The 576,716-nt window shown below is 46.1% G+C and overlaps 1 protein-coding gene across 2 annotated transcripts; it reads right to left on the bottom strand.

Annotated features, from left to right (window-relative positions):
- Positions 1-159,995: 159,995 nt before the first annotated feature.
- On the bottom strand, positions 159,996-453,516 carry CRLS1 (cardiolipin synthase 1). Of its 2 annotated transcripts, XM_069608273.1 has the most exons (7): positions 453,044-453,516; positions 393,505-393,642; positions 331,038-331,167; positions 246,106-246,191; positions 180,347-180,415; positions 173,508-173,599; positions 159,996-160,303 (listed from the first exon to the last, which is right to left on the bottom strand). In XM_069608273.1, the coding sequence occupies exons 1-7, from the start codon at positions 453,395-453,397 to the stop codon at positions 160,219-160,221; spliced, it is 954 nt and encodes a 317-aa protein (XP_069464374.1). In that variant the 5' UTR covers positions 453,398-453,516; the 3' UTR covers positions 159,996-160,218. The 2 variants fall into 2 exon arrangements, with proteins under 2 accessions (XP_069464374.1, XP_069464375.1); XM_069608274.1 differs by lacking the exon at positions 180,347-180,415 and having other exon boundaries at positions 453,044-453,510.
- Positions 453,517-576,716: the final 123,200 nt, after the last annotated feature.

Below are 576,716 nucleotides of genomic sequence, written 5' to 3'. Positions count from 1 at the left end.
GAACAGGCATTGTTGGCCTGCAACAGTACTCCCTCAACACAGCAGAGTCTTAGAACTGTGATTCGGGAGTGCCGCGACACGAGACAAAAAACCAAAACTTGTTGACGGGATCTCCAGCCGGGTGTTTGTAGAAGTAAGGAATCATACTTCGAACAGTCCCCACTGCGCTCACTATGACTAAATAAGTTTCCCACTAAGTTTCCCACTATCGGTCTGCACAGAGCCATTTTATGGTGTTTATTTACACAAGGTTTTCCCTTGTTTAGATCCCACGAAGGGCTCTAGAACAAACATAAGAGGTGCCTAAGGAGACTGATAATAAAGGAGAGATTTCACCTTGAATAGAGGCACCGTCAGACAGGTAGGCAACCTGAGGTTTGATAGCCTGCACTGCCAAGAATGCTCCGCTGCAGGAGAAAAAGAGCATAACAGACTGACTACCCCTCTCTCTAAGGTCTATCGACGACACAGATCGAGGTGCTTAGAAACTATTGCATGAATTTGCAATAAGTACTTATTGAAGACGCTGATTATTAGACTCAGACCGTGAAATTACAAAAGTATAAATCATTTTAATAATTTGGTAAAAAACCACATTTTTATAAAAAACTGTGCATTTATTGGCTTTTTCATACACCATTCATACCTTTCATACTAATTCATTCGTACTGTAACATAAGGGTTCGGCAATTTACATTTTCTTTGTGCATATTAGTTGTTAATAGTATGCATGACATCAGAAAAAACAGTTGGTTTTTCTAAAAAGTCGACATATGTTTCGGCCCCTTATAATAGCACCATCGTTGTCTACGGTGGTCTACAGAATTGTTATTGGGCCATCTTCAGGACACTGATGATTTTTTTGGAAGCATAAAGTCTTCATCCTTTTCTTATACGAAAAGCCATCTGTGGTCGAAATGTATTATTTGGGACCACGGAGTTGAAGTTGAAGGGAATCTTCTATATTACCCTTCATCAGGAATCAATAAACTCCTCGGTGTAGGTTGATCTTCAGAATTCTGTGCTTCAGAGCCGCATAAATTACTGTCACCTAGAGGGAGCTGTTTATGTCGGCAGCATCAAGAATAATGGCTCGTATGTTTATTTAGGAGGAAACAAGCGTATCGATGCTTGTGGCGTCCTCTTGCCTGTAGCTGAATATCTCTCACTGCAGGAGAGACATCCACTTATTGGTTGAATCCATTGTGTCTTGTAGGTGGTGAAATTATGAGAGCTAATAGCTGTTGAAGTCTGTGTCAACAGTGATTGCCAGAGTTTGCCCTACAGGTATTTACACAGAGTAAGGGCTGTGAGATGGGTGGAAAGACAATTCTCAACCACCCCCCATTATACAAAGTAGCATCTAAAGTTAACAGTATCCCTTTGTTTCTTGTCCTATAGGGCGAGAGGAAAAGCTCTGAATGGTATCAAGTAATGTATTAACTTGGTTTAAAGTGACGTTAAGTAAAAGCTCTTGACGAAAGTTTGCCACTACTGGGCTGAAAAACTGAAACATGTCGAGCAAGAGAAAGGGGAGGACAATGTATTCATTTAAAGTTCCCCCCTATCACCTTTGGAAAAGTGTCTCTTTTTAAAAAGTCTATTCAATAGCCATGTTTGTATGAGTAACCTGATTTGAATTGTGTTCATTGATTTTGAATGGAATTGTGTATTTTTATTATTTTTTATGTGGAATTGGTCTTTTACCCAAGTAACCTATGATATAATAGTATTGTAAATTGTGTATGGCACCAAAGACTTGAAAAAAGGGGTTTGAGTCCCACCTGAGAATTTTGATGTATTTAACCCATCCGGGTATGGGTAGGACGCTGCACACCTCCAATTTTGGAGGAGTGACCCGGAGTCTCTTGGTTGTTTAAACTACAAACCAAGCCCAAGAAACCCTGAATCAGATGACTAATAGAGTAGAGATTTGGACATGTGTCATAAAAGTTATAAGATCAGAATAAATGAATTATTTGCTACAGAGGACAGTCAATTCTTGAATCGTCAACGAACATTAGATATTATGCATTGTTTACCCCAATTGCACCTCATTTCTACAAAGGACTTTGTATTAGTTGAAATTCCAATGACGCCACAAGATGCAAACTGGGTGATAGTACAGTTTACTTCTCCTTTTACCTCAGAGTTGGTTATGGCCAATTGGGAAGCCTTTTTAAGACTGGGCTTGAATTTAACTGAGCACCTGATAAGCAAACTTATGATACTACAATAAAGAATAATGGACCAAAAACAGCACAAGATAGCCACGCAGTGAAAGAACTAGAAACCATTACTGGCAGGTTAGCAATAGGGTGGGAGATTTCTTTGTTCCCCCTCAGAATGCTGTACATACTCATGATAAATAACAGAGTCAGGCAGTCTGACCAAGAACAGGCAATTTAGGACATCTATCGATTATTATGTGGAACACCAGGGATTTCAGCTCATTTACCAAAAATCCTCATGGTCAGACCCTGCTGTCAGATTCAGATATTTCTATTGCACAAGAATCCTGCTTACTTATGATTCTAGCCTAGAAGGCTACCACATGATCCAGAGAATTGCAGGTAATAATTTGGTTGTTAGACCCTCGGATGGCTTACCTATAGGTGCCAGATTCTTTTTTTATCTCTGATGGAACAGGCTGGATATCATAAGTCAACATGCTGTGGCCAGGATTCTAACAGTAGAGTCAGGGCACCAAATATTCATAATTAATGTGTATGATCCCCCGGCAGACTCTGAAACCACTAATATCATAGCCTATGCTGAATTGATGATTAATGAATGGCTTTTCTTTGGACCACAGGGTGCATATATTGTCAGGGGTGACTTTAATTTCCAGAGAGATCCATCTAGACCTGCAAATAAGGAAAGGGACAATTTTTTTAATATTAGTATAAAATGCCATAAAGTTGTTTTAATATTAGTATAAAATGCCATAAAGTAGTTGCCTTAGATTTTGAATCTGATTAGGGAAGAGGATCTATCACGCAGAATCTATGGGAGGGTTTCATCTCTAGCTTTGAGCTTAGACAATTATACTAAGAAGTGAAACCTGGTGACCCATGTCCGTTCACCCGGTCTAATGGCTCACATAATTCTTGGATTGACTATATGTATACACGTCCAGAATAACCTGTTTAAAAGCATTGACAAACTAGTCATTAACGCTCCTACCGATCATGCTGCTATTAAAATACGCATACATTCCTCTATAAATAGGTCTGAATAAATAATCGTAGGCGCTTGTACTGTTAATATTGCTGCTAAAAGGTTAGTCTGGATGAAAAGAAATATAGTGAAAAATCAACAAGAAGGCTATGATGCTATTTGTCGACATGGAAAATGCGAATGACTTTGATTTCAGAATGTATTTTGCAAAAATGGAAACCATTCTGGAAATGTTGGTTAAGAATGATACCAGAAATTCTTATACTGCTAAGATATTTGATGTAGCTATTGCCCATAAGAAAAAACAGTTGAGAACTGACATTCGAATAACAAAAAGATCAGGTCTCACAAATACTGTAAAACATGAAGAAGTGTTTCAGCTTCAAACTGGTTGCAGAAAATGGACCAGTCCGCACAAAGACTCGATAGCTAGTGTACAATGGCAAATCATGGATAACGTTATGCGAAACTCCGACTCCTGAAAATGTTGGGATATATACAAGCGCCATACATCTAATGTAAATGTTGAATGTAAAACATGAAATGAATCTTATTTCTGCAAAATGTTGGAAAATATATGTACATGATTTGTATGTCCAAAAACTGCCTAACAGATGAAATTATGTTAAATGTTGTGTGCCATTTGCCAAGGTATAATGGAGAGGGTTTTATCATAAGTATTGATGATCTAGAGGAAGTAATTAACAAGCTAAGAGCATTCAGATAACCTGGACCGGAACAATATTGTGTATAAATGTAATCCCCATGCCTGGGCTATTATAATTGCAGAAAAATTCAATTCAAACAGGTAACTTAATCAGGTATAGTCCCCGGTAGTTGGAAGAGGTCTATATTGGATCCTATTCATAAGAACGGGACGGGGTAATCAAGAAAACGATCACTTGTTGGCTATGGTTGACTCCTTGGCCAAGATATGTCATTTTGTACTGAAGGAAATAAATAAGTGGATTCAATATGCAAAATATTAAAAAAGCAACAAACTGACTTTAAAAAAGATACCAACACATTGGCCAATCTGTGGAGCCTGACCTACCTAATCCGCTTGGCTTACTGCCTTAAAAAAGAACCACTTTATATATGCTTTGTGGACTACACTAAAGCTTTCGATACAGTCAATAGTCAAAGGCCCTCATTACAAGTCAGGCGGTGGACCATGGTGCTATTAGCACCATGGTCAATGCCGGATTCCGCCATGGTGGATGGCGGAATTACCGCCCCATTCCAAGGTGAGTGGGGCGGTAATTCCCCATTCACCATTTGCCCTTCCCCATTCCCATTTTTGCCCCATAGGGCATAATGGGGAGGGGGAAGGCGCTAATTACGGCAACGTAAATTACGGTGCCGTAATTAGCACCAAGGTCACTTAGCGCCTTGTACTTTAACGCCTGCAAAAAGCAGGTGTTAAAGTGTGAATCAGGCGTTAAGGGTTAACGGCGCCGTCCCTTAACGCCTGACTTGTAATGAGGGCCAAAGACTGCTGTGAAAGATTTACATTTGGGGACTGGAACCAACCATTTTGCACTTCATAATAGCCCTTTAGTCACATACCTCATCTCAAGTGAGAAAAAATGTGGATGGCCAACTAGGTGAATCTATTAACACAAATGATTGTCTGGAACAGGTGTGCACTTTGTTCCCGGTACCTTTTAATATATATATAGCAGATCTAAATGACGCCCTTAGTAAGACTAAGAATTACCCTCCTAAGATTGTCCGACAACCGATAGGGTGGTTATCTTACGCCGATGATGCAGTCGTCTTTGATGATACTCCCATCAGGCTGCAACATAGCCTAACCACACTTTATGAGTTCTCTAAAGTTAATGATGTATTGCTTAACCTGAAAAACTAAAATGGTAATAAATGGGAGGAAGAATAAATATAAGGACTTTGCATGGAAACTAGAGGGAACTACTATCGATACAGTAATGAACTGTATGTATCTAGGGATTCCAATTTACAATCCTTTTGACCACAGATTGTTCACTTTGTACAAAGGTAATTAAGAAATAAATGATCTAAAGTTGTTAAATATCTCTTAGCGGAGGATATTCAATTGAGGGTCTACTCAAAATATTTAATGCCAGCATTAATCCAAGTGCCGTATACAGCCTTGAGATATTGCTTGATAAGGAAACATGCTGAATAAAGACATTGGAGGGCAAGATATGGCGTAGTAAATTGGGGCTTTCCCCGACAATGCCTATAGAGGCCATATGTAATGAGGTGGGCATCATCATCATGCAGACCCGACTTAAAACACGTCGTAATCTATATTACCTTCAGATGCTCGAGTAGAGTATGAATGGAGAGTATTTATATTTTGAGTATGAATGTTGAGCCTCGATGAGCCTATAGAAGTGATAGGAGGATGGCTACAATATACTATATAATTCCACCGGGAAATTGTGTTTGTTGCTTATGATCCTGTTAATTCTGAGCTGGATGCCAAAGAAATTGAACACAACGCTGAAGAATGGGACTGCATAAAGAAAATCTTGAATATCTATCCAATAAGTCTTCTTTTGTCAAATATGTTACTCAAGGATTCACTTTTACTGTTAGAGTGGCTTTTAAATATATTTTTAAAATTTCGAACTCAAAGGTGTGACGGTTTATAATGAGATTACGTTTTGAACAGTTGCCTACATTTGAACGTAGAGGAGCATGGATTAGGGTTCTGTATGAGGAAAGGCTTTGCCAAATTTGTAATGAAGTGAGTCAACCCAACATCTTCTCACATCATGTCCAAAATTAGAGAATATCTATGCTAAAGGCTATTATGATATTTGTGTCTGATTCCAGAAATATTCGGAGCGACCAATTTTGGTGACAAATATTTTCAGGAGAAAACTTGAAATTGAACTTTGCTATGTTTTATATTTGGCAGTTTAAAACAACACCTGAAAATTACAGAGTAATAGTAAGAACCACTAGCACTTTTTGATAATACATTTAATATGTTTTAGTGTATTGTGGAAAATAATGTATATGAAAGGATGGTTTTAAACTTTGTGATAATGTTTTGTTTTTAGATGATGAATTGAATATGTGTTTTCAAAGTTAAACTAATCCTATTGTACTGGCCTAAATTATGTATTTTATAGATTTTGTGTCTTGGTGCTATTAGTGATTTAAAGAATGCCGTTTTATTAATTTTATTAAATATGTTATGTGTCACTATGTAAATTGATTTATGGTATGTTTACTAGTAAGCCTAAATAAAAATGTAAAAATGCCCTAGCAGGAGAGTCTACCAGGCAATGTGATTGCGAGGCAGGAGACCCGCACCAAAGAGAAAGAGCACATTAAGAAAGCCGTAGAAGTAGAGAATACCATGCAGTGTGGTTGCAAGTCTAAGACCTGCACCCAATTACAAAAGAAAGTATACAAGTAAGAGGTACCAGAAGAGGAAAGACAGCCTCTTGAAAGTGTATGAAACCCAAGGGAAGGAACCATACCACCGTAGGCTGAAGAGGTGAATGAACTGTAAAAAAAGCTAAGCGAGTCAAGGGGAGGAAAAGAACCCTTGAGTGTGTGAAGTCTAGAAGAAGGAAGCCATACCGCCCTGGATTGAGTAATTGCATATTATTAGGAAAGAGAGTTGTGGCTGAGAGGTGTGAAACCCAGGAGAAGGGAATCATACCCCTGGGATGGAAAAGTGACAAAACTGTAGAGATCCAAGGGAGGAGAAGAAGAAATGTTGAGCATGTGTAATCCAGGAAGTCATAACCCCTGGAGCCAATACATGTGTATGGTTCTGAAGTTGAAGAAAAGTAAGAAAAGGAAAGGCTCTTGACTCTGTGGAATCCAGAAGAAGGAAATCATAGCCCTGGATTGGAAATGTAAGGTGAATGGTGACATTGAGAAGAAGGCCTGGCAAGAGATTACTCCAGGTGAATTAATTGATCCCAAGTCTGAAACCTGTAGTCCAACAATTAACAGAGTGAGAAAGTCAAATTCATGCATATGTAAAATTCAAGGGGAAAGGAAAGCCCACCTGCTGGATGAGCAGATAGAATATTGTGGAACAAAGGGAAGAACCCTACCCCTTTAACTGTAGTGTTTATAAATCGATCACTGAAGATCCCAGTACAGGAGGAGATGCTCTTCCCAACAAATGTATGGTCCTGAACTGAGAGGAAACAGAGACTCTGGGGAAGGGAACCCCCTGTCCCTCAGGGTTGTGAAACCTTGATTATTAATTTATTTGCACACCTTTTGAACTTTGTGGTGGAATATTGGAAAGCCGACAGATGGCCAAGTGAAAGACTTTGCCCCTTTGCACATTTCCCTTAAGTTTAGCTTGTAAGGGTCAGGATAGGACTTTTTGACACAGGACAGAGAACTCTTTATTTTTGGACATTCTGACACTGACATACTTTAGTTTCATTGAGGCAGGGAAACCCCTTATAGTGATAGGCAAGATATGTCTTTCTCAAACCCTTCTTTTACATTAATAAACGTATATAACAACCACCTAAATAACCACTTTGTCCAGTTCGTACTTCGGGTTCATCATAATGTACAATCAGCTGTAGCAGTGGAGAGACAAAATGAGATGCTGCAAAAATACAATTTCAAAAATAAGTAAAGAAACTGATTTCAAGTGGCCAAATGCATTGCTGTTAACTCAGATGAGTGTGTGAGGTGCTGCTAACCAAGTTATAGGATTGAGCCCACATGAGATTCTCACTGGCAGACTGTTGCATTTACTAGAGGCTGCACCATTGCCTTTGAGCCAAGGCAACATCCAGCTAATGAATGATGCTATACTGCAGTACTGTCAAGAGCTAGTCAATGTTATGAAATGCATTAACTGACAGGTGCAGAAGGCACTCCCAAAAGAACTAGCAGCACCATGTCAGCTTTTCCATCCTGTCAATTGGGTCTTTATGAAGGCCCAACGCTGAAAAGACTGCTAGTAAGCAAGATGGGCCTGGCCTTTCTGCCTGGCCTATCTGGCTGGTAATGGATACAGCAGTGTGGTGCAAAGATGTCCCTGCCTGGACGCATGCCAATGTTTGTCGGCAAGCAATGGCACCAGTTAATGGGCTAACTGCAGATCAGGATGTGCACAATCCTGCCTAATGGGTAGTTTCTGTTACCATAGAACTCAGGTGAGAGAAACTCTGTTAGGAGTTTTTATTTTTTAAAGATTGGCATTTTAGCAACGGAACGCGGGTACACAGGAAGTAACTACTACAGAAGCTAGCCATGGTGGGAGTTCAGAAGTACAGTGGTGTGGCAGGAGGAAATTGTGGAAGTGCTTCATGGGAGTTACATACTGCATGGCTTTTTTTCTTAGTTCAAGTGACTGAACATTTGGGCAAGTGGCATCTGTTTGGAATTACCACAAAAATCAGAGTGGGCAAAGCCAACGCAAAAAACTAATTTAACATCTAAGTTTTAAACTAATCTGCATTTCCTAGAATGTGGCAAACAGCGTCTGCGAGTGATACAGTGGATAACAGACAGCAGCATGAGAAATGTATACAACATGGTGGTGATGCGCAATACATGAAAGGTTACCTTTATTGCTATATTACATATCCAAAAAAGCTTCAGATAATGATCCCTCCAGCCCTCTGTATACTAACTGCTGAGAGATATTATGCAGAGGGCAGATGTTATGCTTAAACATTTGAGGAGCATACTGACCTGTTATCACATCGCTGTAGCATAAGGGATGAGGAAGTACATTGTTTAGGCAATAAGACTATACGAAAGACTTTGTGAATGCTCATTCAGAGAGTAAGGAAACCATTAACATTAAGCCCCCAATGCTGTGGTATTGAACTGTCGATAACGGAACTAGTCCCACGAAATGGCCATCCGGGGTTAGAAAAAAAGTTGCTGGGTTAATAACAGATTTACAATTGACTGAAATAGATGTGAGCCTAGGAGTAGTACATGCTTTTGTGATAGGGATTTATAACGCGCCGCAGCAAGGAGAGAACAAAATGCACTACACAACCATTGCAAACTTCATGGAGACATTATGCACCAATGTATTGTATTGTACAGCATCCCATGCACCAGCACCTACCTACCCTCTGTCTTGTTCTTGCGTTAACAGCTGGAAAGGGACCCCCGGAGCTATCCACGTTAACAGCCCTCTGGCATAGGTGGAATAGGTCAAGCTGAATGTTTGTTCACCCCACTTGGCCGCTATCTTGGTACTGTGTGTCTCGTCACGTGGGTTTCCTGCAGCATTGCTATTTTAACTCTTGATTTGTTGAGCCAGGTGTGCACCCTCAACCTTTTTAACATGGGCATTCAGTCCCCGGACATTCCAGGTTGCTATTGTAAATTCTTCAGAGTTCATTTCATTGTGACTCATCTGGGCCCTTCCATTCCCATGGCTCTATTCTGGCTTTCCTGTCCATGTCCTGGTCACTTGTATTTGTATTGAGCGTCGCTCTTGCTGCTGTGGTCGACCCCCAGGTGTCTACACCCTTCTCATGCCATGCAGCTCCTGTAGAGTCCCAACCACTGGGTGGCGTAATGTGCGGCCTTCGTCTTATTACCCTCGTACACCATTTGTTTCTTGTGCCGCCGTAATGTCTTATCCATAGAAAGTGCTCTCCCCTTCTTGTGCCTTGTTCTGAACACAAAACATGCTGCTCGGGCTCCGCTGCTTCTCTTGCACTGCCCCCCAGGTGGGGCAGGCCCGCCACAGCGTGATGCCTCAAAACAGGCATCTGAACTTGCAAAACTCTTTGGGGTATCATTTCCTGTTGCTGCGGCAGAACCAAATCTCAACGCTCGTTTGGTTATATTGCATCTGCCTTGCGCCATATCATTGGTGTCTTGAAGTTCCTTTCCGGTATTATGTACGCACGTGTTGTCACTGGGGGAGGTTCTCATTATTGTTACCATTTCTGGCTCTCTGTTGAGGGATGCCCAGTTGGTCCATCCATGCATGAGCCTCCTCTGTCGTTTCTAAGAAGTATGATCTGCTTTCTCGTATCACCTTCAGTTTGGCGGGGTACAGTAGCATGTAACATATGTTAGTTCCTTAGTTGGGCCAAAGCGTGCCCGTTGTCTCTGTTCCAGAGCCGTTTACTCCGGGTAAATTGTTATTCTGGCGGAGTTCCTGGTCATCACCCCCCCTTCCTATGAGAATGTCAGCATTTACTTCCGGTCTTTAAAGTTCATGATCTTGACCATCATTGGTCTTGGGGGGGCTCCTGGTTGAGGTTTACTAGTCAGGGCCCTGTGGGCTCTCTTCACCGCAAAGCCTTGGGACAGCACCCCTGCCCCGACTTCCTGCAGCAACAGGTTTTCGACATAGTTCGTCGGGTCTCTGCCTTCCTCCCCCTCCGGCAATCCCACAATACGGACATTATTTCTTCGAGCCCTCCCTTCTGCATCTTCCTCTCTGTGCTCGAGGATCTTTACCCGTTGTAATACATCTGACATTAGGGACTGGGTGGTGACAATATCAGTGGTATTGTTCCGCCGTACCCACTCGGTCCGCCAGGGTCCTTACGTCCTGCCAAAGGAGGCTCATGTCCACCATAACCACATCCAGTTTGTTTTCCATGGACACCTTCAGGACCGATATAGCATTCAGTATAGGCCTGTCACTTCGGCCTCCTTCCTGCTGTTCGGAGCTAGTCACACCCATGTTTGTGTCTGACGAGGTGGCTGACGAGATGGGTTTGGCTTCTGTCATGATTCTTGGCAAAGGTTCCATGCTGGTCTGTTTGCTGCTTCCACCCTTCGATCCTTTGATTTGTCTGCCATTCTTCTTCCTTTGGTGTTGTGCAAGGCTCTGTCTCCTCCTCAACGCCTGGAGCGCTGCCCCCTATCACAGGTGGCATTATTGCGTGGGTGTCTGAAGGCGTCCCCCCAGTGCTATTTGGTCTACTGCGAAAGTTTGTGGCGTGAGTTTAGTGCTGTCGGCTCAGACTGGTGTCTCTTTGCCCCCTATATGTCTTCATGGGTCCAGTTCTTGTGCCCTTGTACAGTGTCCCTTCCCTTCTGTGAGGGCTCCTGGGGCCTCGCTTTGGGTCTTGTTTGCTATGCATGACTGGATGTCCCTCATCGCTGATGCGCTTCACCGGACAGGGCATTCCCCCCGCTCATGTATGTTGTGGCCGGTTACTGCCACCTCACAAGGGGTGCACTTGTCCGATATCTGCTAGGTCTAGCCGTGCGGATATAGGTTGGTTGGCTCGAGGAAACGCTGTGGCTTGTGTTCTCCCACGTATCGACTCAGTATGTGCACTTGTTTCTGTTGCGCACATTGAATAATGTCCGGTGGCAATTAACTTCCCTTTGTATTTGGCTAGGTCTTTCAGTAGCAATGTGTCATACACCTCAGCCGTTCTATGAGCCGTGTTCTTGGGGATGTATGCACAAGGGATACCCTTGAGCTTTATCTGCTGTGCCAGGTGGTGCAGATGTAATTCAGTTGGCCTCTGGGGGGCAATAGATTGCGCCCTCCCTCGTATGAAGTTTTCAGTTTTATTGCTTGTTGCAGGTGCTTATTCCGACTTTTATTCGGAGGTGAGCTTCCCCCTTGTCCTCAGCCAGCTTCCCCTCCGGTCCAGGTAGCGTGCGCCTCACTTGTGTAATAGACTGTCGTTGTGCGTCCCCCACTGAAGGGAATTATCTTCTCAGTCTCCGCTATCCTGACGCGAGGGGGGGCCCGCTCCATGTCTGGCATGCCTACACGCACTTCAAGGTGCTCCGTACTGTGGTTATGCCTTCTGGCCGGTGGACTTATCAGATGCCCTCGTGTTGTATCTTCAATCCCTTTCAAACGGGTTGGAGAGCTTGGTGCTGTTCCAGCAGGCCATTCTTGACCCATCCCGGTGGATCTAGATCAGTATCTGGTCAGGGTCTGTGCCTGCACGATGATGCAGCACATTATGACCCCCCCGGTGCCGGGTGTACCTAAGATTTTCATGGTCTCCCATCTAGAGAGGCCATGGACTGTGCTGTTCTGGGTGACTTGAAGGGATAGAATGTTGGCTTGTGATGTGCCAGCCAACAGACTATTGCAGTAATCCAGCCTGATGTTCACTAGGGGAGAGGTCAGTAAGGAGCTACTGCGAGTTGAGATGTAGGGAAATGTGTGGTTGAGAAGCTTGGCCACATCAACACAGGAAGATGGAATGTGCGAGACATGAGGTCTCATTGTGTGTTCAGCATCTAAATACACTCTGAGTATCTTCATGCTTCTGGCTACGGTGATTCTACTGCCTGCGATGTCAAAGCTACCGTAGGCTGGTTTGAGTTTCTTCACAATCGGCAGCTCAGTTTTGTCCCTTTTAAGAGCTGGGGAATTAGAGGCCATCCAGGTCTGAATTGCACCATAGACTGTGTTGATGGCACGGGAGCAAGGCAAAGCACACGAGGAAGCAGCAGTGCCAAGATGGCAATTTAATACAAGGCAAAAGATGGGAAGACCGAAGAGGATTACAAGGAGGGAAGTACACTTGACCTTTTCACCGAAAGACTAACTTTCATCAACCTTCGAGAATAGGAAACGTAAGACCCGGAATTAAAGCTGAAGAATGCTGCATTGTATGTCAGGGAACATACAAACCCTCACATAGGGGAATTGACAAGAAAGAAATGTATGCCTTGAAAACGACCAGATGACGAAACACGTGTCAGCAGCAAACAGTCAAGAATACAATAAATAACTCTTTGTTATAAACTATGATATTTATGTTTAAGGTTAATTCAAAGAGAAGCGCATAGCCCAGAAAGTGCATTCATTACGCTTTAACTTGGAGAGATTTAGGGTAAAATCTCTACTTTCAAAGGTGTGCAGCTATCCAACCTTTTGAGACTATATAGCTCAAATATACCAACCCCAAAGCACCTCTACTATCCAGCTTTCCGCAGCTGATGTAAGCCTGGGAACAGGCAGAGCCATAGTGGGACGCAGCTTCCGCAAAATCCAAGCTTGCTATCGGGCAAGTTAGCAAACGCTGAACTGTCAGCAAACTGAAAAGCTAAAGAGAAAAGGGATCGGTAGTTGCGTGACCCTGGTGGAGCCAGGGTGGGCAGCGGACCAGTGCAACAACACCAAGACCATTGGAGGGATGCCACTGCAGATGACACAGCTCCCCGATGAGATACTGAAGAGAATAGAAGAAATGCGAGGAATGCAGGCAGGGACGCCGCGAACACTGGCTCGCAAGTCCCACAAAGAACAGGAAATGCTGCCAGACCCGTAAGAGTCCCAGGGTTATTTCCAAAGAAGAGAGAAGTTAACAGGGGACCGGGGAGGCACGAGAAGAATAATGAGGAAAGTAACACGGAACAAATTACTCATCCCAGTACAAAGGTAGAGTTTCTATATGTGAACTGTGATGAAATAAGTGTGATATCCATACCACTCAGTGAAGGAGAACTGGATGTAAAGGAAGTACCACTGTCAAAGGTGAAGAGTGATAATTTATGTAAAGGAACAGGTGTATTCCCTGGAGGGGAGCAAAGTAGAAATACAGTACGTTTACCAAAAGGGAACTTTGATAAAATGCAGAAAGAAAGGATAAGGTTCCCAGGGAAGGACCAGAATGAAAGTGAGAAACCTTGCAAATGTGAAGACAAAAGAGAGAGAGAGACAGAGAGAGAAAAGAGAGAGAGAGAGAGAGAGAGAGAGGGAGAGAGAGAGAGAGAGAACAAGATCCTCAAAGAGGTGAATAGCTCATGGAATGTATTCCTATCTAAGGAAAAAAGGAAAGCCTATGAGCTACCCAAAGCAAAAGGGTGTGAAATAAAATAAACAGAATATCAGAAGTTAAAGGAAGGGCAGCGGAAGCACGGTGGACGGAAGTAAGGCAAGGCATGGAAGGGGGCATGGTTCTGGACTCTCTCTATGACTTATCAGAGTGTGGTCTTGTGATCTCTAGGCTCTACGAAATGTTACTGGACAAGCTTTCAACGCCAAAGCTCAGGGTACAGTCCCAGTGGGAATGTAGGCCGAGGGAGAGTGAGCTAGAATGCTGCTATATGCACTGAGGGTGTCTAGAAACACTAGGATGGAAATTATGCAATTGTATGTCACACAGAGGGCATATCGGACCCCACATGCAATCTCATGATTTCCAGGTGCAGCAGAGTAAGTGAACAGGTGGGTATGCTGCATATGTTTTGGTCATGCACAGTGATCAGTACATTTTGGCAAGACGTCGAGGACAAGGTGTTGTCAGGGAATCAACATACATCACTGGACACCTTAGGCATGCATATTGGGCATGGAGGAGGCTTACCTTACCAGGATGAAAGATCTTATATGTGTTTTGGAAAAGCATACGATAGCGATTAGATGTAAGACAGCTGGAGGACCCAGAATTGATGCGTGGTTGGGCATCAGGAAGGGGGTCAGGGGATTTAGGGGAAACTTGGGCTAAACATGAAAGGGGTTTGGTTAATTGGTTATTTGGTATGGTCCTTGGACCGGGTTCGATTAGGGGCAGGTAGCATACTCGGACTGGAATGGACTCAGTCACCAACTCTGAAGCACTGAGCTGATCGGAATATTACAAGAGTGAACATTTTTCAGAAAGTAGGTATGGGACATGGGTGGGAAATTATGTAATATTCAGAATGAATGCCCTGCTCCTAGGTATGCCACTAAACAGCCTTTCTTTGTGTTTTTTTTGTTTGGTTCTTTTTGCTGGAAAATAATAAAGAGAAGTTAAAAAAAAGAATGCATAAGATCACAAGAGAGGTGAATAGAAACCAGTGTGCAAAAGACACCGCTAAGAATTTGAAGAATCCAATAACTGAAAAACATGACTTTATAAGAATTGTCACGAGGAACTACCTATGAATACTTTACTGAAATTGAACTTGCTGAGAAAGCAGCCCACAAGGAAAGGGAGTCATTCTCCTGTGCCATCGTTGTTTTTGTAGTGGTAGGGTCAGGTTGGATTGGTTTGGACAGTGGTCTGATCTTCCTTTTGGACACACTGACAATTGACGAGCACCCTAGTTAGCTGTGTTCGGTAGGGAAAACCCTTAGTTATGGGAAAGTCAGGTGTTTTTTGCATTTTTTTTAATGAAGAATCACAAACAAATGGAGAAATATATCCAGAGACCCAGTGCTGGAGCATGAAGCAGGAGAAGGAAGTCCTTCTCCTGCCTTTATTTTATTAGGATAAGTGATAGGGTCAGTTAGTATTAGTTTGGGGACTGATCGATTCTTTTTTTGGACATTAAGAAACAGATGACTGACAAGCACCTTAGTTATTCTTCCGCCATAGGGGAATCTAGGCCTTTTGGACTATTTAACAAAACGTACCTAAAATGTCCTTAAAGAGTCTGCGTCCTTCTGACCCGTCACAATACACATTAGCCTTTATTAGGTGTGTCTGCTGCACACCTGAACACAAAATGCACATATAATTACAAATAGTAATGCCTAATGTTCAAAACAACATTCTCCCCTTTATGAGGAAAGCTATCTATGCTTCATGACGAGAAAATAATCTATGCTCACCTACTGTGTGTTCAGCGGTTTCATCTAAACATGGCCGCCAGTTGTTGCCCCAGAATTTTCCTCCTCTACCACATTTAAAAAGCATTACGAGTGGTTGATAAATATACATAAATTATACTCTACATATATTGATCAACTCAGGCTGTTAATTCACACATCATAATCTTTATAGGTCATACAGAAATGATTAAATGATGCAGGTTGCTAATCATTTCTGTCTCAGTATCCCAAATGTGTTAAGAACAACACTTTTCTGACTTTCCATTACCAGTGAATGGTCACTTGTATCTTTCAAAAATACCACTGTTCGATATTACAAGACAGAGGCAGCAATAAGCAGAAATATTTATAACAGAAGTACACTGTAAAGTATCGCTAAAGTGGAATATACAACCATATACCAAGCAGCAGGGAAGCTAAACATGCGTTTAAAGGCATGATTCATAAAGATCTCCCTTATTTCAATAGTTCCACTCATTTCATATAAAATGGCTACTGCTTAAATTGAACGTTCAGCAGGATGCTTTTGCCCTGCTTGACGGAGCACCAGGTGGCCCCTATAAATGTGCACCTGTGAAAATACTGGTAGAGAGCAAGTTGCCCTTAGCCAGACCCAGCAGAAACGAGGCCTGTTAACTAATCTGGCATCAATATTATCTGTAAATGCAGCAATATATAGAATTGTTACACCTGTACTGTGTGTATCCTTCATAAACAATGAGGCATGTTTGAAAAGAGATGTACTCAAAGTTATTGTTTGTATTTGGAACGCATATTCATTTTAAGGATGACATACAAATGTAGTTATTATGATACAAGAAAAGTAGTGAGGCATAAACCACCAGTTTAGATTTCAACGAAAGTTTCTACAGGATTGTGAATATTACGGTGCACTTAAAATTACACGAAGGGGGGGGCCATTAGGGGGCGCGGATGGTAAACTGCCTAAAGCTCGGTTCCTCATAACATGGGGGAAAAAGAGATAAAAAGAGATTGTTTCCCGAAAGTAAAAAAACGTAGAAAGTGAAGGCACCGAGTCATGAGTATGTGGGGAGCGCAGCGGTCAAGAAAACCGGAGTGGGGGAAATTTACTACCCTGCTAAAAAAGTGCGAGCTGGCAACCTGCCTTGAGGCCTGTGCGGAGACAGTGGGCCGCGGCGGTCGCAGAGTGAAAGGAGAGTGGGGGAGGTGCATATCCTCAGCCCACGAGGCAGTGGACGCTGCCAAAGAGAAAGGGATCCCCAAAGAGCGTGGTGCAAAATAGGTCCCTCTGACTTGGAGCAGGACCGGGAATCGGTATTGCGAAGTTAGGAGGAGCAGCTGTGTCAACGTAAGGGGGCCACCGGAGACCCGGGTCGGATCGAGCTGGTAGCGTTTAAGGCTCTCCGACGCAGGGGAAGCACCAGCAGAGACGCCGCAGAAGAAGAGGAGGAGGGACCCCGGAGCTACGGCCCGCGCATCTCCACACTCAATCAGGGAGAAGAGGAAAGCGGCGACGATGGTATGGAGCGTGTACTAGTGTACCCAGGCGGAAACTGACCTAAAGGTGAGAGAAGCTCCAGAGCACCGACCCGTGCTCACGGCAGCAGGAGAGGAGGGGGGAACACGTTTGCTCCAGTGCCCCCACGGAGTGCTAGAAATGGGGGCACCTGCAACAAGAGAAGGCACAGAGCATAGAGGGGGGATCAAGTCTGCTCATCAAATTTGCTGCATACCCGGCTTGAGTAGCGGTGGCACCACAAAGAAAACGCTATAAACTGCAGGCAGGCCGCAGCTGACTCCAGGGAGGTCGGAACACCCAGCCTTTAGGGCCCCGAGAAACCAATATTCAGGAGATTTGGCAGAGAGCAGAACAAAAAGGACCTGGTGCAAGAGGTGGGGGGAAACAGAGCTCTCCAAAAAGCGCTCTGGGAGTACCCAGAGCTGGACACAACAAATAAGGGCTGCATGGGGGAGAGGAGTTGAGGATTGCCAGAGAAGGGGGCTGTCCCCCAGGTCTGCAAGCCTCCTGCACAGCAGCGAGGGGTTAAGGAAGAGAGGGTGCAAAATCACCAGCAAGACTCACCACAGATAAGGCCATAAGGGGAAGTGAAGCAACATGCACGCCCACGGGTCGCGCTATACAGAAAACGAGACCCCAGAGGGTCTCACCACTAGAAGATCCCCACAGAAGTGCTGTGGACCCCCACCAATCCAGAGAGTAGAATTGACACTGGGGGACTCAGTGCCCCAGAGCACTGATCTGGCCAAGAAACGAGAGATCCAAAGGACACTCCCCCAGATAACACAATATGAGTCGCAAGAAGGAGAGAAGGGGCCAATACCCCCCCCCCACCCCGCCAAGAGGTCTGGAAGCAATACAACAATTCAGAAGAACAGAATTCACCAAGCCAGGAGCTCCCCCACCTCAGGCCCCCTCACCATGACGCTTCCATCAAAGAAGATATAGCAGGGGTAATGGCAGAGATAAGAGCCCTGCGCACTGATATCTAAACATCCATTTTGACATGTTCCGTTGAAAAGTAGAAAAAAAATAGAAGGAAAAGTGGGGAACCTAGAGCATAACCAGGTCAATGTGGATTTAATGGAAATGAAACTAAATGCTCGAATGACGGACATTGAGCTAAGAGAAGAAGAACTCTCCTTGAAAATGGAGGACCCGGAGAACAGAGAAAGGAGATTGAACATAAGGATAGTTGGCCTGGAAGAGATGGACGGTGAGACCCTGGCCCAGGTCAGGAAGAAATTGTAGGACATTGTGTACCTTCTCTTTCAAGCAGAGGGAGGTAAGAAAGTGCAGATCATAAGAGCCCACAGAGGAGGGAGAGCGTTCAGCGGCGGGCCACGCTCCGTAGTGGTGAAATTTCTGCAATACAAAGAGAAAACAGAAATCCTCCTCAGGGCCAAGCAGGTTCAAGTGATTGAATATCAAGGCTTGAAGGTTAAGATGTTCCCGGATTTGTCAGGCTTTACCCTGGGGCACAGGAGAGAATGCAGACCACTCTCCACATGGCTTACAGAGCAAGGCAAAAGATACAGGTGGGGATATCCTTTTGCATTAACCTTTGAGGTCAAGGTGCAAGACTACCGAGTGACCACACCGGAAGAGGCAAAACAAGTGCTGCAGCATCTAACAGAGAATGGAGAGACAAGGGGTCCAGCGGGCCCTCTGGAGGCTGCTCTCCGAGGGCATCGCAAACTGAAGTGCTGCCACAAAGGCATAAAAGGAGCAAAGCAGGAAGGAAATATGTGAAACTGAGCTCCCATCACTGTCCAAACCGCCCTGACCCAGAAGGAGACACCAAGTCAGTCCCAAAAAGACCCAAAAGGTAAAGAAGAAAACTTAAAGGGAAGCATTTGAAAGATCCCTTGGTTGGGAAAAGCCTAAAACCTAGTGGCCCTCAGTTTAAGGAGGGTATCTCACCATAAGGTTCCACGGGTTGGGTTCACAACCGTGGGTATGTTCCGTTATCAATGTTTGCAGTTAATAAGGGAGGGGGCAGAGGGGGAAACAGATGGGATCACGATCTAAAAATAGAGAGAACATGCCGACAGATGGAAGGGGACTGGGAGTGCGAGTAGAGGGGGAAATAATAACCTAACCCAGAAATGGGAGAGCTAGAAAGCCGGGTGGCAGGAAAGAGCTCCGTAAGGTTAGGATCATTAAATGTCAAAGGTCTGAACTCCCCAACTAAAAGGTTGCTGGTGACGCACGAATTCGAGAGGGCAGCCCTTGACATGCTCTTCATTCAGGAGACCAGAGTGAAACCAGGGGAAAAGAGAGATCATTGAGGGGAAGGAGAGGGGGCCAAACGTTCTAGGCCTCTTCCGCTCAGAAATAAGGAGGGGTTGGGTTAATACTAAGCAAACAAATCTGATTGTCGAACCTCGAGGTCCAGCCGCTGATGGAAGGCAGGCTCCTAGTGGTGTAGGGAACATGGGAAGGTATGTGGGTCACCTTAACAGGAGTGTACTCTCCAAACCAGGGGCAAAGTGCTTTTAATGAGGAGGCCCTCGCTGCCATTATGGCAAGCAATAGAGGGCTAACTATAATAGGAGAAGATTTTAATACATGGGCGGACTCCGAACTCAATAGACAGGCAATGACTGGGGCTTGCTAGACGTCTGGAGGATGCAGAACCCTGGCAGGAGGGGGAATACTTTCGTGCCTGGTGGGCATGCAACCTTCACTAGAATGGACTACGTACTAATCACTAGGGAGCATTGCACGCGAATAAGGGAAAGTGCAATTCGCACAGTGGGATGGTCAGACCATGATATGGTGACCATGACCATGGAAACAGGGAGTGTAAGGGGATGCAAATCCAGATGGCACTGCAGTGAACACCCCTGGCGAGATAAGCTCTTCGCGGGGGAACTCAAGGCAGCCACTGAAGAGTATTTTCTAATCAACGATAACGGGAAGGTAGAGGCACACCACTATGGGAAGCAGGAAAAGCCACATGGAGGGGTATCATGATGCGAGAGGGAGCTAGGAAGAAACGGGAAAGGAGACTACAGGAGGAGAAACTAAAAAATAAATTAAGAACCTACAAGAAGCCCTACATTCTGGGGGGGATTTACCGGGAGGAGCACCTGTTAACCCTTAAGCAGAAACGAGCGGACTTAAAGGCACTAGGGGTAGGGGACACAATACGCAAGATGACATTTTTAAAGCAAACGTTTTATGAAAAAGTAGATAAAGCAGATAAAATTCTAGCCGCCAGATTGAAAGCCCAGAGGGCCGAGCAATGGGTCGAGCGAATCAGGAAGCACGAGGGAGGCTGTGTGACATCCCCGGACGATGCAGCCGACCTCTTCGCAGAATATTATGAAGACCTTTACAAAACTGAAGACTCTGGGGATACGATAGGGATGCAAGAATTTATAGCCGGGACAAGGATGACACAACTAACCCAAGCAGAGTGGGCTGCTCTTGAGTCCCCCTTCACCCCGGAAGAAGTAAAGGCAGAAATAAACAGACTTCCCCCGGGAGGGGGTCCAGGGGAGGACGGCTACACAATGGGCTTCTATAAGCAATTTGCAGACTCCCTGCTGCCCCAGATGGCAAAGTTATTCAACCATATACAGGACACCGGTGTAGTCCCACCCTCCTTCACAAAGGACCATATAGTAGTTATCCCTAAAGCAGGAAAAGATCCTGCCAGCTGTAAATCATACCGCCCAATATCGCTACTAAATACTGATGCATAAAATGTACACCAGAACAGTGGCGACACGCATGGAAGGTATCATGCCTCCACTGATACACCCGGATCAGGTGGGTTTCATAAAAGGGAGGCATGGCGCAGATGCCATGCGCAAAACTCTAGATATTATGGATCACTTGAGGGCGGAAGGGGAGGGACAAGCTCTGCTCAGTCTTGACTCAGAAAAGGCGTTTGATTGGGTGGAGTGGGAATACCTCTGGGCCACACTGAACAGAATGGGATTTGGGGAAAGGCGCATGAAAGTGGTTGAAGCGCTATACAAGACCCCACGGGTAGCGTTGTAGTCAATGGCAAATTATCACGGGAATTCACCCCCCAGTAGGGGTCAAGGCACGGATGTCCACTCGCCCCCTCTTGTATGCCTTTTCCACTGAACCCTTGGGGAACATGATCAGAAGGGACCCAAACATTGAAGGGATTAAGGTTGGGGACACTGAATATGAGTTGCCAATGTTCGCTGATGACTTGCTCCTCGTCTTGGCTAATCCCTCAGCCTCCATGCCGAGAATCCTCCAAACTATAAAAAAATATGGGAAATGGGTGGGTTTGAAGGTTAACACTGACAAATCAATACTTTTCCCTGATAACAACCCAACAGATGCTACTGAGGAGAGCCTGATTATTCAGGGAATCCCGGTTGCTCTTCAAATGCTAAGATATCTGGATATTAACATTACAAGAGAAGCAAGGGACCTCTACGAAGCCATCCTCCCTCCCCTCATAACGGAGCTAAAAGTGGACCTAGATAGGTGGGCGAAGCTGAAAATCTCCTGGTTAGGACGCCTTAACGCAATTAAGATGGCAATCCTCCCCAAGCTCCTCTACCAATACCAAATGCTTCCAACAGAAATCCCGGGCAATCGCTTCTCCAATCTCAAGGCCGAAATCACAAAACTTCTCTGGCAAGGGAAGAAGCAATGGACCGCCTACAACACCCTTATACAAGTCTAAGTAGAGGTGGGAGTGCCTTTCCGGACTGCTATACCTATTACCGAGCAGCCCAATTTAGGGCCCTGGTACCGCACCTGAGAGGAGACAAAAACAAACAATGGGACGAAATAGAAAATCACACATTACGATCAGTAACATTGGGGGAATGGCTCAGGGACGCAAAGTCGACATTTCCAAGCAAAGTCATCAATCACAAAATGATGGGTCCACTCCTGAAACTATGGTGGAGTAAAAGTGAAATGAAGGGGCAGACAACCTGGCCCTCTCACATGAGCCATATCTGGGCCCCCCTATCAGAAATGAGATCCAAGAACCATTGCACTTCTAGAAATGGTACGAAGCTGGCCTGGAAAGAGTAGGTCAGTTGGTAAGGAAAGACTCATACATCTCGCTCCAGGACCTAGAAGATGGCCTACAAATCAAACCCATAGGAGTGTTCCGGTTCCTCCAGCTGCAGCGAGTCTTGACAGCCCCAAAATGGAAAGACAAACTACAGAGGGACTTAACACCACTAGAAAAGAAGTGAGGCCACATCATCGAGAGGCCTCATCTCCAGAATATAAAAGAGACTCTTGAGCAACCAAGCTAGCATGAACAAAGGCCTCAGGAAAAGGTGGGAGAGAGACCTGGACCAGCCATTGAGTAAAGACCAATGGAAATGCCTGTGCACTTACGCTCCCAAAACCTCCACATTGGCCCAATATAAGCTCCATGGCCTGAAACTCTTACACAGGTGGCAATATGATCCCAAGCGCTTGTCCAAGATGTTCAGGCAATCCAGCCCAATATGTTGGAGAGGATGCGGCGAACAAGCGGATTATTGGCACATGTGGTGGGCCTGCCCGAAGGCACAGGAATACCGGAAGGAGGTGCTGGCATGGATTAAGCAGCTGGACAGCAACCCCAGACTGCAACCCCAGACTAGTCCTATTTGGCCTTGAAGAACAGGAGGGCCGCTGGACAAAGCTTCAGCACATGCCGCACTTCCTCCTACTGGCAGCCAGGGTTTGCATCACGATAAAATGGAAGTCGCAGGCCCTTCCCTCACAAACCTATTGGGCCCAGAAGGCCAAAGAAATATATGAGATGGAAAACATCACCGGAGCCCTCCATGATCTCACCCCAAGCAGAGAAATGGAATGGTCACCCTTCCTCAACATGTATAAGTAGCCCCATACTAGATTGCCTACAAACTCCCTTGAAACCCATAAATGACGAACAACATGTCGTAACCCATCCAGTCTCTGTAGCCAGTTATGTAACACTGCCTCTTGTTACATGCCCTCTTTATACGCAAAATACTCAATAAAGTAAGTTTTAAAAAAAATGGCACAAAGGAATTTGGAAACAAAAACATATGTTATGTGAATCACCATTGCCATATAAAGAAATATAAACATTTAAAACATGAGAAGTTAAACATGACTAGTAAGTTTTAATGCCAAAAGGGCCATTTTCATTGAGAAGGAAAACGGGGCAGAGAGTAGTATTTTTTAAAGTAACTGTGTTGTAAGTTCTATGAATGTGTGTGACACGTGATAGTCAAGGTAGTTAATGCTCCTTTCAGCTTCACAGGACCATGAACAACCAGCCACCCGCAGTGTGACTTGAAGACTGGAGGTGGTACTTTCCACAGAGTTCATGTATGTTGGGAAGTGTGGGGCGATCGTCCCAGGCTCCAAAGAGGTTTAGGGTCAGGCAGAGGCCCCAGAATAGGCTGTAGATGTTTGGGCAGGCCATAAGGGGGAGAGGGGTAGTTCTAAGAGCAGTAACAAGGGTGAGTTGGTGCATGTAGGGGTATGGGGTCTATTTGGAGCTTAACGCGATGTTAGAAATAGCAGCCATATTGAAATTGAGGCCTAACGCTGCGCTGCAGCTAAGACGGTAGGCCCAGGCCACGAACATAGAATTATGTGTGTGCATGCAGGGATAGTTTGGAACATTGACAGCGGTGAGAAAGACCAGAGCCACAGAGATTCATAAACCTTATATTATCTCTTACTGCCAGCATTCGTATCCCAGGAGGAATGTGCCCTGCAAGGTCATGAGGGGGCTGAGAGCTCTCTGCAAAACGTTATCCCAGGAAAAGGCGGGCACAAGCCTCCGACCTTCCCCAATCCCAGCTTTAGGATATAGTACCCAGATGCCCCAGTCCCAAGACCCCTGCATTCCAAGGTATTAGACAGTCCCAGACCACCGGCCATAAAGTTCACCAATCAATCAGAAAAGATCAGAAAGCAGGAATGGCTGCCCCCACCAGTAGGTCATGTGATGTGTGCTGCGAGGGGCAAAACAACAAACCTAAAACCCTGGATGTGGTTGGGCACCGACAATTCTGGGATCGAGCTGGGGTTGCAAATCATAGTGACCTCGAAAGTATCCTCCCAGCCCATGTCTGCAGTACCAGGTGCTCGTTATAGTAGAAATAGAGAATGCATTGTTTTTTGTTTATAATTGCTAAATAACTACAGCTTCGCGCCCAATGACATAACAGGAGGAGCCCACGTGGAAGGAGACGGACAGAAGGGCCTGGGACCAATGGCCTGGCATCCCTTATGGAGCAGGTAGCCTATGTATAGGGTCGCACCAACCAGCCATTTAGAGTTATGACCTATGTAACTTGCGTCACTGATGACGCAGCATGACTTTTTAACATGTGGTTTGCCCTGATATGGGCAGAGCACTCGTGGCTGCAGAGTCCTTTGCTGGCGCGTCTACATTTTTGTGGAAATAAAACGTGTTCTCCTTGCAAGTGTGCTGGGCATTTTTCCCTAGTGGGTTATATTTATTCTGGTGTGAGCGTTGAGGAGTCTCTCTACATTTACCACAGCAGTGGTCGCTGTACCTCAGCAATAGTCACTGTATTCTATCAGAATTAGACTCTAAGCAGATACTCCAAACTGAACATCAGTTGGGAGGGGAACAAGTGACAATTCCCTTTGCCCATGCATCCAACATGCACACTGCCTAAATCATTATGCACACTGCCAGTATAGGAATAAACTTGCATGCCATGCTTCTAAACCACCACGGTCCTCACCGGAACCAGCAAAGAGACAGGGTGCCTTGGTGACGAGCCATACCCACACTCCCACCTGCAATGTCGTGAGCGAAGTTATTGTGGGGAAACACGTGATCAGGGAGGGAGAGCCTGTGGGCACAGGGTGTGGGGCGGGCAGAAAGGGAGGAGAAAGGGATGTGACGTGTTAGTTACAGGATGTGTGTAGTGGAATAAAGACATGCACTGCTGATTCGCCATCTCTGCACCTAATTGATGTTAAATTGGGTTGCCGTGAGGGAAGACACCAAATTGGCAACGAGGGCGGTCAGCCCACTCATGACATACTGCACTGCGTGGTGAGGTCCATCACGTGACAAGCATCAGCAGGTGCTGCCGGCATGGAGAACTAACCATCGATGGCCTGTGCAGTAAGCATCAGCCTAGAGAATTCACTGTCGGCAGACCGTGAAGCATGGTCTGTGGCTTCCACAAGGGGCGTTGCCGGTAGCGCAACATTACCTGGCAAGGAACGGAATAGAAGGTGAGCAAACGTCCCTCCATCAAGAAATGGAATAGAAGGTGAGCGAGCAGCAAAGGGATAGCGGGGCACAAGCCTCGCCCAGCGCAGACAATGTTGTGTAGCGGCCCCTGCGACCATGTGATGACTGGAATGCAATTGTAACAGTGCAGGAGCCACAAGCCATACTTAAAGGGAGAAACATGACCAAAGTATGATATGATATGGCATTTCATAATGCGTCTATGCACAAGTGTTCTGAGGCGCGAAAGCAAACCTAAAGAATAAAAGGTGCCCCAAAAAATACATCTCACAGTAGAGGTGGTTATTAATGGTACATGTGCTGGAAGGACACGTGTTGATTCAAAGTCATGTCACACCACTGCCTATTCTGGCGAATTACAAATTACCACAGCCACTAATGAGCCATTAAGAACTCCACCAGGATATTAAAAGCATTTGTGCAGGAAAGGCACATGAACAACCACAGTCACCCATTTCTAGCGGTATCAGGTAATATTATCCCCATATATATGGTGGCCGTAAATAATATCGCCGGGAAAAGGTCATGGCGATATTATTTGGGTGACCATATATATGGGGACAGGGGCAAAAAAAAAATGCAATAATGTCACCACCAAAACGGCAATTTTTCGGCGATATTTTTGCATGTCGAGATTTTTGTGGCTACATTATTACATGGAACCTTTCTAGCAACTGCCATTAAGCCATACAAGCCACCTAAGCCACAAAACAGCTGGAGAGAGCTTTTCTGAAGAAGAAAATCTGATGGTACCGGTCACGCCACCAGTGCCTCTGACCTTGAGACTGCAATACAATCTTGCCATGCAATTACCCACTCACTTTGGTCTCTCTAAGACTTGCACCCTGAGGCCAGGTGAACACAGCCTACTGACACTGGCCATAGGTCTGAATGTGCATGACATAGTGGACGAGTTCCCTGCAGGATCAACTGACTCATATGGGGGCTTAAGAGCTGCCTTTACAGAGTATTTCATGCCCACACCAATGTGGACTATGAACGACATGTTTTCCACACGACGAAGCAATTCCAAGGTGAATCGATGGACGCTTTTGTAATGCGCCTCCGCATCCGCCTCAAAAATTGCAATTTCAACAACTACTCCAAAGAGGAGGCCCTGCGGTCCCAGATCATTGCAGGATGCGAATATGCCGACTACAGGAAAAGATTGCTCCAAAAGCCTCAATCACTGTAGGAAATACTGTGCCTGGCAAGTTCGGATGTGGTGTTAGCATTGCAAGTGGAGGCCATGAGCAACATCAAAGTATCCAATGCTCAGTCGGAGGGGGATCAACAAAATGGAGGACACACCATCGCACAAAGGCAACAGGGAACCTTTCTGCTACTGATGCAGATACAATTTTCCCCATGAATGTGTGTGCCCTGCGCTTGGACAACAGTACTCAGCGTGTGGGGGTGACAACTACTTCAAAGTGGTCTGTCACATGTCCCGCAGTCAAGCACGAGGGGATGGTAGCAGCATTAAGATGGCACACATGAGAGAGGAACCCAAAGGACCCCCAATGGGGAATAATCCATTCTATGAAACCCCTCCCCGGAAACACTGGGAAAGGAGTGAAGAAGTGAGGACATATAAGATAACCCCACCAGATTGGCTATCAAGCTGCTCATCTACAACACTGTCATGACCACAGGCTAGAGTCTAACTGCACCTTCCCAAAAGAACTCCTTAAGGGGCTGGTCCTTGGCATGGCATGATTGGATGACTGCACTAGATAGACTCTGATCATGTTTTCCCATTCACAGAGTATGGTTTCTGGGTTCCCTTCCATGGCCGTCATTTAATGCTGAAAAAAGAAACTAACTTCACAGCTCTATGCTTCCTGCTTTGTTTTGCTTATAAGCCCCACCCCCCGGGAGGTCCGCGCTTCGCGTTCACAACTGCTGCTGCAGTGTGACGTTACCGCAGTTCTTCGTTCCACAGAATTCTTCTGTCACAGTAGCAGTTTATTTTCCTTAACTTCCCAGCTCCTATTTCCTTCTTTTTATGTAGTTGCCCCAACCGCAGTATTTCCGAACCTTTCACCTTAGTTTTTACATTCAGTCACGGAGACGGTTTTTCTCCTCAGAGGTCTCCTAGCACTGTGACAGAATACAAGGAACTCCAGAACTCACGCAAGTACCGTTGTTCCTTCAGTCATTCAATTACTAACCTTTTGCGAACTTGTACCTCGTTGACTTGACTTGAGTTTAATTACTGAGTCAGCTAGAGTGTGTTTAATGGCAGTTATTCACGTTGTTTAGGATTTGGATATTGCACTTTCCTAGTTTAATTCCTTGTTCCTAGGTTGTCATATTGGGGAATTATTCAGAGTTTATCTCCACTGTTTACTCTATTCCCTCATTTTCCTGTGAAGTGTGGCTCAGTATTTTCTCATTATTTATCTACGGTGTAGTGGTATTTGCGTACCTTTAGCTTTATTCACCTAACTATACATACAGGGGTAGTTAGAATTCTGACAGTACATTTCCCTCAGCTTCCATTTCGACTGCCACTATTTTTTCCCTTTTAGGGTCGCAGTTTTTGTTCCGTCCCGTATTTAATTATCTTCTAGGCAACCACCTTATCTAAATTACAGAACTGCATTTTTCTGAGTCAGCGCCTTAGTGAACTTGCCAAATTCAATTTGCTTCAGAGTTCGCCTTTTCATCTAAATTGCACTTATAAGGTCCTATTACCACTTAAGAAAAGGCGCCCCTGCACCAACTCATCACTATCTTCAGAACTAGCGCCCCTGCACCAAAGCAGGATGGATAGCTCCCTAACATAAAAGCCCAGGTGAGATTTACATTTAACATTTGTGAATAAGAAAAGTAATTTCAGATTAAATGTGAGTGCAAGGTGGAAGATTAGATATTGCAGTCATCGTCATCGTCCTATTCTTTACAGATACAGAAGCTATTGGACTATATCGAGTTGAGAACCTGTGAACACCTAAACCAGTCCAAGGCGCTCCTGCGGAGTCCATGTAAGTGTTGCAAACACAACCTAAGAGAAGGCCAAAGAGATATGTCTGCTACCTGATAGAGCAGTCTCAATCCAACAGTGGGTCCAGCCCATCGTCAGTGGAAGACCCAAGAAAGAAGGGACATAGCCATGAAGAGCCAAGAAAGAAAGGATATCTGTATGCCCTAGGGAATTCTACAGCAAAGGAACAGAGCCCCATACCTCTACTCCAGGTGAACAACATGCTCGCCGAGTTCCTGCTAGACACAGGGGCCACCATAAATGTCTTCAGAGAGGAAGATTATCGCAACATTCTTCAGGCCCCGAAACTGCGACCTGCGGAGTTGAACATCTACCCCCATGGGTCAAAGGTGGTCCAACTGGTGGTAGCCCTTGTTTAAATCCAGCCAGGTCATTCTCCATCTCTTGTACGATGTGTGATAGATAGTTCAATGCCCTTTGGGGCCGCTGCCTGGACGATGTATTGTATGTATTGATCAGCAATTGATGGGCTTGATGCAGCTGAGGCGATGGGATGGCGGGATAGAAAGTCTGCTGGGTTTTCCTCCTTGCCAAGTCGATGGATGATCCTGAAACTGTAATCTTGAAGTTTCAGAACCCATTGTGTGATCCTTGAGGGCATCTTGGCCTGCAGGTTTCCATACATGAATATCAGTGCCTGATGGTCTGTGACCCCAGTGAACAGCTTTCCATAGAGGAACAAGTGAAAGTGTTCACAGGCCCATATTACAGCAAGTCCTTCTTTTTCGGCCTGTGAATAAGCTTGCTCACTATTTCAAAGGCTCTGGCTGGCATATGAGATGATGTGTCGTTTTCCTTCAACAGCTGGGTCAATTTGGGTTAAACTTGCGCCCAACCTCACGGGGCTGGCTTCAACAATGAGCTCCTTCCCCCTTGCAGTGTTAAAATATGCCATGTTCTCTGCAGATGAGATGCGCTGGCGAATTTCCTCAAATGCTTGTTGGCAGGGCTTGGACCACACAAACAGCACTCACTTTTCTTTGTGAGGTCTCTCAGTGGTTTGCTCACCAATGCAAAGTCCTGGATGTAACGGGTGCAGTAGCTGGCGAGCCCCAGGAATGACCGCAGGTCCGATATGTTATATGGGGGCTTTGCTCAGGGTCCGGGGCATGCCCTGAGCTGAGAACATGTGTCCAAAGAAACAAAGGGTCTTTTTACGGAACTCGCACTTCTCCCAGATGAGCATGATATGGGCTGCTTCCAGTGCCAGGAACACCCTTACCAGCGTGTTGTTGTGTTGTTCCTAGTTTTTCCTCAAACACCAGCATATCGTCGCTGTAGTTGAGGCAATTAGGAATATGCTTCATTACATCGTTTATCTTGGCTTGGAACATTTCTGCTGCTGACAACACCCCGAAGCTGAAGTGCTTATCTGTATAAAGGTGTATAATACAATAAAGAGTAAGATAACACGTCTTGTTTTACTTACATCCAACCCCCTTTACACAGGAACTCTATAAGGTTTTCCGGCATCACTAGTCCTGAAAAAATGGACCGTCTGCTATGATTGATTAAAAAATGTGTATAACAAATTTTTATTCAAATAATTCGAACTGAATTTAAACATAAAACACTACCCTCACCTAACACAGTGTACTAAACACTAAAAAACAGTTACTAAACCATGAAATACAAAGTTCACTTATTTGCATGACACAAAAGATATCACATAACATAACACAAAAAAATCTCAATGTGTCTCTAAAACAACAACCATCCCAACATGTTTCTGTTCTTCACTGCCCAGTTCGGGCGAACATTCTTCAGGGGAAATTTTTTTAAAAAAAGCATCCACTAATCTCTTCAACACCGTGCTGAAAGGGTAGATTCAAACTTCTATACAGGCAAAGGAAGGAAAGAACCTCCGAGCCTGTAAGAGTAAAAGGAAAAACTAATTAGTTCCAAAAAGAGGGAAAGGAAGTACTACAAAATGTAGAAAAAGAACATGGCATAGAGGTTATGCCACACTCACACGGGTCCCAACAGGGCACCCACAAATTTACCTTTAAATGGTGAAACTTCAAAGCCCGTCACAGGATGACAAATTCGCTGGTTTCTCGCCAAATGAGAGACCACTACTTCACAAAAGCGTCATAGTCCGCTAAAGTATCGCCACACCTAAATGAGACAGAACCAATACACAGAGACCACATGCTCTGTTATATCCAGAAAGGGGCTTTAAAATGCAATTACACATGAAAACAGGGCTCCAAATATCATAAAATAAATTACCTTCACAGATGTAGGGATCAAGACTGTAACAAGCAAAGCAGCAATCAACGTGTTTGCAAAGGAGAAATCCACACAGTCAAGCCGTAAAGTATCAATCTGGAAAACAATGGATGCATGGCAATGAACACCATATGTCTGGCATCACCCTTCAACATGTACCGATGGGAGTGCTTTTATTTCACCCTCGTGATTAAGACTAAGTGCCCGTACAATATATAGAATGCAGAAAAAACTTCCATGCTGTCCATCCTACACAACGTGGGAAACCCATGGCAAAAGATAACCAAACTACCCCACGCGTACAGGAAGGGAATGTACCGGCAGTGGGAAAATTATCACACACAGAACCACAATGCTAATGACTCACCTGTACACTCAGAGGGATTAAATCACTCTAATGGCAGCTTCCAAACGCACACAGCCAACACTGAATTCAGTGAAACCAAAAACTGCTGCACACTAACAGTATGTCTATGGTCGTGCGGCAACACAAAGAAAGGACTACACTACTCAGTGTAGGAAGGAAAGTCCATCAAAAGGAAGGGCCATGTTGGAACGGACCCGGCAACATAGAAAAAGGACTACACTACTCAGTGTTGGAAAAAAAGTCCATCAAAGGGAAGGGCCATATTGGAACGGACCTGAAGCCTACTGGTGTAGAACAGATTAGTAGACACCACGAGCACTAAACAGGTGTTTTTTAAAACAATGATATGCTGGCACCAACACAATATGGTATATGCATCTCACACTGTCAAAAATCATACTTGGCTGAGCAAATGCCAATCAATGCTTTCGTTGAGACCTAGCACATTACTCTGTAATTTAAAAATAATTTTTTGCTCTACATTCAATAATTTTCGATCCGTTTCAATTTTGGTATGTCCATGCACCTTTTTCAAAATCAGCCATGTGAAATCATTAAAACCATGTTTCTTTTCAATAAAGTGTTTGACAAGGGGAGCAGTAATCACCTGGTTTTTGAGACAGCTGCGATGTTCCACCATTCGAACTTTACATTGCCTATTCGTTTTTCCCACATAATGTAGGCCACACGGGCAAGTGATTAAATATACAACATTGGCTGTGTTACAATTTGTCATTTCACTGAAGACCCACTTTACATCAGGTAGAATTTGCAATACTCTAGTTTCTTTTGTTTGTCCACACATGCTGCAATTCCCACATGGAAAATGTCCTTTCACTTCAGGCATACCCCACAGTCTAGTTTGTCTAACCTGTGGAGTTCGCATTTCTGTCACATCATTTCTGATTAGAATATTCCGTAGATTCTGACTTTTTCTAAACGCCACTAAAGGAGGCAACACTTCTTTACCACAATAGACTTTCTTCCAAGTTTTCATCACAATGGTTTTGATTTTATAGGACAAATTCGAAAAAGTGTTAACAAAAACAGTGCCAATCTTTTTAGTAGTCTTGTTACTTTTCTCCAGCAATGCCTCGCGATTGTTATTGTAGGCTCTTTTTGAAGCATTTCTTATTACTCTAGACGGATAACCCTTGGCCAACAGTTTGTTGGTCAATACATCCGCACTTTGAGCAAAATCATCTTTTAGACTACTGTTACGCTTCAGCCTCAAAAAATGTCCGAATGGCAAATTATTCTTTAAATGTTTGGCATGATGGCTGTTGAAGTGTAATAAAGAGTTCTTATCAGTGGTCTTATTGTAAGGCTTCACTTTCAAAAAACCATTGTGATGAAAAATGGTAATGTCTAAAAAATGGGTCTCCAAATCACATATAGACCCAGTAAATTTCAAAAACCGGTTTTGTTGGTTGAGCCATGTCACAAAACTAGCAGCCTCTTCTCTTGAGCCATCCCATACAATCAGTATATCATCTATATACCTCAGCCACTTCCTCAAATGATGGATAAAGGGGTTGGTGGCTGGGTATATCACTGCTTTTTCAAAATACTCGACCTAGAGATTAGCTAAATTGGGAGCCATGGCAGCACCCATAGCAGTACCCTCAATCTGTTGAAAAAAAGTACCTTGAAATTGAAAAAAGTTTTGGGTCAAGGCAAACTCCGTACACTACAAAATAAATGCATTGCTCACAGGATGACCATCCTCTCTATTCATCAACACTTCTTCAACCACCTCTAGTGTGGCTCTTTGGGGTATCACAGTGTACAAAGATTGAATATCCAAGCCTATCAGTAGAGAATGGCCCGGAATAAACTCTATGCTTTCTATTTTGTTAATAGCATCAGTGGTGTCTCTCAAATAACTTTTCATTTTCAAAACAGATGGTCTTAGATAAAAGTCTGCAAATTTGGACAAGGGTTCCAAAATTGAATTAACACCAGATACTATGGGTCTGCCAGGGGGATCAACAAGTCTCTTATGTACTTTGGGCAAGATGTAAAAAACAGGTACCCTTCCGTGATCCCTAATTAGAAATTCACATTCCTGCTTACTGATCATTTCAGCGTCAAACGCTGAAGTCACCTTTTCTTTGATAATATTCATAAGTTTAGCAGAGGGGTCATTAGCAAGTCTCAAATAGCTCACATTATCTGATAGTAGTCTTTCACATTCTCTTACATAATCACTACGATTCATCAACACAATTGCTCCTCCCTTCTCCGCTTGTCTGATAATCAAGTTATTATCTTTTGCTAACTTTAGTGCCGATGCTTTTTGTAGCCTACTAAAGTTAGAGTTGCGAGACTTTTCACTGGATTCTAACTTGAGAACCTCTGTTAAAACCTGTCTTTCAAAGACAATGGATTCGGCGGTATGGGAATGACTAGGAGCACAGAACGTAGATGCATTACGCAACCCACTGAAATTGTTGCTGACATATCCTTCATGTTCACTGAAGTATTCGTTCAGACGTACTTTGCGCATAAACGCAAAAAACTCCGTTCTAAATTCAAAAGGATCATGTGTGGAGCACAGGCCAGTGTGAGTAGAGGAAGAGGAAAGGGTCCCAGAGGGGGCAATAGACAAAGACAAAGGATGCCTTTTTTAGGACAAGGCCCGAATCGGGGAGACTGGGACAACCAGGTCAGGACAAGGAGTCGTACAAGGAATCAATGGTGATAAATTTGTCTTCTCATGTCCTCTCCTCGGAAGAGGAAAGTACCCTTAATAAGGGTCTGAGCTTTGTCATTACTAAATCACATGATCCTTTTGAATTTAGAACGGAGTTTTTTGCGTTTATGCGCAAAGTACGTCTGAACGAATACTTCAGTGAACATGAAGGATATGTCAGCAACAATTTCAGTGGGTTGCGTAATGCATCTACGTTCTGTGCTCCTAGTCATTCCCATACCGCCGAATCCATTGTCTTTGAAAGACAGGTTTTGGCAGAGGTTCTCAAGTTAGAATCCAGTGAAAAGTCTCGCAACTATAACTTTAGTAGGCTACAAAAAGCATCGGCACTAAAGTTAGCAAAAGATAATAACTTGATTATCAGACAAGCGGATAAGGGAGGAGCAATTGTGTTGATGAATCGTAGTGATTATGTAAGAGAATGTGAAAGACTACTATCAGATAATGTGAGCTATTTGAGACTTGCTAATGACCCCTCTGCTAAACTTATGAATATTATCAAAGAAAAGGTGACTTCAGCGTTTGACGCTGAAATGATCAGTAAGCAGGAATGTGAATTTCTAATTAGGGATCACGGAAGGGTACCTGTTTTTTACATCTTGCCCAAAGTACATAAGAGACTTGTTGATCCCCCTGGCAGACCCATAGTATCTGGTGTTAATTCACTTTTGGAACCCTTGTCCAAATTTGCAGACTTTTATCTAAGACCATCTGTTTTGAAAATGAAAAGTTATTTGAGAGACACCACTGATGCTATTAACAAAATAGAAAGCATAGAGTTTATTCCGGGCCATTCTCTACTGATAGGCTTGGATATTCAATCTTTGTACACTGTGATACCCCAAAGAGCCACACTAGAGGTGGTTGAAGAAGTGTTGATGAATAGAGAGGATGGTCATCCTGTGAGCAATGCATTTATTTTGTGGTGTACGGAGTTTGCCTTGACCCAAAACTTTTTTCAATTTCAAGGTACTTTTTTTCAACAGATTGAGGGTACTGCTATGGGTGCTGCCATGGCTCCCAATTTAGCTAATCTCTACGTCGAGTATTTTGAAAAAGCAGTGATATACCCAGCCACCAACCCCTTTATCCATCATTTGAGGAAGTGGCTGAGGTATATAGATGATATACTGATTGTATGGGATGGCTCAAGAGAAGAGGCTGATAGTTTTGTGACATGGCTCAACCAACAAAACCGGTTTTTGAAATTTACTGGGTCTATATGTGATTTGGAGACCCATTTTTTAGACATTACCATTTTTCATCACAATGGTTTTTTGAAAGTGAAGCCCTACAATAAGACCACTGATAAGAACTCTTTATTACACTTCAACAGCCATCATGCCAAACATTTAAAGAATAATTTGCCATTCGGACAATTTTTGAGGCTGAAGCGTAACAGTAGTCTAAAAGATGATTTTGCTCAAAGTGCGGATGTATTGACCAACAAACTGTTGGCCAAGGGTTATCCGTCTAGAGTAATATGAAATGCTTCAAAAAGAGCCTACAATAACAATCGCGAGGCATTGCTGGAGAAAAGTAACAAGACTACTAAAAAGATTGGCACTGTTTTTGTTAACACTTTTTCAAATTTGTCCTATAAAATCAAAACCATTGTGATGAAAACTTGGAAGAAAGTCTATTGTGGTAAAGAAGTGTTGCCTCCTTTAGTGGCGTTTAGAAAAAGTCAGAATCTACGGAATATTCTAATCAGAAATGATGTGACAGAAATGCGAACTCCACAGGTTAGACAAACTAGACTGTGGGGTATGCCTGAAGTGAAAGGACATTTTCCATGTGGGAATTGCAGCATGTGTGGACAAACAAAAGAAACTAGAGTATTGCAAATTCTACCTGATGTAAAGTGGGTCTTCAGTGAAATGACAAATTGTAACACAGCCAATGTTGTATATTTAATCACTTGCCCGTGTGGCCTACATTATGTGGGAAAAACGAATAGGCAATGTAAAGTTCGAATGGTGGAACATCGCAGCTGTCTCAAAAACCAGGTGATTACTGCTCCCCTTGTCAAACACTTTATTGAAAAGAAACATGGTTTTAATGATTTCACATGGCTGATTTTGAAAAAGGTGCATGGACATACCAAAATTGAAACGGATCGAAAATTATTGAATGTAGAGCAAAAAATTATTTTTAAATTACAGAGTAATGTGCTAGGTCTCAACGAAAGCATTGATTGGCATTTGGTCAGCCAAGTATGATTTTTGACAGTGTGAGATGCATATACCATATTGTGTTGGTGCCAGCATATCATTGTTTTAAAAAACACCTGTTTAGTGCTCGTGGTGTCTACTAATCTGTTCTACACCAGTAGGCTTCAGGTCCGTTCCAATATGGCCCTTCCCTTTGATGGACTTTTTTTCCAACACTGAGTAGTGTAGTCCTTTTTCTATGTTGCCGGGTCCGTTCCAACATGGCCCTTCCTTTTGATGGACTTTCCTTCCTACACTGAGTAGTGTAGTCCTTTCTTTGTGTTGCCGCACGACCATAGACATACTGTTAGTGTGCAGCAGTTTTTGGTTTCACTGAATTCAGTGTTGGCTGTGTGCGTTTGGAAGCTGCCATTAGAGTGATTTAATCCCTCTGAGTGTACAGGTGAGTCATTAGCATTGTGGTTCTGTGTGTGATAATTTTCCCACTGCCGGTACATTCCCTTCCTGTACGCGTGGGGTAGTTTGGTTATCTTTTGCCATGGGTTTCCCACGTTGTGTAGGATGGACAGCATGGAAGTTTTTTCTGCATTCTATATATTGTACGGGCACTTAGTCTTAATCACGAGGGTGAAATAAAAGCACTCCCATCGGTACATGTTGAAGGGTGATGCCAGACATATGGTGTTCATTGCCATGCATCCATTGTTTTCCAGATTGATACTTTACGGCTTGACTGTGTGGATTTCTCCTTTGCAAACACGTTGATTGCTGCTTTGCTTGTTACAGTCTTGATCCCTACATCTGTGAAGGTAATTTATTTTATGATATTTGGAGCCCTGTTTTCATGTCTAATTGCATTTTGAAGCCCCTTTCTGGATATAACAGAGCATGTGGTCTCTGTGTATTGGTTCTGTCTCATTTATGTGTGGCGATACTTTAGCGGACTATGACGCTTTTGTGAAGTAGTGGTCTCTCATTTGGCGAGAAACCAGCGAATTTGTCATCCTGTGACGCGCTTTGAAGTTTCACCATTTAAAGGTAAATTTGTGGGTGCCCTGTTGGGACCCGTGTGAGTGTGGCATAACCTCTATGCCATGTTCTTTTTCTACATTTTGTAGTACTTCCTTTCCCTCTTTTTGGAACTCATTAGTTTTTCCTTTTACTCTTACAGGCTCGGAGGTTCTTTCCTTCCTTTGCCTGTATAGAAGTTTGAATCTACCCTTTCAGCACGGTGTTGAAGAGATTAGTGGATGCTTTTTTTTAAAAAATTTCCCCTGAAGAATGTTCGCCCGAACTGGGCAGTGAAGAACAGAAACATGTTGGGATGGTTGTTGTTTTAGAGACACATTGAGATTTTTTTGTGTTATGTTATGTGATATCTTTTGTGTCATGCAAATAAGTGAACTTTGTATTTCATGGTTTAGTAACTGTTTTTTAGTGTTTAGTACACTGTGTTAGGTGAGGGTAGTGTTTTATGTTTAAATTCAGTTCGAATTATTTGAATAAAAATTTGTTATACACATTTTTTAATCAATCATAGCAGACGGTCCATTTTTTCAGGACTAGTGATGCCGGAAAACCTTATAGAGTTCCTGTGTAAAGGGGGTTGGATGTAAGTAAAACAAGACTTGTTATCTTACTCTTTATTGTATTCTACATATTGATATCCCTGTCAGTAGAGTAGGATGTTATTATAGGGACTGTTTATACCTATTTGAACATACTATCTGTATAAAGGCCCAGGTGCGTGAAGAAAGTTTTGCTGTACTTGCACTCTTCACTAAGTTCCAACTGGAGGTAGCCCTTGTTTAAATCCAGCTTGGTCATTCTCCGTCTCTTGTACGATGTGTGATAGATAGTTCAATGCCCCTTGGGGCCGATGCCTGGACGATGTATTGTATGTATTGATCAGCAATTGATGGGCTTGATGCAACTGAGGCGATGGGATGGCGGGACAGAAAGTCTGCTGATCAATACATAAAATACATCATCCAGGCAGCGTCCCCAAAGGGCATTGAACTATCTATCACACATCGTACAAAAGACAGAGAATGACCAGGCAATTAAAATCATCTTCTGGTGCATTGAATCAGGAAGCTGGAAACAGTTCAAATTAGCGGGAGAGGGAACCAGGCCTGAAGTCCAGCAAGACATTGGAGGTCTGAGTTTGGTCAAGGAGGAATCAGACCAGTCAGAGGACGGCCTATTACTAAAAGGCACCAAAATTGTAATTCCCTGAACTCTACAAAGGAGAGTAATAGAGGTGGCTCACCAAGGTCACCAAGGAATAGTGTCCACAAAGAGAATGCTAAGACAAAAGGTGTGGTTTCCTCAACTAAACCTTAAGAACTGCCCTACTTGTGCTGCCATCAACCCTCACACAAGACCTGAACCACTGTGCATGACAGACATATCAGAGAACGCGTGGGACGAGATAGCCATTGTCTTCTTTGGTCACATCAAAGAAAGGGGAATACATATTGGTAGCAATGGACGAGTACTCCCGTTACCCCGACATCCAAATGATGAGTTCGACTGCTGTGTATCGAACAATCCCGACGTGGGACAGGATGTTAACTGCCTATGAGGCGCCGAGTATCATCAAATCAGATAATGGACCCCGTTTCACGGGGCAGGACTTCAAAACGTTTGCTGAATACATGGGGTCTAATACATGGGGTTTAAGCACTGGCTGGTCACACCATTGTGGCTACAGGCAAATGGGACGGTAAAATGTTATATGAGCAACATCAAGCGAAACGTTCAGATTGTCATCTAACAGGGTAGCCAGTTAATAAAATGCTGCATCAACTACTTCGAGATTACCGGAACACCCCACACACACTACAGGGAAGCAACATATGCAGTCTTGTTTGGCCGCAACATTCGGAAACAGCTACCTTACTTCACAGTCCCTGAAGAAGCGTACATGGGCGATCGGGACACCCATGAACAGGACACTCGGACCAAGGAGGCAATGAAGCAGAGAGCAGATGCAACCGGGAGGGCCCACAAAAGCAACCTACAGACAGGGGACGATGTGGTAGTACGGCAACCTGAGACTCGCAAGCACACGTCAGTGTTTGGCAGTGCCTGCTGACCGTCCCCAAAGTCAAAAGGTCCCTCATCAGAGTAGAGGGTGAAAGGAGAAATATGACTCAAAATTACATCTGGCACACCCCAGGCCTGATGCATGAGGACAACACTAAGCTGGCGTTGAAGGGGCTCAGAAAATCTATGGGGTTCTGGTCTAGGCTCCCATTATCGGTAATGGGTAGGGTTGCAATAACTAAAATGATTGTCTTGCCAAGGTTTTTGTACTTCTTCCACAATGTGCACCACTACATCCCAGCCTCATTTTTCTGCACGATTGCGAAACTGTTGAGGGAACTGTTGTGGGGCACTGCCAGGCACAGATGTCTTTATCCACTTTGTCGCTACCATTCAAGGAAGGTGGGGTCCAACTACCGGATCTAGAGAGGTATTACCTAGCGGCGCAACTCAGTCACGTGGCCAAATGGCTTGCGGATGAGGCTACTGTAAAGACTGGTAGGGGGTGTCTGTACTTCTGCTCTCGTATGGTAGAGGAGAGGCACAGAGGACCCCAGCCAAGATTCTCTATTTGGTAGCAATGGACGAGCAATCAAGGCCTAGCTTCTCAGGAGGTGATGCAGGCTGGTTCTTAAGTACAGTGTAGTCCCCGAACCCCCACAAAGGAATGTCCACACACTGTATTACTGAAAACACAGTCTTTATATAATTAATATTCAAAGGTATGTACACAATCACAATAACGCACTTTGTACTCGGAAGTCAATAATGATAAATATATACAATTCTAAAGTGGTACCACCAATGTTATCTGCATCAACTGTACGGTTAAAATGTCACACAGATCAATAATGAGGAAACCAGCAATAGAGATAGGAAGGAACGCAAGATGGTTGAAACAATAGGCAGAATGCTGACCCCTACCGCTAGGCACAGTTCTGTGAGGAGATCCCCCCACCTGGGCAACCTGTAAAATAAAGATATATAACACAAGCCCAGTCCATATAATGTTCAATAGTCTTATTTCCTCCTATTAAGGTTTTACCCCCCCAATGTACCTGATGGAGTAGAGTGCTCCGAAGATGCTTCGACCGATCCTTCTTGAGTGCCTCCCTTTAAAGCAGGAGCCACGGATCGTCGAGAGGCGTCAGAGGAACTTGGCGTTCGGTGTCGGGGAATCGACGTCCCTTCTTGAGTGCCCTCCCTTTAAGGCAGGAGTCACGGGTCGTCGAACATCTGACGGCGAACAGGTTGAACTACGGCAGTGAAGTGGCCGCTTCGTTCCTAGCGGTGCTCGTCGACGACAGAGCGTTGGTGTCCTGCAAGGAAGAGGCGTGCGGGGCACCTCGGTGACGATAGTTCTGGACCGCAAAGAGATGATGAAGGACTGTGGCCCAGCAAGGGCGTTGAGTCGTCGGCATCTCTGTGGTCTTCAGGTGGCGGGAAACCCACCGGCGGATGCTCCTCGGCACGTCGACGGTCGGGCCTTCTCCAGCAGGATAAAGCGGGCGACGATGCAGACAAGAGCGTCCGATGATCAAATGAATTTCTTAGGCAAACGGGAGCACAGCGGCTCCGGTCGGCGACGGCGGTCGTCGACAGTGGCGGACAAAAGTCCGAGTGCTTCTGCTTGAGATTCCGCAGCAGTCCCCGTCTCGGGTCGGCAGCCTGTCGTAGGTCTGTCTACCAGGGAGCTTTGGCAAAGATCAGCTGTGCACGATGGTCCCTCGTAGCTCGGGAAGAGGGCGCTTTACCAGGTCCTCTCTGGGTCAGTCCTTGGAGGCACAGCAGCTTTCGGATTGTGAAGGAGAGCAACAGCAATTCTTCTCGTCCACAGGGCTTCAAGGTCAAGCTTCAGTTACTCCAGTAGTGGACTTCAGCTTCTGAACACAATTCCTAGCAGTGAGAGGTCCCCAGATATACTGTTGATCTCCCATTCATTCCGCTGGGTCACACTCAAGCATCCAATCACGACTAAGGGCATTCAGGCAGTCAGGCAGCCAATAAGGCACACCAGGTATTCAGGTCATTCACTTCTCTCCAGACACTCAAAACAAGTTATGTGCATTGGGACAAGTACCGAACCATTCAACACTCCAAGCTGCATTCATACCGATTTCGGGCAGGGCTGTCTCAGTCATTGTGTCAACCACCAGATACTAGACATCCACAACACAGAATGCATATTCGTCACACACTCTATTCACCCAAGTCCCACCACAGGAGGTACCCACAACATACATCACCGGGAAGGCTCCAGCTAGTCTGGCCGGGCCTTCACAACAACACCATATATGGCACTTCCACCCATCAGCCAGTCAGGGGGAAGGAACAGAGTCAGGGCTTCCCAGGACTTTGGGAAAACAAGGTAATGGGTAATAGAAAGCAAGAGGCCACCGGGGCCATCTTGTTTTCCATCAGGAATCAACTGATCCCAATGGCAGGGCCGGGGTATCCCAAAATGGAGGATACTCCGCGCACCTGTCAAATTCAGCATGGAGCTGCCACCAGCTCATACCCTGCTCTGCGGGCCACCCACAGGTGCCCAAAAACATACACTAGGGGCACAGGGTTGTACCCCCACCCTTGGGTGCCATAAGGGTATCTCACGGGTCCATTCACCAAACCAAAAGAGAGAGAGCTGCACTGCCAGGATTCTCACATAAACTCCTGCGTGGAAAACACGACAGAACACACGATAGAAATCAGTAAAGGACAAGGATACGGAGGCCCTGTCCCTGCGATGCATTTCCAGCATCACAGTCGCCCCCCCCCCAGACTGAGGTGGAGGGTGCCTAATCTCCCACGGGATAGACACCCTCATCCAGACGGTCAACATACCTTCTGGAAAGGCCATCTGCATTATCGTGACTCTTCCCTGGTCTGTGCTCTATGGTGAAGTCTAGCCCTTGCAAGCTAATGGACCACCTGAGCAGTTTCAGGTTCTCACCCTTCATCTGCATAAGCTACTTCAGGGGCTTATGATCTGTTTGGACCTTGAAGGTAGACCCCGTAAGGTAGGGCCTAAAACGCCTAAGGCTCCAAACTATACTAAAACATTCCTTTTCAACAGTAGCCCACCTAAGTTCTCTACCCTTGAGTTGTCTACTGATGAATATGATAGGATGTTCTCTCCCTTTGTCATCTAACTGGGACAAGACAGCTCCAATTCCGGTGTCGCAGGCATCCGTCTGGACGATAAAGGGTCGGCTGTAGTCAGGCGCACACCACACGGGTGCCCTACACAGACTTTCTTTCAAGCCATCAAAGGCCCTCTGACAGTCTTCAGTCCAATTAACCTTCCTAGGCTGTTTGGGTGAAGTCAGAGCTGTCAGGGGTGCAGCTATGGTTCCATAGTCCGCCATGAAATTGCGATAATACCCAGTGAGGCCCAAAAAGGCTCTCACCTGGGTTTGAGTAGTGGGGGTCTCCCAGTCCTGTACATCCTGTACCTTACTGGAGAGAGGTTGGATTTGACCCCCTCCTACCTCATGACCAAGATACGTAACTTTCCCCTGAGCTATCTGGCACTTGGTGGCCTTGATAGTGAGGTTAGCCCTTTTTAAGGCCTGCAACACTCTACCCAGATGTGTCAACTGCTCTTCTCAAGTGGAACTGTAGAAGGCAATGTCGTCTAAATAAGCCACACAAAAGGCTTCCAGCCCACTGACAGCATGATTGACCAATCTCTGGAAGGTGGCAGGGGCATTCTTTAACCCAAAAGGCATGACCCTAAACTGGTAGAGTCCCTCTGGTGTTGAGAACGCTGTCTTTTCCTTGGCATGGTCCGTCAGAGCTATTTGCCAATAGCCTGAGGTGAGGTCAAAGGTGGTCACAAATTTCGCAGCACCTATGGTGTCCACGAGCTCATCAGCCCTGGGTAATGGGTACGTGTCAGTTTTGGTGACGGCATTGACTCCTCGGTAGTCCACACAGAACCTCCAATCTTTGGTACCTGCCTGGGAACTTGCCTTGGGGACAAGGACCACGGGACTGGACCAGGGACTGGTTGAGGGTTCAATAACACCCAGATCCAACATCTTGGCGACCTCAGCCTCGATGTGGTTCTTAACCGTATCTGACATTCGGTAGCTCATGCTCTTGACAGGCACGCTGTCACCATTGTCAATTGTGTGCGTACACCACGGTGTAAGGCCTGGCGTCAGCGAAAACAGAGAGGCATACTGCCGGAGCAAAGTCCTGCAGGCCCTCCGCTGCTCGGTTGTCAAATCTGGAGAGAGATGCACTCCCTCCACTGAGCCATCCTGAGGGTTGCTATGCAGCACATAAGGAAGGGGCTCACTCTAATCCTCTTTTTGCTCGGAAGCCAGCAAGAGACATGAGACTTCGGCTTGCCTGTGGAAAGGCTTGAGCCTATTAACATGGAATACCTGAGGGGCAACCCCTGGGATTCCCATGTCAACCAGATAATTGACCTCGCCCATCTTGGAGATTATCCTGAAGGGTCCAGTCCACTTATCTGCCAATGCCTGAGGCTTGGTAGGCTCCATCACGAGGACCTCCTGTCCCGGAGTCCAATCCACTTGCGAGGCTTTAAGGTCATGCCAGTATTTGTTCAATTCATGGCTGGCCTTGAGATTCGCTGTTGCTTGTTCCATCATCTGTGTCATCCTCTGCCTGAGGCCTAACACATAGTCCCCCACTTGCTTGGCGGGACCTGGAGGGGTGGCTTCCAAACCTTCTCTGATCAAGGCAAGGGGCCCACTCACGGGATGTCCAAAGAGTAACTCAAAGGGGCTGAAACCAACACCCTCTTGAGGTACCTCTCTGTAAGCAAACAGCAGGCATGGCAGGAGGAGATCCAATTTCCTCCTTAGGGGCTCTTCCAAAGCACCTATCATGCCCTTGAGAGTTTTATTAAATCTCTCAACCAGACCATTGGTCTGAGGGTGGTAAGAGGTGGAGAACTTATAGGTTACTCCGCACTCTTTTCACATGGTTTTCATGTAACTAGACATGAAGTTGGATCCTCTGTCAGAGACAACCTCTTTGGGGAAAACAACATGGGTGAAAATGCCCAGGAGAGCCCTGGCAACCACCTTGGCAGTTACAGTCGGAAGGGGTATAGCCTCAGGGTACCTGGTGGCATGATCTACCAAAACCAGGATGAACCGATGTCCACCTGATGTGGGAGGGTCAAGGGGACCGACAATGTCGATGCCCACCCTCTCAAATGGTGTGCCAACCACTGGCAATGCCTGCAGTGGGGCAATGACAATGCCTCCAGTCTTGCCAGGCAACTGACAGGTTGGGCAGGTCCTGCAGTGGGACTCCACTTCTACTCCCATCCGAGGCCAGTAGAAATGGGCAGAGAGCCTCTGCTTAGTCTTCTTGGTACCAAGATGACCAGCCAAGGGCACCTCATGCGCCAACTGCAGTAGGAAGGGCCTGTAAACCTGCGGTACCACCAACCTCTTGAGGGCACCAGGTTCAGGCTTAGTGGGCTCACTAACAAGGAGCTCACCCTCCCAATAAATACGGAAGGGCCTAGGCACTTCTCCTTGTGCCTGGGACAGGGCCTGTTTCCTCAGACCCTCGAGAGAGGGACACTCTCTCTGTCCTTTACAGAAGTCTGCCCGGGAGGGTCCCCCTTCAGCTAACAAGCATTGAGGATCGGTATGATCCTCTGGGTTGAGAACCTCTCCCACAGGAGAGTCTTCTGGCTCTTCTCCCACAGGAGTCGAGACGGGATTTACCACTGGACCCAGCCCGTCCAGAGCATGGATCCCAATGGGTGCTGTAGGAACAGCAGGAAAAGAAGGAGCTCCCTCCACAGAGGTGGCCTTCTTGCTCTTCCTTCGTCTTGCCTTAGGCCGTGCCTTCGGCTCGGGTACCTGACTCACAGCCAGACTCAGTGTCACCTGTGACCTAGTGACCGCAGCAGCAATCATGGGAAGACCATCCAAGATCAATCCCAACTCGACTAGATGATTACCTAACAGAATGTTAGCAGGGACATTGTCCTGAACCAGGACAGGAAGCTTTGCTGTCTTGTCTCCAATTACGAGTGTGACTAAGGCTACAGGCGATAATTTGGGAGGCCCACCAGCTAACCTGGTGGTTCTCAGAGGAGCACCTACATAGTCCTCTGGCTTAAGCAGGGTCCTGTCCACCACTGTCATGCTTGCCTCAGTGTCTCTCAAACCAGTAGAAGGCTGGTCATTCAGGAGGACACTTCTCAAAAATCTATGGGTGTTCTGTAGGATAGTCGCCAGTACTTCCGCGTACTGGTCCCAGGCCCCAAGGGACACTAAGGAAATCTCTACGGGAGCACCAAAGGTGATTCCGGTAGAGGAGGGGAGGACAGTGGCCTCCACCTCAGACATGGGGTAAGGGTAGGTCAGGCTGACAGCCTGTACTCCAAGTGCCTTACCTTTACACTTGGAGTCACCCCTTTTGTGATCCAGAGCCCCACAGTCCCAACAAGTGCCGGGAGTGCGGGGTATGGTACTGGAACCACCGGGAGCCTGCTTTGCAGCAGGTGGACCACTACTCTTATTCCCACCCACAGATGACTTATCCCCACTAGATTTTTGGGTCTTCGGAGAGGATGGTTTAGGTTTATTCGACTGTGACTGCTTTTGGGACTCCTCAGCTTTCTGAGAGGCCCCCTTTTCTTTTTCCTTGTCCTTCCCACTGGAGTCCTTAGGGGACACCCGGTGGGAGACCCACTTGTCAGCCAGCCTAGCCAGCTTAAAGGGATCCAAAATGTTCTGGTCAGCAACATACTGACGCAGCTCCGGTGAACAGGCGTCAGAAAAATGCTCAAAAAACAATAGGTGGGACAATTCAACAAAGGTTTTCACCTTGTAACCATCAATCCACCCCATCATATTCATGTGCGCAGCACTCACCGAGTCAACCCAAGACACATTCTCTCTTTTCTTAAAATCCCTGAACCTTTTAAGGTATTGGGTAGGTGTCTAGCCAAACTTGGCAATCAAAGCAGATTTCATACACTCATTCGACCCCTTTCTTCCACACTCAGCTTCAGAATACAGTCATATCCAGTTTGAGGCACTCTGCTTAGCAAACACTTAGCCCAATCTCTTTTGTCAACATCATGAATTGCACAAGCCATTTCAAACGCTTCAATTCATTGGAGGATATCAGAACCCTCCACAAACACACCGACCAAATCCTTCATAAATTTAGCTGCTGGGGACCTGACACTCTCACTGGGTCTCCACTCGAGCTTTCTCTAGCTGGATTCTCTGACATTCAGTGTCCTTGTCTTTGAGTTCAAGATCCCTATTCTTGAGTTCAACTTGTTGAGCCAACTCCTCCTTCTTAAGCTCAGCATCTATTTCCAACTTGCAATATTCAAAGGCCAATTTCATCCTTAATAACTCAAGCTCCAAGGAATTGCTGGGGTTCGGAACAGAGGCAGCAGGAATGGCAGCATTCCCAGAAACAGATTCAGTAGAAACCCCAGGGGCAGAGTCCTCATTGGTTGCATTCCCCCCCTCATCAAGAGTTTCACCATCGGTCTGGTAGTCCACCAGGGCAGCTATCAGCTCAGCCCTATACTTATCCACAAAGTCTAACTCCCTGGCTTCACAAGCACTCTGGAGAGCCTCTAAGCTCATCCGAGTCAATTTACCATTCGCAATAGGCTCCATTGCTTGTAATGCAGTTATTTTGTACACACCCAAACCTTAATCTAATAAAGTGCAGATATTTTGTAAGTGGCACGGTTATACACTGATTCTTAAAACCATAAGCATCCCACCGCTGCTACCAGTGTAAAGACTGGTAGGGGGTGTCTGTACTTCTGCTCTCTATATGGTAGAGGAGAGGCACAGAGGACCCCAGCCAAGATTCTCTATTTGGTAGCAATGGACAAGCAATCAAGGTCTAGCTTCTCAGGAGGTGATGCAGGCTGGTTCTCAAGTACAGTGTAGTCCTCGAACCCCCACAAAGGAATGTCCACACACTGTATTACTGAAAACACAGTCTTTATATAATTAATATTCAAAGGTATGTACACGATCACAATAACGCACTTTGTACTCGGAAGTCAATAATGATAAATGTATACAATTCTAAAGTGGTACCACCAATGTTATCAAATCTCATTAAAGTGCATCAACTGTACGGTTAACATGTCACACAGATCAATAACGAGGAAACCAGCAATAGAGATAGGAAGGAACGCAAGATGGTTGAAACAATAGGCAGAATGCTGACCCCTTCCGCTAGGCACAGTTCTGTGTGGAGATCCCCCCACCTGGGCAACCTGTAAAATAAAGATATATAACACAAGCCCAGTCGATACAATGTTCAATAGTCTTATTTCCTCCTAGTAAGGTTTTACCCCCCCAATGTACCTGGTGGAATAGAGTTCTCCGAAGATGCGTCGACAGATCCTTCTTGAGTGGCTCCCTTTAAAGCAGGAGCCACGGATCGTCGAGAGGCGTCGGGGAACTTGGCGTACAGTGTCGGGGAATCGACGGCCCTTCTTGAGTGCCCTCCGTTTAAGGCAGGAGTCACGGGTCATCGAACGTCCGACGGCGAACAGGTTGAACTACGGCAGTGAAGTGGCAGCTTCGTTCCTTGCGGTGCTCGTCGACGAAAGAGCATTGGCATCCTGCAAGGAAGAGGCGTGCGGGGCCCCTCGGTGACGATAGTTCTGGACCACAAAGAGATGATGAAGAACTGTGGCCCAGCAAGGGCATCAAGTCGTCGGCGTCTCTGTGGTCCTCAGGTGGCGCGTAGACGGCCGGGCCTTCTCCAGCGGGATAAAGCGGGAGACGATGCAGACGAGAGCGTCCGATGATCAAATGAATTTCTTAGGCAAACGGGAGCACGGCGGCTCCGGTCGGCGACGGCGGTCGTCGACAGTGGCAGACAACAGTCCGAGTGCTTCTCCTTGAGATTCCGCAGCAGTCCCTGTCTCGGGTCGGCAGCCTGTTGTAGTTCTGTCTACCAGGGAGCTTTGGCAAAGATCAGCTGTGCACGATGGTCCCTCGTAGCTCGGGAAGAGGGCGCCTTACCAGGTCCTCTCTGGGTCAGTCCCTGGAGGCACAGCAGCTTTCGGATTGTGAAGGAGAGCAACAGCAATTCTTCTCGTCCAGCAGGGCTTCAAGGTCAAGCTTCAGTTACTCCAGTTACTCGTCGTAGTGGACTTCAGCTTCTGAACACGATTCCTAGCAGTGAGAGGTCCCCAGATAAACTGTTGATCCCCCATTCATTCCGCTGGGTCACACTCAAGCATCCAATCACGACTAAGGGCATTCAGGCAGTCAGGCAGCCAATCAGGCACATAAGGTATTCCGGTCATTCACTTCTCTCCAGACACTCACAGCAAGTTATGTGTATTGGGACAAGTACCGAACCATTCAACACTCCAAGCTGCATTCATACCGGTTTCGGGCAGGGCTGTCTCAGTCATTGTGTCAACCACCAGATACTAGACATCCACAACACAGAATGCATATTCGTCACACACTCTATTCACCCAGGTCCAACCCACAGGAGGTACCCACAACATACATCACCGGGAAGGCTCCAGCTAGTCTGGCCGGGCCTTCACAACAACAGCATATATGGCACTTCCACTCAGCCAGTCAGGGGGAAGGGACAGAGTCAGGGCTTCCCAGGACTTTGGGAAAACAAGGTAATGGGTAATAGAAAGCAAGAGGCCACCGGGGCCATCTTGTTTTCCCCAGGAATCAACTGATCCCAATGGCAGGGCCGGGGTATCCCAAAATGGAGGATACTCCGTGCACCTGTCAAATTCAGCATGGAGCTGCCACCAGCCCATACCCTGCTCTGCGGGCCACCCACAGGTGCCCAAAAATATACACTAGGGGCACAGGGTTGTACCCCCACCCATGGGTGCCATAAGGGCATCCCACGGGTCCATTCACCAAACCAAAAGAGAGAGAGCTGCACCACCAGGAGTCTCACATAAACTCCTGCGTGGAAAACACAACAGAACACACGATAGAAAGCAGTAAAGGACAAGGATACGGAGGCCCTATCCCTCCGATGCATGTCCAGCATCACAGCTATCTCGGAAACTGCTAAAATGACTTGTGGCACCTGCGCATCTGAAAGAAATACTCTGGATCTCGCTAAAGTGTTTGAAAACAACTCCAATAATTGTAACGCTGGGTAGAAAAATTTGGAACAGGGCCCTAAAACTGTCAAAAGGCGACCGCCGATATTCCCCTGAAACCTCAATGGCAGCCGAGGTCTGTGTGGTCAAAGAAGACCGAATAAACATGAGACTATGGGAGGGGTTTGGTGTCTATACATGGAGGGATGTCTATGAAGAAGGGGTTTTCAGGGAGTTTGAATCCATGATAGAGAAAGAAGGGCTGCCCAGAGGCCAATTTCTGTGATACCACAAGATTAAGAAAGTTGCGAAGGAAGTTTGGAAGGAATGGCCAGTAGAACCACAAATACACCCGATACTGGCAGTGTTACACAACCTTGGGGATGGGTGGAAACCGGTGTCCAGGATTATTTATAATCAACTGATGAATAGACCTAACCCCAAGAGCATGGTACTAAAACAAAAATGGGAGACTGATACCGGCACAGATATAACGGATAGGGAATGGGCTAGGGCCCTGGCATACCCCCGGGAAGTTTTCGGAAACACCAGATTCAGGTTGATTCAACTAAATGTCCTTTACAGGACGTATATGACCCTGGGCAGAATTGCAAGGTTTAATGATAAGGTTACCTTACAGTGCCCTTGGTGCAGTCCCGAGGGAGCAGAGCTGATTCACATGTTTTGGGAATGCACAAAGTCACAATGCTTTTGGGGTAAGATTGAATTGGCCTGCAGGAAAGCCAGTGTGGTGACATATGAGTGGACAGCGAAGGAATGCCTCATGGGGTCCTACCCAAGGATTGGTAAACATAGACACATAATTAAGCTCATGGACATGGCATGTATATTGGCAAAGAGGTCCATCGCAATGGCATGGAAATCGCCGGGAGGGCCTCGGTATGAGAAGTGGTACAGGGAGTTGGAGCACTGGACTAGTGCTGAGACCAGAGTGTGGGGCGAAGGGGTCTCCAAAGCGGTGGGTGAAGCAGTCCCAGCATATGAAGACTGGAAAACACTAATTTGGGACATGTTCCACTCACCTGATGACAAACCCCCATGAAAACGAAAAACCATGATTCAAGACCTGAGTGGCCCACTGAACAGACGCTGCCACTCGGCTGCTGATCAGGTAACCCAATCTGCCCCCAGTAAAGAAAGCGCTGACGAGCTGGTGCCACCCTACTAATGCACCCACAGAAAATATTGATTAACAGAATTATGTATGAAGACTTGTTGGTTAAATGTTGTTTGTTTATGTTCATAAATTACACTTTATACACAGAATGCTATTGGTGAATCCTGCCATTTGCTGTAATGTTTAAGACAAATGCCAATAAAAACATTTAAAAACAAAATAAATAAATGACTCAGAATTTGTAGCACTTCAAGAAGATGCCTGTGATTGTCTTGATAAGATCTACAGGAGAGGAGTCGGATCATGAATATGAGGATTTCTTGTACGAATGTGATGGGGAAGCCTCGAGTGATGAGCTGGCTGTATCCCCGGGTGGACTCGGTCCCGAGCAAGGCCAGGTGCGTGGCAATGGCAGGCCGCATAGGGCGAGAAATAGACCCCATACACTAATTGAGGAAATGGACTGAGAATGAACATTATGTTTAAAAAAGGGGAGGTTGTCTTAAGTTACTGTGGGGAAACAAGTGATCAGGGAGGGAGCCTGCGGGCACAGGGTGTGGGGTGGTCTGACAGGCAGGAGAAAGGGATGTGACGAGTTAGTTACAGGATGTGTGTAGTGGAATAAAGACATGCACTCCTGATTCTCTGTTTCCGCTCCTAATTGATGTTAAATTGGGTTACCATGAGGGAAGACACCAAACCGCTTGATCTCAAATTGGCAGGTAGCATCTGTATGCCCTTGTCTGACATGGAACCAAACACATAATTGATGCAACTCCCTTACGGAGAAACAATGTGTGACCACAGGTAATAACCACCAGGAAAAGGGGGAGCACCACCTGTCAAGGACTGACAGGAAAAGTCAAATAACCAGTCCAGTACTGGGAGTTTATAAAACCAGGAAATAACTTATTATGAAAGTTAAAGGACATGGCTCTGAAGTGAAGGACACCAATCATATTGGAGACTGGGGCGAGCAGGGAATCGGGAGCATTAAGGAGGGTATGCCGGTGAAGAGTTGTTCAGACCATGCCGTTTTATCATGTATGAATACAGGCCTATCTAAGACCTTAAAAGCCCTAAGCAGATTTATTGGCAAACTTACAGAAGGCTATACATCCAACACAGAGAGACCAGATGAGAGAAAGATTGAAGGATGTTGCTAATTGCAATAACTCAGACACTGGGGAAGACCGGAGGAAGGAGCTGGCTCATTAGGGCGAATAGTAGCTCTAGTGTAAGCATATCTGCTCCTGGGAGTTACCGTAAGCAGGGGAAAAGAAATGTTTGTTGGTAGGCATATGTTGACAGTATCATGACCCAGGAGGGTGAACCAAGACTGGATGGTGATAATATCTACCCTTAACAGGGACCCTAGGCTCAGGGGGGATGATTTGGGGGGAAAATGTGCAGGTATGAGAATTACCAAGAAGCAGGGCAGGCACTTTACCCTGGACGTATAACTATAACATTTCTCTGCCAAAGCCACCACAGGGATACAATCCTTCCTGGACAACAGAACTATGAGGGTAGTTGTCATGCCTGCACTGGTCACCTGCAGAGTACCACAGGGCTCTTGCATCTCTCTGACACTTTACAACATCTTTACTAGGACAACCCTGACACATTTGGGTGTCACCTATACCAACCATGCAGAGGACACCCAAATCCTCATCCCCATTACAGGTGACTAGGACACTGACATGAAACCGCGCAACAAAATCTTCCCAACTATTCAAGCATGGATGGCTATACACGGCCTCTATCTTAATGACGATAAGAGTTACACCTTATCGGTTCCCAGACTAGACTGAACAAACTAGACAGCCATTTCAAATCCTTCAACATAGCTGGCAACAACATAAAAGTTTCCAAGGAAGTGAAAACACTTGGAATCTATCTCGACTCCTCTCTTACGCTGACTAGACAAGTCAATGCTACAGAGTCTGATACGGCCTATACATGCAAATTGATTAATGCTTGTAAACTGTTCATATCTACAGAAAGCTGCACTTCCCTAGCAAGAGCACTCATACTATCGAAACTAGATTATTGTAATGCCCTGTGTAACTAGGTATTAACAAACACAATGTAAAAGAAAAAGGAAAATACTACAAAACAATGCGCTAAGAACTGCTCTTAATGTCCCGAGAAGCCACCATATCTCGGCAGCAAGACGCAATGCCCATTGGCTGCCAGTCAAAGGCAGAATTGCATTCAAAATCTTAGCACTTACTCATAAATGTCTCTCTAATTCAGCTCCCAAATACCTTGCATGCAAATGCACAAGACACCAATCTGACCAACTCACAATGCCCTCACACACACATTGCTTCAAGGTTCCTAGATTCAAGATACAAAAAGCAGGGGGCAACAGCTTTCCCGTACCAGCTGCTAAATTATGGAATTCCCTGCCTGTAGCCCTAAGAGCAGAACCTTCATTCTGGTGCTTCAGGAAAAATGTGAAAACCTGGCTCTTCACAAAGTCTTACTCACCTTGTTAACCCTGTACATGTCTCTGATGCGCAATGCCTTTCCACTTGTAACACCTAGCATTGTTCTGTACCTGTCTTTCATGTCATTTCAATGTGAAACCTCACGTAATGCGCCCAGATACTCCACGGTTAGGTGCACTTTATAAATGAACAAATAAATAAATAAATAAATATTGAGTATATTTTGTCTAGCTTGATCAGGTTTAAAACCAAACTGAGTAGTCAGAGAAGGAATACATATGGCAAAATCCAGAAGGGAACTGGAGCAAGATGCAGGCAATTCTAGTCTTATTGCACTTCCCCCTTTGGCCTGGTTCCCTGCACCATTCACTACGTGGCGATATTGTCGCATGCTCAATAAAAGAAATTTGAAGCAAGGTTACAAAACAAACAGTACAAAACTAAGTAACTAAAGTCTGGCCAGGGTAGCGTTGTTGACTCTACAAATGAAATATCAACACGAGCATTAAAAAAAAAGTTAGTTCACAGAATATATATATTCTTTTCAGTGAAAAAACCTGGATTAAAGGGATACTATAATGTAGTTTACTTTAAAGAAATGCATTGAAACTAAAAGAAAAAAATGAGCATTATAGTTTCTAATGTTCGTGCCTATTCAACTGTTTTTCTGTACCGTTTTATTTTGTATTGGGCATCAATTAACAGTAACCATAACGGTTTGGGATAATAAGGTTTAATTATGTACACTATCATACTAACAATGTCCACTGGACATGGCTTAGGAACCTACAAGCCACCCACAGTGGAAACTGGCCATGGCCAGGGGCCACTGTCTCAGGCATTGCCAAGAAACCCGCAGTGGGAATTGGGCATGGCTTCAGGCCATGGGCAATGTTTGCTTCAGCCAAGCCTCGGGTTCTCCCCTGCCCCAATGGTGCGCCCACCGGAATGCTTTCGGAATGCCCTAACGCCGTCTGAAGCATCCCATAAGGGCAATGGTCACTTTACCCAGGGCGTGTCCAATCTGACACATAGTGGTCATTGGCTAGGGCCGGTGTCCTCTGTGATGCCTGAAGTGGCCAGGGTCTGCAGCCATTGACGTTGCCTCCCAACCTATTTTTCAACTAACCAATCTTGTTGCCCCCTACTACCTTTTGTAGAGTTTTAGTGGGCCCGCAAATACCAGTTGGTCCAGGAGGCTAGTGGTATCTTGTGGACCCACCCTGGCTGATGAGGATGCCAAAGTAGCCACCCACCGTGTCTACTGGGGTTGCTAAGAGCACGACCATGGGTCACCCCAGTGGTCAGTTTGGGAGAGGGACCAGGGTCTGCAGCCCTAGTGGCAGCCAGCATGGACACCCTGCTACTGGCAGCCGGTATGCCCAGCTTGCCTACTAATTGTACATATTTGTATGAATGAAAAAGAAAACATGTTTGACAAAAATGTTTGTGATTAAAATAAACTGAACACAAACTCAATTAAAACTTTCTTTGGTTAGTTTAAGTACATTCTTTTTCTTTAAAAGAATATTTCACAAACAAGTTAGGAATTTATTTCCACACATTATAGACTGTCTATTCAATTGTCATAGATTGATGATGGCTTCCATTTGAAAATAAAGACCCCGCCCCGCCTTTGTCCATATGTTATTACTGGTGTTCATGGTTGTTGTACAGGTTTTCCTTATGATATACTTCAAAGGCAAGGCCCTGGCAAAATACCCTCAACACACTAGGCAAAATGTCCTGCCTCAACATTACCCACTGGGCATGGCGAGAGGTAAGCAAAGGGGCACACTGGATCTCTAGAAGGTGCCTGGGGCTGGCCTGAAGGAGTTGCCAAAGGAAAATCGACCCATTGTCCACAATTGTTGTTTGGAAGGAGACTGCTATGCCCTGGGAAAAGTGGCTACTGGGCATGACTGCAGGCCATAATCAGTGGGCACATTGGGGCTATTGGTAGAGCTCGGGACGTGGTCAAAGGCTGTGCCTTAGCCGAAGTGTCTATTGGGCATGGCCTCTGGCCATGCTCTGTAGAAAAAATAAGTGCATTATGGTATAGAAAGAAACCATAAACTGGCTGCTGCAATGCACTGCTGAGGAAACCACCCACAATCAGAATGGATAGGCTCATAACCAAACTGCCTAAAGGGCATGAGGAACAGAAAGCGCTAAGGAAAAACAGAAGTGACCCATGAGACTTATTCCACTTTGAATTCATATGAGAATGTAATGCCAGACTGTGTTGCCTTGGAATAAATCATGCAGCTCATAATAAAGGGCATCCCACGGGTCCGTTCACCAAACCAAAAGAGGGAGAGCTGCACCACCAGGAGTCTCACAAAAACTCCTGCGTGGAAAACACAACAGAACACACGATAGAAAGCAGTAAAGGACAAGGATACGGAGGCCCTATCCCTCCGATGCATGTCCAGCATCACAGCTACCTCGGAAACGAGACTGCTAAAACGACTTGTGGCACCTGCGCATCTGAAAAAAAAATACTCTCGATCTCGCTAAAGTGTTTGAAAACAACTCCAATGATTGTAACGCTGGGTAGAAAAATTTGGAACAGGGCCCTAAAACTGTCAAAAGGCGACCGCCGATATTCCCCTGAAACCTCAATGGCAGCCGAGGTCTGTGTGGTCAAAGAAGACCTAATAAACATGAGACTATGGGAGGGGTTTGGTGTCTATACATGGAGGGATGTCTATGAAGAAGGGGTTTTCAGGGAGTTTGAATCCATGATAGAGAAAGAAGGGCTGCCCAGAGGCCAATTTCTGTGATACCACAAGATTAAGAAAGTTGCGAAGGAAGTTTGGAAGGAATGGCCAGTAGAACCGCAAATACACCCGATACTGGCAGTGTTACACAACCTTGGGGATGGGTGGAAACCGGTGTCCAGGACTATTTATAATCAACTGATGAATAGACCTAACCCCAAGAGCATGGTACTAAAACAAAAATGGGAGACTGATACCGGCACCGATATAACGGATAGGGAATGGGCTAGGGCCCTGGCATACCCCCGAATGTTTTCGGAAACACCAGATTCAGGTTGATTCAACTAAATGTCCTTTACAGGACGTATATGACCCTTGGCAGAATTGCAAGGTTTAATGATAAGGTTACCTTACAGTGCCCTTGGTGCAGTCCCGAGGGAGCAGAGCTGATTCACATGTTTTGGGAATGCACAAAGTCACAATGCTTTTGGGGTAAGATTGAATTGGCCTGCAGGAAAGCCAGCGTGGTGAGATATGAGTGGACAGCGAAGGAATGCCTCATGGGGTCCTACCCAAGGATTGGTAAACATAGACACATAATTAAGCTCATGGACATGGCATGTATATTGGCAAAGAGGTCCATCGCAATGGCATGGAAATCGCTGGGAGGGCCTCGGTATGAGAAGTGGTACAGGGAGTTGGAGCACTGGACTAGTGCTGAGACCAGAGTGTGGGGCGAAGGGGTCTCCAAAGCGGTGGGTGAAGCAGTCTCAGCATATGAAGACTGGAAAACACTAATTTGGGACATGTTCCACTCACCTGATGACAAACCCCCATGAAAACGAAAAACCATGATTCAAGACCTGAGTGGCCCACTGAACAGACGCTGCCACTCGGCTGCTGATCAGGTAACCCAATCTGCCCCCAGTACAGAAAGCGCTGACGAGCTGGTGCCACCCTACTAATGCACTCACAGAAAATATTGATTAACAGAATAATGTATGAAGACTTGTTGGTTAAATGTTGTTTGTTTATGTTCATAAATTACACTTTATACACAGAATGCTATTGGTGAATCCTGCCATTTGCTGTAATGTTTAAGACAAATGCCAATAAAAACATTTAAAAACAAAATAAATAAATGACTCAGAATTTGTAGCACTTCAAGAAGATGCCTGTGATTGTCTTGATAAGATCTACAGGAGAGGAGTCGGATCATGAATATGAGGATTTCTTGTACGAATGTGATGGGGAAGCCTCGAGTGATGAGCTGGCTGTATCCCCGGGTGGACTCGGTCCCGAGCAAGGCCAGGTGCGTGGCACTGGCAGGCCGCATAGGGCGAGAAATAGACCCCATAGACTAATTGAGGAAATGGACTGAGAATGAACATTATGTTTAAAAAAGGGGAGGTTGTCTTAAGTTACTGTGGGGAAACAAGTGATCAGGGAGGGAGCCTGCGGGCACAGGGTGTGGGGTGGTCTGACAGGCAGGAGAAAGGGATGTGACGAGTTAGTTACAGGATGTGTGTAGTGGAATAAAGACATGCACTCCTGATTCTCTGTTTCCGCTCCTAATTGATGTTAAATTGGGTTACCATGAGGGAAGACACCAAACCTCTTGATCTCAAATTGGCAGCTAGCATCTGTATGCCCTTGTCTGACATGGAACCAAACACATAATTGATGCAACTCCCTTACGGAGAAACAATGTGTGACCACAGGTAATAACCACCAGGAAAAGGGGGAGCACCACCTGTCAAGGACTGACAGGAAAAGTCAAATAACCAGTCCAGTACTGGGAGCTTATAAAACTAGGAAATAACTTATTATGAAAGTTAAAGGACATGGCTCTGAAGTGAAGGACGCCAATCATATTGGAGACTGGGGCGAGCGGGGAATCGGGAGCATTAAGGAGGGTATGCCGGTGAAGAGTTGTTCAGACCATGCCCTTTTATCATGTATGAATACAGGCCTATCTAAGACCTTAAAAGCCCTAAGCAGATTTATTGGCAAACTTACAGAAGGCTATACATCCAACACAGAGAGAACAGATGAGAGAAAGATTGAAGGATGTTGCTAATTGCAATAACTCAGACACTGGGGAAGACCGGAGGAAGGAGCTGGCTCATTAGGGCGAATAGTAGCTCTAGTGTAAGCATATCTGCTCCTGGGAGTTACCGTAAGCAGGGGAAAAGAAATGTTTGTTGGTAGGCATATGTTGACAGTATCATGACCCAGGAGGCTGAACCAAGACTGGACGGTGATAATATCTACCCTTAACAGGGACCCTAGGCTCAGGGGGGATGATTTGGGGGGAAAATGTGCAGGTTTGAGAATTACCAAGAAGCAGGGCAGGCACTTTACCCTGGACGTATAACTATAACATTTCTCTGCCAAAGCCACCACAGGGATACAATCCTTCCTGGACAACAGAACTATGAGGGTAGTTGTCATGCCTGCACTGGTCACCTGCAGAGTACCACAGGGCTCTTGCATCTCTCTGACACTTTACAACATCTTTACTAGGACAACCCTGACACATTTGGGTGTCACCTATACCAACCATGCAGAGGACACCCAAATCCTCATCCCCATTACAGGTGACTAGGACACTGACATGAAACCGCGCAACAAAATCTTCCCAACTATTCAAGCGTGGATGGCTATACACGGCCTCTATCTTAATGACGATAAGAGTTACTCCTTATCGGTTCCCAGACTAGACTGAACAAACTAGACAGCCAGTTCAAATCCTTCAACATAGCTGGCATCAACATAAAAATTTCCAAGGAAGTGAAAACACTTGGGATCTATCTCGACTCCTCTGTTACGCTGACTAGACAAGTCAATGCTACAGAGTCTGATACGGCCTATACATGCAAACTGATTAATGCTTGTAAACTATTCATATCTACAGAAAGCTGCACTTCCCTAACAAGAGAACTCATACTATCGAAACTAGATTATTGTAATGCCGTGTGTAACTAGGTACTAACAAACACAATGTAAAAGAAAAAGGAAAATACTACAAAACAATGCGCTAAGAACTGCTCTTAATGTCCCGAGAAGCCACCATATCTCGGCAGCAAGACGCAATGCCCATTGGCTGCCAGTCAAAGACAGAATTGCATTCAAAATCTTAGCACTAACTCATAAATGTCTCTCTAATTCAGCTCCCAAATACCTTGCATGCAAATTCACAAGACACCAATCTGACCAACTCACAATGCCCTCACACACACATTGCTTCAAGGTTCCTAGATTCAAGATACAAAAAGCAGGGGGCAACAGCTTTCCCGTACCAGCTGCTAAATTATGGAATTCCCTGCCTGTAGCCTTAAGAGCAGAACCTTCATTCTGGTGCTTCAGGAAAAATGTGAAAACCTGGCTCTTCACAGAGTCTTACTCACCTTGTTAACCCTGTACATGTCTCTGATGCGCAATGCCTTTCCACTTGTAACACCTAGCATTGTTCTGTACCTGTCTTTCATGTCATTTCAATGTGAAACCTCACGTAATGCGCCCAGATACTCCACGGTTAGGTGCACTTTATAAATGAACAAATAAATAAATAAATATTGAGTATATTTTGTCTAGCTTGATCAGGTTTAAAACCAAACTGAGTAGTCAGAGAAGGAATACATATGGCAAAATCCAGAAGGGAACTGGAGCAAGATGCAGGCAATTCTAGTCTTATTGCACTTCCCCCTTTGGCCTGGTTCCCTGCACGATTCACTAGGTGGCGATATTGTCGCATGCTCAATAAAAGAAATTTGAAGCAAGGTTACAAAACAAACAGTACAAAACTAAGTAACTAAAGTCTGGCCAGGGTAGCGTTGTTGACTCTACAAATGAAATATCAACACGAGCATTAAAAAAAAAGTTAGTTCACAGAATATATATATTCTTTTCAGTGAAAAAACCTGGATTAAAGGGATACTATAATGTAGTTTACTTTAAAGAAATGCATTGAAACTAAAAGAAAAAAATGAGCATTATAGTTTCTAATGTTCGTGCCTATTCAACTGTTTTTCTGTACCGTTTTATTTTGTATTGGGCATCAATTAACAGTAACCATAACGGTTTGGGATAATAAGGTTTAATTATGTACACTATCATACTAACAATGTCCACTGGACATGGCTTAGGAACCTACAAGCCACCCACAGTGGAAACTGGCCATGGCCAGGGGCCACTGTCTCAGGCATTGCCAAGAAACCCGCAGTGGGAATTGGGCATGGCTTCAGGCCATGGGCAATGTTTGCTTCAGCCAAGCCTCGGGTTCTCCCCTGCCCCAATGGTGCGCCCACCGGAATGGCTTTCGGAATGCCCTAATGCCGTCTGAAGCATCCCATAAGGGCAATGGTCACTTTACCCAGGGCGTGTCCAATCTGACACATAGTGGCCATTGGCTAGGGCCGGTGTCCTCTGTGATGCCTGAAGTGGCCAGGGTCTGCAGCCATTGACGTTGCCTCCCAACCTATTTTTCAACTAACCAATCTTGTTGCCCCCTACTACCTTTTGTAGAGTTTTAGTGGGCCCGCAAATACCAGTTGGTCCAGGAGGCTAGTGGTATCTTGTGGACCCACCCTGGCTGATGAGGATGCCAAAGTAGCCACCCATCGTGTCTACTGGGGTTGCTAAGAGCACGACCATGGGTCACCCCAGTGGTCACTTTGGGAGAGTGACCAGGGTCTGCAGCCCTAGTGGCAGCCAGCATGGACACCCTGCTACTGGCAGCCGGTATGCCCAGCTTGGCTACTAATTGTACATATTTGTATGAATGAAAAAGAAAACATGTTTGACAAAAATGTTTGTGATTAAGATAAACTGAACACAAACTCAATTAAAACTTTCTTTGGTTAGTTTAAGTACATTCTTTTTCTTTAAAAGAATATTTCACAAACAAGTTAGGAATTTATTTCCACACATTATAGACTGTCTATTCAATTGTCATAGATTGATGATGGCTTCCATTTGAAAATAAAGACCCCGCCCCGCCTTTGTGCATATGTTATTACTGGTGTTCATGGTTGTTGTACAGGTTTTCCTTATGATATACTTCAAAGGCAAGGCCCTGGCAAAATACCCTCAACACACTAGGCAAAATGTCCTGCCTCAACATTACCCACTGGGCATGGCGAGAGGTAAGCAAAGGGGCACACTGGATCTCTAGAAGGTGCCTGGGGCTGGCCTGAAGGAGTTGCCAAAGGAAAATCGACCCATTGTCCACAATTGTTGTTTGCAAGGAGACTGCTATGCCCTGGGAAAAGTGGCTACTGGGCATGACTGCAGGCCATAATCAGTGGGCACATTGGGGCTATTGGTAGAGCTCGGTACTTGGTCAAAGGCTGTGCCTTAGCCGAAGTGTCTATTGGGCATGGCCTCTGGTCATGCTCTGTAGAAAAAATAAGTGCATTATGGTATAGAAAGAAACCATAAGCTGACTGCTGCAATGCACTGCTGAGGAAACCACCCACAATCAGAATGGATAGGCTCATAACCAAACTGCCTACAGGGCATGAGGAACAGAAAGCGCTAAGGAAAAACAGAAGTGACCCATGAGACTTATTCCACTTTGAATTCATATGAGAATGTAATGCCAGACTGTGTTGCCTTGGAATAAATCATCATCCTGACAAGAGAGGGGATGAGCCACAAGGGACTGGGTTTCTACTGGGGAGTGTGGCGGGGATCGGGGGTGAGGGGGAGTGGGGGAGGGGTCAATGGAGTAGGATCCAACAGGCTTGCAGTCTCCTCTTAGACATGTTATGGACCACACCTGCAGCATCTATAATTCCAACCTGTATCAGGGGATATACCTATATACTTCATACTCTCTCAGGCCAACAGACTTTCATTCCAGACCTCAAGGAGATCTCCAGTGGCATTCATCCAATTCAAATCCCCCAGGGGCGTGAACTGAATCCCAGACAGCAAGCAGGAAAAAGCAAAGCAACATTTTGCCTCCTCTCACTGACTCACAAGGACAAACTACTAAAAGACTTATCTGCAAGGGAAAAAAAGGGTTCGACTAATTATGAGCTGCATGTTTCAGCAAGGGCTTGCCAACTGCTTCCCCTCAAGCCAGGAACGATAGCGAGAACCGCAGAACAAGATACAGCAGTGGAGGAGGATCTAAGATGGTGATGACGCAAAGCATTTATAGTTGCAGAACCGGTAGCTAAACACAATAGTTTGATTAACCAAAGAGGAGCGTGTCAGTCAATCAATCAATCCAAAACCCGAGGACAACATTTTAGCAGGCCAGTTAATCACAAGGAGCAAGGAGCTGGCCCTTTAAAGAGGGAGACTGATGCAGGAGTGTACCCGGGTGTGTTGCTGGTCTCTTTTGAGACCAGGAAACAGCCTTTTTGTGCAAGGTGGCTACTTTGCTGGAGAAGTTGATTACTACCCGAGCCTTGAGAAAAGTGCACAGAGCATGCCAAAGGTCTTTGGAAGTCCTACCGGGTTGATTGCTGACCTGAGATTTGAGAGGCTTTCACAGGGGTATACTGAGAGAGCAAAACTCTATGAGAGACCTGCAGGATGGAGTAACATGACTTCTGTGAAGTTAAGTGTTGAGAAAACATAGGCCTAATTTGAGACCAATACAGTGAATATGTAGACATGAGAAGTCTAGGAGAGGCTTGAATATGATGCATACAGTGAATGCTAAGGAACCTGAAATCTACAAGAGACCAGAGATGTGAATGCCTGAAACCAGACATGCCTGAGAGGCCTGCTCAGGTGAATGCTGAATGCCGAAATCCAAGGTCATCAGACTTGAGTATCCCAAGTTCCAGAATAAATGCATCATGAAAACACACAAAAGCTAAATTAGCGCCCAAGAGGAGTCGGGGAAGCAGAGACCTGGGAGAGGTCGATAGAGACATTATGACAGGAGAAAGGCTGACGGAGGGTTGAGACACAGTATCCCTAGAAGGAGCCTACCCAGGAATCACTCCTTTCCTGTTGTGTTGTACGTTTGGATTGTGGTCAAAGAATAAAGGGTTGACCATTCAACATCAGTTCCAGTACTTCGTTTTATCACCAAAAATAAAATCACTTTTCTCAAATCAAGGACAGAAAGGGATACAAGCACTAAGCTATCCCTGAGAGAGAGAGAGAGAGAGAGAGAGAGAAATCTCCCTAGAAGGTGGTGAGGTTCTGCTCATCCTTAGAGTTAATCCAGATGTTCATTTCCCAGAGTGTGAAACTCTTAAGTGCTAATATCTGCCCCCTTAAATCATTGAAAGTCCAGGACTTAGTTCTCCAACAGTCTCCTCACACTAATATTAACTCCACAGGTTATTACTGGAAATGATCTTGCCAGGATAGGAAGATTACAACGTAGGAGATTTCATTGAATTTGTCGCATTATTTTAATCGAATTTGGCAAAAAATATATGTGGTGTGTGTTAATCGTGATGATTAAGATAGGAGCAAGACAGGGGTGTGCGGGGGAGGTCTCCCTCCCTTATATATTTGTGTTCAAAAGTAAAATATTAGAAAAATAAATAGACAAAATAATCTTGAACCAATATTGCCTCCTATGAAAATGAGGACACCCCTCATGTTGCTAGGAGACTTCCACCTTGATTTTAGTGTTCACATTGTATGTGACAGCCACTTTCTTTGGTTCATATCTTAAAGAGTTAGACCTTGTTTTGACATCCTCACAGCCTCCACATATCAAAGTTTGCACTTTAGTTTGGGTAATGACCTACATGCTTGAATGCAAGAACCATCATACTCAGCTAGTTGACTGGACAGATCACCCCCTGGTAATCTTTCAACTGATTTTGCCTTCCTTAACCTCATCCCCCCACCCCTTTCGTAGCAACACTGTTTCTATTTCCTACAGAAAGACCAAGAACCTAGGCAACCTTAGCACCAGGCAATATACAAAGAAGATGCAACCCCAGGAGAAAAAGACAACATATATTAGGGCAATCTTTCTCAGATCACGTACAAACTGACCCCAATTTTAACAAGAACAGTTAAACTTAAAACAATGAAAAATAAGTGGCATAATGCCAATCTTAAAGCACATAAAATAAAGTATGCAGATCACAACGTCAATGGAGAAGAAACCCAAATACATCGAATAATTTAATCCTTAGGCCAGAGACAAAAATACAAATCATCTATCACGAGGATTCCAGAATGCAGGCAGCAGGAGCAGCAGCATGATCCTGTAGCTCCTGGCCCTCCTCCCTTATGAATATTGGTGATTATGAACTCTAAAAAGAAAATTGAAACTGCAGAAAACCCAATCCCCAAAAAACCAAAACCTGCCTTGGGGATGGAGGAGACACCGAGCACACAAGATATATACTCTCTGCTGTTGAAGATGGCCCAGTATCTTGGGAAGGTCGTGCAAGATGTGGGAGATGTCAAGTCTACTATGGAGGACATTTCTTTGAAGGTTTCACAACTGGACTGTCGAGTTTCAGCCTTAGAAAGTGGGTCGGCTTCCATCGCCACTGAAATGGCTGGTAGCTTCAGAGCCTATAACAGCTTGAGGAGGAAGTTCAGAAAGGGAAAGATAAACATCTGGAGCTTTATTTGAACATTAGAGCCAGGAACCTGAGGCTGGTTGGTGTTGAGAAGGATGTTTCAGAGGATTTGATGAAACTTGTGATGGACATTCTTACAACCTCCTTTCATTATGATCAGATTGCTCTAGGTGACCTGGATAATGCTTATAGAGTTGGCAGGAAGAATGGCCTCAAAGCAAGACAAATCCTCATCTCCTTCACTTGCACGAGGATTAAAGAGGAGGTGCTCAGGTTGGCAAGGATGAAAGGAAAAGCCTACTATAAAGGGAAACAGATTTTCCTTTATCCTGATTTCTCAAAGGAATCTCTGGCCATAAGGAAATCTTTTAAGGAGGCTAAAGATATGGCTAAACTGGCTGGGGTGAAAGCTTTTCTGAATAGGAATAATGTGCTGACTCTTGTCCTTCCTGGTGGGGATAAATCCACTTCCGACTGTAATGAAGCAGTAAGCTGGCTGGAGCCATTGCTCAACAAAACAATTTAAAGGTACTTTTATTGATTTATTTTTGGTATTTTTTTTTTTATTTGGTATTGTTAAGACAAAATGGCACCTCAAGATTGCCACAGTTGAACGTTTTTTTGTTGTTGAAAAAAAAGCACTCACTCTGCTCGTGCATCAGCTCACTCACAGATATTGCTGGAGGATATTTGAGGAAGGGACCTTGCTTGATGGCGGAATCACGTGACACGACGCGGCGTGTCCTCGTATACTTCGTTGTACGGCCCTGTTCGTAATATGATGGCGGATGGACTTGCTACGTATGGACTTGCTGAAGGTCTGTGGTCTCCTGCACCGATCGTGCTCTGGACTTCACTGGCTATTTGATTTGCGGAGGGAGGAGCGGGTATGCAAGGAAAGTCAGTTTGTATTTGGGAATTGTTTTTCAGGGAAATGCATTTGTATATGGTTCTGGGCCGCGGCGGCCGTCGGTCCCGGGAGGTTTATTGCTCCGCTGATGTTCTGTCCTTGATCACGTGACCACAACCGCTGATGACTTATAGACTTATAAAGTTATGAGTTACACCGCTTAAGGGGTTCTGAAGCGGATCGAGTGCACACTGTCGGCTCACCAGGAGAAGGCATCATGAGTGCTGAGAATCTGCAGGTCAATTGTTCTTCCCTCCCTGAACATTGACAATTGCTTTGATGGGCATGCCCGGGAGCTGTGGCCCTACTTCTTGCCCTGTAAAATGAATCACTGGGTATACAGTTCGGAGGGAGACTTACACGGTACACAATCCCACTGACAGATGCACTCTCATGCTCACTGGCTCTGTGTGTTCCATCTCAATTTTGGGCGTGAAAGTTCTGTCCCTGATTGCATTGTCACAGTGAAGGCGAACTATAGGAATTTTAAAATGTTTCTGATTGCTTGTAATGTGGTTTCACTATATGTGATGAATTCCCCACATCCCTGCTCAAGCAAACTCTGTCACTGAGTGCAGAGTAAGAACTGGCCTTAATTCTAATTAGGGATTGAACAATGTGCCCATGATTGCATGTCCTTGATTACAGTGCATTGGGTAAGGGTGTTTCATTCTTGATAATTTGAGGGGATGTGAGATCTGTACTTGGTTACTTCACGGGGATCGGTGGATCTCCCTGTTTACTGTGTGGAAGCTGGGGGCTGATACGTTTTTATCGAGGGTTGTCTCTGGTGGGCGGGTGAGGGATGTATGTATACTGGATTGCATATATGTGTTGTCTTGTGGGTTACAGCTCTAGTGCCTTCAGGTCATTATGACCGTCAGTTCAGCTGTGCTATGTCAATTGCTAATATGTTGTTTGACTCCGGATGTGGTGGATTCGGGATTGTTGTTACTGTATTTTATAGGCAAGGTATATTTTGTGTAGATAGCTGTGGGTCATCATCAATGTTTGCTGTGTGTTGGTCATAAGATGTTATGATGTTATTATAGAACCGTTGGATGATTATGGGTGTTGAGGGAGAGCTGATACGGGTTGGAGTTGTGTATTGGGTGGTTTGAGATTACATCTTGCTGTTTTGTGGTGGGGTGTGGACTGATATTAGATGGTCTCATACCTTTTGTGCTGGGGCAAGGGGTCTTGGATGTAGAGCCCGTTGTGTCAAGATGTGTGGGCGGAGTGAGGTGGGTTTGATGTTGTGTGCTTAGTTAAATTAGGGGTGGGAATGAGTGGAGTATGATATAGAAGTTGGGGTTTTTGGATATTTCGGTTTGTGCCATGGAATAACAGATTGGGTTCATGTTGTATGGGAGGGGGGTTGGGGCATTGGGACTTAAAATGTATTTTTTGCATTGCTACTTGGGTTTGTGGTTGGCGAACTGCATCTGTTTCAGTGGGGGTGGGTTGGGTGTTCGGGGTGTGTACATATTTTGCAGAGTTCTTTTCAATTGTTTCAGGAGACTTTGGATGTTAGGTGGGTAAGTTCTACAATGAACGTGACTGGTGAAGAATTGAAGTTTGTGGGCCTCATTACACGGTAGGCGGAGGACCAAGGTGCTATTAGCACCTTGGTCCATGACGGTAAAAAACCGGCACCGCCTTGGTGGAAAGGGGAATTACCGCCCTATTCCAAGGTTGGCGGGGCGGTAATTCCCCTTTCCCCCATTGCCCTTCCCCATTCCCATTTTTGCCCTATAGGGCTCTATGGGAATGGGGAAGGTGCTAATTATGGTGCCGCAAATTGCGGTACCGTAATTAGCACCCTGGTCCCTTTGCGGGTTGGTATTTAACGCCTGCAAAAAGCAGGCGTTAAAGTCTCCAACCCGCAAAGGGACCCCGTAGTAAGGCGGTAAGGGTTAACGGTCACCGGTACCATTAACAGTGACCGTTAACCCTTACCACCGTCCGTGTAATGAGGCACTGTGACTTGGAATGTGAATGGATTGAATAATGTTAAAAAGGGTATTACCCAAATTGTTCGAACACAATTGTTCGAATGACCTAATTGACCGAAAGTCAAGGGTCTGAATTGACCTTTGCACAACTGACAGCATATATATATATATATATATATATATATATATAATTACACAGCGACGGTAGTGGCTGTGTAGGTATGGTTAAGTTGCTGTTTCCATATGAAGAGCCCTTTTTGGGTGGCTTATAACTCCGCTCCTGTCATGATGCCTACCCCCGGGGACCCAGACCAAGTCCAGCAACCCGGAAGCAGGCGTCAAGTTATTCCAAGCAAGCCCAACAACCCCTGCTAGGGGCTATTTGGGTGCAGTCCTGGCGTCTATGGCGCCAGGCTCATAGATTAAAACTTACCTGATGCAGACCATACTGCAAACTTACCTGATGCAGACCATGCTGCAAGAGCTAAAAGAGGCTTGGAAGGGACTACTTTACCTAGGGACTATTTTTTTTACTCGGGTGGGGCTGGGGAGGAACACTTACCTGGGACTACATCGGAGGCTATTTGAACCACGCCCGAAGAGCAGCACACGCTTTGCGTTATTCTGCATCCAGCAGCGTAACGCTCACCGTGCCTGCAAGTCTGCATCCAGTCTTCTGCTACGCCCGCCTCGAGTATGGAGCTCCTAGAAAAAGGGAGAAAGAAGGAGAAAAGGTTAGAACAAGAGCAATACCTTTGATCCTTACCTGAATTCCCGATCCATCGCGCCTTCGAGCTGGAAGAAAGAAGTTATTTAATGCGCGTCGCCTCGCCTGCTGCAGCGCTGTGCTGAACTCACCGGCCTTCGCAGCATCTTCACATTCCACCGCATCCTTCTGCATGTTCCCGCCGCACTCCACCTAAGGGGAAGACAAGAACAGCAAGGTGAGCCAAGGGAATACGCAGAGGCAATAATAGTTACCCCCCATAGGCTTACCTGATTTTACCACCAGGGCTACTATTCCTCTTCACGGGTCGGTGCACCTTCCACTGCATCCTCGCCGAACCCCGGCACCTAAGGGGAAACAAAAGGACAGCAAGGTGAAACAAAGGGACAAACAAGGGGAAACCCCCTCACCACAATAGACGTACCTGATTTTACCGCCGGAGGTATTATTGCCCGAGACTTCATACTTTCTCTCAGCGCCTGAATAAGGGAGAAAGCAACAGGTTACATATTGACATTATTTTATCGAACTGTGTTGGATAATACAAATCCTTACCTGAATATTACCGGTTGCCACGAGGAACTCTTCGCTAGGGTCAAGCTGCAACCTGCAAGGAATCGGACAGAGTGAAGGTCAGACATTTGAACTCTTACGACCTACATACTTACGGCGTCTTGCCGGGAATCTCAGAGTCAATATTGTTCTGGAACTCACCAATTCCTTCGAGCCAGTGAAGCAACTGGTTATCTACGCGCCCCTGCGCTCAATGCAGGATGGAGAGCTCATCTTTCCAAACCATCAGGTGAGACTATAAGAGGGGACATAAAGTATATGGGTCACTCTGAATTTTGTTGCAAAGTTTGGTGATGTTTGTCCAGTGGGGGCAAAGTTATAGGGGGGGTCCCAAAACTTCTTTTTTTCCCATAGACTGAATGGGGAAAAAACTTTGCTCACCCCTCCAGGCCAAACCGGTGGATGGATTTTCACCAAATTTGGATCGGGAGCAGCGGCTTGGTCCCGAAAGCGTGCTCTTGCAAATTTGGCATCCAGTAGTTTTTAAAAAAAATGACCAAAAAGTAGGTCACAAAAAATGTGTGATATCTATGTTCGGCCCACGGACACAATTCCCTGTTCGCTCCACGGGCAGTGTCCTGATTGGCCAATCGGCTTGCGACATGTCCGCGGACATGCAACGTGTTCGCTGATTGGACGGTGAAGAGCGTGAAGTGCGTCAGATTTTTGGAAACGCCCGCCATCTTGGATTCACGGACCTCCGCGGACAGCACGGTGAAACATGGTGGAAAAATACTATTTAGTAAAGTGTTTTGGTGTGTAAGACTGTTTAGGGAGGGTGGGGAAGTAAGAGATGGGTTAAATGTTGTATTTATTTAGGTGGCAGGCACCCCTGTTGTGTTTGTTCTGACCGCGGACAATACGGGTGTCCTGAAATGTTCAGAAATAAAGCAAATGGGGTGTTCTGAGGACACTAATGCTGTCCGTATGGTTCGTAGGGAAGTTGAAACTGTTCTAAGAATATAAACAATGTCCTAAAATGTTCATAAATAAACGAAATGGGGGTGTCCTGAGGACGCTGTCCATATTGTTCATAGGCGAGTTGAAATTGTTCTAAAAACACATCAAGTGTAGTGGGATGTTCGTAAATAAACAAAATGGGGGTGTTCTGAGGAGGCTAGAACTGTCCGAATTGTTCGCAAGCAAACTGAAACTGTTCTAAGAACGCACGCGGTGTCCTGAAATGTTTGTAAATAAAGGAAATGGGTGGGTCCTGAGGATGCTATGACTGTCCGTATTGTTCGCAGGCAAGTTGAAACTGTTCTAAGAATATAAACAATGTCCTGAAATGTTCGTAAATAAATGAAATGGGGGTGTCCTGAGGACGCTGTCCGTATTGTTCGTAGGCAAGTTGAAATTGTTCTAAGAATATGTGTCCTGGTATGTTCGTAAATAAACAAAATGGGGGTGTCCTGAGTACGCTATACCTGTCCGTACTGTTCGTAGGCAAGTTGGAACTGTTCTAAGAACACATCAAGTGTCCTGGGATGTTCATAAATAAACGAAATAGGTGTGTCCTGAGGACGCTATGCCTGTCCGTACTGTTCGCAGGCAAGCTGAAACTGTTCTAAGAACACTTGTCATGTTTGCGGACATTAAAAGTGCCCATATGGCATAGTTAAAATGTTTGACTCTATGGGTGTGATATGCTGTGGTAGTTGTGGCCAGGGCATAGAGTCTTTGAAGCATGGCCGTATGGCCATGCACCCAAGACTTTATGCCCTGGCCAAAAACAAAGCAGCATAGCACACCTATAGTGGCTTATCCAGTCTTGGTTGCATGGGCGAGATCAAATTTGTAAGCAGCGAAGTTATAAGCTATAATGGGTGTGGTATGCTGCGGTGGTTGTGGCCATGGCCTAGAGTCTTGGGTGCATGGTCAAGACCAAATTTATAAATAGTGAAGTTATAAGTCACTATGGGTGTGGTTTGCTGCGATGGTTATACATATTATAATATACTTACTGTTTGGTTTAGTAACTGGAGTACATGTATTCCTTGTTAATTTCTGTGATAATACAAAAGATCATGTTAGTATTGATATTTTGTAGCAACTTATAACATGGAATTAACATGTTTTTTTAACCCTCATATTTAGTAGATTACAAACCAGTGTACTGTGCAATTTGCTCAGTTTCTGTGTTTGTTGCTAAAATCATTGGGTCTGTGGAAAAAAAATCCATGTTGGATTAAAAAAAAAACTTTTTTTGTTATGCTACAGTCTGTTTGTTTTCAGTGTTCACTTGTTGTTTCTAGCTATTGTTGTATATGTTGTCTTGTTGCAGATTCTTGGAGCAGTTAGATATCTGTTGACATATTGTAACTGTCTATTTTTTGTTATAATGAAGTGGTATTGATTTATCTGTTTGGATATTGTAAAATCTTGGTGTAGTTAGATACCAGTTGGCATATTCTAACTGTCTATTTTTTGTTATAATGTAGTGGTATTGATTTATCCGTTTGGTTATTGAAAATCTTGGGGTAGTTAGATACCAGTTAGCGTATTCTAACTGTTTATTTTTTTAATATAATTTAGTGGTATTCATTTATCTGTTTAGTTGTTGTAGAATCTTTGGCCAGTTAGATACCTGTTGGCATATTCTAACTGTCTATTTTTTTATAATGAAGTGGTATTGATTTATCTGTTTGGTTATTTTAAAATCTTGGGGCAGTTAGATACCAGTTGGCGTGTTCTGTCTATTTTATGATATAATTTAGTGGTATTCATTTATCTTTTTATTTGTTGTAGAATCTTGGGGCCGTTAGATACCTGTTGGCATATTCTAACTGTCTATTTTTTTTATAATGAAGTGGTATTGATTTATCTGTTCGGTTATTTTAAAATCTTGGGGCAGTTAGATACCAGTTGGCGTGTTCTAACTGTCTATTTTATGATATAATTTAGTGGTATTCATTTATCTGTTTATTTGTTGTAGAATCTTGGGGCCGTTAGATAGCTGTTAGCATATTTTAACAGTTTATAGTTTTATAATAGAGGTTTTGTTACTGTTTAAGTACAGTTTAGTTAATACATTTTGGTTTTAAGAAGATTAAGTAAGCGTTTGTAAGATTTGCAGGTAATCTCTGCATTAGAGTAATGATACTATCATAACATTCGAACCATCCACATTTTTTTTATATATGCAGTATAGTGACCTGCATTGGTTGTGTCTCCTGTGTGGTAGATTATACCTATTGTTGTGAAGGTTTTCTTACCAAGTGGTACTTGACCATATGTGAATCCAGTCAGCTTGCAGTTGTTTTTGATACCATCTGCATTGTAACGTAGAAGCATTAGTATTACGTATTTACTGTGTGTTTGTATTAGTAAGGTGGAGCGATCATCCGACTTGCAGGCGTACATTTTGTACAAGTTGCTGAAATGGAACGGATTCACAATTAGGTATTTATACATGCACGAAGCGCTCATTGGGGATTTGTTCTTGTGTCACATTGTTGCAGAGAGTGCATGTATGTTTCCACATGTATGAAATCTGGAGGATTTCATTTATAGGTATGTTTTTGTTTTCCAATACTTGTAGAAAGTACATTAGAAATTTGTGTGGATCTTCCTGTGAGTTTATGGTGAATTTCACCATTCCAGCACAGTAGTCCAATTGTTGTCTTATTCCATAAACACTATACGTGTTGTCAGGATTGTTTGTTGCGTTTCTATGAAGTACTAACATTTGCAAACACAATTGGTCTGTACTGTGTAAGTAAATGTTGTCAACAATTGGTGGTAATTCAAATAGAATATTCATTCCTACATTTGCGTAGCAACTTACACCAATTACATTTGAAAGTTTAAATGGACCACGTAGTTCTGTATCTGAGTGTTTTTTTTTTTTAGTTTGTCTTCCTTTTTTGAAGAAGTACCTGGTTTACTTTCCCTAATAGTTTCTTTTTTGTTTGTGATACTTGATGAAGTATTAGTTTTTTTCTATTCTCTTTGGAGGATTTGCAGGTACATCCTGTTGCATTTCTGTTTGATTTAGTTTTCTTTTAGAACATTTTACTTTTTGTGGAACAGGATATGTTTTTAGATGGGGGGTGTATAGTGAACGAAGTCTATTGTATTCTAAAATGCAAGGAATATCAGCGTTTACTTTACTTGCATCAAAGTTGATTAAAAATAGACTGTCAAGTGTACGTAACCGTGATAGTGCTACATAGCTCATGCCTTCTTTAAAGACTGTGTTAGCAATGTCTATTAATGGTTTGCCTAGGGTAAAACCTTGTGATTTATGAATAGTGACTGCGTATACAAGAGTTAGAGAAAATTGTTCTCTGCGTACATACATGTCTTTGAAGAGAAGGAATCGAGCTGTTGAGCGTCCTCTCCTTTTCACTTCTGTAAGTTTGTCAAAGAGAATATTGACAAACTGAATGTTGTTGTCACGTGGGTATGTTTGAAAGCCAACAACTGTACCCAGTGCTCCATTAACTAGTCCTTGAGCCACGTCAAGGTTACGTTTAAGCATTACTCTGCAATTTAAGGATCATTTTAATATTTTTTCCAATCCAGCTGTGTTGGAGATTGAATTTTCTAAACTATTTAGTCTTGTTCACACATGGGTAGTGTCATACCATGTATGTCTAGTTTGTCTGTGGTGCTAATTTCAATTATTGGTTGCATTTCTTTTTTAACATTGTTTCATTGAATTTGAAACAGCTTGCAAGAGTTGGCATTAAGGCCATACAATTGACATTTGTGTGAGCTAATTTTTCTATAACATCCGTAGCACATGCATTATCGCCATAAAGTGCATGAATGTGCCGGGTTTCAAATACCAACTCTAATACTTTTTAAGATGTTGGCATAAGTGAGATCTGCAGATTGCTGCATGTTTGCTGTGAATTCTCTGTATTGGAAATGTTGCCAAAGGTTGACATTTCCTATGCTGCCAACAGTTTTACGGCAGTTTGTTTCCTAAGGTTTTAAAAATAGGCCCACCTTTCACTGGTGTCAATTGAAGAAGATCTCCGAAAACAATAATGTGTTTTCCTCCAAAGAGCTCTTCGTAGTTTGTTTTAAGTACTTTTTGTAATCTGAGGTGAATCAAAGCCAACATTAGGTTGGAGACCATGCTCACTTCATATATTAGTAGCATTTTCATTTGTTTTAATACTCTGCGTAGTTCCATTGCAGCTTCTGTAGAAAGTTTGTAATAGTCTAATTTGTTTTGGTGTTCTACTGCCAGCAGTAGTAATCAGTGTAAAGTGACACCGCCTATGTTGTAGGCAGCTAAACCTGTGGGGGCAGTGACAACAGTTGACAGTTTGTTGTTTGCCAATTGTTGAAGGAATTTACTGATGATTTTGATTAAGAATGTTTTGCCAGAACCAGCTTCACCACTGACATACAGTAGTATAGGTTTGTAATTTTGGCAGGTGCATTCTTTGTTTTCATGTTGTACAGCATGTGTAATTACTTTTGTTACTTCTTGAAAAATGCTATGTTGTTCATTGTTTAGTTTTGATTGTAGTATATGTAAGTCTTCTTTATCTTCATACTGACACATGGTGTTTTCTACTTCCGTCATAGCTAATTCTGCCTCATTTGTTATTAGTGGCTCTCCCAGTGGTTCTTGGCTTGCTGTTACAGAAGGTTGACTACTGTCAGGAGTGTCCTTATATAGTTGGGCCTGGAGTTCTTCTTCGTGTTGCTGTTCATTGTGCAACATTGTTTTGTACTGTGTAAAGTTTACATCGGTTATAGTGCTTTCATTTGCTTTGAAAGCGTCTTCATAGGAGTCATAGTTATCTATTATTTCTTCTTCTTTTTTCCATGGTTTAAAGAGTTGTTGCAGGGACATGTAATATAGTTCTTTATGTTGAGGAGTCTTTAATGACAATTTGATATGATTAATTAAATTTGGTTTGGTGAGTTTTACTAAGCTGCCTTCACAATTTGACACTCTGTATCTACCTTTTTTTTCATCAGGTGTAATATTATTTTTGTATGTGAAGTTTTGAGCTATGTGGTATAGACACATGGTTTCCAAAGTGGTACTTCTGTTTGGGTAGTATGTGTCCAGCAAATTGTTTTTTTAAAATGTCTTGGCTGTTGGGATCATGTTTGGCTATTGTTTCTATATCGTCGTATGATTTCAGAACTCTTTTTCTAGATTTAGCAGGACCAAGACTTAGCGATACTATATTTTCAGGTTTCCCATATAAAGCAGTTCCGGTTAAACAATCTGCTGCTTCATAGGAGCCACATTCTCTGTGGGAGAGCATTTTTATGCCCAAACTGTATAATTTCTGAGACAGTGTTTTGCCTGATGACAGGTCATTCCAGAGGTCTTGGAGCTCTGTTTTTTCTGCTTTGGTTAAGTATGCTGTAACATATCATGCAACTGCAGTGGAATTGTCTGCAATGTACTGCAAATCTATGTTTGCATTCCATAAGTGGGCAATGATTGCATTGTAATCATTGATATATTTTTCTTCTTCTGCTCTTTGTATGTAATATGTATTTTTAGGTGATTTACCTTTAACACTATATCTAACTGAAGACATGAAGTTGTTTACTTGGCCTGTTTTGTAACTGGTCTAGGGAAACCAAAGCAGCATTTGGTGTAGTATTTCCCTTTATTTTTGTTTTTGTATTTGCGACAACAATATTTGCCACATTTGTGTCTTTGAAATTGTAAAATTTGTGCATGAAGATCACTATTTGTTGCTTCCGATGGAATTTCACAAGTGACATATTTTTCGATAAACTGTAACACAGTGGTATCATTGTCTTGACCAAATTTAGGAGCATCATTAATCCATAAAAGCATGTGGATATGTGGTGCTCATCTGGCTTGGTATTCTTTTCTCCAAAAGAAGTGTTGCACTTCTCCGAGGGGAGGAACAGTTTTATTACAAATGAAGTGTAGCATAGCAATGAAGCGATGGTGAAAATATCTTGAAACATTAACAGGATCTAGAGAACAAAGTTCTCCAGGTGTTAGTATATCGATGTTTGTTTTGTTTTTGTTTGATATGCGTAGGAAATCATGTAAATCTTCCCATGCATATTCTGCCCAACTTAATGTAACAAACCAAGTGGGTGGGCCAAGGTTTCTTATCATACAACGTACATCTCCATGACGTCGGAACCAGTACTCTTTAGTACCACGCATGTTTGCTAATAGATTTGTAATACTTGATTGTAAAACCTCATCTTTTTGCTGCAATTTTTGTAATAATTGTGTAGCTGACATATTTTGAAAGTGGGCTCCTGATTTTAATGTGTGTGCAACTCCATAACAGAGTTGCTAGTTCACTTTCAAAGAGTAGGTGGAATATGTATTCCACATTTTGTCTAAATCTGGGATATTCAGAATACATCCGTAACGAGCGGTATTCTGATGCTGTTATTTGAATAGGTCTATCATTGTACCTTCCTCCTTTGCCAGTAGGAAAGAGTAGAGGAAAAGGACATGCTTCTATACTTTTTTCCCATATGCTGATTGGTGATCCTTTTGTTTGTCGCATTTGGTACGTTTCTAGTGCATCTTCTATGGTGTCATTAGAGTGCAATGGATGAACTGTACAATGGTCTAAAGTATTCGATACTGTAGCAGGATCTAGAAGCTCAAATTGACCAGCTTCTGGTGACTCTTGAATTATTTCAGTGGTTTCTTTCAAGTTTTCTTCAATATTAATTTCTTTGTAGTATTCATTATTGTCTTTTAGATATTGCAAGGCTTGTCTAACTTTATGTAAATCTACCAGTTGTTGCCAATTTTTTTTGTCTTTTGTAGGTACACCATTTACTAAGATAATTAAAGATTGCTCCATTGGACGTTGCACTCCCAGAGTGTGCACATTTTGTTTTAGATCTAATGGTAAATACACTACTTTTCCACGAATACCTTTCACTAATTCAGAGGGAGGTAATTTTGCTGTTTTTGGTTGAAGGCCTATTATTGCTTGAAAGGGGTGCACTGTTTGAATTATGATGCTCTCATATAAATTGAGTTGTTGTAGGGGTTTTGGTAGTGGAAATAATTCCAAATTATTTGTGATAGCACATGAAGGAGTTTGGTTGCCGTCAAGTTTTGTAGTGCAGTAACTGCAAAGTATTAAGGGGTCAGTTATTTCATATTTGTTTTCTGCTATAAGGTAGAGAGCTAATTCAAACCATTTAGAATCTTCATGTCTTCTATTTTGTATGTTAGGTCTACAGTTTTTGTGTTACTTTTATAAAAGGTTCTGCGGCTACATACACACACATGGTTTGGTACTTCAGCAGATGTACTTTTAAATTTCAGTATTTCTTTTTTGTATGTGTGTAGTAGAAGGTTGCCATGCATAGAATTGTTGCTAATTTGTTTTAAAGCTATTTCATTCTGTAAGTGGCTTTCACTTCCAAAATATTTTTTCTGGATATAGTCGATTCCTTCAAGTAGGTCTTTTGCTGTACCATGTAGAAATGGCTAGTGCTAAAGCAGGGCTTTTAGCATAGTACAGTTTATAGACTAGATTTCTTATAGTTGAATGATGTGTTGATATCATTTTGATATGATGGAAGGTGGTTTTGCAAGTAGGTCCTGAAATTCAGGCCAATGAATGTCCTTGTAGTCCTGTGTACTTGCGCACTAGGGATGTAACGGTATAACGGTATACCGTTAAAGATACCGTGAACCACTTAATTGAACAATAATAACCGTCACTTTGTTTATACCGTTATACCGTTCATACCGTTAAGTGTGCTTTTCAATCTGATTTGGAAAGGCTGCAGTAAGCAATTGCTGTGCAGTCTTGGTTTTGCACTGTTGGATGTGCCGTCTACCAAGTAGTTTCAGTTGGAGCAGTTTTTAATGCCATTCCATAAACCACGCGTGCCTTACACAAAATCAATATGTTAGCAATAGGAAGAATAGATACAGTGCCAAGAAGGAATAGGGTTTACTTTGGGGTGGCGGCTTTGGGGTTTATATATTTATAATGGATAATATTCTCTAAACATATGGCAATGGGGGATTTCACTGGTTCTATCATTGAATTTACATATAATAAGTCACACTGCGAAATTCACTCATCTCTGTGGGTATTCCCTGCTGCCATACCAAAGGGTAACATGTCAGTGATTACTGAACACCTTTTGGCCCGCAAGTAAACTAAAGGCTGTAACGTAAAGAGAAAGTGTGTGTGTGTTTGTGTATGTGCACAAGCGTATACTACATCAGCCTCCATTGATCTGTGGCATGCAGGTTATCAAGATGGTAACATGTTCATCTTCACCAGTAGCCAGTGGGGAAGCAAAAAGCCTAAATGACCACTTAAGAAAAGCTATTCAGTTTGCTTTGCCAGTTGCAGCAGGCCTCCACCCCACCCCCTCCTCTCCACACGTGTGTTTGTGTTTGGTGGAAGCAAGGCATTTCAGTGGAAAGTATGTTGAAAAGCCCAATTCTGGCCCTGGGTGCCTGGTTTTGTTTGTGATGATACATCTGTCAATTTATGACCTTTTAGAAAATATTTGTTAAGATCAGTTAACTCCACCTGCTATACTGTGATAACCATGATATACCGTCATTTGGCAAGAAGGTTATTGTACCGTCATAAAACGAATACCGTGACACCCCTATTGCGCACTGGACAGGTATCGATATTTTGCAGTAGTTTAATTTTGATTTTGTCTTTGCCTTTCACATACTGATTGAGGAATTGGCATAAAGACTTGAAAGATTTTTTGGGAATGTTGCACATTGACGTGCATGGCCATTTGTATACTAGACGTTCTGATTCAGTTGAATGTAGAGGTAATTCTAGGTTTTCTGGGGATATTTTTGTAAGCAGTATTTCTTGTTCCATTATGGTATTATTAACTTTTTCATAACCTCGTCCACTGCTATGTATGGCAATTGTATTTGTTTGCTTTTGTTTGTATGCTTCTTCATTAAAATATGGTTCTGTGCTTGTAGTGTGACTCCACTCACCTCCACAGATATTTAAGAAGTTATTTCTGTTGACATTTCGTTTATTGAGAAGTCTTTTTTGTAATTTAGTCATTAGTTTTGTTAGGGTTTCATTTTGTTTAACACTAAAATAAATAACTTTCTTTTGAGAAGGATTGCACTGTCTATCAAAGCTTCAATGATTAATTTCCTACGATAGGTTTTAAGGGTTGTGCCTGATTTCTCTCCTGTTTTTATAAGATTTTGAAGGACTCTGTGACGGAACATTTTTGCTAAAATACTTTTTTTGGTATGCTTACTTGGCACTATATCACGATTTATAGGAGCAGTTTTATCAGTAGTGGTAGCTGAATTCTTGTTAATTGTTTTCTGTTTCATCTTACATTTTGATAGAGGAGGCAAGGTTTCTGTACTTGAAGCGTGTTTTGTTTCGCTAAATGACTGTATTAGCTGTTTTGTTTGAACTTTTTTTTTACAAATTCTGTTAGAGATGGATGCTTATTTTGGACACTTGTATTTTCATTTGCTCTACTTCTGTGTTGCTTTTTATGGACTTGATTTTTGGTAGGCATTCTTTAGGGTCTGTTGAAAAAAATAAAGAAGGTATGGGTTGGGGTATTCTGCAATGTATGCGTGCTGTGTGCATGAGTGTCTGAGCACGATGATAAAGATGTATGTGATGGTGTGTGATTGTGCATTGGGCAACTACAACTAGTTGGGATGGGTATTCTTGAATTTATGTGCTACTAAACTGGGGTTCAGATGACAGTAGAAAGTAAGCTAGTGGTGTGGGGAAGTACAAATAGTAAATCTAATGGTATACAATTAAAACAGTTGTTTGTTCTATAATATGAAAATTCTAGGGGCTGAGTTGGGTCATTTGTGCGCCGAAAATTTGGAATTTGTGCGCCATTCGGCCTGTAAATCTCTGTTTAACAAATGGGGATTTGTGGACGGAATGGTGCACAATCTCTATTTTTAGGTGCAGAAATAGCATGAATTAACCTTACAGTGTGTTTTTATGGAATGAGCAGCTTTCTTCTTAGTTGTTGTTTGTACTTCAAATTCTGCTGCTTTATTTCAGGAGAGTGGTGTTCAAAGCAATTGTAAAGGAAACAAATTAGTCATTTTGTTTGTATATAGCACTGATTTTAATTTAGACATTGACCTTTATGTTTTTGTACAAGTATTGTTGTTTGATTTTTGAACATAGTGTGTGCATTTTATTTTGTTTGAGTATGTTAACTCTTTATATTGCACTTTAAATATGTTAGTTCAACATGCTTTGCAAATGTGTGTGTAAAAAGAAATTAAATAGCAGATAGGTTTGGAAGTGACAGTTAATTATAGGAGATGGGAAAAATGACAGTAAGTTTATTTTATAGGTTATACAAGCTAAAAGTCAGTTAATTTGTTTATATGAATCTATAAGAATTGTACATGTGCTATACAGAACATATGCATACCTGTAGTTTGTGTTCATGCATATGGATATGCATGCAGCTGCAAGTAGAAATCTTGGAGACTTGTACAGTATTTCTTGTAGAAGGTGCTTTCCAATGATATGACACTTGTACTCAGAGAGATTAACAGTACATTTCAAGTGCTGATCTATGATGATGCAGTTAGATGTAGAGGTCTTGGATTTGATTGGTGGAAGGTCGTGTGACTGCTAAGCTACATCCAATGAGGGACTGGCACAGAAAGTGAAATGGAAATGGTAGAAGGACTGTCCATGTTACGATATGTCAGTGGACATGGCGGTAGTCCGCGAACATTGCGTGTTAAATCCGGGGATTTTGGGTTGGGGAGGCATGCAAATGAGAATGAGCAGAGCAAGGGATTGGTCAGTAAAGTTTAGTGGGTGTGTTCTGCCAGGAGAGAGTTTCTCAGATACTCTTTTTGCTGAGAGAAGAACAGATAGCTATGGCTGTGTGTTTCAGAAAACAGATTGTTTGGATTTTGGGAGACTCGTGGATACATTGGTTGAAGGTGCATGCAGAAAGCTGTGGAGTAGCTGTAGATCTTGGATTCCCACATATGGAAGTGCACTGGCATGGAGTACGTGGAATGAAGTGGTTGGGCTTGCTACCTCTCTGTGCTACTTTGGAGACAGAGCAACACCGAGACATAATTGTAATTCATTGTGGAGGGAACAGTTAAGGAGATGTGTCTGGAATTTCTTTGCAATTTGCAATGAAAGAAGGACTTGGGAAGGTCATGGACATGTTTCCAAGTAATTTTTTCACAGATTGCACAAGACAAATGTGGCTTCGTTCTTCTTCATTTGGTCCACAAATGGAGAAAGCAAGGTGCAATGTCAATAAGGCTGTTTGTGGTTTTCTAAGAGATGTTGGCATGTCCTCTTTTCACAATGAAAATATTATGTTTCGTAGCACATACATTTTTCGCAGAGATGGAGTCCATCTTACTTATGCTGGCAATCAGATTTTTCTGAGAAATGTACAAAATGCATTGCAACCTTTTTTGGAATTACAGCATCCATTTTGTAGTAGGTGTTGAACATTTCAAATTTTCAGAGCCACTACTTCCTCCCAGACAATACTGCAATGGTTATAATAGGGCAGCACCCCAAAATTTTAGATGTTCGCGGACTGTCCGCAGACTTCTAAAAAATACAGAAGGCCCTGCTTCATTTATTTTCACTTCTATATTTAAACTGTGAAAGGCGGCTCTGAAAAGAGCCTTTTTCTATTTTTGTTGTTTTATATTTTTTGGTTTTTTTTATGCACGGCACACTAGGAGAGGAGGGAAAAGGAGGGTAAGGGGGGACACCAACCACGGGGATAAGAAAGGGCGGGTGGAGAGGGGAAGATGTAGAGTGGGCCTTACTTAGGTAGTGAGCAGGTCTTCTCGTGCTCTGAGACCAGAGTGTCAAAAGCACTTCTAAGTCTTTCCCCCCTGCAGAGTACTGCGTCACAGTACATACACACAACTGTGATCCTCAAAAGGTAAGGGTCATCAGCATTGTGAATGGCCTGTGAGGCAGCTGGAGGAATACGCTGTCCCACAGGAGTGTTCCTTGTGGTGACAGAATCAGAAACAGGAAGTCTAGAAATATATGAGTAAAATGCAGTACACTTACTAGCTTCTGGTAAGGTGTGTTCGTACTGGTCTGTAGATCTGCTGTTGCTCTTAGTTGTGGAGTTTTGTAAGGTAATCATGCTGGAAGCCTATCTTTCTTTTCTTGGTATATTCCATTTTAGAACATATTGTATTTAAATGAATGGTTAATGTGTTATATATATGGGTTACACTTCTTATTTATTACTACATATAATGTGTATGTGTGCTGGTTTGTGAATTTGTACAATGTTCATATGTTATGATATAACAATTAAACATACCCCCCAGACTTTTTGGGTAGTGTTGCTGTTGTCCGCAGACATTAGAAGAGTTTGCGGACATCAAATTCAGTAGAGGGGGTTCAGTATGTTCCATGTTACAAGTACAAAAAGTCAGAGGTATTATTGTTAAGTTGCGCTACTAAAAACCTATGAAATTCAGCGGAAAAAACTTTGTTAAAGGGACGTTATGATTAAGCTGCGCTACTAAAAACCTATGAAATTCAGCGAAAAAATCTTTGTTAAAGGGATCTTATGGTTCCAAGTAAAACCGAAAAAACCCCTGAAATTCACCAGTTATGCTAAGCTAAGCAACCATAACTCACGCCACCACGGTGCACTGCTAAGAATAACACCCAGGACATCAAAGATGACATCACAAATGTTATTGATGACATCACTGATGACATCAAATGTGCATTTACATTTCATGAAAAGTCTATACATGGGATTCTTATTGCAATCTTAAAAGTAGTGTCAAGGATCATTGGAATAAATGTTATGAGGTACGTAGTGCATTAAGCAATGAATTAATCCAAATAGCATAGTATTATGATTTGGTTTACAATATACTAAGGTACACATGTCGTAACATAGGCATAGTTTGCAGGAGACATGATGGAGATGCAATATTAATAATCTTGCGATATTAAATACTAACATTATAAATGCCTTCTTATTAGAGTTTTGCATACTGTGAAATATAAAATAAGTACCTAATAAAAATCACTAACTACATTATTGCATTACTGCAAACAAAACACAGACAGCTACACATACAAATATGAGCATATACAGGTAAAGTGAAGTAACTTAACTGATTATCTTCATGTACAGAAATGATTGCTCTGCTTCAAACTTACTATTTCCCTATGTATAACTATGATACATTGTGACTAGGCCCTAAGGAAAGTAGTGTACGTGCAATGTGTACAAATATAACCATATCCAGGGAAAATACAATAATAAAAAAATAAAAAAAACTATAAGACACTGTTGATAACCTTACTAATCATCTTCATACATAGAAAGTATTGCTTTCTTCCAAGTCTGTGTTTTCCCCTTTGTATATGTTTCATATGCTTTGAGTGGACCCTAAGTGAATTACTGTAAGAACATATTTGAAGTATAAGTGTACAAATATAGGACTTTTTGAATTTTTGGTTCCTAAGTGTTACTGGACTAGATATATCAGTAAAGGAAAAAAGAGTGAGCCAGACATGTGATGTCATCAATAACATTTGTGAGGTCATCTTTGATGTCCATATTGTTCAGAAAGAATATTTCGGTCAAGGTTTTGAAAGAGGTATCGGACAAGGAAGGTGGGATAGTTGCACTGCTGCTAGATCTACAGGGCCTTGTGGTGTCTTTATGTAATATTTATGCGCCCTCAGTGGATGATAGGTCTTTCTTTAGAAAAGTGGCTCAATTGTTGCAGGATTTGGGGTCCAGGAATATTGTGTTGCGTGGAGATTTTAATATTGTACTGTACGTGAAGTTGGATAGAAGTAGGATTGCTCCTAAGGGAGGTGCAGACAGGCAACATTTAGCTCTAGCGGACCCACTTTTGGAGCATGATTTGGTGGATTGTTGGAGGTTGGAGCATCCTTCCAAAAGGGAGTACTGTTTTTTCTCAGGAGCACATCAGTTTATTCCAGGATAGATATGTTTCTGACGGATGCTAGGATGACAGAATGTTGTAAAACGTGTCAGATCGGTAGCATACATTTACACATGCCATGATGCACACACATACCCATGTGTTCTTGCATCTGCGGTTGAGGTATGCCTTAAGTGTACATGCATTTTGGAGGATGAATATTTCACTATTGCAGAAGGATGAAGTGGTGGAGGCATTGAGGAAGGAAGTGTATTGTTTTGTGGAGTGTAATCATAATGGGGAGGTGCGTCCTAGTATAGTCTGGGAGGCTTTGAAATGTACGATACGAGGCCATCTGATTGGAGTGTCATGTGGACTGAGGAAAAAAAGTGTTGAACGGGAAACATTGCTAGGGAACAGGCTTACTGAATTATCAAGGAGAAATATGGCCGATCCAGTTTGTATGGAGACGGCGTGCAATCTTAAAAGGTTGAGGAGGGAGTTGAAAACGTTAGTTGATGAACGTGCTGATCGAAATAACTTTTATCTTCGGTGTGCCTATTATGAGAAGGGTGAAAAATGTGACAGGTGGTTGGCTTACAGATTGAGGAAGCGGGGAGCTGAGCGTTCTATACCTTCAATTAGGAGACAGGATGGCAGTATTAGTTATCATCCAGGTGAGATAAACAAGACTTTCCAGGATTTTTATGCAGATCTATACAAAAATGAACCGGAGGTGTCGGGCGAGGGTCCGGAATTTCTGGAAAAAGTAGCCTGTCTAGGATTACTGATGATTATTCGAAATTACTGGAGGAGGATTTTTCGCTAGAAGAAGTAAAGAAGGCTGTTGGTAAATTGAATGTAGGGAAAGCCCCGGGGCCTGATGGGTTCACCGCGGAGCTCTCCAAGTTGCTGCCGGATTCGGCATTCCAACTTTTATGGGATATGTATGCCGATTGATTAGAATGCTGCCGGAAACTACTAGGCATGCCATGAATTTGGTCTTCCTGAAAAAAGGGAAAGATGATACTCTTCCTTCGAGTTATAGACCCATAAGTCTTATCAATGTTGATTAAAAGATTCTGGCGAAAATGTTGGCGAGCAGATTGGAGAGTCTGCTTCTTTCTTTAATCCATGTGGATCAATCCGGTTTTGTGAAGGGTAGGAAGACCTCCAGCATTAGGAAAATCTTGAATATTATTTCTGAGGTGAAAGATCAGGAAGGGGATAGTGTTGTTTCGTCCTTAGATGCGGAGAAAGCGGTTGATAGAGTAAATTGGAGTTTTCTATTTTCAGTGCTGGCCAAGATGGGTTTTGGTGAGAAGTTTGTTTCTTGGGTCAGGCTGCTGTATAGTGATCTGACGGCAGAGGTTGTCACCAAGGGTGTGAGGTCTGGAAAGTTTGTGTTGGAGAGAGGAACGAGGCAAGGGTGCCCTTTATCACCTCTATTATTTGTCATAGCTTTGGAACCGGTAGCTGAGTTTATCAGGAGGGCTGATGATGTGGTGGGCCATTCGTGTTGGGGAATCGAACAAAAGATTTGGCTGTTTGCGGATGACGTGCTGTTAATCCTTGGTGAATTTAGGAAATCTATAACGGCACTGATGGATGTTATGGCCGAGTTCCATTTGTGCTCTGGGTACAGGATTAATTGGCCAAAATCGGAGATTATGCCCCTGACCCATTCTGTTCATAGGAAATTTGTGATGGGATTCGGCTTCAGATGGTGTCCAGATAAATTTTTATATTTGGGAGTTTGGTTGACTCCGGAGTTTGGAGACATGGTTAAAGAAAACGTGCGGGTCATGTGTAATGGACTGCGGACTGATCTGGGGAGATGGAGTCTTTTGAATCTCTCTCTGTGGGGCAAGGTAAACACCTTGAAAATGGTATCTGCTCCGAGGATTAATTATGTGCCGAGTATGGTCCCTTTGATGTTGCCAATGACATTTTGGAATGACATAGACAGGATGATACTGGAGTTCTTGCGGGATAGGAAGCCCCCAAAGCTGAAATTGTGGAAGCTGCAGTTACTGTTACATTAGGATAGTCTTGGAGTGCCAAATTTCAGGGTGTATCACCTGGCTTTCCTCTCGGATTTCTTGGTTCCTTTTGTGGAAGAATTGCATGATGTTTGGGTGGATGCTGAGACTAGTTTTCATGGGCCTCTAACTCCGCGAGCGTTATTGACCTCGGTATTGAAGCGGAGTTGTGGGAAAGATCTATTGATTGAGAGCTTGAGGGGTGCGTGGAAGAGTGTATGTAGATACTTGGGTGTGGATGCTTTAAGAGGGCCTGGTGCTTCGGTGTGGCTGAATCCTGCTATTAAAATGGATGGCAAAGCGATCTTTTGGGCAGATTGGTTTCTGGGTGGGGTGCAGTGGGTGACGGATCTGTTTCGGAATGATCATTGGATGACTGCGAGGGAATTGCAGCAACAATACGACATCGAAAATTTCAGAGCATCTGATTTTGTGAAACTTAAATGCGCGATAGGGTGTGTGAATTTGGAACGGATAGTTGCTTTAACTCTGTTTTCAAGAAGCACAGTTGGGATGGAAGGAGGGCGGGCCAGTCGCCTGTATAAGGTGATTGTATCACATTATCAAGGCAATGATTCACTACGGGAGGAATGGGGCAGAAGGATTGGATTGAACATCACAGAGGATCTATGCCAGCAAATGTGTGTGAATGTGAAATTGTGTTTGTTGGGTCTCACAGTGAGGTCGAGACAGATAAAAATTCTAAATCAGATTTTTTGGACGCCAGAGAAAATATGTTAAAGAGGGATGTTGGAGAGTGTTGAATGTTGGAGATGTAGGTGTGAGATTGGTACGCTGGAGCATCTACTATGGGATTGTAGATTGGTGAGACTGTTTTGGGGTGAGATTGGACGGGTGTGTGGTGAGGTGATTGATGGGCTGCCTGCCTTGGATTTTAGTGTGGTGGTATTGGGGAGTGATGAGCCTTTGGATGGTCTTAGTCAGAATGAGAAGACGTGGTTATTCAGAGAGGCAATGACTGGTAAGAATATTATCTTGCGGAATTGGAAGACTGCTTTCACATTGAATATTGCGACATGGGTATCTGAAATACATGATTTGGCAAGTGTGGAGAGGGTGCTTTGTAGGAGAAAATTGGGTTTGTTTGAGAAAATCTGGGTTAGATTTCTTCAGTTATATAAACTTGGCGTTGTACATTGGTTGGGGGATGGGTAATTAAGAGGAGTAACTGATTTGGTGGGGGGCTGGTTGAAATTTGTATCTCATTTTGTACATAGTTCTGTGAAAAATGCAGTAATTTTCAGAATTTTTAACTGTTTTATGGAGATTGTCTAGTGATTTGTAACATGATGTTTTGTAAATAAACTTTTAAAAAAAAATCATCTATCACAGAAACAAACAAATACTTTTTCGTGCATCAAATTGAATTTACATCTAATTCAGCTAGAGCTCTAGTCACATTTATAGTCAGCCCCAAATCATGCACATACCACTCATTGCGCTTCAGCTCTTGGCTCTATCTTTAAATGTAGCCAGTCAGCCAGAGAATATTAAAACCATCAGCCTCAGTCTTAGCCCTGCTACCTGTGCAGGGGACCTCTGTCCGACTGTCACTATCAAATACTGTGTAGACTTAATTTATCCTATAATTTCCAAATTTGTTAATGGCACAGTGCAAAATAACCTAAAGAATATATGGGTCAACCCATTTTTGAAGAAAGCCTGTCTAAATCCAGAGGATAGCACCAACTATCGCTCTATTTCCAACAGACCCTTCCTACTAAAAATGATTGATTAGGTTGCCACCATTCAGCTTCAGACCTATTTAGAATTCAATCATTTGCTGGGGGAACATCAATCCGGATGCTGCCCACAAAGAGTCATAGCAAAAGCATTATTCGATGTGAAGGACACCTTACTCCACATCCTGGATCAAGACTCTCTAGGTCTTCTGATGCTCCTTGATCTATCAGCCACTTTTGAGAATGTGGATCCCTCTACTCCATTCTCCTCCAGTTATTCTGCAATGTATCTGGTGTTTCTGACAAGGCCGCATCCAGGATTGCATCCTTTCTTATGAACAGAACACCACGGGTGAAATTGGGTACTTCGGTATCAGGCCCAGCTAATGTACGTCAGAGAGCCTGCATTTCCCTGGTTTCATTCAATCTCCATCTCAAACCACTCAACGATATATTGTTAAATCTTGGTGTGGCATCTCAAAAGTATACAGACAACACATAGATCATCTTTAACTTAGGTGACCCTCAGCTTAATCATAGTAAGATTCAGTATGTATTCCAATGCATTGAATCCTGGATGTTAAAAATATTGGCTGCGATTAAACAAAGAAAAGACAGAATTAGCTCATATTTCCCAGCACCTTCTATGCCAAAGTACAGGAACTCTACCCAGAATTCACTTCAGCAGGCCACATAATTAAACCTTCTATAGCCGTCAAGACCATTGGGGTCTTTTTTGACTCAGACCGCACTGTATGACCTACCTGCAAGGACATAGAAAAGGCTATCCATTTCCAACTGATGCTTTTCAGACAGGTTAGACCATTACTGACAGAAGCCCACTGCGCCACAGTATCCAGAGAGATTGTGGGGTCCAGGCTGGACTACTGCAGTGCCCTTTGTGCAGTAGTGAATCTACCATTTACTCTCTTCAGTTGTTACAAAACATTTCGGCGCATATCAACTTGAATTTGCCAAGACATGTGCATATAGCCTTTGCCCTTAAGGCGCTTCATTGGCTTCCAATCATCGGTAGGTTATCTGTCAAACCAGTTAAATATAGCGCACAAAGCTCTATGTGGCAAAGCTCCACTCTATCTAAAGACATTTCTAAAATGGCACCTTTCTTTCCGTCCACTGAGTGCATCATACAAGCACACAAAGTTAGTCTCACATTTCCAAAAATCTAGTGCTTATGAGAGGTCAGGTACAGTCCGAAATGATCAAACGATGAAACAATCTCCCACCAGCTCTATGTAGCATAGAAGACCACTTCCTCTTCCACAAACACATTAAAACTAATTTGTTCAGATTTCATCTTATTGCAGCCTCTTCCAAATGCTGTCTAAATGCTTTAGCACCCAATTTACCATGATTGGTGAGCATGCTGAGATACTCCCCCCTCAGATCTATCCCTCTTCTGTAGGGACGTGTTCAATATGATACTATGGGGTTAAGACTTATCGGGCCCGAGCGAAGTGAGGGCTTTTAACAAAGGTCCCCAGGCTGATAAGACACGGTCTGGTGGGCCGGTTCGGGTCTTAAGGCTATTAGCACCCCGGGTTACCGAAACAGTAACCCGGGGGGGGCAAAAACAAAATATTTTCATTAATTGAACGGGAGGTAGCACGTGTCCCATTCAATGAATGAAAATACTGTCTAAAGATAGCCACCATGGCGGCCACGGAGCATCAGCAGAAGGGCAGCAGTAGATGGGCTGCTGCTGCCATTGAAATCAGGTAAGTAGGGTGGGGGTTGGAGGGAAACATAAAAAAGGGAGGGTAGGAGTAAGATGGTGCTGCGGGCAGGGGAAGCAGCCAGTAGGCTGCTCGGAACGCGGGCTGAGAGCGGTTTGAGCCCGCATTTTGAGCAACCTGATTGGTTGGCTCCCCTGCCCCGGGTGCTAATATGTTAAAGACACTGTTGGTGGCATTTTGCTAGGAATCGAGATATTTTGGAGTGGTTTCCCATGATATTGCAATTTAATTTAATTAGATTTTACTTTAAAAAACATTGACAAAGTGCAAAACCCAAATGTGAAAACAATATTATGTGACTTAAAAAGGTAACCTAATATGGTACTGGACAGAGGATTCCTTTTTTATAATCGATAGGCCACATGTCAATTAGACTACTTGTTAGTAACAATCACAAAAGTAATAAAAAACAAATCTATTTGGATAGAAAATACTTTACACAGTTATACAAAAAGACAACTTTTCAACACAACACAAACCAAGAGAAAAAAGAAAAGCAACAGCCTCCCATAAATCCCTCAATTTCCCACCCTTCAACCACCACCCTCAATACACATTGAGATCCTTAAGAATCAGTGCCATCTTTCCCCCACATAATCGTGAAAGAAATACTACAAGGTTCATTATTGCCATTCACAAACAGGGACCACATCACCTCATCCCGAATAGCAATTTCAATTCCAGCGGCCTTGAAGGCAATCAACCTCAGTGCCACTACTGGTTCGCAGATTATTAATATCCGTTTAACAGATTCAAGTTGGACATCTCCAAACAAACAGCAAAAGCAAAAAGTCTGTGGCGTTTTAGTCTAGGCTTCAGTGATTTCAAGCGTCTTACAACACATTCACTTTTAGCTTCAGATAATCCCAGACCATTGATTTATCCACAAACTGTTAAATGTAGTTCGGGGCCTGCGAGACACGATATAATCAAAGAATGAGGCGCTATTGCTCTTAGTAGTGAGTTTCGTAATTTGCAGATCATGGTAGAATGCAAAAACAATGGTTCTCAAAATAGCTTTAGGACGCTGAAATTGAAAACTGAAAAGGACTACCCTGAGCCTCATCATGTAGAAATTATATTGGCCAAGGTACTGTGTGGCATAAAACGGGTCTTAATCCGAGCATCTTCAAAATTACGCTGATTTAAGCTGCCACTGCAAGCATTGGCCAGTTTCCAATGGGTATTGAGGCAAGCTAATTGAAGTCTCGCCTCACAAGGGACCATACCAAATTCGAGGTAGATAGTTTCTGCTGGAGTGCAGGCCGGAAGGCGAAAAAGACTTTTCACCAGTAACTGATTCTCTCCTCTATTCAGTGTCTACCTGTGTTAGATGTGTATCATTAGTTTAAACATATTTCTTTAAGGCTCAAACACTTTGTGTGCCTGTAGTGTAGCTTCCTGTTGTATCCCCATAATGCCAACAATTACAGGTATCTGCCCGCCATCTGTTAAGGAGTTCAAAAGAGAGAAACTTGTTTTTAAGACACTCCTTCAGTATCAATACTTGTTATGTGTATATAATTAAGATACTCATTTCAAGATCAGGGACATCATTACTCACAATTTGTTGAAAGACCAGTGACCTTTACTTGACAGACCAACTTGTCAGAAAACAGATTAGATCAATGCTTTACTCAAAGTTACTAATTTCCTCTTATTAGAGCGTGAAGGGCAGTACTCTGCTCACTTATTTCTAAACCAAAGAATTGAATGGTTACCTTATAGTAAAAAAGGCAGCCATATTTAACATCTCACACAATTTGTCAGCATAGTGCCCGGTTGAATCTATTACTTCAAGTCACACCAACCTGCCCGATAGTACAAAGTTAAGGTACTATTTAATATCCCTTGAATTACAACTATCGAGTTGATTCACCCTGAGAATTTCTTGCACAGAAACCTGACCGCTATAGTTGCTTCTTATTTATACATGTGTCCTTGCTATTACAAACTGCTCAATATGCTAGTGCCTTCATGCCTTTCTGCTTATGTTGGCACCAAAGTGGGCACCATCCGGGAATTCAAACTATGGACCACGGACTGCTCCCACAGTGAAGGCTGCACTATAGAAGGTACAACTTTCCAAGTATATGATAAAGTGATGTGACAATAATAATGGTAGAAAAACTTTTTTTCTATTAACAAATCAGGCAGACATAATTGGAGCCATAATTTCAGACCTCGCAGGGTCCTTCATTAGGGCAATTTCTGTGGGGATAAGAAAAAGGTGATCCTTAGAATGGAGGATTTATAAAGTAAGGCAGAAAATGAAAGAGGAGCCAAGGAAAAAGCCATACCTGGCCTTTGATGATAAAAACCATGAGGAAACTAACAACAATATAAAACTTCAAAATAGTAGACCTAAAAAAAACACCAAGAAAAATCAAAAGTTGTAAAAAGCAACCTGTGCCCATAATATATAATTACAAAAAAAATGCAGAATTTAGCATACCTTTTGCTGAAAGAAATTATTCCCAGCACAAGGTATGCTAAATCCTGCAATTTTTTATTTTTATTATTATATCATATTATAGGAGTGCCCACTCCTTTTGAATTTCTTATTTTTTCGCCATCTTGGAATTCATCTCATTCGCATACATACTTATCCAGCTTTTAAAAAATATTTATGACATCTTTCTGTACAGAAACACATGTATATCACTACATAACAGGGTTTCATTTTGTCAAAATGAAACCCCTCTTATTTTTCAATCAAAAATCAATTCTATGAAAATGATGGCAAAAGCCTCCCTGGATCTCAATTTACTAGTTCATTGCCATTGTGCACAGATGTCTCACAATTGGCACGTTGGTAAGAAGTACAACACATTAACGAGCTGCCATTTAAATACCGGTATTCTCAACCAAGAATTGCACTTTTCTAAGGGACGGTACACAGAGCTCTACTCTTCTGATAATCTGAGTACCAGCATCTAAATTGCAACCAAAGAATATGGGCTCTGCTTTCATTTACTACCCTTACCTCATACTTCAGCCCACATCCCTCTCATGTTAACTGGTTGGCGTTGCCAATTGATCACTTTGTTCAATCAAACAACATGATATCGAAGGCAGACTATCCAATGCAGTTCATTTTTTAGAAGCACCCCGGATTAGCGTTTTAACTTGTTCAATCAACGTCAAAAGACATCGTCCTACATATGAGCTGGATAAAAACAAAATGGTCTACTAGCATGGCATTAAGTCATTTATTACTTATGAAAGACAGATGTTCAATAATCAATTTTTGATCCAGACATTGTGCCATGCCAGCACATTTCTTACTGTACAGGGGCATAATCATATTACTACTTTGGTAGGAATAAACAAGGTTTTCTGTATCCATTTTGTTCTCAATCCCAGGTCTAAATCTTCAGATGATTTTGTGTACACTCAGACTGTACAGATAGTACAAGGGGTGTGAACTATTGGATCTCCTATTTGTCATAGTCTCCTGTGTGCATCCATTGAGTCGTGACAAGGTATAGTATGGACAAATGTGTCTTGGGTGTTACATGCGCTCTCAAAAGCAAATCTCGATCTAGGGAAATTCTTATTCCCCACATTCAGTACATGCCAGTGTTTAAGATTAGATCTCAATCTTGCAGGTCAGTGGAAAGTAAGTCAAAGCCACAGTGTGTTCTTTTTAGGAGATGTCATCATCTTCTATAAAGTGCTCTCATGAGTGCCATTACCAGCCCTTTATATATGCTTCTCACGGAAGACCATGCATTATCCTGGTCTACAAACCATTCTGCACTGTAGATTTGCATTGGACATTATAGAACAGCTTGTGAGCTTTTTATTTGCCCAGGAATTGGTAACATTTGTGTTGTCATTTTGTAGGGGCTAAGGACTAGATACGATTAGGATGTGTAACTTTCTGTTGGCCACATCTTTGGACATTATTTTGTAGACTAAGTTGTCCCCGCAGGAGAAAGGAAAGGACTGTTACATTAGGTTTACAACTTTATTATTTGGGCTGGGCAATTGTCGTCGGAGGCATTGGACAACTTGAGAAACCCCACTTTGAGTTGTCCCGAACCGGACACGGTTTGCTTAGGAACATCCTTCTTATTTGTAGTGGTTTCCCTAGCGCCCATAGGCGTTTGGTCCAATCCCTTACCTGGCCGAAAAAAACGAAATAAAGCAACCTTTGAAGCACAATCAGCTGGTGTCACCTGTGTCAATGCACTTTCTTCTCAGAGCAGACCATACAACGTTATTTTCAAGAGTTGATTGTTCATATCAACGAGAGCAATGTGGTACACTGTGATGGTGGTGGCAGAGCTATGGTTCATGTAGCAATCATAACGATTGCATTTTTGGTGTTTTGCCCTGCAACCATAACTCACAGATTATATTTTCTTTAAAGGGAAATTTAACCAGGATGTCTTACTACCGGAGGTATTTTCACTAAGACAAATTATTCTGGAGCAAACATTTATAGGCGGTGTACATATATGAGTATTTATATACACATTTATGTACACACCCTATGAATATTTGCTCCAGAATATTGTCTCAGAGTGGACCTATTTTTTATTTCGGTAGATCACCTGATGTTCGGCAGCTCTCAGGGAGGCAGACAACCACACAGGGGTTTCACACTCACCAGGTATGATCAACTTGGTACAGTCTGTTACCCATGAGACAAGAGTACAAATGCATGCTTTTCAGCTACTTTGCATACGCACAATACATCGCTCACTGCATGAATTGAGGCACATTTCTAAGAAGGGCTACTGGGTGATACTTTGACATCTGTCGCTTGTTAGCTTAAATGTTCCATTTTAATTTCAGATAGAAGGGGCGGGGGTCATGCATTTTTGGAAAACCTGCCATAACATTAATGTTGTTTTGTCGTTTGCTAAACATACCCCAAATGCTTCAGATGTTTTTTTAAAAAAAAGGATAGGGGGTATGGGGGAAAAAAATGGGGGGGGGGTTACAAGTGGTTTGCCCCAGATTTTTCGAAAAACCCAAAAGACTACAAATGCATAAAGATGTGCATGTAGAGACAAAGACACAGAATTGTGAAGCAATGTGGACTGATAGCAGAACAGGATTTAAAAAAAAGAAAAATCAACATTTCAGCCTCTTCTGGGTAATCACATTGATGCACCCCCTGCCCCCCCCCCACCAGTCCCCCCGGCCACCAAGTCTGTAGAAACTGAACTTAAATAATTTGAACCCAAAAACAGAGAAAATGCACAAACTCTCTATTCAATGGTCAGCGTCCATAACAGCATTACACCAAGACGCCAGTACAAACCTCAAAAAAGCATAGCAAGCTGGGTATGCCGAATACACAGGAGAAAGAACATGATGATAAAGGTTAATTAAAGGACAGGGAGTGTTATATAAATTGTGACTATAACCCTATGGAAACCTATTGCAGGCCTTTGAGCAATTGTCATGGCAGAGTTCAGCAATAAGTGGATTACACAGATGCAGTATGGTTTTCTATGGAAACAAAGCCCTTACATAACCCTCATTAAGGAAGACTAATAATTTCCTCTACCAGGTGTTCGTTTAAGTTTGATTGCATGAGTCCCAGCAGCAGGCCTGGGTGGGGGCTACCATGGCAGGGTCCGCTGGATTTAGAGGAGCGAGCTGGACAGCACAGAGCCTGGAAAGGATGATCATTTCCAGTGACTCCTCACACCGCCTAGGGACAGCACTAACAGACTTGCATCAAGGATCCTGAGGGGGTGATTCTCGGACCACCATACCATTGAGGTATGCAGACGGACCCTGACATTACAAGGAGCATGTGAGAATGTATCTCCATTTGAAGAACCACCTAGTAACTAAAGCATACAGGATCAGATGAAGCCTGGGCCGGTTGTACTTACCAGATGGTACTGCTGAAGCAGGCAGACTGCAAAGAATCACTCCAGCTTTAGTTCTCCGCCAAGGCAGAAGTAAATAGAGGCAGCTTTAAGGGGACACTTCCTACTTCCCATCCAGTCACTGGATGAGTTTATGCTACAGTGGTCCAAATGAGGTGCCAATGCACGGTTGAAAAAAGTGGAGTGGAGGCCTCCACATTTGCCTTCTGGCCATCATCAGGCATCCATGTGTAGCTGGTCAACGGATGAAAACTTTAGACTTCAGCGCAAGTTTATTTTCTTGAACCATAGGACAAAAGGACATATGGCGAGATGGACAAATTGGGCGGAATTTCCAAACGCTGTGTCGCCTGTGCTAGGATTTCTGTGTAAGATAAAAGTCAGAATCGAGAGATCTGCCACACCAGTTACATCACATGATCCAACAAGACCTTACTGTGCCAGCAACCGCAGCTGACCTGCACCAACGGTTTATAGACATTGAGAAAGAGATGTATACCAGCATGGCCGTACTGGCACAGAAAGTCTCATCACTGCATGCATAGATCTATCAGTTGCAGAGAGGCACATTGATGTTGGGGAAACTACGGCCTGTGAGTAGAATTGTGAGGTTAATGAGCTGACAGAGTGAACTGTTGTCTGGAAAGGATGTGCGAAGCCCTGCAAACGAGACTGGAAGATTTAGAAAACCGCTCAAGGCAAAATAATATCTGGGTGAGAGGTATTCTGACACAGGTGCCAGGTGCAGATTTGAAAGGGCTTCTTCCAGGACCTATTTCAGAGCATTCTATTTCTCCCACAGATGCACAAAAGGAATTCGACACAACACATCAAGTATTTGACTTTTCAAAAGGTGAAGAACCTCCTCCCGACGACCTCACATAGGTGCACTTCTATCAGGTTAAAGAACGCATCTTGAATGCTGCCAGAAACTTTGCCGATTTCCAATTCCGGGATGCCTCAATTGTGCTCTTCTTGCCCTATTCGCACTTTAAGTGCAGATCCCTGCAGGAGGTAGCTTCTTGGCTGCTCACTCACACTATCAAGTATTGCAGGGGTTTTCAATATTGCTTACTGTTCATTGATGTTGCATCGCCAGGACCATCATAGCCCAACATCTCGTCTAGGCTGTTCTCAGGGCTGGACTGGGAACTAAAGGAGGCCCTGGAAATAATTACTGGGGACCAAAAGAGGCCCTGGAAATAAAGTTCTAAGTGGCCCCATATGACACATTTTCAGCAAGCCCAATGCTTTTCTTATGAGAAAAATTGGAAATACCACAGAAAAGAGGCCCAGGGTGCAGAGGCCCATCGGGAAATCTCCAGAGTTCCGTATAGGCCAGTCCACCCCTGGCTGTTCTAGAGATGGGAAAATGCACAGAGCAAAAGGACCATACAAGAAGGACCCAATACCAGGATGCCATGCAGGGAAAGTCATCCCCTTCGAAAAGACCTACATGTCTTAAATATATGTCAATGGCCTGCCTTATGGCCTGAATCCTCAAACTCAGATTGTTTTTTGTTTTTTCTAATATCTTTTCTCTCCCCATAGCTTCTAATGGATGGCCTGGGCAATGAACGCTCAATTTAGGCAGGATTAGATTAGATAAAGGGTTGAGGAAAATCCTGGGTGTATGAACCTAATGCATTCCCGATAGCCAGTTTGTAGGCCCCGATTCCCCTACTAGAATGAATGGGGTGGTTGTTCAGGGAGGGGCAGGGTGCAGGGCTTGGCAGAAAAGCCCCTATGAATATCAGGTAGGGTTTGGTGAAAATGGGAAATGTTCAATTCGTTTTACTTTTGGAGGGTGGGCAGGGTTAGATGGGAAGATTTTTTGACGATTTCCTTTTTGTGTTCATTTGATGTGACAGTTTCATTATTCATGTTGGATGTTACTTTATCATTCTCATTTCATTCGCAAAAGCTTGCTTCCTGATCTTGAAAAGTCATGCCAAAGCAGGTTTAATAAACGGCTGACATATCACTGCTTACCCTAAATGTCCAGGTGTTGAACGCACCTATGACGCATATAGGGATCTTGTGCCGATTACAAAATATGGGCGTTGTGATAGCCTCCCTCTGGAATTACCTCCCTGCCCCCCTCAGGCTTGCACCGGATCACCTTAAGTTCCAGAAGCTCCTCGAGTCCTTACTTTTCTCTTCTTCCTTCCCTCCTCCCCTCCCCTGCTAATAACCCCCTCTGCCTCAGTTGACTTTCCTTCGAGTCCTGCAGAGCACCAGGCCCACCATGCCCAGTCCACCCCATCCTCACCCTTAGCATGTAGACCTCACTCTCTGATCTCCCTGCTTTCCTTATCCCTTGGCCACCTGGCCTCCCCTTAGTACTTGCCTAGTCCCAGAGGCCCTCTTTCCCCCTTCCCCATTCCCCTCACCCTTGCGCTTCTTGTTACTGCACTTGTATGACCCCAATGTCACAAGGCCTAGTAGGACCGTTATTGTTATCTTCATCCCTGTTCCCCCCTTTTTTGTCTTGTAGCGCCTTGAAACACCATGTGCTGTATTGTGCGCTTTATAAATAACCAATAAATAATAAAATAAAATCCAACTGAGCTACAGAGAAGCATCACTTCCAAAGTAAATATTTCCCATTGCCATCGTTTGCCTCAAGCAGATGCAAGCAAGTTAGAGAAACTGGAACAATGCTGGGTCTATATAACTCAAAGGCATATCAGAATGGTGGATTCTGATATAGCCAAATGACAACCTATTTTGAACAAGCACCTTTTACTTTAACATCAGAAATTGCAGTTAAATAGTGCGCACATTTATAATCATTTGTCACATGAAATTAAGGCAACACCACTGTGTTCTGTATTAACTTGTTTATCATCAGCCTTATTTAGTATTTACTCCAACAACAAAAAAAGGATACTCTAAGGTACATATAGAGAGAGCAATGACAGTATAGTTTTATTGCAATACATCACAATATAATTATGTATCTAAAGGGGACAGGGGTCTATACTCAGTGGTGCGTGAAACATCAATATTTATGCAAAATACAACATATCAAAACAATGTAATGGAGATTCACATAATCCATCCAGTCTTGGAGTCATGTTCTAGCACAAGGAGGTTAAAGACATAGATTTAATTTACAGATCATATACCATTGTGTGATCCAAAAAAGACCCAGCACCATATGATAACTAAATATAAGTTACATCATCAGGTTCTGCCCATAAAGCTCAAAAGGGCTAGAGAAGTTAAAGGAGAACAGCAGGACCAAATGATTACCACTTTCGGCTTTCAACTTCAAATATGGCCGCCTTCATCAGGGTCATCAAAATGTATCCACTGTAAGGTATTGATTGGTTCAGCTGCTGATTGGTCGGAATCAGCAAGCCGGCTGTTTTTACTCCTCAAGTTCAATTTCCTGGACATTTAAATCATTATCGATTACGATGAATGTTGAACAAGGTTTTGAAATAGTCCTGCAGGGGCCAAGATCTGCTCAGTGGCTTCACTTCCGAAGTAAATATTTCCCATTGCAACTGTTCGCCTCAAGAAGATGAAATAAAGGCGGAGAAACTGGAATAACACTGGATCCATATAACTCAAAGGCATGTCATTTTTTTAAATGACAGGATAGAATGGTTGATTCTGATATAGCCAAAAGGCAACCTATTTTGAACAGGCACCATTTACTAAAGCATCATAAATGGCAGTTCAGTAGTGTACACATTTATAATAATTTGACACATGGAATTCAGGCAACACAACTGTGTTATTAATTTGTTTATCAGGAGTCCTATTCGTTATCTACACCATTAAAGAGTATGAATTATCGAACTCAGATACAGAACTTTCGAGGTTTTTAAATTGTTTGGAGTTTTCTATTCATCGTTGACACTACATTACCCAGATGGATGGTCAGTCTAAAAAGAGTTCAGCTTTGTTCCTACTTTTAGCACTACCCTCTTTGCTACTAAAATTGATCTATTTAAATCTATACAGACAGTGAAACAAAATATGTTTTGCCAAGAACATGACTGATCAGGAAGATCCTGTTCCTCATACAGAACACAGGTATACCAAATGTTAACCAAAACGTAAGTTTATGCAAACCAGCAATGTTCTTTCCGTAGATTCTTGAAAATTTCATTCAGACAACCGAGGTTCTGTCATCTTAAAAGGAATGAATTAAGAGTAAGTCTGTATTTACAGACTATTCTACCAGCAGACAAAGGTGGAGCTCTGGACTTCTTAGGCAAACAGGATAAAATTGCAGAGTGTCCTAGGCAACCAGCGAACCAAGATACATAACATTGGATAGAGTTACCATGAACATTTAAGAACACAAGAAAATTCATTCTTACCACGCACCCAAGAGTCCCTAACCTTCTATCTTCTTCCAACAGTACATACACATCCCACTCATCCACCAGACAGAAACAGTGTATTACAACCTTTGGTTATGTACATTCATCATTTCTTCCAACATTTGATACAGTGGTCCAGTACTTATATTAAAGACACTTCACACTTTTTACAGATTCTTAGTAGAGTGACATTTGACACAAGCAACATTTGGCTTACGGCAAGTGTGAAATGTCTGTACACCACTACACTCAACAATCTTGGTTTGGAAGTGGTTGAATGGGTGCTCCCACAAAATGATAATGTTGATGCATCAAAGGAATTTCTCATGATACTCTTAGTCTTTATTTCACATCATCTGTTGCAAAGAACATGGTAGATAACTTGACACATGATTTTGTTTTGAACACCCCAAAAGGAACTAGAAAACCATCTCTTGTATATGTATCAAAATCAGATAGCTTATGCAAAAACATTGTACATTTCGACCAGTGATTCTAGAAATGAGGGTTTATTTCATGACTTGCCTGTATTTTCTTACCCTTGTAGCTCTAACGTAAAAGGCAGTGTGGTGAAACGGATGTAACCAAGATTCCTAAAACCATCAACAAACGAGCAGGCACTTTTCTATGCCTGCACTGCACTAACTGTAATCATGTTATTAAACACAACACTGTATTTCCCCAAGGTCAGAACAAAAACTATTATTGAGAGATTTTGCCACTTTTATACCATTCATTGTCATTCTGGTATTTACTACATAGGACAATCCACCAGACTATGCAGACTTGGATGGAATGAACACAGATCGAACATCCTAAGAAATAATCTGAATTCACCAGTTACCAGTTGTTTCATTGAGCATCGATAACTAATCTCACAGACTCCATTTCAGATGTTGTAAATTGTATTTGCAAGTGGACACCTTAATAATCTACAGAATAGATTAGACCATCGAGAAACTTTTTGGATCCACAGAATGTACCTGGTCACACCTAGCGGAATAAATGAGAATTGCAACTACATGCATTATTTATCCAGACATTGTGTTAAAGCTTATTTATGGACTGTTTTTGGGTTGTCCACACTATTTATGTTGTTTTGTACTGGCCAATGTGCAATTTTTGTACACAGGTCTTCATCTAAATGGCTGTTATTAGCTTCTAGACGATTTTCTGTTGTCCCTGTTTTTTTGTACATTTCAAATGATTACTCATTTGATACAGTTAAACATTGTTGATCACATTCCTTTGATATTTTCCTTGGGTACATTTTCAGATTCCTTTTTTCGCTCGCCCCTCCCTCTATTATAGATAGATGATTTTGCATCATCTTTAATATTCTATTTACCTTTTTCTACCACCTCCCTGTCTCCTTCATGTCTTTCCTTCACCTTACTGCTGAAAGGACATTCCGTGCTTCCCAACCAGCATTGTCTGTGTACATTTATGGCACAGTGACATCACCACATATATAAGTGCACCGTGATCCATTTTATACATTATTTTTGAATGGCAGCTTTTTCGGCATTCCTGCCGCATTGGGACATTGCTGTTCCCCACACACTTTATCCTGGTGGGGTAATTCAGTTATCCTTTGCTATATTGATCTAGTATGTTATTGTAGCCTTTGTGCTAGTTCAGAAACCTACTCCTTCCTCCAAAGCTTACATTTTTCACAGCTTCTTTTGCGTATTACGTGGACCAGGTACCTTACTTTTGTTACTTCAATGCTAGCGAATGCTTAGTTTCATGATGTATGTGAAAATGTTTGTATTGCGTTTTTATATTGATTCTTACTGCTATTGCTGTTCTAGATTTTACATGTGACATACTCAAGAAACTGCCACTTTGTATTCTGGAGAACATGTATGTAACATTGTGTGCACATGTAAATACATATGTATGCATTTCAGGAAGGATCTTTTCTTTTGATTTTCATACATTTTACTTTGTTTTCAATAACTCTGCCCCAACAATTGTCATCCGTCCAAAAAGCATTGGCCATTGTCAGTCTGTTTTCATCAGTCTGAAGTGAAGTTTATGCACATTAAAAAAAAATCTCTTCACAAGTTCTTGTCTACATGATGAATTTATCTTTTAAAATGTACTATATTGCACTGGTCCTTGAACCATTTTTGTGAGCATGCAGAACCTAGGAATTGATTCTTGGTCCTTCTTCCATGGTAAGAAAATGGCATCACGTCATGTGTGTTTCTGCCCCATCATTGAAGCACCTGAGTGCAGGACCAAGATGTTTTAAATCATCCCAGTTTTCACTTACTCTGCAGGTTCCACCAGGGAGGCAAGGCGAGTTTGCAGGTATGGCTTTCCCACAAAATTCAACGTAAGAAGACCAACATGGATGGTTCGTGGTTATACTTTAATTATAACTCTTGGGCCTTAACGTAACAGCCAATGGACTAGTTTTGCAGTCATTTTCATTGTTACCTTAGCACGAAAAAGATGGAATTATTGCCACGTTCAACACTGAACTTGAAACAAATAATTTTGAAACATCAAGGTTTTTAGTGAATTTCAGAATTGTTTCAGCTTGATTCTCTTTTTCTAGGGTCTATGCATTTTGGAGTTACCATAGAAAATATACCTAATAAAGAGGTTACTTAATGTTTTTTCTTCAGTGGCTAGTAAAATTATGCTTTAAGATTTATTTACATTCAAGATATGAGAGTAGGAGCTAGGTTATCCTGAAGGAGGCTAGAGGCTATAGAGCAAGACCCCAAGGAGCCAAAATTCGAGTTGATTCTGTGAAGCCCCCATTCACAAATTAGTCTTGCCCAAAGAGAGGACTGCTGACAAAAAGAATATTGTTGTTCAAGACAATTATTTTATTTATGTATGTATTTCTAACATTCCGAAAGCCTGCCAGCATCAGGTCACACAAAAACAAGAGCGAAAGAACATCAAGAACATGATAGAGGAGAGAACGAAGCCTATTCGGTCAGGGACCAGAAGCAAGAATTAGTTGAGCAGTGCAGTTTTCAGTAATCTATGCAAGGAGGAGAAATTCTCCTCCTGCGTTAAGTTCAGGGGTAGCTTTGATGTTCATGCTGTTGCACATTTAGTTTTTCTAAGTGACATTAATTCACAGGAAACTAGTAATTTAAGAGCAAACGCACATGACTAGTCATTGTTTACATGATCTGTTTTACTATCATATTTATTCATTTTTTTTGAATATTTTCACCTGATTGTTCGTTTGTTTATGTATATTCACATATATACAAGTGGATGCAGTCAGCAGTCCACCATTCACTTACTCGTTTGCTGGAGGATCTTTGTGAGAGGTAAGACTGAGAAAACGTATGTGGAAAGCATCTTTTCATTGCAGCAAGGCTCTGTGCCTATAATCTCAGAGGGGATGCTGTGTTGAATGACGTGTGCTCCACCCCCCACTTCAACTACAAAATTTTGCGGGACCGCGAAGCGACCGCAAAAAGGTCCGGCAAGTGGATGCAGGTGAGCACAGTGAGATCAGCTTGAATAAACGAAAATTGAATTTTGATTGTTGCCGTGTACCGGCATTTACTAGCGTGTATGGGATTAGATTCTCTGATGGTTGTGACTCTCCTGCGTACACACGCTACAGTGGGTCCTTTAATCCACCATGTTAGGGAGATTTCTCACACAAGTGCTTAATTCCCCCTTACCTTCGAGCCCTCCAGCTCTTTTGCTATATTTTTGGGCTTTGAACTTTTCATTTTCAATGTGTTTTACTTTTGTGTTCTTGGATATGGAGTCTCACCAACTCCATAGGCATCATCATTTTACTGTGCGTCACACAGCACCTTTAGAGCAGTGACACAGGGTTGTCTTTTTTCAGACATCCCACTTTAAACTTAATTTTCTGGGACTGACTACTGTCTCCCAGAACATGTAAAGTTGCCATTGACTTTATTAGTCTTTTTAAATTCACAGACCCAGCACACACTATCTTACAATAGAGTGCTTGAGGGGTTAATACGTATCCCCTTTTGTCTGATTCTCATGTAACATTTGTATGTTACCCTTTCTCTAAGATTTGGCTGGTGGCAGTGGTATGTTACATTTTTATTTTACCACAGACTATGAAAATAGCCTTTGGTACCATTGAGGCTATGGTAGTAGCCTCGAACTAAAACCCGGTAATCCACTTTTATTTTTACCTGGTTCCGTTTGGGTTTTTTCGCCATTTATTTTTGTAAAGGTCCTTCTCGTGTTTTTCTCTGCACGCCAAACCAGGTTTGGTTCCTTTGTTCGCCGTCCTTCTGCGGGCTTCTGCCCAGAAGCCCTCCTTAAGCATCTGGGTGTCTAGAGTGGGCAGGATGTAAGGGAGGAGTTTGAGACTCCCTGCACAGGGTCTCCTTGGAGACCCATGTCGCACTCTGTGTGATTGGCTGTGGTGACGGTCCCACCAGGACAGCCACCCTACTGAGTGATTGACAGCTAGGCTGGTGTGAATGGGGGAAAACTCCTTAAAAGGCAGGCCTCTGGGACTGGAAGGCAGGACTGGAAGGCAGAGTCGCCACTGGAACGAGAGAACCGAAGGAAGCTGAAGGAAGGAGACTGTTGCAACAACTGGAAACCCCGGTGAATCCCTGCTGCAAGTCCGAATTGCCTGAAACTTCGAACGACAGAGAAGACCTTTCCGGAGACTTCTTCCCTTGAGCCTGGTGGGAACAACCAGCTCACAAAGCCCCTGGAACCTCCTCTCCAGACTGGTCGAATGTGCTGTGCCGTGCTGCAGGAAACTGGATAGCCAGTGGGAGAGAGTCCATTTGTGCTTTTAAGGCGCGCACCTTTTATTCGTCGCTTTGCTCTGCTGTTGGCCTCTTCCCTGGGCAGTGCAGGAACCTCCAGATGTTCTCCTTCTTGTCACCTCGACTGAAGCTCCTGGAACAGCCAGACTGCAGGAACTGCCAGGAACAACTGCCTCAGCTAGAGCCTTCTTCATCTGTAAGGTACTGTGCAAAATTCAGCTGTTCGCTCCGTCCGGCCGCGGTGAAAGTGTTTGAAATCTTTCGCCTCTGCAAAGGCTTGTCCTTCCCTTCCTTTTCGTATAACTTTTCTTCTGACCAACTTCGTTTTGAACTCTTGGCAATGACTTTACCGCAAACTACTTTGAACTGTGTGATCCTCTGCAAAGACTCTGAACCATTGACGTTGGCCCAGGCCTATTGACTTGAATCCTAGTTGTAGTAGCCTTTTCTAGATTGCCCTGCCTATAACTTGTTGGTGCTATTGATTTCTGATAACCTTGTCTTTCCTCCCTTTTAAATTTCTGGAGTGCCATTATGCTCACACTTCATTTTGAGCTTAACTTGTCCAGAAATACATTGGGTGTTGTAGTATATTAAGACTGTGATTTTCTGCTGCTTTATGAGAGTGAACTGTTTTCTAACTGACTGAGTTATTAAATGTATATTCTTTTACCAAGAAACCTTGAGTTAGTGTTTGTTTGAATCACTGTAATTGTTGTCCCTGGTGTAACCATAGATACTGCACACTTTACTCTTGAGATAAGTCTGGCTGCTCAGCCATCGCTACCACTTTACTGTGTAGTACAGGCTTGTACCAAGGGGAAATTTTGCTCACACTTGTAGTCTTAATTGTGTGTAGTGGTCCCAAAACGTACTGCACAGGATTCTGCCTAAAACACTGTTAAACTGTTTCACAGCACTCTGCTGCAACTCAGCAAGGATGTGTGAATGAACTGAAGCGGAAAACTGTCTCTGCTTGCTTGCTGCTCCGTATTGGCATTTATCAGGGTGCGTGGGAGTAGACTTTTGTTGTTCTGACTCTTCAACGCTCATACTCTATGGCGGGTTATTAGTAATCTGCTGTCAAATCGTAACACAGCTTCCATGGGCAATTTATCAGGCTGAGTGTGACAGATTCCAATTCTTTCATTATTACTCTCCCCCCCACGTTTGGCACACACGTGTGGAGACTGTGGGACTTGAGCCCTTTGATCTGTACGGATTGAGTGACCAAAGGATTTTAAGGTGAGGTGGTGGATATTCCTTGGATCTGCCGGCTGGATAATTCTGACTCACACCTACTCAGTACAGAGTACCTTACAAAATGGAGCAGCCAACTGTTTCGAGTTCTGATATTTTCACATTTCGGCCGAGTTGTCCATTAAATGTGGAAGTGCAAATTGGAGCAAAAACTACTTCGTGTAACATCTTGGGAGTCCTCAGGAGAAAAATCTACTGAAAATGATCCTCACAGCATTCCAGAGGCTTCCAATGAATTCCAGGTAACAGCACATAAAACCCCGAGAGAGGATCAAGACTCAATTGAGTCAAATACCTTGGAGACAGTATGTACTGAGGAAGATTAGGAACCACGTGCCTCAAGGGAATCGCTGAGGGTGGATGATGGTTTTCCTGATCGAATGGGCGGGTCGGGCCAGGTAGCCGAGTCAGTATTTACATGTGGTGAGGCTCTGAAAGATAATTCTATCAAAAAACTGATAGGCTGCATGGAAACCTAGGGGCCCGACACCAGTAGTATTGCAATCGAAACAGCATTTTTTCTACTCACACAAATTAGATCCGGCAACTGATGAGAAAGGAAACACTGCTAAAGACAATGTGCCCCTTCCTGCCTAGGTGGCTTCTATCCATTTGGGAAAAGGGTCAGAGAGTACCTTTTCACAAGAAGGAGTAGAGGGTCACACCTCTTTAGGGTCGTGTTGTAAAACTACTAGCCCTAGAAGTACAAATCTTCCACAATCTTGATATGAATCAAGAAAAGATTGCTTGACAACATCATGGACAAAAGGGAAACAGAGCTTCTATGGCAGTTCCTGAAGCCCTGAAGTGCGGGCCAAGGACATAAAAGCCTCCTGCAAACAACATGCCTGTGAGAATGTGTCTTTGGGCAGAGTTCCAGCTTTGACTGAAAACAAAACACCTAATCCAAAAGCCCTTAGTGGTCAGGAAATATTGCATACATGCCCTAGACTCTCCTCCAACAAGGACACATCCACATTACATGTGGAGTCAGCAGTGTTGGATGAAGAATTGCTATTAGACCTTGTAGCTTCAAAAGTTGAAGATCAGTCAGTGCCTAAACCAACATTAGATGCAGGGATGATCGCAGCACTCTCTGTAACAATGGCACCGTTCATGGAGCTACATGGGAACCTGTCAGATAATCTGGAAGATCAAACAACAGTCATAGCTTTGCTCCATTCAAAGATGCCCTTTGTTGAAGGCTTCATCACAGCCTTGCAGGGAAACCTGTAAATAAACGTGGAACACATTACTAACATTCTACGGAGTATACTTGACCCTATCATATTGGAGAAAGAAAACAAAAGGAGGTCAGTTTATCAAAGCACACATACACCAATTACGAAGGATGGGACCATCAAAAACACCAACCCTTTACCAAGTTATTGATCTCTCAGAGACACAAATTGGTGTAGCCATTCCAAACACCACTATAGGGGAAATCTGTGAGAATATTGGTGTGAGGCAAGACGACCAAGGATCTGCTCTATCGAGAAACGTCAACATAATTGACGGAACCTGCCATCTAGGCCTGAGAGAAGAATGAGTACCACACCGAGAGCTGAGTGATGAGTTGAGTGAACATCCGTCTATACCAAAAGCAGCCCCACGGCAAACAAAAGTGGAAAATACTTTTGAGATCTTTTAAAAAATCCCTGAAGGTCTCAATCACTGCAGGAATCTGCCACGTTCTCCTCAAAGCAAAAGAGATGCTTTCAAATCAGTCATCATGAACAAAGTCCAAGAAATAAACTCCAATGCCTAAAGAAGGTCATGGCTCAACCGTATTGGTCGGGAATTTATAGACAAACAGACCTAAACGAGGGGACCTCAATTAATTTACCAGCTCAAAGGATAATACTGCGGGTTCCAAAAAAGTAATCAAGCATCTCAACAGAGATTGATAAAACCACAAGCGTAGACGCTCCATCGACACGGGCCCAGATTTGGGGTCCGGGAGGGACCCGATAGTTCTAAACTGAAGGAAACTGTGGCAGAAGACATCAACGATCTAATTAACCTTTACACTTATTCACTTGAAGAAGATGATGATCCTTCAGACCTTTACAGGACACAATGAAGTTAAGCAATGCAGGGACAGACGACCCAGGAGGAACGGTCTATGGATAACTCGCAGTGTGAAGGAGGATCTGAAATTGGGACCGAACAGGTGGGATCGGAGAACAGTTCCAAACCGGGAGATTCGCCCAAATTATCAGTTGACAGTGACCATAGATGCGGAGTAGGAGCTAGAGGTTCTCTAGGGCTCTGACAGAGAAGTCCAGCCAGGAGGCAACAAACAGCGCTTATTCACAGAACCCGAGGGCTGTGTTCAGAACATTGGACCAAAAACAAAAAGATTTATTGAGACTGGATCCCACTTAGAAGAAAGTACATGTGTCAGAGGTCCCCAAGGGGGTCACCTGGAGTGAATCACTAAATAGTCATACTACTCACAAAGGTGAGGAGGTAACGAAAATGGGACTTGAGAGAATATTACATATTAAAAACGACTTTATTCTCAACTATGCTAATGTCTTACGACTCCTCCATAGCCTTCCAACTTTGAGGAGTATTTGATGAATGACCTGCATCTCATAGAATTTCCGAATGATCTAAGACAAGACCAACTGGTGATTTACTTCTCGTCTGCAGAGTTTAAACACCTTATGTCGAGGGGTGCCCCCAAACTCTCCACTATGGGCTTCCGATTAAAGAAATTAGACCCACATGAGGAGTCACCAAATGCTAATATGAAAAAGACGGAAAATCAAAGGATTCCAGTGACTCAACCTCTGGAGACTCAGAGATCCTACTCTCACCAGGAGAAAGGGGGGGATCCAGAAGGTTTGGGTGAGAAAACCAACCCAAAACTCATGGGCTGACAGGACAGCAAACCTATGTGTTGTGGTCAAAAACACAGGTTCACTATGGTACATGAAGGACAGGACAGCAAAAAGATTCAATGAACAAGATGAAGAAAGATGGGGCTAGTTGGCAAGCACACTGGTGTCTAGCTCATAATGCCTAAAGTCTTTGAATATAGAGGAGCCCAGGGAGTCGGTGTTTGGCAGTTGGAACACCAGAGGCTTTCTGCATCTTTTTGGAAAGGGTGACCTCAAGTTTGACCAATTTGACATGAGATGTCTCCGGGAGACCTGGTTACGGGAAGTTCCATTGCTTGAAGGATTCAGCATACATTTAAAATCTGCAGCTAAATGCAAATTTGATGACCCGATGGCAGGGCTTCTCCTAGCTATTAAAACATGAGTGGCTTCGAGTAGCGTCACTGATACAGATTGCCTTACTTAAAAAAACGGATAAACAGGACGGTGAGGATGGGTACCTATTCTTATGCAATCTGTATTGGAACAACAACTCAGTGATGGCGAAGAATTTTGTCAAGACGGTCATGGATGAAATAGACAACGCTATGCGTTTATGGCCTGGCCTGAACATCATTATCTGCGGGGATCTCAACATTCATTGTTTTGACAACAATCTGGAACTGATCAATAATTCGGCTCCTAGTTCAACAAAAACAGCAGTGAGAGGCATATTATGCAGAAGAGAACTCGATCTGAGAAACATCAAAATGATCAATGTGTCCATAAAAGGGGACACCCCACCGAACCCCACTTGGCAACGGGGCAAAGACAAGCAAATTCTGGACTATATCTTTGCTTCTGAGAATGTTCAAGACGACTTGAGGTCCCTTGAGATAATTCCAACCAGCCCCAGCGACCACAATATTCTGAAGTTATCCATTGTGGGACGGACCCATACATTCTCAAGTTGCCAAAATAAATCTTGGGTATTATTCCTGGAAGGACTACATTAAGAATGACCTCCGACACCATCTCAGCTTTAACTGCATCATTAGCAGCCTTTTCAGGGCAAGTCTTTTTGGATTATCCGCAGTACTTTATCAAATACACAGAAAAAGTCAGCTATGGTACAAAGAATTCCTTTTCAAATCGCCATAAATTTGATGTAGAGGTTTCCAACAGGAAAAAATGGTAAACCATTTAAAAAGACAGCACAGGAAATTAGCTACATCAGCTACTTTAGATGCCCTTAAAATTGGGAACCAGCATTATAAAAATTGGCGAAACAACGTAATTTCAACTTACACCAGAAGGATGCTGAACCTATGTTAAAAGATAACGGCATCTAAAAATACAGCTAAAATGTGTAGAATCTTTAATTCTAGGGAAGCTCCAAAACAGTCTATGCTGTCTAATTCTGTACCGGAAAAGGATTGGATTATGTATTACAGTTCTCTATAAGCAACTAAACATCAGGATGAAGTTGGGAAGGAGACAGAGGAACCCTGCGTTTGGTCCTTTTATATGGACATTCTTGAACTGATAAAGTCATCAAATAGCTCAAGAGCAGCGGGCTGGATGGCCTCACTAATGTAATCCTAAAAAGTAACCCGGACCAGTGGGCACTACTAAAGAAGGTCATGTTCAACGCCATAAAAGCATCCAAAAAGATTCCTGGCTCATGGACAAAATCGATTGTGGTGCCCATCTTCAAGAAGGGGTATAGATCTGCACCAGTCAACTACAGGCCTATCACCCTTCTTGATGTTATTGTAAAGTTGTTTTCAGCACTTCTACATAAGCATCAAGAACAGAGTAAAGTCAAAAAGCAATACCAACATCTATTTAGCTATGATCGACCTGTCACAGGCCTTCGATACTGTAGATCGACTTACATTATGGGCAAAACTAAAGGCATGGAGTTGTCCTCGGGACGTAAGGGAAGCTATTGATGCCTTGCATGTCAATACCAGCTTCAGGATAAGACTGGATCATTCTGGCAATCTGACTGCAGCAACTGATATGGCCAAAGGTTTGAAGTAGGGCTGCCACCTAGCTCCAGCAACATTCAATTTGTACATTTTGGACATTGAATCTGCATTCAAAAACACTAGATGCTTTCCGCCAAGTCTTGCAGGGATACAGGTCCAGAGGATATTGTATGCAGACAATCTGGTGCTCATGGACCACACCCAGATCGGTCTGCAGCACCAGCACGATGCCCTGGTCATCTATGTTTCTGCAAATGGCCTGCGGATAAATGCAGCAAAATCCAGAATCTTAGTGTTTGGCCGCAAGATGGGCAGAAGATCAAAATCCAGGGGTTGGTTCATGGAAGGAGTGAAGACTCCGGAGGTCTCTGAAATTACTTATTTGGGAATCTCCATAAATTTGAGCAGCAACAATTCACACACAGAACAACATTTAAAGAGCAAAACTAAAAATCTCACAAGACACGCAAGATGGATTAGATTTCACCATTGTAAATTCTCATTTGTTCCATTGCTCGACTTCTATAGGATGAAGGTGCTGCCTGTCCTGTCATATGGTGCAGAAGCTTCTTTTTCAATCTCTTGGTCCGTATGACCTAGATCAGAGGGTACTTTCTGAAGGTATGTACTCTCCTTGCCGAAACCAACTCCAATGGCGACAATCAGGAAAGAGCTTGGCCTGACTTCCATTTATGCAGAATCCAGAATCTTTGGAAAACGTTGGCATTTTATAGCAAGTGCCTTCATCCACCGTCAGAAGGAGGGTTCATGGCTTTAAAATAAGCTTCATTGCTAGAAAAGGAAGACACCCTCGAGGAGTGGAGGTCTATGTGTAAGGGAATTTTGGAGTCCATATTGTCACACCACTTACCCGGGTTTTGTGGCGCGCCGGCCGATTCCAGTGCAGACGTGGGCTTGTTGCCTAAGCCTTGATCTGGGGAAGCCAGCACCCGGGAACAGCACGGCTTGCGTTCCAAGCCTCCCGGGTGCTGGCTGCCCTTTATTAAGGGCTGGTCCACATGAACAAACCGCATCTCAAACCGAGTTACTTCCGGATCGTGTCTTCGCCTCAGCCTTCCCTTGATTCAGACTACTTTCTGATTTCTTCCTTCCTGCCTCCTGCATTCTTCCTCTTCATTGTTCCCTAGCCTTAGCTGTCCTTTCTCCCTGGCTCTCCTGTTCCTTGGGCAGGTTCCCCTTCTTGGTTTTCCTCTGGGTCTCCTGCTCCCTGATTCTTCCCCTGGCCACCTTGGGCTCTTTTGCCTGGGCACAACTCCTGTCTTGGGGTCCTGACTTGGACTTACCTGTCATTCTGTTTACCCTCAAGTCCATTGGGTCCTGGTTCTTGGTTTGTCTTCAACCTCCTTGGTTCTGTGCCTGGTCGCCTGCCTCTGCCTGGATACTCTGCCTTGCGGACTTGCCAACATCTCACATCTGCTTCCTGCCTGAAGATCCTACTGTCGCTGGGTTCACCGGATTCCATAATCGGATCATCGCTTCAGTCAAGTTTCGCCTTCCCTGTCAGTGCTTGCACTGTCCTGATGCCACGTAAATCAGGGAAGTTGGGCCGGTTCCTCGTGTTACACAATCATCATCAGGTCCTCTGACAGCCTGGCTACCTCACCACAACCATCGACGTGAAGTTCAGGTACTCTGCGCCCTCAAGACGCTTTTCTTAACACATATACGTGACAGAAGAATTGTTTTTGGAGATTCCGGATCACGTTAAAAGGAAGCTTTACGATCAGGATAGGAGCAAGCCGTTGGAGGCGGTGAACAGATACAAGATCTACGGCAAGAGTTTTATTGACCTCTGAAGGCATGGCACAATGACGGGTTACCTGAAAAGGTTTCCCTCAGATTCTCTGCATGACCAGTTTTTGAGACTACAACTGAACCTATTACCTACCAAAGAGATTCTGGAAAGATCCAACATTTCGAAACCTTTGCTGCAGACTATGTAAGGGCACACCTGAGACGTTGTTCCACATAATTGTGCAATGCCCACATCTAAGGGACACTAGATCTAATCTGCTGGGGAAATGATTTTGTGAATACCAGACCTTGGCCCTCATTCCGAGTTAGGACTACACCATGGAGTAAATAGCTCCATGGTTGGCAACCATGGAGCTATTTACTCCATGGAATACCGGCATGGTGAATGGAGTAATTTCCGGTCCATTCCAAGGTTGGATGGACCGGTAATCACCCATTCACCATAGCCCTTCCCCATCCCCATTTCTGCCCCCATAGGGCTCAATGGGAATGGGGAAGGAGGTAATTACGGCACCGTAAATTACGGTGCCGTAATTTACTCCAAGGTCACATTGCGGGTCCCGTAATTTACTCCTGCTAAAAGCAGGAGGTAAAGAGGGACCAGCAAAGGGAACTCGGAATACGGAGGTAAGGGATTACCGCCATCGGTGCCCTTACAGGCGCCGGTAATCCCTTACCTCCAACCTCGGAATGACCCCCCTTATCTTTAAGGAAGATGTGGAACATATTTATGCAGGGCCAAAGGATTGCTTTATCTTTGCCCACATTGGAGTTTGTGAGGGTGTTTCAGAAATTGATAGAGGGAATGTACAGGAGGACTGAGTTATGTAAATTTTCCTTCTGTAGTCTCAATTCTCCTCTTAGGAGCTACTTGTGTTTCTAAATGCTGCATTTTATTGTAAACTGTTGATTATATGATTGCTATTTTTCTTCCTTTTATATTCATTTGGTTTAGCGGAAAGGTTTCATTTGTAAACCGTTTGCTAATAAAAAAAATAATACAAAAATTAACTTTTTTGCTTTACTAAAAATGTGCTGAAAAGATACATTTTTAATGTACAGTTATGTGCTCCAGACGATGACAAATTTTGTTTATGGTTTAGAAAGGCACTGTCTGTTTTATTTGCTGAAGCTGTTCTTTTTTGGTCCTATATCAGCACCTTATTACCTTGATTTCCCTATAGGTCCCTAGCAAGAAACATGATTTTTTAAAATAACCTTTGCAAACCTGATCAGCTTTTGCAGAGGGTTATATTATGGTCGGAGATGATTCCACACTGCATTAGGCCCTTTTCTTTTCTCCATCTCACTCTCTACCTGTGGCGTCCCTCAGGGATCTATCCTATCGCCGTGGCTGTTCAACATCTACCTTGCCACACTGGCCCACTTGATCTCCACCTTCTCTCCTCACTTCGGGTGTTATGCTGCTGACACTCGGCTTTCCTTTAAGCTTCCATCCTCTACCTTCTCCCCTTCCTCTTTCATACCCGACTGCCTAACTGCTATTAAGGCGTGGTGCTCTGCGGACGATCTCTGCCTTCCCATTGGAACACCTGCTCGATGTCCCGCCGTCCCCCCACTCTCTGGCTACCCTCGTTGGGTCCCCTCCCCTCATCCTCTTTGTGTGGCGAAAAATCTCTGGTCATATTTCACCCCTCCCTCTCCATCTCTCCGCACATCACAGACCTTGCCAAGACGTCCAACTTCCAGCTCCGCCTCAGACTACAGGTGGGAAAGAGGACCCCATGTAGTGAGGGAGTTTGGGATTATTTGGTGAGCCCGTTTGGGGCAGAAACTATTGAGCTTTTCTGGGGAATCCTGCAGGAATCTCACAGAAAGGAACATGCCTCACACAATTCAAAAGGGGGTGATAGCAAATGGGTCAGGTAGGTAAAACAGAATGGAGGAGAATGAGAGTTCCAAGGAAAGGGGAAGGGTAGAAACACACACACAGTGGGTACCATTGAGGGTGGGGAAGATTTTCAAATGTTCAAGCATTTTCCCATTACCATGGGATTCAGCAAATTTTACGTTTTCACAGGAACCAGCATACAACATACTGCAGCAGGAATGATTATCAGGATTGACGTCCAAGGGAAGAGAGGATGGCAGCAACAGTTGTTAGTGCAAGAAATTGTCGGAACAAGAGGGGGGAAAGGTGTATAAATCAATAGCCATGGACCACTGGGACTTGGCAATAGGCTTAAGCCTCCACAGAGGTGGGTTCACAACTCCTAGACAGGGGAATAAGGATATTTAAAAAAAATTTAAGAAATTGGTGCAATAAGTATAGTGGACACGCTCAAAGGCTGGGGCAACTGGCCATGGCTAGTGAACCCACAGGGCGCCAGGTACGCCCCTCTGTGTTTGAAAATATTTGGGGCAACAAAGACAGAGGGAACAGCTGAAGGCCATGGCTAGTGGGCTGCTGGCAGGGGCAGTAGACCAGGACACCACTGGCCATGGACTTCAGCTAAGGCTAGTGGGATCTGGTTAGGTACTAGGGTGGGGGTATATGGGCCTCGGCCGATAGTGGCCATGGCCAATGGACTCCGGAGAAATGTTATAACAAAACCCTTGAAATTCAGTTAAAAGAGAATTAAGGTGATCTGGATAAACCGCAATAAAATCCTTGAAATTTAGAGGATGTTGTAAGTGATGAGCATCTTAACTCACCATCCTCCTGTTGCAAAGACCATAAGCACGTACATCAGATCACAGAATGGATTCAAAATTAGGTACACAATGGGGGACATCAATGGGGTGGGTGGGGCGCAGAGTTAAAAGGCTCACCACTTCTCACACACGCTAAATTTCAAGGGTTTTATAGCAATAAATCAGACCACCATAACTGTGTCTTAAATTAAGTTATTCCACTCTCTACATAGATATATATCTGTCGGGGCAGCAACAGCAGCTCTGTAGCTATGGTTACGTTGGTCACAACACAGGAAGAACACTTTTCGGATGCCTTATAACTTTTGTGCAGTTCGATGAATATGCACAAAAAACATTCCAAAACAAATAGAGCCCAGCTCAGAATTGTTTGAGTACGCTGTATGTGGTTACATTAAGAGGAGGCAAAGCTACCTGGGGCCCAAACGTTTTGAAATAGCGAATGACTTGCATCAAAAATAAATTGTGTTTTGCCTACAGCCTGAACTGTTTGATGGAGTTTCAAAATAATGTGAGCAAGCAGCAGTCGCCTAGTCCTGATCGCATGCTTTTGTAAATGTGTTGTTAACCCATCAAGTTTTTTTTTTCTCAAAAATGTAGGCGCAAACATATTGTGATAGAACTTTGGTGCTTGAGGCGTTTGGCTGTTTCCCAGGCAATCATGCTACTGGTCATGGCAGTCAGGGACCGGCTATAAGGTAAAAGTGTCCACTGGCAGGACCATCGGTCAGGCCCAATGTCTACTCCGAGATGCTTGGTGGGGCCAGCAACATTGCTGAAGTGCAGGTGGCAGGGATTGTGGCCACCTGCCCATGGTCCCATTATGTGGTGAAACTGGCCACAGGCCAGGCCCAAGGTCTGAGATTTGACTTGCAGGCTGGCAACATGGCTGAATGCCATGGATTTGGTCACTGGCCATAGCCACAAGCCGACAGTGGTCCACAAAGGGGGATAAAGTGGCAACTGGTCCAGGCCGTAGGCCAGGTCTAAGGTCTTCTGTGGGTTGCTTCACAGAGCCAGCAATATGGTGGAAGCCCATGCCCGAGGGTTTGTGGCCACTGGCTATTTCCAGAAGCTGTGGCCATTGGCCCACAGTCCCATCATCGTATAGTGGGAACTGCAGCTAGCTGTAGACCGGGTCCAGTGGCTATTGTGGGTGGCTTGGTGCCTGGGGTATGGCCAAATCTCATTGCCTGGCATATTCAACTGCAACATTCGCGCTGCTCAAAGTAAAGAAACATACTTATTATTTGTTAAAATACATTTTTTACAACAGAGCCTTGGAACATCATGAAATATTCAGCTTTGAAGGGTTGAAAGTCACTGAAACAATGTTGTTAAAGGGTAGTTCTGGTTAAGTTAGCCTGCCCTATTTCTACTGTAGATTGCTTGGCGAGGCCTTCAACAAGGCTGAAAAGCATGCCCCGGGGATTGCAGCCACCGGCCGTGGCTACAAATCATGGACAGTGGCCCACAGTCACATTAAGTTGGTATAGAAGGCACTGGGCTAGGCCGCATTGTAGGCCCAGTAGATACTTAAGTTGTTTGGTGGGGCCGGGAGCATCACCAAGCCTCATCCCCTAGGCAATTCAGCCATAAGTTGCATGCTCACCATGCATTGCTCGAAGTGGTATGAATATACACTTCAAAAGTGTTTAAGTAGTGTTGTAGCTCTTTCGCATATGTTAAAAGAGGAATTATTAGTAGCTTACATACAGTGCTGTAACATCATGAAATATCTTCAATCATAAAAAGTTGAAATTCTGTGCAAAACAAATGTTGCTTAAGGGGCGTAATGGCTAAGCTGATGCAATTAAGTCAAAACATTTTGTTACACGGACATGATTGCAGCATGAAATCTAAAAACCAATAAAATTAGCCAGGTATAGTAAGCTATGCAACCATAACTCTTGCTATGCACTACTCAGAGCAACACGGATGACATCACCAATAAAGTACTGTGAAAAAGCTCTGTACCCCCAGGTCCACTTTTGGAGCCATGATGACGTCACTATTTTTTCCTACAAGACACATTCTTGATCATTGACAAATTTAGTGCCTGAACACCCCCTGCTCATCTACCCAGAGAGCTAATATGCACCTTGCATTTGCTTTGCTTTACAGTGTGGGGTTTGCCTTGAGTTGTTAATTTAGTTATTTGCATTTTTATTGATCAACTAGAAGTATATTTTTTTATAGAACCTTGAGGCATTCTTTTATTTGGGAGTCTTTGTACAAGTGTGGTTTGGGTTGCTACGCTCATCAGTTCACACTCCTCCTCAAGAAATAGTCTGCCCTGAACCTGTACTACCACACACAGCAAGGGAGGTATACTTTTCGGGCTGTGCCCATTTCACCTTTACGATTAATATCACTGCTGGTTTACTTGTAGTGTGGGGCCGATTAGACTGTTTAGGAGTTTTGCATTACTGCCCTAGTGAAGAGCATTAGTCATTTTGTCACACTGGTGGACAGCGGTTGGATTAGATACAGAATGTGCCTAAAGCATAGACTGTGTAGTTAACGTTAGACACACGGACAGGGATTTATTTTTAATTGCCATACAATGACCATCTTGTTTACCGAGAGAGGAGTGGTGTGTTCCACCCCAGGAATGTGCCACATAAGGGTCAATGGCTGGCATTCACACCTTGGGGAGTCAGGCGGCAGCTAGAGAGATACGGATACACCCGGATCTGTTCATCTACAGGGTCGCAGTGTTGTTGAGTGCAATCCCCCAAGTGGTAAATGGGTGCTGGCGAATACCATCCAACTTCTTATTCAGGACTGCTCAGCCAAAAGAGCATGTTGCAGGGACAATCCTTGCGTTAGATCTGAAGGGGTGGTTGGTGGCAAAGGAGAGGGTTGTTTTGATTGGGACAAATATAGATGAAGGAGAGTGGTGCACGGTATTGTGCATAGACCCGACCCAACCGTTGAAAGAAGTGACAGACAGTGATTTGTTTTAGGATAAGGACGATTGGGGTGTGGGGGATCATGTTAGCAGTGTGTGTTCCATGCAAGATAATGATACACTATCACCAGGTTCCTTGTCAAATGTTTGTGGCAGATAGTGTCCCATCCTTCACCAAAGATGAGTTACCACAAGTACCTGACAATTTGTGGACAACAAATCCTCATGACATAGGGCTCCTGCAGAGCGTTGCGCCAGTACAGATTACCCTTTAACAAGGAGCAAGGTTGCCCCGAGTGAAGCAGTACCCCTCTAACTCTCTCTGCATGTGGCCATATACCCTATAAAAAAAGGGATCTAGTTGGAGGATGATTCTGGATTTGCACCCTTTGGACGATATAACACAAATAGAGTTTCCAGTTGTACCCAGCCCAGTGACAATACTATGCAACATACCCACCACAGCGACCCACTTTACTGTTGCAGATTTGAAAAATTCTTTCTTCTCAGTTCCGTTGCATCCGAACTCCCAATCTCTCAATGCGCTTACACATGGCAGGAGGCGATTCAACACACAAGGCTGCCCCAAGGATATTTTGAGTCCCCTAGTATCTTTAATAGAGTCTTACATGCAGACCTGGGGAGTGTGGGGTATTTCAACCCATGCCATTGCACCCTACTACACCCCTTTGCCAATGGGGAAAGAAAACTGCTATAAATGGAGGCAATAACCCCGAGCGCGCCAAATCTGCAAGACTGCGCATGGTTCATAAACCACCAAAGAGCTGCACACCCTGCCACACAGGCAAAGATGGTGTAAAAACAGGAGTCACCTGTCACAAGGTCACTGAAGGGATACAAATCAGAAAATGCCCTTAAATACAGCTCTCTAATCAATGGCAACCTTCAAAGTGCTGTTTTGGTGCTAAATTGTCATCTTTCCAGTGAATTATTGGAAGGAAAGGTGTGCTGAAATCAAAGATTCTCCAGGCAGTCAGAGGAATTCAGGCATCAATGCCCGACAGCTGCTTAAGGAAATTAGCTGTCAAATTCAGTTGAAATGTGTTTTCTTTTTCCTGAAGAAGTGAGAAATCTGCCTGTTTAAAGCATTTTTCTGTGAAAGACTCAATTCCTTTGAAATGTCAAAATTCATTATAAACTCGGTTCATTTTATATCTTTAAATAAAAGATTGTAGGTGAATTTTACAGTAACCCCGTGGAAGTAACTGCTAAATTCTGATTTGGCAGTGCATGGCCTGGGAAAGTTGACATCTCAGCTTGACACTCCCTTGAAAACAGGAAGCCTACTGGTTCCCGCATAATGACAACAAGCAGCACAATGGGAACTCAGTAGACTTTCGTCTAGGGCTGAGCCAAGGACAATGACAAGCTGCCCAACTGATCTCTACAGGGGAGCTTCCTTCCAGGAAGGGGACATACCTCCCTGATCAAAGTACTAGACAGCTGCTGCCTGGGAAGGGGAGGTTACAAAGGAGAACTTTGATGTTGAATACTTATTTTTGATTAAAGTTTAAAACTCTTTAACTGAGCAACCTAAAGAGGCATACATCTGAGAATTGGTAGACATTAACCTAATTTCAGGCTCTTGATTTAAAGACATTGATGAAACTTGTACCATTTAAGGACCCAAAGTTATGAAAAAGTCTTATTATAGCAGAACGATTAATGTTGCAAACCCAAGATTGTATGTACATGGTCCACTGATAAGCGCACAGAGATGTACCGAGTTAGAAATGATTAATCCAAACTGTGATCTTTAAAATTGGTAAAATTCTATAGAATGAGAAAGACAGCTCGCACAAAGCCGGGGATTGAATGTGAATATAGACAATCAAATATGAAATGTGGGTGTCCAATTTTATTAGGGTACATAATGTTAGAAATGTACATTTGTGCAAAAGTTATGTTTTGGTAAAAATCAATGTGGGAGTTCCTAAATCGCATCATAAAGATAACAGCTCTGTTCAGACCACCACCCAGGACAAAGCATGTGCCTGCAGCCCCTCACAGCGTGGAGGTGTGTTTTTGAAATTCTGCCCACATCATAAACTGGGGAATGGCATTTGACAGTATATATATATATATATATATATATATATATATATATATATATATATATATATATATATATATATATATATATATATCTTCACTACACATAGGACACACTGCTTCCAGAACCCATCCAGATTTCAGCACAGCACTTGGTTCCAGAACTTTTCATCTTGTAGCTGACTCCAGAATTCTTTGAAGATCCCGATTTCTTTGCGGAATCCAGATTTAGCATTGCAGAACTCTTGCTAGCTAGACCCAATTTCAAAACATTCAAAACTTAAAAGAATAATTCTGATTCAGCTTGGCTTGCTACCATTAAGGCTCACCCGCTGAAACGTGCATCCTGTAATCTGCCGTGTCCAGTGACCAGAGGGGCCCTCCAAATCCAGTCTGAGGCACAGTCCAAAATTGACCAGAACCGCGCTGCGCATCCAATCCCTCCAAAGGTGCCCTGCTGCCGGTAGACCTGCCCGATCCAATGACTAGAGCTGATGGTCCAATTTAATTACAAAGGACTGTAAGTATTAACAGGAAGAACCGTGACCCATAGTATATCTGCATTGTATTATCCCAATCTCAACCCATCCCATCTTTAAATTCAGAACCATAGTATTGTTAGACTTCTCTTGTGCTGATTTTTTTTCTCATCTGTGTTACAAAAACATAACTCCTTAGTGATTTTGAATATCTAAAGTAAATCCCAGAAATCGAGTATGCACCACGGACTGGTTGCGCTGGCCATGTAGCTGTGAAGTTTCATGTGTGGCTTCTTCTTTTTCATAGTCATTAATATAGTGGAATGAAACCCATCTGTCATTTTTAAAATCGAATTCCTGTTTTCATTTTCACGCCTATTTTGCAAAAACGCCTCTCACTAAAACCCCTATAACGTCTTCAATTTTAAAGATGGAAACTCTCACTGATACCTAAGACCTTTAGCTACATCCACAACTAAAAACCGCTTGGCGGAACAGTGTATTTGACCCGTTTTCTCCAATATCGCATAGTAAAAGTTTGGAGCGAATTTGCAAAGTTCAAAAGTTTACACATGTCTCTTTCCCATTTCAAAGTGCTTCTACCAGCCCATTCTGATGCATAGTGTGTACTGTTGTTTATATTATAACTCGTGTGTGTTAGGACTTGTTTAGTGTTGCTTTCCTCAGAAATTCTATCAATTTAAGCATTTTTGCACCCTTTTGCATTATTTTACAAAGCAATTTTACCTGTCAGTTTAAAAGTGTCATTTGCCCAAAACTGTTTTTTCTCTTGTTGGGGAGGGAAGATTGCCTATAAACTCTAGACCTTGTCTTTCATTCCTGAATAGCTGCTGGTTACTCACATTTGTGTAGGTTTGCTCATTTGTACTTCAGTACTTTGCATGGGGAACTATCAACCTAAACGCTATCTGTGCACAAAACAAAACTTTTCTTTTTCCTGTGCTTTCTATGCTGCATCATTATAAGTTAATTCAATTGCTTTGCTTATTTCCTGAATTGTATTGTCACCGGTAGGTGATTGCTGCCCTATATATATATATATATATATATATATATATATATATATACACAGCCACGGTAGTGGTTGTGTAGTTATCGTTAAGTTGCTGTTTCCATAGGAAGAGCACTTTTTGGGTGGCTTATAACTCCGCTCTCCCTGGACGAATCCTCACCAAACTTTGCAACAAAAAAAAGTATATAGCCCACTCTGAATTTTTTTGCAAAGTTTGGTGAGGTTTGGTCCAGGGGGGGCAAAGTTATAGGGGGGTCCCAAAAAGTATTTTTTTCCCATAGACCGAATGTGGGGGAAAAAAACTTTGCTCATGCCTACAGCCCAAACCGCTGGACGGAATTTGGACCAGGAGCAGCGGCTTGGTCCCGAAAGCGTACTTTTGCAAATTTGGTGAAAATCCACCCAGTAGTTTTTTTTAAAATGACCAAAAAGTACGTCACAAAAAATTAGTGATATCTATGTTCGGTCCGCGGACACACTTCCCTGTTCGGTCCACGGACAATGTCCTGATTGGCTAATCGTCTTACGTCATGTCCGCGGACATGCAACATGTTCGCTGATTGGATGGTGAAGAGCGTGAAGGGCGTCAGATTTTTGGAAACGCCCGCCATCTTGGATTTGCGGACTTCGCCGCAGTCCGCGGACATCGCGGTAAAAACATGTTAAAAAAACACAACATTGCAGTTGTCAAACTTATGAAATAATCTCTGGGGAGGTGAGGGGTGATGAGGATGGGATGGGATATGGTTGCAAGAAGAAAAAAGACAGGTGTTTTTTTGTCGCGAAAGTCCGCAAACAGTTCAGATGTTCGCAAACAGTCCTGTGAAAGTTCGCGGACACCTCAGTATTACACGTTTGGTGAAATGCAGTTCTCGGATGGCTTATAACTTTGGCACCACTTAATGGAACTGCATGATTTTGCATGTATATTCCTGACCTGAATCTGAGTGAGTATGCAAAGATTGGTGGGATTCTGTCATGAGGGGGCAAAATTAGAGGGGGGTCCCAAAATAATGTAAAGACTTATAAATGAGGTGCCATTTGACAAATCTAGACTACATTTGGCAAACTGATAATAGATCTAAATATACATGTTTTTGCGAAGTTTGGTGGGATTCTGTCAAGAGGGAGTTAAATTAGAGGGGGGTCCCAAAATATTGTAAAGGCTTATAAATGTGGATTCATTTGACAAATCTACACAAAGGTTTGCAAAACGATTATAGATCTAGATATAGATTTTTTCATAAAGCCTGAATGGATTTTGTCAAGTGGGGGCTAGGTTATATGACGATTGTATGTGCATACATTTGACACTTTTGAAAAAATAAAACATGGGTGGATTTCCAGCGAACTTGCATAATGAGCATTAACAAGGACCTACAAGCATGGTTTTGCAAATATGCCAGTGTTTTATTATTTGCCAAGTGTCATAATGTAGCTACAAAAAAATAGCTGTATACCTTTAGTGACTGAGGGGTAGCCTGTGGCCGTGGGCAGTGGCCAGATTGTCCGGGTCATGGAATAAGGTAATGATCCAGACAATCTGGCTACTGGCCACGACCACAAGGGACAGAACATAGGATTCAAGTGGCCATGTCCACCTGGGACTGGCTTTGTGGTAAAGTTATTCAAAATTAGGATAGATCTGAAAGGGAAGAAAAATGTGCTTGTGGTAATATGGTTCTCTTTTTGCTTTCTGCAGGCTGCAATGGAAAGCGAAGAGGGGCCTGTATGGAACCCTTGCCTTCCCTGTCTATGGTGGACATCTTGGAAAAGGATTTTCCTTCCTACACCGGGACGCCGCAGGCGTCCCGGTGTAGGAAGAAAAATCCTCTTTTTAGCACCCCGGGTTCCTGCTTTGGGAACCTGGGGTGCTAATGGCCTTCATCCCCCATTTCAGGGGCTGGAATGGGGGGATAATGGTCCAGAGACTTTGTTATCCACCCTCGCTTTGCTTGGGCTGATAGCTTGGGCTGCTGGGCTGGTATCCACCAATCCAGTCCCTGGGGAATGGACAATGAACGCCACAATATTCCCATTAGCATTACACAAAATGTAAATGGAAATGTTGGAAAATCTTAGGTACTTTACTGAGAAATATAAAGTAGATGGAGTCTATACATTTATTTTTTTGAAAGGTGGTTCCCAAAGGAATATGTCGTTTGTTGTTTATGGATGTATTTTTTTGGCTAGGAGAGCTGAGACGAAAGGTGGGGAGGGAAATGAGGGAAGAGCAACCAAACACTAATATGGAGGGGTAGGTGGACAAGGGAAAATGTTGTGTGTGTGTCATTTCTAAGTTAGGGGGCACTGTTTCTCATGCTCCTTGATTACAGCAGTGGTGGTGGCTCTTGGGGAGGAGGTATGGCATTAGCTGATGCCATTTTAAGATAAATAGCAGTTTTGCTAAAAGTGTGTACTAGATTGTTAATGGATAATGAGTAGGAATAGGAGTTGGAGCTGTGCAAGGGAAATTCTGAAGTTGAAAGTTCCTAGATCAGTAGAAAATGTAGTTGCGAACTGCCCAACAAGCAGACATCTTATCGTGAAGTGCGGACGGGTTCTCAGACACGTCGTCATGCGGCACTGTCTGGAAGGTCTACTATGAAGTCAGATCTTCGTAGATGTTTACGGATGCAAAATTTGTTGAATTAGTTGCAAAAAGTGTATAGAAGTGTTAAAAATGTTTCCGGAAGGTGGGAAATTACTGTTTTAAGGTGACACTTTGTAAATGGGACACAAATATTGCTATATTGGGAAAGTATGATTTTACTAAGTTGTAGGGAAATAGCATGCACTGGTAAAAACCCATGAAATTCACTGAAAAAAACCTTTGTTAAAAGGACGTTATGGTTAAGTTGCACTAATAAAACCCTATGAAATTCAATTAAAGAACTTTGGTCAGGGGACGTTATGGTTAAGTTGCACTAATAAAAACCTATGAAATTCAATGAAAAAACTTTAAGGGTACGCTATGGCTAAGTTGCACTAATAAAAACCTATGAAATTCAATGAAAAAACTTTGTTAAAAGGGACGACATGGTTAAGTTACGCTACTAAAAACCTATGAAATTCAGTGAAAAAACTTTGTTAAAGGGAAGTTATGGTTCCAAGTAAAACCCGAAAAACCCCTGAAATTCGCCAGTTATGGTAAGCTAAGCAACCATAACTCGCGCTACCACGGTACACTGCTAAAACTAACACCCAGGACATCAAAGATGACATCATAAATGTCATTGATGACATCACATGTCTGGCTCACTCTTTTTTCTTTTACTGATATATCTAGGCCAGTAACAGTCAGGAACTAAACATTCAAAAAGTACTATATTTGTAGACTTATACTTCAAATATGTTCTTACAGTAATTCACTTAGGGTCCACTCACAGCATATGAAACATATACAAAGGGGAAAACATAGACTTGGAAGAAAGCAATGCTTTCTGTGTATGAAGATGATTAGTAAGGTTATCAACACTGTCTTATAGTTCTGTTTTTTTAGTTTCCCTGGATATGCTCATATTTGTACACATTGCACGTACACTACTTTCCTTAGGGCCTAGTCACAATATGTGATAGTTATACATAGGGAAGTAGTAGCTTTGAAGCAGAGCAATCATTTCTGTGCATGAAGATAATCAGTTAGGTTACTTCACTTTCCCTGTATATGCTCATATTTGTATGTGTAGTTGTCTGTTTGTGTAATACTGTAGTAAGAAGGTTTTATTAGGTACTTATTAAATGTTTCACAGTATGTAACACTCTAATAAGAAAGCATTTATAATTTTAGTATTTAACATGGCAAGATTAATATTGCATCTCCATCATGTCTCCTGCAAACTATGCCTATGTTACTCCATGTGTACCTTAGTATATTGGAAAAAAAATTCATAATACAGTGCTATTTGGATTAATTCATTGCTTAATGCACTACGTACCTCATGATATTTATTCCAAATGATCCTTGACACTACTTTTAACATTACAATAAGAATCCCATGTACAGACTTTTCATGAAAGGTAAATGCACATGTGATGTCATCAATGACATTTGTGATGTCATCTTTGATGTCCTGGGTGTTAGTTTTAGCAGTGCACCGTGGTGGCGCGAGTTATGGATGCTTAGCTTACCATAACTGACGAATTCAAGGGGTTTTCCGGTTTTACTTGGAACCATAACGTCCCTTTAACAAAGTTTTTTCATTGAATATATACATATATATTAAACTTATGTGTGATTTGAATATTAAATAAATAAATGTTTACCCGTACAAACTAGCCTGATTCCTGGTTCAGTGGGACCTGGGGGGTATTTTACAACGGGTGTGATATGAGAGGTATATCATTCAGAATATTGAACTTATAGACAAAAATAAATAAGGATTTCATTGTGCGATACATGCTAGGCGAGACCTGGGTGTTGTACCTGATTGAAATCCGTTACAGCTTGGGGGCTCATGCCGCGATTCTGAATTTGAGATACCACCTGTGACAGTCTAACACAGCATACTAGCCTGCAAGGTACAGACACCTTGCTGGGTTGGCGTACTGTGCTACACTGTACAAGAACCCCTCAAAAGAAATACTCCAATAATTGTGCCCGTTTGCAAAAGTAAATTAACCCTGAAATAAGTCAGAAGGAAATTGATATTTCTGAAATGGTGACCCCAGTAGAAATTAACATTGCTAGGGAACACTTCCTGCACAAACTGTTTGTCAGGGGTGAGTGGCCCGAACAGGATGAACAGGTATGGCTACAGGAAATAAAACAAGTCACTGCAATAGACCTAGATACATGGTAGGACAAGGGTCCATTACACCAAGCACTTAGCGAACTGTACATGGCCCCAAAAATAAAAGAGGAGCAGTGTAAAATTGCCAAAATAGCAGCCTACCTATACCTCCACATAGGAATAATACAGGAAAAGCATGCAGACAACATAGATCTGGCAAAGAAGCAAGGGGAAACACTGCAGAAAATCCAAGCTAATCTGGACTCTGCAGAGCAAAGGCTCCAGAAGAGCCAAGAATCAGAAACGGAGGCTAGGCAGTATATTACCAAATTAAAGGAAGATTTGGCTCCCTTACAGCAAAAGAATGCAGAACAATGTACCAAATTACAGACATCACAAGATGAGTATCAGGAAAGAGTTGACTCTTTACAACAAAGTCAACAGAAATTGGCAGAACAGGTGGTCATCATACAGGACCAGATAGACAAATTAAAAGAGGAAAACAATAAATTAATTATTAAAGACATCCACTCTCAAGAGGAATTTGATGAGGAGCACCAAAAATCTAGTGCATTTAAAAAACAGAGGGACGACCTGGCTGAACAGAGGGGCACTCTCAGTCAGGAGAGGGACGCCTTAGGCCAGGAAGTCAGCCAATTAAAAACTAAGTTAGAGGAAAGAAAGCTGGCCCTTCAAGAGTTTAGCGAAGTTAAAACTGAATATGAGAAGCTACTAGAGCACACCAGGAGGGTGGAGGATTCTCTGGAAAAGAACACTCAGACCAATAATGACAAAACTCAGGAGGTGAGTCTCCAGCAGCAAAAATTGGCCCAGTATTTCCAATCCAAGCAGGAAGCGCAGAGAGACAATGAGGCTCTCTGTGAAAAGAATGATAGGCTCCACAAACAGATAGCCATGCAAGAGCAAATCATTGAGACCAGTAAGGCCTTAATAGAGGAGCAAAAAGAGTCAGATTTTGGCATGTCACCAAGGAATAGGGGCTGAAAGAGATGAAGCAGGAAGGGACAGAGAAAACCCTGAGCATAACAACAGGACCCCTGTCATCAGGGACTTAACCACTTCAGTACCATGGACCACGGGGATGGTAGATTTCAGTAGAATTAGCAAAATGGGACTGACAGATCAGCGCCTCTCAGAAATGGATGGGGGGGCATCTCTGTACAGATTCCCAAATGTTAGGGTTAGCCTCTCTGATCAGGAAGACTCCAGTGAGGGGAGAATCAGTGAACTGGATCCTCAAAAATACCGCTTACCAAATGATCAGTCTGTAAAATTTGGTGGGGAACTCCATGAAACTAGGCCCACAAAGAGTATCTTAAAGACCTCTTCCCAGCTAGGGCAGTGGGGGTTGAGGGGGTACTCTGCCAATCCTGGGAACAAGGGAGAGTCAGAAGAGACTTCCGAGTGCCACAGGTCTCAAGAAACAACTAGGCCCCCACATTCTGCAAGCCATTCCCAAGCTCGCAGAATCAGGGAGAGCCTAGAGGATCAGATGGCCACCTCCTGTAGCAGTGCCTCAGAGTCAGAGGATGAGTGGACACGGGTGACCAAGACTAAAAAGGCCAACAAAATTAAGAGGGCCCTACTGAAAGATCCCCTGAAACAGATCAAGGCCATTAGGAGCGTCATAACTCCCCATCATAAAAATGCCAAGTATTCAGTTTGGGAGCACCTCGAGTTATATGAGAAAATGATGGATACTTTGTTTGAAAGATAGCCAGAGTTGCATTCAATATGTAATTTTCCCCTGAATACTCCAGCTTCTTTGCGGGGCTGGAGGATCAGAACCACTCAAGATGGTCCACCTATAGGGCGGCCATCTTAAAGCATTTTTCTGTACATAGGAACCCTCAAGAGGCCCGCAAGGCGGCCTACAACCTGCAATGTGGGGAAGACCAGGCCCCACAAGAAATTGTGCAAGAATTAAAACGTGCCTTTGCGCAAACCACCAGGAGGGTGCGCACAGACAGTAGGGAGTTCATTAATACCTTCTTTCATGCACTCCCTAAATACATCATGACCTAGCTGGTGAGGGACTTTCACTAGAAGAGATCACTAGACTGGGTCATTGAACAGGTGATTCGCATTTATGAAGTGCAGAAACCAGTAGAGAATAAAAATCCAAATAAAAACCCCAAACCAGCCAATGCCCCTGCTGCTGCTAAGGTGGCGGAGGTGAAGGTTGCCCCCATTTTAGATCTGGAGATGGAGAGGGCCTAAAAATATTCCTGTGCAAAATCCTCCTAATCAAAGACCCAGAAGGCCCTCGGGCCAATCCCAAACAGGTAGCAATGGAGGTAATCCCACTAATGGGACCCCTAACTCCCCTGATTATATCAGCCCCCGTTACAAGGGCAACAGACCCATCCTGGGCTATGTGTGTACTCCCCCCAGCCCAAGATATGGGGGGGGGGGGTGCAACCCGGTAGCTGCCAACTCAGGAAACTTCCCTCCTAACTTTCCTCAGGAGGGCAGTAATCCCCCAAATGCCAGGTTGAGCTTCTTTCCCCAGTACCCACCAAACTTCAACCCCCAAAACAACCCTTCTTTCTTTCCCCACTTTCCCAAGCCCTGACAGCCCAATCCGGGAGAGGGGAGGCCAAAGGTGGAGGGCTACCAGAACTATCCCAACCAAGGGTATTATGGGAGAAGGGACAGTTACCCTTCCCGTGATCCACATAGGATGGACCAGAGACCCCCGTACCAGCCAGAGCGGGTGTCCCAACTGGAGCGCCAGGTCCAGAACTTATCACAGGATCTGGGTCGCATGTTGAGGGTTCAGCAAAACCCTCAGGTGAGCATGCCGGCTCAGAACCCCTCAAATCAAGGATCTGGTACTCCAGAGTAATGACGGGGAGAGCACCCTGACAATCCACCGGTTCCAAGGGAGGAGGCACAGGGAGAAAGGGGGTGTAAAGCCTTAGAGGAAGCTTCCTTCCCAACTTGTGAAAAGCTCCTGGAAACCCAGGGAACGGAACCAGAATCTCCTGCCCCTGAAAGTCTGCAACCTAAGGAACAGAAGGCGGATAGGAGAAATAAAGGGCCTAAAAAGACCCATTTTGTGGAGGTTAGAGTCTTCCAATTTGAAGGAGAGGGATCCTCAGAGGATTCTGGGAAAAGGATCTTCTCCTTCAGGGATGGGGGAACTCCTCCCAAAGAAAAATGGGTCCCGAGAGAGCCTAATCTTGACTGGGTAAATGTGGGGACTGAGTTAAAACCGCCCATCATTGAACCCCAGCATGACAAGCCAGAAAATCACCTTGCCCAAACTAATTCTGGTGCCTGCCTCCAGAAATGGGGGGGGGGGCAGAATTAGAACCAGGGGAGCCCAAAACGTCACCAATATCCAACTGTCTCCTTTTTCTTACAGATTCCCAAGCTCCCAAACAGAATCCGGCCCAAACTACCCCTCTGTCAGAATCAAGAGTAAAGAAATTAACCCACCAATTGGCTAAAAATGCACCTTATCTTTGCCCCCTTGAGGAGAAGGAGGGAAGATTGTATGCTCCGGTCCAAATACAAGGGAAATGTACGTTTTTGGCACTGGTGGACACTGGATCCCAAGCCACCCTTCTGTCAAAAGGGCCTATGATCAGCTGAATTCAGGAAGGGTGGGGGAGAGATACCAGATCTCTCTCACCCCTCTTCCTGGACAACTTCAGAACTTCGATTGGAATGAAATTCCTGTCGAGGGGACTGCGGATTAAGACATTAAAATTGGGCGACACAAGGTGAAACACCTGGTCATAGTTGTGACTCGAGGGCACACCATGTTTACTGGGGAATGACATCCTGTGTAGATTGTCTCCCCTGATAGATTGTGTAAACAAGGTCCTCTGGACCCAGACTAATCGACCAATAAAATAAAAACATAGCATCAACCATGTTAGTCTAAATGGCACATGCCACATGGTTGAACAAAAACTTGACCAAACTGAATTCCACTTTCAAAAACAACCAAATCCCTGACGCGACGGTGATTGCAGTAGGACAACAAAACTGGTGATGGGAAGTCCTCTCTATTTCTGAAAATCAACCTTCCTTCCAGTCGCAAGTGGCATTCCACACTGGAAGGAAATACTCTGAAATTCTATACCAATTCACAATCAGAAAATCCCACTTCCATAGTCCAAAACGATGAGAAACCAGCTCAAAACTTGGCTGACATTCAGAAGATTGGAGAACAGTTCATCCCTATTTAGTTAAATGGGAGGGGGGGGGGTTGGGGGGGACTCTGTTCTCGCCCAAGTGTGTGTGAACAACAGTAAGAGCTTCATCAGCGAAGCCATGTTCCGAAAACTCCCAAAAGATCCAACCATTCCCACCTTTAAATTAATAAACAAATGGGAAATGGACCTGGAAACTCCACATTCCAAACATCTACTGCCTAACAGGTGCATGCTCAAAATGTCCATAGGCAACAAGAGCATAGTCCATAATTGTTGGGTCATGCGAGATGGCCCTGCTGCATTTTATTTAGGCAGCGACATTCTCAATCGCTTTGCCATTGGTTTGGACCTAATACATTTCAAAGCCTCGTCACGATTAGTGGGTAATCCCATGGACTTTGATGACCCAGAGAACCCATTTTGGTCAGCTCAATTGCTGCCATATGCAGTTGAAGTCCAGATTGGAGAGGAAGTCACCATCCCAGAATGGACCCGACAATTCCCACTTGAAGGAGAAATTAAAGGAGGACAGTGACTGCAAAATCCTGACGCATATGTTCACGTCAAAGCCCATTTCCAACAGCAAGGGTTGGGGTTAAAACCAACACCACTAGTCAATACAGAACACGACACCATTCCAATAGTGGTGGATAACAGAGACCTTAGGAGTATCACTCTGGGCGCAGGCACCATTATTGGAATGGCGGTTGATGACCGACATTTTTCCATATATTTAGGTAACGAACGGATAGGACTAATCCCCCATGACTGTTGTGACAATGATAGCGACAATGAAACAACACCAGACAGGATCTTCACCCGGCATGGGGGAATTTCCTGGTGTACTCTTCCTGCCCTTATGGTAAGGAAGAGGTGAACTGCGACTTCAGGAGGGATGAGGTAATCTTTCAAGTCCACCAGGACTGCCTTCCCCACCTGAAGCCATCAGTCCAAGTCCGTACCAGGGACTTCTCCACCCAGCTGGAGGAGGCCGCTGAGATATCCAAACCAGAAGTCTTTCCGGGCTTCAGGCAAATGGTTGAAGAGAGAGTCAACCTAGCTGATGCTGAGAGACTCTGGAGCAAAAGCAAAAATTGAAACAAGTTTTCTTAGATTTTCAAGATCTCTTTGCGGTGGACTCATATGACTGTGGTCGCACCGAAAGCCATACAACGATTCCCACGGACCCTGGCATGACTCCAGTGTTTGTGAAGCAATATCGCTTGCCTCTCGCATATATGGAGTCCCTCACAGAAATAATTAAAAACCTCGAGTCCCGTGGGATAATTCATCCAGTCCACAGCACCTTCAATAATCCGGTGCTGGGGATTTTGAAACCAAACGGCCAGTGGAGACTCTGTGCTGACCTAAGGGAGTTGAGCAAACGGGTCCACACTTCCCGATGGCCTCTTCCCTACATTGACCAAGGGCTGGCCCAGATCCAGGGGTCAAAAGTATACAATGCCATTGACCTGACAAATGGGTACTGGACTGTACCTGTCAGTAGGGAGGACCAATACAAGCTGGCCTTTACCTTCGGGGGGCAGCAGTACACTTGGACCCGGACTCCCTTCGGATACATCGACTCCGGCAATGAATTGAATATCTTCTTGCATAAGGCCATGCCTGTCTTGGGTGAAAGGGGTAAGCTGGCCAATGTAGATGATGTTCTAACCAAAAGCTCAACTGTGGAGTAACACATAGCGGAGATCCGTTATGTTCTGACACAGTTGAGGGCTGCCGGAGCAAAACTATCTTTCCAAAAGGCACAGTGGTGCAGGACCCGTGTCAACTTCTTGGGGCATCAGATAACTCCTGAGGGTCTCTGTCCCCAGGAAAAGAAAGTAGAAGCACTCCAGAAACTAAAAGACCCCACAACTCTGCGGGAGCTATTAAGCCTCCTTGCACTGACTAATTACAGCAGAAAGTTCATTAAGGATTACGCAGAGATCACAAGACCCCTGATCCATCTGTTTGAAGGGGGGGGGTCAAGGGAGAGTGGGGTCCAGAACAAGCCGAGGCGGTAAGACAACTCAAAAGAAGCCTCTCAAAAGCGCCTTGCCTAGCTTACCCTGTCAAAAACAAGGAGTTCTTCTTGGAGACAGGGTTCTCAAATACATGCTTGACTGCTGTATTATACCAAAAGCATGACAAGGTCAATAAAGTCATCTCCTATGCGAGTAAGACTTTATCCTCTGTGGAGGAAAAATTCAACGATTGTGAGAAGGCACTCCTGGCAACGGTGTGGGCATTGAAGAATTACCGCTCGTTTATCCAGGGGGAACACATCATAGTGGACACTCCACACCAGCCTCTGCAATATCTTCAAAGTGACAGAATTTGGGCCGGAAATTTGAGTAATTCCTGAATTACTTCCTGGATTCTGTCAATGCAAGGCTTTCCTGTAGAGGTCAGATATGGCCAAAACAAGAAGAGTTCCCTCGCGCAAGGTCTGGCTGACTTGCATGATTGTGCCAGAGAAAACTGTCTTGAGGACGAAAGTCTTAAAATCAAGGACCACATGGAGGCGTACCTTAATTCCCCACACAAAGTCTATGAAGAAGACAAGTATGAGGGAATGGCCACCGTCTATGTGGATGGGTGCTCCTACCATGTTGACAACGGGGAAAAGGAACTTGTGGCCGGCGTGGGGAATGCATGGGTGAATGATGCCCCAGAACCCTCCGCTTGGTACAAAATCGGTCCCCATAGTAATCAAGTGCTGTGCATCAAGCCATCCTCACTGCTGTCCAACACCAACTCCACAATCTGGTCATAATCACCGATTCAGATTATGTACGGAACGGGTTTGTAGAGCACCTGGTTAATTGGAAAACCAGAGGCATGCTATGTGCTAACAATAAACCACTAAAACATGGACAAATAATACAGAATATTGATGATCTGGTCACCTCTAGTGGGATGACCATCTACTGTAAAAAGATCAAGGGTCATTCTAAAGTAGAGGGACCAGACAAAACTGGAAATGACTTAGCTGATCAGCTGGCCAAAACCAGAGCTATCCAAGGGCATCTACTTGAGATCGAGTCCCTATTGGGGGAAATCCAGGTCACTGCTATCACTAGGTCCTAGACAAATGCTCACAATGAATTCTCAACTGCCCAGTGGAGTAAGGAGACCCCAGATGCTGATTTGGTTACGGCTCAAAAAGGGATCCAATAATTATTAAGTTTTATCAACACGTTGAGGACCCTGAGAACTTTCCCCTGATGGATACCGATTGCATTGGGAAAGAGGACCTCAGAGCGTTGATGAAATGTCCAAAAATGTTCCGAATCCAAGACGGTTTGTTGGTGAGGAGATCTATATCTGGCCACGACCAGTGGGTGGTCCCTACCTCATTCCGAAGCCTGATGTTAAGTCTCACCCATGATGCGTCCACAGCTGGTCATCAGGGGTTTCATACGACATTAGGAATCTTACGAGAGATTGCATACTGGCCACACATGGGGCAGGACCTTGACCAATACTTGAAGGGGTGTCTTGTGTGTGCACAATTTCAGCCAACATCACTCACACACCGTGCTCCACTCCAAAAGAGGGAGATGACACTGCCTTGATCAGATTTGCAAGTCGATCATCGGGCCCGTGATTCGCTCCTCTAAGGGGAACAAGTACATGTTAACCGTAACATGCTTGTTTACTAAATGGGCGCAATGTCTCCTGGCCCCTTATTGCAAGGCAGAAACAGCAGCTGCCCTGAAGATCAATCACATCTCGTGTTTTGGACTACCCCAAAGGATTGAGTCAGACCAAGGTAGTCACTTCACTAGAGAATTGATGACAAAGATGTGGGAGATACTTGGGGTAAAAAGGAAACTACATATTGCATACCACCAGTCCTCTAGTGGTGGAGTTGAGAGGTACAATAAAACTATTGTGAGCATATTAAAAAAAGTTTGTGGCAGATTCTAGGCCAAGTTGGGATATTTGATTACCCCTTGTCCTGATGGCCATCAGCTCTACCTCTTGTTCTGCAACAAAAATGTCTCCATTTGAGCGGATGACTGGACGAAGGATGGTGCTACCCCAGCATGTGCACTACAGAACCCAAGAGCAGACCTTGATAAATGCCTCCACAACTCATGAGTATGTTGAGAATCAGAGAAAACACCTTTAACATGCTTTTGCGCATGCTCAGCAGAATCTAGAGAGATCTGCAGACAGTATGAATACCCACTATGGCCTTAAGACAACTAAAAAGGAATATCAAGTAGGAGACAGGGTCTTCTTGTACAATTCTCAAAGGAACCAAGCCAAGGGGCGCAAATTCGTCCCAGGTTGGCGATGTCCTTAAGAAATTGTGGACAGAATCTCACTAGTCGCCTACAGAATCCGCATCCCCAAGGGAGATTTGACAGAAGGGGAAGACAAGTGGGCCCACATAAACCAGCTAAAAAATTGCCCTCCCAGGCATAATTTGCGGCAAATAGAAGAGCCTACTGGAAACCCAGAGGGGGAAAATCCGGAGATCTAAAAAGAATTATTAAATGTTTATTGTGTATGTCCAAGGAGAATGTTAAGACCATTATTAAATATAGGCGGGGAATAGTGTAAATTGTATTCGATACATGCATCTGCCCCACTACACCCCTCGGGGGACAGTAGTGGGGACATTTCCATAACCGCGCTATGTTCTGTTTTCCAGTACTGGAACTAAATCCACCAAGGAGGACATCCTCGGGGACAAGGAGGAAAAAACCCAAGAACCCAGAGTGTTGCTCCACACTTCCAACCAGAACCAGCAAGGAGAGCGTGTTGCATCCATCACTGATGGGAGAAGCAACCAGATTTCTTCACATGGACCGAAGGAAAAATAATCCCACGTGCCCGACTCCACCACGACTGGATGTCATGCCAGAGTCAGGGGGGGGGGTAGTGGGATATTTCAACCCATGCCAAAGCACCCTACTACACCCCTTTGCCAATGGGGAAAGAAAACTGCTATAAATGGAGGCAATAACCCTGTGCGTGCCAAATCTGCAAGACTGCACATGGTTCATAAACCACCAAAGAGTTGCACACCCTGCCACACAGGCAAAGATGGTGTAAAAACAGGAGTCACCTGTCACATGGCCACAGAAGGGCTAAAATTCCGAAAATGCCCTTAAATACAGCTCTCTAATCAATGGCAATCTTCAAAGTGCTGTTTTGGCGCTAAATTCTGTCATCTTTCCAGTGAATTATTGGAAGGAAAAGTGTGCTGAAATCAAAGATGCTCCAGGCAGTCAGAGGAATCCAGGCAACTAGCTGTCAAATTCAGTTTAAAAGTGTTTTCTTTTTCCTGAAGAAGTGAAAAATCTGCCTTTTTAAAGCATTTTTCTGTGAAAGGCTTAATTCCTTTAAAATGTCAAAATCCATTATAAACTCTGTTCATTTTATATCTTTTAAATAAAAGATTGTAGGTGAATCTTACAGTAACCCAGTGGAAGTAACTGCAAAATTCTGATTGGGCAGTGCATGGCCTAGGAAAGTTGACATCTCAGCTTGGCACTCCCTTGAAAACAGGAAGCCTAATGGCTCCCGCATAAGGACAACAAGCAGCACAATGGGACCTCAGTAGACTTTCATCTGGGGCTGATCCAAGGACAACGACAAGCTTCCCAACTGATCTCTACAGGGGAGCTTCCCTCCAGGAAGTGGACATACCTCCCTGATCAAAGGACTGGACAGCTGCTGCTTGGGAAGGGGAGGTTACAAAGGAGAACTTTGATGTTGAATCCTTATTTTTGATTAAAGTTTAATACTCTTTAACTGAGCAACCTAAAGAGGCATAAACCTGAACATTGGTATACATTAACCTAATTTCAGGCTCTTGATTTGAAGACATTGATGAAACTTGTACCATTTAAGGACCCAAAGTTATGAAAAAGTGTTATTATAGCAGAACGATTAATGTTGCAAACCCAAGATTGTATGTACATGGTCCATTGATAAGTGCACAGAGATGTTAGAAATGATTAATCCAAACTGTGATGTTTAAAATTGGTAAAATTCTATAGAATGAGAAAGACAGCTCGCACAAAGACGGCGATTGAATGTGAATATAGACAATCAAATATGAAATGTGGGTGTCCAATTTTATTAGAGTACAAAATGTTAGAAATGTACATTTGTGCAAAAGTTATGTTTTGGTAATAATCAATGTGGGAGTTCCTAAATCCAAGGACAAAGCATGTGCCTGCAGCCACTCACAGCCGTGGTGGTGTGTTTTTGAAATTCTGCCCACACCATAAACTGGAGGATGGCATTTGACAGTATAAATATAGGAACTTCATTACACATAGGGCACTCTGCTTCCAGAACCCATCCAAATTTCAGCACAGCACTTGGTTACAGAACTTTTCATCTTGTAGCTGACTCCAGAATTCTTTGCAGAATCCAGATTTAGCATTGCAGAACTCTTGCTAGCTAGACCCAATTTCAAAACATCCAAAACTTAAAAGAATAATTCTGATTCAGCTTGGCTTGCTATCATTAAGGCTTGCTGTAATCTGCCGTGTCCAGTGACCAGAAGGGCCCTCCAAATCCAGTCTGAGGCGCAGTCCAAAATTGACCAGAACTGCGCTGCGGATCCAATCCCTCCAGAGGTGCCCTGCTGCTGGTAGACCTGCCCGATCCGCTGACCAGAGCTGACGGTCCAATTTAATTACAAAGGACTAAGTATTAACAGGACGAACCGTGACCCATAGTATATCTGCATTGGATTATCCCAATCTCAACCTATCCCATCTTTAAATATAGAACCATAGCATTGTTAGACTTCTCTTGTGCTGATTTTTTTTTCTGATCTGTGTTACAAAACCATAACTCCTTAGTGATTTTGAATAACTAAAGTAAATCCCAGAAATCGAGTATCCACCACAGACTGGTTGCGCTGGCCATGTAGCTGTGAAGTTTCATGTGTGGCATCCTCTTTTTCATAGTCATTAATATAGTGGAATGAAACCCATCTGTCATTTTTAAAATCAAATTTCTGTTTTCATTTTCGTGCCTATTTTGCAAAAACGCCTCTCACTAAAACCCCTATAACTTCTTCAATTTTAAAAAAAGAAACGAAATTTCAGAAGTGTATTTGACCCTTTTTTCTCCAATATCGCATAGTAAAAGTTTGCCACGAATTTGCATTGCAAAGTTCAAAGGTTTACACGTGTCTCTTTCCCATTTCAAAGTGCTTCCTCCAGCCCATTCTGATCTACAGTGTGTACTGTTATTTATATTATAGCTCATGTGTGTTAGGACTTGTTTAGTGTTGCTTTCCGCACTTTCCTCAGAAATTCTATCCATTTAAGCATTTTTGCACCCTTTTGCATTATTTTACAAAGCAATTTTACCTGTCAGTTTAAAAGTGTCGTTTGCCCAAAACAGTTTTCTCTCTTGTTGGGGAGGGAAGATTGCCTATAAACTCTAGACCTTGTCTTTCATTCCTGAATACTGCTGGTTACTCTCATTTGTGTAGGTTTACTCATTTGTACTTCAGTACTTTGCAGGGGGAACTATTAGCTTAAACACTATCTGTGCACAAAACAAAACTGTTCTATGCTGCATCATTATAAGTGAATTCAATTGCTTTGCTTATTTTCTGAATTGTATTGTCAGGTGATTATATGTAATAAACTTGTTTGATTTGAATATTAAATAAATCAATCTTTACCCTTACAAACTAGCCTGATTCCTGGTTAAGTGGGACCTGGGGGGTATTTTGAGAAGCGTGTGATATGAGTGGTATATCATTCAAAATATTGAACTTATAAACAGAAATAAATAAGGGTTTCATCGCGTGCTACATGCTAGGCGAGACCTGGGTGTGTGCCTTATTGAAATCCCTTTACAGGAGAAAATACACATGCCAAGCACCATCATTAAATATGTCGATGATTTGTTAGTGTCTAATGTGAGAAACCTGAAGGTGTCTCACCCGCTGGTCACTGGGGATCTGTCATCCAGGTGGCCAGGACACAGCCATTGCTTTTGGATCCAGTTCCAGGGGGTGGACCAGTGTGGGAGGATCACCTGGATTGGGGGTCCTTGGGGAGTTGAAGAGGGGACACCGGAGGGTGAGACACAGTATCCACTTCCCAATAACATCTTTCCCCCATCCTACTAGGTAGGATACCTAGGAAGTCAGATTGCCCCCACCTCCCTTCCCAAAATGAACACTTTTTCACAGACCGCTCAATGTGAGAGAAAACAGACTAACACCCTAGCCGTATACCTGACATGTCCCAACACAAGGGTCAGACAGAGGCATGCAATTACTGATAATTACAGACACCTGACTTCCATCACACTTCCCCACACAGATAAAAGGTGGAGCACGAAAGCACACTCTGAGCAAGCAGCAGTTCCGAGATGGCAGTTCAATACGAGGAGAAAGACGGGAAGACCAGAAAGGGGGGCAAGGAGGGAATTGCCCCAGGCCTTTTCAGAGGAAGAAACACACTACTTTCACGAGCCCTCGAGAATAAGAAACGCAAGACCCCAAGAATTAAAGCTGAAGAAAGAGACATTGTGTGTCGAAGGTACCCAGGGCTCTCCCGCATTGATAGCCGAGGCGGGGAGGATCGATTGCCACCATGGTACTGTCCTTGGCTCCTCTAACAAAGCTGCTCCAGTAAAGTCAGCACAGCCAGTGAGTCGGGGAGACTGATAGCAGACCGGTCTGTGTTAGAACCAAGGTTGCAAGCGGCAACATTGTATGAATAAATCTGCAAAGAACAGAGTGAGAGGCATAGGTGTTGACCGACACAAATATAATTGTATATCCAAGGAGTGACTGAACTTTTGAAACAAAGGCATATGCCATATACAGAGTGATCTGGCGCCACGTGGGTGCTCATTCGTAGGTCTCCTTTAGGTATCCAACTGAGAGTGTAAAATTGTGAACTGTGAAATCAAAGTGGTCCTGCAACGGGTCAAGCCAGACCCTGTGCACATTTGAAAGTCTTCGATAGCCAATAAGAACTGTAATTGGTCTGAGCCCGGCCGAGGGAGACCAATCGTGAGAAAGGGTTCCGAGCCCGGCTGAGGGGGATCCAGAATGAACCGTGAGTCACCCGAGAAAAGATTTTCTATAAGCATTGGAGAAGAGGATCTGAGCCCGGCTGAGGGGGTCCAGGGTGAAGAGTGAATCACCCGACTTGAAGACTAGTAAAGAACTATTTTGTTTGTTTGATGCATCAGGCCCTCTGAATCAAAAGACTTTTGATAACTTAAGAGACTTGGGCATAGAAGGCCCTGATGTTTGTAATTGAACTGTGGCCTTGTGCTGAAGAAGCCCTAAAGTGTGCTATACTCGAGTGAACCGCCTTGCCACATGCTGAAAACGTGGGGAAGGAAGGCCAACGGCCTGAACATCCTGACTTATTTTGTGAACACTTCCTTCTTTTTCATAATCATTTCCCCACACTATTCGTAAATTAGCGGTAAGGATTGGCAATATTTTTCCTTAGTATAGGCTCTTTTTTTGACGAGACTCCACTAGGACTGCGTTATTATTTGACAGGTCGTAGCTGCCTCCCATCTTTAGATTTAGGTTTAAATAGGCATTTATCAGATCCTTGATAAAGTCCAATAAACACCTTTGAACTGTCGTCACTTGTGTGTCTTAATTTGATACCATGCTTTCCTTACACTAGTGCCAATGAACAACAGTGCAGGGACGATTTCATCACCCTATTACAATAACTAGCTGACAAGGGACACAAGATGGACAGGGCAAAATTGCAATACTGCCAACAGGAGGTATTATATATTGGCCAACTCATTTCTGTCAATGGCAGGACAATGTTATTATTATTATTAATAATAATAGTAACACCAGAGCACTCAGCTGCAGTACGTAACACACCTCAACAGTTAAGGACATGCAGAAGTTACTGGGTTTGTGCAATTATTGCAGGGCGTGGATTTATGACTACACAACATACACACGGCCATTACTGCAGGCACTCAAGGATGCCCAAAAGATAAAAAGCACAATCACATGGATGGAAGAAATGCTTACTAGCTTTCAAGAACTGAAGGATGTCATTGCCACAGCCCCTGTCATAGCAACACCTGACAACAAACAAGACTCCTTGTTTCCCATTCTGATGGTCAGATGATGACGGCAGTCCCAACACAAAATAGCAGCTTATCTGCCAGTACCAGACATCACAGAATACCCCAAGATAGCGATTTGCAAGTTTTACAATTTGTTTACAAAAACTTCTATGGCAGAAGAGAGGGTGTGCACGGTCTACAACAGATCTTATATGGAGCCAGGGCACCACAGGCAAGGTGGTAATGCCCCAGAAATCAGTGATGGTAGTGTTCGAGCAGTTGCACCAGCCCTCTTATATTTGAAACAGCACATTGCTGTGGACATACAGGAGGATTGGTACATGCACAACCTGCAGGAGTTCCTAAATGTTTTTATTTCTAATTGTGTGATATGCCATACATACAATATAGCATTTTGTTTTTCTCCGGCTCTGCCAAAAATGTCGTCATGCCTAGTACAGTAGTTGCAGGTCTGTTTCCATTTCCTTCCTACTCTCCCCCTGCACTATCTGAAGTGTCGTCAGGCCGAGTACGATAGTTAATTTCACATCCTTACTGTTCATGGCCTGTAAGAATGTAATTGTATTTTCCCTTGTTCCCTCCCTTGCCTTAAGCGCTTTGAAACACATTGTGTATAGGCGCTATATAAATAAACAATCATATCATATCAAGCATTGCAGACGCTGTGAGGCACATTGCCCAGTCCCAGCGGGCCATTCAGTGAGCTCCACATTGATTTTGCTGACATCTATTTATTTATAATAAGAACGGTGGGAGAACAGTGCAACACCTTTCGTTATCTCGTTGTGGTGGTGTGCCCCTTCTCCAGTTGGGTTGAGGTTGGTCCATGTGCACATCCAGACACCAAGTCTGCAGACACATTTCTAGTGAGAGAAGTGTTTCCCCGCTGGGGACTGTGCAAAGTACTCAAGTCTGACAAAGGCACCAACTTCTTCAATGAGCTTTACAAAGAAATTACAGCTCTGATAGGCATTAAGTATCGATTGTGCTCTATTTATCACCCTCAAGCCAACTGCTTTGTCGAGCGAATCACTGGCCTCCTAAAGGCAAAACTTTTCAAGTTGTGCATCACCCTCATGAAGAATTGGGTCCACGGTTTGCCTCTGGCCCTTTTGAGTAAGTGGACACAGCCCTGCAAGGACCATCATCTCTCCCCTAACAAAAAAAGTGATGGGGCGGCTCATACAAACACCACTTTCGCCTGTGTGAAGCGCCTATGATGTTGACAGGGCTGAGTAAATATTTAGGGATGAATTTAAAATGTATCCGACAGACCTCATGAAATCAACAAAGTTTATTTGTCAACAAATAGCATCACGGTGATCTGGAGAAGAAAACAGCGCTGCACCGGAATATGAAAGCTCACCGCCCATTCAGCTGTTCATGTGACCAGATATATGTGAGAAATTTTGTCCGCAGGTGGAGCGAACCAAGGTAAAACGGCCCTTTTACTTTTGTCTATGCCACTCCAGTTGCGGTCAAACTTAAGGAGCTGCGGTAATGGTTACACCTCTCGGATGCCCGACAGTCCCCCCCATACAACACCCCGTGCACCAGAAACTGCAGTACAGGATTAATTGATGTTTTGAGTGCCTCTATTTGCATGTGTCTGTAACAACGTAGCACATTTCATAAATGTTACAAATGATTCTTCTTTCTCCTTCATTATCTCTCTACAATACTGGTTCACCTTTTCTACTTACATATTATTCTATACCACTGTATTTCTGCAATCTTACTACCTCAACACAACACAGCTACCTCATCTCACTCAGCAGTACCGACGCTATCGCTGGCATCTGCTACAATGTTCACTGAATGTTAGCATAATATAATTGCTGCACTTGTAAAAATAATGAGCACTTTACGAAATGGAAGGTTAACTAATGCTTCTTACAGTTTACAAGCCTCACAGTAATCAATATGTCGGTTGATATATATATATGTATATATATGTTTTGGTTTCATTTGAGGTTTTAGCATTTACAAACTCACCCAGGTTATATGGTTGAGGCATATAAATGGAGGGTGTAATAGAAGGGGGTGTATACAAATTGGAGAGATGATTTTTGTGGGATGGTACAGGTCAAACTGATGTTCCTTTTGATAACCTCAAATGTACCACGAACACGGGTAATTGACACAGATATGTGGCAATGGCCACATAGAAGGAAAAGGGGGGTGGATAAGGAAAGAATATGACCAATACACAGGGGTTGCATTTGATACAATGTTGGATGTGCACCATCCAGAATTTACTAACGTGTGGTACAGCCACATGCGCTCAGCGGGGAAGCAGAGGGCAAATGGGAGCTATGTCTGCTCGTTGATTCCCCACGCTTCGGGAGCACCCAAAATATTACCCCAAGAGATGCCATCTCTAGATACCCAGTGTTTAGTTCATCTAGCACCGTTTCAGGTTTGCAGCTTGTTCCAGGGGCACGAAGTGCGAGGTGCGATGATGGACCGAGACAAGGAAAAGGGTGCGACGAACGGACAAAGACACGCAATGTCAACCGCAATCACTGTTAAAAAATGGATGGATGGTGTTCGTATTGGGCAGGTGCCAAGAAGTGGTAGTGAGATGCACAGCAGGGGGGTTGACTGGGTTCGACATACAATATGGAACGTCAACAAGAACTGTCTCACTATATGGGCCATGTATGTTTGAAAATGTACATGGATTGAAACCAAAGAAATACCAGTGAAAGTACTCGCAGCAGAAGAGTATAAGCTTTGTTTTCAATGTCTCAGAACTGTACCAGTGGGTATGAACAGTAAATGCAACAAGACACTGTATATTCCTGGTTGCAACAAAGGCACAGCAGCACTTATGGATATTTACTGGATTTGTGGCCAGCAGACGCTCGTGCATCTCCCACCATCATGGAGAGGTACATGGTCATTGGCAACATTACATTCAGCTATCCTGTGGGCCCTGAAGAACATTTAACGATAACCTCAAAATCTGCTGCAACCCAGTCGAAGCAACCTCCATCCCAGCACCCACAAGGAAGAATAAAGAAGCGCTCACTAAGAAGACAAAAGAGGCAATCGAAATTTCTATCTGAAGACTCCTCCAAACTGCTGACATTCCAGACAAATATCACCTGTATACTAAGACAGAGGTTTTCGTTATGTCCCTCGTGTTACCAGGGGTCCAGGCCGCAGCCAACGCAAAATAGTCGCAGTTCATCAGGTGGGAAATTATCCAGTTGGCAAACACAGAGCTAGGATTGAACGCAATTAAGATCGAAATGCATGCAATCCGGTTGATGACCCTTCAGAATCGATACACGTTGCACATGCCGATGGCGACGGCCATGAAAGGGGGTTTGTGCAAGAAGAAAGGATTGTCCTGTTGCGCCTACACCCCCCCCCCTTGTCAAACAATGCAGAAAACTGGTCCCTGACACATCATAGGGGCTCTGCATAAACTAAAGACAGGCATGGAAAATGAAGCAGGAGTTGAAGCAGACGATTGGCTCGATACAATGCTCTTGTGGGCACCTAGATGGCTCGGAGCAGTGAAGATATTGGTCCTCATCGTGGTGTTCCTGCTGGTGATGTTCTGTCCGTGCCAGATGATAATCCGGTGCTGCGTAAAGACACTCCCTAACAGTGCAATGATATTGGTCTCGATAGGGGCAAGTATAGCAACTCCTAGTACGAACGATGGGCCTGCTCAGACAGACGACCCAAAGAAACCCTGCATGGTAAGGGACACCCACCGACACAGAAAAGTACACAAAGCACTGGGTCGACTTAGCAGGTGAGAGGGGTGTATTGTCTCACATATACCCCAGAAGAATATGCCTGAGCAGGAGAAGGTTTGCGCATTGTGTGAAAGGTATGGGTGCGCAAAAGGAAGGCACCTGTAGTGCCCGAGAGGCAACCAAATTTGTTAATGTAGGATTAACTAAAAGGGGGGAATGTTGGAATGCATGTCCAGCTTCCATGTTCCCCCAAGCGCTTCAGGATGAGAAACTTATTAAATGCATGTGGAAATGGATGTGCACAGCTGTAGGAGGAAGAGGGTGTGAAATATGTGGAGAAGGGGAAAGGTGTGGCACCAAGGCACAGGGGGGTTATGAACTTTGATTAAAACTAGACGTAGGGGATGCATATGTTCATTAATAGAATATAGTTATGTAGCAATAAGAATGACCCATGTAGCAGCCAGCCCCAGTCCCGCTGCAAGTAATACTGAAGCGTTGCCATATTAAGAGTGAGGCCTAGTCTGCCACAGGCCACGGCGAAAGCCCAGCACATCATAGCAACGAGTCCCGAGAAATCCCCTCTTTCCCAGCAAGAGAATTTGATGAGAAGGCCTTCAGGCCTGATCGATAATCTCTAATTATATCATCTTGCAGGCCCAGGGAACTAGAAAGGAATGCAAATTGCTGAGCACTGGCAGGGCTGCGCCCATCCCGAAGGCCATACCCATGGTAGTCAGAGCAGAGGTCCTGAGCTGCCAAAACAACCAATCCCAGATTTAGGGCCCTAGTGCCCCCCCAGTAAAGTAGTCATCCTATTTTAACTGCCAGAGGCCCACAAACAGAACTCCTAAATTCCTCACAAGTTGGCCAATTAGTGTGGCCCTGCAGAGGCCCAGGTGAAGTCCTGGGAAGGGGAAGCCGGCAAGGGGGTCAGCAAAGAGCACAATGTCCTGTGATTTGTACTACAAATCCAGTTCTGCACCAGGGAGGCAGGCAAGGGCGCCTGCATGTCGGGATTACAAGAAACGCTTCTTCATTTCAGAAGGCAAATCTGACCTCAAAAGTATTCACTCAACTCATGTTGACGACCAGGTGCACATCACGTGATTTAACCCATGGGGAGGGCTACATTCCCAAATGCCCGCCTATCATGCAATCGGGACTTAGGGTGGTGGGGCGGAAGACCACATGCTGGGGGGTTTGGAGGAGACCAGCTGCAGTCAATCAGTTGAGTTACTATAGAGGGTGGGTCAGATGTATATAGGGGATAGCCAATGAAGATGGGGAATGAACACGGTGCATTTCTTGCATCAGAAGTGACGACATGGCCTCTTAAAATGCTGTTTGCTTTGAACTGTCAGACATCTTCGTGACAGTTGGGTTCATAACACCCTCTGGCACCTTTTTGAATACAAGAATAAAGCTGGTTATCCTTGCAAGAGGTACACCAAGCTTTTTTCCTCAGGCTTGTTTATTGTCTGGTGTTTGCCCTACAAGGTGTGTTAAGTTATACTAATGTCTGCTGTTCTTAACAAGTGTAAACACCTACAGAGCTCTAACTCAGAGACAGAAAAGGAACAGTCAAATAACTTGCATGGCCCACTGTAACATTTCTAATCACTGCTTCACGTGTGTTAAAAAAGCCTGACTTTATATAAACCGATCCAAACAGAATTCCCCGGTCATGCCCAACAGGGGAATGGCATCTAGGTGATAGATCCAATACAATTCACATTGGGATAACTTCTTGTTCTCCTCTTCTAGGAAGGGCTTGCACTACCTCAAGTATTACATCTCATCTGCGCGACTGAGTGGCATTGTTCTTTAAAGTGCCTGTAGAGCGGAGATTTGTCATTAGCTGTTCTGTTCGACTTATGCGCCGCCCACCTCTTTTGCCTTGAGGTTGGTCTGGCCTACGTAGTATTGGCCACATGGGCATCTTGGAGCATATATTATGTTGAGACTGGCGCGGTAGCAAAATGATGCAGCTTAATTTTCATGCCTGTTGCGATTCCCTTTGATGATAATTTAGGCATGCAAAGGTGCAAACTTTGGATTTTTGTAATAGTCTGTGTAGGTTTCTTAGGTCTCGCCGCTCTTACCAAGGTGTCCCTGAAATGTCTACCCCACTTAAAGGCCATCACTGGAGGTTCTAGGAATAGCCTATTAAATAAGGGGTCAAGTTTGAAGAAGTTCTAACTCTTCTAAATGACTTTGGCCACTTGATGGCTCTGTGCTGAGTAAAATAAGTGTGTGTGTAATGTGTGTGTGTTATCCTCTTTACGGCTAGGTTTAAGAAGGTCATGTCTTCTGTGCGTTTCCGCCCTGAAATGGACCCCTCCAAGATCTCAGAAAGATATCCACGAGTCTGAAACCTTTCAAACATATTGTCGGATTCCTTTTGTAGTGCTTCTGTATTAAAGACTATTCTTTTAAGCCTCAAAAATGGACTATATGGTAGAGCCGCCTTAAGATTGGGGTGGGTGAAAACTACCAAAGTGCTTAGTCGAGTATCATTAACATCATTGGGCTTTCTGTATATATTAGTGGACAAAATCTTGTCGGAGTAAGTGATCAAAACTATTGCTAGAGTGAATTTAATAGGATCATAGCTTTGATTCAAATATTCATACAATCAAGTCAACTCAATTTCTGTCCCTTTCCAGATCGTAAAGTCTATGTACCTATTCCAAAAGATGATTTTAGAGGACCATGGATCTGTATTGAGAATGTAACTTGTTTCAAAATGGAACATAAATATGTTGGCATAGGTGGATGCAACGGCTGAGTCCATGGATGTTCCCAATATCTGTAGAAAGAATTTTCCATCAGATCTCCTCAGATGTGACCAAACAGCAATTGCGAAAAAGCCAGTAAGTGCTGGGCCAATTCGTGGGTCTGTCCTCACAAACTTCAAATAAAAGAGATTGGTGCAAATATGCTTTTGATACTGGGGACTGTAAGCCAGTGAAGAGTACGATTCACCAGATGCCTGCCAAGGTAACAGACAACATCAAGAAGGAAGTCTCCAAGGTGTTGAACCTAGGGGTTATTGAGCCATCCCACAGCCCATGGGCTAGCCCTGTGATACAGTACCTAAAATTTCCAGCAATGGGAAGACTAAAAATTGTTTTTGTGTGGGCTACAGAGGACTAATTTCTGTCATCAAAACAGATGTTTTTCCCTGAACCACATGCAGATGAGCCGATTGATAGGTTAGGCATTGCTAACCACATCAGTGTCCTTGACCTCACAGCCGGGTACTGACAGGTCACAATGACAGAGCGGTATAGGACGAAACAATTATTTTTCAAATTAACTTTTACTGCGAACTGTGCACATAAAAAATCATTGTTTTGCCGTAAAGAAAGAAATAATAAATCAGTCCTTTTTTAACTTATTAAATGCCTACCAGGACTTGCTGCACCTCTCCTAACCTGAATGTGTTGATTCTCCAGATGTTCCAGTAGTCTGCTACTTTTTAAAAATCTTTGTTGCAGCTGTGTCTCATGATATGATAGGTTATTTATAACGCGCTCAATACCCAGAGGATTCCAAGCGCGGTCCCCGCGGGGATCGAACCTGTGTTGATCCGTGTCACCTGTGTTGCTCCGTGTCGTCTTTCTTCAAAGGCAAGCATGTTGCCCCTGAGCTATCTTCCCGAGACAATTAGCTAAGGGCAACTAATAGTAAACCCTGTATACAAAAGCGGATGGACCATTTTTTAAAAAAAACACGAAGTTCAATACAAATTTAAAGCATAAAAGACAAAATTCTTTTTTTAAATGATGTTTTAACTTTATACTCATTCAGACAAAAAAAGAAAAAATATTATCGATAACAGGAAGAAAGTGGAAATTGTTTACAAAGGCATGTAAATGATCTACCATTCGATGTGGTTGGGAGACGGATGGGCTGTTTCAGGGGTCTAATAGGTAAGTGTTGTGGAGATTGTGGGGGTGTCCCACGTTTTATTTAAAGAAAATATGAAAACTAGTCACCATGAGAATTTTACAATAAAATCATTAACAAGTTTATGTAGTAAAAAATAGATACTTTCACATGTAATGTATATTTCTTGGGTCTGTGTTCTTGATGCATCTACTCAACTATGAAGGTTACATTTAATGCAATACTTGCAATGTAATCAGATAAATCCAAAGATGTGAATGTTTTGGCAATTTCTTTTCATTTCTGATTTTTTTTTTTGTGGCCGATTGAATGGATTTATTTTGTACGTCTGTTCCACTTAGTTTTTGTAAAATTATGGTTTCTTGCATTCTATGTTTCATTTATACAACATGGAAGCATTTCGATATAGATTGTTTTGTTCCTTCCATAGATATATTTAGATGCCCCCCTCTAGTTTGTTTGTTTGTTTTTGGGGACCCTTGTATTAGTGCATCCTAACAATTCCAGAAATGTATTTCAATTTTGGGTTGCCTCCTTCCGAATCGTGTTTGACATCCAATCCAAGTGTCTTCAAAATAGTCCACAAAAAATGGCCTAATTCTTTCTTTCTTTGTTTGGAAATGTGCCCAAAATCTTTGCAATGCAACTGATCACAATCTCATTTTTTGTGACGTATGCAAGAGCACATACTTTCCAAATGTTCAACTGAAATTCGCTGTCTGTGGAATATTTCATTTGCAGGCCAAATTTGTGTATGTTCCTCCATAGCCACTGGCTAAAATGAAGAAGGAAAAAAAAACGATTCTCAGTGTCTCGGAACGTACGTGTTATTGCTTTAATTGCAGCCATTTCAAAATCCATTCTGCAGGAGGCGGGATGAGTGTGTTGGGCAGACGCTTATTTTTTTAAAAACCTCTCTGTATGTTTTATCCTATATATATTAGTATATATACCAATGGAAATAACACCCAGTCAACCATTCCATGGACGCTATACAGGTTTGGGGCAACTTTTAAACATACCGTCCATCATCCAGTGTGAATTTTTTCCCAACCATGGCAAGTTTTTCAGCGTGGCATCAATCAGGAAAGGATTGTCATTTTCACCATTCTCATAGAGCAAAGAATCTTCACCTCACAGTGTTACTTTCACATTTTCTGGTATAATGAATTCTTCAGTTTTTATGGATTTTGGGCTGTACTTCTTTTTATAAATAAGTTCTCTTTTTAATGATTTAGCACTGGGCATCTCTCCAGCCAGATGAGGTGGCAGTTTGCCTAGTACATCTTTCACCAATTGGCCAATGGAACATTGTTCATTTGTTGCTCTTATTTTCATTTAATTTATTCTTTCTCACTTCCATGTTACTTATTTTAGGGCTCATGATTGTGTTTTTTCACAAACTTAATACATCCATCCTCAGTACATTTCGTTTCTCTGCAATTAGAAAAATAAAGTGCACATTTCCACCAGCTTTTTTTAACCTTTCGTGAGTTTGTGTAAATAGATATATCCTTCACAGCTTAGTTGCTTTTTCCCTTTATTAGACATTACATATCTTGCCTTTTCCATTTCTTTCACTTATTGTATTATAATAAAATATATCATATTTTTCAATTTTGATTCCATTTTTCATAGTGATTTTTACAGGCATTAATTTTTTTAATAACGTTACCTTTTTTCATTGACAATATTTCGATCTCACGTATTACAATCGTTTGTTTCCTCAGTGAGTGAGAATGTCCTATACTGCTCCTGAGGCAATCTGTCACAACGCTCATTTCCGGATTTCGCTTTCTCGTGAGAGTTCCGATGCGATTTCTGGGTAAGGAAATCAGGTTCTATTCAGCTGTGAACATCGAGGTAAATAATGCACAGAAAAATGTATTTTTCAGTTTTATTTAGTCACAGAAATAGTATGTTCATTCACCATGAGTTTATTGTTGTTGTGTACTATCCGAATTTCGAGGTTTTTTTTCCTTTCTGTTTTCAGTTCCTCAATGTTATCGGACATGTTTTCGGTCGCTCAGTAGTCACACAGATCCGACAGAGCAAAGGGAATGTCACAATTTTTATCAGAGAGGCACTACCAGTTTACTGTTATTCACTTTGGCTTAAAGTCCCCTGCCACCTTTTAGAGGATGGTGAATCAGGCCCCATCTGGATTAGAAGAATTCAGAATTGATGACAATTTCGATGACTGCTGTCTTCAAGCACAACTGGGACGATCATCTATACCACATGAAACTGGTGGTTCAAGCCATGTAGAAAATTGGCATGACAATTAAGGCATTGGCGTACCAGACAGCACATAGCACTGTAACCTACCTACGACACAGTGTAGGCAGCGGTAAGAAACAGCCTCTCCAGGACAAAGGTGGTGATGGTTTGGAACATCCTTACCACCCAGGCACAGGTGAGAGCCTTCTTGGGTATCACTAGATACTATAGGCCTTTCCTTAAGGGGTATTGTACCATTGCCCTTTCCTTGATTAACTGAATATCTAAGAGGGAGAAAAAGACACCTTCCTGCCAAACAACTTTTCAGGACTTAAAAGATGGTTTGTGCAGGGCCTAGTTCTCGAGATCCCATTTTATAGGCAGGAATTCATTATACAGAGTCTTGTGAATTTTGAATTGGCGCATTGTTAGCACAGCTACACTCTGGGGGTGGCGGGTAGGGGGAGGTCGAACAACCATATGCCTACCTAAGCATGCATTTGGCAAAATAACAGCACAAGTGGGCCACACTTGAGGAGGCGTTTGTTATGGTTTGGGTGGCACACCAGTTCAGATCCAACATTTTTGGTTCCCACTTTACCATCCAAACTACCATGGGCCTAGAAACTCCCCCAGAAATTCTGCTGAGAATGGTGCTTCAGAGACAGCACTGACAGAGCCAGACTCACACCAGGGTGCGGATTACTGGAGAACATTTGAAGCTAGCAGGCATGGGTAGGAGGCAGGGTTAGAGTAGCCAGAGAGGGATGGTAAGCCTGGCGATGGACCCCACCATCTTGCTGTCTGTTAGGGTTATCTTCCTTTTTCTATCCCTGCCATTTCCTTTAAGTAGGGTAATCTGGATGTGATGTCATAAGGCTAATGGCACTTGGTACAACTGTGGGAACTGACCCCCTTCCAGCAGGCTTGCTTTGGACCAATAGCCTGTGGCAGTTTACCTTCTACCCCTTCGATTGCTCTCTGGACTTGCACAAGAACAGTTAATCAGGACCACTTTTGGGGACACAGTCTATCCCAAAGACCTCTACCATGAAGTGAAGACGGAAAGCATCAAAAGCAGAGGAGAGCCCCGTCTCATAACCATACCCAGAGAACAGTGGAGGTGACTGGTGTTAAACCAAGGCTTCACAGTGGCTGTCCTCAAACCAGGACCCTGCCACTGGAGGGGAGGGAACCTTCAAGCAGACAGGACTAGAATGCCACTTTTGGCGCTCCACAACTTCAAGCGGTCTCAATGCAGTCATACACAAGGGAAGACTACAGCCCCCTCAACTTGAGCGCCAGCTATGGAAGCATCTGACCCACTGCATTCCAAGCAGTGCATTCACCTTGTTTCAACCAACTTGACAGCCAACTCAAACTTGGAGGGACACATCGACTCACAGTCTCAAGTGCTGACTCGATCCATGCAGAGCCCCAACTCCCCGCTGGATCAACACAAATTGCGCAGTCTCGACCACAAGAAAGCACATAGAAGCCCGACTCGGCATAGTTGAGCATCAATGACAAAGAATAACGGTACTGTGAAAAGGCCCAGACCCCTCGGTCCACTTCTGGGACCAGAATGACCTTTAAATCCCCCTTCTTTGCCTTTTTCTTACCAACGCCTTCTTGAACATTGACTTTGTGCCAACTGAGTGCCAGAACACCCCAGCTCATCTCCCCAAAGTGCTATTCTACAACAACTCGCTTCTTCTGCATTGCTTTACAGGGGTGGGTTTTTGCCTCTGTTGTTCGTTTAGTTATTTGCAGGAATATTGTTAGAGCCTGTATTTTCATAGAACCCAGATTGGACATGCTTTTATTTTTGAGTCTTTGAACTTTTGCTGTTTGACCACAGCGGTCATCAGCTCACGCGTCTCCTGAATATATAGCCTTCCCTCAGCCTGCACAATCACACAAGGCGAGAGAGATGAACCTTTCACGCTGAGCCCATTTCACCTTTATGATTAGGATCACTGCTGGTTTAGCAGTAGTGTGGTGCGGGGCTTAGTAGGTGGTTTAGCCACTACTCATCCCTGTCCTCTTGCAGACTAGTAATAATTTTGTGTCACATACGCAGCACCTTGCACAGATACAGCTAGGGTTTGGTGCTAATATAGGTAGTTGTTGAAATGCCAGAGGCCAGCCAAATTGAGTTACTCAAATAATAACGAAATCTGCTGTGCAAAAGGAACAACGTTGTAATGCATTTTAGTCAAAAGTACTCTGAAGTTTCGCCATCAGAGACTAAAAAAAAGACCTCGAGTGTGATATCACCATCAGGTAAGCAGTGGAACGGAAGACTGAATGAACACCAGAAAAGCAGAAAAGGCGATCCTGCCAATATGAGAGGACGATGCTGACAATATGATCTGCTAAATAGCAGCAGGAGAACCTGAGCGCTGCAAGAAGGAGCGTTAGAACAGAGAGACATCAGTGGTGTATCCCTCCCAGCTGTTTTGTCAGTTACTGAAGCTTTCAGAAGTAGTAGCAAGAAACATGTAAAAAGGAAAGGCGGGGGCGTGGCTTGGAGCGCGGTCAACGACGCTCCTCTAATGGCCTCCGTGGGACGCCCGCTGCACCCAACTTGAAATGCGGCGATACCGCTTAGCCGCGCTGCATAAACTCCTGAGGTGATTCATGAAAGCTTGGAGCACCTGTGGCCCGCTTCCTATTCTTCTCCGGGGCAGCGGACGGGTGTTGGAGGAGAGTTCTCCCCCGTGGCTCGGGGGACCCAAGATGGCTAACAGGACCGCTTTGCCTCGGGGCGGCTGGAGGAGGAGTGGAGAGGGGAGCAGTGCCCGTCTGCCCTGAAATCTTCGGCGGCACTTAGTGCCCACCTACCCACGACACCCGGCACCTCCTCGGGTCTGCTCTCCAGGTCCCTCCCTTCCCTGCCTGACAGCAGCGAAGCCTCAGAGCCCCTGCGCCGCCCAGCCAGCCTCAACTCCCCTTATAATCATCCTTCTCCGGACTGCTGCTGCGCCTGCCTGAAGACGTGGAGCATGACGCAGAGCAGGCGCTCTCCCTCCGCCGCCTATTTCCCAATCGGGGACACCCTTGTGGGCTCCACCTGGCCCCCGCTCTGTCCCCCCCCGCAGACGCTGAAGCAGCCAGCAACAGCAGGCCGTCCTAATCCAGGCCATTCGGCCCGTGCCCCCGCTCTGCCGGCTGAGGTGCTCCTCGCTCCTGCAGGCAGAGCGCACTGAAGTAGGGGCCTACCAGGCGAACCTGGGAGGCGCGGGAGCTGTTCCTCACACACATCGGACCACACAGCCGCTCTTTCTTCCCTTCTTCATCATACCACAGCTGCACACCTCCTGAATGAAAGGCAACCCCCCCCAGCATATAAAGACCCTCGCCGGCCACGTTGGCAGCTCTCCTTTGGCCTCCTGGAGTGCCCAATTCAGCAGTCTGGAGACATACACAGGCAGTCCTCTGAGGTGGCACGACCCCCGACAACGCAGGAACCCCTATCCCGGCGAAGGGTGCCAAGGATAGGCTTGAAGGCCTAGGGGCAGGAGACTCACCCTTGTGCAATAGTTGGCAGCAGGAACTTCCTTCACGGAGTCCCTAATGAACACCACGCTTCGCCATTTCATTGGTGGCACAATCAGCGCCTAGCCTGGAGACTGTACCTTCCCAGAGGGACCATAAATTGAGCCAGAGGTAAGCCCCGGCCTGCATGTGCGACTCTTGACCCCTTTTCCCCCTCCCCGGACTCTTCCTGGCGGTGCCTCAGCCCACAGCCCTGCGCTTCGTAGACAAGCTTACCACCCGTACTCTCTTGAAAGGCCCTGAAAGGCCCTGGGCGGCCTCCAAAGCAACCTGCCATTAAAGATACAAAGTGCCCTGTGACCTCCAATCCACCGACTACAAACGACGCAATGACCAAGCAACCGAAATCCACCAAGACCTCGGACATAGCGACAATATTAATGTCATCAGACAAATCGAAGAAACGCGACCCCCACCCCTCCTCCTCACGGGAATCCCTGGACAACAGGGGTCCTCTGGCGACCAAAGAGGATATCCGTGAATTTATGGCCGACATTAAATCAGAATTCCGGTCCTCTGTGGTAGAACTTACCACAAAGCTAGAAAACACTGACAAAAGGGTCTCAGAGGTGGAGCAGAGACTGGGAGAAGTTGAGGATCGCACCCAAGACCATAATTCTGCACTAATGGAGGTCCAACGCTCAATTAGACTCCTTCAGGACAAGTGCGAAATCCTAGAATACAAGCAGGAGGTCTTGGAAAATAGGGCCCGGCGCAATAACCTCCGGATTCAGGGAATCCCAGCCTCAGTCCCAGACAAAAATTTGGCAGAATATGTGGGCGACTTTTTTCAGTCTCTCCTCCCACAACTGGAGAAGTCACAACTTCTTCTAGACCGCACTCACAGGCTGCTTCCCTGCCGCGGAGTGGAGCCAGATACCCCACCAGACGTTATCACCAGGGTACATTTCTTTACCACGAAGGAAGCCATCTCAGCAATTGGCCGCTCCAAGGACGAAATCACCTTCCAAGGCGCCCCCCTCAAAATTTATCAACACTTATCTCTTCTTACCCTCCAGAAGAGACGAGCCCTCCGTCCGCTAACCATTTCTCTTCAGGACCAACAAATCCGCTACAGGTGGCTTTTTCCCATGGCCTTACAATTCTCCCACAAGGGCACATTGAGAAGAATTAGCCACTTAGAAGACGCTGAAAAGATTATGCACCCAGACTCTCCTGGACCCTCGCTCCCACCAATCACTGCAGCGGCAGCAGACTGGGACCCTACGGCCTCCCCCTCAATCTAAACAAAGCTCATGGTCAAAGGTCCCGAGATTCAGAGCAAGGAAATAGTTACGTACAGTTCCGCGATGGAGCCATCGGCACACCGAGACCCCACGCCTTAAGTCCGGCTCCCCAGAGACATCCATCACCTACATGAGCACAGATGATCCCTAATCACCGGAGCGGCGTGCCTTACCCCACGGCCCATGGCCAGTCCCAAGGCACAATCCACCTATGAGGCCTTGGAACAACCCACTAAGACTACTTATGGTTTTATCCATGTTGGCTACACACTGTTCCGTGGCCCTGTTAGCCATGGGGGCAGGGGGTCCTGGGCCCATAAAAGGTCCACCCCCCAGTAAAATCTTGGTCCTCCCGTTGGAGGTCTGAGCAAAAATCTCAAAGGCAGGTTAATGAATGGCCACACACCTTACGACATGCTGACTGATCCCCCTACATCTCCCACCCCCCTCAGAGCCCACCAGCGATGTCAGATCCTGTCCCGGAACATCAGGCCCTGAGGTTTCTTTCCCTGAATGTTAAAGGGCTGAACTCACCAGCCAAACGCAAGTCAATCCTGCAAAAACTTCAAGATGACAACGCTGCAGTAGTTATGTTACTGGAAACGCACCTTCTACCGGCAGACTTTGGATGCCTACGCTCCCAACACTTCCCAAAACAACTCCTCGCATCAGGGAACTCTAAGAGAGGTGGCACGGCAATCCTCTTCATGAAAGAGCTAAACCCTCAAATATGTCTTCCTACACTGCCAGGAAGGGTGCTTCACAGCCGTGAAGTGCTTACTGTTGGGACAATTGTACTCCATAGCTTCAGTATATGCGTCAAACACAGGTCAGGCACCCTTCTATGAGTCGTTGAGTGCAACTCTCTCCCCTTTCCTAGAGGGCCAGACAGTAATCGGTGGCGACTTTAATGGGGTCCCAGACCCTGCGAAAGACAAATCGCATCCACCCTCCGCTGGCGATCTCGCCATAGCACTGGCTCTCCTGCAATTATTCAGGACTCTAGAAGTGGTAGACACATGGAGGGTACTCCACCCCTCCGAAAAGGACTTCTCCTTTTATTCCTATGTTCACAGAACATTTTCCAGAATAGACCTTCTCCTAATATCCACGCACATTTTTACATTCACCAACGATGTTACTATAGGCTCGGGAATCGTGTCCGAGCACGCCCCGGTGACCCTAGAAATCCGAGCACATGAGCCATTTGATCCCCAACAACGCAGGTGGACATTATATGACCCAATACTCAACGAGATGCCCCTTAGAGATGCTATCGCAACTACAATCAACAACTTCTTTAAGGAAAACCCCAGTGAAGACACCTCTTCCGCCAACAACTGGGACGCAATGAAGGCAGTGGTACGTGGGGAACAGATTGCCCAAGGGATGGCCTTCCATAGGAACAGACGACAAACCCGCCTGAGCCTTGAAGAGGAACTCGAAAGGGCAGAGAAGATCCACAAGGAGAAAGGTTGGACCCCAAAAACTCAACGAGCTATCCGTGTAGCACAAAAGAAGATTGAGGCCCATTACGCCGAACACACTGCTCATCAAATGGCAAAGGCTAAACAGTTTTATTACGCTAAGAATAACAAGTCGAACAAATTGCTGGTGGCCAAACTTGCCAAGGCCAAAAGGAACAACACGATCGTTGGTTTGCGGGACCAACATGGTAAAATCCAATACACTAACCAAGAGAAACAATGTCTTGCAATAGCCCACCTGACCCAGGTGATGACCGCCCCAGCACGGGACATAGAGGAACAGAAAAAATACCTGCGGAAGGCAGTGCTCCCCCAACTAAAAAATGCAGCCCGTGACTCTTTGGAAGCACCAATCACCAGGGAGGAAGTGGATGTGGCAATAAAAGCTCTTAAATCCTGGGCCCCTGGCCCGGACGGCTACTCGACTAGGTTCTAAAAGATTTTTAAGCCTCAACTATTAGCACCCCTAATACAGTTGTTCAATTCATTTAGAACCCCAGGCGCCATAACCCCTTACATGCAAGAGTCAATTACGGTCTTGCTGCCTAAACCCGGAGGCGATCCGAGAAACCCAGCATCATATAGACCGATAGCCCTACTTAATATAGATGCCAACATCTACTCTAAAATTCTAGCAACACGCCTATCCCAGATCCTGCAGGAAATAATCCACGCAGACCAGAGTGGTTTTCTCAAACACTGGTCCACAGCTGATAACATTCGTAGAGCCCTAGACCTGGTAGAGCTTGCCTCCCGAAACACCCAAGAATTAGTGCTCTTGGCACTGGATGCAATCAAAGCATTTGACAAAGTAGACTGGGCCTTTATGAGGCTCACCCTCTAAGCCTTTGGGTTTGGCCCGGAATTTTGCACTATGACTCTAGCTAATTACAAGGCGCCTAAAACCCTTCTCAGAATGAACGGCACCCTCTCCACCCCCATCATCTTGACCTGTGAAACCAGGCAAGGGTGCCCACTGTCACCGCTCCTCTTCGCGCTGTTTATGGAACCATTCGCCCAACGGATCAGACTGAACTCCGCGATCAGGGGCCTTCAGACGGGCACCTCGCACCACAAACTAGCCCTCTATGCGGACGATGTTCTACTGACCATCACGGAGCCTCGCTCCTCTCTCCCTCAGGCCTTGGCTGAGATAGAGAACTATGGAAAGGTCACGGGATTTGCCATTAACTCCCAGAAATCAGCAGCAATGGGAGTGGGATTGACCCTGGAGGAGCGGGAAGCCCTAACCCCACTATGTCCAATCCAATGGAAGACTAAAAGAATTATCTACCTATTCACAGAACTGGAAGCCGACTTAAAACGCTGGGCGACACAAGAAATCTCATTAATGGGCCGAATCATGGCTTGTAAAATGAACCTGCTACCGAGATTACTGTACGCTTGCTCATCACTCCCAGTACCAATTCCAGCACCGGCCCTTCGAAACATACAGAGGAAAATACTCCAGTTCATTTGGAGGGGGGAAAAAAGCTAGAGTCCCTAAAACCACGATGCTAGGTAATGCAAAGCTCAGCGGCCTCGGGGTCCCGGACCTACAGAAATACCAGATGGCGGCTCAACTGGCTTGCATCCAGTCATGGCAAACGCTTACTAATCACCCCAGGTGGGTAGACCTCAAACAGGCACAACTACCTCTTCTGTTGCGCTTCCTGCCACACGTGCGACCACCAGAGCGGCGGCGGTGGCGGGAGGTACTGGCGACCACCAAATACACCATCTCTGTCTGGGATAAAGCGCTAAAGCAAAAGGGGATCCCGGTGGGACTCGGCCCCTCCTCCCCGGTGTTTTTGAACCCAACCTTCTCGCCCGGGTTGTCCACCTGGAACTTCAAAGCCTGGATTGCGGGAGGTCTGCAGACCCTAGGACAACTCTTTGAAGGAGGACATCCCTACACCTTTGAACGATGTAAAGAAATCTTCCAGCTTCAGGAAAAGGACAGATTTACATACATCCAGCTGCGTCACTGGTGCTCCCACCCACAGACTCGCCAAGCAGCCACCCGCCCCCCCACAGCTATTTAATTAACTCTAAAGAGCTCCCGGCCCGAGGGAACATTTCTACTCCATATAAACGTCTCTAAAAGGACTTCCTAACCTCCAAGACCCGGTACATGGCCCAATGGGAAGCAGACCTGGCCCACCCCATAGAGGACCAATTATGGGTAGACATCTGGTCCCGGGCCCACTCTTCCTCAGCATGCATCACAAATAGAGAATGTGCATATAAGATCCTCCTGCGTTGGTACTACCCTCCCCTAAGACTCCACCACATGAATCCCACGCTCAACCCGAAATGCTGGAGACAATGTGGCCAAATAGGGTCCTTCTTTCATATGTGGTGGTCCTGCCCTAAAGCCCAAACCTTCTGGAAACAGTGCCTGGTGACTATTGCACACATTACTCAGACAAGTCTGCCCCTAGACCCCGAAGCCATTCTGAGTTCCAATTCCCGGAATCTACCCAAGATCTGGACCCAAAGCCAAACTGCTATCTCAATGGCTACTGGCGGGCAGAATCATGGTAGCCTGCACATGGAAAAATGTCGAGGGCCCTCTTATGCCCTTCTGGTGGGTGAAAGTCTGGGATGTGCTAATCGCAGAAAAAGGTGATGGCAGCTAGGGCTCTCCTTCACCGCTTTCAAAACATTTGGGGCCCGGTCTTGGACTTTGACCGTGACTTTCCAGCACTGACATACAAGCCCCAATTGGCTCGGAGAACCTTGAACGATGGGGACCTCCCGTAGGGGCAGAAAGAGAGAACTTAACAACCAGAGGGAGGGTGGAGAGGGCAACAATCCGTACAGCTCCCATGATGCATGTCATGTATGATTGAACTGTGTATTGTTATAAACCTGCCTGTTTAAAATAAACATTTTTTTTTTAAAAAAAAGGGAAGGCAGAGTTGGGAAATTAAAGCAGAGGGAAAGGAGATCAGGAGGTGACTCGTGCAGCAAGGGCGACTGAATTTGTAAGAGGGTCACAGAACCAGAGTACAAACCGATGCAAATTAACACTAGGGGAGAGAGGCAAAGAAACCCTGCAATGGAGCCAGTAACTTGGGTTAACCATTCAAGAGGGCTAAAGTGGACATTTTGAGAGAAACAACATGTCCTGATCCCATGAGCCCGGGAGGGAAAAAGAGAGAGAGAGAAAGAGAGAGAGAGAGAAAGAGAGAGAGAAAGAGAGAGAGAAAGAGAGAGAGAAAGAGAGAGAGAAAGAGAAAGAGAGAGAGAAAGAGAGAGAACAGAAATTATTGCAGTGGATCCCAGAACTTGTGGCAATCGTTCCCAAGCAGACAACAGTATCAGTCAACATTGCAAGGCAAAAAAAAACAATCTCAAACCTGGATGGAAGGCTTGCAAAAAGGCCACATCAAACATGAAGAGAGCAAACCCTTGCACTGCATCCTGGAACTTGTGGTGGTAGTTGCCAAACATAGAACCTGTAGAACTAGTGAACAATGTGAAAGACGTGCCTTGAGCTGCATCAACAATGGCAACAGTGAGCTTTGTCAGAAAGAGGGCAACATTCACTAAATCCTGTAACCTGGACAGAAGGTTCCCCAAGTAGGCCAGAGCAAACCGAACACTTCAGGCAGAACAAGAAGCAGAAAGCAACCCACTTGTCGGTCCGATAGCACAGCGAGTAGAGCGCTTGCTTTAACATCTGTGCAGAGCCTGCCGACGCAGGTTCGAATCCCGGCAGGGCCAAACTCAGCCTTTAATCCTTCCGAGGTCGATAAATGAGCGCCACACACTGTGGGTAATAAGCAGCGCTCAGATACCTGAGGGTTCGTAGCGCTATATAAATGCTAAATTATTATAATTTAGCAAATTATAATTACTTGCTTGAGCGTAGAACACCAGAAATCCAGATCACACTTGTGACAAATAAAATCTGTCCAACTTAAGCAGATATTTGAATGTATACGTCACATTACAGTATGCAAACAATCTTAAAAGTTTGATGTTCAACAATCAATACCTATAAATATAACTACAATCATTAAAGTACATGCTTAAATCTTTGAAAACACAAATCTAGTCCAGAATATCTGCAGATACTGTGTTCACATAGATTTATGTAGCTTCACAACTACAAACCTATATCATAATTCTTAGAAAATGGTCTCCCCCACCCAAAGCATCCCCTTGACTGATTTTATATAGCCCAGAGAAAAGGACCCGTACTGATGAATGCTTCAGACTGGCATGGTTTATGGTCCATTACTTAATCAATAGAAGCCGGGGATGATAAAATGCTCTATTTGGTAATATTTGACTAATTCAAAGTAGCAGAATTTTATGAAAGTCTTAGCATTAAGTGCATCATGTTGCCACTACCTTATTTGAAGAGCTCATGATTTATAATATGGCAAATGTCAAATGCATTATAAAAATACCAATCATCTTTATTGAAATGTTCCAAAAAACATTGAAAAATCATTTTATCTACAGAGCATGATCAAATTGATTAATGCCAATATTGTTTAGCATCCATAGTTCCAAAAGGATTGAACGCCTTCCACCATTGGTTTATTTTAATTGTGAGCGTAGGCAATCTTTTTCCGATACTACCACCACTGATGGGACACAATAGTCTGCACCAAATGTTCACTTATTTAAAATGTTCACAGTTTCTCGCCCATAGTGGTAATAACTGTACGCAGATGCAGCTGTGGTGAAAGCCGTGATGCACCTGTGAAAAAAAATCAAAGTGTAGAAAAATTAACATGCACACATCATGCAGCTATTTTGATGAGCAATAACAAAACAGGGTAAAAACATTTTTTGAGATAGCAATAGCTACTGAACAAATCGATTTCTGTTTTTCATTGGTGCCTGCAATCAGAGCATAAGTAAAAATAAGATTAGGTGATTTTAATACCTAATGAAGGAAACTGGCACCCTAAAAGTGACAGACCACCATTGTTCTGCAAGATCACCCTCCTGGTGTGCTTTTGTGGGCAGATATGTCCATCAAGTGAGCCACACTTTTGCAAACCAGGCTGATGGAATAGTGGGGACAAAACGTTGTACAAGAAGGGTCGAAAAGGAAAAAAGGAATCCTTTTTCAAGGAGCCACTGACAAAATCTAAGCCACTTGCTCTTACACTACTTCCTTGAATAGAGCATCATTTGGTCAGTTGAATGATCACATCTATGTGTGACAGCAGAACAACGTAGCTATCATTTCACTTTGGCGTGATTACAGCATTCATGACACTGGCTTCCCTTCACCCACATTGTGTGTACCAACACTGGTGAATCTGTTTGCTGCCAGTAGATTTCTGTGTTTTTGCTATGTCACATAGTGACAGGAACAAAAGAAGTCTTGAAACACAGAAAGCCAGGGTTCAGTCTTGTTTTATTTGCAACAAACAGAAGGGTTGGCAAAATTCCTACGGGACTACCAGGATAAAACTAGAATACAAGAGGAATGTAGCTAAGCACAGGTTTGACAATGCTAATATTATCTGGACCCTTAGGGGGCCCTTTAAATCAGTAACACACAATACTCAGGATGGGATGCAGAATCACTCAGGAAGTTGGCAAAAAGTCTCCCCCGACTTTTATTTAAATCGTCTAAAACAAGGAGTTACAACGGACATCAACAGACGTCGCACAGCATTATCGCAACACATTTCATAAAAAGTCTTTTATAGCAAAAACCTGTCATCCGTGACGTCATACTATGTGGCAAACTAAGAAAACCTACAGGGTTTGTAATTGGCTTAAGGTGAACCTCTAAGTATACTTTCTTTAAGGGATCGGGTTGTAATTGGGTCTCTTCAGTCAGGTGGACAACTTATGCCCACCCCTATTGCAAGTCAACTTCATCAGTTACTAGATACACGGTACACCATTGGCTATCAAACTAGAAGGCCCTTTGCTATATGGCCCTCTATTATTGGTTGGCATGCTTGTACCCTTTTCGAACATTCGGCTCACTAGCAGCACGTAAACTAGTACCCCAGGTGGCAATGGGTGGACTTGACCGTGCCTCCCCACCCAATTAGCCCAACATCTCTCATCGTTCATGCCAGCCATCTGCCATTCAGATTGCCTTTGAACTTGTCCTTGCAAAGTATCACTGCTCCTGAGATTAAAAGGGAGTATAGGCACACTTATCGCAGTTCAGGTCTGCACACCAAACTCCTATTTCCATCCTTGACTCATGTGACAGGAGACAGTATGGCGGACCGTTTCGCAGAATTTAATTGTCTTGAATTAATAAACTTGGGACTAATCGTGTTCTTTCTTGCACCTTAACAAGGGCTGGTTCAGCTTCTCACATTCACTGTTCTTCAAGGATAGATAACTGGTTCTTGGCTGCTCCATCCTTTGACACCAGGCCAGACAGCTATTTCAGTCCTTTCCTCGATCTTCAGCTGCTTTCTTACTGCGACACAGCTTTCCTCACAGGTCTGAGTTTACTAAATGTGTAACACTGATGTCCACATTCTATATAATGGCGGCACTGCCTGCAGTCTAATCACTACATATAGCCAGCCTTTAAGATTAGTCAAGTGTCCCGGGAAGGAAAATAGGTGAGAGGGGGGAGCGGACTATACCCCCGAGTCCTGGGACCAGCTAACAGATCACACCCTGTCCCCCCCTGGTATTGGGCAGAGCAAAGAGGGGTGGGGGAGGGGTAAGGAGTGCAGGACCAAACACTGAAGCCCAGACAAGGAATGGAAGATGGGACCAACAGCTCACTGCTGTTACAGGAGGGGCAGCGCCGGTTGGACTGATCAGGTGGTCTGGAGTAATCCATGTGGCAAGAAGGAGTGACATACCACAATAACCCTCGGGACACCAAATAAAATAATTGGGAGCCACATCTAAGTGGAGGTATCATGTCGAATATAGGGGGAGCAGAGATACACAGCTGAGGAAGGACCCCTGCACCTATGAGGGGGCCGGAAGCATAATTTCAAGAGCAGAACTGAAGGGGAACGTGGCCAGTATGGTTAAAGGACAACAGAGGATGGAGAAATACACAGAGGCAAAGGGCAAGATGCAATAACAGGAGGGACCGAACCGGCCCACGGAGTAAGGAGCGACACAAGGTGGAGGAGGTGGGGTGAACCTGGAGACGATCCAGGGTACCAGGGCCTCTCTTGAAGGAAGCATTAAGGAGGTAGGCGTGGATGTATCTTTAGTAAGAGCTGACCTCTGCAACATGTGTGAACGGGTCACAGAAGTGGAACAAAGGGTTAGCACTGTGGAGGATGATATCCAACACCTCAAAAACCAGGTGGCAGGCCTGGTGGGGGTGACCAGGACCTTGGGGGCTAGAGCAGAGGACACAGAGGGCCGCTCTAGATGCTGCAACAATCGGCTGGTCGGGAAGGGAAGAAGGACCCAGTGCAGAGCAGTTTGTGGAAAACCTGGTCTTGAAGGTGCTAGGGATAAAAGTACGGTCTGCATTTTTCACAGTTGAGAGAGCTCACAGGGTGCCGGGTAGTGCTCCGCCGCCGAGTGGCCCGCCAAGAGTAATAGTGGCAAAGATCAGGAGCTTTCGGGACTGGGACGCTATACTACAGGAGGCCCGCAAGGTGCAATTCTACGAAATTGGGAACTCGAAACTGCACATCTTTCCGGATTGCACTCTGGAAGTGAAACGGCAGAGAAGAACTATGATGCAGTGGGACGTCAACTCCGAGAACTGAATTTAAAGTATATGATGTTTTTCCAAGCCAAAATGAAAGTCATATCGGGGGGCGGGAGACTTTGCGTGAAGTCATGGCAGTTTATATCCCCAAAAAAGGTGTGGGACTGGCTAGATGCCTCACCACATGGAGGGGAGTCACAAAATGAAAAAGGGTTGAGGGGGTGGGGGGGCACACACTTGAGCAGGGGATTGGCGATAGCCCAGTGGTGGCCATGATTGCAAGCCAGGGATTTAATACAGATGTGAAAATATCAGGGTAAGGAGGAGGGGGAGATTTGGAACAGGCAGGTGGGAGCAGGGGCAACGTGGAATCCCCCTCCCTCCATAGATGATGCCACTGGCTGCTAACGCACAAGGAGAGGGGAAGAGGTGGGGTATGCCAGTCAAGGGGTCCAGTTTGCTGCGGGGGCCCTACCCAGGTAGGGGACAGCCAAGAGACCAGTTTAGGGATTGGCGGGGGGGGGAATATGGCAAGCTGGAGGAGGATAGAGGGAGGGGGATGGGGTGGTGGGTGCTTGGGGGGATCTGGGCGGGGGGAACCAAGTTGGGGATGGTTAATATCTGGGGTACAGTTAAGGGGCAGGAAGGAAGAAGAGGAATATCGGCATGAAAAGGGATGGTGGAATTGTCAGAGGGAGTATGGGCAGGGATAGAAAGAGGACACTGTGGGTAGGGGACGCTGGAGGGCCGGGGCAAGATATAAAACTTAACCAGTAGCAATGGTGGAGGCCAGAGGTTAGAAAATCGGGACATAGAATGTTTGGGGGCTGAGGACGAGAAAAGAAACAAAGAGTGGGAGAGTGTCTAAAAAGACAGGGGATACAGGTGGCCCTGATACAGGAGACGCACCTGGGTAAGGCGGACCTAGTGGCATTGGTGAGACAATGGGGTGGACAGGCGGTGGGCACGTCTTACTATCACAGGCAAGGGGAGTACTGATCTAGGTGGCGACAGGGGTGCCACTGGAGGTGGAAAGGGTGCTGAAAGACGAGGTGGGGGGGACGTGGTCATGTTGGCGAAGTGGGAGGAGCGCTCAATATGTCTAGTGAACTCATACGCACAAGATATTGATAAGGAATACTTCCCCTCAGTGTTACATATGATACGAGCATTCAGAGATGAAATGATCATATTGGGGTGGGGGGGATTTTAATTGTCATCTGGATACACACCTGGATCAGACAGGGGTAGCAGGGCCTGGCAAAAAACAAATGACAGCGTCACTTCACAGGGGTAATGGAGGAGTTAGACCTGGTGAAAATATGGAGAGAAAGGCATGGGGAAGAGAGCGGGTTCTCGTACTACTCGGAAGCACATGGGTCGTTCTCGTGCTTGGATTATCCATCGACAGGGAGGGAATATAGTCAGCAATTTGAAGAAACAGAATATTTGGGGCGGACTCTGTCGGATCAATCCCCCCTGGTGGTTAATCTAATGGGAAGGGGTAGGGAACCCCCCCACGACGTGTATGGCGTATGCAGAGAGAGGCGTTGGAAGATGGAGCCTTTAAGAACGAGATACGGAAGGGAATTGAAAGCTACTCGATTTAAATGTGAGGTCAGTGACATCAGTAGGGGTGCTCTGGGATGCCTTCAAGGCAAACATAACAGAGGTCTGCCTTTCAATGACGGTGGGAATGAGGAAGAGATTGCAGGAAACGCTACGGCAGACAGAGGAACAGGTGGCGGAATTGGACAGGGAGGCCACAAGGGGAAATCTGGCGGGTGACAGATTGGCTCAAGACCCTAGCAGATCTGGCACACTTTGACAACAGTAGATGGGACGTTCGGTTACGCAGAGAGGGGGATAAGGCGGGGAACCTTCTGGCCTGGCTGATAAATAGGGAAAACTCAAGGCGTGTTATAACTCAAATTAGGACCAAATCGGGGGAAGCAGTGGGTATCCAGGACCGGATTAACAGGGCGTTCACGGAATTCTATAGGTAATTGTACATAAGCAAAGGGAGATATGTGGAAGAGGACGTGGATGAGTTGTTGGACATGATTTGGCTACCAAAACTAGGGGCGGATATGAGGGAAGAACTGGAGGCTCCTATAGAGGAGGGGGATATCCAGTGGGCGGTACGATCCATTAGGAAAGGGACGGCACCCGGTAGTGATGGGTTTCCTATAGAATTCTATTCTGAATATATAGATCTTCTAGACCATGGCTCAAGGTGGTGTATGACGAGGCTTTTGAGAAGGAGGACCTCCCAGAGTCCATAAGGGAAGCCATCATAACAATGAAGAAAGGGAAAGATCCACTGGATTGCATGTCGTATAGTTCCATTGCCTTATTGAATATTGATGAGAAGATCCTGGGGAAAATCATGGAAAACATGATGGCGAGAGTAGTTCCGAACTGGTACACCCCGACTAATGTGGGTTTATTGGAGGGAGGAATATGACAGGCAATATCAGTTGCCTCCATCACGTGATGGATCATATCAAATCCCAGAAGGAGGACATAGTGATTGCCTCCTTTGATGCCATGAAGGCATTTGAGTCGCTGGAGTGGAGGTGGCTATTCCGAGAGTTCGGGTTTGGGGAAAATATTTGTAAATGGCTGGGTCTGCTTTATAACAAACCGGTAGCGATGGTAAGGACCAATAACTGGGTCATGGGGAGATGGTAACTAAGTAGAGAGACAAGGCAGGGGGTGGTCCCCAATACTATTCGCTTTAGCCCTGGAGCCGTTGGCAGGGTTTTTACGACAGGAGATGATAGAAGCGGGGAATCGAAGCGGGAGGGGTGAGGCATATAGTATCACTATATGCTGATTATTTACTGCTGTATGTGAATAACCCACAGGAGAATCTCCCGATGCTGCTGGAGGGGTTAAATCATTTTCAGCAAATGTCAGGCTTTCGAATCAATAAGGCTAAGCCATTATTATTCCCCTTGGGAGGGTTACGTGTCAGGCATGGGATCTACCAGCCGTGGGGATAAAATGGGAGACTGAGTCATTCAAATATTTGGGCATACGGATATTCCATGAGATGGAAGAAACTTTCGTACACAATCCAGGGAGGCAGCTATCGAGCATAAGAGAATCGGTGCAGTTTTGGAAGGACTTCCCTCTCTCCCTAATGGGAAGAGTGGCAATATGCAAAATGGTGATCCTCCCAAGATTGATATATTTCTTTACCAATATACTGTATGTAGCTAAAACTTTTTTTTTTAAATGACGGATAGTAGGGTGGGGGAGCTATTGTGGAACACAGGGAGGAGAAGGGTTCCTTAGCGATATTGCTGAGACCGAGGGCAGAAGGCGGACTTGGCCTGCCAGACTGAGAAATATTTCGTAGCAGCTCAGTTGCAAATGGTCTCGGAATGTGGATAGCCAGGGTGGGGGGGAGGGGGGGGCCTGGAGGGGCTGGTGTGGCATATCGAAAAGTGGTTGAACCGTTATGGAACGCGATCGGGAATAAGGGGACTACAATCATGTTTGAGGCAGTCAGAGAGACATGGAGAAAATATGTTCGGAAGATGGTACCTGGGGGGGGGCCTTATGGGGGAACCTACCATGGGGGGGTAGACCGGAAGCCGAGGGAAGCGATAGGGAGGGCAGGGATACAGAGGCGCCAGGAGAAGGTATGTGGGGTGGTGGGAGACCTGTTTGAGGGAGGGAAGCTGCTGACGTTCTCAGAATGGTGCGTGAAGTTTGAATTACCAAAAGGGACTATTCCTGGCATATGGAGCAGTAGTTAGGAGAGTAGCGGAAATATGGGATGGAATCCCGGAGGAGCCAGAAACAAGTCCACTACTGCGGATACTGATGGAGCAACCAGGGGTGAGGGGGTTGATGGGGGACACGAGGGATCCATGCTTCTACAACGCCCTACAGGAGGAGGAACCTGGGGGGGGGGAATTGAAGGTAAAGGGGAAGTGGGAGGCGAATGTGGGATACCAGATACTGAAGAAGGAATGGATAAAAATATGGGAACAAGTCCAGAAGGTGTCACGGAATGCCAGATCTCAAATGGTCCTATTTAGCATCCTGTATAGGAGATTCAAATTGCGGGCAATAAAAAGGACCCTAACTGATGAATCGCCAAGGTGCGGTAGAGGTCCAGCGGTATTCTGGCATATGATATGGGATTGTCGAATCAATGTGAACTATTGGGTCAAGGTGATTAAAGGGGTGAATGGGTTGTTGGGGACAAAACTGGAATGAAACCCGAGAATATGCATTTGGGGGATCCTTTCAGGGGGAAGGAGGCATAAATCACGAAACAAGAGGGTGAGATTCTTACTAATATTACCTAAAAGCTGCATGGCCATTACGTGGAAACATCCACAGGGACGATCAATAACGCTGTGGCAAGCAGATGCCCGTAGATGGGGAGTAGCCGAACTGGGGACATTGCAAGGGGCAAGGGCTGACAGAGGGGGACTGGGTAACGGCAGACTGGGGCCAGTTGCTGAATGATCTAGCTATAGCCAATGATCAGAAACCACCATGAGATGTGGGGGAAGGGGGAGGTGAGAAAGGAAAAGGGAAGGAAGATCAAGGGTTTGGGGGCGATCCTTCGGGGGATATTGATACACGATGCTAGCTAATCACATGCATTGGGGGAGGCTGATGGGTGAAAAAGGGATTTGTGGAAGTGTCCTCCTGAACTTGATGTGTGGCAAGCTCCTGCTGCAACACAGCCCTCCCATGGACTAGACATTGGCAGAATTGTTCATGTCTCATCCCTTAACACGTACACCCCTGCACTCTGAAGGTTTTCATGTAGCACTCATTCTGATACAAGTTTCACCCATTTAAGCAAAGAAATCAATGACAGACCAGTAGATCTGTCTGGTCAATGGGTCCTTTGAGACACATGGATTATGTGGCATTGTGTACATGTTTGGAATTTGACCACCAACTTGAGAAGAAACTATGGGGAAAAAAAAAATAAATCACAGGAATTGCCTAGTGCACAGAGGGAGGACCGTGGCTCACTTGCATACACTGCACCCGGGACCCGATGATTGAAAATCAAGGTTTCGATAAATACTTAACAGTCCTGAATTGAAGAGGCAGCAATGCCCCAAGGGAATTGAGGCGAGGTGCATTACTGTGCATTTGGGGTGCAGGTGCCAGCACCTCCTCAAACTTTACACGGTTCCCAGAAGGGGACCATGGCCCTGAAGAAAGTGGTCATGTTGATATACACCACTAAAACCAGTCAGCCATATTTCGGGGGTTCCCAGGCCTCCACAATACCCAAGAGGCCTTGTGACAGGAACCTTACTGTATTGCACATGGTGTACACAGCTCCCAAACTATGGAGACTTGTTGTTTTTGAGCTTTATTTTTTTTTACATGTTTGTCCTTAAGTCATAAAACAGGGTAAATAAAAGTAATAATTGAATATCCTGTATGATTCTTAATACCATCTAGGAGAATGGTGCATAACGCCTTCCAGGTGTTTTTTTTAATACTGCTATTCAGCAGTCTCTTTCAATGCTCCAAATAGGTAGGGTAAGCCTCTTCCTCTGTCCCCTAACACTAGATAAGCGGCACACCATCGCACTCTAGGGTTTAGCAACCACAGGAGTGATTAGTGAGAATGGTTGGAGGACACCATAGTTTGTACCCACTGACACGATTGTAAAAGAAATATCAAGAATCGAGACCTGTTTCTGTATTGTGTGAACATATTGGGGTATAGTTACAGGCTAGTTACCCACCCCCAGTCCCCCAGTGTATTTTTTGTCACTTGCTTCTCTGCCATTTCATACACAGAGCAATCACTATGACCTAAAGATGTGTACCAATTTTGCACTGTTTTCCCATTCATGGGTGAAACAGATCGGCCCGTTCAAATAATCTGCTAAGTGTTTGAGATCCCTTCCAAGTAGATAGCAGCGCAAGACATCTTAAGCTGGAGTCCCCAAATCCACATTTCTATTTCAATAAGGCAGTGTTGATTCAAGTATGTGCCACCCGATTGTTCCATATAATATCTCAGTGGTGTCTGTCGGAACAAGAATCATACTTCCCCATGGAAGAGGTAGAAAATGTAAGACATGGGCTTCAGCTAGAGTACATTTATGTACAAGTGCATGACTATTAGGGACCACAAGTCATGAGAGCTCTGTAAACCGCACATGGCTCCCTAGCAAGACGCAGAGAAGTCTGTGGCAACAGTGGTTAAAAGATGCAAATAGAATCCGTAAATGAAGAATAGAAAACCTCGCATTGACCATATAATTATCAAACAAATTCCAGAACTGGCATCGGATTTAACTTCTGATCTTTTTTTTTTTACTCGGAGAAGCCAGATGCAAAGTGTTACACTTCGTTAGGCAGCATGAGGTGCAGAGCTCTCTGAAACCACACAGAAAAGACAGATGGCAACGATTAAAGTATGAAGCTTTGTTAATAAGCCATAATAAGAACTCTGTAGATGAAGGGCACAACCAACCTTTGAGCCCAGAAGAGCACCTAAGATGATCTGCTTTATGAAATGATTGAGACAAGTTGACTAACAAAGATAAAAAGTGAGGACTAGCTCAGAATCCCCGATAAGCAATTCAAAGTAATTTTTTGACTTATTTAGATAAGAAGCTACTGTCCTCACAACTTTAACAAGAACCGGGCACAGGGCTTACACATAAGGGGGACAGTTCAGACCGGAGGTGCACTCTCACTGCTACACAGCACATGAATACCCTATGAAGCTACCCTTCAGAAATAAGCAAGTATATGCCTTTGAAGTTGATGGCATGCCAAACCTCTTGCAAAGTCGTAAGACAAAAAAGCTCAGTCAGGTTACGTCCTCTCATTCATTGCAAAAAGCAGGAATGAAAACTCTTTTGTGGGGATCACCAATATAGCCCCCAAATCAGCAATTGGTCACTCTGCAAAGGAAGGTCCAGAGACGAGTCCGAAGGGAGCTGGGCAGAATGTGGGTTGCGGTATTTTCAAATATGTAGAAAACCACCAAGAAGATCCTAATGAATTTAAAACCTGCTGTCTGTCAGTGGCAGATGCTGGAGGTGGCCACACTTCTTTCCTTTGTTCTGAAATGAAGTCAAAGGAAAAAAAGTTGCTCAATCCATATTCTGGTCTATAGTTGTCCAGAGTTTGAAATGCCATGTACACACCATCTATTTCAGAAGCCTTCGAATCCTTGAAACACTCTTGATCATTCCTTAAAACAAGAGATATTAGGCATGACATGGCTATAGTAATGGGATTTTGCTCCCAATATATGCATGGTTGACTACGAGGGGTCTGCAATGTTTGCTTGCAAGAGGTTTTGCATATAACTCCCACTAGACCTAGCCAGCAGAGTCAATGGTGAAGGCTCATAGGAGTTATAGTCCAAAACATCTGGAGAGCCTCATGTTACAGGCCCTTGCTCTAGACTTCTGAAAACTCCCAGTTCTCAGATTTTACCATGTTAAAAGAGCCCAGAGCGGCACTTTCTACTCGTCTCAACAGTCAGGTTCGTAATACTGAAGATAGTATCCGCATTACTATAAGCAAGGCCAGAGCTCTGGGAAGAGGTGGATGCTTGGGTGCTGGCAGGCCTTCAACTAGCAGGGAGAAACACTGGGCGCAGAGCATTATCTGGATCTACTGTTAGGACTGATTTTGTATACTCTGGTCTGGTGGACAGATGTATAGAAGGGCAACCTATATTGTGACACAAACAACTCTGGGAAGGTGTAGCCAAACCGATTTAGGTAGCAGTGAGAGGCTGTCAAGGCCAAGTTCTTCAGAGGGGGCGAGCTTGTAAAGGGTTCACAATGAGGTCACACAACGGGCATCACAAATTACACTTAGACATGATGTATAAAAGTACAGTTATTTATTTATGGCCAGAACAAATGCATAATACAAATCAGATACTCCTGCAAAGGAAAGGTTAGACAATTATTATGCACAAAAAGGTCCACTGAGATAATCCAGCCCTAAGTTGCCTGGGGCCTTGTGCCCTATTGTTCAGGATACAGTTCCACAGAACTTAGGCTGCAGGAACAAACGCAGGTAGGGTCTCTGGGGTCCAGTGAAGGGTTCAAGATAGACTAGTGCCCAAAATTAGCCCCAACAGTCAGAAGTCTTGCATAGGCAAGCAATGTCATATCCAAAGAAATAGGTTTATCATAAGCCCAGTGACTTATAACGGGAGTATAGGGGTAGGTTAAAAGCTGTGTAACTTAACCCCTTACTCCGAATCTTCCCCAGACTTGGTAGAACAAAGGAAGGGTGTCCTATGTTGCTTTTCCCACCGAAATCTGCAGTCCTCGATTTCCAGGGGTTGCAGTTTTGAGCTCCACTCCGGTTGGTGTCTTTTGCTGGTGCAAGCACTCTCGGTCGAAGAATGGAAAAACACTATGCAGCACCCCTCTCAAGACTGGACTCTGGTCAGTAAGCAGTTGTCGGACGGTGCATGCCATGCACAATGATGCAAACTGATTCAGCAGCCGCGGTCAGACTTTCCCTTCTATCTCGGGTCCCCTTTGTGCTAGGACGCCGACATTTCGCAGGAGGCAGTCTTGCAGTGGCAGCTGTGGGTCGGTGACGTCGCTAGCACATTAGCCCACGTTAGCCCACAAATGAAGCTGGGCACTTCCGAAGGCTGTCTTTGGCAGGGCACAGAGCAGACATCGGGAATGGATGGTTCCTCCACTCAAAGGGTCGAAGCACCTTTGCAGGACTAAAGAACACTAGCAAGACAGGGCTCGTCCAGGACATCAGCAGAAGTTGGTTGCCAGGCCTCCTTCAGTCGGGTCCCAGGTCTCTTTGCAGGTCTCACAGCTGGACAGGATACTTGGCTCCTTTCTCCAGGATCTCTGAAGAACGGGTGGAGGGGTCCTCTTATCCTAAAGCCAGGTAAGAGCTGAAACTCCCACTAGCCAATAGCAGGCCTAGTCCCCAAACACACCCCAGCAGTGGTCCAATCAGGACCACTGACAGGAACTTTCATGCATATCACTGAGGCACACTGAAACCAGTATGTGGATTGGAGTCGGACTGACCCAGCACGCATCCTGCCAGAAAACACACAGCCCTCCAGTAGCCCGCCAAAAGCTTCTGCTTTCCCGGGCATTGGATGTCCTTATAAGGATTTTCGTGGCCTCCGAGACCAGGAACAAAGCTAAAGAACAAGATGGCAAAAGAACATGCGAAATATCTTGTGGCACGGCCATGTTTGGCCAGTAGCCACAGTTAGTAGCCAAATGCGGTAAACACAGTAAAGCTAAAACGAAATTCCCCAAAAAGTATTAGTCTAGGGCAAATCAAAAATGCACCCCATTGCACTGCAGTGTAAGCTACAATGATAAAAAGTTACTACAAGTGATACAAAAGTAACCAAAAGTAGTAACAGGACTAAGGAAAACACTGTTTCCCAGTACCAATAGCCTGAAGGACATATCAGTTTCCCCATAACATATGAGCAAAGGCCAGTGCTTAAGGCTTCACTGTACTGCAAAAAGTGCAGGTCAGATTCAAAAGTAAAAGCAAAATGTTTAGGGGTTCCATAAACATGGAAGGAAACGTGCAGTAAAGAGAAATCTTTCCTAACATCTACCAGACCCAAAAAGGAAAAAAAGGGGTCAGCAAGGGCACCAGGATCAGATTGACTTCCTTGATCAGGTTAGCAAATATTTACAGGGATTCAGTTTCATGAATTTAATAAAGGTACCCACAAACTGATCCTCAGAGAGAATGGTTGGTTGGGGGACATGCGACGAGGGTTCGAGAGGGGTTGGAAGGAAAGCACAAAGTGTCTAACTGGGTCTGTAAACACAATGAAAACTGAAAAGCAGATTAAATGAAATATAAGAATTCTAATGGCCAATATATAGCATATACTCGTAGGGCACAATATTTTGCGATGTACCCTGGTTTTTGGTATCCATACTTATGTGAACAAACAAAAGGAAATGAATAGCACAAACAAGAGAAAAAGTAGGTATTAAGGGACACACAATCATTTCCATGCATAATGGGAAGGCAACAAGCTAGACACAAATGAGCATGACAGTGATTATTGATCTATGAATGTCATTGCCATAAACCTACTATCTTTGAAAAGGGTTGGCTTAAATGATAATTTTAATTCACCAGGCTGGGTATATGTACAAGCTGTAAATATGTGTAGACCTTTCAGGCAAGGAGCACACCATTTTGTGCAAAGTAGTTATCCAGGGAAAAACTTGACATTACTAAATGTTGTAACATATTAGGGACCATTTATTAAAAAGGTACTACTCACCATAATGCCTGGAGGTATACACTGTCCACATAATTGAAAACTGGAGCTGCCAAGGACGCTGCTACCAAGATTAACTGAACCCCTGTATTCATCTAAACAGAAAACACAACCACAATGCTATGAAAGCAGAAGTAACTTTTCATCGTCATCTGGTTCCAATGTATTTAAAAAGCATTCTCAGCAGATGTGATTGTTAAACAAAGAAAATCCAAATAATACATCATTCACAGGTAAGCATCGTTTCATGTAAATCCGTAAATAGCAAATGTATTTATTTTAATTTTCTTCTTAAGTGCCGAAAGCCCACAGGGAGGTACACATACACAAAGACCAAGAAAGAGAAAATACGGGACAAACAGGGCAAAATGATTCAGTACAGGTCTGGCACACATTTGGCACAAGTCAGGGGAGGCTAATCAAATAGAAATGTTTTTCGTTGTATCCTAAACGTTGCAAGGCGTAGTTCTAATTGTAGTGAGTTCCTGTGTAAAGTAGTTAGAACAATAAAAGAACAGCCCAAACCTCTGGGAACGGGCAGTAAACCGCCTGAAACGGAACAAAGATGGCGCTGAGGAATGTAGAGTTTTATTTTGTCTTTGGGAAAAACACAGGCGTTGCCAAAAATACACCTGTGGGCCACAGAGTGCCGTGAAATGTACTCTTGCTACCACACTCATCCAGTGAAGTCCCTTTCTAGCCTGCGTAATATGTACTCTCCCTGAGACATCAACAACACAAATTGCGTCATTTTGTAGTGTTTGAAGGCTCTGTAAGCTATTGTTACTTGCTCCAATCAGGTGAACAGTACAATGATCAATATGTGGCATAATTGCCCTAACCAAGGAGGCACGATTTTTCTGAGAGAAATGGTTCGACATGCCTTTGCACGTTCAAGTGGTACTGAGCGTTCTCTACGATGCAGTCTACCTGGGCATCAGAGTTTAGCGAGGCATCAATATGCACTTAGCTTTGGTCAAGATTTTAATCTGGTTCTTTTCAATAGACAGATGAGAGTTCTCAGGATGTAGCTTCGATCTTGCTTGCGTCGACCCAAAGATCATCAGCTCGGTCTTGGCTGGATTTAAACACAGCCAATGTCGGGCCATCCATCTTTTAACAAGATCATAGATGTTCGTAAAACAGATTGAATCAGAGGCGTAATCACCACTCTGCTCCATAATGAGCCGGGTGTCGTAAGCATAGCTGGAAAAATGAGCATCAGAGATGGTAAGGAGGTGACACAGAGGCCTGAGATATAAATTAAACAAGGTGGGAGACATGAGCTTTGTGAACCCCCAAAGAGAATTTGCTTTGGGCTTGAAGAGACCTCTCACCAGCATACACGTGAGCTTCTATTGCTCAGAAACGAATGATTCCAATCCATTACCTCACTAGAGCACCCCCCATAGGCTGTTCGGCAAGCCAGCAAACGGCCGTGTTCAACCAAATCAAACGCGGCTGATAACTAACAAAATGAGCAGACCAGGTTTTCTCTGTTCCATGAGGTTCAGCATATGTGTTTGGAGCTCGAGTAGGGCACTTTCAGTTCTGTGGTGGGCACGGAAGCCGTATTGTTTGGGATGGAAGATATTAGCATTTTCCAAATGTTGCACCTGAGATGTGGCTAATTTGTCAATAACCTTCAGCAAGAAGAGCAAGTTCGTAATAAGGCGCAGATTAATCCGATCTTTTAGGCAGTAACCAGGATTTTTTGGGCAGTGGTGTCACAGCTACATATTTAATGATGTCTGGTACATTGCCATGATCGAAGGATGAGTTAACAAATCAAGTCAGAAAAGCGGCAAAGATATTGGGGTTTTGCAATATAGGTTTAGGGGAGAGGATCTTGCCTGTCCAGTGCACGGGCGCATAGATTTAAGCACCACAAGCATTTCATCCTTCGATATATGACTGAAGGAGAAAGAGGAACCTGTTCTTTTCTTTAGGGTAGGCTAGGATTGGAGTATGGCTAGTACCCTTCATGAGATCGAACATTTGTGTGCGGGCAGTTCTGATTTTTTTTGCCAAAGGCCTGCTGGACCATCTTACAGTCCTCAACGGTAGGTGGTGTGGATAAGGGCTGCAGTTTGGGTTTTTCAAGTTTTCTATAAAAACTTTAAATAATTGTTTGGAATTATTCTTGGCAGCCTTTATTTCTTGATTGAAAAAAATTAGTTTTGCCTCGAACGAGATAGTTATATGTCTTTTGTAAAGTTTTCAATTTTTCCTCGTTTTTCCTTAGATCGAGATGTTCTCGATCTACGTTCAGCCTATCTTTTTTCCCTTTTTTTACAAGCCAAAGTGGAACTGTACCATAGTTGTTTACACACCCCATCTCTGATCATCTTGGATTTGAGAAGAGCCACTCTATACAAGAGATGGTTTAATGCGTTATTGTTCACCTCTACCAAGATTTTAGGGAGATCCGTGTCTGACGTGAGAGCCATCATATGATTGAGACACGTTTCCAAATCAACTGGAGTTATCCTTTTCAGGTTTCTACGAACAATCCTTTTTGGCTGATTATGCACCTTAAAAGTCTTGTTGGGGAGACCTGTATCACACTCTACAAAGTAGTGATCAGTGCAGAGGCACGGTCTGGTGTTTGTAATTGCCATTATAATGTTTCTGGTGGCAACCCAATCCAAGATGTTGCCACCAGACTGTTGACTGTGTTAAGGACTACACAATCTAAATGTTTAAGATAGCTTTTAACTCGTAGGCGTCCTTGTCCTCAGAGTTACCCAACCAGTGATGTATGTCTCCAAGTAGAATTGCAATGCAGTTAGGTTTGTTTAGGGGGCTAAGTAGATGTGTAAGTTCTTGTGTAAAGGTTGGCATAGCTCTGGGGGACGGAAAATTAATATGAGATAAAACAGTAATTCTCATTAGGAAGGATTTTTAGACGAATAATTTCGCAATTCCCACATTCAATGGGACATTCAAAAACATGTAGGCCAGATATGATCAGAAAAGCCACACCTCCACCGATACCATGGGCACGGTTTTTCCCATAGAAATTATAACCTGGGGGAGTGGCCAGGTATTTCTTGGGACAACAGGAGTCATTGAGCCAAGACTCTGTTACATTATATCCACATTCTCTTCCTGCATATGTTCACGTATATCCATGGCATGTTTGCTAAGCAATCTAGTATTTAGTAAAGACATTTTAATCACAGCAGAGTTAATCGGTTCTACCTTGTGTGGGGCAGGTTTTTGGTCATTTAGTTCTACACTACTGGTGTCTCTAATGTTAGCTTCTGTGAAGTTTACTCTATCCGTGGGAGGGCAGACTGTCGTCATATATTTGATGGGTCATCCCTATAAGGCATTCAGCTATACATGTGTTGATTAAACGGCCTAGGCCGGTAGCCGGATCGCTAGTGATTGGGCTGGACACCATGGGCAGGTGGTCTTAGTTTATGGCATCTGTTCCCTGCGGGCTAGATTCTGCTTGTGGGCGCACAGAGGTTTCATAGAACCTCTTGGTAAGGTACTTTTGTACTATTTTGTCGCGTTTTAATTTCTGAGCCGCGAGAAAAAAGTCAAGGTGGGTCCCATATTAAAAACGCGGTACAGCAGAGTCAGTGAGTAGTTATGAACGTTTCTGGGTCTTAACGGCGTCACACATCTGGCGCGGACAAGCTTGCTGGTCACGTGCCGGGGCTCACGCGCCCGATTAGCACACAAATAGTCCCTAGAACTAGAAGACCGTTTTTTCTTTTACCGAGAAGTACCAGCCTGACGACTGGGAATGTTCATGAGCATGTGAATCCATGCCAGACCCAATGATGGAGAAACAAGAATTATAACTAAGTTACTCACCATAGTGAATACTGTACTACTAGCTCCTTTCCAACCACAACCATGGGATGACAGTCCAACAGAGGGGACCAGAGCAGCTGTGCGCAGCAAATCATTTGAAAACGTAAAGGTTGGCATGCATGCACAGGGGCATTCTTAGCCAAACCCGTCCACCTGACATTTTCATAACTGAGAGTTAAGTTTAGCAGGGAATGTTGGGAGTATGATAGAAAGGACTCTACGAGTACAAGAGTTAGTATGAAGAGCAATTTGGTAACGCTCTTATGTACCTTCCCCTTTCCTCGATCCTCATGGGAGATTGTAGAGGAACCAGAAAAAAAAAATAATGGGAAAATTGACCTACATTTACTGTATTAAAAATGACGCTTGAGAACTGCTTGACCGAACTGGGTATATGCTCGTGCACAGTGTTCGATTAACAGAGCCTGCTGAATGCCAATAGGATAACCTACGTATCTCTTTTGCACACCAAGTTCAGTTCAACAGATCTCTGGAAAGCCACAGCAGAAATTTAAGCCCAGACCACATGTGCATGGGTGTCCTTCGGAACTGCCAAATTCTGAAGCATGTAGCACTTCTGCATGGCACTATAGATCACTTACCCTAGCAGCCTTTGCTGATTGACTTTCCAGTGAACTTCACCAGAGGTACCAAAAGCAAATTCAAAGGACAAATGTCTTCAATTCGTTCCGAGTAGAATTCAAGGGCTCTACAACACGTAGATTAGGCAAAGCCTTCACTGCCTAAGACACCGGGTTCAGAAAAAAAGCAATCAGGCAAACCTCTTGATTCATGTGAAAATCAGCCAGAACTTAAGGAATGCAGGGTTCACCATTATCACCATCTTGTATTTATTAAACACAGTAAATCGGTTCAGCTTCCATAAATGGATTTTGCCAATTCCCAAAGAAACCATCACCAAAACGCTGCCTTCCATGAAACTAATTTAAAAATCGACCAAAACCTCCAGTTTGAAAGGCTGATGAGCAAAAACGAATAGGACAACATTGAAATCAAAAGAGGAATGAGGATTCCTACATGGCGTACAGAGGTGCAAAAAATGTTAAAGGGCCTTATCACAAATGGGCTTGACAATTAGAAAAATAGCCCTCTTTGTTCCTATAAGAAAAAATGGCTGCTGAAAGACTTGTAGGAATCCACCATAACCCAGTCCTCACCAGGCTGGAGATAAAACTAATTAATTGAATAAAATATCGATCCTGTGGAACCCCACAGCTCATCACCTAATAACTCAAAAGGAAACCAGGTAGCAAAGGTAGAGACAAGTTTTTTTTGTTCTTTTCCATACAGCTATGCAGAATTGAATAACCAATTGGCAGTCTTAATAGTGTAGCCCTAGTGCACAGACAACTCGAGAATATTTTATAGTGTTTTACACAATAAGCCTTATACAGAAAAGTCAATAGGATACATTTAGTCGGTTACATGAACACTGCATTCAAACTTCTTCCACTAGATGGCAATGCTGGGCCATTTTTGATGCGCCTAAACGTAAAGGTGACTATAGGTCCCTGCTGGGCGAGCTCACCCGAGTCCAATTTTCACTCACATTTGCAAGTGGAAATTTTGCGCCCTGCAGTAGGTAACGGGGTTGGTTTGGTGAGGCTGCGGTAATGGTCGAGCCTCATGCCCTAGTCAAACATGACTGTCATGCGCTGCTGATAACGACACACATCAATATGCACTGCAAAAAATATGTTTATTAAAGGTTTATAGTTCTTTCATATATGTTAAGAGTGATTATTAATCACTTGTATGCTGTGATGTAAGATCATGAATCATTTTCACTAAAAAAACTATGAAATTCACTGAAGAAAACATTGTTAAAGGGCTGTTATGGTTACAAGTAAAATCGAAAAACAAAAACAATTTGCCAGTTATGGTAAGCTAAGCAACCATAACTCACGTCAGCAGCATGCCCTGCTAAGACTAACAGCCAGGACATCAACTCTATGCCACAGTATGCTGGGTCAAGAACAGGATTTTGACCCACGTGTACAAGTACAATCAGCAAGATCGTACCAGGATGGAAACGGATGGCATTGGAACAATGACTGTCTTAGATCCGTCTGTGGGGTCTCCACACTGTTGGACACTTCATCCTCTCAATTGCCATTTGCATCACAGATCTATCCCTGAATGTGTGGCCTTGATTCCAGAGCATGATAGGTGAAAGCATCGCCCCCCCTCCTTTAAGGCTCCTTCTCTTAAGTGCTCACTCGTGGTAACCCGCAGATGTCGCTGCCGCACCTTTCTTTTTCGACCTGCATATTCCAACTACGGCTGCGTTAAAAAACGTGGTTATGTTCACGTTGTGTAACTAAACCATTCCAAGGTTTGCAGGCAGGAGTGGCACTTAGCCCGCGTGTTTACTGTTGCACGTGTCCGTATTTTCATGAGTAGAATGGCACACATAATGAAAACGAATGCATTGGGACATGGACTCATCAATGAAAAGGTTACCTCTGTGCCGGATCTGTGGAAAGAGGTACTTTTCCCAGTCACCATGGTATGAAAACGTAGGCATCATTTTCACACAATTCAATGTTGTTCCAACACCGAGTTTCTGTTACAACAACTGCACTGTACCATAAATACCTTACGATGAATATGGTCTAAACAAAGTTCCCTCAATGCGTCATTAAGCGACATCAATGCCTACAAAACAGCACGTTTTACCGCTGCACTTGGTTCACTCAAGAGATGGAATCACTGTCTACAGCCAACTAGATTGTCAATGGGCTAGGACGACCAATTAAAAAAAAGGAATTCCAAACATTTTCACTAGCAATACTGACAATGTGGCAGAGTAAATAAAATAACAGACATCAGCTGCCATTGATTACAGTATTTGAACATTTCTCTACTAGGTGCATCGCTGTTCTTGCTCTACAAACGTGTCATGTGTGGAGAACATGCTTTATGATAACTGCTCTGGACATTTCATTTAGCAAACTAGTGTGGCTACCAAACAAAAAGCAATGTCTTACCTTGCTGATGAAAGTTGGTTTCAACTGGGCAGTTGCATAGCAGGGATTGAAATATCGACTAACGGTTTTCTGTGTAAGAAAAAAACATCCTGGTGGGTATAGCTCAATTGGTTTATTTACTAAAAACGAATCTTCACAAACAGTAAATCCCATACGTCCACGTGCCATTTGGTAATGGCCTCCTCTATTAAGACAAAGTGTCCAGAGACTGTGGAACACTCGTGTCCCCTGCACACCCATTCTGCTGCAGAACCGTCAAATAGAGTTGTCAGCAGAATGCGAGTATAGCCTCCTGCCTGAAAGTCTACAAGTCGACTACATTTTCCTTCTTCACGTGTTTAACTCTCGTGTATACTTCGCAATCTATCCCATCAGGTATTTAACCACTATTGAAACATGTACACCTATCCATCATGGGCCTCTCTGGCGGGAGATGATTCCATCGTTAGATCTACTAAGGAGACAGATTTGGGGTCACTCTCTGGATGAGTCAGGATGGCACTTGCTTTTGTGGCTCCCCAATATTGACCCGGAGTGCATATGTTCTAACGCATATCAGGTGATTAAATCAGTGCCATTTGACTCAATATCACCGTGATCCGAAGCATTCCTAGCTTTTCAATAATGTTGCAGACACGTACTCTCCAATGATAGTGCTGCATACCAAATACATTAAGCGAGATTATTATTGGCACTCGCATTACAGTCAATGTGATCAATGCAACTCCTGCATTTGGATACACTTTGCTTCGGATCACCGCGGTTCGATGCCTCACAAGCAAACTAGAATGCAATATGTGCCAACACGTGCTCTCTAATAACTATGTATCATTTTAAATATAAGAGGCGAGAGGAGATGAGTATTGCCACTCACATTATTGTTAATACAATCTTTGCAGTGCTCGCATCTTTCTGCATATAACATGCCAATCCTTTTGACAGTAAATGCATGACAGCGTAACATTTTAACAGGGTAGAGGACTACTGCCACTCACATCACCTTTTACAGCCCTGGCATTGTTACACATGATATGATAGTTTATTTGTATAGCGCTCATACACATGAGGGAGCAAGGGAAAATACAATAACATTCTTATAAGGCCTTGAGACATTTAAGAATGGGCAACAAACTATGGTACTAGGCCTGATAACATTTCTGAAAAGGGGGGTGAGGAGGGGAGGAACAAACAGTGAATACCAAACTAAGCCTGATGACATTTCTGATAGTGCAAGGGCATTGACAATAAGCGAGGGAAAGGAGGGGTGGGGGAGAGGAACAAACAAGGACTGCCGTACTAGGCCTAAGGACATTTCTGATAGTGCAAGGGCAAAGCCAATAAGGGTGGGAGAGGTGGGGGACAACATTTCATTTTTCTCTCCAGGACTGAAATCTCTGCACTGGCTCCCAGTGGCTGCGAGGGTTACGTTCAAAACCCTCTGCATTGTCCACAAGGCCTTCTGGGGCCTGGGGCCTCAATACCTTAAACTCCCTCTTCCTAAATATCTTCCTACTCAAGCTCTTCGCTCATGCGCCTCCAACTCCCTCAGGGTCGGTCGCTTCTCCAAGCAACGAGTTGGTGGTAGATCTCTTTCTTCGGCTAGGGCCTCCCTCTCGAACAGCCTCCCTGCAACTTGAGGAGAACCATCTTCGGTTCCGGAAGCACCTCAAAACCTTCCTCTTTGCTTATGCTTTCCCTCCTCCTCCCCTGCTGAATTCCTGGCTGAAACTGTACTGGTTACCTGGCCACCCTCTCATCTCGGGTCCAGGTCCCTTCCCCCACCAGTTACACAGCTGCACTGCCTCCCTGGCAACCCCTGCACTTGGGGACTGTTTTTCTGTACCCCTACAGTCCCCCACCAGCTCTTGACACCTGATGTCTGCACTTACCCTTGCACTTGCCACCAGCTGGCCCTACTTCTCTTATTGTTTTATTTATTCTATTACCCCATGTTCTGCACTGTCCCCACCCCCCCCCCCACTCTGCACTTTTCCTCTTCCCCTGCAATTTCACGATCTGAATGACAATTGGCCTAGTAGGATTGCTGTCGGTCTTCCCTCTGTTCCCCCGCCCTTGCCGCGTCACGCCTTTAAACACTTGTGTATAGGCATGTTGTAAATGCCATATGATATCATTTTTTAAGTAAGTAAATTATGCCATCATGTTGCGCCACCTAATGGACGATATATATATATATATATATATATACGATTTTGGATTTGCCTCCGCGATTCCGACATGGCAAGAATGGGGACAGCTTACTAGGTGAGTCAGTACTACATCACTCCTTCAGCACCTAGAAGCTTGGTACCTTTTTGAAACACTATACAATTACGACTTTTACAACAGTTGCCATTTGAATTCCCGCAGGTTCCAGTGGCCCATTTCCTCACTAATCAAGTAGGGGCCATTCTCCACTGAACAGAGACTCATAGGCTTTTGAAGAACACCACACCCTTGGTTTTAAAAGAAGGCGGAAAACCAGGTATGCTCTGGGGCTCTTGTATCCCAATACCTTCTTATATACCTCCTTGAAAACCGTGTTTTAGCAACTTTTTCAATAGTGGCCTCCCTAATCCATACAGGTTCCTGTAATCTATTTTCTCACCGCACTTCATCGGGCAGGGATCATTTCTAACAAAATAAACTAGAGGTTGTCAACTACATAACAGAGATTATTCTCTACACCTCTCTGTGGAGGTAAGATTATTCTGACGTTCTCTCTTTTAATCTAGTCTGCAGTATACTCACAAGGGACTTGGCTCATTTGAACCATGCTTTGACTTTATAGACTGAATACTGCCTCTCAGGATTTTGCCATCTATTCTGAAAAACAGGTGAACAGGCTGGACTGTCATACCTTGACACACACCAGTGAATGATAATGAGATACACCATGACAGAATGATTGCACTTGACTTATTTTCATCTTTTGTAATTATGTGAATATACCCCACTAAAGTAGATCTTGCTCTTTTAAAGTTCTGTAGATTTATGTAAGGATATGCACACAAGAACAAAAGCTCGACTAATTACTCCTGAGGGAGGGATTTTTTTCCTGACACGAGCAGAGCTGATGATTTCACCTTGCTGATACTATATCACTATGAAAATCTTGCTTATGAAACAAATTTCCTTTGACAACTATAAATAACGGATTCTGGAGAATATTGTTTCTTGAAGATTTCTAGCTATAATCTATTATACTTTTTCTTAATATTTGACTGTTCTACAGCATAACAGGTGTGCAGGGGACGCGAGTGCTCCACAATCTGTGAACACTGTATTGCTGTCTTGATTGTTTGCAACCTAGTGTCATGGTTGAGTTTCTCCCTTGAACCCTTTAGTTCCTTAAGCCTGTACAGATCATTACAGAATAACTGTGTGCTCCTTGTCATTTGGATGTTGTCTCCAAAAATATATGTGCAGGATATTACATTCTTAAAGCTGCACTCCACGTCAATAAGTGACATCACAGACAAAAGCAATAAAATGACTGTCAATGAGAGGAGAACATCAAGATACGTTAAAATACTCAAAATTAAAACAAGTTCAGTTGACATGGTTGCAGAATAGACACCTTGGAAAATTGTGCAAACAGAGTAAAACCTGGTGGAATGGTAAGATTCAGAGAATTGGAATTGATTGTACACAAATGGGGAAGGCTCAATTTAGTATTTGACGCTTTGTTTTTTAACTTAATTATTTCATTGATACAAGAGCAATGGTTTAATCTGTGTAAGTGCTGTAAACCTACAAGGAATATTATCTACAAAACAGTGTAAACTATTATTTGATTGAATGTAATGCTTTCTAGTATTACATTCACACCGAATTATCAAGTAATGAATGCTAAACAAAGTAAAAACAAAATTCACCAGTAATTCTTCTCCGAAAAATCGGCTATTTTGTAGGCTTTACTGAAATGAAAAAGGACTTCATTGTACCCCTGAATGTTTGCTGACGTGTGAAAAGGAAACTACAACTTGCATTTTAGTGTTACAGAAGGAAACGAATGGAACAAAGTTAGAATGTGTTTTATGGATTGCAACACTTCTGTTGGTATTACAAGTAAAAACAGTGTACATCTCAAATGTTAAGTTACATTGAACAGAAACTAGCGCTCCTGCTATATTTTTTAGCTGTAAACGTAAAATGACCCAAATTGTACATTTCATGCAGAAACAACCATTGAGCCAAGCCCTTTGTGTAAAGTCAGAATGTCCAGGCACCATTAGCATACCACTCAAATCAATAGAATCATATTTACAGAGCAGCTGTGCATACTCAAGACAAAATCCTCGTTTCTAAACTGCAAATACACCATAATGCGAGTAGATTGCTTCCAAAATACTAAAAGCATTGTCTTCCATTTTTAAATTAATCTGAAAATCAACAGTTTGTGTCCCAAGGATCCATAGGTGCATTCCCAAATAGAATAACCCTGCATGGGCACCTAACCCCCGACCTTGGAATACATTGAGGCTGGGCTAATGGAAAATAGGCCATTAAAATGTTTTTTTGTTCAAGACAGCATATGGTCTATTGATATTGCAAGTGGGCGACTAAATCAATTCAAACTAAAATTGTACAGTACGGCATTCAGCACAAAAGATGCGTTTGAGCGCATCAGTTATAACTTCTGAAACTTTTGTCCAATTAGGACACTAGATATAGATCAGAATTCAGCAGAAAACAGATCATATGCATATAAAATGTAATAAGTTGTATATTTTAATAACTCCATTATGTATGAAGGGACATAAACGTAATTTATATATCTGGATTCATAATATTCTTACAATTCTGAATCTAGAATTCTCAATCAAGGCACATGCCCATGGTAGTGAATCATTCGAAAAAAGAATATTCCAGATGAATAGTCAATTCGCTCAGAAAGCAAACGGGGAAGGGCTAGTGTCAGTGAGAAAGTGAAGGGAACCCATCACAGGTTCTGCCCAATCCAAAATATTGCATTAAAAAGGATGCTACATGGGTGGGGTTTGCTGGGTATTTACAGTCAAATGAAAGAAAAAAAAGAGACCGGGTTGGGAAAAGAGGAGCAAGATGATCTCTCTGAAGCCTGCGGGTTAAGGATGTGGGGGTGGTTATGGTCCCGCAGGGAGACTATCGGCTGCGTCCAATCTCTGGTTGGCTCAGTGCGCCTGGCGGCCATGCCCTCCCCACACCTCCACCCCCCCCCTCAAGTGGATCTGCAACACCCCGCAGGTTAAGGGCACAGAACTGTTAAGCTACCACAGGGGTGTTTGGCAGCCGCAGGGGGGTTCCTGCTACCAGTTACATCATGTTTTGCCCAAATTGAGGAAAAGGACTTCTGTTTTTGATACGGTGAGGAGCTCAATATGGGCAAGACTGGGAGAGGGTCATAATGAATGACAACGGACTGCCAAACTATTTATTGCTACTCCTTCTCATCTCATTCCCATTTAACCCATCTTGGCCTGCGTATAGTGTGAACAATGGCCTTCTTGGTGGTGACTGACTCCCCCCCACCCACACACCACTATTACGAAGTCCTTTGATGCCTGGCCAGGGAAAGGGAGTGTAGAGGATATTAACTGACCCCCTCAAAAGAACCATCAAGGTGACCCCTAAAGATTCTACCCCTAAAAATGCAAAAAGATGAAAACCAACCCTCCACTTCTCTTGACAAGATCGATAGAAATCGTGATGGAAACAGTCAGGTGGCGTGTAGGCTGGGTACAGGATGCTGCCACACTCAATAGCAACAAGAATGTCCACCAAAAAGGAAGGAAGGACCACGAAACTACGTGTCAAACAAAGGAGGCGGGAGGAGAGAGAACACCAGACAGGCTTAACAAGGCGGTAGGAGACAGAAATTCTTTCCAGGAACAAGGAAGTTGGACAGAAAAAGGGAAGAGCCAGGAAAAAGGCACCAAATAGAATTGGAAATTAAGGTGCAAGGAGCTAACTCAGGTCCTTTTATACAGAGCCGCCACTTCAATACCAAACATGACCTGGAAACGGACATCAGCTATCTTTTGAAGGGCAGAAAGCAACGTGGCGGCTACCATCTTGGGATTGGATGTTATGCTGCGCAATGCCAATACTGAAGCAGAGGGAGCAGGAAGCCAGTGCGTCCTGGTAAACGACCGCAGAGCCTCCATCGTGGACAGAACAAGAAGTAAGGCATAACGGACACCTCGAGATGAGTTGCATCATCTTGGCATACCAGCTTGTGGGGTAACTACCGAACAGCAGGTCTTCCCTAGAGGAGCCTACCAGAAGCCATAACCACTGCAGATCGCCCAGCCTAAAATCTTTCCTTATGCATAGCACTCACAGCTGATGATAACGAGGCTGGCAAATACCTTGAGGCAGTCGAGGAAGATCCGCATGAATAATGTCCTATTGTGTGGAGTGATTCACAGGCGCAAATGCGCTTGTGAACGCTTTGTCACAAAACTGCACAATAGGATTTCTCTATAGTCAGATTTGCATGCAATGTTTTCCTGTCCTTTTAACACTGCATGTTGCAGCTCCAAATGTGAAAGTTTACTTTTTCCGACGCATTTGTTACTACAGACTTTCAAGTGTTCCTGCACTGCCCAGATTATCACAGTTTCCTAAGTCCCTTGGGATTCTGTAGTCAGTCATAAATTTGAGAGCACCGGGCATTGTATGGATTTGTGATATTCAATGAGGTCTTAGGGGCAGAGAGATGTGAAATTTCGGCCATTGAGACGTGTTTGCATATAGATTGGCTTGTGATTTCAACACTCTCTTGCAGTGCTGGAAAATAAAGGATAGTCTTACGGTGTTTGTGGCATTCAAATTAATCTTCAATTTAGGACAGCTGAAATGAATTCCTCTTATGAATGGAATTACATAATTCTTTAACCTAATGAAATTCCCAGCTTTAAATTAAGGTGGCCAAACGCACCAAAGTACATTTTTTCAGATGTCCAGTTTCGGGGCTTCATGTGGTATACCCACCATAGATACTACAAGCTTTCTCCTGTTACATATTCAGGTACAGCGCACAAACATGCTCCTGAATCATATCTCGGCAGGAAATGAAGGGGCTCTTCATACTGGGGAGACTGCAGGGGTTGAGATTGTGATTGCTGCACCGGTTTACCACAATATATAAATACTAAACGTAATCGTCCTAGAAATTGAGCAAAGGATTAGGGCCATTCAGATATTATACTTGACACAATTTGTTTTGAAAAAGATTAGGTGTAATTTTGTGGCAGCGGATCTTCAATGGATTGAGCAATGAAGGTTTCAAGTCTCATGGCACACGCCCATCTATATATGGGCACGTACCCATATTTGTGCTTCTTGCAGTGCTTTTTCTTGCACACAATTGTTAATAGGGGGTGTCACAGTGCCCTACATCGAGCTAGATAGAATGCATGATGAGCCTTTTTTCACTTTCCACCATTACGTGAAGAGGACTGAGGCACTAATACTGAAGGAGTTAGTTTGAGGGCCACGAACAGGAAGGCTATCAATGACCAAAGGTGGAGACCTGAGGAAGTCTATGTCTGCAATACAGTTGGTTAAAGCAGCTAGCTGAACAACTTCAGATCTGCTGTCCAAGCTTTGGTCCTCTCCTACCTGAACGTGGCAGTGCCCTTTTGGAAGGCCATCCAGCAACTACCTGGTTCCCCTGAGATGTGTCCTGCATGCTGCAGCATGACTCAAAGAACTCCGCAAATAAAGAAGAAAGGAGCCATGACGGGTGGGGCTTAGGTCATACACCAATGAGGTAGAGAAACAGTCACCAAGGTACTGCACAAAGGGAATGCGAGAAAAGGAGAACAATTTGCTGTGAACCAGAGAGGCGACTCCAGACCTGCTCATTCATTGAGAAGCAAAGTTGGAGAAAAAGGTCTTAAAACATTAAAAAAAGCATTTGTAAAGATAGGTTTATAGACTAGGTCATGAGAAAAACGGTGCAGCAATGTCGAGAAATGGTATAAACTGAAAAGGAATGAGAAAGCTCCTAAAGCGCATGAGTCTACATACATAGAGTCAAAGCTAAGAAACAATCTATTGGGAGTGAAACGTCCAATTATCAAATGGAGAAAAAAGGAGTAATATATGTGGGAAGATGAAGACAAAGTTCCTACTTATCAAATGGTGATAAAGGAAAGTGAAGCATTTTGGAGGAACGCTTTTGAATGGTCTGCGATAAACCCATTACACAATGGAATTTTGAAAAGCCCGAAACGTTCAAGTCGTGTTAGTGACTTAAATGTATGTGGGAATTTGGAATTGCCTCGTGGTGATAAGAGGTTTAATTGGCGAATCAATACATCCTCACACCCTACTTAATACAAATATTAAAGTGTTTGGTTTAAAATAATACACCTTCTGTGGCCACCGTCCTTGTGACTATACTATAATGGATTTGTGAATACACTTGCTGCGTCAAACTAGAAGGGATACAACCTGTCAAATGTTTTAGGAGGGAAAGGTATTTCTGTAGAAATGGACCTCAGAATTGCTAGACATCCTTGAACCTATTGCAGAAATAACCAGTGCTTCTATGGTTGTCTGGATTTAGGACATTTCCACTGGAACATAGCAAATTATGACTAACAGGGTTAATGACTTTGCTAACGCCTAACCTGCCAAAGAAACAAAGGGGGCTAGCCAGAAAATAATGTCCACCTCCAATCTGCAAATTTGTTGGCAGAAACAGGAACCCTGATATTTGCATATAAGGGCCTTGCAGTAACCACTGTAGCAGATGCCTTCAAATTGGCAATGAAGAAAAGTTATCAACCACTGTGAGGAATTGCCATCTGGCAAGGGTGAAGAAGCCCTGGCTTTTTTGATTTGTATTCAATTAATAAAGCGATGCCAGCAATTCCATCTCAGAAAGGGTAACCTGCTCAACATGTACTCCTTTACCAAAGCTGCATGCCAAAAGCATAGTGTACACTAGAACATTGCTGGATCAGTATTCCAATCTGCAGCGCCTGCTCTCTAATGGCACAGAGCAGGTTCAGCGATCAAAGGTGCCCTGTTGACAGTTGCAGTGACATCCAAGTCTCTGCAGCACAGGGGCTGCATTTAAGATATGCACCCATGTTCCAAAAACTATGAGAATAATGTCCTTGTGGCACACTAAAATGTAAATATAAACCATACCTGAATTTAAGGATGGTGGCTCGCATCCCTCATAGTTATCCAAGCCGCACCAATCTGATATCACACGTTGGCCCTGCAAGCCCAGTTCAGCTGTGGACAGTTTATGTGTATTCTCCCAGACAGACTGTACTTGCTGCTGATAGCAAGGCTTTAGTCTTGGGGGTTGCCTCTCTGTACTTTTATGAGGGCAAATAACACCCTCCCCAGAGCGACAGACTCTTGTGAGAACCCTGAGGATGTTGTCCCAAGTAGACCTCAGGATACCCTTATTAAGGTGGCCAGAGGAGGGCTGGTGTTCTCAGATCCCAACCCTGGGGGCGGACGAGCGAGGGAGGATCACCGGGATAGGGGTACCCAGGGTTATGCTCAGAGAATGCCCCAGGTGAGACACTTTATGTTACCAGGGGAGAAGATGAGAGTGAGATCCCAGAGACCTTTATGGGCTGTGCCACATATGCCCCCCTTCTTCCCATTGAATCTCTCTTACCCAAATCCACCGACCCCTCTGTATTTAACCTGTTCCCTGGGATATCAAACCCTGTCCCATTCAGACACCGTCTCTTCCAAAACCCTTGAAGTCCCGTGCCGTACCGCATACACCCAGTCATTCTTTTCCACGCCCCTCTGGTCACTATTTCCCACACTCCCCTTTTGTTCAGACAAAACACTACCATTCCCACAATGCCCCCTGTTCACTCATACTAATAATCCCGGTCATTCCCGTTGCCCCACAAACCCTACCAATCCTGTCCCCCTGATTGTCATCTTCCGAACACCTAATCTACCACGATTCCACGATCCCCTATGTTCTGTTCTTCATCCCGGTCATGCTCATCCATTTCACAAACCTTCCCCATCATATCCGGTAAGATATTCTAATTCATTAACTTTCCTTCTTTCCGACACAAAACCTTTGCACGAGGGACTTGTAATGTTAAACCGATGTACCCGGCATGTCCCAACCCTGGCATCAGGCAGTCAGGCAATTGATCAGACTCACGCACACCCGACGGCCCTTCCTTTTTCCCACAGGGATAAAAGGTGGAGCCAGAGAGCACAGCAAGAGCAATGCGAGTACAGCAGACAGCACGACGAGACGGCTACCACGTGGCAGTTCACAAGAAGGAGAAAGGTGGCAGGAATCGAGAGGATGGCGAGGAGAGTAGTGACCTTGCCCTTTTCGTGCCAGGCCTGTGGACCCTTCATGGGAGCAGAGCCCAAGACTGTACAATAGCACAAGTGTCCTACAGCAGTTGTCAACAGTACACAGGGCAAGCCTATGCCGAAAAGCAGGAGCAAGGGAAGCTCCTGCACCCATGGTACCGGCCTTTACTCCAGAGAAGCCAAAAACCAAACGGTTCGATGCGGCCGATGAGTCGAGGGGAGAATCAATAAGAAACGTGCTATGAGGAGTAAGAATCGCAAGTCTTGGAACCAAAGCTGATGCACCTTGAATGAACTGTTAAAAGTGTGAAGGGGAGACCAGCTGCATAGGGAAAGTGGCACCACGTGGGTGCCAACTCGAGATACTCTGGTCGAGCCCCATATGAGAGAAACTACAAGTACCAGAAGGCAAGCGAAATAGGTGAAAGTGGTCACACAGAGGGTCAAGCAAAATCCTGATACAATCGAAAAACTGATCTACAAGCGCTGTGAAAGAAAGGGAAGTGAATCCCACATTGAGAGTAATGAGAAACCCACGGAATTCAATCCTGCTAAAAGTCAAGAGGGGTCCGAGCACGACCAAGGGAGATCCAGGGGTGAAGCCACCACCCAAGAATATAAAAAGGCAAGAGGGGTCCGAGCCCGACCGAGTGAGATCTAGGGGTGAAGCTGTCACCCAAATTTGTTTGATAAAGGAACTGTGGTATATTTTGGACTACAATACAAGAAGGGTCTGCGGCCAGAAGAGGGGGACCCAGGGGTGAAACCACCACCCTATGCAAAACTGTGATAATTGAGTAGGGCCAATGCCCAGAAGAGGGGGACCCAGGGAGACCACGTCACCCAGTGAACTTTGGAAACAAACTCTTGTTTTTGTTATTTGAACGCATCAGGCCCCAAAGGCAAGAGACTATCACAGGAAACAAGACTTGGCCATCGACTGTCCCAAGAACTGCCATTGGAACTGTCGTCTCGTGCTGGAAAAACTTGAGACTGTACTGTGCTGTGCTCGAAGCTCCCATCTTGCCCAGTGTCCAAAACGTGGGGAAGGGAGACCCAGGCTACCGCATCCGGACATATTATCTAAGAACACTTCTTCTTTTATTGAGAACTATCCCACCCCTTTTTGTATTAAATGTGATATTTTGGCAATAGTTTTCTTAGTATAGGCCTTTTTAAATGTTGACACAACGCCACTAGGACTGCCTTATTTTTCATTGGGTGGTCAGCGTTTGCTCCCATCTTAGATTTAGGTTTAGATTAGGCATTTGTCCAACCTGCACACAGTATTCATTGCTCAATAAACACCCTTCAACTGTGATCAATTGTGTGTCAGTCGTACTTGTCGTCACCATGAGTTCCTCACACTCCACAGGAAGCTGTCCTGTGAAGAGGAATCAAAGGGCACACCCATTCATAAATGAAGCTGCACACTAGGGTGCTACATACCAAAAGGCCTTTCCTTCTATTGAGAACAAAAGGGGGCAGAGTTAGTGTAGACAGAGGGAGCTCTTTACAGCTGGAGGAAGGTTTGGACATCTGGGTTCTCTCTCTGCCTCCATTTTTCCTTGCTGTCCCCTTCACCTCCTCTAGCACAAAGCACCGTGGGCGTGATGTCACCTGGCAAAGCCCACTTGTCCCAAGGGCAGGGACTGGACCCTTAAAACAGGCTTGCTTTTGTCCAATCACGTATAGAGGTTTGCCTTTAAAAGAAAGGGAATTTCACCACTTCTTTGAATCATCTCTGGACTTCAAACCTTCAAGACGATTTAATTGCACCCTGTTGGGGGAGCAGTCCTTCCCAAAGTCCTCCAGTTGTCAGTTGAAGGCGGGCGTACCAAGGCAGAAGCAAGCTCTGTCCCCAAAACCATCCACAGGGACATTTGGTGGTGGACTGCTACTGGAACAAGACCTGCAACTCTGCCAGCCACACTGCTGTCCAGGACCTCACCATCCTGAAGGACCGCTGAGGGTGTGTGCCAACCTCTCCAGTGTTTGAGAGCCAGAGAAAAGGACTCCTCTTATCCCCAACACCCTGGAGTGGGTCTTACAGCTCACGAGAGTCAGGACAGGCAGGATTCAAACTACTTCGCTGTTGAACCGCTGTAAGCCATGATTCAATCACGTTCGCCACAGCTTGAACCACCAGCACCCTCCAGAGCTGCCTTTCGCACTCACTGATCTTTGAACTGCTGTGCCACATGTTCACACCCGTTCGCTGCAGCACCACGCCATCTAAACGCAAGTTTTTGCCTCAGCTCGAACAAATAAGTACTGCTGCATCTGTGCTGCTCAAACCTCTAGTTTCATCACTGCACAAATCTTCAATCAAACAGACCCTGGTGTTCCTGGCCAACTGCATCCTTCGAGCTACCACATCAAACTGACTTGCCTGCACATCCAATCATCAGCACGTCCACCATCAAACCTCGATCGCCGAACCCAAACGGATGACCTCCATGATCCGCATTGCTTGAGTAATGTTTCAAACCTCAACTTTCTTCAGTTTGACCCCACTTTGGCATCCGCTTACGCAAGATTACAGCGACCGCCAGATTTCAAACTGTCGGACAGCACCAAGATGTCCGGTTCGCCTTTGTTGAACCGACAAGACACTGCAAAGGTATTATTGACCGATAACTGCCCTACTGGTCCCTTCTGGGTCCCAGAGACTTGCTAGGTCAAGTGAATACCCTTTTGCAACTCCAGAACATATTCTTTTGAAAATGGTGGTTTTTAGTGCCTTTCTTCCCCCACAGTCTCATTACACAGAGTGCTGCATCTTGATATCTTGTATATTCAGTGTTCTTTTTAAAGGGGTGGATTTTTGTAGTGTTTTCTATTTAGTTATTATTGCATATGGTGTTAATTAAAGTATATATATTTTTACAGACCTTGATTGGACATTTCTTTATGGGAGCAGAGTCTTCCCTCAACCCGCGTCACCACAAAAGGAGAAGGGGGCATCTCTCTTAACTGTGTCTGTTTTACATTTAGGATTTTGTTGGCTCTTGGTTTGTAGAACCGTGAGGGCTGAGTAGGTGTTTTAGCCTCTACTCATCATTTCACTCCTGCAGGGCCTATGTCAATTTGCCACAAGTAAGCATGGCGGAAAAGTCAGGTTGAGGGCCTTTTCACTTGATTTGCCTGTAACGAAAGGAAACTATGAATTCCATTGGCTGACAAAGTTTTAAAAATGTTTAGAGTGCAAAGTAAGAGATACTAAGAAACAGTAGCTTTGCTCAACACAGCCCAATCTCAATGCCGAAGATTCTGTGGGCATGCAAGAAGGTTAGCAGCATTTAGTAAGGTGATGAGGTTATACATTTTGTGATACTCCACTAGCATGAAAGCTAAAGCACGAAGCTGTCCAATGTTTGTAGACTGTGATGAAGTCCCATCTCTCAGGCTAGTGGATGGAACTGGGGAGATCAAAGAGACCGGGATCAACTCCTGCTCCATGAACTAGGCCCAGAGGTAGGAATAAGATGGAGACCTCAGGATCCATCCATCCATCCCTAGCTCACTTTGCTTACATATTTGTACACCCCATGGGAGTCACTGGTCAAGGAAGTAGGGAAGATCAATGCTTCATTCAGGAAAGAATCATTACACATTCTGAGGGGTGAGCTCCTTATAGTGAGCAGAAAGATATTGCTGCTGTTCCTGCAGAAATGGTTGCATGAACCAAACAGACTGCATGGAAAGAAGACAGACTTATTTGAAAGTCAGTGTAAATCCATGGTCTCTCCTGCCTGGGGGACTGCTAGTGTGCATCCCCTAGAGCCAGCGAAAATGAAACTGACAAAGTGGTCTGAACAAAGGAAACATAGTGGCAGCTCGCCCACTGACGTTTCAACAAATCCGGACCACTGGGCATCATGGGGCCAGCGTGGCACAAAGAAACGTAGTCCCCACAATATAACAGGAAGAGCGAGACCCTCTGCGACCTGTTTCACTAAAGGCTCGAGTCACAGAGTCGCACAGACACGCACAGCAACAATGAACATCTAGGGAGTTTGTAGTTCCCCAACAAATGCTCTAATCCCAGTGCTTGCTTGCAGCTAACCACCAGCTTAGGTTAATTACAGAATTTAAAAGGTCATCAGCAGAACCCGCTGGAATATAAAATGTGTCCGATCAGGGTGAAAATGTTGCACTCACCACTAGCCATTGGCTAGTAATAATTGACTCTTTGTGAGGAAGAAATGATGTGCTTTCTGTATGTACAGAAGTGAGGTGGTGAATGACTTTATGGCTGGTTATTAGTTTGCAACTTGAAATATTGCACCATGGGTCAAATGATAAGGTGTGGAGAATCAATATTTGAAGGTCCGAGGAGCAAGATAGTACCTGGCAGACGAGAAGAGCAGTGAGAAGGCAGTGGCGATAGAGGAGCAGTAAAAGCTTGTGAAGACAGAGGGATCGGGGAGGAAGCAGGAAGGCAGAGGCAGAGAACATTTGGGAAAGGTGGATCGAAAGGAGTATCAGACAGTAGGAAGGGTGGTACAGATGCACAAGGTGCCCAATAGAAGGAATGGGCAACAGATAAAGAAGGGGAACAGATCAAGGAGGTGCCCAAGATAAAAGAAAGCATTATAATGGAAGGGTGGTTGAAACCCAATGGCCTGGAAGAACTGTGTTAAAGTCTGCGACCACCACAAAGGGGGTTAGGTCTGACAACCCCAGGCCCCAAGCTATATTTTCTAAGTTCCAAAAGAGTCTGATGCCTGGCCCACATTTAGACGACTCAGAGCACCAGAGGTGGTGGTTTTGTAACAAATGCAACATTCTGACACTTCTACAAAAGTCAAGAAGGAAGTGCTGGAGCACTTGCATTCCAAAAGATTGATTTTTTAACCAGCAAGCTAGCAGAGTAAAGGAGAGAAAAAAGGGCAGAAGACTACTATCCTATACAGAATGTTTGACTTGTTCAGGTCTATTGAATTCCAACTAAGGGATCTCAATTTAACCTAATCCAGGACTTGTAAATTCTTAAAAATCCCACTAGCCCTGCAGGTCGAGTTACTTAATTTACATTCTTGACTTAAGCGAAATGCACTTGCCCCATGGGAGGCGTGATAAAAACAAGTACATGTGCTTCCTGTTAAATGATGAATGTCACCATAAATCCATTTCATATTTGGCAAAATGCTGCCACGCAGAGGCCAGTCACGCACAGTGAATCCTATTTGCCATTTAATGCAAACAAAGGTTGTTTGCAATAAATGTCAAATAAAAGTTTCAAATATCTGCGTACTTGCCAGCAACGTGAACTACCATTTGCATGGTACTCGACCTTCACAATATCTCCTTGACTATGAGTGGGCAAGTAGATTTTGCAAGCCATGCTAATCTTTCCTGTTTGTTTAATATTGTGACTTAAGCCTCAAGCTTTGTTGTCAGTTGAACCCTTGACCTTTGCAGAATAAAAGTGAAATATTGCTACAGATGGCCCAACAGAACAAGAAAAGGGAGTTGCTGTGAGAGACATAAAGGCAAAGAGACTGCAACAGAATTGGCAAGGTGCCAAATATGCTCAAATGATTTTATAGCAATTAAAATTTCAAGAACCAAGGACCTACAGTCATTTTAAGAACTGGTAACTGAAATAAGGACCTTGCAAGGAGGGATGGTTGAGAACCGGATCGCCACGACCTTGGTCCACCTAAAGCACCCAAAGAACCAAACTATGCACTAGGGGAAGGTGCACGAGAAGGATTGTGCATTACAGCATCAACTGGGCAAGCTACACCTACAAATTAACACCAAAGTATGTGGCCAAATCGGTATGTTATTTTGATTTATACCATGCACTGCTGCAATTTGCTAGGGACCAACGTGGCTCTGTAAGAAAAGTGGGTAAGGTTGGTTGGTTAGTGAGTGAGGGAGGGATACAATAGAGGTTGTGCTCATCTGTTGATGCGTCTAGAACCAGGAGAAACTGGTTTCTGTGCATGCAAGATTTGTAGTTGGGCTTTTTTATGTGCACTGGGCTTGTTGTGTCCAGAAGGGTGACTTCTAGTGTCCGAGTTGCTTGTTGCCTGCAGGTATTGTGTTTGTAGCATGGTTAGAGAAGGGTCTGTGGTGTGTGTGTGTTTTTAGTAAGTTGTTTCACTAGCCCTCTTGGTGTGTGTGTAGTATGTGAGAGGTGTGAGTGTGCAAAAGAGAAGGGGAGTGGTTAGTTAGTTTCTTGTGATCTCACAGGCGCACAATTCAGATGTGGCGAAGCCCCCCAGTAACACATTTCAGATGTGGTGAAAACCTCTTCAGCAGCAAAATTGAAATATTGTGAAACCTCACAGTAACAAAATTCCAAAGTGGTGAAACTCTGCAGTAGCAATAACCAATTGACACAAAAACCCCAGAGTAGTAAAATTCAGGTGTGGTGAAAACCCAACATATCAATAATCCTGTGGACTTGCGCTTAAATATTTAAAACTTCAATCAAATCAGAATGACTTTTCTTAAATTTTAATTCAGAACAAAATCATCTCATACAGTATAACCAAATATATATTCTCCAAAGTACTTCTCATACATTCAATGCCAAGGACCATGTTGGAAAATCACATTCATGCTGAAATTATATTTAATGGTAATCCTGAAATTAACATCCAAATGGGTAAAATATGATTCTCACTAATACTTCACTAACAAATCTGGTTTATCCATCACACCAACACGTGTTTAACACTTTTTTTTCGCACAGTGGAGCCTCTTTTCAAGGCTACCAAATTACAGATTTTAAGAAAAATAGGTAACCAAAAAGAAATGCCAACATTAGTTGGCTTCAATAAGTTAATTATAAAAGCACTAATTAACAATTGACAGTTATAAGAAATATTAATTTAAATGGTAAAGTTAGCCAATTATCAATTGCCACAATTTTCTTTTCTTCTTAAGTGTTGTTTTAATATGTTGTTTTAATATGGGTAATTTACGATACATACTATGCATAAAAGGTTTAAATCAGTAAACAACTTGTGTATTTTCAATAATTTAGCCTTACTCGGGGCTTGAATCAGATGTCAAAATGAACACAAATTTAAAGGCAAACACTCTCCAAAGAACCAGACAACCTATATTAGTCACCCAGCATAATAACATTTCAGGAAAATAAGAAAACATAAAATGGTCACCAAATTAATAAATAAGAACAATTGTTTTAAAGAACGACTGAGTTTGAGTAAAAAATCACACAAGTACCCACTGTGTCAATGTTCATTAAAGTCCAGCCCTTTCTTTAACTGTGCAATGAAAACATAAAAATATAGATCTCACAGAGATATCTTGTAACTTCTATGTCACAAATAAGGCTTCACTCAATAATGAAAATCCATACCATTAATCCTGACGATTAACATCTCTTTAAACTCACTTTATTTCACATTCAGAGAAGCTTTTTAGCTTTGACTTGACCTACTGCCAACGCGAAGATACTGACATTTTCTCCAAGTGATATCTTGCAGATTTGTATACTATTGATGAAAGGAAAAGCAAAAATAAAGGACTGACACGAAATACAAAACGGACAGCCATCTTAGTGGAATTACTACCTGGTCTTTTGACTTAAAAATGTCTATGCAGGTTTCAATATACGATGAATTCATCATTTTAAGACAATAGCTTGTAGTGAAGAGAAAAACTGTCTCTCAAAGAATGGTTATATTAATTCTCGCAATCATCTGGGTGATTTATATAGACTGTTTCAATCTCATTCTGATATAAAGGATACGAATGACAATTCCCTGGCGATAAGCACTAGATATACTGTTGTTGATCTATTCCATTGAAACATGTTTATCAGTTCAATTATTGACACCTATTTAAAAAGCTAAACACATTTGTGGGCACAGTACTCTATAAACTGAACAAAGCAGGAGTATGCTTAATCCTTATTTAAAACAAAACAGTAAATAGTTCCTCCTCAGTATATTTTAATTAACTTCTCTGTGTCACAGACATTTCTCACAATCTCCTTAAACGCATCACTAAGTGTGTTCTATTCCACAAAACTGCAGGCTTTCAGTTCTCTTCTTCGTGGTATTCATACCAATAAAATGCAATAGGTTGCTGTGAATCAAGACTGTTCCTGGATGTCGAAGACTTTCTAATGTGCAAGGCTTGCTCTGCAGACCTCCGCAGGACCACTTCGACTCAAAGTTCAACATTCAGCTCTTTACTCTCCCCTTCTATCAGGGTTAATTTTCATCACTTAGCTTTTACTGTCCATTCACTCGCTACAAACAATTCACATTTCACTGAGACTTGCAAGTGGGCTACTTCGTTTCGCCGGACCGCTCCACTACTCAGTATCACAGGTTTCACAGCTGTCCTTACTTCAAAGTTCATTCACAGGTCTGCCTTTCTTCGTGTTTCATCCAAACGCGTGCAGCCTTCACATGCTATATAATGTTGTAACTTCAATCTTTACTTAACACACAGTGGTCTCAGGTCTTTTGCCAACTCACCGGCTCTGTGTGTTCTTTTCTTGTCTTTACAGTTTATCAATTTACAAGTCCAGGTTAGTACCAAAGGCTTTGCCATGCCTCCCCAACTCTGCCGTTCACCTGGGAGGGTCATTGGCGTCCTTGAAACACAATGCAGCCTTCTGCTTTGGGATTTGGCCTTGTCTACATGTCTTTTGCAGCCTTTTGGAGTCAACAACCTCCTGTATGGAACTCCTGGGGTTCTCGACCCGCTGCTCTCGTCCCTTGGTCCGTCGCTATGTTCCAGTAGGTGCGCCTTCGCCCCTGCTCTTATTAATGTTCCACCTTGCTCAGAATGTGTCTCTATGTTCCGCCTTTAAACCAGTGTGAGGAGGGCTAATTGGCATAAGCTGTATGCACTTAATGTCAAGTGCCTGACTTTGCCTGACCCGATTAACAGGGCATGTCTAGTGCAATGTATAATCTTGTTACTCTCAGTAGCCCTCTTCCTCGGCCCAGTGTTTGTGTAGAAGTTGGTGGGCGGCGGGGGGTTGGGACATCAGAGAATCCTAAAAAATGGGATGGGTTAGGTGTACAAAAAAGGGGGTGGGAATACTGCATCTCACCATCAGCTGCCTCACCCCCACTCCCCGAAGACCCCCAACACAGGTTATCCTCCCGCACTGGTCCACCCCCAGGGTCTGGATCCAAAGGCGAAGACCGTGCCCTGGCCACCTGAGAGAAAGATCACCGGGGACTAGTTGGCGAGGCACCCTCTGGTTTCTCACAGTAGCTTTCTTATCAGACTTCCTACTTCTTATTACAAATAATAAAGAGGAATGTTCTCTCGGGGAATGTTATTGGCCTAATGGATCGTGCATGTATTTTTGAGCATTTATCGATCCGATCTGAAAAAAAAATCCAATGCCTCTTACTGTCGTTTTTCTCACATTTACACATGCGAAACTCACAGGTCAGAAACCGCCATCTTGTGCTAATCTTAACCGTTGATCTAACGCTCTAAGTTCAAGTGCCCTCGTGGCAGTAAATTGGATCACCTGCCCCTCAAGCTGACATCATTAGACACCTATGCCCTCTGAGGGGTCAGTAAGGTGATTTATCGACATATGCCATTTTATTCTTCAAATAAATATGATCAAAATGCCTCACTATCCCTGAGGATTTCCCTGACTAGCCAAGGGGAAACAAAGATAACTGGCCCTCACACTAAGCAACAAATACACAAACAAAATATATGGCAATTCATCATTAAATGAACAGCATTCACCGTCTCTCAATAACCTTCTAATGTCTTGGTGAATTCCCTTCCTCTGGATTCAAGGTCAATTCTGTTAGTGTTCAACCAAAGAAAGACATGTCTCAAATCAGTTCTTGATGTTTCAAAGTCACAGTAAAAGTTTGTTAACCAACGTTCCAATGATTGCAAATCTCTTCTCTTTAGTGAAATATCCACTTTCCATTTCCAGCAAATACCACTAATGGCAATCCCTGCTATAATGCTTTGTCACTTCAAGAGGACTTGCCACCGTTCAAAAGAAATGCAATATCCACAACTATCAGTGATACACAGTTCTTGGTTAACAGTTAGTAGTTGCTTAGCTAGTTTTAAAATTCACAAAGGTGTATTTGTCAGGATGACTTCTCAGTGCTGCTGCTTCCACTTCAACACCTTCACTTCTACTTGATTCACTATGAGAACAGTCACATTTGTCTCACAGTACTCCACTTTGTTTAGACTACTACAATATTGCATCCATTGACAACCCGATAAACCACCACAGCTTCAGTACTTTGGACTACTACCAAAACGTCAGTGATTTGTATTTCTAGACAGGCTTCGACAAGGTACGTGAAAGTACTTCAACAACTTCAAGTACGCAAGGCACCCTTGCTCTGAATAGCTCTCTTCAAAAGGGGCAGCCTCTTTGCCTCTCTTGTCTGTCTGCCATAACAACAACCTGGGTTGGTCTTTAAGACTCACTTCTCTCTGTATTTCACAGTCTCTGGCACTACAGGTTGTGTCAGCTTCAAAATAGTCTTTACAAGCAGCGTGTTTCCCTTACCCAACTTTAACTGCAGCTTTCTGGCAGTTTTCAGCCTCTTTGCTTCAAGTAAAACTTGTTCTCTTCAATAGTGTATACACCTTAACTTCTTATAAATTAAAGATATGATGTGTTAAGATAAAGAATAGAGTTCAATCATTCTTTAGAAATCACAATTAGGCACATGTGACCACTTCTTAATGTACTTTTCAAGGTTTAAAGAGGTTATTAAATTGTATTCCTGTGCAAAAGTGAAGGATAGAGTTCAGTCCTCCTTTGGGAATCATAATTAGGTACATGCGACCACTCCTTAATGTAGTTTTCACAATTTACACTTGTTAAAACTTGTATATCAAGGTTAGGTATTCAGTAATGGCCTTCACAGCATTCACTCTCCTTAATTAGTGGCACGCGACCACTCCTTCAGGCAGTAATTGTCTTTTAAAGATTGAACTATGGGTTTAAGCAGGGCTAGCTTCTCATGTGAGTAAAAAGACTTTCACGTTCTACGCAAGTGCTACATTTCCATTGTTCAGGAATTTCAGCTTCAATGAACAATTTCTACTCGCTTTAAAGATTACACAAGTTAACAGGGAACTGGATATTGTTGCTGGCAATGCTCATGCAAGGTGTTAGAACACTGCTTCCCTCAGAGGCTTCTTTGACACTTGCTCTGCGGGTCGCACTGCTTCCACAGCCCCTTTAGCTTTCTAGCTCGATCCTCGACAAATACTTATCCTGTGCCTCTTGGGCAGCTCTGCCTTCTCCTCGACCCTTGGCTTCTCAGGCTTGTCCCGCAGCTTAGCTGGTTTGGACGACTTTCTCTTTGAGGAGGAGCTCGATTGACAAGGCAATGAAAGCGGAAGATGATGTCGATCGAGCCCAGTCTGCCGTGGGACCCGCTTTCCTTTGCAGCGTTTGGCCTTACCTTGGCCCCATGGATTAGGCGCCCTCACAGGACTTGGAAGACCGCTCCTCGGATCGACCGGCCATGGGTGAGGCATGCCTCTGCTCGGAGCACAGGGCAGAGGCCTTTGCATTCAGCCATGCCGCCAGTCCACTGTGACTGTCCTTTGTCGTCTTCTTGGAGAATCCACGGCATTTCCTTCCTTGTGGTCTGGATGCAGGCAGTAGAGGCATTGCAGGTGGTTGTCCTCCACAAACACATTTCGAAGCCCGCGCTTGGTGCAGGACTTAAAGGGACCTTCCTCCTTTCTTCTCCTCGGTCATGGTCTGAGGGTGCAAAGTAGGCCTGACGGCCCTCTTGAAACTTCACCGATCTTCGCCATTGAGGCGCGCTGACTTCACCAAAAACAGATCCCTGCTGTTGGCAGATGGAGAGAAGAGCACACAGGCTCTTTTGGAACAAAAATAGAACCGTTTTCCACGAAATAACTTAGAAGTAGCTCGCAGAGCAAACTCGAGGACTCCCAACACTGAAGTGGCAGTAAAAATCTGAAGATGGCTGCCAGAGGAGGGGCTTAGAGAGACGGATGTCATTGGATGGGAGCAGTATGACCCAGAGGAAAGAGATTGGTTTAGAAGAGCAATAAAGTTTGTAAGTGAAACAGTTTTTCTTTTTACTGAGGATTCCCAGCCTGACGATGGGGAATATTCAAGAGCATGTGAATCCATGACAGACCCCATGCTGGAGAAAACACATTTACCTATCTTCCTATCTTTTCTCGTTCAAAAGGGCATACACATTTCTAGGTCATGCTTACTTGAAAATAATAGTACTGTCAGTACTTCACTCACAAAGGTGCCTTTTTCAAACATAGCAACCCCTTGCATTTTAGATTATAGCTCGATTATAATAAAAGTAAATATGGAATTCATTCAACAACACCTTTTCTATATTTGTTACAGAGATGGTAAGGGCTTGTGGCCTATCAGGCGTTCACATGGTGGATTTATGGAAGACTGATTCTGCGCTCGAGGAATAACAACTGCCTGTGTGGTTTGAGCCATTTGTGAGCAATTCCCTAGTGACTCCGGACACTACACAGGATTTATACAGACCTTAACGCAACCACAGCAGTATAATTTGTAGTTGGTATATTCCATCAACCTTTCCTTTTAAAAAGTAGCAGGTGTGGTAAATTGAGCGGACCGGAATGGCAGAGCAGAATACGATCGACTGGACAAACACTAGGAGACCTTGGTAAAGAGATTCTATCTATTGGGCAGGCTGAGGGAAATTATCCTGTAGTAGAGGTAACAGAGGTATCGAGTAAGATTATCCTTGCCTTGATTGGGATCCAAGAACCAGTGGACCTCACTCACTCAAGAGAGGGGGTTCAGAAATGTACCCGTAATATGGAAGTGGCAGAGCCAGGTAAAGGCTTGGTGGCGATGGACTTTCACCCTAGCGCCGTTCTTAAAGATGTATGAATCAATAAATGACAGCGTTCGAGACCAGGCAACCGTGCTTGCAATGATGCATAATAAGAGCCTCTTTATTGAGGGATACATTGCAGCCTCCAGGACTCAAGGAAATCAGGCCAAAACATATTTTAGAGGACCAAATAATGCACCAAACTCCATCAACAACAGTCGAAGGTGGGACAAGCTGCCAACTCTGCGCCAGTGTGTCAGCAACTTAATAAGACAGCCACAACCTGTGAAAACTTTGATCAAGAATTGGTGGAAGATGTCCGTGAACAAATGCTGAAAGGAGCCCAGCAGACAACTGAAAAGAACCTTCTATTGGCTTGCAATAAAATCTTCAAATGTTGCTGCAAACATTTCTGTTCCTGAGATTGTAACAGATGAGGAGAACTTGTTAGAAGTGCCAGCTGTAACCTTTTTTGATACTCGCCAGGAGGGGGAGAAAGAAGATGAGCAAAGATAAACACCCTCAGAAGTCAAAGGACCAACAAACTAGTGCACCATGAAGAACAAACACCTCTAGGTGCTTTTTTCATAACATCACTACCGCTCCTGCCGAAGTTACTAGGGTTAGGAAAGGAAAGATGCAAATGAAGTTAAAGACATAGGCGTACCGGTTACTACAAATGGAAACCAAACCGAAGAAAGGAAGGAGGAAGAACCCATTGAGAATAGTGAGGATTTAGACATGACCCAAAATAACCAGGTTATTCACCGTAGTGACCACCTTACTCCTAGTCCATAGTCCCCTTTCCTCCATACTTATGGGACATCTCTCTGTCCTGTGGGACGGGACCGGAGCCCTTTGTAAAAAGCATCCAAAAATGTTTCCAAAAATGTGTCCTTCCTCTCTTTCTTGCGTGGGGCCCAGCACGCGGCGTAACCCTGCCCACCTTGGCTCCGCCCCGCGCATCACCCATCAGTCCTTTTCTATCGCCAGGTCAGAGACCGATTAGCAATAACAGAGGAACCTTATTAGAGGGGACGGCGGGCGGGCATATGGAGGAAAGGGGACTATGGATTAGGAGTAAGGTGGTCACTACGGTGAGTAACCTGGTTATACTCCTACATCCCGTCCCCTTTGCTCCATACTTATGGGAGATTCCCAAGCACTCCTAACAGGAACTACGGGTGGATGGAAATACCCCTTACTGAAAAACGTTCTTCAGTGCAGCCTGACCAAACTGACCATCAGCTCTTGAGCTCATGTCAAGACAATAATGCTTACAAAAAGCAGATGGGGAGGCCCAAGTAGCTGCCCTAGCGATGGACTCCCAGGGGACATATTTCTGAAAAGCAACCGCGGCTGCCTTGCCCCGCACCCCACACACCCTTAGGAGGTTTCAGCCCTTGGACAGTGAAAGACTCCGTGATGCAGGCGGCGATCCACCGAGAAATAGTCGCCTTAGACGCCTGCTTACCCTGAGGGTTACCGAAGGTCCCAAAAAGTTGAGAAGAACTCCTAAGCTCGGAAGTCCTGTCAAGCTAGAACTTAAGAGCCCTTCTGAGATCAAGACAGTGCAGAACCCTTTCAGCCTCTGAGGCAGGGTTCGGAAAAAAGACCGGTAAGGAGATCGACTGATTCAGATGGAATTCAGTTACCACCTTCGGTAGAAAGGCCGGGTTTGTACATAGGACTACCTTGTCCTTGTGAAAGACCAAGAATGGATGCTCCGCTGACAAGGCCTGGAGCTCACTCACTCTCCTCGCTGACGTAACGGCGACCAGAAAGGACACTTTCCATGATAGGTACTTGAGGGCCACCGTGGCCATTGGTTCAAAAGGTTTATGGCACAGCGCCGTCAGGACTACATTTAGGTCCCACGGCGGGTGCGGACTACGAACCGGAGGGTAGAGGCGTGTCAAGCCTGCAAAATGCCTCTTAAACACTGGGTTACTCAGAGAATAAGAGCATTGTTCCGTAGAAAGATAAGTGGAAACCGCTGAAAGGTAAGTTCTGCATGACAGAACGTGAACACCCGACTCTGCTAGGGAGGACACAAAGGACAGCACTGTGTCAATCGTAGCCACCCTTGGATCCAACTGCTTTTCTAAACACCAATGACAGAACCTGAGCCATTTACTCCTGTATTGGGATCTGGTTGAGGGTTTCCTGGCTGCCTGGATAATACACACGTTATCCAAAGACAAGTTAAGATGCACGAAAGACTTGAACTCCGGCACCATGCCGCCAAGCTGAGCGATTGTGGGTAACGGTGCCACATCTGCTGTTCCCCTTGGTGGAGAAGACCAGGGGGTCACTGGTAACCTGATCGGCAGATACATCGACAGGTGTTGAAGTTCTGAGAACCAAAACCTGGCTGGCCACCACGGGGCTATGAGTAGAAGGGAACAGTTTACCAAGTTCTTCAGCTTCCAAATTGCTCAATGAACAAGCAGAGGTGGGAAGGCATAAGCTCTCATGTTGTGCCATGGAATCTCGAGAGCATCCCCCAGAGAGGAGGCTCCGAGCCCCCCTCTGGAGGCATACTGAGGAAGCTTCTTGTTTACCGCCGTAGCAAAGAGGTCCACCTCCGGTGTGCCCCAATGCAGGAAAATCCATGAGAGGACCCCGGCCTTCAACTCCCCCTCATAGCTGACCACTGTCCGCCGGCTGAGGGTATCCGCTGTGACATTCAGCTGGCCCGGGATGTGTACTGCAAGCAGTCAGACACCATGAAGCACGGCCCACTCCCATATCTGGATGGACAGGTCCACGAGGGGGGGGGGGAGACTTTGTTCCCCCTTGCTTGTTGATGTAATACATTGACACCACATTGTCTGTGCGTATGCGGACCACCTTGTTGGCAATGAGCGGTCTGAATGCCCTGAGCGCTAGGAAGATCGCCAGAAGCTCCAAATGATTTATGTGCAGGAGCTTGTCCTGAGGCGACCAGAGGTCCGAGAGCTGAAGAAGATCTAACGTCGCACCCCACCCCTTAAGGGAGGAGTCCGTTGTGATCGTCACCGTGGGGGCTGGGTCCTGAAACCCCACACCCACCGACAGGTTGCTGAGAGATGACACGAATCCAAGTCCACTCTCATGGAATCCGGAATCATCAGCTTAGAATGTCACAGCCTGACGCCAGGAACTCCGAATAGCCATCTGGGTCCGTCTCATCTTGAGACGAGCAAGAGGAAGAGCCAGCACGCACGAGGCCATGAGGCCCAGAAGCCTCTGGAACCACCAGGCCGACATGCTCTCCGACTGTGCAAACATCTGACACGTGGCTAACAGATCCACCATTCTGTCCCCGGTCAGGTACACTCTACAGTTGATCGTGTTCCAGCGAAAACCCAGGAAAATCAGGTCCTGCAAGACCGTCATGGAAGGTTTCCGCCAGTTCACCGACAGCCCAAGATGGAACAGGAGCTAAAGGAGAGACTGGAGATTGCCTGCTGCTGTCAGCGGACAAGGGCTGCGTGTTAGGATATCAATGTTACAGGTAACCAACCAATGAGTCATCAGGGTTTTGAATACAGTACATAGTTCATCAGTGTTTTGGTTTGTATGGAGTTTGGAATGTGGATGTGGAAACGAGAGGTTCCACGTTCCAATCTGGAGAGTGGAGAGAAGGCAAAACTGTGGACGGTGGTTGACTGCCTCTCGGGGGTCGTTGTTTCTTAGACTTAATAAATAAAGAGTCTATGCCTGTACAAGTTGGTGTCCCTGGTGTATATGGAACATAACAGTTGGCGACGAGGATAAAGGATTTTCTAGAGACGACCCCCGGCACAATATCGTACGAGCACGGTTCAGAAAAAGAAAAGAAAAGAAGAAAAAGGAAAGAAGTGGCCACGCATTGATGTTCCAGGATACTGATGCTCTGGAGTCATGGGACAAGAATCGTGTAAACAAGGGTAACGACAATATTTACGTTGATCACACGAAGTGATCCGGAGCAAGTGCTTCCATTTAAAAATAAATACCTGCAAGCGCGTTCCAACAGAACTCCGCCACACGCATCGACGGAGTTCGGAAACAAGAGCAGGTGACGCATCCAAGGAGTCTGAGGAAAGGACCCTACGGCGTAGCGGACGCCGCGATCGACGTAATCACGCAAACAAAGGAAGCGGATCATGTAACCATTGCAAGTAAACGAACGGAGAACGGTGAGACTCAGTAGAAGCTTATCGATAGGGTGAGAGGAACCCAGCATCCAGTACGACGCAGGACGAGCGAGCGATTCGACGGAGAGTACAAAATCTGCCTGAATAAAAGAACAGCACCAAATTCTACGATCTAGTGGGTGAGTGATTAATAAATCAAGTGTTTATAAAATCATAGCGAGGGAAGGTTGACATACACCAACCGAGCCACAGTGTAGCACCCACAGGCACCGACACCACAGTATAGAATGGCAAATGTTCCAGCCCCACTATTTTTCTTAGCCTCTCCTGGAGAACCCAGAGTACGATGGTTAGATTGGAAGGAAGGCTTCCACAAATATGCATTAGCTGTGTTTGGTCCCAATTATTCCAATGAAAGGAAAGAAGCCTTATTATTTCATTGCCTGGGGACAGCAGGCCAGGAAGTCCTAAGAAAGTTACCAGAACCTGCAGACATACCAGACACAGGCCCATATGAAAAGGCATTAGCTAAATTGGACAAACATTACAAAGTAGAGGAGAACATCATTCTAGAGAGATACAAGTTTGCCACCAGGGAACAAAAGAGTGGAGAGAGCATAGAAGACTTTATCACAGCTTTGAGAGGATTAGCAGTGAAATGTAGATTTACCCACTGTCAAGAAGAACACATACGAGATCAATTAATGATCAAATGTAACAATGACAATATAAGGAAAGAACTTTGGAAGGAGAAAGATCCCACATTGGATAGAGCAATAGAGATTGCTAAGATGGTGGAACACACTGATAAATGTATAAAATTACTTCAAGCAGACAATCATTTGAACAGTGAGAAACCCAAGTTGGAAGAAACAGAGGGTGCAGTACAGAAAGTATCAAAAGTTATTCCGAGGACAGGCTCAAGTTTTTCGAAGAGACAATTGCAATATGGGAAAAAAGGTGATGATAGACAGGAGATTAGACCTCCAGTGGGGAAAAGTTGGAATCGCCAAGGGCCAGTCAAAGACAATAGGAATTTCTTCAGAGAGGGATCTAACTTTTCCAGAGGTTTTAAAGAGGCAGTGACAAACAGAGATGCCACTACAAGAAAATGTTTCCGGTGTGGGAGCTATTCACATCTTGCATCGGACAAGGAATGTTTTGCAGTGCATGTCATATGCAACAATTGTGGCATACGTGGACATATTGCTAGATGTTGTAGAAATGTTAATGCCAATTCAGGTCAAGTATTTGATGTTAGTGTAAATAATGAGGAGGATGAGTATGTAGAGACTGGTAGAGAAGTGGTATTTATGGTGAATGCCATTGATGGTCAAGTGAAAAAAAGGAAACCATATGCTATGGTGTTGATTAATGGGATACAAATATTGATGCTTATGGATAGTGGGGCGGACTATACATTAATAGGAGTGCAAGTATGGAAAGAGAGGTTTAATTGTTGTACATTACGAGAAAACAAGGTCAAAGTGAATGCATATGGTGACAAACCAATAGAGATAATAGGATATTTTGAAGCCAAACTGCAGTTTAAAGAGAGGGAAGCCACCACCACTATTTATGTTGCCAACAAAGGGGGAGAGTTATTATCGTGGAGTGATCAAGCTGAATTAAAAATCAGACTTGAAGCAGGTCATCCTGAACAGGTTTTAACAGTAAGTGGAGAGAGTGTGATCGTAAAGGAACATAAGCTTGGTTGCATGAAAGGGTTTGTTCTCAAAATACGGTTAAAAAAAGGGGCAGTTCCCAAGATCGCGAAATTGCGCACCATTCCACTAGCACTAAAGGAGGGTGTAGAGAATGAATTGAAAAGAATGGAGAATGAAGGGGTTATTGAAAGAATTGACTCTTCAGAATGGGTGAGCCCCATAGTAGTAGTTCGGAAAGCCTCTGGGTCCTTGAGGATATGCATTGACTTAAGACACCTTAACAGTATGGTGGTAGCAGATAGGTTTCCACTACCTAGGATAGACGACCTACTTCTGGGTGTCTCTGGTTCAAGAATATTTTCGATTTTAGATCTCAAATCTGCTTATCACCAGATTGAGTTGCATCCGGATTCCAGAGACTTAACAGCATTCATTACTCCTAATGGTTTATTTAGATGTGTACGTATGCCGTTTGGCTTAGTGTCGGCGGCGAGTGTATTTCAGAGTATTATGTACAAACTACTAGGCGGAGAGAAAGGAGTAATGTATTATCAAGACGATGTTCTAATTTGTGGTAGTAATGATGCAGAACATGACAAAAGGTTAAAAAGGGTATTAGACATATTAGGAGAAGCTGGGTTAACAATAGCATCAGAGAAGTGTACCTTCAAAGCAAGTAAAGTGGTTTATTTAGGTCACGAAATCACTGCTGAGGGAATCAAACCTAAAGAGGAGGCTATTGAAGCAATAAGGAAAATGGAAGAACCCAACTCAAAAGCAGAAGTGTTATCGTTTTTGGGGTTAGTTGAATTCTATGGCAAATTTATCAAAAATTTGTCAGACATGTCAAGACACATGAGAAGACTTACTCGTAAAGGTGTGATGTTTAAATGGAGTGAAGACTGTAAGCGTGAGGTTGAGATGATAAAAGAGGCCATAATCAATGCACCCATTCTGAAGACATTTGAAGAAGGGAAACGCACGCTACTTTTTGTAGATGCCAGTGACTATGGCATAGGTGCAGTTCTGATGCAAGAAGATTCTGAGGGACTGCAAACTATAGCATTTGCTTCAAGGTCCCTTAAAGACTCTGAAGTCAGATACTCAGTGGTTGAGAAAGAAGCTCTTGCTTGTATTTGGGGTGTTGAGAAGTTCAAGAGGTTTCTTTGGGGGAGGAATTTTGAGATTTGTACTGATCATAAACCACTGGTCAGTATCTTTACCAAGGGTGGCCTAGAAGGTGTATCAAGACGAATAATGAAGTGGGTTACAGCTCTTCAAGGGCTACAATTCACCATGATTCACATTAGCGGTGAGGTTAATGTAGTGGCAGATGCGTTGTCAAGATCGGTTCATAGAGATCTCCACACCAAGTTAGAGCAATCAGATCGGGAGGAAACATTTGAGATTTTTCAAGTACATGAGTCATTGAAAAAGGATGAGTGGGACAAAGAATGCAGTGAAGATTTAAGTTACCAGAAAGTACTAACATTAGTGAAAGAAAATGGAGTAATGAATTACAGAGGTGACATGGGAGGATTTGCCAAAGTTAAAGGAGACTTATGGATCAATGACAAGTATCTATATAGAGGGCATCAGATGATAGTTCCTCGGGGCATGAGGAGACAAATAATGGATCTAGCCCATGAAGGACATTTAGGCATAGCTAGGACCAAGGGTGCAATAAGATCTGAGTTCTGGTGGCCTGGAATGGATAAAGAGATTGAAGAGCAAGTTAAAGAGTGTACAGAGTGTCTGGAGGGTAACAAAGGTTTAAGCGTGCGAAAAGTACCCATGGTTATTAGGGAAACACCGAGGGTACCGTGGGATGAGATTGCAATAGACCTATTAGGTCCATTTAATATAGGAGGGACCCGAGATAGCTATTTGCTAGTAGTCATAGACTTACTGTCCAAATGGCCTGAAATTTGTTTACTCAGAGACATTTCTAGTAGCAGTATTACGAAATTTCTAGAACAATTATTCTGGAGAGAGGGCTTTCCCAGGAGATGTTTGTCGGATAATGGATCCCAATTAATATCCAAAGAATTTAGAGAATTCTTGGATAAAAATGGTATTGAACAGGCAAACACTTCCTTTTATCATCCCCAAAGTAACGGATGTGTTGAGCGCTTCAATAGGACGCTTATGGAAGCCATAAGAATTGCAGTAGCAACTGGTGGGGATTGGTTCAGGACAGCAATGGAAAGGACATTTCAGTATAGAATCACACCTCATAGTGTTACAGGATTAACACCATTTGAGATGTTGAGAGGTAGAAAACCCAATTCTCATCTATGTCCAGGATGGATGGGGAAATCCAGGATGGTTGATGTAGATTTGGAAAAAGTGAAGAGTAGAATGGTTGAAGCAGGAGTTAAATCTAAAGCAAGATATGATCAAAGAAACTGTTGTAGGGAAGTTGAAATCAATGAAGGTGAGTGGATCAAAGTTAAGTTGCCCACCAAAGTACGCAAGGGAGCGTCTTTGTATTCTGAGCCCAAACAAGTAGTAAAAGATCTAGGCTCATCAGTATTAGTCAGAGGTGGAGGTGTTTGGAACAAGGAGAGGGTAGCCATTGTCAAACATGTCAGAGGAAGAGAGTGACAATCTTCATATAGGTTCAATGGCATTAACAGCAATTTCGATGTATACTAATAGCATAGTTATATATAGGACTGGTTATTGTCAATTCACTTTAGTTTAAGCATGGGTTTTTTGTGTCAATTCACTTTAGTTTAAGCATGGGTCTGTGTTCAACATAATTTTGGGTCTCCAGAACCTGTGGCACTTTAAATTAAGGACATCAGTTCAGACATTAGAGATATAGACATTTTTAAGCGTTAGAAAGGAGGGAGGTGTTAGGATATCAATGTTACAGGTAACCAACCAATGAGTCATCAGGGTTTTGAATACAGTACATAGTTCATCAGTGTTTTGGTTTGTATGGAGTTTGGAATGTGGATCTGGAAACGAGAGGTTCCACGTTCCAATCTGGAGAGTGGAGAGAAGGCAAAACTGTGGACGGTGGTTGACTGCCTCTCGGGGGTCGTTGTTTCTTAGACTTAATAAATAAAGAGTCTATGCCTGTACAAGTTGGTGTCCCTGGTGTATATGGAACATAACACTGCGTAAGAGCCAGTCGTCCAAATATGGATACACATGGATACCCTGGAGACGAAGATAGGCCGCAATCACCGACATCATCTTCGTGAAGACACGCGGTGCCGAGCTGAGGCCAAAAGGAAGCACTCGAAACTGGAAGTGCTCCTCTCCCAAAGAGAAGCGGAGATATCTCCTGTGTGGGTTCCAAATCAGGATATGCATGTTCGCAACCTGAAGATCCACGACGCTGAGCCAATCGCCCATCTGCAAGGAGGACCGTAGCTGGCCGGGCGTGATCATCGTGAATTTCTCTTGGGGTAGGAAATGATTGAAATGGGAAAGGTCTAGGATGGTGCGCAGGCCAGCCTGGTTGGGTTTGGGCACCGTACACAGCCGGGAGTAAAAGCCCTCCCCTCGCTCCCCAAGGGGAACGGGTTCCACAGCTGTGAGGTCCAGAAGTTTCTGAACCTCGGCTTTGAGGGAGGGCGACCCCAACAGCTGAAAAGGAGGGTTGAGGGGTGGGGTAGGGAGTAGAGGTAAGCGGAAGCCCGCTCGATCGACTGACAAGACCCATCTGTCTTCTGTGATGGCCTGCCACGCCTCCCAATGAGACGCAATGCGTCCTCCCACCGGGGTCTCGTGCGAGCACGGAAAACCCTCATTTAGTAGGTTTATCGGTGGCGGTGCCACATGAACCTGAGGAGGAGGCTGAGGAACGGGAGAAAAACCGCGTCCGTTGTTGCCTACAGCGATTATTCCACACAGGGGTATCCACTCTGCGAGACTTGCGGTCGATGAAGCCCCTAAAGCCAGAGGAAGGTCGACTTTGCGACAACGGTCTCTGGGTTTTGAAACGAGCCTTAACCAGGACAGACAAGGACTTAGCTGTCTGAGCGCTATCCTTCGCCGTGGTGAGCTCTATATCTGTTGTAGCATGAAAGAGCTCCTTCCCATCGAAGGGAAGGTCCAGCACCTTGTCCTGCACTTCTTTCGAAAATTTAGTTGCATGCAGCCACGCCTGCCGTGAGTTATCAACCCCCAGCATAAGGCCCCGAGCCGAGGTGTCTACATGATGAGCCACAGCCTCCAGGAGATCCTGGGCCAAGACCCTGGCGTCGGAAAGGCCTCCTCTAAAGTCTTCCAGCTTTTCAACTGGGATAAACTCCTCAAACTCTGACAGACCTTTCCACATCTGCATGTTAGCTCCCGCTAATATCAATTCAGCGTTGGCCTGCCTCAGCTGCAAGGCCGAGTTGGCGAAGATTTTCCTCCAGAGGGAGTCGAGGAGTTTGTCCTCCTTTCCCAGAACCTGAGTAGCCGTCGTGGAAGAGGATTCTGCAGGCCTGGACTGCAAAGTGGCCGCAGCCACCACTGTGGAGGAGGGGGGCGGACAAGATGACCGGGCCACCTCTTCCGAAGAATGCAGCCTGTATCTAGCGTCAATTTTCTTATTGACAAAAAGTCCAGAGTGTGCCTTTTCCCAGACTCGGTGGACCTCGGCCAGAACGTCCTTCTGCAAGAACAGGCCGGTACGCTCCAAGGGAGGCAGGGTGAACGCCCCAGAAAGCACGCCCTCCTGCGGAGTGGGTGCCTCGGGCACTGGAACATCTAAGAAGTTCATCATGTCCAGTACCCGGTCATGAAAAGCTCTGATAGAGCGGGGGAGGTCCTTGCTGTCCTGATCGCCTTGTGCGTCATCCAACAGATCAGGGTCCTGCTGAACCATGTCGGGCGCTGCCTTTTCCAAAAGGGACAATGGGGGCAAAGGCAGAAGAGTCGGGGGAGGCACCATAGGCAAGGGAGACGCTGGCGGAACCACCGGAGGAACAAGTGGAGATGGAGGCGCGGGAGGGCATATCTCCCTAAATAGCCCTTTGAAAATACTCCCTCATGGGGTCGGTACGCATACGCGTTTGAAATTTACCGAAAAAGGCTTCCTCCGGGGACTGCTTCGGAACCTGAGGAGGCCTCTCATGAGGTGGACAAATCCAGGGACGTAACGGGGATGGATGCCACACAGGCCCCTCCACCAATGTATCCACATAAATCAACGGTGCTGATCCTGCAGGCAGCGAAACATTGTGCGGAAGAGGCATCAGAGCGTTCTAGTCATAAACTGGCCGATAAGGATGTGCACAAGGGACTATGTTCACCCAAGCGGCCAAGGCCTACACCTGAGGCCGATGGCGTAGTTGTAGGGGTAGCACCCAAAATGCCGCCGGTCGTGGCAGGAACAGGCGCCATTTTGTCATCATCTGAGGGGAACTGCGGCACGTGAGGAAGTGAGGCAAGGGTCCCCGTCGATGGATCAGGGGTCTTAACTTTAGCCTTAACATAAGGGACCTCAGCAGAGCCAGTACTGTGAGTCCTGGAATGTTTTTGTGACATACCAACCACAGAATTAGCCTTCGAAGGAAGCACCTCGGCACTGCCGGTAAAAGAGGAACTTTGCTTCTTTGCCCCCTCAACAGGTCTGGTGTCGCCGCAAGAGCGGGAACGGTGAGAAACAGCTTTCACCGACAAGGCCTTGTCAGGCCTCTCAGAACTGCTGGTAGCTTTAGCCTCTGAACGAGGGACCTCAGACCCAGGACCGGTAACAGCCTTATCTGCACGGGCCTCGAACATCCGTTCGTTAACAACAAGCCCACCCAAGGCCTTGGGGCACACCCCGGTCTTATTTTTGCGGGAAGCCAACAGAACGGCCTCAGAGTGAGCTCTGGTAGCCCACGACTCAGTAGAACTGGGTCTACAAACAGCCCCCACAGGAGGGGCCTCTGAGCGCACTCTGGTATCTACAGGCCCCTTATGGAGACCCTCAGTGAAAACTCTAGTACAATTATTAGGCCCAACGGGCACCGCAGGGCGAACCCCGGTGGCAGAGCGATCAACGCTGCTCCCGGCCCGAGAGGAACCCAGAAAGGTATCCCCCGGCTGGGGTGCTCTGAAAAATAAAGAACTTACCAGGCGTTTCTTCTTCTCGTCGATGAACGCCTGAAAATGCAAAGGAGCAGTTCGTCGGAACACCTCCTCCCACCGCTCCAACCGACGTTGAAGTGCCCGGACGGAAAGGGAGTCGCAGTAAAAACAGGAGTCCCAACAGTGATCTGGACCCATGCACTCTAAACAAAGAGGAGGGGGATCCGCCCTCGCGAAACGACAGTGACACGATGAACAATCTGTAAAATCTAGTTTGAACGACATAGAAAGACCAGCACACGATCGCTAGCGAGAGCCAAAGAGGAAAAAAGGGAAGAAACTCTTCAGAGGATGCAAGTGCGTCCAGTCCCGAACGAGCGGAGAAAAGGACTGATGAGCGATGGACGGGGTTACGGCCGCATGCCGGGCCCCGCGCAAGAAAGAGGAAGGACACATTTTTGGAAAAATGTTTGGATTCTTTTTACAAAGTGCTCCGGTCCCGTCCCACAGGACGGAGAGATGTCCCATAAGTATGGAGGAAAGCGGACGGGACGTAGGAGTATTGGTCAGTCTATTCCATGAACTCCGAGATCATCGATGAATGTCCACTTCCCCAAACAAATGAAGTCGCTACTGAAACACCGGACTCGCCCCTGGTTCTCGATTCCCCTGACCCTGTAAATACTGAACTAAGATATCAATTTTGCAATGGAAAACACAACAGTAAATAAGGTATATTTTGTAGCTCTGAATTCAGAGGGAGTAGGACCGCTAAGACAGATAGTAGCCGGGACAGACAGTGTGTTTGATCCTTTGGCGATTTATGTTGACCGTCTATTACAACCACTGATACAGGAATTCCTGACATATCTCAAGGACACTACAGATTTTTTGAACTGCTTAGGTGAGATATCAGCCTTGAGCTCTGAGTGCATCCTATTCAGTATCGGCGTGTGCAGTTTGTACACGTCGATTCCCCACAATGAGTGGATACAGGCAGTACTATGGCTGCTTTCCAACTCAGCTGACATCAGGGGCAACCAAGAGTTTGTTGCGGAATTACTAGAGATTTTACTGCACAATAGTTACTTTAGGTTTCAAGGAAAATATTATGCCCAGTCCTCAGGGATATCGATGGGGTCAGCAATGGCCCCAGTATATACTAACACTTATATATGTACATGTTCGAACAGGACTATGTACTGGATCATCCTTCCTGGTAATCAAAAATCATCATAGGGAAACGGTTCATTGATTATATTTTTGGAATATGGTGTGGGTCAAAAGAAGAACTTTATCTTTCCCTCCCAACCCCCATTTACCTCAACTCGGTACACAAACAAATTAAATTTACCATGGAAATGGGAACCCTCTCCTGCACTTCCTGGATGTGAACTTGGAGTGATTTTAACCACCATCTACAATAAACCTACGGACTCCAACAATCTCCTACACTATTCCAGCTTTCACCCAAAACCAATGCAGAATAGCCTACCCTACAGTCAGATGCTGAAGCTAAAGATAATTCGGATCCGGCAGGTATGAAGCAAGAGGATATCCAGAGAGTACATTGGAAACAGCAAGAGAGAGATCTACCAATATCAGCAGGGAACAACTCCTGACACCAAAGGAGCAGAACGTGGAAACACCTCTATTGTACATCTCAAAATATTCTCGCCAAAGTTTTCAAATCAGTAAGGTGATAAGAAAACATTGGGGCATTCGTCATAATGACTCCAACTTGTTAACTATTCCCCAAAGCCCCAATGATGGCTTTTAAAAGAGGACAGAATCTGAAAGACAGACTGGTGAGAGCGGGAAGACCATTAAAAGAAACAATTGTTGCTGAAGACTAAGAAAAAGGGCACCGTTCCCTGTTTAACCTGTACGCACTGCAACAATGTGATCAAGGGCAATACGATCTCATCCCCAAACGGGTAAAAAAAAAAATCAAGATAAAAGACTTTGCTACTTGCCTCTCCTCTGGTGGTATTTACACAATCAAAGGCCCATGTGGCATGCTCTACATAAGGCAAACAACAAGACCAGTTAAAGACTGTTGGTCCGAACACAAATCCACGATCAGATGTAAACATTCTAAATCACTGGTAGCAAGACATTTTCTGGAATATCACCCTACTATCGCTCAAATTAAATTCCAAGTGATAGAGGTGGATAAGAGACCCCAGAGAGGTGGGAACTACCCCTTGCTTCTGTCCCGTAGAGAAAAATACTGTATTGACCTTTTGGAGACCTTACATCCGAAAGGTCTTGATGAGGAATTCTCTCTGAATTGTTTCGTATAAAAAGAAAACATTGTGTCTGGTCATTGTCCAACTATTGTTTGATACATGTTTCACAACATTAATTTTCTCGTTATGTACACAAAAGAGCATATGGACCTGATGTCCACAAGTTTGCCAATGTATATCTAATGTACAACCATTGCAAATTGTGATTGTCACCGGTCTCAACCAACCATTGCAAATTGAGATTGTTTGTCGCAGGTTTTCCAGCAGTATGTGTCCAAGAATTCTTAGAATTTAATGCACTCAATGGTAAGACGTGCTCAAAAGGGTCGGTAATGTATCTGTTGTATCCAGTTAAATGTGGAAGATACACATCTAGGGACTCTCGTCTGTATATTAAATGTATAGCCATTGTTTATGCAGACTGTACAGCACATAAATGTATAGGCGTTGTTCCTGCAGATTGTCGAGCATAGGACCTTTTACATTTTACCTGTATGTAATGGGGAACTTTTAGAGCAAATCATGCCAATGAACAATACCAGCAGGTGGTCAAGAATTGAATTGTTGAACACATCGGAAATGTGTAAAAGACACATACCTACATGACATTACACATTTTCAAATACTGTATAAGGTATGAGCTTAAATGTAACTGAATATGTAAAACACATTAACCTATATATTTTTTTAATATGTACGGGTTTGGAATCAGAAGAGCGAGCAACTCACAATAGTATCTTTCACAAGATGGCTATATGAGGTGCACGTTATGTGTATTGACTTATGTATGTAATTTTAACAATAGGCCACACGATATATAGTCGGTTCTGGGGCTTTATGAGTGGGTTTACAATGTTGTGCAACGCATATACTGCAATATCAGCATGATTTAAATTTTCTGTACCCCTCTCTGAGAGATCTTCCTCTATGGGCTTAGCTACTCCAAGATGGATGCCTTGCATGATTCCCTTTAGGAACCTGGACCTGCTTCCCTTACAGTCAGGCTCACATTGTTTCCAACTTACATAAAATGGTGTTACCGCCACTCATCGCCGTTGGTTCCTTAGTTACGGACGCCGCGCAGAATGGACGCTTGCTTCACCTCTCGGGTACAGATCCATTTTAGTGATTCCGTCACCACGCACGAAATGGAATGTTGGATGCATTGAGCAGGTTTTCTAAGTAGACACGTAGGTTTAATACGTAGCTTTATTTTCATTCATGTTTTGGTAGTGGAGATAGAGTGCGCTGTCCAGCGCACATTGAGTTGCTTGAGACCGCCGTTGCCTTGGAGACCTAGATGGCGTCCTCCCACGATCGCTTGATTACTGCATGACTCAAAGTCCTATAAGGTAATCCTTCCTCTCCAGATACTGTACCTCTTCTCTTTATAGACACCCCAATGAGCGCTAGTTTCTATATTGACGCTATTGTGCCGCCCCCACTTTCTTTTTACACCATAGGAACCCTCGCTCTGTATGCTCGCTCCACTTCTCACAGATGGTCCCGGCTACCCCTTGGGAGTCGAGCAAACGCGGGTGAGTCTATACTTGTTCTTTACTACTTGCATTTTTTCACCAGGATTACTGTAGATATTATGGGCGAGCGGCTCATGATTCTGACACAAAGATATTTCCATTATATATTCTTTTAGAATACACACCTGACTGAAATTAGGTGTCAGAATATCTGGAACACCTACAATCTCATCTTTTGAATTCTGTAGAACACAAATTAACAGCATCACATGTTCGGATGAGGACATTCATCCATTTGGTGAGTGTTTTCACTACTTTTTAATATATTGTGCCGCCACTTTGTGCCCATATTAGCATACAGTCCGAGCCTCTAAATGCTCACTCACTCTTATTTTAACCCCTCCAATCCTTGATCAAGCCTATAACCGGGCACTAGCCTTTTGTTTTGTTTTTTTATAAGTATTTGCAATTGCGATTCAAACCATGTCCTTGGAACTTTATTCAATACACTCTACTTGTTCCGTTTATTAGAGTACAACGGGGGTGGATCAACGCGATGCACGTTTTATTTTGAGTTAGTGATACGCTGTACATGATTCCTTCATTCAACCATGAGCCTAATCATAGGTAGATATCAGGGAGTGTGGACACATATGACCTCAAACGTGATATATTGTTTTTTGTTAAAAGTGATCCGCGAAAGGTGAGTCCACATGGATATTGTCTTGGTAACACACACATTATTTCTGATGTACTGTCTTGAATTGATTTTGAACCTTTTTGTACCGAACATATTGGTTGGATTCTAACAGGCTATCTTATATTTTCCTTCTCCGTGTATGACAACAACTCTAATAGGCCTGTGAAGAAGAGGATTGACCTCGAAACGCGTCGGCCATAGACTTAACACTTGGATGCGTTTTCACTTGTATATGTCTTCTTGATTAAATGCTGTTATTTTATAAATACGGCTTGTAATGTTATTTTGTGATTCAGGTATAGCACTGTAACTCAAAAAGAAAACTTGAACTCAACATTCGTAAAACGAATTATTAAACCGCCATAATGGTGGATTTTGATAGTGTGCAGAGGACAGGAGGGTTGCAATCTTGAATCCTCTTTGGTTCTTCTTGTATGTAGTAAGGTCTTGTGCCAAGGCCTTTTTTCCTCCTCTGCACCTCTAAATTCTAGAACGGAGCATTAATACTTGTATATTTCAAAGCTACTTTCATTCGAACTATTGGTGTGCACCCAAGACCCCAATTTTTGTACATTCAGAGAGTAGGCCCCACCACTGAGCAGCAAGGTGGGCTGCCTAAAGTACTGAGCCTGAGGAGACCAGAAGTGGGACAGAAATGTATGGAAATACAATCATGGGGTATGACAGAGCCTTGGGGTGGGGGTGAGGGGGCAAATCCACCACAGAGTTTACACCTACCTCAGGGAGCCTGGCCGACCCAAAAATCATAAGAAAAACATGCTGACATGGAGTGAGAACTTGAGACGCATATCTCAAACTGAAGAGAGTCCCACAAAGGAAAATACAAGGCCCACTGAAAGAAGTGCAGCAGTGTATGCACCTGGAAAGGCAGATAGATTGAGAAGAGTGCCTAATGTTGAAAAGAAGAAACGCTTTGGCCTTATTTAACTGCATACCAAGCCTGCGCCAAATACATTCAGAAGACATGCAGGTGATTGAATTTGTGGACGAGGTTCGCACGGATGCTGTTTTCCTCCACATCTCATCAGCGGCGGTAAAACACCCTTTGCTGGTGGCAAGCTGGAGCTTCCGTATGTTGGGTTTTGACTTAACCACTCTGGTAGAAACCGGATTGGTAAATCAAGTATGTCTAAACAATGCCCCTTTTCTGCCCCCAGAAATGCCTGATTATTACGAAATGGGCAAGGTAACGAGGCTAAATGTCAAAAATAACAGGGAGAGCATGAGGACCAGGCGGCTTAACCATTTACAGCCACCTACATTGCAAAACGCTCTCTCACCCACTTGAATCAAGAGCCAAAAATTTCAATCTGGCCAAACGTGGGTTTCTTGAGTGCTAGCGCCTTGGACTATGCAAAGGGGGCCTAGGTGCGCTCTCTTTGTAAAGAACAGGTCCCTATCTTTCCAGTGGGAGGACACCAACCAGAAGCATGATAGCAGGGTGTGAAGGAGCGTCCCAGTCCGTGGGCCCTGGTGTCATGGAACACTAGGGGCTTCTCCCACCTATTTAAAGAGGGTGAGATTAATTTGGGCTGTTTCGATTTAATTTGCCTCCAAGAGACCTGCCTTCGTAGTAAGCCTATCTTAGATGGCTTTACTGTGGTACTGATTCCGGCGAGTGGAGGTTTAAAAGGAAGGCCAACATCAGGTTTATTGGTGGCAGTAAGAAACGGTAGGAGGCTGGAAGTAATAGGGACAGTAAAGCCAGTAAAGCCAAATGTCCTAATGCAGAGGATATCCATGCAATGGAAAACCCCCAAAATCAGGACCTGTGTGGATGGGTGCCGGTTGCTGCCTGTAATAAACCTTTACTGGAACCCCAATGCTATGACAACTGAGGATTATACCGCCAATACCTAGAAGCGACAAATCAACCAAAAGGGAATATGTCACGTCCTTTGTTGGACTACTTGCCGATCCTGCAGTCTTTTGTGGTGAGGAAGTGCGGTTGCATAACAACTCAGGTAAAAACATCTCCATGTATACGAGAAAACAGTGGTAGTGAAAAGAATAATAATCATATTAGGAAAGTTGAGCGTTCAGACTCGGACACATTAGCCATAGAAGCACGCCGGTTGAAAAACGCTTATAAAAACTGGCTGTGGGAATATAAATCAATGATGCTGCAGCGAAATGCAGAAGAGATGCTGAGGATTACAAGCAAAAAGCACACAGGTGAAACCAGGAGGATAATTAAATCTTGTTACGAGACCCAACATGCTTTACAGACAAATGGAGTCTCGGAATCCTCCTGTGTGCGACACTTTGAAAATCTCTATTCGTCCACAAATATTTCTACATAGGAGAATTCCACCATCCAGTGATGACATAGTGAAGCTAATTAAAAAGGGCAAGCTGCTCCGGTGCCCCAGGCCCGGATGGGCTCTCGAATGTAATTCTTAAGCAGGAACCTGAGCTTTGGGCTCATTTCCCGCGAATAGTATTCGAGAGGTTTGAGCGAGACCGGGCAGTTCCCCCATCATGGACGGGAGCAATTATTGTCCCAATATTCAAGAGAGGCAGTAGGGACGATCCTGGTAATTACCACCCTATTGCTCTCTTGGATGAATTGGACAAAATATATGGAAGCCGCCTACTAAAAAGGCTGAATGAGCAGATAGACGGGCAGGTCATCGGGATCCTTCACAGAGAGGTTTCGTGAAGGGCTTAGGTACTGGCCCTAATATAGCCCTGTTCTCTATTCTCAAAAGGTGGGTGCTAGAGGGAAGACATTTGTGGCTTTCATGGATTTGACCAAGGCCTTTGATATTATAAGTAGGACTGGGCTGTGAGGTAAATTGAAGAAATGGGGATGCCCCGAGGATTTATTGAATAACTGCAAGCACTCCAGACTGGAACCACTTTAAGCGTGAGACTGAACCAGGCAGGTTAGCCAACTTGGGAGATTTCCAGAGGCTGTCCCTTGGCACCTGCCTTGTTCAATCTTTACATCACTGATCTGGGGGAGACTCTGGATCAAGCAATCGCGTTTCAAACAAAATTAAATGGGATTACTTGGTACTTATGGACCAGACAGCCATCGTCCTTCAGCACAAGATGGCTAAATTGAAGGAGTATGATGGAAAAATGAACTGGTCATTAATGCCAACAAGACAGATTCTGGTCCTAGACAAGCAAAGAACTAGAGCGGGAGCACAGTTTTGATGGTACCTTGCTGCATTAAGAGTCGAACAACTGCAGTTATTTAAATATCTGTGTGTTGGGATTCCAAGATGGCCGCTGGCATCGACTAGATGTGCCGACGGCTGCTCCCTGACCCTGAGGCCTCACACTCAGAAAACCCACCACCCCCGGGTGTAGTAGGCTGCAGCGGACGTAGGGGGCTGTGCTGGGGGCCCCCAGCTGAGGTTAGGGGAATCGGAGTCGCGGCAGCATAGCTCACGACCAGAGGCGGGCGTCCTTCCATCTGGCGGAAGCGTGCGCAATCGGCCCCAGCAACAGGCTCCCGGTGTGCGGATAACGAGGACTGGGAAGGTACCCGGCGCGGGGAGGACCACAGCCTAATCAGAGGCAGTGACAAGCCCTGGACCCACAGGCGCGGTGGGGCTGAGGAGGCGGCCGTCACAGATTGTGGAGAGGGGGGAGCCCCGGCGGGCAGCAGCCACCCGCGGAGGGGTGCCCCGGGCATCACTACGCCTCTGGGGCCCAGAGCGGCATGGCCAGGGTCACAGTGTGGGACTCCCAGTGGCGGCGGAGCTCGGCGGCTCCGAAGCGGGGCTGCAGAGGAGGGGCGCCGAAGCTGCCGGCCCCAGAGAGTGGAGGACGTCTGAGGGACGAGAAGCGGGTGGGCTGCAGAGAGTGTGGTGGAAAGGAGGCACTCCCCCCTCCAAGTTTGCAGCAGGCCCCCGGCACCTGGGACTGGCGGGCCCAGACGGTGGTGTGGCTATAAGTGAAGGATTCCCCCATGGCTGAGGCTTGAATAACAGTCAGCATCGCCCGGCCGAGGAAGGTGAGAGACGGGGCTGCAGCGTATAGAAGGCCCGGCCCTGTAACAGGAGAAGGGCGGCAGGGCCAGAAGATCCGGGGCTGAAGTTTACTGGGGCCCCGGATCCATCTGGAGTCAGCGGGGCCCTGAGGGGGGCAGGAGAGCCCACAGCAGAGAGGATTGGAGTAGCAGTCTCCAGGAGGCTGGGTGGTGAAAGAAGACTGAGGAGGGGGAGCCAAGGGGTGCTTTGCTTTCGGGGGTCCCCCGCTGGATAAGAGGAGGAAGCCCATCCCCCACCGGTAGTGGGAGTGCTTGGAGGGTGCGGAGAGGCCGCTTGGAGAGGCCAAGGTATACCCCCGGACGAGGGGAGGGGGGGCGAACATCTAAGCACTGACTTATCGGTGCTCTCAGCATAACACAAAGGAATAGGCACGCTCCCCGGGGATCCCACGGCGGGCCCTGATGTCGTCCAGGGCTAAGGGGAAAGCGACAAAGTCTGGCCAGCGTGCGGGGGACTCCCTGGGTACCCTCCCCTCCATGTGGACTGCAATGGAAGCCAGGGAAAACAACAGAGAGGACAACGGGCAGCTGAAGGAGCGGATGGCATGGTACAGAGCCGCGGATCCGGCGCATTTGACAAGACAGGACCTCAGAGGTGAGATGCAGGTCCTGAGAGAGACTCTAGCTAGAACATTCCAGGACCAATTTCAGTTAATGAGAACTGACCTAAATGCTGCGTTGGGAGAGCTGAAACAAGAAATGGCCCAGCTGGGGGGAAGAACGGATCTACTGGAAAGAGGACTGCAGGAGACAGAAAAGGACAATACGGCCAACGGGGAAGCAATCGACCGCTTGGATTTAGCGACGCGAAATTTGGAAGCTCAAATGGAGGACCTTGAAAATAGATCTAGAAGGGTCAACATTAGGGTGAAACTCCTTCCGGAATCGGTGGCAGACCGTGACCTGAAGGGGGAAGTCCAGAGGATCTTCACTGGACTTCTGGGCGAAGGGGACCCCGAAGCGACTGAGTTGGACAGAGTGCAAAGAGTTGGTCGTCCCCCCCGAGGCCCTAACACCAGGCCACAGGACGTCCTAGCCTCGTTTGAGAGAAATGCCCAAAAGGAAGCAGTGCTGCGCACGGCGAGGCTTCACGAACCAGTGCACTACAAAGGCCAGGAGATCGCCCTGTTTCAGGACCTGATTAACAGCACCCTAGTGAAAAGAAGGAAAATGAGCCCTGTCCTGAGAGAACTCACTAGAAAAGGTATCAAGTGCAAGTGGACTTTCCCATTTGGGCTTCTGTTTGAATGGGAGGGTGCTCAAAGGCGGGCTACCACATTGCAGGAAGCAGCAAATATTATACATCTGGACCTCGATGGTGAGGGGGAGGTCACCGGGGGGACCCTCCGGTTGCCTTGGGGCAAAGGGACAGAGCCAAACCATGGGCTTGGTCGACGGTAGGGGAAAGAAGTAGGAAGAGAGCCACCCGGAGGAGCCCCCAGGGAAGGAGGAGGGAGAATGTTCGAGATGGGGAGGGGGTGATGGAGAATGGCCCGGGGTAACATCTGGGGCTCGAGCCGTGGTGGATCCTTGGATGGGGGTGGTAGGAAATAGGCTTTATGCAGAGCCATGGTGGGGGGGCAGTACACATCTTGGAACACGCAAGGACAAAAGAGTCTGGGGGGTGGGGGGTGTCGGTCTGCCCTCCAAATTGGGATCTGGAGGGCGGGAGGAGGGGTGGGGAGAAGAGGGGGGTCCACAGAGGAGCTGAGAGGGCAAAGCAACCGATGGGGGTTGGACCTCCACAGTGGGGGCAGGGAGGACAAGGGAGAGGACAAGTGCCGGGAAGGGCAGGAGCTGGCTCACGGGAATGGAGCAGGGGAGCAGAAGCACAGCAGTGCTTATAGTTGTTCAATGGGTTTAGATGGATGGGACCGTCACCCTAAATTGTGGTTTCAGGGTGGGGAAAGAGGGGTGGGAAGGGAGGGGGGATTCGGGGGAGCCACAGTTGTCAATGGAGAAGGATGGTCTCGGGGGGGATGGCAGGATGGAGCCGAGAGGGGTAGAAGGAGGGGGAGGAAATCTGAGCCCCCCCCAGGAAGGGAGGGGGGTATGTAGAGGGCACACCCGGGGGAGGGTTGGCGAGTTGGCTAGAGGAGGCACACCGTGCCCTAACGCAGCCTTTAGGTGGTTAGGTGGTTAACACAATGTGAGGCAGCTCAACTCCCCCCTCAAACGAACAAAACTGGAGCAATTTACCAGGTTTCATAAGCCGGATGTGCTGGCGTTTCAAGAGACTCATTTACTATGGCAGGATCAGGGCTGTTTGCGCCTGAAGGCCTTCCCACAGATATTGTTTGCATCTGGCCCTACGAAGAAAGGGGGGTAGCCCTGGCCTTCGGGAGGGTGATTGACTTCAGACTCCAAGATATCCTTAGAGACAGGAATGGGAGATACATTATGGTGAGGGGGGAGATAATGGGTTTGTGCTATACCATCTCATCTGTGTATGGTCCTAATGTGGGCCAAGACCAGTTCTTGCACAATACACTGGACATCTTAGAGAACTTTGCGAGGGGACAAGTGATATTGATGGGAGATTTTAATCTGGCCGGGGTTAGGAGGCAAGACCGGTCCCGGAATGGAAGTGAAGGGGGCGGGATGGTGGCTTCTCCCCAGTTGAGGGAGAGATGGGAGGAGGCCGGGTTATGAGATACATGGCGCGCACTACGGGAAGAAGAGGAGGGCTTCACCTTCCTCTCTAATGTCCACAGAACCCAATCCCAAATTGACTACATCTGGGTATCCGCCAGTCTGATGGTGGAGGCTGTTGAGGTCGGTCCTCTGGGAATAGCCGACCACAAGGTAGTGCAAATAAAAATGCGTCTTGGGAGGCGAAGGCCGGGGGTGTGGAGCTGGAAATTCCCGGGGGAACTCCTGAGGGATCATGTGATACGAGAGGAGATAGGAGGCAAGATCTGGCACTTCTTTGAGAGGAGGAACAATAGCTGGGACACAAGTCAGAGTATAAGGTGGGATGCCTTCAAGGCGACTGAGGGGGGGAACTCATCGCTATGAAGGCGGAGAGAAATAGGCTACTGAGAGGTCTAGAATCTCAGCTGGAAAAGCCGGTCGAGGTCGCCAGGGTGCGGTTACGGGAGACCCCTACAAGGAAGGCATACAGGGAGTATAGGTTGGCAGAAGGCCAGCTGGGGATCCTGAGGACCAAATAAGCGGAAGAAGCTATGCTCAGGGTGAGGCAAAAATTCTATGCAAAGGCCAATATTCACTCCTAGCTCGCCTCCTGAGGGGACAAAGGGAGCAGAAAGTGATAACGGCTATCAAGGATGAGGAGGGTAAGAGACTCACCCGGGCCGAAGAGTTAAAGGGAAGAATAGTAGAATTCTATGAAGCCTGTACTCTTCTCAGTGCCCACACCCGCAACCGCAGAAAGAGTTCTTGGGGAACTTACCTCTTCCGCAACTATCCAGGGAGGAAGGTGAAGATCTGGGCCGACCTATCATGGAGGATGAGTTGAGGGCCACCATAGTCTCACTCCCCCATAACAAAGCTCCTGGACCCGACGGCTACCCGGCCTCCTTCTATAAAACCTATTCACACCCTTTGGTCCCGCATCTAACACAACTATTTAACACGTTCGGCGCTGGGGGCGGAATCACCCCTACGATGGAGGAGGCCAAAATTACCCTTATACATAAAGCGGGGAAAGATCCGGAAGAATGTACTTCCTACCACCCTATTGCCCTTATAAACACAGAGGCAACATTTTTTACCAAAATATTGGCGAAGCGCCTGGAAAAGTACCTACCCTCGCTGATCCACTAAGACCAGGCGGATTTTGTGCTGGGAAGGCAAACCGCCGATAATATCAGGAGGGTGGCTCATTTGGTGGAGGAATCCCGTAAGACGACCACTTCAGCGATCCTCTTGGCGCTTGACGCTGAAAAGGCGTTTGATCGGGTGTAGTGGTTGTTTTTATTTCAGGTGATGGAAAGAATGGGCTTGGGGATGAGGTTTATAAATTTGGTCACCGCTAACTATAAAAATCCCACGTCGCATATCTTGGTGAATGGAGAAATGTCTCAGCCATTCAGACTCCAGCGGGGGACGAAGCAGGGGGGCCCGCTCTCCCCATTGCTCTATGCAATATACTTGGAGCCACTTCTCCTGGCAATACGAGAGGCGGAAGATATTCAGGGTATACCATTTGGGGGGGGCAGCATAGGGTAGCGGCTTTTGCCGATGACATGTTGCTCACGCTAACAAATCCAAAGGAGTCCATCAAAGCAAGCCTAGAACTACTAACCAAATTTGGGGAGCTCTCAGGTTTGCGGGTCAACTTACAGAAGTCAGAGTTAATAAACCTGTCCCTAGGGGAGCATGAAGCGAGGGAGACGAGGGCAATATCCCTGTTCAAATAGAGCCCGACTGGGTTGCGCTATTTGGGGGCAAGGATAACCCCCTCGCTGGCAGGCTGGTATGGAGCAAATTACGAGCCCATGCTACTGGCAATTAAAAAAGATCTAAGGAAATGGGGCGCCCCAAGGATATCCTGGTTGGGAAGAGGGGCAGTTCTTAAAATGGTGATTCTCCCCCGGGGACTTATCTTTTTCAGGCTATTCCCCTGCTGGTCCCGGAAATTTTTTTCAAGAAATTGGATCGGACGGTCAAGGAATTTGTCTGGGAGAGTAAGAGGCCGCGTTTATCCAGGCGACTACTAACGGCTTCCAGGGGGGAGGGGGGCTTGGCCTGCCCAGATTTTCACCGCTACCATGAAGCAGCACAATTTAGGGTAATCAGGGAATGGTTTTCGGAGGATTATCTTAAGCATTGGGTGAAAATGGATAGAGCTGTAGCTCAGCACCATCTGGGGGAAGTACTGTGGCTCCCACGAAGGCTGAGACCTCCCCACCTTTACCTAAGTGCCATTACGAAGGGAGTGGTGGACAGTTGGGATAGGGCGGTGAAGAAGCGGGGGATCACGACCTCCCCATCACCATTCACTCCAATTTTCTATAATGGGGACTTCACACCGGGGCTGGAGAGGGGAGCGTTCCTGAAGTGGGGGAGTGGGGGTTGCAGATCTCTGAGGGACATGTTCAGTGGTGAAAGGGTGAAAACATTTGAGGAATGTAAACAGGAGTTCGGGCTGGGAGAACGGGAGAGGCATCGATACTTCCAGATTAGGCACTGGGTAATGTCTGTGGAGGTAACAAAGGCTGCGACTAGAGACCCAACGCAATTTGAATGTTTTTTACTAACCCACGAGGGGTCCAGAGGGTTAATCTCGGACCTGTATAAGCAACTAGAGAACACCGGCCCGAGAATCACCTGGCCGTACACGAGGGATTGGGGAAAGCAACCGGGGGCCAGGAAGAGCCCTACGATTCCAACAGAGCAAGATTGGTTAAGGAAAATGTGGGATATAGTTTCGATGGAATGGGCAACATATGCAGCCAACAATAAGTTGGAGACCTTCTCTGCGAACTGGGGAGAGACACTGATCTATCTGAAAGGGGAATTCAGGGAGCAATGGTGCCCTCAAAGACTCAAGTTGTTGGATATCTACAGTTGAAAGGTTGGATGGGAAACGGCTGGCGGGGGTGGGGGGGAAAGGACCATTGTTGCTGTGGCAGTGGTTGGGGAGGGGTGGGTTCAGTTTGATGCTGTTTTTGACTTTGTTTTTCCTCTTTGTTTATGAAAATAATAAAAAGAAGTTTTAAAAAATATATCTGTGTGTTTGTATTAATACAAGTAAGATCGAGGCTGGGTCAGTGGACCAATCGAGGAACAAGGCTCTAATGTTGGCAGCCGAAGCTGGAGGTCTCAGTAGACTGTTTGCCGTTTAATACATTAACAGGCTACAGCAGTCCTATCCTATGGCTCAGAGTCCTTGTTTTTCATTCCCAAAACCATCTGGCCATTGATGGAGGGCCTGTTTTGGAAAAGGAGTCTTGGGTCTTTCAAAATCAACACCAATACAAGTGATTAGAAGAGAACTGGCCCCAATTTCAATAAAGGGTATTGTGGAGTGGAAGACCTTGCCATTATGTAGGAAGTGTGCTTTGGAAAATTCTCCTTTAGTGCTCAAACTAAAGATGAAATGACAATGGCGAGGTCGAATGCTCTTCAGAGAAGGGAACTCCACTGTGTGGGGCTGCTGGGAAAAGCCTCTTCCAGCATAGAAGATTGAGAGTGAATCTAACAGAAATCAAGGAAAAACTGGAGAGCAGATTGGATTGAGACGTTGGAGGAGACCAGCGGTTTGAAGTTAATGTATAACTTAAAACACGAGCGGAGAGCCACTGACTCTCTCCCCAGATACCTCAAATACCCAAATAGTACATCTAGAGCTCAACTGATGAGATTAAGATTTAATCTTTATCCGTCTGGCGAAGTCCTAGCAATAAGGGCCGGCAAAGGACTTCAAACATCAACATGTAGGTTCTGCAGACAGGAGGGATAAATCGAATCAATTGGTCACTTACTCCTGTTTTGCAGGTACTTTAAGGATTTAAGAACTGGACTGTTTGCGGGCTACTAAATAGGACAAATAGCCTCATGCCTGAAGAAAGGTGGAAGCACCTGTTAAGTAGGGAATGTTTTTCATTGATGTTTGCAACGACTCAATTCTTAAAGAAAATCTTTGAGAAACCTTGAGGATTTTGATTGTCCTCAAGCAGCTGCGCCCACCATGACAATGACCACAAGATGACACACTGATCGGGCTACACATTCCCCAGCATCCCGTTGTCATGCCGATGACACATACATTACATATTACGTCAGGATGTACCACCAATAACCTGGTAGCAGCGCACCATAGCTCTAGTTACCTAGATAATGGCCAAAGCTATTTAGGCCTCTCAGGCAGGAACGAGCATTAAAAAAGCTTGAGTTCACAATGCAGGATCAGCCATTCTGCACTTCTAGAAGTGCAGACATTCCTGGGTACTAACCCCTGCTTCCTTACCTCCTGACCCAACCTGCTTTGGTCGTTGGAAATACCTGGGCTTTTCTTGGGCTCATGCCACCAAGCCAGCACGGTCCCACTCGCATCACACCCCTGCACGAGTTGCACTCTTAAGCCTTACCTTGCGGTTCTCTGAACACCTGGCACTGACACAGCATTGCTCTGTCTTTTACAGATTGGAGTCTTTTTGAGGGAGCCAAAGCCAACCTGCCAGCAGGTCCCCAGTATGGCACCCCACCAGTGGTTGGACTCCATTGACTGTACGGGAGCAGATCACCATTCCAAAACTTGAAGCTGACCCTGATGTAACGGAGCCCCCCTCCTATATCCGGATTGAGCTACGGAATTTTTACCTGCAGGTAAGCTAACCCACAGGCGTCAGAGGCACCTTCTATAATAATGATGTTGGTACCGCTCCTACGCTTGCACTCCCAACAACCAACCAATTTATATATATGTCCCCCACAGGGTCCTCAGAATTGAGCCCATATGATGCCGGTTCATATCACAACCTGCTGCCGAAATGTGCTGCCAACTGGAATACCCACTTCAGGAACCATCAGCGTTTGCCCTTTTATGAAAATAGGTTCCGGATGCCACGTCGGCAGACAACAGACCCCATGAACTAATATTTCTAGCTAAAATAATACGCTAGAATTGAAACTTACATTGACTTTCATGCTTTGTGTTTTCAACTACTGACTATTTTTCTAATTGTATTACTTTCCTCCCTTCCTCAGCCCTATCTTTACCTCAAGTTTTTCAAATCACTGTCTAGAATTCCTATATTTTTTACTAGAGTCATTTTAATACCCACTCTCTGTAATTCCTCGCGAGAGAATTTTGTGTTTTCACTTTTATTGTTTTTGCCCTCTTCAAAGACTTAATCAATTTGGGCTATATGTACCATGCACTGTTTGCTAATTTGTCCTTATTCAAGTGTATATGTATTCATCTACTTTCTTTTGGATTTGACTCCAGTTATAATTTGAACACATCATCCTTTTAATCCCATGTACAAGTGTATACTGTTCATTTCATGTTTGTTTGTCCTCCAATAAAAACAATCTTACCCACTTGTCTTCTAGACGTAGTGGTCCAAACAAGAGCCAATGCCTATAATTCACGGAACAGCAATGGGCCAAGAGAAGTATCCCAATACTCATCACCAATTGCCAACATTTGAGTATTTTTCATAAACTATATTGTATCTGCACATGGTTGCTGCGAGTGCGGCTAAAGCGGACCAACAATGATGGGATTACTAAATCAAGCAACCCATCTTTTGTTGACCACAGATTAGACTGAGAATCTGTCTTGAGTTTCTATATTCCAGTGGTAGACCCCTTTTTATTGATGATCCATTGGGCCAATACAATTCCTGAGAGAACTTCCCCTCTAAGGCTCCCAGTTTTCTGTTCTTACTGATTTGTACAGATAAATCCAGCCAGAAATCACTTTTTTCCTTTCAGTATTTATTTGCAAAGAAATTGATAAAAACAGAAATACATGTCTCTTAGCTAGGTTGTGAAACATGCATAGCAGGTCAGCGGCTAGGCAAAGTGATAATGTTAAGAGAATTTAATTTAATTTTGAAGTTTAAATCGCAGCTTCTATTACAGGCATCCAAGTGCCAATGTTTTTTTCATGTAAATAAATGTGGAAAAATACAAGTTACAACTTTTTTTTTAACATAGCAAAAAATAAGAGGATAAATACAGATTTAAACGGAGCAAAAATATGATAAAACCTGGAGCCTTCAAAATAATATAGATCAGCAAAGTTGTATGAAAATTGCTAATACTTCTCATCGAGTTCTTATACAAGACACATTCGTTGATTTACTGCAAATACTAAATTTATAGAAAACAACTGCTTTTGTAGGTAACCATTGTTCTTTTTACATTTTCTGTGGTTCTAATTAATTAGGACTGAGCATTGACAATTGTGTTCCAGCACCGAGAGGAGGATGCATTGGTTGGAACTGTGAAGTTGGTTACAGAGGTATGGTGTTCTAACATTCGTGGTCAGTTATTTGGATGTATGTTAGCAAGTATGTACTTACAATTTATAAAGCACAAAACTAGTTGGGAAGCAATAGTGTGCTTTACATTCGGCCAATACCTAGATGTTACAGGTACAGTGTGACGGTACCAGAGGTAGGGATAGTAGTATTGTTGAGTGGATGGATCCACTATTGTGAGTGGCATAGTTAGTATGTGCATTCTGTTTTGGAATCTAAAACTTAAGCATGTTAGTGGAGATCGCAGTGTGCCTTTAGCGTATCCAACTAGCATGGCTGTGGTATGCTAGACTGGCACCTCCGGTAAGGCAATTATGAAGAGAAGTCCTACAATGGGCTGGTGTTCCTACCAGTGGATAGCGTGCAGCACTAGGTTCTAAATAACAGTGAAGGAAGACATTCAGGAGAAGAAATAAGTGGTTACCAGTCCAACAGTGGAGTGAAATTGCTACATGGGGACCCCCTTAGAAATCCAGGAGCATACATGCATGGGGCATTTAGGAGCAAAATCACATTGGGGCAAAGTTTAAATTAATGGATCCATTGCACACTTCTCAATGACATACCCTGCAAGTGAGTGGAGTGCATGCTTCAAACAGGCGACACATCTGGCGTATTTGCAAGTTACATGTGCCCAGAGAAGTATACGTTAATTTGTATAGGCAACAGTGCAAATCTATAAAAAGCTTTCTTTGCTACTGTTTTTTGTGGGTCTGCAAACACTCCTATTCAAAAGGGTTCAGTATTTTCTTGTCACAGACCCTAGCCCCCACCAAAGAAAAGCAATACATCCTCAAAATGGCTCCACCATTCAGAATACCTAGGCTTTCTGGTTTTTGATTGAATACGATAAACCCTGAAAAAACACCACCAGGAGAACAAGTGCCTCCTTGGTTTAAACTGAAAAACAGTGTTTTCCCCCTCCCAGTGGTGCCTTGGTATAAACACCCACAGTATTCTTTACCCCATTGCTTCCTGTGAGAAACCAGAAGGTGTCTCACCCACTAGTCCCTGGGGATCTGTCATCCAGGAGACCAGGACACGGCCATCGCTTTTGGATCCAGTTCCTGGGGGTGGACAAATGCGGGCGGATCACCTGGGTGAACAGTCTTCGGGGAGTGGGAGACCGGATGGTGAGACGCGGTATCCCTTCCTTATACCACCTTTACCCCATACTACCAAGTACGATATTTTAGGAACTCTACCCCACTCCCCCTTGCAACACAAACACTTTCTCACGGACAGCCTGCTATAAGAGAAAACAGGCTAAAACCTGAGCCATATACCGGGCGTGTACCGATACAATGATCAGGCAAGGTCAGGCAATTACTGACCATCACACACACCTGACTTCCATTAACCTTCCCCACGCGGATAAAAGGCGGAGCACCAGAGCACATTCTGAGCGAGGCAAAGCACACGAGGAAACAGCAGTTCCAAGATGGCCGTTTAACAAGAGGAGAAAGATGGAAAACAGAAGGGGATTTCAAGGAGGGAAAGCAGGGCCCTCCCATATCAAGAATCAAGACGGGGAGAATTACCCACCGTGGTACTGTCCTTGGCTCCAAGAACAAAACAGCTTCAGTGAAATCAACACAGCCGGTGATTTGGGGAGACCAATGCAAGACCAGTCTGTGTTGATGCCAAGGTTGCAAGCGGCAACATTGTATGGCGAGCGCTGGAACGAACATTGTTTGAAATACGTGCGATAAAAAGACGCAAGTAAAGTTGAACTGCTGATGTGATAAGAAGATACAATACCTTTGACAGAGTGGTCCGGCACCACATGGGTGCTCAATCGAAGGTCTCTGTAAGGTATCCAGATAAAAAGTGAATGTTGTAGAGAATTGTGAATCGAAGTGGTCTTGCGACGGGTCAAGCAAGACCCTGCGCACAATGTTGATATAGCAAAGAACATTTGTGGCAAAGTTGATAAAGTTGGTCAGAGCCCGACAAAGAGAGATCAATTGAAAGCTTTGTGTTAAAGTGGGTCTGAGTTTGATGGAGGGGTGGGGGGAAAGGTGGGGGGAATCAGGGGTGAAGCGAAAATCACCGGAGAAGGTTTTGTGTTAAAATAGGTCTGAGCCCGACGGAGGGGGAATCCGGGGTGAACAGAAAATCACCTGAGAATTAATACACGTGAAACCCTAAGGAGAAAGCAACTTGGTCGTTTGTCGTATTGCATCAGGCCCTTTTTTAAAGAGACTTTGAATTGCAAAGAGACTTTGGCACAGGGCCATGATGTTGGAAGTTTTGAACTGCACCCTCGCGCTAGAGAAGCCAGACACTGTGCCAAGTTTGAGTGTGCGGCCTGCGAAGCGAAGCCAACGGCTTGAATATCCTGACATATGATTTCTTGAACACTTTTCCTTTGCATAACATTGTTTCCCACACTATTTGTATTTAGAAGGATTGGCAATAGGTTTATTAGTATAGCCCCTTTTATTTTCATAAAACACCACTAGGACTGCATTTTTTATTTGAAAGCTTGCTCCCATTTTTAGATAGGTGTTTTTCAAAGCCAATTGAAGTTAAATAAACACCTTTGAACTGTGTCCGTCTTACTGTTTGATACCATGCCTTCCTTACATTCCTCTCCCATTGCTTCCTCTCCTGTCCCCGGACCTTATTCAAAAACACTGTACATTATGTGTTACATTGTTTTCCTTGTTTAAAATATATATTTTAGGGGCGCTGTTGAGAAGCCTAAAGATGGCTGCCTAGATCATAAGCTCTGTGTTACGCTGACAAAAATATCCTTCGAACTGCGGTTTTCCTGTTTTGCCAGTGGGTGATGTCCTCGGGCACCTGTATGCCTGCACCATATTACGGAGCTATTGCCTGCCTCCTGCCCACGCGGTCCCAGTGGATGGGCGCTGTGTGGGGCCTTAGCCTGACAATTTATGCCGCTGTTGCGGATAAGAATGGTAAAGCTGGGGGAGGGGGGCCCAGGGGTGACGGAGAACCTGCATTGCCGCCTGAGTGGGGTTGCGGATTGCACCATGCTGGGAGCTCTACATGCTCTCTAGGACACAGAAAGTAAGTGCATCAACTGGGGGCGCCCCGAGTGGCCCCCCTCCTGGTCGCTGAGGAGGGGTAGTGCCATGTAACCCACTTCTGGGCACCTAGGAACTCTTGCCATAAGCACTGCTGGGCCCTGCTCCTCCGTGGCACTGCTAGCCCGGCGCACGCCACACCTCTTCTGGCCCACCTCTAATGCTTAAACTGAGACTCTGGTCCGAAGGTGTTGGGCACCTCCCAGGTCACCCTAGCCACTGCTTGCCCTGACCCGAAAAAATGTTTTCTTCCTCTTGAATACAGCACCATATTTTAATATTCCAGCTTGCTGCACTGGCCGGGTGCTGCAGGGCTGGTCATATATCAAATGCTAGGGGGTGACCGCCCTGGAGTCCATCATCACCTCTGCCAGGATCCCGCCGCTGGTCGACGCCCACCGGGTGCCGCCTCTGCTGTCTACTTTCCTACAGCCTTAGTCCCTGGGTTATCTGCGGCCTGATTGGGCCCGTTGGATCTGGGCCCTGCTCATTCACCTGCTGTCATATATAGTATATACTGAACCCGCTTGCACTGCCATGCAGATACCGGTGGGACGTCCCACTATCTAGAGATCTGCTTACACCAGTCCTGAGGGATCCGGCTCTTGATCTCTCGCCCAGTGAACCTCGGTCCAGCGTGTAGACGCCCTTGGGTCCCTCGGGGCGAGCATGTGACCCTGCACTGCGCGGTGTCCCCCACAACTACTGCAACACCAGCTGTCATTTTTGGGCTTGGGAGAACACGCAATCATCACGCCCGTGTTGATCGGCTGTGGCTAGATACTACAGCTACTTTGCAGGAAACACCAGTCTACCTGTACAATGTCTAATAGATCCCAAGGTGCAAACAAGGTCGCAGCCATGGACAAATTCGCCAAGGCAGCGCCTCAGCCTGGACATGGACAGGCAGCAGCTGACCAGAAAGAAGTGGACATGTTAGTTGATGTCCTGGCTCCTGACCTTACCAGCATGATGGAATCCAGGGCTAATAACTTTGCATCCTTTCATGAAAAGCTGGATGAACTAAACGCAAACGTGGCGTCACTCAAGACCAAACTAGATCAGCAGGGCACTAGGATCACAGAGGCTGAAACCAGGATCATCGCCAACGAGGACAGAATCTATGTGTTGCAGGACACAGTGGCTACCCGCACCCGGGATATGAAGTTTGTCAAAGCTAAATGTGACGATTTGGAGTCTAGATCGCGCAGGAATAACATTCGTATTATTGGGATCCCGGAGAATGCACTTAAGGGACGATTGTAATTGGCAGTTGAAAATCTCCTTATAGACCTGCTGGACTGCACAGAGTTGGCTCCCTTCTTTGCCGTTGAGCGGGCCCACCGCATGTATGCTCCACGTCCTAAACCTGGAGAATTCCCTAGGCCTATCATTGCAATAATTCTAAGCTACAGAGACAGGGACCATATACTCCGTCTGGTGCGAGAGAAGGGGGAGCTCAGGCTGGATTCGCAAGTCATCAGGATCTTCCCAGATTTCTCCATGGCGATGCAGCAGGAGCGACGCCAGTTCACTGGAAATAAATTGTTTAGAGAGAGAAACATTGCTTAATCAATATTATTCCCAGCACGCCTCAAGTTCACCTTCAAGAATCAACTTAAGTTTTTCACAGTACCAGACGAAGCAGTGAAATTCATAGAAGCGCACATCCCCTTGCATGACCCAGTCGACGAACTGATGGAGAATGACTAAAGGTGGAGGCTGTCCTCTCCTTACTGATGGCCGCTAAACTGAGCTCAGTGATCCTCTGCCTCGCGAGTGGCTGGCATCTTAAGTAACTGCGCCCCAACTGGTACTGGAACATCACACATTTAACTGGCTCCACTGCCCGCGCTGTAGCGTCTCAGGGCGGATTTTTGTAATCCCGTGTTTGCCTGGTTATATCAAACGAGTGCCCATGTCCTTCATCCGCTGTATTGTGAGTCATCTGAAATGTGCTCTGGGTGGGGGAGCTCCATCTGATGTTTGTATCTTTGAGGTTTGTTATTCTGCTTTGTCGGTTTCTCTGGGCGGCGTGGGATGGAGAAATTGCCTTAACACAAAGTAAATAATGGTTCTTACCATATCTCCTTAGAAGTTGGTAACACGGCAGCGGCGTACCCCACTGCGGCTGCAATGGTTGTACTTCCTGTTCTGTTGTACACGAGCCTCCGTTGGGCCTGTGACACTTGTGGGCCAAGTTGGGGGTGGCTCACCAGAACAAAGTTTTTGGGGGGAGATAGACACACTGCTGGTTGGGAATGGGCAGTGAGGGTGGGGGGTGGGTATGTTGGGGTAGGTTACATGGAAAATGGCAGAGGTGACATGGCGGTGTACATTATAAGCGAGCGACAGTGTGTCAATGTCAATGCAATTCTGTGTGCGCGCAGGAGCGACAATTGGGATGTTCCATGAAGTGACAACATGGCACTCGGATAATGACAAGGAATGTCCGAGGGATAGGTAACTTTACTAAGGCCCACAGAATCACAATTTACGCACAGAGGCACGGGGTGAAGATACTCCTGCAGGAGACCCACGCTCTGGGTCGCCTCGCATCATGCCTGGCACTATCCTGGGGACCAAATAGGTTTTTCATGACATAGTCCACACAGTCCAGGGGAGTGATGATGCAGATTCACAAATCTATTAAATTTGTGTTGAAGAAAAGCCACATAGATGCAAAGGGCAGGTATGTCATCCTACACTGTATAATAGTGAACGAGGAGTACCTGTTGGTGAACACATTCGGCCCAAATGTTGATACTCCCGAATTTTTTCAATACTGTGGTCTCCCTACTAATGGGATTTACCGGGGTTCCAATAATATGGGGAGGGGACATGAATCTGATACTAGACAACAATCTAGATGGAACGGGAGTGGCTCCGAGAGTCCTGTCCCGAACAGCGATGAGACTACACACGCATATCTCGTTGCTCGCCATGCGCGAGCCCTGGAGGACCTTCCACCCCCAAGTGCGAGAATATACCTTTTACTACTCTGTGCACGATCGCTCATCCAGGATCGAATTGCTTCTGGTAACGAGCAGACTAATGGGGAGGGTTAGGGACGCCCAGATACTCGCACACACTTTATCAAACTATGCCCCGGTTGTGATGCTTGTGGAGCTAGGTACTGCCCCATCTCCCAGTGCTGCTTGGCGCTTCAAGTCTGAACACTATATCCAGCAGTGCTTCAAATCAGAGATCCTTTCAGATATAAAAACCTTCTTTGAATGTAATGCACAACAAGACACGACCATTGGGATCCGGTGGGAGCCCTTAAAGGTGTACATAAGGGGCATGTCTATTTCACGGGAAGCAGGAATATTAAAAACCATTATGAATGATCTAGTCCGCTCTGAGGCTAAACTCAAGGACCTGGAACGCGAGTGTGCAACAGCGGCTGCTCCCTCTAAATTGGCACAGGTCATGGAGGAACTGGAAGCGTTTGAATCCCACGCCCTGCGGGAAATAAAATACCTTGCTCGCCCATGTGCAACGAGGAAATATGGGGAGGATGACAGACCGGGGAGGAGACTCGCAAGATTGGTTCGAACAGAGGGAGGTAGAACCCAGATTGAATGCATGAAAGATGCACAAGGCATCCAACAGTGGTCAGATCACCAAATACTTGAAATCTTCTCACAATTTTATATCGACCTGTACACGCCACATCATGAACACAATTTACAAGACTTTCACAAACTACTTGACCAAATTCCCATGACATTTATCTCAATCCACCAGGGAACAGCTTGATAACCCAATAACACTAGACGAAATAGTAAAAGCCATTACTGATCTCCCGTGAGGGATAGCCCCGGGGCCTGACGGACTCACACCAGAATTCTATCAGGAGCATGAGGCACTACTTGCGCTGAGATTGCTGGAGGTGTGGTCCGAATCATTATGCGTATCAACTCTCCCTCCCTCACTTTGGGAAGCAATTATAACAGTCCTCCTTAATCCCGGCAAGCCTAGTGACGTGTGTGGGTCTTAAAGACCTCTGTCGCTTATGAACATTGACACCAAGATAGGTTTTCCCAATCATGTTGCATCTTGTCCATGAAGACCAGAGCAGCATTGTGCTGGGGCGGTCGACATCCGTTGACATCAGAAAGCTCTTCAATGTCCTATCTAGGATAGTTCAGGGGGCTGAGGCTGTAGCAGTCACATTAGACGCCCAAAAGGCCTTTGATATGTTCCCATGGCAATACATGTGGGTAGTCCTGGAGAAAAGGGGGATTGGCCCGTGCAGGATCCAATACAACAAACTATTATACACGTGTTCCACTGCAAGAGTCCTTGTCAACTCCCAGACACTGCGCAGGGGCACGCGACAAGGCTGCCCGTTTTCCCCCATCCTCTATGGATTGGTTATTGAGCCGATGGCAGATTATGTCAAGGCACGGCACTCCCATAAGGGCATACGTCTGAAAGATGCCCCTGAGATGATAATATTGTATGCAGACGATGTGCTGCTATGTGTCGGGAACCCATCCACTAATTTAGACCCCATCATAAGGGACATAACTAAAATAGGTACCTTCTCTGGCTTCACCATTAACTATTCGAAATCCGTGATATTCCCCCTTACCAGCACGACTCAGCAGCCATCATGTGAATACCCTCTCTGTTCGTCCCCGGGTGGCATTAGATATCTGGGTGTCCAAATATCACTGTCTAAAACGACCCTGATAACCGACAACTATACCGCAGCAACGCAGTACTTTGAATCTAGAGTAACAAGGTGGCGATTTCTCCGATTATCGTTAGCCGGGAAGCTATCATTGATCAAGATGATCTTAGTCCCTAAACTTCTTTATACCTTTGTAAATGTGCCGATCTGGCCCGGGAAACAATACTTTGACAATCTGCACAAAATGGGTGCCCAATTTCTATAGCATACTGGCACGGTCCAGAATAAATGGGAACATATGGCTCTACCGAATGAGGGGGGGCTTTATTGCTCCAGATCTGTCCTTATATTGGGCTGCAGCACAGGCCCAATTTGCCACGTACTGGTACAAGAAGCCTACCGCCTCTCCCCTCAGCCCCCAAGTCCAATTAGAAAAATGTGCAACAGCTGTGGTCAACACTATGTCCTCCTGCACAAGTATGAAACCGACGCTTCATCTGACACCATCGCTTCCACTTTGATGGCATGGCAACATCTCCTTGAGCTGTCATCCGACCCGCACCCCTATTACAAATGGCTCCCTATCTGGTAGCTCCCCGTGCTTGAACCTACACATGACAAACTCCTCGCCCGGCACTGACTAGAACTGGGGTATCAAGCTCTGACTGATCTATTTCCTGAAGGGAAGTTCATCACCCCGCAGACATGGTGTCCTGGTCACTCTGGCTCGGCACTGGAGATGCTACAATACTAGACTCCATCCTGCAGTCCGAGCTAGTTGGTCATCTTTCCCGAACGAACGCCCGGACACACCCACACTACAATACATAGCCAACTCTAGCAATAGCCGGGGTGTAGTTTCCGTGCTCTATAAAATACTACTGGCAAAGTCTCAGGACCAACCCTCCAAAGCACGCAACACATGGGCTGATGAGCTTGGTCTCGAGATTTCGGATGGCTTGTGGAGGAAGATGTGCCTACACACACGCAAGGTTTCACTTAATTTCAGATTTCGCTGTATGCAATATAAGCTATTGAACAGAGTATACTACACCCCACAATAATTGACTAGGCTCATTCAGGATCGGGTACATACCTGCTCCAGGTGTCGCCTTGCAAATGCAGACCACATGCACATGTTCTGGTCGTGTACCGCACTCACCAAATTCTGGGGGGATATCCTTGCTGCTATGTCCGAAATTGTGGGGACTGCAATTGATCCTGACCCGATAGGGGTGCTGTTTGGGTTGTGGAGTGAGATGAGGCCAAGAGAATGGCAACATTTTTTAATATAAGTAGCATGGTAGCCAAGAAGTGTGTTCTGCATTGCTGGAAACGGCCCTCTCCCCCACCTTTAAAATGTGGCTGAAGGAACTTACTTGGACTCAAACCTGTGAAGAGGAATATGTTACCTCCCCTCCCTCGCAATCCCGGCCCAGGAACATATGGTCTGCTTTTAGCAGCTATCTCAACCAACAGGCCGAAGAAGACCCTGACCCATCAACAACACCGGACCTACATGACTAATTTGAAATGCTATGCCACATGACTGGCCTGTAGTCGGCAAACATTTCTGTATGTGCTGTCTGCTAATGTGCAATAGAATGTATCTGTGTAATTGTTTAAACTATGGTTGTTGTGTGTATCTGCCACTTAACTCTTGCCAATAAAAATAAAATAAAAAATATATATACATTCTAGTCATATTTGAGCCATATTTGTTTGTGTCGATTGAAGTCTCAAAATTGGCCAAAATAGCCCTGGACCACTGACAAATATTTGTATTTATAAAGAACGGTTTAACATGAGTTTTTCAGTGTCTCCATTTGTACCACCAGGCCCTCTTTTTCCACTCCCTCGAATGGAGGGTCTGACTCCAAAAAATGTATGTTGCATCGTTATTTTGTAAAAGAATACATGTCAGTCAGCAGGTGCCACTTTGAGCAATGGTAGTTAATTTGGAGGCCCATTAATTTTACCGTTTAGTCACGCAAACCCACCCCCACCCAACCTATCTGAAAATGTGACATAATTCCTCAAAATAGCCCCTCCAACCCCACCCCCTACAGACAGGCTCTCGCACAAAATAGAACCTGCCGTGGATATTGATAAAGGGCATTATTCTGTACACAAAATTGCCTACATCCTTTCCAGGGGCAGCGTTGCACTGACCTATGTTGCTGGCTTTCGCAGCAGAAACGACCTGGCTACCCCTTTTGAGAGACTGTTCCCTCAATAAACGGTCCATTGAAAACATAACTCCCAAGATATTTCTACTCCAAAAAGTATTTATGTTAACAAACGCATGTTTTTGATATACACCGGAAAAACACTGCTGCGTTTCAATATTCCCTGAAAAAATGTATAAACACTGATATACACACATTTTTAATTTTGTGAGGAAAACCGCCACTGAAATAGACAAAGACTCTGAAAACCAGAAACCCGAAGAAAATCTTGCATAGGGTTAGAGAAACTTTGAGGCTTCCTACCGCAGAATGATGCGTGAATATACGACTTTTTTTCGAGGTGGTGGCTGAGGCTTTAGCAGAGTCGCGCTGATCATTATGCCTTTAAGAAAGGAGCTAAATAACTATGTGATTATGGACAGCTTCTTTCTCATTTGAGCAACTATCAGGAAAGTAAAGAAGCTTCTTTACTAATTTCTGGAGTAATGGGTTCACTCCAGAGACACCTCACATGCGACAGAGCTTATATATATGACCAAGATCACAATCAGGCCAACTAAACCAATCTAAAGAACTCATCCGGGTCGCAGAGAGAATCTCCCTAAACACCCAAAGCCTAGTTCCACAACACTTGGGCAAGTAGTTCAAGAGGGATGGACATCACCAAGAGGTATGAATGAAATGTAGGGGTTGGATTTCTGGTACTCCCCGCACCACATCAAACAGCACAAAAGGTCGGTAATATGAGCCATAGGTTACACATGCAGGATCTTTAGCAATACCGCATGAGGCTTAAATGATGCCAGACTACTCTGCCTCAGAAAGACCTCCCCAAATAACTTGTTAATTATTGGGAATTTCATGTATGGCATGAATAAACTCTTTAGAGACTATGCAGGAAGTTGCGGGTCCAGAGATTTCAGGCAGAGAAATGTCCATGCACGGGAAGAATCCTAACAGTCTGTGGCACCGCCCAAGACTTGGAGAGGTAGTGCAAGGAGATTGTGAAGAAATCGCCAACGGATCCTGTGGTTTACTTTCTTGGAAAGGCACTGTGGACTTCATAATATGGGGCTCAATCACTCACAAAGCAGCCACAGGGAGACCCTCGAGTTAAAATGCCTCAAATAGTGTCACTGAACAATAGTGCTGAAGGGGGGAATAACACGATTCTAGTAACGTCCAGCCATCCGCAAATACAAGGAATCAGAAGGGGACAGAGGTTGGGAGATATATACATGCCTTCACCTCACTTTCGAACAAAATGGACCATACTGAAGGCAAAGTGATGGGAAACTAGATCTTGGCTTTGAATTGTGGTCATGAAAGCTCTTTCAACAGTTCATGCCTCTGGTTTGCAACTTAATGGTGAATTCAGGCCATGGATGCATATGTTCTGGACACAAACAGGTGGTATTTCAGTGAGCCCTGATTCCCTTGTGAAGAGACGATCAGATGCACTCCTCAAGAGCGCATCAATACCATGTCTATGCCAGTGCAGCGACCGTATCCAGGTCTGCTAACTTTGCAGTACTTATGGGATCTGTGGTTTGCAGAGAGATACCTGGATATCAGCTGGATATCAGCTGTCTGGGTATGCAGTGAAAGTAAATCAGGCGTTGGGCAGGCCCATTAGGTGGGCAACTATTATGGCACGGTAACAAAGATCTGCTTTGGCATCACCAAAAGGTTCTTGGTGAAAGTAGAGGTCACATACCTTCTTGAAAACAAATCAGACCTTTAGGACACAGAAGTAACATACCGGACATGGGCTAACAATTGTTAAGGCTCGGTGTTCTCATCAGGACATGCAGCGTGGCCCCACTGGATTCTCAATGATTTGTCTTATGAATAACTCTGCAGCAACAGAAGCTATTGGATCGCCCTGGTCGAGTGACTGTCAGAATGACTAGCCATTTAACAGCTTTTTGCTTACCAGTGACTCGTTTCTCTGAGAAAAACTAAACCATTGGAAATATAGTATGTGAAAGTGTATTTTTACTTACATCTGTTACCTTGCAACAAAAAAAACTTGCTGGCAGCACAAATCTCAAAGATACCGTTCCAACCATGAAAATATTTTTTGCATGTCCTGCCGCAAAGTAAGGCGCAGATGATGGGTGGCTAATTTCCAAACACTGAAAACCATACATTTGAGCATTAGTAGAATTTCTCCGGAAACACGAGGTCTGGCAACATTTCTCAAATCACCAAGCAAGACTATATAGCAATCGAAGATCTCCACTAAGATTGTGATTCCCCTTCCACCAGTTTCACCACATAATCTTTTGAAACAGGTGAGTTTATATATTAATATTGATTTTAGAATCTGTGCTAGAAAAGAAGAGGAGGTATGCCACATTATCCAGGGGACGTCTCTGCAGCAGTACATTTGTATATCACAATAGTCTCTCCTATGGTAAAACATCTGTCCTTGTGAGCAGAGTGTTGGTATGTTACTTACCAACGTACACCCATCAAACACTATACCAGGATTATACTGGCAGCTAATGAATATCTCATGAATATCTCAGTACACACCGTGCAGCGGCCTATTGTAATCATCAAACTGATCAAAATGTAACTGCTTGGTAAATAAAATGTCCCACCTTACTACGATTGCCACCTTGCAATGCACCCCAACAGAAGCTGTGCGACATCCACAGCTTCTAAGGCAAGACCAGCCTGTAAAAGGGTGTTTGTTGGGGGTTTGGGATGGTGGCAGTGTTTGTGAAGGATGGAAAACAAGATGCTACAGTGAAATCAATTGAGCCAGAGTGCTGCACAAAGCATGGGCCGAGCATCAGTTCACGGGCCTGTGACAGAGCACCCGCATTTGAAAAACATAAGCAGGCAAGGCGCCAGAAGGGAAATGGTCAGTGTGAAGGGTTGCTTGCATGATGAGCAATCAGCGGGGAACCAACCCGACGACAATCCAAGACTGAAGGGAAGGTATATGGAAACGAGAAGCAGGTGTATGGAGGTTTGGGGTGGGTGCCCCCTATTAATATCATATGGGACATTGCTAATGCCCTTCTGTAGTATGAGGACAATTCCTGGGGTCGACCAGTAGGCGACAGGCAGAAGGAAATTTCACATATAAAACGATAATGCCGACCAGTCTCTTGTGGGGATACATTTTTGATGACCAGTCTACCTAATGTTCAAAAAAGGTTAATAAATAGATTTACAGCCATAAAATCAAGTGCAAGAATGTTATTACCTCATGAGAACTGCTGCCATCCTATGCCCCAGTCTCTCTCTATGAAGAGTTTAAATGAGCTAGCCTGCTAAATGCAGCTCAAAATAAGTTCTGTTCTTCCATTATATATTTTAGTGTTATGTCACAAATCCATGTGTTGTCGCTCTGCCAGGGAAAAGCGATCATACGAGTCCAACATTTTGAATAATGTTACTGATATACTTAAGTCTGATGTAATATCACTTACAAATACCAGTTTCACAACATGAATCGATAAAATCATTGTGTTTTACTTACTGGCGGTGGAAGAGTTTTGTACCGGACATAAAAAACAGCAGCAATTAGAACCACGTCCCTTAAAACAATCATTGCCGTCAAAGGAACTGTGGGTAAAAAAAGAGCAACAAAAAGTGTATGGTGAGAGGTCTGCATGACAATTGCATGTTTTTCATAGCTACACCTAAATGAACGGTCGATATGTCCAGAATTACGCACAGGACACTTCTTTGTACTTTATATTCCCCACAATTACGATTCTTTATTTGTTTTCCATTACAATAGGACATAAGAAGCAGGCGGGTTCGTACAAGCAGATTCCAAATTATTGTACAAAAGGTAGCAGGATTTCAAGAGACACCGAAATAATCCTAGTTCGCATCAACATTCTTTACATGTGTCTAAAAAGGTGTAAAGACAACAGATTCTGTTGTTTAGTCTCAGGTCAGCTTAATTTAAAATAGCAAGGCAATATAAGAACTGTCCATCAGATAATGAACCCACTAAATCCAATTCAGGCCTAGCAACACATTGTTTACATGCTGTACAAGTGCCCCATCAGCAGCCCACAGCAACCCCCTAGTAAAAGAATACCAAGAAAAAATGTGTTTGTGCCCAAGAATGAGAACACCACCACCTCTGTCAAGAGATAGAACATGTGGAATTTCTCCATCAATAGATTGAGAAAATAACATGGTCTTTGGCCTCTGGGTAATCATTGGATTCAACAAAGGGCAGAAAGGGAGAGCATATGTTGACGATATGTTGGTAACTAGTTGTGAAGAGAAACAGACATTTTGTCCATCACCATAATAAGCCAGAGCTAAAACCAAGGTTTGGAAGTTCGATCGAAGTCAGATTTATCAAGTCTCTTTTGGATGTATAGCCTATTCAAGCAGTAAAACAACTTTTCAGAGTCGACGGAAAAATGAAAAGCACAAGAAATGTTTGCATTACACAATGGATCAATAATATTTACAAAATGTCAAAGGTCATTTTGGGTACGTCCACCCAATAAGAACTCCTGCCTGATTTGCCTCAACCAGCTTTGGTCAAATGGTAGAAAACATTGATACCAAAACCTACAAGTAAATGCATGTATTGTACTTCACAACTGATAGTGGCCGATATGGTGAGCTTCAAGAAGAATCCTAGTTGTGCTTGCAAAAAGTCTAAATCACAGAATCGGCCATAGAAGGGGAAACTATACCCAAGGTCAACAAACCCCCGGCAAGAGGAAGACCAATATGGGAACCAAAATACGAGAACACCTTTAATGAAATGATCCTGTATTCTTGTCCATGGGAAGCTGCTTAATTACTAGGGATACTTCATTGGCTGAACACGGTCGCTCATGGGCAGCCAAATTCTCCAGCAAAAGGGAGGGGACATCAACTTTGGCTATATAATGGGATACCTCCTCTGGTAGAAGCTGCTGGGCTGAGAAAGAAAAAACACAAAATAATACATTGACATTTTAAGTTAGCTTCTTCTGAATAGTGTGTAAGCCCTGGTCATCCTGCAGGGATGCGATTGTGGTGCTGGAATATTCAATTTACAGGCCAATATTATTCGCCTTATCTGGGCCAACAAAGTAAACTGGTTTTGTTTTGAGGAGACTATATGAAATGTTCCCAGCCCACGCATTTTCTAGTTTACCGCTAGCAGACTGCAAAAGGAAACAGGTTTTCAGGGGTTAGCCTTGTATTGAGCGTCCAAGTCCTGCATTTTATCTCTGGCGTCAAAATAGCATTCCTCTAATGACGATTCCTGAATAAAGCCTGGTTTATGATCCAAATAAGTCTCACATCCAAGTCCGGTAACTCGTTATCCAAGGGTATTGAGGGAAGAAGCATTTTCAGCAGTAACACACCGGTCTGGGAGAAAATAATTATGAATCCTCCACGATAGGGTGGTAATGAGGACATCTATTACTAACGAAATAAGAGAAAGATCGGTAAGAATTTGACATTCGATATCAGTGGACTGGACACATCATGTAAGGGATCAGGCGAGGAGGATATCTAGCCTAGCATAGCTCTTGCACACAAAGCAGTGAGTAAATTACCTTGTAGCAGAATTTTACTGGCAACAAACATCAACCAGATCCAAGTTAGGTAGATCCTCCTCTAGTGCTAGGGATTGGGGAAAGGTGAAAGGTGGAGGAGGGAGTCACAGCAATGTTAGAGTGAAAGTGCCAGTACCTGATCAAATTGCAGATTCAACAGAAAGCCCTCCTATTATTAAACCGCAATTTGAAACTGAACAATCCTGGAGAATAGATCTTGGTAGAATGTTTCCCTTCACTCATAAGGTCAATACATCGAGAAAATCATCAGAATCTTTGCACCTAATGTAGGTACTAACCCAAATATTGTTGAGGAACATACATACATACATTTGCCACTAGTAGAACTCACAAGATGTTTAGTAATTAAAATTGGAACATCTCACCTTTTCCTCAAAGGAGGAAAAAGATTGAAGAGGATATACGGTTGACCTCCACTGGTGGGAATCTTTTGGTGTGAGGGGAGTCTGTGGAAGGAGAGAAATGTTTGTACCAGATTCCATCAATTTACTTAAGAATCTTCCTTTCACCCAGAGAATAAAGGGCTTCCACGCTCCGGTAAATCATGTTCATTTCCACCATCCAAGTGAAGAAAGGGGCTCCAAATGTACACTTATTCCCTAATATGGTTTTATTTCAAAAGAGCACCAACCAGGAGATTTCTCAACCAAGGATTTTGAAACCGTCAGATGAAATGTGTAACCACCTGGCTACAAAATGCATCCAATACCTATGGGGATACCGGTTTAAAATCATGCCCACTTTGGAGGGATTAAGGAATCCATCTGGGTGGTGCTATGAAAAGCATACATTGGCTCAAATGGCTTGCAAAATATTGTATGGTAAAATAAGCCAGTTTAACCAAGTGACATGTCACAGCAACACCGAGCAGCCATCAATGTAAATTCAACTCCAGATTAGAGCAAAGCATTGCGGGTATGCAAATAAGCCCAAATGCAAACTTTTATCTCCTGAAAATGGTCTCGGTTTTACACAGAAGTACTATATTATTCATAGCTTCTTCAACCCAAGAAAGAGTTTAAGGATGCAGACAACTGCTTATTACAAACACACCCTTAACTGGATGGTGTGGTTTTCGCTAATGAAAGCAACCATAATAAAGACTTAACCATCCTAACATAACCATATCTCTGCCACTGTCATGCAAAAACTTCACATATTTCTTTCTAGGGAAAATTGAGTCTTCAAAAAGACTCGTGATGGTTTATTTGGGCATGGTTTTGCCCTTAAAATTATTGAAGAGAGGCCCCAAGCAGTGCAGACCACTATTGTTTTCTCTTAGCTGTTTTTGTTCCCAATGTCAGGCAGGGTCCTTGGCCCCCGTGATGGTCACTACCCAGACAGCTGGTGACCCCACAGGGAATGAACCTGGCCATGTTGCCTGGAATCCAGTGCCACCCAATGGGCTCACATGGCATTGCCTTTGGCCATGACAAGTGGCCACTTTACCCCAATTGTGCGTCACTGCCATGGCATCTTTATCCTTGTAATAGCCTCCGGCCATGAATGCCCCCCCTCCCATACCCCAAAGTGGGCACTGTGCCTGGCACAAGTTTTGTCCAGTTGCTCCTTTTCCCAGGGCACACTATAGTCATAGTATGAAGGCCACCGAAGATGACCAATGGGTCCAGGTGATCTGCAGGTTATGACTCGCCTCTTGATGTTAGGGACACAAAATAAACCTAACATACAGGGCCCTGGAATCTCTTACGAATATACCCAATGAGCAACCCAGGCAGCAGTGCAGAAATACACAAGGAAAGCAGCAAAGTATCCCAGTCCCAAAGATACGGCTCTCAAGCGCATAAACACACGTTTTTGCGCAATGGGGTGCATACAGAAAACCAGCAAGATGCATTTAGTCAATTATATTACCAACGTACTTCCTAACACAGCAAGTCTAAACTCTACTGTACAGGGACATTGTTTTACTGCACAATAAAACAATTCTGCTCATTCTACACAAGTGGCAATCTCCGCCTGCAACAGCTCATACACAACAGGAATCGATCTGGTGACTGGCAGCAACGTAGCCCTCATTCTGTTTCTCAGGCAAGGAAGCATTACTTTAATTGGTGATGTCTCACGAGGCATAGGACGTGCCTGCAGAGACTATCATGATGGCCTCACAGCCTTATGGGCATCTTAATGTGCGACAGCCATTCACAATCTTTCAAAACCGTCACTGCGTCATCTCTCCAGCTATTGCTGCAGTGTTCTGCCCTTCCATTGGCTCCTGTACGTCCAAAGCCCATAAGAAACATGCGATTCTGTTTCCACAGGATCATGTGTCTGGGTTCGCATAGAAATCCTTTTCTGGTTTGACACAAATTCATCAACAGTTTTGCTTTAAATCTGGCAAAAGTGCCTAAAAAAGACTTGGCGATTGCTGGGCAACAGCAGACTATTCACAGACCTGCCCAAACCCTTATTTCCAGAAAGCCGATTTGCCTACATATGTTCGAATCCAGGCCAGGTCAGCAGACACTGTAAAAGGCAACCTGTATGGCTAGTCTAAAGACAGCCAATCTGGTTAGTTTTTAGAGAACAAACTTCATGGCAAGGTGGCCATTGTTGCCTAAGGGCATTTAGAGTGGTCCGCAGACCACAGCACTGCATTCACATTTTAAATGGGACATATGGTAGCCCAGCAGCCACCACCTAAAGCCTGGTCAGGGTAGGAGGCCTAGAGGGGCACAAAATACCACTGGAGCATTTGTGGAGTTAACCTAGGAAGTGGGGGAAATTGGCCTCCATATTTGAAGGGATAGAATGGAGACTACTGGTGGTCATCTGACCTGCAATAGGGGAGTTAAGTGGCCACTTGGCCGGGTAACATGCCAGGTCCAGTGGCAACTTCAGGAAGCTAGCTAGGGCTTCAGGCTTGTGCATCGTATCCCGTTTACTATCCATTTGCATGCAGAGATTCCTTCTGGCTCTTTGTGTGTATAGATTTGCAATTTTGAAGCGAAGATTCTAAATTCTTTTAGTTTTACAACGGTAGCGGGCGCCCCTCTCTCGAAAGAACAGACTTGATAACCTGTTCAGTGGTTATTAACCACTTGAGAGTTCGCAGCCACTGCTTTTACTCACTGTGCCTTTCACAGATGGGAAATATCCATTTGCATATCAGTCTTTGTCCTGCCCAGGGGCAGTCCAGCACCGAAATGCAATGGCAACTCCAACCTGAACGAGAGTACCACCAGCAACCCCATACACGTGTTTCACCCTTGTTGGGGATCATCAGTGAGGTGAAGCTGATGCCTCTCTAAGCACAGTGAGAGGGAGACCACGTCTGGTTGCCCCCAGGAGACCTAGGGTTACCAATCCCAGGTTCCTTGAAAAATAGTTTTACAACGGTAGCGGGCGCCCCTCTCTCGAAAGAACAGACTTGATAACCTGTTCAGTGGTTATTAACCACTTGAGAGTTCGCAGCCACTGCTTTTACTCACTGTGCCTTTCACAGATGGGAAATATCCATTTGCATATCAGTCTTTGTCCTGCCCAGGGGCAGTCCAGCACCGAAATGCAATGGCAACTCCAACCTGAACGAGAGTACCACCAGCAACCCCATACACGTGTTTCACCCTTGTTGGGGATCATCAGTGAGGTGAAGCTGATGCCTCTCTAAGCACAGTGAGAGGGAGACCACGTCTGGTTGCCCCCAGGAGACCTAGGGTTACCAATCCCAGGTTCCTTGAAAAATAGTTTTACAACGGTAGCGGGCGCCCCTCTCTCGAAAGAACAGACTTGATAACCTGTTCAGTGGTTATTAACCACTTGAGAGTTCGCAGCCACTGCTTTTACTCACTGTGCCTTTCACAGATGGGAAATATCCATTTGCATATCAGTCTTTGTCCTGCCCAGGGGCAGTCCAGCACCGAAATGCAATGGCAACTCCAACCTGAACGAGAGTACCACCAGCAACCCCATACACGTGTTTCACCCTTGTTGGGGATCATCAGTGAGGTGAAGCTGATGCCTCTCTAAGCACAGTGAGAGGGAGACCACGTCTGGTTGCCCCCAGGAGACCTAGGGTTACCAATCCCAGGTTCCTTGAAAAATAGTTTTACAACGGTAGCGGGCGCCCCTCTCTCGAAAGAACAGACTTGATAACCTGTTCAGTGGTTATTAACCACTTGAGAGTTCGCAGCCACTGCTTTTACTCACTGTGCCTTTCACAGATGGGAAATATCCATTTGCATATCAGTCTTTGTCCTGCCCAGGGGCAGTCCAGCACCGAAATGCAATGGCAACTCCAACCTGAACGAGAGTACCACCAGCAACCCCATACACGTGTTTCACCCTTGTTGGGGATCATCAGTGAGGTGAAGCTGATGCCTCTCTAAGCACAGTGAGAGGGAGACCACGTCTGGTTGCCCCCAGGAGACCTAGGGTTACCAATCCCAGGTTCCTTGAAAAATAGTTTTACAACTGTAGCGGGCGCCCCTCTCTCGAAAGAACAGACTTGATAACCTGTTCAGTGGTTATTAACCACTTGAGAGTTCGCAGCCACTGCTTTTACTCACTGTGCCTTTCACAGATGGGAAATATCCATTTGCATATCAGTCTTTGTCCTGCCCAGGGGCAGTCCAGCACCGAAATGCAATGGCAACTCCAACCTGAACGAGAGTACCACCAGCAACCCCATACACGTGTTTCACCCTTGTTGGGGATCATCAGTGAGGTGAAGCTGATGCCTCTCTAAGCACAGTGAGAGGGAGACCACGTCTGGTTGCCCCCAGGAGACCTAGGGTTACCAATCCCAGGTTCCTTGAAAAATAGTTTTACAACGGTAGCGGGCGCCCCTCTCTCGAAAGAACAGACTTGATAACCTGTTCAGTGGTTATTAACCACTTGAGAGTTTGCAGCCACTGCTTTTACTCACTGTGCCTTTCACAGATGGGAAATATCCATTTGCATATCAGTCTTTGTCCTGCCCAGGGGCAGTCCAGCACCGAAATGCAATGGCAACTCCAACCTGAACGAGAGTACCACCAGCAACCCCATACACGTGTTTCACCCTTGTTGGGGATCATCAATGAGGTGAAGCTGATGCCTCTCTAAGCACAGTGAGAGGGAGACCACGTCTGGTTGCCCCCAGGAGACCTAGGGTTACCAATCCCAGGTTCCTTGAAAAATAGTTTTACAACGGTAGTGGGCGCCCCTCTCTCGAAAGAACAGACTTGATAACCTGTTCAGTGGTTATTAACCACTTGAGAGTTCGCAGCCACTGCTTTTACTCACTGTGCCTTTCACAGATGGGAAATATCCCCTAGGTCTCCTGGGGGCAACCAGACGTGGTCTCCCTCTCACTGTGCTTAGAGAGGCATCAGCTTCACCTCACTGATGATCCCCAACAAGGGTGAAACACGTGTATGGGGTTGCTGGTGGTACTCTCGTTCAGATTGGAATTGCCATTGTATTTCGGTGCTGGACTGCCCCTGGGCAGGACAAAGACTGATATGCAAATGGATATTTCCCATCTGTGAAAGGCACAGTGAGTAAAAGCAGTGGCTGCGAACTCTCAAGTGGTTAATAACCACTGAACAGGTTATCATGTCTGTTCTTGCGAGAGAGGGGCGCCCGCTACCTTTGTTAAACTAATTGTTAAGGAACCTGGGATTGGTAACCCTAGGTCTCCTGGGGGCAACCAGACGTGGTCTCCCTCTCACTGTGCTTAGAGAGGCATCAGCTTCACCTCACTGATGATCCCCAACAAGGGTGAAACACGTGTATGGGGTTGCTGGTGGTACTCTCGTTCAGATTGGAATTGCCATTGTATTTCGGTGCTGGACTGCCCCTGGGCAGGACAAAGACTGATATGCAAATGGATATTTCCCATCTGTGAAAGGCACAGTGAGTAAAAGCAGTGGCTGCGAACTCTCAAGTGGTTAATAACCACTGAACAGGTTATCATGTCTGTTCTTGCGAGAGAGGGGCGCCCGCTACCTTTGTTAAACTAATTGTTAAGGAACCTGGGATTGGTAACCCTAGGTCTCCTGGGGGCAACCAGACGTGGTCTCCCTCTCACTGTGCTTAGAGAGGCATCAGCTTCACCTCACTGATGATCCCCAACAAGGGTGAAACACGTGTATGGGGTTGCTGGTGGTACTCTCGTTCAGATTGGAATTGCCATTGTATTTCGGTGCTGGACTGCCCCTGGGCAGGACAAAGACTGATATGCAAATGGATATTTCCCATCTGTGAAAGGCACAGTGAGTAAAAGCAGTGGCTGCGAACTCTCAAGTGGTTAATAACCACTGAACAGGTTATCATGTCTGTTCTTGCGAGAGAGGGGCGCCCGCTACCTTTGTTAAACTAATTGTTAAGGAACCTGGGATTGGTAACCCTAGGTCTCCTGGGGGCAACCAGACGTGGTCTCCCTCTCACTGTGCTTAGAGAGGCATCAGCTTCACCTCACTGATGATCCCCAACAAGGGTGAAACACGTGTATGGGGTTGCTGGTGGTACTCTCGTTCAGATTGGAATTGCCATTGTATTTCGGTGCTGGACTGCCCCTGGGCAGGACAAAGACTGATATGCAAATGGATATTTCCCATCTGTGAAAGGCACAGTGAGTAAAAGCAGTGGCTGCGAACTCTCAAGTGGTTAATAACCACTGAACAGGTTATCATGTCTGTTCTTGCGAGAGAGGGGCGCCCGCTACCTTTGTTTAACTAATTGTTAAGGAACCTGGGATTGGTAACCCTAGGTCTCCTGGGGGCAACCAGACGTGGTCTCCCTCTCACTGTGCTTAGAGAGGCATCAGCTTCACCTCACTGATGATCCCCAACAAGGGTGAAACACGTGTATGGGGTTGCTGGTGGTACTCTCATTCAGATTGGAATTGCCATTGTATTTCGGTGCTGGACTGCCCCTGGGCAGGACAAAGACTGATATGCAAATGGATATTTCCCATCTGTGAAAGGCACAGTGAGTAAAAGCAGTGGCTGCGAACTCTCAAGTGGTTAATAACCACTGAGCAGGTTATCATGTCTGTTCTTGCGAGAGAGGGGCGCCCGCTACCTTTGTTAAACTAAAGATTCTAAATTTGACTAACAGTATTTGCATAAAGAACTAAGCTTTACTTTCTTTGACCTCATTCACATGTCATCAAACAGAAGCTTTTTCCTGTTTAAATCTTTTTATTCTTGTATTGCTTACAGTGGTGTTTTAGTTTTTCTGATGAAGGCATACGCCAAAACACATTGAGCGCAAAATAGCAAACTGCCATAGAGCTAGAACACATTTGCGGATGAGAGATAATTATGGAATTAATAGAATTTCAAATATGTTTAGACAATAAAATCCTTTGTGTTTAATCAAAGGTTCTCCAATGCTTTCTCGTTGGTGTTGATACTTGACATTAGAATGCTTACAGTTTAATGAAAGGTTTTGAACAAGCAAATTGATCTTTTAAATGTTTATACAACACTGGGATAAATCCTGGAAACTCAGCTTCTTGTATTTTCTAAAATCCAAGATAAGGATAGGCGCTTTGAGACGTTAGTGGTCTCACTTTAGTCTGGTCAGTGCTTAGGTTCACAATGCCAATGAATAGTTGGTTCACTAGTCCACCTTAGTCTAAGCTAGTTTAAGCTCATCTTAAACTAGAACTCTGTCTGTGGAATATGTGAAAGTAATCTCAAGTTGGGTAGGACTGCCTGTCCAGATGAGCATGAATTCAGTTTTTCAATGTTCACTAAGCATGGTTCATAAACTTACATTTGTAAATCAATCAATGAGTATTTCACTGTAAATGGGTTTTAATTCACCAACGATTTCAGGCAATATTCCTTCAACGACTGTTAGACTTAAAATAGATCTATTGGAACAAGCCTGCGTCTGGTAGTCTAATTAACGTTATGCACCATGAAGTACTTTGAATTAAAAAGGAGTGATTAACTTAAATAAAGACCATAGCTTCTAGAGAATTTATGTTGCTCTTGACTAGGAAGGGCCGATTCATGGAATAAAATTGCACGGAAAAAGGAGGCGCTTGGGTACAAAATATGCACAAGCGCCCGTTCGCCGATTCATGGAACACAATGCGCGGGGCTTACCCGCGACTTGCGCCGAATCCCCGCGGGTCCAACATGTCACTGCGACGCCACGAACGCCTTGCGTGAGACGCCCAGCGGAGGCGCATACCGTCTTGCGCAGTCACCTAAAAAGGGGGCAGAACACGTGGAATGGCGAACAACAAGCATAAATGTGGGCATTACGTGGGAAGTACCACAGTAAAATACTCGCAACGCACGTGCCAACAACACGTATTCATGGAATCAAACAGGGCTCACTGGTGCGTGGAAAAAGATGCGCTAATCTGGAAACACATCCACGAGAAAGCAGGCGTAAGAGTCACTGCGCACTAAAATAATGCATAAAAAGGCCGTGCAAAAAAGCCAACGTGCGTATACAACTATGTTGAATGTACCATTTTTCATAGCAGTGATCATGGGACACTGCAGGAGGAGGAGGATAGCCAGGGCACGTATTTTTTTTTACCCAGGACCAGTTTTTTTGGGATGCCTGATGACTAGGTCTATGGCAGGTATAGGTTTCCACCTCATATCATATTAGACCTGGTCACGGAGTAGTAAGATGACCTCACATCAACCCACCCTGTGCTCCCAAGCACCGAGCCCCTTGGAAAAGGTGCTCAATGTACTGCATTTTCTGGGTCATTTCAGCGGAACACTGCCATAGTCTGGGGCGTTTCACAGCCCACACAGTCATGCTGCTTAAACCAGGTGTCGGCAATCATGACTGCACGCACCTCAGTCCGCAGGCACATATACATTCCCAGAACACCCGCAAAAGGCAGGCCGTGGTCCAGGACTTTTACGGGGTGGCACACTTCCCTAAAGTGCTTGGTGCCATTGACTGCACCCATGTGGCCCTACGTCCACTTAGGGCCACAGAGCACATCTATCGCAATAACAAGCACTAGCATTCCATCAACGTGAAGGTTGTATGTGATGCCAAGGTAATCATTACCTCCGTATGCCAACTATCCAGGGTCCACCCATGATGGTTTCATATTCAAATGTCACCCCTACACCGGGTCCTGTAAGCTGGGAGGTATGGCAACACATGGCTCATTGGCGAGTACAAATGGCTCTGCCAATGCATGCATGTCTCACACAGGCAAACCCACACCACTGACAACCCATCTCACCTCCACAGGGGACAGTGCCTACCCCCCGAGCAGCTACATGACGACACCAATACGGAACCCCACCACATCACCCCAGGTAAGATATAACGCAGCCCATATTGCAACTAGCGCCATATTGGAGCGCACATTCGGAGTGCTAAAGTCACGTTTCCGCTCCCTTGACCACTCTGGTGGCGAGCTACTATATGCACCACCAGTAGTGTGCAGGATCATTGTGGCAGCATGTGTCCTGCACAATGTTGCAACACAGCGTGGCGTACCGGTGGACATGGTGATGCCCCCACATTCCCAACCACATGCACGGCACATGGGAGGGGAAACGGCACGTGGTAAGGCTGCCCGTACTCCGCTTGTGGCACAATTTTTCACCTAAAATCCAACCCCTGTGGAGTGCACACAGCCCTGGCACATTCCAGGTGACAATCGATGACAAAGGGACAATCATCTGTCCCAACCTTAACACCCTGAGAAGGTGTCCTTGGAAGTGCTGCATTGTGTGCATCCCCAAGTACTAAAAATATCTCAATCTGGTATGCACAAAAGGAACACATGGAAGATGGAGTATGCCACTAACACCATTCCAAAGTACACATCTAAATGCCGATATGTCACCTAAATCCTCCCACACTTCATGTCACCTGGTTGCCACGCCATGGCATGCAATGTCCAAACTGAGAAATAAATGTCCAAACATAACACGTGTTGTGACTTGCACATGGAACCCTTGTACATTCGTGTGGCACTGCTTTATGATTTAGAGTGCTAATTGGACTTTGCTCCATGTTTCTTGGTACATAGTTTAGTGGTGTTTTCTTTTCTTTTTTATTGCAGGAAATCTTTTTTTTTTTTTTTTACATTTGGATGATATTTGTATGTGATTTATGGACATGGACCTGCTGTGAGACTTTTCCTTTTTTTTAATGTACATATTTTGATTTTGTTTGGACATTTGAACATTTTCTTTGTTTCAAAATGTACACATTTTTATTTATGTTTTGTAGTTTGTATGAAATGAATACAACTGGATAATATATTTTGATTTCATTACTCACAGTAATGGCTTCTCTGACATTTCTTTCAAATTTTTACTGATTTGTTTCTCTGTTTGGTGTCACAGGTAAGGACCTTTGTTGGTCATGTGTACGCTTACTTGCATGCATGTGTCATGTTTGCTATCCATTTGGGTGTTGCAGTTACACATGTGCATGACCACTGGATGTGCGTGAAGGGCGAGTTTCGGTATGTACGGGGAAGTTTCATTTGCTATCACATGTGCGCCATCACTGTGTATTGGTCCTCACTGTGTTGGGGGTGAGGGCTTGGAGTAATGATTGGAGTGTGAAATGTTCACGATATTTGGCCAGGAATTGCTTGATGCAGTGTGGCTCATATGGCAGGCTTTGACTTTCACATGCATGTGTTTGTGCTGTTTTCATTGTCTGTGCTGTGGTTGGGCATCTTGCACTGGCAGTCACTTTTGGCATTCCTCTGTTTTTGCATTTTTCCACACAAATGCAGCAGTCTCGGTGAGTAGCGCCCTTTCTAATTGCCATGTAATCGTTCAGTACTTGAGTCACTCCTTTTTGCTTGTGCTTTTGGTACTCCTCTGACCTGCTGAACTCGTGTCGGAATCTGCAATGGTCACGTCGCTGTCCTCTGAACTTGGGCACAGTTCCCCTTGCACACCACTTACACACCTGCACTGCCTCCCTGGCATCAACCACATTTGTACAGGTTTTATGTATGGGAACAGCCACCTACCTGCACTTTACACCTGCTGTCTGCACTCAGGGCTGGACTTAACACATGTTGGCCGCAGTTTCTTGATTTTCAACATCGTTCTATATGTTATGGTGTACTTCACATTTACTGCAATGCCCCCTCACCCGAACCCCTTATCTCCTTCCCCACTTACCATTCACTTCCGTTATCTCAATGCCATACCAAGTTAGTTGTCTCAGTCGTCACTGTGTTCCACATCCACAGACTCTTTGCGGCTTCTTACACTGGTGTATATGCGCTTTACGATTGACATGTTATTTGAAGAGATGTCAGGTCATGTCCTTCAACATGGATGGAACAGTGATGTGTTTGGGAATAGTTTCTTACCTGTAACTCCATTTCTCCAGCATTGGTATCTTTCATGGATTCACATGCTTTGAATATTCCCCGTCGTCAGGCTGGGAATCCCCGGTACATTATACAGACCCTTTCCCGTATGAAAACTTTTTCGACGCTTATGCGTCCTATCCACCTCGTTTTGTATCATGCGTGCCCGTGCCGTCAGGACGTCATGATATAAATACAGGCCCCGCCCCCGCGCTCCCTCAGATTTCGGCCCCCAAAGTAGTGGGGGAACCGGTTTGCATGATCAGGGGAGGCAGGTGGGCGCATGTGAATCCATGAAAGATACCAATGCTGGAGAAATGGAGTTACAGGTAAGAAACTATTCCCTTCTCCAGCATTGGATCTTTCATGGATTCACATGCTTTGAATAGATTACATAGCAGTACTACCCCCAAGAGGAGGTGTGCATGCAAACCCATATACTTTCTTCGCAAAAGGCCGTTCCCTATGATCATGTATACATCAGTAATAGTTTACATAGGAAAAAACGGACCACATACAGTCATAAATTCCACAGGATGCAACCCCGCAGCCGGGGCTTACCTTACTGGAATAGGTGTCGAAGCACCGCCTGTCCCATCCGGGTGTCTTCGGCATGTTGCTGCGACAGGCAGTAATGGCGGGTAACGGTGTGTGTAGTCGCCCAGGTAGCCGCCATGCAGATGTCCCCTAGAGGGACTCCGGCCCACAGTGCCGTCGACGATGCCGCTGCTCTAGTTGAATGAGCTCTTGGCCGTCGTAGAAGAGGCTTCCCTGCCCTGGAATGGCAGTACGAAATGGTAGATGACACCCATCTTGATAGTCCTTGCTTTGAAATGGCTTTTCCTTTAGCACGCAAACCATAGGCCACGAACAGCTGTCTCGTTTCTCTGAACGGTTGCGTACGATGAAGATAAAACTTGAGAGCCCTTTTTACATCTAATGTGTGTAGCATGCGCTCCATTCCCGAGCATAGCTCCGGAAAAAACGTAGGCAACACGATAGAAGAGTGTTTATGAAACACCGAAGGAGCTTTTGGTATGAACTGTGGGTTAGTGGCTAGGACTACCTTGGTTTAGAAAAAATCGTAAGTATGGTGGGTCCACCATTAGAGCCTGAACTTCTGAAATACGTCGGGCTGAAGTGATGGCCACCAGGAAGGCCAATTTCCACGACAGAAACTTTAGAGACGATGATGACATTGGCTCAAACGGAGGTTTCATAAGAGACGTTAAGACCAGATTGAGGCTCCACTCCGGTGGAAATTTCTTCTCTGGAGGGAAACTCCGAAAGAGGCCTTTAAGGAAGTGCTTAATCAGGCGGTCGCTGAACAATGGTACCGAGTGCCGTCGACGAGTAAACCTGGAAATGGCTGCTAGGTGTACTTTTATTGACGACACCGACAGGCCCTTTTGAGCTAAGAACAGCAAGCATGGGAGGAGCTGTTCCGGTTTAATCGATTGCGGGGCCAAACCTGGTTAATCCTCACACCATTGACAGAAAACTTTTCCATTTGTACGCGTAAAAGGCGTTTGTGGAAGGTGCTCTTGCCGCTTGCAGGATACGTCGACAGTCCTCCGGAATCGTTAGCCGACCAAATTCGGCGAAGTCAGGAGCCAGGCCGTCAACTGGAGGCTGTCCGGTTCGTGATGCCAAACGACACCCTCCTGTCGAGACAGAAGGTCGGGGGTCTTCTGGAATCTCATCGGTTCCGCCACCGCTAAGTGTAGTAGGTCTGAAAACCACACCTGTCTGGCCCAGTATGGGGCCACCAGAATCACCCGACATGGGTACCTGAGGATCCATTGCAACGTCCTCCGGACAAGGGGAAATGGAGGGAATGCGTACAGGAATTTGTTCGTCCATGGGAATGAGAACGCATCCCCCAGTGAGCCCTGCTGAGGCCATCTGCTTGCGTACTGATGGCATTTTCTGTTGTTCTTCGTTGCAAACAGGTCTATGGAAGGGTGTCCCCATTCCTTGAATACTTGTTGAAGTTGTTGGTCGTTCAGCACCCATTCGTGAACTTCGTTCATTTCTCTGCTGAGGGCATCGGCTTCCACGTTTCTCACTCCTGGTAGGTGGAACGCTAAGATTTGCATGTTGTGTTGCAGGGCCCAATGCCAGATTTTCTGTGCCTCCGTCGATAGGGACATGGAACGTGTCCCCCCTTGTTTCCTCAAGTAGAACATCGTAGTGGTGTTGTCCGTCATGACACGCACCACCGAGTCCTTCAGTTGAGGAAGAAAAAACTTCAGAGCCCATCGCACTGCTCTCAGTTCCAGCAGGTTGATATGCAGGGAGGACTCCTGCAAAGACCACTGGCCTTGTACTTGTAACGTATCCAGGTGAGCTCCCCATCCGCTCAGTGATGCATCCGTCACCACCGTCTTTTGGAACTCTGGTTCCAGTAGAGGCATTCCTTTCGTTAGATGAGTAGACGCTTTCCACCAGCCGAGTGCTTGAACTAGTTGTTCGTCGACGACCAGTCTGTCGGACCAGCGACCTCTGCTCTGCGCCCAACGGTCCGCTAGAAATTCCTGGCAAGGCCTCATAAACAGACGGCAGTTGTTTATCAACGGAATGCAGGACGACATGGTCCCTAGCAGGGACATGTACTTGCGCACTGAGACCTTGGAACCGGCTCTCCATTCCGACGCCTTGTTTAGAAGTTTCTGAATTCTTTCGCTGGATGGTTTCACCAGGCTTGTGTGTGTATGAAAAAAAAAAAAACTCCGCTCCTAGAAAGACCAAGGTCCTCGAAGGGAGGACCTTGAACTGAAAATGCTTTCTCCCGACAACGAATCTTAAATATCTCCTGTGTCGTGGGCGTATTGGGATGTGAAAATAAGCATCTTGAAGGTCTAGTGACGATAGATAATCCATGGGTTGCACCGACCTGATAACCTCTTGGAGCTTTAGCATTTTGAATTTGAGGCTCTTTAGCCACTTGTTGAGTACCCTCAGGTCGAGAATGGGCCTCCATTTGCCTTTTGGCTTTTTGACTACAAAGAACCTGGAATAAACTCCTTGTCCTTCCTGTGTCACAGGAACTCTTTCTACCGCCCCTTTTCGCAACATAAGCGCCGCCTCTTGTCGTAGGATTTGGAGGTGGGGCTGTGTCGAGAATAAAGGGGGGAAGACGCAGAGGCTTGTCTTTGAATTGCAGCGCATGACCCATGCGAATCGTGTCTAGGACCCATCGATCTGTGGTGATGCATTTCCATCGGTCGAAGTGATGAGAGACTCGACCCGCCAGGACGTTCCGAAGGCCGTCATTGGTTGCTGGTTTGCTTGTTCTTCGTCGACGACGGACCTGAGCCTCGCCGCCTGGAGGTTTGATAGTCCCTGCTTTTACGTGCCGACTGGGACGCTCGTCTAAACCCTTGTGAAGAGTACGAGGGCCTGTTAAACCCACGGTCCCTCGAGGCTCCAAAGCGGGAGTTTCCAGAAGCACCCCTGAAGGGGCGAAAAGAGCGAAAATTTCTGCCCGTTTGAAGGGCGCCGAGGGACCTAGCAGTATCCGTGTCTTCCTTCATCCCTTTCAGCGCTTCATCAACCTTTTTGCCGAACAGGTGTTCCCCTTCGCATGGCATGTCCAGGACTTTGTACTGTACTTCAGGACGGAAAGTAGTACATTTGAGCCACGCTTGTCGACGAAGCACTACTCCATGGTTGATTTGTTTAAAACCAGACTCTGCTAGGTCAACTGCGATTGCTTTCCGGTGTTCGTCTGGCAGGTGTTCCAGGATAGGGGCCAGTTTGTGCCACATTTCTCTATCATATCGTGACACGATCGCTAAGGAATTGGCTGCTCTTACTGTCGTCGCTCCGACCGAGAGCACCTTTTTTCCCAAGGAGCCCTGCCTTCTAGCCTCGCTGTCAGGTGGCGTTGAACATTTTTGCTGGACCCTGGCCTTCCTAGCCGCTGCCGCCGACGCCACCGAGTCAGACAGAGGCTGTGATGTTAGACATTTAGGAGTGGACTCCGGAGCTTTAAACTTTTTCTCGATCCGTCCCTTTATAGCTGGCTCCGAGAACGGATGGCGCATCGTCTTGAGACCTTCTTGCCACACATGGTCAAGGATTGGGATGGCAATTACCGATTTTCTCCTTTGACCCCTATGGTCAAAAAGGAAAACAGTCTTTCTTCTGCTCCTCAGGAATCAAGCCGAATTCGGAACAAGCTTTCCCCACTGAATTCCATGTTGGGTCCCTTGACGGTGACAGGGAGATGTCTGACCCGGAGTCATCCAGTATAGAGTCGGACTCCGACAACTCACCCTCCTCCTGAGCTCGAGGACGATCTTTTACCGCCTGGGGAGCCGATGGGTGTTTCGTCGTCGAGCGAGCCGTACAAGTTTGCTCGTCGACGGACGGTACAGACAAAAGTGACGATGACGTCCCAGGTTGAGGGAACTACGTATCGAGCCGCTGCAGGAGCTTCTGGAGATTATTAAGCACATCCAGAAACAACACCGTCTGGGGGGTCAGTAACGTGGATGATATAGGTACCATACCCCCGCTCGCACTCGTCGTCGTCGTCGTCGACGTGGAAGGCCGTAAGCCTAAATCTGATGGCTGCAGAACCATGTCACCTTCCCCCTCCGCCAAGCAGGCCGTGTCTGGCTGCGGTAAGACCTCAGGGGGGATCGGGTCATAGACCTCAGGCAGCCAGGCCATAGACTGAGTCTCCGTCGACGAAGGAATCCCAACCGCTGCTGCTTGAGCGGTAATAGGCATCGTCAATGACACCGAGGTCGACGAACCGGTCGCCGAGGTCGACGAGCCGGTCGTCGTCGTCGAGCCCTTAGACTTCGTCGTCGATTTCGATGCCGACTTCCCGGCTGAAGCTTCTCGACTCATGGAAGACCTGGGACGGTCCCCTGAGGGGGATTTTGACAGCGCTAGCCTCTCCTTCTTAGATGATGAGGAGGAGGAGGGCTTTTTATGTGATGAGGAGGATCCAGCATGTTTCCCCTTATGCTTGTCCTCAGCGCGAATTTTTTAGCTGGCCGTACCTTCTTCGATGGAGGCTCCGACTCGCTCCTGGAGGCCATGGAGCCAACTTCCGAAGCCGGGTAGGCACCCGCTCCGTCATTAAGCCAGTCGACCAGCCTTCTTCTACGGTCCTTAAGGGTTTTTTGGGAGAAACCCTGGCATATCTCACATGTATCCGCCGTGTGGTGCGGGTGGAGACAGTAGATACAGTCCATGTGGCCATCTCCTTCATAAACTTTTTTTTTTTTTTTTTTTTTTTTTTTTTTTTTTAGGCCACAGGTTGCACACGGGCGAAACAACGCCTTTCCAGACATAATTCTCTAGAATTTGAACTTCGCCGAAGCGAAACAGACAAAAACAACCTAGTTTTCACTAGTAGTAAAAACACGAGGATCCCACTACTTTGAAAGACGGTTGAAATCTGAGGGAGCGCGGGGGCGGGGCCTGTATTTATATCATGACGTCCTGACGGCACGGGCACGCATGATACAAAACGAGGTGGATAGGACGCATAAGCGTCGAAAAAGTTTTCCTACGGGAAAGGGTCTGTATAATGTACCGGGGATTCCCAGCCTGACGACGGGGAATATTCAAAGCATGTGAATCCATGAAAGATCCAATGCTGGAGAAATTAGGTTATCTGTTCTGGTAATGTCAGCTCATTGTGGCTCTGGCCGTGACACACCTGGGCAGTGTCTGTTCATGTGACACTTTGAGGGTGCTTAGGATTCGGTCACTGTTGAGTATTTCAACATGGGGAATCTTTGCATTAGTTTGCCACATGGACTGCAGGCCCTCACTTTACCATTCACCTGTGTGGTGTGTATGTTGGGAGATGGTTGCAGACAGGAATTGTGTTTGTCCAGCTGCCACACTGAAGGATGTGGGACAAGTGTATGCATTTGTTTGTTTGCAGGGTATTTTTTTCACCGGAGGTTCTGGGTGGTGTCACTACACGCCAGTCAAGGTGTTCGACACGCCATCGCTGGAGTGAACACGTGTCACACTTTCAACAACCAGCATGCAGGTGATGTCTGGTCGGGTGGATGCTGCAGGCGGGGTGGCATCACAGATGATGGGGGCGTCCCTTGTGGTGTGGGCTGCCTGCAGGGTGTGGTCACAGGTGATGGGGGGGTCCCATGTGGTGTGGGCTGCCTGCAGGGTGTGGTCACGGGTGATGGGGGATCCCATGTGGTGTGGGCTGCCTGCAGGGTGTGGTCACGGGTGATGGGGGATCCCATGTGGCGTGGGCTGCCTGCAGGGTGTGGTCACGGGTGATGGGGGGGGGGGTCACTTGTGGTGTGGGCTGCCTGCGGGGTGTGGTCACAGGTGATGGGGGTCCCATGTGGTGTGGTCACGGGTGATGGGGTTCCCATGTGGTGTGGGCTGCCTGCAGGGTGTGGTCACGGGGTGATGGGGGTCGGGGGGGATTACTTGTGGTGTAGGCTGCCTGCAGGGTGTGGTCACGGGTCATGGGGGGGGTCACTTGTGGTGTGGGCTGCCTGCGGGATGTGGTCACTGGTGATGGGGGAATCACTTGTGTTGTGGGCTGCCTGCAGGGTGTGGTCACGGGTGATGGGGGTTCCCATGTGATGTGGGCTGCCTGCGGGGTGTGGTCACAGGTGATGGGGGTCCCATGTGGTTTGGGCTGCCTGCGGGATGTGGTCACTGGTGATGGGGGATTACTTGTGGTGTGGGCTGCCTGCGGGGTGTGGTCACGGGTGATGGGGGGGTCCCACGTGATGTGGGCCGCCTGCGGTCACAGGTGATGGGGGTCCCATGTGGTTTGGGCTGCCTGTGGGGTGTGGTCACGGGTGATGGGGGGTCCCATGTGGTGTGGGCTGCCTGCAGGGTGTGGTCACTGGTGACAGGGGCTGGGGTGTCACTTGTGGTGGGGGCTGTCTGCGGTGTTGTCACAAGTGATGGCGGTGTCCTGTGGTGTGGGCTGCCTAAGGGGTGTGATCACGGGTTATGGGGGGTCCCATGTGGTGTGGGCTGCCTGCAGGGTGTGGTTACGGATGATGGGAAGGTCCCATGCGGTGTAGGCTGCCTGCAGGGTGTGGTCACGGGTGATAGGGGTTGGAGTGTGGCTGTCCCATCAGGAGGGATCTGCTTCCAGTGGATTTGTGCGTTTAGCGCAGGAGTTTCCACGTGATTTGGCTGGGGTCCATCCGGGGTAATTGCATGGGAACTCAGCGTGTGCCCCGTCCGCATCCCAGCCAAATCGCATGGGAACTCAGCGCGTACCCCGTCCACACACCAGCCAAAATCGCGTGGAAACTCCCTCGCATACCCAGTCTGCACCAGAGATTAATCGCATGGAAACTCAGCACGTATCCCTGTCTGCACTGAGTTTTCACGCAATCTGGCTGGGGGGGGGGCTGTAAACTGGCCCAGGGATGGCGCAGGGGATTGCGCTGCAATTGGCATTTTACTTGCCTTTTAGTGCGTGTGGGGGCGTTATTGGCACTGCTTGATGTTCCTTATGCTACGGCTAGTGATGCCTTGCGAAATCCATGAATATGTGTGCCGCGCAATTGTTTCTTTGCGCATGCTCCTTCTCGGCGCGCAGCACTTGAGCCTTTTCTGCCCTGATTTCTATGAATCGTGCCCTTAGTGTTCGTGTTTCAATTACATACAGAGAACCACATGTTTTCCCTTAACTTTCATACTGAGGAACAGTGCAAGGTGTTTAGATAAAAATGTATTCGAAATTAAGCTTTTACACACAAATTAGGCTGTGTAACGTAAATTCTTGTAATCATAGATGCTCTAGTGATGGCTTGAGGTTATTAACGAATTCATACTTTTCCATAGTGGGAATTAACCTCTGAAAATATTAATGTTCTAAATAGCTATGTTATCACTCCTGGATACTATCGTGTTGCTTACTTTGAGGGGGGTGGAGGGTAGTAGTTGAATAGGGGTACACCAGGATTTAGGACAGTGGAGTTGAGCACTCCTGTGTAAGCCGTTTCCCTCTATTCAGGTATCCAGCTGATCTAATGCATAAAACAGCATGAGGCCTGGTCTCTGCAGGGCCATTGATCAGTTTAACTATGGAGAGGACTGAACCTCAAAGCGTCAAGGTAATTTTCCTGTTGCTAAGCTCTGGGTCATCTTCTGGTCTATACTTCACTTTGTTCTATTGGATATCCATTGGGGCCCGGGTCCGCCATGTTATGCGCAGATTGTTCTATGCCTTTTTCCCGTTGGTTCAAGCCCTAGATAGTACTCTAAATACCACACTTCTAAGTGTCTCAGACTTGGACTGATTTGATGGAGTAAATATGTCTAAAATAATCAATACTCAGATACGATTGGTCACTACAATTTGTTCCCTATGTGCATTAAGCCCCCATTGGCTACGAGCAGGAGTATTCATACGGTAAGTGTTCTAGTAATCATATTTAGGGCCTTAATGTTTCCCTTCGGGACCCCTGCATGTTCAGATTTGTCCGCCCCTTAAAAAGCTGTTTTAATAACATCCCAGGTTTAATTTGTAGGCAAAAATCAATTTAATAGTGGTATCTGATAGCACATATGCATTTCAAATTACTCTATGGGTATTTTCCTATTCGCCACTTCCGAATCCAGTAAATTAGAAATTTGCGAGAAACCCAGAGGATAACAAATGAAACAAATGCATACGATTAAATAGATTATCAGATTTGTTCAGTGGTCGAAGTGTGCGAAAAGAAGGGCAAGTTTCAACTTCTTCCTATACTTATTTTAAAACAAAACCATTCTGGAGTGGTTTGTTTATAGTTGTACTCCAGACTGTTCATCTCCAATCAGCAAGATTGTTACCTCTATTAATCATACCAGTTCAGTTTTGAGCATTTGATTAAAAAGTGTCCATAAATTGCATGCAAATATTTCTACACAGATGATACAACTTCTTCTGTGATGTTAAGAATGCAACTTACAGTCCTTTGCCTGAACATTGTTTTAAGATTACTGTAGTCAACGACGGGATCACCATGTAGATCAACATTGTGTTAAAGGCTGCCAGGGTAACATTAATGGGGTAACATCAGTTTAACATGTCGCTCTAAAGAGCAACTGTGCATTTCAGGACTGAATCCATAGACTTCAGTGATTGCAAATCTCATCAATGCGCCATCACTGCAGAGTGGTTAATGCGAAAGCAACAGAATACAACTCAACCACAGTCAACATAACACTAAGATTCCAGGGACTGCAGAATCTCACAATTACTTTTTTTGTAGAACACTTGTTACATGGATGTTGCATCTGTCCTTACAATGTATCCGATCGGAGATGGAAAAACGGTTTTAAAGCAAGGGTAGTCAAACCTTTTTATACCGAGCTCTCCCTTGGAGTAAAAATGTTGGTTCCGGGCCCCCACAATCTCGAACTGCTTATATCTTCTGTTAAAAGCAGTCACGGTAATCCCTTTTTAAAAGAGCCTCACACCCACTGGAAATTCTTTCACCCCCATAGGGAGTGGCCAGCCCCACAGTTTGAAGACCACTATTTTAAAGACCCAATCTATGATGGTTTTGTAAGTTCGTATGTCCAAGTCAACACTCTTGAATTGCTTAGAGAGCCTGAAAGTCACAAGCGCAGAATGAAAAACACGCATTCGTTTTCAGGCTTTTCCCGGTACTGTCCATTTACAAAATAGAATTCCTTAGTATCCTCTAATGGGCAGCTCATTCATATTTTTTATTAGCACCCTTGGAGGGTGCGTCAGCCAAGCAGGTTGCTCCAAACATTGTCTGAATTTAACTGTACAAGCCGGCGTTCGGAACAACCAGAGTGCTCTGCGCACCTGCCCTCTACCCGGCGCTGCCTGTTCTCCCTCTACCCCTGCCTCCCGTCCCCATATCCTGCCACTCAACACCTCGCAACCCCTCTCCTTACCTTAAAAGGGCCCCACAGAGACCACCAGGGGGCGCAGACGGTAATGGCCACCTGACTTGCAGTTCCATAGCCCACGGGGGATACAGTGAAGGGACACAGCGTATTTCGCCACCAAATCCGACCCAAATTAAATGCAAAGGTGTCTTCCTCAATGCATACAGCTGAATGATACCCACGTTCCACTCCGAAATGACTCCCTAATCACCGGATCACCAATTACTCTAACTTGAACTGCTGGATCATCCCGCCTGGTGTGGATGGAGACTGGGGGTGGGATAGGGTTTAAGTAGATAATATTGTTTTAAGTTTTTGTTTTCTTGTTCCACAAAAAGTTCAAAATCTTAGCCGATGTTGAGATGCCAAACATATGAAAAACTGTGCTACGACAAAGTATGTAAGATGTGCACCTCGAATAAGGCTTAAATAAAAACAAAAAAAAAGGCCCCGCCACCTGACCAAACCGCTTAGTTTCCTGTGTACGCCATGGTAAAGGAAGAGGATCTCCGAGCGGAGCCTCGCCTTCAATTTCCATGAAAATTGTGACTCACCCAGGACGCTGCTGAGAACGAAACATTGTGGCTGAGTGTTCTTTTTTTATTATTGCTATTAGCACCTCGAAGGTTTGCCTCGGGGTGCCAATCACAACAAGAACGCGTTTGGTGGGCTTCACCGGCCTGGTAACAGGACCGGGGCCTGACGTTATGGCCCGAGCAACTTGGGCTCCAGGCAGTGGTGGAAATGAAAAAAATGTGGTGGGGGATCCCGCAACACAAGGGCCGGGGTGGTGCCCAAGGGCATGGTCTAGAGGGGGTGAAGCTTGTAGTGGACATCCAGCAATGCTGGAATACTTGAAAAAGGCCAGCACATGGTCTAGTGTGCATGCCAGAGGATCCAGGTTTGCCTTGGCCCAGTGACAGCACCTGGTCCATTTGCTTCTGTACGGACTCCTGGTGGAACGGCTTCTTGCCCCTTGAATGATAGCCAAGTTGTCCTGTGACAAGTGCAGATGTTTTAGGGTAGCGTATTCAGGCAGCAATCTGCCATGGCTAACTTCAGCAGAGCGGGGTGAACCACTGTACCTCCCTGCTGGATAGTAGGGCAGCTGGTCCCAAAGGAAGGGGGACTGGAGGTTGATCAGACAGTCGGAGGAGTTCTGAGTGCTATCAAGACGAGATTAAGCCTCCGCGACTCTGACCTTGCAGATGACCCTGTGGATCAAGGGGGTAGGGGAAAAACGTATGCCTACATGTTGGTCCACTGAATCTGCAACACATTCCCAGAGAACCCCTGCCTTGTCCCATCCAGGATGCAAACTGGTGGCACTCCCTGTTGCTCAAATAGGTCTTGAGGATGGCCCCACCCGATGAAGATTTCCCTCAGGACCCCCCTCGTTCAACTGCCACTCATAGTTGTCAACCCCCAGCCTGCTGAGTCTGTCCGCCTCCAGGTTGGACTCCCCTGGGAGATGGACTGCTGATAGGAACATGTTGTTAGACAGCCCCCCATATGTCGATGGGCAGCCTGCAGAGGGGAGGAGATTGGTGTCCCCCTGCTTGTTGATGTAATACATGCGTGTGGAGGTCTGTCTGAACGCAGACCGCCTTATTGCTGACAATTTTGAGAGCAAGCCAGTTGGCCATCATCTCGAGCCAGTTGATGTGTTCCTGCTTTGACCAGATTCTGTGAACACTGTGGGTATTCAGGGTCGTCCCCCATCCTCCCAGGGACGGGTCTGTGGTAATGGTAAACTCCAGTATTGGCTGTCTGAATGGCCTGCCCACTAACAGCTTGGCCTCCGTCTTCCACCACAAGAGGTCCTGGTGAAGGTGCTGTGGTATGCTGACCAGAGCTGCTTGGCAGCCTGTTACCTGATTCCAAGAGGCTGAGAAATGTAGCTGCAGCCTCCTCATTTTGAGCCTTGTGTGTGGCACTGCCAGGAGACAAGCGGCCATTATTCCCAACAAGTGTTGGTACCACCATGCCGAAGTTACTGATCTGCTGAGGAAATGCCCCATGGCCTTCTTGATTGCTGTGATCTGGTCTTCCAAGGGGAAGATCCTTGCCACCCTCGTATCTCAAATTAGCCCCAAGAAAGAATAAATGTGATTTCCTGAGGTTTATGGAGAACCACAATTTGTACAGCATGTGCACAAGGGTGGCTGCGTGCGCTGGACTCCCTCGGTCAACTACCCTCGTACAAGCCAGTCGTTGAGATATGGGTAAAGGTGGCGGGCGTCAGCTCTGAACAGGGCTACCACTGCATTCATTAACCTTGTGAAGGCCCTCGGGCCCGAACTGGGGCCAAATGGGAGGGCCTTGGATTGAAAAGAAAAGCCCATGATCCTGAAATGTAGGAAGGAACGATGGGGCTCCCAATAGGTAAGCATCCTTCAGATCCAGGGAGCACATCCAGTCACCCCCACACAGTGTCTTCGCTATCAGCACTGGCCAGCCTGGTTTTTTTGTGTATGGCAAAGATGCGGGAGTAGAAACCCATGCCTCGTTGCGAGGTTGGGACCTTCTCCATTGCATGAACGAGCGGATATCCACCAGAGAGTTGCTGTCCCAATGTGTTGGTAAGGGCGGGGGCAGGGGGAGAGGAGAGGGAGGTAGAGGTAGTTGGAAGCCCGAGGAAACCACTGAGAGAATCAATGGGTCTGCAAACCTTGCTCTCCAGGACTGAAAATGAAGGGCAATCCTGACCCCCACCGAAGAACTGTGAATCTGGATGGCACCGCACTGTTTTTTCCCCTTCTGAGGCTGGTGCCTGGGAGGGCAACTAGAAGAATCCCTTGTGTGACGATTTGTGCGGCTTCCGACAGTGCTGGCTGGGCGACCGTCGGGCTGCCTAGTACGGCGTTCCTGGAAACCACCAAAGGAACGACCTCTGTCAGAGCACGGGTGACTCTGGCTAAAGCTCTTAGATGCAGGCTTAGTTTATATTGCCATGGACTTTGCTGTTTGGGAGCTGTTTTTCTTCTTGTAGAGCTCCTCATCTGTAGATGAAGGGAACAAGTCCCTCCCTCGAATGGCAGGTGGAGAATGTGTTCCTGCACATCAGGGTTAAACTTAGTTGCCTTAAGCCATGGGGTCCTCTTCATATCGGTGGCCACACATACAGCCCTGCCTGCAGTGTCTATATGTGCCACTGTCGATTCCATGATGCCCTGGGCCACTATCTTGGCCTATGCCAGGCCTGCCTTGAATCTCACCAGACTGCGTGCCAGAAGCTCAGGAAGGAATTCTGCTATCTGCCTCCATAGTTTTTGGTTCACGGCAGATAGCATGGTGTCAGCATTAGCCAGCCACAGATGGAGAGTAGCATTCAAATAGGTCTTCTTCCCATATGCCTCTAGGAGTTTTTCTTGCTTGTCTAGGAGGGCCGTAGAAGTGGAGGCATGTGGCTTTGCATACATCAAAGCCACCTCAATAACCAAGGAGGGATGCTGCAGTTTGTAAGGAAGGCATGGTATGAAAGTAAGACAGGCTAGTAATCACAGTTCAAGGGTGTTTACTTTATCAAGGGTATGTTACACGCCTATCTAAACCTAAATCTAAGATGGGAGCAAGCTACGACCATCAAATAATAACGCAGTCCTAATGGTGTCTTGTCAAAATAAAAGGGCCTATACTAAAAAAAAGAAATATTGCCAATCCTTACCTCTAATTTACAAATAGTGTGGGGAAATTGTATGAAGTACCAGCTCTATGCGCTATGCCCAAAATTGTTATTAAGTTTCCCTTCAATACAAGATTAGTTTGCAAATCTCATCAATAACACAATTTGTGATATTCTCAGTCCATCAATGTATTCTTCCCAAGACAGCCAACACGCGTTTCGACTGATGTCTTTCTCAAGGCTGTTGGCACATAATTACCATACACATAAAATTGTTAAAGATACATAAATAATACATGAAAATATATACAAGGCATCAATTGTGCCAAAACTGATCAAATACATGAGTACATACCATTGGCGGGAGTTGAGGAGATTAGGTGGAGGAAGACAGGGTAAACAGTATTCATTAATTTCCTCATTTACATACACATATTTAGATCACCATAATTTTGCTCGTGTGGTACGTGATCTATCATGCCCTTTCTTGTTCCCAGGTCAGGTTGCATCCCATAAAACAGTGCATAATTTCCATACAAGTGTACCCTAAAATGAATACACAATATATTCTTTACTATCTGCTTTGGCATCATTAGTTATTAAGTGACTGTGTAATGCTCCGGGCTCTATGGTTTTGGGGTTACCACAGGCCATGAGCCACGCAGCTGCCCCTTGTATCTTGAAACTTACGACCCAGCGCAATAGGGCACTATACAAACCTGCTTTTATAAACATACACTAGTGTGGGGAAATATTCATGAAAAACAAAGAAGTGTTCACAAAATGATAAGTCAGGATGTTCATGCCGATGACCTCCATTCCTCATATTTTCAGCACGGGACAAGACATTTCACTCGAGCATAGAACACTCTTGGGCTTCTTTGGCACAAGGACACAATTCCATAACAAGCACAAAGACCTTCTACGCCCAAGTCTCTTGGGTTATCAAACGTCTTGATTCAGAGGGCCCGATGTATCAAACAAACGAAAAGTTCCTTTCAGAGTATTCAAGTAGGGCGATTCACTTCACCCTGCATCCGCAGCTGGGCTCAGATTCCCTTTTCTACCACATTGTTTTCTCGGGTGACTCGGGTTTCACCCCGGATCCCCCTCAGCCGGGCTCAGATAACTTTTCACAATCAGTCTCCCTCAGCCAGGCTCGGACCAATTGCAGTTTGTATAAGCTATCAGAGACTTTTGAATGTGCACAGGGTTTTGCTTGACCTATTGCAGGACCACTTCGATTGCACAGTTCAACAATTTTTCACTCTCAGTTGGATACCCAACAGAGACCTTCGAATGAGCACTCATGTGGCGCCGGACCATTCTATATGTGGCATCTACCTTGGTTTCAAAAGTTAATTCCCTCCTTGAATAGTCAATTATATTTGCGTCACTCCTCCCATATGCCTTATACTCTGTTCTTTTCAGATTTCTTCATACAATGGCTGCTTGCAACCTTGGTTCCAGCACAGACTAGTCTGCTATCAGAATCCCCAACTAACCAGCTGTGCTGACTTTACTGTAGCAGCTTTGTTGAAGGAGCAAAGGATAGTACCACAGCGGCAATTTCTGCTCCCCTCCTCGGTTATTGATGCAGGAGAGCACCAGGTACCTTCAACACACAATGCACCCTTCTTCAGCTTAAATTACCGGTATTCTGTTTCTTATTTTCAAGGGTTTGTGAAAGTAGCGGTTGTCTTCCTCTGAAAAGGCCAAGGGCTGTTCCCTCCATGCAACCCTTTCTGGTCTTATCGTCTTTCGCCTCGTATTAAACTGTCATCTCAGAACTGCCGATACCTCTAGGGTTTTGCCTTGCTCCTTTAGAGTCTCCCTCTGCCGTGCTCGAGCCTCCTCTCAAAATACAGTAGTTTCTGCTAATTTGTTTTTGGACTCCCTGTTACAGAATGCACTGCGATAATTCCGCTCCCACTTCCCAGCTCCCCAAAGTGGTATTCCATGATTCTGGGAGCTGCAGGAGCCAAAAGGGTATTTTCAAAGAAGGTCAGGGCCTCATCCCCTGCCCCTCAGAGACCTGGGTTTGCCTGGCCCGGGGGAGGAGTTCTGCTGTGGGTACTGCCAGGCAACCCCAGATGTCCCTGGTCTTGCCTTCTGGAGGTACAGTTCCCTCTCCACACTGCAGTCTCTTCTCAAGTAACAGGGCCAGTGTTTGGGCGGTTTCCTCCTCCTCCAGGTCTCGCAGGGTCTCTGCAGCTTGCTTGTTCTATCTCCTGCTTCCCGGGATGCTCAAAGTGTGCCTTTGTTTTCCACCTTTTATATTTCCTGGGAGAGATAATTAGGTTCAGGTGTGCATAGTTGTAAAGGGAGGCCTGACTTTGTCTGGCCTCATTACTGGGACAGTCTGCTGTCAAAGGAAGGAGTCTGTTTTCTGTGTTTGACTGTGTTTTAGGTCAGTAATCTTTATGCTCCTAATCCCTTTATTCCACGTCTCAGTGTTTACATGAAAGGGGGGATAAGTTGGAAAGTCAGTAAGTCTTGCACAGTAGGATAGGGAAGAGGTTTGTAAGGAAAAGAGATACTGCTTCCCACCATCGGGTGCCCCTATCCTACTTCCAGAGGACCCCTCATCCAGGTGATCATCCTGTACTGGTCCACCCCCAGAAACTGGATCCAACAGCAATGGCTGTGTCCTGGCCACCTGGATGACAAATCCCTGGGGATCAGTGCGTGAGACACACCCTCAGGTTTCTCACAGGTTGCACCGACAGAACGAAGGAGTCCCCCTCCACCTGACCGAATGCACCCTCTGCCAGGACCCCCGCCTCTAGTTACTTAGTCTGCGGCATCCCCAGGTACTCCGTCACTCCAGCCAGTCTTTCATGAAAGGCCCTAGCTGAGGAAGAAGAGTCTTGATCCTCCTCATCGTCTGTGTACACCGCTGTGTCCTGCGGGTCCGGACCTGCTGGTGGAGTGCTGCGGGGTGCTGCGGGCAGTTGTGTTGTGCTGATGGGCTGTGCTGGTGGCTGTGCCAGAGGATGCACCAGTGGTGGGCCGGGGCAGCAATTGGCGCCTGGGGTAGCACGGGAACCTGGGCCTGCTATGGTACCTGTGTATGAACTCATGCAGGAGGTTGCATGGGTGTTGCGGGGAGCATGTCTTGGATGACCCCTCCGAGTATAGTCCCCCATTTGAGGTGACCCCATGAGCGTGAGGAATTGCTCGACGAACATGTACTCGCACGATGGTGAGGTGCGTTCCTGCGTGGGAGTGGGCCCTTGGGTCTGTACTTGTTGTGCTCTCCCCGCACCTTGCCTCAGGTAGCTGGGGTCTGTATCTCCCCTGTGTGTATCTAGTTGGCTAGGAGGTGCCCCAGGTGACTGGCATTGACCAATCCCACATTGACGTGCGCTCTGATCCCTGCGTTCTGGGATGGTGAGGCTCAGGATGCACCGCCATCTTGTCTGGCCGGGAGGCCATCTTGTCTGGTAATGTGCAACATGCTTGCTGCGTGACGACAGTCGTACTGGGACCAGTCTCCACCCGCCTGCTTGACTGCGAAGGCTCAGACCTGCCCTGCGCCTCAGGCAAGGGCCTGGAAAGCGGAGTGCCCTCGGCCATATCACAGAAAGTGCATGTAGTACTGCGTTTAGGCACCCCCTCAGGTTTGCGCCCGGTATCAGAGCCTTGCGGCCCCTCAGCAGCAGGACCGGGAGGATCCTTGGACCCCTCAGCCGTATGGCTGTTAGCTTGTAGAGCCTTAGTCCCCTTGCTGGTAGTAGGGTGTAGAAGGCCCCTTCCGCTTGGACGCTTCCCCGGGAAGGAGTCACCCTTGCAGAGTGCAGTGGAGAACAGGGCACACATCTTTGGCCTTGTGTTCCCCCGGGAGTACTCCTTAATGTACTCCGGTGGTGATCTTGAGAATAGCTCCCTCCACCTGGCCAAGCGGTTCTTCAGCAATAGCAGGGTGAGTGTGTTGCAGGCCGAGCAGCCGTCCCAGCTGTGGTCCATAGGGTACCGATGTAAGGAAAGAGCCCTTGCAGGCCGGACACCTGCTGAATCCCTCCGCCGTCGACATGCGCCGGGAAGGAGCATGGCACCGGAGGACAGAGTACTTATGACTCTGAAGAAATTAGCCTTGATGGAAAAAAGGGAAAAAATATCCCTGGCGAAGTTGTAGCGTGGAATTACTAGCAGAAAATAGGGCCTCAACCACATCCTAAGGTGAAAGAGGTCCGCTCCCGTTGAACGTAAAAGAGGACTGAGGAGTGGCACCGGTGGGCAGAGTCAGTTGAGCGCATGCTCCTGGGGCCACGCCCCGCGCGCATCTTATTTTATTTAGGTATTTATTAATTATTTTTTTTTATTGGGCGCCCAATAGCATGCCAGAGTTTGGTTTCACGGTGCGGATCTGGGATTTGAACCTCTGTTACTCTGCGTGGTCTTGCTTCCAAAACCAGCGCGTTGCCCCTGTGCTATCCTCCGTTCACAATTTAAAAGGGGAAGACCATTTTTTTCTGGTGAAAAGCGTTCTGTTTTCCATCCCTAGCGAGGGACACCCGTACAGTATGGAGGAAAGGGCACGGGACGTAGGAGTAGGACTCCAAATCTAAAAGTCTCATGGTTGTCTTAATGTGTTTGAGCCATGCCCAGGCAGAGGCTCCTGCGGTTCCCATTACATCGGCAAGAGCACCTCTAGATGCAACTAAACCAGGGGATATGCCAGTGTTTGACGCAATACACAAAGTGATTTGAGACTAGGATATTTAGAACGCTCTTAATACCCAGAGGTTTCTAAGCGCAGACCCGGGGATCGAATCTGTGTTGCTCCGTGTCGTCTTGCTTCCAAGGCGAGCACGTTGGCCCTGAGCTATCCTCCCGAGATCAGCTACCAAATCATTTTTTTCTAGCTCTAGCGTCCATGAGCTTTCATTCCAAAATCTTACCCCAACGTAATCAAAAACCCTGACATTTTCAATTATTTGCCCTTCTCATCTCAAATGTTGCTGAATGGCTTTGCGATTAAAAATTGGAGTTGACCACTCCCTTCTGTGGCGGGTCGGAAAAAAAAGAGTCGGACACTTGGAAGACGTGATTACATTTCTTTTAATGAAATTGATAAGTAGAAGGCCTAACTTTCCCCATCACTAAACGGAGTACCCTACCTAGCTAAAGAAACTAAAAGGTGCTAATCTGTCGTCAAAGTCCCAAAAGAAATGTGTCCTATGTCCAAACTACCCTATCTGGCCCTGCAAAATAATGTTAACTAACAACTAGAAAAAGGGAACGATTTGCCTTCGCCAAGGGAACGATTTGCCTTCGTCTGGTCTTTCCTCCAGTTCATTCAATATTGCCTTGAATTATACATCCTCGTGGTACAACACAAAGTCTCTGATCAACTCCTGTCGCTAAAAAACACTTCTTTCTTGTGCTTTCAGTGGTCTCCTTTTCATAATGCCCTTTAAGAGAACCTTTCTTGAGGATGTGGCCAGCCGGGAACGGAGACACATGCTGCTGCAGTGTGCTCTGATGCCCATGGCTGGTCTGCTGGCCCTGAATACACCTTAAATGTGGCTGAATGAACCCCAGACTAAATGAATGGGATCAGAACCCCCCAGGAGCGTTCTCCCCAAATCTGGAGTGAAGTGGTCCATTGGAAAGAAGAAAACCGTCAATGAACTGCCTCGGAGTGGTCATAAAATGGTGGGACCTCCTCCTGAATTGCTGTAAGCAGCATATCCTGCTTCCCTACAGCCCGAAACAGTCCCGTGGCAGAGAAAGCTGCAGCGAGTCTTTAAAAAAAGGCAGCGGTGCAGCCGTGAAGACCACCAGGAGGCGAAGCACCCCTGCACTGCCTGCAGCAAAGCAGCGGTGGAACTCTTGAACATCACAGCAGTTTCTCCCCCACCCCCTGCAGCCTTCTCCCTGGCAGGGCGTGTGGTGGAGGAAAGAGGAGAAAACTCTGGTTCCTCCCGATGCTTGCGGTGAGCTCCGCAGATGCAGACGTAGGAGCAGGCAGTAGAGCCCGTGCTGAGGTCTGCCTTTGCCGAGGGAGCAGTTAACCCTCACTGGAACTGGATGGCACGACGGGGAATAAAGACTTTGCAAACCAAGCGCAGTCTCCCACTGTGAGAAAAAGATGCCTTTCTCACAGCTCATATCCATGACGTTTTCTTCCCTGGGGGACATACAACTGCAGAGGCTGGTTGGTGGTGGCCAGCTCTGACTCTGAAGACCTTGGGGCATCTCTTGGCAAACTACTGCTCCTACTTTTTTCTGAGCACTGTATGCTGTTTGTGCGGCAGAACGAGCCAAGTACCGGTGGGTTAGGAGCGAAGGAACCGGTGCACAGCGATTAGACCCGCCCTCTAAGGCGAGACCCCGCAGGGTTCAGAGAAAGTGAGAGGACATTGGAGGTGGAGATTGATGTCCATGGAGAAAGCAAGTGAACCAAGGCAGAACAGCACATTTTTTTTCTGGGACTATGATAATGCCAATGGAAGCTTAACTGGGGCACCCCACTAACTGCACCTGCCCTACAACATAGTAGACAGAATATCAGTTGCTACCTGGAGAGGAGGTGTTTTGCATCAACTAGGAAGCCGGTGAGGGTGAAGAAACTGTCGTTTGGACCCCCTGTTGGGCACGTACCCGGGGAAGAGGTAAAGATAGCCAAACAGCAGAGTAAACAGAAAGGCCCCGGCTGAGGGAACATCAAACAATGATGCAGGCTGAAGAATCTGTGAAGCGCCAGAACATCAGTGCAAATCCACTCCCCTGTAAGCACGAATTTGCAATCAGAAATGGAGGACCCTCCAACAAGAAGATCAGACCTTCAAGAAATGCTGATGGAAATTAAGAAAGAGCTAAAGGACTGGGTAGTAAACTTCACTAAATCTATCATGGTCCTAAATAAACAGATGCTAGTGATAGAAAGAAAAGTCGACGAAACTGAGACGACCCTGTGTGAACAGGGTTATAAAGAGTATGAACTGTCAAAACGGATGGATTCTCTCGAACAACAGATGGAGTGGGTCATGCATAAACAAGAAGATACTGAGATCAGGTCCTGAAGAAATATTAGGCTGCGAGGCATTCCTGTATCTATTTCTGATGCAGACCTGAATGACTACGAGCTGGCCTTATTTCAACAGTTATTGGACGACCTGGCAAGTGAAGTCATTGTGACAGATCGTACCCACTGAGTTTACACCTCTTATCAGCAAAAAGAAATCTGAACCCGGATGTGCTAGTACACTTCTTTCAGACAAAAGAAAGGACCATGAGAGCGGAGAGGAGGCAAAAATCAGTGAAATTTCGTGATAATCAAATAACACTGTTCCAGGATGTGGTGCAGGCGACCCTAGTGAGACGTAAATGTCTGAGGATAGTCACAACTTGGCTTCCAGATAAAAGAATTTGCTATCGATGGACTTTCCCCATGTTGCCTGAGATTTGAATATCAAAATAAGTCGTACCATATAACAAAGGAGGAAGAAATTATGACTAATGGAACAGAGTGACCCCCCGCCAACTGAGGAAATGCTACCGTGAAATGGGACCGAGAAATGTCCACAACATATGACTAACTAAGACAGAAGGATGGCGACAGGGGCATCCTTATCCTAAAGGGAGAGAGAGAGGTGTGAGAACATCTGAAATGACATGACGGACATGACCCCTGGGGAGAAGTATAAGTATTCATTTGAGAAGCCACCAAATGGGTCAGTAGGGTCTGTGTGCCAGGACACTGCAGGGGGCGGGGGCTGTCGAGTTGTATGGGCTAAGGATTTGAGCCCCATAAGGCCAAGGATGAGGTGTACACCTTGGCAACACTTGCCACTATATTATTTGTTGGGGTGGGGATTTTCAATGGGATCGTTGGTTGTTGGTTTGACCAGTTGTATGGTGCAGATCGTTTTCGGGGATTGGATTTATGGAGTAATGGAGGCTCAGCCAAAGGTCTGGGTACCCTTGGGAAAAGGCTGATATGAATATGGTCACCCCGAATGTTCAAGGTTTGAATTCACTAGTAAAGCGATTATCGATATTGCGTTGCCTGTCTGCGCTTAAGGCCACTGTGGTTTTTCTCCAGGAAACGCACTTACTCCCTAAAGACAAAGAGCACGAGGCATAAGGCTTTTCCTAAGCAATACTCTGCGCCCAGTGGATCAAAGACGAAAGGGATGGGGATACTATTGAAGGGTGATGTGGGTTTCAGAAAACAATTCTTTTATAAAGACCCAGAAGGGGGGGTTTCTGGTACTGAAAGGGAACTCGGGTCCAGGTGTTCACGCTGGTATCGGTTTACACCCCAAATGAGCAACAGGATAATTTCCTGGCCATGTTACTCCAGAAAATAGGGGGTTGGTGTGAAGGGTAAGTGGTGGGGAGTTCAATTGTGCTATGGACCCCAAATTAGATAAAACATTAGCCTCAACACACAATGATGATAGGTTTCGGCAGGCCCGGGGAAATTCTTTAGGGAGCTGAACTTAATAGAAGCCTGGCGTTTTTTTCATGAATCAGAAAGACTATACACACTTCTCTGCGGCACACAGAGGCCACTTGAGGATAGATATGGTCCTGATCTCATCAACTCTAATCTCCCTAGTCACGGCAGTAGCGAATGGGGTGCGTTACCTTTCAGATCACGCCCCGGTGCTTCTCCAGATTGACATGCCTAGACCCCTAGGAGGGTATTTTAGACAATGGAGGCAGAACAAACTGATCCTCAAAGATGGAGCTCTGAGAACCCATATGGAGAAAGTAATCACGGACAACTTTAGGGAGAACGGCACGGGAGGAGTGGACCGGCGAGTAGTATGGGATGCGAGCAAAGCGGTCTATGGGGGGAATTTATATCCCAAGCAACTGCCCATCATAGGTAGAGCCAACTTCAATGCATAGAATTAGAAAGGGAGGTGAAGGAAGCAGAAGCCCTGCACAAGGCAAGACAATCACTTAAAACACTGCGAGCCCTACAAAAAAAAAACCAAGAGTACAACTAGAAGCTCATGTGGCAGATCGTTCAGCTCAGACATTGTTGCGCACAAAGCAGACCTATTAAGTTAAGGGGGGGACAAAGCCAACCGCTTCCTAGTGGCTAAACTACAGCAACAAAAAACACGTAACTACATTGTAACTACATTGTGCAGTTAAAGGATGACGCTGGGCTAATGCACCGAGCAGAGGAAGACAAGGTGGTGGTAATGGAATCATTTCATAAGGGTTTGGTGGAAAAAGAAAAAATATACCCAACCCTTCAGAGAGGGTATATAGTGGGAATAGAGTTACCACAGACTTCACAAGAAGATGAGGAGAGTATGGATGAGCCCATTAGGGAGGAGGAGGTTGGTGATGCAATAAGCTCCCTGCCAACCAATAAAGCATATCATCTGTTTCCGAAACCATCAGGGCATTGTATGGTCTTTAGGAGCCAGTCAATACAACCGTTGACTTTGTTTAACAGAATCAGAGAAGCTGGGGTAATCACACAAGACATGGGACCATCCACCACGTCTTTTATCCTAAAGCCAGGGAAGGACCCAACTGATTGCTCAAGCTGTTGACCAATCTCATTGCTCAGTGGCGATGCTAAAATACATGCTAAGGTATTGGCTGGGAGATTGGCAAAAGTCTTGCCGACAATAATTCATGGGGACCAGTCGGGTTTATTCTTGGCAGGCACGCTCAAGACAATATAAGGCATGCCATCGATGTTATAGACTTGGGGACTAGAACCAGACACAAATTCTCCATAGTAGCCCTAGATGCGAGGTGGGCTTTTGATAGTTTGGATTGGCGTTTCCTCAGATATGCATTAGACACATTTGGATGCTGCCTGGAATTTGTATGAATGGTGCTAGCCAACTGCCAAATTCCCCTCTACAAAATGTATGGTCAATGGACCGCGCACAGCACGGGTAGAGATGATACGGGGCACATGCCAGGGATGTCCGCTAGCCACCTTAATTTTTGCTATGGCTACGGAACCACTAGCAGCCCTAATAAGACATAACCGTGAAATCCTGAAAATTGCTTGAAAAAATGGGATGCATAAGATCGCGTTGTACTTGGATGATGTCCTACAATTTATGAAGGACGCAAAGCAGACAATGCCGAGGGTGATGAGGAGGGTGGAGGAATTTGCAGGGGTGTCTGGGTTCACGATTAATTATAACAAATCTAAAGCTCTAAACATAACTGATGACCCTATAGGCACCTCAGAACTTGGCAGCAGGTTTCCATTGATCTGGGAAGATGCAGGAATAGAATTTCTTGGCATAATCCGAACAAGGATTATTAAGGGCTATACGGGGTGAACATCGCTCCCCTCTGGAAAATGTTGATGGAAGACCTTCATTGATGGGATGCGCAAGAGTTGTTGTGGTTCACCCAAATTACAGCAATAAAGATGACACTATTGCCACGATTTCTCTTTAAAGTAGGCTCCCTCCCTCTCGGAATCCGGGCCCAGATGTTTAAAACACTCAAAGCAGTAATCCTTGATTTTATTTGGCATAAGAAAAGGCAAAGGGTCGCTAGAACGGTCCGATTTAGATCCCCGTTTATGGGTGGGCTGAATGTACCCGAGGTAAAACGTTATGTGCTTGCAGCACAACTGTCAACAATGTTATTCCGGTCCACACCCGCATTGGAGAACGGCTGTAGAACCATAGAGCAGGGGGTCACATCCATCCCACTGGGCATGCTACCAGTTAAGCACCAAACTAGGGGTGCAGTACCTTGCGATCTGTGATCAAGCCCTGAGGTGGAAGAAACAGTCTATGGGTCTCGGGCCCTATAGACCGATGGAATACAACAAAGATTTCACCCCAGGTTGGAGAAACTCGTTCTGGGAAGGGTGGGGGGCAGAGACACTCTACAATTGATGGACTTCCACACCAACGGTGAACCACTTCTCTTTAAAGACTGTAAAGAAATATTTTATGTAGGGGAAAGGGAATGCTACAAATATATACGGATCCACTGACTAATGATATGAAATGCCACATCATATCATAAAGGCACTAGATCTCCCAGAGGACAGTAAAGGAAGCGGGTAAAAGGTCTCCATCTGGAATAGAGCGGACGATGCGAGAGGGAACAGTAGAGAAGGGTATCTCAAGGCTTTATCGCCTGTTAGACAGCGCAAACCAGAAGATATACTGCCATATATGGATCGTTGGGATAGTCGTTGAGATAGAGACTTGGGCATCACTGTCTCAGATGAGGAATGGTGGCAGATTTGGGAAAGGGCCCACAAAGTTTCTAATTGCACGACCATTAAGGAATCGGCATATAAAATGTGTTATAGGTGGTATTTAACTCCACAGCGCATACATAGAATGAACCCACAGCTATCACTCCTCTGTTGCAGAAAAGGCGGCTACACAGGAGATCTAGGACACATGTGGTGAACTTGCCCTAAGGCCAGGTTCTTCTGGAAAGACCTACTGGTGCATATCAGAGACATAACTGGGGTAGCGTTACCTTTTTCCCCCAGAGAGGATTATTATTGGCGCAACAGCAGAGGACTTGTACACAGCTAGTGGAGCCTTGGCACTACTCATCACACACCTATTGACCGCTGCCCTAATGACACTAGCCCACGCCTGGAAAAAGGAGTTTGGCCCCATGGTAGTGGGTAAAGGTTTGGGGAGTTCTGGCTATGGAAAAGGAATGTGCATTAGCAACTAGAATAATCCACAAAGTTTCTTAAGGTCTGGTCCCCCTTTTCTGAGTTTGTCAAAGAAAGGGAACACTTCCACAAACCTTGCTTACTGAAAACATACATCATATACTAAAATGCATGGAGATAATGCACTGGGTGTGGGGATTCAGTGTTTGATGTGAAAGCCCCATGGAGCTATCGTTCTGCCATACTTGTTCATGTTGACTACTGTGGGGGGGTGGGGGACGTTAAAGGTTTATCAAAAAATGCAAACCACATATCACCAACGTAAGAAAGGCTGCCAGAGAACTTTCTATGGCTTTTTCCAAAGGTAGGCTATTCATTGTCCTCTTGGAATTATATTTGAAATTAAATTGTTGAAAGCATTGGTGATGATGTACAATAAATAAAGGTTTAACAAAAAAAAAATATAACCTTTCTTAATAGGTCAGATTATTGTTTGTAGTTTCTTCTCAGGCCTTCCCTACAGCAGTACTCGACCGTGGTATTCCTCTGCCCCTTTCTAAGCTTCCATTATAATCAGTCCTCGGTCTTATAATGTCTATTATCTGACTGGTTATATCCATGCCGTATTGATTAAGCACCTCTTTTCTAGGCTTTCCACCTCTGGTTGAGTATCTCGTTGCGTTTCGATCATACACCACTTGTGTGAACTCAGCCCTTCACTTCTAGGCTTTTCTCTTCTAACTTGACAACTCGTCTTTTGTACTGGGACAAGGTGACGGCTTAATATAATAATTCACTTTGTTCGTTCATTAGTTCGACATTCATTTCTTGTTTCCAACTCCCATCACATAACTTTAGCCCTGCTTTATCATTCAAGTACCTCATACTTGAATGGGCCTGGTGCTTGGGTTCGGCTCTCCCTCTGGGCTGTTCTCTCTCTTTGTTGACTTCTCTCCTTCACGTTTGCGGGTCGCCTCAGAGTCGTGCTCTGCACTGGTGCTGCTGGTTGGAAGCAAGCATCGCTTCCTTCACGGGCAGTACCAGCATTGCTCTTGGGGCTTCCTGCCCACCACGTACAGTTCGTGGTCATACCACCACCGGATTGCCAGCTTCTCTCTCGTTCGATGTGAGACTCTTCCCGAGACTCTTGCACATGCCAGCGTCTCGTCCTCGCACTCTCTCACTCCCCGCAAGGTGCGTGCTCCGCCACTAGCTTGCTCTCCGCCTCCTGCCGGCATAACAATGTCAGGGGGCTTCCCCTGCACAGCAGGTGCCTCTCTCCTCTTCCTCATCAGCATAGTGAAATATGCCTTGCATTAAAGAGACATCTTCCTTTTCTCATGCTATTTGGTTTATTCTTGCATTGCCTTCAGCCCAAGACAAGGATACCACATTCTTGGGCTGATCAAGTAGTCCCATATATGCAATTAAATTAGTCAGTGTAGGGAGTTCCACACAGGAATGGGAGGCATTGTTCCGCAAAGGGGGGGCGGGTGGTGGCGGGGGGTGCGGGGGGAGTCTATCCCAGTGAGGTCCCACTTGCCTCAACCCCTGAGGAGGGGTTGAGGCAAGTGGGACCTTGCCTGGGTCACCTCCCTAGCCTCATCGAGGAATGGGGAAGAGTAAAAAGGGCTCCCCGATGGGGAGAAGCGGTGAATACTTGTGATTTTTGTCACACTTCTCAAAAGAAAGACCCTGGAACATATCCAACAGTCTTTACAGAACCCTGGGTGTTTTTCATACAGGGCTGTGGCTTCTGCAAAGAGAACGATATCCAGGCTCTCGTCATTCAACTTGGAGCCTCTGCAGTAAGCACCACAGTCTCAAAAGCCGTGTCATGAATGAAGATTGGGAAAAAAAGCAGGGGGGTGCAAGCACTTTCCTGCCTTAACCCCTTCTGTATCAGGAAGGGCCTGGATACAATTCCTCTTCCATTAGTACCCAAATAAGTAATGAGAAATAAGTATCCGCTCTCCTGTCTATAACTGCCACATGGCTATGTCCATTGTACTAACAGGAGTGGGATGCCAACTGATCCTGCTTTACATGCGTTACCAAAATGCCTCTTAATTATGGACGAGATGGTGTCAGTGTGAGGGAGGTGTTTACAAAAGATAGATCAAAATGTTTTGTATGTTTGGCTTCTACAGTGAAATGCTGCTAGAGGCTCTTTTGTAACCAGAGGTACAACTCTTAATGAAGTCTTAATGTGCTTGTTTGTGCAACCTGAGGGTTGGTGTCTAGCTGCAATTTGAATATCTGTGCAAATGCAGTATTAGCACCCGGGGCGTCGCCGCAGCCAATCAGCTTGCTCAGGTTGTCCGCTGAATCTCACAATCCAAGCAAGCTGAAAGCTGCGAGCGTCGCCATCGTCGCCCCCACCTCCCCTTCCCTTCAATTCGATTCCGAGAACCTTCTGCCCCACTGCACCTCATTTACCTGATTCCTAAGGGTACGGTACCCACGTCGCCGGCGCCCTCACATCCTGGCCCCGCCATAGAAATGAAAGAGTGGCCCTCTTAAGTGAGTAGTTTGAATGAACGGCACGCAGCGAGCGTGCAACCTTTCAATCAAATAAAAAGATTTTCAGCACCCAAGATTAAACACCTGGGGTGCTAAAACAATAATGCCCTCGCTGATGGGAGGCAACAGCACCAGGGCTCATCTTTAAGGCCCTCACAAATAACTTGGGCCATGGGCCATTCCTGCCCGATTAAGCCCATCAGCTCACGAGGTCTGGGAAACACACGTTGCGAGACGTTGAGACACAGTTGGCCGACTGAGATACTTTGAAATAAACCAGACTTGTTTGGAAATCCAACCTCGTGTCTGTCGTGTCACTAGTGTATGTTATTGTGCCTTAGTTTCCATATGCGGTTTTTATGGCCTAGCAAATATGGCGCCCGAATAGGGACCCTCCCACTTATGCTCCATTGTATACGGTGAGTTTGACGAAGGCAACAAAAAAAAACGAGTCGAGGACGAAGCTGTCGAGCAGGTATCGAAAGGTGTTCGGGGCACCCTGTTGAAGTGATGAGGCTCCTCTGCAGATCTGTACACAAGCGATCCCTGATTGACGAGCAGCGCCCAGAGAGCATCGAGGCGAGGGTTCTGGAACAAGGCAGATTGAGCCAGACACTCAGTCACAACGATTCTTGGTTGCGTCTGTATACGGACGAATTGCGTCCTGAGTGACGAGCTGGTTGATCAGGTGAGTCGTGCCCCGATTCTTAAACGTCCTGATATTGGTCGAGTGTTGCTCTTGCAAAATCAAACACCCAGAGTAAGAAATAGGGTAAGGATTAACCATGCCTGGGAAATAGTCTTCCTGTCTAGTGATATTTTTCCATTGCGGTAGACAATCTTTGGAAACTGGCCAGGTCGTGCCACCCGAGGGGTCGCTGGCACATGAAATGTATGTAAAATACGTTATAGGGGCAATAGTGTTTAATGCGATTTGGCATAGTGCAAGTGACTTCTAGCAAGCACTCCAACTAAGTCAAGGCCTAGTCTGGGATGCCCAATGGAAGCCCTTATTCATATATTTTTATGTCAAGTTCTTAAATCTGGATGATAAACCTTTATATAACGCCCCTCTCTTTGAATCCCCCTGAACTCACTGAACCAAGAAGTAGGTTTGTTTTGCAAATTAAAAGGTTTATTGGAAAAATGTAACAATATATATATATATCACACTTTTATGAATAAATTAATATTTGATAAAACACTTATGAATATGAACAGTGATCAGTATTGGGTAATATTACAATAGCGACAACTCTTTAATCAGAAAGGAGTAGGAATATGAAGGATAAAGTAGCAGAGAATACTTTTACGGTGCAAGGAAATGCAAGATGGAAAGAATGCAGGCACAGAAATAAAACTCGATATGGATTCAACAAGAGATAATATGATCAATTTTTCCCTTGTGACAACTCGCCCCCCCCCTATGCAATATGAAGAGATGGAAATGAGGGCACACAGGTTTTCAGGAATACAATCAGAAGCAGTTCAGTTCCCGTTCCCCCCAGCAAGCTTAGAGAAACAGGGATGATTTTAAAACACAGGCCAAATACTTTTAAATGTGATTGCAATGAAGTGAAAAATATGCTTAAAATGATTTTAATTCCCTATAGTAGATTCAGGGTAGGTGATAGCTACTTTGAATTAGTTCAGGTCAACACTAGCAATGATTCAGGAGTGATTATCAGGTTTAAAACTAATTTCAGCAGTGGAAAGACTATAAGGAGTTAGGGTTGGTTGCAAAGCTTAGGTTCTTAGCTTTAAAATGACAGTTAAATCTCGCTTCTAGGACATACGGTTCAAAAGATACGGACGTTTTTGTGGAGGTAGATTTTCAGAAATGAAGTCAAGATTTCAGAATGACAGGTGACACTTTTGCAGCTTTGAAATCACAGAATGGACACACGATTTCTATGCAGTTTTGGACAGGTTGAAATGGTTTGAATAAGATCACTTTAAACTAAGATATGGGTTCTGGACAGTTCTAGATACTCACTCCTAGTTTTGGAAGGGAATGGACCTCATCACAGATCTGGTCAGGTTTGGGCTGCGATTTTCTCGCCACGGGACGGTCTCTGGCACTGGTTCTGCTCACAGCGGGGCCTCTGGTCTGCTATCGGCACTGCACAGCGGTCTGGTCTGGGTCTGCCGGGTTCTGGGTACAGCTCTGCTTTCTGGGTCTGGATATGGTTCTGGCACAGGTTTCTAGCCAGAATCAAACAGCTTGCACGGCTGTTGAATAGTTTGGTTAGGTTGCTGGATTCTGGGGACCCTGAAAAGAGTTCAGCTTTTGGGTTTGGCCCCTGCTTAAGGTTCTAGAGTTTAGTTCTAGAGTTTGGTTCCGGAGTCTAAGTTCTGGAGCCTCACGAGTCTGGAGTTTTTGTCTGGATGTGGTCGGGCAGCGTGCTGCGCAGGAATCGATGAGTAGTGGAAAAATGAGTTTGTCCATCTGGGTCTCAGCAGTCTCTTTTAATGTGTTCTCAAAGGGGGTGTGGAGGCTGACTTCCTGTGCCCAACTCACTGAGGATTTGATAGGTTAAAGGATTTACTGTCCTCTGACTGGAGAACGGAGTTGTAAGTCAGAATGAGTCATCAGGTATGCTCTTTAAGGCTCAAGGAAAGGACAGTCCCCTTTATGTCCGTACAGCATATCTTCTTTTTCATAAAACACATATTTACAATATACCCCACTTGTTATTACCTAAATTGCATGACAGATTGCTTAAGGTACAGTTCGGTTCAAGTCACATGTTTCTACGAGCTTGGGTTCAGATATGACAACATTTTGCGCTTTTGATGGGTTTCGCAATATTAATTTTGCATCAAATCTTACACGGAGGTACACACCCTCTCTGAGCATATTACTGGAAGTTCTTAGGTTTCTAGCATAAACACTGCACCCACAATATTAATTACAGGGCTTGGCCTCAGAACATCCCACAGCGTCCAACTTAGTCTCAAATTGTGAGTGAATTTTTCATATTAAGAATCTCCAAATTGTACATTTATTTCCGCTTGGTATAACTAGTTATCAGTATTCTCATAAACAAATATTTGCTGGACTCTCTGAACCCAGTCCTTTGTCTCCGCCCCTAGAAACTTGGCTTAACTCAGAGATCAGATGTCTTGCCTTCCCCCAGAGCAGTGTTGTTCAGGCACACCCAAATCAGCATATCCTAGTCAGCTGTGAAAGAATCCTTTGTCTTGTTTCTCCAGGCTGCAGGGAAATTCTCCTCCCTCTTAATCAACAGGACCATGTGATTTCCTGTGCTGTTGCTGAGAAGGCTAGGTGTGAAAGCTTCCCATGAACAGCCAGCCTTTTGAAGTCTGATCTAACTCAGGTTCCTGTTTAGCTTCAGAAATACAGGTCTCCTGTCAGAATTTAGATTGCTAGCGCCGGTCAGTCTCAAGCACCGGTATTGCACCCATTTTTGACAGCTGCCTTACCAGTAAGCAATCCTCAAAATATACTTTGTTCAAATATAGATGCACTTCTGTGGACCTCAGATTCATATAGATTCTTGCGGGAGAATGATGTTGACCTTCCAACACGGAGGTGGGATCTTTTTGGTGGTTTTGGTGAGCCCTAATTTTAGCAATTTCTGACATAAATCTCTGGGTTGCTTTTAGCAATCAGTATTGCTATTTCCAAATGGTTTCAGGTTAGTGTGTGTGTAGCCCAATGGTGGTTTTAGACAGTGACCTCCTGTGCTCACTAATATAGGCAAAAGTGGGTGGCAGCCTATTTTTCAGATTTCTACTGCACATTTTTTGGATGATCTCTGGCGAGCAGCATGCTTTCCGGCGGCCATTATGATGTTTCTGCTGCCAGCGATGTTGTAGGGCTTGGATGAGTGGGTTCAAACATTCCACAAGCCCCCCTCTTGCGATGGCCATTCTGATCTTTCATCGATGGAACTTCACAAGACTCGGATGTCCTCATCTTCTTCTGATTCCTCAGATGGCAAAGTTCAGCATCTTTTCCCCCCCATCAGGGTGGATCAATCGGTTCTCCTCGCCGGTCCTGATGGGAGTATTGGGCGGTACTCCGGGCCCCTCGGATCTTTGCTCCCGGTGCCCGGGTCGTGCTCCTTGGGCAGTCTCCATGGTTTCATCTCTCCTACGATGACAAAGCAAAAGCAGCAGAAACATATTCGTAGACATTTCCCCACCACTATTAATGTAGTGGGGTGAACATATACATTTTTTTTTTAATCAGGAGACATTTGCATTCTTATCATTGTATTTTATCAACTATGTGTGGGATATTTTAGGGTTGGAAATGTATTGATCTGGAGCGGCCCCCTCTGGGATTGCAGTGGACTCCTCCAGTTGCTGCAGAATGTGCCTGGGATGGCAACAATTAAGCTGATTGATATGGACCCACTTGTCTCCCCCTTCCGCCAAACTGCCTTTGGGGATGCGGATCTTGTAGGCGACTGGTGAGATCTTGTCTACAATTTCAAAAGGTCCCTTCCAGGTAGGCAGAAATTTCCGCTGTTTGGCCCGGTTCCTTTGGAAATTGTATAGATAGACACGGTCTCCTACATTGTATTCTTTCCTAGTAGTCTTCAAGTCATAGTGGGTCTTCATGCTATCGGCTGATCTCTCTAAATTTCGCTGAGCATAGGCAAAAGCATGTTGAAGGTGTTTTCTTACATTTTCAACATACTCATGAGTGGTGGAGGCATTGATCAATGTCTGCTCTTCGGTCCTGTAAAGCAAATGCTGGGGAAGCACCATCCTGCGTCCAGTCATCAACTCCATGGTGACATTTTAGTTGCAGATGAAGGGGTAGGTCTGATGGCCATTAGGACAAGAGGTAAGCGAATAGCCCAACTTGGCCCAGAATCTGCCACAAACTTTTTCAAGATGCTCACAATGGTTTTGTTGTAACATTCTACTACACCAGAAGAGGCTGGCCGGTAAGCAATGTGTAGCTTCCTTTTAGCCCCCAGTATCTCCCACATCTTTGTCATTACGTTGCTGGTGAAATGGATACCTCTGTCCGACTCAATCCTTTGCGGTAGTCCAAAACGCGAAAAGATGTGATTATCATCAGGGCAGCTGCTGTTTCAGCCTTGCAGTTTGGGGCCGGGAGACATTCCACCCATTTAGTAAATAAGCATGTCACTGTCAACATGTACTTATTCCCCCTAGAGGAGCGAATCACGGGTCCGATAAAGTCGACTTGTAAATCTGACCATGGCAGTGTCTTCCCCCTCTTTTGGAGAGGCGCGCGGTGGGAGGGATTTTGGCTGAAATTGTGCACACACAAGACACCCTTCAAGTATTGGTCGAGGTCCTGCCCCATGTGTGGCCAGTATGCAACCTCTCTTAAGATTTCAAGGTGTTGTCTGAAACCCCCTATGACCGGCTGTGGCCGCATGATGGACGTGACTTAAGATCAGGCTTCGGTATGAGGTAGGAGCCACCCACTGATCATGACCAGCTTGGGATTTCCTTACCAACAAACCTTCTTGGATTCGGAACATTTTTGGACATTTCATCAACACCCTAAGGTCCTCTTTCCCAATGTAATCGGTATCCGTCAGGGGAAAGTTCTCAGGGTCCTCGATGTGTTGGTACAACTTACCAATTATTGGATCCCCTTTCTGAGCCGTAATCAAATCAGCATCTGGGGTCTCCTTACTCCTTTGTGCAGTTGAAAGATCATTGTGAGCATTTGTCTGGGAACTAGTGATAGCGGTGACCTGGATTTCTATTAAATCCCCTTGGATGGCCCCGGTTTTGGCCAGCTGATCAGCCAAGTCATTTCCAGTTTTGTCTGGTCCCTCTACTTTGGAATGACCCTTGATCTTTTTCCAGTAGATGGTCATCCCATTCGAGGTGACCAGATCATCAATATTTTGGATTAACTTCCCATGTTTCAAGGGTTTATTAGCACATAACATGCCTCTGGTTTTCCAATTAACCAGGTGCTCCACGAACCTGTTCCGTACATAATCCGAATCTGTGATTATGACCAGTTCGTGGAGTTGATGTTGGACAGCAGTGAGGATGGCTTGATGCACAGCCATCAACTCTGCCACCTGACTATTTCGGGGACCAATCTTGTACCCAGCGGAGGGTTCTGGGGACTCATTCACCCATGCATTCCCTAAGCCGGCCACAGGTTCTTTCTCCCTGTTGTTGTCAACATGGTAAGAGCATCCATCCACATAGACAGTGGGCATTCCCTCACACTTGTCTTCTTCAAAGACTTTGTGTGGGGAATTAAGGTATGCCTCCATGTTGTCCTTGATTTTTAGACTTTCGTCCTCGAGACAGTTTTTTCTGGCACAATCATGCAAGTCAGCCAGACCTTGCTTGAGGGGACTCTTGTTTTGGCCATATCTGACCTCCACAGGAAAGCCTTGCATTGACAGAATCCAGGAAGTAATCCGGGAATTACTCACATTTCCGGCCCGGATTCTGTCACTTTGGAGATATAGCAGAGGCTGGTGTGGAGTCTCCACTATGATGTGTTCCCCCTGGATAAACGGGCGGTAATTCTTCAATGCCCACACTGTTGCCAGGAGTGCCTTCTCGCAGTCGTTGAATTTTTCCTCCACCGAGGATAAGGTTTTACTCGCATAGGAGATTACTTTATTGACCTTGTCATGCTTTCGATATAATACCGCAGTCAAGCATGTATTAGAGAACCCCGTCTCCAAGAAATACTCCTTGTTTCTGACAGGGTAAGCTAGGCAGGGCGCTTGTGAGAGGCTTCTTTTGAGTGGTCTTACTGCCTCGGATTGTTCTGGACCCCATTCCCACTTGACCCCCCCTTCAAGAGATGAATCAGGGGTCTAGTGATCTCTGCTTAGCCCTCAATGAACTTTCTGCTGTAATTAGTCAGTCCAAGGAGGCTCCTTAGTTCCCGCAGAGTTGTGGGGTCTTTCAGTTTCTCAAGTGCTTCCACTTTCTTTTCCTGGGGACAGAGACCCTGAGGAGTAATCTCATGCCCCAAGAAATTAACACGGGTTCTACACCACTGTGCTTTCTGAAAGGAAAGTTTTGCTCCGGCGGCCCTCAACTGTGTCAGAACATAACGGATCTCCGCTATGTGTTCCTCCACAGATGAACTTTTGATGAGGACATCATCTACATAAGCCAGGTTACCCCTCGCACCCAGGTCGGGCATGGCCTTGTGTAGGAAAATGTTGAATTCATTGCCAGAGTTGAGGTATCCGAAGGGAGTCCGGGTCCATGTGTACTGCTGGCCCCCAAAGGTAAAAGACAGTTTGTATTGGTCCTCCCTACCGACAGGCACAGTCCAGTATCCATTGGTCAGGTCTATTGCAGTGAATACCTGTGACCCCTGGATATGGGCCAGCCCTTGGTCAATGTAGGGAAGAGGCCATCGGGAATTATGGACCCGTTTGTTGAGCTACCTAAAGTCGGCGCAGAGTCTCCACTGGCCGTTTGGCTTCTGGCTTCAATATTCCCAGCACCGGATTATTGAAGGTGCTGTGTACTGGACAGATTATCCCCCGGGACTCAAGGTTCTTAATTATTTCATTAAGGGACTCCATGGACGCGAGAGGCAAGCGATATTGCGTCACAAACACTGGAGTCATGCCAGGGTCCGTGGGAATTGTTGTTGTGTGGATGTCGGTGCGACCACAGTCAAGAGTCCACCGCAAAGAGATCTTGAAAATCCAAGAAAACTTGTTTCAACTTTTGCTTCTGCTCTAGAGTCACACAGGCATCAGCTAGGTTGACTCTCTCTTCAACCATCTGCCTGAAGCCTGAAAGAATTCTGGTTTCGCTATCTCAGCGGTCTCCTCCAGCTGGGTGGAGAAGTTCCTGGTCAGAGTGCTGATTTGGACTGGTGGCTTCAGGTGGGAAAGGCAGCCCCCATTTACCTGGAAAATTACCTCATCCCCTCTGAAGTCACAAGTCACATCTTCCTTACCATAAGGGCAGGAAGTGTACACCAGGCAGTTCCCCCATGCCGGGTAAAGATCCTGTCTGGTGTTGTATGGTCATCACTGTCACTGTCAAAACATTCCTTGGGGATTGGTCCTAACAGTTAATTTCCTAAATCCATGGAAAAATGTCGGTCATCAACCGCCATTCCAATAATGGTGCCTGCGGATAGAGACTCTAAGTCACTGTTATCCACCTCTATTGGTGTCAGGAATATGGGGTGGTATTCAGCCTGTATTAAGGGGGTATATTTTGTGATCCATGTGTGTGTTATGTGTCATGGTTTACTAGCTACATATTAGACAGTGTAGGGTTTTTTTCCCTGTGTTTCCCCCTATCCTATCCACTGTAGGTGTTTCCTAAACCTCTATCCGGTTTCCCTTAACCTCCCCTTCCACAATCTCTCCCTAACCCTCTTCCCCCCCAATGGCTGCCACGTGGTATCCTGTGTTTTAAATATCAGGTATCTGTGCCAACCACGGGTGGAGGGTCGACTTCATTCGGCTTCTGTGGTTCGGGGGAGAGTGTCGACACTTCCCTCTCTTGTGGTGTTTTTGACATAATAAGCCACCCCCAAATTGGGATACTTATAACCACCCGAGCCAAATGGAGGCGACTGCTCCGGCCTTGGCATATGGGCTTAAGGCGCTTCAGGATATTCAGGTAGAGTTAGTACAAGCAAAACAGGAATCAGACATGTTAAAGGCCCAGGTACAGGGTCTGATAGCTCAGAGAACACCGTTGGAAGGAGCTAATGTGGCAAGAGATTCCCACAGTCAGAATCCCACGGTTATTGTTCAACCCTCCAGTAGTGTACCGTTGGCAGCGCCAGAGCGCTTTTCTGGTGATCCTAGGAAGTATATGACATTCCTGACCCAATGCCGTCTTCATTTTTTGTGTAAACCTACTGCGCTCGAATCTATTCAGGCTAGGACGGCATTTGTAATTTCATATCTGACAGGAGATGCAGCTGCATGGGCAATGCCGGCGGTGCAGAAAGATGATCCCTTATTATACAACTGGGATGGTTTTCTAGGAGAATTTGGCAGGTTATTTGATCGCAGAGAAGTGTCATTAGCTCAAGATAAGTAGCTGTTGGGATTAAGACAGGGAGGTCGGGATTTAGTCACATATGTTACCCAGTTTAACAGGTTGGCAATTGAGACCGAGTGGCCAGTGGCAAAACAGACGGTGTTATTCTACCAGGGATTATGTGAGGAACTGAAGGATGCCATTGCTCAAGTGGAACCACAACCAACCACTTGCACGGCTATGATTGATTTAGCTCTTAGATTGGATCACATGAACGAAAGGAAAGGAGATCGAGACCGGAAATGGGGCATTTTGTGTGTTCAGACGGAAGCAGAGGAGGAAGGACAAGTGAAGTAGAACCAATGCAAATTGGTAGTGTAAGACTGCCCTTGTCAGCAGCAGAGAAAAAACAACGTAAGGTGAATAAACTGTGTCTTTATTGCGGGCAAGCAGGACATTTTATACGTACATGTCCCAATACTCCACAGAAAAGTGGAGACAGTGTGAGAACTACCAAGGAAGCGGGAAAAGAGATGGGCCGGCCTTAAGGGGAACACAGGTGACAGGCCCCATGGAGATCAAGTTCCCCAGATGGGTTGCAAATACAGTGGGGGGGTAAGACTTCCCACTTATATATATATATATATATTGGTGACGTTATGTTTTGCTCTGACGAAACAGGAGGTTCTGGCTATGGTAGATTCAGGGGCTACTGGTAATTTCGTGGATATTACTTTGGCGGAACAGTTAGGGTTGCCTCTGTGTGACAAAAGCAAGGCGGAAGGAGTACAGTCAGGGTATGGTTCTCCTTTGGTATCAGGCCCTATAAGAAAGCAGACAGCAAAATTGGAAATGATTTGTGGACAGGGGCATAGAGAGGAAATTACGTTTGATTTAATAGCAGCCCCTCAATTTGGATTAATTTTGGGAATACCCTGGTTGGTGCTTCATAACCCCAGAATTGATTGGGTAAGACGGACAGTGTGGTTTGAGGATAAGCAATGTCAAGAGCATATCTCTTCGGATACAGCACCTACTAACATGGTTAATCGAAAAGCGGCCCGAAGATCAAATTGTGGGATCAGTGGCGGAGGGAATTCCTGCACCATACAGAGAGTTTAGTGATGTGTTTGACAAGAAACTGGCTGAGCAATTACCTCCGCATAGACCTTATGATTGTGTAATAGATTTGGAGGACGGAGCAAAATTACCTTGCAGCAGAATTTATGCCCTTACAGAAAAAGAAAATCAGTATTTGCGGGAATATTTAGATGAAATGTTGACCAAGGGATTTATTAGGCATTCCACATCCCCGGTCTCCTCACCTTTATTTTTTGTTCCCAAAAAAGAAGGGACTTTACGTACTTGTATTGACTACAGAGCCTTAAATAAGGTAACTATCAAGAATAGATTTCCTTTGCCATTGATTTCGGTTTTGTTAGATCAAGTGAGGTCTGCTAAGATTTACACCAAGTTGGATTTGAGAGGAGCTTATCATTTGATACGGGTTAAGGATGAGTGGAAGACGGCTTTTAGAACTAAGTTTGGTTTGTTTGAATATCTTGTAATGCCTTTTGGTTTATGTAATGCTCCTGCTGCTTTTCAGTTCTTTATGCAAGAGGTTTTACAGGAATTCATTGATGTTTTTGTTATTGTTTATATTGATGATATCTTGATTTATTCTGAATCTCCAAAGCAGCATGTGCGACATGTAAAAACAGTATTGCAACGATTACAGGATTGTCAATTATGTGTCAAAGTGGAGAAATGTGCCTTTAATGTAATCCAAGTGGAATTTTTGGGATTTATTTTGACTAATACAGGCATTGTGATGGACCCTAAGAAAGTGCAGGCAGTGAGAGACTGGCCTTCGCCACAATGCATCAAAGATATCCAATCCTTTCTAGGCTTTGCCAACTTTTATAGGCGATTCATCAGCAATTTCTCGAACATAATCACTCCCATCACGCATTTGTTAAAAAAGGCTGTGAAATGTACTTGGAGTGATGAAGCTGAAAACATCTTTTCAGAAGTTTAAAGTAGCCTTCACTACTGCTCCTGTGTTACAACATCCTAACACGGAGAGAGTATTTCAAGTTGAGACAGATGCTAGCAATGTGGCGATAGGCGCTATTCTGTCACAGAAAGATGAAAAAGAAATATGGCACCTAGTTGCACTTTACTCCAGAAAGTTGTCAGGGTGTTAGCAAAATTATTCTATAACAGATGAGTTGTTGGCGATTCGAGCAGCATTCCTTGAGTGGCGACACTACTTATTGGGTGCTAGACATCAGGTGGTGGTGGTAACTGACCACAAAAATTTGGAATATTTCAGAATATTTCAAGACAGCACACACACTTAGTCCAAGACAATTGTGATGGTCTCAATTCTTTAATGAATTTGATTTTGTGGTTACTTTTAGACCAGGTAGCAAAAATGGGAAGGCAGACGCACTTTCTAGACGACAAAATTTGGAACATCCAGTAGGTGAAGTTAAAACCGTTCTCTCCAGATAAAATTGTTGGCGCCATTACCACACAAGTCACAGACTTAGTCAAGAAAGCTTTAACATCAAGACAGATGGTACAGTGGCAGAACAGTCATCCGGCACGTATTATACGAGAGGGGTTGCCCTATCATCAGAAGAGATTGTATTTACCAATGAAAGAGTTAAAGGACAAGGCTCTATTCTGGTGTCATCAGTCCCCTTTAGCAGGACACACAGGGTTGAGAAAAATGCAGACCATGTTGGAAAAATACTTTTGGTGGCCCTCCCTGAAACAAGATATGGAAAAATATGTGGAATTATGTCAGAATTGTGCAAGGAACAAAGCAGAACATGTTAGAAAAAGAGGGTTGTTACAGCCTTTAGCTACTCCTGAGCAACCATGGACACACATTTCTATGGATTTTATTACTGATCTGCCGCCGGATAAGCAATATGACACCATATGTGCAGTGGCAGATTTTCTATCAAAACAGGCTCACTTCATTCCTTGTGAAGGAATACCTGGGGCAGGCAAACTGGCCGAGTTATTTCTACAACATGTGGTAAGGCTGCATGGATTGCCGAAAAGTATTGTCTCAGATAGAGGTTCGCAATTTACCTCCAGATTTTGGCGTGCTTTTTGTCGAATATTGGAAATTAACTGTGCTCTTACCACCAGTTATCACCCCCAGACAGATGGGCAAACAGAGAGAGTTAATCAAACACTTGAACAATATTTACGGGGCTATTTGAGTGATGGTTGGAACTCTTGGGTGCAAGCTTTATGGTTAGCGGAATTTACTTATAACAATACCTACCATACTTCCTTGGGCATGGCACCTAATGAATGTTTATATGGTCATGAACAAAATATGATACCAGAAGATTTGCGGAAATAGGAAATATGCCAGTGTTACAGGAGCGCAAACAGTTGCTTCTTGAGGCCAGACGAAAGGCACGAAAAAATCTGGAGAGAGTCAAGAGACAATACAAAAGACAGGCTGACAAGCACCGACAGGAAGGTCCTCAATATAAAGTGGGAGACAGAGTTTGGTTATCCACTCGCAATTTGTCTTTAATAGGATCACGAAAATGTCTACCTCGGTTCATTGGGCCGTATGAGATTTGCAAATGTATATCTGCAACTGCCATGAAATTGCATTTGCCTGCATCTTTACATATACACCCAGTGTTCCATGTCTCTTTACTTGAACCTGCAGCTCCAGGCATGACCACGAGGCGACCCTCAGCAATCATGAAAGATGGTCAAGAGGAATACGAGGTGCAGAGCATTCTGGATGTTAAAAGAAGGGATCAACAATTTTGGTACCTCATTCAGTGGAAAGGGTATGGACCAGAAGATTGTTCTTGGGAACCCGCAGCTGAGGTACATGCTCCACGATTGGTCAAACAATTTAATCGGCAACATCCTGATAGACCGAGCCCTTGGAAGGGCCCTGAGAGAGGAGGTAATGTCAGGAATGTGGGTGGTGGAGGCGAAAGAGGTGTTTAAATCTGAAAAGAGCTTTGTATTTGTACATGGGCTGGATAAACTACATTTCCCAGCAGCCCCTTGTCCATTCGTAGTCCTTGCCGTGCGCGTTGGCCAGCTGTCAGTAATTAACAACAGTTTATCACGGGCCAACGGCACACGGCAGGTGTGGCTTATTGTTTCATGAGGCGAAGCCATGCCGGAGGTTCGTGCCATCCGCGCACGCCTTACATCCGGATTCCGGGTATGTGATCTCAGCAGCACACTGAACTACGCGGTCCTAGAATGAATGAGCGGCGAAGCACAGGAAGTACAAGGAGGACTCGCGTCACCTCGTTCAGGCTCTGCTCCCATACCGGCGCCGACTCTGAACGGCACTTCGCTCGCTTCTATCAAGGCGTCATCATTTCTCGTCTGGGACAGCTTGCGAGTCTCCCAGACACACAGTTAAATGCTCAATGATTTTGTTGCTTTCCGTGTGTTAACGTGGGGCAATGTTTGCATATGAAAGACTTTGAGGAGCATATCATATGGGCCGAACACTTTGATTAGTCCATGTTTAGGGATTACTGAATGTTTCTACTATGGAGGCAATAAGCGGTCAGGCCGTACCACACACAGCTTGGCATTAGGCTGCTCCCTCAGTGTATAGGTTTGTTGGAATCCATTCTCCGTTGGTGTTGAACTCGCACCTTTGGTCCTACATGTTCTATGAATGTTTATGTTGCTTCTGCTTGCCCAAAGGGCCATGTGTCATGTTCTACATGTTGGGAATCATATCCCATGAGTTTGTTTCATTTACGCTTGCATACATGTATTCTATGTTCTGGTAATTACTACATGTGCCTGTATCAAGGGGCTATTAGAGAGCACAATTACACTAGCTAAGATCCTTATTCAGCCTGTATTAAGAGGGCATATTTTGTGATCTATGTGTATTATGTGTCATAGTTTACTAGCTGCATATTAGACAGTGTAGGGTTTTTTTCCCCTGTGTTTCCCCCTATCCTACCCACTGTAGGCGTTTCCTAAACCTCTATCCGGTTTCCCTTAACCTCCTCTTCGCCGTCCACAACCTCTCCCTAACCCTCTTCCCCCCCCATTGGCTGCCACGTGGTATCCTGCGTTTTAAATATCAGGTATCTGTGCCAACCACGGGTGGAGGGTCGTCTTAATTCAGCTTCTGTGGTTCGGGGGAGAGTGTCGACACTTCCCTCTCTTATGGTGTTTTTGACAATTGGAATGGTGTTATGTTCCATGTTGACTAATGGTGTTGGGTTAACCCCCAACCCTTGCTGTTGGAGAGAAGCATTTAGATGAATATAAGCATCAGGGTTTTTCAATTTTTGTCCCCTTTTAACTTTCACTCCCAGGGTGAATTGTCGGGACCTTTCTGGGATGGTGACTTACTCTTTAATCTGAATTTCAACTGCATAAGGTAGCAATTGAGCTGACCTAAATGCTTTCTCTGGATCATGAAAGCCCATGAGATTATCCGTTTATCGGGACCAAGCTTTGAAGTTTATTAGGTCCAAACTAATAGCAAAGCGATTGAGAATGTCACTGCCTAAGTAACAGGCGGCAGTGACGTCTCGCACGACCCAACAATTATGGACTATGCTCTTGTTGCCAATGGAGATTTTGAGCATACACCTACTTGGCAGGAAATGTTTGGAATTGGGCGTTTACAGATCCATTTCCCATTTGTCTATCAGTTTGAATGTGGGAATGGCTGGATCTTTTGGGAGTTGGCGGAACATGGCTTCGCTGATTAAGCTCTTACCGTTGTTCACACACACTCGGGCGAGAACAGAGTCCTCCCGATCATTTAACTGGACAGGGATGAACAACTGCTCTCCAATTTGTTGAATAGCAGCCAGGCTCTGAGCTGATTTCACCTTTTTCTGGACTATTGGAGTGGGAATGTCTGACTGTGGATTGGTAAAGAATTTCAGAGTGTTTCCTTCCAGTGTGGAATACCACCTTAAACTGGAAGGAAGGTTGATTTTCAGAAATAGAGAGGACTCCCCCCCCCCCCCCATCACCAGTCTGTTGTCCTACTGCTATTACTGTCACGTCTGGAATTTGGTTGTTCTGGAAGTGAAATTCTACTTGGTCAGATTTTTTGTTCAACCATGTGGCATGTGCCGTTTAAACTAACATGGTTGACACTCTGTTTTAATTTTATTGGTCGGCTAGTCTGGGTCCAGAGGACCTTGTTTACGCAATCCATTAGGGGTGACAACCTTCTCAGGAGGTCATTCCCTAGTAAACAAGGGGTGCCCTCTGGAGACACTACTATGACCGGGTGTTTCACCTTGTGTCGCCCAATTTTAATGTCCAAATCGGCAGTCCCCGCAACGGGAATTTCCTTCCCGTCAAAGTTCTGAAGTTGTCCAGGAAGGGAGGTGAGAGGAATTTGGTAATTCTCCCCCCTCCTTGCATTCAGTTCATCAAAGGCCCTTCTGGACAGAAGGGTAGCTTGGGACCCAGTGTCCACCAGTGCCAAAATTGTACCCTGCACCTATACTTGTACTGGGGCATAGTATCTTCCCTCCTTCTCCTCAAGGGGGCACAGATAATGCACATTTTTTGGACAACTGGTGGGCCATTTTTCTGGTTTTGGACATGCAAAGAGAAGATATTTGGGCAGAATTCTGTGAAGAGTCTTGGGAATCTGAAAGAAAAAGTTGGCAACTGGAGATAGGAGACATTTTGAGTTCCCCTGGTTCTGGTTCTGGGCCGCCCCCCCCCCTTTTTGGAGGCAGTCACCAGGATGGGTTTGAACCAGGGGATTTTCATGCTGTTGGTTCTGGGATGAGATGATGGGCGACGCTAGCTCCGTCCCCACATCTACCCAGTCTGGATGTGAATCCTGTGGGACCCATTTTTCCTTGGGAGGAGTTCCCCCATCTCTGAAGGAGAATATCCTTTTCCCAGGATGCTCTGAGGATCCCTCTCCCCCAAATTGGAAGATCTGTACCTCCTCCACAAACTGGGTCTGTTTGGGTCCTTTGTTTCTCCTACCTCTTCTCTGCTCCTTGGGTGGCAGACTTTCAGGGGTAGGAGATTTTGTTTCAGGTTCCTGGGTTTCCAGGGGCTGTTTACAAGTGGTGAAGGAAGCTTCCTCCAAGGCTTTACACCCCCCTTCCCCTTGTGCCTCCTCCCTGGGAATCGGTGGGTTATCGGGGTGCTGCCCCGTCATTGTTCTGGAGCACCAGGCCCAGAGTTTGGGGCATTCTGCGCCGGCATGCTCATCTGAGGGTTCTGGTGAGCCCTCAGCATGTGACCCAGATCCCGTGCCATATTTTGGACCTGGCGCTCTAACTGTGAAACCCGCTCAGGCTGATATGGGGTTCGGTTTTCTCCCCTGGGCTGATCCTGGGAAGGGTAGCTATCCCTTATCCGGTAGTACCCCGGGTTGGGAAGATTTGGATACCCCTCCACCCTTGGCCTCCCCTCTCCCGGATTAGGTTGTCTGGGCTCAGGGAATTGGGGAAAGAAGGACGGATGATTTTTGGGCTGGAAGTTGGGTGGATACCTGGGGAAAAAGTTCTGCCCAGGATTTGGGGAATTTCTCCCCTTCTGTGGGAAGTTAGGAGGGAGGTTCCCTGGGTTAGGTGCTTGGCTGGATCCCCCCCCTTGGGCTGAAGGAGTCCACACGTAACCCAGGATGGGTCGGTTTCCCTTGTAGCTGGGACTTACATAATCAGGGGAGTGAGGGATTCCATTTGTGGGACTACCTCCTTGACTCCCTGTCTGTGACTGGCCCGAGGGCCTTCTTGGCTTGGAATTATTCTGTGCAGGCAAGTTTTTAGGCCCCTCACCCCCCGTCTCCAAATCTAAAACGGGGGCAACCTTTTACCTCTGCCACCTTGGCAGCAGCAGGGGTGCTGGTCGGTTTGGGGCTTTTCTGCGCATTACTTTTATTTTCTATGGGCTTCTGCACCTCAGATTCGGGTGGCCTGTTCAATGACCCAGTCTAGCGACCTTTTCTCATGAAAATCTCTCACTAGCTGGGTCATGATGTATTTGGGCAAGGCATGGAAAAAAGTGTTAAATTCTTTGCTGTCCGTGCGCACCCTTTTGGTAGTCTGCGCAAAGGCACGCTTCAATTCCTGCACAAATTCTTGTGGGGCCTGATCCTCCCCACATTGCAAATTGTAGGCTGCCTTGCAAGCCTCTTGGGGATGTCTGTGAACAGAAAAGTGCTTTAAGATGGCCGCCCTGTAGGTGGACCATCTTGCATGATTTTGGTCCTCCAGCCCCGCAAAGAAACTGGAGTATTCTGGGGAGAATGTCCATTCGACGTACTGCATGCAGCTACTGCTGTCTTTCAAATGGAAAGTCTCCATCATTTGCTCAAAGAGCTCCAAGTGTTCCCAAACAGAATACTTGGCGTTCTTGTAATAAGGGGTGATAACACTCCTTATTGCCTTAATCAGTTTTAAGGGGTCCTTAAACAAGGCCCTGTTTGCCTTATTGGCCTTGGTTCGGGTAACCCTGGTCTATTCATCCTCTGACTCAGAAGCACTGCTCCCAGAGGTGCCGGTCTGATCTATCAGGTTTTCCCGGATTCTGCGAGCCTGCGAATGGGTGGCAGAATGTGGGGACCTGGTCTCCTGTGACGCTCAGAGGAGTCTTCAGATTCCTCCTTGCTGCTAGGATTTGATGGGTACCCCCCCCCACTGACCTAACTGGGCAGAGGTTTTCAGAATGCCCTTAGAGGGCCTACTCTCTCGGGGTTGCCCATTAAATTGCACTGTACTTGGGTGCCCATACCCGGATGCCCGCCTATCCATTCCTGGGAGGTACTGGCCTATGAGCCCCATACTTCTGACTGGATAGTAATCTGCCATCCCCGTGGTCCTGGGCTCATGTGCGCCAGGGCACATGGGGTGGCAGAGTCCAGGGTCTGGGAGAGATGGAGGCCTCTGGTACTAGGGCTCCTGAGGTTATGCTCAGGTGTTTCCCTTTCCCAGCGAACCTCATCTCTATCAGCCCCTGCTCCCTGTTGCCCTGCCAGAGCCTGTGCTTTCAGTTCCTCAATCAAGGCCTTACTAGACTATCAGTCTCTCCTGCATGGCTATCTGTTGCTGGAGCCTATCATTGTGCTGACAGAGGGCCTCATTTTCCCTCTGTGCTTCCTGGTTAGTCCTGGAGTATTGGGTCAGTCTTTGCTGCAGGAGGGTTACCTCCTGGGTACCGTCCCTACTGGCCTGCTCCTTTCTTGCCAGAGCATCTTCCACCCTTCTGGTGTGCTCTACCAAGTTCTGATATTCTTTTTAGAGGTCACCCAGTCCCTGGAGGGCCAGGTGATTTTCTTCCATTTTCTTTTTTAAGTGGCAGACTTCCTGGCCTAAGGTGTCCCTTTCCTGAGTAAGAGCCTGCATCTGTGCCGCCAGGTCGTCCCTCTGCCTTTGAAAAGCACCAGCTCTCTGGTGCTCCTCATCAAACTGTGCCTGGGTATCCAGGTCTTTCAAAATCAATTTGTTGCTATCTGCCTTCACTCTATCTAGGTGGCTTTGCAGGGTGGCTACCTGCTCTGTGCATGCCCTGTTGAAGTCTAGTTGTTAGTCCAGCTTTTTCTGGCTCTGCAGTAGGGAGTCCAAACCTTCTTAGTACTCCTTCTGCAAGGCCAGAATTCTGGTATCCTGGTCTGCCCTTTCCGGTTGCAGGATACCCATGTCCTCTTTGATTTTAATGACATACTGCCTACTTTTGTTTTCCGACTCCTGGCTTCTCTGCAGCCTCTGCTCAGAAGAGACCAGGTCAGATTGGGCCTTCTCTAATGCCATCAGTTGCCTACTTGGCAAATCTTGGCCTTCCGCACATTTGTCCTGTATGGCTCCCATATATAAATATAAATATGCTGCTACCCTGGCAATCTTGTTGTGCTCATCCTTGGCTTTAGGGGCCATGTATAGCTCACTCAGGGCCACATGTAAGTGACCCTGATCTCTCCATATATCTGACCCTGTTGCAGTGATCTGGGGTGCGATTGCCTGCAACCACACCGTCTGGTCCTGCTGAGTCCACTCACCTCTCACAAATAGCTTATGTAAGAGGTGCTCTCTCGCTATTTTTGATATCTACCAGTGTCGTCATTCTGGAAATTGATTTTTGATTTTATAGAAGTTAGTATTTTATTTTGCAAAACAGACCGTTTCCTTAGAGCGTTCCTTTGAGGAGTGCTTTTACAGCATAACACAGCATGGTGATCCAACAGGATTTATGTATCCTGTCAGTTAGCACACTGTATTAAGCTGCACAAGTGGTAGATCTAATCCAGACGTCCCGTTACGAGCCCCCACTTTGTAAGTGACTTCTATCAAGCACTCAAACTAAGTCGAGGCCTAGTCTGGGATGCCCAATGGAAGCCCTTATTCATATATTTGTATGTCAATTTCTTAAATCTGGATGATAAACACTTATATAACGCCCCTCTCTTTGAATCCCCCTGACCTCACTGAACTAAGGAGGTTTGTTTTGCAAATTAAAAGGTTTATTGGAGAAATTAAACAATATATATATCACACTTTTATGAATAAATTAATATTTGATAGCACGCTTATGAATATGAACAGTGATCAGTATTGGGTAATATTACAATAGCGACAACTCTTTAATCAGAAAGGAGTATGAATAGGAAGGATTAAGTAGCAGAGAATACTTTTACGGTTCAAGGAAATGCAAGATGGAAAGAATGCAGGCACAGAAATAAAACTTGATATGGATTCAACAAGAGATAATATGATCACTTTTTCCCTTGTCACAACTCACTCCCCCTTATGCAATATGAAGAGATGGAAATGAGGGCACACAGGTTTTCAGGAATACAATCAGAAGCAGTTCAGTTCCCGTTCCCCCCAGCAAGCTTAGAGAAACAGGGATGATTTTAAAACACAGGCCAAATACTTTTAAATGTGATTGCAATGAAGTGAAAAATATGCTAAAAATGATTTTAATTCCCTATAGGCGATTCAGGGTAGGTGATAGCTACTTTGAATTAGTTCAGGTCCACACTAGCAATGATTCAGGAGTGATCATCAGGTTGAAAACAAATGTAAGCAGTGGAAAGCAAAAAGCAGCTATTTTTACAAGTGGTGAAATTGAGCCAAATTGCAATTCTCGGCACTTTTTCCGAGTGCGTAAACCGCGATTACCGAAAAATGACAGTTAAATCTCGCTTCTAGGACATACGGTTCAAAAAATACGGACGTTTTTGTGGAGGTAGATTTTCAGAAATTAAGTCAAGATTTCAGAATGACAGATGACACTTTTGCAGCTTTGAAATCACAGAATGGACACACAATTTCTATGCAGTTCTGGACAGGTTGAAATGGTTTGAATAAGATTACTTTAAGAGATGGGTTCTGGACAGTTCTAGATACTCACTCCTAGTTTTGGAAGGGAATGGGCATTGTCACAGATCTGATCAGGTTTGGGCTGCGGTTCTCTCGCCAAGGGATGGTCTCTGGCACTGGTTCTGCTCACAGCGGGGCCTCTGGTCTGCTATCGGCACTGCACAGCGGTCTGGTCTGGGTCTGCCGGGTTCTGGGTAGAACTCTGCTTTCTGGGTCTGGATATGGTTCTGGCACAGGGTTCTAGCCAGAATCAAACAGCTCACCCGGCTGTTGAATAGTTTGGTTAGGTTGCTGGATTCTGGGGCCCCTGAAAAGGAGTTCAGCTTTTGGGTTTGGCCCCTGCTTAAGGTTCTACAGTTTGCTTCTGGAGTCTAAATTCTGGAGCCTCAGGAGTCTCGACATGGTCGGGCAGCGTGCAGCGCAGGAATCGATGAGTAGTGGAAAAATGAGTGTGTCTATCTGGGTCTCAGCAGTCTCATTTTATGTGTTCTCAAAGGGGGTGTGGAGGCTGACTTCCTATGCCCAACCCACTGAGGATTTGATAGGGGAAAGGATTTACTGTCCTCTGACTGGAGAACGGAGTTGTGAGTCAGAATGAGACATCAGGTATCCTCTTTATGGCTCAAGGAAAGGACACTCCCCTTTGTGTCCGTACAGCATATCTTCTTTTTCATAAAACACATATTTACAATATACCCCACTTGTTACTATTACCTAAATTGCATGAGAGATTGCTTAAGGTACAGTTCGGTTCAATTCACATGTTTCTACGAGCTTGGGTTCAGAAATGACAACATTTTGCGCTTTTGATGGGTTTCGCAATATTAATTTTGCATCAAATATTACACGGAGGTACACACCCTCTCTGAGCATATTACTGGAAGTTCTTAGGTTTCTAGCATAAACGCTGCACCCACAATATTAATAATTACAGGGTTTGGCATCCCACAGCGTCCAGCTTAGTCTCAAATTGTGAGTGAATTTTTCATATTAAGAATCTCCAAATTGAACATTTTTGTCCGCTTGGTATAACTAGTTATCAGTATTCTCATAAAACATATTTGCTGGACTCTCTGAATCCACAGTCGTTTGTCTCTGCCCCTAGAAACTTGGCTTCACTCAGAGATGAGATGTCTTGCCTTCCCCCAGAGCAGTGTTGTTCAGGCACACCCAAATCAGCATATCCTATTCAGCTGAAAGAATCCTTTGTCTTGTTTCTCCAGGCTGCAGGGAAATTCTCCTCCCTCTTAATCAACAGGACCATGTGATTTCCTGTGCTGTTGCTAAGAAGGCTAGATGTGAAGGCTTCCCATGAACAGCCAGCCTTTTGAAGTCTCAGCTAACTCAGGTTTCTGTTTAGCTTCAGAAATACAGGTCTCCTGTCAGAATTTAGATTGCTAGCGCCGGTCAGTGTCAAGCACTGGTATTCCACCCATTTTTGACAGCTGCCTTACCAGTAAGCAATCCTCAAAATATACTTTGTTCAAATATAGATGAACTTCTGTGGACCTCAGATTCATGTAGATTCTTGCGGGAGAATGATGTTGACCCCCCAACATGGAGGTGGGATCTTTTTAGTGGTTTTGGTGAGCCCTGATTTTAGCAATTTTTGACATAAAAAAAAAATTAATTCCCACAGCTCTGGGTTGCTTTTAGCAATCAGTATTGCTATTTCCAAATGATTTCAGGCTACTGTGTGTGTAGCCCAATGGTGGTTTTAGGCAGTGACCTCCTGTACTCAGTAATATAGGCAAAGGTGGGTGGCAGCCTATTTTTCAGATTTCTACTGCGCATTTTTGGATGATCTCTGGCGAGCAGCATGCTTTCCGGCGGCCATTATGATGCTTCTGCTGCCAGCGATTTTGTAGGGCTTGGATGAGTGGGTTCAAGCATCCCACAATAGGCAGACCAGACGTGTATCAGACCTACAGTGGCCTAATAATGGGAGCTTTGAAGTAGCACATATAGAACATCTAGAATCAGTATTGCTATGCAAGGCCAGACCAGCAGCATTCGACGTTGAGAGACTGGAGGAAGGAAGCTAATCTCCGTTTGAGAAGTAGAGAGAAAACTTGCGCGCAGACCTAAAACGAATGCAGAGAAGGTGCTAGAGCATGATCAGCATCAGCAGACCGAAGCCATTAGGAACATGGATAGGGCTTTCCAATTAGATGTACAGACAATATATCAGCAAGATTTACATACATCAGATGAGCCAATAAACAAAATATTGAATGAGCGAAGAAATGAACATCAAAGTACTGACCCAGTTGCACCTCTTCCGTATGTACCTCCCATTCCTGTTATTCCATCTGCAGTAAGCCGATCCTCTCCTGCTGTGCTTGTGACATCATTTCCTCCACCGCCGCAGAGCATGAGTTAGCCGCTTTAGTAGGCAGTTCTACAGAGATGGGGCTTGTGCAAGGAAGCAGTAGAGAGACTCGTAGTACGATTAGCCAAGACAGGAAAGAAGAACTGAGAGAGTGGGCAGAAACATATTGATGGTGATGAAGCAGCTGTGAAAAGTTCCATATCTGATCATAGAGGCCTTGGAGAACAGCAGGTATTGTTAGAATGTATGGGGAATTATCTTGTGAAAATATGAAGTGATTTGACCGATAGAGTGGCACCGCAAGAGTTGCGCGATTTGGTTGTTTTCGAATTTACGAGATAATGCAACGAAAGTACGAGCACATGTAGGCCGAATATTTATGTTTAAGCACGAGCTTGATCGATTGCATAGAGAATTATTGAAGAAAGATAAACCGCTTATGTCATATGTCCAACAGCTATTTTTGCCGCTGTTGAAACCTGTTAGTGAAGAAATGAGAATTTGTATGCGAGATGCGCTTAGATGGATTACAGATGCCGCCATTTCCCCAATGGAAGTGCAGGATACCTTTAGTCAGTATACATTAGAAATGCAGAGAAAAGTACTATAGGTCATGGTAGAATATTTACAAGATGAATGTATGAAGAATAAGGTATGTTGTCCAGCTGATTTAATGACAATTTACAAAAGAGCATTTTCGCCTGAAACTAGAACGACTGCTTTTTCTCTTGATTTAGCTTCATTGCTTAATAAGCGAACAAATGTAGAAACACCTAGTTTGCAATTACCCATTAGGGAAGTGCCTCCCACGTTTGTCCCGAAAGTTGCTGCCTCTGGGGGAACTCCAGCCTGAACGATAGAAGCCCATTATATTGCACAGTTTGTACATGTCCCTTTTTCTAGGCAAGAGCTAAATACTATCAAGCAGACGATCCCTGATATTAGGAAAAACCCATCAGGATTCTATAAAGAAATTGAATCTGTTTTGAATTCATCTGTTTTTACATTGAGTGACATTGATTTATTGTTTCCCGTGATTCTTCCTGTAGACGTATGGAAGCAGGTTAGAAATATAAATGACGCACCGATATTAGGTGAAACATGGGAGAATTTGACTAGAAATGAGAGTGGGAGAAAGACTGGAGAAAAACCGCTGCAAGTTATGTTGGATTTGCCATCGCGAATAGAAGAGAAATTGAAAACTTTGATACCTGAAAAGAGAACAGTTTGGGATAAAATGACTGCTTGTTTACAGGGCAAAAAGAAGGAGCGACTGATTATTTTAATCGATTTGAAGAAGTATTTGCAGATTTTAGTGGTCAGGACTGGAGTACTGAACCCGGGAAGAAATTGTTTGTTGATAAGTTTGTGCGAGTGTTGTTATCAAAAATTCAAAGTTTAATAATGACATCTGAAAGTGCATGGCAAGTAAAAACACAAAGTGAAGTATTACACATGGCCCAGTATTATGAAAATAGAGTAGATTCAGAGGACAAAGAACTGAGGGACAAAGGGATTTTGAAAACAAGAGTATTTATGCAGCAAGTAGCAAACAATAATAGAGGTGGTGGAAACGCACTGTCCCGAGTCCAATTTGTATTAGCGTCCAACATGCAGGGTGGTCCAATAGGGATTAATCAATGTGCCTATTGTAGACAAGGCGGCCATTGGCGAGCACAGTGTCCGCATATGCAGAATCAAAACGGGACTTTCCCGAGAAGACAGAATAGAGGTTGCCCGGGTATACAAGGACAGAATAGAAACCAAAGAGCGCCACAATTTCAGGATAACCAGGGTAATCAGAATCAGAATCAGAATCAAAATCAAAATCAACAGAGGAATAATACAAATGGTGGGAATATTTTTGACAATAAGTCCAATGCATATTACACTGGCGACTTTACATCTGATGATGTAATGTTCTATTAGGACAGCCCGAGACAGAGGTTTGAACCAGTATCTATTCCCGTAGACCAGAAAGGGCCCTACGTAGACATGAAGGTTGGGAATAGGGAACACATTTTTCTAGTGGACACAGGTGCACAAAAATGTTCGATTGACCATCAGCGGGTTCCAGATATACCACTGACAGGACATTAAAATGTCTCAGTAGGGTTCTCAGGTACACCAGTAATTAGTCCAGTGTCACAACCAGTACCTAGAATGCTAGGTCCATTCACTGAATCTTGCCCATTTATTTTTACGAGAAATTGCAGTGAAAATTTGATTGGATTAAATTTGTTGCTGAAATTTAATGCAGTTATTTATTGTTCTCCTGATGAAGTGTATTTGACGATATCGCCACAAAAGACTCCTGTATCGCAATTTTTATCTAAGCCATTACCGACTGAATTAAGTAAAGTACTGAGTTGTACATGGGCAGTGAATGACAATGATGTTGGTTGTTTGAAAGTAGAGCCAGTGAAAATAGTTTTGAAAGAAGGGATTACATTGCCACGTATTCTGCAATATAGAATTTCAGCCGAAGGAGAAAAAGCATTGAAATGCATTGTGTCAGATTTGATTAAAAGAAACGTAATTGAAGACGATTGTTCCGGTTTACAAGAAAGGAGGTAATGACATACCGTACCGTTTCATAATTGATTTGCGCGGAGTGAATAAAGTTGTTGATCTGCAATTTCCATTAGCCCCGGATGTGACTACAATTTTGACTATGATTCCAGCATCTGCATCGTATTTTAGTGTCGTCGATCTGAAGAATGCGTTTTTCAGTATTCCAGTACATCCAGATAGCAGATATGTTTGTTTTTACTCTAGGAGGATGTTCATTTACATTCACGCGAATTCCACAGGGCTACACTGAGAGTCCGAGTACATACAGTAGAGCATTAAAAGAACAACTAGATATGCTAGAATTACCAGCAGGTTGTGTTTTGTTACAATGTATAGGCGATTTATTGATAGCAGCACATGGACACAAAGCTTCACTAAAGAAATTCTAGTATTGTCGAAAGGAAGTGGTGTACTTGGGCCACCTCCTTTCGAAGGAGGGAAGGAGATTGACACCAGAAAGAATAAAAAGCATCTCTGATATGCCTATTCCAAAGACGCAGAAAGAAGTCAGGGCTTTAATTGGCATGGCTTTGTATTGTAGGCAGTGGATAGCACATTTTTCTATGATCGTGAAACCAATAGTGGCATTGACAAGGAAAGAGGTTACCTTACCTTTGCCATGGAACATGGAACGTCAAGAAGCATTTGACCTGCTCAAAGCTGCATTATGTTCAGCTCCAGTTTTGGGCACGCCAAATTATGACAAGAATTTTTTAAGTTATTTGTGCATGGAAGTAATGGATGCGCCTTGGCTGTTTTGACTCAGGAACAAGGAGGGAGAAATAGACCATGCGGCTACTTCTTTTCCATGTTGGATCCTGTTGCATGTCCTTTGCCGCGCTGCTTGCAAGCTGTTGCTGCAGCCACCGCGTCAGTAAAACAAACCGAGGGAATGGTTTTAGGTCGCGCTTTAACCGCTACGGTGCCCCATTCAGTGGACGTTCTTTTAAATAGAACGCAGACACAACACCTTACAGCAGCTAGATTAACAAGATACGAAATTGTCCTATTTGCACCACATATTCAAATTATGAGGTGTTGTGCTTTAAATCCGGCCGAGTTAATGCCCCCTCCCAACAACAAAGGGGGTGAAAATGAATTCCCCCACTGTCACGTTCTCTGCTTCCAAAAGGTCAGGGTTTTCCCAACTCCCTTGGAAGCAGATCCATAACCCAGGTTCCGAGTGCCAACCAGTCCCAATTGGGACCTTTTGGACCCAGTCCTGGCGCCAGTGGCACCAGGCTCATAAATATGCCCAGTCCCAGCGCTGGAAGCGCCGGGCTCATAATGCTTGGGTGGACTTACCTGCAGCAGACCATGCTGCTTACTTGCCTCTGATCCTCTTCTGTTTGGAACTACTTTTCCTGTTGGGTGGGGCAGGAGCCACTCCCTAGGTTCAGAACACTGGAACACTTCTGGAAAGCAGGAACTCTTTTCTTACCTAGGCGTGGCTGTGGAAGGAGACACCTAAGCACTACAGGAGGCTATTTAAACCACACCCGATGGATGAATCTTGCTTTGCGTTATTCTGCATCCTCTGCAGCAGAACGCTGATCGTGTCTTCTGCATCTGATCCTGGGCCTAAGGAAAAAGGCTTACCATCCTGAATCCAGTCTTCAGCAACACCTATAAAGACAAGAAAGAACAGGTTAGCATTACGGTCTTCAGTGACAGCGCTTCACTTACCTGGTCCATCGGCTGTCACCAACGCCTCGCGCTGCATTCCGGCATCTGAAAGACAAAGGCTTACCTACTCTTCGTGCGCTTCGCACTGCATTCCGGCATCTGAAAGACAAAAGCTTACCAACTCTTTGCACGCTCCGGAGGTCTTCGGCGCTGCATCCCGCATCTGAAAGACAAAACAAGGTGCGTTTAAAGACATTGGGGAACTTTAATACTCACGTGCCATTACTCCTTTCCACATCTAACCCAGTGGGTATTCCGGCACCCTGCAGCCGCTCCGAACTTGTACCTGCAAAATAAAAAGACAGTTAGAGCGCATCGTGAAGCAGGCAACAAGCGCTTACTTACGTGCTTCCAGGCGCTTCTATTCATCACACGGGCTCCATCTTCAACTCACTTCAGCCCGTCATCCGCCATCGCCGGAACCCTGCAAAACAAGAGACATCATTACTAAAGACTTTTAAAGACATTAGAATTACTCAAAACTTACCGTTCGTGCAGTAAACGACGGACAGCAGTCCTCTGAAGTCAAGAGGCCTGCTCCCCTTATCCAGTGAAGAAACTGGTTACAGCACCCTGCCCCGAGGCAGATGGAGAGCACGGCGTTCACTTACCTAAGGTGAGAGCGTTAACCTTTGGGGTTCTACAGGAGAAGAGAAAGGGAAGAAGAGAGAGACATTCAATAACCCAGTTCATTAATCCCATATTTTCTATCTGCAGACATCTTACCCTTCGAGTCAGACATACAGTGCACAGAGGTCCAGCCCAAAGAGCCAGCCGGGTGTTACACATCACCTTTGAAGATACGGTATACGCCCAGTCAAGACCGGCGCCTCTACCGGAATCAGGTGAGCGTTACACCCATGATTATTTAATGGTTACTGAACAAGAGTCAAAAAGGAAGAATTGATTTAACTGATACCCCACAGAAAGAGCCAGATGGAGAATTGTCTTGTGACGGTTCTTGTTTTAAATTACCTGATGGTACATCAACTGCTGCATATGCCATCACTACACTGAAAAGTATTGTAGAGAGCAAAAGAATCCCATATAACTCAGCACAAGCTGCAGACATAATAGTGTTAACCAGAGCATGTGAAATTTCTGCAAATCTTAATGTAAACGTATACACTGACAGTCAGTATGCCTTTGGGGTGGAACACAATTTTGGTAGATTATGGACTGAAAGGGGTTTGCTGACATCACATGGAACCAAAATCCAACATGGCACTTTGATAGTGTGACTGTTGTCAGCACTTGCGCTTCCCAAACGATTAGCAATAATGAAATGTGAAGCACATAAAAGAGTAACATGTAATGTTGCAAAGGGAACCGCATTTGCAGACAAAATTGCAAAACAAACTGCCACTGATTTACACACAAAAACGTATGTTGAAAAAAATTAAAGATGTACCCTGCATGATAGAACATGGGATTGCCACAGTTAAGGAAATGCAAGCAGAAGCTACTCCAGATGAAATAAAAACCTGGTCTGAGGGTCCAGCAGAATTAGATTCTGAAGGTTGTTGGGTGGACAAACGGAATAAAAGGTGGATGTTACCAAATGCCCATGTAATGGCAATGGTCACGATGGCCACAGTCCAACACACATATGTGCTAGGAAAATGATTCAACATCTAGATTCTGTATGGCAGAATCCACACATTAGAAAAACTGCTGACAGATTGGTTCAAAATTGCATGACTTGTTTACAACATAACATTGGAAAAGGAACAGCGACGCCAGTAGGAAGTTTTGCCCCCTCCCCCTCCATGCCATTTGAAGTCATCCATTTTGATTTCATAGAAATGGAAAGGTGCCAAAACTATAAATATGTCCTTGTGGTGGTCCGCGGATTCAGCAAATGAGAAGAGGCCTATCCCCTGAAAGATTGTACGGCTATGTCCACAGCTAAAGTCATGCTAAAAGAATACTTTCCCCGTTTTTGGTCTACCCCATGTCATATGGTCAGATAACAGTCTGCACTTTATTGCAGCCGTGATATTACAAATTTGTGCAGGCCTCCAAAATTGACCAACGATTCCATTCGGCCAGACACCCAATGAATGGTGGAACGTCAGAACGGTATTTTGAAAAATAAATTAAGTAAGCTCTGTGAGGGGAGTAATTTGAAATGGCCCGATGCGTTACCACTAGCTTTGTTATGCATGAGAACATTTGTACAGGCGAGGACTGGTCTCTCCCCTTACGAAATCGTAAGGGGGAGACCAGCAAATGTTTGGAATGCTCCACAGCCGAAACGGCTGAAGGACATAGAATACCCGTTGCTTATTAATTATTGCAAACAGTTGACTCAAAACTTGCGTTTAATTCATCAGCAGGTGCAGGAGGCTCTTCCTGTCAGATATACTGGTCCAGGACATTGTCTGCAGCCTGGGGACTGGACATTGATTAAACATTTTGAGAGAAAAGGCTCACTCGCACCACGATGGAAGGGGTCCTGCCAGGTCTTGCTGGCTATGCAGACTGCTGTCCGAGTGGATGGCCGCAAGCACTGGATCCACGCAACACATACAAAAAGAAATTCTGCTTCCTTTGAAAGAGCCGCTTGATCCAGACATCGAAAGAAATACAGCTGCACCTGATCACAAAGATACCATTGCCATCTCTCTGACAGAAATGCTTCCTGAGCCCAAGAAAGGGCCTGGGGGATTGCAACAAAGATCGAAAGGCCAAAGATGCCTCAGCTTTGTCCGACCGCTGCCTTATCACCTTGCATTGCATCACAGGCTGGCACTGAGAAATCTGGAAATGAGAGTGCATGGTTTACCGATCATACTGTACCTGGAGCCATGAGGTACAATCTACGTTCACAAAATTGGAAGTGATCAGCGTTTTGTTTTGCCTTTGTTCCCAGCATGGATGAAGTGGGAACGGAGGCCTAGGGAAAAGGAGGGTATGAGCTGAATCAAGCTGCATTAAATTGAAAGCTCTGAAACGCGGTTTCCTGGTGCTACCATTGAAAAGTGAAGGACCAGTGCAACCTTGCGTGAACAAGCGGGGGGATATGCTACCGACACAATTGATGCTTGCTCCTGCCTTTTTGGAGCTCTGAGCAAATTTACATCAGCTTGCTGACATTTGTTAAGCAGGCTAGCCTGAACTGGCCTGATCGCTTTGCTGCTGCTTGAACGCTTTTCTGTTAACGTGTGTTGCTGTGAAGAACTTTCCCCGACAAACATTGAAAAGTTTTCCTGAGATAAACAATGTCTGTATTCGCTCCTGCTCCCTCTTGCACCAATGCTGTTGATATTCTAGAAATAGAAACGGAGCCTGCTCCTAGAAAAACTTGGTTCGGAAAGAATAATATGCTAATGATTATGATACCGCTTTGCATTTTGGATTACACTGGTCCCAATATTCTGGTATCTGGAAACTGTGCATCCTTTGAACTCTCTTTTAACTACTACCAATACTCCTATGAGTAGCCCAGTACATGTGCTTTCTTATACTCTCCCCTCGCTAGAAGTGAAACATAAAAAAGGTTATGACAATAATACACTGCTATTGATTATGAATATGACTCATGCTATTTTGAATAGGTCCAATTGCTGGGTCTGTTCCCATTTACACCAGCATGGTGAAAGAGGAATGGGTTGTTATGTACATCCTTTGCCACTTAATACCGCTTGCTATGCGTCATTAAGAGTGTATTTGAGCAAGAAGAGAAACCATTATATATAGGAGGTTCTGTTTATTTTGTATGTGGAGATCAGGCCTGTCATTGGTTACCTAGAACTTGGGAAGGGACCGGTTATTTAGGTATACTTTTACCTGGTGTATTTCTTTCCAAAACTTCTGAAATATCAAGACTATCCAGATCAAGGCCACGACGAGATGATACAGCAGGGCAGATTGTACGGGATATAGCAAAGTCATTCATACCATTTTGGGGACAAGCAATAAATTCATGGAATATAAGGAAAATGTCCAGGATGTTAGAAGAAACGATACATGGAACTACAGATATACTCTATAATTTGACACTGGAACAGAAAGCAATCAGATTAATTGCACTTCAGAATAGAATGGTACTTGATATAATCTTGGCTGATCGTGGAGGGGTATGCAAATTGGTGGGGTCAGCGTGCTGTGTATTCGTAAACTCCTCCCCCATGATATTTGAAGCAATCAAGAAATTGCATGTCCTAAATTCTGAAATTCATGTTCCTACAGGTGGTTGGAATCTGAATATAAGTTCATGGTTTTGGGAACTGCTGCGATCATGGGGATGGAAACCAATTGCAATTTCGTTCATGATATTAGGAATCCTCATGTTCTGCTGTTGTTGCATACAATGCTTGCCAATCCTCTGCTCCCAAATTACAAATTAATGCGTACAATGTGATCAAAACGAAACCTCCTTGCATGCCAAGTGAAGGTGCACAACACGAAAATGAAATTATTAAAGAATTTATGGCAATTAATATTTCCAATTACAGCAGTATGGGTAGTTTGGAATTGGACACATGGTCCGATATAGACGCGATGCAAGGGTGATTCTCTTGGTTTACGGCCAAAAGGAGGGTTTGTTAGACCAGAAACGACCCTATAGTATAAATAGTATGTTGGCCAGAAACCAAATGCATCACGTGACAAACATTGCAATCGCAGAATCGTCAATGTACCCAGAGGGCGTCCATTTCGTGAAATGTCTGCCATTTGCTTTTTCCTTTGTCAAAGCGCTTTGCAAATGTATTCTATGCTTTGAACTCACACAGTGTGCAAGGCCACGGCCTGAATGCTGAAATACTAACACAGACAGGAATGGCAAACTATTCAGAGATACATTGTTCTTCTCCCCCCCCCTTAAGTCCTTGAAGTCGAGCAGAAGCCACATCTAATCAGTAGTCCAGGTGCCAGCCTGTCTTGCAAACGCAAAGGCAGTTAAAACATGAATTATATTCTTTCAGCGGTACTCCTTCGCGCAGTGTGGTATTTTCTGCTTCAGAACTATTTGACCTTTCAGCTCATGACCCGAGTCATACAGATAACATAATAAGGAATGTTTTCCCTGCCGAGAACACAATATTCTTGCTGAGCTAGAAGCTTCATGTTCCCCATAATAAGAAAACTGTCTCTGCTGCCATTGCTAGAATAAATATGTTTAGACTGAATTAAGACTTGTCATAACGTGTCATATTTGTCATTACTGTCGATCACCGAACCCTAGCCTGAATGATACATTTATTGGCGGATCAAATTGCCTTCGTAAAGATTGTATGTTATGTATATATATTGCTGCTTGAGCGTTGCTCGCTCTCTTGCGTCTCAAGAGGTCTGGGAACACACGTTGCGAGACGTTGAGACCCAGTCGGCCGACTGAGAAACTTTGAAATAAACCAGATTTGTTTGGAAATCGAACCTCGTATCTGTCGTGTCACTAGTGTATATGGTTATTGTGCCTTAGTTTCCATATGCGGTCTTTATGGCCTAGCAGTGTAACACGGCATCTCTGCTGTCTGAACCTGTACAATTAGTGCAGTCTGCATAAAAACTTGGATGACTATGTAGGATAGCTGTGATGGTCCAGGCCACAGGATGTAGGTCGTTTGTACCTCTCCCATGATGGTCCTGCGGTTTGTAGAACACCAAGCCATTTTTACATTTTTAGATGTCATGCAAAAGTTGTAATCATGAGCCACTTTTTTTGGCTTTCACACAGGTTAAATACATCTATTTTCTTTTTTTGTTTTTTTTTACTTTTATTTATTGGCAGAAGGTTAAGACATGTACAGCACATGCTGCGCAGAGAAAAAGCAAATATAATATCACACATAGGCATTGCATCACAAGCATTTCGAACATCTCAGCCCGAGGGGGGGGGATACCACTTGGGGGGTTTCGAGTGCTCAGTTCTCATGGTCAGTTGGGTGGGTCTGACTGAGGGGTGGAGCTCCACTCAACCTCGTCTCTACTGTTCAGGTAGCTGCAGAATTCTGTCCAAACATTTTTGGGACGGGAAGGCATAGGCAGGGAACCGATATATTCTTCTTCACACATTTGTACCCAAGTGAGGGCTTTCAACCACATTTCGAGGGTGGGGGTGGTGCGGCGCTTCCAGCATTGCAATATGCATCTCTTGACTACAATGGCACTTACATTTAGAAACTTTGACATTGCCCTGTCATTTTCCCCAGCCCAAATTACGAACAGCAGGGCTAGTGGGTCCAGACCTACTAGGGCCCCAATTATCCCTGATAGCGCCTTTGTTACTTCCGTCCAGAACGTGTTAAACCCAGTACAGGATCAAAATATATGTGCATGGTCTGCCTCTTCAGAGTTACATTTCGGGCATGTATGGGTCGAAGTACCTGATAATTTCGCAACTCTGTGCGGTGTGTAATAGTCTGTTGAGGAGTTCTGGCACTGAGGGAGACTTTGCGCGTGTGCGCACACATCTTGCTCCACATCCCCTCGGTGATTTCCGTTCCCAGCTCCCTGGTCCATGCCTCCCGTGGTTTAAGGGATATGTCCTTTATTTTTGCCAGCTGCATTTTGTATGGGGAGGACACTATGCCCCTGCAGCCTGTGGAATTCGCTATGTATTGGAGTTCAGGTGAGTCTGGGGGTTTGTCCGGGTACGAAGGCCACATTGCCCGTACTGCCGCTCTTAGCCTGAAATATTGCAGTAGCTCAAGCGCAGAGTTGGAGTGTGTGGGTCGCCATGTTTGGGGGGTGATGAATGTGCTATCGGGGTATAGGTCAGTTAGGGCTCGGTAACCCAGGTCTTCCCAGTGTCGTGAGAAATGCTGGTCGTGTGTGGGGGCAAGTCCAGGAAATTGCCATATGGGGAGCCATTTGTAGTATGGGCAGTGGACTTGTTCAGAGTGCAAAATGTTCTTCCATGCTGTAATCGTGGCAGCCACAGGGTCTAACTGGGCATCTGTTTGGAATGTGCGGTGTAGTAGTAAGGTCATGATGTTAGTTCCAAGCCCTGCAAGCTTCTCTAGTTTGACGTGAGGGGGCGGATTCAGGTATGTGTACCAATGAGTTGCGTGTTGGGCCTGTGCTGCGTTCCAGTATAAAGTTAGGTCAGGGGCTGTGAAACCCCCTTTTTCATATGGCATGGTCATGTGCTGCCACTTATTGCGGACTGCTCCGGAGTGCCAAAGGAATTGGGCGCACGCCGAATGGAGCCTCTTAAAATATTGCTTCCCGGGCCATATTGGTACATTGGCGAAGATATAGAGGAGCTTGGGGACCACGATCATTTTTTATCAGGGACAGCCTGCCCGCGAGGGAGAATGGGAGATTGCGCCATTTGAGCATTTTGGATTCAATGAGCTGAGCTGTTGACTCGTAGTTGTCCACTAGTAGAGAGGCTTTGGTCAGTGATACTTGCACCCCAGGGTATCTAATGCCACCTGGGGACCAGCGTAGGGGAAATTCGCATGCCGGTTGCTATAGTGAGAGGGAAGATTTCAGATTTAGAATAATTGATGGTGAAACCTGAGTACGTGCCTATTTTGGTTATGTCTCGGATGATCGGATCTAGGTGTGTGGAGGGGTTTCTGACGTATAGGAGAACGTCATCCGTGTAGAACGAGATGATTTCTGGCTTGTCCTGTATGCAAATGCCCTTGTTAGTGTGTCGATCCCTGACGTAGTCTGCCATGGGTTCGATGGCGAGAGCAAATAGGATGGGGGAGAATGGGCATCCCTGACGGGTGCCCCTGTGTAGCGCAAATGGAGAGGAGGTAACAAAGTTGACTAGCACCCTGGCCAATGGTCCTGTATACAGTAGTTTTATGTAGGAGAGCATGTTCGGTCCCACTCCCATTTTTTCTAGCACAGCCCATAGGTATTGCCATGAGACCATGTCAAATGCCTTTTGTGCATCCAGTGCGACTGCCACTGCGTCAGCACTCGGATCGATTCTGGACATCACGTTAAATAGGCAGCGGATGTTGAGTGCTGTAGAGCGGCCAGGAACGAATCCACTTTGGTCAGCATGGACTAGGTGGGGCATGAGTGGGAGGAATCTGTTGGCAATTATTTTAGCGAAAATGTTTGTATCCGTGTTAATGAGCGATAGGGGCCTATAGGACCCACATTCATCAGGGGGCTTCCCCGGCTTGGGGAGGACTGTTATTAGGGCTTCTCTTAAGGAGGGAGGGCGTGTAATCTGAGTGATTCGGTCCAGACCCCGTACAGAATGGGTGCTAGAATAGCAACATGTTCCTGGTAGAACTCGGATGTGAGCCCGTCAGGGCCCGGGGCCTTGTTCTTAGGGAGGTCCGAGATTACCTGAACGATCTCTTCTAAGGCGATCGGGACATCAAGTTTTTCCTTGGTGTTGTGAGAGATGAGGGTCATGGGAATGCTTTCTAGTAGGTCGTCCAGAACATGGGCTGTATGCTCTGGCCGGGGGCCATATAGATTGGCGTAAAAGCTAGCAAAGGTGTCGATGATGGCTTGGTCCGACCAGTGTCTTAAACCCCGATCGTCAATAATGCTATCTATACGGGTCTATCACACTGAAACCAGCCGATAAAGGCGGTGCCTTAGTACTGATGGATACCAACTTTTACAACTCTGGATGTCTTAATTTATTGAATGACCAAGGCACATATTTGGTATTGGACTCTGACCCTATCCTGGCCATTAAAGACACTATTAAGAAAGCAGTCGAGAAAGCATCAGAAATGGATTGGATTTCTGACCACACTTGTGACTTTCTCATTAAAAACTTTCCAGTGACCCCGGTATTTTATGCTCTTCCAAAAATCCATAAAGACAAGACTAAGCCACCATTCAGACCTATTGTTGCGGGGACTGAAAGTGTGTTTCACCCCCTAGCTACTTATTTGGATCAAGCACTCCAACCATTAGTCCAACGGACATCCACTTACTTGAAAGACACTGCTCATTTCCTTAGAGTCATCAATGAAGTACAAATTGACAATTCCACATCTATCCTATTTACACTGGATGTTAACAGCCTGTACACCTCTATCCCGCACCAACAAGGGATAGAAGCGCTGGAATGGTTTCTTTTGAAACATAGAAACACCAAGATACACAAAGTATTTGCTATGGAACTTATTCACATCATTTTATTCAACAACTACTTTAGGTTCAATGATAAATTCTATCTACAGACAGCAGGCACATCGATGGGGTCACCAGTGGCCCCATCTTACGCAAATATTTTCATGTTCCATTTTGAAGAGACCTATGTATTGAACACAGAACCGTGGAAAACCAAGATAGCTCTGTGGAAAAGGTTTATAGATGACATCTTTGGTATCTGGCTAGGCACCAAAGATGAACTCAACCAGTTCTTCCAATATTTAAACAATTGCCATGAAAGAATTACCTTCACCCTAGAGATGGGCACACCCAACATTCATTTCCTGGACATCAATATTGGAATCATTGGTAACAATCTACAAACCAGTATTTACAGGAAACCCACGGATTGTAACAGTACACTACGATTTGAAAGTTTCCACCTAACCCACTTGAAGGACAACTTACCCTTTAGTCAAATGTTACGTCTAAAAAGGATTACATCTGACACTACTAAACTACAAGGAGAATATGAGGATATGAAACAAAGGTTTATCAATAGAGGCTTCCCTGATGCCACCGTTGATAAAGCTATCAGACGTACCGCGACTCTTTCAAGATCCAACCTACTGGAAGAAAAACCTAAGAAGATTAATACCAGACTCATCCATACACTGAAATTTTCCAGTCAGAGTTATCAGATCAAGAGAATAATAACCAAGAATTGGGACCTCATCAAAGCAGACCCTAATCTTAACAAATTATTCCCAGAACCGCCAATGCTGGCGTATAAGAGAGGAAAGAACTTGAGGGATAGTTTGGTTAAAGCTGAAAAAAAAACATTATCAGTACAAACGACTTTGAGAAAACAAAAACCTGGAACTTACCCATGTCTACACTGTCAGCATTGCCCTAATATAATTAAAGGTAAATACATCCGACACCCCAACAATGGTAAAAAAATATTCCTATCATATCATGCTACTTGTGACAGCAAAAATGTCATCTAAGCCTTAAGATGTCCCTGTGGGAAATACTATGTAGGCAAAACAATTAGGAAAGCGAAAGAACGCTGGACTGAACATAAGTCGAATATTAGAACACAGAACGACAAATCACCAGTCTTTAGACACTTTAAGGAGAACGGTCATAACATCTCACAACTCAGATGGGTTATTTTAGAAACAGTACATTCTCTACCAAGAGGAGGAGATTTTGCTAAGAAGTTAGCACAAAGAGAACTGTACTGGATCCATAAATTGGACTCAGTTAATCCCAAAGGACTTAACGAAGATTTCTACCTAGGGCCTTTCCTTTGAAACGCCTCTCTTTTAACGCTACATCCTTTTCCCTTCATTGCTGAGATCTGCTCTACCACATCGATAGCCTTTAAGTCTAAATACAGGCACCAACTTTCCCCCCCAGAGGTACTAGAATTCAACTTTGGGTTCGCATCTGGGCTAATCACATTTAACCTCAACAGATTGTGCACTCATCTGACATGAGGCAGAGTACAGCGTACCTTGTTTATCAGATTGATACTATTTATTTACTTGACTTCTATGGATGACTTTTCTCCTATGCTCACATTTACCAATGCATATGTTTTCTATGTATAACATGTCATATCTGGCTACAAATGACTAATATATCTATGCAGTTTTGTATTTGCACCTCCTTTGTATTATCTCTAACAATATTCGGGTTAATCATTTTTGAAGGTTCATATATACCTTTCCAATGACACTAGTTTTTTTAATTACATCTCTTGTTAGACTCCCTTCATACGTACTTTCCCGTATGTACAGACTTTTTGAGAATATTAAACGAATCAGACTAATTTCTTTAAATGACACTCCTTGTTAGACTCCCTTCATACGCATTTTCCTGCATACATAGACCTTCTTGCCACATTAAGTGACTCAGGAAAGCTTTTCACATTCAGCTTTTCACATTCAGCCGTATTTACCTCTTGGCCACTTTTTGCTACCAGACCCGTCTCTTTAAACAGACGTGTACATGGTGTTTACATTGGCGACGTCATGTGCGCTTCAGCGTAATGACGTCACAACAATGACGTATATATTAACCGCCATGTTTTTTGGAGGTCTCTAGCGACTGCTGTATCTCCCCGCTCTTACCTGTCTTTCCTGCCTTACAAGGACTACAGTAAGTTACTTATTCTGGGACAGGGCCATACTACTATAACTCTATTTTTCGATTTTGATCCTAGATGGATACTCTTGACACTTTAGACCTTTTTGGTCGTTCTATTTGTAACGAGTGGTGCCTCCATCTTTTAGGTACCGCGCACAGACTGAAAATACTGTTTTCCTTTGACACCAACACGGCCCCCCAGCCTCTGAGGGATTCAGATACAAGCGATTCTTGTTTGGCTAGTAAGTTAACAGACTTTCTTCTACATCTATCCATTTTCACTTGATTCCAAAGCACAGTGCTCATTCAGCATCTTTTGCCTCTTTGGTTATACTATAGGGGACCCAGACAGCTACACCTTGTTGGGATGACACACTTGTGTAACAACATGACCCAGTCCATCCTTTAATGTAACATACGGTATGTTTTTTACCCTTTATACACCTAGTGGTATTTGCAATAGTCCATTTTTACTTACATTTGATTTACAATTGTTTGATAGGATGAAGACTCTGCTAAAACGATATTAACTCTAGTTCCTTGTTGCTTTATAACATGATTGTAGACTCTTCTAATTAGTGTACTACCTTTTGCTTTAAGAACCCATATGGCTGATTGGATAATTCGCTGTCTCTAAACATTCAGTCTATGTTATTATCATGTAAACTGACATTATTATTATTTTGTATATACTTCTCTAGAGTTACTGTGATTGACACAACGAATAACTACAGCCCCTGATGAAGAGAACATTATCTCGAAACGCGTTGGGCATTTGCTCTTTGAAAAATAAATCCTGATTGGATAACCAACTCTTCTTTGAACTGATGAATATGTTTCGATACTAAACCGATATCTTGAATTACTATGTTGTTTCATTTAACTTTAAATTGATTTACTCCATTTACTCCGATTCCCCTCTTGGGAATAAACCTTTACTCAGCTTGCTTAAGCGATAAATAGAGTGCAGGGGACGGGAGTTCCCTAATAGGGTTCTTTTTTGGTCTTTGTGTAATTGTACAACCCATATGCCAGGGTTGATTTCTTTTCTCCCCTGCACCTTGAATTACTCTGAAATAGATCCCTCTATTTCATAATAGAGCACCACATGCACATTAAAGTCAGTTATACATTCTGAGTGTCAGGTGTGTACCTTCCAGTTAGTTATCTATACGGGTCTTGCCACCCTCCTCCCGCACCAATCTGGCGAGGGTTCTTCCCGGTCTGTCTCCCTCCCCATACCTTCGGGCAGCCACAGGGCGGGCATGGTATCGAACCGCACTTAGGGCGTGGAACTCAAACAGCTCCAGCTCTGTTCTGATCTTTGCCAGGGTTGCCGGGGCTGGTGTGGAAACGTACTCTTGTTCAAGGGTTTTGAGCTTGGTTTCGGAATTGCTTAAGGACTGCCTTATAGCTTTGAGGACCCCCCCGCCTCCCTCGAGATACACATCCCTCTGATGTATACTTTAAATGCCTCCCATCTGGTCCCTTCGGGGGTGTCAGACGTGTTGTTGTTCTCAAACAACGTGTTTATGTCCGCTAGTATCTCGGCCTCGAAGACAATGTCCGACAGAGCGTCAGATTTAAAGCGCCAGGCGGGTCGGGCCGTCGGAGTATTACCCATATGGATATGTACTAGCACAGGGGAGTGGTCAGAAAGCGTGCGCGGGAGGATACTGACCTCAGAAACCCTGCCCACACGGTTCCCGGACAGGAGGAACATATCTATTCTTGAGGAGCTGTCGTGGACCGTTGAATAGAAAGTATACTCTCTTTCCTGGGGGTGGAGCGTTCTCCACACATCGTGCAGATTCAGGGAGAGCATTTGTGTATGGAGTCACTTGGCAACGTGGGAAGTGACCCTGCGGGTGTTGGTCGTTCTATCCAGGACGTATAAGATTCATGTTGCCTCCCTATATAATGGGGACTTCCACATATCTCATAAGGATGGCAGTTATTGTGTCTATAAATTCAGGGGAATCTGTGTTGGGGGCATATGAGTTAATAAGCAAACATTTTTCGTTAGCTAGAGTGCAGTGGAGAATCACATATCTACCTTCTGTGTCAATGTGGGATGTATGGAGTGTGAATTTTAAAGACTTGTGGATGAGAGTAAGAACTCCCCTGGACTGTGTGGAATATTGAGTATAGTATCTATTGGGGCCCCAGGTTTGTGCAAGATTTGATGAGAGAAGTTTCAGCGCGTGTGTCTCTTGCAGTAGGAGTACCTTGATCCCATGCCTCTGTGCATATGCCGTGATCCTACGGGACTTTGCGAAATTTGTCAATCCCCGGACATTCCATGTCAGCATTTTTATAGCCATGCCAACAACTTATGGGACATCCCTAGTGTGAAATCTTTCTCTGCGTGCCGCCATGTGTGCTGCAATGGCATGAGGATGCCTTGCTTTAACCCCGTTCCCAACCTTTCCGCCATTTTCAATACACCATTCCCCAACTTTGCCACCCCCCACCCTCACTGCTTGGTACCAACTAGCAGTGTGATAGTACCCACCCCCGGAGCGATCAACTGCGCGCCATCCCCAACTCAGCGACGCTTGAACAGTAGCCCAACTGGGGCTTAAACACAAACACTCCGTTTTAGGAGACATTGCAGTTGCAGTGGGGGCTGCTGCTGCCGTCCGACCCACCTTTGTTACTATCGGTATGATGGAACATCATTAAAATTTTGGATCGGCTGATGAAAGTAAGGTTACGAAGAGAGGACACACATGTAGTAGAATGGCAAGGCATAAGCTGCTACTGCCTTGGGGTGGTGTATGACAGTACTGCTTGGCTGTAAGTGGTCGGGCCCCGTGTGTGGTGATACAGTCCAGTGAGTTGAAGATGTATCCCCTTCGAGGAGTCGTGCTCTTGATATGCTGATGTTTGGCCTGTGTCGGCCCAAGATGGGTGATGGGGGGGGGGGGGGGACATCAGCCCGCCAGGTGGCAGTTCACAGGTTGGCCAAATCCAGCAAGGCACCGAGCACGGGGCCGGCAGCCTGGAGCTAGTTGTTGATCATGGGGTCTTCTGGGGGTCCACTAGTGGGATTTGTGCCTCGATGAACTTGACCGCCTCGTCAGGGACTGTGAAAAAATAGAGTTTGTTGCGGTGGGTGATTTTTAGGCGAGCAGGGAAGAGCATCGCGTACTCGATTTTCCTGTCTCTTAGCGTTTATTTTACCCCTCCAAATTGACGTCTTTCCATCTGCACCACCACAGAAAATGATTTGTGAGTCCAGCCTTAGTTCCCCTTTCTCTCTGGCCAGACGGAGTATGTGGTCTCTGTCCTTGTAACTCAACAGCTTTGCGATTATCGGCTTTGGGAAGTCTCCCGGTTTGGGCCGGGGTGCTAGCGAGCGGTGTGCTCTTTCAACTGTGAAGAATGGTGAGAGCGCAGGATTGTCGAGATCTTTGAGGAGTTGTTCGACCGCATGTTCCATACAACCTTTTAGCGCAGATTCGGGGACCCCCACTATGCAAATATTCTTTCTCCGAGACCTCGATTCAAGGTCGTCACATTTGGCTTTGACCTGTTTCATGTCACGGACAAGCTCAGTAACTGTTTTGCAAGGTATGAACGTTGTATTCATTGGTCCGATTCTTTGCTCCGTTTCTGTGATCCTGGCCCCATGCTGGTCGAGTTTAGCTCTTAGAGAGGCAACATTAGCGTGGATGTCATTCAGCTTTTCATGAAAGGCTGCAAAGTTTTTGGCCATGGACTCCATCATTGCCGTTAGGTCTGGTTGTGGGGGGTCCGGCACGACGTCGCTCTCCTCCTGTGCTGCAGAGGCGGACGGCTGGTCCGCCCTGGGCGCCGCCTTGGCGAACTTATCCATGGCGCCTACCTTGTTAGCACCACGCGACCTGTTGGACATTTCTGTAGTGGGAAACTGCGTCCAACCTGGCGGGGTTAGTGGTAGGTGCAGGCTAGGGCCTCCGCAGAGAGGGTGGAGGTGGGCCGGCGGTTGTGACGTGGAGTTAGCTTGAATTTGGTGGCAGCGGTAGTGCTCGCCAGGGCGGAGGTGGCTAGTTCGCCGTTAGACCACAGTGACGTAGAAGCACCGAGCAGGTGTAGCCAGGAGGGCTGTATATTGCTGGACTCCGCAGGTGTCTCACGGCGGTCGCAGGTCCCTTGGATGGAGAAGGCTAGGGGGAGTTAAGCGCGCCCCGTTGATTAGGGTCGCCTTAGATTAGGCGTGGGCTCACTGGGTATTGGGTCGCAAGCAGGATGGAGGGGCGATACTGTTCGCAGCTGTATACGTTGATTAGGTGAGATGATTCCTCCTATAGTGGCACCACCCAAGCCCGGGAACCACAGCAGGAGTACTCAGCACATAATTGTATGGGGCCCTCTGAGGTGAGGGGGCCACGGGAAGTGTCTATTCCGAACCGCACCAGGAGGACATGTGGGCCGCCGCTTCTGAGGTTGTCAAGAGAGTCATGCGCAAGTGGGTTCCAGCGGATGGTCAGTGGCGGCCATTGGCCAGTCGAGCGGCGAGAGCAGGGGGGGGAGCCCCGAGGGCTTCTATGCAGGCATTCGCGTTCGACTTTGTCCAGGCTCACTGAGTCGACCGCAAGTGGCGGGGTGGGCCAGGGTCTAGATCGGGATAGATCAGAGGGATATAGCAGCGCCTGCGGCACCCACCTTGTAGCCTTTGGGGTGGCTGGACCCGTATGTCCACCCGCAAAGTAGCGCGCCCCAGAGGGCAGCTCCCGCTCCACTGAGGGTTGCGGGGTCAATGAGGTGTGGAGGCGGCAGCCAGTCTCAGGAAGCACCGTGGGCCCCCAGCAGAGGGGCGTGCTGATGGCCCTGTGTCTGTGGGGCAGGTGGAGCACAGCAAAAAGGGGGGGGGGATAAGCCCCCGCCGAGCGGCGTTATCAGGTCCTCAGGGATGCCGCGGGATTCCGCAGCGCGGTGCCTGGTACATGCACCTTCAGGGCCAGGGGGCCCGCGCTTGTGTCGATGCGGGAGGGTACCACCTCAGCCCGCGGCAGCGAGTCCAGGAGCCGCGCCGTCTGCTCCCAGCGATCCCCGGCACAGCAGCGCCGGCCGCCCGGAAGTCAACTCACGGCCTGGGCGGCGGAGGGCTAGATGTCCTGCCTCCACGGCCACCGAAGGCGGGTGGAATCCTCCGACCAGGGAGCGCCTCAGGATGCTTGTGGCCCAATCAAAGAACACGGCAGGCAGCCGCGAGCCGGCGCCAGGGAGGGCCGGAATGGAGGCCGCAAGCCGGCGTTCGCAGCAGGGGCTCCAGGCTCTGATCTCCCTCCAAACTTCGAGCACATAGAAGGGAGAGTGCTGGCTAAAGAATCGTTGTAGTCTCGTTATGGGATGTGAAGGAGAAGTGCCGATATTTGTCGGATCCAGGCAGGCAGGTATGGAGCCCAGACGCTAAGTAGCCATTTTCTGGGCTGCTCAACAGCACCCCCCATACATCTATTTTCTACCATGATTTAGAAGGATTTAAACAATATACTAGTCATGGCTGTGGCTAGAACTACAGCTGATACATTTTTATTGTTTTGGTGCACGAAGACATGTGCCACGAGTACTGCAGTTCATGAGAGCGAGTGCCTTTCATGCCTGGCTTATAGCTTACTACTTCAAAGCTTACACCCAGACATGACAATTTTTTTTAGCACTTGAAATTCACATGTTAAGTTAGTTAACCATACTAATATTCCACATCTAATGACAGTTCAAAAAAACCAAAAAGAAAATACACAAAAAGGAAATTCGAATTTTTGAAGAAGAGCACTGTCTTTACCACTCTGCAATATATACTTAAATTAAATCAATCAATCAGGTGTACAAAAGTAGAGAGTACCAGACTCACCTGGAATAAGCCCAGTATATGTTAGGCACACATAAAGAATGCTGATGAGTATTTTATCAGCCAAAGGATCAAGGGCACTTCCCAAAACAGATTTTTGATTCGCCCAGTTCCGTGCAATATACCCATCCAACTGCAGAGAGAGAAGCATTACAAATATAGTGAAGATTAGAATCCACCACACAACAATCTCATAAAACAACAATATGCCATAACATTCTTACACAAAGCTGTGTATTTTATGATCACCAGAAGAACAAATTAAATAAGGGCACCGCTTTTTGCAAGAACCACTCAGAGTGAGGGTGTTTTATCATCAACAGGCACCTCAATCATCCACCTAGGGCCATGTAACACAAATGGAGCTGGCATTGCATTAAAAAAGTTATTCCACTTTTTGTTCTACAAGTGATAGGATAGGTTATTTCTAACACGCTTAATACCCAGATGTTTCTAAGCGCGGACCCGGGGATTGAACCTGTGTTGCTCTGTGTCGTTTTGCTTCCAAGTGGAACATGTTACCGCTGAGCTATCCTCCCGTGCCACCTGGTATTACAGAAGGGCAGCAAGTGTGTGTGACACCCAATATATTGTGCACCTACCCTCATAGTATTTTTCCCATGCAAATACAGGATTCCCCGTTTCTCTTCTACAGAATCCCATTATAAAGTAGGTACTACAGCAAAAACAAAATCACAAGAGAGAATGTACACCACCAATGAGGTGTTGCAGTCAACCCCTCAGGGCCTCTGGAAAAGGGCACAGGTGGGCACAAAGTACCTCCAAGGGCGTTGCTTGCAGAGGATTTAAAGTGATGGGGAGGCATGCTGAAAGGTCCTCGAGTTATCACTCACCCCTCTTTCAAGCCAGCAGACTAGATCCATCAGTTTATGACGACATGGGTACCCTACAGCACCCAATCCAAAAACTAACTATTGGGCTGATTTTAATTATCAAGCAGATCATTCATGCATAGGGAAAGCAGTATTGGGGCAGCAAGGACCCCAGTTTAACCTCACGTGTAACCACCCTGAATGATCGACTGTGGAGTTTTGTTGGTGTATGCTGCTTTGATGTTCTTCAGAAGCAGAGGACTCGCATTCATTCCTTTCACCATTTTCCAGAACACAGCTCTACATATAAAAAGGTCACAGATTGTTATCTACCATTTTATTATGTGGATCAGAACTGGATCAGATACTGATAGTACGAGCAACAGTTGACAGTCCAGGGCTAAATAAACCATACAGTGGGGCCAGGGTGCTTTGTTTCCTCAACCCATTCTTCCACAGCCATGAGGATCATCTTGCAGAAGATTAACAGGGCCTCATTACGAGTTTGGTGGTAGCCATGGAGCTATTAGCTGAACCGGGCTCCTTTACTGGGTTCCCAGAATGGGGAATTACCGGGCCATTCTGAGCTCGGAGGGCCCGGTAATTCCTCCCTCTGGGAACCCAGGCCCGGATCTTCCCCATTCCCATCTGAGCCCCCATAGGGCTCAATGGGAATGGAAGAGGGAGCTAACAACGGGCTGATTACGACGGGCCTGTTGTTAGCTCCCTCTTCCTCTCGCAGGACCCGGTAACGACGCCTGGTTTTACCAGGCGTCCTTATCCGGTCCCGTGAGGGGACCTCGTAATTTGCGCAGAACGGGTTTAACGGGTCCGCCTCCATTAGCAGAGCTCGTTAACCCGTTCCGCAAAGGTTATAATGAGGCCCACAGTGTTGTAGTTGGGTGCTAACGTGTAGTGCACCAATTTGGTTGTATGTCAAATAGCAGTTATTATATCCTTGTTTGTTTGTTCTGCAACCCCTTTGCAGCACATTGTAATTATCATGTCATTGTGTCATTACATTTCATGCCTCCTCTGGCTGGAATCCGGCGAGGTCACCAGTTTGGTCTGTTGGTCCCTCTGATAATGGCTGTGGTGTGCTACAAAAAATAATCAACTTCTGTTCAACCAACGACAATGTGTCCCAGCATGGTTAATACACTGGAAATGCGGCAGTGAAACTTGCAACTCCCAGTCAACCCGTTGCCAGGTTCTAAGAGGATTGTATTCTCAGTGACAGACCTGTGGGGCTGTGGCACCCTGCCATGTGGGAAGACTACCAATAGAGCAGTCAGGACAGGACACTAGGCGCAAGGAAGAATGCCTTTGACCCCCGCACCACAGGTAAAGTAGGGTCACAACGTGAAGTTCCTGCTGCCAAAGGAAGAACCTCATCTGGCAGTGCACTACAGATGGTTTGGTGCATTTCCCCTCACCACCCAGCTACAGCATTGTTGCGCTCATTACCTGGTGCTATTTGAAGCAGGAGGCTGGCTTTTTGAAGTAGCACGCTAGTGCGTGCAATTGTTTTGTTCAGTCGCATGCGCTTTGCGCTATCTAGGCCTGAGGTGATCTACATGCCTCCAGTTTACTGTGATCTGTGGATCATCTAGTCCTGCGATGAAAGGGAATAGTTTCTTACCTGTAACTCCATTTCTCCAGCATTGGTATCTTTCATGGACTCACATGCTTTGAATATTCCCCGTCGTCAGGCTGGGAATCCCCGGTACATTATATAGACCCTTTCCCGTAGGAAAACTTTTTCGACGCTTATGCGTCCTATCCACCTCGTTTTGTATCATGCGTGCCCGTGCCGTCAGGACGTCATGATATAAATACAGGCCCCGCCCCCGCGCTCCCTCAGATTTCGGCCCCCAAAGTAGTGGGGGAACCGGTTTGCATGATCAGGGGAGGCAGGTGGGCGCATGTGAATCCATGAAAGATACCAATGCTGGAGAAATGGAGTTACAGGTAAGAAACTATTCCCTTCTCCAGCATTGGATCTTTCATGGATTCACATGCTTTGAATAGATTACATAGCAGTACTACCCCCAAGAGGAGGTGTGCATGCAAACCCATATACTTTCTTCGCAAAAGGCCGTTCCCTATGATCATGTATACATCAGTAATAGTTTACATAGGAAAAAACGGACCACATACAGTCATAAATTCCACAGGATGCAACCCCGCAGCCGGGGCTTACCTTACTGGAATAGGTGTCGAAGCACTGCCTGTCCCATCCGGGTGTCTTCGGCATGTTGCTGCGACAGGCAGTAATGGCGGGTAAAGGTGTGTGTAGACGCCCAGGTAGCCGCCATGCAGATGTCCCCTAGAGGGACTCCGGCCCACAGTGCCGTCGACGATGCCGCTGCTCTAGTTGAATGAGCTCTTGGCCTTCGTAGAAGGGGCTTTCCTGCCCTGGAATGGCAGTACGAAATGGTAGATGACACCCATCTTGATAGTCCTTGCTTTGAAATGGCTTTTCCTCTAGCACCCAACCCATAGGCCACAAACAGCTGTCTCGTTTCTCTGAACGGTTGCGTACGATGAAGATAAAACTTGAGAGACCTTTTTACATCCAACGTGTGTAGCATGCGCTCCGCTCCCGAGCATGGCTCCGGAAAAAACGTAGGCAACACGATAGAAGAGTGTTTATGAAACACCGAAGGAGCTTTTGGTATGAACTGTGGGTTAGTGGCTAGGACTACCTTGGTCTTGAAAAATCGTAAGTATGGTGGGTCCACCATTAGAGCTTGAACTTCTGAAATACGTCGGGCTGAAGTGATGGCCACCAGGAAGGCCAATTTCCACGACAGAAACTTTAGAGACGATGATGACATTGGCTCAAAAGGAGGTTTCATAAGAGACGTTAAGACCAGATTGAGGCTCCACTCCGGTGGAAATTTCTTCTCTGGAGGGAAACTCCGAAAGAGGCCTTTAAGGAAGTGTTTAATCAGGCGGTCGCTGAACAATGGTGCCGAGTGCCGTCGACGAGTAAACCTGGAAATGGCTGCTAGGTGTACTTTTATTGACGACACCGACAGGCCCTTTTGAGCTAATAACAGCAAGTATGGAAGGAGCTGTTCCGGCCTAATCGATTGCGGGGCCAAACCTGGTTGATCCTCACACCATTGACAGAACCTTTTCCATTTGTACGCGTATGAGGCGTTTGTGGAAGGTGCTCTTGCCGCTTGCAAGATACGTCGACAGTCCTCCGGAATCGTTAGCCGACCAAATTCGGCGAAGTCAGGAGCCAGGCCGTCAATTTGAGGCTGTCCGGGTCGTGATGCCAAACGACACCCTCCTGTCGAGACAGCAGGTCGGGGGTCTTCTGGAATCTCATCGGTTCCGCCGCCGCTAAGTGTAGTAGGTCTGAAAACCACACTTGTCTGGCCCAGTATGGGGCCACCAGAATTACCCGACATGGGTACCTGAGGATCCATTGCAACGTCCTCCGGACAAGGGGAAAAGGAGGAAATGCGTACAGGAATTTGTTCGTCCATGGGAATGAGAACGCATCCCCCAGTGAGTCCTGCTGAGGCCATCTGCTTGCGTACTGATGGCATTTCTTGTTGTTCTTCGTTGCAAACAGGTCTATGGAAGGGTGTCCCCATTCCTTGAATACTTGTTGAAGTTGTTGGTCGTTCAGCACCCATTCGTGAACTTCGTTCATTTCTCTGCTGAGAGCATCGGCTTCCACGTTTTTCACTCCTGGTAGGTGAAACGCTAAGATTTGCATGTTGTGTTGCAGGGCCCAGTGCCAGATTTTCTGTGCCTCCGTCGATAGGGACCTGGAACGTGTCCCTCCTTGTTTCCTCAAGTAGAACATCGTAGTGGTGTTGTCCGTCATGACACGCACCACCGAGTCCCTCAGTTGCGGAAGAAAAGACTTCAGAGCCCATCGCACTGCTCTCAGTTCTAGCAGGTTGATATGCAGAGAGGACTCCTGCAAAGACCACTGGCCTTGTACCTGTAACATATCCAGATGAGCCCCCCATCCGCTCAGCGATGCATCCGTCACCACCGTCTTTTGGAACTCTGGTTCCAGTAGAGGCATCCCTTTCGTTAGATGAGTAGACACTTTCCACCAGCCGAGTGCTTGAACTAGTTGTTCGTCGACGACCAGTCTGTCGGACCAGCGACCTCTGCTCTGCGCCCAACGGTCCGCTAGAAATTCCTGGCAAGGCCTCATAAACAGACGGCAGTTGTTTATTAACGGAATGCAGGACGACATGGTCCCTAGCAGGGACATGTACTTGCGCACAGAGACCTTGGTACCGCCTCTCCATCCCGACGCCTTGTTTTGAAGTTTCTGAATTCTTTCGCTGGATGGTTTCACCAGGCTTGTGTGTGTATGAAACTCCGCTCCTAGAAAGACCAAGGTCCTCGAAGGCTCTACTGAGGACTTGTTGAAGTTTATTGCGAAGCCCAGTTCCTGTAATATGGACATTGTGGCTCGTAGACTGTCTCGTGTTTGTTCCCTGGATGACCCTCTGACTAGCCAGTCGTCTAGATATGGATAGACATGATGACCATCCTTCCTTAAATGGGCCGCTATAGGGGCCAAGCACTTGGTGAACGTCCTGGGGGAGGACTTGAGTCCGAACGGGAGGACCTTGAACTGAAAATGCTTTCTCCCGACGACGAATCTTAAATATCTCCTGTGTCGTGGGCGTATTGGGATGTGAAAATAAGCATCCTGAAGGTCTAGTGATGATAGATAGTCCATGGGTTGCACCGATCTGATAACCTCTTGGAGTTTTAGCATTTTGAATTTTTTGGCTCTTTAGCCACTTGTTGAGTACCCTCAGGTCGAGAATGGGCCTCCATTTGCCGTTTGGCTTTTTGACAACAAAGAACCTGGAATAAACTCCTTGGCCTTCCTGTGCCACATGAACTCTCTCTACCGCCCCTTTTCGCAACATAAGCGCCGCCTCTTGTCGTAGGATTTGGAGGTGGGGCTGTGGCGAGAATAAAGGAGGAAGACGCGGAGGCTTGTCTTCGAATTGCAGCGCATGACCCATGCGAATCGTGTCTAGGACCCATCGATCTTTGGTGATGCATTTCCATCGGTCGAAGTGATGAGAGACTCGACCCCCCAGGACGTTCCGAAGGCCGTCATTGGTTGCTGGTTTGCTTGTCCTTCGTCGACGAGGGACCCGAGCCGCGTCGTCTGGAGGCTTGATAATCTCTGCCTCTACGTGCCGACTGGGATGCACGTCTGAACCCTTGTGAAGAGTACGAGGGCCTGTTAAATCCACGGTCCCTCGAGGCTCCAAAGCGGGAGTTTCCAGAAGCACCTCTGAAGGGGCGAAAAGAGCGAAAATTTCTACCCGTTTGAAGGGCCCCGAGGGACCTAGCAGTATCCGTGTCTTCTTTCATCCCTTTCAGCGCTTCATCAACCTTTTCGCCAAACAGGTGCTCCCCTTCGCATGGCATGTCCAGGACTTTGTACTGTACTTCAGGACGGAAAGTAGTACATTTGAGCCACGCTTGTCGACGAAGCACTACTCCATGGTTGATTTGTTTGAAACCAGACTCTGCTAGGTCAACTGCGATATTAATAGCGTGGTTCGAGGCCTCTTCGCCGTCCCGCACCAGTAACATAGCTGCTTTCCGGTGTTCGTCTGGCAGGTGTTCTAGGATAGGGGCTAATTTGTGCCACATTTCCCTATCATATCGTGACACGATCGCTAAGGAATTGGCTGCTCTTACTGTCGTCGCTCCGACCGAGAGCACCTTCTTTCCAAATGCGTCCTGCCTCCTAGCCTCGCTTTCCGGTGGCGTTGAACATTTTTGCTGGACCCTGGCCTTCCTAGCCGCTGCCGCCGACACCACCGAGTCAGACAGAGGCTGTGATGTTAGACATTTTGGAGTGGACTCCGGAGCTTTAAACTTCTTCTCGATCCGTCCCTTTATGGCTGGTTCCGAGAACGGATGGCGCATCGTCTTGAGACCTTCTTGCCACACGTGGTCAAGGATTGGGATGGCAAATACCGATTTTCTCCTTTGACCCATATGGTCAAAAAGGAAACAGTCTTTCCTCTGCTCCTCAGGAATCAAGCCGAATTCAGAACACGCTTTCCCCATCATTGCATGGAAGGCTCCCACATCATCAGGGGGAGATGGCTGTGTCTGGCTCCTCGTAGACTCCAATTCTACATCCGAATTCCATGTCGGGTCCCTCGACGGTGACAGGGAGATGTCTGACCCCGAGTCATCACGTATAGAGTCGGACTCCGACAACTCACCCTCCTCCTGAGCTCGAGGACGATCTTTCACCGCCTGGGGAGCCGATGGGTGTTTCGTCGACGAGCGAGCCGTACAAGTTTGCTCGTCGACGGAAGGTACAGACAAAAGTGACGATGACGTCCCAGGTTGAGGGAACTGCGTATCCAGCCGCTGTAGTAGCTTCTGAAGAGTATTAAGCACATCCAGAGACAAAACCGTCTGGGGGGTCAGTAACGTGGATGATATAGGTACCATACCCCCGCTCGCACTCGTCGCCGTCGTCGTCGACGTGGAAGGCCGTAAGCCTAAATCCGATGGCTGCAGAACCATGTCACCTTCCCCTTCCGCCGAGCAGGCCGTGTCTGGCTGCAGTAAGACCTCAGGGGGGATCGGGTCATAGACCTCAGGCAGCCAAGCCATAGACTGAGTCTCCGTCGACGAAGGAATCCCAACCGCTGCTGCTTGAACGGTAATAGGCATCGTCAATGACACCGAGGTCGACGAGCAAGTCGTCGTCGTCGAGTCCTTAGACTTCGTCGTCGATTTCGATGCCGACTTCCCGGCTGAAGCTTCTCGACTCACGGAAGACCTGGGACGGTCCCCTGAGGAGGATTTAGACAGCGCTAGCCTCTCCGTCTTAGATGATGAGGAGGAGGAGGGCTTTTTATGTGATGAGGAGGATCCAGCATGTTTCCCCTTATGCTTGTCCTCAGCGCGAATTTCTGCTGGCCGAACCTTCTTCGATGGAGGCTCCGACTTGCTCCTGGAGGCCGTGGAGCCAACTTCCGAAGCCGGGTAGGCACCCGCTCCGTCATTAAGCCAGTCGACCAGCCTTCTTTTACGGTCCTTAAGGGTTTTTTGGGAGAAACCCTGGCATATCTCACATGTATCCGCCGTGTGGTGCGGGTGGAGACAGTAGATACAGTCCATGTGGCCGTCTCCTTCATAAACCTTTTTGAGGCCACAGGTTGCACATGGGCGAAATAACGCCTTTCCAGACATAATTCTCCGGAATTTGAACTTCGCTTACGCGAAACAGACAAAAAAATAAAAAACAACCTAGTTTTCACTAGTAGTAAACACGAGGATCCCACTACTTTGAAAGACGGTTGAAATCTGAGGGAGCGCGGGGGCGGGGCCTGTATTTATATCATGACGTCCTGACGGCACGGGCACGCATGATACAAAACGAGGTGGATAGGACGCATAAGCGTCGAAAAAGTTTTCCTACGGGAAAGGGTCTATATAATGTACCGGGGATTCCCAGCCTGACGACGGGGAATATTCAAAGCATGTGAATCCATGAAAGATCCAATGCTGGAGAAGGGGCAGCATCAGTTCCCCTGGTGGCGCATAGCAGTAGGAGGAAGCAGAGAGCCGCGACTCCCAAAGAGACAGGAAGAGATGTCAGATACACAGCACCATCTACTGCCCCGAGGTGGCTGTAGGTTGCATACAGGAATAATAACATTTGTGTCTGGTGCACAGCGCCATCTGCTTCTTAGAGGTGGCAATAGGCTACACACGGGGCCTCATCACAAGTTTGGCGGTAGCCCTTAAGTGCGGCAGCAGCGCTGTTACCACCGCATTTAAGGTTCCACCAAATCACGGCTTTGGCTGATTTCCCCCTAGCTCTGAGCTGGGGGGAATCCACTGAGAATTTTCCGACTTTCGGCACGTTTACCACCGGCGGGAAATGCGCCAGCGGTAAAAGCGCGAAATTTCCCCATTGAGCCCAATGGGGAATGGGGAATTCCCGAATGGGCTCAATGGGGAATGGGCAATACCCGTTCCACCAAACCCATGATCCGGCGCCAATAGCGTCGGTGGGTTTGGCAGTAGGGCTAATAACGCCAGCGCCATTAGCGCCAGCGTTACCGCCCAACTCGTGATGAGGCCCACTGTGTGCTACAAATAAATTTCTCCCCAAAGTGGTTAGTTCAAACAGTCTTATCAAGCTCATCAGGTCCGCAACCTTTGTCTTTCCAGATGTTTCAGATTACAATTCGCATGATATCTGGCTATCGACTATAGTACAAAACATCTGGAGAGCCATAGATTTCAGACCCCTGCTGTAAAACGTTAGGTTATCTTTAGGACTCTACTTGTAAAGGGGGGCGATTATGTATGTAGAAAGAAATTGGATCCACTAGACCAGTCAGACTACTTAACTTCAAGTGGGATTGTATTTGGTACAGATGGCCTCCCACTCAATCAACTTAGTATGCATCTTCTATAGGAATGATATGCAATATTGAATATTAATAAAGGCTGTAATTTGTTAGTCTCACCTACCTGATGCTCCATAAAAATGTTAAATGCGGTTCTAAAGGAATGTCTTCAGATGTGCTTTTGCTCTACGGGTCATTGAAAATGTGAGTAGTGCTCCATGGGGCACTGAAAAAGAGGAGTTTAGTGCTCCACCCAATTTATTTCCGAAATGTTAATTTCTTTTCTTTTAATGTCTGTTACTTTGGCTACATCAGTCACCAGCGCCTAGCAAAGTCGAGAGGGCCAGAGCCAGTCACCCTCATGCGACAACCCAGCTGATCTGCGCGGAAAGACTCCATGTCCGCTCCCTCATGTCCGCCTCCTCGCTCAGCTTAACTCATCTGCCGCATCTGCTCACCCGTGGCCACTGGCCCTGATAAAACGGTGAGATTGCACCATCTCTGCTACACTTGTTACCGTGATACCCCACGATCCACGGTGCGAGTGATACCCGTTCGAAAAAGCCCATCGGAACGCGGCCCCATAGCGAGGCGAGGCTGCATCTGGTTGCTAAGCAACCACCCCACTTATTGGCCAATCCGCTCGGCCAGCGGCGGAAACCAGCAACGGAAGGAGGCCACGAAAAAGGCCCAGTTTGTCCCTGTTCACCCTGGTGCGCTCCTAAAGCCACATAGGTGACCGTACCCCCTCTCTGCATATGAACATAACAGCCAACATGCCTTTGTTACTCTATCTACTTGGCTACACGACGCCCATCTACGTCTCGCTCTCACAGGTACCACCCCGCCCTACCGGTCTTTGCTCCGCATGGTACCCATATCTTAACCAGTACCTGCTACTAAGACAATGGTAATACCTACAAGCCTAACGTACTGCCTCGCCTCTGTATTGCACAAAACGCTTATCACTGCCTACTAGCTCACTATACTAAACCAGCCTAGTTAGCGGCTCCAAGCATACTGGCTCTCCGATCTTTATTGGACCAGCCTATCTTGTGGATTCATGCATACTAGCCCATTGTTTAATTTCAGACCAGCCCATCTTGTTGATTTATGCATACCAGCCCATTGCTTAATACTGGACCAGCCTATCTTGCCGATTTATGCATACCAGCCCATTGATTAATATCGGACGAGTCCTATACTGCCGATTTATGCATACTAGCTCTTCGCTCCAAAGTGAACCTACCCGTTCTCGCAGTTCCTAAAGTACACCAGGGTCATCAGCCTACAGCGAATATCAGCCCCTGGCTTTCTAGCCTTTTGTGTTCACCACACCAATACTGATACCGACCGTCCTAAATTGTGATTACCAGGATTACTAGCCTATCCACACTGTAGCAGTACCAAACTTTGGTGCATCCTAATCTATCCCGCCACTTTTCCCTTTCTAGGGCACAGACACCCGACGGCAGCTTCCAGGCCATTACAACACTGAGCTACCATATCAAGCTCCATTTCCTCCACCCTCATGGCCTCCCTCCGCAGAGTCACCCTCACCATGGCTACCATCCTCCCACTGTTCAACTCAATTGCCCCAACGTACTTTCTACCCCAACTTCAATCACCTTCATCACTGAAAGAACCCACCACTGCCCTTAGCAATTACAACACAGACATTCCAAATAACCTAATTAGCCCTACAGAATGGATCCAAAGCTTTGCCTTACTGCCCACACCTTGGATACCGTGCCCAGTGAGTGTCAGAAACTTGAGACTTGAGACTAGGCTGTCGCTTCCTAAATTGCAAGACACCCACAAGGCCATCCATACAGCCTAAACTTAATACCTCCCAGCCGACCACCTGCCTAGCAAAAACCTCAGAGGCTCCTGAATTATCCAGCCCTTCCCCACCCACTCCCCAACCTGGGGCTGAGCCTCAATCATCTCGCCCAACTATCAAAAGGAGCACTCATCAATGCACGGTCCTTGGTCGCCCATGCTCTCGATATTGCTGACCTCATCTCAACTAACGGCCTGGACTTCCTTGCCATTACCAAAACATGGTTACATCAGGCAGCAGGCCCAGCACTATCCGTAGCCATCCCTGAGGGCTAAACAATCATTCGGTCAGACAGAGATTCCGGCAAAGGAGGGGGGAGTAGCATTCATAGCTACAACGCACCTGGGCCTCAGAGCCTTCTCCCATGCTAGCCTCCCATCAGCAGAACTACTATCAGTTAAGCTTCCCCTCTCAGCTACCCAAACAATCCTCTTGCACCTCATCTGCCGACTTCCAGGCTCCATCACCTCCTTCAAGGAAGATATTACAGACTTACTATCAAATAATACTAAATCATGCTCGCAAATGATCTTGCTTGGAGATTTCAACTTAGGTCTCCACGACCTTAATGACCCCAATGCCACAGCACTGGAAAACTCATTTCCCAACTCGGTTTCACTCGCCGCATCACGGGACCCACACATAACAAAGGTTAAACGTTGGACTGGCTGGTAGACCTCAACTGCTCAACTACCATCCTCCACAACAAACCTACTGCATGGTCCGACCATCACTGCATCTCCTTCAGGTGAATGCCCCCCCCCAACCTAAGTCCTACCATCGCTCCTCAAATTCTCTCTAGAAACAGGAACATAACGCTTCAAAATGTACGCCCCCTGATCCAGAATATCATGGGCCCTTCTAACTACAGAAACCTAGATTCAAACAATCTAGTCGACCTCTTTAACAACACACTTGCTTCAGCTATACACATCATTGCCCATAACAAGTTCAAAAAAGCCCAACCTATAGTCCATCTCAACAAATGGTTCACACCTGAACTAAAAATCCTCCGGAATGCCAAAAGAGCGGCTGAATCCACATGGAGAAAATCGCCTACCACTACCAATAAGACGCTATTTACTTCTGCTGCCTCTACTTCTAAATCGGCCATTAGCAACACCAAAAAAGAGACCTACAACAATAGAATCCTAAAAGCCAAATCCAGGACCAAGGAGCTTTTTAGCATCCTAAGGGAATTGGAGTCCCAAGCCCCACCTACTGAAGCTTGTGTGAAAGACGCAGCTTGGTGCACCAAAATACAGAAAGCTCTTGCCAAAAGAATCACACTGCTACAAACTAAAATGAAGTCTAAAAAGAATAGTTTGATCAACAGTTCCAACCCTACTAGCTCATCAAACCTTCATGGCCCCTCCTTCCCACCTTTCTCCTTCTCACCTAAAAAAGTTGAAAACATTATCAAAGGCCTTAAACCATCAAAATGCCAAGGAGATCTCTGTCCGGCCTCAATCATTCAGGAAGGTGCCATTCATTGCTACCCTGATCAACTGCTCGTTCAAGACCAGCACAGTCCCCAATAACCTCAAAAAGGCCTGGTTATGCCTCTTAAAAAAAACAAATATACTTACCAATTATAGGCCCATCACTACCGTCCCCCTTCCTCTTAAAAATACTAGATAGAGTGGCCCATTTACAAATCCATAAACACCTGGAGGACAATAACTTACCTGGTCTGAGACAATCCGGCTTCAGGCCAAGACACGGCACAGAAACAGCTCTCTTGGACCTCAAAATCCAAATGGATGAGGCCAAGGATAATGGCAACTTGGCTATGCTCCTGCTGTTGGACCTTTCAGCATCATTTGATCTCGTTGATCACCAGATCCTCACAAACCAGCTGACCACAGCAGCTGCTTTCTCTAGTAACGCTTCTAACTGGATCCAGTCATTTCTCTCCAATCGAACTACCAGGGTCATCGCACCCTCAGCCAACCTAATCCATTTCAACTGTGGCGTTCCACAAGGCTCCTGTGTCTCGGCAACGCTTTATAATATCTTCACCAAGCTGCTGTTCGACTGACTTGATAACTTGGGTGTCACATACATGAATTATGCTGATGACACCCAAGTTCTCATCATGTTCACAGGACAGGGTGCTATGAAGATGATTCTAAACTGATTAACAACATATACTTGGAGATCCAGGCATGGATGGGAAACCATAGCCTGTGTCTCAAGGATGAAAAGACAGAGCTGATTGTCGGATCTCAAATACGGCTAAACAAACTAGACCCCAGATACACGTCCTTCGACATCAATGGGAACTCTGTTAAAGTTGCCAAGGAAATCAAAACTGCTTAGACAAACAAGCTCATTAACGCCTACAAATCATTTCTGTCAAACAGCTGCATCACGCTAGCCAGGGCCCTAGTACTATCCAAGCTCGATTATTGTAACACCCTGTTTCTACATCCTCTGAATGGAACCTCAACAGGATTCAGGTCTTACAAAATAACGCCTTATGATGTGTGCGGAACAGCCCCAGATATAAACAAATCACCAGCTTCAGAAAGGATGGCCATTTTCTTCCGGTGTGCGACGGAATCTCTATCCGCACATTAGTCATTACCCACAAATATCTGTCAAATTCTGCCAACAAGTACTTGTCGGACAGATTCAACAAACACCAATCAGTCAGACCCACCAGAGTTCTGTACTCTCATTGCCTCACTATTCCGAGGTTCAAACTGGAAAGAGCTGGAGGAGCTAGTTTCCCTGTACTGGCCGCTAAATCTTGGAACTCCCTCCCTCTCACCATCAGAACGGACCCTTCCTTCCGGACCTTCAGAGCCAAAGTAAAGAATTGGCTTTTTGATAAACACTGACAGACAATCTCCTCTGCTACATACCTTTGAGCCCTGTGTCATTTTTCTGTATTTCCGTTTGTAACACTGTCTGTGCAGTTATGTCGCCCAAATTGTAACATCCGGCATCTCTCCCACATGCATACTTGTACTTATCTGTAACTCGACTACTTTGTAACCACAAGTAGACCAGCACTTTTGTTTGTTTTAATCCTTTTGTATGCCTGTAACTCCGTCTTCAGTTCTAGCGCCCAGTTACCCCAAGGTTCGGTGCGTGTTACGAATAAATAAACTACATAATGCCAAAATGTGATGGCATTAGCTTCCTATGCAGCTTTCTCTAAATAGTTGCATTTTCTGTTCATACCAATGTATTGGTTTTATTTTTACAGACGTCTTGAAGGTGTTCCTTATGTTACCCAACCCATCCCCATAGGATCGGTTCCATCTTTTAAATAAGCATTATTGCCTGGCGCTGCGGGCAATTCAGAATTCCAAGTTATGAAACAATATAAATAAGGATGCATAAGGTGGGGCTAAGGGTTTTTAAGAGGTCCTGTATTGCCCTGCAGCTCTGGCCAAAAATTGCATTTGCAGCCGCTCAGGGACCAGTTGCTATAGAAACACCTGTGTACAGGCGCGTTATAAATGACATATCATATGTGCAAGCATCACAAGTGCGGGGGGAAAAAATGCAGGTATGGCCACTGAGCAACATGCTTGGGGGCTGCAAGCAGGAGTTCCTCTGCAATTTTGCTTCTTGGCTGGTGACGAGTAACAGGGGAGAGAGACCTGCAGCTCTCATGGAGTGGGGCACTGCATATGACAAAGGAGGTTGTGTTCTGCAACAAGGAGGCAGCAGGTGCAGGTCAACGAGCAGGCCAGAGGCTCAAAAAGAAAAGCGGAAGAGTGATGTGAAGGTGTGGGTCGGGCGGTAGTGATGACACTCCGGGTGGCTTAAAGAATCCTGGGAGCCAAATAAACTTTTAGCTACCCTGGCCATTATTGGATCCGAATTGGCTCCCAGGATTTCACGCTTCTATTGCAGATGCTAATAGTTCACATACATTGGTATTCTTCCTCAAACCAGCCTTTGCTTTTTCTCAGGATTTCCCTGGGTCATCTTCAGGCGGTTTTGCTTTGTGCGCAAAGGGGCTAGTCATTGTAGCAGATTTTAAGAGGTTCAAAAAAATGTTTGGATTCTGTAGTACTCCATGGCCTCAATGGGTTTTCTTCACACAGGAGTGGCGTGTGGGCTGCTCTTGTCCAAGTCAACCACATCTCCATGTTCTCTGCCAGTGCCTCTCCCAACTGAACACTTTAATGATATTTCTCAGGTACAATCCATCTATTTCTTTTTTTTTTCTTTAAATAGAACTGTATTTAGTTTTAAAAAGCAGAGAAAATTATTATGGTCTGGATAAGAACCATGAAAATTCTTGCCGCTCAACAGGATTTGCAACATGCTTTTCAAGCCAAGCACCCTTCCCCTCTCTCGACACCCAGGTAAATGCCATTATGAAAATAAGGCTTACATGTGCATTTCTTCCTTGAGCCCTTCCCACACTTAAGTCACCCACCCATCTCCCCTCCATTCTATACCGTCCCTGACCTATAATCATATATGAAGGGTAACCATTCCTACTACACATCGCATTTTGTCTCATTGATCAAATGTGTCAGGAACCCTATTAGGAAGATATCTCCAGCAACGGCCGTCCATTTCCTGCTTGGTGATGGTCTCCTCCCTCTTCCACACCCTCACAACACTAACCTTAACCGTGAGGAGCAGGTTGTGTGTGTCATATGGTTTGTAGGAGCGTATTGATCCACTTCAAACTCCAGGCCACATTGAACCAGAAGGGGGTGAATGGATCTTTCCAGGCAGTCCAGGCCTTCTATGCAAGAGAAGACCTCCCTCCAATAGGACTGAATATAAGAACGGGAATACCACATGTGAAAAGGTGCCCTGAGCTCCAAAGCCCCTCGAACAGTGTGGCTCCCCTTTGGGATACATCTTAGACAGTTTTGCTGGGGGGAAGTTTCCATCTGTGGAGCAATATGATAGCATTAAGCCTGTGTTGCGAGAGTTTGTTCTTCAAGTTGCACTCCCAAATAGAGTTTCCATTGTGCCCTAATCGTGAGATCCTCTAGAGGTTCGGTCTGGGTTATAGTCTCGAGATCAGACCCTCTTCAGAGCCGCCACCCACTAGTATGTTTTCAAAGGGGGTAAAGTTTCTCGCTAGGTTATTTACCCACTTCAACTTCGTTAATTCCCCTTCTAAGCCGAGGTACAAAAACACAGGTGTGCCCCACCTTGGAGGAGCTCTTAAAGTTGTTGGACCATTATGAATGTCCAGTTTCCCCATAATTGGCCCTTCTTCAGATATCTGCCGAGCTCCAGAATACTACCTCTAATCGGGGAGCCCAAATGGCACTTAGAGGAGAGGGCCAAAACGATAATCATCTTCTGTCTGCTTTCTCTCTTCCAAAGGACCTTCCGGATTGGGTGTGACAGAACTCTATTGGAAATACTATTCTGGGGAACCCATAGCCACTTGTGAAGGAGGAGCACTGGTAATAGGATCTCATTTTCAAGGGCTACCCATTGTTTGGTGGCAAGAGGATCCAGGTGGTCTACTAGCAACCGGTGTGGGAAGCTTGCACCTCCATGATCCCAGGGCAGGATCAATGTTCCATATGCGATTCTGGTTTAGATCCAGCCTATAGGAAGTCCATATGCAGACTCCTTAATGAGGTGAAAAAGTCTTTATCCACTTGAACTGGGATCATTTGGAAGAGGTATAGGTATCTAGGCAATATTTTGATCTTGATAATGTTCAGTCTTGCTATGCTTGATGGGGCCATCCTTCCCCGTCCTCTTAACATCCCTTTTCACCTACTCTCAAATCGGTGGATAGTTCACCTGGTACAGATTACTAATGGGATTTGTGATTTATATTCCCAAATCAACATCAGACGTGGATATCACAATGACATAACAGACGCAATATTAATTATGTGTTTGTTGGTTTGTGTTGCAGATCGGGTTATCATGAATACTTCAGATTCTACGTAAAGACAATTCTTTGTTCTTACAACCCCATCTTTTCTTTTCCAACATATCTTTTTATTGAAATGTAGATGGGTACATTACAAGATGTGGCATAAGACAAGATCAAAGACACCATTAACATTGAAATTTCATTTTGTAAGAATGACAAATAAGCAAATCCCCCAACAAAGGACCCAAACAAGGAAGAGAAAGAAAAAAATCTCTATATAATACGACTAAGAACAATGACATTATTTTATGCTCACTGCTAATTCTCACGATTAACATAAGTATGACTACTGCAAAGCTAGGTGTTTCAGTAACGGTGGCCGGAAGAACATTTGCTCCCTATCACAAACATACTACAGAAAAGGATCCCAGGTCAGAGAGAATTTTAGCATTCGGCCTGCAAAGAGCGCTGACATTTTCTCCATCCCCATGATCTCCCACACCTTCGCCCACCAGTAAGAGGTGCCCGATCCCTCCGCTGTCTTCCAAAAGCATGCACGGATGACCCGTGCGGCCATCAACAACTGAGATATCGGGTCTGCATTGGGACCCGTCATTGGAAGAGTGCCATCTTTAGTGTCATCCCCAAATCGGAGGGTCAGCGGGCACATGAGGAGCAGGATACCTGTGATCGCCTTCATTTTGGATTGGATCTCTTGCCAATAGGTATGTTCGATTGGGCAGTGTCACCACATGTTGGCGAAGTCTCCAATATGTCCACAGCCATGCCAGCAACGGTCAGGATAGTCAGGGCGAATTTCATGTAAACAATGGAGGGCACAAGTACCATTGGAAACATAGCTTGAGGGGTCCTTCCTTAATGAGAGTACATCGAGAACTTCTATGCACACAGGCCCATATTTTCAGCCATGACTCATGAATTTCCAGTCCCAGCTCCCTGTCCCAGCGCAGCATATATGGGAATTATTCCCCACCCTGCCCCCCTGAGATGTGTTCTCAAGTAGACAATAGCACTTTGAGACCTATGTGAACTCTGCCCGTCAAGCACCCTAAGTTCTATGCCTCTGGAAGGACGGCAAGCCCCTTGTTTGACACCATTATTAGACAATGAGTGGTGTAACTGCACATAACGAAAGCTCTCCATCTCCATCAAATGAAACCTCTCTTTAGATTCAATAAACGTGAGCGGAGCCTCATCTTTATCGATATACCTTAGCCTCAAGATCACTCGGAGCCACAATGTTTGAACGCGTTTGTGTGTATGCCTGGTGAGAAAGCGTTGATTTGGAGGATCGGGGAGCGGGGACCCAACTTTGATCTAAAACCCAGCTGCAGTCATGCCTGGTCCCAATTTTGCAGGGTGGTGGGTGGTCACTAAACTACTGCCACATGATCGTCTCGCCTCTTTAGGAAGGAAGGGGAGATGACAAAGTGAAAGGGCAAGCAGCCTGTCCTACGTCCTTACACTTGGGTAAATTCTCTGTCAGGGCCCAATCCAGCATTGGAGCAATCTGGGAAGCTCGAAAGCATCTCTGAATCTACAGGAGCCCGAGCACACCCAGACCTTTAGACCTAGTGAAGAGTTTGCAAAGGATTTCAAGCTGTCTATGATGGCAGATAAACTGCCCCAGTTCTTTCTGCAGTTCAAGCAACTCACGTTCTGGAATTAGGATTGGTAAATCTGAAAAAATAAAGAGTAGTTTTGGAAGAGAGTCATCTTTACAGCACAGATCCGGCCCAACCATGAAATCTCCTGAGAATTCCATTGCTGTAATAAGTCTTTGGCTTCTTTCCATAACTGCGGGATGTTAGCTTTCACTAAGGTGGTATAAACTGAAGTAATATGTACTCCCAGGTAAGTGAATTCCCGGTCCACCCATCGAAAAGTGTAGGTCTCTCTTAAGGTAGCCAAAGCCTCTGGGGTTTCAATCAGTCCTAGTCCCACAGATTTCCAGTAGTTAATACAGAACCCTGATACCCTGGCAAACTGATCTAGAAGTTCCAATAAGACCGGCAAGGACAATAATGGATTACGAAGGAAGCACAAAACTCATCGGCGTACAGCGCTACCTTGTGGCTCTTCCCTCCATATGTGAAACCGGAGATACAGGGCTGGAGATTAATTATTTGTGCCAACAGTTACATAGCCAGGACATAAACCAAAGTAGATAGAGGGCAGCCCTGCCTGGTTCCTCTGCCCAAGGGAAGCAATGGAGACCAGAGCGAGTTTACCTTAAGCCAGGTGGCAGGAATCTGGACGTATGCTAGCACCAGGTTCGAGAAACGGGGCCCAAACCCATATGCCAACAGCAATCAATTTTAAGTAGTCCCAGGACATGCCATCAAACGCTCGATGAGCGTCAAAAGATAGAGAGAATCTGTCTGGAATATGAGGGGCTAATGCCAAGAGGTCCATCCCCCGCCTGATGTTATCGTGTGCAGCATCTCTATTATGAAGCCCACCTGGTCGCTATTAACAATGTCTGGGAGGACCTCCCCCAGTCGTGTAGCGATTACTTTGCTAAATAGTTTGGCATCCATGTTTAGAAGGGCTACAGTGCAGCAAGAGGAACAATCCTACGAGTCTTTCCCGGGATCAAAATTAGGGTAGTGGCCGATTCTGCCATAGCTTCTGTCACGGACCCAGAGATTAGAAAAAAATTAAACAGTTTGGTTCGATGTGGCAATAAAACATTAGCAAGAATTGTATAGTACGTATTGGAGAAGCCATCTGACCCTGGCACTTTGCCTGACGAGAAGGAGCTAAATTGCTTGGGTTATTTTCTGCGCAGTTATGGGCACTTCTAGAAGATCCCACAGCTCCCGAGAGACCTGGGTAGTTGGGACTGGAAAATAAAATCTTGCATTAAGGACTGATCCCTCCCAACCCCCTGGTGTGCTGCAGAATAAGCGTGATAAAATTCCTCCATTATACATAGTTTCTCGGTCACCACCCATCCCCCCATTCCGTCCCTCAGCACCTCTATGCAGTTACGCATGGCCAACCTCTGTATTTTAGATGCTAACAATGTATTGGCCTTGTTCCCTTTAGTATAGAAGTACTGCTTTGTAACCAGAATGGAGTGGGCCACCCTTCCCATAAGGTACGTTTCCAGGGCCCGCTTGACCACCCCCAGGTTGCGAAGTGAACGCTGGGATCCTTTCTGTGTGTGTTCCCTCTCCTTTTCCCAGAACTGCTCCTGAAATTGAGATTGGAGACGTTTTCTAGCTCTCCCTCATGCTGAAAACTGTTCTATACTACACCCTCGAATTACAGCTTTCCCTGCATCTCAAACCATGCTAAAGTTAAGGTATCCAGTGTTGTTTTCTTTAAAAATATTGAGCTATAGCAGAGATATGGGTGCCTATTGCTAGATCCTCCAAAAGAAAGTAATTCAGCCACCAAAATGGCTTAGACGAGGGAGCGGAGCAGGGTCGGTGAGAGGGGCATGGCGAGATAAAGCCTTTGGATGTATATCTATGCCCACGACAGATGGGATGAGAGTGATAGTAATAAGAAACCGTAGTGAGTCTGGAGAAGTCATTCTGAATCGCCAAGTAAAAGGTGTAAAAAGTTGTAAAGGTGTAAAACACCACGCTTCAATTAAGGAGTGTAGTGATGGTGAGAAAGTAGTTCTTATCAAGGGGAGTCGGGCAAGGGATTTGTCAACCGTTGGGCCAATTACACAGGTAAAATCTCCTCCCTCAATAATTTCCCCTTCAGCAAATTCAGCCAGAGCCCTGGAAAATGAGGCCAGAAACACTTCTTGTTTATCATATGGGCCGTAAATCGACACAAGTGTTATCTTGTGGCCATATAGAAGTGCCGTGAGTATCATATCTCCCCTCCTCATCTCACAAGATCTTAAGCACTTTCAGCGGTGTGTCTTTACGGACCATGATGGCAACTCTGCTTTTTTAGACCCACTAGATGCAAAATAGCCAATGGGGTATACTTTAATGCTAAGGTGAGCTTCATCAACGGCTAATAAGTGAGTTTCCTGGAGAAATAGGAGGGCTGTTTCCAGAGTGGACAGTCTATGAAGCAGTGCCTTGTGCTTCAATGGGGCATTAAGACCCTGTACATTCAGAGTCACGCAGGATACGTCAAGCACCGCCATCATGAGTACCTTCAGGCACGTCCAAAGCATAGGAAACACACATTATGCCTGGTATAGAGGGCAGGATCCAGGAGCAGTAGGTCATCTAAATCGTATGATAGAAATTAAATAATCCCCAGAACCAACAGAAAAAAAAAAAGAAACTGCTTCCTCAAAACCCATCCAACCAGGGCTATCCGGCACTATGCGCTTGGGGCACCCGTCATCCTCCCTCTCCTCAGACTGTGGCAAAACCCCAATTAGAATTCAACAGTAACTCAACGGGTGAAAAAAAAGTCCCGAGTCTCATTCGGCCCATGATTTAACAACCAGTGTGCCTAAAACAACAAAGAAAAAAATTGCTTGAACAACAGACAGCTCCAAATTGTCAATCTGGAGCACTCAAACATGGCTCTAGATCACACTGTAGAGATGTTTTTGCAAGATCACGCCTTCCTCTGCGTCTTCTCCTTCCATCTCATAGTCAGCTCCTTCTCCAGGCAGCTGGGGCTTTGCCGTCTCCCCCATCAGCTCTCTTGCTTCTTCCTCAGAACCAACAACGTAGTGATGATTACGATAGTCAAATATCAACTTGCAGGGGAATCCCGAGTGATAACAGATCTTCTGCGACTGCAGGCAGGATGAGACCCTCTGTAACCACCGACAGCTGGACAAATTTGCAGCCAGAGGTCATGGAGTAAAGTGAGAGTGGTCCCTCAGAAGTCCACTGGCTCTCTTTTGCAAGCCACTGCCACAATGGCCTCTTTCTGGCAAAGAAAGTGCACATGTGAAAGGAAATCTGGGAGCAAGTTGCTCCATTGTTGTGCAGAAGAAAAGACACAGTGGGTCCTGTCCAAAATCAGCTCTTCAGAGTTTGGGAACTCCAGCAGAGACCTGAACAACTCACAAACATAGTCCACTCGCTCGTGGTCTTGGAAATGGCGCAGGATCTCGCAGAGGCGGATGTCCTTTGCAATCTGTTTTCCAGATCTGCTTGCTTGGCCCAGATTACCTCAAGTTGTTCGTCGAAGCCCACCACTCGGTTTGCTAGTTCTGCGTGATCATGGGCCTGTTTGCACACCGTGTTTTCCAAGTCATTCACTTGAGACTCTAGATCCACGAGGTAGGAGTTCAAGTACGAGATTGATTTAGCTAGGCTAACTTTAGAGGCTTTGATCACCTGGGTGATGTCCTGCTTAAAAGCCTTCAGCATATCCCCAAAATCCTGCCTTGTGAATGGTGGCTCTGTGTGGGCAGGGGTGAGGGGACCTCTGCTCGTACTGACTGCATTTGCTTGCCTTTTACATCTTGTGAGGTCAGCATTATTTTGATGTCCGATGTCTTCATCTTTCTGCCACATCTGGGCATTGCAGAGAAAAATGCGGGTCCCAGTGTCAGCAAAGTTGATGGTGCTCCCGGATCCCCAGCCACCTGCAGCCAAGAGGGCACTGCAGGCACAATGGAAGCTGACCCCAGAGGGGCCAAGGAAATGTTCTGTGTAGGCGTGTAACCCAGCAATGCACACCGAGGAGAGCCACTCAAAAATTCTGGGGAGAAGTCACACCTGCATTCAGGAGGACATGCATTACTTACCCTAAGAGCATTTCTGATGGTTGTATCTGCTTAGATTCACATGCTGTGCATAGTCCGACATCCAGTGGTAACCGCAGAGTATTGCATCTGGTCTTTCAAGAATCGAAAGGGGACGTCGACGTGGGCGTGCCTGTAACACTATCACTAAGTGACGTGTAGTGTACCCAAGATCCCTCCCACGTTGAGGTCCCTCCGATTGTATTTTTTCTGCCAAGTGGGAGCCTTATGACGATCGTGATTGAGTACAGAAAAGAGAAAGTAGCAAGACGTCTATGTTCCTTCCATCCGACCGGGGAGGAAGGGTGGGGGCATGTGAATCTAAGCAGATAAAACCATCAGAAATGCTTTTACGGTAAGTAATGCATGACTTCTGATGTTTATTAATCTGCTTAGAATCACATGCTGTGCATAGACTAGCGAGCAGTACCCGGAGTTGGAGGTGGGTTGTGAGAAGGAACAGTAGTACTGCCTGTCCCACCTGAGAATCAGACCTAGAATGAGTGTCTAGGCAATAGTGTTTTGTAAAGGTGTGTACAGAACACCAGGTTGCCGCTTTGCAAATAGATTCGAGGGGAACATTTGCAATGAATGCTATGGACGCCCCAATGCCTCGAGTAGAATGTAGTCTAGGTTTGAAGGGCAGCTCTTTCTTAGCATGAGTGTTGCAGAGTGTAATGCATTTGACAATCGATCTAGAGATAGTGGATTTGGAGACTGTGTCTCCTCTTCCCGCCGCCACTGGAACGAAAAACTGATTAGTTTTCCTAAGTGGGCAAGTTCTTTCCATGTAGAACATGACAGCTCTGCATACATCCAGTGTGTGCAGGGTTCTTTCTCCAAGCTTGAAGGATTTCGAAAGAAAGTTGGTAGTTCTACTGACTGGGGTGTCCAGTCAAAGGATCGAAAACAAAAGGATTGAATAAAATAGTTGCAAGTCAGTGGTTTTTACACTAAAAACAACAGGGGTCTGGCCCCCCGCGCCAAAAAAAAAAAATATAAAGATAATTCGACTTTTTTCCCAGTCCTTTGGACTCGAAACTGTTGTATTCCATCCTTTTGTTTTCGATCCTTTCACCTACAACCATTAACTGGTTCACATGGAACTTGGAAATTAATTTGGGCGCAAATCTAGGGCGAGTGCACAGAACCACCTTGTCTTTGTGAACTGTTACAAAGGGATCTAGGATTGAAAGCGCTTGTAGTTCACTTACCCTCCTGATGGAGATAATGGCTATTAAAAAAACAGTTTTAAGGGGGAGGTCTTTAACACTTGCTTTGTGCATGGGCTCGAAGGGAGCCCCCATAAGCCTAGTCTACTCCACATTTACGTCCCATCCGGGAGCCGGGTTAGAAATAGGAGGGTGAATCCCTTTCACTCCCTCCATGAAAGCTTTAATAACTGGTATTTTCCACCATAACACTTTTTGTTGTGATGTAGTGTAGGCTGAAAGTGCAGCTAAGTGCACCTTTTACGGAGTTGAAGACCAGTCCTGAGTCAAGTAAATGAGTTGGGTATAACACAATGTGTGTGGGAGAGCAGTTAATCGGGTTAATGCTCTTTGAGTTGCACCAGATGACAAACCGTTTCCATTTGCTGGAATAGCAGTATCTGGTGTTCGGCTTCCTTGCTTCCCTTAGAATGTCCATACATCTCTGAGGGAGTTGCAGGTGTCCAAACTCTATGACCTCAGGAGCCAGGCCGCCAAGTTCAAGGTCTGCGGGCATGGGTGAAGCGTCTGCCCTCTGACTTGCGACAACATGTTGTACGGGCAAGGCAGTTTGATTGGAGGAGATGGGGACATCTCCATCAGATTAGCGAACCAGGGTTGGCGGGCCCACATGGGGGCCACCAGTATCATCGTGACTGGTTCCTGGTGCATCTTGTGCACAATCTTGTTGAGAAGGGGAGTTGGGGGGATTTGATGTAGACAAATTTCCCTGACCATGTTATCCAGAGTCGGTTCCCATTGGAGCGGTTCTGGGAGTACCTGGAGGCGTAATCTTGGCATTGAGCGTTTTCCAGAGTTGCGGATGAATTGATCTCTGGAAAGCCCCATTGTGCGAAAACGTTGGCGACGATGTCTCCGTGTAATCACCATTCGTACTCTCTGGGCAACGGAAAGTCTCTGCTGAGTATGTCTGCCAGAAGATTGAGATCCCCTGGAACATGTTGTGATAACAGGAACATGTTGCACTTGAGAGCCCACTTCCAAAATGTTCTGAGACAGTTTGGACAGCCCTGGAGAATGAGTGCCCCCTTGTTTGTTCAGATAGTACATGGCTGTGGTGCTGTGTGTGAGAATTAGGATTGTCTTTCTGTGCAGCTGTTTCGAAAGCTTTCAGTGCTTTGAACACTGCCAGCAGTTCCAGCAGATTTATGTGGTTGGACGCTATGTCTGACAACCAAACTCTGCTTGCTGTTTGCTGAAGCAGGTGGGCTCCCCACTGTGTAAGGGAGGCGTCTGTAGTTAGAGTGGCTTCCACTGCAGGGGTGGTGAAGGATTTCCCTTTCAAGAGGTTTTCCCCTCGACCACCACCGCAGTGAGAGAACTAGGGCCGGCGAGACCACTACAAAATCCTCCCACTCTCCGTTGGCCTGACACCAATGGCTGCTTAGCCACTCTTGCATTGGGCGCAGGCGCGCGTGAGGAACTAAGTAGATACCTAGCAGACACATAGCCTTGCGTACTGTTACCTCTCGACTGGCTACATATTGAGGGATTTGAAATCACATGTTTTGAAACCTCTCGTTGGAGGGGAAGACGAGGCCGTCCTTTGTTCGAATTAGAGCCCCTAGGAATTGTTTGAATTCACTGTGGTTGAAGCTGGATTTTTTCTCGTTGATAGAGAAACCCAGACTGAATAACAGATCAATCGTCTTTTGGGTATTTGACAGACATGACTCGTCGGAGTCCGCGAGTATGAGCCAGTCGTTGAGGTAAGGATATACTGGAATGTATTGCCTGTGCAGGTATGCTGCCGCTTCTGCTAGTACCTTTGTAAATACCCTTGGTGCAGATCATATGCCAAAGGGTAGTACCTTGAACTGCTAATGTTTGTTCTGTATCATAAATCTGAGGCATTTTCTGTGCGCTGGCAACATCGAAATATGAAAGTATGCATCTTTCATGTCCAGAGTTGCCATGTAATCCCGCTGTGTGAGCAGGGGAATTACTTCCTGCAGGGTGAACATGAGGAACTTTTGTGGTTTTACAAATTTGTTCGCTAGGTGCAGATCTAGAACAGGGCACATGGTTAGATCCTTTTTGGGTACAAGGAAGTACACTGAATAAATACCTTGTTTTACCTGTGATAGGGGTACAATCTCTATGGCTCCTTTTTGTTCCAGTATCTCGACTTCTTGCAGAAGTATGGGAAGATGTTCTGGTGTTAGTCTTCGTTGTCGTGGAGGTCTGAATTTTGGGGACTGCTTGAAATCCACACAGTACCCGTAGGCTATGGTTTTTAGCACCCACTGGTCCGTGGTTATTCCCGCCCATGCCCGAAGGAACGATGTAAGCCGGCCCCCAACCAGGGAGACATGGGAGGGTACCCGAATCCTCGGGTCATTTGGAACCGGAGGCTGGGGAACGTCTAAGGGTAGGGTTCCTGCCCCTTCCTTTACCACGACGCTGTCCCCTTTAGGGGTACGGGGTGGTTTAAGTGTTGGTTCCCTGTGGAGAGTTCCAGTTGTTTCTTGAAGAGTATGGTTGGCGACTGAAGCTTTGGCCCCGAAAAAACCTTCTGTTTCCAAAACCTCGCCTTATGGAGGGTCTGAGTAATTTGGTCCAGACTCTTTAGGGTGTCATGTTCCTTTTTTGCGGTCTCTATGGCCTCGTCGACCGCCGTCCCAAACAAGTTGGACTCCTCCACAGGTTTGATTGTAAGCGACATCTGCGTCTCAAGTTTAGATCCTGAGTTATGAAGCCATGCATGTCTTGAGGAGTATGCCCTGAGCAAGGGCTCGACTGGCCGTCTCGGCAGAATCCAAAGTGTTCTTTAAAATGCTCTGGTTAAATTGCTACCCTCAGAGACTTGTGAGGAGACGGGTTTATAGAGGTTCTGAGTCTCTTGTAGGCCTTCTTGCATTAAAGCCCATTGCGCATCAGCGTAACTGGCCAATAAAGTGTTCTTATTGGCAATACGCGTAGAGTGTGCCGCTGCTGTGGTAACCCTCTTCCCAAGGGCGTGAAGTCTTTTCCCTTCTTTGTCAGGGGGTGCCTCGCCGGTTGACAAAGGGACCCCTGCTCTTTTTCTTGTGGTAGTGACTGCCAAAGAATCTAGGGTGGAATGACCTCTAAAATAGAGGATGCGAGAGATAAGGGTGAAAGAGTTTTTCAATTCTTGGGTTTACACCTCTTGTGAGAGCAGGTGTTGCCAAGGAGGGGGCCAGGTGTTTTTTAATCGAATTGAGGCGAGGGATAGCCTGGCTGGCTGCCAGCTTCTCCGAGTATATCCTCAACGAAGTCTGCTTCAGGGACTGCCTCTTCAGAGGCAATTTTAAAGTGTTCAGCTGCCTTACGTAACATTACATTAAACGTCAGCTGATCATCAATTGGAGAAGGGTTTCTTGTAGGGGTGGTTTGAGGGGAGTCCAAAGCCAGAACACCTGTATCTGGATCTTGTGGATCTGAGGTCTGCCATGGTTGAGGGTCACCCATATCTGTGTCCTCCCCCAAGCCCTCAATGGGCTCATGTTCTTCGTTAGAAAAAGGATTTTTCTCTACAGTAACTGGTGGAATGTCCTATTCAGTAAGGTCATAATTATATATGTCCTCTTCTAAAGAGGGGTCAAAAAGCCTTGGGAATTTAGCTTTAGGGTTAAAAGGGCTTTCATCCCTTGGTCTTCTTGGTGTAGGGTGTTCTGAACGTGACACAAACCTGTCCAGCCTTTCCATGCCGTCCTCAAACTTTTCTCTAGTCCAGACTGATGACCTAGAATGGTCTAGAGGTGGAAAGGTGTCTCTAGCACTCTCTTCCGTCGAAAACTGTAGAAATGTTTGCCTTAACGTCGAAGAAAGTCCTTCTCCTTCAGAGAATTCCTCTGGCGGGACCGATAAAGGTGGGGTATCCCAATGTCTTTCTCTCGACCTATGAACGCTCTCCTTAGATCTCGGCGGATCCTTGGGCCTCTCGGAAACTTTCCAAGAGTCCCTAAACTGCCATCTTTGAAAATCAGCGGACACGATTCTTGCCATGCTGTCTTCAAAGTCTTCTGCAGACGGGAGGCACGTAGCAGCTGACGAGTGTAAGGAAGTCTTTTTTGGAGCCAAAGCTTTGCCTTTATCGGCCACCTTTTCCAGTAACTGTGTACCCGTTAGCGCCGAAGTTGTCTTCGTCATAGTCAAAGTAAGGATGGGGGTTGTGTGTTTAGTGCCGTGCACGTGTCAGTCCCTGTCACCGGGGCGTGATTTCCCCATAGCAGAGCTTACGCCGTGCTTATCTGTGCCGGGAACAGATGATGCGGAATGCGAGCGTTTTGTCAAAAGGTCAACAACCTCTGGTTCGGAGTTTGATAGCCGCTCTCGCTGTCGTCACATTCGGTGGTAGAGGCAGTGGGAGAATTCCCAGCCATTGGACATACCGTAGGCCGCCCACCGTTTTACCCTACGCTCCTTTAAGGTCTTGGGGCGGAGGAGCTTACAAGCCGCACACCCTTCTCTTTGTGATCAAGGGGCAAGCACCGATTACACCGTCTGTGCTTATCCTTCCAAGGGAATTTGCTCTTACAAATAGGGCAAAATCTAAATGGAGTCCTCTCCATAGCTGAGGGCACACAAAGTGACTTAGACCAAACGGGAAAGAGAAAGGAAAGGGAAAAGCATTTTCAGTTTGAAAAGAAATGTCCACACCGACCCCACTCTCCCTACTGTATAGGCCGGCGGAAGGCCCAGCCACGTGGTCGGCAACGTCGACAGAATCACCGTCTGTCGAAGTTCTCGCAGGTCTTCGGTGTAGACAGGAACAGCCGTCGAGATAAGGGACGGAAGGGGTGATCTTAACTATTTTATAGAATTATTCGACCAAAGGTCGGTTGGACAATAGCAATGTTCTTTGCAAACTCTGCATAAGGGCGACCAGGTATCTGGGCGGAAAAAAACAATCTGAGGGACCTCAACGTGCGAGGGATCTTGGGTACACTACACGTCACATAGGGATAGCGTTACAGGCACGCCCATGTCAACGTCTCCCTTTGATTCTCGAAAGACAATATGCAATACTCCGCGGTTACCACTGGATGTAGGACTATGCACAGCATGTGGTTCTAAGCAGATTAACAAACATCAACAAACATCAGAAATAAAGGATCCCAGTCAGGAGGACCACATGACCCATTTCCCTGCTGGTCCCAACAGCTCCTGCACGGAGGGGCTAGCTGCTCAGATCCAGCACTGGGTGCACAAGCTCAACAGGCTCTCCACTGGGACCCCCACAAGTCAGGTAGCTTCCAGGGTGGGTAATTTTCAGGTTCACCGACAGGCCCACACTAGCAGCTGGTGCAGCCTGGCCAAAGGAAGGGAAGATCAGGCCCATTCAGGGCTCCTCCCAGAGGGGCATCTCCACCCCAGTCCGCTTCTCCGGCTCCCTCCCGGGCCTCCGGGGACATCAGCCGCCGAGTCGGTGCTTGATGGTGGGTGGAGCATTAATCCAGCAGGATCAGTGCTCCGCAAGCCAGCGCAGGGGCATCCCGGGGGAGACAGCACTCACCAAACGCTGAAACCCACACCCTGCTCCACGCACTACCAGGCTGCCGGACTGCATCGCCAGCCCACTGGGGTCGCCATAATGGGGAGGCTCCTCTGCTTTCTAGCCCCTTTTCTCAGAGGGTCACAGAGATGCCTGCAAGGGCTCCCAGCTCCTGCAGGCATCAGCATTCTTAGCTCCAATACTTACCGCCTCCTGTTGCGGCTCACTGACCTTCGCCTCCTGCCTCTGAAGCCTGGGGCGTGGGATGCCACCATATTACCACAGAGGAAGACTACACACGCCTCCGGCTTCAAAAAGCCTCAATAGCTCCAGACGCAGCAGTTAACGAGCGCATTCCCGTTGGGGCTAGGTGCCACACAATTGGAGGGGCAAAATGTGTTCAATCAGCCACATTTAGGGGTTAAACTGGTGCCTAGCGGCAGTGCCTACAGCAGGCACGTCTGCATCCAAGCACGCCTGGCCGACCGATCCTATAGTTTTACAACTAAATGCTAATTAGCCCATCATGAATGTTCAGTATTGTAGACATTAACAGGAACATGAAATGTTCTGTTGGGAATACAGGAACACCTAGGGTATAATTTACTGACCTCTCGGTCTATATTCCATTCCTGCCATTAAAATACAAACTGGTAACACTATTTAACGGTATCTGGAGACAATTCTAAGGAAACTAGAGTATAGGTATGACCAACTTCTTACTTGTTTATACTGACACACAAAAACAGACTGTCCCTGCAAGACGAAAACCCTGTCCCTATCCCGAAAGAATCTCTCCTTAGGGGTCAGGTGGTGCACCGCCTATCTAAAAAGGATAGAACAAAGAGCTGTCCCTATCCAATTTAATTAAGAAACACAGACCCAAGTCACAAATACCAAATTTGAGACATTCTACATTAGATAATGTCTATATCATGAGTGTCATGGAGCCTAGTGCTTACTGGAATTTCTTACTACTTTAATCGCCAGTTGAGTATAAGCTTCCTGTTAGCTCATCTGACTTGTTCTGGTACTAAACACTCTTTCAGCTTTTATGATGTTGGTAGAACTTGCCAGTTCTACCAAGTCTGTGCTGTAACAGCCATACATTGTGTTTATTTTAGCAGAAGTGTAAAACTCCTTAAGACAGGGTCATTGCCCACCTCCCTATTTTACAGCCTTGTTTGCATCAGGTAAGCACTCTAATCTTTCGGTTTTCAGTAATGTTAATTGTTCTTATTGGTTACTGCATATTCTGTCGCCCTCTATCCTAAATCTGTTCATTATCTTCATACACTAAAAGCTGTTTTGCAAGTAAAAGGACTTCTGTTTAGCTTGCTTTTAGTCTATCATCTCAATCTCCTTTCCATTTAAATTACTGCCACTTTTCATTTTCAGGGATTTCTGTGGATACTGTGATGAATCTTACAGATTCTTCACTCTAATGCTCTACTTAAAGTCCCCTGGCAGGTGGCCAGGGAAAGACAGAGGCTTGCTGATCCGGACCTTGTGGGGTGGTGTTCTGCAGGAGGATCACCTGGTAGGAGAAAACGCTCAAGGGAATGAGAGGACTCCGTGGGATGAGACACAGTATTGGTCTTCCTCTAGAGAAGATGACCATGTAATGCCAAAGTGTGCAATGGCTCGTTGTAAAAATCATCTTGCTGTGTCACAAACTGCCAGTGTAAACAAAAGGTAAAAACATTCATTAACTCCTAGGCCTTAGAAGAAATGAAAGAGAAGAAATGAAAGCCCTGTCAAAAGCCCAGACGTGTAGTAAAACTTAAGACCTCTATTGTACCCAAAGGTACAGAGAAAGGGAATCTTTGGAAAACAACGACCTAAAAGAAATGCCTTTTACTCTTCAATCAGGTTCAGTGACTAATGTTCATGATTTTCCTTTAAAAGATGTTATAAGGAACACATTGAGGTGTAGAAGTGACATTCAATTACAAAATCCTATCATAAAGGTACTTCAAGTCCCATAATCCTCCAAGTACTGGGACAAGAAAGATAACTGAAGAGGTGAAGTATTATAGGAGTGGTCAGTTCATTAATGCGAATGACCCACATCGGAGGTAGGCTGAGAGGCTTAAAAAGGTGCCGTCACGTGCAGGCAATAAGGAAAGGATAGAGGAGCAGCAGGAAGCAGAAGCACCATGGATTATGCAGACAGCTCATGCAGAAGCTGGAGAAGAGAAGACGACACCAGGACCATTGCATACCAGAGAGCAACTACTGGTCCAGAGAGGGTTTGTGCCTCAAATCCTGAAGTGCAGAGGACGTGCAGAAGGAAGCATTCAAGAAGGAAGCTTGCCCTCTGGCAACCTGATCTGCAGAGGCTGTGGAGCACGAAGTGAAGGAGAAGGAAACTTTCCCATCCCGGATTCAGTCTCTGGCTGGCATGCACCCAAAGGCCTCGAAGTCTCTGCACCGGAGAACCTCAGGAGCGACGAGGGCGCCCTAATCAGGAGGCGCGGGCGGCTGCAAACGGAAAGAAAAGGTTTGGCAAATCGTGAGAAGCCAAAAGAAGAGAAATCCTGCAAGAGGAAGAGAAGAGCACATCTGACCCGGTGAGTTCACAACCTGCGTGTGACCCCGCAGCGCTCCTTCCCCGCTAGGGTATTCAAGGCAGACGTCCAGCGAAAGAGCCACTCGCATGTGAATGAAAGGGACTGAAAAAGCACTTTTGGATCTCACACTACTGAAACGAAGCAAAAGCAGCACTCCCGAGCAAGAGAAATTTACAAAGTAATTTTGAACACTGAAGTATTAGAAAGCAGCGAAACCACATTATACGAAGCCAAAAACACTAATATTACCAGTGTGAGTCTATGGAAACACCAAAAATATAAGGCAACATTGTCAAAAGTGAATTTGGTAAAAAAGGTAAAAACATTCAGTTACAACCTAGCAGATGTTGCCAAAAACGGCAGGCTGCTAGTGAAAGATTCATAAACAGTGGCACTTTTTGCTCATACATTGTACAGCCTGTGGTGAAAGTTGGTATAAACACACATTATTCAAGTCAAGGGAAGAGAAGTAAAAGACTGTTTCCCCAATAGTCATTGGTTACTTGTGGAGTGGGGAAACAAGAGTGTCACAAAGGGTAAGGAAAAGAGAACCAGAAGGAGAGGAGCATGCCAAAGAGCACAAATGCAAATCTTAGAAATTGAAGAATTATTCAAAGGTAAAGAACCTTCTATTTATTGCATTTGACTCTTCTGTTCGCAAGTTGAAGCTATACCAAATTTAGTTGGAGCTTCATATTGACGAGCTGAAGCAGAAACAAACTGAACATTTTTTGCAAATCAGGATTTCCTTGCTTTCTTTTCTTGAAACGTGAAACAGAATCGCATTTGAACTTGGGGAAGGGAAATTCGGCCAGGTTACAAAATCAAGACTGTGGTGACATCACAAATTCAATTATTATTTGCTTGGAATTGCCATGCATTTCCTTGTTAATTTGTTGAATGTCTAAATGTGAGGGACACATATCATTTGTTAAAGTGTTTCCTTTAGTTTATTTTAGGCAGGGAAATCCTTGTCCGGGTAGGGATAGTGAGGCATTCTGCCAACCTTATTTTATAATGAAATGGCATTTGTTGAGAAATCTTCACAAAGTTGTCGGACTCACATTTCTGACCCCTCACAATACGCCATGCTGCCATGCAGTGCACGGAATCTACATTAAGAGTTGGCGATTAGGGCCTGAAAGAGTGATAACTTGTTGCAATGGGTAAACAGGCCCAGTAGAAGGTTTACAGGAAAGAAATCGGAGTCGGACCCTGAATTAATACCTGGAAGGAGAGACGAAAGTAAGGCATTCTGCAAGTACGTTTAGGGCCACATTTTAAAGAACAGCGTTTTATCTCCTTCTAGATGCATCAACTGATATATTAGTGAAAAACCTTTCATGAATGTGTGTTAGGTACTTTAGTAATAAAGAGAATAGGTTTGTTAGCACATATCTAGGAATGGCTGAGTTGCCAAATGCAACCACAATTAACATAGTGGAAGCAATAACAAAGTTTGAGGAAAATTGCCTTCAAATTGAAAAGCTAGTTGGAATTGCCACTGATCGGGTGAGTATTGTGTGGAAAGAACCATTCCGTTTACTTTGTAAGTAAGGTAGTCTTCTTTGCAACTTGTGCAATGTGTCTGACATTCACTTGATGTAGCAAAGAAAGCAGTAGAGCCTTCCAACATCGATTTTATAATTACATAAATAAATAAAAAGATATACACTTGGTTTGTGGATCAACAAAGCGCATGGATGAACCCTTGAGCTGTACCAAATGTTGTATGGGGATTCACCATTGATACTGATACCAAGATGTACTCGCTGGCTAGTTACAGCTGATTATGTGGTACGACTTATTGATCAATACGATCCTTAAAATGTAAACTTTTGCAATGTGCACCATTTAGAGCGTTGCTACATTGCAAGAATGCTTCAAGAAATGTACAGTGATGAGACTAACTTTCTGGATCTTTTATTTTTAAAACAACTTGCAAGACATGAGGAGAGTCAACAATGTTTCACGTGAATCAGGGGATGCAATTAATATATTTCGTGACTTTCGTGCAAAGATTGTATGTTTCCACCCTGAAAAGAATAGATAAACCTAGTGTTTTGAGGTATAACAATGATAAACAGTTGTACAGCTTGGACTTGCAAAGTTCTGCATTGCATTTTTCCTGCTGCAAGATGATGCAGATCTTGGGATTGCATTTCTACAGAAGAGGCTAAAGACCCAATTGTCAGAAGATGTTTTGACTTCATAAAACCTACTTACACAGTATGAAATGTAATTGTCAAAAATTATTGGATATGCTGAAGAGATATAAAACCTTCCATGCTTGAGTTGCCTACCACCTTTTCTCATGGCCAACAGACGTCTTAGAGTTCCAGTGGAGAAATGGGTCTTCTTGCAAATTTAAAGAAAATGGCAATATGGAAAGTTTCTAGATTGAGGTCATTGACTGCACTGATGCACCTGGAAACCACCGTTTTTATGAACTAGGCTTAGGTGTCATACAAATGCTAACCCTTCCAGTGTCAAATGCCCAGTTTCAGAGACTATTCTCTCAAATGTATACAAAAGCAAAAACAGAAATTTCTCTCAAGCATGTTGCATATTCAGTTTGGGCTTTTGGGAAATTCATTAACGTTTGCCGCATTTAGGGCTCCAGTTGAGCTATTAGCAAAGCTGAATAGCAATATGTATAACATGTAAACAACTACATACGCATTCTCATTGTCAGGAAATCAATTGGTTGCCAGAATGATTCTTGTACAGGTTACATTTCCATTTAATACATCTACATGTTTCAATCGTTTTTTTGTACCTGATGTGCATTTTTTAATACACAATGCTAAAACAAGTGTTTCATGCATCAAATATTTTAAAACGAACATTTAGTCCTGTTGCCAAGTATGTGGTTGGATGGGTTTCCTTTTCTGGCAACCAACTGTCTCAGGGGCTCTCCTTACCTCACCTCCACTGCTTTGCTCCTTTCCCTCCCACAAGGGTCAGGAGACTTCACTGGGCTCTGGCCCTTGCAACCACGGCTGGGGTAGGCTCTGTGCCTGCGAAACTCTCTGCCAGGGAGAGGGAAGGGAGATGGGGATGCCTCTCCACAGACCTTGGGCAAATATAAAGCCCCCTCCACCGGGTCTCCAAGCCAAACCTCCCGAATCTATGACACCCAGCAAGCTTCATGGACAAGGGAGCCTCATCAGTCGCTGAGGCCAGGGGTGGCGCCTTTAAGGGTCCACAGGCGTTCCACTCAGTGAAGGCCACCGGAGTCCCCGCCTTCTCGGGGTTCTGCGAGAAAGGCTTGTACGCCCTGATCAGTGTTCGCCGCACCCAGTCCCGGGAGTGGCACAACAGTGGGTCAGTGCCACTTCATCCTCTTCTCAGGGGCTCACCTGCCTATTTTGGCCTGGTCATTGATGGAGGGGGGCACCTCCTGCTCTGCAATTGTAGCAAAACAGCCGGGCCACCAAGCTTTGGCAGCCATTTAGTCTGTGCTCTCTGGTGAGCTCCCCATCTCTCTTTATTAAAAGATTGTTTCATGGTGTGGCATTTTTCCTAAGGTGTGAGCATTGTGTTCACTTTCTACCAGTCAAGAGATCTTGGAGATTCTCATCCTACTCCCAGTCTGTCAGCCCCAGTCGAATGTGATATATCACTCAGGGTTTGAAATTGAGGGGAGCTAGGAGCTATTTAGCTCCCGATTATAGTCTAGAAGGGCCTGGTTGGCTTGAAACCAACAGCTTCAAGGAGTCACTTTTGGCTCCCCATACCAACTGATGCCGAATAAACACACCTATGTGACTAACTCTTTGTATTTGAGAAAATCTATAAATTAACATGAGGGCATTTTATAGGATCCATTCAACATTTAAAGCATAAGGGGTCATAAATAATGGACAGAATTACAGATTTCCACCTTATGTGGAAGTTAAATTAGCAGAATGCTATGTAACCTCTCCTGGTTCCCCAGTGGTAGCTCCTCAACACTGGTCCATGCTCGATACCCAGGAGCAGCTTCTTAACTCCTGCTTATCCAATCCGAATGTTGATCCTGACTACCACTGTATTAGCCCTTGTGTCCATTTACTGACCGTAGAATTGCAGGCTGAAACCCGGCCATCTTCATCGCAAAATTTCAATACAGCTATGCCTTTTTATTCGGTCTTGGGAAAAGAACGGGAAACAGCCAGGGCCTCCAACTGCCAAGTTTATTCTCAGCCATTGTTAAGTAAAGCAACCAGCGATATCCATTTTGGTGTTCAAGGCCCTATAAAATATGTTGGTGTGTTGCCCCATGTTTCCAGTAGGCAGCCTTATCAGCTCTTCCAATTTCGACAGGATCTCTGCAATTTTAGCCCTCGATTTTGCTTGTGGATAATGTTGAAGATCAGGCAGACCGCAGTATCAAAGAGATATAAATCTACCATTTGGATAGGACAATTAAACGTAGCATGATTGTCGCTGATTGAGCAAATATCCACCCTGTAGTCTATTTGGAGCTCCCAAACGCCTGCAGGTCAAGGGCGCAGGATTTAGAATGGCCTCTACGGCATGGTTAAGTAACCTTCCAAGGGTTTGGTCATCTAGAGCTTTACTTTTCGAAACCAAGGCCATCACATGGTTGGCAAGAGAGGCATCTCCGAATTGATTCAGCACCCCTTTTCATGACATAATCGCAGACTTCGCAGACTTCTTCCTTTTGTGTCTTAGCCGGTACCCTCCAATCATAACCATGTCTCAGCCTCAAGCGTTTCGTCTGGATTCCTAGTTTTGTTGATGGCAATCTTACTCATTGTATGAATTGCTGATATGTGGGTTGTGTGCTTTTTTTTCTTCTCTTTTTTAAAAGGGATTTTGTTTGTGATCTATTCCTGTTGAATGCTTTCCCCATCCCTCATGCCCATTTTTCCTGGGGATCGTCTTGGTTCATTACTGATGGGGCTATGGCTATTGCCCACAACCTGGTGTATACATGGTTTGAGAATCTCTACACATTCTTTTTCAGATCGCCTTTCTAGCATATTTCTCTTCACCATAGTTGAGAGCACGTCCATCTATGATAGCAGATGTTCTAGCTCAGCTTCTCTCATGAATAGACTGGTCAAGGGCTTGTTTTTGCCAACTAATTTGGGAAGCAAATTGCCAGTTACTATTAGTAAAAACTCCATGGTGGGCCAGCGTTCTTCCGACTCGCCATAACAAATCCAACAACCTTGTTCCATCACCTACATTTTTGATGACAAGGTTTAGGTTGAGACATCTGGCACTCGCTTCTCATCCAAACACTTCTTTTATGAGATAAGTGGCTCATTCTGAACCTGGCCATCATTTTCAGAAGCAGGAGAACATTCAGGTGTTCTGAAGCATTGTGCAGTGGTAGTACTCCTATTTGTATCTACTATACACACAGTTAAGATGTTCTTTGGGTGCTGGTGTTCTAGGTTTTGTTCTTTCGTTCTGAACAAAACTTAACTCTAGTCATTTCTGATTAATTTCACAAGGTGACTTTCAGTGTTGCAAATTAGTTTGTTGCAATCCCTATTCCTTGCAGCCCATTTGGTTTGCATCTTTCTCTAGTTCCTTTGCTAGGTAGTTCTTATACTCTTATGCGCAGTGCAGATTTGTCTTTCATTGGAGTAGTTACTCCATGATAAATGTTAGCAAGTTTTAATTTGATATCGTGCTCTTCCTTGTTGCTCAGTTCTGTAATCCAGAGCGTTTTAAGACCGGCTTTTTAGAAAATCTTCTCTTTGTACTTTCAAAAGGGATATTGGGTTCTTTCGCAAGTTGTGCTCAATCAGCATGGAAAACTATAAGTTGGAAAGTTGGTTGTTGGCAGTTACCATTGAGTTTGCCCATTTAAAATAATTTCATCTAGTTGAAGCTGGCCGGCGGTTTCAGTCATTCATGGCTGGCTGTTGGGTGCTTCTGTCTCTCTCACGAGGCCCAACCAGACCAAAGTATCTAAGCTCTTTCTACACTCCTGCTTAATCATTACAAACATTTTCTGTGTGCAACTTCCTTGGGTGTGTTGCAGTCCTTCAACAATCTAGATGGTTCCTTTCTCCTGGGCCTTTTCTCTTGAGACTTCTGTTGTATTTGAGAATGGGATACATTTGGAGTTGAACTTTGGCACTCACTGCCCTTGTGTTAACACAAGACTAATACCCTACACAAAAGATGTAAATGTTGGATAATTGCCCTGGATTTTGTGCGTTTACCTTTTCAACGCCTTTGTCTGCTATTTGTCAAATCTTCTTAAAACTGTTGGTGGAGACAAGATGGCCGCTCGATGGGGGTAGACGTGTCAGGAGCTGCTCCTCAGGGATAAAAAGATGATCCCTTCCCAGTGACGGCAAAGCGGCAGACCCGAAGCGGGTGGGAGCGGACCCCTACCATAGAGGGACCCTGTTGGGGGGAGGGGGGTGGCCTAGGGCTCATGGAGTAAAGACGTACCTAGATCCTGTACAAGATTCTTTGTCGATGAGATCGGAGCGGAGGGAGGAGGAGACAACATTGGATTGGGTCAGCCGACGGAGAGTGGGCACGTTACAACAGAGGTGAGAACGTTACAACATAGCCCGGAGGGGTGAGCTGTGCAACGAGTGGACAAAGCAGTATTCTGCTGAACACAGGATAAATAAAGTAAAAATAAGGTAACGGCTTGGGCAAACCACAAGAAAAGCATAGGCAACAAGACACCATTACGTTGGATGCGACACATGGGGCAATGCTTCCGGCTGCAGAAATCCTATTTACACCCATTGGCCTTGTGGTTACAACACCGCAAGGAGGCACATACACACTTCTGGGTCGCTGCGTGAAGTAGCAGGGGGAACCCTTACAAATTGGTGGCCACGATACACTTGAAGCCACTAAGGACCACGCCACCAAACCTCCCAGCCCCACACATGCGGACCTTGGCAGTGGCAACAAAACACAGTGAGTACCTCCTATAACTACACATAACAAGCGCTGTGAACAGCGAAATAACTGCCTGCAACTGAGTGAGCCCATAGCAGCCGGTTGTTGGGGGAACAAACGGTCACCCAACACCACCAGAGACCTTGTGCAGTGAGTAGCCTGCTTGAAATTAGAGGCCCATTGACGGGAACAACGGGCAATTCAGGACCCGGGGTCGAGTCGCCACCTGCTGCACCCTTGACATCGAGGGGGCCATCTAAACGCTGCCAGGATAGCTAACCGGTCATCCCACCCCCGATACCAATGTGCCACCCAGGCTCGGGCACTGCATAACCATTATCTGAGAACACTGTACTTCATCAAGATACGAACTAGAGCACTGTGAACTAGAAACTGCGCACCCATAGCAGTAGGGTACCACACTACGCAGAGGAAAGCACGAAAGAACGAAATAGGGAGGGCTTAGGAACTGGACGCTCCATGCAAACCACCTAGGCTATCCCACACAAGCTGGGGTGAACCCCCGCAATACACACTGATCTGAGAAACCACAGCAGGGGAAGAACAAAGTCAAGTCCAAATCGGAACACGCTGCGCGGCCGACCCCATGCATAGCATTAGTTTCTGATCCTGAGAGCTGATAAGACACCTCAGCTTGCCCCAGGGGGAAATAGAAAGGGGTACGCAAAAGAGAAGAAATACACATCATCAGAGACTGCTGGAGCATGCTGCTGAGATCGAACGGATACTGGGCACGGCGAGGGCACACACAAGAGCCCTAACAGACGACGGCTGGCCGATGACATAAAATCTACGGCGCAGTCACCCTAGGAGTGCCAGGTGGATATGCCCTCGGTTAAGGAAAAGAGCAAGTCTACAACAATGGACTGGTTTGTCACGGCTAAAGCGAAAGACCCCCCTACCAGCAAGGGAGCCACACCGGCACAAGCAGCTCCAAAAGAAGGACAAACAGGTGCTGGATGCAATAGCAGCTCTCCGCTCGTTCACGGATACCAAAATAGGGGAGGTCAAAGAAGATATGCAGTTACTGAGGCAAGATATGCGAAACCTAGCGGACCGAGTGACAACCACTAAGACAGAGCAGAAGGAAACAGAAATACTCAAAGAGCTACAAACCAGGGTACAAGTACTAGAAAAAAGAAATGCTGCCTTAGAAGCGAGGGTGGAAGTTGCAGGGGGTTGCGCGAGGCGCAACAACGTACGTCTACTCTGATTCCCGGAGGGAATGGAAGGAACTAACGCAACAAACTTTGTGGGGACGCTACTGCAGCAGGAAATTGGAGTAGGCCGGCTTTCACAGGGTTTTGTGGTTGAGAGGGCCCACAGAACATTACAGAAAAGACCCCCTCCGGGATCACATCCTTGCATGATAATAGACAAGATCCTGAATTTCCAGGACAGGGAGATTATACTACGACACTCCAGGGAAGGAGGGGAAATAAAAAGAGAATGCCAAAATCGCCATATATCCAGACTACACACAAACAGTCCAAAGAGCAAGGAATGATTTTGTCCCGATTAAGGCTAAACTGCGAGCACTGAAACTCACATGCTTACGTACCCATCAAGGCTCAAAGTGATATACAAAGGCCGAGCTGTATTTCTGGAAACCCCGGCTGGAGCCACCATGTGGTTGGAACACAATAACCTTGACACAGGTGAGGACGACGTGCCGTAGCCTACATTCCAACACACTGAACGAGGAAATAGCTACTGAGATGGACAAATGCATTGAAAGAAGCAGTTTACACTACACTGACAGAAAGCTTTGCTGGCAAGACCTAGATTAGAAAAAGACAGTAGCACAGACGGGCCACTTGGCCTGAGCGTATAGAGACCCTGAGAAAGAACTGGTGTTGGCCTGTTGCTGACACCTGGAGAAGCGCACACGACGACCCGGATGGGCCACGAAGGCGCGGTGGCACCTGAGCACCGCCTGCAAGAAGCGGCTGCTGGGCGCAGTTGGTTAATTTTGTTTTGATATTATTATTGTTGTTTGAAAGGTTATAAAGTCTTCAAGTTAGCGGACACATTGAGACTGTGGGTGCCTGAAGCGAGGAGCGAGGGTGATCAGGGAAAACATGAAGCCTTCTGGTTCAAGAATCCTGAAGCCATCGTACTGCCACGTAAATTGATGAAATGGTGGTAGGGGCAAAAGTAACCAGGGGAAAGAGGTGGAGGTCGACTGGGGGGCTGCTGATGGGAAATGCTAAGTGGAATGGAACCAGATAAGGATGGCAGCTGACATAAAAATGTTGACGTGGAATGTCCGGGGTATGGGCACCTAGATGCGCAGGAACGGAATTAAGTCTTTCTTGCACAGAAAGAAAGTCTCTATTGCACTGCTACAGGAGACCCACCTCACAGTAGACGATAATGCAAAAATGGAGAAGCACTGTGGGGGGGGGGGGTTGGGGGCTTTGGTGCAGGATATCCTAAATGCACACGGGGTGTATACACCTGGATAGATGCATCTGTGCCTTTTCGCTTAACATCGAAAATAGCAGAAGGGGGATACCTCATAGTTAAGGTCCGCATTGAGCAAAATGAGGTCTGTATAGTGAATTCCTACCTTCCGAACCATGGAACCACGGCATACTTAAATTGGCTGTTTGAGACACTGGCCCCACGTCGTGATGCTTCTTTATCTGGGGGGGGGGGGATTTCAACTGTGTGCAAGATTATGGATAGGTCCATACCGCTACATAGTGGGATGGGGAATATAATGTCGCCGCTCAAGCGGGTTATCGCGACTCTGGACCTATCAGAAGTGTGGAGGGAATTACACCCGGGGAGGAGGGAATATTCCTACTACTCATCCCCACATGGGCTGTGCACGAGAACTGATTACCTACTAGTGGATAGGGCGCATTAGCCCCAAATCAAATCCATAGCCTACTTGGGCAGATTGATATCGGACCACTCGCCCTTATAAGTGGTCTGGGCAATGAAGGGTCCTAGGCCTCCCATACCGCTGTGGCGGATGCCGACTGACGCTCTGTCAGACGATGCATTCCGAGAAGAACTTTGCACCAAATTGACTGAGTACATAAACACTAATGTGGGGAGTGTAGATAGATGGAGCACCGTCTGGGAAGCACTGAAAATAGTGGTGAGAGCGGAAACCATTGCTGGTGCGGGTGGAATTAGACGAACACTAAAAAGGGAACTAGAGGTAATCGAGGAAAGGATCAAACAGCTGAAAACCACTGCCCAGAGGACACGGGAAGGGGCGAAGGAACTGATGGAGCTCAGGGAAAGCAATAGAGAGGCCTGGAACAGATTATCGAAATTTGACTGCATAGCGAAAACCACTAGAGCGCACTCTGAGGGGGACAAGCCGAGCAGGCTTTTGTCGTGGCTGTGCAAAAGGGAGAATCCAAGACACCCAACTACGACACTTAACGAGTAGGGCGAGATGCACATGACGCAGCGGTCTATAAATTACACCTTCAAAAAATGTTACTCCCACCTGTACCACCACGACAAACCAGTGCCACAACAGGAAATATTGGATACATTGGAGGAGCTAGGGCTACCCAAACTAGACAGTGCGCAAAGAGAAATGCTCAATGGCGAATTGACCGCTGAAGACTTCAGTGAAGCGATCAAGTCAGTGGCCACCAGCAAAACTCCTGGAAACAACAGTTTGCCCCCTGAATTTTACAAAATGTACTCATCAGAGCTGACTCCGATTTTACACGAAGTATTTCAGGAAGCATTTGAGATGAAAATGCTCCCGAGCACCATGAGAGAGACCTTGGTGGTCCCGATTCCTAAGTCTGGTAAACCCACAGACGAGTGGGATTCCTATAGGCCCCTAGCAATGTTAAATTACGATGTTAAAATTCTGACAACTATACTGGCTAAACGCCTCTCCATGGTGATAGGAACCTTAATACATGAGGATCAGAATGGATTCATCACAAACCGCAATATGGCGGTAAACCTGCGACGTCTACAACACATTGTGGAACAGACATCTAACCGGCGGGAACACTTTGTAGTAGTCTCTCTGGATGCCTTAAAGGCATTAAACTCCATATATTGGGAGTGGTTGATCGCAGTGTTGAGAGTTTGGGCTGGGCGAGCACTTCATTAGATGGGTTGAACTGCTCTATGCAGTGCCAGTGGCCAGGGTTAAACGGGAAGGATGGTTTCAGCCCCCTGGGACATACAGAGAGGGACCAGACAGGGCTGCCCGCTGTCATCCATGCTCTATATATTGGGCCTGGAACCAATAGCAATATACATTAGAAAACTGTTTTTTGATGCAGGAATCACACTCGGCGCGGGGGGTGCGTCACATGGTGTTCCTGTATGCAGACAATGTGCTCCTATATCTACAGGACCCGCACCTGAATGTCCCAATGATGCTGGATGTGCTGGAAAGATCCGCATAGTACTCAGGGATATCCTTCAGCAGGAAGAAATCATGCATATTCCCACTAGCGGGACTAGCTGGAAAACCAGCGGCTGAACTTCCGGAGGTAGGGCCTGAACTTGCAGCCTAGATCATTTAAGTATCTGGGAGTCAATATTTGGCACACTCCCGGCTTGATGTCTGAGGACAACACCAAACTGGCGATGCGGGGGCTTGGGAAATCTATTGGGTTCTGGTCTAAACTTCCTTTATCAGTGATGGGTAGAGTTGCCATAACAAAAATGATAATATTGCCCAGGTTCTTGTATTTTTTCCACAATGTGCACCACTACATTCTAGCTGCTTTTTTCCGTATGATTGAGAAACTGTTGAGAGAATTCTTATGGGGCAATGCCAGACACAGACTGTCACTATCCACACCTTCGCTGACATACAAGGAATGTGGGGTCCAACTACTAGATCCTGAGAGGTACTACCTAGCGGCGCAACTCAGTCACGTGTCCAAATGGCTTGCTGAGGAGGCTACCTCGGAAACGAGACTGATAAAACTGCTTGTGGCTCCTGCGCATCTAAATTCTTTGAAATACTCTGGATCTCACTAAAGTGTTTGAATACAATCCCGATGATTGTAACGCTGGGCAGAAAAGTTTGAAATAGGTCCCTAAAACTGTCAAAAAGTGACCACCCATACTTTCCTGAAACCCCAATGGCAGCCGAGGTCTGTCTAGTTAAAGACCTAAAAACATGAGGCTATGGGATGGTTTTGGTGTTTATACATGGGGTGATGTCTATGAAGAGGGGGCCTTTAGGGAATTTGAGTCCATCACAGAAAAGGAAGGGCTGCCCAGAGGCCAATTTCTATGGTATCACAAGATTACAAAAGTTGCGAAGAAATGGCCTGAAGAACCAGAAATAGACCCGATGCTAGCAGTGTTACAGAATCTTGGGGATGGGTGGAGACCAGTGTCCAGAATCTATACTTAACTGATGGACAGACCTAACCCCAAAAGCATAGCACTAAAACAAAAATGGGAGACTGACACAAGTACAGATATAACAGACAGGGAATGGGCGAGAGCACTGCATACCATCGGGAAGTCACTAGAAACGCTAGATTCAGGTTGAGTCAAATAAATTACCAGGTTACTCACCGTAGTGCCCACCTTACTTCTAGTCCATAGTCCCCTTTCCTCCATACTTATGGGACATCTCTCCGTCCTGTGGGACGGGACCGGAGCACTTTGTAGAAAGCATCCACATTTTTTTCAAAAATGTGTCCCTCCTCCCTTACCTGCGCGGGGCCCGGCACGCGGCCGTAACCCCGCCCACCTTGGCTCCGCCCCACGCATCGCCCATCAGTCCCTTTCTATTGCAGGGTCAAAACCCATTAACAATAACAGAGGAACCTTATTAGAGGGGACGGCGGGCGGGCGTATGGAGGTAAGGGGACTATGGACTGGGAGTAAGATGGTCACTAGGGTGAGCAACCTGGTAATACTCCTACGTCCGTCCCCGTTCCTCCATACTTATGGGAGATTCCCAAGCACTCCTTACAGGAACTATGGGTGGATGGAAATGCCCCTTAGTGAAACAGGTTCTTCAGCACAGCCTGGCCGAACTGAGCGTCAGCTCTAGAGCTCATATCGAGGCAGTAATGCTTACAGAAAGCAGATGGGGAGGCCCAAGTAGCCGCTTTAGCGATGGACTCCCAGGGAACATACTTCTGAAAAGCAACCGCGGCTGCCTTGCCTCGCACCTAGTGTGCATGGATACCTTTAGGAGGTTTCAGCTTTTGGACGGTGAAAGATTCCGTGATACAGGCAGCAATCCATCTGGAAATGGATGCCTTAGACGCCGGCCTGCCCTGAGTTTTACCGAAGGTCACAAACAGTTGGGAAGAGGTCCGAAGCTCAGAAGTCCTGTCCAGGTAGAACTTAAGAGCTCTTTGGACATCCAGGCAGTGTAGAACCCTTTCGGCCTCCGAGGCAGGGTTTGGAAAAAAGACCAGAAGGGAAATCAACTGATGGAATTCGGTCACTACCTTTGGTAGGAAAGCTGGGTTCGTCCAAAGGACTACCTTGTCCTTGTGAAAGACCAAGAAAGGAGGCTCCACCGACAATGCCTGGAGCTCACTCACTCTCCTCGCTGACGTAACGGCTACCAGAAAGGACACTTTCCAGGACACGTACTTGAGGTCAACCGTAGCCATTGGCTCAAAAGGTTTATGGCACAGCGCCGTCAGGACTACATTTAGGTCCCAAGGCGGGTGCAGACTACGAACCGGAGGGTAGATGCGTGTCAAGCCAGCAAAATGCCTCTTCACCACCGGGTTGGTTAAGGAATAAGAACACCGGTCTGTAGAGAGGTAAGCGGAAATCGCCGAGAGATAAGTCCTGCAAGACAGAACATGAATCCCTGATTCTGCAAGGGGGGATACGAAGGACAGCACCATGTCAATCGTCGCCACCCTCGGGTCCAATTCTTTCTCCAAATACCAATGACAGAACCTGAGCCATTTACTCTTTTACTGGGATCTGGTCGAGGGTTTCCTGGCTGCCTGGATAATGTGCATGCTATCCGCAGACAAATCCAAATGCTCTAGAGACTTTAACTCAGGCACCATGCCGCCAAGCTGAGCTATTGTGGGGAGGGGTGCCACATCTGCTGTTCCCCTTGGTGAAGAAGATCGGGAGTTACTGGTAACCTGATCGGCGGATACACCGACAGGTGTTGAGGTTCTGAGAACCAAAACCTGGCCGGCCACCACAGAGCTATCAGTAGAAGAGAACAGTTGACAGAGCTCTTCAACTTCCAAATTGCTCGATGAACTAGGGGAAGAGGCGGGAAGGCGTAAGCTCTCATGTTGTGCCACGGAATCTCGAGTGCGTCCCCCAGAGAGGAGGCTCCCAGCCCCTCTCTGGAGGCGTATTGAGGAAGCTTCTTGTTTACCGCCGTGGCGAAGAGGTCCACCTCCGGTGTGCCCTAAAACGAGAAAATCCACGAGAGGATCTCCGCCTTCAACTCCCACTCGTAGCTGACCACTGTCCGCCGGCTGAGGGCATCCGCGGTGACATTCAGCCAGCCCGGGATGTGCACTGCAAGCAGCCAGACCCCATGAAGCACGACCCACTCCCAAATCTGGATGGAGAGGTCCACGAGAGGGGGAGACTTTGTTCCCCCTTGCTTGTTTATTTAATACATTGACACCGCATTGTCCATTCTTATGCGGACCACCTTGTTGACAATGAGAGGTCTGAACGCCTTGAGCGCCAGAAAAATTGCCAGAAGCTCCAAATGATTTATGTGCAGGAGCTTGTCCTGAGGCGACCAGAGGTCCGAGACCTGAAGAAGATCTAACGTTGCACCCCACCCGAAAAGGGATGAGTCTGTCGTGATCGTCACCATGGGGGCTGGGTCCTGGAACCCCACGCCCACTGACAGGTTGCTGAGAGATGACCACCAGTCCAGGTCCACTCTCTTGGAATCCGGAATCATTATCCGCTTGGAATCCGGGTCCACAGCCTGGCGCCAGGAACTCCGAAGAGCCATCTGGGTCCATCTCATTTTGAGACGAGGAAGAGCCAGTACACACAAGGCCATGAGGCCCAGAAGCCTCTGGAACCACCAGGCCGACATGCTCTCCGACTGCGCAAACTTCTGACACGTGGCCAACAGATCTGCCATTCTGTCCCCGGTCAGATACACTCGGCAGTCTACCGTGTTTCAACGAAAACCCAGGAAAGTCAGGTCCTGTGAGAACGTCATGAAGGATTTCCGCCAGTTCACCGACAGCCCAAGATGGAACAGGAGCTGAAGGAGAGACTGGAGGTTGCCCGCTGCTGCCAACGGACAAGGGCTGCGTAGGAGCCAGTCGTCCAAATAGGGATACACATGGATACCCTGGAAACGCAGATAGGCCGCAATCACCGACATCATCTTCGTGAAGACACGCAGCGCTGAACTGATGCCAAAAGGAAGCACTCGAAACTGGAACTGCTCCTCTCCCAAAGAGAAGCGGAGGTATCTCCTGTGTGGATTCCAAATCAGGATATGCATGTACGCATCCTGAAGATCCACCAATCTGAGCCAATGGCCTGTCTGCAAAGAGGAGCGAATCTGGCCGGGCGTGATCATCTTGAATTTCTCTTGATGTAGGAAAAGATTGAACTGGGAAAGGTCTAGGATTGTGCGCAGGCCAGCCTGGTTGGGTTTGGGCACCGTAAACAGCCGGGAGTAGAAGCCCTCCCCTCGCTCCCTAGGGCGAACGGGTTCCACAGCTTTGAGGTGCAGAAGTTTCTGAACCTCGGCCTTGAGGGAGGGTGAGCCCGACAGCTGAAAAGGAGGGTTGAGGGGTGGGGTAGGGGGTAAAGGTAAGCGGAAGCCCGCTCGAGCGACTGCAGGACTTATCTCTCATCTCGTGCGAGCGCGAAAAACCCTCATTTGGCAGGTTTATCGGTGGCGGTGCCACCTGAACCTGATGAGGAGGCTGAGGAGCGGGAGAAATACTGCGTACGCTGTTGTCTACGGCAGTTATTCCCCGCAGGAGTACCCACTCTGTGAGATTTGCGGTCGAGGAAGCCCCTAAAACCAGAGGAAGGTCGACCTTGCGACAACAGCCTTTAAGCCTTGAAAGGCGCTTTAACCAGAACAGACAATGATTTAGCCGTCTGAGTGCTGTCTTTGGTTTTGTTGAGCTCTACATCCGTAGGAGAGTGAAAAAGCTCCTTACCATCAAAGGGAAGGTCCAGAACCTTGTCTTGCACCTCCTTCGAGAACTTAGTGGCATGCAGCCACGCTTGCCGCAAGGCATCAACCCCAAGCATTGGACCCCGAGCCGAGGTGTCTACATGATGAGCCGCAGCCTCCAGGAGATCCTGGGCCAAGACCCTGGCATCGGAAAGGCCTCCTCTGAAATCCTCCAACCTCTCAACCGGAATGTGCTCCTCAAACTCCGACAGACCTCTCCACATCCACATGTTAGCTCCCGCCAAAATCAATTCTGCATTGGCCTGCCTGAATTGGCAAAGATGTTCCTCCCTAGGGAGTCCAGGAGCTTGTCCTCCTTTCCCCAAGACCTGAGTAGCCATTGTTCAGGAGGATGCTGCAGGCCTGGATTGCAACGTAGCCGCAGCCACCATTGTGGAGGAGGGAGGCAGACAAGACGACAAGGCCACCTCTTCCGAAGAATGGAGCCTGTACCTCGCGTCAATCTTTTTATTGACAAACAGTCCCGAGTGTGGCTTTTTCCAAACTCTATGGACCTCGGCCAGAACGTCCTTCTGTAAGAACAGGCCGGTACGCTCCAAAGGAGACAAGGTGAACGCCCCAGAAAGCACGCCCTCCTGCGGAGCGGGTGCCTCGGGCACCGGAACATCTAAGAAACTCATCATGTCCAGCACCCGGTCATGGAAAACTCTGATAGAGCGGGGAAGGTCCTCGTTGTCCTGATCGCCTTGAGGGTCATCTGACAGGTTAGGATCCTGCTGAGCCTTGTCAGGCACTGCCTTGTCCACTGGGGACAATGGTGGCACAGGCGGAAGCGTAGGGGGAGGCACCACGGGCAAGGGAGGCGCCGGCGGAACCACCGTCGGAACGGGTGGAGCCGGAGGCGCGGGTGGACATATCTCCTTGAAAAGCCCTTTGAAATATCCCCTCATGGGGTCAGTGCGCATAAGCGCTTGAAATTTACCGAAAAAGGCGTCCTCAGGAGATTGTTTCGGAACCTGAGGAGGCCTCTCATGAGGTGGACAAATCCAGGGACATAACGGAGAAGGGTGCCACACCGGCCCCTCCACCGAAGAATCCACATAAATCAAAGGAGCCGCCCCCGCGGGCAAAGAAACATTGTGCGGAAGAGGCATCCGGGCGTTCCAATCATAAACTGGCCGGTAAGGATGCGCACAAGGAACCTTAGGTTCACCCGAAGGACCGAACCCTACACCAGGGGCCGATGGCGTAGTTGTAGGGGTAGTACCTAAAATGGCCACCGTGGTCGTGGCGGGAACGCCGCCATTTTGTCCTCATCTGAGGGGAACTGCGGCACGTGAGGAAGTGAGGCAGGGGTCCCCGTCGATGGGTCAGGCGTCTTAATTTTAGCCTTAATGTAAGGAACCCCGGCAGAGCCGGTACTACGAGGCCTGGAATGTTTCTGCGACATACCAACCGCCAACTGAGCCTTCGAAGGAAGGGCCTCGGCACTGCCGGTAAAAGAAGAAACTTTCTTCTTTGCCCCCTCAACAGATCTGGTGTCACCACAAGAGCGGGAACGGTGCGCTGTCACCGACAGGGCCTTGCCAAGCCCCTCAGAACTGTTGGTATCCTTAGCCTCTGTACGAGGGACCTCGGACCTAGGCCCGGTAGAAGCCTTATAGGCACGGGCCTCGAACACCCGTTCGGTAACCTCAAGCCCAGCCAAGACCTCGGGGCGTACCCCGGTTTTGTTTTTGAGGGAAGCCGAAAGAGCAGCCTCAGAGCAGGCTCCGGTACCCCACGACTGTAACGCTCACCTGACTCCCACGGAGGCGCTGGACTGGTTCACGCTGCTGCGACCTCTAAGGTGATGCGCAGGGTTCGGAAGACGGACTGGATCTGGCCCCCAAATCTGGCTTGTCTGGCTCGCAGAAGTATCCTTCTGTAGGCGAAAATAGGGGATTAACTGTCTGCGGGGTAAAGCAATCAGCCTCCCACTTTCCCCTCTCACCCCCCTCGAAAACCTTCTGTGATTCCTCGTAGCGTCTCACCTTAGGGTCTGGAAGGACGAGCTCTCCATCCTGCTTCTGATGCAGGGGCGCGTTGGTATCCAGTTACTTCACTGGATTTTCGGATTGGTGAGAACCAAACTTGCTTGGCTTCCAGGTAAGTTTTTTGATAAGAGGTTCCCCTTGTGTCCATGCATTAATGTACTAATGCTAGTGTCTTTTTCCCCATAGGGGCCGGGGTACGGAATGCCGGGGAACAGGCACCTACCCGAGATGAGAGGTGAAATCCTTGTAGAAATCAGGTAAGTCTTTAATGAGCGTTTTTTGGTAATGTCTTTTCATTCGCTCATTAACGCTGATGTCTCTTTTTCCCCTTAGGGGCCGGGGTCCGGAAATGCCAGGATGCGGCGCGGACCCGAAATGAAGAGGGAATGAATCAACAGGTAAGTCTTAACATGGAAATTTAGCTTTCCTTATTCCCTTCTCTCTCTCACCTTTTGTTCTGGTCTTTTTTCTCCCTAGGCGCTGGGGCGTGACTGCGAATCCGGATGATCGCTGCTGAACATGGAGGCGCCCTGTAAAGTTGAGTGGAATGCGGCGCTGCAGCGATCGACGCGATGAGCTTTTAAATAAAAGTCTTCCTTTTTCAGGATTGTCGGCGAGATGTCTCCGGGATGCGGATTTAGCAGGTAAGGACTTTTCCTTCTTCTGTTCTCTTCTTCTCTTCCTTTGCAGGTGATCCAGGATGCTGGCAGGCGTGGCAGAAGTCAGGATGCAGGAGCAGACACGGTGAGCGTCCAGCTGCTAGATGCAGAACAACGTGAAGCACGTGTGGCTGTTCGGGTGGGGTTTAAATAGCCTTGGAAGAAGTTCCAGGTATGTATCCTTCCTCCAATCAGGTATGTATCCTTCCCCGACCACGCCCGGATGGTAAATTAGTCCCACAGGTAAAGTAGTTCCTTTCAGGCCTCAAGGAGGCCGGGATCCTGCAGCATGGTCTGCATCAGGTAAGTGCACCCAAGCACTTCCATAATGAGCCTGGTGCCTATGGCGCCAGGACTGATGTCTTTTATGAGTCCAAAGGGCCCCTATATGGGGTTGCTGGGTCATTCCTTGGGGACTGGATGTCCGCTTTCGGGGACGCAGGGCTTGAACCGGCTCCCTGGGAGCGGGCATCATGACAACGACTCAGTAGAACTGGGTCGACAAGCAGCCCTCACAGGAGGGGCCTCGGAGCGTACTCCGGTGGACACAGGCCCCTTACAGAGACCCTCAGAGAAAACTCTGGTAGAATTATTAGGCCGACAGGCACCTCAGGGTGAACCCCGGTAACAGAGCGATCAACGCCCCTCCCAGCTCGAGAGGAACCCGAAAAGGTATCCCCCGGCCGGGGTGCTCTGAAAAGCAAAGAACTTACCGGGCGTTTTTTCTTCTCGTCGATGAACGCCTGAAAATGCGAAGGAGTCCGTCCGAACACCTCCTCCCACCGCTCCAACCGACGTTGAAGTGCCCGGACCGAAAGGGAGTCACAGTAAAAACAGGAGTCCCAACGGTGTTCCCAACCCAAACACTCTAAACAAAGAGGATGGGGATCCGCCCTCGTGAAGCGACGGTGACACGATGAACAGTCTGGAAAGTCTAGTTTAAAAGACAGACTAGTAAACGAACGCTAGCGAGAGCCAGCGAGGGAAAAAAGGGAAGAAAATCTTCCGAGGATGCAAGTGCGTCCGGCTCCGATCGTGCGGAGAAAAGGACTGATGGGGGATGTGCGAGAGCGGAGCCAAGGTGGGCGGGGTTAGGGCCGCTTGCCGGGCCCCACGCATGAAAGAGAGGAGGGACACATTTTTGAAAAAAAATTGGATGCTTTTTACAAAGTGCTCCGGTCCCGTCCCACAGGACGGAGAGATGTCCCATAAGTATGGAGGAAAGGGGACGGGACATAGGTAAGTCCTATGACTCTAGGCAGAATTGCTAGGTTTAACACAAAGGTTACTTCACAGTGCCCTTGGTGCAGCTCGGAGGGAGCAGAGCTAATCCACATGCTCTGGGAGTGCCCTAAGACACGGTGCTTTTGAAACAAGATAGAACTGGCCTGTAGGAAGGCCGGAGTGGTGAAATTTGAGCGGACATCAAAGGGATGTCTCTTGGGGACCTACCCGGGGGTTGGTAAATATAGATATGGGATTAAGCCCATGGATATGGTATGTATACTAGAAAAGAGGTCTATCACAATGGCATGGAAATCGCCGGGAGTACTACGATATGAAAAATGGCATAATGAGCTCGAGCACTGGACGAGTGCTGAGACTAGAGTGTGGGGTGACAGGGTCTACAAAGCTGGGGGTGAAGCAGGCCCAGCATACGAAGCCTGGAAAGCACTAATTTGGGACATTTTCCACTCACCTGACGATAAACCCTCTTGAAAAACTAAAGACCATAATTAGGATCCGGATTAGCACACATTACAGACACTACTACGCGGTTGTTGATCAGGTAACCCAGTCTGCCCCTCCAACACAACAGCGCTATTACGCTGGTGATACCCTACTGAAGCACCTGCACAAATAACAGACTAACAATATAATGTATGAAGACTTGTGGGTTAAAGTTGTTCGTTTATGTTTATAAATAACCGTCGATATGCAAAACACTATTGGTGGACCATGCTAATCGCTACAATGTTTATTACAAATGCCAATAAAAACATTTAGAGGGACCATGTTTGTGGAGCCTGTGATCTGAATCAAGACGTCTGGTGGGCCCTGGGGGAGCCAGTGGCCGGCATACGAGAGTCATCAGGAAAACAAGCAAGACTGGGTTGCCCTGCTGTGGCGAGGCAGCGGCTGACCCTCTGAGGAGTGGGGCTCGGACCTGGCGAACAGGCAGCCCACCAATGCACTTGCGGGGGGTTTCGGCATGGAGGAGATTCACGGCAGTGGCGCTTGAAGCCCAGGTGCCCTCCCAGCAGTACAGGACAGGAGGCCAGAGGCCACTTCCATTGAAGTTGGAGACGGGCGGCCGAGAGGAGAAGCGGCACGCCACTGGGACACCAGCAAAAGTCAACACCCTGAGTTGTGAGGCCCGGAGATGGAGAGCAGCCCCTTAATCAGGGATATGGTGCAGGAAGCGGCCCTGAACACATTAAGATGCAGGGGAAGAACTTGGGACAATCGAGTGAGGTGCTGTGGTGGTCCCAAGGATATCTGCAGAAGGAGGGCACCTGGGAATGGAAAGGGCCCACAGCTTCTGCAGTGGATTCACCCCAGAGAATGAGGAGGCCTAGACCCACGCAGAGGCCCGCGTTTGAGCCATAGGTGCCCTTTAAGACCCAGGCAACGGTAGCACCCAGGGTCACAGGCTACCCTTATGCTTCGCTGCACCACGCTAATCAGGGCCAGAAGGGTCAGCGTGCCCCGTTGCAAGTGGAGGGTGAGGGGGAAGCTGGGCTAGAACAGTAGATGCAAAAGGGACGGGCAAAAACCCCTGGCAGGCGCCCCGGAGTGGAGAAGGCCCCAGGACAGGATTCCCAACGGCGCCTTTGTAGTAAAGGGTATGCAGACCCCACCATAAACCCGAGAGGTGAGATGTCGGCACCACAGGAGAAGGGTGGACCATCACAGGCTGAGGGACCGTCAAGGCAAGACCTACAGCAGAGTTTCAAATACTTTCAAGAATCAATGGCATCTAAGAGCAATTCCAACTGTTAAGAACGGACTTGTCAGTAGCAGTCTCAGAGGGGGAAAGGTTGGTGAGCCAACTGGGGGAACGCGTCAAGCGGGTTGAGCGAGGGTTGCAAGCTACAACCCAAGGAACCAGGGAGAACAGTAAATTATAGGAACAGCTAAGCAGGGTGTACCACAATCGCAAACTTAAAGCAGAAGATCTAGAAAATAGATACCAAAGGGTGATTAGAATCAAGAACTGCATGAAGAAATTGGGGTGCCTCACTTAAGTCACAAATACAGGCCTTCTTTGCTGACATCTTGGGGAATATTGCCGACATCTTGGGGAATATTCCTTAGAACGAAAAAGGCATAGTCAGAGTGCATAGGATGGAGAGGATGTCCGCGGGGGCGGCCCAGCGCACGCGGGATGCATTACAGAGACACGCACATCACCCTGTACCAGGACTTAACCTGGAGTACCCTGGTGAGGAGGAAGCAAATGGGACCAATTGTTAAGGAGCTGGCGTAAAGGAACATCTGTTACAAGTGGACATTCCCTTTCGGTGTGCTGTTTACTTGGAAAGGAGCGCAACAGAAAAAGAAAGCGACACTTCAGGAGGCTGCTCCTCGTTACAGGTTGAACTGGAAGGGGACCACCACGTCTGTGCACGCAAGAAGAGAGACAGACCATGGGAATGGATGGTGGTGGACAGCCAAAACAAAAGGGAGGGCACCGAGGGGCCCACCGTCAAACAGGGATACAGACTATTCTTGAAGAGGGCCAAACTGGGTTAGTAAAAAAAAAAAGAAAAAAAAAGAAATTAGGACGACGAGGAGGGCACGAAGCTACTTTATCTAGTCTAAACGAGAAGGCAGGAAAGCCTAGTGGGAGGAGGGGTGGGGCAAAGTTCAGGACAGTGGGGGAGGGCGTATGCAGCTAGATCAAGGGTTGGAAGGGAGCAGAGGCGAGTGCCGAAGGAGCAGCTCGAACCGGGAAGGGTACTATTAAAGGTTTACCAAGTGGTCACAGTCCAGCCGTTTCTTTCGAGTGGTTGACACAAAACGTGAGGCGACTCCCCTCTCAAAAGGAAAAAGTTGGAGTTGTTTGTTAATGCGCACCACCTGGATGTACATGCCTTGCAAGAAGCACACCTGTTAAAGGGTGACGGATGAAGAGTTAAACCTGGGAATTTCCTGCAGATCCCGCATGCATCAGCAGCAACCAAAACAGGGGTTTAGGGGGGGGGGGTTCCACTTGCCTTTAGGGAAAGGAATGACATGAAGATAGAGGATTGCAAAGTGGACAAGGCAGGGAGATATGTACTGGCAATGGGGCTCCATTAGGGGCAGAATTATACTGTGGCCTCTGTATATTCCCTGAATACAGGGCAGGAGGCTTTCTTAAGCGAGTTTGAGGGTTCTAATGGACCACAGAGGGGTGGGGGTGGGGGGGAGGAATAGTGATCATGGGCGACTTGAACCTGGCTTGGTCAAGGGAGGTTGACTGAAGCGATGGGAGGAAGCAAGTAGGAGTCTGGAGGGGGACAGCCTCACAATCTTTGAGGGAACGGTTCCAAGAGATGGTGCTCAAGGATGTGTGACAAGAAACTAAAGGAAAAGAGAACGAGGTCACACATTTTTCTTGCGTTCATTAATCATTCTACCGTATCGACTACATATGGGTATTAGTCCCCCTATTGGGTAGGGTGAGGGGGAAATCCAGGTGGGACCGATGTGCCTGGCTGATCATTCATCAGTTGCAATGGACCTCACTTTCCCCCCCAACTTCGGCAACCGCTGTGAAGTTGGAGAGCCCCGGTAGAACTATTCAGAGACTCCGTTCTCAGACACACTATAAAAGACAGAATAGAAGTATTCTTCACAGAGACAACAGACACAGAAACAACAGCAGAGGCAGACAGGTGGAACGCATTTGAAGTAACTTTTAGGGGGGAGTTGAAAATAAGTCTGGAGGAACAATTGGAGAAGGAAGTTGAAGCCACAGCCCAGCTACACTCACTCCAAACAAAGAGAGCCGAAAAGGCCCTTCTGAACAAGAGACAGTGCTTCTATATGGGGGCCAACAAAATGGTCAGATTGTTAGCTAAAGGCATCACCAGGGAGCCACGACAGTGGGCGCAACAAATGGAAAGTGAGAGAAGGACACGCACTGAAGCAACTGTACTATACTAGTACTATAAATAAATTGTATTCCTCTGAAGAACGGCAGGCTGCCTGAAAACGGGCCTACCTGAATACAGTAACCCTCCCGAACATAGGGAATGCTGAGGCTGAGCAATTGGGCAAGGAAATCTAAGAGGAGGAAGTGCAAAAGGTAATCAAGTCACTACCCCTAAATAAGGCTCCAGGCCCGGACGGGTACACAGTGGGCTTCTACAAGACCTTTTGCCAGACACTAATCCCACACCTCACTAGCCTTTTTAATTTATTTAGGGACACAGGGTGGATCACACAATCCATGGAGGAATCCAACGTAATTCTTCTACCCAAACCAAACAAAGATCAAACGGCCTGTGGGTCCTACAGACCCATCGCGCTCATTAATATTGATGCCAAGATACATATAAAAATAGTGGAAAACAGGTTGGAGCAGTGGATGACAGTTCTGATCCACCCAGACCAGTCAGGCTTTATAAAGGGGCAACAAACCTTCAATAATATCAGAAGGGTGGTCCACCTTCTGGAAAAGGTGCAGAAGAGCGCAACGCCAGCCATTCTGCTCTCATTGGATGCCGAAAAGTCGTTTGATCGCGTCGAATGGTCCTTTCTTTTCAAAACAATGTCGACGATGGGGCTGCCGCATGCCTTTATTCGAATGGTTGAGGCCAATATAAACGCAACAGCCAGGCTGCCGGTCACGACTTCTATATGCCATATACTTGGAACCCTTGCTGCAGGCGATACGGGACTCCATGGAAATCCAAGGGATTCCATTTGGGGGCACGCACCAGACAGTAGCAGCGTTTGCAGATGAAATGTTGCTAACACCAACAAGGCCGAAGACGTCGTTACAAAGGATGTGAGAGGAATTGGGTGAGTTTGCGCAGGCAGCAGTCCTAAAGAAATCCATGTTGGAAAATCGAAGTGCTAAATCTATCCCTTCGGGGCGAAGAGAAGCTTAAAGCATCCTCGCACATTGGTTGGAATCCAAAGGTATTAGGGTGTCACAATAACCCTCACGCTTGTTGGGCTTCATCAGGCAAACTTCCCAAACACTGTGGTAGAGATTAGGAAGGATCTCAATGAATGGTCCCCGCTGCCCATCTCTTGGATGGGGCGTATAGCATCATTGAAGATGGTCAGATTGACAAGACTACGGTACTTGTTCCACCCTACCCTCCTTCAGAGAATTACTGAAGATAAAAGAAGCTTGTGTGTGGAAGGGCAAGAGACCATGCATTTCTAGAGGGATCCTTACGGCACCCAGAAGCAAGGGCGGGTGGGCTTTCCAGTGTTCCAGACATATTATGAAGCTACACAAATCTGCATTATATGGGAATGGTTTGCAGAGGAAACCTTTCAGGCTTTGGGTAAGCATGGATAGGGCAGCGACAAACACCTGTTGCAAGAGGTTCTTGGGCTTCCCAGAGAGGAAAGACTGCCCTACATGTATTTAAGCCAAATAAAACTGCTGGGAGACATTTGGTACAAAATGGTCAAACGATATGGCATTATCTCCTTCCGCTCTCAATTTAGACTGCTGTTCAGGAACCCTCAGTTCACACTGGTGAAGGAAACGGGGAGCTTTCCAAGAATGGGAACTGGGAGGATGTCGCAAGTTGAGGGAGGTCTTTAATAGCAAAGGGTTGAAGTTGTGTGTGGCATGACACTGGGTATCGCACAGGGAACTCAAAATAGCAGCCACTAGACCGCTGACAGCATTTGAAAAGCCCCTGACAGCACATGATGGGTTTTATGGGGTCCTTATCAACATGGGCCCCCGGCCCAGTGGGGAAAAACAGTGGGGAAAGACATTACAAGGGAGCACTGGGAGAAACTGTGGAGGGGTATCCAGAAAATAACCAGATCAAGCCACTTGAAAGAAATGTGGCATAAACCACTCATTAGATGGTACTACACCCAAACAATGTTTCCCCATATTCCTCAGGAATTCTGGAGGGGTTGCAGTGAGGTAGGAACCTGGTGCCACATATCATGGACATGCCCGAAGCTGCAAACCTTCTGGAAGGAGTTTCAACAGGCTCTAGTTGCTGTGTTCTGTGATGGCGGAAGGGTAGAACCGCTAGAAATACTGGTGGGGCTTTATGGTCTGGGGAAACCACCAGAATCCAAAGCAAGGCGCAGAGCCTTGGTTGTACAGGCCCTGGCAGCAATGCTGCTGTTAGCACAGACATCGAAAGGGGGAGAGGGGCCCACATTCCAAGATTGGCTTTGCAAGGTGTGGGCATTTGTAGCCTTAGAATGGGAGACCTACGTGCTGCAGAACAAAGCTTGTGCTTCTCACAGGAATGGGAAGGAGAACTTGCATTCCTAAAGGAGATTAAAGAGAAAACCAGTGCCCGCAAAGACTGAAACTGTAGGACATTTGTTAAGTTGTACATTACATAGAAGGCCCACACCAGTTTTGACACACATTCACTCGCCGGCAGTATGTAGGAAGGAAAAAGGAGGTTAAAAAGGAACAGGTTTATGATGATTTGTAACAATGCTACTCATGTCTTATTTCTTGAAATAAAAGTTTAATAAAAAATAATTATTCTGTTGCCGATTTTGAAGATCAGGGTCAGATGTATTTCTTGAATACTTGTGTGATAGATTTGACTTGCATCTATTTTAACTGGTTAGGGTCCAGTTCAGAATGACAATTCAGAAGGGTTGGACCTCACATAGTTATGTCTTTTGCCTGAGGCTATATGGTGAATTTCTATTGGGGTGTTGGAGACTGGGAGTGTAGGTGAAAAACTGTCTAGTGGGGCGACTAGCGCGCACATCTCTTATTCGCAATTCTACTTTAATCTTTACCACCTCTTCACGCCCTCCAACCTCCGGCACTTCAAATTTCATCCGATTGCTGGGTCCAGCTTCTCAGCTCACGCAGCAGTCAAAGGGATCATCACCTAACCATCGTTGGGGAAAACCAGTGCTACCTTCTTCTGTATGGTCATTAATATAGGGTGGAAATAGATTTCCGAGATTGCCCGTTCTGGTCCATTATTCTGCCGCTTGGCAGCCTTCAATTTATGACTTATTTAGGACTACTTCTCGCTTGTGCTGACAGACTGTATATTCTGCCTTCGTCGACCTCAGGACTGTGTTCGACTCCGTGTCGAGACCAACCGTCTGGGGTCTTAGAAAAAAGGGGAATACCATCTGGCCTCCTACAGATAATTATCCAGTTATATTCTGGTAACACTGCCTCAGTTAGGTGGGGAATAGGTGGGGAACTTACCAACCCCTTTGAAGTCTAAAGAGGGGTAAGGCAGGGATGTATCCTAGCCCCCCTTCTCTTCCCGTTGTACACCAACGAGGTAATAGTGCATGTCAGGATGGAATGCTTTGACCCCCCCAAAGTGGATTGGAGACATGCTCACTGCTTCTTTTGCAGACGACGCATTTATTTTAGCAACATCACCTAAAGGCCTTAGGATTACCTTGGAGGCCTTTGTGGACAAGTATTCCGAGCTGGGTTTGGAGATAAATATGGCAAAGAGTAAGGTATTGGTTTTTTTGCCCGAAATTCAGCAAATTTAAGAAAATGGGATTGCCCATTAACAATACCACCCTTCAGCAAGTCCAAAACTATGACTACTCAGGTCTGAGGTTCAATGACCAAGAGAATTGGCCTATTCAAGTGGGTAAATTCACCCTGCAGTTAGAAAAATACAGGGGGGTGGGGGAGAATTGTGAGGTTTTTTACTCCCATGGTCAAGGGCTTATTTCCCCCGCAATTAAACTGTTTTCAACACAGTTGAGATCCTCAGCCAAGTACAGGGCCGAAATATGAGGCAGTGCGGATTATAATAAATTGGGGGTGGCGGAAAGATCCTTCCTAAAGAAACTTGGGGCTTCCCAAATCAAGCCTTAGTACCCCAATATATCTGGAACTGGGTCTCAGATCCCATCCAAAGGGAGGCTAGTTTTAGACCGGCATTCTTTTGGCTGAGGCTTTGGTCTGTCCCAGAAGCTATTATCCATATTTTGGAGGCTGAAGGAGGTAGAACCCTGCCTTGGCTTCAGCAAGTGAAAAACCCGTTGGGGTGGATGGGACCATCCGCTTTATGGCAGAGTCCCCAGGGTATCACCCATGGGGATTGGATAAAAGCAAAGACTATTTCTCAATCACTTATTGAAGCTGAACTCCCGAGCGAGTGCACCAAACTTTCAGGGGGCTATTCCCATCTATCCTCCAAGGTACGCTTGGGGATTGAAAGCTATCTAGACATGGTCAGGCCTTCAGTGTCTCGCAATCTGTATATCAGGTTCAGAGTCTCCCATCTGAATCTAGCTTGAGAAACAAAGAAGTGGGCCCCAGATGGAGATAGGATTTGCCCATTGGGTGGATTGGCAGAGGAATAGTTGCCCCATTTGCTATGCCTATAGCGTCGCCCGACGCAAGTTATTAATCCCTCTACTTAACACTTATGGCATTCGTAGCATTGGTGCAGCACTGCAGCTCCTTAGGAATTGTTAAGATCCCAAGGTGGTATATTGTGTGTTAACTTTCCTTACCCAAGCCTGGTGTACTGGGGCTAAAGCGATAAGAGGGTAGAGCGATTGCATGAGTAATCAAATCGTACAACAGAAGGGAGAATGGAGAATAAAGGAAGGAAAAAGAAAACAAAGTGAGGTACTTTGTAATGGTTTTTCTTGGTATATGACTTATCCAAGGTTTTAATAATTAATTCCAGCAAGTGTTATTCTTATATTGGTATTCATGAGTTGTCTTGTGATTGTACGGTTTATATGGTATTAATAGATGGTAACCTCGGTTTTTTAATATATGCAATTGTGGCATGATGACATTTGTGTTGAATAAAAGCCATCTGAACGCTTGTGGGGACACTCCAGTTTTTGCAGCCTGCTCAACCATCTTGTTACTAGACCTTACCACCACTAAGTCTTGCTTGATTGAGGAAAAAATGTTTGAAACTTCTTCTCCCTGTGGCGTTGTTTGCAGTTTTCTCCTTGATTGGCCATTTGTCTCCACCACCGCGGCCACAAAATTCTCCTCCTCTGGCTCACATGCACCTTTTCCAGTCATCTATATGCCCATACCCTCCATTGCCATTCGTGAGGTCCTGAACATGAGATGTGTTCATCCATCTGTATGGACGTGCTGGTAGTTCAGAGCAATGATGCAAAGATCGATCATCATTGAGGACCCTGATTGTACCCAATGAATGGGCTACTGGATTTCATTTTTCTTTCTTGAAAAAAAAAAAAGTTGCTCAGTTCCCAATCTTTTGGCCAGTTACAACACAGTACGGCTTTCTTTGTTTGCACCTTTTGACTTTGGCTCCCAGTCTCATCATGGGAACATTATGCATTCTTTGCTGGTAGGACTTGATTTCTTGGGAGCTAAAATTGTATTTGCATGCCTTCTTCTGGGGATTATCTTCTTAGTCACAACTAGGGAGGTTTCTAGAGGAGCTTCCCGCCAATTCCAGGTGATCAGTAGGATCCAGAACAATAATGCTGTAGAAAACCTCCGTCAGGTACGGAAGTGCCAGTTGAAGGAACTGCATGGCCAGAGGCACAAAGTAATACTAGAGCAGTAGAAATGTCAAGCTGCAAGCTACTAGCCAGGCATAAAAAGTCCCTTGCCTACTCAATTCTCCACATGCACTCAGCATAAACATTTCAACTCGCCAAGAGTCAATTCAGTAGCGGGTGCACGTTTTGAGGCTTTTTAGACTATCCAAGTGAGGAGGGGCTCGGATGCTGGAGCATGAAAATGTTCAGAGGTAAAGGTGAAAAGAACTACAGTTCCAAAGTGGCAATGTAGACCAATAAAATATTTACATGTTTGGAGCCTTTAAGGTGCTTTGAGTTCTTCCAACACTCTGCAGCAGTGGCTAGTGGGCTAGGACAAGCGCTAAAATACACTTTGCATGTAATAAGGCAGTGCCCAGATGAGTTTGAAAGACCTCTGTATTGGGTGTTCATGGCTTAGTTCAACCTGGGAGGGACAGCGTGGCAGGAATAAAGTGGCGAGTGAGACCGACGCTCTCTTAATGCTAGTCATGTGCTCTAAGGTGCGCAAGCACAGAGAGTGTTACAATGTGTTCGAGACCAAGGCACACATTCGGTCATGGGACCTTTCTCTGCACTATATATTTTTTTTTTAAACCAATTTATTAAATATTAACAGAAGAAATCAGCGTAACAAAGAGATACAATAGACAATTATCCATACAATAATAATGAAAAATATATTGAACAAAAAATATAATAAAATTCATTAAAAAAATAAATATATATATATATATATATACACAAAAATAATAATAAATAAATCAATAAAAGGGGGCAGAAAAGGTGTGATGCAAAAGTCAAAAAGCAATAGCAATTCATAACATTGACCTGAAAACAACCTTCTAGAAAACTTTGGCATAGCAACAAACCAAGAAGCAAAAGACATGAACATTATAATGAGTAAATTGAAACATGCATGTCTACTTATCTGAATACAGGTAAACTCGACACAGGAAGCTCCAACGACTGACTAACTAACCCTTATCCAAAAAGGCCTTCCATATTTTATCTCTGCACTATAGGCACAATAGCAAGGGTCATGCATTATGTAGAGTGGTGCATCATTTCAGTGAAACATTTAAACAAACTGTCTTGGCGTACCCAGAAAAGAACATTGTATTGTGTTTGATGCCTCATAATTTCTTACACATTTTTAGTTTTATAAAACTAAGAATCGATAAGATAGTTACCAAATCTGTAAACCCAGCCAAAGCAAATAGGCCCAGTGCAACATTGAAATCTTCCTTGACAATTAGATAACCCAAAACAGGCGATAGTCCAATTCTTGTCATGGAGAGTAGATTTGGAATTGTCCAGGGGTTTTCATACTGTGGGAAATACAAAATACTGTAAATACAGAACACTAATGCAATACAATGTTTAAGAATAACACTTCCCAAATCAAAATTCATCCCTTCTATCAATTTCTATATGGTTTCAAAGCAAACATTTTGTGAAGCCAAACTGTTGTGTGACTCTCTTTAAGTAGATTTGCACAAATGTGCCTCTCGCACTTTTGTAGAAGGACACAAATTCAGGAACACCACCGATATGCATTTGAAGATCACACGGCACATGCACACAAACATCCAGGTGCACGCATCATGGTGTTGGAGTAAAACAGGTGTTTTATAATGTAATGTGTAATTTGTATAGCGCCTTTCACCAATGGTATGGTCCCAACAGGCTGTAGGTTGAGCGGCTTTGGCGGACAGAAGTCCAGGCATGGGAAATTCGTCAGAGAATTATAGAATGTGTGTGTATATTAGCCAATATGAAGGTAGTTAGTGGTGGCCAAGTCCCCATTAGTCACCCATGTCGAGCAGGTATGTGGATGGGTGCAGAGAGGTAGTATGGAGAGTATACAAGGGCAGGAGAATCATTATGTGTGCAACTAGATCAAGATTATATCATGGTGGATAGCTGCATTCTAATGGCACCGGTGTTGTGCAATGTGTCTTAGAGTAGTAGCTGGGTGTCCTGGCTGGTTCTCGCTTGATTTCGGCAGGGGTGAATTCAAAGTGTGGCTAAATTCTGACCATTGGCTATATAAAAGCACCTAGTATAATACAGTATTTATTGCCTGCCCTCAAATATCCATCTAGATGCAAAAACAACGGCTACCCTCAGAAATTCATCCCAATACAAAATACATTTTCTACCCTCAAAATTCATCCAAAGGCAATACATTGGCTACCCTCAAAATTCATCTAAATGCAATGCATAGTCAACTCTCAAAATTCATACCCTGAAAAACGCATCTAAATACAATACATTGGATAGCTTTGAAGTGGAGGGCAGCGAGATTTCAAAACAGTGTTAAGAATCACATGGTAGTGATAAGGTAATAAAGGTAGTAGCAGGATTTAGAAAGCTCAGCCATGGTTATGCTCCCAATTCCTGTCACCTTTCCTGTTTATAGCAGTAGACCGCTTTGTATGGCGCAAACACGGCGAACGCTGGCAAACGGGCAATGGCGGTGCCCTTTGCCTTTGGCCCTTCGCCGTCTGCCTGGACAAGGCTGCCCTGGGACATATGCCTAGGAGTGCTTCTTGGAGATGGATGCCCTATCAGGGATGGGGTGAGCAGGAGTGGGGCGGGGAGACGAGTAGGGGAAAAGAAATGGAGGGTGGAGGAGGCAGAGTGAGCCTCTGCCAATTGGTATGAAGATGGGAGGAGAAGGGGAAAAGGGACAGAAACAAACAAACAAAGGACTACACCAAAGAGGCAATGCCCTCTACAGGCAAGCGAAGTTGTTAAAGCTTCCACTCATTTGGCGCCTGTGCTGTCAGCTATGCTGGGATTTAACCCATTGCTTCATTGGCGAATTAAAAATGTAATTTCCACAAAGCTGCTGGTTAGCATTACTTCCAAATTTTTATTATTTCCTTGGATTCATCCATTGATGGAAAAACAAGTGGTGCCGACATGTGTTTCGATCAAACAGGTCTTTTTCTAGGCTGGTGGGTGATGGGGGGTGTCTAAAGTCCACTTGTCTCTATTGCATCAGGTTGATCCTGGGTGGTTGGATTCATTTAAGAGGTTGACTCATGGAGGCTTTAACAAACTTCACCTGATACACACAACAGGCACCACGAGCATGGGCCTTATTTTCAAGCTCCCACCAACCGGCTGGTAGTGCACCGATACAGAGATGGAGGGCGCGGCAACCCATGGTACCTGTGCTCCCAACGCCCCTCTAGAGGCAATCCAGCACAGAAAACGGACTGGAAATCAACACAGGTAACTCCTTCCAAAAAAAAACAAACAGGCTGTAAACTCCTTACTATGTGCTTGCTGTACAGGAGAGGTATAGATTACTAACAGGAAAGTTTCAACAGTCCTGACTATCCTACAGAACAGTGGCATTCAAACATGTTCATACCGATCCTACCCCCATCCCCAGATTTTAATAGAAAAATAAATCAGTAGAAAATCTGTTTATATTAAAATCAAATCATCTATACTTTGCTGCCATTTGAATGACATGCCTCAGAAGAAGAAATAAAATGTGGATCTAATAGTGCTACAACTAAATTATATTCAAGTCATAAAAAAGGGGTAGGATATACAAAATGTGTACACTTCCAATGGGGAGGTAGATACCAAAAAAAAAAAAAAAAACCTATCCTGGATTAAGACTGCATGGCCACCCTACTGCTCACTTTATATATGTCACCGAGCGACATCAATAAATGCTATGGATCACCATATTTGTTGGCAGCCTTTTAGATAGTTTTCCAATTTCATTTTTTGTTTTATTTTTTCCCATTTTCCTTCTGTACTGTGTTTTGAAAGAAGTATTGGCAATGCCAACAGTTTGGGCTGTCGTAGTGAAATTAACTGCCCATTGATGGTAGCAGGTGCAAAATGGTGCAAGTAGTTGGTCATTTAATAGCAGTGCCTTGCAAATGACTAATACTTATACACAAGCCAAAACCGTTGGCTTTGCCAATGCTTGTTTTTAGCACGACTTCAGTGAAGGACACAACTAGTGCATATTAAAGGAAAAAGACACTGGCGGACACTTCAAGTACAAAGGTTGATGGTAAGGCTCAATTAAAGCAAGCTTAAATAGTTCCCACGAAAAGGTGTTTTGCACATGGCAGGAACTGGGTGGGACTGGCTATAGGGATTAGCATGGCCATGGTCAATCAATGGGTGGGCCAATAACCAAACACCAACTACAAGCTGTGCCTCTCTCGTCATCTGTCATTTCCCCCCCATCTGTACTCAAGTGCAATAGTTTGGCTTATGGGTAGCGCAAGCACCACCTAATGGCCCAAACTAAAAAGGCATTTGGTTTATTAAAGTTATCCTCAAGTCATACATAGATCTTTTTTCTTGAGTAGCACGCAATTTGAAAGTTGAGCCGTATTAACCATCACATATTGGTGATGTATGGATTTTTTCAAAACAATAAAGTACACAACATCCGGTTACAATAAAATATAAATGGTCAGAATACTATGTGAGGAGCCAGGAATGAGACACGGACACAGGAGTCAGGTTTGTGGCTACAAACTTTTATTCAAAGTAAAAGGTGTTGGAAAAATCACTGTCCGTACTCTTTGAGGCATTTCCCAAACTCAACTAAAACTAACAGCCTGTCCAGTGTCAAGATGTCCAAAATCCTATTCTCGATTAACTATTAAGGTGCAAAGGTAAATGTCTCTGCTTATTGAAGTTAAAAAATGTTCAAATCCAACACAAACGTTCCAAATGGTCTAGGTTCACAGTTTAAACTGGGATGACTCCCTTCCCCAGGAGTCATTCCATCCAAAACAATATTTCAAAACTATACAAATTCTGCGAATCAAGTTGATGTCTCTCCTCCTGTACTGCAACTCACTCCAGGTGATATGGCTCCCTTCCTCAGGATCTCACATTCAATACAGTTAAATTCTCAAGAGCATTTATCTTCCTTAGAATTCTCATTTCCTAGAAGCACCATTTGGGTGTAAGCGCAAAACTCACAAAATCCTGACATGTTCCCCTACCAGGTTATCTTGTACCACATCATATGGGTCTGAATCCCAGAGCCACATGTCACCTGGTATACTCTCCTGCCGGGACTTTATAAACAATCTCTCTCTTTCAGAACATGGTAACAGGAGTCTTTCCCTAGTTACTTTAATGGATTTTTTTTAATGGGTGCAAAGCCCAGACTCATTACGATTGTATTTTTGCAAAGATCACAAGTTAACTCTTTACTTCTCTCCCCTTGACCCCCCCTTATCATGCTTTGCCATCCCAAACTAGAACTGTGGGTCCTAGAATCTTCTTATCCTTGCACAGGTTCGTACTGTGGGTTCCAGACTCCAGTCCCACTGTCTAAGGCTTTTGTTACCTTGCCCAAAATTGCTTTGGTCCCAACCCTTTCCCTGGTTACACCGGCTTTCTCTTTTTTGGCTTCTCACCATCTTTGATGGGAGTCTGTACTCTGGACGGCGTTCCAGCCTCTGCTGCCTTCAGGAAGCACGACTTGCTTCCTCGCGCTCTGCTCCGATTTCTGCTAAGCTCTCCAAAGCACGCTGCTCACCAGGCTATCCACTCACACCCTGTAGCTGTCTTGCCTCCTAAGCCGCCACCGGTACCCTTACTCTGCTGTGAGTTGGAGATCTCCTGCTTTCAGCTGCACTTCCCCAGTGAGGGAGCCTCCATCCTCCCTCTGGCATACTGCTGGTGCCCAGCAGTTCACCTCCTTTTTGGGGGCCCAAGCGGTTCCTGCAGAAGTCCCTAGTCCTCCACCACGTTTTGGGGTGGAAGGGGGTTTCCCCCTTCACTTCTCTGGGATAGCAGCCCAAGGCCCCTTCTACACCAAATGATTCCTGCTGCCAGGTCCTCCAGGGATGGCCTCTCATACTTCCGGAGTTTTCCCTTGCTTCTATACTGGCTCTGGACAATAGGATTTGGGGAAAGACTAGACTCCCGACAGTGGTTCTCATTAGAAGTGATCATCCTTGCTCCGTACAATCTAGTCTCAGTTGTTGGGGAAAGACTGGAGCGCTGACAATGGTTCTAATTAGGAGTGAGCCCATCACTACATACTTCTCTCTCGTCGCAGAACTGGGACAGTGATCTTCATTCAGGATACTCCTATTCTTCCTCGTCTCAGTACTTTTTAGGGGAATGGTAGAGGTACAAACCATGGGTACATTAGGGAAGGGATGTTAAGGTTGTAAGAAGGGGATTTAGGGTCCATTGATTGGTGGGGATACAACGTCCCACCCGATGATGTTGTGTCACTCCCTTCAGGGTTGCCTCCCGTTGTGATCAACCCTCATATAGGTCACTTGACAAGTCCAGTCAATGAAAGCCTCCTCCAACAGGGGGACCCCTGTCCCTCCAAAACCATCAAGAACAACCTTGACTCTCTCGGCCCAGCCTTGGCCGACCTCTGAAACATCTCCTTCGCCACTGGAGTTTTCCCCACTGCTCTTAAGCACCCTCTTCTCAAAAAACACCTTCTGCTGACCAATCCATTCTGGAAAACTATCGCCCGCTCGCCATCACTCCCTTCCTGAGCAAACCCCTGGGGAAGTTGGCTATTTCTCATTTACCCTCCACACTGAATCTGTTGGTTGCTTCCATGACCAGTCTGGCTTTAGAGCATCCAGAGGCACGGAAACTACTCTTCTGTTCACCCATGAAGATCTGCTCTCAAATCTTGATTCTTACTCTCCCTCTGTCCTCATTCTACTCACCCTCTCATCTGCCTTATCTCTGACCGCCCATCCCAGGTGGAATTGGGGTCTTTTCGCTCCCCTATCATTCGCTCTACGTGCGGCGTTCCCCCAGGGATCTAACCTATCCCCCTGGTTTTGCAATGGCTGCATGGCCCGCCTGGCCCGAAGGATAACCACTTTCACCTTCAACTTTCAATCTTAAGCGGATGACACGCAGCTCTCCTTCGGGCTACAGTCGGCCTCTTCCTCACTCATACTCGACTTCCCGCAATTCAGTAGTGGTGTGCTGCAAACAACTTCTGGCTCAATACCAGTAAGACAGAGATTGTCCTCATCGGGACCCCTGCTCCAGCCTTCCCCCTTTCCCTCAGGCCAGCCGCCCTTGGCCCTGCGCCTCTACTTACCAACGAGGCAAAAAATCTGGGGGTCATCTTCGACTCCACTCTCTCCTTCTCGTTTCACATCATGGACATCTCTAAAAAGTCCAACTACCAACTTCACCTTCTCAAAGGTATTCTACCTTTTCTCACTTTCCCCCGGAGGCTCACCATCTCCAGAGCCCTGGACCTCTCTAGGCTGGACTACTTCAACAGCCTCTTTCTCAACCTTCCTTCTACTCTCCGTCTTCGTCAACTCATCCAGAACATAACCGCAAGACTTAGCCTTGGGCTCAAGCCCAGGGACTGCATCTCTCCAGCACTGAAATCCCTTCACTGGCTCCCGTGGCTGCAAGGATTAGGTTCAAGACCCTTTGCATTGTCCAGAAGGCTTTCCGGGGCCTGGGCCCACTCTATCTGCAATGCTCTCTTCCTAAAAACTCTCCTTCCCAAAACCTCGGCTTGTCTTCCTCCAACTCTCTGCGGGTGAGATGCTTCTCCAAGCAGAGACTTGGGGTGAGATCTTTATCCACTGCAAGTGCCTCCCTCTGGAACAGCCTCCCTGCCTTTCTCCATCTTGAGCTGTAGTTTCAGAAACTACTCAAGATTTTACTCTTTGCCGCCTCCTTGTATTGTATCGTTTATACACAGGCAAGTGTTTTAAAGCGCTCCTCAGTGCACCTTTTCTCTCCCTCTCCCTTGCTAACCACCTCTTTCTGCTCTCTCTCCTCTACTTCTGCTCAGTTTCACCGACTGGTTGCCTGATGTACTTTCAGAGCATCACAGGTCCCAAGCTTTGCTCGCCAGTCTCTTGCACTTGCCTCCGGGCCTTGCACTTGCCACAGCACTACTGCACTTCGCTTACGAACCATGAGAGCGGTATCTCACTGCACTTAAACCGTGTTATGACGGGACTGGGCACACTTGGTCTCCATTAACCACTCCCCCATGGACTTAATGTTCTGTTGAACCTGCCTGATCTGAATGCATCGTTTGTCTTGTCTTCCTTATGTCTTCTCCTCCCATGCATGGTTGCTCTTTGAAACACTTGTGTATAAAAGTGCATAATAAACAATCAATATAGCCGCCCCCAGTGTCAGGATCAGCTAGCAGCTGCCGTCCCCATACTACATGGGGATAGGTCACAGCCAGGAAAGAAGTTATGAGCCCATCAGATTCATCACAACAAGCTCCCACAACATAACTATAGTAGCATATTTTTTAAGTATTACTGGCAGTCGATAATCTCTTCAAATTATTCACTACCTTTGTTTATAGTAAATCTGTACTATTCTAAACACATCCCCAAACAGAATCAGATAGCAAGATAATAAACATACAGAAAGACAGAAGATGAAGGCCCACCTATCAAGCAGATTTGTGACGGGAGATGGGTGGTTAAAACCCTGCCAAAATGAGCAAAACACAAAGGATCCTGCATAACCCTCCCGCCTTCTTTTGTCATTGTACCGCCTGGAGGTGGGGACTACTGTAAAAACTCCTGCAGAGGGATGCTTCATGCACCAACGTTTGACTAATCATGAACTAGAACTAAGTGGGAGTGGCACTTCCTCAGTTAAAATGTTGTGCCCATTCAGATGCACTTCACCCTGAAAGGTGTTCTCGTTCATAGATTATGCCCTTCCCCCTCACTCCCAGGGGCATCCAAGTGCCTATTAAGTAGACACAACGAGGAGTGCCCTACGATGGGTCAGGGCAGGGTCAGGGCGATAGATATGCCCCCATCACACGGCAGACCCAGTCTTAAGAGCATTGCCGCTATAGGAACACTGCTAGCACATCCTTGTGCAGCTGAGGGTATCCTGCATCAGGGGAAAACAAACTACTGCCTAAATGAGCTGAGCAGCAAGGGTCTCTTGTTAAGCACATTCAACATCCGATGCTCAGAAGTGGCAGATCAGGTAGCCATACTTCTGACAATTTCTTGGCATAGACTACATAATAAATTAGAACTGTATCCTCTACTCACCGGAGGCCTCAGTGGCATGCTACCCATTGCTTAAGGCATGAAATAGCCAGGATAGTAAGGAGTAGTTTTGTTCCCCTTGTTCACGATGGGAGAAATGCTGTCCTTGAAAGAGATGAAGTTGGATTTCCCCCAAGCTTCAGAGCAATTATGTTTGCAGTTAACAACGGTTTCAAGGTTTATGTTTTGTTGTTTTAACACTGTTGCTATGTCCAATTTCTGTATTTGGAAGATTATTGTACAGAGTGACACTACTTTGTGTCAATATGTGCTTTACACACTTTATAAACAAAACAAATTATGGCCCCAGGGTGGGGCTGTATGTGGTTCATCAGAAGATGCGGGCAGTGTGTGAGAAGGTCTTGCCTGATCGAGACACCTAATGAACCCATTGCAGCCCAGTCATTGAATATAATGGAAGCATACATACATACATTTGCCAGTAACCTATCTGAAGGATAGGTTACTGGCAAAGAAAAATGGGAAACCAAACTAAGACAGGAAATGACAGAATGAATGGGCTATCACGTTTTTGTATAATAAAAAAAATTAAAAAAAATTGTAATGCAAGAACTGAACCCCACTGATGGGTGGATTAAGATAAGCACTCCTCTGGCTTGCGAAGAGTATTCAGTATAATATCTATGCTTACCCCACCCTTTCAAGAATTCGGTGTTAACCTTGTGGAGCGCATGAGTCTCTTGTAACATAATTATCTGGGGATGGTGCTGAGTAACATAAGCTCCCACCTTTTGTAGCTTAGCTCGGTTGTGCAGTCCCCGGACATTCCATGTAAGACGTTTAAGTCTAAACCCTTGGGCCTTCATACCAGGATCAACCATGTCCGTATATCCTTGTTATGTCTTTAAATTTACGGTTACTCAGGAGAGTTCCATGTGCTGCAATGTCACCACAGTTTTTAACTTGTAGGACTCCTCCAACTGAGTCCCAAACCCCCAGTCTCCCCCACCCCCGCCTGAGTTGCTCAACGGAGCTACACATCCTGTAATCCTTCAGCCCCCCTCCCACATCATCTCCCCCAACTTGACAATGCCTCCCCATGTGGAACCTTCCTGAGGGTCGCCCGTTGCTTGCACCTGGCTCACCCCGATGGAGGCTCTCGGCTCAAAAAGTCTAAGTCTTTATCCAGTCCGTCCATGTTATAAAGTTTCTTTGCTCAGTGGAGTGAGGAGCCGGCCACTTCTCTAGGAAGAAAAGAGACCAAATTTTCACCTGCTGATTTGTGTTTAGAGCAGACAGTGTATCCTGGTCACTCAGCCGCATCCAGTATTTCCTCTCCGAGTGGCGGTCTGGCGTTCTGGTCAACCATCCGGTCTCTGGGAGGTAGTGGGATGGAGGTTTCTACGTATTGCATGGCTTCCGTGGGGTTTTCGAAAAAATGAGCTCGCCCTCCATACTGTATTCTCATTTTCGCTGGAAAGATGAGGGTGTACGGCACATTGCGCATTTGCAACTGTCTTTTAACTGGTTCATAGGATCGCCTCTGTGCCTGTATACCGGCGGAGAAATCCGGATATATATGGGTCCTGTTGTGCTCAAAATGTAAAGTGCCTTTCTCTCTGGACAGTCCGAGTATTAAGTCTCTGTCCCTATAGTTGAGAAGGCAAGCTATTATTGTGCGGGGAGGTGCCCCAGGTTTCGGTACTGGTGCCAGCGTACAATGTGCCCTCTCCACCAGGAAATGTTCGGAAAAAGAGTCTGTTCCCAGGATGTTTCTCAACAGGTTTTCCACTTGCCTTTCCATGTCGTTTTTCCCAAACGTTTCTGCGATTCCAACAATCCAGATGTTGTTCCTCCGAGATCTTGATTCCAAGACAAATTAACTTCTTAATACAATGTTATATTAGTCTCCAGGAGCCCTTTCAAAAGATCTTGCAACATGTTCCAACAGTCTGGAACAAGCAACATTAAAAAAAGAGCAGACACACCAAGGCTGAAGATGGAAAGGAAAAACACACTAGTAGGCTAGGTGTGCAGAACACGCCACAACAAGGCGTTTGTGGGGAATTTCACACATTGTGGGAATATGTCATGCTCGTAAATTCTTGCATTACAGAGTGCCAATGAACAAAGGCCTGGTAGAGCATGGGGAAAAAACCATTCTCCGTCGCCTACTGCATATCTACAGTGTTTATGTGATGCAGCAACAGATGAGAAAAGCAGGTTAGCTCCACCTAAAAAGCAGTTTTGTGAATCAGCACTGCACTAAATCTCCATTTCGCCTCCAATGGTGTACATTATATTTCTAAGCATTAACACACTTGAAGCAGAAAAACTTTAAGCACGAAGGTATTTATATAGGCCCAAGAAAACACGTTTTGGACAAACTGGGATAAGAATTGGTGGCATTATTTGGCCAGAATCATAGGGGCTGCAAAATCGGCATCTTGGAACCCTTGACCACTCAGGGTTATCCCTGGATGAGGTATGAAACGATCCTCTCACCTGAAGATTAGTCATTGTATTTATTGGAAACCCAAGCCTGCAGCATGTCAAACAATTATTTAATAGCTGGGTGATGGTGCGTACGAAACTGCCAAAGACAAAAAGCCACTACAAATCATCTGTCCGATTGCTTTGCAACATTCATAATTCAACCAAGCTTCAATGACTGCAACTGCAAGCATCAACATCAGCAATTGCAACACCAAAAAAGGATGCCCATGATGAATAATCTGGAACATGTACTGCCTAAACCAGATGTCCCACTAGATCATCACACTCCCCACAATCTCTTTGGTGTAATGCTGTGCTTCCTACTGCCTGCCATCAATTGATTTGCCAATGGTAAAATTGTTTTGGAAAAATGGGTAGCCTCCAATAACTAGATCTCGTTCTGAAGTCATCAAGTCGTCGCTAGACTGCATCTGCTCGCTTTCCTTGCCTCGCCAATCTTTCTGGATATAATGCAGCCAGTTATACTGCCATTTGATTTATTTCTAAGCCTACCACATTTGGCAAATAAGGTCACTGGAGTACAAGGAGGTAAAACGTTTGATCAAATGGAGAAGACGGATCAGAATGCCCATATTCTGGTTGCAAAGTCTGCAACATAGCCATAAACCACAACCCTCCTTTCTTGAACAGTCTTACTTACAAGCAGTTACATACTTAGTCGATGTACAAACAGAAGAACAGAAAGGTAAAGTGATTTTATAACCATAGATCATGCCAGCTAGGGTCAATGGTATTTGTAGTCCAAAACATCTGGAGGGCCAAAGGTTGACTTAGGTTCTTGCCTTTAATGGGGGGTAGCAATAGTGGGGCTGCTTGACCCTACGAAAGTGTCAGTGAATGCGTAGCATATGCTCGGCTAGTGAAACTGCTGGGATTTTCTCTCCTGTTTTACCCTACCCATTCTCAGAGCAACAGCCGACACCTTACAGAGAGGAATGTTATGATTTTGTGTGGAATTTTCCAGCTAAAGGAAATTATGAAAAAATGTTGTGAGACTTGTACATTCACAGAGATGGAAGTTGGTAGAAGTTGCTTGGCTTGTGATGGGTTACCCAGCACCGAAGTCACAAATCAATGTACCTTGCAACACCCTGGAGTCCAGCCTGCTGTTGTGGACACTACCAGGCCTCCAGATGTAGCAGTCCCACAGTAATGAAGCACTGTGCTATGGGTCCGCCAGTGCAGAAGGGGTCAAGAGAATCTAAGACTTTATGGCATTCCAAAGTAAATGCCATCAATTATGGTGAATATGGATTACTGAATATGTGTAAACACCGTCTTGGGTGTGAGTAGAGAGTGCAAACTTCACTGAGTGAATGTAAACAAACACCAACCCAACACCGGCTGAGGGAAGCGCCCAGGAGAGGAAGAATGGTTACTTTAGGCCACACTAAGGAAAATACTATGGGCCTCATTACACAGTAGGCGGTAACACCATGGTTGCCGCCGGTATTTTACTGTGTCCACCTTGGTGGATGGCGGAATTACCGCCCTACTCCAAGGTGAGCGGGGCCGGTAATTCCCCATTCACCAAGGCACTTCCCCATTCCCATTTTTGCCCCCATAGGGCTCAATGGGAATGGGGAAGGAGCCAATTACGGTACCGCACATTGCGGTACCGTAATTAGCACCAAGGTCCCTTTGTGGGCCCGTTCCTTAACGGCTGGTAAAACCAGCCGTTAACGTCGGGTACCGCAAAGGGACCTCGTAGTAAGGCAGTAAGGTTTTACCGGTACCGGTGCCCTTACCGGTACCGGTAAACCCTTACCACCTACCGTGTAATGAGGCCCTATGTATGGAAAACAATAACTCTTGGCAACTAAAATAATAACATTGCATCAAATAATATATTTTCGGTCTATTTTAATATTTTTTTTAAAAGTGTCCATTATTTGCAGCTAACAAACACTAGAGGAGGTGTGAGGGATAAATTACCCTGCTCTACAAGCAAAAACCCTCAAGATCGGTTTGAAACTTTAAACTAGCACGAAAATGCCTGTAGGCAGCAGTCAATTTCAGAGTGGGATAATGCGACATCCTGAGCAAAAAAAAAAAACGCTCTATTATTGAACGTAACTAATAGTTTCTTTTGAATTAAACCTACTACCAGTCTAGTTATAATTTTAAAAAAAAATTATTTTAGTATGTCAAACAGAGGAAATCATCTTCAAGAACACAAAGATTTGGTTCTTAAACAGTGAGTGATTAAACAATTGAACAGACGGGGTGGGGGCGTGGGTAACTGCCGACTGATTAGCAGGTGAATCTCCGTAGCTCCCGTGCAGCTGCTGAAATCCGGCCTAAATCCTGTATACAAACTCCCATGGAGAATAAATAGATGGCTGGGGACGGCGCCTGAAGTGCAGGAGCAGCGGAAGGCGGCGGATAGAAGTGTTTTTCCCCCGGTGGCTCGCCGAAAATCCTGGTGGGTCGGCGGGAAGGGGCACTCAAAATGGCTCCCGTGGGGCAGTGAAGGGGAAAGAGGAGGTCAATCAGGCATACGCTGCTGCCCCAGGGGAAGTGGGAACAGCGGTGGTTGTGGGGGCAGCCTGAGCAGGAGAGCGAGACTGTGGCACCCTGGGAAGGAGGTGAAAGGAGGAGCTGCTCCCCCGGTGTCCGCTGAGTGCCCGTGGCTCGGCGGGAAGGAGTGTTCGGAGGGCCCCTGTGCCGCAGCAAGCGGGAAGGAGGAGGTTGGTGTGACCCGCGCTGAGGCTCCAGTTGGTGCAGGGCCGGCAGCGGCTGTGGGGGCAGGTCTGCAGGAGAACGAGACTGAGCGCTGCCTTGCAAGCGGCGTTCGCGCTAGCTCGTCTGCATTTTGGGGAAGCGACCTGCTGGAAAGATCCGGGCTCAGCCCGGCGTGGAGTGACTTAATGTGTCGGCCAAACGTGAGTTAGCGGCTCCTCTGGAGGGACCTGGGATCAGCCCTGTACGGAGGGGCACAGAGCAGCGGCCAAGGGCGATCCAGCGGCGAGTCCCTGCTGGGAGGTGTGCTGGAGCTGCAGTGAGAGCGTTGAGGCAGCGGAGCCTCGAGCGGAGGTGGGGAGAGTTCGGTCCTGCACAGGGAAGGGGCTGTGAGCCCCCTTAGGGACGGCGGCCCTCCCGGAGGTGGTGGAAGGCGTTGTGTGGTGCTTGGCCCAGACCTTTTCTTGTCAGTGGGGGGGGCAAGGTGAAGAGAGAGGCCCCCCCACTGGACCTGTTGAGGAGCACCTTTGATGAGGGCGGAAGGCAGGGGATATATTTTCTGGAATCCCCTTGTTGGAAAGGTCTTGAGATCTGCTGCTCCTCTCCTGTGCTTCAGGGCGGCGGGGACCACGGCAGAGACTCAGGACAGCTCACTGCCTGCGCAGAGGAGGGAAGTGACCCCCTGAGGATTGAGGTGGGGGTGTGTGCTACTGAACCACCTGCTGCATGGTAGGAAGGGCCTGCGGAGAGTCATGGTAGGAAGGGCCTGTGGAGAGTCATAGAAGAGTCGAGGAATTTTAGACCTGAGAGGGCGGGCTGCGGCGGATAAACTACAGACCTCACGCCTAGGGGTGGAAAAAGAACTGCGGTATTACAATAGGCAAGAGCCAGCAGCGGATGGACAGGTATGCCAAGGCTAAGGACTGGAGGCAGGAGGGCCCAGATCGGCAGGAGACTCCCCCGGGGAGGACAGAAATACGGTGACCCTGGATGCGCTAATGGAGGCGATACAAGTCTCAAGGGATACCCTCCAGGAGAGCATCAAGGAGATGGGAGTGGATGTCTCTTTGGTGAGGGCGGACCTCCGTAAGGTGTCTGAGAGGGTAACAGAAGTGGAGCAAAGGATAAGCACGGTAGAGGACGAGGTCCAGAAGTTGAAAAATCAGGTGGCGGGCTTGGTGGGGGCCACCCGAATGCTGGAAGTCGGAGCAGAAGATGCCGAGGGACACTCCAGACGGGGTAAAATCTGCCTGGTTGGCGTTCCGGAGAGGGAGGAGGGACCTAGCGCAGAACTTTTTGTGGAGAATTTGATGCTGAAGGTCCTGGGGATTAAAGGCCTGTCTAATATTTTCACTGTGGAAAGGGTGCATAGGGTTCTGGGGAGGCCCCCGCCACCGGGTGCGCCACCGAGAGTCATTGTGGCTAGAATTATGAACTTCCGAGACCGGGATGCTATTTTGCAAGATGCTTGCAGACGGGGCTATTACGAGATTGGAGGCGCGAAGTTGAGGATCTTCCCGGACTTCATGCTTGAGGTGCAGCGACAGAGAAGATCCTTTGATGCAGTGCGAAGTCGGCTAAGGGATCTCAATTTGAAATATATGTTTTTTTCCGGCTAAGTTGAAAGTGTTGCTGGGGGGAAAGGTCGTGGTTCTTTATATGTCCGAAAGAGGTGTGGGACTGGTTGGATGCGGGGCAACATCAAGGGGAGTCGCGGAAGGGGAGTCCTAAGAGAGGGGTGGATCAGGAGGTGGAAGGGGTGTGGGTAATGCCCAATGTAGCGTCAGTGGTGGAGACCCCAGCAAACATTGGCCCTCTAACAGTGAGGGGGTCCTGGGTAGAAATGGGAGGAATACGCTGGTGGAGCTGCACGGGGCGGGTGGTGACGCCCTTACTTGAAGCGACACTACTGACCACTAACCCCAAGAGAAGGGAGGAAGGTGGGCTGAGTCGGCCAGTGGGTCTATAGTTTTGGAAGGGGAAGAAGTTCAGAGGGGTATGCGGGGTTTAGGGGGTAGGGAGGGTCGGGGGAAGGGTCAAGGGGCAGCAAGTTGGGGGTTGGTGCGGCGGGGTGGGAGGGCTATAAGAATATTGTAGGGGAATTTTGGCACAGCAGTTGGAGCGGAGGAGGCTACGGGAGGTTGGGTCAGGTGGATGGGAGAAGGGCTGACTTGGGAGCAAAATTCTGATATACTGAAGGAGTAAGATGGGAGGTTTGAAGATTGGGTCATGGAACGTCCATGGGTTGGGGAGCTATCAGAAACGAAGGAGGGTGGGGGAATATTTGAAGAGGCAGGGGATACAAGTGGCCCTGTTGCAGGAGACGCACGTTAATGTGGAGGTGTTGGCAATGGGGGTTCAGATACGGGGCACCATGTACTCCACTCAGGCGAGGGGGGTTCTTATCTGGGTGGCACAGGGGGTACCGTTGAAATTGAAGTGAGGGATGACGGATGGGGGAGGTAGGACGGTTTTGGCACGGGGTATATGGGAGAATAGGTCACTATGTTTGGTCAACTCATATGCGCCCAATGTGGATGACAAAGTATTGCCCCTCGGTGCTACGCATGATGGGGGCCTATAGGGGGAAAATGATAATATGGGGGGAGATTTTAACTGTCATTTAGATGAGCGGCTGGACGGGCAAGTTACTAGGGGGGCAAAGAAGAATATGGTGGAATCAGTAGGGGAGGTGATGCGGGAATTGGATCTAGTGGAGCTCTGGAGGGAGAAACATGGGGAGGAAAGGGGTTTCTCTTATCACTCGAGTGTACATGGCTCCTACTCGCGTCTAGATTATATGGTAGTGGGAAGGGAATATTGCCATTATTTTGGGGAAACTACCTATTTGGGGCACGCTCTCTCAGGTCATTCCCCTCTGGTGACAACGTTGTGCAAGCCCAGTGAGACCCCACCGAGGCGGCTGTAGCGGTTGCGGATGGAGGCGCTACGGGATGGGGCGTTTGTGGCAGAGCTTACAGAGGAGATCGGGCGGTATTTTGAACTAAACGAGGGTACGGTGGGCACTAAGGGGATATTATGGGACGCCTTTAAGGCGACCATTGGGGGAGGGGGGGAGGGTTAGTGTTTAGCCATGATAGTCGGGATGAGGAAACGCCTCTTGGAGACACTACAGAGGAGGAAACGCCTCTCGGAGACACTACAGAGGACAGAGTCAAGATAGCGAGATTGGATAGGGAGGCAGCGGGCGGGGCAGAGGTGGGGGAAGCCCTGCGCAAGCATTGGAGCTCCACCTGAAGACCTTGGCAGAGTTGTCACATTTTGATGATAGCAGATGGGACGCGAGACTCCACGGGGAGGGTGATAAGGCGGGCAAGCTTTTAGCATGGCTCATTAGTAGGGAGGCCCCAAGCCGCGTTATAACCCAGGTTCGATCTAATGACGGAGGGATTGTTGGTACGCAAAGGGAGATCAATGCGGCCTTTGTGGCATACTATAAGGGACTCTACACGAGTGAGAGGGGATACGTAGAGGTGGAAGTGGAGAACCTCATGGAGATGCTCCAACTGCCGAAGTTGGGGAGGATAGTCGGGAGGAGCTGGTGGCCCCCGTAGGGGAGGAGGATATACGTTGGGCGATACGCGCTATGAGGGGCACAGCGCCGGGTAGCGACGGGCTCACGGTGGAGTTCTATGCGGAGTTCTCCAATTTACTTGTCCCGCAACTTCAGAGGGTATATAAGGAGGCATTCCAAGGGGGATGTCTCCCGGAGTCAATGAGGGAAGCGGTGATCACGGTGATCCTAAAGGAGGGGAAGGATACAAGGGACTGCACGGCGTATCGGCCCATCTCGCTCTCAAATGTAGACGGGAAAATCCTGGGGAAGATTCTGGCGGCCAGGCTGGCAGCGGTTGCACCGAATCTGGTACATCCTGATCAATGTGGGTTTATAGGGGGTAGGAGTGCGTTGGGTAATATTTCCCGGCTGCACCACGTGATGGACCGAGTGAAAACACAAAAGCGAGACATGGCTATAGCGTCGTTTGACGCTATGAAGGCGTTTGATTCTATGGAGCGGAAGTGGCTATTTCGGGTGTTACAGGAGTTTGGGTTTGGGAGAGCATTTGTAAATGGCTGTCTTTGTTATATACTAAACTGCAGGCGATGGTGAAAACTAATAACTGGGTTTCAGAGACATGGGAGTTGGAGAGGGGGACTAGGCAAGGGTGCGCGGCTTCCCCAATTTTGTTTGCCCTGGCCTTAGAACCACTGGCAGCGTATCTACGGCAGGAGATGGGTGAGGCTGGAATCGAGGTGGATGGGCAGAGGCATATTGTATCCCTATATGCGGATGACTTGTTGTTCTATGTAGGGGACCCCAGGTTATTCCTCCAAGACCTCTTAGAAATTCTGTGTAATTTTAGAGCTACGTCGGGGTTTTGTACAAAATCCGGAGAAATCAGTTCTATTCCCGCTGGGAGGGTTGCGGGGCTGTCCAGTGGAGGAACTACCAGAGTTGGGGATAAGATGGGAGACTGAATCCTTTCAGTATCTGGGGATCCGGGTGTTTCATGACGTTGTGGATACGTTTGTACACAATACTGGGGCGGCGCTGTCCAAAAGAGGGGACTCCATCCAGTTCTGGAAGGTTTTACCACTCTCATTGATGGGTAGGGAGGCATTATGTAAAATGGTAATCCTCCCGCGGTTGCTCTATTTCTTCACGAACATACCGTATGTGGCAAAGAAGGTGTTTTTTAAAATGTTGGATGTCAAGGTCAGGGAATTGCTCTGGAACTCGGGGAGGAGACGGTTGTCCTTGCAGACTCTGCAGAGACCGAGGGAAGATGGGGGATTGGGCCTTCCAGACTATGAAAAATACTTTGTGGTGGCGCAATAACAATCGGTGCTGGTGTGGGATCATCCGGAGGCGGAGCTCCTGGGCACACTAGTGGGGTATGTGCAGCGTGGATGCCGGCCGGCGCAGCTCTTGTGGTACCCATTGGGTAATGTGGGGACATCAGTGGTTTTTGAAGCGGTAAGGGAGACATGGAGGAAGTATGTGGGCGGTAAGGGGGTTAAGGGCCGTTATTAAACCAATCTCCCATGGGGGGCTGACCAGAAACTTCGGCAGGCAATTGGGAGGATAGGGATACGAAGGTTACGGGAAAAAGGATGCGAGAAGGTGGGGGACCTTTTTGGGGGAGGAAGGCTCCTTACCTGCAGGGAGTGGTGTGAAAAGTTTGATTTACTGCAGGGGAGGGGATCCCTGAGGAGCCGGTGTCTTGCCGGTGCTCAGAGTACAACTTGATCGGGCAAGGGGGAGGGGACGTATCTCGCGGATATATAAGGCTCTTGGAGAGAGGGAGATGGAGAGGGAGTTGAAAGTGAAGGAGAAATGGGAAGCGGATATGGGACGCTCGATTTCGAGTGAGGAATGGGAGAGGGTTTGGGACTTGGTTAGGAAATCCACGAGGAACGCCCGCTTCCACTTGGTTCAATTTAACATTCTACATAGGGTGTATATTACCCCATTGGTGCTCAAGGCGATGAACAGGGAGCATCCGGGGGATTGGCCTAGGTGTGGGTCGGAGGAGGCGGGGTTTTGGCATATGGTGTGGAGTGTGGGGCAATAGTGGAGTACTGGGATGAGGTGCTTAAGGGAATAAATGAGTTACTGGGAGCCAATCTAGAGCAGCGTCCGGAGATCTGTTTGTGGGGAAACCTACCGGGGGGGAAACGTAACAAGTTACGGAACAGAATGGGTTGGTTTCTACTTATATTGGCAAAATGCCGAATGGCGATTGCGTGGAAGTCCCCCCTGGGTCCGACAATCCAGTTATGGAGAAAGGATGTAAGGAGGTGGGGTTTAGCGGAGTTGACGGTGCTGCAGAACTTGGAGGTGGGGAGGATGCAGGGGAGGTAACGGTTCAATGGTCCCAATTGTTGAATGATCTTGCAAAGGATAATGAGCTACGCCCGCTGTGAAGTAATGTATGCTGGGAAAAGGCCACGATGAGGGGGGGGGGTGAACTCGGAGATGGGGGTAACAGATGGAATGCCTCTAACCTCACTGGACTGTGAACATTTGGTGCTCGAAAGCTGTGCTTTATGGATGAACGAGGACTTAAATGGGATTTGGAAAGAGGGGGGGGTTGGAGGGGAAAAATGTGTGCTGTTGGTTAAGTTTTGACAATTTGTGTGAGAGAGGGGTTTTGGAGGTTGGGGAAGGTGGAGGGGGAGTTTGGGAATAGTTATATTAAAATGCCAATAAAGAGTGTTAAAAAAAAACTATTGAACAGACAGTTCTAGTTAAAAAACAAAAGTAGAGGTATACAGTAGCTCTACTTCAATTCAGGTGGTAAGTGCTAGGTACACACAAATTGATAAGAAAAAAAGTTTATTTTCAACTTCACTCATTCAGATCACAGATTATCATCATTCTCTCAATCATACCCAATTAACCACATTCAACCCGACATGTTTCATTCCTCAAAAACGATTATACAGATGAATCAGGGAAAATCTTCAGGGGTACCCTGTCTGTTCTTTGTAAAACAACATACAACTTCATTGGCCACAATAACAAAATCTCATTTTGAAACAAAAGCCAATTGGGACTACTTGGTAGTCCATTTAGTATCTTTGAGTTCTGGTTGCGCATATAAATTGCAGTGCTCAAAGAGGAAAACTGTATCCCGTCCTGAAACATAAATAGAAAATAGGTATAAGTACGGCATATGTTCTGCGACAGAAATTCTAAACTTCCAAGCTGAATAGTCGTGGAAGCGGATTAGTGTGTTCCAATCACAACAAAACATTTCTTAATGAGCAGAAAACCCAGGACATTACAGCGAATTTGGTCACACATTAACAGCTCAGCTCGAAGTTTTATTCAAGGCTATTTGCAGAACATTGAAAAATGAGCAGACAGGTTCTCGAGTCTTCCGATGCCTTATCAAAGCTCCAATTAAACATTCATGGTCTAATATGGCATTTTTTAGCGCGCCTGTGCACAAGTGTTTCTAGGCGCAACAAGACATGGAAGGGGAAACAGAGGGAGGACACAACAATCATCTTACTAGGCCTTGAGTCGTGCAGGGAAGTGGATGGGGAGAAGTGCCAAAAGGCGGGGGGAAATGGACTAGTGCCGGTAATAGAAAGTGCAGCCAACAGGTGGCTCATAAGTGCAGAGAGAGGGGACTTTAGGGTTACAGATACAGACCACAAGTGCTGGGGGAGCCAAGAGGCAGTGCGAGATGCAACTGGACATGCAGGGACCTGGGTCCAAGTTTAGAGGGTGGCCAGGTGACCATTGCGTGGACCAGATTGGTCATCAGCATGGGAGAGGAAAAGAGAAAGCGGAAGCTAAGAGGAGGGTCTTGAGTTACTTCCGGAACCGGAGGTGGTTCTGCTCAAGTTTGAGAGATGCAGGGAGGCTGTTCCAGAAGGAGGCCCCATCCGAAGAAAGATCTGCCCCCGAATCTCTGTTTAGAAAAGCAACTGACGATCCCGACGGGGCTTAGCCCCCTCTCCCCGGTGTTTATGAACCCGACCTCCTCTCCTGGTCTGTCTACCCGGAATTTTAAGGCCTGGATTGCAGGAGGCCTAGGGACCCTGGGTCAACTTTTTGAAGAGGGCCAACCCTGCACCTTTGAGCGATGCAAAGAACTCTTTAGAATCCAGGAACAAGATAGATTCAGATACACCCAGCTACGCCACTGGTGCACCCACCCACAGACTCGCCAGGCGGCTACTCGTCCCCCCACAGCCATCGAATTGACCCTTAATGAGCTACCGCCCCGAGGAAGAATCTCCACTCTACAAGCGCCTCCAAACGGATTTCCTGACCTCCAAGACCCGGTATATGGCCCTATGGGAGGCGGACCTGGGCCATCCGATTGAAGACCAACAGTGGGTTGACATCTGGTCCCGGGCTCACACCTCCTCATCATGCATCACAAATAGAGAGTGCACCTACAAGATCCTCCTCCGGTGGTACTACCCTCCCCTATGACTTCACCACATGAACTCCATACTCAACCCTCAATGCTGGAGGCAATGCGGCCAAATAGGCTCCTTCTTCCACATGTGGTGGTCCTGCCCCAAGGCTCAAGCCTTTTGGAAACAATGCCTAGCGACGATAGCAGACATCACTCAGGTGCGACTGCCCTTGGCCCCCGAACCCATCCTCCTTGGAGCACCGATCCCCGGGATCTACCCAAGGTCTGGTCCCAAGGCCAAACTATTATCGCAATGCCTACTTGCGGGCAGGAACGCGATAGCCCGCACCTGGAAAACAACGGAAGGCCCTTTCATGCCTTTCTGGTGGATGAAAGTCTGGGACATCCTGATCGCCGAGAAGGTGACAGCAGCCGGGGCAGGCACTTTACATCGCTTTCGCAACATCTGGGGTCCGGTATTGGACTTTGACCAAAGGTTCCCAGCCCTGACTTTCAAGCCCCATCTGGCCAGGAGAACTATTAAGGATCGAGATCCCCTGCAGGGACATGAAGACGGAACTTGAGACCGAAGGGTGGGGTGGGAGGAGCATCTAATGATATTACTGTATGCTACATGTCACAAGTGATTAAGCTTTGTATTGCCATAACCTGTCTGTTTAAAATAAACACGTTTAAAAAAAAGAAAAAAAAAAAAAACTGACCCTTAGACAATTGGAGGTGGATGAGCAGAGAGCTCGAGAAGGGGGATCTTTAGGAAGAGAGAGAGAGTGTTTGTGGTAGAGCGGTCCCAATCCCCAGAAAGCCTTGTGGACGATGCAGAGGGTATTGAACTTGATCCTTGCCGCAACTGGGAGCCAATGAAGAGATTTCATTGCTGGAGAGATACGATCCCTGGGCTTGAGGCCAAGGACAAGTCTTGTAGTCCTGTTCTAGATAAGTTGTAGAGGCACAGCGATTTAGAAAGCGGCTGTTGCAGTAGTCCAGCCTAGAGCTCTGGAGACAGTGAGCGTCTGGGGGAAAGTGAGGAAAGGAAGAATACCTCTGAGGAGGTGCAGCTGATAGTTTGACTTCTTAGAGACGGAGATGTGAGGAGAGAAGGAGAGGGTGGAGTCGCAGATGACCCCAAGGCTTTTAGCCTCACAAAGTGAGGGGCCAGAGAGCGAGAGAGGAAAGGAGGGAGCTGGTGTTTCCGATGACGAGGCTCTCAGTCTTACTGGCATTAAGGCAGAGATCATTGGCAGCACATCAATCCTGGATTGCGGACAGACAGTCTGGAATCAGAGGAGGAGTAGGGGAGCCTGAAAGAGAGCTGGGATCATCCGCATAACAGTACAAGTTGGAGCAGAGAGCAGCTATGCGGTGGGCAAGAGGTGCCAGGTATTGGTTGAACAGCCAGGAAGAAAGGTTAGACCCCTCGGGAACACCACAGGTAGAGAGAGAAAGGACCCCAGCTGGTCCTGGGAGGGTCGATCAGTGAGAAAGGTCGTCAGCCAGGCCAGGGCCTGCTCAGTGATACCCAGGTTATCACGGAGGCAATTGAGCAGGATGGCATGGCTGACCGTATCAAAAGCAGAAGAAAGATTGAGGAGAATAGGAACAGAAGCAAGGTTAGAATCAAGGTTAGAGAGCAGGTCTTCACAGATGTTCAGGAGAGCGGTTTCCATGCTTCTGGCTGCTCTGAAGCCAGACTGGTGGTCATGGAGACAACCAACAGATTCAGTGTGAAGATTAAGCTGGGGATGGCCAGCTTTTCCAAGAGTTTGCCCAGGAAAGGAGTGGAGGAGATTGGGCGATAGTTAGCCAGAGAAGAAGGATCGGCAGAGGGCTCTTAAGGGAGTGGGGGGGGGGGGAGAGAGAGGTTCCAGTGGCAAAAGAGTGATTGCAGAAATCAGCAAGGGTGTCGATGTGGTCCTTGATGGTTCTGGATGAACAGGGAAGAACTTGTTTTGACAAGGCTTTCATAGATAAGACTTGTCTAGAAATGTCATCAGGGGTGAACAAGGGAAAGGAAGAGAAGGGTTGAGGCGAGTCGGACACATGCAGACCAGGAGTGGAGGAGGCAGAGGAAGAGAGGGTGGACAGGGACCGGAGTTTTAGTGATGAAATGAGAAGCCAAGGCCATACAGAGGGCCTGGAAGGGAACAGGAGGTATAGACCAAGGAGGCAAGATTGGCCATCTCCTTGCACATTTTGAAGAGTTTGACCGAGTTGTTAGATGCCGCAGAGACGCAGGATTGGATGTGTGCTCTCTTCTTGGCGAAGACAGTCTCTGTACTGCCTTTGGAGCAGGCGGCAGGCCAGTTTGTCAGAGGGTCCACCTGTAGCCCTCCACTTCCTTTCAGTCACCCTGCACTTGCGTTTGAGGTTGACGAGGACGGAGTCATACCAAGAGTTGCACTTTGATTTGGGCTTCAATGACAGGGGTAAGTACATCAAGCGGGTCAGAGATAGAAAGATTAAGTTATCCTCAGTTAACAGATAAGGGATCCTCAAGTAAGACTTCACAATATAGTCAAGCTTAAATGCTTTAGCAACGTGTTTCTGAGTTTTACATGGTCGCCAACAGTTTTAAACATTTCATATGCAACATCATCATTGGCGTAATGTAATGAGGCATGGACTCAATACGAAACTACCTTTTGAAAAGTCATTTTATAACTATACCCATGGTTGCTAAAAGTGTTAAGCACTTGCAGCTTTACCTCCAGCTCGTCCACAACCATCATTAGCATCGCCCCATTCCACGGTCTGCTAAACTTAGCACATTATTGGAAATGTGTATGGCACCATCTGCAATGCCAGATTGCTTTATGTGCCTCAAAGTGGGAGGTGACACGTACCCACGAAAGAGTTACAACAAATCAGATTATTCTCAGCCCTAGGTACAGTCAGATTAGTAAAGTATGAAGAGCAGGGGTGTGGGAGTAGCCCCTCCTTAGATATGCAGGGGTGGGAAGTCCTACCAGGAATGCTAGAAGGGATCCCAGTTTGAAGTGCTTTGTAGAAGACAAGGTTCTTTGCTATGTACGCCTTGGAAAGACTAGCAGAGACAGCCAGACCTGTCACGAGACTGAAGTGCTAGATGTAGAACATGGCTCTTCGCCGTTCTTGACTTCCAAGACTACTGCTGGGGTCTGCAAGGAAGGCCAGGGGGGCAAGCAGAAACCTTGGAGAAGAGGAATGTTTGCTTGGAAGAAATCAGAGTTTAGTGGTCTTATAAATTTGAGAAGGTTTTCTTCCATTTGGATTTTGGGAAGGAGATGGTTCCAAATGGTAGCACCACTATTGTTGTTCGTCCGACTTTAAAACCCTTTCTATCAGCCATGTAGGGAGCCACCCTACTCCTCTCAGTAACTGCAATTTCTTCACTGGGAGCCAACGCAGGATTTGATGGGCACTCAATCCATCCTTATGTGCACTGAAGGGCATGCGATTGTACAGACATACAGCAAATCTAAGCCTCAAGACAAGAAGTTCAGTACAGTCAATTGTATGGGTCGGAGGGGTCTTCAGTATGAAGGTGAGCTGACAAGGAAGAAGAATCAGATGCAACAGGCTTCTGAACTTGAGGAGTAGACATCTTTAAGACTTGGCGACCGACTCCCCCATCTTATTCACTGCCCTGCCAGAAAGCCAAAGTTGGGTGCTCACTATGGCAGGGTTATACTTACAAACCAGGCAGTGTTTAATTGTTGGTTTCTCTTTTATTTCCCCCCTTTTGCAAAGATGGTTGCATTGATAATGCATTGGTGTATGCTATGCTGGCAGAAGTGGATTCCTCTGAAGACCTACTTATTGTCAATATACAGAAATGTCAATATACACAAACCATGCTAATGCAATGCAAAATATGTATACATTCATACCGGTTGATATGCCGCAGGGTTGTTATCTGTTCAAAGGGAGTGGTTCTGTTTTAAAAGGGGTAGTTTGCACCCTCTACATGTGCAATTCTGTAACCATTGTTTGAACCCTGTACCTTGGGTGGGCTATGCAACATGCCACTGCAGACAGCAGCAGATGTGTGGAGCATGCATGTTTGCCATTTAAGGTTTCCATATGAAGAAGCCCAAGCACATCCCAATCATTAAATGACTCTTGCTGAATGTGAAGAGACTGCACATGCCCTCCAAGAGTTAACATGTGGGCCTACATATGTGATCAGCATACCGACATAGTTTTGCTTGAAACTCATCTGCTGTAATAAAACCTGGGTATGTTCAGACACAGACAATTTTCTCACATACATCCTGAGCTTGGAAGAAAGCTGCGGTAGTGTTGGATTAGCAGAATGACACCCTGATCAATGCCACAAAATAAAGTAGTGTAGCTACACCAAGGTTCAAAATTGCTGGAAGCCATCTAGCTCCTGGTTCTAGCCTAGTTCGCTTCAAACCAACAGCTAGCAGGAGCCAGGTTTGGCTGCACAGGCCAACTGGTGCCTTCCAAGCATGCATATGCGACATTAACATAGAGTATTTGAGAAGGTTAATAAAGAAGAATGAGGACATATCTAGTACCCATTTAAACATAATGGACCATACATAATAAGCAAAAAGTTCGAAAGTGTGCATCTCCTGTGGAAGTTAGTTTTGCACTGCACGGGGGACTCACTCCTAGTTCTCCATCGGTAGCTTCTGCCAACTGGGCGATACCCGACACCCATGAGCAGGTTTTAGCTTCTGCTCATCGAATCTTAATTTTGAACCCTCTATAACATGGCAAGAAACAAACAACCCTGGCAACAGTTTATGGTGTAATGAAATATACTTATTTTCCTATTAATTCTTTGTACAATTTAATACAGCCCCCCCATACAACAAGCCAACCCTACAAAACGTGACATGAAACAGGATTTTTAAATCAGAATATTTTGTTTTATTTAAAATAATAAATAAAAGGAACTGAAGGTGGTCACCTAAGTTAATTCTAGGGAAGTCCCCCACAACATATTAAATTAATAAAGGCAGCTCATCTACAGAAAAGAAAACACAATTTTTATTTTCTCAATTCCAGTTTACACAAACATCCTTACATAGAAAATATCAAGGTCAATGTTAATGTTAATATACCCTACAACATAGACACAAACTGACATAGTTGTAATCAAAAATATTGAAACCAAATCAGGCAACACCAGGGAAATAAATTGTATCAGCCTCCAAACTAATTGATAAGTGGCATCAAAAGGGCCTCCTAACAGATGCTGAAAAGCAATTTATGACCGTTGAGCACCCCATAATTCCAACAGTATATTTTCTGCCCAAAATTCATAAACAGTTCATAACAATTCGGAGGGCAGATCAATTGTTAGCGGTAAAGGGGGAGTTATTGAACCAATAAATCAGTATATTAATGAATGTCTTACACCAGTTGTCATACATACTCCCACATACATTAGGGATACTATGCATGTTCTTAAGCTCTTTGAAGAATTGACTATTGGCAAAAACCACCTTTGGGTGACTTTAGACAGGAAAGCGTTGCACACATCCATCAATCTACATTAGCAATGGAGAGTGTGGCTTATATTTTCAGATCAAAATTAGAGTCACACTATGTGCATATTGAAACGATAAAGGAATTATTAACGTTTGTGCTCAATAACAATGTTTGTGTTTAATGAAACATTCTATCAACAAAAAGTTGGTATTGCTATGGGTGCGAGCTTTGCACCAGCCCTTGCGAATATCTTTATCCACCACTTTGAGGAGCAATATGTACTGACCAATCCCATATTTCAGCCATACATTCATTTAGGGCGACGGTTTATTGATGATGTTATTATGGTTTGGAGAAATCTGTCAACTACCTTAATTCGAATACTTTGAGTCTAACCTTTACGTACACTGGCATTGATTTTTTGGATTTAAGAATTATAATGACCACTGATGGATAGCAGACTAAGACATACAGAAAAAGCCCTGTTGTCAACACAATATTGCATGCCAAAAGTTGTCACAAAACAACTGTCATCACGAACATCCCCAAGGGGGGAATACATACGAGTAAGGCAGAACTGTAGTCGGCAACGTGACTTTGAAATGGAATGTGATCAAATTAAAAGCAGATTTCTGGCTAGAGGCTATCCTGTGACAGTATTGGACAAGGCTCAATCACAAGTGAATAGGATGGAGGGGGTCACTCTGCTTACACCTAAAGATAGAAACCTATCCAGCAGACATGTGAGATTTATCACCAGATACGACACAGAGAGCAAATTCTTATTCAAGATTTTCCATAAACATTGGTATTTACTTCAGCTTGACAAAGACATACCCAAATATATTGGCACCAGACCAAGCATTACATTTTCTAAAGCGCCAACCCCGAGGAACAACTTATGTCCATCATTCACGAAAAGTACAAAAAGAGAAGTAGATTGGTTAGAACGAATGAGGTTAAATGGTTTTTTCAAATGTGGGAAATACGCACTAGAAACTAAAGCTATTGACTTTGGGAGAATAGGGATGCAACGAATAGATAGATTTATCAATTGTAACACCAAATATGTTGTATACTCCATTAGATGTGTGTGTGTGTGTGGTGCTCAGTATTAAGGTAGCACTATACGGGCACGTAAGAAATAGTGCGCTCAAAAATGTTATTGTCCCGAGCGTTCGGGCATGTGGTTTTAAGCAAACTGTGATCGATCGTAAAAACATTTCCTATGCACCTTACCTTAGTTTTTTGCACTGTTATACATGTGAAACAACCAGCGAGGCACGGCCATCTTGTGCTAATCTTATCCATGATCGATAGCCCCAAGTTCAAGTGCCCCTGCGGCACTAAATCATATCACCCGCCCCTGAAGCAGACATCACTATTCCTAGCGATATTCTCCACCTATTTTCATGACGTTGGTGGGCGGCATAGCCAAACGTGCCCAGTCATCACCTACGTCTTAATGTCAGTTGACGCAGAACCCAGAATATCAACACACACATCCTCTCACAGCACACATCTCCCAAATCGGAATAGAAAACACTATTTTTAAAAGGAAACATCAATCCTCTCCAATTTACAATGTGCTTTTATTTCACAAAAAAACGCTCAGAGAACATCCAGTGAATTCGATTTACCACAGATTTTTGAATGTCCTTGGGTCAGAGTATCAAAACTTTATCATGAGGCACACTGTGTTCCTTTCGGGAGAAGATGCACAATCGATGCACCTTGAATCGCAAGACTTCGGCATCAGCTTCTTGCTAGACCACCGTAAATGACAGGTTGCTCCTTGTCGCTGGTACCGCCAAAAGGGCATATCAGTCCCGAGCGGCCATCCCAGATCAACGTAATGGAAATCCATCCGTTTAGGCGATTCTGCCAATGCTGGCTGAAAAATCCATCTGTTGGAATCTGGAAACTATGGCATACGCAGTTGTGTATAAAACATAATATTTTAGTAGCCATTCTTTATTCAAATGTATCTATTTCGTATGTAATTCAGCACCAGGTGAAACCTAATAACGAACACAAACAATGGAAACACACAGCTGCAGACACTCAAGGTGTGATAAAAAAAAATAACACATAACAGACTATCATGCCATATTCTTTCTAGAGAGGGGCACCGGCTACCTTCTTTAAAAATGTAACGGAACTGGCAACATCAAATTTCGACAAGCGAACCAAGTCCCTTTGGAAAATGTTCTGCATCCAGCACATACAATAATACAACGTTGATAGCACACCCTGCTATGCCACGCGACGAAATGGTATAGATATCACTAGCCTACATACAGGTTGTGTTTGCGGGTCGACGATGAATGATCGTCACAATATCCTCCAACTAACAACCCATAACAATGTAAGCAAGCAAGGGTGTGGCTTAGCAGCCATGGAACAGGCTGCTGTTCTCGAGAGCTCCTGCAGATCCGAGGATGATCCTGGCGCACACAGATTGCTGCAAACTCTAAAACACATAATAAAAGGACCTGCGGCTATTGGAAGGTATGGGGCTCATTGTGTGCAGCATCTAAGGAGGATTGGCTGACCAGAGTGGTAGATACGATGCCCTGAATATGCGATTTGGCCCGTGGACCTGATAACAAGATGGTAGACGCCACCAAACAAAGGGAGATGCCGAGATGCAGTGTTTGACTCTGTGTAGTGCTGAACGGATGGAGCAGCTGGAATCGTTCTGAGAGTGCGAGCACGGTGCACCCGCTCGGCAGAGCCATCCGTAGCTGAGCAACCCACTTGAGGTATGCATGGCGAGATACATAGTGTCTCTGGATACCGGAGGCTGCTGGGACTAACGAAGCTGAACGTTCCACGAGACAAGCATACAGGGCGGACACATTGTACACCCGGATGAGGGGCGCGCAGGCGGCACACATCACTGTAACTGGGAACACAACAATTGAGCGGCGTGCGCCCCTGAACACCGAAGATTACGGGCAAAGGCAGTGTTGAGACTGGCTTGGTGCAGACTTATACAGGGTCCCCCATGCTAGTGCTATGGGCAGGCATACTCAATAGGTGGAGGGACATATCCAAGCTGGGAGTACTGGATGCATGTTAACTCTGCTACTCAGAGATGCGAACTGTCATAACATTGCGCACATAAATGCAACCCGAACGAAGAGGGGCCTCATTCAGATGCCCATAAGAGACTGGAAAAAGGCAGTATAAACTTCACAGAACCCCGCAGGGGGGAGGGGCAGAGGGGGAAGAGCCTTGGAAGCTAGCTAACCCCACTGTTGCTTGAGACACTGAGCTCCCTAACCGCTGGTAGTGGAGCCCACATGAACACAGTGCTGTAATGTACTGAATCTGGCAACTGTCAATGGGGAAGTTTTGGATTATTGTGGCTGCATCTAACAACAAGGAAAAGGCAAGATGTTAAGGAGATAACACACGGGGTGAAAGTGTGGCGGAGAAGAAAGGGCTAGCACTACATTACGTGATGAACGGCACAGCTAGACAGCTTATACTCGGAAGCATTCCAACGGTCAGATACGAGTGGGGAAGTGACAATATGTGAAGGGGCTCTACGACAGGCACACGGACCGCATGATACCCCCAGGCTGCGAATGCTAGGCGGCACCTAGTGAAAGACAGTAGAAGAGGCAGAAGGATAAGTGAGAACAGGGGGCAGAGGACAATAAGAAATAATAACCAACGAAATTGTGAAGGCACCTGTGGGCACCTTGACCGTGAACTTGGAGCCCTGAGGCTCGGTTGCATAGAAGAGTGACCACAAGGCATATAAAGACACTCCCCCTCAAGGATAAAATACGCAGAAGCTTCTTGTACCGAACTGACTAACCTCTGATGACAGGGGGGGTGCTCACCCTATAAAGCGTCACCAGATAAGTTCCCCCCACGCACAGGAGAATGTCATCCAAGTAGCTTAAAACCAAAGGAAAACAGTCTTCCATGGAGGAATTCGCCAAGGCATCGCCAACGATGGAAGGGGCCAGGACAAAGGTGCTGGCCGCACAGGAAGCTGGAGCCGCCAGCCGGAATGACCAACTAATACTGGATGCCATAGCCGAATTAAAAAGGTATCTTGGGGCTCAAAATTGAAACAGCCATCTCGGAACTGAAGATCTTGCTCGAATTTAAAATCGATGCGGTGAGCGTGGACGTGAATCTCTTGCGACAAGACGTCCGGGCGTTGGCGGAACACACAGGGATCCTGGAGAAGGAGGTGGGCGCCATCACAAGCTCCTGTGCAGCCAACACGACGGAGATCCAGGCGCTGTCTCAACAGGTGCGCAATTTAGAACAAAGAGTTGAAGAAGCAGAAGGACGCGCACGCAGAAATAATGTACGCACTACAGGGCTCCCGGAAGGCGAGGAGGGATTACGTTGAAAACATGTTACAAGAGATAACAGGGGGGCTCTCCATCAGGGGTTCGCAGTGGAGAGGGCACATTGTGCCTTGATCAGGAAACCACCACCAGGGGGCCCCTCCGTGGCCAATCATCACCAAAATCCTGAATTATAAAGACAGGGAAAAGGTTTTGGAACATTTCTGGAAAGGAGGAACGATAAGCAGGGCCTCCGCGACCATCACTGCATACCCTGACTACACGTTCGAGGTACAAAGTCGACGCCTGAATTACTTGGCGCTCAAGAGAAGATTAAGGGACGCAGGCTTTAAATACATGATCCAGCATAGATGAAAGTGCTACACAAGAGCAGGGCCCTCTTTTTCGACTCCCCGCAGGAAGCATCTGCATGGCTGGATATGAATAATTGCCCATCGGGAGCGGAAGGCCGTAAGGAGAACGAGACAGAGAAATGACTCATCCCTATTCCTTCCAGAGTCATACTGTTGGACATGTATATGTTGTGAGAGATAAGTACAGGATGTAAACATTACCTTTAGGGCAGATGTTGATGCAGCGATAAAGACAGGGAAGGGCACTTTGAGCATGGGAGCATAGGGTAATATGTACTATGTAGCATACCTTTCATGCAGACTTATTGAACTAAAACATGCACATAAGCAGCGTCAGACATAAGTCAAGTGTGCGCCGCATACTATAAGCATTAATGCGGGGGATACAAGGGAACACAACTTCAACCCCAATAGTTAGTTTAGTGGAGTCACCAGTAGGGTGATATCCCCCTGCTGTGCCCCGAGTACCGGCAGAGGCCAGGAAAGGGCTGGATGTGGGGTAGCCCGAGATCCAGGGATGGAGCTGGGCATCAGATGGAGTTGGGGAGGGTGGGAGGGAGGAGCGGGAGTTGAGAGGTTTGAGTTTGGGCTGGGTTGGGGGAAAACAAGCTTACATCCACGCACTGCTGCGCATGATGTAGGAGATAAGAGGACAGAGGTGGGACTGGGTAGGGATGAAAGATGGGAGACCTTAGGATTGCAACCTGAATGTTAGGGGGCTAAACAGTTACTTGAAGGGGAATAAGATCATGATGTACTTAAGGAGGCAGAAAATAGATATCGCCCTATTGCAGGAAACTCATCTCACTAAAGAAAAACAAGAGGTGATAACGAAGAAATGGAAGGGGACGACCATAGGGGCAACGTATTTGGCATACGCTAGAGGGGTAATTACCTGGGTTGCACCACATGTCCCCTTCCAGCTATTGCAGTCCACAGTGGAGTCTGACAGGAGGATGGTGGCGATACAGGGATTGATAGAAAATAGACAATTGTGTATTATGAATACATATGCCCCGAACCAAGATACAGTGGCTTATTTTAAGACCTTATATAGTCAAATTAGCCCGTACCTGGGGGGGAGGGGGGCGGTCGGTTATATGTGAGGGACTTTAACTGCACGCTGGACCCTAGGATGGACAGGTCAGACAAGTAATTAGATAAACCCACCCCCGCAGCCAAAACCTTGAGGACCCTGTTAGGAGACTTTAAGCTGGAAGATATATGGAGGCTGCACCACCCACAGAATAGACATTATTCGGCCCCACAAAATTTATACACACAGTGAGACCACTCGCCACTGGTCTTAACAAGGCAATATTTGCCTCCTAGAGCTAGGATCCCAAAGTGGCGGCTCAGAGCCGAAGCATTGAAAGACACAGTGTTCAGAGGGGACCTGAGGAAGGAAATTGTAGAATATTTCAAAAATAACACTGAAAGCGTAGAATCGGCCGGCACCCTATGGGAAGCATTTAAGGTGGTGGTGAGGGGAGTAGCTATAGCCAAATCTAAAGGGCTACAAGGAGGTATAGTGCAGGAGCTGCAGAGGGCAGAGGCGAAACTAGAGGAAGTCATGCGCAGAGGAGATAACTCCCTGGAAGATGCTGAAACCATTAGTAAATTACAGCAGGAATGTGGAAGGCACTGGGAGAGATTATGTAACTCAAATTACAATAAATACATAGTGAGACAGCAGGCGGGTATAGATAAGCCGGGGAGGTCGCTAGCGTGGTTGTATAAAAATCAGACACGCAGACCAACGATCAGAGCAATACAGGGGGAGGGCGGACAAATATTTGACACCCAAGAGGGCGTGAATGGCGGGTTCCTTGAGTTCTATAAACAATTGTATGGAGACGTAGAAGGGGGGAGAATGGAGTCAGATGGTTGAAACACTGGAAGATATTGGCTTACCTAAATTGAGTGCTGAAGCGAGAGAGAACCTGGATGCCCCAATCACACTGGAAGAACTAGAAGCGGTGATTGAGCAATTACCCACTAGTAAGGCCCTGGGAGCTGACGGACTCCCCAATGAATTTTACAAAACGTATAAGATGGAAGTGCTCCCCCTGCTGCTGGCAATGAAACATTTGAAACAGGGGTATTGCCAGAATCCCTAAGAGAGGCGATCATCATTCCTCTTCTCAAACCTAATAAGCCGAGCATGGATTGCGGGTCGTACAGACCGCTATACATGCTGAACCAGGATAGCAAGATATGTCGGTGTTGGCAAATAGACTGAGACAGGTCATAAGCAGACTTATACACCCTGATCAGGCCGGATATGTTCTGCACAGAAGCATAACCGACAATCTCAGAAGGCTCTCCCGTGTCACAGAGCAAACAGAAGGAGACTCACATGAAGTTGCAATTGTTTCATTAGATGTAGTGAAGGCCTTCGATTCTATCAAATGGCCTTGGCTGATAGCAGCCCTGAAAGAATATGGAATAGGGCGCGGGTACCTGACGTGGGTGAAACTACTGTATAGCTCACCACTAGTCAGAGTCAAGACAGGAGCGACCATTTCAGAGAGGTGGCAACTTAGTAGGGGCACCAGACAGAGAAGCCCTTGGTCCCCGATGCTGTACATCCTTGCACTGGAACCCCTAGCGATATACCTGAGGCAACAATATGAGATTTGCGTTGCTCTCTGGCATTGCAGTGAATCCTAAGAAGTCGTGCATATTCCCGCTGGGGAGATATAAAGAGATTCCGCAGGAACACTTACCAATACTACAAGTACCCTATGAGACCAGAACCTTTAGATACCTGGGTATTGATATCCATCATACGGTGGAGGCTGAATATAAACAACACAGAGAAGGCAGTGGCAAATATTAATAGCATGAGATTCTGGGCTGAGCTCCCTCTGGCCATGGTGGGGAGGGCGGCGCTGTTGAAAATGGTCTTATTGCCGAGGCTATTACACCTTTTTGGTAATATACCATACAAGATACCCAAGCGATTCTGTGTCAAACTTCAGAGCATATGCAGAGGCTTCATTTGGCATAATACCAGGAATAGAATAGTCCTGTGGAAGTACAGAATATGTATGACAAAGGGGGCATAAAACTGCCCAACTTTGAGATCTATTATTTGTCCAGTCAACTACAATATGTGGCTAATTGGTTAACGGAAGACTCAACATCGGAGTCCAGATTGCTGAGGTCTGAATGTGTCCCATTTTTTTTGAAAGAATGGATATGGCTGCCCAAACCAGAGCCATGGGAGCAATGAGCCGGGCCGACCAACGTGACATTTGAAATATGTTCGAAAAAAAAAAAAATGAATCATTTGCTGGCATACACCAATGCCGCGCAATCATGAATACTTTTTTACCCACCAATAGTGCGAGTGATTTTGTTATTTTTGGACAACAGTTACACTGAAGGCAAATAAAACAGATAATACAAGCCACTGAAAGTCTGGTGTAACCCAAGATTCCATTTGTGTCCGTCTGAAACAGACCAGGATACCATATGATGATATGATATTGCATTTATAACGCGCCAATGCACAAGTGCTTCAAGGTGCGATGAGGCAAAGCAGGGGGAACAGAGGGATGACAGAGACAACGATCTTACTAGTGTTGGGGAGTAGACTATCCTTGCCCCCTCCTCCCTCTCGCTCGTCACTCTCGAAACATAACATATGTAATGACCAAGGGGGGAGACATAGCCAACCCCCGCAACATTCCGTTAGACCACACCCCATCGCAAATAGCACATACACTATAGTTTCAAGCCCAGCATTAGGAAACCATTTTGAAATCGCCCGAATTACATCTTTCTACTAGGCCCGAAAATCCATCTCTCTGTACAAATGCAGCTCTCCCATCCCCAGCGCCTCGCTCAACCAGCCCACACCATCTCCTCCCCATTGCCACGTCTGCCCTGTTCTTGTAGAGGAATATGTTCTGCGGATAACGTGAGACACTGACAAGTCATAAATCCAAGTACCCATTCATCTCCACTGAACTTCCCATGCACCAACAACCTCCACCCCGCCAGGCCTCAGCCCACCCGCTCAGACCCTGCAGTTCCTTTCATGCTCATATCCATCTGACCCCTCCCGTGCCCTGATCAGTCAAGGACACACATCACAGCCCTTATCCCATGTAGTAACATATTCTCCCAAAATGCAACACACATCTACCTATATCCTGAGGATCCAAGCAGGGCAGACGATCGCGCAAGTTCAGCTGAGGGGAGTCGGGGGAGGTGAAAAGAGCGGGGCAAAAAGTTGACAAAGAAGATACATTTGAAAAGACAATTTAGGCCATCAACACCAGAGCCATGCACTGCATGTGTGGATGTGGTTTGGGTCTAGCAGAGGGATTTACAGGCACCTAGCAACCACAGACATGTATGTTATTGTTCGAGGACCAGTAATATAAAGTAAGGGAAGGCAAGATATAAATTAATGAATCATAAACCGGATTAAATCTGCATAATTAAAACAATACTTTTTATAGCATTGAAATTCGAGTTTAATAGCTTTCCATTGTTGGTGTACAATGTAAAAACATTGGGGAAGCCCAAATGTTATAGTGAGCACATTAACACCGCTGCAAATCATTTATACCGGGAAGTCAACTGTTCAACAAGTTCAGCTTTAGGTGGACAGGGCTCGTTTGCAATGTTTTGTGGCATTGTATGTGTCCTAGGAACAAAATCAGGATCCATTCCATGAGTATGCATGGCCAACACAGTCGAAGAGAAATCTTTCACAAAATTGAATTCCATTTCCTGGTATATTGGCTTTGCCACCCATTTTTTGCTTCGTTTTGCAAAGGGCAAGGTGTAACGAAGCATCCCAAGGTTTCCGACAGTTCTCAATTGTTCTCTACCTAGGTTCTCGTTGTATGCAAATATGGCTAGTAATGTTCGGGCTTGCATACATCTATGCCGAAATGCAACCTTTGGGGCTGTACTTTAGGCACATATTGTGGAACATCTCCAAATCTCCGGTATGACAGAATTCTGGGAATCCCTTTAGGTCTTTTGAAAGAGTTTTGTCATACATGATCTTCTCAAGAGCTTTGTGTGGAGATGAACATGGCACCAACCACCACTTCTTGCGTTCCTGCTTCTCCGATAACGGTCCGTGTGCACATTCCAGAAAATGTTGGTTTGCTGTCCATGAGTGAACGTTGGAAGAGTGGTGCATCAATGAGCACCATTTTTCAAGTAGAATTTCCACAGACCCATCACAAGTTTTGAAGCCCCACAAATGATGGTTGCTGAAAGACAGACCACTAAAATATTTCCATATTTTCCAAGCCCTTTTTTTTTTTTTTTTTTTTTTTTTTTTAAACCAGCAGCTGTGATTTCTTTTTTTTTAATTCACTGATTTGGCAACGTGCCATACATCAAACTGATGACAAATGTTTGGAAACTGCTCTTGCATGGCCTTGGCTATTGAAACATGTCTGTCAGTGGCTGAGGTCTATTTGCATTCCCCTCGCTTGAAGATGTTAGAGGGTTTTTATGAATCCATGTTTCTCCATGGTCACTGAGGATTTACATGTGGACACCTGAACGATCTTCGAACTCAAATTCTTTTTAGTTTCCATGTCTTGAAAGTGGTATGTACAGTACTTTGCTGAAAATCCAGGGTTCTCACACTGTCCGTCGCCAGCTAGCCAGAACTGTTTGCCAGAGAATGTGCTTTCAGTTGACATCTGTTCAATTTTCCAGGCTTGACTAAGAATGGGAAACATGAATTCCCTTTGATATTTGTAGTACTGGGTTTTAGCAAGGAACTGAAATCCCACAAATTGACAGAAACTGGACATTTTACTGAAAGTCGAGCCACTAAAAAGTAAAGCTGCTGAACAAAGTAGATTTCCAGCTGGCACTTTGCCTAGCATCGGTTGGGCAGACCATGAAAATGTATGAGGGAGGCTGACACAGCTGGCTTGGATTTTCAGGTTAGTGCCTTGTAATACACGAGACACATGCACCAATGGCTGCCTGGATATTTTCCCCCTGAATGTATGGACACATTTCAGCTGGTCTGATAGCACAGCGAGTAGAGCACTCGCTTCGACATCTGTGCAAAGCCTGCTGATGCAGGCTCAAATCCTGGCAGGGCCAAACTCATCCTTTCATCCTTCCGAGGTCGATAAAGGAGCACCACACACCATGGGTAATAATAAGCAGCGCTCAGATGCCTGAGGGTTTGTAGCACTATATAAATGCTAAATTATTATTATGATCAGTATAATGTCTACCAGGCAGCTGTCGAATACAATGTATTTTATTAGCCAATCGTCCTGTACGAATGTGGTTTGTGATTCAACTGTGGTGGACAAATCGCTGAAACTGGGCAAACTGAAGTCGAGATCTTTGGCAAGTTCATCGGTCAATTGCGTTGAAGCTTCAGTCTCTGTTAGTTCAGCTTATGTTGTTTGCACACAAATTGGAGAAACCGTCAAATTAGAATGTTTATTGGGTGGACCTTTTTTGCGGGTGTAGATTGAGTCAAGTGGTCTGTGAAGAATTAAAATGCATCTTCATTTTATTCAGTCTCATCTTGTCGAGTTCTCACATTGTAGCAATGGTCCGAGAACGCTTTTCTGGCTTCGCCGGTTACATTCAATTCAGTTTCAGGCCATTGGGCATAAGCATTACGAATCTGCTTATTGAATGGACCACGCTGCGCCTCAAACAGTAGCTGTTCCATGGGGAAATCTGTTTGGCAAGCAACATCTTTCGTTTCATTCGTTGTCTGTCTTTTTCCTTCTGAGCCTCTAGGAGATGTGTTGTAAAAACCATGTTCAATGTATAGCACACATACAGCAGATAGCACTATAAATACAAAAACATGTTATGAAGAAATCAACAGCCCAAAACACTTCTAGAAAATGAAATTGTTAGTTACCCTTGTTTTCTTGATTTTCTGTGAAACCGTGGTTTTCTCTGTAACAACCGCGCCAGCAAGCTGATCCACCACCTCTGATCCATGTGCCTCCACTTCTAATTCCACACCTTGTGCACATTCCTTGAATAGAACATTAAAAACATTTTTTAAAAAGTCTAATGTATTGGAAATTAAAATCTTTCATCGCACAGAGTGCTTACACACATACCCTCGCAAAACAGTGTATGTCATTTAGTCAAACTATACATTTCAAATTTCACCCGATTGATGGCAAGTGTACTTGATCAGAGATCACCGTGCAAAACATACTGATTGTAATGTTGCCCGCAAACATTTTGCAATGTATTCTGCATTAGGAAGAAGTGTGACGTTAGGACTGAAATCATAAAAGTTTGAAACACTGCAAGTTTATATGAATGTCACCGTCTAATCGTATCCTATGTAGGATTTACTTTCTTTCATTCAGGGAACTGTAAGTACGCATACCTCATACTCTGGAACAGCTGCAAAGGACGATGTAATTGTAGTCAAGTACCAGCATTCCCCTGTAACACAGTACTTGTTTAGGACGGATGAAAGCAGCGAAATGGAACAGAGATAATGGGATGCACACAATGGTACATATAAAGAGAAACCCATAAATGACACCTAGTGTAAACAACCGACAGGATACATAAACTATTTCATATTATTTGAAATTCAAAGCATAATACATTCTCTAATTGAAAAGTGAAATGAAATTACCCGATAAGCACTTGAAGTTGTTGTGGACTCGGAAAATAAATGGATGCAGAATCTTGCTCCTTCATTTTGAGTGCATTGTCATGAAGTGGTAAAAGGGAAAATTAGATATATGGGAAGATCCAACTGTCGAGAATATGAACTTCTGCAAGTCTGTAGGGCTCACCAGTGGTATACTGGACGTGTCGGTGGTTTCGTCACTGTGCTTCTGTCAGTATGCTTTCCTTAAAAAATGACATGTCAAGCAACCAATTACAAAAAATTATGCTTCTTTTGAAGGGCACTATGGCATTGTTTTCTATGGTCATAATTAGTTTATTTGAGGCTCCATAAACCAGGGACAGATGTATAGTAAAAATGTAATACAATCTGGTAAATATGCAAACTTTAGTAAGAGACATTTACACCAAAAGCAACAATCCCTTCATTAAGTTACCTTTTCAGTACCCCACCGCCTACAGCCAATCGTCCGGGACTCACCTGAGGCAGCGCGTGCATCAATAGAGTTGGAATTGCATTTGGAAGCAACTTACAAAACATTCCGGGTCAATGCTTTTTTTGTGTACTTCGATTGGTCGTACATACCCGCGGTAAAGTGCAGGCTGCAGATGCGGAATCGATTGGCCCTCAAGTCTCCCAAGACAGGCTAAACTCTACTTTCAATCTCATCAACCGCAAATCCACAATATCGAACCCATCTTCTCATTAAATCAATATCCTTTGGGAATGTATGCAGGATTGTGTCCTGACTTTTGACATGGCTCCTAGAACGGAAACCAAAAACCATACAAGCAAGCATTCTTGAAAAATCTATAAGATCTGTCTAACAGTATAAATAATTACAAACAAACAAAAAAAAATTGTACTGTACTCATGAGATTGATAGAATTTTATCACAGATGTCTATGCAATGTTTGTTTTGGTCAAAGAAGCAAAACCTATGTAGCGAAGTCGAATATACGCTGGGATATTCATACAGAATTGATTGATATGATGCAAATCGTAACATGTTACTCGTCCGTTGAATGTACTTTCATGCATCAAAAGGAAACATGCTTATAAACATGCTCCTAGAAAGATGCAATTCTATTACAATGGACACTGATGAAATGTGCTATATATCGAGATCAGAACACTTGAAACAGACAATGGTAAAGTCATTGAGATGAATGAACATTACACTACTGGGTACATTCGGTCGAAATAGATAGAAGATTTGAGATCAGAAAGAGATGAATATAAGAAGTTAATAGGTGACCTGCCCTTACCTTGACTAACAAACAAGATTCAGCAAGCAGGGAAGTTAGAAGCAGGACCATGTGAACAATGGCCCCTGTGCGGAAGATACCTTTGAAGTGAACATGGTGTTTGGCACCTTGGCCGTTTAGAATGATGGGGGGTGGATTGTTGCAGAGGAGGTGAGTGTAAAAGGGCACCAAACTTTCTTTCATTTCCCTCAGACAATTGAGCGTGTCCTTGTTTCACTGAAAAATTTAAACAACTATTCATAAAAGCTCTTTTGTATTTTATTTTGGTGCTGATGTTGATGGCACAAATATACTACAAATTGTATACTTCGGGCTGCAGCACAGTGTGGGGAAATCCCCTGTACTGTCCGCTGTCACTGGGGAATTTGGCGCGAATGGCTCCAACGACACAGGCGGATATTACTCGAACCCGGAATCCAAGCCTTCCATAAAGCCATCAGATAAATGAACAGTAGGCCACCAAGCCTGTACCAACTGTGGAAGAGAAACACACATACTGTATTTAAATCAACCTGATAAGTGTACAAACTTTACTTGAAGATGCACCCTGTATCCTATGGCATAGCTGCCCGTACAATGTTACTTAATTGACCAATTAACTTGGACTTTGAAGTGTAGACACATTACAAAAGTGAACACCCATGCAATCCATAACCTTTGGGGCACAGAGAAATATTATTTCATAGTTGAACGTGAAAGACACATAAAATGAACACCGATTTCCCAAAGTGTGAGAAATGTATTCAATTGGCAGACTACATTAATTTGGCAGTGATAGATCAAAGTTACGACAATATAGGAGACAAACATGAAATGTCAGTGGTCAAAATGACATCACATCTGGACTACACTTACTCGTTACTTGGATTGCGAGGGCGAACTGTTACACGAAGTTCGTGCATAAGCACCATCATAATCCTCAACACGGACCTTGTGAGGCAGGCTGCCCTGAAGTCATGCAGCTCGGCAACGCAAAGCGGTGGTGTGTCTTCTTCCGATATGTAGGCCAAGCATCCAGAGTTTTCTCGGCAGCAGCAGTTCTCCTCCTCTGTTGGCATGATCTCACATCGATTGCAGGTACACCAAGTGGAAACGTCTTCCATGTGACTAGGCTCTGGCTCCATCGATTCCTCATCCGGACTTCGTCCGATGCCCCATCGTTTCCGCATCTTTCTCTATCAAGTAATTCTGCCTCGGAATACTCGGCTCGTACTGGTAGGACTGTATTGTTGCCATTATACAACAAAATTGAAATCAATAGTAATGCTAGTATAAGTATCTGTTCGCAGGGGCTCAGTGCAACGAAGATAGCTGAAAACAGCAGAAACGAGTCACAGGCTATACAAAAAAAAAAAAGGTGAAACGGCTGAAAATGCAACTCTGATGTTGTCTGTTGAGATGTTGAGAAAGGGTCTGTTTATAATTATTGTGGAAAGAGGCATCCTGCCTGGAGACACCTCATTAGCGGGCGCACAGAGAACGTTGACACGAGACATGCATTTGTGTTGTCAAATGAGGCATACGTGTCTAGTGACGTCAGCTTCAGGGGCGGGTGATATGATTTAGTGACGCAGGGGCACTTGAATTTAGGGCGATCGATCCACCGATAAGATTAGCACAAGATGGCCATGCCCAGCTCATTGATTTTGCATGAGTAAAAGTGCAAAAAACGAAGGTAAGGTGCATAAGAAACGTTTTACGATCGATCACATGCCCGAGCGCTCGGGACAATTAAAATGCTGAGGACACTATTGCTAAGATTAGAATTAGAGAGCATATTAGTACGATATCTAGTCAAGACATCAAGTACACACTGGCAAAGTCACCATCAAATGGATGACACCAATGGAATACGTTTCTCAGGGCTCACCATGGCAATACCCTCGTCGAGAGGTGGGAACTGTGTACTCAGGTTAAGACGATTAGAAGCTAGGCTTATTTGCAAGCACAGAACTGCATATATTGGATTAAATATGGACCATGAACTATCTGTTTTTCTGTTAATGATTGTATACTGTCAAGAAATGTTAGCTGGTGTACATCTCACATGTTCTGAATATATCTATCCAATTTTATTTGAGAACAATTTATTGTGTGACTGGATACATCTGTGCGTTGCAGTGCGGCCAAACCAGCTATCTTAGACAGGAGAATATGTGCCACTGATGGTAATGGGTGGCACATGACAATGTGGCTTGCACACTAACAGATGGTAAATATGAGTGTTGTGGTAAATCATGCTTTATATTAATGACTGAGTAACTTATTATTTTAGGTACAATATAGGCAAGCCAAGATTCTATGTAAGATCAGCTGTTGAAAGACCTTTCATATGCTAATTGGCGCTCCGGGTCTGCGCTGTTGAACAATGGTTGCAGAATATGATATTGTGGCACGCATAACAATAGATGGCTAATATGAGTGTTGTGGTCTATGGCAAGTCTTGCTTCATATTAATAGCGAAGCCATTTGTAATCACAAGTATAAGACAGATATATGCAATACATGTAAGATGTTCCATACATTAATTGGTGCTCCGCGGTTGCAGTGTTTAAGTTGGAATGTGTTCGAATTTTTCTTTGTGTGCAATTAAGCAGCAATCATAAACCTCAAGCTTAAGCGGACTCTACTACCAACATGGCGGACTGTCGCTGCCAGAGACACAGCCATTAGAAGCTTTCTAGTGCCCACATTATTTAAATTTCAGCGGTGAACACACTTGTTTGGATTGTGATCATTACGGCCGAAAAGCTCCTAATACATGTAAATAATGTTATGTTTGCCAAGGACTGAGTTATTGTGGTTACAGTGCTTAGGAGAAAATCCCGTTCTTTATTTTTCTTAGCGATTATGGCGATCATGCCGACGATGCATGCATGGAACTTAACTTGCTCTCGCATTCGCGGTTTGAACACTACACTCGAATCAAGTAATCAGATATTTATAAAGTGGGGTTTCTGCTTTGACAAAGTAATGGACACAAGAGGTGTGTGTATATATTGAATGTCTGAATAGAACACGCATACTTCCATGTTTATTTGTAGAATTGTTGAAGCATTTGCGTGAGTTATTGGCAACACTAAGTTAAGTGTGATCATTGTTTGAGATGAGGGGTTGGGGTGTTTACAACTTCAGAGCATAATTGCCACTGACAAGGAACTTATCTACCTCCCGTTATGTTCCTCATTACGAGGAGGGAGGTTTATGATCATTTCAGGTAGGCTGTGTGCCACTGTGCACAATTTCTTGACTCACATTGTGTATAGCGGTAGTTAGCAAGTTAGGATTGACACACTATATACACATACTTAAATGGATGATGTATATAGTTCAGGATTGACGGTTGATATTTTTTATCTGCATACATTGAAATGGGTGATGTTTAGAAATTGAGAATTGATGGCTGGTTTGTCGGTTGTGGGCATGTACGGATGATCCATGTACACAACGGAACCTCGTTATAGGTGAAGTGAGGATCATACGATTTGTTACAGTGTTCAGCTATGCTTGTCATTTTTGATTTTCACAGTATTAAGACTTGCTGTTTTCTTTACTATATTCTCTCTCTCAACATATTTACAAACGGGATCATATTCTGGATAGTATGTTGTAAACAAACTACATGTGTATAACTTTGTCTTATGGGCTTTCTTTATTTTGTTCATTTGGGTCTTGATTCTAAATTCACTAGCAATTGTATTTTTGTTAACCAATGTGGACTAAAACCCATCTGCACCCCCTTTGCTTTTGGCTTGCCCTACTGTTATCATTAATGATTTATTACCATTAATAATTTGTTTTGTACAGAGTTGCATGTAATTTATGTATTCAGGAATTGTAGCCTGGAAGAAGACCGTTGGGTCGAAACACGCATTGGCTACACTTGTAACTTTCTGTACACATTTATTCAAAAATATAAAAGGAACTTTAAAACAAAATTAATTCACTTATGTTTCTCTGGTTACAGAGAAAAGTATGTACTTTTAACATACGGTTGTCCAGTTCTTGGGATCATTCAAATCTAAAACGTTGGACACAAAAAAAAGATAGCTCCTTAGCTCGGGCATAGGTACAAAAGTTATGGACGCCATCTTTGTGGTTTTTGATTGGTTGCAATTAGCGTTTTATTTAAACGCATGGGTTCAGGAATTCTGCTTCTTTTTGGACAGCTGATTTAGTTAGGCGCTGCTATCTCACTATTTTCAAGAAATCGGGTTCACCCTCACAACACCCCATTTCAATGTGTTCATAAAGAAGTACATTTCAATTACTTTACTGACTATGTCAGACAACAATCACAAAGACTTGTCATTTCATGTAATCATTCGGGATATCAAGGCCTCCAGAGATCCCAAATTGCTGGAGAAAAGCCTCATCATAGTGAAGGTATTTAACATTTCAATTTTAATTATCAATCACAAAGCACATACACCTTGTACTTTACTATAATTTTTAGTGACCGAGCTTGCAGACATGGTCCCCTCCATAATATTTTAAATGGAATTCTCGGGTCATATTTTCCAAATACTCTGGAATCATTTTTACTCACTTTTGGTTTGTTTTTCAACCGGCAGGTAAGTTCTCCCTTTCAGTCTATCCACCTGCTCTCAGAACCTGACTCAGATAATCAGGTTCTGTCTTGGGAAAGGCCTCTGCATTCAGTCACATCTGGAAAAGGCCTGCTTGAGGATAATTCCCATGAGCTACTTCTGGTTAGGAGTACCAATCAGCTTCACCCCAGCTGGACAGGTAATCTTGCTTCACTGCTTTCCCAAAGCTCTCCCCTCTTCGTATGGGTTGGAGTTTATATAAACAGCAAATGCCAGCCATGCAGCATCATTTGATGCAGCAATTTTGGATTGGACAGAGCCTGTGATATGGTTCTTTTACTTACTCATGCCCACTAGGGACCTATTCTCCTCGTTTCTATTGACCCACTGAATGATCTATGTCATAAGGGGATGCGACAGCTATGAGTTAACCTTCCCCCTCAGTGATGAGGATAAACAAATTGACTGAAATATTGTTTTTTGATAATTCTATTGTCGTGAGATATTAATAAAAATTAAATGTCTTATTTATAAAGCACTATACATTCAAATGGTATGTCAAGGCACATCAAGACAAGGGAACGGGGGAGGGGGAGGGGGGAAGAAGGGAGAAAACAACAAACATTCCTACTAGGTCTTGAAACATTCGGAACGTGCAAGTGCCGTAAACAAGAATGAGGGGAAGGGAAAGGAGGAAGACAAACCGTAGCGTTCCTACTAGGTCTTGAGACGATTCGGAATGTTAAAGTGCTTTAACAGAGAAATGGGGAGGAGAGGACGTGAGTGTGAATAGGCAGGGAAGAAGGCATGTTCATATTCATAAGAATATTCTGAATCTCGCAATATAATTTATGTTTGTCACTGTATGCATAACAGTTATTAAAACGTGTGAATAATGAATAACTCATACATTTTAATATATGCATGTGATTCAGGGTTTCCTCCTAAATACAGATTTGTTTTTCAAAAATCAGACAAACATTTCTTAAGTTATAGCCAAAAAGCTATGGTCATTTCTGTCAATTATGTTCTAAACTGACTTTGTATTATCCCTTCCAGCTTCATGTGGGGTTAAATCAACATCCTTGGATGATCTGCTGTCTTTAAACAAGAGGATCATGTTAATAGCATACATTCTTCATGAGGCCATATTGCTCTGCCAAGGTCAGAGGTTAGGGTCTGTTCAAAGCATGGGCGTCTAAGAATGCCCTTAATGAGCTGCCAAACACTGAACTTGTTTATCGTTCCGATGAGTTTAAAAATAAACATCCTGTCATGACCCTTGCCCCTGGCCCTCACTGGCAAGTCAGCCTTCCAGTTAGGGCCAGGTCAAAGGCCTTAAAACATCATCCAAGACTCTCTTGGAGTCAGTTCTGGCGCCTTTGGCGCCAGGCTCATAAATTTACTTGGGACTATTTAACTGGGGGGTGGAGGGGGCGAGTTCAGCCAACATGGAGGCACACACATAGCTCAGTTACAAGGAACTGAGCTATGCAGTCTAGTCTTTTGGGTGTGGCAGGCCTGGGACTACTTTACCTGGACTACTTTACCTGAGACTATTTAAACTGCACCGAAACAGCAGAACATGCTTTGCGTTATTCTGCTGTGGGCAGCGTAACGCTCACTGTGTCCAGTTCTTTGATGCCAGCTTACCTGAAACCAAGGACCTGCAGAGAGAGAAACAACACTACGAAACTTACCTGGAACAGTATACGGTCTTCAATCCATCGCCGACTTCAGTTCCACTCACCAGAATATACGAACTCCATCATCCGGCACCGCATGCATCCTGGAATACCATAACCTGCAAAGAGAAAGAAAGACAGTATTAGTAAGAGTTTACTCACGTTTCCTCCCGAATGAAGAAAGCCACACAATTCTTACCTGGGTAGTCATCTCCTGTTCAGTATTATTGCTGGAACATTACGGCGCTCGGCGAGGAACATCGCAACCTGCAAGCAGAGAAAAGACACAGGTTAGCAATATAAAAGGCGAAACAGCGCAGCGCATTGCGCATTACTCACCGGACAGCATTGCACACACCGCACTTTCGCCTACCGACCCATGCTCATCTTCAAACTGCATGAGAACACCAAAATACCTTTGCATTTCTAAAAGGAAAGAAGCAAGACATTATTATTCGAACTAAGAGGAACTGCATATAAAGACTGTAAAGCAGCAAACCTACGGAGTCGAAGCAGGCCTGGATTCCCACAGGGGGTAAAGAACAATGGGCCAACTAGACTAAAGATTCAGCGATTGCTCTCCTGTCCTGAAGAAGGTTGAATATTGAGTGACGTTATGAGGAGATTGTGTTTCCTCGCCAAGAGAACTCAACCAAAACAGGTTGACAACAGTTTTCAAACCCTCTGAATAGAGACAGAGGGACTCATTGTAAAATAATTGAGTGTTTAATTTACAATTGTTTGATCCACCACTGTGATAGGAATAAGATATCACTCCTGTTTTTCTATCCTTTGTGAATATGATGAATGTATGAAGAAGTTGTGAATGAGCTATGTATGGTATCTGGAGCTAAATTTTATATGAAGATAATCACTGTATACAAGTTTGTATAATATAGTATGTATTTGTACACTAAATACAAAGCTACTAGGATTTAAACAACAGACAGCTGTCATCTCTAGTCTAGTTGGCCCATTGTTCTTTATCCCATTATAGAATTGCCTGAAGGGCCATAGACCGTAATCAGGCTTCCCTTATTATCTTTTCCCACAGGGGGGGGCCTTGCACCAGTGAAGTAACTTGGTCGCTGCTCGCTCCCCACATCTACGCGCCCCTGCCACGAGGAGCAGGGCAGAGAATCCACCTTTTACAGTATTAATACTCATCTTTACACAGAGGCCTTACCAAGGGACCAGGAGAGGGTTCGAGAGTGCAAATCATCCAACCAGGGCTGGGTGGCGTCCCTGTGGATACCAGGTGAGCGTAACACATCCGTGAATTTGGAATGAATGCCCAATTTAAAGCTTGCATTTAATATATGTTGTGCAATTTGTAAACAAGTCTTCAAGTAAAGACATATGTGCCCTTTGTGTAATGCCTTGATCAAAGTGAATGTGATAAGGTCTGTAAAACTCCTGCTTTCAAGAAAGCTGGCACTTGCATAAACATATAGTTTCAGATGAACTAAAGTTTAAAGGATGTAAAAGCAACACAAGATAGATTTTGTCCCAAGTAATAGAAATCTGCTATTGGCATTGTTTTTATTCATGTTGACAACATGTGTGTTCTGCTCATAGAGACAATAGACCTCTGGTGTGATTTGCAATAACTTTTCGCGCCTTGAAACACTTGTGTATAGGAGTGTTACAAATGCCATATCATATTATATAATTTTCGTAATAGTAAATATTTTAAATTCTTCCGTTTATATTATGCTCCCTTTTCCCATGGAAACAAAAAGGCAACAGCAACTTTAAAATCCCTTTTCTTGCATTACAGCCTTCAATATAGCAAGTGTTTTCGAACGTTTCACATAAAGGACTTGATATTTCTGTGTAAAGCAATTGGAGTTTACATCATGTAAAGGAAATGGTTACATTTAAATCAAATAATACATTAAGAATGCCCAGACAGGCAGCACAAACACTTCCTAGCCTGATTTTTGATGATTTGGCAGCTTTTGCCACCTGTGGAATTTTACAACAGAGGGTGACTTTAACTTGGTCTGGTCCTCCAAGATTGATAGATCATCCAATAAATCCACACATGCCAACACAATGCTGAAGCCGATTCTATGACCTGAATGTTACTAAATTATATAGTGGGCTGCACAGGGAAGAAGTCAACTACACTTTCATTTCACATGTTCATCCGATCTACTCACAGATGGATATTTTTTTAAGCTCATCACTGAAAACGTGCATCGCGGACTCCTCCATTGGATCCATTACGGTCTCTGGACAGGCTTAACTACATTGTCAATTTACTTGTGCCCCTCCCCACCTTATGGGAATGTGTGGCGCTATAACATGAGCTACTATAAGACTGGATGTTGAAAGTCAAACTACACAGGCACACACATTAACCAGGTCTTCATGGAATATCTTCTCAACAAAAGTTCAGAGGCCAATAATTGTTTAATTTATTTATATAGTGCACCTGACCCAGAGGTATCTGGGCGCTTAGGTAAAGGAAGTGGTTACATGGTACAATTATACGGTGGTAACATGATACAGTTATAAAGACAGATTACAGATAATGAGTTCAAATAACAAATGAAAAGCAAAGGTAGGTGGGGAGCATAGGAAAGTATGGGATACGAGGTAGGGAAAGATATTTACATAAGGTAAGGGGAATACAGGGTAGGGACAGGTGTAAGCTAAGTGGTGTTAGTTATTATTCAGTAACCATGAGATGACTTCTGATTGGGACACATTTCAACCGGTTCTTTGTGTTGAGGCCATGCAAATAATGGGAAAGACACAATGTTCTCAAATTAGCAGAAAATAAACTACTAAGTGACTTGCAAGACCACAAGAGATAATACAAATACGATCCAACGTTTCAAGCTCCAGATCAACTGAAAGCCTTTTGGGGACAATTGCACTTGATTTACAGCAAAAGGCCCAAAGGGTTGGTCTTTGATATCCAACAGAAATGTGACCAACCCTCCAATAAAGCAGATAAATTGCTGAATGCTACAATGAGAGGCGTCCATATAAAAAGGTGACGATAAAAGCTTACAGAGACATATACGCACGTGTGATGCTTAGAAATTTCACACATTCAAAGACTTATAAAATATTTTTCTTGGCCGATTGTGGTCATGCAACACAGAGATAGCCGTGCTACACCAGGATTCTGCCCTCATCTCAAACTGAAAGGGAGGCCTTACAGGTAGATGTAACTAAAGTACAAGTATGAGAAGCAATCAAAGCTCTCAAACAAAACAAACAAAAACCTGGGCCCAATGATTTACCATGCGCTTATTATAAGGCTTTCCTATGCCACCAGGCCCCCTTTTTAACCCGCCGCGGTCACTCCCATCCTTACTACCAGCGCAATCACTGACATTTGTGATGAATCCTATGGATCACGCAGATGACACTTCGCTTTCCTTCAGGCTCCCCTCAGCCTCCTCACACCTCTCGCTCATTCCTGTCTATCCGCAATTCAGGATTGGTGCGCCTCCAACGATCTCTGCCTTAATGTCACTGGGACCCCTGCTTTACCTTGCGCACTCTGGCTGCCCGCCTTGCGCCTTCTTCCTTCGCCTTGCTGCGAGGCAAAAAACGTTGGTGTCATCTTCGACTTCACTCTCTTCTCACATCTCGGATGTCGCCAACAAGTCCCACTGCCAGCTGCACCTGCTCAAAGGGACTCTTCCCTTTCTCACTTTCCCTCAGAAGCTCAGTCTCCAGAGCCCTGGTTCTCTATAGGCTGGATTACTACAACAGCCTCCTTCTCAATGTGCCTTCCTCTACTCTCCACCCTCTGCAACTAATCCAGAACCGGACTGCAAGACTTATCCTTAGCCTCAAGACCAGGGACCTATCTCTCCAGCCCTGAAATCTCTCCACTGGCTCCTGGTGACTGCAAGGATCAAGTTCAAACCCCTTTGCATTGTCCACAAGGCTTTCTGGGACTGGGCCCTGCATTATATCCAAAACTCTCTTCCAAAATACCTTCCTTCTCGAGCCCTTTGTTCAGCTACCTGAAACTCTCGAAGGGTTAGACCCTTCTCCAGGCAGAGAGTGGGGAGGTAGATCTCGCTCCTCTGCAGGTGCCTCCCTCTGGAATGGCCTCCATGCACCTCTCAAACTTGAGCCGGACCACCTGAAGTTCCTGAAGCAGCTCAAAATGTTCCGATTCCCCTTTACTTTCTCTCTCCCTCTCCCGCTGACTTACCTGATCTACCTGTCTGCTATACCGACTGGTTGCTTGGCTACCCTCAGAGTCTCACTGGGTACCATGCTCTTTCTTGATCAGCCACCCTTGCACTGCCTCCAGTCCTACCATGCACTTGAGGGCTGTAACTGTAACCCTACAGTGCCGTGTTCTCCTTGCACTTACTAAGAGCATTGCTTCCCTGTTTTCCCCTCCCCTCTCCCTTGCACTTCCTCCCCCTTTCCCCTTGCACTTCTCGTTCTTGCACGATCTGAATGACAAGGCCTAGTAAGATTGTTTGTCTTGTCCTCCCTCTGTCTTCCCTCTCTGTCTTGTCGCGCCTAGAAACACTTGTGTACAGGCGCGTTATAAATGACATATCATATCCCTCACTGAACCCCTGCCTAAAGTCTCCTCCCAGGTAACCAGGGAAAGGCAGACTCTTCCTGGTCCTGAAATTGGGGGTGTGCTCTGCGGAAGAACACCTGAATGGAGAAAAGGCTCAGGGAAGTGGAATATGGAATATGACGCAGTATTTGCCTTCTCTTGAAGGAGGCATTTTTCCTCTTCCACACTATGTAATGGCTTGTTGCCATAATAATCCATCTGTTTCACGGGTTAACCATTTTAGTGTTAGGGGGAATTAGTCAGAAACCCTGTAGGAATAAAATGGATGGGCAGCTTTCTCAAACTCTGGAAACTCAGTTAAACATTTCCCCAACTCCTAAATGTGTAATGGAAGGAAGTTTATAAAAGTTAACAGCATTCCATCTAAAGACCTGCATTCCTCTTTTCTCAAAAAAAAGTCAGAAGATTAACCAGTGTGATATTCCTTCGGGAAAGGTTATAAAAGCTAACTTTGTTGCTGGGGACTACAAGTCCCATAGTTACCTCAGTACTGAGACGGGGGAAGAGGGATGTAGAGGGACAGAACTGTAGGAGTGGTCAGCTAATTAACCTAGATGACCCACACCTGAGGGAGACAGAGGCTTTTATGCCCCCTCAGGTCCAGGTCATAGAGAAGAAGCAGAGGGAAGATGTTTAGGGGGACATGAGCACAAAGCTGGTCATGTCCCCTAGTCCGATAGCACAGCGAGTACAGCGCTCGCTTCAACATCTGTGTCGCAGGTTCGAACCCTGGCAGTGCCAAACTCAGCCTTTCATCCTTACGAAGTCGATACATGAGCACCACACACCGTGGGTAATAATAAGCAGCGCTCAGATACCAGAGGGTCCGCAGCGCTATATAAATGATAAATTTAATTATTAAAGCCTTAATTAACTTAATTTAAAAAAGACATGTTAATAAATATGGAGATTACGGTATCCTGAAGAATTAGACTACACCTACCCCAATGCCCACTATTCTTCCTCAATAATTGATACTTTTTTACCAATGATCTGTAAAGGAATAATATACGACAAGTAGAGATTGGCCTGATCATACTATCGGAACATGCGCCTATTTCCCTGGCACTAAATGTTTCCATTGGACAGAATAAAAAATGGGTAATCAATAAGCGATACTAATTAAGAAATATCATAATCTATTTGCAAATTATGTTAAATAAACCATACCACTGAATTAAAAGGTGCTAATTCAGCACCAGATTAGGGGGGGGGGGGCGCACCTACCACCTGTAGGAGTTAAGAAAGGGGATGGTGGGGGGCAGCTACTTGGGAAATGACCAGGTATTCTAAGCCACAGATGCCCTGTACAAAGGGCTTCACTGAGAACAGTAGGGGTAATGATGCATTGGGTGTAATACCTCAGGGTGGGCTGGACCTGGGAAACCTCGATCTGAAACACGTGACCAATACGACAGGCATCTGCAAAAGGGGGGGGTGGGGCTCAAGCTGCTCATCATGAGAAAGCCAACATAACTAAAACTGCGTGATGCAATTACAGGGCGCTCAGCCAAACTAGCAGCCCTACATGGTAACAGGGAGGGTTGCTGTGCCAGTGTGCTGGTCCCATGACCACCGATGCCCATCGGCACAGAGCTGTGGAAGAGGAAAAATTGACATAATGGTGTTCCTAGGAGAACAAAATGAGACAGTAAGTTCATGAGCTCTGGGGAGGTGGCCAGCCCCCAATGTACTTGCAGTGTTCGCAAAGGTCATTATTCAACAGGTATCATGTGAATGTCCCCTTTCTCACGAGCTGCAGGGTGTCTCGCGTTCCGTTCTCAATGGTGCTGACCAATGGCAGTGTATTAAAGTTCCAGCAGTCAGCACAAATGTTACTTCAGTAACAAGATGTTCTGGGTGAGGTGTGAATAAATGTGGTATCACATGGAGATGCATTGTAAAACTTTATGTTTATAGAGTTTATATAGCGCTTCACACCAAAGCGCTTTACAGTATAACAATACAAGAGAAAGAAGCATATTTACAAACTTGAAACAAACCAGTGGTACAGTACAATTTACTCAAAAGGAGAAGGAGGGGCTCCCAGATGGTCTTGACACCCACGGGTCGTAACAGCATCGAATATAAGGGCATCGAGAGGAGGGGGAGGAAGGGGTTTTGGGGGTGGGGGATAGGGAATGAAAGTCAGGGGGAGAGTGGAGAAGAAGGGCTTTCAGGGAGGAGCGGAAAGATGGGTAAGTAGGGGTGGAGCGGATAGGGAGAGGTAGGGAGTTCCAGTGGAGGGGGCCAAAAGTTGGAAGGAGCGGAAGCGTGAGGAGGCACAAGGTGCAAGGGGACCAGTGAGAAGGTATAGGTCAGCTGAGCGGAGAGAGCGGTGATGCCTACAAACCAATTAAATCCCTGGGAAACAGTGAATTCTCCAACTTGCAAATGGATTTCCGACCATTGTATTCCTTGGTATGAAGCTACTGTTCGTATTCCATTCAGATGTCAGTCTTTCGATCAGAGCCTATCCACTGTTTGATTAGTGCTCACCCAGCTGTAATACAGTGTTGCTTCTTGCCGGTGTTTGCTATACTTTTTGAGTACATGGTTTCAATTATTCTCCAATTGGCAGACCCCTAACTACACCACCAAAACTAATACAGAGAATTGGGACTTATTTAAAGTGGCACGAAGAGATGAGATCAACAAAGTAGCAGAAAGAATTAACAAATATGGGAAAGATCTCAAATATACATTATCAAAAATAAAGCAGGCGAAAAAGCAACATCAAAAAGACAATTCATCTAACAGCAATCCCGTCATTTTCTACGTACTAGATGCAGTAAATGGCTCTTTCGAACGTATGTGCACTCTGCTTGGTACTGTTCTGCATTACGTCAAGGTGATGCTATTCAATTCTATGTCAAGACCGGAGGCTCGGATTATGCTTTCTCTACAACTTTACTGTTCAGCAGCAAAGAAACAGTACCTAAGAACATGAATACAAAATCTAATAAAAACTACAAATACCATGTTTTTCTGAGATTTGTAGTTCATTTCGATTGGTCCTCAACTGACCATGTGATAGTTCCATAAACCAATAAACAAGTCCTCCATGCCTCAAAACTCCTGTCTTCTTTCACTTTCTCCTCTTTCTTTGCTGCTCGGCAGCGAGTTAAGTACAACTTTTATATTATTCCTATTACGTGTGAATGTGAGTTAGACTAATTTAGCACTTGGGTGACACGCGCATTATTTCTGTGTTTGGCGGAGCATATCCGCTAGGTGCAGGCGGCTCAAAGGAGTTGCGGCCGCGACGGGGCTGGGGCACCGGCGGCTGCAGCTCCGCCGACCCGTCAGAGAGGGCACTGTATAACGGAAGGGAGAGCGCGACGGGACCGCGTAGTTCCGGCGCTCTCTCCTTCGTTTTTCATTGCGATTTTCATTCGGTTGGTGAGAAGCACGAGAGATATTCATTCCGGCGAAAGCTATATAATAATAATACGATTTGCCACAGCACGCATCGTACGAACGTAGCGTCCTGTGGAAGAACTCAACAGCGCCCCTGCAGGCTGTCAGTTGATACCGCACCTCATACGGGCACAGTCCCAGGTAAAACCTGTGTTAATATAGTATTATATACGTGATATAATCAGAACCAGGGAGATATTATCAAATTACCTAAAATCTCGTTCTGAGAAGCCCTGGTATATATTTGAATACTATCATTCATAACATAAATTCTCCCCAGGGCCTGAGAATCATGAGCTCCTCCAGTGATGAGGGGAAGGCTAGTGTTAGCCAAAAGAGGAATCATTCAGACATGACTGATGTTTTCCAGTAAGCCCTGGGGGCTTCACTGGGACATAATCCCCAGCAAATAGCGCTGATGGAGGATTGGCTCCGATTCTCTCAGGGCACGGAAGAGGTCAAGTGTCTTAAGGCACGCATGAAATCAAAAGGGGGCAGTAAATCAGCCCATAGGGCAGAAGAGGCCCACCCCCCCCCGGGCTCCCCACCGAAGAAGAAAGGTGGTAAAAGGAAGAGAAAGGGTAAGACGGTGCCTAGCACGGGACGTGAGTCATCCTTTGATTCCTCAGATGAGGGTGAGAATGATTGGGAGGAGGAATACCCCGAGGAAGAGGAAGTGTTATCAATATCCTCATCAGGGGATGAGAGCCATGAAGCGTCAAAGAAAAGGAAGAAGGAGGAGGAGGATGTTGCCGATGAGGGGGATTTCGATCCAGAAGCATTGATCCATCCCAGATCATCAGAATGGGAACCCCCCAGAAGAATTTCGCCATATTTCAAGAAACGCCTGAGGGCGCCCTTAGCCAAAGAGGCTAGAAGCAAGATGAGGGCGGAATGCCCCAGACCACTCCTCCCTGAAGGTGCGGCAGACACTCCCGTAATAGATGATAAAATGATAACTTTTATGAGCAAGTTTACTAAAGATGTGAGGAAGGGTCTTGATAGATCCTGGCGATCGTGCCAGGACAAGATGCTGGATATGACGGGACCCCTCACAAAGATTCTCCAGATGGGAGAAGAAGCGAAAGTAAAAGGGGAGCCGATAGACCCGGCAATCCTTATCGGATGGGCCCAAAGGGCGATATGCATGTTAGGGAACGCTAATCATGCTATAACCACAGAAAGGAGGAGATCTTTGCTAGTAAAGATCGACCCTAAATTGAGTGAGTTAGCCTCCTCAGAATCCACCATCTCGGCGAAGGGGAAGTTGTTTGGGGACTCCTTTATCAAGGAGCTCACCAAATTTGTAAATTCCTATGCAGCTTTGGATAAGGCTCAAGCCTCTCTTAAGAGAGTTTTCGGGAGGCAGATTTTTGGACGGGCCAGCAGAGGAAGGGGTCGTTCGGCTGGCCGGTTCCAATACAATCGATCCTACCAAGACAGAGCGCAATGGAGAGATCATGAGGAGCGCAAACAGACACCTTTCTTCCCATCAAGAGGTAGAGGAAGAGGAAGAAACTGGCGAGGGGAACGTCAGCAAAATAACCCAGGTGAGAATACCAATCCCACATCTAAATATCTTACAAGTAGGTGGGAGAACTGCTCGATTTCTAAAGAATTGGTTGAAAATATTGGGGGATTCCTGGATAATTCAGACCGCTCAAGACTTCTATATAGATTTTCTAGATACACCTCAGCAGGAGAAACCACCAAGAGGGATGGTATTGAACAGGGAAGACAAGATCTTACTGGAAAGGGAATTGAGAGGGCTGGAAAGCAAAAGAGCTATACGACCCGCATCAGATCAGTCAGGAGGTTACATAAGCAATATGTTTCTAGTAAAAGGGAAACACAAGACAAGGCCAATAATAAATCTAAGAGGCCTAAACGGTTATGTGGTGTACAGACACTTCAAAATGGAAGGGATACACCTACTAAGGGATACTCTAATTCAAGGGGACTGGCTAGCCAGGATAGATTTAAAAGATGCATATCTGACTATCCCCATAGCGGAGGAACACTGCAGATTTCTGAGAATCATCTGGGGGGAGGCGACATGGGAGTTTCGATGCCTACCCTTCGGCCTAGCATCGGCACCATGGTGTTTCACCAAGATGATGAAGCCAGTAGTATCACATCTCAGGGCTCAAGGGATAAGACTCATAATATATCTAGACGATATATGCCTGATGTGGCAAGAGAAGGAGACATTGGTGGAACAGATACAGTTAACAATAGACTTATTAGAAAGCCTTGGCTTTATTATAAATTGGGAGAAATCCAGCTTAGTACCAATTCAGACTATGGAATGCCTAGGGTTCATAGTGGACTCGAATCAGGGAACCCTCAGCCTGCCCATTCACAAGGTGAACGAGATCAAGAAGCAGCTGAGACACACACTAGCGAAGGGAGAACTCTCGCTGAGGGATATTGCGAGATTGGTAGGGCGCCTAGCAGCATCAATCCAAGCAATCTTTCCGGGACCCCTTCATTACAGAGCACTCCAGAGGTTGAAGATTTATCACCTCAGGAAAAGCGCATCATACGAATCAAAGGTGAATATCTCCCAAGAAGTGAGGGAAGAGTTGAAATGGTGGCTCATTCACATGGATGCATGGAACGGGAGAGCCATATTTGGTTCATCCCCGGACCTGATCATCGAATCAGATGCCAGCAGATGGGGCTGGGGAGCCCGATGCGGAGACCTGTCGACAGGGGGCAGGTGGTCGGATCAGGAGACGGGTCTCCACATCAACTGCCTGGAATTACTGGCATGATCTTTTGCAGTGAAATGCTGGACCCAGGAGAAGGTCCAATGTTGCGTTCTGCTGAAAATGGATAATGTCTCGGCAGTCAGATATATCAACAGACTGGGAGGGACAAGATCCAGAATTCTAGCAGAACTGGCAAAGGAATTCTGGGAATTTTGTCTGGGAAGGAGAGTTTCAGTGAGGGCAGAGTACCTACCGGGCCAACAGAACGAAGTGGCCGACTGGAACTCCAGATACCTCAGAGACGCCAGCGATTGGAAGCTGGACAAAGGGGTGTTCCAGGAACTAATGTCTCGGTGGGGTCCATGCCAGATCGACCTATTTGCATCGAGATTGAACAGACAATTACCCCGGTTCTTCAGCTGGAGACCGGACCCGGAAGCAGAAGCGACGGATGCTTTTCTGCAATCCTGGGGCCATCAGAGGAACTACGCGTTCCCTCCGTTTTCCATGATAACGAGGACGCTTGCTCAGGTGAGACGTCAGAGTGCATCCCTAATCCTAATAACACCGGATTGGAGAGGACAGGTGTGGTTTCCCAGTCTACTAGAATTGACTTATCAGAACCCACTGATTTTACCCAACAGGGAATTAATCATTCAAGATCCCAGGGGCCTCAGTCACCCTTTAGTGAGGTCAGGAGGACTCAATCTCTTAGCGTGGGTGATTTCAGGGGATCTTGGATTAGGCCAGGACTATCGGACGATGCTGAAAACATCATTAACGAATCCTGGGCCCCAGGGACTCATAAAGCTTATAGGTCAGCATGGGTTAGATGGAGTAGCTGGTGTTTGGAGAGGAACATTCATCCCGATAGAACGGATATAGTTCATCTAGCAAATTTTTTAGCTCAGATGGCAGCGCAAGGTAAGGCGTACAGGACCATTAATACTGCCAGGTCTGCGATATCGGCAGGGCATCCTAGAGTTGAAGGCTTAGCGATTGGGGAACACCCATTAATTTGTAGACTTCTAAGATGAGTAAAGATGCTTAAACCCCCTAGCGAAAAATATAGTCAATTATGGGATGTGGACAAGGTCTTGAGATTATTTTTGACATGGCCAGATAATCAATATTTGACTCGTAAAGCAATTTCAGGCAAGTTAGCCATGCTCTTATGTCTGTTAGCATGTAAGAGATCTTCTGATGTTAGAGCTCTGGAGGTTAACAGGAAAAGTATATCCCCTAACGGAGTGACATTTCTCATTTCAAAGAGGACCAAAACGGGGTTGAGATCTATTTCATATGAATCTTTTCCAAACCAACCAAAATTATGTCCAGTGAGATGCTGAACAGCATACGAAGATATGACGAGGGAAGTAAGACCTCCAGGGATAACTCAATTATTGATAGCAATTTGTAAACCTTTTAAAGCGGTTAGACCGGCTACCATAGCCAGATGGCTCAGGTGGGTGATGGGAGAAGCGGGCATAGATATTGAGAGGTATGGCGCTCATTCAGCTAGAGGAGCGATGGCTACTAAAGCTTATAATATTGGTGCTAGAGTGGAAGACATTATGAGGTCTGCGGATTGGTCGAATGAATCGACCTTTAAAACTTTCTATTTTAAACCCATGGAAAGTGCAACATCGTTAGTGCTATGTAAGCTTTGAACAAGCATAATCCGAGCCTCCGGTCTTGACATAGAATTCAGATTTTCCACACATTCGTTACAGAAAGTCATAATTCTATTAAAGACACAGAGGCGAAGGATTATCCCACCCGATCAATCGTAAGAATGAGATATTTTACATGTCATGTAATATTGTTATTTATGTAATGAATCATACAGGATGTATAATAATTATGAAGATGTTGTTAATAATCAATGTGTTTACAGGTTATTACTAAATGTGGAATTTACGATTGACCCACCCGGTTTCGGTTTATAGTCACCTTTTAAATGTATGTTTCTTAAGAGACGACATCAGACAGCAAACAGGCAGGAATTTGAGAATGGAAGAAGATATCAAAGACGTACAGAACTCATCCTCGCAAGGACAAAGAAAGAGGAGGAAGTGAAAGAAGACAGGAGTTTTGAGGCATGGAGGACTTGTTTATTGGTTTATGGAACTATCACATGGTCAGTTGATGACCAATCGAAATGAACTACAAATCTCAGAAAAACATGGTTATTGTAGTTTTTATTAGATTTTGTATTCATGTTCTTTGGTACTGTTTCTTTGCTGCTGAACAGTAAAGTTGTAGAGAAAGCATAATCCTTCGCCTCTGTGTCTTTAATAGAATTATGACTTTCTGTTACGAATGTGTGGAAAATCTGAATTAAATGCACTGCCAGCATGGGACCAGTCTGAATGATGCCAACTGTGCTTTGTGTGTAACCCGAATGAGATCCACGGTGTGTGACTGATTATGTATGCTGTTGGTGCATAGCCTTGGATATAGCGGGTATGTCTGGGAACCAGGGGTCAAGCGATTTGAGGTCGGTCTGTGAGCTTTTCACTTGATTACTGGGTAAAGTGGGTGTTTCACCTGAGGACTTTGCAACTGTATGGCATTAAATCAGCGGTGCAAGGAAATATGCGGGATTTACCGTACCAGCTCTGAGAGCCTGCGGATGTCTGATGCTGCCGGATCTCCCCCTGGACCTGTAGGGGGCGCTCTCCCTTTGCCTGTGTTGCTGTTGCAGGAGGAGCGGTGCTTTTCCTCCTGGCCGTGCTCACTGGAGCAGAGACGCCGCTGCAAGGAGCAATGCGAGGAAAGCGCCGGGCAGAGGGCGCCATTCCTCAAGGAGGATCCAGCTGCCTGAAGTGGTCGTGTTCCATTCAGCGTCCGCCGCACGGTCTCCGCCCTTATAAAAACACGCTTCCGCCGCCAAGAGCCACACACAGCCCTGTCTACACCCTGCAGCGCCGCTCGCCAGCTGCTAAACGCAGCAACCGAGGCCAGCATGCCGTCCCCTGTGCGAAGTCGAACCGGCCACCGCGGCTAGCACATGCCGTTCAGAGCCTCCATGCAGGGCCAGGGAACGCCCCCTACAGAGTCCTCTCAGAGACCGGAGGACGGGAATGGACACACCGGGCTGGTGCTTCGCGTTTTCACACGCAGCTGCTTTGCGAACGGCCATCTTGGAATGGTGCTCGTTCCCCTGCACTTCTCCATTCCAACTACAATGGATGGATGTATGTATTGTCACGTTTGGCAATGAGGAGTCTGTAAAATGTTGGCGGTGTACATTAAAATTGTAAGAACACGGATCTATACCTACCAACCAACTTTCCCAGTTTGTATATTGGCCATTTTTGGTGGTGTAACTAACCACCAACTATCGCCAACACATTGGTACTGTACAAGAGAAAGGGGAGCTTGGCGGCAGTGAATGGGGTTGGCATGGCAACTTGCCAACTCTTGGTGATGAAATGGCCGAAGCACCTGCTAGGTCATTTTTTTCCATCTGCACATGCTCATTTCCAGCGCACAAAGTGTACATTCCTATAGTACTACGTAGATGTAATCCAATAGTGGCTTGTTTAACGTATTTTCTCAAAACTGGACTACTGTCACAATGTGTGGGGTGACCAGATTGAAAAAGTAAAAAAACGGAACAGTGTAACTAATTTAAAAGTAGGACTTACTCTTGGAAATGGCTGGCAAAGCACTGCACTTCAGTAGCGTTTGGAGGAGAAGGGGGTTTAAGTGTTACTGTTAACATAAACACACATAATTAATTTATCTCAAGCTAACACTATCTTAAGTTGTAAAATGCAGCATTTCTTCTGTGTTAGATTGTGCATTCCTGCCTGCCAGCTATGAAGACCTACTACCAAAAACCGGGACCACTGCAGTTTCCAATGGAAACATAATCTTGAGAAAGGGGGACAGAGCACTAAAATCCGGGACGTTTGGTCACCCTAGTTATGTGCGACTATCTACGCTCTAAATGCGGAGTGATTTCTTTTTCAGATGGCAGCCATTTGCGCTGCTTTTCCCTGGTGGAAGCTATGGGAGAGAAGACGGATCCTTAGCCCACGCATGTAATAATGCAGTGGCACCCACTACACAGAAAAGCACAGGTGCCTCATGCCATCACCCCACCTGCAATAGTACTGTCTCGGCAAGTCGTGTTTAGAAATGTTTCACCTGCTATGAAATTGACTGTCAGTGTCATTCTGCATTGCATTCCGGCTGCCATCGAGATGCCTGGCAAACATTGTACTCACAATTAGTAGCAGCGAAGCAGCAGTGGTGCAGGAAGACTGTGGCTCTCATTTCTCCTCAAGTGCAGTGTGTCATTGTGATGCTGGAAATGCATCAGAGGGACTGGGCCTCCGTATCCTTGTCTTTTACTGCCTTTTATCGTGGGTTCTGTTGTGTTTTCCGCAGAGGAGTTCATGTGGGACTCCTGGCAGTGCAGCTCTCTCCTTTGATTTTGGTGAACAGACCCATGGGATACCCTTATGGCACCCATGGGAGGGGGTACAACTCTGTGCCCCTAGTGTATGTTTTTGGGCACCTGTGTGTGGCCCACAGAGCAGGGTACGGGCTGGTGGCAGCTCCATTCTGAACTGACTGGTGCCCTGGGCGTCTTCCATTTTGGGATGCCCAAGCCCTGTCATTGGAATCAGTAGATTCCTGATGGAGAAAAGATGGCCCCCGTGGCCTCTTGCCTTCCATCGCCTGTTACCTTGATCTTCCCGAAGTCCCGGGAAGACCTGACTCTGTCCCTTCCCCCTGACTGGCTGCTGGGTGGAAGTTCCATATATGTGTTACGCTCACCTGATATCCACGGGGACGCCTGTATGCCCTGGTTGCCGGATTTCCCCCAGATGTACTCAATTCGAGAATTATGTCTTCTATGGCAGGTGGGCCTGAAAACACAGGAGGACTGGGCTTAGGCTCAGATTTCGTTTCCTCCCACCAGCCCCTTGGACTCGACCTGAAGGCCCCCCCTCCTCACCTTGTTATGATGTCTGGCGTGCTCTCCATCCTGCTTTCTGCGCAGGGGTGCGTAGTTTCTGCGGGTTGAAGCGATCGAGTTAACTTCACTGATGCCAACCCATTTGAGTGTCTTTAAAGAGGTAAGTTTGATTATAGTAGTCTTCGAGGGCCTTTGCTTTCTTGCGGGCTATTAATGTCTTTCCCTGATTGTTTCCCCCTTTGGTATGCGGAGGTTCGCTGGGTGCGCTGCTTGGGTTCGGCTCCTGCCGGGATTTATGGACGCGGAGCGTATGAAGAAAGGTAGGTTCAGCGCGAAGTGCGGCGCGCTAATGTCTTTTTGGGCTAACCTGTATTCTTTATTCCTTTTCAGGTTACAATGGTCTTTCTGGGCGTGCAGTGTTTTCTGGAGCGGAACCAGCCAAGATATGCCCAGCCAGGTGAGGAGATTTTGGTTACTGCTGAGCTTGCCGTGAGTAACCTGTTTAACGTTGTCCCTTTTTCTCTCCTCCGCAGGTGCTTCGTTCTGGTGCGAGCGCGATGTCCTGAAGATGCTGCCAACGGGAATGGGTGACCGCGAGCAGCTGGGATCGAAGGATGGAAGACTGCAGGTAAGTTGGAACTGCTAATAATGTTCTTTTGTCTCCTCTGCAGGTCCGCGATTCCAGGAACGCCGGGTGCTGGTCTCTGAACACGGTGAGCGTTACGCTGCTGGCTGCAGAATAACGCGAAGCACGTTCTTTAGCTTGGGTGTGGTTTATATAGCCTACCCAGTAAGGTAGTCCAGGTAAAGTAGTCCGGACTACCACACCCTAAAACACTGCACCGCACAGTCTGGTTCTTAGGGACTAGACTGTGTGGGTGCCTCCATGTTGGCTGCAGGCCTCCATATGAAAAGGAGTCCCTCCAAGTCCCATTCCAAATAGGAGCTTGGTGCCAAAGGCGCCAGGACTGACTCCAGGAGAGTCTCCGGTGACAATGCAAGGCCCTTGGGGCCCCAAATGAACCCTGAGCCCTAACCCTACCTGGCATGTGACCATGCCAGTGGGGTTCTGGGTCACGCGACAGCACTCCCCCCCCCCCCCCGCAAGGCCCCTCCTAAAGGTGATTCTCCTGCCTGGTCCAGGCTTGTCTGGAAAGTTCTGATGAACGTTCTAATTAGACGTGGTGCATGAATGTTCTCACTAGGTTCCCAGGATCTGTCTTGAGCGCCATAACCCTTCCAATCAACTAGAAAGTATAGTTTGGATCTGGTATATTTGGAGTCTAGGATTTCTTTCACTTCGTATTCGGGTTCTCCATCGATCATGATGGGTTCAGGTGGTGGTTTAACTCGTGTACCGGGTTGTACTGGTTTTAGGAGTGAGACGTGGAACACTGGATGAATTTACATGTTAGCTGGCAATGTAAGTTTAACTGCTGCCGGGTTGATGATGGCTTGAACAGGATATGGCCCCAAATAGCAAGGACGAAAAGTTTGGGTTCCCTTTAGTGGTATGTACTTTGTTGCTAGCCAAACTTTGTCTCCTATCTGATAGGAGCCTTTTTTCGATGTTGGTCTGCAAACCTTTTTTGCTTACTTTTGGCTTGGATTAATTGTTCTGTTGCCCTTTTAAAGGCCTGAGTGATGTTTGCATGAAGCTTCTTTTCAGCCGGCATTTCATGGCTGGGAGGGCTGTCAAGTTCGGAAGTATGTGGTTGTCTGCCGTAGAGGGTGAAAAAGGGTGTTTGCCCAGTACGGGAATGTACAGAATTGTTATAAGCATATTCGGCTATCCATAATAGATCTCTCCAGGTTCCCTCAACTTGATGCAGCATGCATCGCAGGTATTGTTCGAGAGTTTGGTTGGTCCTCTCTGACCATCCGTTTGGGGGTGATGGCTGGTGGATAGCTGTATGTCGATGTGAGCTATAGCGCAGCACTTTTTCCAGAAGTTTGATACAAATTGGCTCCCTCGATCAGAGACCAGGACTGAAGGGAATCCATGCCGTTTGATAATGTTTTCTAAAAACACCTTTGCTAGCTTGGAAGCATCTGGAAGGCCTTTGAAAGGGATAAAGTGTGCCATGTTAGAAAATAGGTCCACTACAACTAAAATGGTATTGAACCCCTGGCTGGGAGGTAAATCAGTAATTAAATCGAGAGAGAGAGTGTGTGCCATGGTGCCAGAGGTATTTCTAATGGTTGCAGGAGGCCAGCTGGACTTTGCTTCAATGACTTGTTTTGTGCCCACACTCCACATGACTGAATGTATCCGATGACGTCTTGACGCCAAGTGGGCCACCAATATTTGCTGTGAGAGGATTCAATTCAACACTACAGCTAAGTCAACGCCTAGTCTATAATACTGAATGAAAACCCTTATTGATATATCTTTATGTCCAGTTCATGCGTTCTGGTTGACTACCCCTATATAACACCCCTCTCTCAGAATCCCCCTGACCCCACTGAGCCAAGAAGTAGTTCTGTTTTGCAAGTTAAAAGGTTTATTTGAGAAGTAAAGCAATATATATCGATCACACTTTTTAATAATTGAATATCACACTTAATCTGATATGATAAAGATTAACAACGGAGAATCTGGCACTGGCACACTTCTTTATAATCAATGATGAGTTGACATGAAATGGATAAGATAGCAACAATACTTTTATGGTTTCAAATGGATGCAATGTGGAATGAAATGCAGTAAAGAAAATAACTTGATAGGATTTCAGCAAAGACAATGTAATCACTTTCTTGTACAATTCACCCCCCCTTTTATGCGATGCAAGGAAATGGAAGGAAGGCACACAGTTCTCAGAAATTCAATTAAATGTGATTCAGTTCACCCCAGCAAGCTTAGACTACAGAAGTTGGAAACACAGGCCCAAAATGCTTTTATATGTGCTGGCAATGAAGTGAAAAATATGCTAAAATGCTTTTAATTCCCTCTAGAGGTTCAGGTTGAGGATTAGTTGGTTTAAATTAGTTGCAGGCTTACTTTAGCAATGTCCTAGGAATGATTAGCAGGTTAAACGAATTTCTGCAACGGAAGCAAAAACAAACTGCTGTTTTCACACGTGGAGAAATTTGCAAATCGCGGTAAAATTCGCGGGTGCGCCGGGCGCGATTACAGAGGAACTACAAGGACTATCATTTTGGGGTCCTAGGACAGCCTAGGATCTCAGCTTCCAGATGAAAGTTACTGCAAGTCTCTAGCACAAACGGTCACGGAGATATGAGCGATTAAATAAAGGTCGTTTTTCAGATTTGAAATTTTAAAGTTCAAAAAGACAAGTGCAGCTTGCAACTAGAAAATGACAGGTGACAGTTAGGAGGCAGTTCTACTTAGATTAAAACAGCTTGGATTAGATTATTTTAACTAAAATATTGGTTCTGCACAGTCTTGCTAGGTACTCACACTATATTCTTGAATTAAATGGGCCTCGCCACGGATCTGGTCAGGTTTTGGACTGGACTCCGGTTCAGCCCTCTGATTCTGCTAACAGCGGTCTGGTCTGGGTCTCTCTGAAGGTGGATAGATTGAAGTCTCTATGTTAGCTCTCTGAAGGTTGATGGAGGTAAAGTATGGATTTTCCCGGCAGAGCTTCCAGCTGCAAATGGATTTGAAGGTCCCTATCTGTCCTGTCTGTCTGCTTTTATGTGTTTTGAAAATGGGTGTGTGTGCAGCATCACTAGCCAGCCCCTCTTTCAACTGCCCATTGGCCCAATTCTCCCCTCTCCCATGATTGGGGAAGGAACTGTGAGTCAGAGTGATGCTGTAGGTTTTATGGGTCAGAGGATCCTCCCCTGTCAAATTGCACACAATCTATATTTTGACCCAAAAGACATATTTCATAGCTACACAGTGGTTTGAAATTACATGCACCCATCATGCATTACAGGAGGTATACCCTGTCCAAATCTGCTCTTCCTGGGGGCTTGCATTCAGAAATGGCACATATTTCACTTTTTAACTGATTTTGCAATGTCGGACATTAACCCAAATTTACACACATGTGCGCAAGGGGTATGGACATTAGTTGATGAAGTGTCAGATTTTTCACATGCACACATTTTGAGTAATATCCTCTTTTCCGCTAAAACTCCCCTGAACATACCACCGGGTCCTAACACGTCTTCAAATGTGCACCGAAAAATCACAAAAATTATGGCATCATTTAAATAATTATGACAAGTCCGTACTATGAGTTATTCATCTTTTTAGAGTTATGTTCTGGCCCCAAAGGGGTGTGGTTTCCCCCCAGCACAAGGTTGAATTTCTGGTTTTTCCAGTTCTGCCAAGCCAGCTTGCTCTCACAGGCAGTGCCCCTCCCCTGTCCTTCCAGGAGGAAGCTCCATTTACGACTCCCGCCAATAAAACATTTGCCTGAGTCAGGACAGGGCTTTGTTCAGAGCTCCTGTATTCTGTGGGGGCTCCCCTTAATTCAATTATCAGAGAGATGGCATATCCTTAGTGTAGCCAGCAAAAGGCAGATAGGCCTGGGAACACAGCTGTGACTCAAGTTTCACTCCTGATGGGGGATAGTTGCCAGGCAAAATTGGAATCTCTTTAAGCCAGTTTTTAGCTACATGTCATTTCTGTTCCCCAGTTTTCTGCATTCAAATAAAACTAAACATTTTTACATATGCAGCTAGAATGCTGATTCTAAGTTTAAAACTATGACATTTAAACAATTGAAACCTATGTGACACTCAAAAGTAGGTCACTCAGTCAATTTAAACATTTAGATTTTTAGTGTCTTTCAGTCCAAATTTACTTAAACTGCCTAAATCCACAGCTCAGCCAGTCTTGTTATAAACCTTCAAGTCACTTCAGAATATAACTTTACATTGGATCCACCTCTCAGTAAGTCTTTCTTTGGCATGTTTTGGGTTCATTTATTCAGTTTTCTACAAAAAGTAAAATCTGGTGTTGTTTTAAAACGCCGGCTTTTGGATAGTGGTGAGTACTGGTACTGCACCCCTTTTTGGGATTTAAGAAAATGAATTCCCAACAGTTATGGGTTTGCTTTTGGCAATCAGCATTGCCACTCCCAATGGTTTCAGACTACTGTGTGGGTAGTCCAATGGTGGTTTTAGGCAGTGTCCTTCTGTGCCCATAACATCGGCAAAAATGAGTGGCAGCCTATTCTTCATGCATTTCCCTGTGCATTTTCTGGGAAGCTCTGGCCATCATGATGTTTTCCATGTCAGTACGGCACAGTTTTGAGGTAGGGCTTGGATGCGTGGATAAAAACATCCCACAAGCCCCCCTCTTGCGATGGCCATTCTGTTTCACTGATGGGACTCGCAAGACCTGGGATGTTTCCTCATCTTCTTCCAATAGATGGCACAGTTCAGCATCTTTTTCTCCATCCGGTCGGATCGATCGGTTCTCCTCGCCGGTCCTGATGGGAATATTGGGCGGTACACTGGGCCCCCTTGCGTCATCCTCCCAGTCTCCGGATCGTCCTCCTTGTCCCGTCTCCAGGTTTTCTTTCTCCTAGGACGACAAAGGAAGAGCGGCAATACCTATTCATAGACATTTTTCCACCACTGTTGAGATAGTGGGGCAGCATATGCATTTCATCATAACAAAACATTACATTCTTATTTTGGAAAAAAAACAGTATAGCTAAGAGACAGTTTCATGCAAATCACAATATTTTAGAGACTAGATGTGGTATGTTTTATGGTTGGAACTGAATTAGTCTGAGACAGTACCCGCTAGGATTCCAGAGGATTCCTCCAGTTGTTGCAGAGTGTGCCTGGGATGGCAACATTTCAACTGGTTTATGTGGACCCACTTGTCTTCCCCCGCTGCCAAAGGACCTTTGGGGATGTGGATTTTGTAGGCCACAGGGGAGATCTTGTCGATGATCTCAAAGGGTCCCTTCCATGTAGGCAAGAATTTCCGCTGTTTTGCCTGGTTTCTTTGGAAGTTGTATAGATAGACCCGGTCCCCCACCTGATATTCCTTCCTGGAAGTCTTCAGGTCATAGTGGGTCTTCATGCTATCAGCCGATCTTTCTAGATTCCGCTGAGCGTAAGCAAAAGCATGTTGGAGGTGTTTCCTTAAATTCTCCACATACTCATGAGTAGTGGAGGCATTTATCAGTGTCTGCTCTTGGGTCCTGTAGAGCAAATGCTGAGGAAGCACCATCTTGCGCCCAGTCATCAACTCAAATGGTGACATTTTGGTTGCAGATGAAGGGGTAGATCTGATGGCCATTAGGACCAGAGGTAATCGGATATCCCAACTTGGCCCAGAATCTGCCACAAACTTTTTTAAGATGCTCACAATTGTCCGGTTATATCTCTCTACTGCCCCAGAAGAAGCTGGCCTGTAAGCAATATGCAACTTCCTTTTGACCCCCAGTATCTCCCACATCTTTGTCATTACTTCACTGGTGAAGTGGCTACCTCTGTCTGACTCAATCCTTTGAGGTAGACCAAAACGGGAAAAGATATGGTTATTCATCAGGGCAGCTGCGGTTTCTGCCTTGCAATTTGGGGCTGGGAGACATTCCACCCACTTGGTAAACAAGCATGTCACAGTCAACATGTACTTATTCCCCCTAGCAGAGCGAATCACGGGGCCTACAAAGTCGATTTGTAAATCTGACCATGGCAGTGTCATCCCCCTCTTTTGTAAAGGCGCACGGTGCGTGAGGGATGATGGCTGAAATTGTGCACACACAAGACACCCCTTCAAGTATTGGTCGAGGTCCTGTCCCATGTGTGGCCAGTATGCAACCTCTCTTAAGATTTCCAATGTTGTGTGAAACCCCCTATGGCCGGCGGTGGCCGCATCATGGGCGTGACTTAACATCAGGCTTCGGAATGAGGTAGGAAGCACCCACTGATCGTGGCCAGCTTTGGATTTCCTTACCAACAAACCGTCTTGGATCCGGAACATTTTTGGACATTTCATCAACACTCTTAGGTCCTCTTTCCCAGTGTAATCGGTATCCGTCAGGGGAAAGTTCTCAGGGTCCTCAAGGTGCTGGTAAAATTTACCAATTATTGGATCCCCTTTCTGAGCTGTAATTAAATCAGCATCAGGGGTCTCCTTACTCCATTGTGCAATTGAAAGATCATCGTGAGCATTTGTCTGGGACCTAGTGATAGCAGTGACCTGGATTTCCCCCAACAGGGACTCAATCTCAATTAGATCCCCTTGGATGGCCCCGGTTTTGGCCAGCTGATCAGCTAAGTCATTTCCAGTTTTGTCTGGTCCCTCTATTTTGGAATGACCCTTGATCTTCTTCCAATAGATGGTCATTCCTTTCGAGGTGACCAGATCATCAATGTTTTGGATCAACTTCCCATGTTTCAAGGGTTTGTTGTTAGCACATAACATGCCTCTGGTTTTCCAATTAACCAGGTGCTCCATGAACCCGTTCCGTACATAATCCGAATCTGTGATTATGACCAGTTCGCGGAGTTGATGCTGGATAGCAGTGAGGATGGCCTGATGCACAGCCATCAATTCTGCCACCTGACTACTTCGGGGACCAATTTTGTATCCAGCGGAGGGTTCTGGGGACTCACTCACCCATGCATTCCCTACGCCGGCCACCAGTTCTTTCTCCCCGTTGTTGTCAACATGGTAAGAGCATCCATCCACATAGACAGTGGGCATTCCCTCACACTTGTCCTCTTCAAAGACTTTGTGTGGGGAATTAAGGTATGCCTCCGTGTTGTCCTTGATTTTTAGACTTTCGTCCTCGAGACAGTTTTCTCTGGCACAATCATGCAAGTCAGCCAGACCTTGCGCGAGGGGACTCTTCTTGTTTTGGCCATATCTGACCTCCACAGGAAAGCCTTGCATTGATAGAATCCAGGAAGTAATTCGGGAATTACTCACATTTCCGGCCCGGATTCTGTCACTTTGGAGATATTGCAGAGGCTGGTGTGGAGTCTCCACTATGATGTGTTCCCCATGGATAAACGGGCGGTAATTCTTCAATGCCCACACCGTTGCCAGGAGTGCCTTCTCACAATCGTTGAATTTTTCCTCCACAGAGGATAAAGTTTTGCTCGCATAGGAGATTACTTTATTGACCTTGTCATGCTTTTGGTATAATACTGCCGTCAAGCACGTATTAGAGAACCCCGTCTCCAGGAAGAACTCCTTGTTTCTGACAGGGTAAGCTAGGCAAGGCGCTTGTGAGAGGCTTCTTTTGAGTTGTCTTACTGCCTCAGCTTGTTCTGGACCCCATTCCCACTTGACCCCCCCTTCAAGAGATGAATCAGGGGTCTGGTGATCTCTGCGTAGCCCTCAATGAACTTTCTGCTGTAATTAGTCAGTCCAAGGAGGCTCCTTAGTTCCCGCAGAGTTGTGGGGTCTTTCAGTTTTTGAAGTGCTTCCACTTTCTTTTCCTGGGGACAGAGACCCTGAGGAGTAATCTCGTGCCCCAAGAAATTAACACGGGTTCTACACCACTGTGCTTTCTGAAAGGAAAGTTTTGCTCCGGCGGCCCTCAACTGCGTCAGAACATAACGGATCTCCGCTATGTGTTCCTCCACAGATGAACTTTTGATGAGGACATCATCTACATAAGCCAGGTTACCCCTCGCACCCAGGTCGGGCATGGCCTTATGTAGGAAAATGTTGAACTCATTACCGGAGTTAAGGTATCCGAAGGGAGTCCGGGTCCATGTATACTGCTGGCCCCCAAAGGTAAAAGCCAGTTTGTATTGGTCCTCCCTACTGACAGGCACAGTCCAGTACCCATTGGTCAGGTCTATTGCAGTGAATACCTGTGACCCCTGGATCTGGGCCAGCCCTTGGTCAATGTAGGGAAGAGGCCATCGGGAAGTATGGACCCGTTTGTTGAGCTCCCTAAGGTCAGCGCAGAGTCTCCACTGGCCGTTTGGCTTTAATATTCCCAGCACCGGATTATTGAAGGTGCTGTGGACCGGACGGATTATTCCCCTGGACTCAAGGTTCTTAATTATTTCCGTAAGGGACTCCATTGATGCGAGAGGCAAGCGATATTGCTTCACAAACACAGGAGTCATGCCAGGGTCCGTGGGGATTGTTGTTGTGTGGATGTCAGTGCGACCACAGTCATATGAGTCTACCGCAAAGAGATCTTGGAAATCCAAGAAAACTTGTTTCAACTTTTGCTTTTGTTCCAGAGTCACACAGGCATCAGCTAGGTTGACTCTCTCTTCCACCATCTGCCTGAAGCCTGGAAAGACTTCTGGTTTGGCTATCTCCGCGGCCTCCTCCAGCTGGGTGGAGAAGTCCCTGGTCAGAGTGCTGATTTGGACCGGAGGCTTCAGGTGGGAAAGGCAGCCCTCATGGACCTGGAAAATCACCTCATCCCTCCTGAAGTCACAAGTCACATCTTCCTTACCATAGGGGCAGGAAGTGTACACCAGGAAGTTCCCCCCATGCCGGGTAAAAATCCTGTCTGGTGTTGTATTGTCATCACTGTCACTGTCAACGCAGTCCTTGGGGATTGGCCCTAACAGTTCATTACCTAAATCTATGGAAAAATGTCGGTCATCAACCGCCATTCCAATAATGGTGCCTGCGGCTAGAGTAATACTCTTTAAGTCGCTGTTATCCACCTCTATTGGAATGGTGTCATGTTCTATGTTGACTAATGGAGTGGGGTTTACCCCCAACCCTTGCTGTTGGAGAGAAGCATTTAGATGTATATAAGCATCAGGGTTTTTCAAATGTTGTCCTCTTTTAACTTTCACTTCCAGGGAGAATTGTCGGGTCCTTTCTGGGATGGTGACTTCCTCTTTGATCTGAATCTCAACTGCATAAGGTAGCAATTGAGCTGACCTAAATGCTTTTTCTGGATCATCAAAGCCCATGGGATTATCCGCTAATCGGGACCAAGCTTTGAAGTTTATTAGGTCCAAACTAATGGCAAAGCGATTGAGAATGTCACTGCCTAAGTAAAAGGCGGCAGTGACGTCTCGCACGACCCAACAATTATGGACTATGCTCTTGTTGCCAATGGAGATTTTGAGCATACACCTGCTTGGCAGGAGCTGTTTGGAATTAGGTGCTTCCAGGTCCATTTCCCATTTGTCTATCAGTTTGAATGTGGGAATGGCTGGATCTTTTGGGAGTTGGCGGAACATGGCTTCGCTGATGAAGCTCTTACCGTTGTTCACACACACTCGAGCGAGAACAGAGTCCTTCCCATCATTTAATTGGACAGGGATGAACAACTGCTCTCCAATTTGCTGAATATCAGCCAGGCTCTGAGCTGATTTCACATCTTTCTGGACTATAGGAGTGGGAGTTTCTGATTGTGGATTAGTATAGAATTTCAGGGTGTTTCCTTCCAGCGTGGAGTACCACTTTAGACTGGAAGGGAGGTTGATTTTCAGAAATAGAGAGGACCCCCCATTACCAGTCTGTTGTCCTACTGCTATTACTGTCACGTCTGGAATCTGGTTGTTCTGGAAGTGGAATTCTACTTGGTCAGATTTTTGTTCAACCATGTGGCATGTGCCGTTTAAACTAACATGGTTGACACTCTGTTTTAATTTTATTGGTCGGCTAGTCTGGGTCCAGAGGACCTTGTTTACGCAATCTATTAGGGGTGACAACCTTCTCAGGAGGTCATTCCCTAGTAAACAAGGGGTGCCCTCTGGGGTCACAACTATGACCGGGTGTTTCAACTTGTGTCGCCCAATTTTAATGTCCAAGTCTGCCGTCCCCTCGACGGGAATTTCCTTCCCGTCAAAGTTCTGGAGTTGTCCAGGAAGAGAGGTGAGAGGAATTTGGTAATTCCCTCCCCTTCCTGCATTCAGTTCATCAAAGGCCCTTCTGGACAGAAGGGTAGCTTGAGATCCCGTGTCCACCAGCGCTGAAATCGTATCCTGCCCCTGTACTTGTACCGGGGCATAATATCTTCCCTCCTTCTCCTCAAGGGGGCACAGATAATGCACATTTTTGGACAACTGGTGGGCTAGCTTTCTGGTTTTGGACATTGCAAGAGAAGAAATTTGGGCAGACTTCTGTGGAGAGCCTTGGGAATCTGAAAGAAAAAGTTGGCAACTGGAGATCAGAGCCATTGTGGGTTCCCCTGGCTCCGGTTCTGGGCCGCCCCCCCCCTTTTTGGAGGCAGTCACCAGGATGGGTTTGAACCAGGGGATTTTCTTGCTGTTGGTTCTGGGATGAGATGGTGGGCGGCGGTAGCTCAGTCTCCACATCTCCCCAGTCTGGATTTGCATCCCTAGGGACCCATTTTTCTTTGGGAGGAGTTCCCCCCTCTCTGAAGGAGAAGTTCCTTTTCCCAGGATCCTCTGAGGATCCCTCTCCCTCAAATTGGAAGATCTGTACCTCCTCCTCAAACTGAGTCTGTTTGGGTCTTTTGTTTCTCCTACCCCCCCTCTGCTCCTTGGGAGGCAGGCTTTCCGGGGCAAGAGATTTTGTTTCCGGTTCCTGGGTTTCCAGGGGCTGTTTACAAGTTGGGAAGGAAGCTTCAACCAAGGCTTTACACCCCCCTTCCCCTTGTGCCTCCTCCCTGGGAACCGGTGTGTTATCGGGGTGCTGCCCCCGTCATTGTTCTGGAGCACCAGGTCCAGAGTTGGGTGCGTTCTGCGCCGGCATGCCGATCTGAGGGTTCTGCTGAGCCCTCAGTATGTGACCCAGATGCCGCGCCATGTTTTGAACCTGGCGCTCTAATTGGGAAACCCGCTCAGGCTGATAAGGGGCCCTGTTTTCTCCCCTGGGCTGATCCCGGGAAGGGTAGCTATCCCTTCTTTGGTAGTACCCCTGGTTGGGAAGATTTGGATACCCCTCCACCCTTGGCCTCCCCTCTCCCGGATTCGGTTGTCTGGGCTCAGGGAATTGGGGAAAGAAGGGTGGAGGATTTTGGGGCTGGAAATTGGGTGGATACCTGGGGAAAAAGTTCTGCCCAGGATTTGGAGAATTTCTGCCCTCCTGTGGGAAGTTGGGAGGGAAGTTCCCGGGGTTAGGTGCTTGGCTGGATCCCCCCCCTTGGGCTGGAGGAGTCCACACATAACCCAGGATGGGTCGATTTCCCTTGTAACGGGGACTTACATAATCAGGAGAGCGAGGGACCCCATTTGTGGGGCTGCCTCCTTGGCTCCCTGTCTGTGACTGACCCAAGGACCTTCTGGGCCTAGCATTATTAGGTGCAGGTAGGTTTTTAGGCCCCCCCATCTCCAAATCCAAAACGGGGGTGACCTTTACCTCTGCCACCTTGGCAGCAGCAGGGGTGCTGTTAGCTTTGGGGTTTTTCTGGGCATTACTTTTGCTATCTACCGGTTTCTGCACCTCATAGATCTGGGTAGCCTGTTCAATGACCCAGTCTAAAGATCTTTTCTCGTGAAAATCCCTCACGAGCTGGGTCATTATATATTTGGGCAAGGCATGGAAAAAAGTATTAACAAATTCTCTGCTGTCTGTGCGCAACCTTCTGGTGGTCTGCGCAAAGGCACGTTTCAGTTCTTGCACAAACTCTTGTGGGGCCTAATCCTCCCCACACTGCAAATTGTAGGCTGCCTTGCGAGCCTCTTGAGGATTTCTATGAGTAGAAAAATGTTTCAAGATGGCCGCCTTATAGGTGGACCATCTTAAATGATTTTGGTCCTCCAGCCCCGCAAATAAACTGGAGTATTCCGGGGAGAAGGTCCACTTTACATATTGAATACAGCTTTGGCTGTCCTTCAAATGGAAAGTCTCCATCATTTGCTCAAACAACTCTAAGTGCTCCCAAACAGAATACTTAGCGTTCTTATGGTAAGGCGTGATGACGGTCCTGATCGCCTTAATCTGCTTTAAGGGGTCCTTAAGCAAGGCCCTTTTTGCCTTATTGGCCTTTTTGGTTCGGGTAACCCTTGTCCATTCATCCTCTGACTCAGAGGCACTGCTCCCAGAGGTTCCTGTCTGTTCATCCAGGTTTTCCCGGATTCTGCGAGCCTGGGAATGGCTGGCAGAATGTGGGGACCTGGTCTCCTGTTTCCTGTGGTGCTCAGAGGAGTCCTCAGATCCCTCCTTGCTGCCAGGATTTGCTGGGTACCCCCCCCACTGACCTAACTGGGCAGAGGTTTTCAGGATGCCCTTAAGGGGCCTACTCTCCTGGGGTTCCCCACTGAACTGTACTGTACTTGGGTGCCCATACCCGGATGCCCACCCCTCCATTCCTGAGTGGTACTGGCCTATGAGCCCCATACTTTTAGCTGGATAGTAATCTGCCATCCCTGTGGCCCTGTGCTCATGTGCGCCAGGGGACATGGGGGTGGTAGAGTCCAGGGACTGGGAGAAATAAAGGCCTCTGGTACTAGGGCTCCTGGGGTTATGCTCAGGAGTTTCTCTTTCCCAGCGAACCTCATCTCTATCCGCCCCTGCTCCCTGTTGCAATGCAAGAGCCTGCGCCTTCAGTTCCTCAGTTAAGGCCTTACTAGACTCTATCAGTCTCTCCTGCATCGCTACCTGCTGTTGGAGCCTATCATTGTGCTGGCAGAGAGCCTCATTCTCTCTCTGCGTTTCCTGATTGGTCCTGGAGCACTGGGCCAGTCTTTGCTGCAGGAGGGTTACCTCCTGAGCTGTGTCCCTATTGGCCTGCTCCTTTCTTGCCAGAGCATCCTCCACCCTTCTGGTGTGCTCTACCAAGTTCTGGTTTTCTTTTTGGAGGTCACCCAGCCCCTGGAGGGCCAAGTGATTTTCTTCAATTTCCTTTTTTAAGTGGCAGACTTCCTGGCCTAAAGTGTCTCTTTCCTGACTGAGAGCCTGCATCTGTGCTGCCAGGTCGTCCCTCTGTCGTTGAAAGGCACCAGCTTTTTGGCGCTCCTCATCAAACTCTGCCTGGGTATCTGGTCTTTCAGAATCAGTTTATTGCTCTCCTCTTTCTCTCTATCTAGCTGGCTTTGCAGGGTGACTACCTGCTCCGCGCATGCCCTGTTGAAATTGATCTGTTGCTCCAACCTTTTCTGGTTCTGCAGTAAGGAGTCCAAACTGTCTTGGTGCTCCTTCTGCAGGGCCAGAAATCTGGTATCCTGGTCTGTCTTTTCCTGTTGTAGGATGCCCATATCCTCTTTTATTTTAATGATATATTGCCTACTATCATTTTCTGACTCCTGGCTCCTCTGCAGCCTCTGCTCAGAAGAGGCCAGATCAGATCGGGCCTTCTCTACTGCCATCTGTTGCCTATTTGCCAGATCTTGGCTTTCAGTGCATTTATCCTGCATGTCTCCCATATATAGGTACAGGTATGCTGCTATCCTGGCAATCTTATTGTGTTCATCTTTGGCTTTAGGAGCCATATATAGTTCACTCAGGGCCACATGTAATGGACCCTGATCTCTCCATAGGTCTGACCCTGTTTCAGTGACCTGTCGCGTGATGGCCTGCAACCAGGCATCCTGGCCCTGTTCAGTCCATTCACCTCTCACAAATAGTTTATGTAAGAGGTGCTCTCTGGCCATTTTCATGTCTACTAAGGTCGTCATTCTAGAGATTGGTCTCTGTCCTGACTTACAGAAGTTTGTATTTTATTTTTGCAAAACAGACCTTTTCCTAAGAGCGTTCCTTTGAGGAGTGCTTTACAGCGTAACACAGCGTGGTGATCCGACCGGATATGTGTATCTGGTCAGCTGGCACGCTGTATTAATCTGCACAAATGGTAGATCTAACCCAACGTCTGGCACGAGCCCCCAATTTGTGAGAGGATTCAATTCAACACTACAGCTAAGTCAACGCCTAGTCTATAATACTGAATGAAAACCCTTATTGATATATCTTTATGTCCAGTTCATGCGTTCTGGATGACTACCCCTATATAACACCCCTCTCTCAGAATCCCCCTGACCCCACTGAGCCAAGAAGTAGTTCTGTTTTGCAAGTTAAAAGGTTTATTTGAGAAGTAAAGCAATATATATCTATCACACTTTTTAATAATTAATAATTGAATATCACACTTAATCTGATATGATAAAGATTAACAATGGAGAATCTGGCACTGGCACACTTCTTTATAATCAATGATGAGTTGACATGAAATGGATAAGATAGCAACAATACTTTTATGGTTTCAAATGGATGCAATGTGGAATGAAATGCAGTAAAGAAAATAACTTGATAGGATTTCAGCAAAGACAATGTAATCACTTTCTTGTACAATTCACCCCCCCTTTTATGCGATGCAAGGAAATGGAAGGAAGGCACACAGTTCTCAGAAATTCAATTAAATGTGATTCAGTTCACCCCAGCAAGCTTAGACTACAGAAGTTGGAAACACAGGCCCAAAATGCTTTTATATGTGCTGGCAATGAAGTGAAAAATATGCTAAAATGCTTTTAATTCCCTCTAGAGGTTCAGGTTGAGGATTAGTTGGTTTAAATTAGTTGCAGGCTTACTTTAGCAATGTCCTAGGAATGATTAGCAGGTTAAACGAATTTCTGCAACGGAAGCAAAAACAAACTGCTGTTTTCACACGTGGAGAAATTTGCAAATCGCGGTAAAATTCGCGGGTGCGCCGGGCGCGATTACAGAGGAACTACAAGGACTATCATTTTGGGGTCCTAGGACAGCCTAGGATCTCAGCTTCCAGATGAAAGTTACTGCAAGTCTCTAGCACAAACGGTCACGGAGATATGAGCGATTAAATAAAGGTCGTTTTTCAGATTTGAAATTTTAAAGTTCAAAAAGACAAGTGCAGCTTGCAACTAGAAAATGACAGGTGACAGTTAGGAGGCAGTTCTACTTAGATTAAAACAGCTTGGATTAGATTATTTTAACTAAGATATTGGTTCTGCACAGTCTTGCTAGGTACTCACACTATATTCTTGAATTAAATGGGCCTCGCCACGGATCTGGTCAGGTTTTGGACTGGACTCCGGTTCAGCCCTCTGATTCTGCTAACAGCGGTCTGGTCTGGGTCTCTCTGAAGGTGGATAGATTGAAGTCTCTATGTTAGCTCTCTGAAGGTTGATGGAGGTAAAGTATGGATTTTCCCAGCAGAGCTTCCAGCTGCAAATGGATTTGAAGGTCCCTATCTGTCCTGTCTGTCTGCTTTTATGTGTTTTGAAAATGGGTGTGTGTGCAGCATCACTAGCCAGCCCCTCTTTCAACTGCCCATTGGCCCAATTCTCCCCTCTCCCATGATTGGGGAAGGAACTGTGAGTCAGAGTGATGCTGTAGGTTTTATGGGTCAGAGGATCCTCCCCTGTCAAATTGCACACAATCTATATTTTGACCCAAAAGACATATTTCATAGCTACACAGTGGTTTGAAATTACATGCACCCATCATGTATTACAGGAGGTATACCCTGTCCAAATCTGCTCTTCCTGGGGGCTTGCATTCAGAAATGGCACATATTTCACTTTTTAACTGATTTTGCAATGTCGGACATTAACCCAAATTTACACACATGTGCGCAAGGGGTATGGACATTAGTTGATGAAGTGTCAGATTTTTCACATGCACACATTTTGAGTAATATCCTCTTTTCCGCTAAAACGCCCCTGAACATACCACCGGGTCCTAACACGTCTTCAAATGTGCACCGAAAAATCACAAGAATTATGGCATCATTTAAATAATTATGACAAGTCCGTACTATGAGTTATTCATCTTTTTAGAGTTATGTTCTGGCCCCAAAGGGGTGTGGTTTCCCCCCAGCACAAGGTTGAATTTCTGGTTTTTCCAGTTCTGCCAAGCCAGCTTGCTCTCACAGGCAGTGCCCCTCCCCTGTCCTTCCAGGAGGAAGCTCCATTTACGACTCCCGCCAATAAAACATTTGCCTGAGTCAGGACAGGGCTTTGTTCAGAGCTCCTGTATTCTGTGGGGGCTCCCCTTAATTCAATTATCAGAGAGATGGCATATCCTTAGTGCAGCCAGCAAAAGGCAGATAGGCCTGGGAACACAGCTGTGACTCAAGTTTCACTCCTGATGGGGGCTAGTTGCCAGGCAAAATTGGAATCTCTTTAAGCCAGTTTTTAGCTACATGTCATTTCTGTTCCCCAGTTTTCTGCATTCAAATAAAACTAAACATTTTTACATATGCAGCTAGAATGCTGATTCTAAGTTTAAAACTATGACATTTAAACAATTGAAACCTATGTGACACTCAAAAGTAGGTCACTCAGTCAATTTAAACATTTAGATTTTTAGTGTCTTTCAGTCCAAATTTACTTAAACTGCTGAAATCCACAGCTCAGCCAGTCTTGTTATAAACCTTCAAGTCACTTCAGAATATAACTTTACATTGGATCCACCTCTCAGTAAGTCTTTCTTTGGCATGTTTTGGGTTCATTTATTCAGTTTTCTACAAAAAGTAAAATCTGGTGTTGTTTTAAAACGCCGGCTTTTGGATAGTGGTGAGTACTGGTACTGCACCCCTTTTTGGGATTTAAGAAAATGAATTCCCAACAGTTATGGGTTTGCTTTTGGCAATCAGCATTGCCACTCCCAATGTGGTTTCAGACTACTGTGTGGGTAGTCCAATGGTGGTTTTAGGCAGTGTCCTTCTGTGCCCATAACATCGGCAAAAATGAGTGGCAGCCTATTCTTCATGCATTTCCCTGTGCATTTTCTGGGAAGCTCTGGCCATCATGATGTTTTCCATGTCAGTACGGCACAGTTTTGAGGTAGGGCTTGGATGCGTGGATAAAAACATCCCACATTGCATTTTACTTTGGCTAAGGTTTTGGCGATTCTGGGATGACCTTCCATCAAAGAGTCGTGATATTCTGAAATGATTTGTTGTTGCAGCTCGGTCTTAGGCATGTACAGGCGTTCGCCAAAATATGGCAGTTGATTTTTGCCAACGTATTGTTTTCCTTTGGTATACCATTCCAGTAACTCACATGGGGTTATTTCCTGTTGGATCGCATTTCTAAGTTCAGTTTGCGTTAAAGCTGTGGTGAGGCTTAAAAGCTTGTCCTCGGGTATAATGGCCACTGGATCTGGAGTTGCATATTCTTTTTCATCGATGCCCATGCGAGATAGTGCGTCAGCTTTCCCATTTCTTACGCCTGGCCGATAAGTGATTATATAGTCATATTCGGCGAAGAAAAGGGCCCATCGTAATTGGCGCGAGGATTGCGCCTTTGCTGTTTTTAAATATTGTAAGTTCCGATGGTCCGTAATTACAGTGACCGTATGCCTAGCCCCTAAGAGATAATGCTGCCATGCCTTGAAGGCGGATTTTATAGCAAGCAGTTCCTTATCGGTAATGGCATAATTGAGTTCAGGAGGTGTACATTTTCATGACCAGAAGGCCACAGGGTGCAATTGGCCAGTTTCAGGGTCTTTTGAGAAAGAACCGCCCCCATCGCCATACTGGAAGCATCTGTTTCCACGATGTAAAGTAAATCTGGACGAGGATGTCGTATGATCGGGGCTGACGTGAATTTTTCCTTTAGTTTTTGGAAGGCCTTTTCAGTATCTTCTGACCATATGAATTTGTTATTGTTTTTTCGTAGAAGTAACGTGATTGGATGCACAATCCGAGAAAAGTCTGGGATGAATCGACGGTAGAAATTTGCAAAACCCAGCATACTCTGGATCCCTTTTACTGAGGTTGGGGAGGGCCATTTTAGAATGGCATCCACCTTGTGTGCATCCATTCGAATGCCCTTTGGAGTAAGAACGAAACCAAGAAATTCAACTTCGGTTACATGGAAAGAACATTTTTCAAGTTTTGCATATAGTCGATGTTGGCGCAGTTTAGCAAGGACAGCACGGGCATGCTTAACATGGTATTGTTCTGAGGTTGAATACACCAGGATGTCATATATGTAGACCAGGGCGCAAACATCGATCAGCTCCCTTAGGACGTTGTTCATAAAATATTGGAACGCCACCAGGGCATTGCACAGCCCGAAAGGCATTACCTGGTACTCAAACAACCCATATTTAGTACGAAAGGCCGTTTTCCATTCATCTCCCTTTTTGACTCGGACCAAGTGGTACGCTCCTCTGAGGTCTAACTTCGTATAAATCCTGGCATCTTTGACTTGATCTAGCATCTCGGGAATAAGGGGCAGTGGGTAACGGTTTTTCACGGTGATCTGGTTCAGGGCGCGTTAGTCAATACAGGTTCTTAAGTCCCCTTCCTTTTTTGGTACGAAGAACAGGGGACTGGCTGCCGGAGATTTGGATGGGCGAATGAACCCATTTGCCAAGTACTGGTCCAGATAGGACTTTAGATGCTGGTTTTCTGATTCAGTGAGCGCGTAGATTCTACCGCAAGGGATCTGTGCACCAGGTATGAGGTCAATCTGACAGTCGTAGGACCTGTGCAGTGGTAGCGCATTAGCTTGTTCCTTCTGGAACACATCCTGGAAATCTTGATATTCTTCAGGGAGAGTACTGGTTGCGCCAAGTGTAACTATACCGACTCTTGGACACATAGAAACCTTGAACCCGGACTCGTTTTCTTGGAGATAGCAGGTGGAGGCGCAATCATGGGGAAAAGTCAGTTTTCTTGCACGCCAATCTATCCGAGGGTTGTGAGCAACTAACCATGGCATCCCTAAAATTAGCTGAAATTGAGACGCCTTGATGAAATCGAAGGAAATCGATTCCCGGTGTCCATCGTGGCACAGCAGGGTTATTCCTGCCGTACATCGGGTTACTGGTCCAGAAGCAATTTCAGTCCCATCTACTGTGGTCACCTTTTCTGTGTTTGGCTTAAAACTTAAGGGAAGCCCCATCCGTGCGGCCAGATCTTGATCAATATAATTCCCAACTGCCCCGCTGTCTATGTAAGCTTCAACGGAATGCATCCTTGAAGGTTGTTGGTGATTGATTAGGATTACTGGCATTGCAAAATGTGAGGTTGGTTGCTCATTCTTCTCACTCGACAAACTGACCTCTACTTTTGTCGAGCTAGGCAGTTTTCCGACTCCTTAATCTCATCCTTTTCTGTAGCTCCCACAATTCGCTTGGGAGGTTTTATTGGACAGTCTTTTAAGAAGTGCCCCGATTGTCCACAGTACAAACATAACTGCTGTTGCCTTCTCTTGTCTCTTTCGGCTTTTGTTAACGGTGGTTGCATGCCTCCAATTTGCATTGGCTCTGTGGTATTCTCTGACGTGCGCGGAGTAGCATCTTTGGTTCGTAGGTACACCGCCCGTGTGTCGGATTTGGAACGATCCGCTTTTCGATCTTGTAATCGATGATCTAATTGCACCACCAGATTGATGAATTCACCACAGTCTCTAGGTGGATCAACTACCTGAGCCAAGACGTCCTATTATTCCCCTCGAAGGCCTCGGTGAAACAACGTGGTTCTCTTGTCTTCAGGCCACCAACCTATTGAAGGTTGCTATGTATGTTAGCAAGTCCTGATTCCCCTGCCGGAGTGACAAGAGTTAATTGTCTAAAGCTTGTTCATGGGTGTGTCGGGCAAAGAGTTTTCCCATTTCCCTTTGGAAGCCCCCAAAGTCATGTAGTAACGGATCATCATAGCTCACAAGCGGCACTGACCAGTCTGCTGCACTACCATTTAGATATGATAAAATAAAGGCTACACGTGCTTGATCGTTAGGGAATGCAGCCGGTCTGCAGAGGAAATGAAGGCGACATTGGTTAATGAAAGCTGCATATTTTCTTGGATCTCCTGAAAACCTTTCTGGCGGTGGTAAGGGTATTGTTCCGGGTACATTTATTTGCACTGGAGCGGTAGACGACGTGGTTGCCTGTGCCGGTGTAGTTTCTGGTAATGGAGCTTGCCCGGCCTGTGATTGCAGTAGTTGCCTGCTGAGTTCTTCAGTTGCCGGATTTCCCCCAGATGTACTCAATTCAGGAATGATGTCTTCTATGGTAGGGTAGATGGGCCTGAAAGCGCAGGAGGACTGGGCTTAGGTTCAGATTTCGTTTCCTCCCACCAGCCCCTTGGACTTGATCTGAAGGCCCCCCTCCTCACCTTGTTATGATGTATGGCGTGCTCTCTGTCCTGTTTTCTGCGCAGGGGCGCGTAGTTTCTGCGGGTTGATGCATCCGAGTTAACTTCACTGATGGCAACCCATTCGAGTGTCTTTAAAGAGGTAAGTTCGATTATAGTAGTCTTCGAGGGCCTTTGCTTTCTTGCGGCTATTAATGTCTTTCCCTGATTGTTTCCCCCTTAGGTATGCGGAGGTTCGCTGGGTGCGCTGCTTGGGTTCGGCTCCTGCCGGGATTTATGGACCCGAAGCATATGAAGAAAGGTAGGTTCAGCGCGAAGTGCGGTGCGCTAATGTCTTTTTGGGCTAACCTGTATTCTTTATTCCTTTTCAGGTTACGATGGTCTTTCTGGACGTGGTGTGTTTTCCGGAGCGTAACCGGCCAAGATATGCCCAGCCAGGTGAGGAGATTTTGGTTACTGCTGAGCTTGCCGTGAGTTACCTGTTTAACGTCCCTTTTTCTCTCCTCCCCAGGTGCTTTGTTCCGGTGCGAGCGTGCTGTCTTGAAGATGCTGCCAACGGGAATGGAAGACCGCGAGCAGCTGGGATCGAAGGATGGAAGACTGCAGGTAAGTTGGAACTGCTAATAATGTTCTTTTGTCTCCTCTGCAGGTCTGCGGTTCGAGGAACGCTGTGTGCTGGTCTCTGAACATGGTGAGCGTTACGCTGCGGCTGCAGAATAACGCAAAGCACGTTCTTTAGCTTGGGTGTGGTTTATATAGCCAACCCTGTAAGGTAGTACAGGTAAAGTAGTCCGGGCTACCACACCCTAAAACACTGCACCGCACAGTCTGGTTCTTAGGGACTAGACTGTGTGGGTGCCTCCATGTTGGCTGCAGGCCTCCATATGAAAAGTAGTCCCTTCAAGTACCATTCCAAAAATGAGCCTGGCGCCAAAGGCGCCAGGACTGACTCCAGGAGAGTCTCCGGTGACAATGCAAGGCCCTTGGGGCCCCAAATGAACCCCGAGCCCTAACCCTACCTGGCATGTGACCATGCCAGAGGGGTTCTCGGTCACGGGTCGTGACAATATGGTAGTGTGGGGAAGTGCTGACCAGACTGGCTGGAGCCTTCCCAACGACCGTATGTTGTGGGTACGCCTGTGGGTGGGACCTGGGTGAATGGAATGTGTGACGAATACGTATTCTATGTTGTGGATTTCTAGTATATGGTGTTTAACAGAATGACTGAGACAGCCCTGCTCGAAACTGGTATGAATGCAGTGTGGAGTGTTGAATGGCTGGATACTTGTCCCCATACACATAACTTGTTGTGAGTGTCTGGAGAGAAGTGAATGGCCTGAATGCACCGTGTGCCTGATTGGCTGCCTGCCTGCATGAATGCCCTTCGCCGTGATTGGATGCTTGAGTATGACCCAGTGGAATGAATGGGAGAGCAACAGTATATCTGGAGACCTCTCACTGCTAGGAATCGTGTTCAGAAGCTGAAGTCCACTACGACGAGTAACTGGAGTGAAACGGAAGCTTGACCTTGAAGCCCTGCTGTACGAGAAGAATTGTTGTTGCTCTCCTTCACAATCTGAAAGCTGCTGTGTCTCCAAGGACTGACCCAGAGAGGACCTGGTAAGTGTTAAGATGGATCTCTGACCTGGAGGGGCAAAGGTTCAGAAGGACAGCCTAGTTTCTTGGAACAGGGTAACCTCTGGACAAGCCAGACCAATCAGGGTAGCAATGGCGGTGGTCAAGACTAAGTCTCAAGAGGGGTGAGGCTGACTGAAAGACCTCAATGAGCACACAAAGCAAGGACACTTACAAATTACCCCAGACAGGTGTTATATTAAAAATATAGACACATATATTACATGGCCTTTGTAACATCGACCATAGCAAAGAATAACAATAATCAGGAAGCAAACCAACACATCACAATCAATACAATATATATACAAGACCGAGGGGTGTAAGGAGCTAAAAGCATGAAATATGTAGACCACCTAGATGGGGAGGAAAACAGGTAGTTCAAGTAATCATTAGACCCAGTTCGACATCAGAAATGCACCTAACTAGGAGACAGTCCAAGCCCTACGAAGAGAGGAGCCTTATGCTCAATAGTACATGCACGCGCTTGTGCCAATGGACAACATATGGTCTCTTTCAAGGGTCTCTGACAGTTCAGGAAGGTGGATGAGGCGATGAAGAACAAGTCCCCACTACTCAAGCAAGACCTCCACTTGCGGACAGAGGCAGGGTGAGAGTGCGGGATGGAGCCGCTGTTTCGCAACAGCGGTAGAAAAGAAATGGGTTCCTGCACTAGGGGCCACCGGTTGGGGTATGGACTACTCACCGGTCCCCGACGCAGGCAGAGCCAGACTTCACCAGTTCAGTTCACTTTGCTGCAGGTTCAGATGCGACAAGCAGGACGTCTCAACACCGTGTAGTTTCCGCGGTAGCAGGTTTCAGGGTCAAGGGGGTCACAAGTGCAGCGAACTTGCACATGTCGTTAGCGCAGCAGGGCAACACGGTAACCACCTTTACTCCGGTCCGGGCGCACTCGTCTCACTTCAGACCTGGGAATGACAAGTGTACGAAATTCGGTGTGAGGGTGCCGGGGACACAGAGCAAGCAGGATACCAAGTTTCGAGGGCTTCCTCGAAACGGCGGCGGTGACAGAGCAAACATCCCGTGTAAGCTGGTCAGCCACTGGTTGCCCCAGGGACACTTCCGAAGAGGTTTACTTGCAAGGTTTGATGAAGGTGCAGAGAATAGTTGGTCCCACTATTCCAATGGGTCAAAGCGCCTTCGCAGACCTTCTAGGACGATCAGATGCAGAGGGATCTCGCAGGACAACAGCGGGCTCAGGGTGCGAAACCTTCCAGCGGGTCACCAGCGGTTCCTCGACTCGGCTTCTTGTTGCAGGATACTTGGCTCCTTATCCTTTATTCGTGTGAACTCAGGAGATCGACATGGTAGTGGTGTTTTCGGCCTCCTCTTATCCAAAGTTCCCTTCGCGCCAAAACGGAGAGGACCCAATGGGTGATCTGCTCACAAACACTCACTCCATATGTGGACCAATCACGGACCACGGTGGTCCCAGGCATTCATGACACTCCAGACTTTCTGGCACCCTGGATGTGTATTGGGAACAGACATCCCAGCCCACATCCTGGAGGCATACACACAAGGCATGCAGAAGCCCACGAAAGCTTTGGGTTTCGCGGGAAAGTGCATGACCAAATAAAGACTGACCTGGGGAAGGTGAAGGGGCAAGATGGCCAAAGGACAGGACAAAGAACCGCGTTGCATGGCCATTTTGGAGCCACGCCACCTATTCGTGCCAAACACGGTAAGCGCGGATAACATGGCAAAAAAAGGGTTCAAAACATAAGATAAACGATAGCTGCCATCAGTCCTGTCCGGGACACACCTGCACAGTTCATAATAAGTCCAGCGAGAGTTTTTGGGGCCTTTGGAATGACTAGCGACTCAAGGGTGCGATAAAGTAAGTTACATTTCACTCTTGTTACATGTTGCACAAAAGCTGCAACATGAGGAAAGGACTAAGGGAAACAACGTTTCCCAGTACTGACTGTCTTAAGGGCATGTCAGTTTCCCCATAAGAAGTGAGCGAAAGCCCAGAGGAGTGCAGCGGAGGGCTGCGCTTCTCTGGCAAAGGGTAGATCTGGGTGTAAAACAGCAGCAAAAAGTTTGCGGGTTGACACATGGGGGGAAAATTACATTCAAATATGAAATCTTTCCTAATACTTGCCCCTCCCAGACTAAGGACAGGGGGAACTAATCCACCCCTGCATGAGTTTCTTGTTCAGGTCGGTTAAACATTCTGGACAACCCATCAGCATTGCTATGTTGGACACCTGGCCTATGCTCAATAGTGAAGTCAAAGCCCTGCAGACCTATGGACCACCTAAACAACTTTGGATTTTCTCCCTTCATGTTCATTAGCCACTTTAAGGGCTTATGGTCAGTTTGCACAGTGAAGTGGGTCCCATAGAGGTAGGGCCTCAGCTTCCGTAGGGCCCACACAACAGAGAAACATTATTTCTCTACTGTGGACCATCTGAGCTCTCTGTCCTTAAACCGGTGACTAATGAAGTCAATAGGATGTCCTTACCCTTCTGATCTACTTGCGATAGTACAGCTCCTATCCCAGTGTCAGAGGCATCTGTCTGCACAATGAAAGGTCTTTGGTAATCAGGGGTCCTGAGCACAGGGGCCTGGCACAAGGAGTCTTTTAAACCATGGAAGGCCTCTCACACTCTTCGGTCCAAGTTACCTTCTTGGGTTTCTTTGGAGTAGTGAGGGCAGTCAGAGGGGCAGCTATGGTGCCATAGTCTGCCATGAAATTTCTGTAGTACCCAGTGAGTCCTAAGAGGGCTCTCACCTGGGTCTGTGTAGTGGGGGTAGGTGTTAGACTTTCCTCTGCACACCAGAACACTGCTAACATCTCCACAACACCTACCTCGGGTTCCCACACTACTCCCTCCAGGGTTCGAGACTCACGACGTGATGTGGTTACCCCAAAGGACCGAAAGCTCTGTACCAGGTACAATGTACGTGCCCGGTTGCAGCCCTTCCTGCATTGGCAGTTGCCATGGAGAACATACAGCAGAAGGGGCGGCGGAACACCTCCGCATTCATTTGCTCACGTGATTCAGAGCGGCGTTTCCCACGTGACCATGGTGGACGTCACATGATTCAGAAGCGCACAGTATATAAAGCTTAATGCACGGAGCACTCACCGCTTCTCAGCTGTCTTTCGACTCTGTTTGGCGCTACGTTTGATATGCTCTGTTGGTTTACCTTGATCTTGGATATTTCACCTGGACTCCTTTGGATTACCCTTTTGTACCTTTGCTTGGAACTGTTTACTCATTGCTGAACTTCGACCCATCCCTCACCTGTCTTCGGATCATCCCTTGGTACTTTGTTGGACTTCTACGTCATTGCCCTTTGGGAACTCAAACTACGTCTTCAGCTCTACAGGTGGGCTATCCTGTGTCCACGCCTGATTCCGTTTCCTATTGTTCTGGGGACCGCCTCTCATCTGAGTCTCGAACCTCCTTCACTAGGTTTCCCGGGTTTTCCAATCACCGGATAGGTAAGATTACTCAGATCCTTTGATTACTGTGTTATATTGTATTTGCCTGGTACTTAACCTCGTTCTTTTTGCACCAGCATCGGTGTTCCAGAGGTTCCGTGGATCCAGGAAGTAACATCTCCCACCTGTGGCTCCAAAGGTCGCACAGCGGGTTTCTTTGGTTCCCCTGTGCGTCACTTGGGGACGGAGGTCTCAACGGTCTACACGACACTCAAGTCAGAACAGACTGAGAAGCCGTATAGTCGTTTTGGATAATGCAGGGGTCCACGGAAGAACCCATAGCTGCTTTAGTTCAGGCAATTACAGTATTAAGGGCAGATATGGCCGCCGCAAACACGGTGATTCACCAAAGGATAGATTCCATACAGAGTGTCCAGCATTCCCTCCCTGCAGACTCTGAATTTGGGGATGCTCCCACTCCAGCTACACCTCCTCCATTGGCAAATACCCCAGCTCCAACCCCAGTGGTCCTTCCAGCCCCTTCTCCCTTGGCCGCTCCTGAACGTTATCAAGGCGACCCCAAGAAGTTCAGGACCTTCATCAATCAGTGCAAGTTACACTTCCTGTGTAGACCTCTGGCCTTTCCTAATTCCACTGCTAAAGTGGCCTTTACCCTTTCCCATCTGGCCGGAACGGCTGCCGCTTGGGCTAATCCTTTACTGGAGAACAATAGCCCGGTTCTCTATGATTTCGATTTGTTAGTTACCGAGATGTCCCGAGTCTTTGACACTCGACACAAGGCACAATCTAGGGATTCGGAGTTGTTAGAACTAACCCAGGGGAGAGGGACCATGATAGACTACATCAACCGTTTCAATCAATTGGTCGCCGAAACATCATGGCCAGAAAGCAAGCGGGCGGTCATATTCTATAGAGGGTTGAATAATCCAATGAAAGATGCCTTAGCCGTGATCCCTACTGTGCCCACTCAGTATCAAGAACTAGTGGATCTTGCCCTACAGATAGATGCACGTCGCTCAGAGCGCAGGGCTGAGTTGGGTTTCTCTCATCCTACAGCTGTCAGTACTCCCGCCTCCAGCACTGAGGAACCTATGCAAGTGGGAGGTTTACGTAGTCCTATCACGACATCTGAGAGAGAACGTAGGAGGGTGGATAATGCATGCTTTTATTGCGGCACCACAGGACATTATGTTAAGGAATGCCCTCGACGTCCCAAGAAGTCCCAGGTTTTTCGGACAGCTCGACCTTAGATCCGGAGCCCAGGTCGAGTTTCCAGTCCTCATCTCCGGGTGCCACTCCTGCTTTCGCTCATATCCAGCCCATCTTTGTACAGGCCACTCTTTGTCCTTCTGCGGGTATCTCTCACGCAGTCACGATCATCATTGACTCTGGTGCCACAGGGAACTACATAGACATTGCTTTAGCTCATTCTCTCAATCTACCTTTAGTGGTGAAAACCCGACCTGAACCGATTCAGGCCGTAGATGGCACTGCTCTAGTCTCTGGTCCCGTTAGACACCAAACTGCTCCTCTATTATTGACTATACAAGACATTCACACAGAGACGCTAAGTTTTGACTTGATTACCACACCCCAGTTCGGTATCATATTAGGAATACCATGGTTGCGTGAACACAATCCTCTGATTAATTGGCAAACAGGCAAAGTACTCTTTGAGTCGGATATCTGCCAGAACCTTTGTCTCCCAACCCATTTAGAAACAGATACTCCGTCACGAGCTTTGGGAGCTCTTGCTCAGCTCACATTGAATGATGGTGGACCAGCGGTTGTGAATTCCCATACCGTCGGAGGGGTAGTTACCGGGATTCCCTCTGAGTACAAAGAATTTGAGTCAGTTTTCGACCGCGGTTCTTCCGAGGTGCTTCCTCCACACAGATCATATGACTGCCCAATTGAACTAATCCCGTACTCTACCGTTCCTTCGGGCAGGATCTATTCTCTGTCCCCCTCGGAAGAACAAGCTCTGAAACAGTATGTCCAGAACGCCCTACGACTAGGACACATCCGCCCCTCTACTTCACTAGCTGCAAGCCCTATATTTTTTGTACCCAAGAAAGAGGGGGACTTACGTCCTTGTGTGGATTACCGACGCCTTAACGCCATCACGAAAAAGGACAGGTATCCAATCCCTTTGAGTACCCCCCTCCTGGACCGATTATCCCATGCTTCAATTTTTACCAAGCTGGACCTTCGGGGCGCATACAATCTAGTGCGCGTCCGCGAGGGCGATGAGTGGAAAACTGCCTTTTGCACCCGCTACGGGTTGTATGAATACTTAGTCATGCCCTTCGGCCTATGCAACGCCCCAGCAACATTCCAGCGTTTTATGAATGACATATTCAGGGATATTCCGGATATATACATGGTTGTTTATCTGGACGACATCTTGATCTTTTCACGGAATCTTGATGACCATGTACAGCATGTTCGGGAGGTCTTATCCCGTCTGAGGGAACATTCGCTGTTTGCCAAACCCGAGAAATGTCAGTTCCATAAAACGTCTGTTGAGTTTCTGGGCTTCCACATTACCCCTGGGGCACTATCCATGAACGAATCCAAGGTTAAGGCGGTCTTAGATTGGCCGATTCCTCAGACACTCAAGGCCTTGCAGGCCTTTTTGGGCTTCGCCAACTTTTACAGGCGCTTTATTTCGTCCTTTTCTACAATTGTGGCCCCACTTACGGCTCTGACTAGCCCTCAAGTACCCTACCAGTGGCGAAAGGAACATCAGGAATCCTTTGAGGCTCTGAAGACCGCTTTCACTACCGCACCAATTCTTCAGCATCCCAATCCCGAACTCCCATTCATAGTCGAGGCGATGCCTCTTCTTTTGCCCTCGGTGTGGTGTTGTCTCAGACATGTCCTACGACGGGCAAGTTGCACCCGGTGGCATATCACTCCCGTAAGTTTTCCAGTACTGAGACCCTTTATACTGTAACGGAGAAGGAACTTCTGGCTGTCATGGACGCCTTTCGAGTATGGCGCCATCATCTCCTGGGGGCTAAGTATCCAATTATTGTCTACTCCGATCATCAGAACCTACAGGATCTGGCCTCCCTAAAGTGCATCAACAGCAGACAGGTCCGGTGGCATCTGTTCTTTTCCGCCTTTGATTTTCGCATCACTCATCTTCCTGGGATCACTCATGGGAAAGCGGACGCCTTGTCACGCTCTCTGGGTGGAGTCTCGTTGCCAACCTTCCCCGATACCGTTCTAGTCACGTGATTTGTCTCTGCACTCCCTCTCTATCATTGTTGGATTCTGTGCGGGCTTGGACGAGCAGTCATTCTGACCAACTGCAGGATTGGGATCCAGTGTATTATGATGGTTTACCTTTTGTGCATGATCGCTTGTTTCTCCCCACGCCTGACACCCGTAACCTGGCCCTTGAATGGTCTCATGATGCTCCCTTTAATGCCCATCCCGGCCAGGAGCGTACCATGGATCTCCTAAAGCGCTGGTGTTGGTGGCCCTCTATGAAGCGCGACGTGGAATACTATGTCAACTCTTGCTCTGTCTGCCCTCAAGCCAAACATCGAAGAAGTCGTCCAATCGGCCTGCTGCTTCCGCTACTGATACCCCCAAGACCTTGGCACACACTGACTATGGATTTCGTGACCGATCTCCCCAAGGTGCGGGGTTTTGATACCATCTGGGTGGTGGTAGATACATTCACAAAAATGGCTCGCTTTGTTCCCTGTAAGGGGATCCCTTCGGCATCGGTCCTGGCTGGGTTGTTTTTTGAATCTGTGTTCTCATTGTTTGGGCTTCCTTCTGTCATTATCTCCGATCGTGGGTCGCAGTTCACCTCTCGTTTTTGGAGAGCTTTGACTAAGCTGCTTGGCATCGATACCAGGTATTCCTCGGCCTATCACCCCGAGACTGATGGGCAGACTGAAAGGACGAATCAATCTATGGAGCAGTATCTCCGGTGCTTTATCTTGCAACAACAGTCCTCCTGGCTCAGTGCTTTACGGCTTGCCGAGTTCGCATACAATAACGCGGCTCACTCTGCTACAGGTTTTTCACCTTTCTATGCCCTCTATGGCCAACACCCCAAGGTTTTGCCTTTCCCTGATGCCTCTATCTCTTTGAATCCTGCGGCCACGGCTTGTCTTAGGGATCTGTCTGCTGTTCATGCTCGTACTCTGGTCCATCTTACTGAAGCAAAGGCCTCTATGAAGTCCCGTGCTGATAGCAAGCGCTTGGCTGCTCCTCCCCTTGCGGTGGGTTCTAAGGTGTGGTTGTCTTCCCGTTACCTTCGTCTGGTTGGTTGTCGGAAACTTCTGCCTCGCTTTGTTGGCCCGTATGTGATCTCTCAGGTTGTGAATCCAGTGGCTTTTCATCTGGTTCTCCCGAACTCTTGGCGTATCCATCCTGTTTTTCATGTCTCTCTCCTCAAGCCCTGCCCTGATTCCTCCCGTCTTTGGGCTCCAGCAGCCCCGGTGTCCCTGGCCTCCCCTGATGTCTTTGAAGTGTCAGCCATTTTGGGTTCCCGTTGGTTTAGGGATGGGCTCCAGTATTTGGTGGATTGGAAGGGTTATGGCCCGGAGGAGCGCTCTTGGGTTTCCGCCCTGGACGTTAACGCTCCTCGGTTGGTGGCCCGGTTCCATAGGGATCACCCGTCCTGCCCACGGGGTCGTGGGCTGTTGGGGGGGGGATATGTTAGACTTTCCTCTGCACACCAGAACACTGCTAACATCTCCACAACACCTACCTCGGGTTCCCACACTACTCCCTCCAGGGTTCGAGACTCACGACGTGATGTGGTTACCCCAAAGGACCGAAAGCTCTGTACCAGGTACAATGTACGTGCCCGGTTGCAGCCCTTCCTGCATTGGCAGTTGCCATGGAGAACATACAGCAGAAGGGGCGGCGGAACACCTCTGCATAGATCATTCATTTGCTCACGTGATTCAGAGCGGCGTTTCCCACGTGACCATGGTGGATGTCACATGATTCAGAAGCGCACAGTATATAAAGCTTAATGCACGGAGCACTCACCGCTTCTCAGCTGTCTTTCGACTCTGTTTGGCGCTACGTTTGATATGCTCTGTTGGTTTACCTTGATCTTGGATATTTCACCTGGACTCCTTTGGATTACCCTTTTATACCTTTGCTTGGAACTGTTTACTCATTGCTGAACTTCGACCCGTCCCTCACCTGTCTTCAGATCATCCCTTGGTACTTTGTTGGACTTCTACGCCATTGGCCTTTGGGAACTCAAACTACATCTTCAGCTCTACAGGTGGGCTATCCTGTGTCCACGCCTGACTCTGTTCCCTATTGTTCTGGGGACCGCCTCTCATCTGAGTCTCGAACCTCCTTCACTAGGTTTCCCGGGTTTTCCAATCACCGGATAGGTAAGATTACTCAGATCCTTTGATTACTGTGTTATATTGTATTTGCCTGGTACTTAACCTCGTTCTTTTTGCAGCAGCATCGGTGTTCCAGAGGTTCCGTGGATCCGGGAAGTAACATCTCCCACCTGTGGCTCCATAGGTCGCACAGCGGGTTTCTTTGGTTCCCCTGTGCGTCACTTGGGGACGGAGGTCTCAACGGTCTACACGACACTCAAGTCAGAACAGTAGGCCAATCTTGTACTGCTTGTATTTTACTGGGTAGAGGCAGTATCCTCCCTCCACCTACTTCATGTCCAAGGTAAACCACTGAGCCTTGTCCAATCTAGCATTTACTGGCATTTATGGTCAAGTGGGCCTTTTGAAGAGCCTGTAACACAATCCCAAGGTGTTTCACATGGTCTTCCTAGGTGGCACTGAAAACTGCTATATCATCCAGATATGCAAGACAGAATTCGTCCAACCCATTCAACACATGATTCACAAGACTCTGGAATGTTGCAGGTGCATTCTTCAACCCAAAGGGCATTACCCTAAACTGGTAACAGCCCTCTGGCATTGAGAAAGCTGTCTTCTCCTTGGCATGTTCTGCAAGGGCTACTTGCCAATAGCCTGCAGTGAGGTCAAACGTGCTGAGGTACTTGGAGCCGCCCAAGATATCCACCAGCTCATCTGTTCTAGGCAAGGGGTGTGCATCTGTCTTGGTGACAGCATTCAGAGCCCTGTAATCCGCACAGAACCTCAATTCAGAAGTACCTGCTTTTGGGACCAAAACCACAGGGCTGGACCAAGGACTACTAGACGGTTCAATCACCCCAAGATCCAACATTTTGTTGACCTCTGTCTTAATGTAGGACCGTACTTTGTCTGACATTCTGTATCCCCTACTTTTGGTAAGTACACTGTCTCCCGTGTCAATGTTATGTTTGCACCAAGGTGTCAAATCAGGGGACTGCGAAAACAGGGGGGAGAATTGCCTAAGCAAACTTCTCACCTCGGCCTGCTGATCAGAAGTCAGGTGAGGGGCCACTCGGACACCCTCAATGGAGTTATCTGAAGGACTGCTTTGGAATAGGTCAGGAAGAGGTCCTTCCTCTTCCAACATCTGAAGCCAATAGCAGTGCTGCGATTTCAACTCTTGGGATGAAAGCCTTCAGCCTATTTACATGAAACACTTTTGGAGCCTGTCCAGGCCTTCCAAGGTCCACTAAATAGTCGACCTCACCCAGTGACTCCACCACTGTGTAAGGGCCAGACCATTTATCCTATAAAGCCCTAGGCCGTATGGGATTCATGATCAGGACTTTCTGACCAGGTGTAAAGTTAATGAGGGAAGCCTTCTGGTCATACCAATGTTTCACCAGAGCTTGTCCTGCCTTCAACTTGTCACTAGCCAGACCCATCAGGAGTACCATCCTTTTTCTGAGCCCTAACACATAGTCTACTATGTTGGTAGTAATGGGGGGAGTGGGCATCTCCCATCCCTCCTTGACTATGGCTAAGGGTCCCCGCACAGGGTGACCAAAGAGAAGTTCAAAGGGGCTGAAGCCAACACGCTCTTGTGGTACCTCTCTGTAGGCAAACAGTAAGCATGGTAAAAGAAGATCCCATTTTCTTCTTTGAGGTTCTTCCAGAGCCCCAATCATACTTTTCAAGGTCCTGTTAAACCGTTCCTCCAGACCATTGGTCTGGGTGTGGTATGCGGAAGAAAACTTATAGGTGACCCCACATTCCTTCCACATAGTCTGCATATACTTTGACATAAAGTTGCTGCCTCTGTCAGACACAACTTCTTTAGGGAAGCCAACCCTAGTAAAGATGCCAAGTAACGCTTTTGCAACTGACTTGGCAGTCACAGTTTTCAATGGGATGGCCTCAGGATATCGGGTGGCATGGTCGACCAGTCCCAGGATAAACCTATTGCCTGAGGATGTTTGGGGATCAAGGGGACCAACAATGTCGATCCCTACCCTCTCAAATGGTACCCCCACAACTGGGAGTGGTACCAATGGAGCTTGGATTGTTGAACCACTCTTACTAGATAACTGGCAGGAGGCACAACTCCTGCAGTGACTTTCTACTTGCACCCCCATCTTGGGCCAGTAGAAGTGCATGGAAAACCTTTGCTTGGTCCTCTTAATACCAAGGTGGCCAGCAAAGGGCACTTCATGTGCCAGCTGCAGGAGGAAGGGTCTTACAGCAAGGGGAACCACCAACCTCATATGGTCTCCTTCTGTAGACTCTGTAGGCTCACTATACAGGAGCCCACCTTCCCAATAAATCCTGTGCTTCCCAGGAGGTTCACCCTCAAGCTGGGAGCAGGCCTGTCTCCTTAGGCCTTCCAGAGATGGGCACTCACGTTGGCCTTTACTGAATTCTTCCCTGTCAGGACCACCTTCTACTAACAAATCGTTTAGTTCAGGATGGTCATTGGGGTCAAATACTTCAGGCATCACCACCTCCTCATCAGGTCCGGGTGATTGACCCACTACCTCCACCTCAGTGGTAGACGAATTAGGGGGAATATTCTCTTTCCCTCTTTTTGGTTTTTTGACTCCTTTAGCCTTGGGTTTCCCCTTTGGCTGGGGCAGGGCATTGGTCTTGGCCAGTGCTGCCCTCATTTGCGACCTTGTGCAGGGTCTGTCAGCGATATCTCCCACAAGCCCTAAAGCTCTGAGATCATTGCCCAACAAGACCTTTCCTGGGACACTCCTCTGAATGCTCACTGGAATCCTGACTGCTGTACCATTGATAGTAAGATTTACAAGTATTACTGGGAACATGAGAGGTGGGCCGTCAGCCAACTTAGTAGGCATCAGAGTAGCTCTGGCAACTTCCTCTGGGTCTACCAAGGTAGAATCTACTACAGTTCGACTGCACCCCTCTATCCGTAAGAGCTGGAGTATCTACTCCATTGATCAGCACACTGTCCTTAAAGTAGTGCTTGGTGTTATCTGGAATCCTAGCATAAGCCTCTGAGACTTTAGGCTCCCAGGAACCCAGGGAAACTAAAACTACCTCAGCTTCTATCCCACTGGGGAAGGAGTCTGAGGAGAAGGATGCTCCGGTAATCTCTTCTTCCTCGTAGGAGGAGAAGGCCAGATTAGCAGAGTGTACCCCCAAGGTTTTGACCTTACATCTGGGATCCACCTTCACGTGGTCAGTTGCTCCACAAGCAAAACAAGATCCATTGGTTCTGTTCACATAGGAAGGCTGACTATAACCAGAGTTCGGTTTCGGAGGCTGACCTCCACTACCCTGTGTGTTCTCTTGTGTCTTACCCTTATTTTTCTTTTTGTGGCCCTTTTGGGAAGAAGATTTATCAGTTTCCCCACCCTCCTTATCTTTGGACTTTTTCCCTTCCTCTTGCTTGCCAGGATGAGTCTTGTCCTTATGGGACACTCGATGTGACACCCATAAATCTGCTGCAATGGCTAGCTTCTTAGGATCTATCTCCTTGGAATCGGCCAAATGCTGCTTAAGCTCAGGGGAAGAAGATGCAAAAATATGTTCCAGCAGGACAAGACTTATCATACCTTCAAAGGTAGAAACCTTATAACCTTCGAACCAGCCAGTCAAGTTTTTTAAGGATTCAGTTACATAAGATACCCAAGTACCACCTTCCTTTTTCTTATACTCTCTGAATCTTTTTAAGTATTGGGCAGGAGTCTTTCCAAACTTTAAGATGAGAGTTTGCTTCAACATTGCAAAATCTGCTCTCTCAGCTTTTGACATTTCCATAATGACACTGCAGCCAGAATGGGGTAGTCTGCTAAGAAACCAGGCAATTTTATCAGCATTGTCAACTTGTTGAACTTCAGCTCTTGTTTCTTGAATTCAAGTATGGCCTCCCCATCAGCACTGGCAGAGGAAACATTCAACATTTCATCCTCCATGTCCTCATGGTCGCTGTGGATCAGTGCAGCGGTAAAACCATCAGTTCTACCAGTGAGAGCAGCCCCACCTCCTTCTGCACTGTCCTCGGAAGCTATAGCTCTAAGCTGAGCTTCTTGCCAGTCCATGATTCTCTGGATCATTTCTACCTTTGTGCCTCGCGAGGAAACACCTCTTTCAGCACACATCTTTCTCAATGTGTCGGATTTCGAAGCATTTACAGTTAACAAGGTACTTGTTTTCATACTGTTAGGACTATGGCCTTTTAAAAGTTATACTATGACAATTCGCCATATGTCCTGGTAGGAATAACTCGAAATGCCTTCGCTCGTGCGCAACACCGGATTCCTTCAGTCCTATCCCACTTCTGCCACCAATTTGTTAAGATGGATTTCTGAACTCTGACCTGGAGGGGCAGAGGTTCAGAAGGCCAGCCTAGTTTCTTGGAACAGGGCAACCTCTGGACAAGCCAGACCAATCAGGGTAGCGATGGCAGCGGTCAAGACTAAGTCTCAAGAGGGGTGAGGGTGACTGAAAGACCTCAATGAGCACAAAAAGCAAGGACACTTACAAATTACCCCAGACAGGTGTTATATTAAAAATATAGACACATTTATTACAAGGCCTTTGTAACATAGACCATAGCAAAGAATCACAATAATCCTGAAGTAAACCAACACATCACAATCAATACAATATATATACAAGACCGAGGGGTCTAAGGAGTTAAAAGCACGAAATATGTAGACCACCTAGATGGGGAGGAAAACAGGCAGTGCAAGTAATCATTAGACCCAGTTCGACATCAGAAATACACCTAACTAGGAGGCAGTCCAAGCCCTTCGAAGAGAGGAGCCTTATGCTCAATAGTGCATGCATGCGCTTGTGCCAATGGACAACATATGGTCTCTGACAGTTCAGGAAGGTGGATGAGGCGATGAAGATCAAGTCCCCACTACTCAAGCAAGACCTCCACTTGCGGGGAGAGGCAGGGTGAGAGTGCGGGATGGAGCCGCTGTTTTGCAACAGCGGTGGAAAAGAAATGGGTTCCTGTGCTAGGGGCCACCGGTTGGGGTATGGACTACTCACCGGTCCCCGACACATGCAGACCCAGACTTCGCCGGTTCGGATGCGACAAGCAGGACGTCTCGACACCGTATCGTTTCCGCAGTAGCAGGTTTCAGGGTCAAGGGGGTCACAAGTGCAGCGAACTTGCACAGTTCGTTGCCGCAGCAGGGCAACATGGTAACCGCCTTTACTCCAGTCCGGGTGCACTCGTCTCACTTCAGACCTGGGAAAGCCAAGATGGCCAAAGGAAAGGACAAAGAACCGCGTGGCAGGGCCATTTTGGAGCCATGCCACCTATTCGTGCCAAACACGGTGAGCATGGATAACATGGCAAAAAAAGGGTTCAAAATATAAGCTAAACGATAGCTGCGACCAGTCCTGTCCGGGACACACCTGCACAGTTTATAATAAGTCCAGCGAGAGTTTCTAGGGCCTTTGGAATGACTAGAGACCCAAGGGTGCGGTAAAGTAAGTTACATTGCACTCTTGTTACATTTCGCACAAAAGCTGCAACATGAGGAAAGGACTAAGGGAAACAACGTCTCCCAGTACTGACTGTCTTAAGGGCATGTCAGTTTCCCCATAAGAAGTGAGTGAAAGCCCAGAGGAGTGCGGCGGAGGGCTGTGCTTCTCTGGCAAAGGTTAGATCAGGGTGTAAAACAGCAGCAAAATGTTTGGGGGTTGACACATGGAGGGAAAATTACATTCAAATATGAAATCTTTCCTAACAGTAAGGCGCCCTCTTCCCGAGCTACGAGGGACCATTGTGCACCAGCTGATCTTTTCCAAAGCTCCCTGGTAGACAGACCTTCGACAGGCTGCCGACCTGAGACAGGGACTGCCACGGAATCCCAAGGAAAAGGGCCCAGACTGTTGTGCGCCACTGTCAACGACCGCCGCCGCCGACTAGAGCCGCCGTGCTCCCGTTTGCCTAAGAACTTTCAAATCCAAGGACGCTCTCGCCTGCATCGCCGCCATTTTATCCTGCTGGAGAAGGCCTGACCGTCAACATGCCGAGGAGTATCCACCGGTGGGTTTGCAGCCACCCAAAGACCACAGAGACGGCGACGACTCGACGCCCTTGCTGGGCCACAGTTCTTCAAACTCTTTGTGGTCCAGAACTATCGACACCTAGGTGCCCCACACACCTCTTCCTTGCAGGACGTTTACGCTTTCCCGTAATCGAGCACCGCTAGGAACGAAGCTGCCACTTGACCGTCGTAGCTCACCCTGCTCTCCGTCGGACGTTCGACGACCCGTGACTCCTGTTTTAAAAGGAAGGCACTCAAGGGCCGTTGATTCCCCGGCGAGGAACGCTACAACGCCAGGTACTTTGGGGTTGCAGAACTATTGGGAAATCATTGGTGAACAATATATGGACTGGGCTTGTGATATCGCTTTATTCTACAGGTTGCCCAGGTCGGGGGATCTCCACACCGAACTGTGTTTAACGGCAGTGACCAGTATTCTGCCAATTGTTCTAACCAACTGCTTTCCTCTTATATCTATTCTTGGTTTCCTTTACGAGCTGATTTGTGTGACATTTAACCGTATAGTTGATGCACTTTAAAGAGATCTAATAGTAACTGCGGTACCACATAGAATTGTATATTTGCCAGTATAGATAACCGAGTACAAAATGCGTTATCGTGATATTGTATATAACCTTGAATATTAATTATATAAAGACTGTGTTTTAACCGATACAGTGTGCGGACATTCCTTTGTGGGTGCTTGGGGACTACACTGTACTTAAGAACCAGGCTGCATCACCTCCTGAGAAGCTAGGTCTTGATTGCTCGACCACTTACCAATAATAGAGAATCTTGGCTGGGGTCCTCTGTGCCTCTCCTCTACCATATCGAGAGCAGAAGTACAGACACCCCCCTCCGGGCCTTTACACTGGTGGCAGCGGTGGGATGCTTATGGTTTTAAGAATCAGTGTATAACCGTGCCACTTATGTAGGATATCTGTACTTTATTAAATTGAGGTTTAGTTGTGTACAAGATAACTGCATTACAAGCAATGGAATCTATTGCGAATGGTAAATTGACTCGGATGAGCTTAGAGGCTCCCCAGAGTGCTTGTGAAGCCAGGGAGTTAGACTTTGTGGATAAGTCTAGGTCTGAGCTGATAGCTGTCCTGGTGGACTACCAGATTGATTGTGAAACTCTTGAAGGGGGGGATGCAACCAATGAGGACTCTACCCCGAGGTTTGTCGTCAAATCGGATTCTGGGATTGCCACCATTCCTGCTGCCTCTGTTCCAAACCCCAGCAATTCCTTGGAACTTGAGTTATTAAGGAATATCGCAAGTTGGAAATAGATGCTGAGCTTAAGAAAGAGGAGTTGGCACAGCAAGTGGAACTCAAGAATAGGGATCTTGAACTCAAAGACAAGGACACTGAATGTCAGCGAATCCAGTTAGGGAAAGCTCAAGTGGAGACTTCAGCTAAACCAGTCAGTGTGTCAGGTGCCCACCAACCAAGTTTATGAAGGATTTGGTTGGTGTGTATGCAGAGGGTTCTGATATCCTCCAATGGATTGAGCGTTTGAGATGGCTTGTGCAATTCATGATGTTGATAAGAGAGATTTGGCTAAGTGTTTGTTAAGCAGAGTGCCTCAGACTGGATATGACTGTATTCTGAAACTGAGTGTGGAAGAAAGGGGTCAGTATGAGTGCATGAAGTCTGCTTTAATTGCTATGTTTGGCAATACACTTGCCCAGTACCTTAAGAGGTTCAGGGGTTTTAAGAAACAAGAGAATGTGTCTTGGATTGACTGGGTGAGTGCTGCGCACATGAACATGATGGGATGGATTGATGGTTACAAAGTGAAAACGTTTGTTGAATTGTCCCACCTCTTGTTTTTTGAGCATTTTTCGGAAGCCTGTTCACCAGAGCTGCGTCAGTATGTTGCTGACCAGAACATTTTGGACCCCTTTAATCTGGCTAGGTTGGCTGACAAGTGGGTCTCCCACTGGGCGTGCCCTAAGGACTCCAGTGGGAAGGACAATGACAAAGAAAAGGGGGCCTCTCAGAAAGCTGAGGAGTCCCAAAAGCAGTCACAGTCAGGTAAACCAAAACATTCCTCTCCGAAGACCCAAAAACCTAGTGGGGATAAGTCTGTTGTGGGTGGGAGTAAGAGTAGTGGTCCGCCTGCTGCAAAGCAGGGTCCCAGTGGCTCCAGTACCGTATCCCGCACTCCTGGCACTTGTTGGGATTGTGGGGCTCTGGATCACCGAATGGGTGACCCCAAGTGTAAGGGTAAGGCACTTAGAGTCGAGGCTGTCAGCCTGACCTATCCCTACTCCGTACCTGAGGTGGAGGCCACTCTCCTCCCCTTCTCTACTGGGATCACTTTCGGTGCTCCCGTAGAGATTTCCTTAGTGTCCCTTGGGGCCTGGGACCAGTACGCAGAAGTACTGGTGACTATCCCACAGAACACTCGTAGGTTCTTGAGAAGTGTCCTCTTGAATGGCCAGCCTTCTACTGGTTTGAGAGACACTGGGGCAAGCATGACAGTGGTGGACAGGACCCTGCTCAAGCCAGAGGACTATGTAGGTGTTCCTCTGAGAACCACCAGGTTAGCTGGTGGACCTCCCAAATTATCGCCTGTAGCCTTAATCAACATTCCGATTGGAGACAAGACAGCGAAGCTTCCGGTTCTGGTTCAGGACAACGTGCCTGCGAACATTTTGTTGGGAAACGATTTGGTTGAGTTGGGGATGATTACGGATGGTCTACCCATGGCTGCTGTGGCGGTTCCCGATCGCAGGTCACACAGGGTCCGGCTGCGAGCCCGCTACCCTCACCGACAGGTAAACCCAAGGCGCAAAGGAAACGGAAGAGTAAGAAGGCCATCTCTGTGGAGGACGCCCCTGCTCTTCCTGCTGTTCCGACAGCACCCATTGGGATCCATGCTCCGGACCGGCTGTGTCCAGTGGTGAATCCCGTCTCAACTCCTGTGGGAGAAGAGCCAGAAGACTTTCCTGTAGGAGAGGCTCTCAACCCAGAGGATCATCCCGACCTTCAATGCTTCTTAGCTGAAGCGGGACCCTCCCGGGCAGACTTCTGTAAGGGACAGAGAGAGTGCCACTCTCTCGAGGGTCTGAGGAAACAGGCCCTGTCCCAGGCACAAGGAGAAGTGCCTAGGACATTCTGGATTTATTGGGAGGGTGAGCTCCTTGTTAGTGAGCCCACTAAGCCTGAACCTGGTGCCCTCAAGAGGTTGGTGGTACCCCAGGTTTACAGGCCCTTCCTGCTGCAGTTGGCGCGTGAGGTGCCCTTAGCTGGTCATCTTGGTACCAAGAAGACTAAGCAGAGGCTCTCTACCCATTTCTACTGGCCTCGGATGGGAGTAGAAGTGGAATCCCACTGCAAGACCTGCCCAAATTGTCAGTTGTCTGGCAAAACTGAAGGCCATTGTCATTGCCCCACTGCAGCCATTGCCAGTGGTTGGCACACTGTTTGAGAGGTTGGGTATCGACATTGTCGGTCCCCTTGACCGTCTCACGTCAGGTGGACATTGGTTCATCCTGGTCTTGGTCGATCATGCCACCAGGTACCTTGAGGCTATACCCCTTCAGACTATTACTGCCAAGGTGGTTGCCAGGGTTCTCCTGGGCATTTTCACCCATGTTGGATTCCCGAAGGAGGTTGTCTCTGACCGAGGATCCAACTTCATGTCGAGTTACATGAAAACCATGTGGAAAGAGTGCGGGTTAACCTACAAGCTCTCCACCTCTTACCACCCCAGACCAACGGTCTGGTCGAGAGATTTAATAAAACTCTCAAGGGCATGCTAGGTGCTTTGGAAGAGCCCCTAAGGAAGAAGTGAGATCTTCACCTGCCATGCCTGCTGTTTGCTTACAGAGAGGTACCTCAAGAGGGTGTTGGTTTCAGCCCCTTTGAGTTACTCTTTGGACGGTTTATAGTCAAAATGTCAAAAACAAAAAAGTCGAAAACAATAATGTTGAAGAAAAAAAATGTTGAATGTTTTTTTTTAATTTTAATGCCCAAAAAACATATACATTAAAAAAAAACACATTTGTTTTTTTTCGACATTTTTTTTTCAATATTGTTGTTTTCGACTTTTTGCAGTCGACATTATGACTGCACACCTCTTTGGACATCCCGTGAGGGGACCCCTTGCCTTAATCAGAGAAGGTTTGAAGGCCACCCCTCCAGGTCCTGCCAAGTAAGTGGGGGGACAATGTGTTAGGCCTCAGACGGAGGATGACACAGATGATGGGTCAGGCAACAGTAAATCTCAAGGCCAGCCAGGAATTGAATAAGTACTGGCATGACCTTAAAGCATCGCAGGCGGACTGGACTCCGGGACAGGAGGTCCTCGTGATGGAGCCTATCAAGCCTCGGGCTTTGGCAGATAAATGGACTGGACCCTTCAGGATAATCTCCAAGATGGGCGAGGTCAATTATCTGGTTGACATGGGAGCCTCTGGGGTAGCCCCTCACGTATTCCATGTTAACAGGCTCAAGCCTTTCCACAAGCGAGCAGAGGTCTCATGTCTCTTGCTAGCTTCAGAGCAAGAAGAGGATGAGAGTGAGCCCCTCAGGCCCGGCTCCAGCGGGGGGGCCAAGGGGGCCAGGCCCCCCCAAGGTTACCTCTGGGCCCCCCCAAGACAGGGGGCCTTGTCATTGGTTTTAAACACCACTGAGGGGAGGGTGGCAGACCGGGGGATTTCGCTCTAAATGTGCTGCAGCCATTACAGAGCAATTAACATTCTGAATTAACATTCCACAAAAAAGGAGCAATACGGAGTGATACCAGAAGCCCAGGAGGTGGGTCCAAGAGATCCAAGGAGTCAGTGTACTCTCTGCAGTATAACTGCACTTCTGGCGCAATTCGCTGGGGATTTGTTTGCTTGCCCTGGGCAATGATCTATGCCTCACAGCCGTTAATGCAGCAATGACAAGGGAGGTGGAGGGCCATTCACACCTCTGTAGCACACCCATTTAAGCAGGCTGCATATAATTATGAGAGAAGATCAGGTGTTGCTATTTTTAAACTGCAAGGTTCATCTTACTTACGTTCCTAAACGCTCAAAACTGAAATCACAAGTTAATTTCTGTAATTTAAAGTATGTTTATTTTTGTAGGAATATAAAGTTATTCCCATTATGCTTAATAACATGGTTAACTGTATTAAACAATAAATGACAGGTGATGTTGCTTGCACACAGATTTATGCAGCTGGTGCATCATTCTGGGGCCTGGGGCCTAAATACCTTCAACTCTCTCTTCCTAAGGCTGGACTACTGTAACAGCCTCTATCTTAATCTGCCTGCCTCCACTCTCCGCCCTCTGCAACTTATCCAGAACAGAACTGCGAGACTTGTCCTTGGCCTCAAGCCCAGGGACCGTATCTCTCCAGGACTGAAATCTCTTCACTGGCTCCCAGTGGCTGCGAGGATTAAGTTCAAAACCCTCTGCATTGTCCACAAGGCCTTCTGGGGCCTGGGGCCTAAATACCTTCAACTCTCTCTTCCTAAATATCTTCCTTCACGAGCCCTTCGCTCATCCGTCTCCAACTCCCTCATGGTCAGCCGCTTCTTGAAGCAACGAGCTGGGGGTAGATCTCTCTCCGCAGCAGGGGCCTCCCTCTGGAACAGCCTTCCTGCCTCCCTGAAACTTGAGGAGAACCATCTCCGGTTCCGGAAGCACCTCAAAACCTTCCTCTTCGCTTCTGCCTTCTCTCTCCCTCTCCCCTGCTAAACCTGCTTAACTCCCCACTGAATTTCTGCACTAAACCTGCATCTGGGCCACTCTCAGCGACCTTGGTCAGGGCCCAGCCACTCTCCACTTGCACTGCCTCCCTGGCTCCCCCTGCACTGTGGGACTGTCACTGTATCCCTACAGCCCCCCTCCCAGCACTTGCTCTGCACTTACCTCGCACTTGCCACCAGCTGGCCCTTTTATTTATTATTTAATTTTTTTTAAATTTTTTTTTTTACGCTACTTACCTTGTACTGCACTTTCCCCCCCACCCCCCCCCCCAGCACTTTCTCCTTTTCCCCTTACCTCTGCACTTGCGCGATCTGAATGACACCTGGCCTAGTAGGATCGTTTGTCTGTCTTCCCCTTGTTTCCCTCCCTCCCTGCCTCGTCGCGCCTTGAAACACTTGTGTATAGGCGCGTTACAAATACCATATCATATCATATCATATCATAATCAAAGGAGGGCACTTACAAATTACATTCAAAGTATACATTCTGCTGCATTAACTACTTGAATATAAGTGAAATCATGGGATTTGTAGCGAGGAAAATGTCATTCTTGAGGGGGGAGTGTAGTCAAATCAAAAAATGATAGATGCAAGGCTTTGAAATAAACATTACTACTATCATTGCTGTCGACAGCTTTCCATGCCATTATTCTTTAGTATGTCTGTGCAATTACAGTAGGAAACATGCCATTAGTAAATACATCTTGGTTTGCCACCAAAAGATGCAGTGCAATCTCAACTGCTTGGCCAGGTGTCTTCTGCACTGGAACACAAGCGGTCACAGGCATTTTTATGTCTTGTGGTCTAGCAGTTTGGGCAGGGCTGCTCACCTTAGAGGCTTGGCCAAGGCTGATTTGCAAACATTGGTGTGAAAGACAGACCAGTGCAATGCCAGTGGTTATTACTTGTTCAGAGTCTTACATCCATCCTTTTTAGTTTTGGCTATTAGGTGTAAGCCAGAACTCTTGCATTGGATCCAGATAGAAAGGAGATGGAATGTGAGGAGGCACACATATCCTATGGGCACGTTTGGTAATTTATCCACTCATTGACTGAACATTGCCATGTTAATCCCTAAGGCGTTCCCATCAACTACCTGCCTCTCCCTCCCAAAACATATCCTCTTCGGAACTGTTTGAGCATGCACTATCACAAAGTAACACAAACCATACGGCATAGGGCCTGTCAGTGTTTTATCTAAGCATACTTTCGAGTGTTTAATGACTTCATTGCTTCTATATATGAGCTCCTGGTGTCATAGAAATATCTTAAAAATGTGTGCCATCAGCCAATTGATTTACAAGCAATTTATGTGTCTTTGCATCTGTTCATTGCACTAGTGTCCTGTCTAAACCGAGCACTCGCAAAGCCAACAGTGTTGTCTTGTGTATAGTATTAGACAGACGTTTGCCATGCAATGACATCATATGCCCATGTTCTCGCATGATTTCCAGCTGTTCTCCATCTTAGAGCAAGGTGGTACCCTCATGGCACAGTGCCTGGCAAATGCCTATCCAATGCCTACTCAAAAGTGTGTTTGCCACGATGTGGAGGCCATGCTAGCTACATCTAGAGAATCAAGCTACACCTCACTGTGTAGGTCCAACAGGACCCTACCTGAACATGTCAAAGATGGCAAGTGTGGACGTTTTCTGATGATCTTCTCATGCATACTTAGCAATGGGATTCTGACTAAAATAGAATGTATCTTTGTCTGTGCGGAACCTTAGCATAACCTGCCAGAACCTTTCATGATTCGAACTGATTCGAACTCATACTATTTGAGTAACTATTTACAGAGTTTGCATGCAAACAGAATACATGATGTGTATTGTGGGTCGTGTTTGGAAAGTATGATGTAACTCCTGGGTGCTAAGGGTTTAGGCAGAACTGGAAATGGAAATGATTTACTGTGGGATCCCACTAGTAATGGGGAATGGAGCGGGGGGGCTGAATGGGAGCATTATTCCCACCCCGCCAATAAACATTTACCTCTCAGACGATTAATCATGAACATCAGGAAAATAACACAAGAGTAGAGCATTTCAAATAACATCTTTTAAACCTAAAAGAAAATAGTATTTAATAAATATTTTCTGAAGAGCACAATCTGAGTTGGATTTCACAGTCTGACAAAGGGCGTAGGCCCATCAGGCCCCTGCTCTCCTTCTCTCGCCTCAAAGAAAAACAGCCACGGCTCCACAGGACCTCCCAGCGAGCTCTTATCTTTTTAACCTGTCTCACCAGCAGATTATTTACAACAGGAAGTGATTAGAGATCAGAAAATGGACTGGTAGTGACCATTGCTGTGGCACTTTTTCTTAAAATTATATAAGGTTTTAATAAGCTATTTAAGTGTGATTGTTGGGTGATTAGAAATAATGGGGAACAGAACAAACTGTTTGAAACAATGAGCTTGTCATGCATTTTATTTCACTTTTTGTCTGCATGATATTTTTTGTAAATTCTTACTACTTTGCATGCTGGAGCTTTTAGGCTTCCGTGCAGGATGGGGAAAAAGCAACAATTATAGGGGGTAGTTTTCCAAGTCCAGCGAAGAGGAAAAAGTGGCACTAAAAGCATTTACTGCCACTTTTTATGCACAGCAGGATTTTGTATGAGTTGGCAGATAAAGTTGAATAGCAGAGCAGACGTAACACATTCACTTGTTCTTACAAGTCACCCTGTCCAATGAGATTCTTTTCCATCAGTATATATTTTTATGCTGGCGGAAAGCCAATACATACCTATGGAATCCACCTTTTACACCTGGTAAAAGCAGGCAGATTCCAAAGGAATCTATTGTAGATGGCTCCCACAATTGTTAATTGTGGAAAGGACTTACACCTTTCCAGACACGTAGTGGAAAAGTGAAGAGAAAGTTATTTTGCCTATGTTTTACTATTTACTTTTCCCGTAATTGGTAGAATAAATTAAAATGGCACAGAGAGGCCCTTTTACAAAAATGTGCATACAGGAGGTATCCCTTCCATGAAATTCAGGATTCAAAAGAAAATGACCCCCTTACTCGTTTTCATCACCACTTAACCAAAGTGTGTGATCTTGGGCACACCATTTGATCTCACTATGCCTTACCTGCCAAAATTAGGTGACCCTAGAAGTCATTCAGTTCACCCTATAAGCTATTCCAAAAAAGGTTCATTCATGGTTGAACAGATAGGCAATGCAGGGGTCAGGGCCCGCCAAGGAGGCACACACACATCCTTCTTTGGAAAATATAAGGCTGCATTTTCCGAACAAAATTGTTACATTTAATAGAAAATCAACTAAAACAGGGAGTACAGTGTTCTGGGCGGCATTGTTGAATAGACACCATCAGAGATGGAATAAGGACTGGGAGCCTCGTTCCTACGCCCTCGCAAAGTAGGAGGAAGCATCATCCTCTATTCTCTCTAGCTAGGCCAAGGAGACATGGTGGGAGTAGGTCGAGTAGTTGGGTATGATGTAAATGGGAATGGAGGTCAGGGAGATAGGACAGATGTGGAAATTCATCCCTCCTCACCAAGGGGGAGCTACCCCCTTTGGTACTAGGAGGGTGAGCTCTCTATGCAAGACCCTTGCTAGGGGACAAGGCAAGCGGGATTGCATTAGGGGTGATGCCCTTTTGCGAATAAGGAATCTTTAAGTAAGGATTTTGTTTCACATTCCTTTACTTCAAACTCCCAAGTGTTTGTTGGTCTTATGAGAAACACACAGAGGAATTGTGTCCAGGGCCCCTTTAAAGTGAATGGCTTGGTTTCTGACCTGTATTTATTGACTCCCATTTCTGAAGATCGGAACCAATGGACACTTCCCTTCAGTTCCAGGGATGTACATAAAGACAGCTGGACACTAGTAGAAGGAGCTAGAATCAGCAGGAGAGCGAGAAATGCCAGCTTGTGTGAGCGTGCAGAAGAGGAAGTCTCTCCCGCGCAGGCAGAGCTGAGCCAAAGAGACATGTATGGTGGCTGAGCACCCAGGGCAGTCTATATTATGCTGCCACTTCGACAAAGGCAGGGAGCCCGACAAGCTCTGGGCTGCGGAGGAAGGAAGCACAACCAAGCCAGAATAAACACACTAGCGTCCTGCCTTTCTGACACCATGGTCCCAGAGAAGGAGAAGGGACACGAGGAAGTCGACTGTGCAGGGCAGATCTGGGCTGAGTGCAGGGATCCGTGCTGGACACAGAGACCGCCTCCACGAACGAGCACCGCCACTGGACAGAAGGTCTGAGGCGCCGCATGAGGAGCAGGTGGAAGGCGGTGAGGCCACACCGTAGCGCACACAAAGCTGATAATCTGAACACATCAGAAAGGGGTGAGAGAAGCAAGAACCAAAACAGTGCTGAGCAGGCCATTAGCCCACACCAGGCTATTCATCTGAATACCCCAGGAGGAGATGATGGAAGCCATAATCAAATCAGGGCTAAGCAGGCCCAAAACCCACACCGGGCTGAAAATCCAAATAACCCAGGATGGGGTGAGAGAAACCACAACCAATGCAGGGCTCAGCAGGTCCATAGCCTATCAGAGGATGGAAGTAGAATATCCCACCAGGGATAAAGATAAGGTTTTGTTTTTGTGAATAATGACCTATCCAGATCAGAAGAACCTGTTAAGTTTGATGAGAATACAGGAGAAACTAGAAACTGTTCTGACTGGCAGATAAGGCTATGGCTTTGCCAAGAGGAAACTGAGAGAGATTTATTTTGTTGTTGGTACTGCTACAGCAACCGGAAGTCTGAGAAAGACTTTGAGAACTCTTTGATGGGGGTCAGAAAACCAGCAACCACTAATCTATCTAAGGGTGAGTAACCCAATCCAAAATTATAACTTATTTTGTCTTTTTCTTTCATAATGGTAGGGCAGATGTTAGGTTAGAATAATGTGTGACAGAGGATTCTTTGTAAGACGTCCTCATGAGCACCCTTTTGTTGTTTTTTAAGAATAGGGACTGCATCCTAGAAGTAGGGTTTAGAGCAGGAATGTTCTTTATTTTAAATAAAACGCCTTGTTCAAACATGTCTTCCGGTCCATCTCCTATGTCTGACTTACCACAAAGAGCTTATGGAAGGTGACTGGGTGAAAGGTGAAAGAGGCATGGATTGAATAGAAAGGGGAAAGCAGATGGGAAGGGAAGATAGGTAGATTGATATTGTCACATTATTTTTCTTGCTTCTCTTTTGCTCTGTAGTGTAGCTAAATAATAGCACTTTTATTTTTACTATTTAAAGGGCAGAACTAGGTCGAGAGCAGCGGAGCACTGTATGAAATGTGGGTAGCCAGCATTTGGACTGGCATCTTTTAACAGTAGCGAGGTACTGTGAGGTCTGTGCGTCGGTATGTTCATACATTGGAATCAGTCCTTGGTCAGGTGTTGTTGAAAGAACAATGTTTTCAGAGATTTGTGAAATTGGAGAATTGTGGGGGCATTCCGAGCTGACACCGGGATAGAGTTCCAGAGGGTGGGTGCAAGACAAGAGAAGGATTGTTTGCGGGCCCTCCCTTTGTGATAAAAGAGAAAAGAATATATAACTTTTGAGAGCAGAAGACTTTGTAAGGGGTACTGGAGAGCATGTGATTTTTTAAGGGATCGAGGGGGAGAGCAGATTTCCCACTTGAACAAATTGAGTGTTCCTGGACAAATCACGTTGTCAGCAAAACCTGGTGAGGTGACCACGATGTGTAGCAAACCTAAACACACAACTCCAATAGTAGAAAAAGAGAACTAAAAAAACAGGGAACATTTATAGCACTTGTGACAGCCATTAACTTCCTCCACCCTAAGTCCTCACCTACCCAGGGCCTTCCATCAGTTGTGCCCAGCCCTTTGCTTTAAATCTGCCACTAAGTGTAATTCTGCCACTGGGTGTAATTCCAGCAAGTATCCTGATCCAAAATTCATGTTGGTTTACGGTACGTGTCTCATCCCCGGTCCTAATAACCTGGATTTGAATCCAGGCTTCTGTATCTTTTTAAAGCAGTCCAACAGACTAAAGAAATACAATGGTGTGAATTAATTTTTGCACATCAAGGAATACATTTTTCCTGGACCATGCATCTGGGAAACATGACTCAATGCCAGTACTTTCTTTAGGGTACTCCTACATACACTCATTCCCAATGGAAATTGGGCCCCCCTGATCACAAACCTGGCCCCCCCAGATGTAAATTCCTGGAGCCGGGCCTGTAGCCCCTTCCTGATTTGCTGCATAGCAACCCTCAGGATGGCTCAGTGGAGGGAGTACATCTCTCTCCTGATCTGACGACAGAGCAGCAGAAGGCCTGCAGGGCTTTGCTCCGGCACTATGCCTCTCTGTTTTCACTGACGCCAGGCCTTACACTGTGGTGTAGGCACGGAATTGACTCTGGTGACAGTGTGCCTGTCAAAAGCAGGTGCTACCTATGTCAGATACAATTAAGGACCACATCGAGGCTGAGGTCGCCAAGATGTTGGATCTGGGTGTTATTGAACCATCAACCAGTCCCTGGTCCAGTCCTGTGGTCCTTGTCCCCAAGGCAAGTTCCCAGGCAGGTACCAAGGATTGGAGGTTCTGTGTGGACTACCGAGGAGTCAATGCCGTCACCAAAACTGACGCGCCCCCATTGCCTCGGGCTGATGAGCTCATGGACACCATAGGTGCTGCCAAATTTGTGAGCACCTTTGACCTTACGTCAGACTATTGGCAAATAGCTCTGACGGACCATGCCAAGGAAAAGACGGCATTCTCAACACCTGAGGGACTCTACCAGTTTAGGGTCATGCCTTTTGGGTTGAAGAATGCCCCTGCCACCTTCCAGAGATTGGTCAACCACACGCTCAGTAGGCTGGAAGCCTTCTGTGTGGCTTACTTAGACCACATTGCTGTCTACAGTTCCACCTGGGAAGAGCATTTGACACATCTGGATAAGGTGTTGCAGGCCTTGAAAAGGGCTAACCTCACTATCAAGGCCACCAAGTGCTAGATAGCTCAGGGGAAAGTCACGTATCTTGCTCATGAGGTAGGAGGGGGTCAAATCCACCCTCTCCCCAGTAAAGTACAGGATGTACATGACTGGGAGACTCCCACTACTCAAACTCAGGTGAGAGCCTTTTTGGGTCTCACTGGGTATTATCGCAATTTCACGGCAGACTATGGAAACATAGCTGCACCTCTGACAGCTCTGACTTCACCCAAACAGCCTAGGAAGGTTAATTGGACTGAAGACTGTCAGAGGGCCTTTGATGGCTTGAAAGAAAGTCTGTGTAGGGCTCCTGTGTTGTGTGCGCCTGATTACAGCAAGCCCTTTATCGTTCAAACTGACGCCTGCGATACCGGAATTGGAGCTGTCTTGTCCCAGTTAGATGACAAAGGAAGGGAACATCCGATCATATTCATCAGTAGACAATTCAAGGGTAGAGAATTTAGGTGGGCTGCTGTTGAAAAGGAATGTTTCAGTATAGTTTGGAGCCTTAGGTGTTTTAGACCCTCCCTTACCGGGTCTACCTTCAAGGTCCAAACTGATCATAAGCCCCTGAAGTGGCTTATGCAGATGAAGGGTGAGAACCCGAAGCTGCTCAGGTGGTCCATTAGCCTTCAAGGGCATAGAGCATAGACCAGGGAAGAGTCACGATAATGCAGATGGCCTTTCCAGAAGGTATTTCGACCATCTGGATGAGGGTGTCTATCCCATGGGAGATTAGGCACCCTAACCTCAGTCTGGGGGGGGGCGACTGTGATGCTGGAAATGCATCGGAGCGACAGGGCCTCCGTATTCTTGTCTTTTAATGACTTTTATCGTGGGTTCTGTCGTGTTTTCCGCGCAGGAGTTCATGTGGGACTCCTGGCGGTGAAGCTCTCTCCTTTGGTTTTAGTGAACAGACCCATGGGATACCCTTATGGCACCCATGGGAGGGGGTAACACCCTGTGCACCTAGTGTATGTTTTTGTGTGTGGCCCACAGAGCAGGGTACGGGCTGGTGGCAGCTCTGTGCTGAATTGACTGATGCCCTGGGCACCCTCCATTTTGGGATGCCCAGGCCCTGTCATTGGAATCGGTAGATTCCTGATGGAGACAAGATGGACCCCGTGGCCTCTTGCCTTCCATCGCCTGTTACCTTGATCTTCCTGAAGTCCCGGGAAGCCCTGACTCTGTCCCTTCCCCCTGTCTGGCTGTTGGGTGGAAGTTCCATATATGGTAGTGTGGGGAAGTGCTGACCAGACTGGCTGGAGCCTTCCCAACGACCGTATGTTGTGGGTACGCCTGTGGGTGGGACCTGGGTGAATGGAGTGTGTGATGAATATGCATTCTATGTTGTGGATGTTTAGTATCTGGTGTTTGTGTTATGACTTGATGGTCGTGAAGATTATGGGGCCTCTGTCCACAAGTTCCGCTCAGAAAGATACAAATAACTTCCTGAGCAATCCTTGAGGCCACAGGTTTTTTGAGTGCCGAAGAACGCCAGGAACCAGGAACACCGTGACCCCTCGACCGCTGTAAAGCAAGCAATGGGTCAGTACAATGGCAAACAATATACTGAATAACGAGGTAACAAGTATCAAGGGGCTTACCAAGGGTCTGGGGACATGAAGAACAACGATGAAAATGAAGGTGTTCCGTGGGGCTGCAGAGTGTAGCAGGCAGCAGTGGATAGGCGTAGATTGTTGTAGAAATAGGCACTGCAAGACCTGTATGGAAAGGGTACTCCAGCAGGTAACTGAAGAGGAAATCCGAAAACAGCCCGTTAAGAGTTCCAAGGTCAAAAGCCAGCCAAGTTCGTCCTAACCAGGGGGTAATCCAAAGGAGTCCAAAAATACAGTTCCAAGGTCCTGAAACAGCAGAGCAAAACAGTATTCAAGGGCTTGACAGGGGAATCCAAGAACAGTCCGTAGTCCAGGTTCAAGATGAGGAGACAGGAAGACGCCGTACAGTGCCTGGTTGGGTCAGCTGTGAAGCACTGAATGAGCGTTCCCTCTCCAGTTTTAAAGGGGCCTAGGAGTGTCATATGACCCATCACGTGACTGATGATGTAGCACGTTTCCTTGTCACATGACCCAAGTTTTTAAAACACTGCCGGGTCTTCCTGAGGGCGGGACAAAGCAAAGGAAAAAGCCGGCGTCTCCGTCGACTGTCTCTGAGACACCAGGGCAACTGCCAACGTTGCAATGAATGAATATGACCATAGCGCATTAGATGTCCTTGTGTGCGCCTCTGCCGTGCTGCTTGAGGGAGTGAGGACATGAGGTCAGAAGGGGAAGGCAGATCAGGACCTGAGATGGAGGGCTTAGTGACTGCACAGGTGTTCGTGTGCGTAAGGTGACCAGTGGATGGTGTAACAGAGCCCAGCCCAAATGCCCACGACCCCGTGGGCAAGCAGGGAAATCCCGATGAAACTGAGCCACCAAACGAGGGGCATGCACATCCCAGGTAGGAACCCAAGAGCGCTCCTCAGGACCGTAACCCAACCAATCCATGAGATACTGGAGCTGCCCCCTGAAGAGACGAGAGCCTAGAATACCCCCAACCTCATAAACATCAGGGTCATCCAGTGACACGGGGGCAGGGCGACAGACCAGGCGCGTAGGACCAGGGCATGGTTTCAGGAGGGAAGTATGAAAAACTGGATGGACCTTTCAGGTCAAAGGAAGGGATAGACGATAAGCCACAGGACTCAGGACACCAGACACCCGGAAAGGACCAACAAATTTGGGAAGCAATTTGCGACAGCCAGGCAAGTGTAGATAACGGGATGACAGCCAAACTTGATCCCCCACACAATAAACAGGAGCAGCAACCCGTTTCTTATCGGCTGAAGCTTTCATGGCCAACTGAGCTTCCTGCAGATAGGCAAGGGTCTGGGCATGAACCATGGCCATGTCGTGAACACAAGATGAGGCAGCAGGAGCACAAGAGGATGCATAAGCAGGAATGGGCAATTTACGTGGGTGTTGGCCATAAAGACAGTAGAACGGAGAAAAGCCAGTAGAAGAGTGCAAGGAGTTGTTATGGGCAAATTCAGCGAGATGTAGCAGGTGTACCCATGATTTCTGATGTTGTAGTGAAAGACAACGTAAATATTGTTCTATGGCCTGATTTACCCTTTCTGTTTGGCCGTCGGTTTCCGGATGGTAAGCAGAGGAAAACCATGCATCAATACCCAATAATTTAGTGAGCGCACGCCAGAAACGGGATGTGAATTGTGAACCTCTGTCAGAAACCAAGACTGTAGGTAGCCCAAATAAACAAAAAATGGACTTGAAAAACAGATTTGCCAATGTAGGTGCAGAGGGTATACCAGAACAAGGAATCTTTGTGTAGGCATCTACTACAACCCATACTGTATCGTAACCCTGTGAACGAGGGAGATCAGTAACAAAATCCATTGTAAGGGTATGCCAGGATCTGGGGGGAATCGGCAAGGGCTGTAAAAGACCCAAAGGGCGGCCTCTACGGGACTTACACTGGGCACACACTGAGCAGGTGTTGACATAATTCTCAATGTCATGCCGCATCGAAGGCCACCAGCACCAGCGTTTAAGTAGATCCAGAGTACGCTGTTGTCCTGGGTGACCATGGATGGCAGCATCATGAGACCATTCCATAGCTAGATTTCGTGTATCACTAGAGGGTAGGAACAACCTGTTGTGAACAAAAGGTAGACCATCATGATAAATGGGATCCCAATCTGCTAACTGTTGTGGATGTTGGGAAAACCATAAGCGTATGGCTGACAACAGAGAAGGCGAAGGAGTACATAGACAAACTACATGCCCGTGGTCAAGCACCGTTTCTGGGAAGACTGGAAGTGACACCCCTCCAGGAGAGCGGGATAGCGCATCTGCTTTACCATGAGACAGACCAGGACGATGTTTCACAACAAAGTCATAGGCTGCGAAGAATAAGTGCCAACGCACCTGACGACTGTTGACGCACTTGAGAGATGCGAGATCCTGCAAATTCCTATGATCAGTGAAAACTGTGACTTGGTGTTTGGCCCCCATCAAATGATGTCTCCATACCTGAAATGCTTCTTTAATCGCCAGGAGTTCCTTTTCGGTAACTGTATAATGGGACTCAGTAGAAGTAAACTTGCGTAAATGATAAGCTACAGGGTGTAATTGACCAGAGGTTGGGCAAGGTTGTGACAATACCGCTCCCAATGCAAAGGATGATGCGTCTGCCTCGATAACAAATGGCAACTCCGGATCCGGGTGTTGTAGGACCGGAGCTGAGGTAAACGCACATTTCAAAGACTCTAAAGCGGCTTGGTGTTCGGGGGTCCAGATAAATGGAACATGTGGACTGGTCAATTTAGTTAATGGTGCCACTATAGTAGAAAAACCAGGGATGAACCGTCTATAAAAATTGGCAAAGCCCAGGAAAGACTGTAAAGACTTCAAGTTTACTGGGACAGGCCATTCCAAAACTTTAGACTGATTCATAGTCAACCCACATGGTGAAATGTGAAAACCCAGAAATTCTACTTCTTTGGTATGAAACTGGCACTTCTCAGGCTTGGCAAATAGCGCATTCTTGCGCAAACGGGATAGGACTTCTTGGACGTGAAGAATGTGTTCGTCTAAAGAGGAGGAAAGATCAGAATGTCGTCCAAATAGACCACCACATAATTGTCCAGAATGTCCCCAAAGACCTCATTCATAAACCGCTGGAAGGTGGCAGGGGCATTGCACAAACCGAAGGGCATTACTAGGTATTCAAATAAACCCTGTCGGGTGCAAAACGCTGTCTTCCACTCATCCCCTTTGCGGACACGCATCAAATTGTATGCTCCCCGAAGATCTAATTTGGTGTAGATAGAGGCGTGTGTTAGTCTATCCAAGAGTGGAGAGATGAGAGGTATGGGGTATCTATCTTTGATAGTGATGGCGTTCAAACGTCTGTAGTCTACACATGGGCGAAGATCCCCCTCTTTCTTTGGAACAAAGAAGATAGGGCATGCAGCAGGCGAGGAGGCGGGCCGAATGTGGCCTAAACGTAATGCCTCCTGCAAGTATTCGTTCAAGGCTTTATCCTCTACTGGTGATAAGGAATAGATTCAGCCATTGGGGATCTGAGCGTCAGGGACCAGATCTATGGGGCAATCGTAGGGTCTGTGTGGAGGTAAACTCTCTGCGGTGCCCTTATCGAAGACTGACAAAAACTTGTGATAAACTGGAGGTATGTTGGAAAAGACAGCACCAACCATGTGTGAAGTGGATGAGTGTGTTACGCTCACCTGACTCCCACGGAGGCGCTGGCCTGGTTCGCGCTGCTATGACCTCTTATAAGGTGATGCGCAGGGTTCGGAAGACGGACTGGACCGGGCCCCCAAATCTGGCTTGTCTGGCTCGCAGAAGTATCCTTCTGTAGGCGAAAATAGGGGATTAACTGTCTGCAGGGTAATGCAATCGGCCTCCCACTTTCCCCTCTCACCCTCCTTGAAACCCTTCTGTGATTTCTCGTAGCGTCTCACCTTAGGGTCTGGAAGGACGAGCTCTCCATCCTGCTTCTGATGCAGGGGCGCGTTGGTATGCAGTTACTTCACTGGATTTTCGGATTGGTGAGAACCAAACTTGCTTGGCTTCCAGGTAAGTTTTTTGATAAGAGGTTCCCCTTGTGTCCATGCATTAATGTACTAATGCTAGTGTCTTTTTCCCCATTGGGGCCGGGGAACGGAATGCCGGGGAACAGGCACCGACCCGAGATGAGAGGTGAAATCCTTGTAGAAATCAGGTAAGTCTTTAATGAGCGTTTTTTGGTAATGTCTTTTCATTCGCTCATTAACGCTGATGTCTCTTTTTCCCCTTAGGGGCCGGGGTCCGGAAATGCCAGGATGCGGCGCGGACCCGAAATGAAGAGGGAATGAATCAACAGGTAAGTCTTAACATGGAGATTTAGCTTTCCTTATTCCTTTCTCTATCTCACCTTTTGTTCTGGTGTTTTTTCTCCCTAGGCGCTGGGGCGTGACTGCGAATCCGGATGATCGCTGCTGAACATGGAGGCGCCCTGTAAAGGTGAGTGGAATGCAGCGCTGCAGCGATCGACGTGATGAGCTTTTAAATTAAAGTCTTCCTTTTCAGGATTGTCGGCGATATGTCTCCGGGATGCGGATTTTAGCAGGTAAGGACTTTTCCTTCTTCTGTTCTCTTCTTCTCTTCCTTTGCAGGTGATCCAGGATGCTGGCAGGCGTGGCAGAAGTCAGGATGCAGGAGCAGACACAGTGAGCATCCAGCTGCTAGATGCAGAACAACGTGAAGCACGTGTGGCTGTTCGGGTGGGGTTTAAATAGCCTTGGAAGAAGTTCCAGGTATGTATCCTTCCTCCAATCAGGTATGTATCCTTCCCCGACCACGCCCGGATGGTAAATTAGTCCCACAGGTAAAGTAGTTCCTTTCAGGCCTCAAGGAGGCCGGGATCCTGCAGCATGGTCTGCATCAGGTAAGTGCACCAAAGCATTCCCATAATGAGCCTGGCGCCATAGGCGCCAGGACTGATGTCTTTTATGAGCCTGGCGCCATAGGCGCCAGGACACTGTCCAAAGGGCCCCTATCTGGAGTTGCTGGGTCCTTCCTTGGGGACTGGATGTCCGGTTTCGGGGACGCCGGGCTTGAACCGGCTCCCCGGGAGCGGACATCATGACAGCGTGATGTTCATCAGTCTCGGATAGAGTCAGATGTGCTACTGCACCCAATGCTGCAGCAGGTGTATTGTTTACCTCCTCCCTCTCGATAAGACAAAAATGTTGACAGATTTCGGATTCAAAACAGACCTGGCCAGTACGCCAATTGATTAGCGGATTATGATTTTTTAACCAAGGGATGCCGAGAATGATACCAAACTGAGGGGTGGTTATGAGGTGAAAGGCAAGTGTTTCCCTATGTGTTTCCTGAATGACTACTTCCATTGGAGCAGTCTGTTGTCGAATAGGTCCAGAAGCAAGGGAAGTCCTGTCCACAGCCTGTACAGGCTCAGGAAACTCCTTGGTAACTAGTGGAAGGTTCAAGGCATAAGCCATTTGTATGTCGATAAAGCAGCCAGTGGCCCCTGAATCAATGATAATCTGAACGGGGTGTATTGTGTCAGGAGTAGGTTTTAATAAGGCGTGGACTGTGTCTGGTCTAATAGGCCCAAATGCTGGAGGAGAACAAGAGGGGGACTGTGGAGAACTCGTCCTGGGCCCCATATTCAGGGAGGAGCAGTCGGAAAACCCGGATTCTTTTGCTTTGGATGGCGTGGACAAGTCTTGACATAATGTCCGTTAAGTCCACAATAAAAGCAAGCATTGTCGGTTCTCCGCCTTTCTCGTTCCATCATAGTTATAGGACTAAGTATTCCACCCACTTGCATGGGTTCACTGGCTACATCAGGAGAGACCGACAACTGTGTACCTGAGAATCTGACTTCTGCCTTGCGCTCGGTGCGTCGAGCGTCTAACTGGAGTGTTAGATCAACCAGATCAGGGTACTGAGTTGGGAGCAACGGCACCACTGACAAAGCGTCCTTAATGGAGCCACTTAGACCTCTGTAAAACACTACAGCCTTCTTGTTTTCAGGCCAGGATGTTTCTGCCGCTAACTGATTGAATCGTGTTATGTATTCTATAAGGGTGCTTTTCCCCTGAGTGAGATCTAGTAATTCCAACTCTCTGGATTGAGCTTTATGTCTAGTGTCAAAAACCTTAGAAATTTCAGTCACTAGTAGATCAAAGTCATAAAGGACTGGATGATTGTTTTCAAGTAATGGGTTGGCCCATGTGGCGGCGACACCAGACAAATAGGAAAACAGAAACGCAGCCTTGGCAGGTGCATCAGGGAACGCTGAAGGTCTACAAAGGAAATGTAATTTACATTGATTCAAAAATGTACGGAATTTCCTGGGGTCTCCCTGGAATCTCTCAGGGGGTGCTGGAAGCAATTACTGGTGTGATGATGGAAGGGTTGGAAGGGGTGGCAGAAGGACCAGGTGTTGGAGGTGTGGAGTCCCCAAATTCGGAATCAGAAGGTAGGGGATGGCGAGCACTCTGAAGAGAGTCAACGCGGTGGTGTAACACCGTGGTGGCTGCGGCCATATCGGCTCTCAAGGTAGTAACTGCTTGCAGTAGAGCGGCCACGAGGTCCCCAGCCGACGCCTCCATAATGTGAACGACCTGTCGGCTTCACAGTCTGTTATGACTTGATGATCGTGAAGATTATGGGGCCTCTGTCCACAAGTTCTGCTCAGAAAGATACAAATAACTTCCTGAGCAATCCTTGAGGCCACAGGTTTTTTGAGTGCCGAAGAACGCCAGGAACCAGGAACACCGGTGACCCCTCGACCGCTGTAAAGCAAGCAATGGGTCAGTACAATGGCAAACAATATACTGAATAACGAGGTAACAAGTATCAAGGGGCTTACCAAGGGTCTGGGGACATGAAGAACAACGATGAAAATTAAGGTGTTCCGTTGGGCTGCAGAGTGTAGCAAGCAGCAGTGGATAGGCATAGATGGTTGTAGAAATAGGCACTGCAAGACCTGTATGGAAAGGGTACTCCAGCAGGTAACAGAAGAGGAAATCCGAAAACAGTCCGTTAAGAGTTCCAAGGTCAAAAGCCAGCCAAGTTCGTTGTAACCAGGAGGTAATCCAAAGGAGTCCAAAAATACAGCTCCAAGGTCAGGAAACAGCAGAGCAAAACAGTATCCAAGGGCTTGACAGGGGAATCCAAGAAGAACAGTCCGTAGTCCAGGTTCAAGATGAGGAGACAGGAAGACGCCGAACAGTGCCTGGTTGGGTCAGCTGTGAAGCACTGAATAAGCGTTCCCTCTCCAGTTTTAAAGGGGCCTAGGAGTGTCATATGACCATCACGTGACTGATGATGTAGCACGTTTCCTTGTCACATGACCCAAGTTTTCAAAACGCTGCCGGGTCTTCTTGAGGGCCGGACGAAGCAAAGGAAAAAGCCGGCGTCTCCGTCGACTGTCTCTGAGACGCCAGGGCAACTGCCAACATTGCAATGGATGAATATGACCATAGCGCGTTAGATGTCCTCGTGTGTGCCGCTGCCGTGCTGTTTGAGGGAGTGAGGACATGAGGTCAGAAGGGGAAGGCAGATCAGGACCTGAGATGGAGGGCTTAGTGACTGCACGGGTGTTTGTGTGCGTAAGGTGACCAGTGGATGGTGTAACAGTTTGACACAATGACTGAGACAGCCCTGCCCGAAACTGGTATGAATGCAGTGTGGAGTGTTGAATGGCTGGATACTTGTCCCAGTATGCATAACTTGATGTGAGTGTCTGGAGAGAAGTGAATGGCGTGAATGCACCGTGTGCCTGATTGGCTGCCTGCCTGCATGAATGCCCTTCGCCGTGATTGGATGCTTTAGTATGACCCGGCAGAATGAATGGGAGATCAACAGTATATCTGGGGACCTCTCACTGCTAGGAATCGTGTTCAGAAGCTGAAGTCCACTACGACGAGTAACTGGAGTGAAACGGAAGCTTGACCTTGAAGCCCTGCTGCATGAGAAGAATTTCTGTTGCTCTCCTTCACAATCTGAAAGCTGCTGTGTCTCCAAGGACAGACCCAGAGAGGACCTGGTAAGGCGCCCTCTTCCCGAGCTACGAGGGACCATCGTGCACCAGCTGATCTTTGTCAAAGCTCCCTGGTAGACAGACCTTCGACAGGCTGCCGACCCGAGACGGGGACTGCTGCAGAATCTCAAGGAAAAGGGCCCGGACTGTTGTCCGCCACTGTCAACGACTGCCGTCGCCGACCAGAGCCGCTGTGCTCCCATTTGCCTAAGAACTTTCAAATCCAAGGACGCTCTTGTCCGCATCGCCGCCTTCTTATCCTGCTGGAGAAGGCCTGACCGTCGACACGCCGAGGAGTATCCACTGATGGGTTTCCCGGCACCCAAAGACCACAGAGACGCTGACGACTCGACGCCCTTGCTGGGCCACAGTTCTTCAAACTCATTGCGGTCCAGAACTAATCGACACTGAGGTGCCCTGCACACCTCTTCCTTGCAGGACGTTTACGCTTCCCCGTCAACGAGCACTGCTAGGAACAAAGCTGCCACTTCACCGTCGTAGCTCACCCTGTTCTCTGTCGGATGTTCGACGACCCGTGACTCCTGCCTTAAACGGAGGGCACTCAAGAAGGGCCGTCGATTCCCCAACGAGGAACGCTACAACGCCAGGTACTTTGGGGTTGCAGAACTATTGGGAAATCGTTGGGGAACAATATATGGACTGGGCTTGTGATATCGCTTTATTCTACAGGTTGCCCAGTTGGGGATATCTCCACACCAAACTGTGTTTAACTGTAGTGACCAGTATTCTGGCAATTGTTCTAACCAACTGCTTTCCTCTTATATCTATTGTTGGTTTCCTTTATGAACTGATTTGTGTGACATTTAACCGTATAGTGGATGCACTTTAAAGAGATCTAATAGTAACTGTGGTACCACGTAGAATTGTATATTTGCCAGTATAGATAACCGAGTACAAAGTGCGTTATCGTGATATTGTGTATAACCTTGAATATTAATTATATAAAGACTGTGTTTTAACCAATACAGTGTGCGGACATTCCTTTGTGGGTGCTTGGGGACTACACTGTACTTAAGAACCAGCCTGCATCACCCCCTGAGAAGCTAGGCCTTGATTGCTCGACCACGTACCAATAATAGAGAATCTTGGCTGGGCTCCTCTGTGCCTCTCCTCTACCATATAAAGAGCAGAAGTACAAACACCCCCCTCCGGTACTTTACAGTGATGTCGCGTGAGACCGTGCCACGTGTCAGGGGGGTGGGAGCCGGCAATAAAGGAATCACCGGAACTGGCAGTTTGGCACCAGTCCGGGTTTATGCAGCAGATCAAGTGGTCGTGTATTTATTTAGCTCCGCACCGGGCTCAAAAGCCTCAGTGGGCCTGCTCACCCTGTGGAGGCTCTGCACCAACGGAGTCCCCCACATCACACTGGCGATGAGGATGGCACCTTCTCCACGTGCCCATTTTATAATTTCTTCTCATTACCACATCGAAATTCCACCACACTACAGACCGGAGTTTCGTGACAACATTTCGGTAAGAGCAGCCAGTGAAAGCAAGCAGCTGCAGTTTGAACGTTGACTCGTAGTCATAAACACACACCTCTGGCGCACATTGCGCTCTCAAGCGGGAGCATGCAAGCCTCACTTTCATGCCCCCGACATTCCACGGAACAAGTAACACGCTACCTTCCAGTGCTCACGTCTGAACGTCTCACGCGGAACGCAAGTGTCAGGATTCCATCATTTAGAAGGAAGAGCACTGTCAGGGCCCTGATACCGGCCCATGCTGGATGCCGTAGGGGCACCAATCACTGGGCCACGACATCTGTTGCTTCCCGTTCACAACCAGGGCATTCTACAATGTTAGTACCTGTGTAGCGAAATCACCATCAGTCGCACTCCACTCCGCCCCCACGTCTTCATTACAACCTACACACAACCTGGAGGTTGCCATTGTGACTTTGGCGTCCGTTACGTTCTAGCGTACGACACGTTCGGAGGGCGGGTGCATCAGGTATTTAGTTTCCAGGTTGGGGGCACTTGGTGCTTCTGATTTTTGTAATACAATCGCTATTTTGCCTTGTTCTTGTCTCGATCCTGCTTTCTTGTTCGTCCTCGTTTTCTTGCTTTGGTCCTTGCTCCTTGTTTTGCTCAATTTCGGAAAACGACCCTGGACCGCTACCTGACCTGCAACCTGCTTACTGATTTTGTCATTGTTTGCACAATTTCGGAAAACGAACCCGGACCGCCACCTAACCTGCAACCTGCCTGCTGATTTTGTCATTGTTTGCCCAGTTTTCGGAAAACGAACCCAGACCGCTACTTGACCTGCAACCTGCCTACTGATTTGGTCTTCGTCTCAGCCAGCACGGTAAACAAACTCGGATTGTTACAACAACTTCAAAACAATTGCCCCACTTGTCTCATTCAACTCCTCGCTATCTCTGACGCCTCCCTTAGCGTATATTGCTTCAAACCAGTGCAGGAACTCTTTGGCTTACATCCCTGGCGCTATTAGGTCGTAGGCGTCTGCGTTCCATCGGGTTAGGTGGATCTCGGGACTAGAGACTGTTCAACATCTCCGCCTAGGCGTCCTCGTGCTGTCGGGACAGTTACTCTGGCAATATTCACCGAGGGGCGGTGACTGGATGAACCTTCATTCCACAAGACAGCGGGGTAAGTGTTCTGACCCTTTTCTCACCTTTCTGTTTTCTCAGTACGGTTCTTTTTCTGTATTGTTAAAGACCTGTCCTGTATCCTGTAGGGGGGATCACCAGCGCATCTACACCTTACTTCGGGTCCTATACAGATGGGTCCTTAATCACTCCTCTGGAAATTCCTGACCCCTTTGAAAGGTTAGCCAAAGTACTAATTATTTAGTGTTTTGTTTTTATCGGAATGTTCCACGCTTAACGGTCCGTACTTTCTTCCTGTTTTCTAACTGCCGCAGCTGCAAGCTACCCTCGACCGACGTTACCTGGTTCCCACTGGTGTCCTTTCATCTTTCGGCCAATTGACCGCTCTGTGTGTATGCTTACCCAGAGAGTTACATTGGTTAGGAGAAATGTTTGCTTACACTACGAGGGCAAGAGCTCCTATCTTCCAGTTGCCAGCGCAGCATTCTGACAGCAAGCCTCGATTTCAGACCCCCAGCATTCCATGGAGGATCTGACAGCCTGCTTTCATCGCACACGCCGCATCGCGCATGCCGCATGCAATGCCCTGGAGGTATGTTGCACTACGCGCACCACTGAATGTTTTCCTCATCTCGCATGTACCAGCGAGCAACATCTTCTAATTCATACGACTCTCCACGTGGCAGGAGATCATTCAGCATAGCACTTACCCTGTGATCAGCGAAATAAAACACTCCAGCATGTAAAGCACAGGATTGCACCAACTCCAAACACCAAGCACAAGAGAGCAAAACGTTGCAGTGAACCTAGGGAGGTGCAGTGCACTCCAAGTGTCATACTATAGAAACACCAGGTGAGAGGAGCCCACTTCTCACAGCCACACACGCACTAACGCCACCAGAAGCACACGCTCGCACCTGCACCGGAAAGAAACATTTTCCTGTGCATAACCTGCGGGCCACCTCATAGCACCGCAGCTCAACCCTGTCCAGCACGAATGCAAGCCCCTCAAGGACAAGTGCAAGTCCATCAAATAGAAGGAGCATCAACGCAGACCACCCAGACCCAGCGCTCACCACCCTCATGGCGCCTTTTGACCCATTCACCACAGGGGCGGCCATTCGCTGGGGAATCTGGCTACAAAATTTGAGATGCATCTGGATGCCAGAGAGATCACCGCAGACAGAAAGAAACACACATTCCTCCTGCTCAATATCGGAGCGGCAGCACTACGCCTCTTCAACACCATCCCTGACAACGGCGATGCAAATGACTATGACACTGCCAAGAATGCACTCACAAACAAGTTCAAACCTGACCTTAATCCCGACTACAAACGATTCCACTTTTGTGTGGCCAGGCAACGCGAGAAAGAAACAGTAGACAACTTCCATCCCCGCTTATGGGAGATGGTGGTTGGTTGTGAATTCCCCAACAATGAGTTCGCCATCCGACTCTAATCAACAGAATTTTGTCGGAAAAGCTGAGGAGAGCCATCCTGTCAGAAAAGAACATTGCGCTAGCTTGAATACACGAGATGGGGCGTCTTCGTGAACGTTCGGCAACCAGGTGGCTGTAATTGAGGCCGCAATCCAACGTCCACCACTAGACAACCCGAGAAAAAACAAGGAGGTGGCAGCCGTCACGAGACGCCAAAACACCCGGGAACCAGGAAGCAGAGGCTCGAACCCAACCAAATTCCACATGCCTCGAGGACGAGAGAACGCGTGCAAATGGTGTGGTGGCCCATGGCATCGAGGAGAAACATGACCCACATGGGGCTGGACCTGCCGAAAATGCAACCGCCTCACCACTACGCAGCAGTCTGCCTGCATCCGCCAAGCAGAGGAGACCGCAAACAGCTGCCGCGACGACCACAGGAACATCTAAAGAAGTTTGCCCCATGAGAAACCACCCATCAGCCAAGCAGGAGAGGAAGAACGAGAGCCGTAGACCACACGCAGAGGTCACCAGACACGAGTGAAAGTGAAGAGAGCGAAGACAGCACCTCACCTGACAGACAGCACAAGGAAAGGCGAAAGAAACCCAGCAAGAGAGTGCACCGCGTACATCTCATATCAGCGGTAGAACCCAAGAGGTCCAAACAACGGAAGAGACCATCCTGCACAGTCATCTCAGACGGCAAGCCAATAAAAGTAGTCATCGACACTGGCGCAACCGTTAACATCATGCCAGTAACCGCTTTTGACAAGCTCCACCCGAGGCCGCTGCTCCAAGACAGGAAGGTATGACTCTTTGCATACGGTTGCAAGAAACCACTGCCGATGCAAGGACCTTTCAGATCAGACCTATCGCACAACAACACTGCATGCCGAGCCAGGATATATGTAGTCGATGCTGGCTGTGAGACTCTCCTAAGCTGAAAGACAGCGGAAAATCTACGGCTAGTACAGTTTGCGTTCAGCATCCAACATGCAGAGATCAATGACTTACTTGAGAAACATCACCAGGTGTTCTAAGGCATCGGCTGCCTGAAAGGCAGATCCATCAAGTTACACATTGACCCCACCATTGAACCAAAGGCAGTACGACATTGCAGAGTACCGTTCCACATGAGTGAGGCCGTGGAAAAGGAATTCGAAAAGGTAGAAAAGGCAGGCATAATAGAGAAAACCTCGGGACCAACCCTGTGGGTGTCACCTATGTTAGTGGCACAGAAACCCAAACAACCAAATGCAGTGCGAATCTGCATTGACATGAGGCTCCCCAATGCAGCCATCGGGAGGGAGCGACACATCATGCCGACCATAGATGAGCTCGTCCTCGACCTGACAGGTGCGACAATATTCAGCAAACTGGACCTCAGGTCAGGATATCACCAACTCAAAATAGCAAAGGAGTCGAGATACATCACCACTTTCTCCTCCCACCTCGGCCTGAGGAGATACAAATGCCGGAATTTCGGGATATCGTCAGCGGCTGAAGGGTTTCAGCATGAAATCCGAAAGGTTCTGAATGGCCTAGAGGGGACGACGAACATCAGTGATGATATCATTGTGTATGGAACAAACAACAAAGAACACCACAGACGCCTGGCCGTAGTACTGCGACGGCTCGAAGACGCAGGACTAACATTGAATGCAGAAAAATGCGATAATTCGGAAAAGAAGAACTTTTTCGGATACATTTTCAACTCTAAGGGGGTATCACCAGACCCAGCAGAAGTTAATGATATCAAAAGCACCAGAGCCCCACAATCCACCACTGAAGTAAGGAGTTTTATGGGAATGGCAACGTACTGCGCAAGGTTTATCCCGGACCTCGCAACTATAGTGAGCCCCGCTGCGAACTCACAAAAAAGGACCAGAAGTGGGAGTGGTCGCCCATCCACCACCAAGCCTTCAAACTGATCAAAGACTCACTATCTGCTTCCACGACTATGGCGTTCATTGACATTGAAAGACACACAGAACTCATTGTCGATGACAGCCCGGTAGGCCTAGGAGCCGTGCTTACCCAAATCGACAAAGGCGGCAACGTACACCCCATCGCGTTTGCCAGTCGCACATTGACCAAAACTGAACAAAACTACGCACATATTGAGAAAGAGGCCCTAGCAATCCTCTGGGGGTGCAGACATTTCAAAGTTTATCTACTGGGTAAGCAAGCAAAGGTGTTCTCTGACCACAAACCCCTCATGCCCATCTTCAAAGGCTCAGCACCACACCCCCCGGCATGCATCGAGAAGTGGATGCTACAACTCCAGCACTACAACATTGAGGTGGAATATCAGGCCGGAGCAGATAACCCGGCGGACTATCTATCCTGCCACCCACGGCCCGCTACAGACCAGGAAAATCAACACGCTACAGAGACCGATGAACACGTAGTCGTATGTGCCCGACCGAGGGCCCTCACCTTACAGGAAGTAGGGGAAGAGACTACAACAGACACCATCCTACGCCAAACCGCGCAAGCCATCGAATCAGGAAACTGGAAGAACTTTCAAGCCTCCATGGCCCAGCGCACAAAGTCTGCCCAGGAAAAACTGCAAGCCATCTTCGGAATCTACCACAAACTCACCATGGCCCCCGAAGGGGTGATACTTAAGGGACACTGAATTGTGCTACCGAGTGCCCTTGAAGAAAGAGCCTTCAAACTGGCCCACAGTGGGCACCAGGGAATTGTAAAAACAACCTCATACCTTAAGTCCCGCATGTGGATGCCCCACATGCAACAGCGAGTGATGGACCTCCTGCAGATCATGTTAATCAACCAGGAGGGCTGAGACCCCAGAACCCATCATCACTGCCCCAGGGAGCAACAAAAGGGGGGAATCCATCAGCATAGACTACTGCACCATCGTGGGAAAGGGCTACTTACTTCTTCTGGGGGACGACATCAGCCGATACCCGGAAGTCGAACATGTGGTGTCCACCAACACAGAGACAATGACCCTAGCACTAGAAAAGATATTTGCGATACACGGCACCCCTTCCAAAATTAAGAGTGACAATGGGCCCCCTTTCACCAGCCAAGAACTCTGACAATTCATCCAAGATCTCAACATACGGCACAGAAGGATCACCCGAGGCTGGCGGCAAGCCAACGGCGATGCCGAGCGGTTCATGGGATTGCTCAACCAAGTAATCCGCATCGCAAAAGAGCGGGGTCATTCTTGGCTAACTGCCGTGTACCGTTTTCTAAGGACTCACCATCAGACCCTGCACTCTTCAACCGGGATCAGCCCTGCAGCCCTTATGTTCGGGGTGCCGATCCAAGCTGCACTAGCACCCGATACGGACATCCCTGTCATAGAGGCAAGACGAGTCAAGCGGAATGAGCAAGAGAGCCACGCTCGCCGTGCCAGTCACTGAGAGCTGCAGCCAGGAGACACTGTGCTCGTCAAGAACCGGGCTCTGCACAAGAAGATGTCACTTAACTTCGAGTTCAGACCATAGACGGTCAGCGCCGCAAACCACAGCATCATCACGGCCACCAGAGGGAATGAAACGTGACCAGGAACATATCTCACTTCTGGAAAGTCCCGGTGGCAATGTGGGATGAAGGACCGAAGACCCCGAGAGGAGAACCCAGATCACCTAACCGACCAGAAGCCCCTGAGCCGTCAGAAGTCCAGGACACACCCCAAGAATCTAGAGAGCCAACACCATGTGAGAGCAAAGCCCGGCTGGAGACCCCTCCAGTGGAAGAAGCAGAGAGGACTCATCCCTGCTACCATCTGAGGGAGAAGCCGCAACCATCATCCCGTCTCAAAGGGTATGTCATACAAGGTGTCTATCACCGATCGAGCACGGCCAGGGCGCGCTCCTAAGAGACTAGAATGGACTACACATGTTTAAAGTTATTGTTGATGACTAAGGAGAAAAGCATTCTAAGTTTGGGAGCAATGTGATGTCACGTGTCACGGGAGACCGGGTCACGTGTCAGGGGGGGCAGGAGCCAGAAATAAAGTAATCACCAGAACGGCAGTTTGGCACCAGTCTGGGTTTATGCAGCAGATCAAGTGGTCGTGTATTTATTTAGCTCCACACCAAGCTCAAAGGCCTAACCAGGCCTGCGCACCCTGTGGAGGCTCTGCAGCAACAGAGTCCCACACATCCCACAGTAGTCACGCTGGATGTGGCCAGGTTCCCTCCAAACAGCAAGATCTGGATGCCGGCTCTTGAATGCTGTCCAGGCGGCAGCCCTCAATATGATGCAAATCGAGCTTCCTTCAACGAGCTCCGTGCTGGCGCCCTCGCCCCGTCTTCTCCTGTTTTTTAAAGGTTCTTTTTTAGTCTAGACACACAAAGCTCCATGCCTCCCTGCCGGCTCACATTAACGCTGCCCAGCCCTTCTTCTGTCAAGGCATTCTTTTTGGGACTCGACACAGCATTAAAATAATCAGAACTGGGTTTGGGGGCGACTCCGGCTCCAGTTCTTGGGATGCATTCATTCAAGCATTTTGTTTGAAATCTGGAAGCTGCCACATTCAAACATCGAGGGTCTGTTCCCGTGGAAGGGTTGATAGTGCTATTCCCAGTCCCCATTTCACAGAAGTCTCGCCTGGGCTCATTCAGCAAATGGCCACCTAAGGCGACATACATTGTGTTCATGCAGGTTTGGTTTCAGTGCCTACCTTGCCCAGCCGGAAGCAAGAGTCAGATGAGAAGAAACGCTGCATGCCGCTATTCAGCCATTCATTTGTCATTCACCCACTGTGGCAAGCAAGTCTGGCCGTATGTCACAGCAATGAATCATTTGGAAAGAAAGCTCAAGGGGTTAAGCACTCACTGCTGAGCTTTGTGTGTGTTATTTGCAGGTTATGGTTTCAAATCCCAGCAAGGACCAGTTAGCCTTTTATCCTTCTGAGGTCGATAAATGAGTACCAACTTCCTTTGGGTAATAATAATTGCATATACAAATGTTCTGCGTAAAGCCTTTTGGCGATTACATAGGGTGCTCTCTACAGGTACCCCTGCAGTACAGCCTGTACCCCAGCTACAATTGATATTCTGCTAACAACCAGTTGGGCATTGGTAGTCTGTGATGTGAGGAAACTCACACGGGGGGTGGGGGGGGGGGCAAAACAGGGTACTTAGTGTATCCTGGCCCAGAGAAGTTTGGTGTTTCTCAAGGGAAGGGAAGCAAGAGCTTGGATTAGACTTGTGCAGGGAAAAGCCAAACATTATAAGGGAGAATTGCCTGAGTCACAGCACATCTTGGTGTTTAGAAAGTAATTGGTGGAAACCGGATGATGAGTCAATGTGTCAATGTTTGTTGGCTTTTTTTATTTTTGAATGAGTGGATGAAATCACTGTTGGGTTGCTGTACCATTATTCTTGCATACATTTGGCACCATATACCCAGGAAGTCGCATGATATGGCCCATTACAGCTCTCATATGCCAGATATTATAATAGTTTGCCTGGGCACTTTAAATTCTCACACAATATGGCAAATATTGCCATCATTTGCCCAGGTTTTCTCACCAAACACCAGTTATTGAAGTCCGGGCAAAGTGCCAAGGCCGAACGGGCTCCCGATAGAAACATAGAAGCGGCTGTGGGAGAAAGTAATTGGTCCTCTGAATTGTTTCTTTTTACAATGCAGACGAGATGAGGGTCTGCCACCCGACCTCAGGCTGGCTTGCATAGTGGTTCTCCCGAAGCCTGGCAAATCCACAGAACAGCGTGCCTCATGCATGCCAATATCCTTAACCAATGGGGAGGCTAAGATCCTGGCCCGAGTACTGGCCAACAGCTTGTTGGGGTGATCGGCTCACTGATGCATCCGGACCAACGTGTGTTCATGCCTTCCAGATCCACGCGAATGAACCTGCGCTGAGTACAGCTTGCTATTGGTCTGGCATCCGAAATACCAGACAGATTAGCACTCCTTGCCATAGACTTTGAGAAGGCGTTCGATTCCGTGCGGTGGGACTCGCTTTGGGAAATTATGAGTCGCATGGGATTTGGCGGAAACATTCTGGCCAGGATTTGTTTGCTATACACCTCCCCCGCTGTGATAATAGTAAACAGGGTCGTCTCTTGGGCCTTTGAACTTGGGCGAGCACATGGCAGGGATGCCCCCTTTCACTGTTGCTGTTTACTCTGGCAATAGAACCACTAGCGATACAACTCAGGGAAAGCCCGGAATGGGAGGGATTTAAATGACCCTGGGGTGGGGAAGACGGGGTCTCACTCTATGCAGACGACCTCCTAATATACATGAGTAACTCAAAGATCTTGTGCACGGTCGTGACTGGAATACTACAGGCATACCAAAGCTTAAGCAGACTTAAAATACATTGGAAAAAATATCTGTCCTCTTCCCAGTGCAGGGAGAGGTGACATTGCTCCCCAGGAATGCCCATACACAATAGCAGCTCCAGGCTTTAAATATCTGGGTATTCACCTTAGCCCATGCCTATCTGACTTTATCCAGCTCAATCTCACGCCAGTGGTGAACAAGTTCGCACAGGATATCACACTGGCAATCCCTCCCACTAACCCTGCTAGGCAAAGCAGTCCTATTCAAGATGTTGACGCTACCTACATTTCTCTACATCCTGCAGAATGCCCCGCTCCCGATCCCAAAGTTTTTGTAGAAATTGAGAGATCCTTGAGGGTGTGCTTATGGGGGGCGGGGGAGCGACCACGGGTGGCACTAAGGACGCTGCAGCGGTCAGTATGGGAAAGGGGCATAGGCTTACCCAACTTGTGTAGGTATTACTGGGCAGCCCAGCTGGGGGTGGTGAATGACTGGCCGCACAGGGACCTGTTACTCCCACACATCGTAGCAGAGAGCAAAAGAGTGATTAGCCGGACACCCAGACCGGTACTATATGGGGGGATAAGATACATGAAGACTCTCCCTGGGCCCACGCGGCAAATATGCCCAGTGTGGGTGGAGGCACACCAGGACATGGAGTGGAGCGGAAAACCGACTCTTGACCAGCACATTTGGAATAACGCGCACCAGATGGAGCTGCTGCAGATGGGGTATTTTGAGAGCTGGGCAGTGAAAGGAATAGACACCTTGGCAGATATAACACAAGCGGGGAGCCTTCGGCTGTTTGAAGAGCTGCAGGGGCAATATGGCCTGTTGACAGGAGGAATTCCATTACATGCAAATAACTCATGCCATGAAAGCCCAATTTCCCTCTCTGGGAGGGTCCCAAGCAGTTCCCCGCTGGAGGCTAATCTGTTCTCAGCTGGCATCCTCACCAAGGTTATGTCAACATTATACCACGTGCTTACAGCGTTTGGGACAGCAGAGCTCACCCGCCTGAGAGAGAAATGGGAGCAGGACCTGGGAAGATTGGAAATGGAGGAATGGGGGGGCCATGATGTTCCCAAAGGAGGTAGGAATAGCAGCTAGGCTGCGGCGAATACAATTCAAGAACCTCCATAGAGTGTACTACTCCCGTAGGGTGCTGACCAGATGGGGCAGGGTAAAAAGCGACACATGTCTTAGATGTGGTAGGAAAGGAGGTACATTCTATCACACACTCTGGGAATGTGCTCAGAGTCAAATCTTCTGGGGGAAATGTACACATAAACTGTCCACTGTAATGGGTGCTCGGGTCCCTTTGTAGCTGAAATTGGCATTGCTGGGGATATGGGTAGGGTTTACAAAGCATGAGAAAACATTCCTGGCTGTAGCACTGGGACTTGCAAAGATACTGATTGCAGCATCATGGGGTTCTGCAGAGCGCCCGAGATTAAGCCAGTGGACTGCAGAACTGGACCGCTGTTTGGCCTTGGAAAGGAGAGTGTACAGGGCTAGGGGCTGTCCCAGGAAATTCACAAAGATATGGGGGAAGTGGGATGGAGATGGCTGAGGGGCTTGATAATATGGACCACCCCAACCCTGAACCATCTTGCTGCCACTGTAACTTGCTAGTATCCTATGTTAGTTGCGCTCCCACGTTAATGCTAAAACTGTTAAATGGAATCTATTGTAGTATTCTCAAGTCGCACCTAGGCTTGTGTTTGTTCTGTTCTTTTATGAAATAATGAACAGATGGCTTAAAAAAAAGAAGCACACAATCCCACAACAACATAGACACCAGGCCTGTGTGAAGTCTTATAAGGCGCTGCAGAGATCCCAGTAACTACTTCCTGGCCCACTTGGTGCCCTTTGTGCACAACGGGTGAGTGTGTATTCTCTCAATGTGCTCTGCACGGTGGCAGAGAATGGACATGGAGATCAAACCAGATGTTTGTAATAATGTCAGCACGCACACTCTCTCCACAGCCTTTTTTCAAACTATGGAGGGGGCCTCGGTCTGTCTTACTAGCCCCCTCTGTTTGCATTGTACCTGTTCTGTCCAGGGCTTTGCTTACAAACACTAGGAAACATCTGTTTGTCTGTCTCATGGAGGAAGTCACACCTTGTGCAGCTGCAGTCCCACAGGTCATGTACACACCGAGCAGGGCAAGTGTTGCCACATAAAGACCAGCTGGTGGAGTTTCCCTGTACCTGCTTATCATTTTTCACATCCCACCTCTATGGCTGTCATCAGGTTCCTAGCCCTGCCCAGTTTCCTAGCACAGACACCACTTCCCTGTGCTCAGATACCACATTGCACCACACCCCTGGGTCAGATGAGCTTCTTCTATCCCAAACACTGCGTTGCAGCTCAGACGCCACTCCCGTCGGTCAGACATCATATCCCTAGCTCAGACGCCAATCTGCTGGCACTTACTCAGGGGTGGACTGGGAACCAAAAGAGGCCCTAGAAATAATGTTTAAAGTGGCCCCAAATTACATATTTTCATCAAGCCCAAACTGTTTCCTAAAAGAAAACATGGAAATACCACATAAAAGAGGCCCAGCGTGTAGAGGCCCACCGGTAAATCTCCAGAGTTCCTTATAGGCCCGTCCACTCCTGCACCCACTATGCTTCCTTGTTCATTTGCATATATGATGGCTCTGTACAACATTTTCCCAAGCCACTTGTGTTATGGTGGTAAAGCGCCTGGAGTGTTTAATTATTTTGTTAGTATTTAGCTGTAATGTACTGCCAACTGTGTATTGGACTCTCTAGGTACATATGTTGTGTGTATGGTTAAATATTTATGTTGAAGGGCATATACATGAGAAGTGTGTGTGTTTTAAGGAACTCATGGTGGCAAAAGTAAAGACAGACACAAGTGATCACAGTTCAAGGGTGTTTATTAAATTGTAAATGCAGGGTGGAAAAATGCCGAACCTAAACTTAAATTTAAGATGGTAGCAAGCATCAAACATAAAATGTAAAATAAGGCTGTCCTCATGGCGTCTTGTCAAAGTAAAAAGGCTTATACTAAAAGAAAACTATTGCCAAATCCTTACAACTAATTATAGTAAGAGTGTGGGATATGGTTATCAATAAAGAAAGAAGTGTTCATAAATAATAGGTCAGGATGTGATTGCAAGCAGTCTCCCTTCTCCATGTGTTCGGCATGGGACAAGGTGAGTCTCCTGAGCACAGCACATACTCGAGCTTTCCCAGCACAAGCCGACAGTTCCGCTCCAGCTATCAGGTTCTTTGATGGTTAAAGGGCTTTGGGTGATGGCTTCACCACTGGGTGCCCCACTTCCGGGAGAAGACCCCTCGCAGTTGTACTCGACAACTTAATCAAACATTTCTTTCATACGGTAGTTAGGGTGATGACTTTCCACCTTTGGATCTCTATCCTTCGGGTTCGTGCCCCTTTTCAATTTCCAGCCTCCATCCTTTGGGTTCACTCCTGTCAACACAATGTTCATGGGACTTCAGCTTTTGTCCCCTCTGGTTAGCATCCGTCCGCTGGGTTCACTCTGGGCAACCTTTAACAACGCACCGTTCATGCACTCTTTTTACCATGCAGGATTCTTTCCCCTTTTGTTTCCCAATCATCTGCCCGTCAAAGACTTTTGACTGTACGGAGGATTTGACAAGACCTGACCACATTGACCGTGTTTCGCCTTTTCCTAAGGCCTTCTGGTTACTGTAGTTCAACAGCAGGGTAATCGCCTAGCATTTCTCAAGTGAACACCTACGTGATGTTTGATTCTGCTATGCTGGCTTTCCCCTTTCCTCATATCAATAGTTCTTTGTTCAATTAGCTATTTGCTACTTTCGTTCAACACAGTTTGGTTTCTTTCTCGGCTCGTCCCTCGACTCACCGGCTGTTGTCTGCTTTGCTTTCTTGTCTGTAGAGTCAAGGCCGGTACCATTGGGCTATGCATCTCTCCTCAGCTTGGCTGTCAGCGGAGGAGGCACCCGGGTACCATGGACATCTGCTTCAACACATGCTGGCTATTGTCAGCGGTCCTACAATTCTTTCTCTTGAGGCTTCACGGGTCTCTGTCGAAAGGGCAAGGTCACTTCTCCCCTTCGTATCCTCTTAACTAGTCTTTCGCCTCCTCTTGAACTGCCTTGCTGAGTTAGCTCTCACATTGTGGGGTCTGCCTTGCTCGAAGTGTACCTTTATGCTCCACTTTTTATCCCTGTGGGGAAGGGAAAGGGTCATCCGGTGTGTGCGATTCTGATCAATTGCCTGACTTTGGCTGACACTTGCATTGGAACATGTCAGTTAAACGGCTCTAGTGTTAGTTGGTTGTCTTTCGTGTTGTGTGAAGTTTTTTGTTTCAGAAAAGGGGGGGCAGTGTTTTGGAATATTCTGTGTGGTAGGATGGGGAAAAGGTGTTTAAAGAAGGGGGATACCGCGTCTCACCTGTCGGTCTCCCACTCCACAAGGACCCCCCATCCAGGTGATCCTCACGCACTGGTCCACCCCCACAAACTGGATCCAAAAGCGATGGCCGTGTCCTGGCCACCTGAATGACAAATCCCTGTGGACTAGACAGGGAGACACCTTCAGATTTCTTACAGTGTGCCTACGTGTAAGTGTGTGTATACACTGTTTGTGTGTGTTTTATTGTTTGTGTTATTGTGCTGGTGTGTGTGTATGGGCTGGGTGTCTGATGGTGTCTACAACTACAGTTTCAGTATTGTTGTTAAAGAAGGACTTGGAATTTTGTGGCTTTGCCAGATTTTTGCTTGTCAGACAGAATGCAGTTTCTAGCAATAATAGTTTTTACGCAGCTCTGCTTGGCATAAAGCATGGTTCCCTAAGGGGGAGGAGATCAGAGGGATGGTTGTACGTGCATGTGTGTGCCATGCATATAAATATATATATATATATATATAAATACATATATATGTATATATATATATATATGTGTGTGTGTGTGTGCGTGCACGTCAGGTGTGCATGAGACAGGATTGTATTTGGGGCATAATCGGTGGGGACACTTTGTTGATTGTATTTCTGCCTTGAAAGTTGTGAAAAGATGCTTTTATTATGTTGATGGTGGTGAGACTTAGTCATGCAGGTGTGTGGATAGTGATAATGTATGGTCTTATGTGCTGTGTATCTTATTACTTTGAGCCATTTGGTGGCGCTTGTGCCACCTAAAGTGAAAAATGCTGCATTACAGTACAGCTAGGCAGAAGTGGCCTATGAGGAGGGGTTATAAAGCTTGTGGGTGATGTTTGGTTATTTACCAACCCATTGACTACCCATGGCCATGATAATCCCTGTGGTCATTCCCACCCACTTCCTGCCGAAAACGCATCCTCCTGGGATCTTTTTGAGCTTCCTTTATCAAGCCTTACCATTAACCTTTGTGCTGGAAGTACCTGCCATTGTTTTTTCAAAATATTCTTTTGAGATTTAATGACTTAATTGGAGCTATAAACGCGTTAGAGGTGTAATGAAATGTCTTACACAGGTCTGCCTTCAGCCACACAGTTTGTTTAAGCACTATGTGTGTCCTTCACTGAAGTCCTGGTAAAACAAGCATTGGCAAAGGTAGCAGTTTTGGCTTGTGTATAAGTATTAGGGATTTGCCAGGCACTTCTAATAGATGCCGAGGTACTTGCACCATTTTGCACCTGCTACCATCAATGGTCAGTTAATATCTTCCTCCGTTGCTCTATTCCTTATCTCATTCTACTGCACACCTGTTAGGCAGAAACCTGTGCAGTTCCCTCTGGGACCACTGCAAAAGATTTAGGACTACAGGTGTTTGGCAGTAAACCCACTTGGTAGCAGTCTGTACCACACAGATTCACTTGGTAGCTGTGGCTGAGCAGTCAGACTACCCTCAAGAAGAGTTAGGCAGTATACAGAGTATTCACAATAGGTCAAGAGAACACAATAGAACAAGTAAACACTGACCAGGGCTTGGTGTAAAAGATATATAATTATTTATTTAAAACCACATCTAGAAAAACACACAGGCACTAATAGTAAGCAATTCAAAAACACGGTCACTAAAAAATATACACTCCCTTAAAAGAATATTAGACAAGTCTTAAGTAAAGCTCCACTTATTTTCAGACAGCGGTGAGCGCTTAACGTAGATGGCACTCTAATAGTTCGTTTTAAAAAGGGAGAGAAAAGCAGAGAACACGTTGAAACAGATCCCAACACTTTTATCAGAACATAACAAGAGAGGAAGGCAAAGTAAAACCGTGAAGTTAGAGTTCAAGAGGCCGGATCCACTTTCAGAGGATCCAAACGAAATGTGTCCAAGGTCACACGGTTGCAGTGCACGAAAGTCTTGTAGAGGTTCAAAAAGGAGTTGGACCAAAGAAAGGGACCAGTTAAAGGGTCAAGGTGGCCAGCCCAGTCCAGAAGGTTAAGGAGTTATTATTACCTTGTAGCAATCTTTAGAAAGGGAGGCCTGGCGGACACGGTACCTTAAAGTGGTGAGAATGCTCCAGCGGGGGCAGTTGTTCCTGGCAGCGGATTCAAGTCGGTGCTTCGTCCGGGGGAAGAGAGGATCTCTTCGTGGAGGAAGACAGGAGTCCGTTGCACTTCCAGGGAAGAAACCAGCCGCGGAGTTTCTCAGGTACAAGGAGCGGTCCGGTGATTCGCGGTTCAGTGGTGAGTGGCTATCCAGCTGCCGGGGTGCTTGGCACGGGCAATTCGACCACAAACCGGGCTGGGGTGCAAAAAAAGAAAGGTAAACTGGTTGTGCCCACCAGTCTGGGGAAGAAGCCTCTCCAGCCGGGAGATCTTCTCTGTCGTCGGGAAGTGGTGAGTCGGTTCTGCAGGGCTCCACCAGTGGTGTCGTCGTGGTAGGTTGGCTCAGCTTCTCCCTCGTCGGATTCTCAGGTCCTGTGGTGACTTCTGAAGTTCCAGTTCCCAAAGCCCTACTTTTATGCAGAAAACCCCCATTCACTCAGCCTAGCTGTCACTCAAACATGCTAAGTGGTGAGCCGGCCGGCTCACCACTTGGGCCAATCACACAAGAGTGCGACTTGAGTTACCAAGGTAACTCAGTCTAGGGTGCCTAAACCCCCTCCCACACCCCCGGTGGTACCCAGACAGAGTGGCACCACTTTTGGAGGCTTCTGTGGAGAAGCCCACCAAAAAGTCGAACAAAGGGCTCGACTTGGGTTGGAGTCACAGAAGAGAACACAAACGCCATTTTAGAATCGAGTCTTGGCAAAAAATACCAACCGGAGAATTAATATTAATTAAATAAACCGGCGGTATGTTCGAGGCTATGAGAATTAAATAATTAAAGTTGGTAGCCTCGAACAATGGGAAAATCCCATAGGAAAATATTTGCGGTCGAATATAAAAAGTAGTTTCCACTGCCACCAGCCAAAACTCGATCAGGTGGGACGGAGACGTGCCCGCTCGACTAACAGACCCCGGGGCAATCGAATTGCCCCGACCAGTATGTCCACAATATGATGGTTTGTACTGGTTTCTGCTAATAATTTGGGACTAGTAAAGCCAATGGTGACTTTACATGCCCTGGGAGACAGTAGTCAGTCCCCGGGTATGGAGTCTATGGTGGGGTGTCACTATGACACCCCTGTGTTACGGCACGGAGGGTGCTGTGTAACACACATAAGAAAAACACATGAGACCCTATGGAGTAAAGGACCCCATCGCCCATAAAACACATTACCAGTCAAAGGAATACCAGAAATCATGTCCAAGAGTGGGAGAAAAAGAGTCTCACTCTTGGCAGGAGGAAAAAACAAACTCCAGAAATCCAGCAAAGCTGCTGGGGGACTCACTAGGTTAGGAAATTCAGCCTAAAGAGAGAATCCTCCCTAACAACACCTGCACCTCTTATCACATCCTCCTTTAAAACGTTGCACTCTCCTCTTTGCACCCTGGTGCCTATAAATTCATAATGCAAAGAACAACAGTAAACACCAAAACTATTGGCATTGCCAATACTAGTTTGGGCTATTAGGAGGCACCCACAGTACCGTAGAAACCGAAACACTCGATTTTGTTTATGATGAGTGATAGCCCATTAAGTTATATGGGTGGGTAGGCAACTTGGCAGGTGAGGGAGCTGCTTTCAGGGCGGTTAACACCAGCCAAAAGCGTGAGTGGTGAGAGGTATGCAGTGTTTTTTCTAAACTGACAGCTTAGAGTGGCTTAATTGCAGCTCTAAATGGCTACTCGTGTAATAAAAATGTATTAAGCGACTGAATGTATATCGCTTGCATGCACTGAAGTCCTGTTACAAACAAGCAACTGCAAAGCCAACAGTTTTGGCTTAAGGTATGACATCTGTCAGGTATTGCTCTGATATGCGTAGGTTAATCACTTCATGTTCGAGCTGTTGCGATCTAATTGCCACGTCGTACAGTGTTGGAAAGGTAAATTATGTACGGGCGATTCCGCAAGTGACTGAATGTACCAATGGGGCACAGCTAAGGGAGCACATGTAAGGGGGAATTGGGTGCCACGCTAAGAACATTTTTTTTAATTGTTTGAGATGATGCAGTTTTAGAGCATATTTCATGATGCACCTGTCCAAACCATACCTCATCTCCACTTTAAATCCCTTTGATGCAATGGTGCCCCTGATTTATGCCATTGCCACTTAAATTACTCTGGGAGCCTTCATCTGATAGGGTGTGGAGACCAGCAGCAAGTGCTGGGAGGCTGGCATAGGCATAATGGAGTCAGAGTAGAAGTAGGCAGAATGTATTTTATTTGTTGAAAACCTAGGTGTACTTTAATGTAAACTCAGTAAAGAGACCCTCTCTATCCCAAAATAACCTGGCAAGTGGTGTTGCTCAGACTTACTTTATTGGTCACAAATAGACTACATTTTCAGTGTCCAACCGGTAAATGTTCCTGTACTTGCCAACAGGACTACTACACAAACACAGTCAGTATGAAGATGCACTGGTCACTTCCCATCAAAATGGATAACACATTGAGCAACTCTGATCATACTTTAGTAACATCTGATTACCTACAACAACTAACAGATTTGGCCTTAAAACAGTCTTATTTCAGTGTAAATGTGGCATAGGATTATAGTTTGCATAAATGCTTGTTGGCAAAAACAGATAGTGGCAGATAGTTTGCTTAGAGAATTGTTTTTTTACTTCTGTTGCAATTAGATGGTTTTGACTTTCTTTTCATGCTTTGATTTAGGATGAATAAAGAAGGTAATGTAAGATATGTGGTCATTTTCTGATGGCAGCTTTCTCATTATGAATGTAATGTTTAATCCTGTCAAAATCGCAATTCCCTGTGTTCCTGTTCCATTGCTTGCTCCCAACAAAATCCAGTAACATGTGCAAAATGCAGGACGGGTTCCATCAATGCCCAATTGGCCTCCAGTATCATCAGGGGAACTGTTTCTAGGTATAATAAACTTCACAGGAATTTTGGCAGATCAAGTAAAAAGATAAACTGCTAGACAACATCAGCTTTTTAGGTGTGCTTTTGGGCATTTTCGTTCAGTTAAGTATTAAAACAATGCTTTTTTATGTGCAATTAAAACAAGAAGTGTGAAAAATGAATACACGTTCAGAAGGCTGAAGCAAAAGTTGACAGAAATGACCAAACATTCTTCGTCAACTTTGTGCTCCCGTGGCCGGCAATCTGCATTCCGCCTATCCTGAAGAAGCTAATTTCTAACGGACGTTTCTGGATTTAAGTCATTCATTGGTGGGCCATTGTAGTGCACAAACAACAGATTGCTCACTCTGTTAATGCCTAGTGAGTTTCTAATTGGTGTGATAGTATTGTTCTTGCGACTGAACACACGTTCACATTCTGCAGTAGATATAGCTTCTAAGATTTTAAAGAGCGGGAGCATTTCCTTGGGTACACGCTTCCCACCATTATCCCTAGAGTCTCGAAAACCACACACTATATCTCTTGCTGGTAGATGAAATATTTTACAAAGTGCCAGCACTTCAGTTTACCCAAACAATATATCATAGTCATTTGGCCACTACAGATTCTGTTGCTAGTTTGATCAACTCTGCTTGCCAGGCCCCTGCCAGTGCCTCAGAAACCTTGATTTGAAGGCAAATTAAAATATGGGCCTCTGGGAGAGTGATGTAGTCATCTTGTAACTTTAAAGACATTTCAGCTAGTTTACATAGAGCGTCCGTCCCAGGTTCTTCACAAACGCCACACCTGTCAGCCTTTCCAGCAGGCCTCTATATTTCACACTTTCAGGGCCTCCATGATTTGTGTCAGCAGCTGCTGATTGAAAGTGAGCTGCAAGGGATGGATAGAGGTCCCAAACAACTTTCACAATGCGGCAACTGGAGGCCACCCATCTGGTATCAAGAACCCTTCCTATTGCACGGAAAAGGAGCGCTAACTGATCCACACACAGTTGCAATACCCTTCGATCCTTGGATGAGCTCTGATAAAGAGCATACAGTGCATCCATAAAAGATTTAAAGCTGTTTGTTCCAGATACCTCTTTCAAGGCATTCTCCACAGCCAGCTCTAGCAGATGGTTACAGCAGTGCCAGACAATTACATCTGGATAGTTTTCAATTTTCCTCAATTGTACTCCAACCCCCCTCGACACCCATCCCATCATTGCAGGTGTACCATCTGCAGTGAAGGAGATTAGGTTTCTTTTTATTAAAGCTTGAGAAGAAAACTTGAGAAGGCAAGACTGCAGTTGTCTTGTTATTGTTTTTGCAGTGGTTTGCTCCAGTTGAGGTACCTCCCCAAAAATGTTTGTGGGTTCACCTCTGAATACTGTTCGGATACAGACGGACAACTCTTGAGAGGTGGCTTACAGTTGTGAATTCATCAATCAAAATGGAAAATTTCAGATAATTTTCAACAAAGTACTTGGTCATTTTCATTTGATGTTTCCGTTTACTGAAAAATACAACTAGGCATGGCTGCTTCTACATCTCTCTGGGGGACCAAGTACTGCTTTCCAGACTGTACACGCTGCTTCACCCAACTGTACTTTTCACCAGATGACCTGGCTGCAAGGTCTACACGTCTGACTGGCCTGTTGGACTTAATGGATAAAAACATCTGTTAACACATGTATTACTGCACTGCATGTTTCACTTGAGGAGCACAGCTGATTCAGCACAAAAGCACTAGGCTCACATCTACCAATTAAACCTTAGACGATATGTGGCCAGATTGGAGACTTGTCTCAAACCTACTATATTCCTACCGAAGCTGAACCTGATCACCAAACCTTGCGGGTCAGAATCCTCTACGAACTTAGATTCTAACCCTATTGCTCTCTCCAACCCAAAGACCATTTTGGACCTTATCAAAACAAACATACCTTGCCCCACTATAGCTAGAAATAATAGACTTCTCTCTAGATTTAGCAGACTTCATGAATCACTTACTCTCACTCGACCCAAAACGGCAGATAACCCGAGTTGCCTACTGGGGACCAATAACAGCAATCCTACGGCTAACCAAAAAAAAAGAATAAGACCCAACTTTAAGAAGAAATCTTCCTCCCTGCTGCATACCACTAGCCCTCAGATCAAAGGCGCCTTAATAAACGCTAGATCCATGCTCGCCCATGCCATAGATATAGCCGACTTAATTAGGACTAGAGACCTAGATTTCATCGCTATTTCAGAGACATGGCTGCATGCAGCGGCCGGACCAACTATGCTACTTGCCATAGCGGACACATATACCATTGTGAGAACAGATAGATCAACCTCAAAAGGAGGTGGTATCGCCTTAATTGCAAAGTCAAATTTAGGACTCAGCGTTTCCACTTCCCCCACAGGGGAAATCTTGTGAACTACTCACGGCTAAAGTAACAACCCCTAATTCCAGTACACAAACAAATCATCTAATTGACAGATCCCCGGGTCTCATTGATTGCTTCAAGGAAGATATTATGACCATATTCTCAGACTCTAAACTCACCTCACAAATACTTTTACTAGGTGATTTCAATTTCGGCTTCTGTGAACCGAACGACCAACACGCTAAGACATTATCCGAGACCCTCACTGAATTTGGGCTTACACAAAGAGTCAATCAGCCTACCCACGAGAAAGGTGGAATACTAGACTGGGTTGCAGACCTAAATTGTGAGACTGCAGTTACATCTGTTGAACCCCAGTCATGGACGGACCACTATTTAGTCTCCTTCACTACACTGGCCGAACGCCCATGAACTAAAACTACCTCCATTGCCCCACCTCTCCTGACAAGGAACAAACGAAACATCACAGCGCATAAGCTTATACCCCTCCTGATTCCTACTTTGAATGCGGCATCAGAGTCCCTAGACCCTGCTGCACTAGTAGACCTTTATAACTCCTCCATTACACAAGCACTAAACAAGATTGCTCCTATCAAAATGCGAAAAAGCAAACCTAGAGCACACCACAATTCTTGGTTGACCCCTCAGCTAAAAGCTCTTCGAGCAGAGAAAAGAAAAATGGTAGTTTTGTGGAAAAACTTGCCTTCTAAAAAAAAAGAAAAAACCTGACCGAGATATCCACCAAGTACAAAACAGAAATACTGCTCACCAAACGCGAAACGTACAACGGCAGGATCAACAAAGCCAGTTCCAGTACTAAGGAACTCTTTGTGATCCTGAGGGAAATGGAATCCCCTATTCCCCCAGAGGACTCATGCACAAAGGAGAAAGTATGGTGTACCAACAATCAAAATGCAACAAAATTACCACTCTCCAAAACAAAATAGCAGTGAAGAGACTCAACCTTACCAAACTAACCACTGTTGACAACCCACATAAAAATTATCCCAATTCCCTACAAAAATTTGAATTCTCTCTGGTCACCACACAAGAGGTGGAAAAGATCATCGCCTCACTTAAACCCTTGAGGTGCCAGGGGGATGTCTGCTCAGCAAAAATCATGAAAGACCTTGCGCCATTCATCACCAAACTAATAAATGCCTCATTCCGTGCTTCCAATGTCCCCAACAACCTCAAGGATGCATGGGTACTACCGTTGCTAAAGAGAGCCTCACTAGCCCCAACCATCCCTACAAATTACAGGCCCATAACAACGGTCCTTTTTTTACTCAAAATAATAAGTAAAGCTGCATACATAAGATTCAGTCATATCTCCTTGGATTACGTCAATCAGGCTTCAGACCACTCTATGGCACAGAAACTGCCTTGATTGACCTGAAAACGCAAATCAACAAACTGAAAGACAACATACAATGTGCCCTACTTCTCCTACTGGATTTATTGGCCGCGTTCGATCTGGTGGATCACAAAGTGCTCTGCAATCATCAGTCCACTGCCGCCAACTTCTCGCAAAAAGCCACTAATTGGATTCAGTCATTCCTTAACAATCCTTTGGCCTCTGCTGACCCCTCTCCCATCACCTGTGGTGTACCACAAGGGTCATGTGTCTCTACGACCATGTATAATATATTCACAAAGCCCTTGTTTGACGATTTGGATCATCTAGGTGTCACCTACACTAACTACGCAGATGACACCCAGATACTCCTACCTCTTACGGGTGACTACGACATAGACCTGGCTTTAGTCAACAAAATGTACTCAATCATTCAGGCATGGATGGCAGCACACGGCCTCTGCCTGAATGATGACACGACGGAGATCTTGATCCTAGGGACTCCACCCAACTTGAGTAAACTTGGATGTCAATATACCTCATTCATTATTGACGGCATCTTGATCAAAGTTGCCAAGGAGACCAAAACTCTAGGTTTTTACCTGGACTCAATCCTGAACCTAGGGAAACAAGTCAATGCCACGGCCTCTGCCACAGCATACACGTGTAAGTTGATACGTGCTTGCAAACCCTTCTTATCTAATGATAGTTGTATCCCACTTGCTAGGGCTCTAATCTTGTCCAAACTCGATTATTGCAATGCCTTTTATGCAGGTGCAAATAAACAGATTCTGAATAAATTGAAAATCCTGTAAAATAATGCATTAAAAACTGCACTGAGTATCCTGAGGAAATTTCATATATCTGAAGTTAGAAGAAATCAGAACTGGCTCTCCATCAAGGACATAATCCAGCTTAAAATAGCTTCCTTCACACACAAATGCTTGAATAACGCTGCACTGCAGTGTCTAAGAGATAACATCTCCAAATAATCGTCCTCACGACCCACAAGTTTGATAAACTCGTACTGCATCACTGTCCCCAGTTTTAACCTGAAACAGGCAGGGGCACCAGTTTTCCTGTTCAGGCTGCCCGCTGGAACTCTCTCCCTCTCCATCTGCGTATGGACTATGCCTTCCAGAACTTTAGGATTAACATAAAAAAAATGGCTAGTGTCTAATGACTGCTGACTGTCCTAAATATTTACCTGTTGTCTGAACACTGTCTGTTTCTGCCTTGTACAGTTGCCATGTTTCTGCTCATTTTTGTATGCCTACTTTTGTATTCTTCCAGATTATTTCTGTTGCTCTGTCTTGCACCTTCATGTAATGCGCCTAGATACCTTCGGGTCATGAGCACATAAATAAATAAACAAACAAACCGGCTTTACCACTTACATGAAACACATGCTCTTTGGCAAATCTTAACTTACTATGTTTCATCTGTCAAAAAAACTCGAAAGGACATGCTTCGGTCCCGGGTATGGGGCTCTCCCTCTGAGACCCACCCTGCCTAAGTAGTGCTGACAAATAAGGGTCTCAAATCACCACAATACCCTTCTATGAGAGCACCAGTCTGACACCCTCATCAGTGGCTGAAAAATCATGTTTTAAGTGATTGACTCCAGATTAGGAAAACCATATTGAATTTTTATTTATTTAAACCTTTACAAAAATACACAATTTAGATAATACAAAACATAAATAAACATTTCATAAATCGATCATATTTTCAGAATTAACGAATTTTACAAACACAATTTAAAAATCTCAAAACCGTTAACATTAACGGAACTGATTTACTATGCATCATTTTCAACCAAAACGGGACAAAATTACTAAAATACTGTATTCTTTGCACTCTCAGGATTGGGCAAAAAAGCAACAAATGAGGCAGTGTTTCAACTTCAGCAGTATTTTGACAATGCCTACAACAATCTGTATTATCCTTTGACATTCCTCTTATATTTAAAATCTCATTTGTTAAGCGTACATTAAATCTAAAACGCATAAAATAGTTTCTTTTGCCTTTGTTAAGAAAAACATTGTAAATATGGCTCAATGTACCAGGTTCCTTATAGCTAGAGACTGTCTGGGTATATAAACGTGTACTTAGGACCTTCCTCATCGTATTTGCCCAGTCTCTTAGTCTGAAAATCTTTTTCACCTTTACAAGGTTTTCAAACAGTAATTGTAGTGAGACGCCAGCTATATTCAGAACCTGCTCGCACTCAGCGTGTAAGTCGTAAATAAAGCCCTTTTTAAGATTGCCTTTTTTCACCTCCTTACTCATTAGATGATAAATACCACTATCAGAGTTATCATACAGTTTCTGCATCAAGTTCAATCGCTTCCACACAACTATACTTTGTATGGATTGCAATCCAAGTTCCTATCAGAGAACTACAAACGGCACACATTTAGGTATATGGTACATGATTGATCGCCATATCAGGGCCTCATAGTACTCCAACTCATGCAAGATCCAATTAGGAAATAGCTCTACACCATAGCACAATTTTGGCAGAATCTTAGTCGTGTAATAGTTGACTGTCCGGAGAGCCGAAAACCTGCCACATTTGTTGTCCACATATCTTAGTTGAATTGCGAGTTTGGACGCCTTTTCTTTCAGATAGTTCTTATAAAAGGATTTCATAGGATATGCAATAAAGAGATAACCCAAATACACCACATTAGATCTATTTTCAAGTTTTATTTCCCCAACAAGCTAATTCATTTAATCCTTTTTGGGATGCCTATTATTGCACATCTTAAGAATGACAGTTTTAGCTGGATTCATTTTTAGATTATTTGTAGACATGTATAGATCAAGTGCATTCAGCAGTCTTTGCAAACCAATGGGGGTATGATTCATTAAAACAAAGTAATCCGCATAGGCAATCCATGAAATTTTAACCCCGCCAAATTGTTGGAGAAACAAAAGAAACTTTTCGAAGGCACTTTCCCTCATATGCCACATAAAGATTAAATAGCGTGGGAGCAAAGATGCATCCATTAGCGGCTCCAATGGGCCTAATAAGGAGGCCTTCTGAGTTGAGCCCAACCTATATTTGTGAATCAGCATGTAGATGTATCAAAAATACTAATTAGGCCCCTTAGCATACCGAACTGATCCAGTTTGACCCATAGCCACTGTCGGTCCACACAATCGAAAGCCAAGGATAAGTCCATGGCGGTCACATAGACTGACGTGGAGTTAGGTTCCCAAGCCATACTTCGCATTTTACACATTAGTAGCCCCCCACTATCAGTCCCCACCACCCACCTAAAACCAATTTGGTGAACATCCAAAATATTATTCTCCACACACCAGACTTCAATATGTTCCAAAACTACAGATGAAAAAAATCTTTCAATGTGCATCAATGATTGCAATAGGTCTATAGTTTACAGGATTACTTCTCTGTCCTTTTTTGTAGATTGGAATTGCATATGTAAGTTTCCTGGTTTTCGTTGTGTTTAAGGATGTTATAATGTCAGAAAATAAAATATACAGTACTTTAGACCACAGTTCAACATTATCCTTTAACAGGGTATTGGAGAATTGGTTGGGGCCCCTTGCTCTGGAGGGACTAGCTTTCGATATTAACCTCCCAATCTTTTCTACAGGGAAATTAAGGGACCATCGTTGATCTGTAATCTCTTGCAAGTTACAGATTTCAGATACTTTACAGTAAATGGCCGTACAATGGTTTACCCAGGTCTGTGATTTCTTGTGTTTGTTTCAAATTACGTATCATTATTTGTATTTGTGTATGTATGTGGTTTACAAAAAACCTTTACAACATTATTTAATGAAGTTATAAAATAGACATTCTTACACAGTTATACAAGAAAAGAAAACACTATTAAAACCCTTGTCTACTTCCCAGTACAACATATTCTTAAATGTATACATTTATAACAATTTCATACAATAGAGCACATATAAAACATCCCACTTCATCCCACACGACATTATTGCACTTGATTATATACAGTAACACAATAAAACATATGTAAATCCTATTACTATGGAGTTTATAAATCTCACTTCATCTCACAGGACAGAATTGCACCAATTTTAAACACTATCACACAATCTAAGATTTATAAACCAAATGTTAAAAACCATATAATGCAGCCCAATTCATCAGAATTCTGTATTTACCAATGAAAAGGGTTCAAAGTTCATTGTTACATTTTAAGGCAAGAGTCAACCACTATTAAAATTCATGGATAAGGACGATACAAGGATAATATGTTACACACTGGAAAGAAAAATAGGAGAGTTGAGAAATACATTGATTTATACCATATCTGGTTCGTTATATATATCCACAGACTTTAAAAATGACGCAATTGCTAAACCTTCTGACGTATTCTGAATGTTAATGCAGCAGGACCATATGTAGTTGTCATCCCCATTAACAGCCCATTTCATAAATGTTTCCATATTAATTGAACCTTTACAAACATAAGGCAGGACAAGCAAGGAGTAAGTGTTTCACAGTTTCAATTATTACATCCTTCTTACAAAATCGACACCCTGCATCTTCACGGCCTATCTTTCTCCTACGTAATAAAACTTCTTCAGTTGGCCGAATATTCCAGCAAAGGTTTAACAAAATCGTCCGTTAATAATGGTTCGGAAACTGGAGAAGAAGGGGCGAGATAACCCCACGTCTTTTGTGATCCCATTTCAGGGAGAGATAAGAGTGAAATCTATCTGTGGTAGTAATCCAGTCTTTCTTGTATAGAAGTATTTTAACATTTTCAGGATTTGTGACCAAGGTATTCCTATCCATATTATTCTTTTTTTTTAAACTTTATTTTAGAATTTTGAATACAAATGCACCAACATGGTGCTCCGTCGAAACCATTGGAAAGGGCGAGAGGGAAGAGGGGAAAAGAGGGGGGCATGAGAGGAAATGTAGGGAAGGTAGAAGGAAGAGCAATAACACAACATTACCCAATCCCAGGTTCCCCTTCGAGGCCGCCTCCCCTCCCACCCCCACAAAACGAAAAAAGTCTGAAACAGTCTTTCATCATAGTCTGATAATTTAAAAATTCAGTGGAGTGTTGAGGGTCTTAGTTCCGTAATCTCCTTTCAGGTACTAGTTGAGTCGGAGTCAGAAGACAGAAGATTCAGTACAGGGGGATGCCAGGAATAAATCTGACAGGCAATAGCAGGGAGAATCTTACGTATACACCATATTTGGCCGCCATCTTTTTCCAGATTGCGTATGTAGACAAGACTGTGTTGAGCGTGCTGTATGGAACTGGGATCTGACTTATGATGACGGCACTTAGCAGGTCGGGTGAGGCCAGGGCTCGTTCCACCTGCACATGTGGGCGAACAAATGGAGTCATATACTAGAAGCTCAGGAAGTGAGCCTGGGCCGCCCAGTAGTATTTTTCTATGTCTGGGAGCGCTAGACCTCCTTTCGACGTATGTTGAACTAGTTTGTTGTACACGACACGAGCTGGTTTACCCCTCCATATTAGCTCTAGGACTGCCGACTTGACTTTCTGGAGAAAGGATTTTGGGAGGAGTAGTGGGATGTTTAGGTACAGAAGCTTAGGAAAAATGACCATTTTAGTCAAGGACGCTCTACCCCACAGCGTTAGTGGTAGCGATTTCCACCTGTGTATGCGTTCCTGCAGGGAGTTTAACGTGGCAACATAATTATCTCTATAGATCTCATGATGGTTACGTGACATGTAAATACCCAAATAGCGCACCTTTGAGTGCTCCCATTGAAAGCCATGATCATCAATAAATTCAGTTGTATTGGGAGTCAAAGGGAATACTACCGATTTGGAATGATTAATTTTGAGACCTGACATTTTGCCAAATCTTATCACTTCGTGCATTACAGGGTTAAGATTCTCTTGGGGGTCACTGATGAACAATACGACGTCATCAGCATAGAGAGAGACAATCAACCTGTGGGGGCCCAGTTTAATACCTCGGTGCAGGTGGTTTTCTTGTAATCTCGATGCTAGGGGTTCCATAATAAGGGCAAATATCAGGGCCGAAAGCGGGCATCCCTGTCGTGTTCCCCGCTCTAATGATTTGCTCGTGGATCTAGTGTTTCCTATAGTGACATATGACCATGGGTCGTTATATAGCAGAGATACTAACTTGATAAAGAAATTGCCGAAGCCCATTTGCCTAAGCGTCACCATCATGAATGTACATTCTACAGAGTCAAACGCCTTCTCGGCGTCGAGCATTCCCGCAATTGCTTGTAGCATTGGATCTACGGCCTCGATGACCCCGAACAGTCTCCTGATGCCGTATGTGGTGCTGTGACCTGGGATGAATCCGGCTTGGTCTCCAATCACCAGAGCCGGCATGAGAGGGAGGAGCCTTGATGCAAGTATTTTGGCTAGGATTTTATTGTCCAGGTTGATTAAGGAGATCGGCCTGTAGGATGCGCAGTCATCTGCGGGTTTGCCGGCTTTGTGCAGCACCATAACGTTGGCTTCGCGCAGTGTGGGGGGAAGGCTTCCACGTTCGATTGCTTCTTCATAAAAGCGAAGCCGGAGTGGAGCGAGGATGGACACATGGGCTTTGTAGAATTCTCCAATGAGCCCATCTGGGCCTGGTGCTTTCGAGTTTGGGAGGGATTTTATTGCTTCCGGAATTTCCTCCTCAGTCAGCGGTGCGTTCAGAGGTTCTCGCAGGTCTGTCTCCACCCAGTACAACTGGGTGTCGTCGAGGTACTCTTGTATAGGTTTGGGATCTGAGACACCTGTGGAGCTGTACAGTTTCTGATAGAAGTTCCGAAATGTGAGAGCAATGTCCTCCTCCGTGTACACTCGCTGCCCTTGATCGTCTTTAACGCATTCAACTCGAGTCAGGGTTCTGTCCATCGACAGCAGCCGGGCTAACAAAGCGCCTGGTTTCTGTCCTTCCCCATATTGTCGGACCTGGCGACCGCGACCCAAGAATTTTATCTCTCGTTCGGCCGTTTCCTTGAACTTCAGAAATTCTTCCTTTAGTTTGGCTTGGGTGTGCGGGTTTGGGGTCTTGAGGACCTGGAGCTCTAGTGTCTTCAGACGTTGTTCACTGTCCTATAACTCTTTGCGGATCCGTTTTAATAAGCCATTTTCTTTAGCTAGGCATACGCCACGGACGAAGCACTTTAGAGCTTCCCAGATGGCACCGGGCGAGTCAACAGAGCCTTCGTTTGTCTCGATGAAGGCCATTATTTCTTTGCGCAGTTCATCTGCGAAAACTGCATCGGCAAGTGTGCCTGGTTTGAATCGCCAGTTAAGGCCGGGGACTGCTGTGTTCGCTAGGGAGACCTCGAGAGTGACCATTGAGTGGTCACACAAGGTGCGTGGCAAAATTTGACTCGTCCCCCATTCGAATGGGCTGTGGGTGGAGGCTAAGATGTAATCAATTCGGGAGCTAGTGTTATGGACGGCGGAGTAAAATGTGTAGTCCTTCGCGTCTCGGTTGTGGTGCCTCCAGGTGTCGGATAGGCCAAAAGTCTGGTAGATCTCCCGAACTTGAGCGCTGGCTTTGGACGGATTCCCCGCTGTGTTGTGGGATTTATCAAGTCTGGGATCAAACTGGGTGTGTTAAGGTCCGCTCCCCATATAATGGTTGCTGCGTTGGTCTTTCCTAGTTGGGACATCACCCAGTTAAAGTTGTTTGGGCTGTCAGTATTTGGCGCGCAGGAGTTTACAATTATTACTTCCTTTCCCGCGATTATCCCCCTCACCAGCAGAGCTCTCCCCTCAGAGTCTTTCTGCGAGTCAATTACACTAAAGTTCGTTCTCTTGTCTATTAAGATTGCGACTCCCCTGGCATAGGAAGAGTACGATGAGAAATACCTGTGACAGCCCCAGGATTTGGCCCAGTGCAGTTCCGACTGTGGCAAAAGGTGGGTTTCCTGCAGTATGGCAATGTTGATTTTGTGTCTGCGGAGGTAGTGGAAGATTCTCCTTGCTTTCGCCGGCTGGTTGCCCCCACGGATATTCCAGGTGGCGACTTTAAGTGTTGGCACTGTCATCAGAGAGGTCTGGTGAGTTCATGTTTGACAGGTCTGGATATTGCGACTGATGGCTTGATCCGTATGAGTGACTGGAGTACTTGGCTTCTGATCGGACTGCTTTGTGTAGCGTGATTGATGTGGAATGGGAGTGCGGGGTATAAGGCGGCCGCACTGAACTCGTATCCCTCCCTTGAGTGGGCAACCCCCAACTGGCCCACGACGAACAGTCCCTAATAAAACAAACTGTCAACATTGCTGTGCAAGGGGCGCTGGTAGCCCTCCAAGAGGAGGTTTGCTCCCTCCCACTGTTACGTTTTTATTTTGTGATGGTGAATTTATTGCGTCGATGGAGAAATGAAAGCCTTTAATTAGTTTTTGTATCCGGAAGCAACGTTATGGCGGGTCTCTTCTTGGTCGGTGTCCCCTTTGTGGGAGGCCATTATTTTGGGCTGGTCTGCAGCCAGCGAGATCCAGGTAGTCACTTGTTTCTTCAGGCGTGCTAAAAAACGGAGTTTTTCCCTCGAATTGGATACAAAGTTTTGCTGGGAATAGCATCGAATATTGGATTTGGTTTTCTTGTAGCCTGCGTTTCACAGCTGTGAACGACCGTCTCTGTGTCTGGACTGCTTGCGAAAAGTCAGGGAAGAACTGTATCTTGTCTCCCTCGTACAGTAGGTCCCCTTTGTCCCTTGCGGCCCTGAGGATTGCGTCACAATCCTTATAGTTTAATAGCTTAGCTATGATGGGACGTGGGTTCGCTCCCAGGATAGGTCTTGAGTTGGGGATTCTGTGGGCTCTTTCAGCTACAAAAAGCTTGGACAGGATCTCAGGGCCAAACAAGTCAGTGCAGATCTTCTCCACGTGGTCCTCCATCTTGGAAGTCGGTTGGTGTTCCCTGACTCCGACAATCCTTATGTTATTGCGCCGGGAGCGACCTTCCAAGTCCTCATTTTTGGCCATTACCACTCTCATTTGCGACTCGAGTGAGGACACTCTGGTCGTCATGGCTGACGCCCCGTCGTCGAGGTCGGAGACCCTCGGCTCGACTGCATCCAGCCGGTCAGCGTGCTTGTCCAACCAGTGTTGGAGCTGGTCTACTTTGGAGGAGAGTTTATCCAGTTTGCTTCCCAGGCCACCTATGCCGGCTTTAAGATCGAGTAGTATTTCCCTGATGTCCAAGTCCTGTGTCGCTTCTCCGTCCTGCGGTGGGTCCTGGGTGGGGGATTGCGATCCACTGTTGGGGGGCCCCGTTTTGGTGGAGGAGCAGCTTTCAAAGGTCAGCTTTCTCTGTGATCTATCGGTTTTCCCCATTCTTGTTGTGGATAGGGCCGGCTGTGTCCTCGGAGGCGTTGAGGTAGATTTTCGGGACTCAAGACTGTATCTAGTACCTCAGTAACTCCAGGCCTCCCCGCTATGTTTCGTTGCTTGAGTCTGGGGGAGCCACTCGCTGCCGAGTATTCCTCGCTGTCCCCTCCAACGTGCGCACCGTTGTCTCGCTTCGGGGCATTCTCCGCAGCTCTCCTGTTCTTAGGGAACGGGCTTCTGGGCCGGTGCAGACTTGAGACTTGTGTCGCTTGCTTGCTTGTCGCACGGGGGAGATCGGGATATTCAGCCTGCTGCCGTGCGTGTGTATGCGGCCTAGGGGTGTGCAGGACGCTCATACCTGGGCTCCTGCGGGTCGCAGCCGGTTGCCTCTACGTTCTTCCTGGTGCCGGTGTTGGGCCGCTCGCTCTTCTCAGGCCGCACCCGGCTGCAGCGGTGACCGCAGGGCCCATCCAGCGGTCTCGGGTCTTATCCTGAAGTGGGCACCGCTCGGATGTTGCAATCGGGAGGCAGGCTCCTCCCAGCCAGCTGTCTTCCCGCGCCCCTGGCCCTCTGTGCCCGAGCAGAGGCGGCGTCTTCAGGCCTGCAAGAGGAGGGGGGGGTCCTTTCCGCCATGTGTTTAGAGGCGAGGTGTTAGATAACTCGCAGATTTAAACGCAGATTTGGGTTCGGAAACGCTTCTTCTAAATGTTGCTGGCGTTAGGGCTTCATATCACCATCACGATGGCTGCGATTGATCAGGATCTCGGGGGAGCTTCACGGAGCTCACAGGGAGGCCGCCACACAGCTTTCTAGCGCCCTCCATTCCTATCCATATTAAGATCTCTCAAGAACTGCTCACATGTCTCCCAAATTCCAGTAAAGAACTTATTAGGGTTATTTTCTGTTCCACTACAAAAGAGGGACAGCAATCTCCAAGTCACACGAGCCTCCAGGGATGCTATTCCTAATTCATACCTGATAGCTGCTGCTGGAATGCAGTTGGGTAACAACCCTCTCTCCCATATCTCCCAGAATTTCAACTCACGATGGTGTAATTTGGTCCCATAAATGAGTTTTGGCACTACCTTACCCCCATAGAAAATGACTGAGGACTTTATTGAGAAGCGCCCAATTTTTGTTCCAATGTAACCATTTGATTAGAGAGAATTGTGGCCTTCTGTCTAAAGAAAGATCGAAGACCAGATACCGAGGGCTGGGCCAAGAGGGTGAACCCCAAATAAAGCACACTAGGTGTATTATCAATGGGAGCCCCTTGCATACTCCAACTCTGCCGTTTCTTTTTCCGGCCTCTCAACAGCACCAATACACAAGTTGTCTTGGGATTAACGGTCAAACCATTAACTTCTGCATATTTGGCAAATGTGTTAATTAGACGCTGAAGGCCCACTTTGGTGCAGGCGAGAAGTAAAAATTGTCGGCGTAGGCCAACCAGGGAATACGTAACTCACCCAATTCCGGGGTAACCAGGCCCACCGCCGCCAGAAAGTCACCAATATCGGATACTTAGAGATTAAAGAGAAAAGGGGCAAGAACACAGCCCAATCTCAGACCCACACAGGTCAAGATCCTACGGGACAGACTCTCGTCCAGGTTGAGTCTGACACGTATCCCTGCATTGTCATATAGACCCATGATTAAACACAACAGACCACCCTGCAAGCCCCCAACTTCGCAAGCTTGGACCACAATCGACTCCGAATAACAAAGTCAAAGTCTGTCGAGAGGTCAATTGAAGCCACATAAATGTCACCACCATTCTTTCCCCAGACGGTTCAATCGTTGTGTAGTATTTATCCACTCATTTAAGTGGATTAAGAGAATGGAGGAAAACATTTTGCAATCTACGTCTATTAATGCAGGCCGGCGATAGTTCCTAACCTGATCTCTCGCTCCACGTTTAAAGATAGGACCCACATATCCAGTTTGCCAGGAGATCGGAAGCAGTCAATTGTTCATAATACTTTTGAAGAGCATGGTGAGAACATGTGCCCAAACATCTGGCCCTTCAAGGTGTTTTTGGTCAGATCGTTCGGGCCCGCAGCCCGCATGTTTTACAACTTTTAATGAGGCCCATCACCACTTCATAATCAATAATGGGCTGCCACTCTCAAGCACAATTAATACTCGGACAGCTAATATCCTTATCCATGCCTCCGGGTTTAACACCGTACACATTAGAGAAAAAAGCAACCCATTGGGTTTCAGAGAGCACATTAAGTTGTCGTACAATGGTAGAAAACCCTTGCCCATTAATCAATGCCCAGAAAGCCCTTAAATCTCTTTTAACCAGGGTACATAACATAGTTGTGGCATCCTTTTGCAACACCTCTGCTTTTCTGGACCTACAAAAGTGTTTATACCTTTGTTTAACCAATCTAGATCTGTTATTTTTCAGGAGTTGATCCCAATCAGAGCAGCGGATCGACCTTAGGGATCGATGCATTAAGGCTTTTGCACTAGCCAACTCCTGGTTAAAAATATGCCTATGTTTACGGCAAGATATACCAACTCTTATACTAGGATTGGATCTTGCCCTATCAATCAGGCAGCCCAGAAAGAAATCAAACCTAGTAGGGTTGAAGACATGAAGGTTCTATACTAGGGTAGTAGGACTCATTAGAGAAAGTAATTCAGAGTTGAGGATCCCTATATTTTGAGCGGACCACCTAATTCCTGTACCCTATCCCACAATAATAAGGGCGGTAAAGTCCACTTTGACTGCCCTGTTTGCCAAAATATCAAAGTCAGCTTTCAGAGCGCTATGGTCACTCCATGTATTCGGGAGACCTCTAACGTCTGAGTTCAGATTGTATAGAAAGGTATCAACAAAGATATAATCTATAGTTGAAGAGCTATCTCCTCTTTTCCGTGTAGGTATTATGGAATCCGAGGCATCCAATCCACTGTTCAGGCAGACCAAACCCATGGACTCAAGTGCTAAATTCCACAATCTCCCCCATTGTCACTTTGGATTTCCCTTAACCATATCCAGTAAAGTCTCCCATGGGTCATTGTCATTGATCGATATACAGCAATCTGAATTAAGGTCCCCAGCCAGTATAACCTTACCATTAGACGAATCCCTCTACCAATCCCTAAAACGGTTCCTAATTGTATCCAGAGACCTGTTAAGACCGGCAATCCCTTTATGCCAGTAGACATTAACAAGAAGGATCTCAAGATCAACTGTCATGGAAGATACTTTAACTGCCATAATCCCCGGGGCGAAATCAGAGACAGATCTAGATGTAAAGCCTAATGTCCCCTTAATGGCTATCATACCCATCGAAGGCCTCCCTACCTTATTATGTTTTGCAAATCGGGAGACCACCTCAAGGCCATCAATGGACAAGTTATTCACAAGCCATGTTTCTTGGAAAAAGATACAATTACTCACTTTTTTTTCTTCCAAATTTGGTGTTATTAAGATTTTCTCAAAACTAATTAAACAACATACAGGCATTGTTTGGAGCATGTCATTTCGGTCAAAATCTGTCCCATCCATCCCACTCTCCAACAAACCCTAAATCTTTATCTGAACACAGAACTCCCATCCACCCTCCCCCGTACTCCAGGAACAGTGTTTCATCTATCATACCTCCTCGTACCTTGTGGTGTCGCCCATGGCATGTGGGTCTTATTCAAGTTTGGGTCTCTTTCAGTGTTTTGGATTGCTTAACAGAGGTGCTTTCAGGAGTACATTCTCTTTCTCAACGGGCAAGCAATTCTTGCAACGTTTCTACGTTCTACTTAGCATGTCCATGTGTTCTCTGAAGGTCCCAACTTAAGACCTCTTGTGTCACAGTTCGTTAAGCGTTGGTTACATATTCGTTTACAAAATCACCCCATAACAGTTCATACGGTGTGGATTTTCCATGTAGGGCAGCAGTAATTTTTTCCATTATGCAAATGTTGGATACCACGTTTATCCATTCCTTCTTACCTGGAACCATGGCCGCCTTCCAATGCATCACGAGAAAGGACTGCGCAGCTAGGAGGAGAGGTGCCACTATTCCAGTCACCCTCCTAAACTCATCTTCACTTTTTTCCAAACCAAATAATATGAGAAGGGGTGCAACTTCACAATGGATCCCATCTAGCTCTCTAATTTATCCGAGGACCTCATCCCAGAACACTCTAATACGGGAACAACCCCACCACATATGCCAATAGTCGGCTCTCTCACCACATTGTTGCCAGCATAAAGGACTCGTCGACTGAAACATCTTTGACAATTTGTGGGGTTCGTATTGCCATCTGTGGAGGAGTTTGATGACATGCAATTGATACTGACAAGCTATCGATATCTGTGAGGCCCCTGTACACATTCTTGTCCACAACTCGGGGTCTAGTGCTAGACTCAGGTCTTTTTCCCAGCTACTCTTCAATTTAACCGTGGACCCTTTCCCAGCATTTATCAATGCTTTATGCATAGTTGAGAACAGACCTTTGGTCTCTGTCAGGGTGTTGATGAGCGTTTCAAAGGGAGTGAGGTCTTTCTGTGTTTTCTCCCTCCATGACTCCCTCTTCAGTATGCCTTTAAGTTGAAGAAAGGTAAAGACATGGAGGGGTCCTATTCCCAATGCATCCTCAAGTTCTATAATCGTAAGGAAGCTACCCTCCCTCCAGAGTTGTCCCACCCTCTCCAGGCCAGCTTCAAACCAGGGCTAGAATGTACCGTGATCCGGAATATCTTCTCTAATCCCTGGTACCCAAATATGGCTCAGAGGAGATGGCCATGTGGTGATACCCTGCATGTCTGCTCCCTCCCTCCAGATCTCCCAGATGGTGCCTAGTATAGGATGGTTTCGGATCCTACGGGTTCGTTTGTCTCTCGGTACCCACAGCCATTCTGATATGGTGGCCGGAGCAAAACTATAGTTATCTAGGTGTATCCACTTTAGGTTTGTCTGGTTTCTTATGTGAGGGACTAGGATCCTTAACTGCACCGCTTTGTAATATTTTTTAAGGTCAGGTAGACCCACTCCACCCTTTTCTTTGGGTAGGGTTAAAACCTTGTATGCTATTCTAGCTTTTTTCCCTTGCCACAAGAATCTCAAAATGGCCCTCTTTACCTCTCTGAAAAATAGCTTCGGGAGCCTGATTAGGAGCATCTGGAATGGGTATTGGAATCTAGGGAGACACACCATCTTAACTGCATTAAGTCTCCCCATCCAGGAGATTATCAGCTTTTGCCACTTTGCTAAGTCAGTGTTACGCTCACCTGGTATCCACGGGGATGCCACCCAGCCCTGATTGGATGATTTGCACTCTTGAACCCTCTCCCGGTCCCTTGGTAAGGCCTCTGGTTAAAGATGGGTCTGCAATATAGGAGAGCTGGATTCAATACCAGATTGTCTTTATGTTTTCCCACCTCCCTTGGCCTCAACTCCTTCCTCCCCCTTGGGCCTTCTCCTTACCTTAATATTGTAAAAGGTGGATTCTCCGTCCTGCTCCTTGTGGCAGGGGCGCATAGATGTGGGGGGCGAACAGCGACCAAGTTACTTCACTGGTGCAAGCCCCCCTGTGGGAATCCAGGCCTGCTGCGACAACGTAGGTTTGCTGCTTTACAGTCTTTATATGCAGTTCTTATGTTCCTCTTCGTTCGAATAATAATGTCTTACTTCTTTCCTTTTAGGTATGGCAAGGTATTTTGGTGTTGTCATGCAGTTTGAAGATGAGCATGGGCCGGGAGGCGAAAGTGCGGTGTGCGCGATGCTGTCCGGTGAGTAATGCGCAATGCACAACGCTGTTTTCGCCTTTAATATTGCTAACCTGTGTCTTGCTGTCCGGTGAGTAATGCGCAATGCACAACGCTGTTTTCGCCTTTAATATTGCTAACCTGTGTCTTTTCTCTCCTTGCAGGTTGCGATGTTCCTCGCCGAGCGCTGTAATGTTCCAGCAATGATACTGACCAGGAGATGACTACCCAGGAAAGAATTGTGTGGCTTTCTTCATTCAGCAGGAAACATGAGTAAACGCTTACTAATGCTGTCTTTCTTTCTCCTCTTTTCAGGTTATGGTATTCCAGGATGCATGCGGTGCCGGATGATGGAGTTCGTACCTTCAGGTGAGTGGAACTGAAGTCAGCGATGTATTGAAGACAGGATACTGTTCTAGGTAAGGTTCCTAGTGTTCTTTCTCTCTATGCAGGTCCTTGGTTTCAGGTAAACTGGCATCAAAGAGCTGGACACAGTGAGCGTTACGCTGCCCACAGCAGAATAACGCAAAGCATGTTCTGCTGTTTGGGTGCGGTTTAAATAGTCTCAGGTAAAGTAGTCCAGGTAAAATAGTCCCAGGCCTGCCACACCCAAAGTAGTCCAGGTAAACCAGTCCCAGGCCTGCCACACCCAAAAGACTAAGGCCTTTGACCTGGCCCTAACTGGAAGGCTGACTTGCCAGTGAGGGCCAGGGGCAAGGTTCATGACAGCACTCCCCCCCCGAAGGCCCCTCTCACGGTGGCACTTCTGCCTGGTCCTGGTTTGGCAGGCTAATTCTGATGGAACTTTTTAATGAAGCAAGGTGCATGGATGCATTCACTAGGTTCCCATGATGTGTCTTGAAGGCCGTATCCCTTCCAATCAACTAAGTAGTATAGTTTGGATCTGGTGTATTTTGAGTCTAGGATATCCTTTACTTCAAACTCTGGTTCTCCGTCAACTAATACTGGTTTTGGTGGTGTTGCAACCCGAGTACTAGGTTGTACCGGTTTCAGGAGTGATACGTGAAACACAGGATGAATCTGCATAGTGGGTGGTAGGGCTAATTTAACTGCCACTGGATTTATTATGGATTCAATAGAATAAGGTCCCAGATATCGGGGACGAAAGGTCCGAGTCCCTTTTATGGGCACATATTTTGATGCTAACCAGACCTTGTCTCCAATTTGATAGTCGGGGGCTTTACTACGATGCTGGTCAGCTAATTTCTTTTGTCTGTTCTTGGCTTGGAGTAAATGTTCTGGTGCTTCGTTGAAGGCCTGGGAAATAGTCGTATGTAGGGTTTTAACCGCTGGCATTTCCAAAGGGGTTGGGAGATCCAATTCTGAAGTACGTGGATGTATACCATATATAGGGCCTCATCACGAGTTGGGCGGTAACGCCGGCGGTATTACCGCCGGTGGTTTTAGCCCTACCGCCAAACCCCCCGGCGCTATTAGCGCCGGATCACGGGTTTGGCGGTAATGGAATTCCCCATTCCCCACTGAGCCCATTCGGGAATGCCCCATTCCCCATTGGGCTCAATGAGGAATTTTCGTGCTCTTACTACCGGCGGATTTCCCGCCGGCGGTAATAGCGTGATTTTTCGGCGGATTTCCCCCCAGCTCAGAGCTGGGGAGAAATCCGCCAAAGCCCTGATTTGGCGGACCCTTAAATCTGGCGGTAATAGTGCGACAGCCGGATTTAAGGGTTACCGCCAAACTCGTGATGAGGCCCATAGTGTAGAAAGGGGTTTGTCCAGTGCTGGTGTGTAATGAATTATTATAGGCATATTCAGCTATCCATAACAAGTCCTTCCTATTTCTTTCCACTTGATGTAACATGCAACGTAAGTATTGCTCAAGGGTTTGGTTTGTTCTTTCTGTTTGGCGATCTGTTTGAGGATGATGACTTGTGGATAGTCGAATGTCAATTTGGGCCATTGAACAGCATTTCCTCCAGAAGTTGGATACAAACTGACTACCTCGATCTGAGATCAAGACCGATGGAAAGCCATGTAGCTGTACGATTTCCTCCAGGAATACTTTTGCTAAATTGGATGCATTTGGAAGACCCTTAAAAGGAATAAAGTGTGCCATTTTAGAGAACATGTCTACAACTACTAAGATGGTGTTGAATCCTTGACTGGGAGGTAGATCTGTAATGAAATCAAGGGACAGTGTGTGCCATGGTGCGGGAGGAATTTCCAATGGTTGGAGAAGACCAGTTGGTTTCTGCTTTTGGGACTTGTTTTGTGCACACAAAGCGCAAGATTGGATACATTGTATGATGTCTTTACGCCATGTGGGCCACCAATAGTTTTGTTTTACTTTAGCTAGAGTTTTGGCAATTCCAGGATGACCTTCAATCAGGGAGTCATGATAACCCAAAATAACCTGCTCTTGTAAATCTTTACTTGGCAAGTATAGATGGTTCCTAAAATATGGTAATTGGTCTTTAATGGTGTAATGTTCTCCTTGAGTACACCCCTCTTGTGAGAAAGTGGGATCCATTAAGAGTTGGATCTTGTTTTGGAGTTCACCCTGTGTCAATGCTGTCGTAAGACCCAGGAGTTTGCCTTCTGGAATGATGGCTACTGGATCTGGAGTTATGTATACCTTTTCATCAACACCCATGCGGGACAAGGAGTCAGCCTTTCCGTTTCGGACTCCTGGCCGGTAGGTGATCACATAGTCATATTCAGTGAAGAAAAGAGCCCACCGCAGTTGACGGGATGATTGAGCCTTTGCTGTTTTAAGGTATGGCAGGTTTCGATGATCAGTTATGACTGTGACAGTATGTCTAGCACCAAGGAGATAGTGTCGCCATGACTTGAAAGCTGATTTTATAGCCAAGAGTATTTTGTCTGTGATAGCATAGTTGAGTCCGGGAGGTGAGAATTTTTGTGACCAGAAGGCCACAGGGTATAACTGGCCAGTTCCTGGGTCCCTTCATGAGAGAACAGCTCCCATAGCCATGTTAGAGGCATCTGTTTCAACTATATAAGGGAGGTCTGGGCGAGGATGCCGTAGAACTGGAGCAGAAGTGAATTTTTTCTTAAGTTCTTGAAAGGCCTTCTCTGCTTCTTCGGTCCAATGGAACTTTTTATTGTTTTTTCTCAATAGTGATATAATTCGATGCACTATTTGGGAAAAATCTGGGATGAATCGGCGGTAAAAGTTTACAAAGCCCAACATACTCTGGATTCCTTTAAATTAAGTTGGTCACGGCCAGTTCAGAATGGCATCTACCTTGTGCGTATCCATTCTGATACCTTTTGGTGTGAGGATAAAACCGAGGAACTCCACTTCGGTGACATGAAAAGAGCATTTTTCGAGTTTAGCATACAGTCTATGTTGGCGGAGTTTAGTAAGGACGGAGCGGACATGCCTGACATGGTCTTCTTTTGTAGCAGAATACACTAAGATGTCATCAATGTAAACCAGGGAGCAAACGTTGATTAACTCCCGCAAAACATCATTCATAAAGTACTGGAATGCAACAGGAGCGTTGCAAAGTCCAAAAGGCATTACCTGGTATTCATACAAGCCGTATTTGGTACGAAAGGCGGTTTTCCATTCGTCTCCTTTCTTCACTCGAACAAGATGGTACGCCCCCTAAGGTCCAGTTTGGTATAGATTTGGCCGTCTTTGACTTGATCCAATAATTTGGGAATAAGGGGCAGCGGATAATGGTTTTTTACTGTGATCTGGTTTAATGCGCGATAGTCGATGCAAGTGCTCAAATCTCCTTCCTTCTTTGGTGCGAAGAATAAGGGACTGGCTGCTGGTGATATAGATGGGCGGATAAATCCATTTGCCAGGTACTGATCAAGATCAGATTTCAAATGGAGGTTTTCTGGTTCAGTAAGTGCATAGATTCAACCACAAGGAATTTGCGCACCAGGTATGAGGTCGATCTGACAATCGTAGGGCCTGTGCAGTGGTAGAGTACTGGCTTGTTCTTTCTGGAACACGTCTTGAAAATCTTGGAATTCATTTGGTAGAGTACTAGTCACACCTAGTACAATCGCTGCCGTACTGGGAGTAGCAGATGTACATAAGTCTGTTGTCCCCTTTTCTTGGTAGTAACAGGTGCGAGCACAATTGGCGCAACAATCTATTAGAGGGTTGTGAGCTACCAACCATGGCATCCCTAAGATTAGTCGAAATTGAGGAGCTTTGATGAGATCGAATGCAATAGATTCTCGGTGTCCATCCTGGCAGAGTAGGGTTAGTGCTGCTGTACATTGGGTTACTGGTCCGGAAGCTATTTCTGTCCCATCAACAGTAGTAACCTTTTCGGTAGTCGAGAGAGCATAAGGGAAGCCCCATCTCTGCTGCCAGATCTTGGTCTACATAATTCCCAACTGCTCCGCTGTCTATTTATGCTTCGACAGCATGCATCCGAGACGGTTGTTGGTGATTGATCAAAATTACTGGTAATGCAAGTGTGAGGTCTGTGGCTCATCCTTCTCGCTCGACAAGTGGACCTCTACCTTGCCGGGCTTGGTAGTTTTCCGACTCCTTGTTATTATCTTCATTCTCTGTGGCTCCAAAAGTTCTCCTTGGTGACTTCACTGGACATTCTTTGAGGAAGTGAACTGATTTTCCGCAATATAAGCATAATTGATGTTGCCTTCTCTTGTCTCTTTCAGTTTTAGTTAAAGGGGGCCGTACACCTCCGATTTGGATGGGTTCTACAGTGTTTTCCAATGTACGTGGAACATTATCCTTTGACCGGACATACACAGCTCGAGTGTCTAACCTTATTCCGGTCTGCTTTTCGGTCTTGTAATCTGTGATCTAATTGCACCACAAGGTTGATGAATTCTCCACAGTCTTTAGGTGGGTTAACCACTTGAGCAAGGACATCCTTTAGTTCCCCTCGTAGACCCCGATGTAATAGTGTGGTCCTTTTTTCCTCAGGCCACCCAGCTTCAACGACTAATCTGTTAAATGTTGCTATATATGTAAGCAAGTCTTGACTTCCTTGACGGAATGACAAAAGTTTGTTGTCTAATGCTTGGCTTTGGGTATGACGAGCAAAGAGTTTTTCCATTTCCATATGGAAACCCCCAAAGTCATGTAACAACGGGTTATCCTGATTTACCAGTGGTACTGACCAATCCACAGCACTGCCACTCAAATATGACAAGACAAAAGCAACCCGCGCTTGGTCGTTAGGAAAAGCCCCAGGTCTGCAAAGGAAATGAAGACGACACTGGTTCATGAACGTTGCGTACTTCTTGGGGTCCCCTGTAAATCGTTCAGGTGGAGCTGAAGGAACTGCCCCAGGAAGGGTTATTTGTACTGGATTGGTGGAAGAAGTTGGTACATGTGCTGGCGGAATGTTACCAGGCAATGGGGTCTGTCCTGCCTGTGATTGGAGCAATTGTCTACTTATTTCGTCGGTACAATCCTTAGTAACAATCAAATCCCTCCTAAGAGACTTGGTTTCTTGCCTGGCTGAATGTACTTCAGCGCGTAATTGTCCCAAAACTGAACTAACTGGCCAGTCTCTGAAGTCTCCATGCCGCACAGGTGGATAATATTATTGAGGCTTTGCGTTCTGTTACGCTCACATGGTATCCACGAGGACGCCACCCAGCCCTGGTTGGATGATTTGCACTCTCAAACCCTCTCTTGGTCCCTTGGTAAGGCCTCTGGTGAAAGATGGGTCTGCAATACAGGAGAGCTGGATTCAATACCAGATTGTCTTTGTTTTCCCACCTCCCTTGGCCTCAACTCCTTCCTCCCCCTTGGGCCTTCTCCTTACCTTAATATTGTAAAAGGTGGGTTCTCCCTCCTGCTCCTCGTGGCAGGGGTGCATAGATGTGGGGGGCGAGTCACTTCACTGGTGCAAGCCCCCCTGTGGGAATCCAGGCCTGCTGCGACTCGGTAGGTTTTCTGCTTTACAGTCTTTATATGCAGTTCTTATGTTCCTCTTAGTTCGAATAATAATGTCTTACTTCTTTCCGTTTAGATATGGATGGAAAGGTATTTTGGTGTTGTCATGCAGATTGAAGATGAGCATGGGCCGGTAGGCGAAAGCGCGGTGTGCGCAATGCTATCCGGTGAGTAATGCGCGATGCGCTGCATTGTTTCGCCTTTAATATTGCTAACCTGTGTCTTTTCTCTCCTTGCAGGTTGCGATGTTCCTCGCCGAGCGCCGTAATGTTCCAGCAATGATACTGACCAGGAGATGACTACCCAGGAAAGAATTGTGTGGCTTTCTTCATTTAGCAGGAAACATGAGTAAACGCTTACTAATGCTGTCTTTCTTTCTCCTCTTTTCAGGTTATGGTATTCCAGGATGCATGCGGTGCCGGATGATGGAGGTCGTACCTTCAGGTGAGTGGAACTGAAGTCAGCGATGGATTGAAGACAGGATACTGTTCCAGGTAAGTTTTGTAGTGTTCTTTCTCTCTCTGCAGGTTCTTGGTTTCAGGTAAACTGGCATCAAAGAACTGGACACGGTGAGCATTACGCTGCCCACAGCAGAATAACGCAAAGCATTTTCTGCTGTTTGGGTGCGGTTTAAATAGTCTCAGGTAAAGTAGTCCAGGTAAAATAGTCCCAGGCCTGCCACACCCAAAGTAGTCCAGGTAAAGTAGTCCCAGGCCTGCCACACCCAAAAGACTAGACCACATAGCTCAGTTCCTTGTAACTGAGCTATGTGTGTCCCTCCATGTTGGCTGAACCCCCCCCCAAATTAAATAGTCCCAAGTAAATAATGCCATTCTAATGTTGGTCTTCATGATGGTTATGAGCCTGGCGCCAAAGGCGCCAGGACTGACTCCAAGAGAGTCTTGGATGAGGTTTTAAGGCCTTTGACCTGGCCCTAACTGGAAGGCTGACTTGCCAGTGAGTGCCAGGGGCAAGGGTCATGACAGTCAGCATGGAATTTGGAGAGCAGAGGGGGAAAGCTGGCTTCATGTAGGGTGTCCAGATTTCGTGTAAGATTTATCACCAAGTACCGCAATGTGGTTTCCCCAATAGTGAGGCCTAGCGTGGAAAATCTATCGGTGTCCTCCGTAGTGGGTTTGTTCAGAGGAAATAGGATTGACTTAGATCTATTAATTTTAAAGCCAGAAAGTAGACCATAGCGTTCAATCAGTTGTATGGCTCTTGGTATGGATGATAAGGAATTCCTTACATGTAATAATAAATCATCAGCATACAGGGCTATCTTATATACCTTCCCGTTTACTTTCAGTCCCTCCACTAGATGGTCAGCTCTAAGTGTCTGGGAGAGAAGTTCAAGCGTGAGAGCGAACAATATTGCGGATAGAGGGCAGCCTTGCCTTGTTCCTCTTCCTAACTCGAACCATCTCGAGTAGTCAGAGTTAACTGACACTGAAGCTTTAGGGGATGGGTAGACTGCCTTCACCCCTCTTCTAAATCTCTCGCCCAGTCGGACTTTACTCAGGACCACCTCCAGGAAGCCCTATTCTACCCTGTGAAGCGCCTTCTCAGCGGCGACAGACAGAAGAGCAGGGTCTCCCGTCATTTTCTTTGACTCATGGATCAAGTGTAGTGTTTTACGCATTGTATCTGGGCCCTGTCTCCCCAGGATAAATCTCACTTGGTCCAAATGTATCAGCCGAGGCATGTAGATCTCCAGTCTGGCTGCCAATATTCTCGTGTATATTTTTTCGTCAATATTATTGAGCAACGATATTGGGTGATACGATCCACAGTGTCTAGGATCTCTACCTTCTTTGGGAATAACCGTAATCAGTGCCTCTGAGAAGGAGTCCAGAGCTATTCCTGTCTCCAATATGTCATTGAACAGTTCTACCATAAATGGAAGATCTTATAAAAGCCTGCCGTGTAACTGTCGTTTCCTGGGGCCTTCCCTAGCGGTAGCCTCTTCACCGCCCGTTCCACTTCTTCAGCCGTGATCGGGGCATCCATTTCCTCTGCCTCTGCATGGGAGAGTTTCAGCATCTCCACACTTCCTAAATACCCATCTATTTCCGATCTGTCTTGAGCTGTTTCAGATTTATATAGTTGCTCATAAAACCTTGCAAATGCTTCTGGAATGTCCCCCATTTGCGTGCCCTTGGCATCGCCTCCTCCCCCATCTATGTCGCTAAGCCATCTGCCCTCTCGCTGGCCTCTTAGACTAGCTGCCAGTAGGGCATCTGCCTTATCCCCCTTCTCGTAATGCTTTTGTTTAAGAAGATGCAATTTGCCGGCAACACGCCCGTCCCCGAGGAGACAGCGCTCTTCTGTTTTCTGTCTGGCTTCATAGATCTTCTCTGCCCTACCTTCGACGGCGGTCCGTGCAGCCCTGTCCAAGTGTGTGATCTTATTCCTTAAGTCTATTTTCTATGAGAGCCCTTTCTCTTTTTCTTTGGTGCCCTCCCTTATCAAGATCCCCACCACGTAGCCTTCCCCACCTCCCACACCGTTCTCTTTGATATTTCCCCAGTGTTATTTACCTTGAAATCTTCCTTTATCTCAGTGTCCATTTCTGTTCAAAAGACAGGCTCTCTCCACAATGTCTCATTGCACCACCACTTTGACCCTCTGTGTGGAAGGGCCGTCAAATTTAAGTCAGCGGTGACCTATCGTGATCTGACCAGGAAATTGGTGCAATCTCTGAGCCGGTCGCTACTTCCGCCAGCACTTCTGAAATGTATACATAATCAATTCTAGTGAAAGTGCCATGGGGCGCTGAGTAAAAGGTGTAGCCTGTTTCACTCGGATGAAATCCCCGCCACATGTCCCGTAATCCGAGGTCACCATCATCTCCATTACCGCTGCTCGGCCACCGTCGACTGGGTCACTCAGATCGGGGTTACCTGCTTGTCTGTCCACTTTAGCATTCGCCCAGAGGTTAAAGTCTCCACCGAGTATTACATGCCCGGCGGCTTCTAACATTATTTTCGGTATCGTTCATTGTAGGAGTCTGGCTTGACCCATATTGGGTGCATACATTGTTACCAGCGTGAATGGTATTTTACGTACAGTACCCGCTACCATAAGTGCCCTACCTTCCACATCTGCCCACACATTGGTGACTTCTAGATTCAACCCCTTTCTGAAGAGTATTCCCACACCCGCCTTCCGTAGAGGGCCTGAACCCCAATATTCCGACCCTGCCCTAGAGTGCAGGACCCCACGTTCTTCCCCATGTGCATATTTAGTCTCCTGGAGAAAGAGCACATCCGTCCCTGACCTCTGAAACTCCCTGCACACCAGAGACAGTTTCGTAGGCAAGTTCAGCCCCTTGACGTTGAGTGTACTCACTCTGAGAAGATCACCTTTTCTTTGAGTTGAGTTTTACCGCCATTTCTTCTTTTTGCATACAACGCTGGTAAAATGGTCCCCAACAACCCAGACCCACATACATAACACCGCAGACCACACAATTCATACTTATAAAGAAGCCTGTTCCTGCTCATCCGCCTCTCCCTACCCCCCTCCTCCCTGATCCCGTAGCAGCATCCGATTCAGCTTGGTTGACATCATCCGGCCATTGTCGGACCACTAGTGAGAACCGGACCTATCACGGTCCCTTCACAAATCTTTCAAATAACCATTGAGCCCCCTTCACCCACCCCTCCCCCCTTCAGGATCCCCCAAGTCTGTACATTTCCCCATTGACCTGACTTGTCGAGGTTCAATGCGTTGGTAAGTACATTCGCCCCGCTGCCAGAGTGCCCCCCGGGGCAGCACCCGAAAGTTTCGTGGAACCCACTTGACGTTCAGTCGTCCAAATGCAGTGCGGTGGTCAATCGGTCACCCGCGTTAGGGGTCATCGTTCAAGTATGTAACCTCTAGCAATCTTCCTAGCAGATTCTTGTCGCTGGCGGTAATATCACATGCCGCTCTCAAGGCCGATCCCAGCAGTGGTATCATGCAGTAGTATGCTCGTCACAGATCCGCACCTGTTGAGGCGTTCATCCTTCTATATTTCCTAGACCCTGGTACCCGCCTCCGTTTTGGGCCTTGAATGCGCCATTGCTTGTCATCCTCTCTTCTTTCGCCCCTGGTTCGCTTCGTTCTCCTGGTTACCTAGTAAGTCGGTTGTGCAGTTATGTATATCCTTCTCTGATCACAGTCTCACTGTAATCCCCTCCCATTCAAATGTGAGGGAGAATGGGTATCCCCAGCGATATCGGACACCTTTTTCTTTGAGCCATTTGGTAAGTGGCCTACACATCCTTCTCATGGCAAGAGTCAGTGATGATAAGTCTTGAAAGATCGTCACTCTTGCTGTGTCCAGGGGGATCTGTGGGCTGCACTTGGCTTTCTCCAGAATTCTGGCCTTATTGGCATAGTTGTGGAACCATGCAGGACTGTTTTCGGACCCCCTGCGTCTCTGTGTATGCGGTCAACCTTTGGTTCATCACTGGAGTCATCTTTGAATAGGAGTTTCATGATCGTATGCAGAGTTCTTTTCAAGTCCTGTTTGGATTCCCCTTCCCTATCTGGAATCCCGAAGATTCGCAGGTTGTTCCGTCGTTCACGGTTCTCCAAATCATCCATTTTCAGACGGAACTCCTCCTCCCTAGCTTCTATCTTTGTAATCCTTTAGTCTATTGTCATGATCTCTGCTTCCAAAAGGTCAGGGTTTTCCCAACTCCCTTGGAAGCAGATCCATAACCCAGGTTCCGAGTGCCAACCAGTCCCAATTGGGACCTTTTGGACCCAGTCCTGGCGCCAGTGGCACCAGGCTCATAAATATGCCCAGTCCCAGCGCTGGAAGCGCCGGGCTCATAATGCTTGGGTGGACTTACCTGCAGCAGACCATGCTGCTTACTTGCCTGCCAGTTGAGCCTCTGATCCTCTTCTGTTTGGAACTACTTTTCCTGTTGGGTGGGGCAGGAGCCACTCCCTAGATTCAGAACACTGGAACTCTTCTGGAAAGCAGGAACTCTTTTCTTACCTAGGCGTGGCTGTGGAAGGAGACACCTAAGCACTACAGGAGGCTATTTAAACCACACCCGATGGATGAATCTTGCTTTGCGTTATTCTGCATTCTCAGCAGCAGAACGCTCATCGTGTCTTCTGCATCTGATCCTGGGCCTAAGGAAAAAGGCTTACCATTCTGAATCCAGTCTTCAGCAACACCTATAAAGACAAGAAAGAACAGGTTAGCATTACGGTCTTCAGTGACAGCTCTTCACTTACCTGGTCCATCGGCTGTCACCAACGCCTCGCGCTGCATTCCGGCATCTGAAAGACAAAGGCTTACCTACTCTTTGTGCGCTCCGGAGGTCTTCACACTGCATTCCGGCATCTGAAAGACAAAAGCTTAGCAACTCTTTGCACGCTCCGGAGGCCTTCGGCGCTGCATCCCGCATCTGAAAGTCAAAACAAGATGCGTTTAAAGACATTGGGGAACTTTAATACTCACGTGCCATTACTCCTTTCCACATCTAACCCAGTGGGTATTCCGGCACCCTGCAGCCGCCCCGAACTTGTACCTGCAAAATAAAAAGACAGTTAGAGCGCATCGTGAAGCAGGCAACAAGCGCTTACTTACGTGCTTCCAGGCGCTTCTATTCATCACACGGGCTCCATCTTCAACTCACTTCAGCCCGCCATCCGCCATCGCCGGAACCCTGCAAAACAAGAGACATCATTACTAAAGACTTTAAAGACATTAGAATTACTCGAAACTTACCGTTCGTGCAGTAAACGACGGACAGCAGTCCTCTGAAGTCAAGAGGCCTGCTCCCCTTATCCAGTGAAGAAACTGGTTACAGCACCCTGCCTCGAGGCAGATGGAGAGCACGGCGTTCACTTACCTAAGGTGAGAGCGTTAACCTTTGGGGTTCTACAGGGGAAGAGAAAGGGAAGAAGAGAGAGACATTCAATAACCCAGTTCATTAATCCCACATTTTCTATCTGCAGACATCTTACCCTTCGAGCCAGACATACAGCGCACAGAGGTCCAGCCCAAAGAGCCAGCCGTGTGTTACACATCACCTTTGAAGATACGGTATACGCCCAGTCAAGACCGGCGCCTCTACGGGAATCAGGTGAGCGTTACATCTATTTGGCACTCCAGAGTACAGAGAGAGGTTTGGTTATGTTCGACCCCTTCCAGTCTTTCTTCCATTTTGGCGATTCTCTGTGTTATCTGGTCAACCTTCCCACCAATGTCCGCCCTCATGCTTTGCATTTCGTTAAGTAAGGCTGCTATGTCTGCCTTAGTTGCAGCCGCTTCCACCCCTGATGTTGCCATTACAGGTTGCAGTGTTGGTCCTGGGTCAGTGCAGTGCAGGGCAAACTGGTATGATGCAAGTTTCTGCTGTATGTCCATGCGTTTCTCACTTGGAGCTTCATCAGTGGATTGTGGTCTGCTTTCTCAAGTTCGTTACGACGCCACATTCAAATCACTCTCTACTAGCAGGGCCAGTTATGACATATTGCTCCATTTGGCTCTCTTGGTGAAGGAAGAATTCACAGTCCCCCTCAAAGAAATGACTCCTGGAGGAGGGCACACGCACCAAAAGTGGGGGGCCAACCCTCTCAATGACGGATGTAGCTCAGATTCAAGGGAGTCAGTTGTATGTTTTGGGTGGTGCACCACCCATAGGGGAGACTAGTGGGTCGAGATCTTGGAAATTCAAATGTAGGATCTCACTGGTGGTTGAAGTAGGCACTCTTAAGCTGCTGGCTTCGTGGACGGTTCCTAAGTCTTAGGGGGAGCCCATTCCTTTTTTGGCCGCAGCAGCTACACCTGGAGGAGGGCACAACCCTCCAGTAGTCTCTCCTGGTGTGCCTGAATTTGCGCCTGCTTTGACGTGTGAAGTCTTGGTCTCTCTTCACGTTTCTTAGGGGTCCACGCTTGGTTTGTTGTATGGGGCCGTTACAGGCTTTGTCTCACTGCAGAAGGGGGAGCACATTCACACTGTTGAGTGACCATGCCTATCATATTCATCTCCGGCTCAGACCAATTCTGCCAGTGCGGGTTCTACAGTTCCATGGGGTGGCACCTTGGCTCTATTCTTTGTGATAGGCAGGTGCTCGCACTGTATCCCTCTGTCCTGGGACGATGTCAGCGAAATCTTAGGTTCCTAGGGAAGCACCAGGTGACTCATCCAGTCAATTTGAGGTGTGCTGCCTCAATTTATGTGTGGACTTTGTAGTTGCGTCTGCCATCCCACGAACCCCCAAGCCACGTAAATTGCACTGATCAATCTAAGTTTATTTGGCTTCGGTTGTGGGGTCAGTTTTCAGCTTGGAGGTCTCCAGGATGATTCCAGGAGTGTGTCCCAGCACGAGCGCGCCCATGTGCTGGGTGTTGCCTTAGTGGAGTCTTCCTGTTCCCTGCTAGTTGGGCAAAAGTTACAAAATAAGAGCTATAGGTAGAACGCTGCTTTGTCCTACTGGGCACACCCCAAGCGTATCCAGTCTTGTGGGGAAGTGTGTTCCATGTCCTGCTTGCATTCAATAGGGACCGGTGGCACTGCTGATGGTCTCCAGTAGCTATTTTCAGTTATAACTCAGGGGCCCAGAGGGGGTTGAAGCGAGTCTTCACTAGTCGCCGCAATGTCCGGGGTCCAACATATGGTGTAGGGTGTCCGGAGTTGTACACACTGCTCCTTGTCAGCAGGAGACGTTATGATCCATACGTGTTCTGGGCAGGGGCAACCGTGGGTAGGCTATTGGGTCACCTTGATCCTGATGTCCGTGGGAGCGGGCCCAGTAAGGTCACAACTCCCTCGCCCTTCGGCGTCCCACTCCGCATTGCTGCCACTCCAGTATTTCACTCAGTGAAGCACAACGAGCTTGTGGTACGGCGAGGGAAGCAGGACCGTTGCGTGAGATGGTCTGCATAGGGCGGGGATTGCCAGGTGACCTGGGTGATCTTCAAACTGTGTGCCACATCTCACCATACACACGCGTCTTCCAGGGTGTTACATTTAGTTTTGGAGGCTGTGGCCATTGGGGGTCCAGTAACAGGATCGCCTGAGGTTTGGCTAGGAGCAGCAAGTCCTGCCACTAAATTCCACCTCAGGGATCAATGGTGGACCAGCGCGCTGCTTCTCTGTGCTGGAGTGCCCTCTGTAAAATGCCACCACGGACAGTGCAGGAAGGAGGATTGGGCCGCAGCGGGAAGCCAATAAGGGAGGAGGCACCAGCTGGCTCACCCTCGGCACCCTCGCGGGGAGCTCCGCTTCGGCTGCGCCCGCCTCTGCGCCATCTCTCCGCATGCAGTCCAGTGGGGCCACTCGTGCTTTCAGCCGGGGCCGGAACGTCCTTTTAGGGGGGCTGCCTCATCTCTGCACCTCCTCTGTAAGTTGCAGACGTCTCCGCAAGCTCTTCTACAGTAAGGCTCCCAACGATGCCTTAGTCTACGCACTTACACGTTGGGCCACTTTCCCTTTCGTTGTTGCACACCGGGCCGGGCCATAGCTGCAGCGCGCTGCCTTGAGATATTCGGTTTTCAAGCAAATCCTTCTCCGATTTTCCTCAGTCCTTCGCTCACTTCAAGGGAGCTATGTACCCACACAAAACCTGCAAACTTTTCCAGGGTGGGGGGGTCTCCTAGTGGGGGCTCAAGCCATATTTAAGACCGTGGGACGCAGAGCTCACACAAAGGTTAGGTTCATCTTTGCGCCCCCTGGTGGCCAGTCCAATTACTCACTTTTAACATGGTCTTGGTTTCGATATCAGAGAGCAAATGGAGATTCCCCCTTGTATTCCAGGACAATAATTTCAATTTGAAATCCTCCTCGATCAGCCATTTAGCATCAAAGTTTATTACGGCAGTGTCAGTTCCAAAGGGCCGTTTTAATTTGGGCCCAATCTTCATTCTGTCTATCGAAGCCTCTATAGGGTTGCCTCGCTTGCCATGAGTTATGTCTATCTGGATGGAACATCACTTTCAGATTCCCATCATATTTGTAATCATATTTTACATGATGTTGTTCTCCCTCAATTAGTTAAACTTCAAAATCCAATTTTCCCAAGGAATCAATTTCTGCCATAACCAGAATTGGGAGTTGAAAAATATGTTACATTTCTCCCATTGGTCACATTCTGGGAATTGTATCCTATCAATATCACAAGAGGATAGAAGACTTAGATTTAGAATTTCCCCAAAGATTTTAAGTACATTTCCCCGGTTTAGGCACACTGGCTTATTCCGTCCCCAGAGACTTGTCATCTGTATTATGTTGGTGATATACTGGTTGTTGCTATGGTTAACATTGGCATCATCCAAAGTTCTCTTACTCACCCTGTTTCAATAGTATGCAGATTGACTCTCAGAGCCTTTGGCTCCCCTCTGTATACTCTGGGAATTTACTGTTCCTGGGCCCTGGGGCTTCCGATCTCTTTGTACGAACGTATTGCTCAGATATCTGAGTAACGTTCGGTACATACAATTTACCCAAGAGATTATCCTGCACAAAGGTATTGCCTAATGCCCCCGAGTTACTACCAACCGGGCCAGTAGAGTCCACCTTCACTGGACTGAGAATGGCTTGGTTCATGCTTGGAAAAAACTGTTTTGCTGACAATCGCTTATCGGTCTTACATTCAAAGATTGCAGAACACTCCTCCGCCAGATCTACAACTCTCCTCCAATCCGGTTCAGTTACTATTTTATCTACCACTCTAGTAGAATTCTCACTCATATCCGGAACACTTGGGAGGGAATTCATGTCCAGCTAAGCCTGTAATCCCCCAATTTCCAAAGTATTTCCAGGCCCTGCCTTCTTTCCATCAATATTTTCCATGATTTCTGAGGTATTTCGCAGCCTGGACCTCTTTCCGTCATAGGGATCCCTCAGCAGTCTCACCAATGGATCAGTTTGAATGCCAACTTCTGCTTTTGTCTGTTGTGACCCAACAATAATATTCTTATCACGAGAGTTAGAATAGACTATGTCCAACACAGGTAAGCTCCTCTAACACATCATTTATTCCCTTCCTGCTACTTTCTTCCAAAACCGGGATCATCACTTTCTGTATAACATTGGCCAAGAAATTTCTCTTAGCCAGTGACTCCGGTATGGTAAGATTACAGAGATATTACGTTTTTGTATGTTTTTTTAATTTTTTGGTTCCTTGGCCTTGAATCCCTTTTCCTTAATAATCTGTATTTCCCCTCGTTTAAATGCCTCATCTGTGGTGAGGTCTATAATTTCAGGTTCAGCGTTAATGTTAATTCGATCAGGGACATTTCCACTTGCTGAGTAGCACACCCCCATCAATCCAACCGCAGTGACTACATTATTTTCCGTGGACTCCAAGACTAGGCCCTCTATACATGGGGCATCTCTAGCCCCTATAACAGTAGCGCTTTCTTTCGCAATTAACGCATAGGCACATTTTGCAGGCCTTCTAGTCTATTGTTGAGTTCCGTCAAACCATCTTGAAGGCAGGATCTAGAACAGGAGTTATCCTTTGTTGCAGAGCTATCCCACTGCTCTTTTCTATACCTTCAAGTCTCCAGCAGTTCAGTATGGGCTCCATTTCAGACCATATATTATGATAAAGGTTTACGAATGAGCTAAGGACCATGTTTAAGGCTGAAACAGTGGGTTGTGTTAGGTGGAATCTATCATCCACTTCCTCGAGGGTATGGTGGACTGGAGCATCTTCAGAGGGTTTGTCATTAACCTCTGAGAGGAGTCCCCTTTCTCTAAGCTACTGTTGATTTTTTGCCTGCTCATTAATAAAATTAGTACGTTCTGTGGGAGACCCTTCAAATGAGGCATCACAGGTTTGCTGTTCAACGCTGTGGGACAGAGTCAAAATTGCCATTTCCATTGCGAGGTCAGCAAACTCTGTGATGCTCATATAGTGAAACTCATTATCTCTAGGGTTCTTTAACACATCATCCATCATCGAGTGATCTAGTCTTGTGATCCCCCTCACTGGGATTGTGGATTTTATTTTGGTACTGGTGCAGGTTTTTCCACCGAAATAATTCATAATCTTCTGCCCAGCAATAGGGGAGAGAAGAATGGATTGCTTCAGAATTTGTTTTCTAGGAGGTTTGTTAGCCTTCAGGGTCTTATTTGTATCCCTATTAGTAGACCTATCTCCTCTGAGTAAACTTACAGCTGGTCCCTTAAGAAGTGTTAACTGTTTCAATTCTTTTGTAGTGTTCTTTCCCTTTGGGGTTTTATAGTCCTCCCTGTTGGAACACAAAATGCGGGGGAGCCATCTACAACTTGCCTACCCAATCCCTTTAGATTAGAGGAATCCACTCCTAAATCATGGGTTAGTGCTGCCACTATTCGGTCTTCTTGGGGGCCAATACCTAAATACCCCTCATCCTTGGATGCAGTGATGGTATTTATATTGCCAACCGCCCCCAAAGAGGCCCAATTTTCTAAATAGGGGATATCATCCCCCAAATTATGAATAAGGGTAGATACACAGGTGATGGCTTCCCCCACACTATGGACTTTTGCTGTGGTTATACATTCTTCTTAATGCATGATGCCAATTTCCTCACCAGCCTTCATTTAGGCAGAGGAATTAACCATTGCCATTTGGTCATCACGTAAAAGTTCTGTGGTCTCAGGCAGTGCAGAAATAAGCTCTCCCAGGGTTGCTGCAACTTGTTAACCAACGGTTGAATCGTTATCGGTTAATTGACTCCTGAGGCCTGTTTGTGGCATTTTAGATGGTCAAAATTCACACAAAGCAGGGAAGGGCGAAGGAGCAAATCCAGTTCTTTAGAATATCACAAAATCTAAAAACAGTTTCCAGGCACTAGAAAGGGTTAAAAAGGATTGAACTGAAAGTTTGAAAAAGTGTTCTCCTATTATAATATCATACAAATATCACAAAAACACAAATTTAAAATAATTAGAAGTGCCAAAATAATTACTCACAGAGGCACTAATTCAATAGTTCCTAAAAATGTGATGGTTAAGAAATCAACTCCTTTTAAATAAAATCAGTACTTCACATATACATAGGATCCACATTAATATAAATAGGGCACAAGGTGTCAGGCAGTATTTATAAAATTCAAATAAATCAAAATATTTCAAAATATTCAGAAAGAAAAGAAAAAAAAAGAGGCAGTGGCACACCGAGGGAGCGCAAAGGAGAATATCCCACAGTCGCTCCTCCGACAGAGAGATATTAGCCTTCAGTCGGCAAGAAAAGAAACCCACGGCTAGTTTCCAAGTAACTTCCAAGGAACAGCTGTAGAGCTCAAAGGATTGAATCCTGCAGTCACTCCTCCAGCGGTGAAGTATTGAATCCCGCAGTCACAGTGAGCCCAGCTCAACAAAATAGACGGTCAGCTAAAATCTAATAAGAACCAACAGCAAGTGGCGACAGACCGCAGGGGAACTCAAAGGACAGAGCCTGCAGTCGCTCCCCTATCAGCTTTACTGTATGCTGACAATATGAAACTTGGACAGCTCGGAAAGAGTGAGGAAATGAAAGTTTTCAGGTTGGATGGATCAAATGGTTTCAAAAACCCTTCAAAGCAGAGGGTAACGCCCATGGGGGGTAGGAGGTATAACCAAGGAGGTCTCTGTCGGCTTCTAGACAGTCAAGTGTTCAAAGGCACAGTAACAATTACAGTTACAACAATGACAGTTACCAGTGAAGTTTGCGGCTTTCCTTGCAGTACACAAGCATCAAACAGTCAGAGAATGTATCCCCAGGTGTTCAGAGCAGCGCTTTAACAATTAAAATTACAACAATGACACTTACCAGTTAAGTTTGTCTTTCTTTGCAGTACACAAGCCGCGAACATTTGAGTCCAATGTAACCGGTCGTATCATTATCTGTGCCAATGCCCCATACTGATGAGCTTTCTTTATATCCCAACGGGGTCATTCATGGAATCATTGTGCGCCGAAATCTATAGCGCAAGCATGAGAAACGCAGTGCACGACTGTGTCTGTTCACCGATTCATGGAAGGCACTGCGCATGGCTTACCTGGGATCTGCGCTGAATCCGCGTGTGGCGCACACCTCACAGCGACATCCCCAACAGCTGTGTGCGAGTCGCCCAGTGAAGGCGCACAACTTCCAGCGCACACACCTAAAAAGGGGGCGGAACACGCGGAATGGGGAACAACACGCATAAATGTGGGCGTAATGGGGGAAGTACAGCAGTGAAAGCCTTGCAACGCCCACACGTGCGCTAACAACATGTATTCATGGAATTGAACAGGCTAACCCGTGCACGCCAAAAGACGCGCAAAGCCGGAAACACATCCACCATGCGAAAGCGGCACAGCGCAGCATAAAATCTCGCACAAACAAGCAAGCATATACAGCTACGATGAATGTCCCATTCCTCCCAGCAGTGATCGTGGGACACCACAGGAAGAGGAGGATAGCCAGGCCCGCATTTTCTTACCCAGGACCAGCCTTTTTGGGATGCCTGATGACCAGGTCTATGGCAGGTATAGGTTTCCACCACATATAATCCTAGACCTGGTCACTGAGTGGGAGGATGACCTCACATCACCCACCTTGTGCTCCCAAGCACTGAGCCCCTTGGAAAAGGTGCTCAATGTTCTGCATTTTTTGGCCACTGGGTCATTTCAGCGGACAACTGCAACAGTTGGGGGCGTCTCACAGGCCACGCAGTCACACTGCTTACACCATTTTTTGGCAATCATGACTACACGCCCTTCAGTCCGCAGGATACATGCCCAGAACACCTGCAGAAAGGCAGGCCCTGGTCTACGACTTTTACAGCAGAACACCTGCAGAAAGGCAGGCCCTGGTCTACGACTTTTAGGGGTGGCACACTTCCCCAGAGTGCTCAGTGCCATTATTGCACCCATGTGGCCCTACGACCCCCTAGGGCCACTGAGCACATCTATCGCAACAGCAAGCACTGGCATTCCATCAACGTGCAGGTTGTATGCGATGCCAAGGGAATCATCACCTCTGTCTATGCAAACTATCCCGGGTCCACCCATGACAGTTTCATATACAGAATGTCAGCCCTACACCGGGACCTGGAAGCTGGGAGGCATAGCAACACATGGCCCATTGGTGAGTACAAATGCCTGTGCACATGCATGCATGTCACACACAGACAAACACACAAACCCAACTAATGACAACCATTATCACCTCCCCAGGGCACAGTGTGTACCCTCTGAGCACCCACATGATGACGCCAATACGGAACCCCACTACACCACCCCAGGTGAGATACAACGCAGCCCGTATTGCAACCCGGGCCATAGTGGAGCACACATTCTGAGTGCTCAAGTCACGTTTCCGCTCCCTTGACCGTTCTGGTGGGCAGCTACTATATGCGCCCCCAGTAGTGTGCAGGATTATTGTAGCAGCATGTGTCCTGTGCAATGTTGCAACCCGGCGGGGCATACCGGTGGACATGATGGTGCCCCCACATCCCCAACCGCACGCACGGCTGCTGTGCATGGGAGGGGAAAGGGCATGTGGCGAGGCAGCCCGTAACCAGCTTGTGGCTAAATCTTTGACCTAAACTCCCCCCCTCCTGCGGAGTGCACACAGGCCTGGCACATTCCAGGTGGCAATCGATGATGACAAAGGGACAGTCAACTGTGACAACCTTAACACTCTGAGAATGTGTCCTTGGAATTGCAACAACATGTGCATCCCTAGCCACTTAAACACAATCTGTGTGACCAAAAGGCACACATGCAAGCTACAGATTCAATCCCCCCATGCAAAATAGCACATCCAAATGCTGGTATGTCACCTAAACCTCCCTCAACCCCATGTCACCCACCCCACACACCATGCCATGCAATGTGAAAACCTAAATAAAAATATCAACACACATGACACAGCTGTCACAAAGCACACTGTTACAAATGGAAACAGGCCACAGACAATCCCCTCAGACACGCACTCTGAAGAAAAGAGTGAGAAAAATCATCCAACCTATACTAAAAATAAGTAAATGCATGCCACCAAAGGTCTGAACACCAAAACCCCGAACCGTTGGTGGCATGCATTTCAGGGAATTTCAAAAAATAAAAGAAGATGCGGGTGCTGCAGGGTTGTCCCTGCAACACCCCACTCACCACACCCCACAGTACTGTGAGTGGTGTTTGCGGGGTGGAAACCCCTGCAGCTGCATAAAAAAAACAAAGTAAAAAAAACAGCCAGCGGCGCCACTTCACAATCACGAAAGTCAGTGTGAACATGTGCAGCAGGGACACAGCATGTCTCAGCAGGCAAGTAGTGTGTGGGTGGGTGGATGTTGGGGTGGGAGTGTGTTGTGTGTGTTTGCAGGGCGATTGATTGCATGTTAGCATGGGAAATGCATGAACCCACAGTGTAGCATACATTTTCCATTTTAACCACTCTGTTGTGGACACATCTGCAACGGAAACATATTGCTGATCCTGTGACACATCAAAAGCAAAGCCAACAAAGGACTATCAATTTACCAGCATAACACATCATGAACACAGGACCCAACAGTGACAATGTCAGACAGTGAGTAAACACCATAGCACAAGTACCTCAATGTGACATTGCCACCACACGTCCCCCTACCATCATAAGAGTGGCCTTGACAGCTAAACGTGGCATGCAACAGTATACAGCATGAAGTGCATCAACAATGTATGCAGAATGAAATCATGCACAGTCAACAATATACTCACCAAAATGCAGTCCAACCATGCACTGGACAAACCATCATGAATCCCCACTAGGGGTGTATACACAAGTTGGACTTTAGACTGGACACAGATATGACGGAAGTCCAATGCCTCTGTGTAAGTTACTGTCACACAGTGCCATCCTTGTGAGCCCATTGAAAGGGGAAGCAGGAGTGGCATGTGTGTCCGGACCCCAAGCCACAAACACAAACCTGAGACAAGCCTGTATGGGCCCAGCCGTAACACACAGTGGATGCCATCGGATGCCACATGGCACCACACTGCAACATAAAAGCACAATAGACAAACAAAATGTCCATAGTGGACCGGGGGAGGGGCACTCAGGAGGGGGGAGGTGCAGGGTGCACCTCAACACCCACATGTGTCGATGTTGAGACTAAAAAAATAATTCCTCCATGGGCTCATGGCCTTCATGGCATGACCTGAGTGAGAGATAGGTTGTCGTCATCGTCACCCCCTGGTTGTACATCAGGAGGTGCATGTGGCACAGGTGCCTGACCACGCATAGCCCCAGCAAGCCCCTCCACGGCAGCAAGCATGCAGGCCTAGGTCCCCATGCACCACCTCATGTGTAACACAGAGTTCCTCCCGAAAGGACTCACGTGACAGACGGACCTCCTCCCGGCTTGCATGGAATTGAGCTGAGAGGGTGCGTTCCTGCTGCACCATCCTTTGTTCTGCCTGTGTCTCATGACCCATGATGAGAGCAGCTAGAGTACTTCTGAGGGAGGAGTGATCTTCCCTCAGGGCTTTCCTGTTGGCCTGTGCATCAGCAGCAATAGCTGAGCGCAGAGCCACCAGTTCAGCCCGGCGAGCCCTGTTGGATGCCACCGTTCCCAGCCTGAGTGAGCAGCACGTGGACTGTGTTGCCTGCTGCTGGAGCTCCACCTGCCTATCTGGGGGGAGAATGGAATCAGCCACACGTTCCAGGCCTTGAGCCAACACCTCAATTGCTCCCCCCTGTTGCTGTGCAATGGCATACATGGATTTCTCCTGCCCAGTGTTCCCTGGTGGCGCAGGGCCACCGCGTTGCTGGGTACCACGCCTGCGGGGCCCAAGGAGACGTGGTCCTTGCTGTGCCGGCACAGCCTGCAGCTGCAGGACTGCATTCCTCTGTCGATCTGCTGCCCCAGAAACAGGAGCAACTGGTGTGGAGTGTGACTCTGCACCCGTAACCACCGCAGGCCAACATACCAACACTGACTGACACCTTGAGGGGTCTCCCCCCACTGCAGGTGTGGGGGACAGAACAGAATCTATTGCAGAATCACCCACCATCGACGGCATGGATTCATGAGCATCCGATTCAACATCAGAGTCAGAGAGATCCTCAGAGCCATACCCAGAGGCAGGCCTGGACAGGATGGCCTGGAGCACCGAGGGATGTTTGTGGCCTACCGCCCCACAACCACCACTGGTGCATGGTTGGTGACCTGAACCCTCCACCCTGTCTGCCATCTCCTACTCCACTGCTTCTGGTGCATCATCACCTGTAAAAAAATAAAATAAACATGAGTACAGATGTCAGCAGCACATACCGCACACATATACAACACAATATTGAGGGCCAACACATGAGGCAGCCATGTCACACACGACACAAACTGTGGCATGCATGCAGTGGCAATGAAATGGAAGAGGACCCTGAAAGCAGACATTGATGCGTGTCAAATGC

Source organism: Ambystoma mexicanum, chromosome 4q, assembly GCF_040938575.1.
Source record: "Ambystoma mexicanum isolate Mex_15411 chromosome 4q, UKY_AmexF1_1, whole genome shotgun sequence".
NCBI classification, from domain to species: domain Eukaryota; kingdom Metazoa; phylum Chordata; class Amphibia; order Caudata; family Ambystomatidae; genus Ambystoma; species Ambystoma mexicanum.
This window is presented reverse-complemented; position numbering and strand designations above follow the sequence as displayed.

Bases quoted from the DNA above. Each gene is read 5' to 3' on its own strand.
- CRLS1 (XM_069608273.1), bottom strand. From the start codon at position 453,397: ATGCTGGCCTCGGTTGCTGCGTTTAGCAGCTGGCGAGCGGCGCTGCAG. The intron at 331,168-393,504 runs GTAACTATCTTA...CTCTCTCTGCAG, and splicing joins TGGCTGGGTTTACAGATTTG to TTGGATGGGTATATTGCACG. The intron at 160,304-173,507 runs GTGAGTAGTACC...TTTTTTTCACAG, and splicing joins GTATACCTCCAGGCATTATG to GTGCATCACGGCTTTCACCA.